Consider the following 565,409-nt stretch of genomic DNA (forward strand, 5'->3'; position numbering starts at 1 on the left):
CGGGGGCAGCCTGTGGCCCCGCGAGGGGACCCGACGCGGCGCGGCGCGGGGCCCGGGGCGCGGGTGCAGGCGGGCCGGGCGGGGTGCGGGTGCGAGACGGCGCGTGGGCTTCCATCCGCCCCTTCGGCAACACGTCATCCTCCGGGGGAGCCCAGGTCCTCAGCGGGGGAGCCTGTTCACCGAGCTCGGCGTCGCGGGCTCCCAGGCCCCCGAAGCACCTGCCCCCCGCCCCCCCCCCGGTAGCACCGGCGACACACGCAGAAGTGACAAAGGCCACCTCTGCTGTGCCCAGGAGGGGCCTCCCGACGCGCGGGGCGACTGCAGCCCCGGTGAGGAGCGCCCGAGCGGGCTCCAGAAAAGTACGACGGACCCCGAGAAGGGGCCCCGGGAAGCCCCGAGCGCCCTCCGGGCCCTGACGCCGGCCTGCGGCCGCGCTCGCCTCCCAGCCCGTCGGTGCCGCGCTCGAGCCCCCTCGGACGCCGCCCGCACCGCCAGCGGCCTGGGGACGCGTGGGCCTCATTGTCACAGACTCAGACTGATTTCATTTTTTTTTTATTTATTATTTTCTCCCAGCCTGCTACCACTCCGCGACGCGCGCGCACACACACTCACACACTCACACGCACTGTCTGGACTTGCTCCCTCGCGTGCACGCCTGCGGCGGCCCCTTCGGGAAGGCGGCAAGACCCAGATGGACGCAAGTGCGTGGGGGAAGGGAGGACGGGGGCCGCCTTCCAGGGAGACTCGGGGCCAGCGGGAGGCCCCTCGGCGGGGGGTCTTCCGGGCGGCCGCGGGGCAGGGCCAGCCGCAGCTCCGGGCGCCCCCACGCCCCGGCGGCGGGAGGGGAGGGGAGGGGAGGGGAGGGGAGGGGAGGGGCCCGGGCCGCTCCCCGCGCTGCGGACGCCCGAGCCCGCGTGGCCGAGCGGCCGCAGGTGCCGCGGGCCCCCCCGCGCGGGAGCCCCCTCCCCTCCCCCCCGCCCCTCCCCCCCCGCCGCCCGGGGCTCCGAGGCCCTGCCCCCCCCCCCCCCCGGCCTGTGGGCGCGGCGCGCAGCGGGGCGGGAGGCGGCGGGGCTCGGCCACGGTCGCGGCGGCCGCCGGGCTCGGGCGGAAGCGCGGGCTCGGGAGGGGAGGGGCTGCGGCGCCCGGCGAGGCCCAGGGCGCTGCTGCGGCGGATCCCGGGCGGCCCCGGGGCGGGCTCGGCTCGGGAGCCCCGCGTGCTGGGCAGGGGTCGCAGCCACGCGCGCGCCTCCGTCGGGGCGCCTTGCACTTGCACTCGCACTTGCACGCCCGGGCCCCGCCGCCTGCGCCGCCCCGGCCTCCCGGCAAGCCTCGGCTTCCCGGATGGGGCCATGCTTTTCTTCTCGGACAATCGGGGCTCCTCCCCTCGCGGCGATCTTTCTGGGAGGCCACCCCGCGGATCCCGAGGCGACCCCCCGCCCAGCAGCCCGGGGAGCCGCAGGCTGCGCGCCCAACGCCGAGGCGCGGCCCACGAGCGGGAGCGGCCGCGAGCCGGGGGCGCGGGGCTGGAAGTTGGCGCCGCGCCTGCCTGCCAGGGCCCTGCTCCTCGGGCGCTCCGAAAGTTGCCGCGTCCTGTCTTGCGCCCGGTCCACACACGAAGCGGGGATGAAGGAAACCGTCCGTCCTAACGGCAGTGACTGAGCCTCGGGGCGGCGGCGAGATGCGGTGCGCACAGATGCACGCCCGGGCACAGTCCTCGGACCGCGCGGCGAGCGGCCGGCTGGAGCGCGGCGGCCTGGAGACTGCTCCCCGCCTCTCGCAGCGCACCCCCTCTAGTGGGACTTTCATCATTTAATTATTTTCTTAATTATCGTGAGGCTCGCAGTAAGCATAGGGCGAAGATTGAGCAGAACACTCCAACTCTCTTTATCCTTCTTGGGAAAGTAATTCCTGGGCTAACGAACAATTTCAGATTTCAGGCTACAGGAAAAAGTTGCTTTAAAAAAAAAAAATTTAAGTTCTACTTCCGTTATTTACTCCGCAGATACTCCTGAGCACCTACCCCAACACCAACTCCCCACCGCCACTGCAAACACACACCATACAGACGTACCCTGGGCTATACAAGTGATAATCTATGACATCTGTTGAATGCTTAGTTTGATACAGGTAATCTATACTTGTTGTTTTAAAAGCATTATATCAAAAAATAAATAAGGAAAAGCATCATATAATTTTAACCTGCCAGGGACAATAGAACGTAGGTACTGTTATTGTTAGCCCTGCCTTGAAAATGAGAAAAAGGAGATATTGCAGAACGGAAGTAACTTTCTCAGGGTCACCCGGGGTAAGTAAGTGGCAGAGGTTAAATCCAGCCACTCTGATGCCAAGTCCACAGGCCCAACCAATGACACTCCATCCTCCAGTCGCATCTGGGAATCGGCATATTTTTGAACCACCTCGAGTGAATCTGATGCAAAGTAGAACTTGAGAAGCACTGATATAATCACACTCCCTCATTTTCCTGATCGGAAAACAGATTCAAAGAAATGATTTGTCTGAAGACACAGGATTAATTAATTGCAGAATGAGATCCAGAGAGCCACCTCCTGGTTCCTTGCCCTAAGTCCTTTCTACCACCCAAACCACACAGGCTCAGTCCAGGAGGAGTCAAGGAATGTAAATAATTTAACAGTTACAATGAATGTACAGTAAAATCTTGATTATCCTTAGCTTCCTCTTCTAATTGCCTGCCTTCTGGAAATTTGACTGCTGTAGTTCCTCTCCCAGAGGGAGAGAGAAACCAGGTGAAACTCAATTATTTCATTTCTGCTTATGTTAAGACATGTCTGGTAAGACAACTCTAATATTAAAAATAAAAGGGGGGGGACCTACAGAGGTTTGGTGACAGAAAAGGCTAAAACAAGTTCCTAAAATAAGACCTGCAGATGATCCCCGGGTTTTTGTTTTCCATACTACCAATAACTCCCACTGCTGTCATGAGGCCTAAAGAGGAGAAGCAGCAAATGCATGCCCCCCCATCTTAATGCTGCCATCCCTCTACTTGTCCTGCACAGCCATATCTAGCCCATTGTTGACATTTGAGAAGTAGAAAAAAGGAGAAGGAAGTAAATGAAGAAAGTATGATGAATTAGTCTAGAGCGATTTCTTTGTTTTGGAGAGTAGAAGGGTTCTAGGGCTAAGAAGAAATATCTGGGCTGCCTGCTATTCCTCCCATCCTCAGCCTCAAGCACTGAGCAGGGACAGTCCTACACTGTCATTAAACAAATAGATTTGGGCTTGCTTAGAACAACCCAACTTGTACTTCTTTTTTAAAAAATCGTTGGGGTGCCTGGGTGGCTCAGTCAGTTAAGGGTCTGACTCTTGATTTCGGCTCAGATCATGATCCCAGGGTCTTGAGAGCTAGCCCCGTAGAGTCTGCTTGAGATTCTTTGCCCCTGTCTCCCCCCGCCCCACGCCTGCTTATGCTCTCTCTTTCTCTCTGTCTCAAATAACTAAATAAGACCTCTTAAAAAATAGTTTCCTTTGTAATCTCTTGAATCATAGGGATGTTGAGAGGCTGTGCAAGTACCATGGGGACTGCTGCTTTTTCTTAACTGTGACCAAATTATTTCCTTATTTAAAAACCACTTGCTGATTCCCCATCAACCCTATGCAATACAATTTGACTCCTTAACAAGGCAAACATAATATTACATGATTTTCTCTGACTGGTTGGGCTGGGACAGAAGAAGGGAGGAAACTAAGTCAATTTGGTTTCTGGGAAGAAAGAACTGAAAAAAAAAAAAATGAGGGGTAATCTCCTGGTGTGGGGAGGAGGAGGATGTGAGGATGAGCTGGGCATATCCACTAGCCTCAACGCAGAAGTCAGTCTGCTACCCTATCCACAACTCCGTCTCCTGCCTTTGTGTTCTTGCATTATGCTCATCCTTTCCGTGGAATTCTTTTCCCTCTTGTTCCCTTAGTAAATGCCTGTTTATTGCTCCAAACCCTGTTCAGATAGCACACACCTATGAATTATTTCCTAATCCTAGGTTAACATCCCGCCCCCCCCAAAGCAACAATCTCTTGCTCTTACAGGAGGCCACTTCTGTTCTTCTGTTTCCTCTATTATGGCACATAGTCTGTGTAATCACTTTTTTCTATGTCCTTCTTTTCTGTTAAATTGGAGGTCCTCGGGAATCTATGTAAATTTTGTTTAGTATTATTAGAAAAGTTGGGTGTCACAGGATTAACATATTTTTAAGTAGAATATTATTTACATTTTGAACCAGTCTGCTCAGTATGTTTAAAGCAGTAGGCCCATTTGTTACATAGTACAGAATGTCCAAAAAATCTGGAGAGGAAAACATTTGTATTTATTATACTTTTTTTTTCTTCAGATTACCCTATTACTTTTTTTTTTTTTTTTTTTTTTTTTTTTTTTACCCTATTACTTTAAATATAGAGGTACTTAAACTAAAAAGTTTTCAGGAAGTTGAAGAATTGCATATTGAGCATAATATTTAAAACGTGACTAAATTCTGTTTAAATGTAAGTATATCCTATTTCCTCAATTCCAGACCCCTTGTTGTCCCAGGACCTAATACTATGTCTGGTGCCTCACACATAATGAGTATCTGTTGAATTGTCCTAAACTGAACAGAGCAACCACTCATCCGGAATATCCACTGGTCCAGGGACTTCCGGTGCTAGCCTCTATCTGTCCTTCGGGTGAGCTCCAATCAGCTTAAGGCTCTTGGGCAATCTCACTCCTCTATTTGCTCTCTTTTTCAGTTTGAATTAATGTGTTTGCCCAAATTATAATTACTTACATGCTTTTGACATATATTAGGGAAGGAAGTCCCCAAACTTGTCCCCACTGATGACAGTACAAGTTATTGAGGGATAGAGACCATTAATAAAGCAATGGTGCGGTGAGGCCTCCAGATCAGCTAGTAGGACATTCATTCATTTATTCAACATTTTTCTTGTCCAGAACCCTCTATATGTCAGCCTCTGGCCAGGCAGTGGCCCCTCAAACCTGTAGAAGAGTTGTGTTCGATTTGCCATCTCCACTTATATTTGTGCAGAATTTCCTATTGCCAGGAACTAACAAGTAGACAAGAACTTTCTCTACCTTCTGAGACCACAAGGGCATGCCAGAACCAGCCACTTAAAGGAGAGGCTTTTGCATGGATACATTTTCTACATCAGGTTAACTCTTTAATGAGTAAAACACTTTGGGCATATTCATGCTAAATTCAAGAAATAATTGATAGATATTTAATAGCACGTCTGGAGCACAAATATACATACACCCACAGATCACCTCCCTGAAAAGTGGTCACACATAAACAAACTGATCTCATATGGTAAGAAATCTACCCCTTTAAAAGTTTCACTTAAATTTAATAATAATGGGGCACTGAGGTGGCTCTATCAGTTGAGCACTCAATTCTTGTTTTTGGCTCAGGTCGTGATCTCAGGGTCCTGAGATCAAGCCCTATGTTAGGCTCTGCGCTCAGCATGGAGTCTGCTTGTCTCTCTCTCCCTCTTCATCTGCCCCTTACCCCCCCTCCAAAATAAATAAATCTTTTTAAAAAACTAATAATATCATGCTTATCGTATATGTTTGTGTATTTAGGTATATTAGGAATGTTTAGAATCTCACCTCAGATAACTAAGGAGAAAGAAAGCCTATGATACAGTAGGTACAGTTGAATATACTTTTAATATCATTAAAATACACCTAATACATCACTAGGGAGAAGAATCAAGGACTTTAGATTCTTTAGTCTTGCTCAAAATAATATGAAATATAACAAGATATGAAGAATTCATGAAGTCTCTATTTCTGAGGAATGATTATATTTCTTAACAAAGAACATTTGGGGAACTCTTGGCTCAAAAAACATTTCTTAGGTTACAGATTTGAGAAATAAGGGGCAAAGGTAGTCACCCCGATTGAGAGGCATTTTTAAAAGCATAGTTTTCATTGCTTTCTTTTCCTCAGTGACGCTCAGGTCATGTCTCAATTTACAAAGCAACCAAAAAATCTCCAATCTGCTATCTGCATTATTTAGGGCCCAGATAAACTATCTTTATTTGGATTATCTCAGTGGTGATCACCATTACAATCATTTTAGTTTCAAGTAGGAAAGGCAACACAATGTATTAGAAATATCTAGAGCCAAATGATTTGGATTCAAATCCTGATTATCCCATTTATCAGCTCTGTGACCTTGGCCTTGCTTTTTGCTGCCTTCCTCTTTTGGTTAACTCCTTTGTGAAACAGTGTATCTCAAGTGCCCTGCCTACCATTAGGGAGGTATCCTGAGAACCAAGTAAAGTACCAGATAAGAAAGCTGCACTCTGAAGGGCAGAGGAGTTCAAATATATGTTTCTGACGTAGGTCATACACTTTACAATTAAGGGAACTATTCCTTGAAAAGAATTTAAAAATATCCGAATTGATTCTTGGAATCACTCTTGGAATCCTATTCCAGAATAGGATTCTCTTAATTAAACACCAAGAAACCACTTTCTCAAATATTTGTCCATTTTGTTTCATTTTGCATTTGATCGGCAAATGAGTTCTGATACTACTGTAGTTACCAACAATTTCTACTCACTCCTAAATCAATGAAGCATCAAGGCACTGACAAAAAGTATCACTGACTTGTCATTTTATAGAATTCAAGCTACTATGAGTTCACTGGATTTATTCATTATTAGCATTTATGTTGATGGCCTTGAACAAAACATTTATAAATCTGTAACTATTTATTCAAAGAGGTTTACAGGCAAGACAGAGGGAAAACTATAGGACAAAAAAAGTTCTATTACAGATCTTCACATTTGATTATGAGACTATTTTTTTGTAAGCAAAGAATAAGTAAATAAGGCTACAAATTCATAAATTCTAACTTAGTGCTGTCAAACTGGAAGTGAGAGGAAAATGCTTTAATCCAAATAGCTGTATAAGAATTAAGCAACGAGGGGCATCATAACTTAATACTCATTTCTTTCAGTTAAATTTTCTTAAATCAGACATGTATGCTTCATTTTTCGCCTCTGTCTTCCCCCATAAGTTTGGTGATTAATGATTAAAATATATATTCTTTTCATAATAATTGCCTCCCCCCTTCATCCTACCTCCTGGGGAAGAAATGGAGGAAGAATCATTGCAGAATAAAAATACTAAGAAAACTTAACCTAAAACATGTTTGTTGTTGTTGTTCATCTTGGGTAAGGAAAGGGAAAATTTGAGCATCGCTGTTTTAAATAAATTACATAAGAATTATATGTTTTATTAGGTTCCTTAATCTTACTTTAAGTCTTCCTGATTTAAAGTAATGACTTCCTGAATTGGGCTCCTTTCTAACAGGTAAAGAAACCAGGTTTGACATGACTCTGGATATCTGTGCAGTGGGAAAGGCAGTGACTGGCAACTCCCATCTCTTTGCAAATAAGAAGGGATGTTCTCTGGAGGGTTCCCTAGAAAGGTGGAGAAGCGAGTAATGATCAGATCCAGGGCTGCAGAGGTGTCCAGGGGTTTATAACATGAATATCTGTATGTGCGGGCATGGTGAGGAGACTCCTCAAGAGGCCAGTGTTCAAAACCACTAGAAAATACCCCCTAGAATTATTACTGCCTCGTCAGTCTCGTGATTGTATTTTCCTGATTAAGATGGTAAATTAAGCTGTTCTTAAGTATGCAGAATAAAAGGTAGGGTCCATGTTAACACAAGAGTGTTTTGAGACAAAAGAAGCGGTTTCATGATCCCCTGTGCCAATGAGCACACTTGATGGAGAGAATTAGTCTAAGTGTCCAAGAAGAGGAAGGAAAAAACAGGAAAACCCTCACAACATCTCCAGGGCTCCAGTTCATTTTTAACTTTCTTCTAGTCCAATCTTCCTTGGAGAACAGAGGGCCTGATTTCTTACATCTCCTTAGTTTAGCTTTCAATGTTATTTGAGAGAGATGGGTTTGTCAGCAAGAGCTCTCTGGGCACCGTGTTAAATTGAATTCAGCAGTGGGGCCAGAGGCTGGCTATGTGACTGGCTGGGAACAGTGTCCCTGGCCTCAGTGCTTTGCACTTCTCTCTGACTCTAGGTGTGTAAGCCTGTACAATGTATCACTTAGTGTACAAACTTCCAAAGAATGTGCCAAATGTATATTTTACTAACTCTTCATAAAAGTTCTGAAACAGTGCTGTGAAACACCAGCTGCTCTTGTTTTTAGAGGCTTTCCCTACGGTGTATTAATTAATAGTGAGGAAAATTTAATGGTGGTAAAACTTCTGAGAAATTTAAAAATTAGTAAATAGTATTTGACATTTTTTTTTTGAATTATGAATTTCTCTAACAATTCGTTCCTGAGTACCCACTATGCAACAGATACTATTCCAGGCCCTAAGGTTACAGAAAGTATTAAAGATAGAACTGTGCCCACCACCACCACCACCACCACCCCCGGCCAAATTCCTATGTAGAAGCCTTAACCCCCATGTGATGGTATTTGGAGATGGGACCTTTGGAAAGTAATTAGGGATAGATAAGGTCATGAGGGGGGATCTTTATGATGGGTTTAGTGTCTTTAAAAGAAGAGACACCAGACAGCTTGCTCTCTTTCCCTCTCTCCTCACAATGGGCACCTGCCCAAACAAGTCATATGAGCACACAACAAGATGGCAGCCATCGATAAGCCAACAGAAGAGGCATCAGGATGAAACTTGTCAGCACCTGATCTCAGACTTCCAGCCTCCAGAACTATGAGAAATAAATTTACGTTGTTTAAACCAGCTAGCCTGCAGTATTTTGTTGTGGCAGCCTGAGCAGACTTTACAACAGTCAGGAACAAAACTGACAAATAACATAGAAGTAAAAGCCATAATGTCGTTGGTTATAAGTGCTGTGAACAAAAGTAAAGCAAGGAAAGGCAATGAGGCAGGAGTTATCATTTGTTAAAGAAGACTTCACTGCGAGTGTGACCTTTAATTAATGACCTTGAAAGAGGTAAAAAGCCAGCTGTGTGCTGCATGGGGAAAATGCAGGTCAGACGGGGGAGAAAGATAGCAAGTGGCCAGACTCTGAAGAAGGGTGTGCCTGGTAGGGGAGAGCAGGGGTGAGTGTGGCTGGAGTGGATGGAGGACATGAAGGGAAGGAGGAGATGGGGTCAAGTGTAATGAGTAGGTGGCATGGACCAAACATATAAGACCTTGAGGCCATTCATTGTCAGCGCTTGGCTTTATTCGGAATGCCCTAGGAGGGTTCTGGTTGTAGACATGACATGAGTTGTCTTGTGTTTTATGAGGAGCACTCTGTCTGCTGAGTTGAAAATAACTAGAGAAGGCGAAGGTGGAAGCAGGGAGATGGGAGCCACCACAGCAGTCAAGGTGAGAGCTGAAGGTGGAAAGTGGCAAAAGTGGAAGGAGTGAAAAGTGGCATATGTACTTTGAAGGTAGAGTTAACAATATTTGCTGATAGCTTGGATGTGGGGTGTGAACAAGAAGAGTTTAAAAAAGAATAAGAAAAAGAAAAGAAGAAATACCCTAGGACTTGAGGCAGAGCAACTGAAAGGATGGATTTGCCATTACCTGAATTGAGGAAGCCTGTATGGGGGGCAGGTTTGTAAGGGAAAACTGAGATATTTTAAGTTCAAAATACCCCCTATGTATTCAAGTAGAGATACTGGATAGGCAATGGGACATACAAGTTTTGGGGCTCAGGGGAAGTTTTTTGGTCGAGCTGGAGAAATAAATTGAAGAGTTCATGTAAAGCCCTGTAAATGAGTGCAAGGATGATGCTCAAAATATGTAGCAAGAGGTATGGTGCTGGTGCTAACCAATCAGAGGGTGCTGGAGTTCTCAAAGCTCAGGTGGTAACATTTTAGAAACTAGATCACGGTTAGGGGTGAGGGTCCCAGAGTGACAGGGTGGCAGGGGAATGGATCAGAAAGCCAGAGAGCAGCTCTTTACTGACTTGAGTGTAAATATTTCAACACTGCATCAAGCCATATAGCATACTGGTTAGTGGAAGGCAGAAAGTAGTCCTGAAGGAACATAGAGGAGGAGAAGAAGAAAGAAGAAAGAAGAAAGGAGAAAGAAAAGAAAGAAGAAAGAAGAAGAACGAGAACATGAAGCAGTCCAAGGATGCCCTGGGCAGTCCAATATTGAGAGGTCGAGGAGAAGAGGTCAGCAAAGGGCCTGAGGAAGAAGGACCAGTGAGGCGGAGGGTGTCCAGGAAGGTGTGGTGTCCAAGAAGCACAGTCACTACCTGGTCCAGTTGGCCTGAGATGGCCCACGTTGGTATCTGTGTTGGTATAATTACCAGTGCCCATCATTCACTCTCAAAAATGTCTTTATTCTGGAAAAAAATTATGTGGTCTCCCTACAAAGAAGCAGTTTAAGTGGAAGAAATGGTCAACTATCGAAGATGCCTCCAAGTGACATCAGGGGGCAGACAACTGGCTGTGGCATGTAGGCTCATGGAGGCCCTGGGGACTTGGACAGGAAAGCAGTTCCAGTGGAGCAGCAAGTGTGAAGACCACACAGCAAAGGAGAGTGGAAGGAGAGCCACTGAAGACAGTAAATAGAAATCTCCTAAAGAGTTTTGCTGTTAAAAAAAAAAAAAAAAGGGAAGCAGAAAATTGAAGGGGAATGGGAGGTTAGAAGGGAAGATGAGTCAAGACAGGGTCTAGGTAATGCTATGGATTGAATGTTTGTGTCTCCCCAAATTCAAATGTTAGAGCCTAATCCCCCAAGATGATGGTATCAGGAGCTGGGGCCTCTGAGAGGTGAGTCAGTCCTAAGAGTAAAACTCTGGTGATGGGATTCGTGTCCTCAGGAAAGACCCCTGAGAGCAAGAGCCACACTGTATAAGAATGCTTATATTAACATTCTGTATTAAAACCATTTCTTAAAAATAAATAAAACCATTTCTTTCACCTAAAAAGTTCCTACTTGTTTTCTGCCTTTAAAGGGAATTAAACAGTTTCATGGGCAGGGCACCTGGGTGGCTCAGTGGTTGAGCCTCTGCCTTCAACTCAGGGTATGATTCCAGAGTTCGGGGCTCGAGTACCACCTTGGGCTCCCCCCAGGGAACCTGCTTCTCCCTCTGCCTGTGTCTCTGCCTCTCTCTCTGTGTGTCTCTCATGAATAAATAAATAAAATCTTAAACTTTTTTTTTCATGGGCCCCTAAAAGTAAAGAGGGTACTCAGCACTGTGTCCAATGTGCCTGCGGATCCATGGGCCTGGCTGCTAAACTAAGCAGGTAAGAAGGGCCCAGGGTTAGTGCACAGTAGCGTTGCTGGCCTGGGAGGGGAGGCAGAGACCAGCGGTGCAGGGAGTATGTAGAGACAGTGCTGGGACTTGGTGCAAGGTGGGTATTTTGATTTTTGTGTTCTTTCCTCCTGCATTGTTTCCTTTTCTCAGTGAAGTAGTAAGCATAATCATAAGCTATGAGGGAGGATGGTGGAGGAGGCCTGGAGGTTGGAAGAGAGAAGGAAAAGAATCAAAGAGCCACCAAGGAGTGTTCCAGGACAGGGCTAAGAGGCCACCCCCAAACCCCCAGCCCCCGGGGTTAGGTGAGGAACTGGCAATGAGACCAGGCAGCCTGAGTCCCTGTGGTTTCCCTCCAGCCACATACGGCTTCCAAGTGCAGGGGTGGAGTGGGAGGAAAGTTGGAGTCAAGCAGGGATGGAGTTTACCAAGTATGACGAGTGAGGGGCAGCAGGGCTGTTACATGGTGTATGCGAAAGAGTGATGATAATAATGCACCATGGAATTTGAGCTGGGTAAGGTAAGTGGGGATGGGAAGGGGCTGAGGATATTGAATGATCAGACGCTTGACCTGTAGCTCTTGGTGGATCAAAAATAGAGTTAAGCTCCAGAGGAAGTGAATTGGGAAGGTGGCCCATGATGGTGCGAGAAGAGGATGCCTAAAATGGAGATTATGAAGGGATGTGCAGTTATTATTACTGAGGAGGACTGTATGTAACGCATGAATATCTGGTCCTTTCTCCACATGTCACCACCGTTAGCAATTTGGTATGTATCAAACGTATAAGATATTTACATATATACATAGAACATACATATTGCTTCCATGTTGTTTTATTTGTTGTTGCTTTTTAAAGATTTTATCTTTAAGTAATCTCTACACCAACATGGGGCTCAGACTCACAACCCAAAAGTCAAGAGTCGCATGCTCTACCAACAGAGCCAGCCAGGCGCCCCTATTTGTTGTTGTTGTTGTTGTTGTTGTTTTTTACATAAATGGATCATGCTATATTATCCCATTCCTTATTTTTTCACTTAACAATATATTCTCGAATTTTCATAATTGTTTACATAGATCTATCTCATTTTTTAATGGCTTCGGTTTTTTTTTTTTTTTTTCTTTTTTAATGGAACATTCTAGATCTGTTTCATGTGTGGAGTGGTTGATGGAATGTGAAACTAATGAGGCTCAGGCTTCTGGGTTCACTTTCACAGACTCTTTCCAAGACCGTGGCCAGGGGTTAGCAACATGTTCATGGGGCCATAGGTTTGTGTAAAATTTGTAAATGGGATTCCTTAAGATCACAGTCTCTGTCCAGATTTCCACCATGGCACTTTCCCTGTTTTGGATGATGTTGGAGAGGCTATGAACATTAAAATAAATATTCACTTCCAAATGAACTCACATCTGAATAAATCTGCATTTTCATAACTAGTTCTGAATTCTTCTCAAGAGCACCTCTCCCATTGCATAAGCTTCAGGCCCTATGAGACTGACTCTGCCCCTACGGGGTTAGCTGTTCTCCTAGAACAGCCTATTTCCTTCTAGATTCCTGGCTACTTCCTGCTGCCCCAAACATGTGTTGCTGAATGACAGAGCAAAAGTTCTCTCCCTCCCACCTCCCTTCCCCTCCCCCTCTCTGAAAGCCAATCCTGAGGTGACCAGAAGGCTCTCACTTCCCTGAATCAAATTATTGACCCTCAAACCAATTTTAGGAAATTATGAAAATATGCAAATAACCCTGGTTGTCTTGAATGCTGTAATCTGGGGTATTTATTTCTGTCATTGTCACCTTTACCTCTGTATCAAAACAGATAATCATTAATTGAGAATTTTGATATACAACATCATTTTGAGATCATCTAATCCTGTCCTCTCATTTTACAGCTTTGAGAGCCAAGGTACAGAAGAGAAGGCCTCTGACTGTTTGGAATTCTATAGTGAAGGCGAACCATTTCTTACGTAAGGCCTGGCCCTGGGTGAAGTGAGAGGTACTAAGATCAAGGAGCCAGGTCCCTGCTCAGAGACAGAAAACTGTCGGCCACAAACCCTTATAAACTTCAGGCACATTCTCCCTTGCTAGCTAGCAGACACTAATGACTATAATAAATTAAGAAGGATTAAGTTAGGCAATAAACAATTACACTTGACAATGGGGTGTAAACTTGATGCCTTAATTAATGTACTGACCCACAGCTCTTAAGAACTCTGGTCCTAATTCAGTCATAATATCTATGTTCTTTTCCTTCTTTCCTTTTTTTTTCAATGCACTAGGACTAAACTATATTCAATTTTCAAATAATAATTACACAGAACAAGGTGTTAGAAAAATACAGAGACTCAAAATAAACCCGAGCTTGGCCACCCTCTCCTCTAAAAGTGATGATACTTTGACTCACCTCACAGTATTATGAAGATTAACAAGATCATGCCTATAAGTATTCTAAGCTCTTTGGATTTAAAAAGTGCAGTTGGCTGGCAGCAACATTTTCTTTATGTCTAGTCTGGTTGGTTTGGTAATGAGATATGACTTTAAAGTAAGGACAAGTATATCCCATCAAGACTCATGCATCCAGACCTGCTTTGTCCTGTCATGTGGTCACTATGGGAGACTACTTATTTTGATGAGGCTGACATTGCCTAAAACATTTTCTGAACTGCTCTTTACGAACCACTTTGGAGTCAGCTTATAACACATAAGAGAAAAACAGCCTCCTCATGGTTTAGGGCAATCGTGGAAAAATACAGGAAGGTCTTTAAAAACAACAACAATTCATGAAGCGGGTAACTCAATAGCCCACATATAGACAAAGTTGTGTATGTCTAGCAAAGAAGCAATTGCATAAGAAGACGAATGTCAGGTTAAAATTCCCCAGCAGTTGTTATAAGGCTCATCAAAAGCATTTTTAAGCACATCCATGCATGTGACATTCTCCTGGAAGATAGGAAGAGGAGGTTTTTGAATATGAAAAGTCAGGGTGCTAGCGTTCAGTGATTTGACAGATCATATGCTGGCCAATGATTTTAGTAACAGCGAACATCTGAGTAGTATTACATTATAATTATTCAAGCATTTTTATGTACATTGCTTCATTTTATCTTCACAACAACCCTAAGATATTGCGAAAATAGACAGTATTATCATTTGCATTTTACTTATGGTAAAACTTAAGCTCAAAAAAGTTAAAAGATAAGCCCGAGTTGGCACAATCAATAAATGAGGTGGACCTGAGACCACTCCTTGAAACTTCTCACTCTGAATTCTTTCAACCTTATAATTACTGGTGTCTAAAGTGTGTTATGAAGAATTCTAGACTGCTGATATGGCCCTTGTAAGTGATTTGAAAATATGCCCATAAATTCTTTGACATTGCTGTCTTCAAAAATGGGATCCTTAGGGGTCCCTGGGTGGCTCAGTCAGTTAAGTGTCTGCCTTAATCTCAGGTCATGATCTCAGAGTCCTGGGATGGAGCCCCATGTAATGCTCCCTGCTCAGTAGAGAGTCTGCTTCTCCTTCTCCCTCTACCGTTGCCCCACCCCTACTCATACTGTCTCTCTCTCTCAAATAAATGAATAAATAAGTAAATAAATCTTTAAAAAAAAATGGACCCTAAAAAAAGTGGAACCTAATCCATCTAACTCTTAAGTGTGGGGTGAATTTGGTAATTCATTGGTAGGTGTGATGGTGTGTGATTTCTGAGACAAGGTCATAAAAGACATTATACCTTTGTCCACTCATAGATCATTGACTCCGGAGACAGCCAGCTGCCATGTCTTGAGGGTATTCAAGCTGTCTATGGAGAGGTCCACGGTATTAAGAACTAAGGTCCGGGAGTGGATGGGGGAGAGAACTCTGGCTTCCTACCAACCATGTGAGTAAGCCATCGAGAAAGCAGATCTTCCAGGCCTGCTCAGGCCTTCATATGACTATAGCCCCAGCCAACATCTTTGCTACAACCTGAGGAGAGACTGACCTGGAACCACATGGCTAAGCTACTTCCTGATTCCTGACTCCCAGAAACTGTATAGGATAATAAATTCTTGTAGCTTCAAGTCCATGTTTTGAGTAATTTGTTATTCAGCAATAATAACTAATACAGACCTCTAACAAAGTCTTCTAGGATCACCTAAACCCTCAAAAACCTCTTAAAGATTCATAATGTCTGTTAGTATATAAAGGTTCTTGAAAAGTCCTGCAGCAAAGAAACCTATTTTTATTTTTATTTTATTTATTTATTTATTTATTTATTTATTTATTTACGATAGTCACACACAGAGAGAGAGAGAGAGGCAGAGACACAGGCAGAGGGAGAAGCAGGCTCCATGCACCGGGAGCCCGACGTGGGATTCGATCCTGGATCTCCAGGATCACGCCCTGAGCCAAAGGCCGGCGCTAAACTGCTGCGCCACCCAGGGATCCCCCTATTTTTATTTTTTTTATAATTCCAAATTCCCTTTAACAAGATATCTTTCGTACCCACAGAACTGGTTTGGAATACTATGAGCTGTAACAGCCATTTTAGTTAGTTGTAAATTTCTAAGTGAGCACTTAGACTAAATACCAAAAACTATGCTACAAGTCTAGTATATGTTTGGGCCTCTCGTGGATATTTTACAAAGCAATGGCTTGGCTTCTTAAAAAAATGTCAGTGTCCTGAAAGACAAAAAAGTTTAAGGAACCGTTGTAGATGTAAAGAAGACTAAAAAGACATGTCGGTTAAATGTGACCCATGATTCCTCATCGGATTTTGGATCATAAAAAAAAAGGAAACATCTATTAAGAACATTATTAAGACAATTTGAGGAATTTCAGTTATGGACCATGTATTAGATAATAGTATTATATTAATGCGAACTTAACCAATTATAAGAATTATTCTATGATCATATGTAGGGAGATCTCATTTTTCTTAGATGATACATGCTAAAATGTTTTGGGCTAGAGTGTCAAAATATCTATAACTCTCAAATGATTCAGACAAAAGTGGGTGTGTATTTGTGCGCATGTGTAGAAGAAGCATGAGGAGGGATATAGGGCAAATGTGAGGAGAAAATATCAAGGCCTGTATCTGGAGGAACAATTCAGCATTAAGATAGGGCAGAGGATATGAAGGCCCTCATCTGGATTGCTAAGTTTTGGGGTCTCTGCTCAGAGGCAGCCATGAAAAACCAGTGAGGAAAGTGAAACATCTGTTCTCCTCTCTTTCCATTACTGAATCCTCCTAAACCTTCCAGTTACAGCATAAGTGTTTCTTCCTGACCATCCTATCTGAAAAGATCCTTCTCAGTTTCTATCACAAAGCACTATATAAATCTCATGACACTTTCTGTTTTTAAATTTCAGACGTATCTATTCTATATGTCTTCATTGCTCATCTTGTCCTACTAGACCGTATGTTCTCTAAGGACATGAATAATGCCTCTTCCACTTACCCCTCTCCTTCCAGTGCCCCACCCAAAGGCTGGCCCATAATACGTACTCACAGGATTTTTTAAAGTAATGTCCTTGTCATTCTTTTTTACTGCATGGTAATCCTGGGTTACTTCTCATACTCAATAGGCACCAATTGCCTTTATGCTACCCAGTGGAAACACCCCCACCCCTGCCTTCCACACACACACCAGTGTCAGTGTCCCCTGTCATATAATGATTAGCTGTCTCCACAACCAGATTTTCTCTAGAGGTTAGCTGAGTGTCTAATCTTATTAGAGAGTGTGCTGGTTGAATAGTGTTCTCCAGAAATTCATGTCCACCTGGACCTCAGAAAGCAACCCTATTTGAAAATAGGGTATTTGCAGATATAATTAGTTAAGTTTAAATGAGGTCATACTGGATTAGGGTGTGCCCTAATCCAATGACTGGTTTCCTGATAAAAAGAGAAAAGAGAGGCCCACAGAGACACAGACACAGAGGAAAGAATGTGACGTGGAGGTGAGGGTAGAGATTGGAGTGCTACATCAACAAGACACAGAACACTGAGGGTTCTAGGCAACCACCAGAAGCTAGGAAGAGGCAAGGAACCAGAAGCTAGGAAGAGGCAAGGAAAGATTCTCCCCTAGAGCTTTAAGTGAGGGCACGGTACTACTGACACCTTGACTTCGGGTATCTAGCTTCCAGAACTGTGAAACAATAAATTTCTGTCATTCTAAGCCACCTGGTTTGTGGTAATTTCTTACAGCGGCCTAGGAAATGAAGACAGCTGGTTTGTACAGTTGTAAAGCAGAACTCATGCGCTCAGATACACCCTTCCCAGGTAAGCCTCCACTCCAGGCCTGTAAACCTACCACAGTAACTGGCCCTGTGAGTAACTGCACAGAGACTGACCACAATGGAAGGAGTTTTGATAATAAATCCCCAGCCTACCAACTTGGTAAATAGGGGTTGACAATTTATTTGTCATCCCTCTCAGAGTATTTGCATTTTAATAGGATACTCAGTCATTCAATATTCATGGATCCATTTACTCACAAGGGTTTACTGAGTGCACACTATGTCAGGCGTGGTGACAGGTCAGCCAGAGAACTGTTTTAGGATACACCAACAGCTTGCCTTGAATGCTTCTAATCACACCCTAGAGATAGCCACCTACACATTCAGTGAGCTCGAAGAACTTACTGCATATTCTGTCTGGGGAATACAACATGCATATCTCCTATTGAAGAAGAACATGCTCTACCTTCTATCAAAGTTGCCTTCTGTGTGAGCGCAGTTTGGGGAGGTATAAACAGAATGAAGAAGAGGAAAAGCCACTAGTCATATAACCAGTCAAGCACGGTTAGGGTAATCAACGCCTGGAGAATCTCACAACCCGTTCTCTCCTGGCTTTGCTCCTAGCTGTCTGGACTCTTGGTTTGTCACCTTCTTTAAAGGCCCATCTTCCTCTATCCATTCTGCAAATGTTGATGTTCTTTACCATTTTGTCCTGGGCCCTCTTTGTCTTCCCCCAGGATTTGACATGCTCTCCCTGGATTTTTGCATCCGGTTCCACTGGTCTCAATTACCATGCATTATATGCTTATGTCTCCCCAATCTTTAACTCTAAACCAGAACCTCTTCCTAAGCTACACCCCATTAAATCCAACTGCCTACTAGATAGCTCCCTTTGGATATTCCACAAATACCTCGAATTAAACATCTCCAAAACCCAAACAATTGCTTTCAGCACCAAATCTACTCTTCTGTTACTATCCACCATGTTGCTTAAGTGAGAAATCTCTCAGTGTAATGAGCTCCATACTGCTTAGCATTGTATTTCCTTTATTTGTCCTAAATTTAGTTCTTCTGAGCTTTGAGGGTAACCCAAATTCTAGTTCTCTCTGATTTTGTGAATACGTCTTTGTTTACCCTTTAATGGAGCCGTCACTTCTCCTTTCATACTCGAATCTCAATTTCCAAAAAGCCCATCTCCCTTTTTTTTTTAAAGCTTTAATAATCACCTTGATCTTCTCCAACTCTTATGTAAAGGACTAGGAACAACCTAAATTTCTAATAATAGAGTCTAGTTACCCAAATGTTGGTAACAACAATATGATGGAGTATTAAAAATCATATTCTACATGAATATTTAATAATCTAAGAAATGCTTATGATTTAATACTATAAAGTTTTGAAACTACACAGAACACAGTGATAACTTTTGTTCCAAAAAAATGTCTGACCATCATAGCCAGGTAAATATTGCAGGCTGAGCAACACTTACCTTTATTCCTTCTTAAAACCACACTAAAAAGGACATAATGAGGATGATCAGAAAGTAACTGCAGGTCACAACGTAAGCCAGGAGGTCTAGGAAGACCTCTTAAGGACAGCAAGATGAGATCTGTGGTCAAAAGGATGAGAATGGGCAGTCCTCTGTGTGAAGAACTGAAGAAAAGCATACCAGCACTGGGAAGAAGAGCAAAGGCCCAGGGTTGGGAAACAGCTTTTGTTTTTGAGAAATAAAAACTAGGAGGAACCTTTGTTGGATTTTAATTTGGGGAATCACATGAATGGATTTATGTCTTTCTCTCTTGCTGTGGTGAGGAAATCCAGTGGAGCATGGTCAGAATGGCAGCATCTGGGCAATAAGGAAGCCATTCGTAATGTCCAAGTGAGAGATGATATAGTTTGCACTGGGGAGTGGCTACTGTTTTGGTGGTATGTATATATTTTTAAAGATTTGTTTACTTATTTATTTGAGAGAGAGAGAGAGCAAGTGGGGAGAGGGGCACAGGGAGAGAGAATCCTGAAGCAGATGCTCCCACTGAGTATGGAGCCCAATGCAGGCCTGATACCAGGACCCTGATATCATCACTTGACCGGAAATTAAGAGTCAGCCACTCAACCAACTGAGCCATCCAGGTGTCCTTTGGTGGTACATTTTTATATTGAGATATTTTATGCTATATATAGATATATTTTGCTGGTATACCCTATTTGGCCAATAGGACTTGTAATTGGATATTAAAGTAAGAAAATCAAGTGTCTACACCTAATGCAATGTGGTGAAGTTTGTGCCATTTACTGGGATGATATGCATGTATTTAAGATATCTATTATGATTGACTGAACATAAATGAGGTACCTTTGGTGGGAATGAAGAAATACTTCAGAATTATATCACTCACTCTTATGTCTACATGTGTAGACTACAAATTACCTGCAAAAATCTTCTAGTTCAGGGAAGATTTATTTGAAAGGAAATTCTTAGTTATGTAAATAACAAGTAGCTACTGTAATAAGAGGGGGGCATAAGAATAACTTTCAAAAAAAAAGTTTTAATAACACCTGCCTCATTACTTCAGAAGGAGAACTTGCCCTTGGAAGCTGATGGGTTGTTTTGCAAAAGGAAACCAGACCTCCTGGACCAAACTTCTGAACTCTGCTCCTTGAGATTCAAAGCAAAGTAGACTTGGAAGGGTGGACAGGGTAGGTGGTCCTACTCAAGGCCCAGGAGCTGAAACTGTCAAGGAGGCCCACGAACTAATCTTGAGGAAGCAGCAAGTCAAGGGTGGTATCCCAGGCTAGACTTGTGGAGTGCTCCACAGTGTATGAGGCTACCCATAATGACATAGTGACACATAGAACGTTTTGTTGTGATGAACAATGGCAGCATACCTAAGTGCAAACTTCAAGAGCCAAAAGCCCAAAGTTCAGAGCCCCATTGTGAGGCTGACGGGCATCCAGACCAGCAAGGACATCACACAGAGTAGACAGGCAACTGTTAGATTTTAGGCACAGTCTTTACAATGATGCTAGACATTAGTCAGAGGTAGTGGCAATCCTGAGCTAATCAGTCATTCCAGATCTCTTTTTACTAGCACTAGGAGCAAGAATCAACCCATCCTCTGGACTGAGTAAGTTTGTCCCTGATATTCTTGGGAAATTGGCCAGAAGAAGGGAAAGGGGAGGGGTGGGTGGAGAATGCTTCAAAAGGGCTAGATTCGTTTTCAATGATAATAAGCTTTCTAGATACATTCATGTCAAACTGGTTCTAAGTCTGCACAGACCATACACCAGCCTATCTTCACCTGTGTACATACATGCACCTGATATTTCTGGAAGAGTCATCATAAAATCCTTATAATATGGGTGCTCATGTTCCACCAACAAGAGGCCTTTGGTTTCTAGCATCTTAGTTGTATCTTAGTGACAAGCTTTTAATTCACTTTAAAAATGTTAACAACCATTTATATTATTAGCAAGATCTTTTTATTTAAAGTTTCCAAATGTCTAACCTTTTTCATAAGAAAAATAGGCCTTTTTTCAGGAGAGAGGGAAAATTTTACTTTGCCATAATACATGGCATGAGTCACGGGAAGGGCTTGACTAATTTGTAGACACGTTGCTATTGAGTCATCATGAATGATATAAGACCACTTGAATACTGATGAAGTTAAACTCTTAATAATCTGTAAGAAATAAAAATACTACTACTTTATTTCACAAAGCTCAGTTTCAGTTTTATCCTAGATAAGACACTGGGGCTAGATAGCAACAAATCTCATTCATTGATGAGCAAGCCTGTTCCCTAAGAAGCCAAGCAAGATCTTCAGCAAAGAGAAAGAATCAGTATATCACGTAGAGTTTAATGTCCAATATATTCCTTTCCTTTATAATAGGTAAAATATTGCATTTAAAAACAAAGTGGCTCCTTGTCCAATAGATTCCTTTCCTTTACAATAGGCAAAATATTGTGTTTAAAAACAAAGTGGCCCAATTGTGACTAAAATACTCAAGGATCTTGTAATTTTAAACATTTTAAGCCCTATAACTGATGGGTTTGATGGGTACATTGGAATGCTGGTGATTTATTATATAATTTAAGTGCCCATCTGTGCAGCTGGGCAAAGACATAGCTGATGAAAATATCAGCTGTCCAGCTGTTTTCTCTGCTCAACAGAGGTCATGAGGATTGTTTCTCTGGCTGCCATCACCACTGCGACAAACTCATCTCTGTCAGAAGGGCTCTTCATTTCCATATTCTCTTGGAAAAGCAAGGCAACAACCGTGGTCCTCAATCCTAAAGAAGACCACAGCTATTTTCAAAGCTAGTTGAAACTTACTGAGCCTTGACAATAGTTAAAGAAGTCACTTTCTCAAACTCTGTGTCATTTTGCCTCACCTCTCAGCTAGCTAGCTGGGGACATGGAGGAGCTGCCGTCTGGCCTAGTTTCCTGCGTTGAATTTCTGGCTCTTTACATTTGCCTTTCAACCCTTAAAAAGAAGGAATGAGGGATGCCTGGGTGGCTCAGCAGTTGAGTGTCTGCCTTTGGCTCAGGGCATGATCCCAGTTCCAGGATCAAGTCCCACATCCAGCATCCTGTGAGGAGCCTGTTTCTCTCTCTGTCTATGTCTTTGCCTCTCTCTGTCTCTCATGAATAAATAAATAAAATCTTTTTTAAAAAAGAAGGAATGAAGTATGCAATGCCCAAACAGGCTGTATATACAACATTACTTTCCCACCTTTCAGGTGCTGCTTAGATACTTCATCCATTCTCTATGGCTCTGGGACCATTCATAAGTTTGGTGACAGTAAGAAGTGGAGCAGCAAACTTAGAGATAATTTCCAGTGGGTCTTGCTTTGTTTTAACACAATTTATTTGAGCCATATGGATCTTACCAACCTGACTTATTATCCTTTCCATTGAGATCATTACTAAGTAGCAGGTGTTATGGTCAGTACCCAATATACAGATATAAACAAGAGACAAAGGTGAAAAAGATAGTGAGTTGTTGGTGACTGGAAAATAAGACCAGAAGAAAGGATTGAAAATATACAAGGTGTTTATTTACTATGTTATAGACCCACTGAGTATTAAAAATTCTTACTACATTGATTGCCTTTAACAGTAATTTGGATACACACTGGACAACTGAGGAGTCATAATCAGGAAGCCAATGATTTCATAGCTATTGACACTTTTATATGCCTTTCACAGCCCTAAGTAGCAAATTTGATCCAAGCACAAGGAGTACAACAGTATCCTCAATTCAATAGTGTGGGGAAGAAAAGAGAAATGGGTAGGGGGAGGCATCTTAAAGGCACTAAAAAGGATTCGCAATCTTGATCTTTGGTCTCCTGCTTCATCAAGTCAGTTTGCTGCCAGGGGTGCTGGCCTAGGGCCCAAGACTAATTTGCTACCTTGACTAGAGATTCAGGAGAGGCCAGGTAAGAGTGGCTTAAAATTTTGCATATCTTTTAAAAGTATTATTTAAATCAAGAGGGACTCTTTTAATATCAGTGCCTTGGAGAAACCTCTGGTTATCCCACTTTGGCTTTGGGTTTGAAATGTGTGTGTGTGTGTGTGTGTGTGTGTGTGTGTGTCCTAAAAGCAGATTTTTTTTTTTTTTTAGATTTTTATTTATTTATTCATGATAGACACAGAGAGAGAGAGGCACAGACACTGGCAGAGGGAGAAGCAGGCTCCATGCAGGGAGCCTGATGTGGGATTCCAGGATCACGCCCTGAGCCAAAGGCAGATGCTCAACTGCTGAGCCACCCAGGCATCCCCTAAAAGCAGATCTACATGAGATCTACTCCCTTAACAAAATTTTAAGTGTACCGTAAAGTATTGTTGACTTATTACAATGTTGTATAGTAAATCTCTAGAATTTATTCATCTTGTGTGACTGAAACTTTATACTCACTGACCAGCAACTCCGCATTTCCCCTCCCCCAATGGCTGGCAACCCACCATTCTACTCTCTTTCTAGGAGTTTGACTATGTGAGATACCTCCTATAAGTGGAATCACAAAGTATTTGACCTGGGACTGGCTTATTTCACTCAGCACAATGTCTAGGTTCATCCATGTTGTCACACACAGAAGGTAGATTCTGACTTTTTTACCTTGAATGCTTTGTAGACGGCCCCTAAATGCTACGCATCTTGTAAGCATAGGCACGAAGCACTCCCTCAACACTGAATTAATTCCTAGTCATCGCAGGAATTGTTAATGATAAAATTCTGCTATGTAATTTATTCAGAACAAACATATACACATGTGATGGGAAGATTTTAGTAAAGTAACAGAAGACAGCTAGACTGTATCTGGAGCATTTTGCTCTTGGTTTCTCTGAACCTCTGTTAACTGCTTATTTGGGGGGGAATGATACAGTTCTAGAGGTTTCTCTCTAAATTTCTCCCTGGCTTGTCACAATAAAAATGAATAATATTTGAATGGTGCTTTATAATTTGCAAAGGATTTTAACATTCATTTTCTCGTCCCACCTTCAGTGATGAAGCAGCTGACATCCCTTTTCATAGATGATGAGACAAAGGCTCTGAAAAGTAGTGATTTACCTAAAGTCATCCTCCAAATCCTAGCCCCTTTCAACTATATCCTAAAGCCTTTTATGCTCTGTCATTTTTAACTTCAGGTATTTCTACTGCTTGAAAAGTAAACTCTGATGTGGGCAATTATAAGTCAAAAACTTTAGAAGTAATACCAATAAAATTAATTAAAATTAGTTCATAATTGCTTATCCTCTCTTACCTACAGCTCTATTCATAGAATTATCCTTCAAAGCAAAATTATTAGTGTGACCATAAAACACATGTGTAGCCCTAATTAGGTATCTCTGTTCTTACTCATTTTCAGTGTACTAAAATTTACATACAGTCCTGACTTATAAGGCATGTTAATAATGTAGCAAGATAGTTCTTGAGTGAATTCTATCACCTCCAAATTCATATTTTGAAGTCCTAACCCCCAAGTACCTCAAAAGGTATTTGGAGACGAGGTCTTTGAAGAGGTAATTAAGTTAACATGAGGTCATCATTAGGTAGTCCTAATCCAATCTGACTGGTGTCCTTACAAGAGGAAATTTGGAGACTGACACACAGTGGGAAGACCCTGTAAAGACAGAGGGAGAAGGCAGCCATGTCCAAGCCAAGAAAAGAGGACTCAAAAGAAAGCAACCCTGTAGACACTCTCATCCCAGACTTCTAGCCTCTAGAACTGTGAAAAAATAAATTCCTGTTTTTTCACCACGAGCCAGTAGTATTTTGTTATGGCCCCAGCAAACTAATACAATAGCTAAAACTTAGTTGCTTGTACAGGTTATAACATAACTGTCTTTTACTGTACTATTTGGATATTGAAGTACTGTTGTCCTCAATTAAAAAAGAAGACTATACATGTTCATCACAGGCTATGTCCATTATATTGGAGCAGAGGCATTACTCATTAGGCACTCATAATCAATGCATAAATCAAATCAGCACATGCAAGTTAAAGTGACACATACAATGATAATGTTATATACTGCATGGGCATTCAGATTTTCAGATTAATTCTAGATGAGATATAAGAGAAGTTTTCACTAAAGTGATGTGATTTATGCTGAGTATTAAGATTAGATAAGGTTTTGGGATCCCTGGGTGGCGCAGCGGTTTAGCGCCTGCCTTTGGCCCAGGGCGCGATCCTGGAGACTCAGGATCGAATCCCACGTCGGGCTCCTGGTGCATGGAGCCTGCTTCTCCCTCTGCCTGTGTCTCTGTCTCTCTCTCTCTCTCTGTGACTATCATAAATAAATAAAAAAAAAATTAAAAAAAATAAAAAAATAAAAAAAAAAAGATTAGATAAGGTTTTGATGTAGTAGCTAAGGAACAGGATAAGGAAAAGGGTACGAAAGTGAAAATCATAGAGAACACCAAACAGACCAGTTTGGCTTAGGGAAGAAGAGGTAAGAAAACAAGTTTGGTTTTTTGGGAAGAGAGAACTGACAAAGAGTGAGGGATAATCTCCTGGTGAGAGGAGGGTGTGAGGATGAGCTGGGCATATCCACTAGCCTCAATTCAGAAGTCAGTCTACTACTCTACGTAAAAGAACAGCCTGCTGGTAACCTAATGTTCCATCCTGTGGCTGCCTTATGCATGTATCGAATCCTTTTCCAGAAATATTCAGAGAAATAGATGTTTCCATCTATGATAGTAGCTCCCAGCATCATATGGTGGGGGCTTTATTCAGTGTCCCCATCATAGATATAGTAAAAGAGAACCCTTAGGACAGTGGCCTCAACCTTGGCTTCATAATATAATCCCCTGGAGAGCTTTGAGAAAATTCTGATGCCTGGGCTATAGTGAAGACCAATCAAGTCAGACACTGGTGGTAGAAGACAGGCATTAGTATGTTTCTTAAGCTCCCAGGTGATTCCAGTGTGCAGCCAAGTTGGAGACTCACGCCATAGGCATTAGAACCCAGGTATTTGTGCTTTTAGTGGGCTTTCCAAGTGATTACTTCTAGCCAACCTATGGGAAACATTTGATTCTCATCATTGAAACATCTATCTTCTGTTCCTTAGTTAGCTTCCTCTAATTCTAAGGAAAACAAATATGTCACCTTTTTCCCCCTCTTCTCTTTCCTACCAATAATCTCATTTGTGAAGCTTACTTCCCATTTTGGGAGATTAAAAAGGGCTCTTAAATATAGAACATACAACATAAGGATGGGTTGCACATTCAACTTGACATCAAGATTGTTTAATAGCTATATTATGAAGCAATGAGTTTAGAAGATAGAGTATTGAAAAATAAGATAGGAGCACCTGGCTGGCTCAGTGGTTCATGTGACTCTTGATCTCGGGGTCGTGATTTTGAGCCCCATGTTGGGTGGAGAGCTTACTTAAAAAAAAGAAAGAAAGAAAAAATAAAAAGACAAATAAGATAGATATGGACCAGACAATGGTGGGACTAGTCTTTCAGTTACAAAGCCAATGGTCTTGAAAAAAATAATTCAACAGGAGATTAACAAGATCAACACCGGGTTTCAAGGAAATTATAAAGAAGAGAACAATGGGACAGAAAAATATGAAAGACAGTGTAAAATTTGAACTTGACTGATAGATTAAGTATGTGAGAAAGCTGAAAATTGAGGTTGTGAGCCTGGGTAACAGACAGAAATTACAGAAGTGAGGAAATGAAGAGAAGGCACTGCATTTTCTTGAGGAGAAAGTGGAGTAGGGAAGAAGATTGAATTGGGTTCTTAGACTCATCTGAGATACTGTGACATTTAGAAAGAAAGGCCAGTCTAGAGACAGAGATTTGAAATCTTCTGCCAAGAAATCTCAGTTGCAGCCAAAAGAGAATATTGGGAAAGATAAGATGAGAACCAAGGACAGAAAATTGGGAAATACTATTGTGGAGATAATGAAGCCAAAAAGAAGCTGTCTATTAGAGACACAGGAGGAGAACCTGGAAAGGGCCACACAAGAGAAAGAGAAAAGGGGAAGGAAGTGGTCGGTGGTGTTAAAGGGCCAAGGAGAGCAAGGCCTGAGATAACAAATATGATAACTGCTCATTTCATTGCAGTGCCTAAGAGCCATTATTGGCTCTCCATCACCTACACAATAATATCAGCCTGACAAGAAAAGGCCTTTATACGTTGGCTCTAATATACCTTTGTGGTGCCTCAACTCTCAATCTACACTTAATTATATACTATTCTCCATGAAATATGCTTTTAGGCTTCTTAATGTTTATACAAGCTACTTTCCTTGACAAGACTCTACTCATTCCTCAAGATCCAGCTCATAATGCCATTTTCTCTGTGAATCCTTGCCCACCCCTAGTTTGTAGGCCAATATTGTAGAGTCAGTCAGTGCTTCCTCAATGCTACCACTCAGTTTGTATATAGATCATTGATAGTACTTAACCACATGCATCAGATTTTTTTTACATATCTGTTTCACCTTTCTATTGGTATGCAACACCCACTCTCAGAAATAATAGTTTAAACAATAGCTAACTTGTTATCTCTATAAACTCTGTGGGTTGGCGAGGATCAGCTGCACAGTTCTTCTGTTCCACCTGATGTCAACTCAACTAAGCTGAAGTTCCAAGACTGTTCACCCATGTGCACCGGCTGACACAGCTGAGAAAACTGGGCTTCTTGGCTTCTGTGAGGTCTTTCCACATGGTCTCTTCACCAAGGCAACCCAACTTCTTACACACCAGTTCCTGACTCCCAAAGAAGAGCATTCCAACAGAAGGAATCGAGAGCTACAGGTCCTCTTCGATGCTAATGTCACACTGTGTCACCGAAGCGGGAGAGGTAGGTTCTTGTCTCATGGAGTCAAAGAATGAATCTCACGGACAAAGGAGTGCATGTAAAGCGATAGAAGTTTATTACCCAAGGATGCAGAGAAAGCTCTCAGGAGTAAGAGGGGTCCGGACCGGGTTGCCACTGAAGGTTTTTTTGGCTGGCCTTTTATAGAAAACCTGACTAGTGAGTTGATGGCCTTGAGGTTTCTGGTGTCATCTGGAGTGAATGACATTGGACTGTTTTGAGTCTGGGTGATTACTGGATAGCCGTCAGAGGAAGATACTGCCTAACATTTTGGAGCCAGGGGCCAGATTTATTTCCTTATCTCCATTTTTGTCACCTTATCTCTGTCTCTGTTGCATCTCAGTGTCCTTGGGGTTTATGAGAGCCTGACCTTGGGGTGTCTTGGTGTCCTTGGGACTTATGGGAGCCCAGAGATTTGTGGGAGCCTGACTCTAAGCCTTTCCCTTATCTTTCCCTGCCTAGCCCTATCTGTCCTGAACTCATCACCTCTACTGCTATTAAAACAAGCCAAAGGGCTACTCACAGGTGTGATTGCCAGAAGGCACACTTCCTTGGGAGCAACCTTTGGGGCTATTTCCCTTTTTAGTCTGCCATTTGCCTGAAGGGCAGAGATTAAGTCTTTTTCATCTTTGTGGCCTCAGTACCTAGCATGGAATTTAACACCTAGTGGGCATTCACTAAATGATGGTTGAATGGGAGAATAGAGGTGGAAATGGGGGACTGAGGACCAAACCAGGTTAAGAAAACTCAGGGGACAGAGTGTCTGGTAGGCTCCTTCGATAGAGCCAGGCAATTACTAATTCTAGGGTCATGAGTTTGAGCCCCATGTTGGGCATGGAGATTACTTGACAAAAAAAGTCAGGAGCAATAGAAATTTGGGGTGGGAGCAAAGTGCCTCATAGTTAAACTTGATGTTATGTCAAAATGAGGTCACACAGGCCATCATCAATTCTATATCCGAGTTTAAAGTGTTAAACTGTTAAGTATAAACCTCTAAAATACAACATAATTTGCACAACCCTATTTGGCACTGCTGTGTTTTTGTTTTTGTTTTTGCTTTTTTTTAATATAGAAGGGGCCTGTTAAGTGTCTCCTGACATTTGAGAGTCCTCAGGAATAACCAGTGTTAAGTGTATGTGCTAGGTAGTCACTTTTAAATCGTGTTGCTAAGAGATGCCCTAAGAGTTTAAGTGGAACTCCCTCAGGAGCCACTTTATAAGGGATGGGAGGGAAGGGTCGGAATGGAGGCTATAGGCCTGCAGACTCACAATCCTATCCCTACTTCAACCAGGAAGCTTTCATTGGTCTCATTCATTGGCACAAGAAAGGCTCTATGTGGAAAAATACATACAGACAGAATTTTTTTTTCCTTTTTCCCTAGTGAATAAATTGAGAAATTTACATGCTAACTAAGAGAGAAGGAGGAAATGAATAACAAGATTAGCCATGAAGACTTAGCTAAGGCTGGAGAGGCCTAAATTGGTGGCAGGCCAGCTCAAAATGGTCCTATATGGCAGGGCAAGTGTAAGAGGGCTTGAAGTCAACCAGGGAGTCTGGAGAAACTGTGAAGGAGGGAGAGTGACATACTCCAGATTTTACTTCATCTTTATCACTGACTGGCCTTTTAGTTTGTGTAGGACACTTAACCTTTTTGGGCTTCTGTTCCCTCATCTGCAAAATAAGGTCACTGGTTTAAATGACTTTCAGAGTCTGGGGTTCCTACTGTCAGGCTGTGATTCCATTGAGTTAATGAAGCCATGTGGGTGACTGACAATGATTTCCAGGCTACACATATTATTCACTATCACCAGAGAAAGCTCAGGATTTGCAGGATTGGGAGACCAAAAGGGAGAGGCATTAGGTCATGGAGTTTGATATTGGAGTTTAGAGTACTTAACTGGAAAAATACCTGTTAAATTAACTAAGCAAAGTGAGACATCAGACTAATTGCCTCTAATGCCGAGGAACCTACATGAAAAAAACAAAATCTAGCCCTGGAAATGCCTCAAGGTTACACAATTGAACCCTAAGGCCAACCAATTATAGCCAAGTAGCCTTTAAACTATAGCCAATCAAGAATTTCCTTACTTTGCTTCCATCTTTTCTCTACGAAAGTCTCTCCCTGAGTATCAGTCCATGGAGCGCTCCTAACCACTTCTGGTTTGCCTTGGCCAGATTTCAATCGATTTTTGCTCAAATAAGCTTAAAATATGCCTCAGTTTATCTTAATATAGCTAATGCAGGCTGTGTATAAAGTACTGATACCGTATTCAGGACTTCACACATAACGTAGCATTTCATTCCCAAATCTCTATCAGGTAGGTAAATTTTTTTTTTAAACATTTTTCTTTTAAGATTTTATTTATTTATTCATGAGAATGCACAGAGAGGAGAGAGAGAGAGGCAGAGACACAGGCAGAGGGAGAAGCAGGCTTCATGCAGGGAGCCTCATGTGGGACTCGATCCAGAGTCTCCAGGATCACACCCTGGGCTGCAGGCGGCGCTAAACCGCTGAGCCACCAGGGCTGCCCTAGGTAGGTAAATTTTTATCACTATTTTAAAGTTGAGGAAATTGAAGCTTAAGAGATTGCCTTAGAGTCACTCAACTCTAAGGGAGAGAAGAGGGATTCAAATGTAGTCATTTGAGTGCATATCTTTATTTTCCCCTATTCATACAAAATCTATCCGTATTACATTATAAAGCCCTAAAGAACCAGAATTGTTATCAGCTTAACTCATTTTGTATAACCACAGCTCCTGCCTTCAGGCAGACAGGCACCTAGTGAGTGTCCTTTTATAATGATGACAATGATGATGCCAGGAGTACTGACAATGCTCTCGGCTGGTTAAAGAGAATTTGTCTTTGAAATGCAAGTTAACAAACCAAATCTGGTATTTTATTATCAGTTCTACTACACCGTTGTTATAAAATTCTACTGGAAGCTCAACTGTTAAGAAACTATCTAAGAATGAAAGAATTTTCAGAGAAACTCAAAAACTATGATCTATCAATATAGCTAAATGTGTAGATGGCAAAAATAGTTCACATGTTCTCTCCTTGACTTGTAAACTAGCAATCAAAACCAATACTAATAACATCTTATATTTATAAAACATGTACCAAACCAGAGAGGACCTTCCTTCACAGATATTGTCTCAGGTGATTCTCACAACTTCATCAACTTTATCACTGCCATTTTAGAGATCTCAAAACTGAGTTTTATCTAAGTTAAACTGTTTGCCCAGGGTGATGTAACCAGCAAATGGAACCAAATTTTAATCTTAGGACTCCAAGTCTGGTATACTGTCCATTACACTACAATCTACTTTAGTAAAATGAACATTTTATTTTATTTTATTTTATTTTATTTTATTTTATTTTAATTTTTGGAGCGGGGCAGGGAGGCAGAGGGAAGGGGAGAGAAAATCTTAAACAGGCTCCAAACCCAGGGCAGAGCCGCACACAGGGCTGGCTCTCATAACACTGAGATCATGACCTGAGCCGAACGAAATCAAGAGTCACTTAACTGACTGAGCCACCGAGGCACCCTGAAATGAACATTTTATATCATAATTAAATATAGTAGATCTTACCTGCTAAATGGAGTAGAATTGGCTAGTTTCACCCTCTAGAGGAGGTAATTCTATCCTTTCCAAAGATTTGGTTGCTGGAGGTAATAATTTGCACTTACAATATTAATATTGTGATGGATACTGATTAAAATATGTGGCTAATAATTTAAAAGAGGCAAATAAAAATAACCCTAAATGGAAGATTGTTTTTATTTTTATTTACTTATTCTATTAAGTAAGCTCCCCACCCAGTGTGGGACTTGAACTCATGACCCCAAGATCAAGAGTTGCATGCCCAACTGTGTAAGCCAGCCAGAGGCCCCCTAAAGGAAAGATTTTTTTTTTAATTTTTTATTTATTTATGATAGTCACACAGAGAGAGAGACAGAGGCAGAGACATAGGCAGAGGGAGAAGCAGGCTCCATGCACCGGGAGCCCGATGTGGGATTCGATCCCGGGTCTCCAGGATCACGCCCTGGGCCAAAGGCAGGCGCTAAACCGCTGAGCCACCCAGGGATCCCCAGGAAAGATTATTTTTAAACTTAGACCTGTGAGCACAGTTTGATGCACTTCTTTGTGTACATAGGATTGGGACATCTATTGGTATTTGAATGTTTTTTGGAGTGCAAACTCACGCATAAATTCGCCCAAGCTATCAATAGTTTATGGTTGAGCCTCTAGGAGTTATGATATTTAAAAAGCTTAATATCCTCGATCTCAGGGAGAAGGCCTGTATGTGGCACATTCTTTAAAGCAAATCAGATCTAGAATTTCCTCTAGTTCTCCTGCTAACCAACTACCTGTGTGACCTTGAGGAAATGCATTAACCTCTGATTCTCAGTTTCCTCAACTGTAAATGGGGTAATCATTCCTTTATCATTGAATTGGTTTGAAAATTAAACATGAAAGTGTAAATAAACAATAAAGCAAAGGATCTGGCACTTGAAAAATATTTCTCTTGAGAGACTTGCAAGTGTTGGTATACCTGGCTTCCCGTGTCTAAAACCAAAAAAACAAAAAAACCCGAAAAACAGAAACAAAAACCTCTTGTCTCCACTTACATCTGCCACTAAAGAAAGGGCTACTTAGTACCTCCCCTCTACTTGTTCCCAGCCAGGAACTTGGTGGATGCCCCATAAATGTTAGTTGAATTGAACTAAAATCAAACTACCAGCCTCCACTACCCCCCCTGCCCCACCCCACCCACACACACCCCCCACCCCAGGGTCTCAAGTGTGTAATTAGAAGCCAGCCTTAGACCGAATCCCATCATCGCGACCAGGCCCTCATATAAAAGGACGCTGTCCTTTCAGCATCCCTCCTCCGTCTCCCGGCCCTGCTTTTTTGTCATGGCTCGTTCCAGCTGAACTAAGATTTCCCCAAACATGACTGGAGCGACGGGCCGAATCTAACAAGATTAAGTTTAATAGGGATAAATGTAAAGATTTATACTTCAGTCCAAAAAGAATCCTGTACAAGTACTAGATAGGGAATATGGGGATTAGTAGCAACATGTGTGAAAAAGACTTAGGGGTTTTAGTTGATATTAAGCTCAATTAGTCAACAGTGTGCTTTCGCTAACAGGGACGTTGATGTGAACTGAGCTTGCATTAACTCCTGCCCAAGCCTGGTGATTACCCCAGTGCTCTAGTTCTTAGCTTCAGCACCATCACGGGGAAGGCTCCGAAAACACAGACTGTGGCCCCATCCCCCAGAGTCTCCGATTCAGTTGGTTTAGGGTGAGGCTGGAGAAGCTTCATGTCTGACCAGTGCTGGGATTACTGTTGCTGCTGCAGGTCCCTCTGTCACCCTGAAGAACAACTGCCTGCTTAAGTAGTCCTGGGAGTGCTAGAAACAAGAATGGTGACAAAACTGAAAACGGTAAAAGGGGCAAGAAAAAGGGAACAAACAGTTGTTAGGTGCTATAGTCATATTAGTAAAATCAACAGTAATAGGTAAAAATAAACCTATTGAGGGTTTACTGTAGACTGGAAGTTCTACAAAACATGCCAGATAGAATTAATAATAGTAATAATAGCCATAGGAATCGTTCTCATAACCAATACACAAATAGCCCTTACTATGTGTCGTTCTGTTCTGTGTGTTTTATATATGTAACCCTTACAACGGTCCTATTGGTGTATGTACTACTAGACTCAATTTTCATATGAGGAAATAGTCCACACAAGAAACATGCCTGAGATTTGGATCTAGAGATGTTGACAATAAAACTCCTGTGATACTATGCGGCCTCCCTGGAGGTGTGATTGAAGAAAGACTGGCATTAGCCTAAAGAAGAGAAGAATAAGAGAAAAAAAAGCTTGATGGGGAATGAATGAATAGGATATGGTGTATCTGTACAATAGAATACTATTCAGTGATTTTAAAAGATGAACTATTGAAAACAGCATGCAGCATGAATGAATCTCAAGTTAATTATGGTGAGTTGAAGAAACCTGATCCCCACCACTCCCCCCAAAAATCAGAAAATGCTGAATAATCTATAATGACAGAAAGCACATCAATGGTTGCCTAGAGGGATCCCTGGGTGGCGCAGTGGTTTGGCGCCTGCCTTTGGCCCAGGGCGCGATCCTGGAGACCCGGGATCGAATCCCACGTCGGGCTCCCGGTGCATGGAGCCTGCTTCTCCCTCTGCCTGTGTCTCTGCGCCTCTCTCTCTCTCTGTGACTATCATAAATAAATAAAAACTAAAAAAAAAAAAATGGTTGCCTAGAGATGGCTGGGAGGGGACCTTGAGAAGATGTGAGAAAGAAGGATCACAAATGGGCACAAGGAAACTTCTGGAGGTGGTATGTTCACTATCTTAATAGTGGTGATGCTTTTCAAGGTTGTCTATGTTAAAATTTATCAAACTGTACATTTTATTTTTTTAAAGATTTTATTTATTTATTCATGAGAGACACAGAGAGAGAGAGAGGCAGAGACACAGGCAGAGGGAGAAGCAGGTTCCATGCAAGGAGCCTGATGTGGGACTCAGTCCCTCGACTCCAGGACCATGCCCTGGGCCAAAGGCAGGCACTAAACCACTGAGCCACCCAGGGATCCCCCAAACTGTACACTTTAAATATGCATAGTTTCTTATGTGTTGATTATACTGCAATAACGCTATAAAAAACATTCATGTTGAAATATATTAAGTAGGGACAACTGGGTGGCTCAGTCGGTCAGTGTCTGAAATTCATGTCCTGAAGAGATCCAGCCCCACATCCGTCTGGCTCCCTGCTCAACTGGAGGGGGGGAGGGGTGCCTGTTTCTTCCTCTTTCTTTGCTCCTCCCCCCTATTGTGTGCACTCTCACTCTCTCTCTTTCTCTCTCTCTCAAATAAATAAATAAAATCTTTTTAAAAATGCATTAAGTAAAATCCACAAATCCAGCATTTGGATTTGGAAACAGACCAGTATTATTCTTCCCAATAACTGATGGAAAATTGTGTTTAGTATAAATTCATACCTATGACACAGGTAATTTGGATATGGATAAACTGATCCTTTTAGCATCTCTAATGTATACTCAATATGTCTTACCAATATCTAAGTGGAAGTATCAATTAAACAATAATTTAGGTTCTACAAAAATCTAACTCAATGGAGAAATCTATTACTAAATTCTAGTTCATTAAAAAACAGTTGGGCCTTAAGAAGTCATAGATTCTAAAAACTAAAATAATACTTAAATATAATTACATTAGTAGAAGTAATGCCTTCTTATTAAATTTCCCATTTTAAAAAAACATTGGCATTTTCCATCTGAAATAAATAAAAGGATAGATAGGATTATTCCCATTTAATAGATGTTAGGATTTAAGTTGCCCCAAAATGCCTTTCCATAACTTTGTTCATAACTACTTTTTGAGAAATTATTTTATTTTTAAATTTTTTTATGGTCATCTCTCTGACCAACGTGGGGCTCAAAGTCCCTGCATGACCCTGAGGTCAAGAGTTGCATGCTCTGCCAAATGAGCCAGCCAGGCACCCCTATTAGCCACTTTTGATAACAAGAATCACAATGTGTTTGGAAGTTTACTTTGCTCAGTATCATAACTTCGTTTAAAATCCACTCGAATGTCCTGGTTTGTCAGGACACCAATGCTCACCAATAACCATTACAGCCCATGCTTTTTAAAGACATTAATTAGGAAATTACAATAAAATTAATTCACACAACACATGTGTTTTTAAGGCTTGGAAGAAATATGATGACAGTGAGCAAAGATTTCTAATCAAATTTGGAGGCACTCCTATAGAACTATTCTTGGAATTTTTCAGGATTACTAATACAGGCTGTTCTCAAATTATCTGTGGCTTAGTAGATACATGAAACCCATTTGGCTCAGGAACATAAAACTGAATGTACAGCAGAGGTAGATCACGTACCCACTACATCTTCCTTCTAATTTCCAGAGAAAACATAAATTGTTCAATTCCCGCATTCTATTCCCAGGGAGAGTAAAGTAATACAAGTCAAGGATAAATTCAAGGATACAACTGGGCCTCCAAGATAAGGAGAGGGGTGGAGTTTGGGGCAGGAGGAGAAAGAAGACCAAGTTCTCTAACTCATGAAGCTATTCTCTTTCCTCTCTCCCACTCCAGGGAGTGAGGTAGGGAGGAAGGGAAGGCCTAAAAGAGACTTCTCAGACCTGCCTGGTGGGTGGCTCTTAAAAAAAAAAAAAAAAAAAAAAAATTGGTGCAAGGATTCAGTTGCAGCAAAGGAGACCAGGGAGGGATTTGTGGAAAAGACCATAGTGAACTAACAACATGGGTGCATTTGCCCTTTACCCCTTATTCCCTAGCACTGTGGGAGCAGATGACGGCCTAAAACCTTGAGATACCAAGACTGGGGCCTTGGCTTTTGACAGGTGACAGCCAAGGGGTAAGGAAAGAGAGAGTACCTTCTAGGATGAATTATTGAGGTTCTATTAAGAACCAGCCCTTCCTAACAAATCTCTGATGGTTTAGACTATGGTGTGGAGAGGCAGAAATTACAGAATCATGCTTACACAGCCCTTGTCTTGGCTCAGGTGCACTTCCGATTTCAAATGTGTGTCCAAGAGCACTTTATTTGGCCAAGAACCACTGTGAATAAAGGGCTGTGGAGAAGGATCTCAATCAATGGAGAGTAACCAGGACCAGCCTCACAGGTGTGGGACCTGTGCAGTCACACAGGCTCTTCTCCTGCAATGTGGCTTAAAGATCCGCTGCCACCGTCTTGAAATTCTTAATAAGTTTTGAACAAAAAGCTCTGCATTTCCATTTTGCATGAGGCATCACATTATGCAGCCCGTCCGAAGCGTAACAATGTAATACCTGGACCGCAGATCCCTTCCTGTTGGCAAATCTCTCTGCCCATCCAGAAGAGACGGTCATCCAGAGCAACTGCTACTCCCTGGCCAACTATGTGTTCCATTGTTCTTTAACAATCATTGGTAAATCTTTCGGAGTTCAGATTCATTTCATCCAAAGTTTATTTTACATTAAAAAAAAAGAATGTCAGAAGGGTAATCCTGTGAGTATAGTTTCATGCAGAATGTTTTTTCTTTAGACACATCTACATCGTACCTGCATTCCTTCTCATAAACGAACTGCTTCTGAACTACCACTACATCCACAAACCTTCTGCCCATATTTACACGCACAGTATATTCAAAAGTGTCTGACTTTTATCCCTTTATGTTAAATCATGCAGATTTGTGGACCATCCAGAGACGTGAAGTGAGTACTGACACCCCTAATCTGTCCCTTCTTGGCTGCAAATGCCATTGGCAGAGGAACCTCTAAAACTCTTTTCTAAGGGATGAGGCCTAAGTGAAACTATGATCTCTCAGGACTTGCCTATGATGAGAGAAAGCTGATGTATCAAACACAGAAAGAGCCGCTTTATAAGAAAGATATGACTGGGTCCAGGCCATACAACAACTGATTCCACACTCCCCCTCCGCCCCCCATTGTTGTGTTCTTTTATTTCTTTTAACTAAGCTAACTTTTAAAGGGTTATGTCTACAGCAGCCTAGGGAACACACACAGCTGTGTCTGTTATGGTGAATTAGATTTTCTGGCTGCAGGAAAAGTTACAAGATCTGTAGACTGCCTCTTTGGAGCAGCGAGAGAGCTAAATGTGAACAAATGCTGCATTAGAGGTGACAGCAAAAAAAGAAGCTGAAGGATGAAGCCGACAAAATTAGGATCTTCAGAGACCGTTCATTTGTATCACACACTCTTTCTAGAAGACTCTCATTTCAATAATTGTTCATGGAATTCATAAGTAAAGTAAAACCCCATTAATTTGGAGGATTTTGACTTAAACATTTGTATCAGATAGAACTCTGCTGGTTGACTTTTCTATAGTGGGCAGAAAAATGACTAGTATAAAGATGATTATTGAAAAATAAACTAGATTAAAAGATAAACCATTTTGAAACACTCTTGGGTGCTTTATGACACATATAAAGGAGGGGGCATCTGGCTAGTTCAGTCAAGAAGAGTATGTGGCTCTTGATCTTTGGGGTTCTAAGGTGGAGCACCACACTGGGTGTAGAGATTACTAAAAAAAATAATCATAAAGTGTAAAAAAAATGTTTTTGGAGTTGAGTACACATGATGTGTAAGACATCAGGCTAGGTGGGCCAATACTCTAAAGAAGCATAAATCAAAGGCCAGTCTTCAGTGAGCTTAGAGGTGAAGGGGTGAAACAGGACAGGTATAAGGAAATGTGATTCTCAATGCCAGGTTACTTGAAAAGTATGGAATAAAGGTGACAAATAATTTGTTTGCCTGTTAGAGCAAAGCTCCAAAGGCACCTGTGGTCATCACTGTTATGGAAGTTACTCTTATGCACTTAAAAATTTCAGTGTTGGCTTTCTAATGCAGATTTCCCTCCCTATTAAATACTTCCACTCAATCTTTAGTCATTAAGCACCTACTTCAAGTAAGAGGTGATGCTAGATGTTGAAAGGAATACACAAGGAAGATGCCGTTCCTAATTTTGAGGAGTCCCAAATGAATATTTCCCAAAGCAAATAGCCCAAGAAGCCTTCCATGAGAGCATGCACACAGTGTGTTACTGTTGGGTCCTACCCAAAGCTGACCCTGAGACAAGACTGTGTGTGCAAATGGTCTATCTGGGGGGTGAGAGAAAGCACCAGCAGGGGAGCAGGGAAGTTGGGCAAGGAAGCAAGGTAGCAATAATAAAAGGTGATTACTCAGCAGATTCCTGCTGTGAGCAACTGGGTTCAGTCCTGCTGGGGAATTCTAGAGAGACAGTACAGAAGATGCCTCAGTTATCCAGAGGGGCAAGGACACCTGGGTTTTCATCCTCTAGCTTGCTTCATTCATTGGTTGAGAGCTATTCTTAGGGAATAAAAAATTCCAGAGCTCATGGCCTGCCCTGGTTCCAGGAACAAGAGGGAGGTCCTCAGGCAGCTGCTCACAGCTGGAAGCCCATTTGCTTGGTATGTATGGAAATGATGTTCCCAGGGTTAATGGCCAGGGTGCTAACAGTAGCTGCTCTACAAGGGGAAAATATGACTCTGGATATGATTATGAGAGAAGGGGTATTTTAGTAAGGCCACACAACAGGAGGGTGATAATGGAGGAAAGGCAAAACTAACAGTCTAAAGGTACAGAGATGGAGAGGGGCATGTAATAGCCACTAAACATAAACAGCCCTGGGTAAACTGAGTTTAGGGTTCACAAGGAAGGAGAGATAAAGGGAAATGTGGCTTAAAAAGACAAACAATAATCAGAACAAGAAGGCCTCTTTAAATGTCTTGTCTAGCAAGTTTCAACTCTCCTGCAGGTCTCAAGGAGACTGTATGTTTGATTATGGGAGTGACATGATTAAATTCTTATTTTAGCAAGATTGCTCCAGAAACTTTGTCATATTGTTCAGAATGGTGTGGAGGAGGCGGACAGAAGGCTACTGTGATAGCCAGGGTTAGACACAATCAGCGATAGTACAAGACTAGCAGTAAGAACAGACATGGGGAATATGCAGAAGGCACTCAGAGAGAAGGGGCTGGGTCCTAGAGAGGAAGCCAGAGGAGCAGAGCAGCATCTCACACATGAAGCTGGTGACTCATGGGATTGATGCCTTTAAGCGAGGTAATACATTATAGCAGGAAGAGGAAGTCTTGTGGTTAGAATTTGGATCTGTGGAATTCACGGTAGGCTGTTAATCTGAAGAGGTCCAGCAGACAGTTAGAAAGATATATCCAGAGCCTCAAGAAAGAGCTGGAAACACAGATAGATATTTTGGTTTCATCCAAAAAGACTTACCAAACAAGAGGATAAAGTAAGACAACTCCAAGTTGACAACTCCCACATACTCAGAATTAATGATGCCATGTAAAGATTACCTGGAACAATTGTTTCAGGATATTCACTAATTAGGATACAGAATTCCTCTTTCCAATTTTTGTTTTAAATATGAAAGTAAAAAGCATGAAGCCATAAAATATAAGAGTTTCCTTTTTTTACCAGATCTGGCTTTTTTTTTTTCTATGAAACAGAATATAGAATTTACAAGTATAAATTGAGGAAAACTGTAAGTGCATTGTTCAGATCTTTGGGTAATGGCTGAAAGTACCTGAACCACTACATCCTGACAGCAGTGACTGACTGATTCTAGAAATACTCTAATTGTGTTCCGGGAGAGGACTACTAATTTTAAAGCAAAGAATAAAGCAGTCACCCAATTCATATTTGTCAACCTCTTCGAATATTCTAAATTGGCCACCTGACTTCTTTTTCTAAAGGCTGTATAACTGGTGATCTGTACCTCCAAAGGCTCTGCAGAATATTTCTTGAGCATCTTTGGGCCATCTTTCTGATGTTTTCCTTACTAAAGCCTAGTGGCAATTAGTGATGAAGACAGGTGTTAAAGTTTGTGGAGATCCAATAAATAACACTACTCTCTTCTCCACTTGAGTTCTGAATCAAAAGATACCGGGCCAATGGAGAACCTATCACCTTTATTATCTTTTTTAAAGATTTTATTTATTTATTCATGAAAGACACACAGAGAGAGACAGAAGCAGAGACACAGGCAGAGGGAGAAGCAGGCTCCATGCAGGGCACCTGATGTGGGACTCGATCCTGGGTCTCCAGGATCACACCCTGGGCTGAAGGCAGCGCTAAACCGCTGAGCCATCCGGGCTGCCTTACCACCTTTATTATTATCCTAATCATCATCATCATCATCATCATCATCACCACCACCAACATAATCATCATCATTCATAAAGGTCAAGTTAGAGGATGTAGCTTAGATGAAGAACAACAATGGGCATCTTAAGGCTGAACTCCTGAATTAGACAGGTTTATCCAACAAGTTATACGCAAAAGTGGACAACCAAAGGCCTCTCCAGCTGGGAACCTACCTTGTAAAACAAACTTCAGGCATGGAAAAACTGACCAGAATTATGATCCCAGCAATTTATTCTCAAAAGTAAAAGAGAATGAAATGGGTAGAGAACCATGCATGCCCTGTTCTTTGTCCCATATTCAACAAGTTACAGTCATTTATTTTCAGTCACTTATATACTTGGACATCCCATATCTTGAAAACATGAAGCATGGGATCCCTGGGTGGCGCAGTGGTTTGGCGCCTGCCTTTGGCCCAGGGCGCGATCCTGGAGACCCGGGATCGAATCCCACATCGGGCTCCCGGTGCATGGAGCCTGCTTCTCCCTCTGCCTGTGTCTCTGCCTCTCTCTCTCTCTCTGTGACTATGATGAATAAATAAATAAAATCTTTAAAAAAAAAAAAAAAAGAAAACATGAAGCCATCTGAAAGAGATTCCTCTCTTCTTTGTCACATCCCTCCTTTCTCTACCACCCAGAGAATCATAGTCCCAAAACTCAGGAAGAGTTGGAAAATAGAATCTAGAGTTAGAAAAGTCCTCCAAAATCACTTTACATGATGTGTCAGTGCAGGGAGATGAAGTGACTTGCCCAAGGTCACACAGTTAATTAGGAGGAGATCTTAGCTAGTATCCCTTAAGTTTAAAGAACAGAGCTGGAAAAATACAATGTTACTTGATTCCATAACTTTGGATACCACTCAAAGGTACCTTTGAGTAGAAACATGAGCCAGATGGCGATAGCTTTTTCAAAGAATCTCTAACCCAGAAAGGAAATTTAATGAAGCAGTAGATGTTCACATGACCCTTATTTATCCTGATCCAAGCAATATTTTCTGAGACCACTAGTTGTGTTCCTTCTTAAGACAGTCTTTTCTACCTAGAAAATGGCAAAAGACTTATTCTGTCTATTTGTTTCTGTGGAATCACCTTCCAACTAGCACAGAGCCTTGCAGGTAGTAGCCACTCAATAAATGGGAAATGATGAATGAATGAATGAATGAATGAATGAATGAACATGTGAATGAATAAAGTTTCCCTCTCCTTCAAATGGAGTATAAGGGGGCAGCCCGGGTGGCTCAGCGGTTTAGCGCCTGCCTTCAGCCCGGGGTATGATCTTGGAGACCCGGGATTGAGACCCACGTAGGGCTCCCTGTATGGAGCCTGCTTCTCCTGCCTGTCTCTGTCTGCCTCTCTCTCTCAAGAATAAATAAATAATTAATTAATTAAAAAAAAAAATGTAGTAGAAGATGAAAAATACCAATGCTGTTCCACAGGCAATAAAAAACTCAATAGATAAATGCATCAGTTTGCTTTCTAAAAGTTTTTGTCTGAAATATTAATTTCAGAGCTCAAATATTAATAATCATCATTCACATTGACTTAAGTGGAGAAAATGGAAAAGAAAACAGAGTAAAGAAACAGCAAGAGAAAGATCCAACTAAGAGAAAATAGTCAGGAGAGCCTCGATGTGTACAAAGGACAGTCCTGACAACCTCATGATTCCCAAAATTGACAAGAAAACAGTAAGCACTAAGCCAACTTTACTCCTGAGCAAATGTTTCCCTTCTGAATACCAGCGCTAGAGCATTTGAAGTTGATATTTGTGCCAGGTACTTTACATATGCTATCTGTTTCAATCTTATAAACACTCCATGAGGTAGCCCTTGTAAACTCTATCAAACTACATGCCATGGACCTTCACAAATTTAAATTAAAATACCAAGCTTACACTGTATAAATCTATCTTTAAAAAATTTTTTTAAATATTTTATTTATTTATTTAAGAAGAGGGAGGGATTGTGTGCATGAATGGGAGGAGAGGGTGAGAAGGAGAAGCAGACTCTACCCTGAGCAGGGAACCCAATGTGGGGTTCAATCTCCAGACCTTGAGATCATGATCTGAGCTGAAGGTAGATGCTTAGCTGACTGAGTCACCCAGGTGCCCCTAAATCTATCTTCATTTTTAGAAAATTTATTTATTTTTTTTAGCGGGAGAACATGGTGGGGAGGGGCAGAGGGAGAGGGAGAGAGAATCCTAAGCAGACTCTGCACTGAGCATGGGGCCTGGTGCAGGACTCAATTTCACAACCCTGAGATCAGTACCTGAGCTGGAACCAAGAGCCTGACACCCAATGAACTGTGCCACCTAGGCACCCCTGTATAAATCTATCTTTAAGTGTACCTCCTTCTCTCTCCTTTGTCTAAAAATTTTCTTCTTCTCATTCACATGTCAATTAACTAATTTAAAAGGTATTAATCAACAAGTGCAATAATAATTTAGTATATACAGGAAAGTAACAATTCAGTAATGAGAATGTATTGAGAATATAATTCTAACCAAAATAGCATCACAAGGAATAATACTTACTTGTGCACTGAAAAATTTAAAACTTTGCTACAGAAGATCTAAATAAATGAAAAGATATTCCATGTTCAGGGAAAAACTCAATATTGCCAGAATGACAAATTCTCACATTGGTCTATAAATTCAATGCAATTCTTATCAGAGTTCCAGCAGGCTTTTTTGCAGAAATTGATAAGCAGATCCAGAAATTTATATGGAAATACAAAACATCTAGAATCGCCAAAACAGTTTTGAAAACAAAACAAAACAAATTGCAGGACTTTCACTTCCCAATTGAAAAACATAGCATAAAGCTACAGTTATCAAGACAGTATAGTAGTGATATAAAGATCAATGGATCAGAACTGAGAGTCCACAAACAAATTCTTACAATATAGTCAATTGCGTTTTGACAAAGGTACCAAGGCAATTTAATGAGGAAAGGATTCTGTTCAACAAAGGGTGCTGGGACAACTGAATATCCACCTGCAAAAAATTAACTTAGATCTTCACCTCACACTATACACAGAAACTAAGTCAAAGTGGATCATAGATTTCAATGTAAGAGCTAAAATAATAAAACTTTTAAAAGAAAATTAAAAAAAAAAGAAAAGAAAATACAGGAGAAAATGTTTGAGATCTTGGGTTAGGTAAAGATTTCTTAGACATGACACCCAAAGCACATACTAGAAAAAATACATATAAACTGGACTTCATCAAAATTCAAAACTTTTGAACTTCAAACTGCATCATTAAGAAAATGAAAAGACAAGCAACAGACTGGGAAGAAATATTTGCAAAACTCATGTCAAATTAAGGACTTCTAGGGCAGCCCTGGTGGCCCAGCGGTTTAGCACCGCCTTCAGTCCAGGGCGTGATCCTGGAGACCTGGGATCAAGTCCCGCGTCGGGCTCCTTGCATGGAGCCTGCTTCTCCCTCTGCCTGTGTCTCTGCCCCTCTCTCTCTGTCTCTCATGAATAAATAAATAAAATCTTTAAAAAAAATTAAGGACTTATATTCAAGATATGTAAAGAATTCTTAGAACTCCATAATAAGACAACTCAATCAAAAAACAGGCAAAGGCATAAACAGGAAGAGTTCATCAAAGAAGACAGATGAGTGGATAATGGCCATATGAAAAGATGCTTAACAACACTATTCATTAGGAAAATGCAAATTAAAATGCAAATTAAAACCACAGTGAGATACCATTTTACACAACTAGAATGGCCAGAAGACATAATAACGAATGTTGGCAAGGATATGGAGAAATGAGAACCCTCATCCATTGCTAGTAAGAATATAGATGGTAAAGCTCCTTTGTGTATGTGGGGCTGAAGCAAGCATTGGTACAGCCCCTTTGGAAAACAGTTTGGAGCTTCTTAGTGTTGAACATAAAATTCCCATAACAACCCAACAATCCTACTCCTAGGTATCTACTTCTACTCAAAAGAAATGAAAACCTGTCTACAGAAAGACTTGAACTAGAATATTCATACCAAGAAATACTGGAAACAACCCCAACATTCATCAACTGGTGAATGGATACATAAAATGTGGTCTAACTATACAATGAAATACTATTCAATACAAAGGAACTATGTAATGGATGAACTCCAAAAACATGTGAAGACAAATAAGCCAGATACAAGAGACCACATATTGTGTGATTCCATCTATATAACATTTCCAAAAAAGGGCAAATTTATAGAGAAAGAAACTAGAACAGTGGTTGCCTGAAGCTGGGGGGGGTCTGAGCTGGGAGTAACTGTAAATGAGCATGAGGGATTTTATTAGGGGGATGCAAATGTTCTAAAACTGATTCATGTTGATGGTTGTACCACTTCATAGTTACTAAAAATCCCTGAACTGTATATTTTAAATTGGTTAATTTTCTATGAAAAATACACCTCAAAGAAGTTGTTTAAAAAAAAAAAAACCTGAATTTAAAAATAAATTAGTTAAAGCCAATGTATCATTTGATTCTAGGTGGAATACAAATTGATTTAAGCTCAAATCTTAAAGTCATTATGGAAACATTCTTCTTTTTCAAGGTCATAAAGGTCAAGTGTCAAGGCTTTTTTTAAAAAGATTTATTTCTTTATTTCAGAGAGAGAGAGAGAGAGAGAGAGAATGAGTAGGGGTGGGGCAGAGGGAGAGAATCCTTAAGCAGACTTCCCACTTAGCACGAATCCCAACTCAGGGCTCCATCCCTTGATCGTAAGACCATGACCTGAGTTGGAATCAAGAGTCAGATGCTCAATCAACTGAGCCACCCAGACGTCCCTTATTTTTCCTTCTGAAGCTATCCTACTCATTCAGCTTTCCCGTACTCTCTAACTTAATTTTGTTATAATTGTAGGTGGTTTCTCTATTTACTCCCTGTAGGTTAAACACCATTAATTGCTAGATTAACTCTCCAGTAACATTGGTTTTATCAGGTTGCACTTTCAATCCCCAGACCTCTAATTGTTTTCATTGCAGGCATTACACTGTGCAAACAATGGCTTTCCTGTTTCGACCCACCCTATATTTCCAATTTTATTTTTTACTCTTACTACAATTCCTTTACTCTATCAGATTGCTTTCATTGTTCTCTGCATTAGTTTCCTAGGGCTGCCATTACAAATTGCTACAAACTAGGTGGTTTACAATAACAGAAATGTGTTCTATAGTTCCAGAGTCCAGAAGTCTGAAATTAAATTATCAGCAGGGCCATGTTCCCTCCCTAAGAGTCCAACAGAGAATCCTTCATTGCTTCTTTCAGCTTCTGGTATTGCTGGCAATCCTTGATGTTCCCTGGATTGTATATACATCAGTCCAATCTCTGCCTCTGCCTTTACATGGACTTCTCCGTGTTTCTCTTGTTCTCTTTCCTTCTAAGGCCACTTGTCATTAGGACCACCCTAACCCAGGATGATCTCATCTGGAGACCCTTAACTCAATTATATCTGCAAAGACCCTTCATTCAAATAAGGTCACATTCACAGGTTCTGGGTAAACATATAGTTTGGGGTACCACCATTCAATCTACTGCATACTATGCCCTTTTTATACCTTTGGACATGTCATTTCCACATTTGAAATTTCTCTTCTTTCTGTATTCCAGATCCTGCTCAGAATCAGTCTAGTTCACAAAGCTTCTCCTAATCAGAACATCTGATTGGTTTCCCCTTTTTCTGAACTTCTGCAGCACTCACTGTTCCTTTTATTTCTACATTGTTTATGTTCATGCTTGTAGGTCCTGTTTGCCAACAAGATTTTAATCTCCTGTAAGAGGATCTCAAAGTTTAAAGCAGTGGGTCTCAGCTTTGACTGTATATTGGAATCATCTGGGGATCTTTAAAAAGATAATCTTATTTGTGTCCCACTCCCAGAGGTTCCAATTTAACTGAGGGTGTGCCCCTGGCATGGGTATTTTCTTTTTTTTTAAACTTCCTTATTTCATTCTGTTGAGCCAAGACTGAGAACCTGCTGTTTTAAAGCATGTACTCTCAACAGGAAGGGCTAAAATTGGTTTGTGGGGTGTGGGTTCCAAAATCTTAGGTCTTACAATGATGTGTCATCCTTCAAAGGGGCAAAGTATATAAACAGATATATAGCATATATACCTATGGTACTAAAATTCCATAAGGAGAGGATAATTAGAGAAAAGTGGCTTCTTAGAGGGGCAATAATGAAAACTACTGGGAAACATTTCTCTAAAGTATATTAAAATCACCTGTGGACCTTGAAAACTGCATGTGGTCAAGCCCCCAGAGATTCTGATTCCGGGGTTGGGCTATGGCCCAGAATTCTATATATTGAATAACAAGCAATATTCATTATGTGCTTACCATATACCAAGTTCTTTCCTGAGTGCACCCATGCATCATCTCACTTTACAGATGAAGACAAGAGGCACCGAGAGCAATCTATCAAAGGTCACTCCGCTAGTAAGTGACAGAGAAAAGATCTGAACCCAGGCATTCATGCTCATGTATTTAACTCCTAAACATACGGCCTCAGATACTAGAGTTTGAGAATCACTGTGCTAGAGTAGGAAACATACCTTATAGCTCTATTTCCTTCCCCAAGGGGAAGTTAATGACCATGACACAAAAAAGAACCAAAGAACTGCCAACCAGACAATAGTTGGGCTACATGGCACCTACATCAAGAGCATCAGTCAGGACCACAAGGGATTAGATTCCATTGGCTGACTGGGTTAGTTACTGTGATGCTGGTTACATAGCAAAGGATGAGGAAGGCTTTGTCCTTAGTCTGAGACATTAAAGTAGGACTTAGGAAATCTCCAGTATATTATGATGATTAAAGCAGAATTAAACCAACACAAATCTCAGAATGTTGCTCATTGTTTCAAAGCCTCTTGATGGGTTGAGATTCCTTTAGATCAAGGTTTCTTAACTTTCTGTAAGTTTCATGGATTCCTTTGGCAATCACATTTGAAATTACATAACATATATTTAGAAAATTATTCTGAGAAAGGCATATAGATCACTTCTCAGAATACCATTTTTAATGTCTAAAGTTATGAGATTACAAAGGCAGCCAACTATATTTAACTACATTTATTAAATTATTTTTTAAAATGTGATAGGGTAATATCTATGTTTCCTTATTTACATTAAAAAAAAAAAGAAGATATAGGGGATCCCTGGGTCACTCAGTGGTTTGGCGCCTGCCTTTGGCCCAGGGGGTGATCCTGGGGTCCCGGGATAGAGTCCCGCGTCAGGCTCCTGGCATGGAGCCTGCTTCTTCCTCTTGCTGTGTCTCTGCCTCTCTCTCTCTCTATCATGAATAAATAAATAAAATCTTAAAAAAAAGAAGAAGATACAGGGCAACCCGGGTGGCTCAGCAGTTTAGTGCAGTCTCTCTCTTTCTCTCACTTTCTCTGTGTCTCTCATGAGTAAATAAATAAAATATTAAAAAAAAAAAAGATATAGAGGGCCACCTGGGAGGCTCAGTCTGTTAAGCATCTGCCTTTGGCTCAGATCAGGATCTCAGGGTCCTGGGATCAAGCCTGGCATCAGGCTCCATGCTCAGTGGGGAGTCTTCTTCTCCCTTTCCCTCTGTCGCTCCCTACAACTCATGCTCTCTCTCCTCTCAAATAAATAAATAAAATCTTAAAAAAAAAAAAAGATCTAGTGACAAGTCTAAAAACTGTGATTTGACGTTGTGATGAGTATAAATAATATTTCTAGATATCCATAACAACTAAAATGTGATACAGGACTAGCTCATTTTTATTGGTGACAAAGAGTCACTGGTACTACTAACTCTAATGCAGTTTGTTGCTGAATTCATAGAAGAAAGACATACTAATTTTCAGTGAAAATAAATATGTAAATGTTTTCGTATCCATGGACACCTTGGTGGGGAGAACCTGTGGATCCCATGTTTAAAATCCTGTTATCTGCTTAATCCTGTCCAACTTGGCCTATCTTAATTTAAGGAAACACCATTGACCAGATCCATCACTGTCAAAAGCTTTTGGCCATGAAAGTTTCTCCAGAAGTTCAGGACACAGCAGCGGCTTTGGACACAGTGACCCATACAATGACAACAATTGAGGACGGTTGTGGGGAAGGATTAGTTAGAAACATGTTTCTGGAAAGCAGACTGTATCTTTGCTTAACTATCAACTAAGGGATCTGGAAAAAAAATACAGATTCTTGACCACTCCCACATTCCTCTTTCCAGACCCTCCCCCCAGTTCCTCACATTTCCCACCTCTCAGAACTTCTAATTCAGTGGGTTTTGGGAGGCCTAGGAATCTGCATTTTAAATGATCCTGCCAGGTGATTAAGCTGCTGATTAGGTGTATTAGCCCAGAGTCTAGCCTACCAGACACCTCTTGTGAGAGCAATTTGTTTCCAAATAGAAGAGAAAGAAGCAAGCAGCGAAGCCTTTCAGAGCATTTCCCAACAGCTGCCAGGCCAGCGGCTCAGGTGGTTGGTTTAGGGCAGCCGGCAGCCTAACTAAAGATTCACCACCAGGACTGAGTGGTTTATGGTTTCCTTCAGAAAGAACATTGTGTGACTAAATTTTCCTCTTTTGAGAAACAGAAATATTCATCCTCTCTTTCTTTCTCACCTCCTGTTTTCTCCTCCCAGATGCTGCAAAGACTAAAGGAACACCACGATTCAGAGAGGCTTGATCTCTTAACAAAAGTGCCAAAGAAACACATTGATGTTTCAAGAACGCCATTAACTCTGGAGCACATGGGGTAAGGATTTCTTGGGCTCATGGGGCTTGCTGTTCTACAGAATATGGGATAAAGGCTTTATCTTATCTGCAATAATTTTCTCTGCAATCTGGAAGACAGCTTCAGATTGGGTTAAGAGAACAATGATATAATCCTCTTTCTGTCATCCGACCTTTGATCTTTTTCTGGAAGAAACACAGGAGAGAGTCCTGTGGTTTCCCGATTCTTTTAAATCTTTAGTCTCACCAGCCAAGACTATTAGAAACTTAACTAAAGCCATCTAGACTCTTTCTAGCAAACAGGTGGTAAGAGTCTTCATCTAGGAATGAATGAACCCAAACTGACAGGTTGGAATGGTAGGGGTTTTTTTTGTTGTTAATAAAGAAGCAAAATAGCATATTTTCCTAACATATTGAACACATCTTTTAAATATAACATGATGCTAAATTACATTTAGCAATTACAGCGTGATTTATTCTCCCCCTCTTGTTATAGGGCTATTTATGGCTTCTGGCAGTTAATTTATCAGTGTTTTAAATTTTTAAAAACTTCCTACTAAATAGAAAGATTGGTTAGTGAAATGTATATAGAGTTTATGGACTTCTCTCCAGTGTTCCATTCACCTCCTATAAATAACAATAGCACTTATTACTACTTCTGTGTTTTTTTTCCCCTTGGTATCTCTCCAATGCTTATAACACAGTCTGACACAGACAATATTTGTTGAATAAATTGAGCCAGGCACTGTATTTACTACTTTACTATAGTTAATCTCATTTAATCTGATTAATTAAGTAGTCTTCATTAAATTCTATGAGGCCAATTAGAATTATTATCACAACCTCATTTTATAAACTCAAAAACATGAGTCTGAAAAACACTGAATGAATTTCTAAGATTTCAGGGAATCACTGTTAAAACTAATATCCCAAGGTGGGTATTAGAAGGTGGTTGGGTCCAGGGTTTTATAATTGTTTAGTCCAGAGGTCAGCAAATTATGACCAAAGGCCAAATCAGGCCCACTGCCTGTTTTATTGGAACATAGCTCACTCGGGATCCTGGGGTGGCTCAGAGGTTTGGTGCTTGCCTTTGGCCCAGGGCGTGATCCTGGAGACCTGGGATGGAGTCCCACGTCGGGCTCCCTGCATGGAGCCTGCTTTTCCCTCTGCCTCTCTCTCTCTCTCTCTCTCTCTCTCTCTCTCTTACTGTCTTTCATGAATGAATAAAATTTTTAAAAAAATCTTTAAAAAAAAAAGGACCATAACTCACTCATTTCCACAAGGTAATCTGAAATAAGGAATACTATAAACTCCCAACTTCTTATTTCCTATATATCAAAAAATAATATACATGCTGAAAATATTTGGCAATCTTGTTGACAGTATTTTAATAGATAAACTGTGTTTATATTTGTCAGATTAACCATAATCAGATCTTAAAACATTAAAACATATGGACATTTACTAATTTATTTTTTAACTTTCTGTCCTGAGGTTCAAGGATCATTTAATTATAAGAAACAGCAGCATATTGGAGAAAGCTTAAGTGAAGTCTGAATCCAAGGAAATTGCAGAATCCAAGGACGGGAAGGGTCGCCACATCTCACAGCAGGAATGCACCAAGAACTAGAACCCAATCAGGGCCCATGGTCACTTACTTCTCCAACTCTCCCTCTTTCGAAAACCACATGATCTCAATGCTCCTTGTCTGCTTATCGAACACACATGGCCCACAATGAGTGCCCCTAAGTGGTGGCCTTAGATGCTATATGACCTTATACATTTAGTTTTTGTGGCCATTAACGCAGTCTCTGTGTCATATTCCTTGTTTAAGCATCTAATGCACTATTGCTGGGGGAATATGTGATATGAAGATCTGTCTCTTCCCATGTTATAAAGGGTCAAATTCTCAAAAAAAGAAAAACTGTATGGAGGCGAATAAATGATTGTCATCACTACCATGCCCTATTAAATGATTCAAAATGTGATAGGGGTATATGGCTGTCCTTCAGATTGCACTGTGACACTGTAATGAACCACTATTACTCATAGGAGTCTATCAGCTACTATAGTTTTGCTTATCTGGATAAAAGGTGGAAAATAGTGCTCTCATGTGATTTAAAGAGGGGCCCTGGGTGGCTCAGTCGGTTAAGCATCCCACTCTTGATTTTGGCTCAAGATATGTCTCAGGGTGGTGAGATTGAGCCCTGCACTGGGCTTCTGTGCTCAGTAGGAAGCCTGCTTCCTATTCTCTCTCTTCCTCTCCTTTTGCCACCCACTCACTCCCACGTCACCCTGCATGCACATGTGTGCTCACACACTCCGTCTCTCAAATAAATAAATAAATCTTAAAAAAAAATGTACTATGTTAAAAAGAAAAGGCTTTGTTATTTTCCAAAATATTATATTTAGAACTAATGGAAACAGATGATAAATGTTGTTCCTTAAAATATTTAACTTGGTATATATTCTTAAACAAATTATATAATTAAATGAAGTCATTGAGATGATGATTTGCATTACTTTGATATGCTTATAAATGTCACTTTTTTTGCTTCTTAATCTGACCTACATATTTGCTTACCTTCCTTGTATTTCTTGTAATATTTATACTTAAAAAATAGGAATGCCAATAAGTACCACAATTTTATAGGACTATCAAACAGCAGAATGTCTAGTCTATTGGCAGACTTCAATGAAATTACCATGTCTCTGTTTCAGTATACCTTGTAGCAATTTTCCAACTCATTCTTAAGATTACATTTTTTAAATGATTTTATTTATTTATTCATGAGAGACACACGGGGGGAGGGCAGAGACACAGGCAGAGGGAGAAGCTGACTCCATTGCAGGGAGCCAGATGCGGGACTTGATTCCAGGACTCCAGGATTATGCCCTGGGCCTAAAGCAGGCGCTAAAGCACCGAGCCACCCAGGGATCCCCTAAGGTTACATTTATAATGCAGTATTAATCCATTTGCAAATTCTGAACTGAGGTCATAAAGTTGACCTACAAAATTAACAGTATACTAGTGTTCATCCAACAGCTAAGTATAACCTCCAATTATTTTGTAATTGTTTTGATGAGTATAGTTTCTTTTGTTCATGAAAATGATAATCCATTCCCAGCTGAATTTACACTTGGGATTGTTCCCCCTTGTGAAACAAAAGATTCCCATTTGTAAATTAGTTGATCCAGATTGGTGGTGTTTCCACAAACCAAATTACAGTGTCTTCCTCTATAAAATTCTACTTTATTTCATGAGTGAAACTGTGATTTTGGACTATGAATTATCATGTGTCTTTGAATCACATCACATTTACTCGGTGTCTATAATATTCAAAGTATTGTTTATGTTGGAAGTCTGAGCTACAAAAAAGAACAAGTCACTGCCTTCAAAGAGCTTCCATTTGTTAGAGAGCAGTCACTGAATCATCTAAGCCTGATTAACCGTAGCACATGTTATAATAGAGTAGGAATAGGAATAAATACCTCGAGAGAAAAGAAAAAGACTCTGTTAATCTAGAAGTGAGACAAGGAAAAAATTGATGTGACATGAACTTTGAGTTTGGCCTTAAAGGAAAAAAGGAAAATTCAGAAAGTATGGTGTGGTAAGGTAAAATTAGTAAAAGGATTGTGTCTAGGATGTCTGCATTATATTGGGGAAGGAGGAAATAAATAAGGCTGGATAAATAAGATGGGACCATGGTACAAAAAGCCCTGTAGGGGCCAAGTGGTTGGCACAGTCGGTTGAGCATCTAACTCTTGATTTCAGCTCAGATCATGATCTCAGGGTCCTGAGTCGAGCTCCATGTTGGGTTCCATACTCAGCTGGGAATATGCTTAATATTCTCTCTCTCCCTCTGTCCTCCTCTGCCCGTGTTCTCTAAAATAAATAAATAAATCTTTTAAAAAAATAGGAAGTTGAATGCACCCATGAACACAATATTATATCATTGCAAAGGTGGTTTATCCCAGAAATGTGAGCTTAGTTTAGTATTCTAATTATTTTAAAAGTTTAAAAGCTGAGATTTAGAACTAACATAAAGCTTCAATAAGCACACATAGGGTAAATGATTGGTTAAGGGAAATTAATCTTAAAACTGAGGTCTTATTTTCTTTTAGCTTAATGGACTCAGATCCAGTTGGATGTACAGAGGGGGCCGTGCAACCCAGGCCTAAGAGTCTCTGAATGACGTTCCCCTGGCCACATGATTGGTTTATAGGTGGGTCCAACCAGAGTGAAGTCTAAGACTTCTGCGTGTTAGCTGAGCAAAGAGAAGCCTTCTCTTCTGGAACCTGAGTCATATCTCTGTTATTTCTAGAATTGCTGCAGCCATTTTGTCCTAAGAGTGAAGCTGACATATGAAGAAGGTCAGTGAGAAAATCATAAACAGATAATATAGGGATGATGCCCAGATCAAATCATTTACAAAGCTTTTTATACATCTGAACTCACTCAATTAATCCCAATCATAGTTGGTTGGATTATTTTTTATTAATTAAAGTAATAAATAACCATAGAAGAAAATCTGAAAATACAGATTAGCCTACCCTGTGTCCACTACTTTTGCATTTACCATAGAAATCTGACCATAATATTTAATGCAAAAATCTAAACTTAAGCTGAATTTGTATCATCCTCCTGAACAATATAAGGTCTCTAGAACACTGTAACTCTGACAATCCCTTACTATGTATAGCTGTGTATTTTAGGCATGTCTTTTTCTAGCCCCTCAAAATTATTTTTTGATGCTGTTTGCTTAGATTTACCCATATTTTTACATTTTGTTTTATCATCTTTTGACTCTCAGACCACCAATTCAGAATCACTTTCTTCTGTCCTAAAGCCCATATTTTAGACTTTCCTTAGGTTAGGGATTGGTGATTGCAAACACAGGGTTTTCTGTTTTTTGGTGGTTTTTTTTTCTTTGTCTGAAATCTCTTCATTTTGCCCTTATTTAGAAATATTTTTTTAAAACATTTATTTACTTATTTATTTTTATTTTTAAGATGTTATTTTTAAGTAATCTCTATATTCAAAGCAGGACTCAAACTTATAACCCTGAGGTCAAGAGTCGCATATGCTACCAACTGAGCCAGCAAGGAGCCCCTGAGATATATTTTTGACAGGCATGCAATTCTAAGGTGAGAATTATTTTCTTTCATCACATTAAAATTATTATTTCTTTTGCCTTCCATGGTTGTTTTCAGTTTGATGATTTTCTCCTGGTAATCTATTTTTTTTTCTTTTAAGAGCTTCCTTGCCATGGGTGTTCTACATTCATCTACAAGGTGGCTGGGTGTTCTGTTGCTGTTGTTTTAAAAGCTTTCCTATTTGGGAATTGATGTACATTTTTAATATTTGAATACATATTTTCTATTAGTTTTGGAAAGTCCTCTACTATGACCTCTTCTAATATTGTCCTTGCCCCATTCTACCTCTCATCTCTTTCTGGAATTCCAATTTGTTGTATGTGAAATCCTGACACTCTCATTTATGTCTCCGTGTCTTTTCATATTTTCTGCCTCTTTAGATCTCTGTACTGCATAGTTTTCAGTCCTATTTTCCAGTTCCCTAATTCTGACTTCAGCAGTGTCTAATCTGCTTTTAAAACAACCTATTACATTTTTTTATTCAAGTATTACACTTTTCATTTCTAGAGTTTTAAGTAGCTTATTTTCAGGTTATGTTGGTTATCCTTTAGTCTGTTATATCTTTAAACATATTAAATATATCAATTGTGTTGCTAATTCAAATAGTAAAAGCTTTTGTGGATTTGTTGATTCTGCTGGTTCTTGCTTATGGTGGCCATGTTTCCTGGTATATTTTATGATTTTTGATGGTGACTTAGTATTTCTTGAGATTTATCTGTAGGAGGTTTTTGATGCCTGTATTGAAACTACTTTCCTTCTATGAGTATTTGTGTCATTTTTTTTTCAAATTCTAGAGGAACACTACTAACACTAACTGGGCATCACTTTAAACTTAATATTCACCCTGATTTTTTTCAAACCATGTGGGTGGTATGAATTCACACTGTAATCCCTAAGGGTTGGGCTGTGGTTATGAATTCTGAGGAGACAATTTTCATCCTTAAACCTGTGCCAAAATTTGAACACTGCAATTTTCCTTGCAGTCCCCTTAGGAAATGGGGAATAGGATGGGTTTATTTCATTGTCACACTGAATAAGGGCACAGATTTACCACAGGTGTCTAGTTTATTTTTACACTGTGTATTATTCATCTTAGTGAAATGTAAATCTCAAAATTAGTTTCCCCATTTTGAGAGGACTTTTAGTCTTTTGTCTCTTGTGTTCAACACCCAAAAAGTGAAGTTCAAGTTCAAAAGATTTGGCAATTGCCACCAAAGTGAAAGACAATTTCAGTGTTCATCTTTTCCCTTGGTTTTGGCATCTACATATTCCATTACTTCCATTACTCACGGAGGTGTTTAAACACAAGTTTCTTATTTTTAAATCCAGCATATTTATGGGTTTTCCTTTGTTGGTTTTATAAGTAGGAGTGTCAGTCTGTGTATCCAGTTCATTATGCTGCAAGATATGTAAGTCCTTTTTTTTTACATTTTTAAAAATTTAAATTCAATTTGCCAACATATAGTATAACACTCAGTGCTTATCCCATCAAGTGCCCTCCTCAGTGCCTGTCACCCAGTTACCCCATCCACACCCATCTCCCCTTCCACAACCCTTTGTTTGTTTCCCAGAGTTAGGAGTCTTTCATGGTTTGTCTTCTTCTCTAATTTTTCCCACTCAGTTCCCCTTCTTTCCCTTATAGTCCCTTTCACTATTTCTTATATTCCACTTATGACTGAAACCATATGATGATTGTCCTTCTCCGTTTGACTTATTTCACTCAGAATAATACCCTCCAGTTCTGGGATCCCTGGGTGGCACAGCGGTTTGGCGCCTGCCTTTGGCCCAGGGCGCGATCCTGGAGACCTGGGATCGAATCCCACGTCGGGCTCCCGGTGCATGGAGCCTGCTTCTCCCTCTGCCTATGTCTCTGCCTCTCTCTCTCTCTCTCTCTCTCTGTGACTATCATAAATAAATAAAAATTAAAAAAAAATACCCTCCAGTTCCATCCACGTCAAAGCAAATGGTGGATATTTGTCTCTTCTGATGATGGAGTAATATTCCATTGTGTATAAACACCACATTTTCTTTAGCCATTCATCTGTTGAAGGACATCATAGCTTGATATGTAAGTCCTCTTTACGTGTCTTCTTTCGTGCTGTTCTGTTAGGTAAAGAACTTTCTTTCTACACTGTGCCAGTTGGCAATTTATCATCTCAGTTCCAAATTCATTCTTCATTGCCTGATGTGCAAAAATGCAGGTGGGCCTTGAGGTGCCTGGGTGGCTCAGTCGGTTAAGTGTCTGACTCTTGCTTTCAGCTCAGGTCATGACTTTAGGGTGGTGAGACTGAGGCCTATGTCAGGCTCTGTGCTCAGGGGGGAGTCTGCTTGAGGATTCTCTCTCTCTCTCCCTCTCTGCCCCTCCTCTGCCTTTTCCCCTCTAAACTAAATAAATAAATCTAAAAAAAAAATGCAGGTTGGCCTTTCAAATAGTTTATATTTGCCAGCTGACATAATGCTAAACTTCATCAATAGATGGAGGTGGAGAGACATTGCAGAATAAAGGGATTTTCTTCCTGTTGCTGGTATGTTTCTTCAAAAGCCTTCTCCAGCACCTGGCTCCTGTAGCACTCACTTCCCCAGGGCCTGGTTCCTGTGGTGCACATGGCTTCCCACAGTGCGTGCAGCTCTGCCAACGGCAAGCTTGGGAAGCTCAGGCAGCTTCTCCAGTGCAGGGCAGTCGGCAGCAGGAAGCAGCCAGTGACTTTCCTCTGCACCCCCTTGGGCGACTTCCTAGCAGAGTGCCTCCAGTGAGATACCTCATTGTGACCAGCTTTCCCCCTGCATCCCAAGGTGGGACTTCCACCACAGCAACTTCTCTGCCATTCAGCAAGTCATGGGGGTAACCTTCCCTGGATCTCAGACCTGGGGTGGAAGGGAAGGAGTTCTTCCTTGGGTATTCCGTCTCTGCCATGGGTGAGTAGTGGTTGATCCTTACATTTGCTCGCTTTCTTTTCTTTCTCTTTCTTTCTTTCTCAGACTTTTTTTTTTTTTTTTTTTTTTTTGAGAGAGAGAGAGAGAGCAGAGGCACAGGGACAAGCAGAGTGCAGAGCCCAATGTGGGGCTCAGTCCCATAACCATGGGATCACGACCTGAGCCAAAGGCAGAAGTTTAACCAACTGAGCCACCCAGGCACCACATTACATTTGCTATTTCTATCTATATTCTTTGGTGTTCTCTTTACTTCTTTATTTTTTTTTTTTTTTTTTTTTCTTTTTTTTAATTTTTATTTATTTACTTATGATAGTCAGAGAGAGAGAGAGAGAGAGGCAGAGACACAGGCAGAGGGAGAAGCAGGCTCCATGCATCGGGAGCCCGATATGGGATTCGATCCCGGGTCTCCAGGATCACGCCCTGGGCCAAAGGCAGGCGCCAAACCGCTGCGCCACCCAGGGATCCCTCTTTACTTCTTTAATAGTCAGTTCCTTCTTAAGCAGATACCCAGTTTCCTTATATTAAATTTTCCTCGTTCAGTTCACCACATGGTTTTGGTCTCCCGATTCCACCCTAACTGATAAACCCATCTTTATTGGTGTGTGTGTGTGTGTGTGTGTGTGTGTAATTTCCCTCCTCACCGAGATTCATGTCAGCTCACCTACCATCACCATTCTGGTTCAGTTGTATTAGAATGAATCATATGAAAATGCCATTTTTGTGGGTCAAAAATAGTATTGGCCATTCCATGTGATTCAAACTAATATTTTCTCTGTAGTTCCCACTGCATATCTCTGCCGGCACTTAACCTATTAATTGAAAATACCAACTTTTTAACGTAATATCACCTACTATAAGAATACATACTCTTGGGAATAGTTTTTAGTCTTTTATTCTTAATGCCTAAATGCTTAATCCAACTCACAGTAATTACTTATATGCTTTAAAAAAACAGTTTGCTGAACTAATTGAATACTGGCAAATCATTTATTCTAATCTTCAATTTCTTCCTCTTCTAACTAGAATCATTAACACTTGCTGTATTAAATTCAAAAGTTCTCAAAATGGGGGCACCTGGTGGCTCAGTGGGTTAACCATCTGCCTTCGGCTCAGGTCATGATCCCAAGGTCCTGGTATCAAGTCCCACTTCAGGCTCCCTCCTCCATGGGGAGCCTGTTTCTTCCTGTCCCTCTGCTGGTCCCCCTGCTTGCTCTCTCTCTCTGTCAAATAAATAAATAAAATATTTTTTTTAAAAGTTCTTAAAATGAACTAAATGAATATTTGTTCCTACCTCCTTAGTATAATTGAAGGCAGATCATGCTATTAACTGTTATGTTTTATGTTTTTATGTTCAAAAATAATTGAGGAATTACTAAGTTATTCTAAGTCCTACTAATCAGATACAAAACTAATATTTTCACAGTTATTTCTAGTACTTTTTCTATGAACATTTTAAAAACTAAAATTGAAAATATACATGTGTAGCTTTTTAAATTGTTTTTTCCATTCAATGTAACATTGTAATATTCTCCTAGGTCATTAATCTTTTAAACACATGTATTTATTGGCTGAGTATTATATGAATAACCATCAATAATTTATCAAGTTATTTGGGCATTTACTATGTTTTAATACTTTGAAATTAAAATAATACTAAATTTGAATTAAGTATACAAATGTTTATGCACATCTCTCATTGTTTCCTTAAAATCAACTAGTGGGAGGATATACTGGATCAAACCATACAAATATTTCCATGATTTTTTGAAACTATCGCCAAATTTCCTTTCAAAAACCACATACTAATTTGCACTCCAACATAAAAATAGCATTTCAATCATACTCAGCAACAAAATGGTCTGAAAAAAATGCCAATTCAGTTGTTGAAAATACTATTTACTTATATTTGTATTTCTTTTATTTTTAGTATGGTTGTATGTGTTTTCATATTCATTCCTTTTGATTTTAGCTATCTATTTCTATACAACTCAGTTTGTTTGTTTAAGTAAGCTCTATGCTCAATGTGGGGCTTAAACCCAAGACCCTGACTTCAAGAGTCACATGCTCCACTGACTGAGCCAGCCAGGTGCTCTGCACCTTGGGTTGTTTTTTTTTTTTTTTTTTTTTTTTTAAGTGAGGTCAGCATGTTTTTATTTTTATTTTTTATTTTTTTTTATTTTTTTTTGTTTTTATTTTTAAAAGCTATTTATTTATTTATTTATTTATTTATTTAATTTATTTTCATTTTTAAAAGTTCTTTATAGCTATTAGTAAATTTTTCATATAATTTGAAAGTGTTTATTTCTTTTCATTTTAGTTATGATAGGTTTGTGAAATTTTAATTTTTATAGTCCATCTTGATTATGTATTCAATATATAATCAATCCTTCTCCTAGTGTTTCTTGAATTGATTTTACATTAGGAGGATCCTTCCCCATCCTGATATGAAAGTGTCAGCTCTATCCTACCCTTTTCTATCCAGTCCTAGCTTTTATTATTTCAGTTTTAGTGTATCACATGAAGCAGAACATGACTTTTTTTCCTAAAAAGATAATAATATACTTATTATTTAATAATCAGAAAGCTGACCTTAATATATTTGCAAAATCTATAGACAATTCCAGGTATTTTTCAGGGGCTGGGATTTGGGAGAACTAAGCAATGTGCTTAAAAAAATCTAATACAGTGATAAGTATGGTTTTGCTTTATTTGTTTTATGACTGTCTAATAAAGTATATAGTGTCCATAATGGCCTAGCCTTTACAGGTCTTTTATTATTTATGATTTTCATTAAAGAGATCATTCTTCCCAATATGTGAGTGAATCCTGTTTGCTAAAGTGAATTTTCCTAGCTTATAGATGGTAGGCATGTTACTAGTCAATCGTCCTGAGAATTTGAAATACCGTCTTTACTGAAGAAGTGTATGTGTGCACACAAATGTGCGCACACACACTACACATCTTATGTTTGTGAAATATCTGACAGCAATTCCAGCAGAGCTGTAGGAAATAAATGATAGCTTCACAAAGTGCTTCTCCCTACACCATTCTTCTGTCTTCCAATACATTCTACTTTGCTTGCTTGCCACAACTGATGACCCTTTTACATTTTTTTCCTCTCAACCAGCATCTCAGACATCCAAAGTCCTCAGGTTAGGTGTGTGAGGGCAAAGGAAGTTTCTAGGGTGTTATACTTAGGTATGACACATAGTTTCCTGGACTGTTTTGGAATTCCCCAGGAGATTTTGGGCCCCCCACGCAACCATTGAATTTGCTATACATTTTCCATCAGCAACTGAAAATATTTTCCTCAAGTCTCCTTAGAAATACTGAATGGATCAATCAAAAGTCTTACTACAAACAACAAACTGCCATTCTGGCTAATTTATTCAGAAAAAAAGACCTTAACTTAAAATCCCTGTTGAACCAGGAGTAGAGGCTATCCTGCCAGGCAAAGTGCCCCACAAAATGCTGTAGAGCCAGCATCCCAATATGACTGCCACTACCACTGCCACTGCCACTACCCACCGCCAGCATGGATTCTGAATAGTTCCTGCTTCTTCATGTCCTTTCTTTGACTCAGAGACCAGTGAGGGTGAATCTGATCAGCAGACTTAATGACATAGCTGCAAGGGAGGCTTGAAAAGTACGTTGCTGGTATTTTCAGTGCCTAACATGAGGGCTGCCCATTTTTTTTTTTAATTTTTTTTTTTTTTTAATTTATGATAGTTACAGAGAGAGAGAGAGGCAGAGACACAGGCAGAGGGAGAAGCAGGCTCCATGCACCGGGAGCCCGATATGGGATTCGATCCCGGGTCTCCAGGATCGCACCCTGGGCCAAAGGCAGGCGCCAAACCGCTGTGCCACCCAGGGATCCCAGGGCTGCCCATTTTATGAGAAAGGGATTCAGATGCCAGGTAGATATCAGGAATGTCAAGCATCCATTTCCCAGACGAATACCCAGAAAAATCTGGACACTGAGTGACTAGAAGTTCTCAAAGCGATTGATAGCATCTCCTTATACCATCTTGACCTTGTTATTTAACAAATATTTACTAATAGAAATCTACCATATGCCCAAGACATGATATAATATATAAAAAATTCTTGCTATCCTCAGAAGACTATAATTTAGCTATGGAAGCAGAACTTATATCAATAAGATTTTTAAAAGTTCATTTAATTAAAACAAGACCAATTTAAAGTAGTGCATAACCGTTGCCTTAGTTTGGGCTTCTCTCAAAGCGGAACCAGAGGCAAGAACTTGGGTCAGGGAGTCTATTTTGTTTTTTTTGTTTGTTTGTTTTTTGTGTTTTTTTTTTTAATTTTTATTTATTTATGATAGTCACAGAGAGAGAGAGAGAGAGAGAGAGAGAGAGAGAGAGAGGCAGAGACACAGGCAGAGGGAGAAGCAGGCTCCATGCACTGGGAGCCCGACGTGGGATTCGATCCCGGATCTCCAGGATCGCGCCCTGGGCCAAAGGCAGGCGCTAAACCACTGCGCCACCCAGGGATCCCCAGGGAGTCTATTTTGGACTTGGTCCCAGGAAACAGGAGTCAGGGAGTATGGAAAGTGCGTGAGAAAAAGAGGAAAAGCCAATATAGTAGTGCCATTGAAAGGTCATTGTTGTAGACAATGGAGGCTCAGTTCTGCAGGGATCTTTAAGAAACATATAGAATAGAAATGGCCACCTAAAAACAGCAGGTGTAAGTATTTATGTGCTGGTTCCCACACCTCACGGATGGAGGGTTTTCCCCAGGAACAATAACTCCCCCACACTTCCGGACTGGGCTTGTCCACAGCACCAGGTCCCTCATGCTGGAGAAAGTCCCTGTGAGCAAGTGCCTGAGGTATATGAGGTGAGATGCCCACTGAGTGAGGTGAGACCGAGCATACACAGGCCTTGCCATGAGAGCTGCAGCTGCGATCAGAGGTGGGCCAAAGGGATGTGATAAGAGTCCCAGGGATGACTGTTACAACTGTCAACCTACAGGAACACTTAATGGGGGTGATGCATTCAAATGAGTGCAAGGTCACTACAGGCTGCAGCGTTAGGGGAGGCTTCCTGAGGGAGGCTGGACTCCAACTGTGCCTAGAAAGAATTGACAGAATTACTCATGCCCGAAATTTTTCAGCACATCAGGTTCTGGAGTTTTCCAAAGTCTGGCTTTGCTGAAAGCAGCAGTTATATATTTCAGTGCACGGCGCTTCTGTGATTCTGTCTATATTCTATTTGCAATACAGAATTTGCAATAACCTTACACTGAGGTTATAGCATTTAGGCATCTTTCAAATGCTTGTCCAGGCTTTGACACCAAAACAGATTCCCTCCATTTCAAGTAATTTTACAGTACTAGAAATTCTGATAAAGTTAATAGGGGTTATTTTAAGAGTTTTTATGCACAGAAAATACAGGCTATGATAATTTAACTTCGTGACGGTTCTGATAAAATAAGCTATTACTACTGGGTAAAATAGGTAACATATTTTTTCCCTTTGAGTTTCTGTAACATTGCTTATAAGGGAGCTGCACAATAAAAAATAGAAATAAAGAAATTTTTGTTATATTTAGGAGCCAACAATTATATCAAAATATATATATTAAAAAGCATTAAAAAAAAGCATTTATTTATTCATTCATTCATTCATGAGAGACACAGAGAGAGAGAGAGAGAGGCAGAGACACAGGCAGAGGGAGACGAAGGCTCCATGCAGGGAGCCCGACACAGGACTCAATCCTGGGACCCCAGGATCAGCCCTGGGCCGAAGGTGGCACTAAACCACTAGGCTACCGGGGCTGCCCTATTAAAAAGCATTTATAATCTAAATATAAAATATGGGCCTATCAAGAGTTAAATTTTTTTCACACCTCATCTTATTTATTGCTGTCACTATGATCTAGTCCTTATATTGGAAGACATAAAACTTCATTTCTCTTACAATATATATGGTATAGGGGCGGCTGGGTTGCTCAGTTGGTTAGGCATCTGACTTTGTTTTTTTTTTTTTCAATTAATTAATTAATTTATTTATTTATGATAGTCACAGAGAGAGAGAGAGAGAGAGAGAGAGAGAGGCAGAGACACAGGCAGAGACAGAAGCAGGCTCCATGCACCGGGAGCCCGATGTGGGATTTGATCCCGGGTCTCCAGGATCACGCCCTGGGCCAAAGGCAGGCACTAAACCGCTGTGCCACCCAGGGATCCCCAAGGCATCTGACTTTGGCTCAGGCCATGATCTTGGAATCCTGAGAAGGAGCCCCACATTCAGGCTCCCTGCTCAGTGGGGTGTCTGCTTGTCCCTCTGCTCCTCCCCCCCTTCTCTTTTGCTCTCTCAAATAAATAAATGAAATCTTTAATAAAAAAAAAATTGTATAGTATAGATTTTGCCTCAACCTGTCTTGCATATTCCTCAATTATTTCAAAGCCGAGTGTTTTCAGACTTATAAGTGGCTGATTTACAAATGGTCCTAGCATAAGGACAATTTGTTGTCTGCTTTCCTCTCTTTCTCACATTTAGTTACTAGTCTTTCTCCTCCTGTGAACACTCTCCACAGAAAACTGCTAATCTGATCTAAGCTGATAATAGTATAGAAAGGCATAGAAATATGTATAAGAACTCCATACACCAAACCCCCTATTTGCTTCTCATTCCAAAAGGACACAGACTAATTGAGGAATGTAATATTCTATAAAAATGGAAAATAAGTATGTACCCTAAGTCTGACCATCCCAAATTAGCCATTTTTCCTTCCTTTCTGTCTCTGCCTATTTTCAGGTGTGGTCATATTATATTTACAATTTTGGAGCCTGACCTCATCCATTAACATTATATAGAAAAACTTTTACTGTTATTATATATCTCATAACATTCTATAAAATGAAATATTTTATTGAAATTTTACACACAAAAATGCCAGCACCATTAACCTCTTAAACCTTTGAAGGTATACAGAAGTTCCCTTTAAAACATCCATAAATTTTTCCAGCTATCCCCTCTAATTAAATTTGCCTTTACTCAAACTCACTATTAAAAATAAATACATGCACATTAAATAGGTTAATTGTATAGTATATAAATTATATCTCAATAAAACTATTATTTCAAAAACATTACGATAAAAAATAAATACAAATCCATTTCTCCCCATATGTGATTACATTTTCAATCACTCGATAGTGTTGCAGGATGATTTACTAAATTTTTTTAAAAAGATTTTATGTATCTATTCATGAGAGATACAGGGAGAGAGGTAGAGACACAGGCAGAGGGAGAAGGAGGCTCCTCGCAGGGGGCCCATGTGGGACTCCATCCCCGGGATCATGCCCTGAGCGGAAGGCAGGCACTCAACCGCTGAGCCATCCAGGAGTCCTGATTTACTGAAGTATTAATTTGTGTTTTGGCCTGTGCATTTTCTCTGCCCTCAATCCCAGATGTTAGCCTAGGATTTTGCATGTCCTTTCTTCTCTTTTCAACTTGAATAAAAATCCGAATTTGCTTAAGAGTTTCTGCAAGGTTTCTAAGAGAAGGAAGGGAGAAAGGGAAGATCATTTGAAAGTGGCAAGAGGGGAAAAGGAGGGCTGTTCTCTACTCTTGGACAAGTCAAGATCAGATAGGGAACAGAATTCTGGGGTAGGTGGCCCTGGACTGGGATACCTGACAGGGCTAGGTCCCAGGCACCAACATAACCAGCCTTACCAGAACTTGCCATGCCCTGGCAGTGTCAGCAAAACATCAGGATTCCTGAGGTAAAAGGTCCTCATGTATTGGCACAGGTTCCAGTGGAAACTAGGGTTGACTGTGGGTAATCAGAACTGTTTCCCAGAAGCTTTGTGACAAAATTCAAGAGAATCTGGCAATTTTGCATGAAATGTTTCAGGGATAGGGAGTCCCCCCAATCACAGACTGAATCTTTCACCAGCCTGGAGGTCAATGATGAAGGATCAGGCTTAAACTGATTTATGGGATAAAAAGAAATACAGTCATTTTTTACCAAGAACATTCATAATCATTATACCAGGGCTACAATTGTACAGACTGATATTATTTTGTAAATTTCACTTCCTGTATGATGTTACTGATCAGTTTTTTAAAAGAAGGCTTTTTTTTTTTTTCCTCCCACAATGGAGTAGCGTTGCTCTATTTTAAACCTGAAAGGAATCTCATAGATCTAACCCATCCCTGTCATTTCACAGATTAAAAACTTGAACCTGCAGGTTAGATCCCCCAGAATTACAGCATCAAATGGACCTGAGCTAGAACAAGTATCCTCACTCCTGGGCACAAATTCTCTACTTTCTCGGAATGAGACTCGCAGTCTCCACAGCACGGCACTAGTAGATTGATGAGTTATCAAGTCCTGTCTGTCAGCCTTGGAATTATTTACTCTATGGATAGAGATGTTGAGTTGGATAATCATCATACATTTACTTACAAAGATTGGCTTTTGTGCAACTCACTTGAGAATGGTGAGCTTTCAAGTCTGTATTGTTAACCAGAAGAACACCACTGCCACCTAAGTCACACATTCGCGATGGCCCTTCTCACAGCAACAGCAGCAAGCAACTTCATCATTATTGTATATTGTATTTAAAAAGTGCATTATCTCTGCATTTGTCTCTTTTAGGGATCCTACAGTGATTCCTGAAAGACACACTTTGGCCTACATTTTTATTACTTCTGTAACATGGCAATGAAGTAATTCAGAAGTAAAGAACCAGCAGGAATGACAGCATCAGACGTAAAAGGTCAGAAATATTGTGAAGCAAAAGAAATGGCACATTAAGCAAGGTTTAGTTTTACCCAAAGATGTGCAAACAACATGAAAGAGTAAAATAAAGTAGACGGTTTCTTTTGTTGCACACAGGCTAGAAATATCAGTGCGGAGTGGCATGCGTGTGCACAGTTTATTGTGACACATGCAGAACGGTTCTTCTCTTCATTGTCATCCTTTGCACGCTGGTTAAACATTTGTTACACATTTTATCACCATTTAAGCACTTTCCTACTCAGTAACTTAGAAGCAATTCAAGCAATTTTAAATTCCCACTCTGAGAAAATAAAACTGCCATTAGAAGAAAACACATTTACTTTGATTTATTCTCATCGATACATTTTAATTCAAAAATATTTTTTTCTGATTCCATCTTTGTTCAATAATTCCAACTACACAGTATGGTTTTGTTGAAGGAATCAACAGATCATTTTTATCAGGTAACCTAACTAATTTTGAACCTATGGTTTGGGCTTTATTTCTGAGAGTGATTTTTCTCGTTATATAAATATGTCAACATTTGTTTCTGGTAAACAGATTATTTTGTCATATTACCAAGTCACCAATGCTGAAGTTCAAGTTCAGAAACAGGGATGTCAAGTGAGCAGCCTGACAGCTCTGGCAAGAATTTATAGGGTCAATTTTGAGAAGTTTCCCAAGATCAGTAGTGAGTCCTGAGTACTCTGAGACCAAAAACTTGGTTTTGTCAACATACTCAGATTTGATCAATTCAAGTAAGTTAATTCATATTTAAGAAATGCAAAAAAATAATAAAAATAAAACTGATCTGTAAACCCAGATTCACTTGTTTATAATGATAGGAAGAACTTGTGCTATGAGGTCAACAGAATTGGGTTCTGATCTAGGCTCACTAATAAGCGTGAGAGCAAGTTACTGAGTTTCTCTGAGACTCCAGTATTTGCATCTGTAAAATGCAACAACATGAGGATGAAAAGAAATACATCAAGTATTTAGCACAATGCCCAGAACCGAGTGCATGGTAGCTGTTATGCTGATCATGACGATGGTAATGATGGTAATTTGAAGAGATGGAGGAGGAGAACATAGTAGAAGAGGAGGGGAAAGGTGGTGCAGGAGGCTGCAGGAATCACAGGGATTATTTGACTCTGTTGGCTGGTCAGCACACTTCCATACTTTCTTCTTGAGTTTATTTATTTTTTTTTAAATTTTTTTTAAAATTTTTATTTATTTATGCTAGTCACACACAGAGAGAGAGAGAGAGGCAGAGACACAGGCAGAGGGAGAAGCAGGCTCCATGCACCGGGAGCCTGACGTGGGATTCGATCCCGGGTCTCCAGGATGGCGCCCTGGGCCAAAGGCAGGCGTGAAACCGCTGCGCCACCCAGGGATCCCTCTTCTTGAGTTTAAAGACAGTCAAAAGAGAATTAGAGGGTACTTGTTTAAAGCCAAGTGAATTAAATGGAATACTACAAAAGCTTGAATCTTTAAGCCATGAGGATCTGGGAGATTCATCTCTACTGTCGGCATTCACCCATCTGGCAGACAGGTTGTTTCGATTCCACCGCCTAGCGCAATGCTTGGCAAATGGCAGTTAATAAATGGTTAATGAGTAAATAGGTAGAGTACCCCCACCCCAACAGTGCAAGAGATAGAGACGGTTGCTTTATCTTTATCTTTGGTCACCTATTTCTGAGCTCAATAGAGGTACTGCTCACTTCCATTTCTCTCCAATGGACACAGAATTTCTTCTGTTATATGAACACAGAATTTCTTCAGTAATATAATTAAGTGATTCACAGATTTCTCTGTTACATCAATCACATTTTAGACATTGTCTAATTAAACTCAAATCACTTTGTCATTCACTGCAATCATATTTCCAAATTCTGCAAGTTCTGCCTTATAACCTAACATATGCTTGTGATACAGACTGGCTAAAGGCTCCTGAAACTCACGTTTTCTTTGTTCTGGCACACAGCTAGATTACATTTCTCCTGAACAACTCAGTTAGGCGTGGCTACATTACTGAGTTCTAACCACAAGTGATCTACATTTCTTCTAAGCCTGGTTCCTCCAGGTTCCTTTTCATAATTCAGCTCTCTATCTTCCTTTGTCCAAATGAATGTAGAGAATTCTGTGGTCCTTGAAGACGGTGAAGCAAAATGAAATGCAAAGGCGTGGGTTGCAGAAAAATCACATGAAGGAGAGACTTCCTATTTCTTCACCATCACATGCACATCTATCTACCCCTGTTGGATTGTAATGTGAATGAGAAATATATTTTTACACTATTAAGTCACTGAGATTTGGGGGTTATTTTTTATGATAGTTCATCTGTCCTGAGTAATTTAGAACTGTATTCATATCACTCTACTGATTTTATTTTAAGTATATATACAACTTGAGAACTTGGGATGGTTCATTTTTGTCTTATATTGCATATTTACATGGTTACTTAAGCCTGGCCTTTTTCTTCAGTCCTCCTAATAGCCCATATCACATCAAATCTATCAATAAGCAATCAATTTTTCCCCTAAATATCCATTTCTCTTCCTTCCCACTAACTATGCCTTGTTTATCAGATTCCTGATTTTCCCACTTGGGTCACTAAAATAGCCCCCTATGTTTTCTGCTTGCTACCAGTCTTCCATTCCTTCAATTTTGTGTTCTATCAGAAGAACAAACTGGTCTGTCTTCTTCAGCCAGAGTGATCTGACATGAAAATATGATTATCATTTCTTTGCTAAAAATTCAGTAAGTCCCCATCACCTCTTGATTAGTATCTAAATAAATGAGCCTTCTTTTAGAGCCTTTTTGCTTGCTTCTCCCTCCCTAAATATTATGGCTCAGTGGTTCCCAAGTTTGGATCTAAAATAACTAGGTTCCCAGACATTGTGGAAGAGTTCTGGAACACACAAGTGGTCCAGACCATTATTTGTTGACTGAACAAATTATATAGCTTGAACAGGTATGCATTACAATGAAATGAGCCAATATACACAATACACATAATACAGGTCAGTTATTGTTATCACCATCATCTTCCAAGTGTATGAATTTGCTATTGTGATTAATAAGACAAGAAATTATTTAAATGTAACTGTAATATATTTCTCAATCACAGGATGTTAAAATATAGCAACTCTCTTGTGCATCAAGGGCTCAATATTTTGAAGTTAAATAGGGAGCCACACTTGATTATTTGAGAACTACTACTCTAGCCATTCCAAGCTGTTGGAAATTCCTTGAATGGACAGTGACGCTGATTCTATAAATGTGGTGGATTCTGTGGCTTGGGTTGCTTAACCCCTATTCCACCTTACTTTTTAGGGTGACTTCTTGTGCTGCAGAGCCTAGAAAGCTGATGCTACTTTCTCAGCTTCCTTTTTTAAAAGTATTTTTATTTATTTATTTTTAAGTCATTTCTACATCCAGCATGGGGCTCAAACTCATAATTCCAAAAACCAGAGTCATATGTTCTACCGACTGAGCCAGCCAAGTGCCCCTTGACTTTGTTTGCAGAAAGAGTTCTTTTTTAAAAAAAAATTTATGTATTATTTTATTCATTCATTCATTCATTCATTGAGAGAGAGCGATAATGAGCAGGGGAAGGGGCAAAAGGGAGAGAGAGAGAGAGAGAGTCTTAAGCAGGCTCCACACTCAGCACAGAGCTTGATGGGGGCTTGATCTCAGGACTCTGAGATCATAACCTGAGCCGAAATTAAGAGGTCGGCTGCTTAACCCACTGAGCCATCCAGGTGCCCCTGCAGCAAGAGTTCTAAATGCATAAAACTGACGTACTCCTGTTGAGATTTAGAGATTTAAAACAGGGCTGAGGTCATGTTCCTGCTCTCCTGACTGTTCTACTACTGGTTAGCAATTTTGTAGAGATTCTTTTCTTGAGCAGAGTTCCAGTGGCAACAGCATCATGAGTGCCTTCCTGATTCCTCATCAGGTCTTGTACTAATTCCAGTCATGGCCTCAGCGGGACTATAGTCTTTCGGGAATCATTCCTGGTGGGCTAGCCTACAGCCCATTTTTCTGGCCCTTTTGTGATTAAAATGACAATCTTGGTTTCTCTTTCCTACACTGAACCCTGAGTAATACAGGTTTTAGAAAATACAGGAGTACCTCCCTTACCCACGGGTGATATGTTCCAAACCCTAGTGGGTAGTACCAAACTATCTAATTCCTACAAGCAATGATAGAGTTTAATGTGTAAATTAGGCTTAGTAAGAGATCAACAATAGTAAAATAGAACAATCGTAACAATATACTGTAATAAAAGTTATATGAATGTGGTCTTTTTCTCTCAAAATATCTTTTATTTTAAAGATTTTATTTATTTATTCATGAGAGACACAGAGAGAAAGGCAGAGACATAGGCAGAGGGAGAAGCAGGGTCCCTGTGGGGAGCCTGATGTGGGACTTGATCCCAGGACCCTGGGATCATGACCTGAGCCAAAAGTAGACACTCAACCACTGAGCCACCCAGGTTCCTCTCAAAATATCTTATTATATTATACTCACTCTTTTTCTTTGGATGATGTGTAATGATGATGAAATTCCTACGTGATGAGATAAAGTGAGGTGAACTGACACAGGCATTGTGATGTGGCGTTAGGCTACTATCGACCTTTATGATGATCCGTCTGGATTGGCCAAGGGTAACTGAAAACACAGAAAGAAAAGCTGCAGATAAGGAGGGACAATTGTATTGCTCTGTCTAATATGAAATGTCTGTCCCCTCCCCAGACCTTGTCCTCCTCTTGTCCTCAGTTCAAATGTCTTCCTAGAAAGCCTTCATCGACACCTTCAGTTGAATCAAAAGCCTTTCCTTTTTCCCCAGTCATAACTTTTAGGTGGCCCCTCTCACTATTATATAATAATGGTTTACATCTACCTATTACTTGTCTCTAAAAGTTAATTAATCAAGCTACTTTTTGTTAGTCACTTGTTCCCAGGCAGCTGTATGGTAAGGATTTGTGGAGTGGATGAATGAACAAATAGAGATTTCCATGAATAACAAATGACAACGAGTAACCAATCCATAAAGGAGGAAAGGCAGCCTGATGGGAAAAGACATGTGTAGTTTTCTCGGTACCATGTGCAAGTATATGTAAAATAAGGCAGAGCTGAAATGCCATGAGTCTACATATGTTTTCCTTAGACCCCTAACAAAGACTCCCATATGGTCTGGACCAGGGATTGGCAACTTTCTTCATAAAGGGACAGACAGTAAATATTTTAGGCTTTATGGGCCATATGATTTCTGTCACAACTACTCAACTCGGCTATTTTTGAGAGAAAGTGGCCATATATATAAGCAGATAATATATAAATAATGGGAGTGGCTGTGTTCCACTAAACCTTTATCTATGAACATTGAACTGGGAATTTCATATAATTTTCATATGTCACAAAATATTAGTCTTTTGGGTTTTTTTAACCATTAAAAAATGTAAAAAACATATAAAAACAGGTTGTGGGGGAAGGAGAGGAAGGGAAAGCAGATTTGGCCTGCAGGCAGTAGTTTGCCAATCCCTAGTTTAGAAGATTAAGGAAAGGTCTGGGTTTACACAGTGGAGTGACTTTGATTATTTTTAGTAGACTTTTGTGTGCATTTCAACTTCTTTCCATGTAAAATGGAGATTATAATATATTACTTATGTTATAATATATTACTAATATAATTAACTCTGATGTGAAAACAATAATGGTAAAAATAAAGGCTTTGAGACCTTAAGGACAGGCTTTTGTCACTTGTAGGTCTTTTTAGGTTTATAAATACTGAAATATCTTAAGTGTTTTGAGAGATAACATCTGATGGTAAGGCCTTGAAATTCTATATACATGGCAAAAATGTTGATGAGCAAGGGTGCCTGGCTGGCTCAGTTGGTAGAGCATGCAACTCTTGGTCTTGGTTTCATGGGTATATGACCCACATTGGGGGTAGAGGTTACTTTAAAAAATCAAATAAATGTAGAATCTTTTTAAAAAAGTGCTGATGAGCAGTATGTAGTAAGAGAGCATTCTCCCCTTCATTTATACCATGAGAAGTAAAGAGGTACAAATAATATGAGGAAGATTACCACTCCGTTTTTGTTCCCATCCAAAAATGGACAAATCACCTTAATTGCAGTTTTCAATAAAGCAGATGTCAAGAGATTAGAGGCCCACACATTATACCTGCTTTAGTCTCTAGGAGAGAAATTTTCTTGGAGCTTTTCAAAGACTCACAGAATTAGAGAGGTAGAAGGGATAACTCCTCCTACCAGCAATTCACAGGTAAGAAAGTCTTAGACATAGAACTGTGGAATGATGGCTAGTGGCAGGGCTGGTCAGGCCCCAGACTTTAAATCCCACTGCAGGGCTCACCTCCTTTATCAGGCTTCAGAAAAAATTACGCTACTTGGTTTTAATAGAAATGGTTAAATCCAATCATGGATTTATAATTAAATCACATGTTTCCCTGAGTTGCAAAGGATTTCTGTTATATAAAATATGAAATCTAGCATAAGAAACCCTAATTTCTCATCTTTTATTGATAATATTTTCCATCCTCAAAGTCCTGAGACATGAAACCAAAGAGAACGAGGGAGATTCTATGACCTTAGATACAAGAGGTGAGTCAGGTCAAAGAGAAAACATACAAAAACAGTTCTTGCCACCTAATGCGCAAGCATCAGTAAGTTCCTTCTGGTGCTTTTCTGCTGCATTTGAAAAATTAAAAAATGAGGTTCCACTTCCTTTAGAAATTCCAGCCTCTCACTTTTGCCTAGAGTTACCTAAGGATAGTGAGAAAGGCATTCCCCACTCTCCTTCTGTTTAAACAAAGAGTGAGTCCTGTCCTGATCATCTCATTTAAAATGGGAACACCTCTACCCCCACACACAGTCTCCATTCTCTTGTTCTCTCTTTTTCCATAACACTTATCCCATTGGCTTACTTACTCTGTTTATGGTCTATTATATTGCTCCCCTCAATTAGAATATAAGCTTCACGATGGCAAGGATTTGGGTCTATTTTGTTCTTACTTAAATAGTACCTAGCATAATAGCTTGAAAGTAGCATGCACTCAGGAAATAGTTGTTGAATAATAAAACTGAGAAAGTGAAGAATAAGGAGGTAGGCACATCTTGACATATCACATGGTTACGTGTGAAAAGGCTTGGACAAGATGCAGAGCAAAGATGGGGGACCATAGAATTATAAGAAGAGTAATTCCCTTAACGTGAACTGGAGCATGAGTGTGACCATCTCAGCACATGGGCCTGATTTTATTAAACTGGCTAAATGGACAGGTTTCTTTTGTGAGACACCAGTTGATACATGTTGAAGAGATTTTGCTTTTCTGAGTTGCAATCTCCAAATGTACCACATAAAGAATGTCTATTTCAGGGGTGCCATACTGGCTCATTTGGTAGAGTATGTGAATCTTGATCTCAGGGTTGTAAGTTCAATCCCCATGCTGAGTGTAGACATGACTTAAAAATAAAATCTTAAAAAAATAAAAATAAAAATAAAATCTTAAGAAAAAAAAAAAGACTGTCCATTTCCAATAAAGCTAGAAGGACCACCTAAAAATATATCCAACCAAAAGTAAACTTCCAACTAATCAATCACTGAAACCCCAGAACTTCAAATATTAGAATTTGTCATGTTATCTGGGCAGGAGAAAATGGCTTAGCAACCTCAGTACTCCCAGATTCAACATGTTGGGGGCAGCAGGCATCGCAGCTGCCTGCATGGCTCATGCGTCTTTGCCTGTGACCATGTAGGTCAGGCAACCAGAGGTAGAGATTTCTTCCCTAGTTGCATAGGTATCTTTTCCTTCTTCTCCCTACCCTGTAACTTGCTTTGACACTTTTACATGTACACAGTATTTCTTTTTCTATTTACAAACTGGAACATGAAAATATAATTTTTACCACCTTCACAGCTAAGAAATGTCTTCTAGAGGCAATGAGATAGCAATCACAGATATCTGGCCTGATGTAATCAAAGTGGATCTGGAGTAGGGATCAGGCCAGAATTCTCAGAGATAGGTAGGTTGGGGATAATATCATGATAATATATACCAGGAATATATGAGACTTTAAGGACTGGGGAAAGAAAGGCCAGATTTAGCAAGTTCATCCATGGAGAAGTTTGGGTAAATGAGGGGTTCTCTGTGGACCCCAACCATACCTCTGTTCACATTTGCCCCAACCCTGGCCCTCCCATAATAATAAGGATAAAGTAACACTTAGCTGTTACCATTGCAAGCAAGGAAAGACAGTTGTTTCTGCAGACAACAAGAGAAAGTAAATCATTATTAATCAAGTGATTTGCAGTGGTCGTTAAGGCATAGAAAACAAAAAGTTTTATGTCCTGTGAGGATGTTAGAGTGTGCCCATAAATGTCTCACATGAGTTACCATTTAAATAATAGCACAACCTGACAGGAGGGGCATCCAGGGTATAGCTCATATATGTGTGGTCTAATCATTCTTACCCTTAGTGTTGATACAAATCAGCTGGGTTGGTATATTTATTTGAAATTCAGACACTTCTTCACAGGTCAGGGCCAGGAATCTGGATTTTAAACAAGTCACTTGGGCAATTCTGATGAATCACAGTTTGAAAACTGCTATCATAAGACTGCCGAGTGCTAAGGGTGCAGTGGTGACTTAGAGCTAAAAATGAGCTCTTGTTCTACTACTGACACATATTAAGAAACCTAAACAAGTCAAGTCAGGAGTGCATAAATACTCTGAAATTCTCCAGGGTAAATTTCAGTTACCTAGAAAATTTTGGATACCACTATCTTTTGTTAAAAAAAAAAAAAAAAAAAAAAGGGAAATATTTAGTTTCTTCCATCCATTGCAATTACTGTGCCACCATATTAAATTTTAGCAATCTTCAAAGACAAGCCCACCCAAATTTCTCAAGGATTTCAATGATCACCCCTGGAATATAAAATTTCTATTTATCTTCCAGGGCTCCATGGCACTGGACACAAAACATTACTCTATCTAACAGGGCTTATTTAAAATAAGAGCTATGATTTATTGAGTGTCAGGGATGGTTTTTACATGCAGCATCTTGTTTAATTCCCACAACAGGCCTTAGAGGTAGGAACCCTGCTTCCTCCCCATCTTACAGTTTTGGAAACTGAGGCTTCCGACTTGGCAGCTTTAAGGAGTTTGTCCAAGGTCATACAACTGGTACATAAACTAGTGTTTGAATTCAGATCTTTCTGACTCCAGAAACACCAGCTCTTAAGCTCTGAACAATTCTGCCTCCACTGGGAGCTTTAGTTCACACACACCCTATGAACATGCACGGATAAAGCAAATATCAATACAAATTGCAAAGCTTACTGAGGATACACAATCTCGGTAGAGTAACAGGTCTATTCCATAAGAAGTGACATAAAATCAAAATGTAATTATGCCTCTCTAAAATATAAATAAAAACGAAAATCTACATCAATATCCAGTGTTTGTCATTCTTACTGAACACGCTTTCACTACGGAAATAGTCATTCTCGTTGCCAGCACATAAACTTTCTTTTTGTTCAGCGTAGCTGCCACCCGAAATCTTCTGTGTGTATTTCCTGACATGTCTTCTTATAATTACTAGTAGTAAACTTCCTTTCCTGAGTATTCCTAATACCTTTAGTCTTTTACCGAAATTTCTGAAGCAGACACAATAATCTCTCCCAAGCACTCACTACTACACACAGACCCTAGAGTTTAAAAAGAATAATACTGACCACAAAAACCATAAAAACGATGTGTCCCAAAGTGGCATTTTACCTAGAATACAAAACCAATTTACAAATCTAAAGATCTCATAAGCCAGTCTTTTTCCTTACCTGACTAAACAAAACCTCTTTACTCTTTAAAAAACAGCTAAACCGTGGGCAGCCTCAGGTCCTGCAATTTTTCCTTCAGTTTTAGATTCTTCTAGCATTGCAAGCCAGCTTGTTCTGCCTGTATTCCTGAATCCGAGGAACATTTTGTATTATGCTGTATATCACATCTGTCTCCACTGCTAGGCCACAAGCTCCCTTACCACGGGTACCACATCTGCTTGGTGTCCCTTGCAATAACCGCAATACCTGGCACAGAGAAGGCACTTCATAAATGCTGTTGAATGAATTAATGAATGATTGGCTCCATGAAACCAGTGGCTTTTACAGCTTCGTTCTTTTTTCCAAATCTCACCAGGATAATAGTCGAGCTTGACTAAATGCCTCTTTTTTCTTTACTTCTCTCAAGATTGAAAAACCATGATTTCTCAGAGGACCACCAAGACCTTGGACCAATTCTTCTCCAGTCATCACTTTAAGATAACTTCCCAAATGGTAGCTGTTTTCCTTTTGGAGTGTTAGAGACCATTCCAGTCTGTAAAGGGTGGGAGAACGGGTACAGATCCCCACGTTAGGAAGGGAAGCCTTGATGGAGTGGGTGGGGGGGGGGGCTTGAAAAAGTGAGAACTTTCTGCTGCCTGCTTTTCTTCTCTGAACAGAACAAGAGTGCCTGGAGAGAAGGAACTCTGGGACTCTGCTCAGCAATTAAGGTTTGATAGGAAGGCCATACCTGTCTAAGTCAGGGTGACAAAAGGAGGCCTTGTTCTTGCTGCAGCCATGGCCTTAGTGATGTCCACAGCAGCTGATGTCTGCTCAGAGACCCTTACCCCTCTGTCTGATGCTAGGGACCCAGGTGTTGCTAAAGAGGCTTTCTTCCTCTAATCCATTATCTACTTAGGGAAAGGTTTTCTTGGTATTTATTTCCTCCCCTTTTTCAACTCCTACTCAGGTCACATCTGAATGCAAAGTCAGAGCCAAGGGTTGGCAGCTTCTGAACTCTTCCCTTCCCATTTCTTTCCTTCTTTCCTTTCTTCCCTCCCTCCTTCTTTATGGTGACAAGCAAAGTTAGTCATTTCAGTTTTTCTTCTCTCGAATGTCGCTGGCCAAAGGCCAGTACTCTAACAAATGTGTAACAGTCCGTCTGAAATTTGGAAAGAGAACTCCAGCAATTCAACGGATTAGGTTTGTTTTTAAACAAGGAAGAAGATGGCACTGTAAGAAAAAGTGTTGAATGACAGAAAAAGAAACCATCCCTTTCCAAAGAGCTAAGTACTCCTAAGACCAGTACTCAATTCTTCCATGGTCAAGAGACTTCAACCTAACTTCAGGCAATGTATTTAATGCCTCCTTTTCGAGCACTACTATCACATTGTTTGTTTTAAAGCTGTCCCTTCTGGTAGGCCAACCTTAATATACTTGTTTTCAGCAACTCACAGATGGTGAAGGTGAGCAGAGAGGTGAATTCATATAAAAACCATCATTTGACACAACCCTCCCCCTTCTCCTAGTTTTATCTCCTTTACTACAAAACATCATTGTTTTGGTTAACTTCTCAATTGTAGGCCTCTCCTGTCTGTCCCATTCCATTTCAGGAAAAAGCAACTTTTCTGCCAGCTGTATGCTTCCTGCATTGCAACTGTACCTTCAGACAATGTCCCTGGCCTAACGCCTACCTCTAAGCTCAGATAACTCCACTTCATTTTTTTTTTTTTTTTTTTAAGATTTCATTTATTTATTTGACAGAGAGAGAGAGCAAGCACACAAGCAGGAGGAGCAGGAGGCAGAAGGAGAGGGGGAAGCTGGGAGCCTGATGTGGGGCTCTATCCCAAGACCCTGGGATCATGACTTGAGCCAAAGGCCAATGCTTAACCGACTGAGCCACCCAGGTGCCTCATTTGGGATTTAAATGACAGCTTTCTGTTTGCGGTTCCTCACTGTAACCTTACCTGTGGAGCGATTCTAATAAATCCTCCTTTTCTTTAGCTAGTTTGAGTAGATTGCTATAGAATGTAATAGAAAGTAAAAAATAAGTTAAAAATTTTTAAGAGACCACCTAGGCACTCTAAATGAGTTGAGATATTGAAGGGCTATTGAATAATACCTCAGAAAACGTGCCGTTAAGTTTGAACCGTTGTAGACCAACTGAAATCAAGGAATGAATTCTGGAATGAATCAAGGAACATAACAAATAACTATATTAAGAAATAATTTACTTCTGAACATATGTGGGTATAAAAACCAGGCCATAAACATTCTGAATAATTGCAGTTAAATTTCTTAGGATTGGGAGGGAAAAGGTGGGCTCTGCAAATTATAGGTGATAAATGAGACACCAAGTCTACATAAGATTCTAGAAAGTACTATGGAGGAGACTACTCCTTCTGTCCTCCAATTATGATGTTTACTTTAGAAAACTTTTTCTGTCTACAAACACCACAAGAGCAGCCCTCCGAAACAGGTGAATCGCTGCCCCTCACTTGGTAACAGTGACAGGAATGGAGGCAGCGTGCTTTCCTTTTTGTGCCTGGTTATTCTTACTGTCCTCGAGTTCTGTGAGAGACCCCAATATTTGCACAGTTAACTTCCCTTTATCCTTAAGCTTATCTGAGTGGCTTTATGATCCTTGAAATGAAATGAAATCTGACTGAGATAGGCAAAGTGAAGGAAAAATCTGTGCATACTTAGAAAAAGGACAGCCAGCATAGGGTCACTGAGACTAGCCTAAACCTATTTTTCTTTTGTAACAGGGTTAATAAACTGATAGCTAGTTCAGTTGCACTGTGGCTGTTGGAAATGTTACAGATCTGTTTTCATCAGCCCAGTATCTATTTGCCTTCTCTTAGCAGAACCACAATTTTACTTTGGGAAACTAAAAGCCTTCTTTGTATGCAACCTTTTTTTTTTCCTACTGTTTTCTTAGTTTATTGTGATTTTCAAAATATATTTGCTACATGTGAAAGAATAATGTAACATCCAAGTAAGTTATAAAACCACATCTTTGTATGCAACCTTTTCTGTTTTCTTAAAATTTACTTCTTTTTCAAAATATATTTGCCACATGCAAAAGAATAATATAACATCTAGGTAAGTTATAAAACCAACACCTATGAATTTAACAGGCACCAATGTTACCCATACATTGCATCTACCTAAATATTTCTGTCCTAACTCACCTCCCTGAAGCCTCCACCACTGGCCTGTCCTCCACACCCCAAGTAAACATGCAGTCTTGTTGGGAGGGTCAAGCAAAGTGTTCTCTTCTAACTGGCCAAAGGGTAAACCTGAAACTTGGGTAAAGGCGATTGGACTCTTCCATTCTATTCTTTTCAGTGGCATAAAGGATAAAAAGAGTGGGTGGCTCAGTGGTTGAGCATCTGCCTTTGGCTCAGGGTATGATCCTGGAGTCCAGGGATCGAGTCCCACATCGGGCTCCCCGCTTGGAGCCTGCTTCTCCCTCTGCCTGTGTCTCTGCCTCTCTCTCTGTGTCTCTCATAAGTAAAATAAATAAAATCTTTAAAAAAAAGATAAAAGAGGGATTGAGCAAGTTCATCATAATGAGAACAACTATATTCTCACCTGAAACTGAACTCAGTGGAGTTGGGAGTGTCCTGGGCTTTCTGAGATCTAGTTCCCTAGCTTTTTAAAAATTTCTAAGAGCCATTCTGTTTTCATTGTAATTAACCAGTTAGTATACACTGCTCACCAAAGGATTCTTCTCTAATAGCTTAGTGAATGAAAATTTCATAAAATCTTTTCTTTGATAAAGTCATATCGGGTGTTTTCCTGAGTGGGCTGCAAAACATATGGGTAGGATGAGAGTAAAATAACAAAATAGCGGTCACCTCTGGGGAGAACTGGAAAGGAATTGGACCAGGGAAAGGGGCTTCGATTGTATATAAAATTTTTACTTCCTATAAATAAATTTGAGGCAGTTAATAATATGTTCAGTAATGAAGTGTCTACATGATTACCATATTATGCTTTATTATCTCCTTAGGTTAAAATTTTTTAAATTTAGGTGAAATTAGGTGGGTCTATCACGGGTTCAGCAACTGTGACCACGGGAGTGCCAGTAAACTATGTATGTTAACCTATCTGGAGGTATGTGCCCTGGGTTCTGCCTTCGATGATGCTTTTAAAAATGACTTGGAAAAATGTAAGGAAGGCATTCACATCTGTGAATGAACCAAAGATGGTGAGATCAATAGCAAACAGGTTGAATGAAATAATCAGCATACAAGAATAAGAAGTTAGCAAAAGGAATTCAGGGATGAATCTCATCAGCTAAAGAAAAATTATTTTACCATCTACTGAATGCTTATCATACGACCAGTGCTGTTTTAAGTATTTTATATATATATTGTTTTATTCAATCCCTATAGTAACTTTATTTTTTTTCAAGATTTTTAATTTATTTATTCATTAGAGACACAGAGGGGGAGAAGCAGGCTCCATGCAGGGAACCCGACGTGGGACTCGATCCCAGGTCTCCAGGATCAGGCCCTGGGCTGAAGGCGGCGCTAAACCGCTGGACCACCAGGGCTGCCCCTACAGTAACTTTATGAGGTACATAGTACCATCCCTTAGTACATGAGGAGCCATAGCAAAAAGAGGTTATGCAACTTGTTCAAATTCACAAAGTTAGTAAGTGTTAGAGCCAAGCTATTAACCCATGTTGTTATAACTCCAGAGCCTCAGCTCTTAACCACTATATAATTCCAGGGTTATAAAGGCTTATGCCTCAGTTTCCCCAAAATACATTATATCATACAGAAAGGAGGAGACTGGCTTAACAGCCTACATTTCAAAACGTTTTTTGGCGAATAAGCACAATATCACTCAGCAGGGTGATGTGACTGCCAAAAAAGCAAAAAGCCTTCCATCTTAGGCTGCAGTAATAGAAATTTTGTATCAAGGATAAGGGAGCCATGGTCATGCTGTACTGTACACTGCCTCAGCCCCCGCCCCCTCTAGATATCCCACTTGAAGGAACACACCACAAAAACAATAGGCAGGGTTTGAGAGGAGACCAAGAGTTGAAAATGGTGACCTAGGAAAAATGTTTTAAGGAACTAAGACTGTTCATCTGAAAAAGGCACAACTCGAGGCAGGAGGCCATCATGACAGCTGCCTTCACATATTTCAAGTGCTCCATGGAAGAGGGATTAGATTGTTCTGTGTGGTAACAAGGGAAGAGGATAAGGAACAATGGATAATACTTGAGAGGAGAGAAATTATGTTAAATATCAGGAAGAACTCTGTGGTGGTCAAAACTGTTAGAAGATGAGACAGATTGTCTTGGGAAGAAGGGAGTTCCCAGGAGCTGGATGTATCATAGTAGACAGTCCTTGTTGGGATGTTATTGAAGCTTCTAATGAGACCGTAGCTAGAAAGACTGTCTAATGTTAACACTAGTGCTTACTGGTTTTATTATCAAATCCATTAGTGCAAAATCATCGTCCACTCAGAGACCTCGTTTTATGGTATGATCCTTAAATGACTCCTTGGTGACTCCCCCTCCTTCTCTCTTCCAAGGCAGAAAGCTTGCAGGACTAGCTGTCTAGGACCTTAGTACAGCTAAGTCCTGCTCTGCTACTAGTTGTGTAACATTGAGGAAATCATTTAGCCTTTCCCTGCTTCAATTTTTTTTCAGTTTTAAAAAGAAAGTCCCTTTCTTTGTTTCACCCAGCTCATGTGGGCATTAGTGAGTATGCACTGGGATGTGCTTTAGAAAATTAAAGTAATATGCAAGTATAACCTGTGAAGATTACAATGTAAGTTCTGGTCACCATATACCTCAGATACCCCGCATTTCCTGGCACCGCTCTCATCTCTATATTCTCTCCCATCCTTCCTAGAATTCATAGACTTTTTGTTTGTTCTTCCTTCTTTTGTTCCTTCGTTTTGCAAATCTGCAAATCTTCGTTGAGTTACTGTTACACGTTAGGCAATGTACAAGTTCTTATGGTAGCCACTATCCTGAAAATAGAACCAAGGAGATATCATTTCTTTAGGTGTTTCTTTTCTCTACGCACAACTAATGTAATACAAAGCAAGGGATTTGAATACCTTAAGAGTAATATAGAGAAAATATTGTAGAAGATCATAAGAGTAGGGAATTCACTCTAGGAAAGCTAGATAATCTTTCTTTCTTTTTTTTTTTTTAAAGACTTTATTTAATTTATTAGAGAGAGAGAGAGAGAGAACAGAGGACCGGGGTGGGGTAGAACAGGGAGGGGCAAAGTGGGAAGGAAAAGGAGGGGGAAAGAATCTCAAAGATTCCAGGTGGTGCTTGGAGCTCAACACAGTGTTTGATCCCAGGACGGATGCCGGAGATCACGACCTGGGCCGAAACCAAGAGTCGGAGGCCCAACTGACTGAGCCACCCAGGTACCTTAATCTTTCTTGCTTATTTCCAACTCTGTTGGGATGGAGTAAAAGCAGGTTCTCTTTGGAATTATGAATGCTTGCATTGGTGCTAAAAAGTGGTTTGATTGTCCAAGTTCCAATTTTTAGTTCCTTGGATTTGGCCTTGAGGAGCGAGGTGATTTGCTTTATTATTATTATTATTATTATTATTATTAATTTTCTTATAGAGGGAAAAAAGCAAGGCTCGCTAGGCTAAGTACAAGGCAAAAATTGTTATGTAGGGCAGGCCCCTCATCACTGTAACTATCTATAGAGTTTCCATGGGCAAAACAAGGCTTGTTTCAAAGAAGGATTTATTACAAGTTTGCCTTTTTAGGTGCTTAATAATAGCTACTCAATGGGATGTTTGCTTTAACCTGGGATCTGTCTGACATCCCTTTTACATGCAGAGATGCTGGAGTTGGTAGAGTGTCGGCTAAAGGGAAATCATAAACACTGGCTGAGTGAGTTGCAACAAGTCCATGAACTCCATTTGATATGCTGGTTATGTCTTAGAAAACTTTCTGTAAAGCAGCTGTCACTGGCCTATATGTGTGAACGATAAGTAAAATCAATATTTACTGAATATTCAGTAGGTTCCAGGCTTCATTATTCTATATGGATTATTTCATTTACTGTTAGTTGTATTATCCCTATTTTACAAAAAAGAAAACTGAGTCTTAGAGTGATTAAGACATGTTTCCAAGGTTACGCAGTTAGGGAGTGATGAAATCAGGATTTGAGTTAGGATTGTATAAAGAAGTAGTACATAGATGAGAATGTAAATGTTATTTATAGACATTTAAATAAATATAAACTTATACGTGTATGTTTATACACGTTATTTAAATTTACTCTCCAAAAATTATTTTGTAATAAATGACTCATATAAAATAAAATTAAGGGATCCCTGGGTGGCGCAGCGGTTTGGCGCCTGCCTTTGGCCCAGGGCGCGATCCTGGAGACCCGGGATCGAATTCCACGTCGGGCTCCCGGTGCATGGAGCCTGCTTCTCCCTCTGCCTGTGTCTCTGCCTCTCTCTCTCTCTCTCTCTGTGACTATCATAAATAAATAAAAATTAAAAAAAATTAAAAAAAAAATAAAATTAAGAAAATGGACAAATCAAGGCCAGGAGAAGGAGGAATGTGCTAACCTTATGAACTTTGTTTGATCATCAAATGTAAAAACAGGAAAAATGTAGACCCTTTATTTTTAAATTTTTTTTTCCTAGACCCTTTTAAATGCCATTTTACCCAGACAACAGAGTTGTTTTTATTTTCATAACCCTACATTATGAAAGTTAAATAAACTCTATGAAAGCTATGATTTTTCTTGATCATATTTTTAATTTTTGAGCATCATTGCCATTTAAAATGTCTTGATATTTATTCTTAAATGAGATGATAAAAATCTAAAAAGTATTTCCTATATGGTAAAACACTACATTTTGTTTAGTTCTAAGACTCTTTTCCTTAGTGGTGAGGCCTTATCTATCATACAGGAGACTGGCATTCCATTCTATCACTTCTCCTAGGAGCAGGCAATTTTCCTTTTCCAGAATCTGGCATGCACAGGGGTCTAGCACATAGATCCCTTTCAATAAAGGATCTGCGGAAGACTATCGAATGATGGCTTATACTACCACATGATGCCTAATACACCACCAATATATATATGCATGTAAAAAATGTGTCATTCTCCCAATATAAAGGTTCTGTGGACACACCAGTTTTCCAGTATCAGTAATGTGTTGCAGTGAGACACTTCTGTGTACTTCTCTATGCTCTCTTATATCAATCCTGGTCAGCGCCCTGCCCTATCAGAGGTCACCAACCTTCAATGCAAAACCTTGGGGCATGTGCTAATAAGACTTTATCACAGTAGTGTGGGAAGAAAATATTTAAACTCTGAATTTGATTTTTACTTCATGCTTTTTTGTTTTGTTTTTGTGCATATATGCTTTGTAAAAATAAATATTATGTCCATGTAATGCTGCACTTTAAAAACACATACATAAGGGTATCTGGGTGGTATAATCGGTTAAGCCTACAGCTCTTGGTTTTGACTCAGGTCATGATCTCAGGGTCCTGGGATTCAGCCTGACGTTGGGCTCAGTACAGAGTCTACTTGATTCCTTCTCCCTCTCCCTCTGCCATCCCCCACACCATGGCCTGCACTCTCTGTCAAATAAATACTTTTTAAAACCCCACAGACATAAATATACATATGTATATACCTACTCGAACATTTTACATTTACCTACTTGAAAGAGAACAACGTGTGATTTAAACATTTGAAAACTGTATCTCTAATTCTGCTAAGCTAAGCATAATTAAAAAAAAAAAATCTTTGCAACCATAAAGAAATTAAGGATATTTTCCTATGGTTAGGGTTGGAGGTTAGGGGTAGGCTGGTCTTTTACATTTTTCATAACATAAATATACTAGCAAATAATTATAACACTTAAATCAGCAAATAAGTATAGAAATTCATGTTGATTCTTTTCTTTTCTTTTTTCCTCTTAAGAAAAGAGCACAGTGAAATCCTGAGAAAATTTTTCCGATTTTTTTCCTCCATTTGCCTCTAATCCCTGAAGTTTGTCCTTTGGAAGGAAGGACTGTCAAGTTACTCAAAACTCATGTTGGGTGTTTAAGAGTCCTAGGTTTAAGTTCCTTCTTCACAGCTCTTCTGTATAATATCGAGGAGGTTATATACTTTGTCCCTGTCTCATTTCTCTAATGGGAAAAAAAGAGGTACCTTAGTACCTACCTCATTGCAGTGTAGTATGGATAAAGAACACTTTGTTCCATCTTTCAAATGCATGCAAAGTGTCATTAATAGAACTTTTAATATTATCAGTTTAAAATGCTGTGATTTTATATACTTTTTCTTTTTTAAAAGTTTTTTTTTCTTTAAAAAATAAATGAAACATCGTATTTCTAAATACCACTATTTGTTTTCTAACTTTCAAGAGCTTAGGTTTTCTCTGTATCTACTTCTTTCTCTCTCTCTCTCTTTTTTTTTTAAGATTTTATTTATTCATGAGACACACAGAGAGAGAGAGAGAGGCAGAGACAGAAGCAGGCTCCACACAGGAAGCCTGACATGGGACTGGATCCCAGGTCTCCAGGATCACACGTCCTGGGCTGAAGGCCGCGCTAAACCTCTGAGCCACCCAGGCTGCTGTATCTCCTTCTCTTTGCCATTCTTACACACGTGCATATACACACACTCACCGGATAACTTTAAGATGGCATAACACTCACTGGATGCCTTAAGATGGCATCAAGGAAATAAAAGGGATTTGAAATAAATTCTCTGTTTTCCTTTAAGTGTTACAGCTATGCATCAAGGCCATAAAATCATAGTGTTTATTGAATAATCTTCAAAATGTTTGTGTTTAAGAATAATTCAGCCTCTTAAATTAGAAGGAAACTTAAGAAAACATCTAGGGTCTACGATCATGTCCGGCACATAGTAGATGCTGAATAAACACTTAATGAAGGAAAACTGGGGGCTGGGGGTGGGGGGAAAGTTTCTTATTTTAATCTTAAGAGAAAAAAAAAAATTAACCCCAAAGCAACTGTGAGCATTAAAGAGGATAAGTTAGTGGCTCAAGAGTGTTCAGCTAGCTTAAGCATGGGGTCTGGAATTTATTCCTCTTAATTTCTAGCTTTGGTTTTCTACCCCACGGCAGTCTGTTGACTTGTTTATATAGGACTGCCAAACGTAATCTGCCAAAGATGCATCTTAGAAAACAAAACAAAACAAATCAGAAAGAACAGCCTTTGCGTTCACCATCTCCAAAGTCACCCAACATGTGATGTTCACATATGTTGTGAAATATGTAAAGTAAATATCATACAGAATATGCAGACTACAAATCTTACTCCTATTGACTCGCCAGGGCTAGCTTTAAGGGAAAGTGTCAAGAGCCCACCTTCCCTGACCTGCTGTACCTCCCCGCACCCTCTGTAAGCCCACGCAGGTGATCTGCTGTCCCCTGAGCAGCTGAAAGCGGACAGGTCATCCCAGCAAGAACGTTTAGCTTCGCGTCTGTGCCCATTGGTGTCGATTTTCCTGCATTTGCCTACGAACGAGGCGCGAACAACCTGAACGCCTTCCAGCCCCCGTCCACTTGCCCTGCACTATCCTGGCCTATGTGACTGCTGACCCATTGACAAAAGAGATCCCAGCAGCCGAGAGCCCTTCTTGGTCACTTGTCAGCCGGGTCGGGCTGTATAAAATCGTAACACAACGCACGCCTCCTTCCGTGGGGCACCACACGGCAGCGATTTAAAAAAAAAAAGAAAAAACAGAAAAAAAAAAAAAAAAAAGCCCCTCACTTCCACATCCAGTGGAGTTGTAGTTTATTACTATAACCCTCCCGAGTCAGAAGGACAGCAGTCCCGAGCCTGGCAACTCGGTGCCGACAGCGTGTGCCCCCGTCGCCCCACTCTGCTGGGCCTCTCTACCTGTCCTCTCCTACTGCCTACAGGTCCCGAACATTAGAAAATAGAAAATGTGATGATCTTTGTGTGTCTCTGTGAAATGTGTGTATGTGTGCGTGTGTTTGGGTGTAACGGGCGCTGTGTTTGGCCGCGCGGGCCGTCCGTCAGGCCGCGGACCAATGGCAGGCCGCCTTATATAGGCTGAGCGGCGCCGGGCTCCCGGGCTCATGGACTGTATGTGGAGCAGCTCCGGTGGAGCGGAGGCAGCGCGGCTCCGCGGGCTCCCCTGCACTTTCCCACAGCCGAGCCCCGACCGGCCGCCCAGGGCGAGCCACGCACACGCCCTCGCGCCCGGCGAGCCCGCGAGGTAGGCGCCCGCGCCCCCGGCCCGCCCCGGCCGTCCCCCCGCACTTTCTGTTTTCCCGACTCACTTGCGAGCCGCCGGCTGCAGCCCCGAGGACTCCGCGGCAGGAGCGGCGGCGGCGGCGGCGGCGGCGGCGGCCGGGAGGGTGGACTTGAGGAAGCCGGAGGGAGCCCCGCGCGCCCGCCGCCGCCGCCGCCGCCGCGCCCCGCCGGGCACTCTGCCCCCTCCGCCAAAACTTTGGGTCGGGAGAGGTCGCGGGCGAGGGTCGCGGCGGCCGGCGGGGGGGCGGCGGCGGCGGCGGCGGCGGGGGGCGCGGAGGCAGTGCCCCGCGGCGGGAGGCTGGGGGCCGGGCCGGGGAGCAGTAGGCCAGCCGGTGCCAGGCTGCGTTTGCAGCCAGCACCTCTCGGCGCACGGGCAGCGCCGCCCGAGCGGGGCACGGGGCCGGGGCCGGGGCGCGGGCAGGGCAGCCCGAGGAAAACAACAACAGAGCCGGCCCCCGCGCCGGCGGGAGGCTCGCGGCCGCCCGGGGAGCCCCAAACTTCATCGCGGCGAAAGTACGTGGATCCCCGCCTGGGCTCGGCTGCCGGGGGAGGTGGGGCCTGGGGCGCCGGGGCAGGGGAGGAAGGTACGGGGAGCCGCAGCCCTCGGTGGATTCGTGCAACGTTCCGTGTGCGTCGCGGACCGGGCACAGCGGCCCCGGGGGCTCGTGCATCTGGAGAGTTGGGATTCGGGGTTCCGGCCCCGCGGATCGGTGCCCTCCCGGCGCCCCCCCCGCCCCCGCCGCCCCCGCCGCCGCCGCCACCCCTAACCGAATGCGCGGCGAGTGGAGAAAGTGCTGTTTTAGTGCCCGAGGAGCCGGGAGGAAGAATAGGGGGAGAGGGGGGAAGAGGGCGAGGGAGACGGGGAGAGAGAGAAGAGGGAGGGAAAGGCAAGGCGGGGGGGGGGGGGGGGCAGAGAGAGAGAGAGAGGGAGAGAGAGAGGAGGGGGAAGAGGAGGAGGGAGGCTGTGTCAGGATTTTGCTTGAATGTGGGATTATGTTGTGTCAATAAGTTTAAGGTGGAGAGAGCGAGGCTGGGGGTGGCGGTGGAGGGGAGGAGGAAGGCCTTGGCTGCTTAAAGTCAGCTTTCCGAAGGTAAGTTACGGCATTGCATGGTCGCGATGACAGAAAACTTGCAGATCCTTTATCCGGGGATGGGGTCGATGCCTCTAGAAAGAGCTCCCCAGCCCTCCCGAGCCACACTCGTGTTACACTGTTATTTGCTGCGATCCGGGTCGCTAGTAAATTACAGAAATCAGACTCGAGGTTTCTTTTTTCCCTCCTCCACCTCGTCTCGCTCGCTCACCCTCAGAAATTTATTATCATTTTTTTCTCCTTCCTTCCTTTCTTTCTTTTCTAATTTTCTTTTTCTTTCTTTTCTTTTCTTTTTTTTTTTTTTAAATGTCTCGGTAGCGTAGGAAACTTACACGGTAACCGAGACCCACCCCGAGCCCTGTAATGTACAAGGACCCTAAATCCCAAGAATCTGGAACACGTTTCTTGTGTGAAATAGCCGCGATCGTTTCGGCTAAATGAGGAAGGTAAAACGAAACGATGCAAAAAAGCTAAGACACAACATGTACGACACGGGGGGGGGGGGAAGAGAGGGAGAGACGGAGAGAGAAGCTATTTTTTGCTTTTCCTTTCTGTAGAAAGGAAAATAAAGCGTGCATTCCCCTTCCCTCCCGGGGTGTAGGGTCTGGGCGATATTTTAACAGTGTGAGGACAAATTAGCCCAGGTGGATCTTGTTGAAAAGTTTTCGCGAGGTGGGGTGGAGGTGGGGGCGGCTCGGAGGGGAAGGTGGGTGGAGGTGGTGGGGGATGGGGACGGAGCGAGCTCCGCCGCTGCTAATGGTCATTGGCCTGGGGCTTTGAAACCATTGCCCGTCCTGCTAATGACACGTCCAGTGCTGGTCTCCAGGCCGCCGACGCCGGGCTGCCGGCGCCGGGGGTACTTTGCCCACGCGGGGAGGGGCTCCCCTCGCCGTCCCCGGGGCTGCCCACTCGCGGCGTGGGGCCCCCACGCGCGCCCCCTCTCCCGCGCGCCGCCGCCGCTGCTCGCGCGACTTTTGCAGGCGGCGCCCCCCGCCCCGCGCCGGCCCCACGCGCGCCGCGCCCCACGCGCGGTCCGGGCTCGGAGTGGCGGCGCCTCCCCGGGGGGCAGCGGAGGCAGCGGCAGCGGCGGTGGCGGCGGCGGGATCTTCGCCGGGGCCCGCGGGAGGAGGAGGAGGAGGAGGAGGAGGAGAGGGAGGAGGAGGAGGAGGAGGAGGGGGGGAGGAGGAGGAGGAAGGAGGAGGAAGAGGAGGAGAGGGAGGCGTTTTCTGCCCAGACCGCCGCGGGTGCGAGCGGGCACGGGCTCGGGGACACCCCACTCGTTGCTCCTCCGTTATGGAAAGGTGTTTCGCAGACTTTTACGCCGGGAGTGTGGGATTTGTACTTCATTTTCCTCCCCCCCCCTTCCCCAAAGCAAGATGGACTCTATTCCCTTTCTCTTTCTCCCTGTGCCTCTGCCTCTGTCTTGTCAGCCTCTAAGATCGACATTTTGTACTAAGATGCAAACTTGATGGTGACCAGCAACAAAGGCGGGGTGGGAGCCCTCGCTCGCCTCCTCCCCCTCGGCTTCCTAGCGCCCCCCACCCCGACCTCGGGGACCCGGTGGCCCTGCACTTGCCGCCCCGGGCTCCCCGGGCTCCCCCGGCTCCCCCGGCTCCGGCGACTGTGTTTCCCGGCTCGGTTCCGAGCTCCAATCTCGGGATTGTGACTGGGGCCGGGCGTTCGGGCGACGGCTGTGGCCGCCCCAGGTCTGCAGGGCTGAGGGCTGCGCTACCTGCACCCGCTGCTGCCGCCGCCGCCGTGCACCGTGCACCGGGGAGGGGAGGGCAGGGCAGGGCAGGGCAGGGGAGGGGAGGCTCCGGCTGCCTGGGCTGCCTGTCGATTGCTATGATTTGGTTACTGGTCTGTTTGTCCTGGGGGCGGCGATCACTTGTGCAAGTTGATGAATGATCGCGGTGTGGGGTTTGGGTTTTGCAGAAAAGGATCAACTTTCAGCTTTGTACAGACGGGGAGTAGGGAACGAGGGTGCAGGAGGCACCCTGGAATGCCAGCTGGGCTACCCTCAGCCTCTCTCTGCTCCCTGAATGCAGGCGGCTTCTTTGCACAGTTTGCGCGTGGGGGTGGGAGGCAGAGAGAGGGGAAGGGTTGCTGGGGTGCTGGACTCCTGGCTTGTGGGGACCTTCCTTCTTAGGTGTTGCAGGAGTTGGGACTCTATATTGTAAAGCTCTACCATACTGATGATGTACCTTATTTGATACTTTATAGGTCACTATCATATGACAAAGGCTTTGCCGCAGTTCATCTTCCTCCCTGTGTACTTTCCATTTGCCTTCCTGGGTAAGTATGCAAACTCTTCCTACAGGGAAGCCGGATGGCTATTAGCAGTGGCCGAAGGGTCCTTACTGTTCACACAAGAAGATGGCTTACTGGGGTTACAGCACCCCAGAAATCTTATCTTACTGAGTTTCCTTCCCACAGTAGAAGTCAATTTATGAGGCTTCGTATGTAGAATTCAGTTGCTGTTATTTATTATTTTAAGGTAGTCTAGATGTTTACTTCGCATTTATCTGCAAGTATCATTTGAAAACTTAAACTTTCAAATAGTCATTTTAATTGGTAATGAAATTTTAGGGAGTTCCAAGGCCTAGGAAATTTAATACTAGATAATATTGTAGAAAGATTGTAGCCTGAGTGGAGAGAATTATTAAAAACCCAAGGAAGCATTGTGTAGAATGCCTCTCTAATTATAGTGACTGACATTTGCCTATTCTTTCCTAGGTGCTCTGTCTTGGGTAACTTGTGCTGTTTGTGACAGTTATTTTTGCGGTGGGGAAGGGTGGACTGGACAGTATGGTAAATCTAGTATTTAGTGTACCAGCCTGATATCAAAGGCAAATCACTGTTTCCAAATTAATCATAATTTCCTTCAAAATGTACACATTTAGAGAACTTGGATATATTCTAACAGCATGTATATGCAATAAACAGCAGCTCTGAAATCACTTAAGTGCCTGTTTTCACATGCAGGCCCCCCAAATGGAAAAATTGGTAAAATAACATGTGGGACTACAAGTGCCTGTAAAGTTAGTTTTTGAGAAGTAACGGTTTAGGGCGAGAGTTTATAGAACTTTTGAAAGCAGCAAGCTGAGCCCAAATTGCAGAAAACTAGCTTACAACATGCCCCTCCATTGTAAGGAACACCTCAGATACTCCAGGTTGCTGATAAGTTAAATGTGTGTATCAGTTGTGGTACTCGATAATACTACCTTAGTGAAGATGGAGTTTGTATTTTGTGAATGGAAATAGACTTGAACTCAGTTTTCAATTAAAAAAAAAAAAAAAAGTAAAGAGATCTGTTTTGTTGCCTGACTTGCTAATAAGATATTATACATGTTACTAAAAGTTTGTCTTAAAAATGAGAGAAATTGAGGACTAGGCCTTTCTGGTAGTTTCCATATAGTAGAAGAACATACTCTGATGTTGCAGAGAACCTTAGATGATTATAAGTTCCGTGTCCAACATCTTTCATGGAATGTAAATATCACATTATTTCAGATAGTTAAGAGAACCTCTTAATACGTCACATACCTAACAGTCCGATTGGAATGGTCAGAATGAGATGGTTCTGTAAGATGGATTTAGTGCACACCAAAGTATGTGGATTTCAGTGTCTTTGAAAAAATTAAAAAAAAATTTTTAAAGCTTGTTTGCAAGAGAAGTTTTTCATTTTTGAACATATGGCAAGAGTATTCAAAATGCATTCCTGATTTACTAAAGAACACCACATTTATACATGTGAGGCGCATTATTTTGTTCACTAGAGCAAACTTTTAATGTTAGTTCTTTCCCCGTGGAAGTATATTTGACCAATTCAGAATTTAAAATGGGAATCAGTAATTTCCAGAATAAAAGCGATCTGATGAGCTCTTGCATTTCTTTGAGGTATCAAACAACTGCTTCATTAAAACAATATTTTCAAGAACAGTCTCGGTCTTTGAAGTGAGAGTAGTTTTTGTAGTGTAAAACTTGTAGTAGTGATCTAAGAGAAGTCACCCTGACAATGAATTACCAGTTATTTGCATCTAAAATATATTTATTTGATTTGAAGCTTAATTATCAAAATAAGAATTTAGAGGTTTTGCTTCTATATTGCCAAGAGTTTCCAAACTTCCCATTTTATTATTCTGCATATCTCTATTAAGTTCTGAAACTGAAGTCCTAATTTGCATTTCACATTGATGCTAGTTGTTAAAAAGAGGAGGTTCATATATGTTGTTTCTTAGTGCTACATCTTTTGGAGGTACCGTAGCAGGTTTAGAAAGAGTCTTCTGCTGGAGACTTAGATATTAACAAAATTTGCAATTTTGACACCTTTTTTTTTTTTAATTCCTCTTGATCTTCATATCTAAATTAAAAAACGTTCGGGGTTTAGGAGTTGGTGAGATAGCTCTGCTCTACAACTTGGAACGTATATGCCACCTTTGACCTTATAGATCTGATCTTTATACTTAATCCATTGAAACAGAGGAGATTTGTTTAGACATTGAATTAACACAGCTTTGAGGGAAAGCTAGGATGAACACGTAATTATGGTTTGCTTATGTTGTAAGTAGCTATGTAATTGATAAGGCTTTTTGAATGTAGTTAAAGAAGGAGCAGCCTCAAAATAATGCGGCACAATTCACGAAAATCTTCCTCTGCAGCTAAAGTATAAAGTATTTTTCAGTAAAATGACAGACATAATTTCCAATTAATAATCATAAGCCAAAATATTAAAAGTTCACATTTTCCTACGTTTCACATAGCACAGGTAAAGCAAGGGCCATATTTTTAACTGTATCTTAGCACGAGTATCAACTACTTTTTTATTAGAAATCTTTAATAGAAGTAAAAAGACTTCACAGTTCAACCCTGCTAAAAAAACCTTTTGAAAATAGCCTCATGATAGACATGGCTGTTTCAAAGAAAATCCTTGAAATTATTAGTGTCATAAAAAAGTGCAGAAGTGTTTAAAATTGTGATATTTAAATGTTCTAAGTTACTAAATTTAGGTAATTAATTATGGCATATTGCATCACCAGTGTGGTACACCTGTATTTTTAAGAGTTAATCTTAGGCAGTGCTTAACTTAAGAAAGAGGCACTTTTCTTGAACTTGCAGTTTGAAGTCCATCTGGTTTTTTAACATTTCACTACTGAGGGCACCTTTTAAAATAGGTCTGAGTGATATCTTTTTTATATTTTTAGTCAACTTCCTTCCTCTCACTATGAAATGAAAACAAACCCAAATCATAAAAACATTGTAATTTTACTGTTTGGTTTTTATCGCATGCCCCAGGTAAATTGGATACAGGTGGTCCTCAGGTTATACTTTGAGAAACACTACTCTGAAAGTAGTAAGGACTAAGGCTAAAGATTGAATGAGGGTCTTCTAGCTAGAAGATTCTGTGACTGTAATTCAATCAGTGGGTTTGTACTACCTCAAGGGCAGTCATCACATACTGTGTCGAATTGTAGAGATTTCTATATATTAAGTTATACCTGAGGAAAGCACTTTTTGAGTACAGCTGCTCTCAACATTCATATATGTTCATATTATCCCTTAGCAGGCAATTACAGTTTCTTGAAATGCCGACATCATTTTAAAACTGTAAAGATACATGCAGAAAATCCCCGTGTATTAATAGGGATTGTTTTCATTTTTTTTTTTTCTTTCAAAGGAAAAGATGAGATGAAAACTGGAGTTAAGGACAGGTTACACAATGGAAATGCAAAAGCAGGCAAGCCAATAACGAATTCTATCTAAAAGTATATATGAATACAGAGAAGATGAAAGATGAAGGGAATGAAAGTCTTAAAGGGATGAATATAGACCATGAAGCATTGGCACATCTACCAAAATATAAACTTTTAATAAGTTAAGATATGTGAGTCAGTTCAATGATCTGGATAGTGAAATAACTACAGCTCGTGAGGAGGTTGTATAAAGTACAAAGTAAAAATGAGAATGAGTTGAATTTTTTGAAGTCTTAGAAAAATAAATACTGTAAAATATTGATTGAGTAATTAAACTAACTGTTAAACATGGCCCTCAGGTGAAGAGAATAGGGGATAAAACGGAAGTTCCTAGAACGGAATAACTAGGATCCTAAAATGGACGTTGAATGTTGGTTTTTTTTTTTGTAAAGGGAGTAATTACATAAAACATCGATAACTTATTCCAAAGGAGAAATACAAATGAGGATAAAAATTGTGTGAGGGAGCCATGTTAAATGTTTTTGGCTGAGATGTATGGTAAGAAATACATTTTCTATCCCAATTCATATATAAAAACTGAAACAAGTTTTGCTGAAATAGTACTAGAGTAGTGCCCTCTGGTATTTTCTGTTCTTGTCTGATCTTTATAAATCTAATGTGTTCCAAACTTTTATTAAAAAAACACAGTATTATTCTCTAAATTGATCTTATGATTTAGAGTTTGAAAAAACACCAACCTGGAGGACTTGTTAAAAATGCCCCCTCCCTCCCCCCGAGGGATCCCTAGGTGGCTCAGTCAGTGCAGCATGCTACTCTTGATCTCAGGGTTGTAGATTTGAGGTCCATGTTGGGTGTAGCGATTACTGAAAAATAAAATCTTAAAAAAAAAAAATGGAGGTCCTCAGGTCCCAAATCCAGATAAGCTGATTTAGTGAGACTGAAGTGGGGCCCAGGAATCTGTGTTTTAGCTAGGGCTTTAGTGTTTCTGAAGTGACTCTGACATACTTTAAGAAACTCTGGTGTAGGGGACAGATGGCTAAAGAGTGAGTAGGAGTCATGCACTGAATGTGGGGTTCAGGTTCTTTGACGAGGTCTCTTCCAGCTTCAACAATCTGTGGCTGTGTTTCAATCAGCGTGTTGGCAGTACCTCAGTGTGACAAGAGCCCTTGTCACCCTCTACCCTGAGAGTAGCAGGTGTAGTAGAAGGAACAGAGACTTGGAAGCCAAAGATTCCTGGATTCCACCACTGTTGCCCTTCTTGCTTACTGACCGAGGGACTTTAAGCATGTCACTACAAAATAAACTTCCATCATTATGTGCAAAAATATTTACAATGCAGCAGAATGAGAATCACACAAGACTGTGATGTGCGTAATGATCCTTATCCACAGTCAGCGCTCCATATATATGTTCTAATAGTTCTGTCTCCCCTCATCACAAGTCCTACTAAATTTGAAGTTTCTCAGAGCTGTGCCTTTTAATTTTTTAAACATCTTTTAAAATATTGTATTTATTTTTATTTTTTAAGATTTTATTATTCATGAGAGACACAGAGCGAGAGGCAGAGACATAGGCAGAGGGAGAAGCAGGATCCCTGTGGGGAGCCAGAGGTGGGACTCGATCTGAGGACCCCAGGATCACGCCCCAAGCCAAAGGCAGCCGCTCAATAGCTGAGCCACCCAGGTGTCCCCCCTCTTTTTTTTTTTAAAGTAAACTCTGTACCCATCGTGGGACTTGAACTGATGACCCCAAGATCAAGAGTTGCATGCTCTATCAGCCTGTGCCTTTTAATTTTTGTTTCCTCTAAGGTACAGTTGGCCCTTGAACAACACAGGGATTGGGGTGCCAACAGCCCCCCTCCCTACTGTGCAGTCAAAAATCTGCATAGAACTTCTAACTCCCCAAGAACTTAACTACTAATAACTTACTGTTGGCTAGAAGCCTTACTGATAACATAAAGTCACATATTTTGTATGTTATATGTATTATAAACTATATTACAATGAAGGAAGCTAGAGAAAAGAAAATGTTATTAGGAAAATCATAAGGAAGAGAAAATACATTTTACTATTGTACTGTAAATTATCCTTGTATAAGAGGACTTGCACAGTTCCATGTTGTTCAGGGGCCAACTATAATTCTCAACCCTGGTATCAAACACTGGTGCATTTTTAACTGGATGTGAGGTGTTAGGTAAGCATTTATTATTGAAGAAGGAAATAATAATAACCAGGATAAAAGGATAAAAATGAATAACAAGGCGTGTCATAGTTAAGTATGGTGCCCCTTCAGATTTGGGGAATGATTTCCTGATCTCTTTAAAAAGACAACACAGAAGAGGAGAGTAGCTCTTTTCATATTGCAAAGTGGTTAGTTGTTGGCACAGAGCATTCTTTCCGGTGACTTTGGTCCATCGCGGAATGTCTTAGAGCATGAGTTCTCAAACTTTCTTCTGCTAAGACACATGTAACTGTTGTTTACACAGAGGGTATTATAATTCCCCAGTTACGGACATAGATCAATTAATTATCTGGTGGGTTTATAGGTAGTTCACAGTGTGATAAAGCCACTTCTTTCCCTATCAAGAAAATATATCAGAATATAAGTGAGACTGATGCTATCGTAATGAAAACTTTGGATATACCCATAAACAAATATGTAAAATTCTTTATAAACTGTGGTACTTTGTGTGTAACTAATTACGTGGGCATTCCTCACAACCAATTAAAACTTAGCCTTGTGTCAAGGCGTGAAGATTGAGAAGCGTTACATCCGGAGTGCGTAACAAATTACATTGCACAGAATAGGCACTTAAATAAAAAAGAGGGACAAGCTAAGGAGAAGATGAATGGGAAATACACCAAATCCCTGAAATCTCAAACAATGTGAAAACCAAAAGCTGGGGAAAATGCAACATGTGGTCAAATGCAAAGGAAGTACGGAAGATTGTTAAGTATGAGGGTTCTCAGACATTCCTGTCTTAACTCGAATACTCATTGCCTCTGAGATAGACATTTATTTTTTAAGTAGTCTCAACATTCATTTAATTTATTTGAATAAACTAAAATTAAGTAACTTGTGTTTCTTAGTTTTAAGATTGTATTTGCTGGGAGCATCTTTTTTGCTAAATTCTAATTTATCTTAATTTTTCATCTCCAATAAGTTAAGAAGCTCTATATATTTTGAAAATGTCTTTATACTTGATGTGTTGTGGTATTGGATGTACATTCACATCCCTTTATCTAAAAAATGTCTGAAAAACGAAGTTTCTTTTCCCTCCAGAAGTTTGGAATCAAAGCTCTTTTGGTGGCAGACCCAAACTGTCATGGGCTTGTTTAAAGTAGTGTCAAAGCTCACTTAGAAAGATTATTCACATATTTTGCTGTAGAAATAGTAATACATTTGGTATATTTGGCTATGAGGTGCTATCCTAGATCTAGCTAGGAATGTTACGTAATATATGCTGTATGCTCCATCTGACCTTTAAGGTTCGAAAAAATCTGAAGCATACCTGGACCTAGAGCTTTCAGATAAGGGACTGTGATCCTGTCGTATTAACTTTCTTAGTCCACGGAGTGAAATTGTCTGGTATTCCTACCCATTTAACTCAGCGAGTATCCTTTTGCTGATTTTGATCACCGATCATCTGAACATGTTGAGTTCATTGCAAGCTGGTGAATCATGTAAGATACCCTCACAAGATACCTTACCATTATATATTAACTCAGTCACACTGTCTGTTGAAACTCCCAGGCTTCAGTTATGAGGGTGGAAGGCATCAGAGGTATAAAGTCAGGTAAGCAAAATGGTGGTTAGCATTTGTACCTCCTAAGATGAGCAGTGAAAGGCTCCTCCTACGTAAGGAAAGATTAATCCCCTCCCCCGCCCCATCCCACCCTACCTCTGTTAGTTGAACCTCCTATATCATTTTGACATTATTATTCCTTTTTGTTTGTTTGTTTTTGTTATAGTTGTTAGTTTTTAAAATTATTTTTTGAAGATTTTATTTATATTAACAGAGAGCATGCGCAAGCAGGGGCAGGGGCAGAGGGAGAGGGAGAAGCAGACTCCCCCCACTGAGCAGAAAGCCCTCCCAGGACCCTGACATCAGTACCTGAGCCAAAGGTAGTTGCTTAGCTGACTGAGCCACCCAGGCACCCCTGTAGTTGGTTTATTAAACAAATAGACACGTTGAAATCCGTACTTGAAACTCCGTTTCTCATATAATGGTGAACAAAGTTTACTATTAGAGTTTCTTGAAGGGGTTACATTTTCTTTATGATATTGCCACTTGCATATTTTTCATTCTATCAGAAAAGTAAAAATAGAAAATGGTTTCTGCATATTTAATCTACTGTCAAGTGAGAATGTTTTTGGGTTGTATTGTTTCATAGAGATTGTAGATACCTTTATTTTCAATGATTAAGAAATGCTAAGTTAAGATCTTTCCTTCCTTCCTATTTTTTTTTTTTTTTAAGTAATCTTTATGCCCAGCATGGGGCTTGAACTCACAACCCCAAATCAAGAGTCATGTGCTATACCCAATGAGCCAGCTGGGCACCCTACTTTTTTTTTTTTTTTTAAGGAATTTATTTATTTATGAGAGAGACACAGAGAGAGGCAGAGACCTAGGCAGAGGGAGATGCAAGCCCCCTATGGGGTGCCTGTTACAGGACTCAATCCCAGGACCCAGGAGGATCATGACCTGAGCCAAAGGCAAGATAGTCAACCACTGAGCCACCCAGGTGCTCCTAGTACTTTTATTTTCTTATAAAGTCATTACAGAAAAACAAAGTGTGATGTGAGGAAGAGAATGTATGACAGACCAGGAATTAACTTAATAGCTATACTTGATCTATTGTTATGGTTAAGACTTAAATCAGTCTTCACTTAGTATAGACTGAAATGGTTAATGGCTAAAGAAAGTTTTTCTTCCGGAATCATTTATTGATACAACTATATCCTTTGGTGTGGGAAAGCCACAGATTGAGTAATTCAGAGAGTCTTATTAACAATGCTGATTCTTTTAATCTGAAAAAATGCAGAGTTGTTTTTCAGCTTTTGGTGCACCTCTCAAAGCTCACCCAAGTGTAGAGTTCTCATTGACTGCAAAGGGAATGTGGGAGAGCATGGAACAAAATGAGAAATTAATTCTCTATACCCAGCTGTCAAATTCTGATTATCTTAGGAGTTACAGAAGTTACACACTTTTTTTCTTTCTGGTCCTCTCCCTTCTCTTTCCTACCCTGTCTTTTCTTCCCTCTCTTCTCTTCTTCCATCCGAGTACTAACCAGGCCCAACCCTGCTTAGCTTTCGAGATAGACGGCAGTGGGCTCTCCTCTCCTTTTATCTGTCCTCCCTGATTTCTATTTGTCTCTTTTTTTCTCTCAGCCTTTTAGTGTATTCGCTCATTTGCGATCTGTGATACTGCCTACAGATATTTGAGAATGAGTATGGAATTGAATTTTCTTTTACCATCATTTGATTTTAAATGTTTCTTTACAGTTTTGAGTTATTTTAGTAATTAGCACTAGCCAGGTAATAAAGTTGTTAATGTACAAATTTGAGACTTACAGAGTTCCCTAGTATCAGGAAGGGATTATGAGGAGCCTTTCACAAGACTATGTAAGACAAATCACTTGTTATTATTATGAGATAAATTGAAGTAAACTCCTTATCCAGTCATTTTTGTGTTTTAGGGTGATAGGGTGACTACATGGGTTCATTTATATTTAAGGGAAAGTTGAAAGCAGATTTTAGAAGAGTTTCCCAAATACTGTTGTACTTTGGGAGGAAGGGGCTAAGATCATTTGGACTGAGGGCCTTCTTAGGATGCCCAAGTTTGATTTTTACTACTTTGTTTTTCACAATAACTTTCTGATCAGAGGTAACCCTATTTTAGTGACGAAGAAACCAAATATCAGGTTAAGTAACTTGTCTGAGGTCACCCAGGTAGCCAGAGACTATGCCACGGTCTCCTGGGCTGCTTCTGTATGTCCCTGCCTTTAGGACCACATTCTAAGAGGTCAGAGCTGAAATGTGTGGGACAGCTTTCAGCCAGGGATTCCTCCCAATTTTTCTTTCTCCCAAAAGAGAAATCTTCATTTTGAAGTGATAGGGTTGGAACACTGTTCTCCATCGTTCTTCAGGGAGATAGGTAGGTAAGAAAGTCTCTAAACTGGGGCCTGCTGTCAGTTCTCATCTGCGAGGTCACAAGGACTAAGCCAGCTCCACATTTAGTTTATAAATTGACATTTAGTGAACTTTCTTTTTAGTTGGTGTATCTACTATATAAATGTCTAATAATAACAGTTATTATTTTTACTATTATTAATTCTGCTGGTATACCCGTAGAAATCATTTGTTCTTTTATGAGGAGTTCAGTTTTTCAAGCTGAATATGCTATGACATTTTTACTTTAGTATTTTTATTTTAGTAAATTTATAGATAATATATATCTATATTAGATACCTTACATACTTTTTTTGTTATTGAAGTATAGTTGACATACGATGTTGTATTAGTTTCAGATGTACAACAGAGTGATTTGACAATTCTGTACATTACTCAGTGCTTACCACAATAAGTGTAGTCATCGTATGTCACTGTATAAGATTATTACAGTATTATTGACTCTATTTCCTGTGTTGTACTTTTCATCTTGGTGACTTCCTTATTTTATTACTGGAAGTTTTTACCTATTAATCTCAATTACCTTTTTAGCCCATTTTCCCATTCTGCTCCCATCTGGCAACCACCAGGTTATTCTCTGTATTTAAGTCTGGTTTTTCGTTTGTTCATTAGTGTTTTGGTTTTTTTTTTTTTTTCTTTTTTTAAAATTCCGTATATAAGTAAAATCATGGTATTTCTCTTTCTCTATCTGACTTACTTCACTTAGCATAATGCCTTTTAGGTCCACCTATATTGTTGCAAGTGGCAAGATCTCATTCTTTTTCATGGTCAGTATTTGGTGGTGGTAGTGGTGCGTGTGACATCTTCTTTCCCACCTTCCTCACGGTGGACACTTGGGCTGCTTCTATAACTTGGCTAATGTAAATAATACAGTAAACTTAGGGGTGCATATATCTTCTTGAATTAGTGTTTTCATTTTCTTTAGGTAAATACCCAGTAGTAGAATTACTGGATAATATGGTATTTCTATTTTTAATTTTTTTGAGGATCCTCCATACTGTTTTCCACAGTGGCTGCACCAGTTTATGCTCCCACTAGCAGTGTGCAGGGAGGGTTCTTTTTTCTCCACATCCTCACCAACACTTGTTATTTCATGTCTTTTTGATAATAGCCATCCTGACTCTGATGTGAGACTCCAGTACTTTTTAATACTTACTTGGTGAATGTATTTTACTAAAGGAATTCACCAATATAATATGGGGATAGTGTTAAAAAATAGTTTTCTGATATTTGCTTTGAAAATAAGTTCAATATGAGTAGAAAAATTAAGCAGATTCATGGACTTCATTTCAGAGTATCTGATGATCAAACATGAATTAGATACAGAATTAGTCAAAAGTTACCATTTTGTGAAATGGCTTATGGGTACTTTTATTTTTACCCAAGAAACTTATTTCTGCGGTGATTAAGAAGAGATTTTATAAATTACACATTTGTATACAAGTAGCAAATCATTTAGGAAATACAAAGTACTAAGAGCCCTATTCATCTGAAATTAAATTCTTTTATCTTTGCAAATTGAGCAAAATCAGAGCCTCATTCCCATATAAAAGACAAAAAGTTTGTCATTCTTTGTTTTTTAATGGCTTTTCTTTTCCCCTGGTCCACGAAACATGTAAAGAACATATCTATTTTGTCAAGGTAATTTTTGTGGATGATAATCTTACTAAGACTGTGCTCTTACATTGTTTTAGGGGAATGATACTTTATCAAAGTGTTGGGCTTCCATTTTTAGTTTTTCATCCCCCTCCTCCCATCAAATACTTCTATACTGTTTTCATTCAAATAGGTTGGTTTTATGACATTTGACACCTTTCTTTCTACTTCCTTTCTTAGGTCATGTTCAGAGAACATTTTGCATATTAAATAATTTGGTCAAGTGTTGGTGAGATTCAGTTAGCCAGATTGAATACCAGCTGACTTCACTGTTCATGGATCAGGTGCCCATGGTGTGTCGATGCTCACCTGTACTTTGAGGAGATAGAGATGAATGTGGAATAGCCTTTGAGCTTAAAGCACATGCGGTCTACTGGCTGGAAAAAGCCCAATAGACGTAAATATCTATCATATAAGTTATTCTGTGCTAATCGTTCTAACAGATGCAGCATACAGCAGTCCTAGAGTCAAATACCCTGAAAGCTGGCGGATTCCAGCATAGGAGCTGGACACTGAAATATGGGGGGAGCTTCTTACTGTTACAGTGTTTGTCCTAATTGTCATGGAGCTTGTGAAACTAATTTGGTCCAAGCACTAGAGTGGATTTTAAAAATCAGGCTTCTAGGCTTCGTTTGGCTTTTACTCAAATATTAGTGCATCATTTTGTCTTTTGATCTGTTTTTCAAGGTCCCAGACTTTTTCTTGTAGCTGTTACAGCTTTCAATTTATATTAGAAAGTTAAGTGCCAGTCGAGTGTTTTGGAATTCCTTTTAATTTATTTTTCGTTTTTTTTTTGTTTGTTTATTGCTATTAATGTCACAGTCTGTGATGACAACACTTTTGAAGTGAAAGGAAATGGTTGAGGATTCCACATGTACCATATCATGTTAAAGACACCTAAAATGGACTAAGTTTGAACTAGGCATCCGCACTAGGAGTCCAAACATATGCCAATAAAAGTACTACAAACTCCTGTAGCTAAGACTTACTTTACTAGTCAGGAGTATATTAATAAGATCTGTAGCCTGAGTATTAAGCTCTGCAAACAAAATGAGACTCTAAAGAGATAAAAGTGTGCTTTTCTATCCATGCGAGATTACAGATTAAAAATGATGCCTTGTTTTCCCATCGAGCAGTTTTCAGATCCGCCAGTGTGTTTTCAACCTGTGTTAACAACTGCAGTTTCTGTCTTGGTTTAGTAAACCATGGCCCGGAGGGTACCTGAGAATTTGGCTTTTTTGGATCCCCTTTTATGCTTCGTGATCTGGGTCTGATCTTTGGAATCCTCTCTGACTGGATCAAACCTTCAGTATCACTTCTTAATCATGACTTCTGTGTTTATTACACCTCAGAATTGTATGCATTTTTCACCCATTTTTATTTGTGGCTCTCTTTTAACTGATCATTTCAGGGTATCAGTCCAGTTTAGATGAAAACTTTGTTTCTGAAATATTCTGCACAGTGTTCCAGATGCCAACCCTGGCTGCTTTAATAACAAACAAAATGCACTTAATAAGCCACATCATAAAGGAGAGGCTGATCTGGGAAAATATTTCTTCATAGGCTCACAACATTGATAATGACCTTAATGTTTACATTAAAGCAGCAAAGGGGAACAGAGACTCACAGAATAGTAACTTGTGAGTCTTTTTTCTGTTTTCTATCTTTGGGCTGTTTGGCATCACAGAATTACAACTATTTGGATCTCACTATTTACCAGGCCTCTTGGTAATAATGAACTTCTTTGTAAGTTTTTTATAGGGATATGAGTTCTCATCTCGTTTGGTGCCATGTTTTAGTATAGTTGACCCTTGAACAAGAGGGTTAATGGCACTAATGCCTGTGCAGACCAGATTCCAAGTAAAACTATTGACTCCAAAACTTAAACTACTGATAGCTCGCTGTTGATCAGAAGCCTTACTGATAACTTTAACGATTAGTACATTTTGTGTATGTATTACCGTATTCATATAATAAAGTAAACTAGAGAAAAGAAAATGTTAAGAAAATCCTAAGGCTGAGAAAATACATTTACTGTACTATAAAAAAAAATCCGTATGTAAGTGGACCTGTGCAATTCAAACCTGTATTCAAGGGTCAGCTGTAGTCCCAGAGAACATGTTCAGATTTGATGCCAGCCAAGGATTTTGTTTTGTTTTGATAGTTTTTCACATATAATTTCTGCATATGAATAATGCAAATCCATGTAGAAGTTTCTTATAGCTTGAAATGTCTTTGAGGAATGGGATCACAGGTGGGGACAGAGTTGTATGTGTGAGGACCTGATCTCATATACAGTGATGAGTTTACTGCATAAGAAATTGTGATCATGAATCTGATCTCACATACAGTGATGAGTTTACTGCATAAGAAATTGTGATCGTGAATCAGTTGTTAGGAAGTGAGTTTCCTTTTCTTTAAATTTTTTTAATGTGACTGTAAATGTCATTCCTGACATATATTTCAAATATAGCCAGATGGTTTTAAAGTCTAATATAGGTCTTAAGAATTTGGATAATTGGAACTTCATTAAAGAGGTTTCCCTTGAAAAGTTTTGACTTCATCAGATTTTCAAAACTGTGTATTTCAGTTGATAAATTGTCATCTCAGAATGCTTCGTGTGTATTTCTTTTTTTTTTAATTTTTTTTTTTAAATTTTTATTTATTTACTTATGATAGTCACAGAGAGAGAGAGAGAGAGGCAGAGACACAGGCAGAGGGAGAAGCAGGCTCCATGCACTGGGAGCCTGATATGGGATTCGATCCCGGGTCTCCAGGATCGCGCCCTGGGCCAAAGGCAGGCGCCAAACCGCTGCGCCACCCAGGGATCCCTTCGTGTGTATTTCTAATTGATCTTCAATTAGCAGTGGCTACTGATCTTACAGATTGAACAAATTTTACTGTTCCCAAGTCCCTATGTTAAGTAATCAGTGATCTATGAAGTAAGCATGGAGTATAGTACAGATCATTTTGTGAAGAAAAGCACTTTTTGATAAAGCAAATAATCGTTCTTTACCTGCTTGGTAATTATGGGCTCCATATATTGAATTGTTATTACTTTATGCGACACGTATTGAACCCATAATATGTAGGCATTCTGAGGTTTGCAGAATAAAAAGGTAATGGCTCTGGCCTCAGGTTGGTTCTAGTATAGTAAGCATATATATTCCAGATATGGAACGGCAAGGCAGGGTGTTATATGCATGACACACGGGGATGGCAGAGTATAGAGCAATTCAGGGAAAGGAAATCTGGATGGACCTGAACTTTGGTTGTGCAGCTGAATGTTTAGACATCCTTGCAAAATGCTTATTTGAATCTATCAGAGAGAAAAATGAATCTAGTGGACAGCCCAGGCTCATCCCACTTGGGCCAGACAGTTCACTCTAAACGTGTCGTCAGGCAAGCCAGTGGCCTGTGGACTCTTAAAATGTTATTCCCCTCAGTAAAAGAATTTGAGCATGTATTCTTGATATGCGTACATTTATTTATAAATTATGTATCTACTGGGCTATTCATATATTATGTATTTTAAAAATATAAATAGCTTAGAGATAAAAAAGACCGGACAAATAGAACATGAAGGAAAATTCTGATATTTTCTGACCTACTCCAGTGGATCATCTCTTGCTCATCTTTTGGAGTTCAGGAACCCTACTTTGGAGACTGTTGAATAAATTGGGCAATATCACCCCACATTTAGGTTAAGTTCTGTAAGATCAGGGTCTTCTTGATTTTGTTCATTTCTGTATCCCAGTGCCTTGAACCTTGTAGAGCTCGTCTGAGACTCTTGAACGAATAGGCAGCCAGTTAGGCTAGTTGGTAGGGATGAGGACAGTCTAGTTCAGCATGAGGGATCTGGTGAAAATAGAGACAGTTTCTGTTCAGTGCTCTATCTTCTGTGTCTGTAAAAGTGCTTACCACATAGTAGGGACTAAATACATATTAGTTGCCCAAGTATAGGTTTGGACAGGGTGTGGCTCAGCATGGCAGAGGCTCTAGATTCCTTGGCATGAAAAGGTTAAGTTCCAGGAGGTGCCCCTTAAAGCAGGACAGAGTATGGAGACAGACTAAGCTATAGATAGGCAGAAAGATAGAGCCCGTGAAGGGGGTCACTGTGTTAGTAAGAAAAACTCTTGAGGAATGGCTTGGGTGACCTCTGATCTTAAAACAAAAACTGTGACCTTCCTAAGCATTAAAATCTGGATTTTTCTTCTCTTTGTACCCATGGCACCTAGGCCACAACATGGTAAGTGATGAATTTTTATTGAATTGCTCTGTTTTATACTATCTATGTGCTGGGTATGGAAGTCTCTGAGGCCACAGGAATGGGTTAGCATCAAGATCAGAGGCCTGTAAAGGGAATCCTGTCCTGATTGAAGTAAAGCCAGCAATGCTGGGAATACCTCACACACAGATAACGTTTTTTTAAGCCTTGGCAGTGTTGCCTGCACAGGGGTGTGCTCTAGTGTCCACTACTACCAAATCACATCTAGTTGTTTATTTAAAGGTCATTGTTAACATGTTACTGATGTATTATCAATGAAGAAAACGGAGTTTATGATAGAATTAGTTTTTAGATGCTCTCGTCGTATTCCTTCTTCCCTCATCACTGAAGCTGGGATGTGTCACGGATCACCCTAATGTATACTATTCTAATTAGTACTGAATTCATTTACAAATAAATAAAGCAAGGCCGTTTGCTTTTCTCTCTTCTTTCTAGAATTTTCTGATTTAGACTTACTCTTTTAAAAAAAGAAATTCCAGTTTTGTGGTCATAAAACAAACCTGTCATGCATTTTATTTAGCATTGTCTGAGTGGGGAGAGCAAACATTTCCTCCTTAAGAAGAAGCTGCGGCATTAACTCTTTCCTTTAGAAGCTGGCCAGGTGAAGGCATCCTTCTGTGGCCCAGCCAACACGAGTCAAGGCAGATACCCCCTGGTCCTTTTAGCGCATCATCTCATTTGGGACATGTTTATTTAAAGCAGTTTTACATCTGCACAATTAATAAATTACTGTGCTCTAATTTCCATTTCTGATGTCTTGCAAGTAAACATAGGAAGTTCCCCTTTGCCCTTACAAAAACAGTTCAGTCTCCCCAGCTTCCTAGTGCGGAGTAAAAATTTCTTCAGAGGGCCCTCCTGCATTTGAAGCATGGGCTCCAAATAAAGGCTTCAACAGTTAAAAATTTTTTGCTCTCATCCTTTTCCTCATTAAGTCATCAGATCTTTCTGTATTGCAAGGCTGTTCCCCTTAAAGGCACAGTAACTGTAAAATATGTCTTGCACTTGTTACTGCAGTCTAGAGTTTACACTGTGGATTCACTGACATCTTATTTCTCTTCAGGACTGTGCTGTGAGGTGGAGAGTAGGGTATTCTTATCCCCATTTTGCAGATGAAGAAACAGCCAAGGGGTCAAGTGGCTTGACCCGGACACTCCTTTTGCAGTGGCTCCCCTGAGAACAGAACCCAGTATTCTCCAGAGACCTGCCCAGTGTGCAGAGCAGAATTATTTTCTTTGAACTAAGTTTTGTTTTTTTATCCTTTTACATATTTTCAACCTGATAAGTTACTGTAAATAAATGGAACAGCCGTGGCACAGACAATATTGTTGCTTAATTAGTGAAATGGGCCTTAAATTTCTGGTGTACTTAAATTTGTGTATTTAAATAAGTGTTCTCCGTTCATGTGCAATGGCTGTCCATTTGACATAACTTTTTTACAGCTTATGATGGAAAATTAGATGCATAGGGACCACACTGACAAAGAATGTGCTTTGAAGTGTATAGTAGGATTCTTAAGTGAGATTTGGATTATGTATCGGGGCCTTTTTTTTTTTTTTTTTTTTGCCCTGCAAGATGGATTTCTGAAATCATAATGAAAATTAGTTGGAAAATATGAATTGGTATCTAGATATCTGAGCTACACCCCTTTCTGGAACACATTCATATCATAATTTGATATCAACTGGTGTTTTCAAAAATGAAGGTAAGCGCTGAGGGTTTTTTCTTTTTCACTTTAAAAGGCATTTAAATTTGGCACTCTAGAAAAGGATGTTTCACAGGCCAGTTACAGAATTCAATATAGCACTGCTGCCAACTATATAAAAGAGAAGATCTTTCTATTCAAAAATTACTACACAATCAATTATTCAGTTAATATTTTACATCGTAGGAAAGTTTTTTTTGTTAGGCCTTATCTCAAAGTTCCCCAAGAGAAAGAAGCCTACTAATTATTTTACTATGGGAGGACGATAAAAGATGATTGCATTGGAGTTCCAGAACATTTTTACTGAAAAGATTTAAGGTCTGACCCCAAAACAGTTTATTTAGAATACTTATTTCTATAGGTCCATTTTACTTCGTTTAATTTTTATAATTTGTATTTGAATACTTCTAACGTTGGCACATGGTGTTGTAGTATTAATGGCTAAAGAAGAGGTTTGAAGAATTGTATTTTGAAGAGAAGCCAGAGCGTGTGTTTATTATTGAAGGCATATGAAGAGAGGAAGGGGTTAGAAACTGTGAACTTTTCTTTTCTTCAGTTTGGCTTTTCATTTAAAGTGGAGTATGAAAATAAAAGTCAAGAGGATAATGAGGTGGAATTCCTCCCCACTCTCAGTTTTTCAGCGGTTTAATGCACTGGTCCTTCTCTGCCTGGGAACAGCCTGTGAGGAAAGAATTATCATCTCCGTTTTAGATGGGGGAATTGAGTCTCAGAGGCTAGGCAGCTTGCCCAAGGTCATTCTTCCGGTAAGCAAGCGGTGGAGCTGGCATTCCATTCCAGCTCATTCTGTCTAAGGAGGCCACGCTCCTACTCATTCCCTTACACTGACTGCCACACTGCCTCTTGTGCTCCCTGCATGACATTTGTACCACTCTACAGTTCTGTGTACCTGTCTCGACTCTTATTGAATTGTAACGCTGAGGTTCTGGCTCAGGGTAAAAGTACTTTTTCCCTATTTGTGTCCCTACGTTGTCACACAGATTGCCCATAAAGAGAGTTGCTTGTTAAAAAACTATTTCTTTTTTTTTTTAAGATTTTATTTATTTATTCATGAGAGACACATACACACAGAGGGGCAGAGAGGTAGTCAGAGGAAGAAGCAGGCTCCCTGCAGGGAGCCCGACCTGGGACTCGATCCCAGGTCTCCAGGATCACTCCCTGGACCGAAGGCAGATGCTAAACCGCTGAGCCACCGGGCTGTCCTAAAAAAACTATTTCTTGAGTCATTCTAACCATGTGGTAAATGCCTCCAGTTTAAAAAGTTAGTATTATTAAATAGTATTCTAAAAGATGAACTACCTGTAGTAGCTTTTGTTTTTTTTTTTAAGTAAACACTGTGGCACCACATAGGAAATAGTTATAAAATTCAGATAACTTAGTTATAAAATTCAGATAACTTCTATCCAGAGGGAATAATAGAATTTTTAGTTCCAAAAGGAATATTGTAAATGATCTTGGACTAGTCTAATCCATCATTTTGAAATTTGATGGAAGCAAGGTGCAGATAAAAGACTAGGACCCAGGCCATGTGAGTGGCAGAGCTGGAACCTAAATGTAAGACTTTTGCTTTGGTGTTTTGCTACTTAGAAATCTGTTTAGCACCAAAATGATGTAGAAAATATTTTTACTCCATCGATGGAGCCACTTTCACAGCAGGGATATGTGACTTTTCTTTGTGGGTTGTTTATACTGGTAAAAAAGATTAAAGAACTAAAATGTTATTTGTGGTTAGCATAAAGCTATATGCAATGTATTGGACATACTGACTTTGAAATACTTTTATTATCTTGCTAGTTGACTTCTAATTTATTTAGTAGTATACCATAATTTTGTTAGCTAACGGATAGTAAACTGCAACATGGCTGTGGGGTAGCTCCCTGTGTCCTGAAAACAGAGGAAGAATTTGCAAAACAATAACACATTGTTAAATGGCATGCCAGTTTATCAAATGCCATAAGTTTATTACAGTGTGGTCTTGGGAAAACCATCCCAGCCTTAATAGCAGCTCATCCTAATCTTAAGCAAAAGGACCTTTAAAGTTATTCTAGGGCTGTTAGATTTTCTTCTATCCATGAAAGTATAAACTACTCATAGCTGTTGATTAGGAGAAAGAAAGTTTGTAAAACCGTTAACAGATTTAGATGTGAGTGATTGAGCTGATTTGTGTACTGGGACGCCTCATGGTGGCCTTGTTAAGAAACTGCTATAGTGAAATATAGTGCACATACCTTATAACTGACTGAGTCCACGCAAATGTGTGTGGACTTAAACATTACTGAGCCAGGACCCTAGATGAGATTTTCAAGGTTGGTATTTTTACGCTTCATTTGGGAGTTTCTAACCTCGCTGCAGTTCAGGGAGGAAGCTTGGTGATGCCTTATCAGAGCTCTGCTCCCTGGAGTTCACCTTGGGGAGTGGCTATCCTCTCACCCTGACCTTCCAGGTAGTCCCAGAAGCTGCTAGCTCTTTTGCTTCTTTGTGTTAGAAAGTTAGAAAAAAGGCACCCTTTTCCTGGGATACTCTAGTTCCAAATGTTGGGAAATTGTCACAGTGTATTGATTTTCTTAGAACAAGACACTGTATTACTGCCTTCTGGCAGGAAATTGTCCTAGTAAGTACATAGATCTGTGCTCTCTGATGTAAGTGGCGCCCCCTAGGGTTGTGCATGGCTGCCTCCAGGCAGTTATATCCGAGGAGATCATGTCTTTAGACATCAGATATTATGACATCACATCCAATTTAGAAATCTGTAAATACAGTTCTTGAGTATAAAGTGCTAATTATTTATGAAATCATTATTTTAAAAATCATAAACATAATAGAAATGAAACCAAAAGATGAGATAATGGAGACATTTCTTTACTTGTGCAGGGCACTGACAGAAGGTTCTATGTTACACATTCCTTGGCCCATCCAATTTAACATATTTTCAAGGTTCGTCTTTTGGAGTTCTGATTAAAGAAGAAAATTTTCTGACCTTTATAGAGGAGCTTCCCTTTATTAGATAGGTGCAGTAATTGAATGCAGAATGACTTTATGCATCTACCTCTTTTATCCGTCATTAAAAGTTAATTGTCACATCATGTAAGTGCAACTTGATGGGATTTTTAACGTACCAAGAATTGGCAACCTGTGATGAAGCAAGTATGCTCTGTTGAGGACTTGAGTTGAGAACGAGAGGGAAGACGAACCTTTTATAAATCTTAAGTGGCAGCTAAATAGAAATGAAAGCTTTTAATTTTTTTTGGAGAATGGTGATAGCAGATCAGTACCTTATGTTTAGTTGGAAGAAGGTTTCAGAATGCAGCTTGTCTGACTGAAGCACGGTGGTTTGGGTGACCAGGAATGGTGGAGGTTTAGTCTCTTAAACATTTGGAAAGATAATAATGCAGTCACTATCTTTGTGCTAGTGCATGGAATTATTGTCTTAACAAGACCAATAATTACCTTTCTCATTCTTATTTAAGGAGTGGCAGTTGGTGAGGTGTTCAGCAGGAAATCCATTACCTTACTTGTAGTCAGGTGCTTCCCTGGTTGAGGTTGAGTCAGTAGGTACTGATGGTGCATTAAGTAGTGAAAACCATGGTTGTGCTGGGCCTTTTATTCAGCTCAGGGACAGGACCCTAAAATATCAGAGGCCAAACAGCAATTTTGAAATGGTGCTTTCTTACCACTCCTCACAGTTTGGGAGAAAGGGCAGTAAAGTGTCACTGGTTTGTAAGAAGGAGAGTACTTATTTACAGTAGCTTAAAGGTGTTAATTATTTCTAGTAGGAATATTTCATTTGAAACCTCAAGGTAATCCTTAACCTTTTACTTTTATTTGGGTCGTACTGGGCAGTGACCAGCTTTCCTACACAGTAGGACCTCACCTGTCCGGAGCTTTCCTGCTGGATTCCTGGCTCATGGCAGATTGAATCAATAATATATTTGTTTGAATCAGCACCTTTTTTCTGTGCCCTTTGGAAATTGGTTCTATTTAAGACCTGGGAGCCACTGACCATCTTTTGATTCTTCAGTGCTTTCGACTTTGCTGAGATGACACTTGTCCTATAGTCATTCCTGACCATAAATGACCAGTTTTTAAATTTTAATTTTACTATTGTCATAATTTTAGGAAATGTTAGTGTGAATAACTGAACAGCTTTTAAAGCTCTTTGTCAGAACACTGGTTATTTGCTTACTTAGTTGACTAAATAAAACCCAGATTTCTTAGATTTCATGATACACTAGGCCACATTAAATACAGCATTACTGAGTAGCTTTAGTCATTTTAGGAACTGTGACAAAATCATCTTATCTCACATGAAACTGATAATTTTTGCAAGAAACTCATATCCTCTCAGATTTTTTTTTTAACCTTTTTAGGTTATGGAAAGATTGGAACTTTTGGAATTAAGGAACAAAAAAAAATTTACCTTCTCAAAAATACATAGTATTGCAAGGAAATTTTTTGTCGTTGTTAAATATGTCTTATTAATTTAAAACTTATAAAACTGATAGATTTGATCATGATATTTGCAAACTGGTTGTCCTGCCAGGCCTTTAATTCAGCATACCCTCAGAACTATATTTCACTACCAATGTGATAGTTATTGAAACTGAAAGTAAGGTATAGTTCCTTTATATCCCCCCAAACTCCTGCTATATTTTCAGAAGGAAAAGTAATTATATTGATTCACTGAGAAACTTTTTACCCAACCAATTCCTATGATGGTCTGTTAACATAACTGCTCTGCTGGTTCATTTATTCTGACTTTTGGGTAATGAGTATTTTAGGTAAACTTCATAATGTTCAAGATGGTTTGAAAGATCAGTCAATACTTATTTCTTTGCTTTAAAAATGTATAAATGCTATTTAAGTAACAGTTATCTAAACAAACCATTTTATCTTATAATGAGATAGTACCTGAAAAGTATTTGTTCTGACAGCATGAAGTAAAACTCAAACATTCTCTCAAATTTTTTGTTAGGATTTATACCTTTAAATCTTGGCTATAGTTAGGATGATGATATAAATTATAGTTATCCTGCAGAACTTGAAGGAAAGTTTGAAAGACTTTACCAGTGGTTTTAAAACACCTTTAGTAAATTAATGGTATTGGGGATTATTCACTAAATACTTGTTCAGTGAGTGAAATGATTGGACATTGTCTTAAATTCGTAGGGTTCTGATTGTGCCTTACATGCCTTGACAGTACCTGCTTCAATACCAATCAAGTAACAAGGCATTAGGGAGCTACTTAATAGATGAATGAAATGTAAGACAGAATTTAATGTTTTGCAGGCTCTTCTGACATAGAATTTTAAGATCTCATTAGATCTTTCCCAGATTCTCATGAAACCTGTCCTGGTTCGTTTTCTTTTTATTTTATATTTGTTCTACCCTTCAAGAAAAGAGTAAAATATGACATTAAATATAACATGTATTTGCTACCTGTTGTATGTCAGGTGCTTTTTTGTGCACATTCAAATATCTCACTTTAGTTAAAGATGACGACAAATCTGGGACACCTGGGTGGCTCAGTGGTTGAGCAGTGTTGATCCTAGAGTCCCAGGATCGAGTCCCATATCGGGCTCCCTGCAGGGAGCCTGCTTCTCCTTCTGCCTATATCTCTGCCTCTCTCTGTGTGTCTCATGAATAAATAAATAAAATATTAAAGAAAAGATGACAACAAATCTTATAGGTAGATATAACTCCTCCAACCTCCCCCACTTCTTTTTTTTCCTTTCCTTTTCTTCTCTCTCACAGATTTTGGAACTGAGGCTCTAAGAGGGTGAGGAACTTAGCTAAGGAACATACACAAAGCGTCTAAATCCCAAGACAGTTTCCTTTTTAATGTCCTCACTGATCCAGTGAATCTTCTGCCTGGACTCTTAATTTCTGATTCCTGAAACAGGTTTTTTTTTTTCCCCCATTTGCTGGGCTCTCTTTTTCATGATTTAAAGCTGAGTTCTGGGCCTAGCCACACTCTTAGAAACCTAATTAAGTTAGTCTTTTAATATCTACCTGAGAGGCAGCCTGGTGTAAAAGTATTACCGTGTGTCAGACAAGCCCCATTTGAATGTCATCTGTGCCAGCTCTTGGCTGTGTGACTTTGGGCCTGGCTGTTTCTTTTCTTTTTTTTTTTTTAAAGATTTTATTTATTTATTCATAAGAGACACACAGAGGCAGAGACATAGGAAGAGGGAGGAGAAGCAGGCTCCTTGCAGAAAGCCTGATGCGGACTCGATCCTGGGACTCTGGGATTACATCCTGAGTCAAAGGCAGATCACCCTGAGCCAAAGGCAGACGCTCCACCACTGAGCCACGCAGGCGTCCCTGGGCCTGGCTGTTAACCTCTTGGAATTCCTGTTTCCTTGTCTATAAACAAGAAAAATAATAGTTACTTTTTAAAGTCCTTTTGAACATAAAAAGATATAACCTATGTTAAGCAATCAGGTGCTTTGAACATAGACTTAGCAGCTGTAAATTTATACTCTTTTGTAAAAAAGACATTCCCGCCTCTGTTAGATGTATTCAGTGTACTGTGTTTTATGTTTGTGTTCATTTGTCTGCTTGTAAGCCTAATCTATAATGTTATATTTATGCTTATTTATATATGAAAAAAACGGGTTGAGAAAACAAGTGGTTTTCTCAGGGATTGGGGGAAATCCTGATAATAGGCAGCAGTATACATTTAAAGATAATAGAAGAATTGCAGCATTTATTTAAGAAAGATTTCTTGGGCAGCCCGGGTGGCTCAGCGGTTTAGCGCCGCCTTCAGCCTAGGGCCTGATCCTGGAGACCCGGGATCGAGTCCCACGTCGGGCTCCCTGCATGGAGCCTGCTTCTCCTTCTGCCTGTGTCTCTGCCTCTCTCTCTCTTCCCCCCCCCCTCTCTCTCTCTTTCTCTCATGAATAAATAAATAAAATCTTAAAAAAAAAAATACTGCCTGGATGGGAGGGTACATTCTAGCGTGTGTGTGTGTGGGGGGAGACAGTAAAGTAAGTAAACTGTATGTTCGATGGCAACATGTAGCAGGAAAGATTAAAAAAGCAGAGGAAGGAGAGACAGAGTGGATGTTGTAATTTTAAACAGGGTGATTTGTGATGAGGGAGGGGTCATGTTCTGTCAGAAATTGTACAAGTAAAAAAAGAAAAAAAAAAAAAAGAAATTGTACAAGTATAGGACGGGCTCCTACAGCGATGGAGGATGTGTGCTGACCTGAGGAATGCCCTGTTCTCCAACACCTGAATGTAGTCTTCTGCACCGTTTTTAAGAGTGCCTCTGGCACTCTTGGAGACATTTCCTTTTCAGCGTGAAAGGTGGTACAGAGGTTTGTACCTGGTGGCAGGCTTTTGGGGAATCTACTGTTATGCTTGGAAGAGGATGCTTGGTACTCTGGATGGCTTTCTCTGTAGTTGGCAGAATTAGGGGCAAACCGTGTGCACTCCTTAAAACTAAAATACTCCTACTTTAAAAAGATTTTTCTTTGAAATTCCCTGATACAGACTTTCGGACTGAAAAGAGTGTCTTAAGCAAGTGTGCCACCCTTAATTGCCTTATTAAAAAAAAAAAAAAAATATATATATATTTAAAACTTAATGGAGGGATACATTTAAATTTTAAAATAACCGAGGGAGAGGCAAGACATGGAGGAGTAGTGTTGAGTTGATATTTTGGTTTCAGAACTCCTGTGAGAATAAATATACTCCTCTCCCTCACCCCACATTCTTTTATAGATCTATTCTTTCAACATATATTTATTTATTTTTTATTTTTAATTTTTTAAAAAGATTTTTATTTATTTATTCATTCATGAGAGACACAGAGAGAGAGGCAGAGACACAGGCAGAGGGAGAAGCAGGCTCCATGCAGTGAGCCTGACGTGGGACTCGATCTGGGTCTCCGGGATCAGGCCCTGGGCTGAAGGCGGCGCTAAACCGCTGAACCACCGGGGCTGCCCTCAACATATATTTATTGAGCATCTCCTATGTTCTAGATACTATGAATGTTACCAAGAGGATGGATAAGTTGATATCCCTACTGACAAGTATATATGATTAGAAGGGAGAGGTAGAGAAATAACCTCCTTATTGACATTAATTAATGAGATAACACAAGGGAAAGAAGCTAGCACATGCCTGGATATAGCGGATGCTCAACACCAGGGGGTTGACTCTGGGATAAAGTGATCAGTTACTCCGGAGAGATAAAAACAGTATGCTAAAAGGAGGTCAAATGAGGGAGTGGTAACATCTGACTCCATTATTAGGGAAGTCTTCATGGAAACTTGAAATGGGCTTTGAAAATTGCATGAGATATGTGCATGCTCCCTGAACATGGGGCGATGACCTTATTTGTGTTTGTATTTATAACAGGTTATACAGAATAGGTTGTCAGATATTTGTTGGATGACTTAATAAGGGGAAAGGACAATCCTGGTGAAAGGAATACCAAGAACAAGGGTATGCCAGCAATTGGGAAGCCCAGAGGCCTTTCGGAAAGGTTGACTGCAAGGGAAATAATGCTTCAAAGTATGAGTCAGGGGCACCTAGGTGGCTCAATCAGTTTTAAGTGTCTGACTCTTGATCTCAGCTCAGGTCTTGATCTCAGGGTCCTGAGTTGAAGCTCTGTGTTGGGCTCCATGCTGGGCGTGGAGTCTACTTAAAAGAAAAAAAAAAGTAAAACGAATCAGATCCTATGGACTCATAAATGCCAGTCCAGGTAGTGCAGGATCATGGAAGCAGGCTACTTGGCTTGCATAGGTAACAATGGAGCACGCTTTGGATGGGGGGATAGGAGCGGAGGTGAGGAGATTCCTATAGCAACAGAGGCTGGAAGTAATTAGGAACTCTTTCTAGAGTGGCCACAGGGATTGAAGAGGCACAAATGAACCAAGTGAGATTTTACAGGCTGAATTGACAGCACACTAAAGTATTTCAACTGTAGTTCAGTAGAATGATTGTGAATGCCTCCTTTTGCTATAGGAACTCCTTTTGAGAAAATGAAAGCATCAAATCAGATTAACTGGAACAACTTTTCTAAGAGTTTAGCACTATCTAAGTCATGCTTGCAAGAGCCCTTTCTAAACATGGTGAAAGCAAAAAAATGTTAAGTTACTATTATGTCAACGTTTAGGTAATTTACGGCAGAGTTCAATTTTTATATACTGTAAATATATTTTTATAGTTCTTTGGGGCCCTTTGTATATTCTGTGTTATAAATACACACACACACACACACACACATCAGGAAAGGAGAGAGGAAATACAGAAATAACCACATATTAGTTACTTATTTGGTGATGCATCTTGAATCAGTAATGTAGCCCAGTGATAACACTGTTGATTTTTATGGGAAAATTCTTTATGATCATCAGTTTTATAAAGTAGTTCCTAAGAAAGCAATTTGGGGAGATTTCTTTTTTCTTTTTCTTTTTTTTTTTTCATTTAAAGAAACATTTAGAATAATAATGGTGTTTTAAGTTTTATTTAGTACAATACATTTTTGTTAGGAAAGCATTCTTCAGGAAAATCATATCAGCTTTTGCCTTCCCATCTAGCACAAATGTAGAAGACTATGAGAAGGGATGATATGAAAATGCAATATGTATGACTTTTTTCCTTCCAGCATCACAGACTTCATTAATATACTTGTGTGTTAGGGTGTAAGTCCTGAAAATTGATAAGCCCAGATTCTAGCCCTGGCTTTTGCACAGCTGAGATGTATAACCTGTGCCAGACATTTTTATTTCAACAGGCCTCAGTTTTCTCATCTGTGAAATAGGGACTGGCCCAGAATGATTAGGAAGGTCCTTCCCAGGGTAACTGCTTGTGACTCTGACCTATAGAGCCACAGGGGAAGAATCTCCCACAAACATTGACAGATTGTAATTCAAATTATTTAGTATTCTTCGTAAGTTTTCCTGACCTCTATCTTTTTTCACGTAGAAGGCTGAAAGGCCCACAGTTACCCTTGTTGAAGAATGTTGCCCTTTTCTGGGTAGAGTGCAAGGTGTGCGAAGATGCCCCCAATAAATAATTGCTGTGTCTCTCTCAGTTGTGAGAGATATTAGTGTGTTAAGGGAATACTCTTGGACTTGGTCTGATCCTCTGCTAATGTTAGAGAAGCAGTTGAAACAACTTGTGCTATATTCAGAGGTAAACTCTTAAGTGGATAACCACAGAAACCTCTCCATTCATTCAACGAACATTGATTGGGGTCCTGCCTTTTGCCTGGCTGGCGAGGTATTTAGCTCCAGGAATATAAAATCAACAAAAACAGGTACCTGCTAGGCCAGCTTCCATAGTGATAGAGAAAATAGGCAGGAAGGACTTAGTACAAATAGGTGATACCTCCAGTATTAAAGATGGAAAAGTATGAAACTGAGGGACTCTCCTCTAATCATTGTTAAAACTAAGATTGTGTTTTTATTTTTTTATTTTATTTTATTTTTTTAAAAATTTTTATTTATTTATGATAGTCATACAGAGAGAGAGAGAGAGAGAGAGAGAGGCAGAGAGACAGGCAGTGGGAGAAGCAGGCTCCATGCACCGGGAGCCCGATGTGGGATTCGATCCCGGGTCTCCAGGATTGCGCCCTGGGCCAAAGGCAGGCACTAAACCACTGCGCCACCCAGGGATCCCAAAGATTGTATTTTTAAAAAAATGTCAAATCAGGGGCAGCCCCGGTGGCTCAGCGGTTTGGCGGCTCAGCGGTTTAGTGCCTGCCTTCAGCCCAGGGCATGATCCTGGAGACCAGGGATCAAATCCCACGTAGGGCTCCCTGCATGGAGCCTGCTTCTCCCTCTGCCTGTGTCTCTGCCTCTCTCTGTCTCTCATGAATAAATAAAAATAAAAATCTTAAAAAAAAAGTCAAATCAGTAAAAGCAGTTGAAAAAATGAAAAGATGATAGGACTGTCTCCAACTTCCCCTCCCCCTTACTTTATCTTGAAGTAAAATGATGAATTCTTACTTGAGTTTCTTCATGTTTCTCCTGTTCAGGTCTGAGGAACAGGAACATTTCAGCTAGTCTGAGCAACCATGACGAGAGGCAGGGAGATGTGCAATCTCTAAGGACATTGCAGGTCCAATTATTTAGGGATTTACAGATCAAAGCCATTTTTAGGCATTTTTGCTGAGGTGGCAAAGACTTCATTTTACTCACCCTTTTAGTTCCCTGTATTTGGACTTCCTAAGGAAAAAACTATATTTTAAAAATTTTATTTGGGAGTGACAGAGTAACCTCAGGTTGGTAAGGATCTGCTAAATTTGCTGAGTTTGAAAGGACTGGTCAATAGTGAAAAGTTTGACTTAATTGGTATTTAGACATCCCATTAAAATGAAAGATGAAACTTCTCACTATATTATACCAGTGGATTAACTACCATCGGTATTAATTCTTCTGTGTTTGTAATACTTCTGTATTTGTAATAATTGCTACTGTTATTGAGTATTATATACTGGACAATGTGACAGATATTTTAAATCATTTTATTTAATCTTGATATGAGCACTAGAAGATAGATGTTATTATTTCCCTATTTTACCTGTGAAGAACCTAAGATTCCAGGTAGTTAAATATCTTATCCACTCAGTTGTTTCTGTGCTTTAGGATGTGAATTCTGATCATTTAGACTCTAGAGTCTAAGTCCAATCTGCCCCAAGTATTTACAGCTAATGTCTAGGGCCTGTGCCTTTTTTCTTTCTTTTCTTTTCTTTTCTTTTCTTTTCTTTTCTTTTCTTTTCTTTTCTTTTCTTTTCTTTTCTTTTCTTTTCTTTTCTTTTCTTTTCTTTTCTTTTTTCTTTTCTTTCTTTTCATTTCTTTTCTTTTTTCTTTTCTTTCTTTCTTTCTTTCTTTCTTTCAGATTTTGTTTACTTGAGAAACAGAAAATTTGCGCGCACGTTGTGGGGGGAGCAGGGCTGGGGGTGCAGAGGAAGAAAGGGTCTCCATCATATTCCCTGCTGAGTGTGGAGCCAGACAGGAGGGGAGGGCAGCTCCCTGGGTGGGGGCACTCAGTCCCAAGATCCTGAGATCATGACCCCAGCTGAAATCAAGAGACCAAGAGTCAGTGCCCAACCCACTGAGCCTCTCAGGCGCCCCTAGGCCTTGCTTTTTAAATGCATGTGCTAAAGGAAAGATAGGGGGATAAGTTTTTTGCCTGTGAGGGCAGCGTGAAGGAGAGACTTGGGGGCTTCAGCAGAAAGAGGTGCATTTTATAGGCTGAAATGGAGATCAGGAAACAGTCTCCAGCAGGAGAACCTAAGAGAGCCACTGAAAGATACTCATATACCTAAGTGAAAGGGTAGGCAAAAAGGGAAATAAATGAGGGGCTTCCGAGTAGCTTAGTTCCTGCCCCAGCTAATGCCTCCCTGGTCTACTTCTGAATAGTCAGTCTTTGGAGTAGGATCTAAGAATTTACATTATCCTGCAGATGACTCTGATCTGGGCAGATGCTAGTGGTGTACCAAAGAGACACATGCGGGAGTAAAGTGCATGAAATGTGGGGGCTCTGGGGTCTAGATGCAGGAGTGCTGGCTATGCACAGGGCTCCTTTGCTGAAGAACAGAAGCTGAAGATCAAGGAACAAAATAGTGGTGAGGGACTACTGATGACACATTTAAAGTATTATTCATTCTTAACTTTTAAACCTTATGTGGCTGTTATTAGTGGAAAATAAATTTATCTTTTTCTCTCACATTTTCTGTATTTAAAGTGGGTCTAGCTTAAATGACCTGGTATCCAAAGAGATTCTGTTGCAAATAGACTGACAGTATTTTCCTTTTTTGGCACAATATTAATTTTAAGTAAAAGACATGGTTACTTACTCAACATACATGTATTTTATTATTAATTTTCCTGATTATTCTATTTTCATTATATCTTTATTTCTGGAACACTTATTTTCTAGATTTCTAACAACGGCAGACTGTGTTATTTCATCAAGAAGATAGTGGGCAGCCCTGGTGGCCCAGCGGTTTAGTGCTGCCTGTAGCCCAGGGCGTGATCCTGGAGCCCTGGGATTGAGTCCCACATCAGGTTCCCTACATGGAGCCTGCTTCTCCCTCTGCCTGTGTCTCTGCTTCTCTCTCCCCTCTCTGTGTATTCTCATGAATAAATAATTTAAATCTTAAAAAAAAAAAAAAGAAGATAGTAGTATTTTAGGTTTGTTTGGGAATTTTTTTTTCCCCCCCAGGGCTCCAGACAGGCAGTTTCTCTGAGGGACTGTAGATGTGTGGTTATATCTTATAGTTTGTAAATACCTTAAACTTGGTAACAGTAATTTTTTTCTCTCTAAAATCTTGAGTAATAAAAAAAGATAATATGGAAGTGAATCTATGGGAAGGAAATCCAGAAGTAATATTGAGTATGCTGTTGGGGCTATATTGAGGGCTTTTTATCATCAGCAATGACTATAATATCATTTTTTTGCCTATGCATATTGTGTAAGGCTCTCTACTACATTTTAGCAAGAAATAAATCTATACAAATGACCGAGAATGGCTTTATCTTAACATGAAAACCCATTCTTTTTAAAAAATACCTTTGTTTCTACTTAAGTTTTCAGAATATTTATTTATGCTAGACAGAAGCTGTTTGAGGTTTGGTTTCTCAATTTCCCATCCCCTGTCCTACTCTCTCTATTTGCATGTAGACTAAGTTTTGAGTAGGAGGAGTAAAAAAACAGGGTGATTTGGCCTAGCAGTATAGTACAGTTGGAATATCACAAAGGAATTTGTAGATTGCCAAGGGCACTTTAGCAAAGGAAAGACTACGTACAAGGTTCAAAATAATTGACACAGACCCTGGAAAAGGCTTGGAGAATGCTTAACTTTTTCAAGAAGACTTTGATTGCTATGATCACACCACTGCTATGATCATAAAAGTTCAACAACAAAAATATTCCTCAAAAAGTAGAAACTGAACCAAAAATATGGTCCTGCTCACATTTAAGAAAGAACACGATCCTCATCTTCTGGAAATATAATATGCATCTCTAGGTTAGAAAAATGTGAGTTGAAGAAGCCCCAAGGAAGGACATCTGAGACACTGCTGGGATAGAGAGCTATTGTTGAAGGAGGCACTCTTTTCAAATGCTGAAAGCATCTCTAGTTTAAGCCTGTGAAATCATGGATAAAGCCAGCAAAGAATTATTCTCCCAAATTCTCGTGAATTTGAATGAGTTATAATTTCCTATAGTCCATAAAAATTTCTGAACAAATACCCCCTACTACACACACATGCATGACTGTCATAAACATTAGCACAGAAATGTTACAAAACTGTTGTCCCAGAGAAGATAAAAATAGAAAATATAAAATAGAATTTAACTAAATTTATGATAGAAAAATAATGGGGCATTATAGCGAGTAGGAGGTTTTGGAGTTCATCCATAATTTTGTGGGGTTGATGTCAGGGGAGAAAGCCATGTCCTGCCACAACAAGCCCTGGTCTCTACCCTCTGATCGAATACTGGCCTGGGTGGCTCAGGGCCTGGTTGGCTCTGTCATTCACAAGCTCTGATGTTATATCACTCTTTTAAAATTTTTTTTAAAAGATCTTATTTATTTATTTGAGAGAGCAGAGAGCACAAGTGGGGAGTTGAGGGAGGAAAGGAACAGAGGGAGAAGCAGACTCCCTGCCACACCAGAAGCCTGATGTAGTACTCGATCCCAGGACCCTGAGATCATGACCTGAGCTGAAGGCAGATGCTTAACTGATGGAGCCACCCAGGTGCCCCCTGATGTTATATCACTCTTGATTGCTATCTTGCCAAGTTCCTTTAAGATACTGGGATTTTGCTTTGCAGTTTAAAAAATTATTGGTAATAGAACCGACTGCCAATTAAACTTTGATTCAATAGATGTTTATTGAACAGTTTATATGCTTATTATATTGAACAGTTTATATGCTTATTATATATAAAATGGTTTCTATTGCATTGAAAGTTTTGAGGTATGTGTATATAATATTTTGCTTTTTCGGAGTAGATGTTGTTTTAAATTTGGGCTTTGGGCCAGACCATTTTGCTGAGCAAACTTTAAGAGCCCTTCTGTCTGTGGGGAAGTATTACATGTAAATGCTGGGTGTTAAACAGCTTTACAGGTATCTGGTAACTTTCTGCAGTTATAACTTTAATTAACAGAACTAGTGGGGCTGTCCCACTGGAACTACTGTGACTGTGGTGGTTTTCTGCTATTTCTTTTGAAGAGATTGCTTTAGGAAACATGTTTTAAGGCATAGTCAGGTCTTATATGGTAATCCTACTATGTCACTCATTTGAATTTCCAGAAAAGGCTCAATTTGTGTAAAGCAACAAGTGAAGATCTTGGAAAACTTTAAGAAACCAAGCATCTTTGGCTAGATTCTGGAGCTCTCTGTTAAATAAATCTAGAAGCCAGAATTAGAAGGATCTTTGGTTTTCTTAGTATTCTGTTTCTCAGTTTTTTTCTACTAATGTACCTAAATGTCAGAAGAAGCAAACTCATCTCTATGAAGTCAGGGGTAATAAGCCACATTGTGTCAGAAGCTCATTTAAAGTTTCCAGAATGCTTTATCTTAAAAAGTCATTGAAAATATTATGTTGTATTCTAAAATATGTACCTCGTTTTTTTTGTTTTTTTGTTTTTTTTTTTTTTTTAAGATTTATTATTGATTGCATGCCTGGGTGGCTCAGTGGTTGAGCATCTGCCTTCAGCTCAGGTCGTGAACCTGGGGTCCTGGGATCAAGTCCCACATCAGGCTTCCTGCATGGGGCCTGCTTCTCCCTCTGCCTATGTCTCTGTCTCTCTGTCTCTCTCCCTCTCTCTCTCTGCATCTCTCATGAATAAATAAGTAAAATCTGAAAAAAAAATTATTTATTAGAGAGCAGAGCTTGTGAGAGAGAACGTGGGGGTGAGGGGCAGAGGGAGAGGGAGAAGCAGGCTCCCCACAGAGCAGGGAGCCCAACATGGGGCTCCATCCCAGAACCCCCAGGATCATGACCTGAGCCGAAGGCAGATGCTTAACTTACTGAACCACTAAGGCACCTCTATACCCTTTTAAAAAAAACTTTGTGAGGAAAAATTGACGTGGTAAAATGCACAGGTCTTAAGTACAGAGTTCGGTAAATATTGACAAAGAGCATTGACTGGTATAATCCACATACGTATTAAGAATATACCCACATGTTACAACATAGAAGTACTGTTCGAAATTAGTTTCCATCAAGAAAATTGATGCCGTAAGAATATTTATCTTTTTATTTTGTGGCTTCTACTTGTTACGCCACTATCTGTAGTCCCCCCCGAATGGTGGCAGTGGACATGGCATGGTTATTTCATTTTAAGAAGTGTGGGCTTCATGAAGACAGCTGTACATCTTAGTGGACTTTCTTTAAAGTCTACCATTAGCTAGAGAAGTTGATTAATGCCTGTTGTTCACCTAAACACCAAAAAATTCTTACTTCTCTAATTGCAAACAGTTCATCAAGTCAAGCAATAGGTCTATGGTCAGGAAATTAAAGATTCCTTCACATGCATTGTTGTACTAGTACTCTATTTTATAGTAAGGCTTATTCACATTATGTGATCTCTCATTTAGTTCCTTTAACATCCTTTTAGGATAACAGCTGACACTTCCTTTGCGGTAGTCACCCTCTGGGAATCCGACTGATGACCTGTTTGATCCCTGTTTTATTCCTGTTTTTTGAATTCTTTCTTGAGCATTGCCTGCAACTATAACTGAGTGCTTGTACTTCTGTTTTCATTCAGAGTCTTTCAGAGAGGAGATGTTAAAACTCCCTTTCATTAGGGACCAAATTTTAGTTGTGTATCTAGTGCAATGCAAAATACATCAAGCTCACCAGATTGATTTCAATTGTAGGTATTGTTATTAGGTAATATAGGAGGAACCTAGGGATTAAACCCAATGCACAAGGAATGTCTAGTAATACTAGGAGAGCTGGTGATGGTAACTACTATTTGTTGAGAGCTTTTTATGGGCTAGGTACTATTCTAAGCCTGTTGCAGGTGTTATCTGATACCTCCACAATCATTTGATTATTAATAATATACCCATTTTATACATTAAGAAAGTGTGTGTCCTAGAAGCAGAGCCTGAGAGGCAGATTCTGATGCAAGTGATTTACTGAGGGGGAGGACTCAGGAGGAACCCGGGCGGGAAGGGGGGGTGGAGAGGGGGGAAGCAGGGTGTGTGGAGGGCAGTGTTCCCTGTACTAGCAGTCTCAGCAAACCTGTTAGAAATACATATTCTCAGATCTGTCTCAAGAACCCTAGGTCAGAAACTCAGGGGAGTTGGGCAGCAACCTGTGGTTTAACTGGTCTTCTAGGTGATTCTGATTGATTCTAAAATTTGAGAACCACTCGAGTAGAAGAAGCAGCCAGGTGAAGATTTATGTTTTGCTGAAAATGTAGCCTCAGTAGGATCCTCTGAGGAGTTTTGGAACATCAATGGCATTTAGAGTTGCCATTGAGAAGAGAGTCACTTTGGTTCTTTGCTCAGTCAGACATTGTGAGGGACTACTCTGGGGAACAGATAGTGAGGGAGAGGTATAATTTCCCAGAGTCTTTGGAAAAGGGAGCCCTTTGTAGTTGTGAGTCATCAGCGTCCAACATCCCCAGCAGCTGGGTATGCCAGCTTAAAACGAATCTGGGAGGGGCGTTCCAGTGTCCACTACACTGAGGCACACCCTGGCTCAGAGTCCCACAGCCAGTACTGCGATTTGAACTCAGGCAGTCTGGCTCCAGAGTCTGTCTTGTTAACCATTAGCTATGCTGTTCCCTGTGGTTGGAACAGTACCACCAATAACAACACGAGCATAAACGCTCAAGAGACAATTTTTGGGGGAAAGTTGCTTCTGATTGGGAAAAACAAAAGTCCTCATGAAAGAGGTGTCATTTGATTTTCCCTTGAAGTGTAGGGTAAGATCTGGACATGTGAAAATCTGAGAGGCTTCGTAGGTGGAAGGAATAGCCTGAGAAAAGGCACAGTAGCCTGCAAGGGTGGGTTTGTTACAGAAAGCTGCAGTTTGGCTTGCTAAAGGGCTCTGGGAGAGAAAAGGCGTTCAACCTTGGTTTGAGGCCAGGTTGCGGATATCCTTAGATGCCAGGCAAGTGAAGATTTTTAATCTGGGAAGCAGTGTAGTCAGAACATTGTCCTTTAGGAAGATTAATATGACAACAGATGTGTAGGATGAATTTTAGCAGGAGAAACGGGATAAGCGGAAGGGAGACAAGTCTGGAAGCAATCAGTGTACATGATAAACTAGGACCTGCTCTTGGCTGTGGCAATTAAACCGGAAGAGAAACGGATAGAGAGGAGACTACAGAAGAAGCAGAATGGCAGTTGAAGGAAGAAAGCAGAGCAAGCTGATGAAGAAGCTCCCTGCCTGAGAGAATGCCAGGCCTTTCACACAGGGATGGAGCTTCTGCAGTGGAGGGTTGGAGAGCTGTGCCAAGAAAGTACGAGAAAGTACAGTTCAGGTTCGGGAGCATAGGTTGAGGAGTGTGAATTTGGTAGGGGGCAGCCGGTGTGGAGATGTCAAGCAAGTAGCTGGACTGCTCAGGGGTGGATCTACAGATTGAGAAGACTTAATTGTCATGGCAATTATTGAAAGCCACGAGGTCTGATAGTAAAATTGCCAAGGATGGCAATGATAAGAGAAGGTCAGTGTCATTTAGGATTACAATTCTTGGTCTCTGAACTTCAGTTTTTTCATCCATTGACTCACAAGGCCTCCAAATGAATAATGAAGTTAACATTTTGCATATTAAATCGAGAGAAAGTCAAACCCCTATTGCTTTCTAACTCAGGGTAGGGACTATGATGGGAAAAACGGGGGAGAAAAGGCTTCCCTGGTGAAAGCGAGCATGTCTTTTCAGGTCCTGCTAGGGAGTATCTTGACCCTTTATCGCCTCTGTTTTTGTTTTTGTTTTTGTTTTTGTTTTTTGTTTTCTAAAGACACACATAGTTTAGCTTTGAAAATGCTTGCTTGCTTGCTTGCTCTTGCTATGGGCTTAAATTTGTAAAAAAAAAAAAAAAAAAAAAAAAAAAAAAGTTAGCCAAGATACTAAGTCAACTAGGAAGTGAGAGTAGATTTCTTTCTGATAAGCCACGAGACTCCGATTTAGTTGTATTTCCAGTTGTTTCACTTTAGATATGTATAGTCATTTACTTCAGAAAGAGATGTTGTAAGTACTCGGATTAATGGGGCTTGGAATGGCATTTTGTGCAGTAGCTCATTCTCCTTATTCTGAGTCCCAACTAACTGTGTGGTATCAGAAAACACTTCCACTTGGGGTCACTGCTTATTATTATCTAGAGAATGATTTCATAGGCCAGAAGTTTCTGGAATTTACATGGCCAAGGAATGAAAGCAAATTTTTGCCAGAACAGACTAGGTGGACATTTTCTTCTTCAAAAGGGAATACTGGAGAAAATGAGACATTGCTGGTCTCCAGCCACTAGATGCCAGTACCATTCCCCTAGTCATGACAGTCAAAATGTCTCCAAGGGAGCAAAAGACTATGTAGTCTGTATCTTAACTGTTGCAAGGTGTAAAATAAATGAAGTCTTGCCATTTTAGAAACTGATTCCGTGAACACTATGCTTGGGACACGTTGTCTGGTTCTGTAGAACCCATTCCAAATCAAAGTGCAGTTTGATAAAACTACCTAAAGGAGCGGTCTGTCAATATCTAGGAAAAGTTGAGAAATAGAACAGTTTTACATCTACTTAAACCTTAGAGAAACTCAAACACCTGCCCAAGGGTACATGTTCAAGGACATTCATGGCAGAATGGTTTTGTAATATGGAAAACTGGAAATGGCATCATTGGAACATACACGTTATAGTGTAATCACGTGATGGGGTAACTGTGAACTAGTAAAATTGAATGAAGTGAATTTGTATGACTCAATCTCAAAAACAGTGTTGACAGACAAAAGAGCAAATTACAGAATAATTTTTCTTTGTGTCTTCCATGCTGTAAATCGTTGAGCTCAAATTCATGACACTGTCCATTTCTGAGAGGAAGGGATGAAGATACGGGACTAGGGAGAGAAAAGTGGAGGATGTCAATTTTATTTACATTGTTTTATTTATTTTTTTTAACATAAAGGTCAAGTATATACTACAGAATGTTAAATTTTGGTGATATGTTCATGTAGATTTGTTGTTTATCATTCTTTGCATTTTTAAGATTTTTTTCAAATGAAATACAAAGGAAACACTTTAGTACTTGATGGTGTAAGTTGATACTCTCTATCGCATGGTGGGATATATTAAACTGTTCCTTGTTCTGAAATATCTTTTTAGCTATAGATTTAATTTTCAGTAATGTGTTTGAAGAAAGTGATTGTGCTGTGTGCTGTTTCCTCATCACATTTCCACGCACTAAGTCATGGTTTCATGATTCATTCTTGCACAAACACGTGTAGATCTGGATTCTCACACGTTGAAATGAACGCAGCTGTGTTTATTTCAGTGAGATTACATTCAAATAAACACACATGTGATCCCTTATGAGCGTGAACCCGTAAAACACTTGTTGATTTGGTTCTGAAATTGTGTGTTCAAATAAACACACTTGTTTTAAGGGAAGTTTCGCTTTACTCAAATGTTCATGCCTTAAACATGTGTTTTATAGTAGGCAGATGTAGACAATGAGTGTCTTAAAAGAATAATAGTTCCTCAGAATCTGTCATTGCTTTAAACAAATCAGGGTTTATTTAATGGGCTGGTGTTTTGTTTCTGTTTTTTTTAAAGGTTGGTAGTTGTCCTATATAAGTAATTAAATAAAAATAGTCTTTGAATATCACAGTGTATATAATTCATTTATTCTTGACAGGTTAACTGAATGGAATAGAACTTTTAACAAATTAAATAACATAAAATATATTGATGAGTGTGTTTTTAAGACGTATTAATAATAAATTAAAAAGGAAAGGAGCTTATTAAATTTTGGAAACGGCTACTTGTTTAACCAAACTTGTAAACCTGTGTTTTTATATTTCAGATTGTAAAATGAAAAATAGAGAAAAGTTCCAAACCAGGAAGAGTAGCATTCACATTTCTATGTATGCTTTATGACTATAGGTGACCTGAAAAGAAATGAGTTAGCATGGTTTAGCCTTCTACAAAATATTTTAATCAAACAGAATACAATGTAAAAAGTACCAGTAATTATGAGGTTATCTTTTTTTTTTTTTACCAAATGAACCACAAGACTATAGCAGTCAGAGGACTTTTTTTTCCCCTTCCAGAATAAGGGGGAAATTTTTATGTGGTATTGTGCAAATATTTAGGAAGTAGACAAACCAGCATCTGTTGTGTGTGTGTGTGTGTGTGTTTGAGAGAGAGAGTGGGGGGAGAGAGGGAGAGGGAGAACCTTAACCAGACTCCACGCCCAGCACAGAGCCCATGTGGGGTTCGATCTCACAACCCTGAGATCATGACCTGAGCCAACAACATTGGACGCTTAACTGACTGAGCCACCAGGTGCCTCACTGACATCTGTTTTTAACCTGAAATCTTGAAATTTACTTTACTGTCAATGTAAAGTTTAGAAATCTTGTCAACCCCATAGCCTCGGGCTGTACCTGTTGGATGGAAGGAGCTCAGGAGAAGGGTAGGGGGGTAGTTTGGGGGGTGAGTGGGAGAGTAGGAGTGGCAGGTTGTGGGACATCTTCAGTCTCCTTTGCCCAGTTAGGGCCTGAGTGTGGCATCAGGGCCCTTCCCTGCCTTTTTCTCAAGACTCCTGTAGCTTGCTCACCACCTCTGTGAAGCTCAGTGTAGCTTTTCACTCTTTCTGGAGCAGATACAGGCCACAACCTTTTACTTGCTGCTAGAATAGGTGTGCAAATACCTTGCCACAAAGTCTGCATTTCTTTTATTAAATTCCTGTTTTCTGGTCAGTCATTGCTGGATTTGGCCTTTTAGGAACTTTTATTCAGGCATTTCAGGTAAATATTGTTATGTGCATAAATTCCCTGAAAGTAGACTATTATACAGAAAATAAAAGTCTTACAAAGTTTCAAAAATTAATGTTTCTATTTCCCAGGTCACTCACAAATACATTCTTTTTTGGTCAAAGGCCAATACATTCCAGAATACATAGTGTTTTATTTTGCCTAGAATTTACTCATTTCTAAAATGATTTTAATATAAAAATATTTTAATTATCTGCTGGCTTACATGTTTAGAGTCTGTTTTCCCTTTTCCTGTAGAAAGGAAGCTTCCTGAAAACAGGGCCTTTGACCATTTCTTTTTGTTTGCTATGTATATTCAGTGCTTACTATAGGATCTGGCACATATCAGACACTCAATAAATGTTTGTGAATGAATGCTGAATGAAGAACAGATAGAAACTTCCTATTGGCTTTTTCCCCCAGTGTTAATGTTTGCTACTCAGTCCACCAACCCCCGCAAGCTAGCTATTTGATCAGTTAGGTGTGCATCCTTTAGAAGGCTTTGGTGCATTCACTTACATGTTTATTTTCATAGAAGAAAGCAGAATATAGTCACTGTTTTCCTATACCTTTGCAAAACCTGGTGTTGTTAAACATTTTTCAGGTCTGACACGTAAAAATGTTACCGTGTTTTACTTTGAATTTTCCATGAAATTGAGCATACTTTCATCTATTTATTGTCATTTTATTCTTTCCCTGAAGTTACCTGCTTATATATCATTTGTTTTTGAATGAACTTTACATATGTAGCCTATACATTACTATATCTATTTGCCTAAATATATTAATATATATGGCAAATATTTCTCATGGTTTATTTTTTCTTTTGACTTTGTTTATAGTGTCATTTCTCAGGGGAATGTTGACATTTTTTTTACATGGTCAACTTAACTTTATCAATCTTTTCCTTCTGTACTTTGTTCAAGAAGGCCTCTCCTACCTCCAGTATCATTGATATACATACTCCCTTGGATATTCTCTTACACATGTATCTCTTTGATTCTCCTGTTTAAACCTTTAAGAAAATCTTTTTACAATTTACTGTTAATGTTGTAAGATGGAGGTGAATCTTTATATTCCTCCCATCCCTCACCCTCTACACAAAAGGGAAGCCAGATGTTCTAGTCTTGACTGTAGCGTGTGCTTTCTCTAACTAATTTGAAATGCTTTTATGATGTGCCAATGTTTGGGGGCTGATTTTTGAACTTACATATTGTGTTCTGTTGATGTATTTTCTATTTCTGTGGAAATAGTAGATTGACTTGTAAAGCTTTATAATATCCCTTTTACTAGTTTCACTAGTTTGTCATTTGATGCTCTTATAGAAAATCAAATCATGTGTATTTTCGTACAGAAAATCAAATCCGATGTTACTGATAGTTTGTCAACTGCTTCACCTGTTTTACTTTTTCTGTTTTCACTTTTGGTTAACACATCGGCTGGTATCTCTGGTAAAATGTTAATTACTCCTAGTGATAGCATACATCCTTTCTTGTGTATATTTTTTACATATTTTAATGCATCCAATATGTATTTCGTTACTATGAGCCATGCTTTCCACGTGCTTCTCCTAGATGTCATTTTCTTATTTTACTATTACTGTAGTGAATTGCATTGATAAATTTTCTTTTTTTTTTTTTATTTATTTTTTTATTTATTTATTTTTTTTTGCATTGATAAATTTTCTAATGGTGATCATCCTTGTATTTCTGAAATAAATTCTACTTGATGTCACTCTTTTTATACTTTGTTCTAATATATTTTTAAATTTTGCATAATTCTGCATCCATGTTGCAGTGTGATTAGACAATTTTTCTTTTGTTTGCTGTTTTTACGTGGTTCTAGCCTAAGGCTCACTTAGAGCCTTAGCTTACATAGTTTCTTATACTTTTCTATGCTAGGAAACAGTTTGCTTCAGGTGAAAATTATTTATTCTGAATGTTTATTAGAACTCCTATAAAACTGTCTCAGGCGGTTCCTTTTTTGAGGATGTAGATCTTTGGAAACTCCTTTAATTTTTTTTCCTTTGGTTATTGCATTGTTGGTTTTCTGCTTGTTCTTTGGTAAGTTTTGACCATTTATATTAAGTTACGAAGCTATTTAAGTTTATGGTATAAGCTTGTTCTTAGTGGTCTAAAGCTTTAATCTTTTCTCTGGCTCTAGTTTTTCTCATGTATTTATTAATTTTTCATCCTAATTGTCTTTTTTTCCCCTTTTTTTTTCTTCTTTTTTCTAGTGCTTTTGGAATAATTCATCAGTTTTCAAACTTATTCTCTAGCAGGCCATTTGTTGCACTGTTACCTATGAGTCCCATTTTGGTGATATCTCACAGGTTTTTGTATATAGCATTGTCATTGTCAGTTTGAAATACTTAAATTGCACTGTGATTTATTCTCATCATTATATCACTTAGAAGTATGGTTTAAAATTTCCAGTTAAAATTTTTTTTTTTTTTTTGCGGGGGGCGGGGGGGTGGTTCATTTTACCATTGATTTCTCACTGGTTTCCTATCCTGAGCTGAAACCAAGAATTGGACACCTAACTAACTGAGCCCCTAAGTGCGCCAAGTTTGGTGTGCCTTTTGACTGCCATCATTTGATTTTCTCCCCCACCAGTGCATTTTTAACATATATATTTAAACATGTTTTTCTAACATTTGTAGCTTCTCTCTAAACAAGGGAACTCAAACATGCTCTTATTTTCTTTCATTCTGTCTCTTAAGCCTCTTAGGTTGATAAAGACAGAAATTTCCCCTTGGGTTATTGTTAAAAGTGGAAGTTTGGTATCTCTTTTGTGGATTATCCTTTTTCTTTTTTCTGATAGTTTTGAAGATTTTTGGTTTATTCTCATTCAAAATTTATCTTTGATATGTCTTAAGTGTTTTGTTTTTAATTTATCCCTATTGGCATTCAAGCTCCTTTCAGTGTGAGGCTTTATACCTTGGGAATCATGTTCTTCATTCATGTCAGATTCTTAAATACACTATTTTCAGATGTCTTCTCTCCTCTACTTTCTGTTCTCACCTCTTAAAATTGCTAATAGATAGACAGAAAATAGATGTGTTTTGTTTTGTATCTCATCTTTATTTTTTATTTCTCTTTCACTTTCTGTATTCTGGAAAGCCTTTGACTCAGGTTCAAGCTCAATAACTCATTCTTCAGTGACATTCTTTTAGTGATGTACTACTTACTATTCAGTCTTTTAGTTCAATAAATATTTCTAAGCTTTCCATAATTGTGTGTCTAGGTTGCAAGATTCTTTTTAATACCTCCAGAAGATTTTGAAGTATATGTAAAATATATCTCTGCTACAAGCATATAGATTCCAATAATCACACAGCCCTGGTTCAGATCTTATCTCACTACCACTTAACTGTGTTATGACTGGTTACTTGATGCCTTTGTTTAAGCTTCAGCTTTATAGCAAAATTGTGATTAGAAATGCCACTCTTCTGTATGGTTGTAGGCATGATATTCCATAACTGTAATACTAGCTAAATTATTATTCACTGTAGACCAGGAACTGTACTAGGATATTTTACTTTTACCTCATTGAATTCAGCAATTCTTTTACAGTAACCCTAAGAATATATCCATGATAATTTCCTGAAATCTTATTCCCTTGAAAAGTGACTGATCATGTTGTTGTGGTTGTTGAAATTCTCTGCAGAAGCAAACTTTTTTCACCATTGGTTCTCCTATTGGCTTCTTAAACTTCCTGTGTTAAATAGTTATTTTCAAGAGAGGTGTGTTTGGCCTACCCTCAACAATGTTTCTAATCTAGAGTAATTTATTTTTTATCCCTGTTTTTCTGCTCACTGTTTGGTCCTTGTGTGTGAACATAGGCATGTGCGCATCATTTAATCTACTTGTTGGGATTCATTAGTTGAGCTAGATACCATTGGTGTGTGTTCTCTCCTTCTTGCCGTTGACTGTGTAGGGCATTTACTCTTTTTCAAAGGATAATGTACTTATTTTGTGAAGAAATCACTTAGCAACTTGATATGAAAGAGTAAATAAAGGTTATGGGAGATTATCATTATGATAGACTAAGAGACTGGAAATACTACCGTATTTTTAAAGGTACTTACTTGGGGATGGTACAGTTATTCCTGACAGAATTTTACTCTGTTCTGGTGACCAGATCTGAAATTCTGTGTCTCCTAAACTTTATGGAAATGCAGTATTCAGATGTTCAGATGATATTTTTTCTTCTTAAAAATTATTAGTGAAAGGATTTGTAAACAGTCATTTGTTTTTTTGAAATAAGAGCAAAAAATTAAAATTCGGTACATTCTCTTGAGACCGTTGGTGCCTATCAGGGGGCTATTTTATCAGGATTGTTGCTTTTCAGAGAAGCCAAAAATGCCTGAAATGGATTGGAGATTGAAAGTAGTTGCATGTTAGTTTGTCCTCGTATCTAAATACTTTATAATTACAGGTAAACTCCTGTCTTCATAACCTTCTGATTATTAGTTTGTTTACAAATTCTTTTTTAAAAGTTGAAATTGCCATCTATATAGTATAGTCATTTTGGTTATTTATTATGCAAATGTGGAACAGGGTGATTTTAAAAAGTAGCATTTAGATTATCATTTAAATAAACGATTGTTACCTATTGAAGTATAACTTAAGAGAGCTAATCTTTTTCTGGAATTAAATGATTTACCTTTGTTATAAGAGGTCCATTTTAAAGAGTATAGAACAACAAAATTCCATTAAATGATGTTGTGAGCCATCCTGTTTGTTAATTTTGTTTTCAAAAAAAGTCAGTCCATTTAATTTACCACTAGTATACCAATACATGTGTTTTCTGGCTTATTTAAAATTTTTAAGTAAATTTGTAACTCATATTTATTTTTAATGCTATCCCAATTTAGTAATAAACAGATTAACCAACTGAAAACAATGAAAAGATTATATTCAATCTTGTATCCTTATTATTGGAATAAAGTCATATTCATAATAATTAGCCTACACTGGTGAAACTTTTTCAGTGTTTTACGATTATGATCCTTTAATGTATACATAGATTAAATCTGAACAACACCACAAAAAAATTAAGTTATATTTAATGGAGATTAAAAATACTCTTGAAGATTTGGTAAAATCATCTGGTATATTTGTCTAAACTCTACATTTCTTGAGGTACAAATACTAAAATGTTTGAAAATATGTAGGCTTTAAAAATGAAACTATGGATGAGACATAGTTGTAGCTTGGTTTTTAATTTTCAATAGATTTTATTTATTTTTATTTTGTTTTTTTATTTGAAAAGAATTTCATATTTATTTATGAGAGACACAGAGAGAGAGGCAGAGACATAGAGGGAGAAGAAGGCTCCTCGCAAGGGAGCCAGCCCGATTTGGGACCCCATCCCTGGACCCGGGATCGTACCTTGAGCTAAATAAAGGCAGATGCTCAACTTGGTGAACCACCCAGACATCCCTTCAATAGATTTTAGAGGAAATATACAGTTTTGGATTTTCAGGACAGTTCTTACTTAAAAAATCTCTTTTTGTCTTCATAAATACACTAACATTTTTTCATACCATGTGTCTGCCATATTTGGTTTGGAATGTGTACATGGGCAATAAAAATAATTTCATAACTATCTTTTATTGAATACTCACTATGATAAGGCAATATGGCTTCAAGGTTACTCTTCCCCAAATCTAGTGGTAAGAATTATATAAACATCTCCATTTTATAAATGAGAAAATTGAGATCCAGAAAGGCTAAGTAACTTCTCCATGATCACACAACTAATAGAGAACTCCAGATTCAAACCCAGCATTCTCTTACTTCAATATAACATCGTGTTAAAATATATATGGGTACAGGTTATTTCACTCTTCTTTGAGTATAGCAGCTTTAGATTGATCTTTCAAGAAATGAATTTCAAGTACATAGTTTTTATTATTATCTATTATAGTTTAGGCTGTTTGGGAATTATGAAAGATAAAGGATCATGTCGTATATATTTCAGTATTCTTAACATCTAGCACACTGTCATATGATAATAAGTACTCAATAATTATTTTTTGAAATGAAATAAAGGAAGTTCCTCATCAGGTAGGAGTTTAATGAATGAAAGTGGATAAAAAGGTATGTAACTATTTAAAAATTCAGCCCTCAAATCACCATTATTAATTTAATTTTAATTTAGAGACGAAGCCAAATGCCGAAGAAGATCTCTTGACCCTTTGGTGTTGTCCTTCCACATAATAAAAATACAGATTTATTTTTCAGAGAGATGACTCAAGGCTGTAGAGGGCAGTGTAAGCCAACTCAAGAGGACTTTCTGGGCCAGTGAGGTGCTATCATAGTTGCTATTATTCAAATGTCCAGTTAGGTTTTAACACCCCAAGTAGCTGACCACTGACTGTTAGAATTGTTCTCAGATTTATTTATTTATTTTTTAATTTTTTTAAAAATTTTTATTTATGTATGATAGTCACACACACAGAGAGAGAGGCAGAAACATAGGCAGAGGGAGAAGCAGGCTCCATGCACCGGGAGCTCGACGTGGGATTCGATCCCGGGTCTCCAGGATCGCGCCCTGGGCCAAAGGCAGGCGCCAAACCGCTGTGCCACCCAGGGATCCCTGTTCTCAGATTTAAAAACAGAGAAGGACAAATGGAAAGGTGTAATAGAACCAAAGAGTTACATAAACCCACAGATGAAGCTGGCAATTAAACACACACTGGTTCTACTCTTATAGTCTAGTGGCAAAACCAATACCATTACCTGGATAATCTAGGCCTAAAAACATTTTGTCGCATGATAAAGTTTTTTGTAAAGAATTTTCTCCCTTCTTTAATTGTCTAATCACATAATTTTAATTAAAAATAGTAAAACCCTCATGTCTTTCCCTTTCCCCCCTCTTCCTTTACCACTTCATGAAGGCATAGACTATTTGGTTGTGTACTACATTATCAGTCATAATAAATTTAGAAAATATTTAATAATGTCACTTCAGGTTTATTTAATATTTCTTCATTGTGTTGTCAGCGTTCATAGATAGTTTGATTATCTAGGATTTGTGTGATTATATCACTTTTCTGGCGAATAAGATGTTTTTGGACATCTTATATTTCACAGTGAATGGCATGGCTTTTTTCACTGAGGGGAAAAAACAAACACAAAAACTTATTAGCTCACAAATATTTTAGTTCTGGCAAAATTGCCACCAGTGTTGCTCACACTGGCCATCTGATGGGAATGGATATCTGTGCTCTAAAGAAATAATGTACAGGATTATATTTTTTATGTTTTATTATGTACCACATCATCCATCCATTTCTTCTACAGTTTTGGTTTTAGCTTAAGATAAATCTAATTTCCAGCACTGAAAATTTCCTAAGTAAAAATCTTATTTTTGATAATTGCCAATACAGTACTGGTCACTGGCCTGATTTCTGTGGGTAATTACGTTTAGTTTAAATAATTTTAATAGGCACGTAGTCCTTGAGTAACATAATGTCTCCAAAGTTCTAATAAAAATGAAAACAGAAGTTTCCAAATCTAGGTAAATGAAGTATGTATGCCAGAAGTTATAGGAGTGCTGACTTCAAGTCTTTTTTTTGTATGTTTGACTCTTTAAAATGTGGTAAGAAAAAAAAAAAAAAAAAAAAAAAATAAAATGTGGTAAGAGCCAAGGAAGATACCGTTAGGAAGAACGACCTTTGTATTTTTATATCCTAGCTATGTTCTCATTTGATTTTCAGAACAACCTGTTGGTAGGGTCAGGGTTGCTGTCGTTGTGTTTGCAGATGGGGGGAAACAATATGAGGGACATGCTGACACTGAGGTGGCTAGTAGATCACAGCACTACACCTGGATGGAATTGAATGGCTATTTTATGATTTTGTTGGCACAAACGTAAGTGATTTTTTTTTTCAGTATGTTTAAGAATCAAAACCCTACCTATATTTTTTCCAGAGAATATGTTATCTGGAAATTCTCATTAACAAGGTATAACTTCAACTTAGTGACCTCAACAACTCACTAACTTTGTCAGTTTTCTAGTTTTCAGTTTTGCCATAGAGGGCTTTTTTTGTTTGATCTAGGGTATACTTAACCTCATTTGTATATTTCGTACATATGGAGGCCAAAATTTAAGAAGATTTATAGGACTATGAACAAACATTTGTTCATAGTTCTATAGGATATAACAGGACAAAATTATAAGCTCAATAAATTTGTGATTCAGGTTTACTTTCTGACATTCAATACTCTTTAGGTATAAGTCAAGTCAGCATTCCAGGGATTGATCTCTCTGGTTAGTTTTTACCTTGTGAATCTTGTTTTAATGTGAGGGTCTTGTGTCTTTGGCTATAAGGGACTGACCAAAACTTTTCTTAGAACTTTTTTTTTTCCCAAAGCTCTTTATAAACATTAAATCACAAGAAGAAATTTATTTTTTTACTGCATCTCTAAAAGGCATATATAAAATTTGTTACCATACATCCTATTAATTAAAATACTAAAAAGGATCCCTAAAACACCTGTTCCTCTCTAAAGGGAGGGGGTGGACCACTGTGGGGTACTGTTGGAGAGTGTGAAGCAGAATGTGATTCACCTAGCAAAGAAGTAAATGCACATTTGTGGTTTTAAATTTATCAAAACAACATTTCCAAAGAGAAAAGTCAGTAGGAATAGAAGGAGGGATTGGAAGATAAAGATATTCTGCTTCTGTCTTGCTGGGAGAGGAATTTGAGCCTCACTTTTAGTGTATGACTGTGCAAGTTACTTAAACTCCAAGTCTCCATTTCCTCATCTTTAAAGCAGGATAATAACTTAAGTACCTGTCCCATTGACTATTGGAAGGAATAGTGCATTGAAATATATAAATGGCTTCTCTGCCTCTTGGCACATGGTATTCTCTAAGTGATTGATAATAACAGCAGTAGCTCTTATTGCTGCAGGGATCTTAAATGAAAATTAATTGGTACCTAAAGTTCAATGGTGGCAAAAGGAGTGGACAGGAAAGGTCGAGTGAGTGAAGGGTAAATAACGAGAACTCCATGAGAGCTTAGCAGTTGGTGATGTGGGTGTTGAAGTAAGGGGGTACTAAGGTGACTGGTGGCTCAAGTATGGGTGCTATTAAAGACATGTTGTTCTCTCTTACCCCAAGAAAGGTTTTCAGAGAAAGATCAATGAGGCAAAGCAGTAGCATAAAAAAACTCAGTATAACTTTTGTTTTTATTTGACACGTTTGTTTTAGTAAATTTGTTTTAACATACACCATTTTAAAATGCTTTAGATTAATGTGCATTTTGCAGGGATGGGAGAAAAGAGGGGTGGTGTTCTGTTGCCTAAGAAATTCAAGTTTTTGGAACTAATTTGTTTGGCTAGTTAATGTTCTCCCTAAGCAGTCACATGGTAAAATTTCTGTTTAAAAGAATCGGCTCTTCTTTAAGACAAATAGTATGTAGAAGTGTGGCCAGGTACATTCATCGCACTGTAAGAGGGAGACCGTGGAGTGGGGGGTAGTCAGGAAGCATGTAGGTGGGAAGGGTTTCCTGTTTCCAGGCAACAGCGAGGAGCTCCAGAGAGAAAGCAACTTGAATATAAATTCATTCAGGAGAGGACATTTTACCACACTGCCTTCCAGCCGGAGGGGACACAGACTTGTTTCTGGAAGATGGGGTGGAGTTTAAACTTCATTTGCCAATGGGTAAAGTTATTGGAAACCTATTTCTCATCAGGGTTGGTATGTACAAAAAATGTCAGGTACTAGTGGCCAGATTAGAATTTTTACAATATTTTGAAAACAGTAGCACCTGCGCGTTTAACTCCTTTCTCCTTTCGCAGAGGCATGGGGCTCTCTGTGTCCTGGTTTTCCCGTCTGTCTGCTCAGAGAGCAGAGGGGCTCTTGGCCTTAGAGCAGGCTCTTTCCCTGGCTGCCTCCATCTGCAGGAAGGAGGGAGAAGCACAGCACACTCAGCTCACTGGGAGGCGCTTCCTCCTCCGGTGAGGCCACAGCCCCACAGTTCACGGTGAGCAGATGGGAGAAGAATCCCTCCTGCTCCCCGGGCCACGGAGAGTGTGGGCTGGTCACCTGCCGGTCACATTTTCCCTGTCCTTTGAAATGCAGGAGCCTGGTGGACTCGGAAAGGAGGACGTTTGCAGGAGGTAGCTACCTGATAGGGATGGGTTAATCCGGAGGCTTTTGAGGTAATAGGAAAGGCAATTGTTTAAATATTGGTCCCTCAAATATTTTGTAACTGGTAGAGTAACTCTGTGGCCTTGAACCTTGCCATTTTATATTCCAGCCCTCCAGTACATGGGGTAGTCCTCAAGTTTGTGGAGCAGTGAGAAACCGGGGAAGGACCAGGCTGGGAAGAGTTACCTGTGTAGAGCACATGAGATCCCTCTTCTCCCTTTGTCTTTGTGTTCCCCCTAGAGCTGAGATACTTTGCTTTTCACTGTCTCCTTATACTGCTCATGTTGAAGAGTTGTCTTCAAAGTCTGAGTCCAATGACAGGTCTTGTAAAGGAGTGAGCAAGCACCCCGGCAGATCTTGGCGCTGGGAATCATCCTCTGCTCAGACAAGAGGCGAACAGCAGGTGCTCTTATATGAAGGTTGGCCTGGGAGAGTTGTTGGTCTTGCGGCGCACTCTGGGGCCTTCTCCTGAGACTGTAGATGCCTTCCATTCCCTGGTTAGTTAAAGGGCCACACCGGGAGCAGCCCAGACGCTTAAGCAAACATGCAGAATCCAAGCTTTATATTGGATCCCCCTCTCGCCATGTGTCGGAAGATGAATCATCCCTTGAAGGGTCTAATCTGTCTCCTTATTGTCCTGTCTGGAAGGGTCACATTATTTAAGTGTAACTCCTGAAAGCCTGGCAGGTCTTTTCAAACAAATGTTGATGGATATGCTGCAGTCCCTCCCATCTCAACAGACTTCTTTATGCTTCTTTCTACATAGACACTTAACCTATGTTGAGGGTGCCTCTTTTATGACCAGAGAGAAGAAGTTAAAGGAGTTTAATCCCCATGGTGTGTATAGTTTGTCCTTCCCCAGTTTTGCAGCCAGCTTTTATGTTGATATTGAGCTGGGTCCCTCTTTCTAACTCTGTCTTCATTCTGTACTTGTGTTCTCAGTATCCTGTAGGGACCTTAAGAAGTACCTATGGTGGATTGAATATCTTCTAAGTTTTACTATCATTTTCTTTAGAATTAATTTTTTAAGATTTATTTATTTATTCATGGGAGACAGAGAGAGGGGGTGGGGGGGGCAGAGACACAGGCAGAGGGAAAAGCAGGCTCCATGCAAGGAGTCCGACGTGGGACTCGATCCCAGGTCTCCAGGATCAGGCCCTGGGCTGAAGGCGGCGCTAAACTGCTGAGCCACCCGGGCTGCCCTAGAATTAATTTTTAAATCTAGTTTTAAGAACATGCGTTGGCAAGTTCTAGGGTATTTTTGTTACTTATATAATACATATTTATGGCAGTCGATCCCCCCCTCTACCCCCAAGTAACTTCTCATTGTATTTGAGAAGGTCATTTTCAATCATGCAGCAGATTTTTAAAAGCCAGTCATTTTTTAGGTAAAATTTGAGTTGTTTATGACATTATATAGGCAGTTAAGTGGGTCTAGTTCATTTTAACTGCTTGACACCGTTGATAGAGTTGAAGTTCAGATATAGGAAATGATGAAAGTTTGACATAATCAAAATACACTACTGATGCATCATTCTTTTTCAGAAATGAAAAAATAAAGAATTTTTGTTTACCAGGAGTTTATATTACCTTTTTATCTGATTTTCAAAGACATTGCTTCTGTTGTGCTAGTATTTTGGCAGATGTCTCACAGCTAAAGGTTTTTTGTTCATTTTTTCCCTTCTTATTATTCTCACTATTCTTCTTCAATATTGTCATCCTTGCTATTTCTTTGAATGTTCAAGATTGTTATCTTATACTAGCACATTCATGTAATTAATACATATTAACTATTTGTTTTATTTTACTGAAGCCTCAAAACTAAGAGTTCCTCAGGGGATTCATTTTAGTAAAGGAACATTGTCTTTTGATGTCAGTTACACTAAACTTTAGTTGAATTCTTAATAGTTTAGTATTTACCAAAAATATGAGTAATACAGGTATGCTATCAGGAAAAAAATATCCTATGGTTTTAAATTATTAAATGGTCAATATTTTTAATAAGAGATGCTAAATTTCATGATTTAGTCTTTTGTAATTATGCAAATATTTAAAATAACGGGAGACCTAAAGTCTACCTGATATCTGATCTGAGGCTGACCTTTTTAATTGTTATTCATAAGTGAATTCCTGAATGAATTTTGCTTAAAGAATTATCTATATTTAACTAGGAGCAAATTTAAACCAAGCTTCTACTTTTTCATGGAAGCTGCTAGTTTTGTCTTAAAATATCTTTAATCATACTTTAAGTTACCGAACTTTTATAGAGTGATCACACTTAAGTTCTGAAGTGTGGGATGGATAAGAGAGAAATCTAAGACACTTCCCCTGCATCGTAGGGAAGGAATAGCCTTTTCTCCATTTCTGCTGAATCTTTTTTGGTTATGCGGGCCAGTCTCCTTCAGGAGTCCAAAATTGGGGATTTCCCTTCTGTGATCCTTTATTCATGAATGCCTTGCTCCTACCAAATAAGAGGTGAAGGGGCTTTATTTTCTTCATTCTTTGGTCTTGCAGGGCCTAACGGTGCTTTGTACATATTAGACTGATAATAATTGTAGAATTAAGCAGAGATTTTTAAAAAGTAGTTCGAAGAATGGAATTATATGCCAAATTATAATTAGTAGTTTGCTAATTATACTATAATTTGCCCTCTGCTATGGGCATGAGATGACGTTACTCAGTTTATATGTTATATACGTCCTCGGTACTTAATATCCTGAGTTGGCTGTTTGCAAATAGAAATTTAAGGTAATAAAACTTATTTGAATTATATGTAAAGAATGCAGTTTATCAGCAGCAGGGCAGAATTTGTAGAGTTTATTAAATCTAATGCTTAATCATTCTTGTGTTCTTTAAGAGTGTTTTTTTTTAAAAAGAATTTGGCTATATCATTATTACTGTTACATGTCTTAACATAGATTTTAGGGGCTATCAATTTGTATGCAGTATTACTCCATCTACAGCGGCACATGTTTATTTCGGTACTATATATATATAGAGAGAGAGAATCTCAAAATTTTTTATCAATTTTATCTGTATCTATATATATAAAGAGAATCTCAAAGTTAAAAACATCTTTATTTCAAAGGTTTAGGCAGAAGCAGTCATCTCATCTTAGCTTGATAGGACACCAGATATTTTGGCCAACTTTTTCTTTATTAAAATATTCACAGTAACCTGGTAGAAGTATTTTTAAAGTACTTTCGATATAGGTAGTAAGTGTTTTTGCAAAATTGTTATATGCTTTTGGAAATGTTTGGCAAAAATTCGTGCAGTTTTTACCTAAAGAATTTTCGGTATACATATGGCATATATAGAAACTTTTTTACACAACATTTTTCTGTCCCCTGGGAAGTTTGTATCTTTGGACCACCTTTGCCCAGCTCTTCTGTTTCTAAGTCACATTGTATTTAGTTTTATCCAGGTGTCCAGACAATGTTTATAAAACTAAGATTTTTGGGGTTTTTAAAAATATAGATTTTTTTTTAAACAAAAGTATTGAAGTTATGTCTTTGTGATTGAAAAGTTGTTTTAGTCTGTCAGATAAGTAGCCATCTTTAAAAACCCACAGCCACCCAAATGCCCAACAATTAATACTAACTACAGGACAGCTTCCAGCCATGAATTTCAACAAAGGAGAGGACTTTCTGTCTTTTTGTTTTTAATCCTGAGTGAATGGTTCTTTTTTCACTAATGTGTTACTAGTATTCTTTTTTTTTTTTTTCAAAAAAAATTTTTTTAAATTTTTATTTATTTATGGTAGTCACACACAGAGAGAGAGAGAGAGGCAGAGACACAGGCAGAGGGAGAAGCAGGCTCCATGCACTGGGAGCCTGACGTGGGATTCGATCCTGGGTCTCCAGGATCGCGCCCTGGGCCAAAGGCAGGCGCCAAACTGCTGCGCCACCCAGGGATCCCATGTTACTAGTATTCTTAGTATAAATATTACTGTCTTACTAGTGTTTTCCTATTTTAAAGCCATTGGCATATAAATAAGATAGTACTTCCTGTGCTAATGTGCCGGTTAAAGTATGATTGCAAGTTTAAGTGCTAGAATCTTTTGTTTTTAATAGTTTTTAACTCTTTGAAAGCTTAAGCTTAAATGTTAAACTTTCAAGGATATATTTCACTCTCTTGCTAAATAGAATTATATAAACAAAATTTTACTTTCTTTGATATTTTAAAATCACTGTTACTGCTGTTAGGATGAATGGAATGGTAGAGGTATGTGTTAGGGAGATATGTTGTGCACTTTGCCACACTATAAATGCTCTCTGTGGCTGTTCTTTTTTTTTTTTTTTAACGTTTTATTTATTCATAGAGACACACAGAGAGAGAGAGAGATGCAGAGACACAGGCAGAGGGAGAAGCAGGCTCCATGCAGGGAGCCTGTTGTGGGACTCGATCCCTGGTCTCCGGGATCCCTGGTCTCCGGGATCACGCCCTGGACTGAAGGCGGCGCTAAACCCGCCCGCTGAGCTACCAGCGCTGCCCTCTGTGGCTGTTCTTTAGAGAATGATCTGTGCTTTTATCTTTATTAACTTTTTTTTTTTTTTTTTTTACTATCCTGTTCCTTTTTTGACTATTCTCAAGGCAGCAGTCCAGTTATATGATTTGCTACTAAGATAATGAACCATATCGCAACAGTGATCAAAATAAAAGTCAACATGTGGTGAAGTTTTAAAGGCCTGCCTTTAAATATGCCTTTACATATGAAACTAGTTGGGTATTAATAAAACAAATCTTGGTTATTCGGAGGACTTTCTCAGCCTTTTTAGGCCTATAATCTTTTGTATTTTAAATAGTTAATCTCAGAAGCAGAGTCTTTGATTGATGTTTGATCTTTGAACTTGGATGTTACTGTGTTAGGCTTCTTGATACAACTCTTAGGAATGAAATTCACAGATAGCTAATAGCAACTCAGCTGCTTATTTTATGAATAAGGAAATAGCCTGAATGAATGATTGGCACCAACAGTACAGGATACTAGATTTTTAGAATAATTAATGCTTTATTTATCATTTTAAGAGCAAACTGAGTCACAGAATAGTTTTAAAATGTTAATTCATGTTTAAAAAATATTAATTCTAATATGTTTATGTTTTTCTTCATTATAACCTGATTTCTGCTGAGCCTGAGTAGTTTTGATTTCTGGAACTATTGTTTTCTAAGGCTGTCTTGATTTTTACAATCATGCTAGTCATTTCAATCTTAGGGATAAACTGTGCTTTTAACTTACATATAGTATCTCAAATATTCTGAACTTCAGCTAATTTTGCAGCTGGTTTGTTTTTAATATCTGATTCCAGTTATTAAAGTGATGCTGTTTTTTTCTTTAGTTTTACATACCTTTTAAAATCAAAGTTCGTAATTATCAATTTGTCAGTCAATTATCAAAACACAGTTTTCCTTTCCTCCCTACCTTCCTTTCTCTCCTCCATTTCTTCCTTCACATGTTCATGTATAGAATATTATGTGTTGGACACCAGAGAGCATAGCTCCTTAACCTGACCCCCTTAAAAGTGAAGACCGTTGATGTCAAATAATTACTCATGCATTTTGTAAATTCAGATTTTCATAAATGCTTAAATGCAGAAGAATGGGGTAGGTTGTAAAAGAATTATTGTAAATGAGGAGCTGACCAAATCTTTAGGAGCAGGGCAGGTTTCTTTGAGGAAGTGATATTTCAATCGAAATCTTAATTAGTAGGCTTTTGGGTGACAGCATTGCAGGGGGGAGTATAGGAACAAGGCCTTGGAGAGCCAGATGGAGTGGCTTGAACTAGTACAGGAGCTGAATGAGGACTGGCACAGAGCCAGGAGGGAAACCTCTAAGAGAATGACAAGTCGGTAACCCAAGTGGAGGGAACAGTAAGGTATGGATGTGAACCCACCACTGCATTTAGCAATCCATAGGCCATTGGGGGTCTTATAGAGAGTAATTTTTTAAAAATGGAGGGGGATAAAATAAGAGTGGCCATATAGCAGTGGATTAAAGGCAAATAAGGGAAAAATAGCTGATCATTGCTGTTGACAAATCATTCCAAAAATTTCACTTGGAAAAGAGGAAGAGAGAGAGTATGTACCTGGAATTGGGAGCTGATTATTTATGCTAAGATAAAAAGGAAATATCTGTATTTCAAAGTGGGGAAAAAAAATAGCTTCTCAAAAGGCCTATACTGCATATGTGACAGCAAATACAATGAAAAAGTCTTTAAAGTATTATATTTTTGGTAATTCTGATATTTATAAGAAAACTTTCCAATTATGATGCTTTTAGTTTACTCAGTACTGCAGAAAATATGATTCTGTTTCTTTTTCTGTGGTTCTTTGTTTTCATTGGAAAATGTTTTCCCAAAATTTATAATTTTTAGTGATGATTAATTGGTGTGAGCCACTTGAGATAGTAAGGGGAGTATTTCCACAATAGGAAACCTGTATGTATATAGTTACATATAAATATGTATTTATATTTTTATATATAATTTTATATGTATATTTATATAAATATAAACATGTATATATCTTATATATAAGAGAAGATAAGCAAAAAATAATAATTTGGCAGTCATAAACATTATTAAAACAAGGTGATTTCTGTACTATTTTTGGATGGCTTTCTGCCAATTTGCTGTAAAACTGAATTACTGAAGGCAAGGATTCTGTTTTGTGTTTCAAGCTAGGCATATAATAGGTACTACAGGGATCAGTAAATTAATACTGATTTAATGGTATTAACTTACCATTAATATATATAAGTGTGTGTGTGTGTGTGTGTATAAATAAAACGTTCTGGGAAACTAAAAAGTGACTTTATTTTAATTGTTATTAAAACACAGTAGGAAGATGCAAGAAAGCAAGATATTTGGTTATAGTATATTTATTGCAGAGGTCAGTAACCCCTAAACTAAGAAGTTCCAGAATCTTCAGATTTCAATCTGTAATTACTCTTATTGGTTGGGTCCACACTTTATTTATAATTTTTGGACATTTTTATGAAAGAACAATAAAAGATCAAGTTTCAGATATATTTTCCAATGCTCTTTCTTATACCTTTAATGTTAAATAAATGTTCTCATTTTAAGAAAACCCAATGTAGAATTAGAAGTGTTAATAATAAATAAATAGAGGGTAGTTATTTGGCCCAGATAATTCAGCCACACGATTCTCTTAAGTATCAGTAATCTATTTTAAAGAGCTCATTTATATATTAACTGTCCGTCAGACCATGCTAGCTAATAATCAGAAAAATGTAAAATTTTTAAGAATCACTAGCATTTGAATACTAATCAGAAATGAACTTTGATTAAAATATTCAGTCTGTTGTACATATATATATCTGCCCACAAATATACATGAATTCATTTCTTGAGAGATAGCTATTCATTGTGATTTTTTAGATCTGGTTTCTTAAACTTGAGTCAAGTAATAGACCCATCCTCAGGTGTCATCTAGTTCCTAATGAGAATTTTAAAAAAATTTTTATGTTTTATTTAGATGATAAATATAAACAAATAATGTATTTTCTGGGTGGTCTGATTAGTAAACTTATAACTGAAATTACTATTGGATTTTTGTCACAAAGTTTGCGTTTACGTTTATGATACTATTAACAAATGTGCATCTAAAGTGAATTTCTTAGCTATTAAGATGGTATTCCTTAGACTGTGGTCCACAATGTTGTCTGTGGATTTATTTTTGTTGTCAAGGTTAATTAAGTAAGTTTAAGAAACAGTGTCCTTGATTATGACCTGTGATTATTGTGTCCTGCAATATAAGTAGGTGATTTCACACTGTTGAGCGCTTTGCCATTTTATTATGCTTTATTTAAAAATATATCCCACCACTTTTTTAGAATGTTTTGAAAATTTTAACATTTTTTACAGATAAATGAAATTAGTTTTGGTAAACTTTGGAGAATTTAGTCGCATTAATTGGAGTGATTTGGATCTTATTGTAATTTTAGATAATCTGGAGTAGAAATTGTTATTTTTAGAATTCCTAAAGATTTGTAAAGATTATGTTACAAAGTTTTTCAAGTTTCTGCCTATTGTTATTAAGTTGTTGGGACCTTGTCATAAGGAGAACATGTACGGAGGCAGATGCTGGCAGAAGCAAAGCAGAGAGCATGACTGTGGGAACTGGGCATTGGGTAAGTAGATAGGAGATGGTGGGAATCACGCTTTAACTGGAAGGCCTGCTCAAAAATCACTCATTTATTTTCATCTTTGCTGGGAAGGCCAGACCAACACAGATCTGCGGTTGTAGGCTGTTGATCCTCAAACTAGCTGGGGGAACAACCTACTTGGGGGAAGTAAAACTTAAAGAGAGAAAATGTCACAATTTGAGGAAGTTGTTTATTTCATTTATTTATTCTTTTGTCCATTTATCATTTCACCCAGTCTTTCATCCTCTTCATTTATACATGTATTAATTTACCGATCCTTGTAGTACCTATTATATGCCTGGCTTGAAACACAAAACAGAATCCTTGCCTTCAGTAATTCAGAGTTTTACAGCAAATTGGCAGAAAGCCATCCAGAAATAGTACAGAAATCACCTTGTTTTAATAATATTTATGACTGCCAAATTATTATTATTATTTTTGCTTATCTTGTCTTCTTCCTAGGCGAGTAGAAGCCTTATCTATTCTGCTCTTTTTTTTTTCTTTAAGATTTTATTTATTTATTCATGAGAGACACACAGAGAGAGAGAGAGAGAGAGAGAGAGAGAGAGAGAATGGGAGGCAGAGACATTGGCAGAGGGAGAAGCATGATGTGGGACTTGATCCTGGATCCTGGGATCCTGACCTGAGCCAAAGGCAGGTACCCAACCGCTGAGCCACCCAGGCTGCCCTGTTTTGCTCTTTTTATCCCAGTGCTCAAAGCAATGCCTGGTATCCAGTAGGTATTAAGTAACTGTTGAATGAGTTGAATGAATGAATGAATGAATGAATGTATGTTTTGGCTGTTTCGCAGGACCTTATATGGAGGGGAGGGGACATGAGCCAGATCCTAAATGATGGTCAGATTTTGAATAGGTGGAGCAAGTGACCCATAGACAAAGGGAGCTGTATGAACAATGTGGTCACAATGTAAGAGCAGCTTGGAGCCAGGAGGGGGGAGGAGGGGATAGAAGGGTAGAGAGTAGGATTAGTAAGGAAGGCAGCCTGGATTGAGCAGCCATTTCACGTTGGAGAGAAGCCAGGAGCTAATGTGGTTGAATGAGATGTAGGTGGAAAGAGTGTGCTGTGCGCTCAAGAAGCAGTTTGGTTACTAGCATGGAATCACACATTTCAGGTTCAAAATCCTAGTTTGCTGCCTGTAAACTGGGTGACATTGTTCAAGATGCTTAATTTCTCTGTATCTGGGTTTCCACATTCCAGTAAAAAAATTCAGCCATTTAGAGTATGTTCATGAATATTTTTGTTGTTGTTCATTAATATACATATATATTTTTAAGATCTTACCTATTTATTTATGAGAGACACAGAGAGGAAGGCAGAGACATAGGCAGAGGGAGTAACAGGCTCGTTGCAGGGAACCTGATGCTGGACTCGGGACTCAATCCCTGCCTGGCTGGAGATCATGCCCTGAGGCTCAGGGCCAGAGACTGAGACTGATGCTCAACTGCTGAGCCTCTCAGCGTCGCTGTTCATCAATATTTTTAAGAACATGAGGAAATGCTTAGGTTATTTTTCCTAGAACTAACGGATATGAGTAAAAAAGAATGGGGTAGGAATACAGCATGATCTAAAGGCAGAGTACCTATTTATGTGACACGCTTTGGGGGTTACAGGAAAAAATACTGGGCGTCAAACATGTCAATAGTAGCGTGATTAGAGGTGATACTTAATTTAAAAATCATATATATAAGCTACTCGTGAGCATTCATGAATGTGAGAAGTTAAAACTTCTGTATTAGGTAAGAAATAAATGATGTTTACAAAGAACATCTCTGTTGTCTGAATTAGTGATAATGTATTACACCCATTTACCATGCCCTATGAAACTTCATTTGGCCTTTTTGACATATCCACTTGAGCCTTTAGGCCTCATTTTTATCCTCTTTCTTCTATTTTTAAAATCTAGTGGGGAAAACACGAAGAAAAACATTTTATTATTTGAGCTTATTAATTACACTTGATGAGTAAGTATCTTTGAACATCTACTATTTGAGAAATTATCTTGTGCTCTCAGAAGATAAAGAAAGGCATTTGGTTTCTTACCCTCCAAAAGCTTATAAAAAGGAGTGATAAAGCAAAGCTATTAGACTGAAGAAAATACTTAGAGAACATTTGAAGTCAAAGCTTTTTAATCCTAATTCAGAACTGTTCTTCAGGTTTTCCACCTCCTAACCCCAGTGTTCTTTCCCTTGCTTCAGGGAGCCTTTTTTATCAGGTTTCTTGGGTCTCCAGATAATTATCTGAAAACAAAAATACAACAGAGAAATGACCACTGATTCATGTACTCCAGCTGCTTCCAACTCATCAGCACTGGTTTAAGTGATCAAATGATTCTTGGCATGTTTCTTTCTTTCTTTCTTTTCTTTTTTTTTTTTTTTTTATGATAGTCATACAGAGAGAGAGAGAGAGAGGCAGAGACATAGGCAGAGGGAGAAGCAGGCTCCATGCACCGGGAGCCTGACATGGAACTCAATCCCGGGTCTCCAGGATCGCGCCCTGGGCCAAAGGCAGGCACCAAACCGCTGCGCCACCCAGGGATCCCCTTGGCATGTTTCAAGAAGATCCACCAGAGGAAGTAGGAAAGCCCAAGTGTTGAGTTGGTTTTTGAGCAGTGCCACATAGCAGTTCTTTTTCAGAGTTTCAGAAGTGGAATTGTGCTCTTCATTTTCTCTGGGAAGATATCTAAGAAGGCAGTCAAATCTTGACTATTGCTCACGTACGGAAATATTTTAGTATTTCTCCATGCCTGATTCGAGAGTCTTGGCCTTCATTATCACAGAAAAGGCACACAGATGTATTTAGAGAAAGGGCAAGATCTGGCAAAACAAAATTTGTTTTAAAAGGGTAATTTCCACAGTTTGGCTAGAGATTATGCATCACGCTCCATGAATTTTGATTAGTTCTTTCATGCCTTTGTTTTAGTGCTTTCCATCATTTTTTTTTCCCCTAGGACTGTATATATTCATGTATAATATAGTTTATAGATACAATATATAGAGTACAATCTAGAATTTTACAGTTTCAAATATGAAGTATTTCCTTAAAGTGGACCTTTGTAAGCACTTTTGAAAATATTTTTATAAGTAACATTCTTTGGGACCAGTATGTTGTACCAGCTTTTTAAGCATGAAGATTTTATAAATCAAATAATCAGTTATATGCTTTATAATATGGTTAAGCAGAAAATTATTTTTACAATGTTTATATATATATGCATCTGTTTTACGTCAGATTTCTAAATGTTCACCCCTCTTATGTTACCAATTTTTCTCCTACTCCTTTTAAGTGACTTTAAAATTTAAACTCCATCCAGAGCACCTCCTGCCTACACAGGTGACTCCCTTGTCTTTCATGTAGGGGTACTTGTTTCTCCCTCTCACTTCTGAGAGCTTATTATTATTTACTCCATCATCAAAAGCTACACCATTGAGCCTGTGACCAGCACTTGGGTTTGGAAGATAATATGAGGTCAGGGGTTCCACTCCTCAGTTACAGCACAGTTTGTGTGTGGTCCCAACAGAAGTCACCGCTTTGCCTGTCCCAGGATTACCGGAAACTTTGTTACTGACCTTTCATGACCTTGCCTCCTTAACACAACCCTTAATGCCTCCTGCTTCCAGGCATTATCCACTCTTGGGAATTGGCCAATTTCCTAAAGGTTAATTCCCTTCTGGAGAGATTTTTTCCCTCCATAGTCTTAAGGATAGAATTATAGATTAAGGATAGAATCATATCATTAGCTTTCAAGGTATATATTCCTTCTTCTGTGGTGCTTGTAGATTCTAAAAGAAGCCTTTTTTTTTTTTAATACTATAACACATCTAAAGAAAACGAATTTAGATAATTTTCCATGAGGCTTTTAATGTTCTTCATTTTTCATAGGACAGTGAAGAAAGTCACAAAAATGATGAAAGAGTAAAAGGGATCAGAACAATGGTAGGAGAATTCAGGGAGCTCTGCAAGTCCAATAAAAGTCTTAAAAAGATTTGGTTTAAGATGCAGAAACAATCAGGTGCTCAAAGTGGGTAGGAGGGGAAGGAGGCATTTTAGAAGCATGTATAATTCTTCCTCTCCATTATTTTTAAATTTAAAAATAATTTCTTTTAAAAGATTTTATTTATTTATTAGAGTGTGAGGGGAGGGAGGGAGAAGCAGACTCCCTGTTGAGCAAGCCTCCCAAATGGGGCTCAATCTCAGGACCCTGGGATCATGAACTGAGCTGAAGGCAGATGCTTAACTGACTGAGCCACCCAGGCGCCCCCTCCCATAAATTTTATACTGTACTGATGAACGAATATCTCTAAACTTTCCAGTGTATGCTAAAAGCACCTATTTCAAATAAGAAAACCTAGTCAAGGCTTGACTTTTCAGCTCATTAAGTAGGTGAGATGCTTGCCCTTTCTTGATCTCAGGGTCTTTCTTTATGAAATTTGGACATAATACTTATTTCAGTAGTTTTCTCTGAAGTGAAACTGTGTTGTAAAATATGTTTGCTAAATTTTCATCTTGTAGAGTGTTAGTGTATTGTAGACCCATCTCAAGATGTCTGTGCCCCTTAAAAGGGGCCGGCTGAGGCATTGACAAATGAGGACTTTCACATAGGAAACCTCTTAGAGCCAGAAAGATGTTAGAGTAGAGGAGAAGTAAACCTTTTTTGGGGGGGAAAGTTGTTGGATTAAAAAGAACACACGGGTAAGTGATATGTAATCTGATTTGAAAGAATATAATTCTACCAAATACGATTAATTTGTTTGGAAGGAACTATAAAAATCAACAAATGTTACAACTCTTAGTGTAATGGTACACAGTTAGAAGGAGTACTGAAATTTTATACTTGATAATATTCTATTTATTTTAAAAGGTTTTAATACAAATAGAAATATTTCCTTGAGACAGAGTACTTGACTCTAGATACTTGAAATATTTTTCACGAAAGTATAAAGAAAATATTTGAATGTATGTGGTGAGGAGAAATTGTAACTTGCTAGTTAATTTATGCCATTTTAACCTTTATAATTGTCATACTTCAATTTTTTTTGCATTATATGTATAACTTGTTATAGCTATAACTTGTAGCTAACTATGACTTGGCTTTGTAGGTAGCTATGACTAAGGCTTTGTATGGAAGAGATTAACCCCATCAAGAAATTAATAAGTTAATTTTCTTAAGATGTTTTGTGTTAAAATAATATTAAGATAACTAGGTGTTCTTTATAAGATGCTGATTTTTAAAAACCTCTTAAAGTGATTTTTAGTATAATAGCGTTAGCATCGAACAGAATGCTCAACATTAATGTCTCTTGGAGTCTAATCGTGCTAGGAAATCATAGGGAAATTTGAAAGATTCAAAAACAGATCTGTGCAACAACATGAAATTTTAAAGTTTTATGTGTTTATTATTTGGTTGTGTTTACCAGTGCATGTGACCCCAGGTTTTCTTAACATAAGGGGCATGTGCAGTTTTGGGGAGCCTTCAGGTAACTTCTTCAAATAGGTATGTTTAGATTGATCAAAATAGCAATCAGATGTGGCACATTTCAGGAAAACTGGATGATCATTGATCCTGAATATTGGCCCCCCCACCCCCACCCCTGCTCCCCACACACACTTTTAAGGGCCAACAATTTCTTTTTTTTTTTTTAATTTTTTTTTTAATTTATTTATGATAGTCACAGAGAGAGAGAGAGAGAGAGAGAGAGAGGCAGAGACACAGGCAGAGGGAGAAGCAGGCTCCATGCACCGGGAGCCCGACGTGGGATTCGATCCCGGGTCTCCAGGATCGCGCCCTGGGCCAAAGGCAGGCGCCAAACCACTGCGCCACCCAGGGATCCCAAGGGCCAACAATTTCTATTAGATTGTACCATTTAGTTAATGGGAGAATGTTTTTTTTTTTGTTTTGTTTTGTTTTTTAGGTTAAAGTAACCTTACATTTTTCTTTTTTCTTTTTTTTTTTTTTTTAAGATTTTATTTATTCATGAGAGACAGAGAGAGAGAGAGAGAGAGAGGCAGAGACACAGGCAGAGGGAGAAGCAGTCTCCATGCTGGGAGCCTGATGTGGGACTGGATCCCAGGACTCCAGGATTATGCCCTGAGCCAAAGGCAGATGCTCAATGGTTGAGCCACCCTGGTGCCTCAACCTTACATTTTTCAAAGACCTTCTTTATATGAAAAAAGTAGAAGTATGATATTAGGGTTTTTTAAAAAATTGTCTGACTATATTGAATTCTAATTTTATTTCTATACAGCTAATTCTTAAAGACTAACTGGTGTTTTGTTAAATTTTTTAACATGTTTGTTGGTCAGTGGTACTTCAAGGATAGTCTGCATTTGGCCTGTGGTAGTTCTGATAGCAGCAATTAATCAACCAATATAAAAGTGTTTATCTGACACTGACCTTGTGCCAGATATTATGGGATTAACAAAGCCCCTTGAGCTGGTCAGTACATTTTAAGTGATTACAACCTTGAGGCCTGTCTTTTGTCTGAAGACTGAATGCTGGGCATAGTTTGAGCAAAATGGATACTGAAACATCAACTCAAGGGTGTTCCCTTCCTATTTCCCCAACCAATTGCCAGATAAGTCCTCACAAATCCACAAAATCCTAATCCATTTTGGTGATCTAAGATGGTCACTATCTAAAAAGATGGGTTCTGGAGTAAGCTCAGGGGCAAAAGAAACCTTAGGAGTTGGAAAACAGGCTTGAGAATTTTCATCTATCTCTTTAACGTTTATGGATGCAACATAATGTACTAGATACTGGGGATGTAAAGATGAACAAAAATGGGGATTCTCTTCTATGAGATGTTACAGGGTAGTGAGGAAACAATGAGAGCCATCAGGACTTTACCAGCATCACATGCAGAGCTTTTGGGGACACAGAGGATGCAGTCTAACTCTGCATGAAGGAAATAAACTGATTTTTTCCCCCAGTCCTTTTAAGTGAAAGAAAACCAAAACAAAGCAAACAAACAAACAAAAAGAAACCCAGCCTTTGGATTTAGACAGCAGCCATACAGGAGAATAATGTGGATTCAAAAACCAGAACATGTTATGTAAAGGAACTCAGAAGTAACCTTGCAGGAGCATAGGATTTAAGATTTGCTGAAGGAATAGAGTTGCAATTTAGTAGTTGAGAGAGACATTTTGCTGGGCTCTGATACTTTCAGAGGTCAATGCTTTTCGTTGTGCCTATATCAGGTCACCAATGAGAGTTGATTAAAATCATCACATTCCCCCCCAGGGGCAGATAACAGTTATTAAATAGACAAGGAGTAGACCCCAAATTGTATCATAGGCCAGGTTTTTGCCATTTTCCTTCTTAGTATTCCTTTACTGGATAAAAATTTTTATAAGTTTGTTTTTATTAGACTAAGTGCCTAATAAAGTTTATAAATGATTAAGATTTTATAAATGTAAGTTTGTTTTTATTAGGCTAAGTGCCCGTCCCGTCCCCCCAATGTAGTAGCTGATAGTTTTTCGTGTTCCCAATTTCAGGCATCCATGTAGTTTCTCCATTCTGCACATTATTCTCTTCCAAGGACTGTCTTCCTTTCTAGCTTCTTCCCTGCAGCCCTCATTCCTGTCATCTCACTTAGATTCCCAGCTCATTGTCTCCTTGTCAGTCAGGGTGGCCCTCCAGGCTAACTACAGAAAAGGTTGAGTAATGGTGAGAATAAAAGTGTGGTGCCCTCATTATAATCATTCTAAGAGAGGCAGTGCACAGTAGTTCATATAGTTCAGAGTATGAGCTCTGGAGTCAGGCTGCTTAGCCTCAGTGCCAGATCTTTCATTTCATTGCTCTGGAACCCTAGGCTTTCTTGGACAGTCTTTCCTCATTGAAAAAATGTAGTATCTATCATGCCAGAGGGTTATAGGGAGAATTAGATGAATTAAGACATGTTCCACCGTAAGAGCTCACAAATGTTAGTTATTATTTAGTAAATGCAAGATTATAACTGGGGCAGTGCTAAGGACACTATTCTTGTTTATTTATTTTAAAGATTTATTTGTTTATTGCAAGGGCGGGGTGGGGGTGGGTGGGCAGAGGGAGAGCCAGAATCCTGAAGCAGGTTCTCCATTAAGCTGGGAGCCCAACACAGGGCTTGATCCTAGGACCCTGAGATAATGGCCTGAGCCCAAATCAAGTCTGTCCAGATGCCCCAGGACACTATCTCTTTTAATCCCAACAATAACCTTATAGAAAGCTGTTACTGTCTTTTACAGATGAGGAAATTGAGCCTTAGAAAAGTTAAATAACTTTTTCAAGGTCACATGGTCTAGATTCAGACTCAGATCTGCATAATTCCAGAAAGCCCCCTGTGTAGACAAAACCCTGATGGTCTGTGGGAATCACAGGATTGGTTGGGGGTCCTGCCACAGCTTTTCTCTATACTTTTTGTTGATTATATCAGCAGTTTCAGTGTGGTTCGTACATTTCCCAGGGAACTTTTCCGGACCATCCATTTGCAGGATTGAGTTCAAGTTCTGGCTTTCTTGATTTTGAGCAAGTCCCTTAAATATTTTTGAGGCTCAGGTTCAGGATCAAGTGAGACTACAATTATAGTAGCCTCATAATAATTCATGGGATAAGGTGCCTAGTTGACCATATGAACATTTTAAATAGAACAAGTACTATCAATTAGCTTTTTAAAACCTTATTTTCCTTTGATGTTATTTGAATTGTGTTTGCTACTTTTGAAAGTGAGAGGTTTATTATGTGCTTCTGGAAGTGAACCTCAGGTTCTAGGGCACTAGATGGAGTAGTAGCCTGGAGACCAAAGCTTTGGACTACCAAATAAGCAAAAACATTTAGTGAGTAGAGAATTAGTAAAAGTAACATGCACCTGTGTGTTGGTGATTGGGAATGGGATGGGTTTGATACCAAAATGAATGGGGAGGGGGTCATAGCTAAGAATGTTAGGCCTCACCCTTCAGTGAAACTGTGTGATGCCAGCGCAGACTGAGGTTTTGGAGTGTATACAGAGTGATATCTCCGTGTACATTATTCAGCCATCCAGCCATGTTTATGATCCAGAACCTAAATGACCTCTCAGAATAAGTCACAAACTTGATGTATTTCATAAAAGACATACATTCTTGGCTTAAACAATTTTTATCAGAATTAAACAGATCTAGTTGGCTTTTTGCTGATTTCCATACCTCATAGCAATTAGAATGGAAAAGGGGAGCTTCACATAAGACACTCACTGGGGAGAAGTGATAGGAGGAACCTGACCAAAAGGGGAAAACATCCCTTTTCTCTAAATGAAGCTCGTTCACTTCTGAACTCTTCTCAGTTTTGTAAGGTAGTTTAGGAAGGTAAGATTAACCTCTTTTTATAGGGAAGAAGGTTGGAGCTCAGGGAGTTTCAGTACCTCAGCTCACAGGTTGGCAATCTGTGATCAGTGGGCCCAGAATTGAACCCATATCTGCCACTTTGCTGGCAGGAATCCAGAGAGCCAGGCAGGAGGAGCATCAGAGGTCTTGGGGCATTATATGAACACCCAGCAGCATTACGGTTAGTGAAAATTGCGTGAGAAACACTCATAAAAGGTTAAATCATTTTGGTGTGGTCTAAGACGAGAATGAGTTCCTCATTTTGAGAAGATTTTCATTTATAGCGACTTAAAATTAGGAGACAAAACTTGTGGTACTAAAAGAAGAACCATGGGTAACTGGGAAGCCTAGTTGCTCAAAGTGGCTCATTTCCTGAGGTTCTAGATCTCTCCTTATCCTCCTCCTCTTCTTTTTTTAACTGTGTAGTGACCCTTCAGAGGTGCTTTGGAATGCAGGGTGACCAGTGTAATGGTCTTTAAACATTTTTGCTCCAGTAAGAATTTTGAAGACTGTGGATTCTCTCATTGACGTTTAAATTTTTTGTCGTAAGTTTAACTCATTTGCTAATGGTAAAATTGTTGTTGATTATAAGTATTGAGATTTCTTTTTTCTTTTTTTTTAAGATTTATTAATTTGAGAGAGAGTGAGAGTGTGGGAGGATGTGGGGAGTGGCAGAGGAAAAAGGAGAGAGCCCGTCTTATGTAGACTTCCCACTGAGCAGGAGCTCTCTGCAGGGCGTATCTTATGACCCTGAGATCATGACCTGAGCTGAAACTGAGAGCTGGACCCTTAACCCACCCTGTGCCACCCAGGCATCCCAATATTGAAATTTCACAGTAAAATTGTTCTATCCTCCTTAAACGTGTTTATTTGAATCAGACTGTAGCTATATAAAACTAGCACTATCCATTTAATAACTACTCTTCAACAGTCTGAAGTTTTAGAGCGTTAGTTTTTCTTCTTGAGGTCTTTATTACACCTTTCTCACCAAATTTTTATCCTTATGTATTATTATGCTTAAAAATCTATTTTTTGGATGACCTTATATTCCTTGTAACAAAATTTAACTTACTGTTACCATAAGCCTGTAAGTGATTTTTTAAAAGTTATCATTACAGTGCTTTCTAGAACACAGTTGATGAAAATAACATGTGTGAATTACAAATTAAGATAAATAATAAATTTCCAATGAAATTGTATTCTTCTATTATCTCTAAATGTGTTATTGGTGCTTTACTTTGTATTCCTATTTCAGTGGGTGAGACTATTCATTGCAGAAAGAGTTTACTATGTTTTTCATTCTTTTTTAATGTATATGCTGTAAAATTTTGTTGACATAAATAAGTTGAAGATGAGAGTGTTAATGTAGCAGTGTCACTTAATTCTTTGAACTTACGAGTTCTTATTCAAAATCTCAGAGACCTGTCATTTAAAATTATGTTTAATGATTTCTCAGCTGACAACCAAATTAGATCCTGCTCCAAGTTTATTCCAAGCAAAGAATTGGCCAAGCCACCTGAGCCGTTCAAAGGACAGTATTTAGGGCCATATACTTTTTCACCACCAGTATTTTTCATTGCCCCCTTGTGTCATGCCCAGAGATTTTTTTCTACCCCAGCATGAGGTTGGTGATGGCTGAGCTATGTGCCTTGGTTCCCTACAGTGGGAGTAGGGGGATGGGGAAAGGGAAGGTGAGAAAGGGGAACCTACTCTCTAGGGCATTCTCAGCACATCAATTCTAGGAAAGTGTGCTTAGAAACATTGATCTGGAAATTGATTTACTATCTTTGTGCCTGTGTACTCTTCATACCCTTTGCCAACTTTCATGTACTTCCGGGAGTTTGCCCACCCGAATTTGAAGACTGTTGTGCTAGTAACCAGTATATTGTTGGTTCATAATTTGAAAAAAAAAAAAATTTCCCTATGTGCATGTGCATAGGTGCCCACATATGTGTCCTTTAAATTTAGAACACCGCTGACCAAGATAAATAGTTTATGTTGTTTAGGGTCTTGTCATAGGTATGAATTGCTTCCATGCATGGGTTTATAAATCATCCTATCTTGAGCATGAATCTACACAATCCTAATTCTCTATAAATTCTCTCCATTGGGATTAACGTTTGAAGTGCCTGTAACTTTTTTCCCTATAAATCTTTTTCTGGTCCTATTCACATTTACTAGTCCCTTTGGCAAAGCATATCTTAAATAGCTCCAAAGAGGGAATTACTTGCAATTCTGAGTAAACAACAAAGAGTTGGCCACATTAGATTGCTTTTTTGCTCCTGGCTTTTTCCTTTCGGGTATCAGTTCATAAAATTACAACAGTACAAGAGACCTCAGATATAATTTCTATTAACTCTTTCCTTTTACAGAAAATGAAACCAGAGGGATGAAGCCGATTGTCCAAGGTCACAGAGGTGGTATTAGAATAGCAAAACCTGTCTCCTAACTCCCATTATTACACCCTTCGCTACATCACACCTTCTGTGCCTTTTGCTAAATTGCATTTCTCACCTCGGTCCTGTTTAATATTATTTCTCCTGGGGACCGCCCAGCTTTTTGTCGACTCAGCATTATTTTTTAAACCAGAGAGGCATTTGCTTTTTCCTGGAAGACTTTTCTGAAAACAAAAATACTCCTTACCCTGCGGCAAATACTTTCTGCCGCACCGGAGGGGCACAGGAGGACAGGCCCGGCGGGCTTGGGGCCCTGCGCCCCCTGGCAGTGGCACCGGGGGAGGGAGGGGATGTTAGCAGGTCAGGGTGGAGGTGGATGGGCAGAGCGGGGGCGGGGGGAGGTGGGAAGCTTACATCATTTCCCTGCAACTGGGCTCTGGCGGGGCTGTGAGGCCTCACTTTCCCCTGTGTGCTAGTTGGCCAGATTGACAGAGATTCCTAAAAGAAAGAGAAGGTAGGGCGGGGCGGATGCGCGCCCCCTTCCTAAATCTGTGCTCTCCGAGGGAAGTGTCAGTAAGTGGCTGCAGGGCGCTTCGCCCTCGCCCTCGGCCGGGCTCCTTTCGGCTCCTTTCGGCTCCGCCCGCCCAGCCGCTTCCTGCCCCCTGAACGCTGCCCTCCTCCAAGCGGGCCGCTTCCCCTGAAGGCGCTGCACCCACAAGTCCGAGTCAGGCTTTGTGGAAGCATTGTTGGTTTGGTTCTCTTTGGGGGACAGAGAGGGAGGCAAGAATATTAAAAAAGAAAGAAAAATAAAGAAAGAAAGGGGCAGACTGAAAAGGCAAAAAGGCAAAATCATCATGAATTTTGTTGTCCCCTCGTGCTGGTGGCATGACCAGCTCTGTAGGGCATCTCTGTGACAGGGATGTGCTTGGAAACCCGGGAAGGTGACTGTTGCCCCCCCCCCCCCCGCCAGCAGCTGCCCAGATGTGTGGAAGGTACTTACCTGCTGGGGTGGCCACACAGAGGGGGCGCAGCTTGTGCTAAAATGTAAATATGCGCCTGGTCCCCACACTTGGTCCCCACACCAGGTCCCCCGCGTGCTCGCTCAGGCTGCAGGCATCCGGTCACATCTGCAGCCTTCTCCCGGGCTCTTTCGGTGGCCGCTGTCTGTAAACAAGATGATCTTTAATACCCCCCTCATTATTTATGAACCACATGACTAAGATTGAGAGAGACTTCCAGTAGCCCCCAGCAGCTTCAGATTCATTAGGAGCTGTTTGCATTGGCAGATAACAAAAGTAAAAGGAAATGGTTGATGATTCACCGTAACCTAAAGTGAAAGTTTTAAAGTTTTAGAAGATGTGTTACATTTAAGTTGAGAAATGTGGAGATGAGGGGTCTAAAATTTAGAAGCATAACCCCACTTGCAGCAGTGAATGGCTGACCCTCACTGAGGCCAGAAGGTTTTGGAACACCTGTGGATGTGTCCTTTCAGAGATTAGAGAACCTATAGGAGCACTTCTGTTCGGGGGTCAGAAGAACTGGGTTAAGAATAGAACCAACGCTGAAGGAAATGTGGAGAACCTATATATTTGTTATGAAAAATCCAGGCTATTGTGTTATAAAACATTTTAGAAAACATTTAAAGTAGGAAAATAAGACATTGTATCATATACATTGGCTAAGCTACCGGTGGCCGAGACCATTGAAACTACAGAAGAGAGTTTCTGCTTGATTTTTAGGAATTAAAAACTTGAGAAGTCTTGAATGTTAGCACGCTTTAAATTTATTTTACAAAACTTTGGAGTTTATCAGCTTATAAAGGTGCTAGTACTGTTGTCCTTTTCCACAAAGATCATGTAGTGTGCTTAAATTGTTGAAAGCTCTTATTCACGCATAGAAGAGGCTAGCTATTATAGCCTAACCTGAATTCTTCCCTTTTAGAGAGACTGTGCCATTTAAATTCATTTCTTCTCAGAAGTTTGCAAAGAGCGCTAATCTTCATGATCATAGGGGATATTGTTAACAAGTTAAAAGTATAAAAGGTTCTAGAACAGGAAAGATCTGGGAAATAAAAGGCTTCTGAGAAGGAATCCTCTCTGTGCGGCCCCTCCCCCCCCAGAGGTGGCCACCCTGATTGTATTTACCTTGGTCATTGTCAAGTGTAGCTGCACATTAGAAACCCCCCGGAGAGCTTTTAATGCCTACTGGTGCCCAGGTCCTCCCCCAGAGATTCTAATTTAATTGGTTAGGGGTGGGGCCTGGGCTTTGCTAGATTTAAAACCATTCCCAGGTGTTTCTAAGGTGTAGCCAGAGGTGATAACAGTTGCACTCCCTGAACATCCGCAATGCTGAAGCAGCCTGTTCTGTTTGGCTTCCATTGGTCTCAACCCCGGATCTCCTTTGGTATGTGTCCTCTTAGGTCTGAACTTTGTCACCAGCAGCTCATCAGATACTGTCATCTCTCCCCCAAGACTTTTCTTTTCCAGACTATCTAGTCCTTGTTCCTCCAGCCTCCAGGACTTGTTTTCCACAACCTTTCCCTTTCTGGTCACTTTCTGTCATGGAATTACTCTCATTTATCAGCATCACCCTTAAATAGGGTGCCATGGGCCCTGAGCCTATCACTCTGGGTGTGTGGTGCCCAGCACAGGATGCAGAGAACACAGGGAAGCTAAGCTGTAACTCCCTTGTTCTGGACACTGCACTCCTATTATCAGTGGTGAAGATTACGTTAGTTTTTTTGGCAGTCATGTCACACTGTTGACTCATGTTGAGCTCGAAGTCAGCTCAAGCTCTTTTCACATGAACTGTACTTAAGTCAGGCTTCTCCTACTCTACGCTTGCAGGGTGGGTTTTTTTTTTTCCCCACTATATTGCCAGAATTTACATATATACTTGTGAAAAGTAAGAGGAAACCCCACTGCATCAGCTGTTCCACACAGGGAGAGTGATGTATTCAAACCGAATGCCAGAAGTTTATTATGTGCATCTAGCAGTGATCTAGACCATTCATTTGGATCCACAGTTAAATTTAATCTTGTTAATTCAATCCATCTTTCTAGCATTCCTTCTGATTGATTACTCAGTGCTTGCTGTTCAAAGTTTAGAACCCGTTTGAATATGCAGCCTGTTTTAATGTTTGCATTCAATACTTGGTCAACTGCCTTTCCAAAATCAAAATATATTATATGCATGGCACTCTTCTGAACTATCTGTGTAATGTCTTTATCTTCAAAGGAAATGTGTTGAATCTGTCATAGCATGCTTATTTAATGATAGAAATAGAAGAAAATATTTTGCAGTTGAGCAGGTGACTTGTCTAAGATCATACAATTTGCTGATGTCAAGACTAGAACTCAAATCCAACTCTGCTGGTGCCTACTTCAGTGTTCTGTGGATGAGACCACAAATACTGAGTCATTTGTCATTTAGGGTAAGATTTCAAAGGAAACCAAAAGGAATTCAAGCCTCTCTGGGTGCTTCACTGCTCTTTTGGGTATTTAATATTTAATCCCTTAACATATAACTCAATCAACTCCTGATTTGTTATTCATTTAGTGCTCTGCCCAAAGCAATAAAAAAGAATAAAATGACTAGCTGGCATTCCTAAATTAACTACAGAGAAGAGTATTCTTAGGGATTTGTGCATTCCACCTCCCCTTGGGAAGTTCTTCCTCCCAACCTCTCCCCCCCAACACACACAGACACACACACACACACCATACACACCACACAATTGATGCTAGACTAGTATCCCTCTGCTCATGATGAATCAAGCATGGGAAGTTTTTGTATACTAATGGAGTGGTATATATGGCTGGTCTTTGAAACTTGCAGATCAGGAAACTGAGGCACAGGCAAAAAAGACTTCTGTGCTTAGGAGTGTATATAATATACAAGCATACCTAGTACATAAGACACACTTAGTAAATTCTTGGTACTACACAGCTTTTTTCAGTATTTTTTCTTTTCCACATAGGAATTGGATTTTACCTTTCTTTTTCCCTAGCTTTGCCCATAGGCACTCATTTCCTTAAAACTGTCGAAATGGAACAGATTTTTCAAGAATATCTATTACTTTAGAAATAGTAAAAGCTCAGATAACCAGGTTTATTTTTCCTGCTTTTGACTTATAGGAAAATAAGCTCCTTTCCTCCCCTTTAAAAAATTGATTCTAAACAATTTAAAAAAATAAACAAGAATTTCCAAAGAATTAATAGCCTAGGGCTAATCTGTATACATCTAGCCAGAATGTCCACATCGTCATTAGGGTCCAGTGAAAACTAATGCTCACAACAAGACTGACCCTAGTATATGGTAAGACCTGCAATCACCAGTGATTTAATTAGTTCACTATACTGTACTTACTAAAGCAAGAAAATATACTTTAGTACATTTTAGAAAGGATCTCAGTGGCAGTAGTTGAAACAAAAAGATAATAGGTAAATATTTACCTATTTATAGGTAAATATACCTATAAAGGTATATACTAGGCTACTCCTTCAGCCTTTTGGTTAATATAGGTTTGATTGTATGTCCTCCTTCACAGTTTGGAAACACCTGGTTTTATTAATAACTTGAGGCCAGCAAAATATGAGCAGTAATACTCTGTGAAGCTGCACTTTTAGAGCATCCTTGCTGCTTTTTCACAGTAGTCCCCAGTGTCTGTTTTCTGTTTTGCAAGCGTATTTTACATTACTTCAGTTAATAGTGGTTGTATTTTGCTTGGCTGTTCTTCTTATCTCATATCCTGCAATCCATTCTTTGAGATCCTTCAATATTTCTGTGCTTTATAATGATGCTTTTAACCAGATGGTTTTAACAGGAAATGAAGATTAAATGTACACAGAAACATGAACCATGTACATATGGGCCATACAGAAGCATACAGCTGAAAACTAATATGACAAATAGATGAAGGTATGATTACTAGCGGAAACAGTTAATTCTTGAGCTCTGTACTCAGTACAAAGTATCTGTATTTAATTTGAAATCAAAGATGGGATATCAGCAAAAAATGAGATTGAGAAATACAGATTGATTACAATTACTTCTTTTTAATGATTTATTTATTTGAGAGAGAGCATGAGTAGGGGTGGGGAGGAGCAGAGGACAAGGAGGCTCCCTGCTGAGCAGGGAACCCCACACATAGCTCAGTCCCAGGACTCTTGAGATCCTGAGCTGAAATCAGATGCTTAACCTACTGAGATACCCAAGTACCCCTATAGTTAATTTTTATTGTAGAATTTTAAAAGGTAGAGATGTAAAACCCTAACCTCTAAATTACTAATTACAGAATGCGTAGACATGTCTTCCAAAGTTTCATACAAATTAAATTTTTTTATTTTAAGTAATCTTTCCACCCAACGTGGGGCTTGAACTCTTCGACCCCAGGGTCAAGAATTGCATGCTTTACAGACTGAGCCAGCCAGGGGCCCCTGCCTCAAAACAAAGTACTTTTTTTTTTTTATTTAAGATTTTATTTATTTACGTATTTTAGAGAGTACAGAGGGGGGCAGAGGGAGAAGGAGACAGAGAATCTCAAACAGACTGCACTGAGCAGAGAGCCTGATCTCATCACCTGAGCCCATTCCAAGAGTTGGATGCTCAGCTGACTAAGCCACCCAGGTGCCCCTCTAACAAATTACTTTTGGTGTAGCGTATCCCAACAGTCATTTTCTTTAGTGTTTTTTTCTGTATTATTTTTATAACTACTAAGGCTGGGTAGCACTTATCAGATTTTGATTATAAGTAACAATTTATTTCTCTTAGCTCTGGAGCCTGAAGTGTGAGATCAGGGTGCCAGCATGCCCACGGGAGGGTCCTCTGCTGAATTGCAGACTTCTTGTATCTTCACATGACCAGGGCTAGGGGAGCTCTTATTTATTTATTTATTTATTTAGATTTTATTTATTTATCTCAGAGAGAGCACAAGTAGGAGCAGAGGGAGAGGGAGAAGCAGCTCTGGGAATTCTCTTTTAAAGAACACTGATCACAATCATGAGGGCTCCACCCTCGTGACGTAAGCAATCCCTCAAAGGTCCCACCTTCTAATACCATCACATGGACATTAGGATTTCATGGCGGGGGGGTGGGGGCATTAGGATTTCAACATGAATTTTGAGGGGACACAAGCATTCTGATCCTGGCCCCCTTAAAATTCACATCCTCAGATGCAGAATGTACTCATACCATTCCAATAGCCTCCAAAGTCTTAGCTAGTTCTTGCATCAACTCCCAAAGTCTCATCTAAATATTATCTATGTCAGATACGGGTGAGATTGGAGCAGTGATTCTCCTGAGACAGACAGGTGGGGGGGTCTTCTGACTTGTTGAAACCCAGGTGATATACTCCCCCTTTTGAAACCAAGGAAGGAGCCCTGGTAATCTCTGAATTACCTTTGGAGTTCTTTCCTTGTCTTCAAAAATGTTGCACAGTTGAAGCAGTCTAGCTCTGTGGTCCCCTCCTATTAATTCTAAGTCTGACAACCAACCTTCATTCATTCCTGTCTTCTCCTTTAGTTCAAATTGTTATTTTCCCTTTCAAGATGACTGATAAAATCCCTGGTTCACACCCATCCTAATCTCCTTATCAGGAGCTCTCTTGGCCACAGTTTTCATGGTCTCTTCCAAATATGCTTGCTCATTTTTTGTAATAAGGGTAAACCAAGGCCTTTCCAAATTTTAAACTTAGGCTTCCTTTTGATTTACAAATTCCATCAAGTTGTTTCTTTCTACTTGCATTTTACTATAAGCATTCAAGAGAATCCAAGCTGTACCTTCAACACTTTGCTTAGAAAAAGTTCAGCCAAATTTTGTTGCTTACAAGTTCTATCTTCCATAAAATACTGGGACAAGAGCATAATTCAGCTGCATCCTTTACTAAGGCAAAGAAAGCCTTTCTTCCATTTTCCAATAACATTTCCTGATTTCCATCTAAGACCTCATCAGAATGGCCTTGACTGTCCTGATTTCCACAAACATTCTGTTCAAGACCACTTAAGTGTTGTCTAGGAAGTCTGAGACTTGCTGTCTCTTCTTTCCTTTGGAGCCCTCACCAAAGCTGCTTTTAATGCTCTGTACACAGTAAGGTAGGCTTTCTCCAGCATGCGCTTCCAAACTCTTTCAGCCTCTGCCCATTACCCATTTTCAAAGCTACTTCACAGTTGAAAGGTATTTGTGGTGGCAGCCCCACACTTTGGATACTGGTTTTCTGTCTTAGGTAAGGTTGGTATGACAAAAATAACAGACCGGATAGCTTATAAATAACAAACTTTCAATTTTCACAGTAACGGAGGCTGCAAGTTCAAGGTTACAGTCATAGTTTATGAATGACAAAGCTTCTTACTAGGAGAATTTCTTTTTTTTTTTTTTTAATTTTTATTTATTTTTGATAGTCACAGAGAGAGAGAGAGAGAGAGAGAGAGAGAGGCAGAGACACAGGCAGAGGGAAAAGCAGGCCCCATGCACCGGGAGCCTGACGTGGGATTTGATCCCGGGTCTCCAGGATCGCGCCCTGGGCCAAAGGCAGGCGCCAAACCGCTGCGCCACCCAGGGATCCCACTAGGAGAATTTCTATTATTGTACTTCATATTTAGAAAGCTGGAAAGGAAAAAAAATGTTCCAAAGAAAATGGATGTGGAGTGTCTTATTGAGTAGACCCAAATTAACATAAATCATCAAACCAAATATGTCTGACTTCTGTATTAAAATATATTGATTGATATTTACAGATATCATCTTCATATGAATCTTAGGATTATTTGACTAATTTTATTAAATATTTTAATTAGATTTATTTGAAGTTGTATAGGTGTCTCTTTCATTATTTAACAAGGATTATTCTTCATCTGAGAGCTCAATAAAACTCATCGTGGAGAAAGTGATATAAGAGTAGATATAAGGTAGATTGGGCCGGGAGTGGTAGGAAATGTAGAGGCTCTGCGATGAGGAAGAGCAGAATGCATAGGAGAAATTATAAGAATCTAATATGGCTAGAGCTTAGTAAAGAGCTGAATGGGTATTATCCAGGTGGAAATCAGGATATGTACTTTGATGAAATTATGGCAAGGATAGTGGGTACCGTTGGAAAATTATCAGCTAGGGAGTAAGGTGTTTGGATTTGCACTTAGTAAAGATGAGTCTGGTTGCCTCAAGAGGGATACTTTTAAGGAAGGCACAAACGGGGATGCAGAAATCATTCAAGAGATTACTATAGCAGTAACTTAAGTCAGGTGCTGGCAGTGGGATGGGAAGAACTGGACTGGTTGACCATGTATTTAGGAACCTGAATTAATGGTGATTTATGATTGGTTGTGTACACGAGACAGAGGAAACTGCTCAGTGTTAGCATCTGGGTTCCTTGGACAATACAGTGACAACTGCTGAAGCAGAGAAAGCCCTGAGAGAAGCAGATTTAGGGGCTGGAGGGAAAAGATAAAATGTACACATGTTGAGATTGAAGTGCCTGTAAAATACCTAAATTGAGATACTCATTTATCAGTAAACTATGTCTGGACTTCAGAAGGGAGGAATCGGTCTGAAATACAAATTTGGCAATCATTGCCATATGGTAATTGAAGCCTCCAGAATGAATGAGGTCAGCTAAGGAGGGGTGAGAATATAACCTGACTTGGTAACCCTAACCCAAGGCTCTGCAGAGGAGACAATCCACCCAAGGAGTGAGAACATGAGGGCGAAGCACACATTTCTCACCTGCGTTTTGGTGGTGGTGGTTTTATCAGTATTGCTTAATTTGTTAGCCAAATGTTTTATTTTGAGATAACTGAGTTTATATGCAGCTATCAAAAATAATACAGACCCTTTCTCCGTGTTCCCCTAGTGATCTTGAAAACTGTGGTAAAATATCACAGAGTATTGACATGTATGCCGTCATATGTAGAACATTTCATGTCAAGTATCTCGCGTGTTGCTGTTTTTGTTTTGTTTTTAAGGATTTAAAAAAAATTTATTCATGAGAGAGACAAGGGAGAGAGGCAGAGGTAGAGGAAGAAGCAGGCTTCCCATGGAGCAGGGAGCCTGATGTGGAGCTAAGTCCCAGGACCTTGAGATCATGACCTGAGCCAAAGGCAGGTGCTTAACCAACTGAGCCACCTAGATGCCCCTCATGTTGCTGTTTTTATAGTCCTGCCCCCTTTATAACTCTTTGCAATCACAACTGTTTTCCATTTCTATAATTTTGTCATTTTAAGAATGTGAAAAAAATAGTCATATCGTACAGTCTTTTGAGATTGGCTTCTTTACACTCAGCAAAATTCTCCAGAGATTCATGCAAGTTGTATCATTAGTTCTTTTTTTATTGCTAAATAATATTCTATGGTGTGGAGGTACTAGAGTTTATTTAACCACTCACCTGATGAAAGACATCTGGGTTGTTTCCAGTTTGGAGCTATTATGAATAAAGATACTGTGAACATTCATGTACATGTTTTTGTATGAATAAGTTTTTGTTTCTCCTGGATAAATGCCCAGGAATGCAATTGCCAAGCTGTATGATAGTTGTGTGTTTAGTTTTTAAAAGAAACAGCCAAATGTTTTCCCAGAGTGTCATTATTTTCATTCCTATCAGCAGCATCTGAATGATCTAGTTTCTTTGAATCTTCACCATCATTTAGTATTGTCACTGTTTTTTAATGTTTCAACATATAGTGATAATCTCATGTGATTTGAATTTGCATTTCTTTGATGACTAATAATATTGAATATCCTTTCCTGAGTTTACTTGCCATTTATATATATATATATTTTTTTTCATTCTTTGGTAAAATGTCTATTCATGTATTTTTCCCATTTTCTGATTTTTTTAATAGTTTTGAGAGTTCTTTTTATATTCTAGATACTAGTTCTTTGACAGTTATATGGTTGACATCTATTTTCTCTCAGTCTGTAACTTATTTTTTCATCTTCATAGGATTTTTGGCGGAGAGCAAAGTTTTGAATTTGGGTAGAATTCATTTTATAAATTTTTCATTATATGGATTGTGCTTTTGGTGCCCAAGCCCAAGCCCAAGCCATAAACTCTTTTCTAGCCCTGGATTCTAAAGATTTTCTCGTTTTGTTTTGTTTTTTTTTTCCTAAAAGTTTTATAGTTTCTGTTTTACATTTAAGTCTGTCACTCGTTAGGAATTAATTTTTGTGTAAGATGTGTCTGATGTTGAAGTCCTTTTTCTTTGTCCAGCCCTCAATGAGTTGCTTTTGTGCCTCAGTCAAAAATAAGATAACATGTATATACAGGTTTATTTTTGGGTTTACTTTCTCTTTCATTGATCTATGTGTCTGCTACTCCACCAGTATTCTACATTCTTGATTAACTGCTGTAGCTGTATTAAATCTTGAAATCAGGTACATTGATTGCTCATATTTCATTCATTTTCAAAATCATTTTAGCTATTCTAGTCCTTTGTCTTTTTATGTAAAATCTAGAATAAACTTGTTTATGTCTACTATACCTACAAAAATTTTGCTGGGAAATTTTAGGAATTATGTTAAAACTGTACAATGATTTGAGGAGAATTGACATTTTTATTATGTTTACTTTCCAGTTCTTGAACACAGTAAGTTTCCTCATTTATTTATGAACACAGTAAATTTCCTCATTTATTTACATCTTCTTTGAATGTTTTCATCAATATTTGGTCAGCACACGTGTTCAACATGTTTTACTACTTTTACAAATTAACTGTTTTAAGAAATATTGAAAGTGATATTCTAAAAAAAAGAGAAGAAGAAGAAAGTGATACTTTATTCTTTTGCATGGGGAGGAACAGAGAGAGAGGGAGAGAAAGAATATTAAGCAGGCTTCCATGCCCAGTGCAGAGCCCAAGGTGGGGCTCAGTCTCAGGACCCTGAGATCATGACCTGAGCTGAAATTAAAAGAGTCTGACGCTTGGGGATGCCTGGGTGGCTCAGTCGAGTGCCTCCCTTCAGCCCAGGGCATGATCCTGGAGTCCAGGGATAGAGTCCCACATAGGGCTCCCTGCATAGAGCCTGCTTCTCCCTCTCCTTGTGTCTCTGCCTCTCTCTCTGTGTGTCTCATGAATAAATAAATAAAATCTTAAAAAAAAAAAGTCTGACAGTTAACCCACCAAGCCATCCAGACACCCCCATTTTCTTTTTATCCCCTCCCTCCCTCCCTCCTTCCCTCCTTCCCTCCCTCTCCCCCCCCCCTCTCTCTCTCTCTCTCTCTTTCTTTCTTTCTTTCTTTCTTTCTTTCTTTCTTTCTTTCTTTCTTCTTCTTTCTTTCTTCTTTCTGCCTTCTGTGTTTTTGCAGTGGGTTTCTTATAGACAGCATATAGTTAGATCATGTTTTTCAATCCAGTGTTAATTTGTCCTTTTAATTAGTGCATTTGCTTCCCTTTTATGTTCCTTTACTTTCTCCATCTATACTTAAGTTGTCTAAAATAGTTTACATACATTAAAATTTTTTTTTTTAATTTATGATAGCCACACACACACACACACACACACACACACACACACAGGCAGAGACAAAGGCAGAGGGAGAAGCAGGCTCCATGCACCGGGAGCCTGACTTTGGACTGACTTTGGACTCGATCCCAGGTATCCACGATCGCGCCCTGGGCCAAAGGCAGGCGCCAAACCACTGCGCCACCCAGGGATCCCCCCTTTATATACATTTAAAAACACATCAGACACTTATATTTGTTGCAGCCATCAAATATAATTTAGAAAACTTGAGATGAAGGGAAGCCTATTGTATTTACCTTATCTTTTTTTTTTTTTTTAAGATTTTATTTATCATGAGAGACACACACAGAGAGAGAGGCAGAGACACAGGCAGAGGGAGAAGCAGGCTCCATGCAGGGAGGCTGATGTGAGACTTAAGATCCCAGAACTCCACGACCATGCCCTGAGCTGAAGGCAGATGCTCAACTGCTGAGCCGCCCAGGCGTCCCATATTTACTATATCTTTATCATGTTTTTTCTTTCTGATATTCCAAGGCCCCCCTTTTTTCCTTTTTATTTATTGAACTTCCTTAGCTACTAATTTTGTTTAGTTCTACTGTTGAAAATTTGAGTTTTTCTTCATGTGATTCCTGAAAGATTTTCACTGGGTATATGATCCTAGGTTGACAGTTCTTTTCTTTCAGCACTTGGGAAATGTGCCACTGTCTTCTGCTCTCATGGTTTATGATGAGAAATCTGCTGCGATTTGAATTGCTTTTCCTCATGTAGGTAAAGTCTCTTTTTTCTCTTGCTGTGTTCAGGATTTGGGATGGAGGTGACGGGGAGATAATTGCTTTTCAGAAGTCTGACTATGATGTGTCTTGCTTGGTATATATCTCTTGCCAAATTTGGAAAATTTTTAACCATTATTTGAGCTCTTTTTTTTAGCCCTACCCTTTTTCATTGGATTGCAATGACATATTTAGATCTTTAGTTATTATTCCATAGATACCCAAGCTCTGTTTAATTTTTTTCAGAAATTTTTTTTCTTTTGTTCAGTTTGGATGATTTATGTTCAGTTTTCTCCTCTAGTTCATTTATTCCTTCTTTCCCCCTCAGTTCTGCTGTTGAACTCATTTATTACATTTCTTATTTTGGTTATTATGTTTTACATCTCCAGAATTTCCATTTGGTTCTCTTTTATATCTTCTTGCTTTGCTGAGACATTTTGTTTTCATTTGTTTCAGGCATATTTGCAGGCATTCATTGAAGTGTTTTTATAAGAGTGTTTTAAAATCTTCGTCAGATAATTCTAACCCCTCTCTCATCTTTTATTTACCATCTATTGATTGTCTTTTTTCATTCAAGTTGAGATATTCCTAGTTCTGATATGAGAAGTGACTTTCGATTGAAACCTGGATATTTTTGGCAGTATGTTGTTAAACTGTGGATCTTATTAACCTGTTTTAGCGGACTTCCCTCTGACAGTGCTGTAGCAGGGGAAGTGATGGGACCATTTTATTGCTGGCAAATGGGAACAAAAGTCTAGGTTATTCCCCACTTGGCCTCCACTGACACCCAAGGGAGTAAGAAGATCCTTGGTATTTCGGGCAAAGGTGGGAGTTGTGGTTATGTCTCTCCCCCACCATAGGTCTGTGCCAGTACTACCTTAGCTTGAAGGGATAGGAGTGTCTCATTAGTGCTTTTACACATGGCCTCCACTGATAGCAAGGGTTGGAGTGGTGGGGTAGTCTCGTTACAGTGGTCAAGTCCTGATACTCCACTAGACCTCCTCTGATACCAGCCGTGTGGGGAGAGGAAGGGAAACTGCTAGATGGAGCACTGAAGTTCTGTGGCTGCACTTTACCTACTTGTCTTCTTTTGATCCCACTTTATTGTGCCCCAGGGTTGTGGCTCATCCTTTACAGCCTGGTGAGGAGGAAGTCTAGATTTTTCAGTCAACCATAGCTGGCATTGGTGAGTTTTTTTCTGTCATTTTTGGCAGGTGGAGGGCAGTTGTTGTCTAAAAGTTTTCTGTCTGCTAGGCTGCCCTTTTCCTGATGCTTTGGTTAGAGACCGTTGACTTTTATTGGGGCTTCTTTGACTGTGTCCTGTTGGCGTTTCTGGGTTGCTGGCTTCTTTAGTTCTAAGTCTAGAATATGTGGGGCAAAAAGAAAATACAGGGAGTTCACCACAGCGTTGTTCCTTGGGTTGTAAGTCCCTACCTAGTTTGCCTTTTTTCTGTTTTCAGAGGTTTATGATTGTTTTATATATAATGTCCTGTGGCTTCTAGTTGGACTTAGTGAGAGCAGTAGGGACAAGTACGTGTGTACCATCTGGGAGTAGAACTCCTTCACCTGCTTTTCATTGTGGCAAAAAATAAAAACACCTCGTACGTAGATGGTATTACAGATGATGTTATGGAGAACATACCCTAGAGTTTCAGGGAGAATTATTAACATTGGATTGGGTCTTCCAAAGATAGAGAGATTCTTATCTCAGGCAATTGAGATATCATTCAGCTTGAAGACCCGAGTTGCTGCCTGGTGACTGACAGTGACACAGTGTTCTTTGATTTTCTTTCCATGTGCTATTTTAGTCTTGGTTTTGTATATGCAGTAGAGCAGGAAGCATATTGGGTAGGATTACACCTTTGTAAGTCATTTTCAGTTCTGCTGTGGTTTAGGTGATTCCACTGGCCTTTAGTGGGATGGGCCAGATGCCCTTTCAAATCAGTAAATGGATAAAACTTACCTCTTATAAAAATGCTTTTAATCATAAATACTCCAGCAATTTATTTTTCTCTTTTTTTAAACTTGGCGCCTTAAACCTTTTTTACTTTTTAGATTCACTGGCAGTATAATTGGCTTTTTGCACAGTCCCATGAATTTAAAAACATGAATAGATGTTGTATACAGTTCAGTGTTAAAATTTAGAAAGCTTCAACACCTCAGATAATTCCTGTATGATGATTATTTGGTGTCATATCCTCCTCCCAACCCTCAACCCTGGCAACCACTATTCTTTTATTCATTACTGTAGTTTTGTCATGAGGTGCATTTAGTATAAATGGAATCATATAGTGTGTAACCTTTTACACCAGAGACTGGCTTTTCTCACTGCCTGTAATTCATATAAACCATAGCAGTAGCCCATTCTCCTCCTCCTCCTTCTTTTTCTTTTCTTTTCTTTTCTTTTCTTTTCTTTTCTTTTCTTTTTTTATTTTTTTGCTGAGCGGTATCCCATGAGATATATGTATGTAATTACAGTTTATTTGTTTGCCCGTTGGGTTGTTTCCAAATTATAGCACTTACAAATAAAGCCACTGTAAACATTAGTATAAAGACCTTTGCATGAGTATAAGTTTTAATGGGAGTGGGATTGCATGGTTATATTATAAGTGCATGTTTATATAAGAAATGTCCAAACTGTTTTCTAGAGCAGCTGTACCATTTTATATCCCACCTCCAAGTCCTATCTTTCCATCCTTTTCAAGTGTGTTTGCCTTTACTTGTTGGAGCATTTTTATAAAGTTTCTTGAAAAGTTTTGTCAGGTAATTCTAACATCTGCATCACTTCAGAGTTGTTGTCTATCGCCTTTTTCTATGCCAGCTGAGATTTTCCCTGTTTTTTCATATGCTGGCTAACTTTGGATTTTGTCCTGAACATTTTGATTATTATGAGACATTGGGTCTTTTAAAAATTCTATAGAAAATATTGATATTTTGATTTTAATAGGCAATGGATTCAGTTAATAAGTTCAGGAGTAAAATTCCAGCTAGCCCTCTGTGAGAAGTGGTTCCTAAGTCAGTTCAGTTTTCAAAGCCTTTTCAGTGTTCTTTGGATTTGTCCTATTTATTTGCCACCCAGTGGCTAATCTGGGAAATGAGCAGTGCTCTATCTGGTAGTTCAATTCTAAATGTCCATGTATGCTGTTTAAGGGCAGATCCATGCATGTATAACTTGGGGGGGAGGCCATGAGTTGTCTTAAAAAAACTCTGCTATCTCCCACTCTTGTTTTGGCTCTCTGGCTGGGAAGTTGGGGCTTTAGTGACTGTGTTCTATGGTGCAGTTCCCATGATTGTGCCCACGCGTCAGGGGATAAGTGGTGGGAGGATATAGTGAGGATAAAAGCCACAGGTCCCATTCTTGGGACCTGTGATCTTCCAATCAGAAATGAAGGTCCCCCTTGCTCAGAGTTTTTGTTCCTATGGGCTTCTGTGTTTGTTCCCTCCCACTTCTACCGCAGAAATGCTTGGGGCCCAGCACATGACAGAATGGAGAAAATGGTAATTTACTGTTTTTCCTGTTTCCCTGTTGCTTAAGTAGCTGCAACATACATCCTGTCCAAGTTTTATAGTGACATTTATTGAGACCTCCACGGTAGAGTATATATACTCCCTCTTATCCAGACTGGAATCCATTAGGCTTGCTTATCTATTAGGCTGAAAGAATTAAAGGGAAGAGAAGAGGTAGGTCTAGGTTTCATGGAGCCTGAAGGTCATACAATTTGGAAGGCCTCTTTAAGGAAAGGAATACAAGTTAGGATTATAAAATTAGGCACAGAGTTTTGGGATAGGGCTGTGAAAGGAAAGGACCCTAAAGCTTAAGCTCACTGGCTTTAATAAAAACCTGACTATGGGGAAAGATAAAACATAGTTGGATATTGATTATAGGTCGGGCATTGTGCAGGGTGTTTTTTATTCATCTTTTTTCTCAATATTCATAAAAATAAAAATACAGTCTTTTTAATCCCAATCTTACAGTTAAGAAAAACAGATTTAAAAAGTTAAATCATGCAGATATAAGGGGCTTTATAACTCTGATATTCTAATTCCAAAGCATATGGTGTTTTTCCTGCCCATAGAACTTTATGAAATAAAGAGAGATTAGGAGAACTATATAGGCTCTTGGTTAAGAGCATAAGCTCAGAAGCCAGATGCTGGGGTTCAGCTTTGGTCCTATCATTGATTATGCGTGACCTCAGCCAAGTTCCTTAACCTTTCCTTAACCTTCTTCTATATGACTCTAAAATGGGGATAATAGAACTTCATAAGGTTGCTGTGAGTATTAAATAGTTAACATAAAGCAATTAGAATAGCTTCTGGCATACAGTAACTGCTTTTTTATCCACTATGTACAACTGCGCATTCAGATAAATCAGGTTTTATTTGCTATGTTAGCAGCCTTCTTGAGCTACAAAGACAGGTTACAAGCTAAGGGGATTTTTTTTCACTTACTTACATATAAGTTGTATTAGGTGTCTGGAATACAAGCTGAGAAGTAGGTTACATATTATATAATTGATAATACTCTTACTTTTTGTCAAGAAGTAATAATTTTTTTTAAGTCTAGGAATGTTAAATCTATTTAACAAGCAAAGCCAGAAGAAATGTTCTATATGGGTGATTGGAAAATCTGGACCATTATAAGTTAAATATCTTGGGGAAATGGCCAGATAATAACACGTAGAGGTAGAATAGTTCAACAAAAAGAAAAATATACCTTTTCCTACAGATGAACTGTTACACATTCCCAGGCTCTTCTGTAAAATGAAGACAGTAGTGTTAGTCTGTATTAGTTATCTTATTGAAATGACATGAAATTTAAAACAATAAGCATTTATTATCTCCCAGTTTCCATGGATCAGGAATTGGGGAGTGAGTGGCTTTGCTTTGTGACTCTGGCTGCAGTCAGGATGTCAGCTTCGGCTGCATCCATGTGGACCCTTGACGAGGGGTGGAGTACCACTGCAAGGTAGTTCTCTCACATGCCTGGAGAGCGTGTGTTTCATGGACTTGCTAGCCACATAGACCATTGCATATGACTCCTGGAGGTCCTCATGATCGTGCAGCTGGCATCCCTTCAGAGCAAGCAGCTGAAGGCAGATCAAGGCAGTATCCACAGTGTCTTTTATGACCTAGCCTCAGAATTTTCTTTCATTTTTGCAATAGCCTGATGGTCACACAGGTCATCCCTATTCAGTATGGGAAAGGGGCTGCTAGGATGTGGCCATCCTGGATACTGGCAACCTCCTTGTCTTGAGATTACTTTAACATTTAAATGAGATTATCCTTGGATAAGATTTGGGAAGCCGGTAGGTGCTCTGTGCAGTAGCTGTTTATGATTACTGTGATTTTCACTGTTGGCTGGTCTGTGGAAATCAGTTTCTAGTTTTTTCCCTGCTACCAAGGAAAGTATACATGTCTCTGTGGAAAAGAGATGCCCACCGATAAGGAAAGTCTTGGTTGTTCTTGTAATTGTTCATTTACAAGCTGTGTTGGTTTTCACTTAAGTATCAAGTGTTAGTAGCAATTAGAGTTTGAGGCCCAGATATTGATAAATGCCATAGGCAACAATTTTGACCCACAGAAAACTCATTTAATTACCACCTAGTACATGATCATTGAGGAAAAATATTGTATTTCAAGTCTGATACATGCACTTTTGTGTGTGTGATTATCATTTAACTTCTACTTTCTGCAAGGTTAAGCAAGTTCAAAATATTTTTTCTTTTCTAAGTCGACTGCATCTTACTGTTGATAATGATCTCTGTGGCTTGTTTTGAAGAGGACACTTACTAAATTATTTAGAAATGTAACAAGAATGTTGTGCAAAAGAAAGCATGAAGAGAACTCTATAATGTTTTTCTTTTAAATGGTAATATATAAATATTTGGCCACTGGAGGGCTCCATATTTTAAAAGATTATATTGAAGATGTAGATGCTCACTGTAACCATTTTAATCAGTACAGAAAGATAGAAAGGGCTCGATATTTTTCAGCAAAGATTAAATCAGATTGTTGTTGAATATGAATAATTGTGTGCATGTACATATGGAGTGTTGATATTTGCTTCCTTTTCCTTACATTGGAATGAAAATAAAATATATTACATAATGTTTTCATAAATAAAATATCACAACTCTGATGTCACAATACAAAACTAGTCATTTTAAAGCCCCTCGGTAAACAAAGAGGTTGAGACAGATTAAGTACTTCTTTTCTAATCTCTCTCCTATATGTACTATTTTAAATGAGGAAACTTCCTGTTTTAGAATTCATTGAGGTTTATTTCCATTCAGTTAAACAAACTCTACAGCTATCTCAGTGAACGCTATGATGTAATTAATAAAATTCACAGAACATTAGGAGTCATTTTGAAATTGAGCCAAAAACAAAAGTAGATGTGGCCTAAAATAGTTGGCAGTCACTGATTTTTTAATACTCAATATTAGCATTTCTTTAGTCCAGATGTGTAGTTTACATTGTTTTGTCCTGAAATCTGAGCACAAATACTCTTTTCCAGTATTAAAAGTAAAATGGAAACTTAAGAAATTGAGAAATTAGAAACACTTATAACAGGTATTGGTACCTGAGAGAAGTTATCTTTTTCTATAGAAAAATTCTAGATAGGAAACCACTGTGTTCCTCAAAAACAGCAATTTTACTTCCTTGATCTTTCCCACTTGAAAGAAGTGTTTTGATTTCTTTATAATTGTGAAGTGTTTACTTTTTTAATGTTTGATCTGAGCTCAGGGAAGCCTGCAATTTCTAGAATAGTTCAGCATTTTTTTTCCCCTGATAAGATGTATGTCTCTTTGTACTGAGCTTGCAGAGCTGAGGCTGTGTGTTTTGGATGATCTGAGTTAGTTAAATTCCCCAGCCAGTAGCCTAGTCCCTTAGCACCTCCTCTTCACAAAGGAAGCTGTACTGCAAATTAATTGCTAATGAGGAGGAAACAAACCAAAACCGAAACGAAACAAAAACAAACAACTTTAATACCTGTTCATTTGAAAACTGTCCAGAACCTATGAATATATAAATCCCTACTGATATCTACATATAAGGGCCAGCTGTTAATAATAGAGACAAAGTTCCAAAAAAATCGTGAAGGGTAGTTGTCCTCAGCATATAGTACTAATGATGACACTGAGCATCATTATGGAATGATTTTAAAAAATATAATTAATTAATTGCCAAGTGACAAATTTCAAACTGTCAAATTAGGCAGTTTCACAGAAGGTAATACTCCTCTCCCACTACCTCCACTTATCCTGCCCACCACCCATTCACACTGCTCCACTGCTCATTAGAATGTTAAAGACAATAACCAGTGTTATTAACTTTGGGGTCTTGTGAGCTGCATTTTTTTTTTCTACAGAACAAACTACTTAGTGCCTAATGTATTTTATCTACTTAAATAGTAATCATAGCATATATCTGATTGTAGCCTACTGGCCATGCAGACAAATTCTGCCCTTCTACTGTTGTAGCCACAGAATGCATCCTTAATATTTGCTATGTTGCAAAACATATTTTCACTTCAAAGTTACGGGAGGGGACATCGACTAGAGCATGACTAACACCCACAGTATCTCCTCAATGCTGCTTCATGAGTTTGAAAACAGCTCTCATTGCTTGTGTCAAGAAACTTTCTTCCAATGCCCTTTTCACACAGATCTATTCATATATTTGGAATAAACTGATGAAATGCCTGTCAGGGTAAAGGTGCAGTCTTGGAATAAAAGAGAGTAAGTGTGAGCAATTGGATTCATTATTCCCTGTGACCATTTTAGCCTGGTGCTTTAACCACTTGAACTCACAAGGGCTATCAGTTTTTAATGCTTAATTTAGATCACTCAGTCCTTAAAAAAAAATTAAAAATTTTTAAAAAAGGAGTGCCTGTGGCCAGCTTAGTCAGTAGAGCGTGTGACTCTTGATCTCAGGTTGTGGGTTAAAAAAAAAAAAATATATATATACACACACACACACACACACACACACACACACACACACACTGAGTGATATATCTCCCCCCATAGTTGTTCTCATACCTGGCTGCACCTTGGAATCCCCTGGGAAGCATTTAGGTTTATAGATGCCTGATGTCAACACTACACATTATTCTCACTTAAGTGTTTAGGGTAGGAAGTGGCTGTTCAGTCTGCATTTTCAAAAGTTGTTACTTGTGTTTGTTGTCTTGGTTGAAAGTGGTTGATTCAAAAGGAAGCTGCATTGTGGAAACTTTGAGGCCCCTACAAGTTATGATTAAACAAATGTCTCAGAGTAAGCACAACCACTTTGCATTTGAATGTACTCTCTTCTCACCACTCCAACCCTGAAGACAAAAGCAAACCTGGTATTATTTTGGCTACTGACATGTTTTGAACTGAACCACTTAATATTTCTGGGGTAGGGAGGCAGGAAAGTGATGTTGGATTTTTAGATAGGGTTGGCCCTGTCCTGATGAATTTGTTGTTTCTGTCACCTACCAAAGTAGTCAGTGTACCTTTCACTTTTAAACCAGTTCTAGTGGGAAGCCTGGGTGGCTCAGCGGTTGAGGCTCAGGGCGTGATCCTCAAGTCCTGGGATGAAGTCCCACATGGGAGCTGCTTCTCCTTCTGCCTAGGTCTCTGCCTCTCTCTTTCTGTGTCTCTCATGAATAATAATAATAAAAATCTTCAAATAAAGCTCCCATTGAATAGGGATGCCTGACTGGTTCAGTCTGTAGAGCATACAACTCTTGGTCTCAGGGTTGTGAGTTCAAGTCCCATGTTGGATGTAGAGATTACTTAAAAATAAAATCTTTAATAATAATAATAATAATAATAATAATAATAATAATAATAATAGGATAGCGGCGCCTGCCTGGATCAGTAGGTAGAGCAATTCTTGATCTCTGGGTTGTGAGTTTGACCCCCACATTATGGGTACAGATCATTTAAAAAAAGAAAAGGATGTGATCTGGCCAAGGAAACAATTCAATGAGTGAAATATGCTTCAGTATGTAGAGATCTTTTGAAATACGAGGGATTGTAAATGTAAGGAAAAGTCATAGAATGGTGTAGGCACCTGGCAGGCTGTAGCATGCTCCATAGGGAGTTTGGAACTTGAGGATTAGCATGTCCTGACAACAGGTCACCATGGACCCCTGAAAATAATCTCAGGCTACTTTCCTTACTCTTCCCTTAGTGCTGAGCTCAGGGAACTGTTGAGAGATCAGGCTGTGAGGGTTCCCTGAGACTTCAGATGACCTCTCTCATCTAGACTATAGGTTTAACCCATGTGTATTTGAATCATTCACAAATCCTGCTCTCTGCTCAACTGTTTTCTGGTTTATTCGATGGAACATTCCATGTAAAAGAAAGGAGTATAAACTGATCTCTGCCAACTAGAACATAGTGTTAGCTACCTCCTCATTTGTAACCACCTGGACATTCAGCTTTTCCATGATAGTAGGGTATTCCCATTTTGTCAATGAGCCCTTGGGCTCATTTTTGGGTTCATCCCCCATTTCACTCAGTGCATCTGACTGTTGTTGGCCTTATCACATCTACCTCACAAAATGCCCCAGGCAGGCGTGCTGATGGTAAGCCACTTGGATGAAAATAGTGAAGATATTTAGATGAAAAGAAAGCATGAGATAGTCAACCAGAGAATTTCTGTGCAGTGGGAGAAAGTTAAGTGTTGGGGGGTGGGGGTGGGGAACTACAGTTTCAAATAAGTCTTCTGGCTTAGGATATCTAGATTTTATGCAAGATTGTGGTTGATACATAGTATAAATTTTATTCTCCCATTTTGAGCTAAAACCATTCTCCTTGCTTAGAATCAGCTTAAAAACAACTAAAAAGGAAAAGCTAACTTAAAGCAAGTTTGGGGCTTCTGTTTTGACAAAGACAAAATACATTGTCTTTTTTTTTTTTTTTTTTAAGTAGGGGTGTCTTGCATAGAAATGTTACCAGTGCATATGCATTTATTTTTTGCATTATCCATAGTACCCTAGTGACATTTCAATCCCAGATCATTTTTCCTAGCTACCAAAGGCCTTTTCTCTCCTCTCCAGTTGCTACCTATCTGACCTATACCCATAAATTATAAAATTTACTTTTAACCATAATAAATATCAATAATAGTTACTTAAAATTGTATGTATTTAAAAACTTTTTAAGTTATGTTTGCATATAACCTATCATTTTAAGAAAAATTCATTTATGGGAAGAGATCCTTTGCTCAGCTCCAAACCAAACTGAAAATGGTTTTTAGAATACTTACTTAATCTAATTGCCTTACTTTAGCACTGATAGTCAAGGGCATGCTAACCTGTCTCTATTACAGATCCTAGCAGGAACCTTTCATGGAGTCTTAGAAATGCTTATTTTTACTTGTTTATTAGTCCTTTTCACTTTTTGAAGTATCTAGGTATATCTACATATAATTTATTTAAAGTTCATTTCTACTGAGGAAATAAAATTTGAAAAGTTAGGTAGGGTTGTGAGAGTTTGTGTTTTGCTCTTATGTTAGGTGTTTGGGATAGCCTTTAGAGAAGGGTTCACAGAATAAAAATGTTCAGTTACAAAAAGAATTCACCAGGCAGGTACCAAAGTAGTTATCTGTACGGTGGAATTTTAACTGAAAGGGAATGTCCTCTGGCAGGGAACAATGGCAAACTCCCTCAGGAAGTCAATTATGAGGTTTGTTAATCCCACCAAAATATTAACCTCATGATCTTCAATCCCAGAGTGCCTTTTCCACCCTGCAAGTTCAGCTAAAAATATGCTGAAAAGCAAATTTCCTAAGGTAATGAAATAAAAATGTGGACCTAAATCTGTAAGATACAAATTAGAAAATAAGATCCCTAGTCAAATGCGAATATCTGACAAATTCTTTGCTCTCTTAAACTAGTAGCCTAATCTTTTGGGATGTTAATAAAATAATGATTAATAAAAGACACTTAGAAAAGCTTTGTGTTTGATTTACCCACCGATAATATTTTCTTGGAAATATTTTTTTTCTTATTTGTGAAGTTGATGAGTATAACTATAGCTATTGGTGCATCTGTCTTCTAAATATATTAAAATGGGAATAAAGACTTGTTATTATCAATTACTATAATAATTTTTATAGATTTGAATGTCTGTAAAGTGTTTTGGATTCCAAAGAACAGTTCTTGAATATAGATAAGAATACTGTTTGGTTTGAATTTCTTATATTAATCAGTTTCAATTCTTTGAAACAATATGAGCATAACTTAGGTTATAATTGAATTGTATTAATATTAAATCTTTGGTTATATGAAAAGATCTGTATTGTGTTTTAATTAGAACCTAGCATATGACAGTTTTTTTTAGTTGTCTAAACAATTTGACTACTACTGGCTTCATTGTAATTTAAAGTACAAATAACTAAACTTTCCTTTGTTCTATATTATTGCACTAGCACATTGGGCACTTGGAACAAAGACATAGAGCTCTGGTTGCTGGGCACCATGACTTCTGGGCATAAATGGATTTCAAGCCTCATGGCTTCTAGCTCTCACTTGCTTTGATTTTAGAAAACTAGAGAATCTTGGAATGCTTGGGTCTTAGACTAAGGCATAGAGATCAGTCATCAGTGCCCTATGTGAATCCCCATGTAATAACTCCTACTAAAGTTTCTGCTTGAATATCTCCATGGATGGAAAAATATCCAAGAGAAACTCACTTCATTTTTGGACAGATCTAACAGTTAGAAAGTGTTTCCTCCGGCTGAACACCCCAGACTGCCTCCTAGAAACATCTGTTAATTGATTACAGCTTTAAAGTCTGACACCACCTTATAAAATTATAACTGATACCTCTTCCTCATGAGACTCCAAAAGGGTATGTAACAGCATTTCTTCTTTTCCAGTGTAACATTTTTTTTTCCTTCAGCCATTCTGCCCCCAATAGGGTTGCTCAGCCCCTGATCTGGTCCAGAGGCACTCTGAGTTCTCCGTCCTCACCTGATACAGACAACCCTGGGTAGAGTGGGCTCTCGCCCTTCCTTGCTGAACGATGTAGTTCTTCTAATTCTAGTTTCTTTTTGAGTACTTTACACTGCTAACTTCTATTGCAATATGTCTTTTTACATGCTTTTCAGTTAAGGTAGGCATCCCCTGTTCTCTGCTTTCTGATTTTTATTTGTTACAATTGATGCTACTAAGTTTACCTGTTATTTTTCAGTGGTATAAACAAAGAATTCAGTGCTTACATATCAATCTGTGGATGTGCTTTCATGTTACTTACCTACTTTTATTACTCTGCATTTAGAGATTTTTTAACTTAAATTTAATAGTGCCTGTTAGCATGCAAATTTTACTCCTCAATATTGTAAATGTTCTCAGTCATTCATGTAAAAGCAGGTTTTGATGTGGAGGATGGTGGAGTGAAACTTGCTAGTACTTGTGGTAGGGTGAAGAATCTTTGGGGGGAGAGGAGAAGATTTGTGAAGAAAGTTTGAAGATACCAAACCTCAGCTTTAATTTTGCTTAGGATCAGTTCTATAGTACTTTTCTTCTTCTAATTTTAAATATTCATGTCACACATGAACCAAACACTTCTGTGTTTGTTGAGACTCTTTGTTGAGCAGTTGAATGTTCATGGGGCAGAAACTATGATGTTTCTTAGAACCTTCCAATGAAATGTAACGTTCTGGTTACAGCTGCTTTGTAGTATTCCTGAAATATGTATCATGTGATATATTGGTATTATCAGGTTCACATTAGCCTTATCATTGCCATCTCTTTTCCTGCCCTAATTCCTATCATCCTTTTTACCAAGAGTTGGGTTACCCAGTTCAGAGTGGTGGTGAAGGTGGGATGGGCAGAGAATTGAATTTTCAACTCCATTTTGTTCTGAGAAAGAAAGAATAGCTCAGCAAATAAGTAGAAGTGTTATTTGATTTCTCATATTGAAACTACAAAAGTGAGTTCCTTTAATAGTGTCTGTCCTCTCCTCTACCTCTGTTTATCTGATGTGCCATTTTCAGTTCTGTGTAAAAATAGCACACTTTAAAAACACTCCATACACACATTAAAATGGTTGCTTTGGAGGGAGGAAGCAGAATGAGAGTGAAGTATGGGATAAAAGGAAACTAATTAGTTAATTAAAATTATCTTGTTAGCAAAAATAATGAACTTTGTTGCAGGTTTTACTATATAAACTATAAAATTTCAAATCTAATCAAGTCTGTATTGTAGACTGTATCTTGAAGCTTCCCCAAGCTTCTTTATATAAAACTCTTGATGCCGACTAGATTCATGGAAGACTATGAATTACACGCCAGAATCAGAATCCACAATTTATTCCTATTCTTCCTGTATCTGTTCACCCCTAAAGTAGAGTTTTTCAACTCAAATTGAAGTTGAGTTTTAACGGTGTTGTTGGATCAGGTTTTTGGCACCTCTGAAAAATATAAAAGCATTGTTGATACAGCTAATGTTTAGAAGTATATCCTAGGTCTGAATTTACATTTAAATGATACTTCCTTATCTTCCTGATCTTACCTTCAAAGTAGGGAACAAGTACTTGTGTTGTTGCTTTTAAATTATAGCAAACTCTCTGGAAATCTGAGTAACCATAGAATTCAGTATTTAGAAGTTGAGATTTTTGGTTTTATGTGTATGTTCATAGGTAAACACATCACATATTTATGTTCAACTTTTATGAAAAAGGCCTGGGTCAAATAAGCTGATATGAGAGATAATTGTAAAGAAAATAATTTCCAGTACATTATATGATACCCAACTCTTTGGTTCTTTATTGAGTATGACTATAAAAGTAAGTCAAATTACAAAGTAGATTCCCTTTAAAAAATTGTTTATAGAATAGTTTTGGTATCATATTTTAATTCTTCAGAAATTGGTTGTTATTTTTATTCCCCTCCTCCTAGAAATCTGCACGGTAACTATCACAAATCAAAACGTTGTATTCCCAACTATCCCATGTTATGTTTTCCTCCTCTTCCTTAACCTAAGAAAATATATAATTTCAAGCATGGAAAAGTGAATTGTGTGCCACTATCTATGTACATAAGCATAAAGCACACATAACAAATTTCAAGACATGGGAAATGCCCGTAGAATTGGTTTTAGATGTCAGATTAACATTAGCCAGTCTTTCAGTCTTTTTGCTGAAACCTGAGTCTTTTCTTTATAGGAAATATAAATTAAAAGAGAAATTAGTAGTTGCAGGAGTACAGGTTGAACATTTAAACATCTCTGATTGTCATAATGTGCCCAAAAATTGGAATTAATTTGTTGAAATTAGGATTTGAAATAAAGTAAAATTAAGTCAGTGCTCCCTTTCATTTCTTTTCAGGAGGTATGTATGGGGTCCTGTACTTTTACATTCTTTTTCTCTTTTTGCAACAAAAATGTAATCATTCTACTTTCTTTTCTCCTTTTTGCTTTAAGTGCTACTTTCTTTTCTCCTTTTGCTTTAAGTGCTAGTAATAGTAGAGAGTAACACATCTGTTGTTTTCTGTATTGTGCCCCGATTCAGGTTTCATACCCATTTCTCTCCCAGCCACAGTATCTGAGTAGATGGAATAAGCTGATTGGCAAGCCTGTGTGCTCTTTCTATTCCTGAGACTTGGGTATAATTAGATTAGTCCCACCCAATGTACATGGTCTGTGAGCAAAGAGGAAAATTTTCCCAAAAATCAGAGTGCTTTTACCAGAAAGTGGGAGATACATGTACACTGGGTGGGCAAATACATTTATGTCTCATAATCTACTTAAGAAAAGCCAGTATAGAAAAATGCACTTTTGTGGCTGATTACTTTCCCATTTAAAAAAGGCTTTTACAATAAGTTTCCTTTTTAACTTGGAAATCTGATTTTGTTAATTATAAAATTAAAATTTAAAAATATTTACCAGCAGTTTTGTGAACCATGGCTATTACGGATGTCTCTAGGTCTGCTTCAGGATACGTCTTTAACTATTCACCTTGTATTCCGTGTAATCAGTGGCCCCTGGGGCTGTAGAACAGTGAGCTCTAAAGGGTTGCTCTACTGGAATCAGTGACAAAGGATTCCTTTGTGTTTACCAGTGGGAATACTTTAAGAATATTTTCTTTGATTTTTTTTTTGATTTGGTATAATTTGAACCAAATATTTTATATTGCTTTAAATATTGACTGTCATAGGAGGAGTAACAGCTAATGCAGAGGCATTTATTGAGGCTTAGTGGAGCATTTGTACTATACAGAGGTTGTTGTTGTAGGGCATGTGCTTAGTTTTAATGGATGATGTAATTTAAATCGGTACTAGGTGTTTCTGGTGGGAGTCAGCATACTTAAAGGAGAGTTAACTGTTTATACATTCTCAACTGTCATTGTCCTGTCATTTTTATTTTATTATTTATTTATTTGAGAGAGAGAGAGAAGATGCGTATGTGAGAGGGAGAGCACAAGGCATGGGGAGTGGCAGAGGGAGAGGAGGAAGCAGGCTCCTCATTGAGCTGGGAGCAAAATACAAGGCTCCATTCCAGGACCCAGGATCATGACCTGAGCCAAAGGCAGATGCCTAACTGACTGAGCGATTCAGCAGTCCATCTTGTCATTTTTAGTCAGTATTTAATTAAAAAAAACTGTAATTATTTATTTTAACGAGAGAGAGGGAGATAGAAGGGCAGAGGGAGAAGGAGAGAAGCAGACTCCCGCTGATTGCAGAGCCTGAGGCAGGACTCTATTTCAGCACCCTGAGATCATGACCTGAGCCAAAATCAAGAATTGGACCCTGAGATCATGACCTGAGCCAAAATCAAGAATTGGATGCTTAAAACGGAGTCCCCCAGGTATCCCATAGTCAGTATTTAGTTTTAATATTGTTAGAATGAAGTACATTGTCATTCACATTTTTTGAAGTTTAATAAACTCTATATTTTTAGGACACTTTTAGGTTTACCACAAAAGTGGAAAGTACAGAGTTCCCATAGACTCCCTTCCTCCACACATGTAAATCAACTTTAACATTTTTACTCCAAGGTATTTATAGGAATATTTAGAAACACAGAGATATTTTGCATTCTCATTTCTACAACTAAAAAATATCATTCTCTCCTTATAGAGTAGGAAGGGGAAAGAAGCCAAGAAGCATTCCCTAGCCTTCAAACCTGGAGAGTAGAAAGTTAGGCCCTATTTTATGATCCTTTTCCAGCTGAACATTATTGCTCTGAAGACCACAGGGAGAATAAGGATCTGATGTAACCTGGTCTGGAGCATCCTGCTGTTCTATTGGTGGCAAACTGGAGCCCTGGGTTCTGGCCTAGCTCTGACTCTACATTGCTGTGGTGCAAGGGGTTGAATGGAGTGGACTCCAGCTGTCATATGCCTCCAGCATCTATAATTCCATGACTTACTGGAATCTCTAGTGGGAAATGATGTCACATCCTGAAGGATTAGTAGTGTGGAGGAAAACCACTATGGAGACCTGGGGTATTTATTGGTCACAAACCAGGTGAATACCTTTTGTCCAGTCATTTAACCTTTTTGGGTTTGTCTTATTGTAATTGGACTTCCCTGTTTCCCTCTAGGGAAAGTTTCTTAGATCTTCCTGATTTAAAGTAAGCATTGCATAGTATTATTGATCCCAGGAACAACTGCTTTGTGAATAAATAACTTCAAATAGAGTGTATTGACACTTTCTGTGGGTCACCTTTGAACAGATTCTTTGTGTTTTCATATCAGGAATATTCTTGTAATTAACATATCTGGACCAGAGTCTTTCTGAAGCTAAGCTATTTACCAAATATACACTAAGGCACTTGAAAGGGACGAGGAGTCTTTCTTGAATAGTACAGGTTAAAAAAGATACACACACACACAATATAAAGTTCAATCGAAGTATGCTTTTTAATAATATCACACAATTTGGTTATATTTTTATATTTCTTTAAATTGTGCAATTTGATTCAAGAAAAAAACGGAAATGCTAGTGACGTTTACCTCTCAGATTTAAAGTTAATGTAAATTACAAAGGACTAACTTCCATTTTTTAACTGAATGACTTTGTACTAAGTTTTTTAAGTAAATGTGATTTTCTGTATATTGTGAATTACTGTCGAGGTGGAAGCAGGTTAAAGGAACCCTTTCTTCAAGGGACAAGGTGGTCCTCCGGTTTCTCCACTGACTTTTATTCACAGAATGCCTCCCTGAAGGTTCAGGCTAGTTTCTAAAGTGTGTAGGCCAGGGTTTATTTGGTTTAACCCACGTAATGCATAGGCACGTTATCCCACAGGGCCGAGATTATCCTAACGTTTTATTTTCCAGCTCAGTGCTCAGTGGCTTGATAGAGCTAATGAATCTTCCCAAAGTACCTGGGGGTTCCCTGTTGGTACTCCTGATGTAGCTGCTGGCAAGCATGTTTTTATACTCTTCCTGGAAGTGAAACTCCTTCTGCCTTAAATGTGCAATTTCCCCTGCCTGAGAAGGTCAAAGGCACATTTATATAGTTCACAAGAGTATAAAAGAGGCATTCAGTGCTTCCCTGCCAAGCCAGCTGACGGGACTAATGCCTATTCATTTTCCACCTCTACTTCTGGAAACTGCAGAAATTCATGGTTCTACCATGGTCCCTGAAACAACAATCTAATGGCAAATGAGCGTTATAATAAAATATCCATATTATCAAATCAGCTAATGTACCTCGAAATTGTTAGGAGTAAAAAGTGGCTGTTCAGATTGTCAGAGTTAAACATATGTTAAAACCACCTAAATTAAAACAAAATCTACAGCAAAACCCCACTGGAAAAACTAGCAACTCACTTAGCATCCAAGTGCTGAGAATATTTAAGGCCAATTTCAGTGCATTCACAACACAACTCTGTTAAATGCTTTTCTATCATTTAGTTTTAACTCTACTGAGATTATTAACATTTATTGAGCATGTACTGTTATGCCAAGCCCTTAGTATTTATATCTTATAATAACTTAAGGCAACCTTTAGAGATGGAGGGAATGTTATCTCCATTTTGCAGGTGAGGGATGGAGATGCAGAGTCCCAGGAATTGGCCCATGGTTGCAGGGTAGCCAATAGTGGGTGCAGGGTTTGGTCCTTGAGGTCAGTGTGCTTTGCAGAACACTACAATGCCAACTATACTCCGTTCTCTGAGACTATGGAGAGGAAAAAAAACAGCAAATTGCATTACTTTCTCATCTACCCATGTTTCATGGTCCACTTTCTGATGTGAACCCTGCATCTTAGCCTGGTCGGTTTCCTCTCCCTTCCAGCATGCTTCTTCCCTGGAACACTCCTTTCTCCCGTATCCTAAATTGCACTAGTGCTTCATGTTCCAGCTTTATTCATCTTCTGCATAAAGATTCCCTTGTGCATCCTAACTTTTGAATTCTTGGCTTACCATTTCGACATACATTGCTGTTATTACTTAACTGTGTCTAGGTGTGTATGTGAGACAGAGGGTGAGTGTGATCACCCAACTAGATCATGAGCTTCTAAAAAACAGCACCTCCTATACTACCTTTTGCAGTGTTAATACATGGTGGTCATTAATAATTTCTCAAGCTGTAGAAGGTTAGATCATTTGCATCTCTGTGCTGTTGGCATACAGCTAAGTGGCAGGTAGTTTTTAAAGCATAATTTTATAATGGGTCAGTATTGAGAGCTGAGAGGGAGAAGATTTCCGAATCTTTCATCTTGCTATTTTAAGAGGTTCATGTCAAATAGTGATTGCTAGAATTTTTGGTCTCTGCCTGGTAGTGTTTTCTAACAGCTTACTGGGAAGTCCAAACAGATGGACAAATCTGTGATGACTTAGTAGTTACTTTGGTTTACTGTCAGATATCTAGAGAACTCTTGCTTTGCTTTTATTACCGTGTTTAAGATTTCTCAGCCAAAAGGCCCTGGGTCATGAGGAAATGCAAGGGTAGGGGTGGGAAGGTGACAAAGAGGTACTTCAGATTTGCAATTTCTTTTAAGAGATTTCCATTTTCAGTATAGCTGACACTTGTAATATCTGTTAAAGATTGGTACCTGGCCAAAATGCCTGTGAAATAGCTGTGATTTAGGTTTCAAGTATGAAGATTTTAACAAAAGTGTTGGCAATATAATGTATGAATAAAGACAGCACTTGTTAAAAAGCATATATATGTATGTGTATATGTGTATGTGTATGTATGTGGGTATAAGTATATATATATCTCTCTCTGCATTTATCTTTGTTCATATGAAGATATTTTATTTCAGGAAGTGACTTAACTGGAAGTCAGACTATCAGCTTATTTCTAGGGAAAAAAAAGCATCCCTTGGCCTTTGGTGCACCACAGTGACCTGAGATGTGCAATTCACTGGCCAAAATTGCAAAACAGTTGGTATGCCTTTTCAGGACTGTGCTACTGATGCCACTGTTGGGGAGATTAAAGGGGTATGCAATAGAGTGGGGTGGGTGGGAGGCCTTAGGCACACAGAGGACAGGGAAGGCTTTCATTACATCCCTGGACTATGTTGTATTCTACAGAAGGGAGAGCTTGGCATTTGTATTTAAGTTTTTTTTTAAATATTTTATTTATTTATAGAGATGCAGAGAGAGCGAGAGGGGCAGAAACACAGGCAGAGGGAGAAGCAGGCTCCACGCAGAGAGCCTGACGTGGGACTCGATCCAGAGTCTCCAGGATCTCACCCTTGGCTGCAGGCAGCACTAAACCGCTGCGCTACCAGGGCTGCCCTTAAGTTTTATTTGTAAGCATATAGTATATAAAAGAGTGAGATGGGAAAAATCTAAAAATTGTACTCAGGTAAAAAAAATAGTTCTAAGACAGTAAAATTCTTTTAAGAAAACCCTGCATTGTAAAGTATGGGGATTGGAATACATGTTCCAGGGCAAATGGAGGAAACTAGGGAAAGATTTAGTGACAGTGTAGGTATAAAGACTGTTATTTGTGACCTGGACTTGTTTTGGCTCTCAGAGGTCAGACTGACTCTTAGAGTAGAAACACAGTCTCTTTCAAAAGCGCAAGCATTGAAAATAATAATTTTCAAATGTGCTTTCTTGGCTTCTCCCTTTTGTTTTTTGTTTTCTTCAGGTGTAAAACCAGGAGTATCCTAGGTTCAGGAGGATGAGGAAAAAATCTATTTCCTTTTCTAGCAGTTTGGCTATTTTTGTTGTTGTTTCTGGTGCCATAAATGGAGAGGCATCTGTACCATGGCATTGTATCATGCCTAACAAAATTTTTTTTCCATTTGAATGTAATTGTTCCTTAGCAAATAATTGCAGTCCAGAATGACTTTTATTGAGCTTGATTGAATTAAGGTTATGTATGAAAATGAGTTAGTTAAAGCTTAATCTATTACCCAGAGAATTGATGAAAACATCAGAAAAGCAGTCATTCATGGGGATAAAATATTCTTCCATATAAGTGGGCAACATGGTTGCCTTGGAGTCCCTTCTGCACCGACGGGGTAGTAATGACACTAGGGTGCAAAACACACAGTGTTGGCATAGAAGGGGTTTTACCGTGATGTGCCTTTGAATGTTATACTGTACATTAACACTAATTGGGAGTCTGTCTCATTCTAAGAAGTGGCACCTCACCTTTTTTTTAGTATAATAAGCCTTTCAAAACGTAGCACCCCAAGGGGCAATGTGTAAGCTGTGCCAGAAAGCCAGTTGCTTTGGGATCGTTTAGTGGTTGCTGAGGCCCGATCTTTAAGATAGGTTTTTCACATGCCAAGTCAGATGTCCAATTTGTGGTTAAGAGGTAAATAATAGATATTAATAGATCGTTCTCCCACCTGCCATACAGTTTCGCAGAGGGAATCCTAATCTGTGGCTGAACAGTCCGGCGAGGTATGCATCCTCTGGGGATGGCAGGGTCACGGGTGGGAAACAGGCCTTGAAAAGGGGAAGGGCACAGAGTCTTAATGAGGCAGTGTAAACTAAGGATGAGAGTGAGGGTTGAGAGGAAGCCAAGGTGGGACTCAGAGAACACGGGCCTCCTGACCATGACCTGAGGCGAAGGTCTGTCCTGGCTCTGGTGGAAGTGCACGCTCAACTCTCTATTCTGCAGGGCTGTCTTCATGCCTAGGCATCTCCCCCAGGTCCCCCCACCCCCGGTCCAGACCCATCACACAGCCACCCCTTTCCATCGAATCAGAACCTTGTAAAGGATTTGTAACTTAAATGCAGAGCAGCTTATGCTGAAACTGCTTTTCTGAAACTACTCGTGGGTATTTGTAAGAGCCAGATAAAATCTGGAGTCTCTGAGGTTGGCTATCAGAGAACTCAAAGGGAGTCTGTCTCAGGCAGGATCTTCAGCCTTGAAATTGACCTCTACTCCATGGCTGATTCCCTGGCTTCTGCTAGTCCGTTAAGTTCAACAAGATTTCTTTGTTACCCTGAATTTTAAAACCCCTCTTGGTCACAGCATACCAGCATTGTCAGCCTCCTTACCTCTTCGTCCTGACTTATCCAGAGATGGTTGTATCACAGTTGATAAATTACAGAATGGTAGTCAAAATAAGGTATAGTTATGGTTTATATAGATAGATTAGTTGAGAATTTATTTCTGAGCTCCTAAAAGAAGTTCTGTATACAGGAAATGTTAGCATATTTTATTTCTCAGATAGCATATGCTCACTTTTTTTTTTTTAAAGATTTTTAAAATTTATTTATTCATGAGAGAGAGAGAGAGAGAGAAGCAGAGACACAGGAAGAGGGAGAAGCAGGCTCCATGCAAGGAGTCCGATATGGGATTCGATCCTGGGACTCTAGGATCATGCCCTGGGCTGAAGGCGGCGCTAAACCGCTGAGCCACCCAGGGATCCCATGTGCTCACTTCTTAAACTAAAAACAAAAAGTAAACAAGTCTTCAAACCAGAGTAAGAATTAAATGCACACCATCAAGTAAGGATGGGCCCTCCTTCCCCAGTTTTGGCAGTATAAAGTTTTCTTTTCATTTATGCCAATTTGTTTATCTGACAGTTTTTTATAGTTATTCATGATTTAGTCATTTATTTTACAGTTTTTCTTTCTCTCTCTCTCTTTTTTTTTTTTTTACACTGTTTATTTTAATGGTTCTTTTCTGTACTGGCTTTTATGGATTAAATGAAGAAAATTATGTAATTAGATATATGAGAGTCTATTTTTTAAAACCGTATTTTTAATAATGTTAGTTGCCTGTTTTATGATCATTAGACTTCTACACCACTCCTTGAATTTTGGAATTGTACGTTTCCTTAGTAAACACATAGTCATTTAATTAGAAGGTATTCACATGTGTCCTTTGTAGTTTGCTTCAAAGATCTGGATTTATTTTTTCATCCATACTCGTTTTAAAAAATAGGGATGAATGAGTAGTATCTTGTATGAAACCACATGAGACCATTTAATATTTTATTCATTGCTTCTAGCTATTGTTATCTGCAGTAGCACTGGGTGACAACTGAATCATCTAAGTCTAGAAAGGATTTCTCAGATGAATCATTACTCATTTTTTATATTTAATGTAAGTTCTTCCGTGTCGTGGTGGCTGATTAGGGAAAAAAACTTCAGTAGAGCTGTAAGCCAGTAGGTGATATCCGGTTTCACATCCAGTAGGGTGTGTTAGAGCCTGCTAATTGTAAAGAAATATCATAATCTGAAGTGGGGTAGGAAATTGTCTCTCTTGGTTGAGTGTGAATTTAGTATGATCATTGAAGCATTCGAGAAACTAAACAAATGTATCTCACATAGAAACTGAAATAACTTATTCTTAAAAGTGATACAGTTCAGGCATATGTCCATATTTGCAGTATAATTAAAATGTTCCATTTAATTTTTGCGGACAACCTTTTGCTGATTTTGATCCTCTTTCCTATAGTTACTTCATCACTTTCAGCTAGAAAGTAATTTTTTTGGTAACATTTTTTTTCTGTGGATGTCTCCCCCTACTCACCTTAAAAAAAAAAAAAGTATTATTCACTCATGATCCTTAAAACACTTAAAAGATAAATTACATGATATTAATATATGAAGCACAATTATCTGGTTGGGTTGGGCCAGTCATTTAAAATGACTTGAATCTAGTTAGGATGTCAGTTTAACATCCTGTTTTTTCAGAGAATTTGCCTGTAATTTTAGCTAAAAACCTGAGAAATGATTGCCTGTAAATCTTTGTAACTCTAAATTCAGAATTCCCATTGAATGATGTTAAAGACTGTCTTTTTGTTAATTAAAGTTGACAATAAACACTTCGGGCCACTTTCTCTAAATAGTGTTAGCATAGAGATTTTTAATAATTTGCCTAGTTTTGATTATTTGGCTATTATTCATTCGGGGGGCGTATAATTTTGCCAAAGGACAGTGTCAGCTTTGTTTGAAAGCCCTTCTTGGCTCACTATTTAACCACTTTGCTCTGGGTCTTTCACAGAATCCTGCTGCATCACAGAAGCTGGAAATTCTGATGTTCCATTAAAATCACAATGGAAAGTCTTGACTTGACCGGTAAGAGCAGTAGTACTGCAGGTGTATCTTACTTACCTAGAAGCAGTGAAGCAGTCAAGAACTATGTGCTGTCAGAGTTGGTTTCAACTCTTTCCCATCTGATGCATTCACTTTCCATATTGATCAGGGAAGTGTGATAATTTTGTGTGGTGGTTTGTTTTGTTTTGTTTGTGAATTTTTTACTATTTTTTAAAGTGATGTTTTAATCTCCATCATCAAGTAAGTAAAATTTTCCGTTAAAATCATGAATTTTTAAAAATTACCTATTTCAAAATCTGATTTGTTTCTCCACAGTAATCTGCTGCTGTTGGTGAGAAGTCAATTTATTCAAGTCTTGAATACGTAGAGGTTACATGCCTAAATAAATATTAAATCGATCTCTTCCTCATAAGCTATTTTTGTTTGTACTGCCTTTGGCTTTGATTGAAAAGTGAGCCAGTATCAAAGCATTATGAGGTGTTTGTTTTAATCTGTTAAAAATAATAGAGGAAGGTATAGCAGTGTTATGAAACTGTTTTGAATATGAACCACCCAGTGAAGAAAAAGTTGAGGTTGTAAAATATCTATGTGACAAATTATATCAGACTCTGAAACTCAGATTACTATAATTCTGTCCCCTTGTACATAAGTTATTTTCAAAGCTGTTTCTGGGAGAAAAGTTTTTAATGGTTTTAAGATATGGCAATAGTATTTTAAGATTAATTTTAATAATGATTACTTAAATGCTGAGTTATCTCAATCTGGTAATAAAATGTATGATTGCTTTATTGATGTCTGAACACTTGATGGTGAACTGGTGATTTAAAGACAGGAATTTGAAGTAAATTAAAATGAACAAAGATAATAAATATTGTTTAGTTGCAGTTTTCAGAACATGAACTTATTCTTTAATTTTTTGAGTAATTGAAAGTTTATCTTAAATCTTTCCTGTCTTTAAGTATTTTGATTTGTTAGCTTTTCAAATCTGTCTAAAATATCTATGGCTACCTTCGTGTTTTAGTAAATATATATATGAATACTGCTTTTATCATATGAGTATAAATAAAAGGCCTCTGAGTCATTCTTCTGAATGTCATTATCTAAGATTAAATACATAGTAAAATATGTACAATTTAGCTTGAATGTGTATTTCCTAGGATATTTAAACACCAACAAAATTTTAATACCAGTGAGAAGACTGAGATTTAGTTAATCATTTATCCTCCTTTCTGTGCTATCCTTTAAGGCACAATTAAGTTTCAAATACAAATTCTGGATTGAGTGCCAGTTATCATCCAGTTGATTTTGGTTTTATTGGGTCAGCAGAATAGACTACAGAATAGTTGAATATTGATACTGGAATTTTAAATATGTTAATTGTTAATCCAAAAGGGAGTTGAATGTAGTGAGGTTGAAAGAAAATTAGATTTGTAGCAGTATTCTAAGTTTGCTGAATATGAATACATCTATAGAAAGTAAAACTGGACACTTTATCTGATCTGTTCAGAAAACCGAATTGTTAATCAGCATTAGTATGGCAGTCTTTACCTAAGTGGCCATGTGATCAATGATTTCTGAATGTCAGATTATTTCAATAAAATATTTTTTATTGACTGTAAAAATTGATACAAATTCAAATTGCTGATAAAATTTAAGAAGCTTAAGATGACACTGTATATTTCTAGCTTACATTTATGATCATCTTACATACAGTATTAAGAAATAGAATAGAAAAGATGTCATATGAAACCAGGAGTAATTTAGGAAGCAAATCCTGGAAGATGTTACATGGCCAAAGGATTCCAGGGTCCAGTAAATCTAGGAAACATGATTATATCATTCAGCTTAGGCAAAGTTATGTTTCATTATCCAGAGTCCCCAAATCTTAGTGGTTTATAACAGTAAAACTTTATTTCTCACTCTTGTTCATCTTGATGAATCTACTGCTGCTGTGCTCAATGTTGTCTTCGTTCCTGGACCAAAGCTAAAGGAGCAACCTCTCTGGGATGCATAACCCTTTCAAGGTGGAAGGAAAAAAGGAATGTGGTAGAAATGTGACTCTTAAAATTGTTGGTCAGAAGTAGCACATGTCATTACCTCTCATTTTACTAGCCAAAGCATGTCGCATGGTCAACTGCTATGTCACAGGATAGGAGTGGCCTTTTAAGGGGATGGGGTAGGGAAAGTCTGATCAGGAGGCACAGTTCATATTTTAACTATAATATCTGCATCCCACCTATGGCTCTTCTAGAGAGACAAGAGTGCATGTCGTATATTAAGCTTCCAAGAAGTCCATAATTTCCAGTGAATCTCTTTAACGTGTAAAATTATTTGACCACGAAACTTTTCATTTTTGTTATATAGAACTCATTGAGCTATGATGCCCTATCTGTGACAAGTTTTAAGGACTGAGGAATTTGCACAGTTCAAGAGTTTCTTCATATTTCAAATGTTAGAACTCTTCCCATCATGGAGTATAAAGGGTTCTAGTGTATATAGTAGACTTACATTATTGTGATGTAGATAATTTTTGTTTTTGTTTATTGTTTTTTTGAGCAGGGGCAGAGAGGGAGAGGGAGAATCTTAAGCAGGTTCCCGTGCCCAGTGTGATGGGGGGCTTGATCTCATGACCCCTGAGATCATGACCCGAACCCAAGCAAGAGTCAGTTGCTTAATCCAGGGGTAATACAATAATTTTACCAGGCAGTAGTAGTCAAATGCTTTTACTTAAGATCAGTTTTAAGAACCATCCTAGAAAGAATGCAGACTCTGTAGAAAGGTTAACAGTTGTATTCCAGGAGTTTTCTAAGGTCCTCCAACTGAGATCATAATCATTATACAGGAGCTATGCATTATTGTTTCCATAATCATCTAGAAAATGAGTAGGCACACCGAACTCCTTAGCCAATATTGGTTTGAGTAATCCCACAGGTATTATAAGATATTACTACCAGACCTATGTGGATTAAGATGATTTAAAAATGTAGGAGTATGCAAACGATGCTTTGTTTGATAGTTTATAGTTCCTTAAGATGGGGGGGGGACTGAATCTGTGGATTCAGAAAAACTTTAGCATAAATCCTAGTTCTGGTGCTTTTTAATTGAAAGAATTTAGGCAGTTATTTAACCTCTCTGAAACTTTGTTTTCTCATCTTAATATGGGATAATGATCTCTACCTCGTGGGACTGTGAGAATTAAATGAAATATGTCAAGTGCCCGACGTAGCACCTGGCACATAGGAAGCACTCAAGAAATGGTACTAAAAAAAGAAAACTGGTCAGAGGTCAGGAATCTTGAACGCACTATAAAATACCTTTTATAGACATGTGACGGTGTATGTATGTGTGAAATATGTTTGTGTATTTATATATAAACCCAGACACACACCTCCAAAGGTATTAATATATTGCCTGAATGCTTAAGAATCTAATGTATTCTTCTACAGTTCTACTGAAAATACAGAGTGACTTCATTCTTAACACAGAAAGAAAGGGTGAATCCTACAGATATATTAGCCACTCTATGATCTAATAATTCACTTCTTGCCACTGAAAATATAGGAGTTTTAAGGACAGTATAACTGCCAAATGTAGACATATGTTCTTCACTCTGAATATTAATGAGATCAGTATCAAATCAAATTTGATAAAGTGAGGTACAAGATGTGGGGATAGTACCACTGAAATTTTCTTTTCCTCTCTTTGGTAAAAGATTTTATTTATTTAAGAGAGCGAGAAAGTGTGTGCACACAGGCAGGGGGAGAGGCAAGGGAGAAGCAGACTCCCTGCCTAGCAGGAAGCCCAATGTGAGTCTTCATCCCAGGACCCTGGGATCATGACCTGAGTCAAAGGCAGACGCTTAACCAACTGAACCACTCTGGCGCCCCTGAAATTTTCCTCACCATGTAGAGCAAATGCTATTTGGTTTAAAAAGAAACAGCATTTCTATCTCAAGATTTTTATGGTACTGTTTTCCAATGAGGGTTAAATTATTTAGACTGCTTCAAAACCCTTCTCTGTTGACATTTTCCCCTCATGTTCTCAGAATCAGGCACAACATAGTCCATCTCTCTTAAGAGTCAACGCTGTGTGCTATTTCTTAAATGACTGTTTCATTTGTTTAATTTCAAAAAACATGTAAGTAAAATAATTTGGGGGAGTAAATTATTCTTGAAATTGTTTCAAATTCTTCTCCTTATAAACGGGCCAGGGGATCCCTGGGTGGCTCAGCAGTTTGGCGTCTGCCTTTGGCCTAGGGCATGACCCTGGAGTCCCGGGATCGAGCCCCGCATGGGGCTCCCTGCATGGAGCCTGCTTCTCCCTCTGCCTGTGTCTCTGCCTCTGGCTCTCTTTGTGTCTCTCATGAATAAATTAAAAAAAATTAAATAAACGGGCCATCTTTGTAGCTGTCAGTTACTCATTCAGCTGGATTATCAGTAGAGTAAAACTACCTAAAAAATGTAAGCTCTTCAGTTTTAGAGACTACATAGTCTGCTTGGCCGGCCATAACAAAATGCCACAGACTGGGTGGCTCAAACAATAGGTATTTATTTTCTCACAATTCTGGGGTCTAAAGTCCATGATCAGGGTGCAGGCAAATTCTGTTTCTGGGGAGGTCTCCCTTTCTTGGCTTGTAGATGGCCACCTTCTTTCTGTGTAGTCACAGGGCTTTTTATCTGTATGTGGAAAGAGTGAGCTCCAGTGTCACTTCCCCTTCTTTAAAGGATACCAGTTTTATTGGATAACAGTCCCACCCTATGACCTTACTTAACCTTTACCTACTTTTAGGGCCTGTCTCCCAAGTACAGACACTTCGGCCTGGCCTGTAGGGCTTCAGCTTATGAATTGGTGGGCTACTAATGCAGTTCTTAACAGACATAGTTGGGTTTTATTTATTTATTTTTGTACCCAAGAGTAAAGTGAAAGTTAAAAAATACTTTTGGTGAATTTGTAAACAAGAAAACCTCATTTATTACAGTCTAAAATTCTAAAAACTTTGGATCATTGGGGTGGGAGGCATTTGAAATTACTGAATTCATATTTCTTACACTTTGAAGTACTGCATGGAAATGAGTTTCTTTGAAGTGAAAGAATCAAGTCTAAGAACTGAAAATCAGAGTGATTTGTATAATGGAGGAATTACATCATTGAAAAATTGATTTCTATGTGTACTCATTGGTTCTAGGAATAGAATGTATTTGAAAATTAGGTTGAAAAATAACTCAATTACTCTTTTGGGTTATATCTGTTTCTGTTTACTATAATCAAGCCAATTCATATTTTTTAAGGCAGTTTTCTTTTACTTTATGAATCAGTTTTGAATTCAAACAGGGAAATGGCATAGAGAGTTATCCCCTGAACAATGTTGGCGTTAGGAGCAACCCTTTTGTGTGGAACCCTTTGACTCCACAAAAATTTGGTTGCTAATAGACTACTAAGCTTTACCTATAACATATTTTATGTTATATGTATTCTATACTATATTTGCATAATGAAGTAAGCTGGGGAAAGGAAAATGTTATTAAGAAAATCATTAGGAAGAGAAAATACATATACAGTGCTCTACTGTATTTATCCCCTCAAAAATCTGTGTGCAATTCAAACCCATATTATTTAAGGGTCAACTGTACCTGAGATTTTGATAAACTGAAAGAAAAGATTATGTATTAGAAATAATGCCAGTAGAGGTCAAGGACTCCCAAATCTGTTACATCTACCTGTTTATTTTCCTGCTTCCCTCACTCCCTTCTTTATCCTTTTTTTCCTCCCTCCTCCTTTTCCTGCATTCCTCTGATAACAGCTTGTAAGTCAGGTAACGGTTGCTAGCATTTCTCAAGTAATAGTCTAAATACAATTCACTGACCATCTGTGTAGTACTTCTTTCTACTTTATTTTTTTTTTTAATTTTCTTTATTTTCTTTTTTTCTTTCTACTTTAGAGTGGTAAACTTTTCTAGTAGGTAAAGTCAGTTGGTGGATGTTTGGGATAAGTGACAGGTAAATCGTGCATTTACTTGTTGAATACTGATGTAGGCTCAACCTAATTTTCTTAGTTTTATCTTTGAATTTTGTGTAAGTGTACCTATATGTCAGTTGAATAATTTCAGTTTCTGATGATTTGATGCCTGTCTAAAACAAAATGTAATCAAAAGGAAACAAACTTGGGAGACTTTAAACAAATGCCTTTGTGTAAAAATAATTTTAAATTGACTTGTAAAATTTATTACCTGACCTTATGTGTTTACAGACTAAAGGATGCGCTTTTGAGCAGTGATCTAATTTTGTGGATGTTAGTTTAATTGGTTAAAGGGTATTGTAACTTTTAGCTACTTTTGATTTCAGTTTCAGTATAAAACTATTTACAGGAATGACTCAAACTAAAAAGCTTTGTTTATAATAAATTTTAGCATTGTATTTCATCTGAACAGTAACATCTACTGGTTATGATGTTTACTAGTTAAGGGCAGTGTAAGTAAATTCTGGCATGACTTTACTCCATGCATTAATATTTCCTTGAAAGGGGGATAAATTAAGTATTTTTATACTGACATTGGTATCCCCTTTGATTTCTGTTATACAAAAGTGCATTTCCCCAGGAAAATAAATGGATCTAATGGTGTCAAATTTCACATAAGATAGCTCTCAGTATTTCTGTGCATTTAGTATAAAATATGTACTGCATTTACTGGATATCGGAGCAAAGACATATAAATATAAGTAGTAAGTATGTATGAATATATGCATATAGTTTCTTCATATAATCTTCCTCAATATGCTAAAGGACTTAATTTTACCCTAGAGAGTCTGTTTCGTTTATGGCTGCATCCCCAAAACCTGAAAACAGTATCTGGCATGTGGAGGTTGCTTAGTAAACATTTGGTAAATTAATATTACTAGAGTTCATGTTTCATTGATCCTGTATGCCATTGAACTTGGTGTTAATAAGCATGCCCTGGCCTACCTGCAAATAATTATTTTTCCCAGTCTGAATGAAGGAAAGCAGCTGTTCTTCAAACATAAAAGTCTCTCTGTGCCTTTAAGTTGGTAGTTAGTCCTATAATCAATAAGTGTTAAAGGGCTGAAGAACTTAAAATGAGCAGTCAAAAATTTCTGGGTGCCTACTGACTCATTTATAGTATGCATTGAGTCAGCAAGGGTTTATTAAGATCTTTGCCAGTACTTCTCTAACCGTCAGTGGCTTTCTGAGTGGAGTTCATGTGCATGTCCTGAGATTTAAGGTAGGCAGATTGGTCCAGCTGGGCTTAAGGAGATGTTGTATGGTACCTGGATTCCATTAATACGTACCAAAAGGGTAGGCTAAAGTCCATGTTGAGGTGTTTTATTCTTGCAGGGCAGGGTGGTGGTGGTATTTTTAGGGCATTTCTGTATTTGAATTAATCTGTGAAGATGATGAATAAGAATATTGTATTTTAGTTTTATTCAAACTTTTTACAACTTGCTTAGTTTAGCTTGCAATTGTTCTGCCTCTGCCTTGGTTATATTACTTTTCTTAAAAAGCAGTTGGATTATATAACTGTTTCAGTGTTCCTTCACATTTACTGTAAGACCATTTATTGCCAAGTGTCTCTTCATGGCAGAAGTGTTCCACTTCAGGTAATGTTTTAAGGCACTAACATTACCATTAGTCACTTACAGTACCCAAGTTTCTTGAGAGAGCCAGCCAGATGGGGAGGAAACTGGCTTCTGAACAAGACTTAAATAATCGAAAGCTACGATTTATCTGATGGACATTGTCCTAAACATTCTCCGTTTTGCCACACTAATTCCAATGAAGAATTGCCAGATTAGAGAGACATCAAGACCTACAGAATGTGAGGTGTGTCCATGTGCAAAGCAGTGTATGCCCCTCTATCCATGCAGGCGCCACCTGCATGGACACATACACGAAACTCTGAACCACCGTGTCCTTACTATCATTTTGAACACCTACTGTGTTTCAACATTGTTAGAGTTACCAGGTCTTCCTGTTAAGTACATTATAATATAAAAGATGACAGTGAAGTTTGAAATTAGTAGCTGTGGACAATCTCTTGTGAAATACCAAAGCTCTCTCTTGCTATAGCAGTGGTTTTGTCCTGCTATTTGATGAAGCAGATGGCCCACCTTTCAATTCATTTGGTAATGTGAACACTTGAAGGAATGATCGTATTCAGGTTTGAAAGTTTTGTTGTTTCTATTAAAGTGTTGGGTTTTCCCATTCTTTATTGTTCACTGAGAAGTCTCACTTTTTAGAGAACATAAGATAAATCTCTATTTTAATATATCTTGTGGATGGTAAAAGTGTTCCAGTTTTGCCTCTCTTTATAAGTTTTAATCACCACAGTCATAGGATTTTTTATGGATTATTTCTATTGTAATAAGATTCTTCACACACTAGAGTTTATAACATGCCTGGGAAAAAGTATTCCAGAAGTTTTACTTCATAATGCTTACAAACATTCTTATCCCTGCCTCTAGATTGTTAACTACATAACTACTCAGGTGCTTCCTGGAGATTAGTACGGATAGGCAAAAACTTAAAGGTTTTCCTATGGAAGACGGATTTAAATGTGTCACTTTGGTTTGTTTGAGCTGTAGCTTTATGTCTTAGAAACATGGGCTGCGGAGTCAGATGGCTCAAGACTACACCCGACTTGGCTTTCACTGTGATTGCGGTGTTGGAAAGTTATCTAGATTGGTCTGTGAAATGGGGTGAGTACTGATGATTGAAGGCTGTAGTGAGAGTTAAAAGTGCTGGAGGATGCAGTGTCAGTCCAGCACTTGGCAGGTACTGTGAAGAAAATATGCTCGTTCTCAAAGAGACAGTAAATCAGAAGTGTAGTTTGACTTTTTTTGCTTCTTAACTGTTCCTTGTAATTGAATTTCAAGCATTTTTTTGGTCCCCATTCACAACAAGGAAAATGTCTAGCTTCCACATGCACACCTTTTTACATTTTGGAAGTCTTTTTTGAATACAGGGTGGACTTGGTTTAAATCATTAGGTGAGAATAATGTTTGTTCTTTATATTGTTAGATACTTTAAAATATTTTCTACATGATCATATGTGATAGAAGTTTGATTTTTATACTTCCCCCAATTAATTTTGCAATTTTATTAAAGCCCAATCAAAGCTCCAGGTTATAAAAATATTAAGAGATAAGTCATCGATCATTCAGTGGATTATAGTTATTTTAGGACTATTATTACTTTATACTCTTGGTATTAACAAAATTTTTACCTTAAATAAATTATGTAAGTATAACAATAAATTTTTATAATATACATAATTTTCTTCCAAGACTATAATTATCATAACAAAACAAGGAAATGTATTATGAATCCTTAATGACTTTTAAAGTATGTCATCCATTTTCATAAATTGATTATCTTAACCTGATTGCTATAAAATTTTTAAAAATTTTAGTTAATTCAGTCATGAGCTGATTCTCCTAGTTTATTCATAAATTAGAAAAGCAAAATTTCCCTTCATTTTTAGGTCCCTGGCTTAGCATTTCATAATTAATTGATATAAGAGAAGAAAATATTTTTCTACTTCTGCAGAAAATGCCAACTCAACGAAAGTACCTACTTTCTAATAATTTTCATGCACATGAGCATGAACAAATAAAACTTGGTCTTTTATCTGATACCCATAGGCATATTGATTTCAAATATATCTATAATTAACATACATATTTATTCTGAATATCTCTGTAGTTAATACATCTAAATGTGGATAATCATCTGTGAAAATACCCTGGTTCCTTCTAAAAGCTGCTTGGTCAGTTAGCATGTATATGTTAGGTATTTGTGATCTTTTTATAGTAATTTTGTTTCTAGTTGAATATGTATACATTCTAACCTTAACAACCATGAGCTTCATAGACTTAAGTACTTTTAAAATTCGTGTATATTGATATTCTAAACCTTCCTGGCCCACCTATGAGAGTGTTTGTACTCTTTCTTCAGCTCTATTTCCTTTCTTTTTAGAACCAGTAATTTTACTGGAAAAATATTCTGTTTAAAGATAAAGTAATATATTTCCTGTTCCTTTATTTTTTTGATAAATACTAGAACTACAGTGTGCAAGTCAACAAGTTAGACAGTGTCAGAGTCGCAATATGATAATAGAATGAAAACTCCAAGCAGGAAAGAGGGACAAACTTCATTAAGAAGTGAGGGAAGTTTTAAATCCCAGGTAGGAATATCAAGGAAGTCTACACAGAGGGGGAAAAAAACAAACGTCGAGAAAGTGAATAGATCCCTTTTTGCCAGTTGGATGGCATGTACATAAAGGTAAAATGGGAAACCTAGAAAAGCCAAATGTAAGAGCCTTGAATGTCTGGGTGAATTGACTTATTTCCTCCTTGTTAAAGGCAAATGGGCCACTGGAAAATTTTGAACAGGTGATATAAAAGGGGAAAAGAGGAGGTAGGTATGGGAAAGATTGGTTTAAGGGACTTTAGCAAATAAGAGTAAGTTGTTCTGGATGGGACCACCATGAGACCACCGTGAGAGACGTGATGTAAATGGTACCACCATGACAGACATGATGAAGGTTATACCCTGACTGGATATAGTTTAAGATACACTTGATAGCCACTGCCCTTCAGCTGTGTTTGTGTGTCTGCATGTATTTAGTGATTACAAATTTAGTTTCTCAGAGAATACATATCCTGTCCTGTCACTTGAACCAAATTACTAATCTGTAGGATTTGGCAACATACTGACCTTGTTCTTGGACTGTAGAGGGATCATAAGAGGGAAGGAAGAAGTGGGGGTGTTGAAAAGGAAGTCAAAGGTAGGTTTTTAATTTAAGCATGGGAGTACAGATAGGACTGCTACCAGGAATAGAAAGAGAGTAGCAGAAACTGATTTTTGGGAGGGGGAATAAAGTTTAGGATGGATTGGATTTGAAATGCAGAGAGGATATCCATGTGATTATGTATAGGATGTAGTTACAGATTGATAAGAGTTTGGGAGAGATTCAGCCTAAAGATAAATATAGCTTAGGAGAGAGAGCGAGACAGCTGAAACTTTGAATATTGGTGAAAGTAGAAAATATGGCTAAGACAGAACTTTGGAAAATATCTACCTTATTCTTTGTTAAGAGAAGTCTAAAGGAAAGAAAAACAATTAGACCTGTGGTGGGGAAAGCAGTAGAGTACAGTACCAAAGAAGCTGAGGAAGAGTTTTCAACAAAAATGTTGAAAAATACAGTGACCCCGAAATACCCCCAAACAGTGTTTGGGTTAGGTGATTTGGGAGTCCTTTGCAGAAAGCAGCTTTTGTAGAGTGATCAAGGCAGAAGCCACTTCATACAGTGGTTGCAATATTACCTGTTTTATTGCCACATTCTTGATTTTTTTTTTTTTTTAAAGCTAAAACTGTATGTTAAGCCACTGTTTTCAGGGAATAATCTATAATGACTTACAAATCCACTCCCTGGGAGCATAGAATTCATCTTCTATAAATGTAGTTTTAATATTCTTTTCTTTAAATATGTTATCTCCGAGTGTTTCAAATCAAAACTTATCCAGGTGCTAATATCATTTTCTCAAATGCAGTGAAATGACTTGCTTTAAAATATCATCAGCAAACTGCTTTGTAAATGCCTCTCCCGTAGGACTTATATTATAATTGACATTACAGAAGGATGAATAATGAATTCCCTGTCATTGCCAGCTCTTCTTTTACACTAAGTACAGTGATGTTTTATATAACGCCCGCTGGTTTAATAAAGATCCTGTCGAAGCTTCTTGGGCATAGTAGGCCACCTGCATATGAAATTTCTAGAGTAGAACCGGATACATTGCCACTTTGGTTTCCATTTGCAGAAAATAATTTTAGGAGGATATAAGACTCACCATAAGTAGTAATAATGATTATAATGATGAAAACTGCAATTGTCATCATTTGCATTTTTCTCTCTGTTGTGTGTGTAAGAGAGAGGGAACGTGTGTTTTCTAATCGTCACAGTGACTCTTAGACTCTTAAGTATCATTATTCCCATTTTATATGTGAAGGAACTGAGGCTCAGATATTTAATATATTGTCTGAGCTTTCTGGCTAATTAAAAACAGCCAGGATTCTAATCAGCTTTTTCTGCTTTTAAGACTGTGTTCTTTCCATGGCCCATGCAGTTTTATGAATTATTTGAAAGTTGAACTTTAACACTCTTGATGGCAACTACTCACTGTGGTTTAAGAGCTTGACGCCTCATCATTTTCTTACTTTTTTCCTTCAACTGGGGAAGAAGAGATCACTTTCATTTGCTTAAACATATTGCAATTTGGGATCCCTGGGTGGCGCAGCGGTTTGGCTCCTGCCTTTGGCCCAGGGCGCGATCCTGGAGACCCGGGATCGAATCCCACGTCAGGCTCCCGGTGCATGGAGCCTGCTTCTCCCTCTGCCTATGTCTCTGCCTCTTTCTCTCTCTCTCTCTCTCTCTCTCTCTCTCTCTCTCTCTGTGTGACTATCATAAATAAATAAAGATTTAAAAAAAAACATTGCAATTTGCCATTGTTGGTTGTCAGGTACTTTTCTGTGTATTTCATACTGTTACATACATAGTTAATCTTCACATCAGCTCTGTGAGGAGGGAGATGTATTTCCCATCAACATTTTGTTGTGAACCTTTCGAACATCGTTGTACATGGATATACTCACTACCTATATTTGACCATTAACATTTACATTATTTTATTACGTTTCTGTAACTTAGCAATCATCAATTCATTTTTGACTCGTTCGCAAGTAAATTAAAGACATTGCTACACCTCCCATAAATACTTGAGAATGCCTAGAATTGACTGTAGTTCAGTGTGTACAACATTTTAAATCTGAAATTTACATTCAGTGAAATGCACAAATTTTAAGTGTACATTCTCTGAGCTTTGATAAATGCATACACCTGTGTAACCCAAATACCTATCAAGATATAAGACATTACTATTGGTAGGTGTGTCTTTTTTTCACATTTTGTAGGTGAGGAAACTGAAGCACAGAGAGGTTAATGACCTGCCTAAGGTCACACTGCCAATAAGTTGCAGAACCAGAATTCAAACTCCTGCAGTCTGGCTGCAGGGTTTGTGCTAACCACACCACTGTACTGTCCATGGATTATCCTCACATATTCAGATATCCTTTTGCATTTCATGTATACAGATGTAATACTTACGTTTTAACAGAGGTATGTAGACACAGAAGTAGTATGTTTGGGATTAGTAGAAATGCTGTTCTTTTTGCAAGAAGTTTATGGGAGTTTAGGAGGGAAAGACACTACTACCTTCATTGAAATACTAGGGTGAATCTCTGTATAATAACTCTTGTCTTACCTGGATCCTTGATTAATTTTTCCATATATAAAGTCACAGTTAATTTCCTAATGACAACGCTGAGGTTCAGGAAAATCCGTAAGTGCCACTTGAATAATTAAGTGTAAATGATGTTCAGTATAGTTTGTATTATGCATATTTTTGCTCTATTAGTAGAAAATTGTACATTGATGTTTGGTATATATAGTACTACTCACCTTGATATCTCAGTCCCCAAAATAATGAAATAAACCAATTTAGGATTTCTAGTTATCAAAATTGTAAAGTTTTTAACATGGATGGAATTATATGACCTTTCCAAATAAATTGCATAAAAATTTGAATAAAGACGAATAGATTATATTACTATTACTTTTTTTTTTTTTTCAATACTTAGATGTACCTACTATCCCTATGAAAATAAATCCTGTCTCTTTCCGCATTGTGTTGACATCACAAGCTGTATCTGGAAAGTTGACTAGTATTCTTTGTTCACTATCCAAATGATGAAAAAGCAGCTGTTATATGTAGTACAAAAGTTTCTAAATATTGCTCAAAAAGCAATTTAAATAAAAGCGTGTAGTTAGCAAAACCTAGCCAGTCACTAGAGGGCAGAGCAGTACTATACTTTAGGTTTTATTTGAAAATTTCTAGTTTAAAAATTGCTGAACATAGGAAAATATAGCAATGTACAATTAAATGGAAATTTCTTTGCATTCTTATTATCTTGTCTTGCTGTGAAATCCAATAACATGCTTACCCTTGTATCAAAGGAGATTTTCTGGCAATTACATTGCTTTCAAAAGGGCATGATTATTTAGAAGAGTATAAGTATCCCTCAAGAGAAAATACTTAAGCTTAGAGTAATGCATTAGTTCATTTCTACTGGAGTACCCTGAAATCAAAGATTGCATGCAGGGATATACTTTAGGTGAGACATTATGACAGAGTAAGTTTGAGACAAGCTTACTAATATTTAAATCTTAAGAATTCATTGAAATGTGGAGCATTTTTAAATCTTTGAGCTAAAATGTATTGAATCATTAAGACTTCGGAATTACCAGATTGTAAAAGCAGTAAACTAACTCTCGTTCCTTTTTTAAACGTTAAAATTCTGTCAAATCACATTCACTTAATTTCATTTCTGTTTGAAATTTTCTATCATTGCATATTTTCATACTGATTTATTTTTTCTGGTAGATTTTTAAAACAAATGAAGCACTGGGGTAAGGTCTTAGTAACCTGAGTAGAGTAGTTCAGTGTCTAAAAAGGTAGAAAATTTTACTTTGAATATGTAGTTTGGATTTATATGATTTATATAGGATTCATTTCTAATAGAGAAGAACATGGGATATCAGAAAAAAAGCACTGGATGTTGGAATCAGAATATTCAGGGCCTCAGTTATCATGTTCTTGTTTGATGACCTTAATTAAGCAAGTCATAATGCCCCTCTGAAGTAACCATTTTATAAATTGGAGAATTGAGAAAAGGCTTTTTTTCTTCTTTTAATTTACAACTGGGTTGTTTTGAGGATTGTGTTTGTGCATGTGTATCTGCAAAGATGAGACTGTAAAGATGAATTTTAATGGATGATAGAAGCTCAGAAAAACCTTAGAAATAACTTTGAAATGAATATCTCATAAGTTTAGTAATATGAGGGCACCTATTACACAGTAAATAGTATCAAAAATGTAGTTTCCAATCCAAAGTGAGATTGCCAACTCCTTCCCTGTCTCTTGAGTGTCTCTGGCTGCTTAATCTCTCTGTAACTCCTGACTCTTTCGCTCTTCTTATACTTTACTCTCTGTTTATTTCCATGTTTCCTCTCTCTGTGTTTCTCCTGACTGTCTTTGGTCTCTCTCTGTGTTTTTCTTGTCCCAGGCACCCTCAGGAAGACCCCAAGCCTCTAGCGGTACCTGGTATCATCTCCAACATGTTTATAGATGTGGAGGATTCCCTGGGATATTGAGAAATACCAGAGACGCATTGTTCTACTGTAGTAAGTCCATCAGCATTTACTAAGTGACTACTGTTAAACAGAGCACAGTTGGTGATGCTTTGGGCAAAGAAGAATGAGTTAGGGCATAGCTCAGAAGAAATAAATTTGTAATCTCTTCTCAGTGGGTTCTTGTAGGTTAGACACACTAGCAAACAAAAACAACAAAAGAAAAAGCTGACAAATAATTATGTGGATGAGTCGTGTTGTTTGTGTGCTGCAGAGGCCCAGAGTTAAGGGAGTAGAGGAAACCAGGTGGTATTAATCAGGTTTCCTGCAAGAGTTTAAAATTACGTTTTGAAGTATGGTTGGAAGAAAGATGAGGAAATAGAGGGTAGAAATGAGTAATTTCTGTGGGGCTTGGCCAGTCTATTGGCTTGCCTGTGAGTGAACCGCTGATGGGAGGGTAGTGAAATAAGAGTGTGAAGTTTCAGCCTACCAACAGCTAACTTTCCTTCAGCTTCCAGTCTTAGAGAAATTCAAGTTATGAAAAGAAGTACAGCCAAGTTGAGACTTTCCATAAACATAAGTGGTATCTGTTGCCAGTTTCAGAATTTATAGTTTAAGGGTGAATTGTGACTGTGAAGTAATAAAGAGGTACCTATGCCATAAAATTAGTATGTGCCATTAGAATATGATCTAGGGATGCCTTTTAAAGATGAAAATGAATTAAAATAGTAAACCAGTATAACAAGTTCATTGTTTTTGTGATAGAGATTTATTTTTGCCTATTTTAGATAGTCCTACCTATGGACATATTATGGTTTTCAGCATTGGAAACCCCTGCTGTGTAACGTTAGGCAGTCTACGGAACACTGAATCTCAGTTTCTTCATATGTAAGCTAATAATGAAAATACCTCAGAATTGTTAACATGAATTAAATATCTTTTAAAATTCTTGAGTGCATGATAGGTACTGCTGGTTGCTCACAGACACTTAAAAAGCATCTTTTTTTTTTTTTTTTTTTTTTTTTAAAGCATCTTTAAAATAGTTCGTAGAAGTGCCTGGGTGGCTCAGTCATTTAAGCACTGACTCTTGATTTCAGCTCAGGTCAGGATCTCAGGGTCAGGAGATCAAGTCGCGCACGGGCTCCATGCTCAGGACAGAGTCTGCTTGTCCCTCTCCCTCTGCCCTTCCTTCTGCTTGCGTGCTCTCTCTCTCTCTCTCTAATAAATAAATAAAATATTTTTAAAAAACAGTTTGTAAAAGTCTAATTTTCTGAGAGCTTTTTAAAAATAGAAGCAACCCCTAGTATTTAGAAAATGCTAGATATACAAGGAATATTTATAATAAGGGGATGAGATCAAAGAATAACAATGTGAATAACTCAGTACCTGCTACTGACTTGGGAGTCAGAGCTCTCTGTCCCTAGCCCCCCATTCCCTTACCTTTCTTCAACATCCTCCGCCCCGCCGTGCCCCACCTCCTGCCCATTGCTAAATGTGGAGCTTAATACTTCTTTGTTTTTCTTTATAGTTTTCCCCATATATATGTTTCCTTACATTGTTTTTTTTGTGTGTGTTTTTGAATATTATATAAAAATACAATGCTCTGTTATGCAATATCTGTTATTGTTGCTCAGCATCATGTTTGAGACTCATCCTTGCTTATACTTATTTCATTTATGGTCACAGTTGTAGTTCACTGTCTAAAAATACTGCAGTTTATTTATCCACTTTCTTTTGTGGCCATTTTAGATTGTTTCCAGATTTTATATTATTAGAGATAAAGCTGTGAGGTAAAATTCTTGGGAATTTTGTTCATGCCCCTTGATGTACATATTATTTCTCTAGTATGTATGTTCAGGAGTATAGCTGCTGGGTCACAGGGTATGCCCAACCTCAGAACTCTACTACAAGAAAATGGCAAATGAATTTCCATAGAACTTGTTACGTTTTATACTCCCTCTAGCTGGATGTTAAGTGTTCTAATAGTTCTTTAAAATGCCTAGATTTTTGTTGAAAGAATTTTGTTAAGTTGCCAAATAACACCATCTTAACAATAAACCCTGATGAGCTGTTTTTTAAAATTAGTTTTATCCTTTGCAGCAGCTGCTTTTCTTTGTCACAGTTTTCCAATTGTCACTTGTACCTTTTCTCAAACCCACTGAAGTCAGACATCCTGAAATAGCTGAGTGTGTTTGCTAGCTAAGTTTTTTCTCCCAAGAAAACCACATCATAATAATGTGATGTTCTCTTATGTTAAATGAAAATTGTTAGCTGTTCCTGACTTCTAAAGACAGTTTGGGCAGAGAAATGTACACATCTTTTACTGATTTCTTTTTTTCTTAATTCGAGTTGAGACAGAAGAAGAGTGACCCACAGAGGACTGTTTGCAAGCTGCAGTGGCTTAACCTGTGTTTTGTTCTGCATTGCTAACCTCCCCAAAGCCTGGGTAAATGACTCTGCTTGTATTTGCCACTCTCTCCCCTTTTCTGACCTTCGCCCACTTCTGTTTTTCTCAGCCAATGATTCTTTTGTATCTGATTGTACTGCTCTGCTCCATTCCAGTTTCCATATCATATTCTTCCAACCTCAGACTCTGTACTTGGTGGTCCATAGTCTTAGTTGCTTGATCTCAATATCGTGCCTATCATCAGACTTGTTGCCGTGCTCCATCACATTAATTTTCTGAGGTTTTCCAGGAGTGTACCAAGATCTAGCCAAGTGTGTCTGGTACTTAGTTTTTATTAGATGTTTATTGAATGAAGAAAGGAATGATGTAAATGTCTAAAAGCACTGAAATGCCTTTTTGTTGCTTAGAAATACTAATTTCCCCAAATGCAGTGGGCCAGGGTCACATAGTTCTGCCCATGGGTAGCTTTTTAAACCATAACTAGTTATTTCTTCTTGAGCTTCACTCTGATTTTTTGAAAAATGAGAGTAGTAGACCAGGGATCTGTAAGATTCCTTTTGACTCTAGCATTTTGCATTCTGTCTTCAGTTGAAATGAAAATTAGTTTCTCTCTGGATGTCTAGGCACCATTACAGGCCTGAATGCATCTACCTCACCGGGCTTGAGGCCCATGACTGTGTCACAGTAACCTGTCACTCACTGTCTCCCATAACCACAGCAGGTGGGGCATACATTGAACTTTCCCTTCCTCTCTTTGTTATTTAGGGTTGGTTTGTACTAGAGAAACAATACATTTCTTGTTCTCTGTAAAAGTGTATTGAAAACCTTTGGCTTCCCAATTTCATTCCCCCAGCTGCCTAGGCATTGTTTAGTAGAAAACCTTGAGTTCTGCCTCATTGCTCCTCCTCCTCCTCCTCCTTCACCTCCTCCTCTTCCTCCAGCCCCACAACTGTCCAGGGCAGTTTGTCTTACCCTTTGTTATTTGCTATATAATATAACCCCATGTCTTTTCTCATAGTCCAGTTACCATCTTTGCATCAGTGTTGATTTTTACTGTTGGCCTTTCCGTGCTTCAGTGGGTCTGTGTTTATCTAGTGCTAGAAGCAGCAAGGTGTCCATTCCTTTCTCCTGTGGTTTCTCTGGTAGGGACTTCTGAGCTCCAGGTAGATGGCAGGTTGAGGGCCTGAACTCATTCCCTTCCTACTTTCACTCAGTCTTCCCATAGCTATTGCGTTGATTCTATGTTACGGGTCCAGACTTCATTTTGAGACTGCCTCTGAACTCTGTGGATCAAAGGCAAAAGGCACCAGAGAGCAGACTACATGGAACAAGGGACACAAGCTCTGTCTTAGCTTTCTATAAATTGTAAACACTGTGTCACTCCTGAGGGTCCTGGCCATAGACCTGTGTATTTGACCATGAACCAAGATCAAGTAGGCTCTTTGTGGCTTTTATTTCAGGAATACAAAACAATGTAATCTTATCTCAATGTTACAAATCTGTTCTGTGAAAAATCCTGCATAAGTCTGGCAAATTTTAGGTTAAGAGAATAAGGCAAGAGAATAATTTTGTAACCGAAAAAAAGAGTAGAAGGAGGAAAACTTCTTTAATGAAGGATTTATTTTTAGTAACATTAACTTAATTCTAAATCAGATTTGGAATTAAAAAAAAAATCTTTGTAGGTTTTTTTTTTTTTTTTTTAATGTTAACTTACTTATTGCTGAAAGCCCAGTTAACCACCTACCTCCAGCCTCCATACACATAAAAGACTCAGGATTTACTGGGCTGTCCTGCCACGAAGAACAAGAAGCCAGACTATCTGTGATAATTCACCCCTCCTAACTGCTTGCTTGGCAAAACTCTACAAAAACACATTATGCCAGATGTTTTCTTCTCAAAAGAAACAGTTAATACCATCCTATCTCTAGAGGAACAGATTATGTTTTGTTCCTCGGGAATGCAAGGAAACCTCTTTTATGCTTATAAGGGAAAAATGGGAGAAATTACCTGACATGAGAACTTTACTGACAGGAGAATACTTACTCGAACCAGTCTTAAATTGTGTCTTTGATTAATGTAAGAGGTTTGACCTGTAAAGTATTCACATTAATATTTTAAATTAGTAGTTATAAAAGTCTCTTTTGTAGTACTAATTCACTTAGTATTTTATTAATTTAGACAGGCTTGAAAGTGCCTCAGAAAACCTACAGTACTCATTTAGTATTCTTGTTTTAGTTTAATGGTTTTTTAAAGAAAACTGTATATTCTCTAATGATTAAATTATAACAGATGTTAAAAATACACAAGTTGGATTATCCTTAAATATAGTAGAAAATTTATAAATATATAAACATTTGATACAGAATTTTCCTTCAGAAGCTAGGAAATGCAAATGCAATTATTACTGATTCTGCATTGAATGGGCTTAACTTGTAAGAGGCATTTAAAAAAAAATTTATTGGAGTTCAATTTGCCAACATATAGTATAACACCCAGTACTCATCCTGACCAGTGTCCCCCTCAGTGCCCATCACCCAGTCATCCCATTCCCCCACCCACCTCACCTTCCACTACTCTTTATTCGTTTCCCAGAGTAGGAACCTCTCATGTTTTGTCACCCTCTCTAATTTTTCTCACTCATTTTCCCTCCTTTCCCTTATAATCCCTTTCTCTATTTGTAAGAGGCATTTTTAAATGCTAAAGTGAGAATAAACTTTGAACTAATGTTTAATTTTTAATGTTGTGTTACATCTGTTATACAGCAAAGTTAGTAATACACATAAAAGTAAATTCAAAGTTGGGCTTTGTGTAATTATGTAATTATACAAAATATAGATTTATCTATATTACTGAAAAGTGTCTTCTTAAAATAGTTCTGAATAACTTCATTCGAATGTAGGTGTTGCTGGAATAAGAATATTCATTTTGTCTGGTAGTTCATATCTGGTTCACAAGAACAGTGACATGTTCAGATGAGTCTCATTTTGAGGAAGAAGAAGTGATTTTTTGTTTTCGTGAAGTTAATTTCCCAATATATTACCATGCATTATCTTAGCTGCAAAATCCATATTTCTGGAGGGCTAACTAGGTTTTATTGAATCTGAAAAATAAATCACTGTGTCTTTTTTATAAAAACTGTGGAGCAGAAAGTAGAGGATCTGCACTTTTTTTGTTTCTTCTTGCCTCGAGAAATCAGGACTCCTCAAGGAAGCTCACCTGACATCATAGTGTTGTTAAAGGTAACAAATATGGTTTTCCTCTATATTTCTCCCACCGAATCTTACTTAGAATCTGTATGTTTCTGTTTTGCTTAGCCAGTGAACACTTTACTCCCTTTTCCCGTGATAGCCAAGCCCCATGTTTCATTTGAATCATGGCATCATTGCCCTTAGGTTAAGGTTTGTTTTGAGCTTAGAAAAATGTTGGCCGCTGTTTTCATCCATTTAAAGTTATTTGCTGTTGCTTAACCATTACACTGGTTAGATGGCAGTCTAACTTCTGCGAGTCTCAAGCTGCCCTGTAAACAGCTGCTCTGTATTGTGTGTTTCATCAATTAATAACCTGCATTTGCTAAGAGCCACTCTGGACCTAGGGAAGGTGGCGCTCTGGAGCTCTTGAGTAGTCAGAGAGCTAGATCTCAAGGCCAGGCAGGAGAAGTGGGTCTGATTTTCTCTGAATGGAGTCATCCAGTTAGCTGTGCTCTCGGGATTAAAGCTCATCAAGACAGCCATTCTTCTGCTCTTACTGGAGCTTACTCAGGGATCGATTTGAGTACCTTTTTTTTTTTTTTTTAAAGGTTTTATTCATTTATTCATAGACACAGAGAGAGAGAGAGAGGCAGAGACACAGGCAGAGGGAGGAGCAGGCTTCATGCAGGGAGCCCGATGTGGGACTCGATCCCGGGTCTCCAGGATCACACCCCAGGCTCCAGGCGGCGCCAAACCGCTGCGCCACCGGGGCTGCCCATTGAGTACGTTTTTGAGTACGGTTCTTTTTGCTTCAAACTTCTAAAAGCATTTCAGAGATTTTTGTTGATCTATTGGAAATTATTTGCATTTAAATGGTCTCAAAGACTGTTTTCATTGAAAGGTTCTGGCTCTTTTACTCTTTGTACTTATTAAGGATGGTGAAGTTGTGATAGGATTGTGTTCTACTTATTCCTCTACATTTTTCTAGACACTTTTTAATTTTTTAAAAGATTTTATTTATTCATAGAGACACAGAGAGGCAGAGACACAGGCAGAGGGAGAAGCAGGCTCCCTGCAGGGAGCCTGACCTGGGACTCGATCCCAGGTCTCCAAGATCACACCCTGGACTGAAGGCGGCGCTAAACCACCGAGCCATCCGGGCTGCCGGACACTTTAAAGACCAATAGGGATACCCACCCTTCTTCACCCCCTTGTTTCCAGTTAGACTTTACAGCTACAGTGGGGATGAACCGTGGACAAGTTACAGGATTTGAATCTGTGATTTTCAGTAGGATATTTTATATTGAAGACTTACTGTCTATAATTAACAGGCCAGTAATGATTGATGATGATGTGGAAGTGTCTGGAGTGGAGGTTAAAACAATAAGAGGCCAAGAGTCACGGATTTAATATAATCGTTTGAGACACTAATAGAAGAGGGTCACAAGGAAGTTTGTGGTTCATGCTGTAGGAAATTAAGAAATTTGGAGAAGAGATGTTATTCTGCCCATGATCATATTTGACCTACATGGAGAAGAAGACAGGAGGAGCATTTTAAATAAGGGATCTCTGGGCAAGCAGTGAGAGGCAAGGAAGTACCCAAGTGCTGGGAGCTAGGCCTTGAATGCATCTTCTAGGATACAGAGAAAGGCAAAGAAGTTTGGAGCTACATTGTGTGTGTGTGTGTGTGTGTGTGTGTGTGTGTGTGTGTGTGTATCTGTCTGTGTTGGGGAGAGAGAGGGTAAGGAGAGGCAGGGAAGACACAAAAAAGATGTTAATGCCAACCTGAAGAATTATGTTCTGAGAGTAAACTGTGAAGTGTCCTTGAAGAGTTCAGATTCAGGGAATGAAAGGCTCAAAACATGCTTCTGGATAAGTCTACTGATAGAGATTAGTGGAGAGATTATCACTTAGAAGCTACTGTAATCATCTCTTGGGGTGAGGGAGGTACCAAAGGGCTTGAAGAAGGATAAAAATACATTTATGGTTTAAAAAAAATATTTACTAAGTATGTGTAAAATAACGTACTAAATATTCATAGGATATGTGAGGCAATCAAGGGGTTTCCCATATTATCTATGTCTATTCTTACCATCCTATGAAGTAGATACAAGCCTACTTTTCTAGATGAATGAGCAGAGGCCCTTGAATTAAATAGCTAGTGGTGGTGAAAATCCATTGCCAAGCCTATCACTGCTAGGTCCAAGTCTCTATGCTGCTTGCTCTGACTCATGAAGCATGGAAATGGAGAACAGATGAACATTTTATCCCTTATTTGATTTTTATCCTTTATTTGGAATTATTAAATGGATCCAAATTGGGACTCTGTTCATGCATATTCTTATATACATAATTGTTATGTCTGTCAGTACACCTGAGTTTGAGTTTGATACAGATGTTATTGTAGATTAGACAACTATGTCTCCATCACAGCATAAAAGAAAATACTATTTTCTTTTTTTTTTTTTTTTTTTTTTTTTTGAAAATACTATTTTCTGACAATTTAGAGAAAGCTGTCAGTTGACAAAATTTGGGTCATTAATATATTTTATATCAATGAAGAACAAATAGGATGAGATTATATTTTATGTTTCCTACCAAATAGTAATTTTAGTATACAAGAAGTGAAATCAGTGTCCTAGAATAAAAATAATAGGATAAACTGGAATATTTAGAAAAGAAGAATTTTGGTCAATTTGTTTATTGAAAGTTAGCTAGAAGACGTTTAATATTTGTAGATCATTGCAGAAATGTTAGTACACTGAATTTCTTATTAATAGTATGGTCAACTTTATTTCTTAATGAGAGGATGATCTTGGTGTCATCAGTCTAATGATTAATAACTATTTTACAGTTTTATATATATATATATAACTGTAAACTATATATATAGTTTTACACACACACCATGTGGAAGGGTTGGAGATCTGAAGAAGCGTAGGTACTAACATCTACTGAATTGCTCACTATCAACACTAACATCCTCTTTACCTCCTGCCTAAGACTCCTGAGAGATGTGTTTTTGTTTTAAATTGATGTTAGCTTGTTTTTATAATTTGTCACTTTATCCTAGAAACAGTTTCTCAAAAAATGTGGTTAGTTGTGTTCTGGTTAAATGAGATTTCCATATATATTTCAGATTGCTGTTTCATCCTCACACTGTGCTAATGTGAGGACCTGTCTTGTGGGACCTTTTTCTTTTTGATTCTCATTTTTATTTCTCTTTGTATAACCTGCATTTCTTAAAGCCAAAATAGTTTTAAGTTCACAAATAAGAAGCAGCTGTCTGAAATATGTTCATTGACTCAGCTGAGTGTCTGCAGTTGCCCAACAAAAGTTATTTGATTTGGGTAGTGTAAAGAAATAAAAATAAGCATTCAGATTCAATTTTGGCTGCTGTAGTAAGAACTTCTGTTTGTAACTTGGAAGTTTTGAAATCTACAAGTAGTGTAATCTTATGTTGAAACTTGGAGAGATTTGAGTCTAAACACTACTGAGACTGCTAATAAGAGAGCTTAAATGATAATATGCCTCCTATTTCTTTTAATTTATTTCTTTGATCCTCAGAGGAAAACGTTGAATCTTCATCTCAAGATTGACCTGACAAGAGATACATCTCAATATTGTTCACAAGATGAAAAAAATTGTAATTTTATGTGTGTGGTATTTGGCAAAAAGCAATGCATGCTTTTAGTTCCTCAAAGAAAATCAATCCAGAGAATGAATTGGACAAAACCAGAAGCATATTGAGAATGATGCCCCAAAAGACTTTTAGGAACTGTAAAATTGAATGCAGTGGTGTAAAACTATTCACACATTTTTATTAGAACCATATAGGACAGCAAACTGTTTCGTTAAGATACTGTTGCTGTAAATATTTAGGGAGAAAAAGGGTGTTGATAAGTCTCTGGCATTAACTAAATATTCATAACGGAAGAATGTATTAAAGAATAAATTCTGTTGCACTTACAAATCCAGGTTAACTTTATGATTCTGTTTTCTGAGATCCTTTTCTTGAAAATCATGTATCTTCAAAGTTTCTGCTTGTGACTATTTATCCTTGATAGGTACAAAAGATTAATATGGTTGGGGAAAGTCCTGAACACCAAATTATGACCATTGATAAAACTCCGTATTAAAACTTAGAAAGTTGGAAATGCTACTTCCTGTTTGATGATGTTCAGATGAAATGTCTCTTGTCTGGAATGTTGAATTGCGAATGAGACCAAATGTCTTGGAGTCACTTTTGTGAGACCTTAAGGATCTCTTCAGCTTAGCTCCCCAAGTATAAAATAAGTATATTAATTTTGTTCTGTACTCTTCTGTAACTCTTAGGATGGGTTATTTGAGAAAGATTGTCCTCTTAAGTCACAATTTGAAAAGTAAGTATGAGGAGAATTTGACCTAGTGGTAGAAAGGTCCTAGCTACTTTATAGACATAGGATAAAAAGTGGTGTTTTGAGTTAAAGGGGATCTAAGATAATATGGCTGCAGTTTTCAAGCATAGTTGAAGGTGGCATTTTATTGAAAGAACCTAGGTTGAAAATGTTTTGTAGTCTAGGTGTAGAAACTTAAACTTCATGGACAGTTTGCAGTGATTTTGAATCTGTTATGCTCTCCTACTACCCATTTCTCAAGCTGGTGTCCCCTAAGAATAAGGTGTAAAGTATTTTGGAGGTTGAAGTTGGGATGGTATGAAAGGGCATCTGGAACAGAGGAGGAATACAGACTATGGTGTATTCTTTTTGCTATTGAAAAGTGCTATAGTGTGTTGGAATATGGTGTGGCAAGTAAATTAAACCTTTCCAGGAGAATATTACAGTCTTGTGAAAAATTCTCTCATATGTCTGGATTCCTCCTTAGTTCTTATATATTGTTTACTCTTTTCTTTCAAGGCTATTGTCAAGGCAGTGCGTGCTCAGTATATTTATTGTGAATGTTGAATGACTGTTGGTCATTTTAATGAAATGAATTTAATGACATGAATTTTAATTAAATGAAATTTTTGTATTTTGTGAAGAGTGTCAATGATTTGCTTTGTGTCTTAAAAATGTTAAATGAATAAACTTCAGTTGCCTTTAGAAATGTTACCTTTTAGACTTTCTCAGTGATGAATGAAAATGAAAAATTAACATAGGGATAACTTTGTACTGGTTTCAGCTCTTTTATCTTGAACAAGTTCTGCGACCTTAAGCAGATTTCCTAATTTGGACTTCAATTTCCTCCTCTTTCAGTGAGTTAAATTGGATAATCTTTAAAGTTTGTTCTAACGCTATAAATCTTTGATTTTGAGTGAACAACAAAGTAGCAGTTCAAAATAAGTATGAGTATTCCTAAATCAAGTTAGATGAGTTTAATAAGAGAAGGAGACACATTCATTAAATTTTTAGCAGAATTTTGATTAGGAAGAAAAGATAGAGAAAACATTCCTTATTGTAGAAATGGTGCAGAGAGTTGCAGAGTAGCAAAACCTTGTGTGGGATGTTGTGACAATGAGATTTGTTTCATTAGAGCAAAGAATTTTTTTAGGGTAAGACAGTTTTCATGTTCTGTAAGAGCTCAATTTCTGATAAAATGGCCATTTGAAATCTGGGGTTTTGGGGTATTTTTTATTTTTTTATTTTTATTTATTTATTTTTTAAAGATTTTATTCATTTGAGAAAGAGCACAAGCAAGGGGACAAGCCTACTCCTGCCGCCTGAGTGGGAAGCCTGGCACAGGGCTCAATCCCAGGGCCCCGAGATCACAACTGAGCTGAAGTCAGACATTTGACCAACTGAGCCACTCAAGCACCCCTAAAATCTATTTTTAATAAAGTTTTATTCTATATAAAGTTTTAAAAACCCACATTTTTGCTTCCATACCTACCTATATCCTTCAACCTCCTGCCTCTCCAAACCACAGGAATCATATTATTCATTTCCTCTTTAACTGAGTTGTTTAGTTTCCTCACAAAATTCAAAGTATAGCCAAAAGTGAAAAATTTATCAGGCTTTTGGAGAATGAAAATAACAAAAGGTCAAAATGTGTCTGCTTTATATTTTCCTTTTTACAGATTGCTCTTGATAAGAAGAATAGATTATTAGTAAACCCATTTGTTTTTCTTAGAAATATCTCTCATTCAGGGTGATGTTTGTCTACTTGTCTACTATTAACTTTGAGAAATTAGCATAACATATTACAAGCAGAGCTATTTAAAAATCAAGGAACCTATTTGTTAGATACATATCCTCTAAACATGTACCTTTTCCTTATTGGTAGTTTTTCTCATCTGAAAGACTCAGAACATTTGTGTAAAAGTGTAGTTGTCTTCAATAAGTCCTCAAGTATTCATTTATGTTGGAGGACAGAAATGAACTGCTTTTTATAGAGTGGTATGGCCACAAAATGTATAACAAGTTAGTCATTCTTTCTTTTGGAAAAAAAATGCATTCAAACTTACATATGATATAATTTGACTAAAATCACTAATAATACTTGTCATGATACATTTTTCAGGGAAAAAGAGCCTGTAAGTAAATCACTTATAATGCCTTAAAAATTAGAAATGAGTATTAGAGGAACCTGAAAATAAGGCATTCTTATGTAAATACCTTTGAAAATTCTCAGACTGTGTAAGTAATATTAAAAACTGTGCCTGTTGATTCTACTTGATTCTTTTAATAATTACCAGTAATGCCTTTGATCCCAGAAGGTGTATCTGAGTGTTCTTTCAAACACCTATATTGTGTAATTCCTAAGTCATTATTTCACTACCCTTTTTAATTTTTTACAAATTATTCTAAGCTTATGATAATAAGACAAAAAGATCTCCTTTGTAACAATTTTAAAGTTAAATTATTTTGGAAGTTTCAGACTAGAAACCTTTGCACTAAGTAATGACTTTGGGACTCTTGACATTTAGCTGGATGACTGATCCCAGTGTATAGCTGCCAAGTAAAGGGAAGACATTGAGGCGTGCAATGCGTAGAATTGCTTTGACTCACTCTCGTCCGCTGGCAGTAGTTGCAGCCTGGCGGCAGCAATCCCAAATCTGTACACTTGCATGTTTGAAAGCTGCTTTTCTTAGGCTCCCACAGCAGTTTGTATAGAGGAGGAGCCAAAGTAAGATGTCTACAGAGACTTTCTCAAAAGCAATTCACTCATAACCTACAAAGAACTCCTTTTAGATTTGGCCCTATCACTACGCCCCACAGACTTCTATTAAAGCCTTTGCTGGAGAAGTAGTGTTAGGAACAGGCCTGATAAGTTTTGCTGTGTTGAAATCTCTTGTAGAGTGTTTCAAGAAATATAGCTTTAGAATAATTTAGAGCTGGAAGGGCCTTTCCAGGGCCAGATGGAGGGAACCAGAGATTCAGAGGTTAGGTGATTTAGCCAAGGCATGCTCTTGCTTAGAATCAGTATTTGAATCCAAGTTTCTCTTTCTCTTATGAGTGTTTTTACCATATCAGAAATATGTTCCTATGAGTAGGAAGGAATAAATAGCAAAACAATAACAAAAAGGACATTTTTAGCCTTAGCATAAAAATCAAGTAGAAGTGTCGTTGCCCCAAATCTGACAGGAAGATGCAGATAAAACTTTCAGACCCTAGAAATTGGGACTGATTCAGAGCTGAATGTGTGGTGTGTATGTACTTATTCCATGAGATGATGAGAGGTTAAAGATGGCAGTTTTGAGGGAAATCAGAGCTTTTCTTCTCAGATACTGAAGTTTGACCTGTGGACTTAATGCTTATTGGTTGCCACTTTTTGAACACCTGTTAAGGAAATGGTGTCTCTGCAGCTAATGCAAGCTCAAGGACAATATAGCTGGGAAGCAGAAATGACGACTTCTGTTCTCTCCATAAACAATAACCTTTTTCACTTTAGTAACTGCTGGGTCTGTTCCTGTTCTCTTGGTCCCCTTATCAAAATCACTAATACAAATTCCTCCGGAGAAGCTGTTTGCCCCCATGCCACCAGATTTTCTTTGATCTTAAAAAACTCAAAATTTTAACACCTTTATTTGTCTTTCATGTGTATATGGGCAGCAAATCCCCACATAGGCCTTTTAAATTGAAAATACAACTGTAGTATCTGAGAAGAATTTAATGGAAATGTTCCATTTCTGCTTAGAGAAGAAAAAAAAAAGCAATGTAGCATAGTGGAAAGGGTTCTGATTTTGTGGTCAGGAAACTCTGTCACTAATTCATTTGGTGAACTTGAGTTAACCTTTGATCCTTATGGGTCTTGTCTTCATCACCTATAAATTGGAGGATGCAGCGACCTTACAAAGTCTGATTTCCAGGCCCTATCAATTCTACAAAATGAAGCATTTCATTTTAGGAGAGGAGCTCCTTGAACAGATACTATCCTATAAATTAAATATGACACCCAGGAACAGCAGTAAAACATGCATAGTTTCCTAAGAAAGTCAGTTATAACAGGTTGCAGACAACTCCTTTCAAAGTCAAAACTTTTCATCAGTGGGTAACATGCTCTAGAAATAAATTATTTCTTTTTACCATGTGGGAATCTGAAAAATCTATATAATTAGAAGCTTTTAAAAGTTCTTAATAGACCCTGCTTCTGAAGGCTAAGTACTGAGTCTATATCCAGGAGAATTTAGGTTGATGTAGATTTCATCTGAGTAAGTCTAGACTTACACTTTTATCTGAATTATCACAGACTGAAAGATTGGATAACACAGCCTTTTACTTTGCTTTGATTATGTATTTATTCCACATTAATTCTTCTCATTAATTTAATTTTAATTGGTCCTAACTTGTGTTACTGCCACCGCTAATGGTAAAAGAGGGCCCTTTGCAGCTTGTACATGCAGGGACATGGTACTACTTTAAAGGTTTTACTGGAAACCTACTGATTTCCAAATATCAGATGTAGCTTATTTAGGCCAGTAAATTTGTTTTCATATAGCATAGAGCAGTGGTAGTAGTAATTACTGTCCTAATATAATGATGCTTACCTTTCATTATCAAATGAAGTGGCTGATAAAAGCACATTTGTTAAATTGGATTTTCTTTCTAACTTGCGTAGACTGTCCTTGTAGATCCTCGGGCGCTTATGAGGTAATTGGACTCTTCTTTATTCTCTGTGGTATTGGCAGAGGTACAATTTGAGATTTAAAATCAGTGTTATCAGTCAGAGGTGTATTTTTTTTTTTTTTTTGAAAATTTCAAATGGGGACACCTGGGTGGCTCAGTCAGGTAAGCATCCAGCTTCAGCTCAGTTCATGATCTCAAGGTCCTAGATTGAGCCCCACGTCTGGCTCTCCACTGAGTGGGGAGTCTGCTTGTCTTTTTCCCTCTCCTTCTCCTCCTCCCTGCTCATACTCTTCCCCTCTCTCTCTCAAATAAAGAAATAAATAAAATCTTTAAAAGTATTTTAAAAATTGTAAAAAGAATTTTAAGCAAAGTTTAGTTGGCAGAAGATATTAGTTGTATAACCAAGCAATTCAGCATTTTATATACAGTATGAAATGCTCACTATATTTACCATCTGTCACTATACAAAGTTATTATAATATGGGATACCTGGGTGGCTCAGCAGTGGAGCATCTGCCTTCAGCTCAGGGTGTGGTCCTGGAGTCCCAGGATCGAGTCCCACATCAGGCTCACTGCGAGGAGCCTGCTTCTCCCTCTGCCTATGTATGTCTCTGCCTTTGTCTCTCTCTGTGTCTCTCATGAATAAATAAATAAAATCTTAAAACACCCAAAATTATTATAATATTATTGACTGTATTCCCTATGTACTTTTTTACCCCCATAAACTAACTTATTTTATAACTGGAAGTTTGTACCTCATAATCCCCTTCACCTATTTTGCTCACCTCCCCTCTGACAGCCATCAGTTTGTTCTTTATATTTATGAGTCTGTTTCTGTTTGGTTTGTTTTTTTTTTTTTTTTTTTTAGATTCCACATATAGGTTAAGTCCTATAGTATTTGTCTTTCTCTGACTTATTTAGCATAAAACTTTGTAGGTTCATCCAAATTGTCATAAATGGTTGATTTCCTTTTTTTTTTTTTTTTAAATCTAGACAAATTAGTGTTTTTGTCTTCTTTAAGCAAATATCCAGAAGTGGAATTACTGGATTGTATGGTATTTCTATTTTTAATTTTTTGAGGAACCTCCATAGTGTTTGCCACAGTGGCTGCACCAATTTACATTGAGTGAGGGTTCCCTTTTCTCCACATCCTCACTGGCACTTGTTTGTTATTTCTTGTCTCTTTGATACTAGCCATTCTGACTGGTATGAGGTAATACCTCATTGTGGTTTTGATATGCATTTCCCTGATCATTAGTGACATCAAGCATCTCTTCATTTGTCTATTGGCCATCTGTATGTCTTATTTATTTATTTATTTATTTATTTATTTATTTATTTATTTAAGATTTTATTTATTTATTCATGAGAGAGAGAGAGAGAGGCAGAGACGCAGGCTCCATGCAAGGAGCCCGATGTGGGATTCGATCCCGGGTGTCCAGGATCACGCCCCGGGCTGAAGGCAGTGCTGAACCGCTGAGCCACCCAGGGACCCCTCTGCCCATTTTTAAAATGGATTGATTTTTTTCCCCTCCATGTTCAGTTGCATTGAGTTTGTTATATATTTTGGCTATTAACCACTTATCAGATACATTATTTGCAGATATTTCTTAGTTTGATGTAGTCCCAATTCTTTACATTTCTTCTGGTTTCCTTCCTGTAGGGATAGCCAAATATTGCTAAGACTGGTGTCCAAGAGTTTACTGCCTATATTTTCTTTCCAGAGTTTTGTGGTTTTGGGTCTTAAGTTTAGGTCTTTAATCCATTTTGAGTGTATTTTTATGTATAAAAAAGTGACCTAGTTTCATTCTTTTGCATGTAGCTGTCTAGTTTTCCCAACACCAAACAGGTGTGATCTTTTAAAAATGATCTGATGCCCACCGGTTCAGATCAGAAATTGGTAAAGAAAAGCTTCAAAGGATAGTTATTTCCTTACACAGGAACTATAACTATCCGTTTATCTAATTTTATTGATATATAATGGACTAATGACATTAGTTTCAGTATTGGATATTTGTAAATATTGGGAAATGGTCCATATACTTAATGTAGTTAACATCCATCACCACAATTAGAAATTTGTGTGTGAGATGAAAGCTCTCTTAGTGATTTACAAATATACAGTACATTAGTATTAAGTATAGCCACGATGCTGTACATCAAATTCCAGGACTTATTTTATAACTGGAAATTTGTGCCTTTTATCCACCTAGAGGAGCTTTTCTAGCAACTATGTAACATTGAAGTGTAAGCAGAGAAACATTATAAAAACATCCACTAGATGGCACTTTTAAATTATATTTAGAATCAGCTCTATGGCATTCTTGACTAGAGAGTTTAATTGAAACAGTGCATGTTTCTCTGAAGTTTGGTTGTTGGTGACTATCTGGACTCATATAAACTTTAAAAACGTCAAGCGAAAAAGTCAAGTGAAAAGTTTTTAATCAGTCATTTTGTCCATCTCTCACTTACTGTAAAGAATATTTCTGCAACATCCCTGACATGTCCCAACATAACCTTGGGAACCTGTATCAGTAACACTGGGAAGCTGGCTTTCCTCATCATTTTAAAATTAATATGGCAAATAAAAAATTGGTCCTCTGTAGCCATCAATTAGAAAATAATATATGTTTTCTGCTGGGTGTATAGGACATTGATATAGATATAGATTACTTATTTGGTGTAGTCCCAAAGTTCCTTTAAAGTTTAAGATTCTAGGGATGCCTGGAGGGCTCAGCGGTTAAGCATCTGCCTTCGGCCCAGGGTGTGATCGTCCCAGGATCAAGTCCCACATTGGGCTCCTCGCGTGGAGCCTGCTTCTCCCTCTGCCTGTGTCTCTGCCCCTCTCTGTGTGTCTCTCATAAATAAATAAAATCTTTTAAAAAAGAAAAAGCTGATTGTTCACAGATGCCTCAGTATATCCCAATGTTTTCTTATTTTTTGGTTTTTGAATGATTTATACTTTAAAGTTATAATATGAAGTTACCAAAAAGAAGAAAAACCCGTAATCTTGCCATATAGAATTAATGTTGTGAATAATTTAGCATTCATTCTTCCAAGTTCTTTGTTATGGCTATATGTATATTAGCACACATTTATAACGTATTATAAAAAAGAAATTATAATCTTTTTTATAATCTTTTTATGTCCCATGTAACATGTCCTTTATTTTCACTTTTTTATCTCAAACATCTGTTAATGTGGATAAAAGTATTTACACAGGATTCTTAGTCACTCAGAACTGTGTCTTTTTTAAACCATTCTCCTACTGTTTATATTTAGGCTTTTCCCTATTTTCTCTACCCATAGAATTTTGAAATGCAGAGATATTCCTTTACTTGTAATATTTACTAACGAGAGCACTGGTTAAAGTGGCATAGATCAACCTAGCAAAGCATTGTTTAAGTTCTCAATAATATTGAATGGATTTGTTACTTTTTGGCTGTATTAGGTTAATGATTAATAGTTATTATATTATAGTTTATATTTCAAGTTTATTTGAATGTTTATATCCTGTGATTAATTGTTGTGATGGTAATAGCAAACTCTCAGGATACGTATACACTTACTGTATGCAAGGCAGTACTCTAAGCAGTTTACATATATATAATCCTCACAGGGTGGTAGATACTGTTATTATTCCCTTTTTATTTTTTATTTTATTTATTTATTTTTTTTATTATTCCCTTTTTAATAGATGAAGATGCCAAGGCACAGAAAGGCTAGGTTACTTGCCCCAAGGCAGGCACACAGTTAATCTGTTGATTCAGGTTTATGAATCCAGGGAAAAACAAGAGAGCCCACACCGTTAACATTTATACCAAACCTCATGAAACACTAGATATAAACAAAGAGTTAAGCGGGATGGTCTGGGATTTCTTTCAAAGTTGGAATTTTTTTAAGGTTAAAAGCAAGAGGACTTTTTTTTTTTTTAAATCAGTGTTACTAGAATTTCTTACTGCATGCACTACTGCAAGTTCTAAAGTTTATGATATAGAACACAGCCTTGCTACACAACATATGTCTTACTTTGTAAGGATGACATGGGATACATATTTTTTAATTTGTATGGAACTTACAGACCATGGTAATATTAATATCACTTGAAATTTGGGCTCAAGGAGTTTTCTGGGATTTGATTCTTAACAGGCTTCTCTGAAAATGAAAGCTACATGTCTCCTTAGCTGCAGATGCATTTATTTAATGAACATTTATTAAGTACTAATATGTGCCAGGCACAATAATGGCACTGGGCATAGACAGATAAATAAAATGTAGCCTCTTTAAGAAGCACCTAATATGTGGCCAGCAGCATTGAAAATATCCCAGAAGCAACATACTTCTCTGATAATGCTTGATTACTAGCTTTTGGATTGTGTATTTATGAAATGGAAAAACTAAACAAATCAAATTAATGAACAAAAAAACCCAAAGAGATATTAACACAGTCCAGGCTTTCTGTGTTCTCTGAACTTGTTCTGAGGGGAATCTGTAAGAGCCCTTCTCTCCCATCTTGATATCATAGGCTTAAAATTCCTCAGAGAAGAGCTGTCTGTTAAAAATCACTTTCCCAAAACCATTTTTCTAAAAAATGAGTGTGTAAATTTATTCTGATACTTGATCCCCTTGTCTCATGGGAATAGCCCAGTCTATGACTGTCTGGGAGGAGTTGGAACTGGCATTTTAAAGGAGAAAGTCTGGTAGCAATGAACAGCTCTAGTAAAAAGGTCAGGCCTGAATCCCGGGGGGGGGGGCGGGGGGGGCGGGTCTAGGAAGGTTAAAATGAGCAAGTGTGTACCATAACATAATTCAGGATTTTAGATGCTTCCTGCTGAGCCCGTAAGTATTACTATGGCCAGAAGGCACAAGAAAGTTTTATTTGGGGATGATGGCTGAAGCCAAACTTTGCTCATTGGCCACAGGGGCTGTTTGTAGGAAGGTCTAGAAAAGTTGTTTACAGAGCAGAGTTGAAGAGTGGCATAATAAACACATCCAGCTTTCCTGTTTTAACTAGATCTACCTCTGAACAGACTTAATTTACCATCTCAAGGAGTATCTCTTCCCAAGGCAAATTTTTCAGAAAACCAGGCTTTCTAAAAAGAGGACAAGGAGTACAAGTGGCAGTAGACAGGCAAAAAGCAAGGGTGAAATGATTTCAGTTAAAATGAGAATGTTGATTGGCTTGACTCTGGTGACAGCGAAATGATGAAAGCTTTAGGCCATGTTGCACCTGATAGAAGGAGGCTGCGTTTTCATTAAGGAACCACTACACCCATGATTTATGTAATATTTATAGGAGACATTTGTGATTCTACTGAATTACTATTCCAGGTTTTTAAAGACCCCTTCAGGTGTTGATGGGTTCTGCAAAACTTGCCGCACATGTAGATAAGGGACACTCAGATTTCAGCTTTCTCACTAAGTGATTATTTAGTTCTATTATTTAAAAAGTACAGATTTATAATTCCAGATAATCTTTGATTAATTGAACAAATTAGATCTTTGTTGCTTTTCTGGAAGTTTTAGATTTGCACTTCATGTTTTATAAATGCCCATCAGCTCTCTGCATTGCTTGGCTGAATAGTTGCAAAACCATTTCATACTTTGTTTTGGAGTCTGCATCTTTATGTGTGCATTTTGCTGTGGTGGTCCTCCCTTACTGTAATAATTTTTAAAGTGACTGAATAGTGGAAGCATGATGGTATTGCAAATAAATAATGTTTTAGCAACTTCTTTTCACGAGGTAAACCAATTTAGATAGCTCATAGGTAATCAAGACAAATAGACATAGAAATATTAATAGGCATAGAAGATTTATGACTTTAGGACTATACGTTATCAGAGGTCACATAGAACTACTCAAGTTGATTGAAGATAATTTAAGAATATAGTGTAGACAAGCCTTCCATATTCCTCGGAATGGGAGGGGTGGAGTGGGGTGATGGTGGTGTTGATTAATGTAGTCATAGAGGAAAATGTCCTATGAAGCTTGTTTTTCAGGGAGTTTAAATTATTTTTAAAGTATGATTTTTTAATATATTAGGTTTATTTAGAGTACTGATTCTCAACTAGGGAGTCATACCACCTCCCAGGGAGTGTATGGACATTTGTGAGACATGATTTATCTCCGCTTAGAGGATGCTACCTCCTGGGATTGTGGGTGAGGGTGACAGGAAGTGGTAGGAGCTTGAGATGTATGTTGTTGACTCAGCAGCAAGTGAAACAGCCTTGCCCAGTAAAGAATTGACCCACCCAGAGTCTCAAAAACTTCCTCTATGAATGCTGAGTAAGAGTAAGAAATGCTGATTTAGAGTATAGGATATTCCTGCAAGTTAAACAGAACCAGATAAATAACGGGAAAAGTTTCTGTTCTTTGGACTCTGAGGATGCATCTGCTACATACATAAAGAATAAGGTAGATGGTATTGCAATCTGTTGAAATTCTGGAGCCATCTACACTTACTATTTTATAAAAGGCAAATCATCTTGTGGATAGTTTTACTCAGTTGCTTAACTGAGGGTAAATTTTATTTCCCAGTCTCAGAGTAAAACTAGCAACAGGGGGGCTATAGATATAAATTTCCAGAGTCTAATGCCTGCTGGCTATAAAAGCCTCATAGAAGAGGCTACACCTGTATATACACCTAAAACGTGTTCTCAGCAGCTACTGATAATGCAGTCAAAAACAAAATACAATGACACGCATTTGACATTCTTTATAACAGTGCAGTGTAATGAAATCCAAAGGATAATTTGTAGTTAGGGAGGGAAAATCAGGTTTTATAAATGTACTATAGAAAAAACTTAAAGGCAGATGTTGAATACATTCATGAAGTTGTTAGGAACCAGGGGTGGGGTGGCGTAGTGGGGTTGAAAGAAGGAAAGAAGACTTAAGGTGTTAGCAGCTTTTCTGAAGGAAGGAACATTTAGTGGTTTTCCTTCACTGTTTTTGCATTATTGAGAGATTACAGATGATTCACTGTGATTTCTCAAACATTTGTCTCCAAGTTTAATTATTTCTAGGGCAGGTCACTCATGCATTTATCACTTACTGAATGCTTTCTATGTAGTAAGTTTATTTCAAGTGTGGAAGACAACCCTGCAAACATAAACATTTCAATCCAAGGTGATAATGTCATAGTAGCTGTATGAATAAAGTACTGTGGGCCCAAGGAATGCATGCGGTCCAGCAAATCAACTTTTGGCCTTTGATCACAATATGAGAATCACATAAATTACCTGAATTACCTGGAAATGAGACAGAACAAAGTTTCTACTGTCCCACGAGACCCAGAACATTGGCTAATAAGCTAGAATAACTACTATAAACCGAGAATTAAATTTGTAAAATCACTTTTAATTAGGATATGATATGTTGAGAGTCTGCTTTATTTCTATGTATGTAGTCAAGTGTATGCTTCACTTCTTAATACTCAAATCTATAAAACTTTCCACAGTAATTGAATTATAGACAAAAAAGGCCCATTTGCTGTAGTTGCAGTCATTATGTAGTGAAGCAGTTAATTTTGAGCAAGTGTGAAAAGATGTCACATGGTCAGAGACAGGATGAGAAAGAGAAAATGACTTTCCACTGCAGCATATTGATTGGGTATCTCAGAAGCCTGCCACTTTGTTCTCTATTAAATTACACTTAACATATTTGATTTTAAAATAACTTATTGGCTTTCTTTTTTGCTTATAAAATTATGCATGTCAAAAACACTGAAAAGCTTGAAGGCAAAAATAGAAATCACCCTCGGTGCATATACAGCTCCATTGCCATTATGAACATTGTAGTGATTATTCTTCCAATATTTTTTCTAGACATGGATACAGTTTGTTTTCTTCTATATAAGAATTATGGAGTATAAATGTTACTGTAAATGCATTAAGGAAAATGTTTTTTTCACTCTCTGATTTTAGTGTCTAATTCCCTACGTCCTTTCTTGTTAGAATTTCTCTCCCATTTTGGTGTTTTATTTGTATTTCATAAAGATGGTGAGCTTTGAGGATTGATATCTTAGGGAGTTATACATGTTACAAATGGATACTTCTTTATGTGTTCCCTATATATCTGTAAAATCACTGCCATTTGATAAGGTTGGGAGGCAAAGTTTTCTTTTTCAGGGAAAAGAAAATAGCTATTTTGCTAGAGAGGAAAATCTTCAGAGCATTTATAAGGATTTATTTATGCCAGTGTTTGCCTGATGCTGACAGAGTGACAGTTTTGGTTATCATTCTTCCATTCTGTTTCCTAGGACTTTACTGCAGATGCTGTGAGCTTCCTGCATGTTCACATGCTTAGGGGGTAATGCTCCTTTTTGAAACTAAGCTATCAGGCTATCACTCAAGAATGTACTAAGTGTTGGCTTTATGAATGAGTCTCAAAAGTTAGATTTGGCTTTTGGGGACGTGTTCAGACAAAACCATATTTTATGAGAGCATAGAATACTCTGCTGCCCAAGTGCAGATCCAGTTCTCTAATACCTACCACACTTGTCAGCTCTGAACTGTTTATGTGCATATGTGTGCACACACATACAGGTGTTAGGTTTAAAAGCATAGATAGCTCTTATACATGGAACTTTTTCCTTATTACTCAGGAAAATTCTAATGTTGTAAGAGGGGGCTTTTCACCTTGGATCACAAGTCTTCCTTAGGATTCAATTAGACACTGCTGTTTGTCTTTCCTTCCTGAGTTTTAAGGACAGTTCTTGAAGACAAGAGCTTCCCCCATTATTTTACCATGTTAGTGTTTCTTGGTTTTTGTTTTGTTTTTGTATTGAAAGACCCACAAGCAATAGCTGTTGTAGTTAAGAGAAATAATTTTCAATAAATGATATAATGCTGTGATGTTTACCTTCCCTAATTGTTTGAAATGGAGCTTGGAGAGACACTAGGGATATTTTTATGGTTTTAAAATAGGCTTGTTTCATTATTGAAGCTACATGTAATTGTTAGATTTTTGTTGGAATAGAAAATGCGAAAGTCCAAGAATAGATAACTATTTACTATTTTAAAAATATGAAACTTAAGCCCTGTTTACGTTTAAGGTCCTCAAAAATTTTTTCTTACAGTTGTAGTGTACTTTTACTGAGATAATTGAATGGTTCCTGTTGCAGGAGATGCTGAATGACTCTCCAGGACTGTCTGACATCACACGGGTTGAATTGAGAGGCTCTGCTAGGTGGTCAGGTGGATGCTGTTGCTCTGAGAAGTTCCTATATCATCACAGCAGGCAGAAATAGCCCAGGCAGCAGCAGGGCAGAGCATAGGCATCTACTTTCTAGGCTACTAATTCACAATTAAAATTTAGGGAACATTTTTTTCCCATAGTTGGGAGTGGGGTGCCTAACTGAACTATTGATGTCTGCTGTGAACAGTGAGAAAAATGGTTTTCTAAGATCAAAGACAGATATTGTATTTTGAATTTGTTCAAGAAGAGTAACTTTGCAATTACAAATATACTTTTAACTGCAGAATTTTGTTATCTGTCTTCAAAGGAGAACTGCTTGTTGATAGTTAGGCCACTTCCTGCCTTTCATCTTTTTTTCTGTGTCTGGACAAAGGGAAAAAAAGTAGCTCTCTAGTAATGACAACCTTTTTTTTTTTTTTTTTTTTATGAGTTGTTTTAAAACACAGGCAACTGAATTAGCTATTTTAGAAGTTGGCTCTTGTGAAAAATGCAGTTCTAATTTTGTGGTGGGGTCACTACAAATGGCTTTCAGATAACTTACTGCCAGATAAATAGAAGAGGTCAGCGGTATAATCTATAGAGAAACTGGGGAATGGAAAATAAGAATTTATAAGCTTTCAGAGCCAGGACCTTTTATAGACTGACAAGGAGGCTGCCAGCACGGAGAAGCAAGTTTTAAGAAATAGGAAACCCTTCTCACAGGAGACAATATCTGACAGAGGAAAGACACTGATTTGTCAGCTTGACAGGTTCTTGTTCTCGGAATCAGCAGAAAGCTACCTTGATCCTCGTAACTAGAGGGTATTTAATCCAGTGCTTGCTATAAGGAATGTTGAGGGTGGCGCTTTGTGGCAACATTAGGCTTGTTGCAGAAGTCATACTTGGACAGGCTAAGCAAGATTTTTCTAAATGAAATTGAAGGAAGGAAGGAAATGGTGAAAAACTCATCCAGGGTTGAAACTTACTGAGTTTGCTGAATATTACATGTAAAAGACACACCATTCCCTTTCTTCCCCAGCCTTCATTTTTCTTCATCAACTCTCACCGGTGCTGCATCTGAAGAGGATAATGCAGGTTATCCTGCCATGAGTAATGGACCCTGATTTCCACTTTTCTGATTGCTTACTATCTGCTCTAAGTAATGCCTTACAGAAATTCTCTGTGTCCCAGAGCACTCTGACTTAATGTGTGTTTGGGCAAAAGTTCCAATTACCACAGAATCCTTCATTCAACTTTCCTGATTTTTATCTTTATTGATTTTCAGTTAAAATCTCAGTGCAGGATTTTGCTCTCCTATATTCTGCGGCCACAAGGCTTCTTGTTGGTATGCAGTTTTTTTCCTTGAGATATTTTATTCTTTAAAATAGTAAGGAGCCTGGAGGATTGTAAATTGCCCTCAAAATAGGGCATCATTTCTTGCCTTCTGCATTCTTGAGTGACTTCTCTCATTAGGATAATAGAATAAAATAGCTCTTTAGAAGCATTTCCTATATTGATCCAGTTCATTTCAGAGACTGAAAGTGGAGGAGAAGAAATCAAGAGTTCATTCTCTTATCTTATTGTACATAAACGCGGCAATTTTGAATTTTAAAAACAGCAGTTTACCTATTTGTCTTACTAATAATACTTCAAAGCAATCTCATGTTTATAATTTACTACCAAAATATTCCAATAAAGCAACAATTACTTGCTCAACAGGGAGCCAAACTTTATACCAACTAAGTAAGAACATTTAGGTTTTTTTTTTTTTAAGATTTTATTTATTTATTCATGAGAGACAGAGAGAGAGAGAGAGAGAGAGAGAGAGAGAGGGGCAGAGACACACGCAGAAGGAGAAGCAGGCTCCACACAGGGAGCCCGACGTGGGACTCGATCCTGGGTCTCCAGGATCACGCCCTGAACTGCAGGCAGACACTCAACCACTGAGCCATCAAGGTGTCCCCATTTAGTTTTAAACTTAACCTCTTGTGGACTTAATTTTATAGATCTGTAAATTGATGGGTTTGGACTCTGATTTCTAAGGTCCCTTTCTAGTGTAACATTGTGCAGTTTCATTAGTGAACTCAAATTTATAGGTCATAGAATCCAGTATCTAGAAATAACCATGAGAAGCCTTCTGGTTTGCTTTATTATAGGAGTAATAGAGTCTGATTTTAATATAAGAATAACTGGTCATGCTACCCCTCTCCCCTTTTAAAGATTTTCCTTATTTATTTGACACAGAAAGAGCACAAGCAGGGGAAGTGAGGCAGAGGCAAAGGAAGAGGGAGAAGCAGGCTACCCACTGAGCAGGAAGCCTGATGTGGGGCTCGATCTCAGGACTCGGAGATCGTGACCTGAGCCAAATGCAGACAGACACTTCACCGACTGAGCCACCCAGGTGCTTCACCCCTTTTTTTAATGCATTTGGAAGAATTTCATCTTCTTGGTGATTAGTACTAAGCCAGTAATTTCTGACTGCAGAATTCCAAATAGGTATATAGTTACAGAATTCTGAAGCTAGCTAGCGATAGTGGCATAACAGATTCTGTTATGTTTATGAAGGAAATAGGTAAAGCTGCTGTACATTCCTCCCCAGCCCCAACACACTTTGCTTTATCCCACCCCATAGAGAAGATTTAAAGTAATAGAGGAGAAATTAGGATTTAGGGTTCCATGGACCTGTTTGGTAGCAGTGATACATCTTAAGTGAATTTCAGAATTTTTGAAAGTTGGAATAACATGGACTCCAGGATATTATTTGGGGAATAGTAAATAAAGCAAATTGTACTTGCAAAATACTTAACAAATCAGCCAAAGAGTGGGGAAAAAAATCACCCAACAAAATATTTATCTGGATTTTGTTTGTTAATATTTACTTGTTGCATAGAAGACACTAAGTGAACTCAAGAATATATAATATCATGACCCTTATAAACTACCAGCACAATGATTTAATTATAGTTCAGGCTCATAATGCTAATTAAAATGAAATTAAACCCTATTGAGTCACTTCAGCAATGCATGGGGCATGATGCTTGAAAAAAAAAATCATAGGTAAAAGCCAACAAAAGTAATCATCATGTATTTTACCTCTGAGCCCCTTGGTCTTGAAAGGACTTAACAGGAACCTTTTTAATCACTTTTTAGAAAAACATTGCAGCAATTGGGCAGAGTGTACTGTTTTCCCAAAATGCTTCTAGAGCCACCTACATGTAGATAAAAACCCTTGAACGGCAGTATAGTGTGGCAGCTGCAGCACTTGTTTGAATCCTGGTGTCCAGTGTACTAGTTTCCTGCATGTGTTAACTCAGGCAAGCTCTCCAGTGAGCCTCAGCTGCCTTACTTATAAAATATGGGGCAACCCGGGTGGCTCAATGGTTTAACACTGCCTTCGGCCTATGGCGTGATCCTGGAGACCTGGGATTGAGTCCCACATCGGGTTCCCTGCATGGAGCCTGCTTCTCCCTCTGCCTGTATCTCTACCTCTGTCTGTCTGTCTGTCTGTCTGTCTCTCTCTGCGTGTCTCTCATGAAAAAAAATAATCTTAAAAAATAAAAAATAAATAAAATATGGTAATACTGGCTCCTATTTCACAGAGTCATTTTGAGGATTAAATGAATTAATGATTGTAGTTAAAAGAGGAACTTAGGTCCAGAAATCAAAACATAAAAGGCCTCACTTTCCTCTGTGCTTTGTTGTATGTGGAAATTCTGTTTTCAGTTTTAAACTATATGTCTTCCCTTATTTACAATAAAAATGTATTTTACTGATTTGTATTTTCTGAAAAGGAAGTGTTTCTTATAGTCTCTTTAAATAACAGTCGTTCTGACTTTGTAAATCCTAAGTATTAAGTATAACATATTATTATGATGGTTTCTAATACTGTGAGTCTGTGGTAATTTTTAGGTAGAAAGTTTTTTGAACTGTTCCAGAAGAGAGGTGTTGATAGAATAGTGACAGTAGTTGCCTGGACTTGGCACAGTGAATAATTTAGCACTTTCATTTGTCAAGGACAGACCCCTTTGTCTGCTGTTCAGGTAAGGGGCACTTGTAATTCCCCATTCATCTTTCCATCACGAAGGAGCTTTTCAGTGTTCCAGGTCATTCCCCTCTTGGCACATGAATGGTTTGGATTGATGTAAAGTGGCCAGGATTTAAAGGCCCAGATTTGGCCACATTTATTACCTGTCTGAGCTGCATATTGTAGTGTTCAGATTTTTCAGTGTCACAGGCAGAGTTTTTCTCCAGATGTGGCTTGTGTGATTCCTAATAAATGCAAAAGCAGGTCTAAGGTGGTTTGATTCTAACCAACCTGTGTAGGGATCTGAATCTCCTACTCTCTGGAAGTTCAACAACTCCAGAATAAAAAACACACTGAATTATTTATAAAGTAGAGAAATTACTAGAGGGCTTCGTGGCCTTGATTTGAAGCTATTAGAAATTGACTTTTTCTTTTAAGGGAAAAAAATGCTTTCCCATACACTTTTCTATTTCATTCATTCTTTTTTTTTTTTTTTTTTTTTTAAGATTTTTATTTATTCTTGAGAGACAGGGAGAGAGAGAGAGAGGCAGAGATGCAGGCAGAGGGAAAAGCAGGCTCCATGCAGGGAGCCTGACATGGGACTCGATTCTAGGACTCCAGGATCAGGCACTGGGCCAAAGGCAGGCGCTAAACCGCTGAGCCACGCAGGCGCCCCCACTTTTCTATTTCTAAAATGATGTTGGGAGAATCTAATTGAAATGTTAGAAAAGTTAATATTTTTTCTCTTAACTACAGAGTTCTGAGAAAGTGCATAGAAAGTGTTTACAATATTAGTCATTAAAAACATAGTGAAGACATACAAAATTCAAATTGTATCCAATTTCTTATAGAATCCAGTGTTAATGATTGGTGGAGGGTGGTTGGCATAAACTGTGAGGAACACAATGTAGGAAAAATACAACAGCTGTTGCAACATCTTGCTGTTGCAAGTTTTTAAAGACGACCATATTGATAAAAAATGGTCACGGGTAAAGGCAGTTGTGAGGGAGCGCTGTGAAAGCTGATGCATTTGTGTCTTTATCTTCCTGGTAAGAGGTGAGAAGGGGGAATGGAGGCCTGTGTACTGGAGGAGTGGGGAGGAGAGCTCTGCACTACAGGCTGGTCCCAGCTGGAGATAATCAAGCAAAATCAGAGCAGAAGGTGTCATAATGTGCCTTTAAGGTCATCTAGGCCAACCTTCTGATGCTTGAAGACCTTCCACAGTTTTTCTACTTCATCAGCTGCTAATTTTATCCTTAAACATGTGTGGCATGAGATGGTTCTCTTTTTGCAAGGTGAAAGCCAGGATGAGAGGCTGAGCATCCTAACTCCCAATCTGTTATTATTATTAGTCTACTTCTCTCCATGCAAAAACTCTGGAAGCAGGAAAAACAACAATATGGGAAGCTTGACAATTTTATACCACACCTGTCTCAGATCATCATCTTGATCACTTTCTTTATAAATACTGGGGCCATTCCAGTTCCGTTCTCCATTAAGCATCACTTTCTCATGGGAGCCCCACCAGTTCTTATGAAGTCAAGCCTGAGGTCTGACTTTCTTCCATCGGTCTCATTCCATGGACAGTTGAGACCCTATTCTAGTTTTAAATAACAGCATAGCAAGGATCTGACTAGTTCTTTTCAGACGCTTTCAAAGGACCATTTTTTGCTGATGGCCAGAATAAGAGAAGCCAGGTCAGAGTTGACCAAATGTACAGTGACAGGAAGCTCCCAGAACCTGGAGTTCACTCCCTGGCTGTGTCCTTGGTGATATGGGTAAGTTTAGGCATTAGTTTCAGGTTAACAGTGGGACAATTGGGGTCATGAAAGTGAAATAAGAGAATTGCCTGAATTCTCCAGTGGCTTTTGTAATTGCTGAATATCCAAGCGCTCAGAATGTCATACTATTATAGACTATCTGTTCCCTAATGGTTTGGACCACATTTGTTGCACTCTATTACATGCTGTCTAGTTCCCAAATTGTTTCATTATTATATAGATCTCATCTCACCAACAAGTCCTTTATTGGCCCAACTCATCTTTCATAATCAGTGTCATCTCTCTTAATACTAGTCCATTAATAGGTCCTTAAAAGGTTGACTTGGGATCGGGAGGTCTCCCTAGAGCAGCTACATAAGAGCTGTAGGAGGAATTGGCCCACTTCTCAAGTACTGATGTGGTTGGTAGTCATCAAATCCTGACAGCCAGCCGGGATAGCTCAGCAAACAGAAAATTTTTTTTTTTTTTTTTTTTTTTTTTTTTGCTCCTCAATGAACCTTACCTTCCAGTTTGAGAGATGCTATAATGGAATATAAATAATGTGTCTGACATTTGCTTTTCGATTGTGATTTTTAATACACATCAATGACAGATTGTATTTATTTCCTTAAATCAGGGTGATAAAGCATATGTTATTTATTCCAGTTGATTCTTTTTCAAATTCTTGCCCAAACTTTTATTCTCAAACGGAATATTATTACATATTAAAAAAAAAATCCAGAGGACTTTTTTGTTGTAAATATGTTCTGAATTACTGCTTGTGCTCAAAAATCTATACAGCAAACATGGGAAGTTGTGTGCTTCTCTGGGATTATTACATGGCAGATTTGTCGTGCCCTTCCCTTCCTTACATGTGTTTCTTATGGAAATGATGAGCTTTCATAACATCCATGAAACTATAACCTGCCCATTGTGTTCAGTGCAGAATGCTGCAGTTAGTTGAGAAATCATGTTGTTTGTTCCACCCTGTCTTTCAGAATAATTTGATGGAGATGCATGTGCTCTCCATCAATAAAGCATATTTGTTTTGAGAGACGCAGCACTCAAGGGCTGTCAGTCATAACGACTTCTGAGAGTGCTTTAGGAGCCGTAACATCAATATTTACAAAATGCAAAGTGAAGGAAAGTACACTGAGTCACAGATATACATGCTTTCTCCTTCCCTGATTCTCCCCCTCCCGCAGTGTATTTAGTATGGCTAAATCTATGAAGCACTGTTCTAAAATACGAATGGAAATTTGGGGATTCTCTGGCTAAAGTAAATACTAAGAGGCTAATTGAATGCTAAGAAGGCTTGTAAATGAAATTACCTTTCCTTCCATCTAAGTATATTGCTTAAAAACTAAAATCAGTGATACAGTCAGATGGAGAAAGAAACCACAAAAAAAACAAAACAAAACAAAAAAAACTCCTGTGTTTTGGGATTAAAGGTCAGAGCCTTTGGGTTTATCCTTGGTCTACCCCTTAATGGCACTGGGAAGATTAGGTAAATATCTCTGAGGCCTCTCTCACTCAGCTGTAAAATGGGCATAATTATAATTATACTCACGTCTTAGAGTTATATAATATTAAATAAACTAATGTATGCAGTAAAGGCTGTGTGAGTTTAAAAGTGATACATAATGGGAGATGGCAATGAAGGTAGCCCAGGAGGTTTTGATGACTACCAGTTTTTCTTACTGGAAAATGTTTATAACTTATTAATGAGACGAACTCAAATTTCATATTATGAAGTGCTTTATTATAAAAATAAAAAAAGAATTTTTTAAATGTGTCAGCACAATAACTGCCATCTCTAAAACAAACAAACAAACAAACAAACAAACAAACCAATGTGGGCACATGGATAACACTATAACCACTGGCTGTCTGGGTCAGTAGAGCACGTGACGGGCCTCAGGATGGTCAGCTCAAGCCCCACCTTGGAGGTAGAGTGTACTTAAAAAAATAAAATGCAAATAAAACAAAAAGAAAGGAACTGAATTAATGAGAAATGGTCTTAGTAGAATTAAGAATCTTGCTTAGGGGGAAAAAGATACTAAATTTGAAAATTCCTGGGTTTAGCTCAATACTTGGATGATTACTTCTCTCTAAAATCAGCTAATACCATGCTTTAAAGATATAGAAGAGATTTTTATATCATTTTTCAGGTTTATATAATTTATGCTTCTTTAGAGGAGCTTTTGTTTATACCACTACCTTTCTATTTAAATAGGATGCTAGAAGATAAAAATTTGGCCAGCAGAGGGAGATTTATGCAAATTAGGCTGTGAGAAAGACACTCCAGGATGCCTCAGTGAATGTGTATCTTGTGGGTAATGGCCATTCTCCCACTATGAATGAGAGAAAAACAGAAGGAAGGAGGATACTAAACCATCTCATACTAAAATTGATACTAAAATTTCTAGCTATTCTTCCTTCGGTGGTTTTTAAAAAAGGGGAAAAAAGAAAAAAGCAAATGATATATAAATAGGAACTATTTTGTGTGTGTTAATTCTGATATGAAGAACTTTTAAAAACAAATGCCATACATTTTTAAAATAAAAATAAACTTTCAGTACTTGGCACGGAGGTTAGAGCTCATTCAGCCCAAACACTTTAAAGCAGTATACCAGCTGAAAGGAATATAAAGCAAATGGCAAATGTTCTGAACAGAGTACTGTTACGACTCTGAATTAGCAAATAAACACTTTGTTTCATATATATTAAGTCAGAAAAATGGAATATATTTAAGAAGAAAATTTCATCAAGTGGTAAACATACAGTTTTCTTCTTAACTCTAAGCAGAATATATAAATGTATCAAAGCTCCCTATGCATTCTGATTAATTTCCTTAGCAAAATGTGTAATCTAGTAAATAATGAGTTAACTCAGTTCTAGTGTGTCAAAGTGTAAAGCAGGTAGGCATTGGAGAAGCTAGGATAAGCTATTTCAATAAATAACTATGACTACTAGAGTAAGATGTCAATTCTTTTTTTACTTTAGGAAGAATTAAGATTTTTGTTTTAATAACCATTAAAACAAGTTTTGTTTTATTAAGTAAAAAAATTTTAACTAAAATTATTTGCCATCTTTTAAAAGTAAAGAACAGTAGCCTAGGAAAAAGATTTCAAGTAGAGATATCTCAGATTGGTGATTTTTTTTTTCTGAACTACTGTTTCTGGGTTTTATCTTTTTTTTTTTAAAGATATATTTAGAGATCAGGATCATGGAAGACATTCAGACCTTTTATTATTTTAAAATAAACTAAGTCATATAAACAAAAAAATTAGTCTCTTAAACTTTGATCATTTTTGATGAATTATAATACTTTTACTTTTTAAGAATACATGTGATAATTCTTGAGCCACCTGGATGGCTCAGTCATTTCAGTTCAGGTCATGATCTCAGGGTCTGGGAATGGAGCCCTGCATCAGGTTCCCTGCTCAGCGGGGAGTCTGCTTCTTCCTCTTCCTCTGCCTCTGTAATGTCTCTCATTCTTGCTCTATCTCAAACAAATAAGTAATCATGAAAAAAATAAGAATACACATGATCATTTTTAAAATTTAAAGGGGTGTATGTAAATGGATATGCAGAAGATTAAATTCTCAGTGTTAGGTGATGGATACAAGAGAGTAAGGAATGGATAATTATTTCTCTTGTGAGGTCAAAATTATTCATTGAGTCAATTTGATTATTTCTGAACTAGTAAAATTGCCAGGTGGTCTGATTTGGCAGTTTGAGTATGCTAGTTGAGTGGCTGCTAGAAGTTTCTTGAGATGAAGGTCACAGAATGAGAAGAGAGAACAGGGCATGGTAGGGATGAAGTAGAAGAGAAGCGGTGGCAATAAGGAGGGGAACAGCGTGATAGGAATGGATGGCAGAGACTAGACCCGGAGCTCATTCACTGGGTAAGTATTTGCTCACAGTGTGCCAGGCTCTGTGTCAGGTCCTGAGGTCCCATGATGAACATCATACCACCTTTGTTCTGTTGCCACCAGGCCACTTCGTTGTGGCTCCTCGAGTATAGAGTGTGGTAGGGACACCAAGGGAGCGCCTCTCTCAGACTAGATAGGGCCGACAGAGGCCTGAGATGAGATAGATCCAGGCTAAGCCCTGGAGCAGGACTGAGTCCAGCTGAGAGGAGACAGTAGAACATACGCTATGAGGTGAGATTCCATGGCAGATTCCAGGTGACGGCCTGTGGCTTCATGTGGGCAGAGCTTTTGAAGTGATAACAGAGCAGGGAAACCCAAGCCGTAAGTGCCAGCAGGGACCAAGACATGGCGAATCTTATGTGTTAAGTGAAGGAAGAAGGTTGGACTTTTTCCTGAGGACATTAAGGGACTATTTAAAGAGATTCATGCAGGAAATGAGCCTGAGCAGACATTTGTGGTGTCGAGAATTGAATTCAGCATAGCTGTAGTCAGGAAGACCAGACCTGTTGAAGCTGTGTGATGGGGACAGAGAGGAGTGGACCACACAGATGAGCCGGAAGGGGCAGATATGATGAGAGGGTAGCTATCTGGGCAAGAAGCCATTGCAAAGATTGGAATTTATGGTGAAGAAAAAGAGATATGTGTACACTTTCTAGATAATTTGTGTGCAGGGGAAGGACTGTCCAGTTCTCTGGCCTACCTCCCAGATACACGGCAGCAGCAGAGGTCTGGCCCAGACAAGGTATTTTTTTCTGAGAGGCTCAAAGTCAAAGATGGGAGTGTGAATAAAAGTGAGGTAGAGGAACCAGAGCCTGTGACACAGTTGAAGGGAGTTTGGAGAGCTTTCTAGGAAATTAATCCTGGGGTTTGGAACCAAGATTAGGAATCCAGTCAGTAGTAGCGTGCAAGGTAAAGCACACGGACAGTGTTAGTGCAGGCAAGCCAGTTCTTGGCTGCTTGCTGCATGGCTGGGGGTCAGGCAGTCTTCCTGGCTTGGCAGCTGGAGGTCAGTTTGTACAGGGAAAAAAAAAAGGACTAGCTAAAGGGAGGGGGGATTCAAAGAGGGCTTTAACCTTGAGAGTGTGTATGGACTGGAGGAGGAGGTACTAACCAAAAGGAGCAGGTTATCAGTAGTTCATCAAAGAAAGAAACTGAAACACTCATGGCCAAAGGTAGCAGGATAGGAGATTAAAAACCACATCATGAGAGGGAAAGAAGGAGCTGACCTTGAATCTCTGCCTTTGAGAGAAGATGGATGAAGAAAGAAACAATCTTGGAATTGGTAGGCAATTGGAAGAGTGTGAGAGTGTGACGCTTTAGGAAAGTCCCTCCTGTTAACAGCTAGAATTGTGGTGGGAAGGGCAATGTGGAGAAATGATGGAAAACTCTGGGGGCAGACGTCCCAGGTTCAAATCCTGGCTTCTCCTCCGTGTGCTGACAGAGTGGCTCAAACATGTGGCTGAAGCTTTGTCATTCTTAATTCCTTCAACGTATAAAAGGTGATCATTATAGCACCTTTCTCTAAGGGTTGTATCAAGGATTATAGAAGTTAATTGTTATAAAAGTGTTGAACATGTATGTAGCAAGCATTCAATAAAGTTTGTTGTTAGAAGGCAATACTATATAATGGTCAAGAGCAGGACTCTGAAGCCGGGACCTCCTGTTACCAGGAGTGCTAGCAGTGTGATCTTGGACATTATAATGTCTAATGCATTAGCAGACATCATCCATAGCTCATTAGGTGACCAGTAAATATGTGTTCAACTGCATTGTCAGTAAATGAGGAGACTCCATTCCGTGAGTTTGTCCTCTTATTATTCAGCTTCTTGCCCGTGTGATAACTGTGTCCTACCCATGTGACAAATGCATAGAATAACAATCCTTTGTTAATTTGTAAACTAAAAGAGGCAAACTACTAGTTATATGTGCTTCAGCTTTCTCCCCTGTGAAGAGGAGATAATAATAGTACCTACCTCTTGGGCTCATTGTGAGTTAAGACAATAAATATAAAGCTCTTAGTTTCTGGTCCATAGGAAGTAATATATACGGAAGCATTATGTCTGTGGAAGCATTTTATATATATGTATATATCTCATTATTATTCTTCACTCATCATCAGTAGGTGTTGAGGAGAACCTGAGAGTTTGTAATGGGAACCGTGGGTTGGGTAAGACTGGATAAGACAAGTGAGAAAGGATTGCCAACAAACCTGAAGATTGGAAGCCATGTGGTGTATCAGACCAGGGGAGCATGTAGCACCCTGGGGCAGAACTAGAGAAGAAAAACGGTTGGACAGTTCAGAGTTTGGGTTTATTAGTAGAAGAATTATGAAAGGAAGAGAGAGCTGGTGAGCTGAAGGTCCTATGACCTGCTGTTTTGAGAGGGTATTAAGAGTCATTGACAACTAGCCAGGGTTGGGAATAAAGCTACTAGAACATGTGTTAGACCAGTATGGACGGCTGTTTGGTGGTGACTTCAATTTCATTATATTTATTGCATCTCCTCATCAATTTGCCTGTTCTCTCTCTTTCCCTTTCTGAACAACTTTTCCTAGGTTCTTATTTTTCCTTCTCTGCTTATTTTCTTTTTAAGTCTTATATATCTTCTGACTTTTAGCATAGCGACATAAAGACAAGCATAATTAGGAAGCCTGAAAGTATCATTTCTGTGTTTGCTTCTTTGCGTATTCTCTGAGCATCTATTCCCTGTCTAGCATGGGGACATTTGCTCTGATGGATCCAGAAAAAAGCATCTGATATGTTCGTTATCCTCAAGGGTCTTTGTGGGACGAATTCACATGAAATCATTAATGTGTATATGGTACAGAAAAATGATCATTATTACACAGTCAAGTGTCAAAAACTATGGCACAGCCATTAAATGTGGGTGGTCAGAAAGGTGCGTAGGAAGGAAAGAGATACGAGCTGGAGCAAGTAAAGACAGCTTTTTAGAAATGGGAGTTCAGAGAGAGGCTTATAGAGAAGTGAGAGTGGGGAGCGTAGGGTACAGTGTGCAGGCCTGGGAGGAGAGCAGAAGCCCAGGGTAAGTGTGGCGAACAGGACTGTGCCTACCTGTCAGGAGAGCACAATGGGTTGTAAGTTGAATGGAAGGTAAGACTGAACACTTTAAACTCCCATAATGCACAGCTCACCAAACGATTAATAAATATGTGTTCAGCTACACTGAGAATAAATGAAGAAGAGACTCCCATGAGCTTGTCCTCTTGTGCTTTAGGTTTTTGTCAATGTGATCATTACGTCCTAACATCTAATAAATACATATTAAAAAAACTTTGTTGGAGCACCTGGGTGGCTCAGTCGATTAAGTATTTGCCTTCGGCTCAGATCATGGTCCTTGGGTCCTGGGATCAAGTTCCACATCAGGCTCCCTGCTAAGTGGGGAGTCTCCTCCTCCCTCTCCCCACCCCCTGCTTGTGTTCTCTCTCTCTTTCTCTCTCTCAAATAAATCAATAAAATCTAAGGGGAAAATAAAAACCTACCCCAAACTTTGTTAATTTAGAAACTAAAAGAAGGCAAATGTGTTATGGTAGGCCTGTTGAAAAATAGGCATTTGGTGACTTTCTGATTAAGAATATAAACATCAACATAAAATTATAGGAAAACAGAGAAGTGGGCTTTCTGAGGGATGTGATGGGGAACATGTCCTAGCCTGTGACTGAATTCTGTATGTAAATAGCTTTTTCTTCCTAAGCCACCCTTTCTGGTGCTTTATCTCTTTCAAGATAGCTATTCTCTCTTTCTCTAGCCTAGAGCAGCATGCATTTTGAGAACCATGTTAAATTAAGCTCTCCTAAAGCTAAATGTCAGGGAGTGTAAGTATTAGAGATCTTAAAATACATATTCCGTCATGAGGTAAGGGCACAGGGACCAGAGCTACCAGTACAGCTAAGCCCTTCTTTGAATAGTGGGTGCCCTATTAGTATTCATGAAGAGCATATAGATAACATCTTGACAGAGTTAAAGTTTCAACCTCAAGAGCTACTGCTTTTCAATAAGGAGTGCATTTAAAGACACTCTTTTTGCATGAATAGTGACTGAATTGCTTCTAAAAGGAAGAGTATTACTTTATTGAGTGAGATATTTTTCATTTACTCTGCAGTTTAGAATTGTCATTAGAATTACAATAAATAATAAAGATTAGCACATGTAAGGCTTTTATCTTCCAAGAATTTTAGAGTTAATCTAATTTGTCACCCGGAGTCATCAGAGATGTGCACTGGCTTGTCTGCTGTGAACTCAGACAGTGTTCGCTTCTCAGCCTCTCAGTGCTCCCTTTTGGTGTTTCCATGGCCCATTAGCTCTTTGTTCTATGGCAAATGCCCAGAGAGTCAACAGATGGAAGGCTTTACCTTACATCCCCCTTTCCTCCCTAAGCGTTTGGGCTCTTCAGTGAGGCTTCCTGGTTCTAGTACAAGCTTCTCCGCTGCCAACCGTGTGACCCTAGGCAAGGCACTTAACCCTCAGCTGCTTCACCTGGGATTCATGGTAGTACCTGCCTCAGAGGTTTCTTGTGACGATCAAATGAGACGATGGATATTATGTACAGAGCAAATACTAATTAATAAATATTAGCTGCATATGTATATTGTTTTAAAAATTATCCATAGGAGCACATCATTCTGGGAAGTTGTTTATGTGGTTAAGTGTTAGATGAGGAAGTGACAAGCCCTGCCATTTACCAGGCTCAGTGCTGCACCCTGGACAGAAAAGGAAGAAACCATGGCATCTACCCTCTAGAAGTTTGCACCCTGGGTTTTTTTTTTTCCTCCAGGGTGAGAGGGGGTTGGCATCTATAAAAGTGACATTAAGACACGGAGAGTGCCTGCCCTAATAAGATCACGTACAATTAAAGAGCATAAGAGTGACGGGTTTTTATTTAAGGTTTTTATAGAAAGCTTTGAAGGAAGAAATATGTGACCTAGGCCTTGGAGGATGAGAAAGACTTCAACAGAAAATGAGAGAATGTTAGGGTGAGCCATGATCAAAGCTGGGGTGTTTGCCAGCTTCCCTGTTGGCAAGACCCCTGTGGGAAGATAGAAGCAAAGTATGTCTTGAAAGCAGCATGACTCCCTGGAAGGAAGATTTTAAGCAGGTCAGTCTAATTTGTGTGGAACTCTAGAGCTACCACTTTGTCATTGTTTCTTTGGGGTTTTTCCTCTTCTCTGTCAACTTGAGAAAATGGTGAAGTCTTGCAGTCTCCATTGGAGTCAGGAGAGGCCTTACTTGTGGTTGGAATGTGTGGTGTCTAACACTAAGATTTTGTGGGCCTCTCCTACTTTCCTCTGTCTCACTGGGTCTGCATTTCCATTAATATGATTTGGATGGGATTTTATTGGACATTTAGGAAACAATGTAAACTCTAGAAGACCCCTGTGGCAGCATTAAATTCACGCCATGTTTTAAAGACTGAAGTGTACTGATTGCCAATGTTGTAAGACAAGATGCTGGAAAGACTGAGAGGATCTAACTCACAAAATTTATGACTGTGCCACGGAACTGTTTCTGACTGTGTATCACTCAGACAAAGGAAAGGAAACTTTCCATCTTTCTCTTTCAGTTTCAGAGTCTGGGGATTATGTCATCTGGGAAGCACATGGACCTGTTTAAATGGAAGACATGTGTTCCCTGAACAGCATCTTCGGCTGAGACAAAGCCAGCAGATGCTGCCGGTTAAAACCTATAGTCCCTCTCAAAAGCTTGTGGGGAAAGGGAGGATTTACCAACACAGAATGAGAATGTTCTGGGCGCCAGATTTTGTGCTCGGTATTAAATATAAAATGTGGGCGCCTGGGGGCTCAGTCGATTAAGCATCTGCCATCCGTTCAGGTCATAATCCCAGTGTCCTGGGATCGAGCCCCGCATCCGGCTTCCTGCTCAAAGGGGCTCCCTGTCCCTCTACTGCTCCCCCTTCATGTGCTCTCTCTAGCTGTCTGTCCATCAAATAAATATAGAAAATCTTAAAAAAAAAAAAAAAAAAAGAACATGTTCTCATGGCAGAGCTGTTACTGTTTTAACATATGAAGAGAGATCATCAAGATTAATAACTTCATAAAGAAGTAGTTCACGGTAGACACAGGATTCTAAATGAGGCCTTACAGCCTCCAATGGCCATAATTTTCTTTTGTCAAGTGTGATGTTTAGTTTGTACTGTTTCTTCTGTGATATTTCTTCCTTAAACTTCTCTCAAAGTTTGACCTTAGTAAAGTCTTCATGAATGGGCTTGCTTTTGAAGAGTACATTACATGAAATTTTTTCTAATTTATCACCATGTTGACTTGTATTTAGTTCAGAACAATGATTTATCTAATTAGAGTCACTCATCTTGGCATAGGAAAGGGCACACATGGGTTGGTTTGTTATTTCAAGATAAATAAATATTCAGTATTTTGGATAAGGACCTTCAGCTTCTGTCATTTGACAATTTCAGCAGCATAATTTGATGATATTGAGTCTTTCCAGTAGAGTCCACTGATAGGTAAATAACCTGTTTTAGTTACTCTGCAGTTGCAGAATGGATGACCCCTTTTGAGTAAAGTCTGCCAGTTGCTTCATTTATTGTGTGTAGATTATTAGCTTAATTTGTCCTTGGTCAAGGACAAGAAGCCAAACTTTATAAAATGTGGGGCTTTTAGTGGAAAAATAATAACAAGTCTAGGCCTCTGTTACTATAAAAAAAATTAACAATTTTCCCTCCTCCTTATTGTTGAAATAAGATGAATGATGGACTTGAGCCTCAAAATTCTGCCTTAATTGTCTCTTCTAATTTTTCTTCATCGTTTCTTTCATTCTTCTTTTTTGTTTTCTCATTACTTCTGAGTGATAATCCAGGAGCATCATTTCCCCTGACTCTTTTCTTTCAGCAGCTTGAAAACTGACCTGTAAGGAATTAAAAAGTAATTAGATAACTATAAATTATTAAAGTATTCAGTTGAGGTATTTCGTAGTCAGTACATCAGTTATACTTTTCCTGACTCTTGTCTAAAAAGTATATTATGTCCAATTCGCTTGTGCACTTTTTCATCTTTCATTTATGCTAAAAATACTTCTTTCACTCTTACTTTGTTGTAGGCACAGTGTTGACAGTGTCCGTCTTGTTTCTTCCACGGCTCTGGGGGCTGATGGTTCTTACCTCATGCCACCTTGACCCATGTGCATGGTTACACATAGTTTTTTCAGCCCCCCTTTGTTCAGGGAAGAGTATTTGAATTCAGGGGAATGAGCAAGATGGGGGTTCATTTTGAAGCCATTTGAGTGTATAAAAACAATGAATTATCACCATTATTTAGCACAGGGGTTCATATGGTTGCTTGCTTGTAACAACCCTCACAACTAACTAATCTCGATATTCTGGTGGGCCAGGATGCTTCTGAGTATATAAAACTAAGTAGTCTTGGATTATGAAGAAAAAGAAGCCTATAGTGAAGGAGATAGAACATACTCAAATAATTGTAATTCAAGGGAACATGTCATGTCATTAGCAATATAAAGTCTAGTGGATTTCTGGGGAAGGAGAGATTAATTTGGGGGTTTTAGCAGAGACATACAGTTTCTGTAGTGGCATGTCAGCTACATGGGAAAGAAATCACATGTGAATGGGATTATTCTGAACCCCAGAGCCACATATACCATTCATTAATTCTTGATGTTATGTTTTCTCTTTGAATATTAAAATTTTATACACACACAAAAGCACATATATTTAAACAATTCACATATAATTATATTACATAATCAAAATCCTTGAGGCTAAAAGATCTATTTTTCTCTAGGCATTGGCAATCACTTTGACCTCTCCAGTTGATACATCTGCTTGATTTATAGTTTCCCATTGATTTCTTATACTATTTAAAAAATGTGTTACTTAAACAAAGATAGGATCATGATGATGGAGCAGGATGATTCTGAGCTGACCTCCTCCCAGGGACACATCCAAACTACCACTGGGTATGGAACATCTCTCTCTGAAGACTTTACCTGACGACTAGCAGAACACTCTTCCACAACCAAACATAGAAAAATCCACACCGGGAAGTATAAGTGGGGCAGGGACACAATAGAGTTATCACCAACACAGAAATTCTCCCTGAGAAGCAAGGAGGTCCAGCTCTATGTTGAGCAACCACCCACCCTGGGAGCCTGCCCCAGGAGGATGAGCCCTCATAATGTCTGGCCTTAAAAGTCAGCAAGGCTTGACAACAGGTGAGCGGAGGGCTATAGCCCACTACTGCTACCACAGTAGTCATGGCAGGGCATTGCAGCCAGCCGGGCTGGGGGCCAGCCTCTTATACCAGTACACCTGCAGCTGTCAGAACCTAGCCACTACAGGAGAGTATACACAGCCCACTCAGGGGATACCCCTGGAACAGTAATGGTCATAAAGATCTTCACCAGACTTGGGAGACGAATGAGTGAGTCCAGTGAGAACTTCAACAAAGAGAAAGAAAATGCAAAAAAAGAACCAATCAGAGTTGAATACAATAACTGGATTGAAAAATACACTGGAGGGAATCAACAGCAGATTAGATGATGCAGAACAGATTGGTGTTCTGAAAGACACAGTAGTGGGTGATCTGAAAGGCATGGTGGTGGAAATCACCCCAGCTGAAAAGAAAAAGGGATTAAAAAAAATAAGGATGGTTTAAGGAGCTTTGGTTATAATATCAGGCATACTAACATTCCCATTATAGGGATCCCAGAGAAGAAGACAGAAAGAGGCAGAAAACTTATTTGAAGAAATAATAGCTGAAAACTTCACTAACCTGGAGAAGGAAACAGATACCTAGGTCTAGGAATCACAGAGAGCCCAAGACCAGACACACTCAAAGAAGTCCACACCAAGGCACATCATAACTAAAATGTCAAAAATTAAAGAGAATCTTAAAAGCAGCAAGAGAAAAGCAACTAGTTACATAGGGAAGGTGGTACCCCATATAAGACCCATCAGGTGATTTTTCAGCAGAAAAATTTGCAGGCCAGAAGGGAGTAACATGATATATTCTCAAAGGGTTGAAAGGAAAAAACCTAAAACCAAGAATAACCTACCTGGCAAGAATACTCAGAATTGAAGGAAAGATAAAGTTTCTTAGCCAAAATTAAAGGAGTGCATAAGCACTAAATCATCCTTAATAAGAAATGTTAAAGGGACTTTTTTAAGAGAAATGGAAACAGCCATAAATGTTTCATCTCATAAAATACTGGGACCCCCGTATGCATTTAAATACCACTCAGGCAGCTCATACTGAAGTGATTAATAAACCACAAAAATAACCATTTCCTCTTCTCTCTATATAGCATTGGTATTTTTGGAAATTGTATTGCCTGTGCCAAGTTTTATTTGTAGATAGAATGAGAATTGTAAATGGTCTATCAATTCACAAGAAATCTTTGTTCCTTTATTAAGAGTATACCAAATAGGGATTCTCTGGGTGGCTCAGCGGTTTAGCGCCTGCCTTTGGCCCAGGGCGTGATCCTGGAGTCCTGTGATCGAGTCCCATGTTAGGCTCCCTGCATGGAGCCTGCTTCTCCTTCTGCCTGTGTCTCTGTCTCTCTCTTTCATGAATAAATAAATAAAATCTTAAAAAAATATATATACCAAATAACTAATTCCATTTAGAGTTTTCAGTAACTTATTATATCCTTGAGGGAGCCACACAAATCATATAATTGTTTCAGGTATTCAGCAGAAGTTTCTTGCTGAGAAGACAGTATGTCTCCCTCCTTCCTTTGACTAGACAAAGCTTTTCATAAATTGATGAAGATTTTTATCAAAATGAAGATTTTTACTTTAGCACAAGGAGTAATCTGAATGTTTATCAATAATGGAATGTTTGAGTAAATTGCAATACAATTTAATTTTGGAATATTCTATAGTTATTACAAAATGGAAACCGTCAAGGTGTATGAACTTAAATGAGCATGATCTTTGCACATTAAAATTTCTAAATGGCTATGTTTACCAGTATATTTGTATATTAAAAAAGTTACACAACGGGACGCCTGTGTGGCTCAGTGGTTGAGTGCCTGCCTTTGGCTCAGGGTGTGATCCCAGGATCCAGGATCGAGTCCACGTCATGCTCCCTGCATGGAGCCTGCTTCTCCCTCTGCCTGTGTCTCTGTCTCTCTTTCTCTCTGTGTCTCTCAGGAATAAATAAATAAATTCTTTTTTATTTTTGAAGTTACACAATGATATAGTCCCTAAGGATATGTAAAAATTGGTCAAAGGATAGGCAAAACAGGTTAAAGGGGCATGATTATTAACAGAAGAGAATTCAGAAATAAATTTATACACGTATAGTAATTTAGTGTAGGATAAAAGTGGCATTTCAGAGGAGTGGGGGAAGATGTATTATTTGATAAATAGCTTTTAATACTACTTGGCTAGTTATTTGGGAAGAAAAGAATAAGATAGACCGTGATCTCCTTTATCAGAAGCAATTACAGATTGGTCAAATATTAAAATTCTTTTTCATAATGAAGTCATGCGGTTTCTAGAAGGAGTTGTTAGTGATTTGTTTTGAAATGAGGAAGACTCTAAGCATGACCCAAAGTCTGTAAACAATGAAGGACAGAGAGGATAAATTTGCCTATGCCATATTGTTTTAAAGGCTTCAGAACTGGATGAAACTAGAAACTGTGAAATCCCAGTTTTAGCAATGTGACATAAAAAATTTATTGATATCACTTTACAAGCATTTGGACAATGCACACTTACAGTGACCCAAAAGGCTACTGTTATGTGATTTTAGCAACTGTGTTTATGTTTGTAACTGTCACTGTGAACCATTTAATTGATAGCACTTTGTTGTCTTATTATTTGAGTATTTGCTTGAGTATGTATAAACAATACTTTGGATATTGTTACTTGAATGAATGAGAACTGTTAAACTAGGGAAAAAAATGAGAGAATGCATGTAAGAAACTGACATGTTGGGCAGCCCAGGTGACTCAGTGGTTTAGCGCTGCCTTGAGCCCAGGGTGTGATCCTGGAGACGCGGGATCGAGTCCCACGTCAGGTTCCCTGCATGGAGCCTGCTTCTACCTCTGTTTGTGTCTCTGCCTGCCTCTCTCTCTCTCTCTCTCTCTGTCTCTCATGAATAAATAAATAAAATCTTTAAAAAAAAAAAAAAGAAACTGACATATATAATTTACCTCTGGGCTGTGGGGCTGGGTGTGATGGAGAACAGAAACCTCATTTTCTGTTATTTTCACCTTTATAATATGAATGTATATTGTTTTTATCATTGAGGAAGAAACTTTTTTTTTGTTTTTAAGTGAAAAGTAACTTAGAATTTTGGGCTTCTGAAAGACTTTATCACATTCATAAGCTGGCTACTGCTTAGCTATTTCAACCAGCCACCTATTAGGGAAAGAGCAACAGCAAAAATCCAAGACGTTTGATTCTTACAAAGTATTCATTTTCCTTAATAATGCTCCAAGCTCGGATATATCATAGTGTAGAATGCAAATTTCATGAAAATTTTTGTACTAAAAGAGGAGCCATTGGACAGTATATGGAGGGCTGCCCCTGGGATCACCTCTTCTCCCCTGGGAGCCATTCTTCTGCTGCACTACTGGGAAACCCTACCCATGAGTAAAAGTGAACAGGTGACAGTAACTTGTAATCATCCTGCTGCTTTTATTTGGGTTTTGAATTCTGAAGTTATGGAGTGGAAGGAAGTAGATTTCATAAAAGGCAAATTTTATTAGCTCCATTTAGCCAAGTAAAACTGAATGTTTGATGATGTACTTAGAATGCGTACTGAATCCAGTAAATGCCTGAGCTGGTAGATACTTTAGTCATTAAAACTATAATCCAATTAAGGCTAAGGAAGCTAAATAAACAAATTTTAATCAAATGTACTTTGATTTCTGTTTCTCTCCCCCTTTTCCTTTACCACAGGTCACAGTAATGAAAGGCAGTAATAGAAATAAAGATCATTCAACAGAAGGAGAAAGGGCTGGAAAGCGACCAAAACGAAAGTGTCTTCAGTGGCACCCACTGCTAGCAAAGAAACTGCTGGACTTTTCAGAAGAGGAGGAAGAGGAAGACGAAGAGGAAGATATTGATAAGGTAACGCCTCTGTTTAATAGAGAAGTTCTGAGTTTTGAGAAAGGACAGTCGTCACATATGAGGAGAAAGATGCATTTCTACAACTGGGCATAACTTGCATCCTATTTAACTGCTCAGTTTACCTTGTTATTCCAGATATTGATGACTCCTGAAGTCTCTGTACTTCCTAATAGCTAAGACAGAAACAGATCCTTCTTAGATAGTGTCTCTGTCAATTAACTGATGATTTTCAGGTAGTGTCATACACAAATGCAGTGGAGATGGCGGGGGATTCATAAAATCTGTTGTGCTCACCTGGCATCTACTCTGTTGCCCCTGGGGCTTCTCTCCCCAGCTTCAGCTTAGCTCTGCCTCTGTAGGCAGCCTCAGAGCATCTCAGGGCCTCATCTCTGACACCTTCATGGCATCTGGCAGTTGGCACCCCCAGCAAGCCTCCTTGGTCCTTCGGTCCTCCATGTCCCCTTCTCTTGTGTCACGCTTGAGCAGCCAGCTCTTATTTAGAAAGTCACACATTCCTCAGAGTCTTGGCATAACGGGTTCCTCCTCCTCCTCCTCATTCAGCTCTCAGGACAAAGGCTACCTTCCCAAAAGGTGGGATCTCATCGTCGCAGGTGTCCCTCCCAGCCAACACGTTCCATGTCCAAGGATTTCTTTCCTGGCATTTACCATTTAACTTGTGTTTGGCTGTCTACTTGTGTATGTCTGTCTTGTCAGACTAGATATGAGCTCAGTAAGAGCAAACTCTTGCCCATCATGTCTTCCTCTTGTTCCTTGGAATCTGGAGTGGTGCATATAGCCAGTATTGAATAGATACTGGAAGAATCAATGAGTACATTCTCTGTGTCACTACAACTTTTATAAACATGTTTTTAGTGTTCTTCAGACCTCGGATATCCATTCCGTCTTTTGTTTGAGGCTTTGATCAGCCTCTAAGAAACCATTTTTTCTCTTTTTCCTGTTTCTCAGATGTCTTACCCTTTACGGTCTCTCTCACTGTTGACCTTTTTCTCCTCTTTTACAGAGAAAACAGAGGCTACCAGAAGTGACTCCCGTCAGCCTCCTCTATTCACCTGTACACTTATTTCACTCCTTCCCCATCTTTACTTCCTCCTCTCCTTTTTCAGAGAAACCAGTGTTATTAATTCTGTTTGAAGGATCTGCCAAGTTTATCCTGAATTGATCTTCCTGGCACATTTGCACCTGCCGGTCCTGTGGTCCCTGAAGTGGTCTCCTACTCCCCTGTGTCTGTTCCAGGATTTGTTTCTCTCCCAGCTGCACCTTCCTAGCTTCTTTCAGTTGCTGCTCCCCTATTCTGCCCTCAAGTATTGGTATTCCCTGGGCTTCTTAATTTCTCTCTCTGTCCTGGACCTTTCTCTAAACTCTGCACTCTCAATTTTGACTGTTTACTGGACATACCTACTTAGATCTCAAATCAGAACCTCGGTTTGAATGTGTTCTGAGTGAAGCTTTGAACCCCATTGTCTGGCATCCCCCTTCCTCAGTAGGGGGGAATCCCCAGCTCGCAGGTGGATAAGACCAGAGGCCTTGTCTGTTTTCTTTTGCTTGCGTCTCCTACCCATCCATCAGCAGATTCTCAGCTGCCCCTTCTCCAGGTGTTCTCAGCTTGACTCCTCCCTCACAAGGTCCCCACAGCCTTCAGCTGACCCACACCTCCACCCCTGCTAGTGCACATTCTAGCATGTTCCATCTCTCCCCTTGGCCTTTCCAAAATCTGTTCCCAACAGAGCAGCCAGAGGCATCCTTTCAAATTTATTTGTATAGAGGCTGTGCCGCCCTTCTGCTTCACGAGGGTGGGGAATTCACACTCGGGGCACTGCCTGGTCCCTGTCAGCTGCCCAGTCCACAGCTGTTGGAGTGAAAGAATGAAGTGATGGAACTCCCTCCTCTCTTCAGTCCACACTTGGTGATCTCCTCCACTTTCTTAGCCTGGCCGCCTTTGTACTCATGCCTCCGTTCATGATTATCACAGCCAAGACATCACTGCTGAGAACCACCTCAAGTTTAGCCTACCTGATACCGATCTTTCTGCTCCCCACCCAGTCTAATTTCTCTCATCTGAGAAAAAGCATTCTCTGTTGTATACAAAGAAATCCTGCCGCTGAAGCTAGGAACACTCTTCCTTTAAAAAAAAAGAAAAAAAGATTTATTTACTTACTTTAGAGGAGTAGGGCAGAGGGAGAGGGAGAGAGAGTCTTAATCAGACTCTATACTGAGTACGGAGCCCGACCCCATGGGGCTCTATCCCACGATCCTGAGATCACCACCTCAGCCAAAACCGGGAGTTGGGTGCTCCACTGACTGCACCACCCAGGTGTCCCAACACTCTTCCTTTTTTAACCATAAAATCCAATTGCATAGCAGCTCTCTTGGTTCTCCCTCATAAATAAATATTGTCTCTTTTCTAACTTTTCCCTTCTCCTCATTATGGCCTTGGTTCAGCCTTCTCCTTTCTTACCTGGACACCTGGAACACTTCAATGGTTCCTCTAGTTTGGGTTGCTAATAGTTTTGCTATTATAATTCATGCTCAACACTGATGACAGGAGTTATCTTAAAATACAGGTCTAGTGATGTCTTTCCTATGCTTAAAACCACCCATGGGTTCACCATCCAGCTGTGGTTTCTATAACCTGGTCTGGTACTAGTGTTGATTTGTGACAAGGTATTACTTGGCCCCTGTGAAAGAAAAATTGAGGTCTTCATAGAGTTTTTCACTTCTTTATAATTTTATTTACTCGTTTGTTTATTCACTTGGTTAATTTAATGAAATGATTGTAACATTAAGTAGTAATTGAAAACATTTTTTTGATGCCCATATTTGGCAAATAAATAATTTGGGTAAAAATATGATAACCTATATTGGTCCCCTCAAGGATTTGTTTTTTGTTTGTTTGTTTTTTTATACAATCTGAAACTACTCATAGGATTAAATGACTGTTTTTTTTAATAAGACACAGCACATTCCTCATGAAGTATGTCCATAGCTATGTCTACAATCTCATGTCCTGGGTCCCTGGTCTAAACTTGTATATATCAGCGCTCTTGAAGTATATATCAATCAGTGGTCATAGAGCTTCAATCCTTTTTAGTTTTCTGTGTCTCCCCATTGACTACCTGACACATTCTGAGTCATCTTTTAGAATTTAGCTCAGACAACACATTTTCTAGGGATACTTCAGTGTGTTTCCATCCATCCGCTAGAGCTTCATTATCACGCTGGTTCCTTTTAATATGAGCATACTGCTTTTTAATTCATTAACTTTTGTCTTTCTTCCCTCCCCAAACAGTAAGCTTCTTGGTCCAGGATCTTGTCTTATTTATCTTTTTTCCAGCTCTTGGCTTGAGTTTTATAATTTAGTAACTGAATCAAGAGTTATTCTTCTCTGAAGGGAAAATATAATTACTTCCTAAACCTACATAATACACTTTTTATGCCTTGATTTTTCTATAGCTACTTAGGTTTGGAATGCTAAATAAATATTCTTTATTATTTAGCATTCAAAATGCTAAATAAATATTCCTTAAAAATGCACATCATTGTTAATGATTGTATACATAATGAGGAGACTAAATCTGTAGCCTTCACTCCCAATAATAATCTCTAGTATATTTCTAAATCATATAGCTATGACTTTAAGATTGTTCCACTGTACTGTGTTGTTTGAAGATAATTGATGGTTAACTAAATGCATCTGCAATACTTAATTTAAACTTTTAACAGCTTTTTAAAAATACAAATTGGATTAAGCTAGTGATTTGTCCTAGAGTATCTGTAGCAGTTTCCCAATAAACATGTTACAAAAGAACATGGTTGCCTTACGGTAGTGGTTCTCAGAATGTGATCTTCAGACGAGCAGCACCTGGGAACTTGTTAGAAATAGAGATTCTGGGCAGCCTGGGTGGCTCAGCAGTTTAGCACCGCTTTCAGCCCAGGGCATGATCCTGGAGACCCAGGATCGAGTCCCACGTCAGGCTCCCTGCTTCTCAACCTCTGCCTGTGTCTCTGCCTCTCTCTTTCTCTCTCTGTCTCTCATGAATAAATAAAAATCTTTAAAGAAAAAAAAAGTCTCTGGAAGACTCTGACAAAAAAAAAAAAAGAAAGAAAGAAAGAAAGAAATAGAAATTCTTAAGGCCCACTCTAGCAGATATACCGCATTGCAAACTCTGGGAATGGGACCTAACAATCTCTGTTTTAACAAGACCTCCAGGGATTCCACTGCCCACTCAAGTTGAAGAACTAATGCTCTATTATATGATGCAGACTAACAACTACCTCAGTCCTTCTTGATTTTAGCTATGAAACAAGAAATTAAAGAGATAGTTTTAGTCAGCCTTCTGGACTTCTTTTCATGGTTGCACTTTTTCCAAGAAATAGCATAGGATCATATTTAACAATTTGAATGTACTCTGAGATTCTGTGATCAAGAAGTATCAGCAGCCATGCGCAGGAAGTAATGTAAGAGATTAGACGCAGAAAGACTAGGCTAGAGCATTGGAAATAATTACACATATGGAATGGGCAGGACCAGAGCTTTGTAGAAGTCCTCAAAGATGTCTAATTGAATGAAATGCTTAGGAAAGGGAGGATTCGGAATTGAATTTGAAGGTTTAAGCCAGTTGAATTTATTCGTATTATCATAGCATTTCACTAAACAAGAAAGGTTGGGCACCTGGATAGCTCAGTGGTTAAGCATCTACCTTTGGCTCAGATCATGATCCCTGGAGTCCTGTGAACCAGTCCTGCATCAGGCTCCTCAGAGGGAGCCTGCTTCTCCCTCTGCCTGTGTCTCTGCTTCTCTGTGTGTCTCTCATGAATAAATAAAATCTTTAAAAAATAATAAAATAAGAGAAGTTGATATTTATGAAGTTGAAAATTTATTATATAGTTTCTTCAAATTACTACTAAGGGTCTATTTTGATTTTTACAGTGGGAGGCTCCCCTTGTGCATAAAACACTGAATAGTCTATATTAAATTTTTATTACCTATTATTTTGTTACACATTTTCATATTAACTGTAGAAAAGGACTTTCCAAAGAGGAGAAACAACTAATATTCAAGGATTTTTTTTGTGAATGTTGTTAATCTGGAGACCCGTATGTCACTGAGTAGATTTATTTATTTACTGAGGAGTTAGTTAAGTACCGATGTTATATACCAGACATTGAGCTAGATGCTGTGGTTGTAAAAGTAAAAGAGCTTTTGTCCTCAAAGAGCTCACTGTTTAGTAGGGGAAAAATGTAAGCAATCAGAACACGATAATAATATATGCTGTATTAGAGATATGCATAGGTTGCTATAGAAACTCAGCAGAATAAGCAACTAAGCAAGTTGGTTACCAACCACTAATAGTGGTTGATGATTAATTTTTTTCTACTTTGTGAGTTTAAATGAAGCTAAGAAAAAATACAATTTGAGAACCAAAAGTAACTTAAAAGCAAAACTGACCAGGATGTGTTAAACATCTGGCTTTTGTTTTGGTTGGTAATAGGTTCAACTTCTTGGGGCCGATGGCCTAGAGCAAGATGTTGGTGAGACTGATGATGAATCACCAGAGCAACGAGCCCGGAGACCAATGAATGCATTTCTCTTATTTTGCAAACGTCATCGCTCTCTTGTACGTCAGGAACACCCCAGGCTTGATAACCGAGGTGCTACCAAGATACTGGCTGATTGGTGGGCTGTTCTAGATCCAAAGGAAAAGCAGAAATATACAGACATGGCCAAGGAGGTAGGTTACGATGACAAGGTTTTATGGTGGCTGTGAGCAATCAATCCCATATCCCAGCCTTCATATATGGAGTACCTGTTGAAGGTCTAGCAGCACAAAGCGGAATCCTGAATCAAGTGTTATGCGTAAACATAAGAGCTTTGTTTCTATTCCTAAATAACAAGTCCACCTTACAAATGCTGGTGGAGATGCTGAGAGTAATCCATTGCCAAGTTTTCTCATTGTGTATACTCCACAGATTGACGTCGGGGGTTGATTTTTATGAATGGTAATTTATTTATTATGAATTTTTTTTTTAAATTTTTTTTCCAAGAACCCAGCTTTGCCTGTCAGAGAATGCCCATGGTAAAGATAACAATCTTAGGTTACTCTAGTTGTGGCATGGGAAAGAGTCTTGATCTAGTTCTAATGCTAAATAACCTTGTGATAGTATCTGAGTCAGTCTCTGGGTTTCAGTCTGTTTTTTTTGTTTTGTTTTGTTTTGTTATTAGAATAAGGAAATTGGGCAAAAACTTCTATCCCTTCCAGTTCTAACATTTTTTTTTTCTTTTGTAATAAGTAGTTATTAAGAGATGTGCTTTGATTTATTTTTATTCTATAGGTGGTACAGCCTGAATATTTAAAACTAGTGAAGGAATGAATGGCCGCGAAACATGTACTGTGATTAAGTGCATACATATAAATAGTTTAGGCAGAAGTATTTCCATGCAGGAAGACTATTCAGAAAGGTGGGACATGGATCTATTCTGATACCAGTGACTGAATTCCTTCAAAAACTATATACCAGTCCGTTTTTAAATTACTCTGAAATTAATGTGAGTTCATTATGCTTCTAAAATGTATTGTTTAGGAGCACCTGGGCAGCTCAGTGGTTGAGCATCTGCCTTCAGCTCAGGTCGTGATCCTGGGGTCCTGGTATCCAGTCCCACATTGGGCTCCCTCACCAGGAGCTTGCTTCTCCCTCTGCTTATGTCTCTGCCTCTCTCTGTCTCTCATGAATAAATAAGTAAATAAATAAACAAACCTTTAAAATGTATTGTGTAATGGATTTATTAGCAAGTGAAGGAAAAGCAAAGATATAGCATTGTGGTTAAACTTAAATAATTCTCACATTACTCCTTCAGCATCCTAACTTGTGAACAATCTCAATTCATGAAAACCCCTGCCACCCAAACATTTGGTTAAGTTCTATGAAAAGATGAACGAACCGGCAGGGGACAAAAATAGAGAGTTTCAAGTGACACATTTTATTAGACATCTCAGTATGTGGAAAAATAATTCTTTGAATTGCTGTGGTTCTACTGAGTTGTTTAACAAGCTAACATGTAACATAAAAATTTCTTATGCAATCTTAAAGGATATTTGAATCCAGAATATATGATTGGCATAAATGTTACATAATTAATGATCATGTAAAACTTTGTGAGTTGGCTATTGTTAAAGACATGATTTTGGCTATGTAGCGCATCTGGAAAATTTAAAATCAGTTCCAGTAACCTACATGATTTTAAATGTTTCAGTAAACTTTACAAGCATAACAGTAATTAACAGCATTTTCCCATTAAATAGCCTTAGATTTTTTTTTTTTTATAGTTCTGCACTTATATGGCAAAATAAACAATTATATGAAACCTCATACGGAACAACATTAGCTTCTTATAATTAAACACTTGAGTTTGGTTTTGGATTGCTGTTTTTTTTATAACATGCAGCCTGTCCCAAGTACTTTGTTTGCCTTTTCTTAAATACTGCTAATTTACAAACCCAATAGGTGGCCACTTTTAAGAGGAGGAAGTAATATGTTCATACAGGAAATCTCTTACTAATTACTTAATTACGTTCACAATATTTGCCATTGTGGCGCCTCATGAAATCTGTTAAGGTGGCCTCCTGCAATCTGCTACTCACCAAGGCAGATCTTTAACCTTGCAACCTGCCTTGTTTACAGTTGGCTCTTAGGAAATGCTCTCTCAGTTCTAGTGTGAAGTGTGTAAGGTTCAGCTACTTTCACAGTCCCTATATAGTTGATTTTAGTCATAAGTGATCCTGACTTGTTTCAATGTATTCACTACTTGGTTTCAAAATTACATTAAAGTACAGGCAATTGTGCTGGTGTTCTTTGTGTTGATACTGCAGACTTCATTGCAACCTCAGTTTCCACAACAGAAACTTACTCGGAGGGCCTTCAGTATACCTAGTCGGTGGTGATTGCTAGTGATGAATTCGGTCTCAGCTCCTCAAGGTCCTTTCACCCAGGCAGTCATTTTTAAAACTTTTCTATGTGTAATATTTTCATGTAAACACCAGATTTTAATGGGATTCTCTATAGGAACAAGACATACTCTTTCAGGGTAGTTTTTGTATGACTATAAATACTTAAAAAGATTTTTAAAGCAGAAATGAGTAATAAGTCCTACAACTTGGGAGGGTTTATTTTTTTCACCTGTTAAAACTTTCTCTGATGCTTTTCTTGCTCCTGATTATCTTGTAGTGCATCTGGTGAGAGGAAACAGCCATTCTGGGATTTGTTTTCAGTTTCTTGAATTATTGCCCAGTACTAATTTGCATTGTTGAAAAAAAAAGGGGGGGGTGTTGAATGAGGGTTTCATACTGTCTGATTAATCTCATTAGAGCAATAACTGGTTATAAGTAATTATAAAAATACCATCTAAGGATATAGCCTGCGTAATTTTTTAAATTCAGCAATGTACTGGACGATGCAGTGTTGTGGATGTTCCCAGGTTTGAACTGTGTGACTGCTGGTTAGGAGACGCAGAAGCGATCTTACTTTTCCCTTTAACATCGTATGCCCATACTCTTAACAGATACAGGAATACAAGCCCGCATTTTTGATTAGGATTATTGCTAGAACCTTCCGCTGGTCCCTTAAACTAATGACCGTATTAATTAATTAGTTTACAATCAGTTTAGAAGATCACCGGTCTAGACCTTTAGGAAGAGCAGACTAAGTGCAAAGAAGAGAGGAGGATCTGGAAAGTTAAAAACAATTTTGAATGAGTTTATAATACCTCTTCCCTTTTTTGTCTGATCTGTCAGGTTCATACATTTAGTGATTGGTTGATTCTAAGCTCGATGTTTTGCATAAACACAAATGCGTAAAGTCCGTTGTGATTATTCCTCTTCTTCAGAGCAGGGCCCTAACACTCATTGGAGTTAGTATCTTGACCAGTCACACATTGTGGAGCTGGGATATTGTTGCCTGTTTGATTCTAGCACTCTTACTATTTATTATGCGCTGCTCACTTAGATGCCTGCCAGATACGGAGTTTGAGTAATCATGGTAAAAATGGTAACAGTAAAATGTCACAAGTCTGTGAGAAGACTGCTTGAGCTGGGGTGGGTGTTAGTGGGGATATTTCAGCAGAGGCTTTATGAAGTTGATAGAATCTGTCATGGGTTTGGTATAGAATTCAGAGAGAAAGGCAGGAGTAAGAGCAAATGTGGGATAGTGAGAACAATTTGGGGAATAAGAAAGTCTGTTTTACCTAAAGTCTAGGATATGTGTAGGGTACTAACAGGCAATGTTGATGTAAAGACAAAAATCATGAGACCAGCCTGACAAGTTTGAAGGTTCAGTTGTATGTCAATAAAATAGTTACAGAATTAAATGCAATAAAATGCAACCTGAACGTAGACTATAATAACCTTTTGTAAATGTTGGTATCTCTTGCCATCCGGACCCTAGGAAAGGTTCTTATCACCACAAAACTCCATGGAGTTTTAGTGATTCATTCTTCCTTCGTATTTCTTGAAGGTAAAACTGAACTATTTATCCCCTTGCTTTGGCATTATTAGAAATGGATTCTTCTCCGAAGAAGACAGACTGTTATTTTCTCACATATTGTAACTGTAGAGAATTTTTGTTGAGTGTAACCTGCTGTGCTCACCAGTGTCTGTGTGCTCACAAGCATGCTGTGGCACCTTGCACTCTACTAAAGAAGAGAACACCTCATTTTTCCAGCATCCTTGAGAAACTGGTTTTACACATAAGTGATTTCCAGGTAGATGAAACTTTGCTGTTCCCTCAAATACTTAGTTTTATATATTTATCTTGGAAACTTAAAATTTTTGTTTATATACTTAAAGCATTCAGAATGCCTTCTGAATATTCTTGAAAATTTCAAACCATTATTTCCAAACAATATTATTTTATAATTTGTAATTCGGTGAGACTTTTGTGAACAGTTTATTTTGAGATGATAATAATTTTTGAATATTGCTCTATTCTGCCCAGGGTTCTTTTATAAGTATTTAGCTCATTTAATCCTCATCATAATCGCAGGAGGTAGATTTTTGTTTTTCCCCAAAAGCTTTTAAAGCTGAGCTTACTGAGACCCAGAACAGTAAAGTGAGTTACCCAGGGAAGCAAGTTAGTAGTAGTAGAGCTTGAGTTCTCATAGTTGACTTTCTCCCCTCTCAGACCTTTCTCGGTTCTCACCTCTGTAAAATGTCAGTAAAGATGCCTGTCCTCCCCTAGGGTTGAGTAAAATGCAAATAAGCAGTGTACGTACAAGCATTCTGTAAAGCTTAAAACACTCTACCAGTGGTAGTTTTGTCACTTTCCTGATAAGCAAACTTAAGTATATATTTGATAACTTTGCTACCAAGTGATTATTTACTGTATTTATGAGGACCTGTTAACACAATGAAGTGCTACTAAAATGCAGAACTGCAACACAAAACCACCAAAACTAGTTGTGTCGTTTGCCCTACTTTGCACGTACTATCCATCCAATGTGATTGATAACCTCTAACGAGGTAGATGTTCAGTTGAGTGAGCTAACTAGTTGATTTCAGAAATACTAGTTCTTTTAGTTAGTAAACACTAACATTTAAATATTCAAATCAAAAAATTATAAGCACTTTATAAGGAAGCCATTGCTAGTGATGAAGAATAGATTCCACAGCAAGTACTATATTGAGAACTTAAGCTGAATCTCTTAAAATTCATTTTGGTATTGGTTTCAGATACTAATTTTTAGGTTGACTGAGGGACCTAATATCCAATATCCTGTAAGATGTCCTTGATTACTTTGGAATTGGTGATGATTCAAGGGATGTAGATAAATAATTTTTACACTGTTTGAAAAATTACAAATTCCTACTGTAAATTATTTTGTAAGGAGAAAGTATGAAATGTTTAAGAAAAGTACTAAACCTTAGCAAACGGAATCCCTGGGTGGTGCAGCGGTTTGGCGCCGGCCTTTGGCCCAGGGCGCGATCCTGGAGACCCGGGATCGAGTCCTACGTCAGGCTCCCGGTGCATGGAGCCTGCTTCTCCCTCTGCCTATGTCTCTGCCTCTCTCTCTCTGTGTGACTATCATAAATAAATAAACATTTAAAAAATAAATAAATAAAAAATAAACCTTAGCAAACACATTTTATTAAAAGAAAATGTGACATTTTATAATTCAAGTTAATATGAATTTATTAATACTTTTTATGTATTAATCTGTGAAATGTAGATAATGTTTTATTTCCCAGATCCCTGTGTACTTTCCACAAAGTAACAAAATTACATTTTAAAAGAAATTCTGAAATTTTGATTCTTTTTCCCTTAATGCTAATTAAGCTGACTTTTTCTCTGATTTACCTAAATTGGGGAGTAAAATGATCCTTTTAAAAAATTTACATATGAAAAAAATTATATATGAAAATGAACTACTGTTGCCATGATAATCCTTCCAACCAATTTAGGTGACCTTATCTATAGCCAAGTCAGTTTTTTCCTTCATAACTTTTCTGTAGTAGAACCAGTTTCCTGGTCACTTATTCAAGTCACTTTTTGAAGTATATAATTTTTATTGGAGTGGCTTTATCATGAAAGTCATGCAGGTTAATATATAACTTAAAATATTTTTGTCTGTCAAAACCATAAACTTAATTCCATGTTCTGTCACATAATACAGTCTCATTTTTTTCTTATTAAAAATATCTAGTAAAAATAATTCAAATCAGATGGTTATCAGATAGCTATCAGGTTTTATTATCTAAATGAACAATTTTAGAGTTAAAGCTCCTAGAACTAAGAAAGTACAGATTAGTGCCACTTCTCAAGTGTCCCCTCTCCTTTTCCACCCTTGAATAATGTGATTTCTGTTTCTGATGTGAAGAGGTACAGCTGTCTCAAAATTTATTATGCTAAGGGTAACTTACACCCCTCCAGAGTTACAAAATTAAAAATGTGTTAAACCTATTTTTTTTTAAATCAGATAATTTTTTGTATAAAAATTTTGTATAATTTCTCCTCCATGGTTCTGGCAGGTTGTGTTTTTTAAATCATGGTGATATTTCATATATTTGCACCTGAATCAGCTATCTTTATTGGTATAGACATTTCCAGGATTCTACCTTACTCTCACCAGGGTTGCCAATTTCTTTTTCACTGTGTTGAGAAAATCTAGACTAGTAATAGATAGAAATACAACTGAATTGTAGATGGCACCCCCTCGTTAAAAACAAGTAATTGGAGAACTGTTAGTGTATTTTTTTTTATTAATATTAAGGTGGTTTTTAAGGTCAAATTTCCATTCTTATAAATGATCCAGAAAGGTATTTAATGTTAAGACCCAAGATTAACACAAATAGAGTATTGTTTTTTGATACATAATAATGTCATTATCATATATGAAGTAAGCAAAATACTGTGACAGAGGTGTGCATTTAAACCATTATTGAATAACAGTGACTCACTATTACTGCTAATAAAATGTGGTGGCAGTTGGGATCAGGGAGGAGGGAGCCAGCAATGACTGAGCACCTTGTATAAATAACAAACTGTCTGAAAAGTAGATGTACTTAGTTATCTGATAGTTGGAAATTTGAAGGAAAAAAAAAAATGGAAGCCATGAGGTTAACTTTAATTTTCATGGGAGATTTTTGAAAATCAGTATTTTAGCAAGAGTTCAGTTACCTACAAAATCGGACCAATAGGCCTATGATTGACGTTACGGATGAAACAGGTTTCCCTCTCACCCCTAGCATGAAGAGCCCTGCCCTGGAGATCCAGATGGATGGGGCCTATCTCTTTGGCCCTTTAAATCCTATAATGATGGATTTGTGCCCACATAGTTGACGAGAATGCTAACAGTTTCACTCAGCTCTTTGCTTCATACTATATATAGTCTTCCTTCATTTCTTCCTTATTCAGCCTTCTCTGTAATCCCTTTCCTAATAACCTCATCACGACAAATGATGAAACTTCTATGTTGTTTGTTATAGTTGAATCAGAGCAAGTGATTGATGAGGTGCCCAGTTCCAAGGACAGAGAGACATCCTCATACCCCGAGGCTTTTTCTGCCTCTGCCTTCACTTGGTGTTCAAGTGTGTCTTTACATGAATTTATGACATCTCCGTGTAAGCTTTAAATTCCTGAAGGACAAGGACTGCATGTTGTTCTTTGCTCTGTCTCCCACGTTCTTACTGCTCTTGCTCAATATACTTCTGATTGAGCTAATGAATGTTAGCTCATTTACATCAAGTTTAAGGATCTTTGAGATTAATATGGTGTTACAGTTACAGAGTATTGTCCCTCCTAGTGAATTCTCAGTTACCACTTTCCAAAAAAACCCCACATCCTCTAGCACTTTCTCTCGCCTTCTATTCTTCAACCTAAAGGGAGCTTCCCCTTTTACAGATCCTTTGCAAAACCATTTTTCATGCCTGAAACCAGGGAAAGGCTTCTGAACCACACGTTAAAAACAAAACAAAACACCAAAGTGTTTGTGTGACTAATTGTGGATTATAAGCAGTTTGAAGGTAGAGACTTTAATTCATGCTCTTGACGGTGTCTGTCATCTAGTCCAGCATCTTTTATAATGGGGACTTGCTTCTTTAAAAACCATAATTTTCTTTTTAATTTCTCATGACAAATGTGTTAATTAATTTGTTTGAAAGTCTTTTGTCATTTTATGTAGAGTGGTGACCTTTGTCCAGATGACTGTTCATCTGACAAAACAGCCCATGTGCCTTTACCTGGGACACAATAATGATGCATGTGTCTGTTACTTCCATTTTCACCTCACCCTACCATTTGTCACTTTCCACCTTCAGACAGGTTGCAGGGCTATTTGTCTGCGTCAGCTTAATATGTAAATCCCCCATGCAGGTGAATGGAATGGAGTGGGATGTCTCTTGTATCACATCTGATACCTCCAAATTTATTCTGCTATATGATGGTGAATTCTAGTTTGGCTCTGGCCTTGCATCCCTATTTTAATTATTTGTGTAAGAAAAGTGGAACAGTATTTTTTCATTATTTTGTGCTGACCTTCCTTCTGTGTGTACCCATGTATCAGCATACAGATATACAGCTTTTAGGTTTAAAAAAAAAAGATTCTGAAAACTTAAGGTAATCTGGGGATAATTCTAAAACATTGATTATTAACACTTATTTATAATACAGTTTTCATTTACATGATTTAAAGTAAAAAAATGGAAACGTTTATTTGGATTATATACACTTTCTTATACCAAGGATAAAAGAGTCTTTTTTTTTTTTCCTGTTGGATTAAATAAAAAGCTACTTGGAGTGTATACTAAATTAGTTTACTTTACACATGGAATGACCATTTTAAAGGGCAAGCTTATGGGATTGAAACAGTTGTATTGAATTAATTTTTCCAGCAGTTGGGAAAAACATTTTTATTAGATGATATAACTTTTGGCAATGTATAATGAATAGCAATAAATATTATTTCATTTAGTTTTATTGTCACAAAAGGGGAAAGAAGCAACAGAGATGGCAGAAAGAGTTCTAGAAGTCACAGAAATAGAGGGAAAAGGAGGATATTGTCAGTGAAGGCTGAAACCTCCAAGTATAAAGACATAAAGATTGTGATGGGTTAATTGCAACATCACACATCACACCTTTCAGCATGTTCACATTTGAAGTCCTAGGTGCTTATTATAAAATCCTGGGATGTTGGTGCTTCACAGATACTTAGCTTTTTACAAATAGAAGGTTTGTGGCAACACTATGTCAAGCAAGTCTATCGGCACCTTTTTCCAACAGCATCTGTTTGCTTTCTGTCTCTATGTCACCTTTTGGTAATTCTTGCAATATTTATAGCTTTTTCATTATTATATTTGTTATGGTGACCTGTGGTCAGTGATTATAGCTTGCTGCAAGCTCAAATGATGTTTAGCAATTTTTAGCAATAAAGAATTTTTAATTAAGATATTTCATTGTTTTGCCACTAATAGACTAGTAGTGTAATAAAAATATAACATCTATATATACTGGGAAACCAAAAAATCCTCAGATAACTGAAAAGTTAAACATCAGCTTTTCCTACCTTATTCCCCTTCTCACCAATCTTGATCTTAGCTTGTTTATCCCAAAACTGGTTACTTTGCTCTGTTAAGTTTGCCTGTATTTCCCTTACCAGTACATCAAAGCATGGATTTAATTTTTGGCATACTTCCGAAATTAAACAGTGAACAGAATCTGGCTCTGGTATTGACTCATAGTTTGTAATGTGTACCTGATACCCACTTTGAACTGGGTGCCAAACGATGCACATGGTTTATTTACAATAACCCTGTGTATTGGTGTTATTCTTCCTAGTTTATGGAAGCTAAAGGTTAAGCCCAGAGAGGTTACATTCTCCATCTTTGGTTACTCTAGCTGTAAGTGGAGGTGATAGGGTTTGAACTCTGATGTTTCTGCCTTCAAAGCCTTGCTCCTTCCCTTACAAATAACTCTGGCTCCACCATAGTAAGATATCTTTTGGATACTTAAAAAATGGTGTGGGTCGAAAGATACAAATATATTGCATCTGTATCCATCTTCCACAAATGAACTTTCTAGTTAAATCCATGTCCTATTGCTAAAGCCCTGGGCTGAGATTATCATTCTTTTATAAAGAAAGCCACAGAAGTTACTGAATGTATTGTTTCATTCGTTATTTAATGGTATGGAGGAGGTGACATATGCAGGCTATTAGAACTTATTCAGTCTGTATATTAAAATCTATTATCTATTCTTTATTTACAGTATAAAGATGCATTTATGAAAGCAAATCCTGGCTACAAATGGTGTCCTACCACAAATAAGCCTGTGAAATCCCCAACACCCACTGTCAATCCACGAAAGAAACTATGGGCTTTCCCATCTGACTCTTCAAGAGATTTACCAAGCCCCAAGAAAGCAAAGACTGAAGAAATGCCTCAGCTAAACTTTGGAATGGCTGGTGAGTTCAGACACTATTTCTAACTATTCTTTTTTAAAGACAAGGGGCAATACATCTAGATAGTATTTTTAATAAATTAAAAAAAATAAATTATATATACACAGAGAGTGAGAAACAAAATTTAAACAAACAAAAAATTTAAACCAGTGTGAAGCAATGCAAAGATACAGCATATCTGAAAGCTCTGAAATACAACATACATAGAATGTGTTTGTATGGGACGCCTGGGTGCCTCAGCAGTTGGGCGTCTGCCTTCAGCCCAGGGCGTGATCCTGGAGACCCGGGATCGAGTTCCACATCAGGCTTCCTGCATGGATGGAGCCTGCGTCTCCTTCTACTTCTGCCTGTATGTCTGCCTCTCTTTGTGTCTCTCTCATGAATAAATAAATAAATAAAATCTTTTTAAAAAATAAAATAAAAAATAAACTTCTATCCCTTAAAAAAAAAAAAAAGAATGTGTTTGTATATTTAAAGGAAGTGTGGACCAAGTAGTAGAGTCATTACATGTATGCGGATTTCTGACACATTATGGAAAGGCAGACTGCAATGTAGAAATTAAGAACTCAGGGAATTTTATAATGTAACAAAGTAGTTTACACATACATACTATTAAGCTATCCCAGTAAGTAACTTAGTTATTGTGGGTACTAAAAAGCTATAATTATATTGATCATCTGAGAATTTGAGACATCTAGGACAAGAATATGAACAGTTCCATCACACATATGAGATGGATCTGACAGCTGTTTCTTAGAAGGAATTCCCATCCTATCCCCCTACCCCCATTGCTGTATGAGCTAGGCAAATTAAAACTTCCAGATGGTCCCATTTGTTTTGGGACCTTTAATACTCTTTGGGTGGTAAGGAATGCTAAAGCATTTATTACCGTGAAATAAAGTACTTATATTCATTCTGCAAAGAGCTCTGTCGTCCTGGCTATTGCAATGCAGTAATCAAGAGAGAAATTTTTCAGGATGAAACTGGGAAATTGAGCAGGATGGAAACCATGAAGTTGATATTGAGCTAAATGGTTCCTGTTTCATTATATATTATAAATAAATTTTCTTCAAAATGAGAGCAGTGAACCATTTGCAGTATGAAGACCCTGGGAAAAGAGGTTAAGCAATATTGTGATAACACTTCTTTTGTTTTTTAATCCAGTTTTATTGAGAAATAATTGACCTACATTGCTGTATAAGTTTAAGACATACAGACTGATGGTTTGATTTACATAAATTGTGAAATGATTACAGTAGATTGAGCTAACATCTGTCTCCTCATATAGATACAATAAAAAGAAAAAACAGGGAAAAATGTTCTCCTTGTGATGAGAATTCTTAGAATTAACTCTCTTAACAACTTTCCTGTTTGTCATACAGCTATGTCAGCTATAGGCATGATGTACATTACATCCCTAGTATTTATTTATCCTGTAGTAGGAATTTGTGACCAGCTTTCCTCCAATTCTTCCTCCTCCTATCTCTCTGCCTCTGATAATTACAAGTCTGATTTCTTTTTCTGTTATTTCTTTCTTCCTTTTTTTTTCTTTTTTTAAGACTCCACATATAAGTAAGATCATATAGCATTTGTCTTTCTCTGATTTATTTCACTTAGCATAATGCCTTCAGGGTACATCCATTTTGTCACAAATGGTAGGATTTCCTCATTTTTTATGGTTGAAGAACATCTCATTTTGTGTATGTGTATATGTATCTACATACACTGTCACTACACACACACACACACATACACACACAATATCACATATTCTTTATCCATTCATCCATCAATGTTCACAGGTTGTTTCCACTCACACATGGAACATTTTCTAGGACAGACCGTATGTCTAGACGACAAAACAAGTCTCAGCAAATTCAAGAAGATTAAAATTAATTACCAATTATCTTCTGACCACAATGGCATGAAACTAGAAATCAAAAATAAGAGGAAAATTGAAAAATTCAAAACCACGTAAAAATTAAACAGCACTCATAGAACAACCAATGGATCAAAAAAGAAAGAGGAAATAAAATGTTTCTTGAGACAAGAAAATGGAAACCTGGTATACCAGAATTTGTGGGTGCAGCAAGAGCAGTTCTAAGAGGGAAGTTCATAGCAACAAATGCCTATATTAAGAAGCAAGAAAGATCACAGACACACCCTAACTCTATGCCTTAAGGAATTCGAAAAGAACAGAGTTCAGTTAGCAGAAGAAGGGAAATAAAGATTCAATCAGAAATAAATGAAATAGAGAACAGAAAAACAAGAGAAAAGGCTAACCAAACTAAGAGTTGGTTCTTTGAAGAGATAATAAACAAAATTTACAGACCTTTAGCTAGACTAATGCCCGAAAAAAGATAAAGGACCCAAATCAACAAAATATACATGAAAAAGGAGACATTACAACTGATACCAGAGAAATACAAAGGATTCTAAGAGGCTTCTATGAACGGCTATATACCAACAAACTGGACAACCTAGGAAAAAAAGGAGAAATTCTTAGAAACGTGCAATGTACCAACACCAAATGAGTAAGAAATAGAAAATCTTTCTAGACCAATTATGGGTAAGGAGATTGAATTAGTAATCAAAACTTTTGCAGTGAAGAAAAGCACAAGACGAAATGGCTTAACTGGTGAATTTTACCAAACATTTAAAGAAGAATTAACACTAGTCCTTTACAAATTCTTCCAAAAATACCAAAGAGGAGGAAACACCCCCAAACTCATTTTATAAGCCCCGTATTATTCTGATATCAAAACCAGAAAGAGACACTACTAGAAAAGTGTAAGCCAGGGTACCTGGGTGGCTCAGTCGGTTAAGCCTCTAACTTTGGCTCAGGACATGGGTTGAGCCCCATGTCTAGCTCCCTGCTCAGTAGGGAGGTCCCTCTCTCTCTCCCTCTCCCCCACTTTTTCTCATTCTCTCTCTCTCTCTCTGTCTCTCTCTCTCTCTCAAATAAAAAAAGCCATATATAATAAGCCTATAGCTAACATCATACCCAGTTGTGAAAGGTGGAAAGCTTTTCCACTCACCACTCTTATTCAGCATCATACTATAAATCTTAGCTAGAGCAATAGGCAAAAAAAAAAAAAAGAAAAGAAAAAGAAAAAAGTAAAAGAAATAACTGAAAAAGAAGAAGTAAAATTGTTTGTAGATGACAAGACTATATTTGGAAAATTCTACAGACTTAACCAAATAACTATTGGATCTAATCAATGAATTCAGTAAAGTCACAAGATACAATATTAATATAAAAAAAACAGTAGCGTTTCTATACACTAACAGATTTTCTGTACTAGAAAGAAATCGATCTCATTTACAATAGCATCAAAACTAGTAAGATACTTAGTAATAAATTTAACTAAGGAGGTAAAAGATCTTTGAAAAGTACAAGCCACTGATGAAAGTAATTAAAGAAAACATAGATGAATTGAAAGGTATTCTGTACATGGGTCGGAGGAATTAATATTGTTAAAACAGTACTACCAAAAGCTGTCTGTAGATTGGATGCAGTCCCTTTGAAGATTCCAATGCCATTTTTTTTACAGAAGTAGAAAAAACACTCCTAAAATTTATATGGAAACACAGAAGACCCTGACTAGCCAAAGAAATCCTGAGAAAGAAGAAGAAAGCAGGTGACCTCATACTTTCTGATATCAAGCTATACTATAATGCCATAGTCCTTAAGACAATATGGCACTGGCCTAAAAACAGACCAGTGGAACAGAATCGAGAGCCCATAAATAATCCCAATCATACACAATCAACCAGTATTTGACAAGGGAGCCAAGAATACTAAATGGAAATAAAGATCATCTTTTCAATAAATGGTACTGGGGTAATTGGATACTCCCATGTAAAGAAATGACACTGGACCCTATCTTCAACCATGAAAAGTTAACTTGAAGTGGATTAAAGACTTAAGTGTGAAACCTGAGGCTATGAAAATCTTAGAAGAAAACATCAGAATAAAACTCCTTGACCTAGGTCTTGGTAATGATCCGTTTGGGATATGACACCTAATGTATAAGCAACAAAATAGCAAGTGAGCAAGTGGGACTACATTACAGAGCTTCTGTACCGCAAAAGCAAGCATCAACAGAGTGAAAAGACCCCCTACAGAAATGGAAGAAATATTTTCTACCGCATATCTGAGAAGAAGTTCATATCCAAAATCTGTCTGGAACCCATACAACTCAGTGGTTGAACAAAAACGAAAACACTTAAGTAAAAAGGGGGCAAAGGATCTGAATAGACATATCTCCAAAGATGTACAAAATGCCAACCAGGTACAGGAAAAGATGCTCAACGTTACTAGTCATTAGGGAAATGCAAATTAAAATCACAATGTGATAGTATCCCACACCTATTAGATTGAACATCATCAGAAAGACCTGCAATACCAAGTGCTGGTGAGGATGTGGAGAAAAGGGAGCCCTTGTGCACTGTTCATTGTAAATTAGTCAGCCACTAAAGAAATACAATATGGAGGATCCTCAAAAAGTTCAAAACAGAACTCAGCAATTCAGTGTGTTGTCATATTAAATGCCAAGAAATGCAGTCTAACCTAATGCAGCATTCTGAGGAAACAGTCTTCCGATTATTGCTGTGTAGGTGTCTGTAGGATAATTCTAGGTAAGCCCCCGAAATGATGCCCTGCATATCCCAGAAGAATCAAAACACAGAGCTCTGTCCTTGTTTAGATGTCATTGTACCATTTTAGTTTCACCTTGCTTGTGAGCCGTCTTGGTGAGCTCTCTGGACTTCCCAAATTATATCAGATGAAGTGTTTTATAATAAAATGTTTTATCATCAGGACCCTGAAAGAGTATATGGATGATTGGCTACCAACCAAATTCCTTCGATTATCATTTGTCTTCTATGCCTTTTTCTCCCAGTTCTAAATCAATATCAGTAGGTGTTTGTTTTTCATACAGTAGCTCTTCACAAACCGATAATATTTGTAGATAAAGCTATGAAAGCTTTGAAAGCTATGAAAGATACCTGGTTTTAGCATCATTTTGAACAGTTTATTAATCTACCTTTTGTACCTACAAATCGAAAGTTTAAGACCTAGACATCATCCAAGATACTTACAGGTCAACTTTACAAAAACAGTGTTCTTTAAAGTCAAAGAAGGAAAACACTTTTAAGTTTCTCTCATTATGTGAGGCTCTGTGACAGATGTCAGTAGTCCATGGTCAGGTCTTTATTAAGCTAGTGTATAATGGATAACATTGTTCTGAAATTTCCAGTTGTATCTCTTGCAGCACAATGAAAGCAAATGGATTTACTTTTAACTAAAATGAGGGGCTTAGCTCTTTGAATCTAGGGGATCCTTATAGGGCCTTTAGAGGACAGTGTAGGTTTTTCCTCAATAATCTCTTTGTTTTTTCCAGTAGTCTTTGTAACATGACATTTTGCTATTTTGAATAATCCCAAAGCAGCTAAAATTGTATGATTTCCAAGAAGAGAAAGCTGTGTAGAATTTAATTTAGTACAGGTCCTCTTGGTAAAGAGAGAGCAAAGCATACTATGTGCATATTTTTGATGTTTCTAGATAACATTGTGTAAGTATAAATTAATGTAAAGGATGGTGGTAACCTTTTGGTCTATGTTTTACTATCTACAGAGCAAACTTGCAAAGTCACGTTGCTATAACAAATAAATTGTCATGTAAGCATGTTCCTATTTTATTTTAAAATTTGAACTTTAAAATTTGAACATTTTTATTTCTAATAGAAAGCTATCATACAGTCCTTCTGATCTTTAGAATGACAGCTGCAAAAGTATTTAGCTACCCAAAGAACCAAATTAAAATTTACTTTCTGCTAAATTCATTTCCCCCTCATTTTAATTTTAAATAGATTTAAGTGTCTATTTTAACAAACACAGTAGTTCTTAAACTTAACATTTAATTGAAGATGGAATTTTTAAAACAACAATAAATAGCCTTGCTTCATCACAACAGCCAGAGTTCCCATGTATTACATATGTGGCATCTTCCTATGTGGCTGCTTTGCAAAACTGAGCTATTTCTTGACCACTTGATCATTGGGTAACCTGTTTTTCCCTCTAATAACCTTTTCTTTCTCTCTTTGTAACAACTTCAGATTCTTTTTTCAGTTTATTAAAAAACTTGACTATAAGATGTGGTCAATGTGGATTCATGAGTTAAAACAGATTGTGTACAAAGATACGCTTAAAGTCCTATCTTTAAACAAAAAGAAAAACACCTCAGTGTCTTCAGGCAACAGTATGCCTGATTCTCACTTTTAATTGAAGAGAGATTCCTAAAAATAAAAATGCATTTATGTAGGACCCACATGCATGAGGATAGGCATTGAGCTAGGCACTGCCTCGTATGTTATTTCAAGGCAGATCTGCAATTTAATTTGTTTTAAGACAGCCTTAAAGGATATAGGTTTCTTATTTTCTTTAATACTTGTTTAGTCATAACCCTGAGTCATAGATCTACCACTTTGCTGTTTTTATTTTGTCTTTTCGTTTTTGTTGATTATTGAAGGAATGGAAACAAAGGCCTTCAGTAATATAAAAAGGATTCATTTCAAATCTGAATAGTATTTTGAGGAAGCACCTGACTCCAACCCTAAGATTTAAAATATCAAAAACACATCATTGTCTAATTTAAATTTGTTTTTGAAAGTTTTAGAGAAAGACTATTTGAACAAAGCCCACTGGATTTTGAAAGGCTCATTTATAAGATATCTCTCTGTTCTCTCAGTTTCTCATATAGCCCAATACTTTTTAGCAGCCCTAATTTTACATGGTAGAAATAATAATTTGAGAATAACAATCTCCAACTTCTGAGACATGAAGCATAAGAACTCTTTTGTTTTAAAACTTTTATTTATTTATTTGAGAGCGAGCACAAGCTGGGTGAAGGGGCAGAGGGAGAAGCTGAGCTTCTTGCCCTACCTGAGCAGGTGGCCTGAAGCAGAGCTCAATTCCAGGACACCTGAGATCAGGATCCGATCCGAAGGCAAATGGTTAACTGACTGAGCCATCCAGACCCATAGCACTCTTTTGAAAGTTTTATCTTTTATATTTAAAATGTTTTTTAAAAAATCCACTGAAACTCTGTATTCAGTAAGGGAAGAAGCATCATCACAGGAGGAGATAATTCCTGTTATAAGTAGATGTGGTATTGAAGAAAGAGTTGTGTTGGAATGGTGGGACAATAGGGAGATTTAAAAGGCTCACAAAAGTATAAGTACTTAAGCACGTATATGCCAGATTATTGCTATATGAAGAGTTTTAAAAGTTTCCTGTAAAAAGTTATACATGCTCCTGTTGGAGTTTGAGTCTTTGTTAGTATCCTTTTTCAACTCTGCGTGGTTTACATGAACTTCATGCTTATAAATTGATAATTTCTTTGTTTTCGACTCTTTTAGATCCTACACAGATGGGAGGCCTGAGCATGCTGCTTCTAGCTGGAGAACATGCTCTTGGAACACCAGAGGTAAGCCAGTCCTCATTCCTGCCCACTCTGCTCACGCCGGGGCTCGAAAACACAGACATGAGTATTCCGTTCACACTCTTAGTTCTGTAGTTTCCCTGTGTAAGCTCATGAGCAAACTGTATCTATTTTTTGGTTAAAGATCTATATGTGCTTTGTTTTGTGCCTTGAGTATAATAGAAGTGATATAAATAAACCCAAGAGAATGCAAATGAAGAAGTCGCGGGTGCAGATTTTTGAGATTCTGTGAACCTAAGAAAAAGAAATGGAATGTACAGATGATTAGCATTTGCCACGATTGTGTCATAGGTCTGTAGGATGGGTCCTATGATTCATTTTCTCTATTCACATAACGTACCCTGCTTTTGTGATGCTCTCATGTAGGCATGCTAGGGAAAGATGAGAGTTTTACTGTCAGTCTCTCTGCTGCCTGGAGAAATCCAAACTCCTGTTTTTGAAACATGGCATTCCAAAATGGTTTTATTCTTTAAAATGGAAAATGTAAAGGACCCAGGCCCTCATGACCTTGGTTTTATGATCTCTCCTTTTCTTGCAGTTACTGGGCAGTGTTTACAAAACACTTTGAGGTATGGTTTTGATGGGCAGGTAGCAACAGTTGACCATGCATAGTTTGCATTTGTGGAATTTCTCTCCTTTCCAGACCCATTTAACAGACGCTAGACAAATTAACCTGCAGGTCATGTTATTTTACCACACTCAGGTACGTGAAATTGAGACTTTTCAGTCCCAAGCAGAGTCACTATTTACAGCCAAATAGCAGCTCAATTCTGTTGCAGATACATATATTTTTCTTATACTTTTTTTTTTAAATTATGACTATGCCATACAGGATACCGTTGATTCCTATCAAATAGTGATTATAGAAGATACCGCGTAAGATATTTATATCACAAAGGCTATTATGATATATAGTTTACTTATGTGATCCATAGCAGTTGACCATATATCCAATTTAACATAATTATTTTGATTCCATTCAGTTCAGTGTAGCAAAAGACTGTGTAAACTGTTGTACTGGTAGTTATTTACATTGTACTAATCCTTGGCTGAAAAAAATAAACATGTCATTTTGTACCTTTGCGTACTTATTATTCAGCATGTTTTTACTTCCTAACACAATAGAATTCTCAGAAGTCATTTTGCTCTCTGACACATGGCTGCCTAATAGCAGTCAGACCGACTCTCACTTAGGTATAGAATATCGCAAGCATGTTCCAAAAGGTGAATGTTGGAATAATAATGCACACTTGACCTTTAAACACAGTGTGACTCATGATTTCCAAGAATGTACTGTATTGTGAAAGTCAGCATCATCTTTTCAACAGATTGTATTATAATGATGTTTTCTCCCTAACTCCTGTTATCCTTCTCCTTAATTTCAGGAACACATGTAAATAAATAAATATTTGTAGAACTTAGAGATAAAAATGTTGGTCAAAGAAAAGACTGCTGCCCCCACACCCATCCTTTTGCTTAAAGTTTGCCTCTTGGGCTTATTTCAGTGAGAAGTTCTCCCTTTTAAGAACAACAGATTTTTGACACAAGTAATTTAAACAATGGTCAGCTTTTTATTTCTGAGGAAGGGGAATTGTTTGGAGAATTCTCAAGCTAAAGAAGTTTATAAGGGTAAATTATTTAAGGAAGGGAACCACGTAGGAGAAGGGATCTATGCTAGGGAAGAAGTTGCCAGCATGTAGGTCTTTAAGAACCATTTCTAAGAATATAGCTCTTTCTTCTTACTTCCTCATTCTCATCTCAGAGGTATATTTAGGTCATTATTGAAACTAATCTTGAGATACTGAAATAATAAAGCAGAGAATATTATACAAAATTAAACTGTGTCTAAATATGGTTTGTTTTGAGAGTTCATACCATACATATCAGTAGACTTCATTTAGCACCTATTTTCTTTAATTTTTTAAAAAATATTTTATTTCTTCATGAGACACACACACACACACACACACACAGAGGCAGAGATATAGGCAGAAGGAGAAGCAGGCTTCTTGTGGGGAGCCCAATGCAGGACTTGATCCCAGGACCCTGGGATCAGGACCTGAGCCAAAAGCAGATGCTCAACCACAGCCACCCAGGCATCACTAACACCTGTTTTCTATGTAAAGTCTTGTCTCATTCCAAATATGTAAACATGATCATAGAACTTTAGGGGCCTATATACAGGCAGATGATGAACATAAGACAAATGTAGTAAATACATACTTAAATTTTCCTAAGAAAATTATCCAGGTAATAAGATAAGGAGAGAGAGTTACAGAAATTCATACTGCTGACATTTGGAACAATTACTGTGATGTCTGTTTATAACTGTTAGGTAGGACCAGTCAAATAAAGTGACATTTTACAAAAATTCTGCCACAGAGAAAGTCTAATCATATCAGCTTTTTAAAATGCCATGATAGAATTCTTATTCTGAAATATTATTTTTAAAGGAAGGAGATTTTCCTTTATTCGTTAATGTGAAACCTAACTACATAGAAAAAAAATCCTCAAAAGTCTATATTTTTAAATGTAGAAATTTTAATGTAGGTGGTAGTTTTTAAAAAAGAATTCTAGGAGCACTTGGGTGGCTCAGTGGTTGAGTGTCTGCCTTTGGCTCAGGTCATGATCCCAGGGTCCTGGTATCCCACAGGGAGCCTTCTTCTCCTTCTGCCTATGTCTCTGTGTCTCTCATGAATAAGTAAATAAAAAATCTTTAAAAAGAAAAACTCTAGAAGGCATAGAGATTTGCTGTAAATAATAAATAAAATATATCTGAATATCTTCTAATATTTAAAGTAATAAAATTCCAGATTAAAAGCTTCTGAAGGGGGCTGTTAGTAAACACATAATATAGAGAACAGCTTGGATCAGTATTGAAAAAGACCAAACTCAGTAGGGGAACTGAGTCAACACCAGAAAGTCGTCCTTACTGGAACAGGAGGAGGGATGGTTTGGGCAGTAATAGAAAATTTAAAAGAGTAATCAAAGCTGATGAAAAGGTTTGAAGGCATCAATATCTATTTAGTTGTGATGGAAGGTACGCTTTCAAGTGTGTGGGAAGTGTATTAGGTATTAGGTCTGTGATTTTAGAATGCTTTGTTCTTTTGTTGGAATCAATAGATAAGACAGTAGTGTTACAGTCAAGCCACTTTTTTCTTTGCCTTCCATTCTGTAAAATGGAGCTAATAATAATAATACCCCTTGCCTCTTAACTCCCAAGACATCTGTGAAGATTTTAAAAACCTGTAATTAAATTAAATTAATTTATTATATTTATTATATATAATATATAATATAATTGAAATTAAAACCTGTAAGGCAATTTCATCTCTCCTGAAGAGCATTCCTGCAGGTACCTGGTATTATTACCCTAGGTTATTCTAGGCATTTCATACCTAACTTGACAGCTTAAATTTTATCAGGCATCAGTCCTACAGGACATTGTGTGCATTCTTGGCAGCACATGGATGTGGACGCATGCACATACACATACACAGCTCCTTGTCCATTGAAAACTTGTAGGAAATTGCGGTTGTAATTTATTCTCTATCTCCAGGTGCTCAAGAAGAAGACAACTTTTTAAAACCTGGGAGAAATTACTGTGTAGGAAGTGGCTTCACCAGAAGAGCTGAGTTAGCATGAAAGTTAATGGAGAAGATGCTAGCAAATGGTGGCACACCTCCTTTATTAAGGGACCATACAGGTCATATGTAAGAATTGAACAGTATAGGAAGTGTGCCATCTTTTCACACATTCAATCATATGACAAGTATTTCTCTAATGCTTACTATGTGCCAGTGCTTACTATGTTCCCTGTTGTGTCAGGGAACAAACCCAGACACAAGTCTCTGCCTTCGTGGAGCTGATGATGTAATAAGGTACAGGGTTTTTTTATTTATTTATTTTTAAGATTTTTATTAATTTATTCATGAGATACAGAGAGAGAGAGAGAGAGGCGGAGGGAGAAGCAGACTCCTTGTGGGGAGCCCAATGTGGGACTCGATCCCAGGACCCTGGGATCATGCCCTGAGCCAAAGGAAGATGCTCAACCACTGAGCTACTCAGGCATTCCAGGTACAGGGTTTTGTACTGAGCAAATTCTTCACAGTTTACTTCTGACTTCAAAGGAGATTTCGTTGATTTTGTTGATCGCCATCTGCCTGTTCAAAAGTAAAACGGTTCATATTTCTATATGACTGAAATTTGAAAACATTTCATTCCCAGTACCGTTCTTAAATGCATTACCTAAGAGTAACTCTTGATCTTCACAACAACATTATGAGTTAAATCTTCCTTGCTTCATAAGTAAAGGTTAAACCGTTAAGTGAGGAAGTGGGAGCAGAGGAGTTGTGTAGCTCCAAGTGCAGAACTGGGATTTGAACCCAGGCCTAGCTTCAGTCTCCATGCGGTATCCAAGGGCCTTTGTGGTTCAGCCCCCACCGACCTGACCTCAACTCCCCTTCTCCCTTCTCCTGTGTGGGCCTGTTCTTTACTGGGGCATGTGTCGGCCTGTTCTTTACTGGGGCATGTCATGAGTCTTTCTGGGCGCTGAACACAGTAAGAGGAATCAAATTTGGCTTTCTGTGCTAAGCACTTACACAGATTATCTCATTTCATCCTCCATCATGCCCTTTGAGGTTGGTTTATGATTATTTATCATTTTTATCCCCATTTCATAAAGGAGGATAACCTCTCTAGAGGAGAGAGGTTACATAGCCTCTCCAAGGTCATAGAGTGAGAAAGTCCTAGTGTTAGGATTTACATTATCAGTAAGACTTCGGGCAACAGTAGGCTATTAGTAATTAAGGTTTTGTGGAGGCGAAAGTTACAGATGATTTTTTATTAAGGTTGGCTCTCCCAACCCTCGTATTGTTCAAGGACCAAGTATATTTGTTAAATGAATGAAAGATTATATCCATATTTTAAACACTGAGGGTTTTTTTGTTTGTTTTTTGTTGTTGTTGTTTTAAAGATTTTGTTTATTTATTCGTGAGAGACACAGAGAGGCAGAGACACAGGTAGAGGGAGAAGCAGGCTCCCTGCAAGGAGCCTGATATGGGACTCGATCCCAGATCCCAGGATCACGCCCTGAGCCAAAGGCAGACGCTCAACCACTGAGCCACCCAGGTGTCCCTAAGCACTGAGTTTTAAGTGTTTTTAAAACATACCGATTTTGGTAAAATTGGAAGTTTTCACGTGTACGTATTATAATTTCTGACATCAGTGAACTAGGGGAAATTATTTTCCTGCCTGTTGGTACATTTGAGCTCGTTTGATATGTGCCTTTCTTAGGCTACTAATTTGTCTATTCCGCTCTGCTTATATCCATTGGATTCTACTCCTGCCCAACTCTTACCCCATCCCATCAAAGCTTTTGTTCCCTTCTCACGGTTTTATAACTTCTAAACATACCTCATAAGGAGATACACATTATATTTAAATTTTACATTAAATAGCAAATGGGATTTTTGAGCTTTCTTTCTTTCTAGGTGAAGTCACTGTTCACTACCCATTTTGGCGAGAGCTGTTATCCAGCCCAGCCTCATCCACTTGTCAGCAGTGTGGGCCTCAAGGCCCAGAGAATCCACTGCTTTTACCCAGCTTGACTCATAAGCATCTCTCCTTGCTGAGTTCCCAGGCCACACTGCTCAAGATAGTGATGGGCTCTCCAGTCTCCCAGAGATGGTTTGGAAGGGGTGGCAGGGAAGGTGGGCTTGCAAGTGAGCTAGGATAGAAAGAGGGTAGAGAACAACAGGGTAAACGAGAAGGGGGGTGGTGCTGCTGTGCTGTTGCTGAGATTGTGTTTTTATACACTATTGTGTTCTGTCTCCACATTGCCCAGTGAAGAAGGCAGAGTGGCCTTGTAACCTATGTTGTCATGTGAGGAACCAGAGGCAGAAGGGCGCTGTGAGTTTGTCTCAGCTGCTGTGGCAGGTGTAGAAGTGACCTGGAGTCCATTCTGGACGTCCACACTAGTGCCTTGCCACATGGCTTATAATGACAGGAGAACTTCACTTGTGATGCAGGAGTACCCTGGCGGCCCTGGTGCCCTGAATAGAAGAACCACAGACTCACTGTTCCTTTCAGCCAGGTGACATGTACTCTCATTTTGGGGAGCGTGCGAGTCAATGCCATGTCACTTGGTTAAGCTCCAAGAGTAGCCCAGTACTCTATCCTCAGCTGTGCTTTTGTCCTGGTGTCAGCTGGCCAAGTGCTGTGCTTCACTATTCAGATTCTCTTCAACCTAATTTAGGTTTAATTAAGGGTGGCTTTATTTTAATCCTTAAAAACATTTTGAAGGACTAATATGGATATAATATGCTTACATTTAATTCACCTGTGTTTTAAGTGCAAGTCCATTTCAGAGCTTCATTTAACATCTCATATTAAATGCAAATTAAATCATCACTCAGGTACTCTGTTATAGAAGGATACTTGGCAAAACTGCCAATTGTAGGAAAGACCGGGTCAGGCTGAGCAAGAGTGAGAATCAGTTCACTGGCCCTTGGCATCACAAGGGATCTTTACACTTGAACTCTGAAATGGAATCCTCTCCTCCCAAACTCTCTCCTCCCGTAGAAGACAACCCCTCCCCTCAAGCCTTCCTTAGTCAAATTCCCTCTTGTAGTAAAAGGCTTTAACCAACCTTAGAAACCCTGGCCTTGTCCAGCCCCTTTTCTTCAGCCCTGACATCCTTCCAGGCAATTACTAGGACCTGGCAAATAGCATCTCTGATTTAATTGGGGCCCCTCATCTCAGCCGGTTGTTTTTTTTTTTTTTTAACCTTCTAATTGGTCGCCTGCCTCCAGTCAATTCTCAGCCAAGGTCATCCTTCACTCCACTGACAGAATTATCTAACTACCTATCTCTCATTACGCTGCTCCTCTGAGTGAAAACCTTGGCTGGCTCCCCATTGCCTTCAGCCTCATTTTCAATAACCGAGAATTCAAATTTCTCTCTGTTGCATTCATCTCCCACTACCCTCCCAGGCTTCTCTTCATCCACACTGAGAAAGTCCTTATCTCTCAAACACACAGGGCATCTGTCTCCATATTTTTCCTCCTGCTGTTGCCATGTCATTCATTTGCTCATGTGTGGTGTTTTTCTCCTAGGTGTAGCTCAGACATTACTGTCTTAATAACTTCCGCCTGTCCCACCCAGAAGGAGTGAAAGCTGCTGCTCTGGCCTCACAGGCCTAGCACGGCCACTGTGCCTTGCCTGTGCGCTTACATCTTACGTGTGTAGCTGTCCCCTGCACTTGGATTGCAAGCTACTTTTTTTTTCTTTTTGGATTGCAAGCTACTTAAGGGCCAGACACATTCCCTTAGCTTATCATTTTATTCCCTGGCACAAAATGTATGCAAGTGGAATGTAAGCTGCTTAGAACTGTGAGCAGTCTTTATGGCTGGCACATAGTAGGTTTTTATTGAATATTATGTTGAAGGAGTATCAACATATGTTTGAAATAGCAAGGGCTGAAATATATAGCTCACATAGAACCAATGCACTTTTACCCCTTTTGTTGATTGTATGTTTATCAGAATCCAGTTGTGTGTGGCTGCAGCCCTGCACCTTATGAGGTAGGAACAGGCTATTGCTAATACCTAGCTTTCCAAAACACTTCTAGTGCATCTGTCGAACTGGTGTGATTTTGTTTTATATCGGGAGGCTGGATCACATGTCTGTGTCTTCCATTTGCACAATGTGAAGTGTGCTTGTGGGAAAAGATACTACTTTGTTGTAATTCTTAATTATGTTAATAATTCCTCATTCTTGGCTACTGAGAATTATAGCTAAATCAAAGGGAAGATTAGATTTAAGAGACGTTAACAAAACTTTGCTTTAAAAAAAAAAAAAAATCCCTCTAGCTGTTTGTTTCTTGGGCAGATAGCTACACCTAGTGGCTTTATGGATTATTTCAGAGACTCTGGGAACAACTTTTGGGTTTTTTTTTTTTTTCCCCCTCCCTTTATTTAACCTCTGCTTATTTGGTATCTTTTCTTTCTTCTTAATTAATGAAGAGATATCTTTGACTCTTGTGTGTTCTGCTGTATTTAGAAAGTAAGCCAGCCATAGGAATGGAGATTGAGGAATTGATATTTATCCATAGAAAGCATGCCCCATTTAATAAGTAATTTGGAGTACTGTAAATACAAATAGCAAGGTGATAAGATCTGGGACCCTCTGACTGGTACTTAAATAGGAGCCTTTTGTACAAAATACACTCTTAACTTTTATGTGGATATACCCTCTGATTTTTTTTTTTTTTTTACCAAATGTGTATATTTATTAGTATATGCACAAATGTACATTTCTGCATTGGATGCCTTAATTTGTCAAGCACACAAGAATGAATTCTGTATACATACATTTTCCATGTCATTGTGCCATATTTACCTCTTGAGATTTTGGTAGAAATATGCCTAGCATGTATCACAGGCGTTTCTGCCTTTTAATAAAGGCTATATTTTATAATTATCCTTACCTTGACAACTTAGAACCATAGTTATAAATATTCATTACTGCAGTGAACTGAAGCCTTCAGGAGAAACTTTGAGACTCTTTGCTCTAATTTCTTTTAGATGGACTACAGTAGTTTATAAGACATTTGTGTCTTCCGTTCTTAACAGTTTTTCTATCTTCTCCCTGCTTTTGCTGCTGGTATTGTTTCTTTTCCAACCCTCTTCCTAATATCTTCATTCATGGCCCCTTCTGATTTGTGGCTTCTAATTCTGCTATGGACTAGAGATGCAGGTAACCACATGGCTCAGTAGGAACCCAGTTCTCCTGGCTCCTAATTTTGTGCTGTTTCCCTTACAGTCCACTGAAAATATATGCTAAATCCACAGTACTTTAAAGTTAAGAGTAATTCGATTTTTGAGAGACATCTTACAGAGTAATATGCATAGCTTTCCTGATTCTGTTACTTCTACTTTAACATTGGTTAGTCTTTGTTGTGTAATTCCTTGTCAATTCATTGAGAGTTTTTGTATCCATACATACACAGAATCAAGTCCGTCAACAGATACTCATTGTACATCTACTATGTTTTAGGTGCGTGGTGAGCACAAACATGCATATACGGAGTTCTTTGATTTCACAGTCCAAAAAACATAACATGCGGAGGATTACAGTTGCCTTGAATAATTACTTATATTTCAATTCACTATTCAAAAAGAAAGTTGTATTTATGACCATCCATTATAATGATTTGCAGAGGGTCTCACTTAACTTTTAAAACTTTGTGATGTGTAGTGATGGCCAAATAATCTATAAACAGCACTTGAAGAAAAGTTGACTTCTTACCATTCATATGAACTCCTAGGGTAACTCATCGCCTTATAAATGGTAACTTTCTCATATATCATAAAATACCTATCATGAAATACCATATTCATGAAGAATATATAGACTTCATGCAGTATAGCTACCCCAAATATACTTGATTCCAGCTATCTTGTATAGATTATGTCACATGTATAACCTGTGTTACTGAATTTTAAGACATTTTATAAAAATTAATTTAATCCTAGGCCTGATTTTGAATAAAATTTTGATTATTTACCAAGATATCTAGGAGCTAAACATAAAGATTTTCTTTGTAAACCAAGAACAGTATTGATTTTTCTTCATCATTCTTAAATAAAGCTATATTTTGTTCAAGTATTCCTTCAATGAAGGACTTCTTTGTGGCTAGTAATTTCAGAATTCATTGGCCTTCTCTTTAGTGCATTTTGTGTCTCCTTGGCTTCAAATTCTTGGGAAGCAAATAAAAACACCATTGGTCCATTTGACATACAGTCAGGTGACAGACAGATTGTCACTGGAAGAAGGTGGCCATTACTCTTTCAAATACAAAGGTGACAATTAAGATTTCAAATGCTGGTTCCTGCCCATTGACCCATGACAGTGTTAGAGAAACACATCTTCACTATCTAACAAAGGGGTTCAGTGAGAAGCTCCGTTTTTAGGAACAAAATCTGGGTGACTGTCAGCTGTTTCCATAGGCTTCAAACACCTAACATAATCATATGCAACTATTAAAATTACATTGGAAAAGTTTTAATAACACAGGAAAAATCATGTATTGTTTTAAAAAAAACATTCTTTAACTATGGTGCAGTGTCTCATTTTTGATGAAAAATTATCTTACACGACTGGGAGAATATATATATATGTATGTATGTATGTATGTATTAGCAGTGCTTATCTCTTGCAGATAGCATCATAGATGACTTTCTTCTGTATTTTGGTTTTTATATTTTTTCCAGATTTGCAACAGTGAACTTGGACTATTTTATTGTCAGAAACATGTTATTTAAAACTATTTTTAGAGGGATCCCTGGGTGGCGCAGTGGTTTGGCACCTGCCTTTGGTCCAGGGCGCGATCCTGGAGATCCGGGATCGAATCCCACGTCGGGCTCCCGGTGCATGGAGCCGGCTTCTCCCTCTGCCTGTGTCTCTGCCTCTCTCTCTCTCTCTCTCTCTGTGACTATCATAAATAAATAAAAAATAAAAAAAAATAAAACTATTTTTAGAGACACCTGGGTGGCTCAATGGTTGAGTGTCTGCTTTCAACCCAGGGCGTGACCCTGGGGTCCTGGGATCGAGTCCTGCATCAGGCTCCCTCTGCAGGGAGCCTGCTCCTCCCTTTTCCTGCTTCTCCCTCTGCCTGTATCCATGCCTCTCTCTCTCTATGTCTCTCATGAATAAATAAGTAAAATCTTTAAAAAAAAAAAAAAAGGGCAGAACTATTTTTAACTTGTTTTTCCTCTATAGTAAAAGATAACTTTTTCCTTCAGACTTTCTAACCTTGTCATTTAGAAAAGGGGGAGAGGATTTAGAAGACATGTCAACTTTATTTTAGTTTATTTAAAAAATGCTCGTTGACATTGTGAGCAGGCAGTGTTGAGCCCTTTTTATTAAACAGAGCTACTGGAAGAAGACAGACAAGAAACAAATGTTTATGTCTAGTGGTGATAAATAAGAATAAGGGGATTATTGGATGTTAGTTAGGGAGGGGAGGTGTCATTTAAGTTCCTTCATCTGTAGAAGGGTCAGATCAGAGGAATAACAATATCCTCTCAATATTCTGTGACTCTCACAACTTTTGAATTATAGTTGGCTTCCTAAGTGATTATGTCACCCAAATGCAGATAGAGGTCAGTTTTAGCAATGAGATAAGAAAAGGAAGTGTGTGTCCTGACAACAGTACTTGATTAATTAATAGCAAGAATTTCTTTTAATCCAGTGGTATTTCTATAACTGTTGTTAATAATGAAGATCTCAAAGGAAGAGTGTAGAGCACTAAATGTTTACCAACATAGTGAATAGTGCAAAAGAAAACATGTTATAAAAGAAATTATTCTTAGGTAAATACTAACTTTTCTATGATTAGGATTTGTGTATAAACACATGAATACCTAGAAAACAAGAATTTGAATTTAGTTTTGTTTTCCCAAAGGTTTATATTATCAGATCCCATTTGTGTTTTCATGTAGTTGGATAATATAAAATACTGGGGAAATAGAAATGAAAGAAGTAGCTAAATTTTGCAAGTGGTAGAAAGCCAAAAGATCAGATGGCCATCATTGTAGAAATTTCTCTTCAATTGATCTTAACTTTTGTAAAATGCATTGTTTTGTCCATCTCCTGCTTTTTATTCAATAATTTAACTGTTGGATGACACTTTGTGTAACTTTGTGAACTATAACTACTCTTTTGTCATAGTTTGCCTCAAGTAAGGAAATGAAAACTGTTCTCTCCTCAGATAGGAATGTTTGAGGGACACCTGGGTAGCTCAGTGGTTGAGCATCTGCCTTTGGCCCAGGTTGTGATCCCAGAGTCCTGGGATCAAGTCCTGCATCAGGCTTCCTGCAGGGAGCCTGCTTCTCCCTTTGCCTATGTCTCTGCCTTTTTCTTGTGTCTCTCATCAATAAATAAAACTTAAAAAAGAAAAAAGAAAAAGGAATGTTTGAGGTGGCATTTGTCATCTCTTGTCTTCCAGAAACTATCCGTGTGCCTCATACCATCTTTCTTCATTTCAGATATCCTCTGGCACTTGTAGGCAGGATGTTTCGGAATCTCCTGAATTACGTCAGAAGTCCCCATTATTTCAGTTTGCTGAGGTAATATATTACAATTTATATTTAATGAGATTGTAATGTGAGTTTAAATTTAGGCTGATGGCAGTAACTTAAAGCAATGAAGAATTCTCCTTAGCTCACTTAACCATAAATGGGAAGATAGAATCAAATTTTGGAAAAGGTATTTTGGAACTCCACAGTCTCTTAATTAAAGAATAACTATATTTATAGAAGCCTGTTATTAAGTCATAGTAAATATTGTTACATTTAAACTGCATCACTAATTTTTGTTCACGGGTAGTAAAGTTAGGAATACAATTGAATTACTGTTAGAACTTAGTCATTTATTAGCTGTTAATTTATCAGGCGTTAAATCAGAAGATGGAATCAACTCATGGGTATTGGCTATACATTGCATTCCTTTTTTTTTTTTTTTTTTTTTTAAATTTTTATTTATTTATGATAGTCACACAGAGAGAGAGAGAGAGGCAGAGAGGCAGAGACACAGGCAGAGAGAGAAGCAGGCTCCATGCACCGGGAGCCTGATGTGGGATTCGATCCCGGGTCTCCAGGATCATGCCCTGGGCCAAAGGCAGGCGCTAAACCGCTGCGCCACCCAGGGATCCCCCTTTTTTTTTAATACACTTTGCTCTTAATTGAATATTAGTGTGCATTTGGCATTTTTCAAAGTCTTCTATTTTGTGTCAAACCTGCTTGACTCGATATGTTTCTAACATTGCTTCAGAGATGATGTAGGAAAGCATGTTATCCTTAACATCAAGTCCATAAGGTTAAGACTGCTTCTCAAGATATCTTCATTTACCCTAGAACTCAATATGGAGCCATCATTGATTAATTTTTTTTAAAACCGTAACCCAGGCGGTCATGTCTTGATCATTTTAATTCTTTTACTAGTCCTTCTTTTGCACTGTCATCCTTCCTAAATTTGCCATTGTGTTAGGCTTTGTACAAAGAGAGCATATTTTTATTTTCAGATTTTTTTTTTCCTCTCTAGTAGCCTTTCTTGTTGGTCTCAGCAGTTCATTGGCAAAACTACTCTTCACAAATGCAGAGGCCATTCCTTTTAAGACATTGTTTATAATGTGTAAATGCTTTGCTGATATCATGAGAACGTCATAATACATATTTGCTCACATATTCTTTATCTATCACTTTCCTTTCTGCCTGTGTGAGATATGCTTGTGAATACAATTGTTTTGTATATTGTTTCCTTAAGAATTTAATGTCACAGAGGATTTACTCTGCACTCAAATTTTGAACAGTGGTTACAGATACAGAGGTATTAAATAATGTTGGTCCCAACTTTGAAAGCAGATATGCTCAACCAGTGATCCTTGAACCTCTAAAGATCTAATGAAAACCCTAAAATTCCATGTGAAATTTTGGGTGTATTGGCATATGTACATTTATGTGGGTTCTATAGCACACCTAAGATTCCAAAGAGATATCCCCTAACTGTGCTTTTATATAAATGATCCCCATCCCTAATCTGATATTTCATCAGGAGATCCCTATTCATGTGATTAACTGAGTATCTGTTTAACCCAATATTAATTTATAAGTAAATCTTTTTGTTTAGAAACTTGTGAATTTAAAAAAAAAATCTAGATGGTTGATGCCAGTGGTTCTCTTCATTCATTGTCTTATTTAATCCTCAAAGGAAAATATAGGATAGGCAATTCCCCTTACATAAACTGGTTATTTTCTTTAACTTTTAGAGAGGAGTCATAGGAATAAAAAATGCTATCTGAAGTAAAACCCACCTCGTTCCTCAGGAAAATTCTTGTGGATTCATATTTGCAATATGTCACACTTATACATGCTGCTCCTTTGAAATAATAGGTTTCATGGTCTGACCAAGAAGAATATAATTTTACCTTCAAATGTCTTTAAAACACATGGTTAAATTTTATTCATTCACAATGGTCTGTTTATATCTAGCTTGTTAAATAGGATCTGTATCTTTTTTTTCCTTTTACTGATATTTATTCTAAAGATGCTTATATGTCTAATTATAGTGGCATTAAAGTTTTCTTAATGGTTTCAGCAGTGAATAAAGTCAATAATTCCATCAGTCTCTTTACTAATTCTTTCTCATCCCTAAACATTACTTTGATACTGTATCACTGACTGCCTCCATGGTTTTTCTAACCAGCTTAATTTAATTAAGGTGAAAAAAATGACTCCTCTGATTGAAGAGTTATGATTAAGGTGCATCTGTTGCTTAGTAAGTACCCTTTGATGGAGTTGGTGAGCATAGTTAATTGAAGAAAAATACTTTTATGGGACTGGGAATGGGCTGAATTCGTAATGCCCAGGCTTTGCTCTTGTGGCTCGCTTTTCCACTATTTTGTAGCTGGATAGAAGTCTTTTTCGCTTCAGAACCAAAATTAATAACTGACCTTGTTCTCAAAAGATCTTTGAAAAGTACTTCCATGGGGCCATCAGAGCAAACTTTTAATGAGGCTGCCATAATGGCCAAGGGGAAATGAAAACCCTAGTTGAACCAACTGTGGTATGGTGGAGAACCCTCTATCCACTGTCAGATACCTGAAGAATGATAGTGAGAGAGAGAGAGAGAGAGAAAGAGAGAGAGAATGCATGCATGGTGTTACAAAAGAAATGCTATTTTTATGCAGTGAATAATTTATTGAGTTCTGGTGCTACGCCAGGCAGTGTATTCTGTAGCTTTTCTTTTCACCATAATCCTGTAAAATGGAGATTATTCTCTTCATCATTATCATCAATTTATAGTTGGGAAAAATAGGCCTCAGAAAGATTAGCTGAGCTGCCCAAGGTCAGGTAGCTAGTGAGTAGTAAGCTAAGATTCAGTCCCAGATACCCTGAGCCATATCCATATGCTTCTCCAGCACTGTTTCCCAGCTGCCTGGAAGCAGAGAACAGCTTGTAGGGAGTGGTGTAGGAAAGAGAGAGTAGCTCACTTTTCTTGCAGCTTCCAGCTTTTAATAATATTTTAAAAAATATATCGAAATAAAGCAGTTCATCTCAAGTCTCCTCAGTGGCTGTTTGCAGCATACCTGATACCCTAGAAGAGACATGGCAAATGAGCCAAACTTGGTGTTTTGTTCTTCCAGTCATCTGTTTTTAGAAGAATGGCCTTTGTCTTCCCTAATCATTTACACTGTTCTTCTAAAAGGCATTAAGGGTGATGATTCATGTCGTAATTTTTATCATTGTCTACAGTGGAAATATTTGGCGGAATCTGTTAGTCTGATATGGGAAAACGTCCTTGTGCATTAAAAATTACTTGTTTCCTTTCAGATATCTTCAAGTACATCCCACCCTGAGACTCCTTCAAAACAGTGTCAAGCATCAGCCTTGTTTCAGTTTGCAGAGGTATTCTTTTTTTTTTTTTTAATGATTATTGGGCTCAGAAACTTACTGAGCTCAGGAAATATCAGAATAGAGTTTTAATAACATACAGTGAACTTTAGGCATGCCTCTTGCCATTACGAAAATAATGCGCATAAGGGAATAGTTAATGCTTTTTGCTGCCTTTGCTATAATCATAGTCAGATCGGCCCCATATTTTGTATTCATTTTATAAGCATTCATTAAGGAGTTCATTTAGAATAGGCACTTTCCAGTAATTCATTTGTTTCATTTTACCTTGTTTTTAATTTATTTTAGAAGCTTTGAAAAAACTGCTGTCCACATGAAGGCCATAGGATTCCAATTTATTAAATGTTTCCAATAGTGAAATTAGATGCTGTGATTTATGAATAACTCAAAGTGGCTGCAGTGAATACAACCTGTTAAATCATCAGTACTTAGCTTTCAATGTGATGTAGCTTTCGCCAGCATTTTTATTAGTGTTTAATCCCAGGCTTAGATCAGGTCAATTCTTGCAGGATCTCAGATTTCTTTGGTTTGTCAGCCAGAGAGAGAGCACACACTAGAGAGTGCTTACTTAGTTGGTGCAAAGACGCACATTTGATATGCTTGATTTTTGCCACAAAATCCCTGGCCTAAGCCATATGCTGCTCATTTCTAATGAGCACTGTATGACAAATAATGAAATGTATACGGGTCATGAATATAAAGTTGGTGTCTGCTTTAAGTCTTTCCCCTTCTTCCTTTTTCAGTAATTCCAACCAAAAATACATATTATAAACTAAGCAGTTTTTTAAAGGGTTGAGAGAAAATGACAGGCAGGACTATTCTGTTTAATATTGATGTATTGAATCATTTTGATTCATTTGAATAAAGAGTGCTGCATAAATGAAATGTAAAATGATATCCTTTTGGCAGGAGAAAACCCAGCATCTTACTTTGGAAATGAGGAAAAATTACTTTCAGGTTTTACATTAAAAAAAGAAATACTGCTGCTTCTCAGGACACTTGTGTCAACCACTGTGACTTTATACCACCAATTGCCCTGCTTATCTTTTAGGGTTCTCTGCTACAGGGTTTGCTTTAGTTGCTGAGGGCTATTCTATAAAACTGGTAACAAAACTACCACCATTTATGAAGAACAATTTGCTTGATGAATCTGAATAAATTAAGATTTTATTATAATTTGTCATTATGATAAGCAGACTGTTCTTTCCAGTCTGGGGAATTGTTTTAATACTTCCTTGCTTTCTTCCAGTTGGTGACTTTCATTTATTTGATACTAGCAATTTTTTTAAGAGTAAAAGAAGAATTTTGGTATGTTGACTAAGTTGGTTTTTAATCTTGATACCTGAGCCAGCTGCATGAAACTTTTTAGAAATACTTTATTTTCCTCAAAACAATGTATTTGCCATATATTCTGTTTGATTAAATTCTCCACTCTGTAGCAGGAATATTAGAAAGGTAGTGGCTCATCTTTAACACACCTGATCTATATTAACTACCAAGAGTATCCAGCTTCATTTCAAATGTCAGTATGGGATATCACAGCTGGTGTTTCCAATAGTTATCTCCATTCAGAGCGTGATTGTTATTTAAATGATATTATTACCATATTTATGAAGAGGTCCTGAAGCCTGGGCAGCTCTGAGGGACCAGTTTGATGATGTAACAGTGGCTGTCCTGTGATTCTAGAGAATGAGATCTGAGCCTCTCTTAAACAGATTAATGCTTCCTTGCTGCTCAGTATGCTCACTCCTTAAAGTATGAGAGGTTTTTTTTCTAGGAAAGAAAAGAACCTTTTCTCACTTGAGACTTGTGCAGGGTAATGTTTGCAGATTTCACTCCTCTGCTCGGTAGCACTGGTCTTCTGAGGGTTTTGGAGTTTTATCATGAGACATATATAGGATTTGAGAGAGCTTTAAAAAATTGATAATCTGAAAATTATTAGAGCTGTTTCAAGACCTCATAACAGAGGAAGGCATGTGTGGTGGAAAAACCAAAATAGAGTGTTTGCCTTAGAATCAAATGTAATTTCCACTATCAACTCAGTATATGGTTTCTCCTAGTTATATTTTGCATAGATTGATAATATGAGCCCTTTTCATTCCTAAGCAAATCAAATAATTACATACTTGGTTATTATGGTGTTTCTCCCCATTGGATAGGGGCCCCCAGATGTGGGACAATGATTTAGTAAAAGCTGGTGGCATGGGCGGTGACAAGAATTCACCTGAGGCAGAACAAAGGGGATAGAAGTTTAAGAAATAGATGGCAAGAGAGGCAGGGGGCAGGGGCTGTTTTTTTGGTTTGGGCTTTTTTTATTTTTATTTTTAAATTAAAAAAAAAATAAAATTTTAAAATTTAAATTCACTTAATTAACATATAATATTAGTTTCAGAGGTAGAGGTCAGTGTTAACCCAGTACTTGTTACATCACATGCCCTCCTTAATGCCCATCACCCAGTTACCCCATCTGCCCACCCACTTCCCTTCCAGCAACCCTCAGTTTGTTTCCTGTAGTTAAAAGAGTCTCATATGATTGTCTCTCTCTCTGGTTTCATCTTATTTTTTCTCTCTTCCTCTATGATCTTCTGTTTTGTTTCTTAAATTCCACATACGAGTGAGATCATATGATAATTATCTTTCTCTGTTTAACTTATTTCACTTAGCATAGTACCCTCTAGTTCCATCCACATCATTGCAAATGGCAAGATTTCATTTTTTTTCTGATGGCTGAGTAGTATTCTATTGTCTGTTTTGTTTTTTTTTAAAGAGGGAAGGTGAGGAGGTATGGGGACATACGGAATTCTCCCTATTTGAGGAGATTACAGGTACACTGTGCCTAGATGTAAGTAGCTCATTGGTCAGTTAGGGCCTATGGATATCTTGAGGTTGGGTACCCCCAAGGGCCAGTCTATATTCAGCCAAGTAGTTGCTGTGGGCCCTTTCTACAGTCCATCGCTTAAAGCCTGTTTGCCTAAAAGTGGCCTCTGCAGTTATTAATTATAACTGTTACATGTGATTATATAAGAGAAGTACACGATTCTCTAAGGATATATAACTTCTCTAGTCACTTGTCTTAGCTGGCCCAAGAGAGAACCCTAAGTTTCAATCTCTGCCATCTTAGGATCTGACCGTGTTGTCATTTGACTCTGGTTTACTCAAAGGCAAACAAGAGCTAACTGGATGAACTAATAAAATTACATACTGAAATCTGCTATGCACACATGTATTGCAATAGAAATAGAATAGGCTGTAATTACTAACTATAATCATATCCCTAAAGCTGTTATCATTATTCCATAGAACACCCATCACCTTTGAGAAAACACAAAGACTCTTGAAATTCTTGTTTTAATAAGTCTACAGCAGAGGTTCTCAAACTCGAAAATGCACTGGAGTCCCCTCAAAGGCTTGTTCAAACACAGATTGCTGGACCTCACTCCCAGGGTTTCTGATTTACTGAGCCTGGCACGGGGCCTGGGTATTTGCATTTCTAACAAAGTTTCCTATTAGGAAATCACAGTTTGAGGCCACTTTTCTGTAGTTTATAATTGTTACCGTGAATTATTAACTCGTCTTTGTTAAGGCACTTCCTAGTATCTCTGGGGCCTCATAGGGAAGGGATGAAGTGAAAAGGAGGATGAACACTAGTCTCAGCCAACTTATACTCCTCTCTTTTCAGAAGGATTTCAGTCCTATTAATGTATGCTTAGAGAAAAGTGAATGTTTCTGTGATTTAGGAGACAATTTACTATTTAAAAATGGTTAGCTTTATAATATTATTTTAAGGTCAGACATGCAAATTCTTAGGGACCATTCCTGCTAATTTGATTTACAAACATTCATAACTCTAGGGAAGAGATTAGCTAGATTTTCTCCTGGCAATGAGTCATTTATTGTGTAAAATAGCTATCCTAGAAATACCTGTTTTAAGAAATCATAAGCCCCGGGCATTTCTGTAAGTCGAAGTTGTTTTTTCTTTCATACCAAGCCCTGGTGCCCTGCCTTGCAAGCTAAGAAAGATGTTTCTTTTTCTTAACCAAGTCTGAGTTTCGAAGTTAACCAACTTGGAACTATTAAAAGTGAATAAAGAACATTTTGTTTGTAGATTCCCCATGAAAGTTTATGTTTAAAGGGAAAAAATATATCTGCTTTGCAAGATCTAGGAAGCAATATAGAGTGCATAGCCTGTCCCAGGCCCTTGTCCCTCCCATTTCTGTCTGTCTCCACTCCTTACTGATAATCACAATTCATCTAAATGCAACTTGGCCCATCTGAAGAGCCATCACTCTGTTTCCAGGCTCTGATCCATTACATTGGTCAGAATGAGTTTCCTCTCTGCATCTTTTGTTGTTTACAGGTAGAGTGACACACCCATCACATTTTAGATCTCATTTACTAAAGACTAATGACCACATGTAATGCCAGAAGGGAGCTATTGTCTTCTATTATTTAACAAGTCTGAAATCCATGACCGGTTCACATACTCTTTCTGTTGGCACGGCTAACTCTTACACCTAAAATAGATCTTTGCATTGAAACATTACATATTTTTGTTGAAGACAGAGAACTAATCTGGATGATTTGGAACAATAAATTTGGACATTAAAACTTCCCTTAGAAAGTATTTACTATGCCAATATAAATACAGCTATAATCTCACCAAATTTAAGGCATTGCCACAATTGGATATAAGCAATAGGTACAAATTTAAAGCATTCATTTTCATGATGAACTGTTCAATATATTGCAGAATATTACACTCGACAAAAGCTGTATACTCACACTGCAGCTAATCAGTGTGAAAGTATTATGTGTTTTATTAGACGCATTAATATTTCTTTTAAGGTAAGAAAGACCAATCATCCCATACTGTTCACTTTTTTTTTTTAATTTTTATTATTTGTTCAGTAATTATCAGTCATTTCCTCCCAGGCTGCATGTTTTATGATTCCCCTCATAATTACAAAAGACTTCCACTATTACCTAATTTGCTTTTGATCTTTACTACCTCCTTCCTTGATGTGGCTCCCCTACCTCAGGCGGCTATAAAATTATCACTTTAACATCCAGGGTGATCATTTTTCTTAGCATTTTTGTTGTACTTCACATCCTATTCCACCCACTCTGTTTATCGAACAGTACATACAAGGCAAAGGAGAGACTATGGTAGAGTTAACAGATTGGCAAGTGACATCCAATTTGAGGAAAATAAAAAACAAAGCCAAGAATGTACTATGCAGTATGGGCCACAAATGTTCCCTACCCGGAAGTGTAACGTAATGCACACATCCCTCCACCAGCTGACCAGACATTGAATATCACACTAACGGTATTGTTCTTACTTGAAAGGCTGTGTAAGTCTCTTAAATAGGAAAAAAAAAAAATGGGAACGAGCAGTGATATAATAAATTGGTATTGTACAAGCTCTAATGAAGCCATCAGGAGTGATCAGATTTATCAGAGAGAATGTACAAATAAAAAAGGAGAAGGTCCTAAGACAAAACCTTGAGGAGAAACATTTAAGGGCACGCCAAAGAAAAGAGAACAAGGAGTGGCGGGTGCGGTGGGTCGGAGGAAAACAAGGATCCTTTAGCCATGGAAGCCCATAGAAGAGTTTCTCAAAAAAAATGGTCAGCCACATCGAATGTTCCCAAGAAATCACCACAGTCCTTCCAGGAAAATTGCATTGGTAAGGCAATTCAGGAAATGTTGGGCTACTAAAACACATTGACCCTACCCCACACAAGCTCCTTTGGAAATCTTCCTTATACCTACAGATAGGTAAAACTCCTCCCCTGGGTGATGAGGGAACTAGTCTTACTAGACACAGGTGGTGGTTCCTTTTGAGCAGGTAAAGAACCATGCTCAAGCCTCAACTCAGACCTCTATGCATGAATTCAGGTGTCAGATGGTGCAGTCCCACATTCGTCACTGAGCCCCATAGTTGGCCATGCACAGGATGCGTAGTAATGAACAAACATACCTACTGTCAAGGAGCGTAAACCTACAGCAACAAAAGCGACAGCAGAGAGAACCAGTGGAAGAACCAGATCCACACCCCATGCACCCCATCGTGGCTTAGAGCAGCGCTACCAGTGATTCTTGAGAGTATCATGTGATTATATGACAGATTTAATATTCTACAGATTATGGAATGTCATAATTATCCTCCAACATTGCAATTTTTAATTCCATTCCAATTTCAGTATGTAAGTAATTTTTAGAACTCTACTAAAAGAGTTTATGTTTGTGTTACTAATGATAAATTCTTGTTAATAATTGCACCATTTATTGAGAGCTTAATATGAGCTCAGCACTGTGCCAGACTCTTCATTAACATAAAATCTAATCTTCACAGCAGTAATATGGGGCAGGTATTACTGTTTCTATTTTGAAGATGAGCTAAATGAGACACAAAATCTTGATTATTTCCTAAAGTCAACACAGCAAAAAGTAATGAAGGCATGTCTGTCTGACACAAAGGTCATGTTCGTTCTTTTTATACAACCTTGGTTTAAGACACTGACATCTGGGGACACCTGGGTGGCTTAGTGGTTGAGCATCCCACCTTTGGCTCAGGTCATGATCCCGAGGTCCTGGGATTGAGTCTGCCATCAGGCTCCCCACAAGGAACCTGCTTCTCCCTCTGCCTTCGTGTCTGCCTCTCTCTGTCTCTCCTGAATAAATAAATAGAATCTTAAAAAAAAAAAAAAGAAAAGAAAAAAGACATCTGTGCTCAGTACTTCATTCCCTAAAGTCATTGTTCATTTCTCTTGGTTTAATGATAAGGTAATTAAATTCAACTTCTAGAAAAAGTAGATATGGAACATATCAGAGAAAATTTAGCGAGAAGAAAATGTTCCAGACTTCAGGAAGATTGAGCCCCATTTAGTTAATTTTCTAAAGGAGAAGTGATTGGGATGAATAGCAAAGAACTGTTGAGAATGATGGCACCTATGATGAAAAAGTGCTTAAAAGTTCTGTAAGCTACACCCTTCTAAATGGCCCAGGTAGCTTATTAAATATTTGCTTCTACAAAGGCCTCTTATTCAGCAGGGATTCTAAGGAAAATCCTGTTAGCAGCAAGCACCCAGTCTCTCCTGGCGCTGCCAGCATCTCAGAATTCCCTGTGGGAGTTGGGGTCACCTGTAAGGATGCAGTCGCCAGACAGAGCTGCCTCCTAAACTGAGAGCTACCTGTCTTAAATTGAGAAAGAATTCAGAATCGCGAAGACAATGAAAAGCTTACACCATAGCTAGCTGCTCTAATGATGACAGACCTTCTCCAGGAAAAGAATACTTTGTAAAGATCCTTAAGAATGTGTGTCCTCAGCTTTTTTTACTGAGTGAGGCTAGAAATTGAAAATGAAGTTTTCACCTAAAAATGAAAAAGGACAATGGAGTTCATTGCTATCAGGGCCCAGCTGCTGTTTGACCACATTTGCAGAAGAGCGTGCAGTCAGTGTAATGCTGTATATGCCGATGTGCCTCAACATAGGCCTTAACTGTAAGGCTTATTTTAGATTTGTGGTCTCGATTGTCAATCTTTGTGTATGCTTTAGAGCATTCTCTCTAAGCCAGGGCCAGTGTTCTTTATAAAACCCTTAGCTTCTCCAGCTCCTGCCATATTACCCTAGTACATTTATATTGGATTCTCAAAAAAAGTATTTGTTGACTGACAGTGTTATGTTCCCTAAATATTTTAGAGATCCCAAATATATTCCTTTAAAAAAAATAATAAAACCCAACTTGCTGCTTTTAGTACATACAAAAGGACTCTAAATCTCTTGTGTTTGGCCAGCCCATGAATTGGTGTTTATATATAACTGGAAATGCATATCTTGTGTTAAGGTTGTGGAGTTAAATTCAAAGCTTGGAGTATACAAGATAATACTCTTGTCATTAAACCGCTATCCAAGCCACACCTGGTTTTTGTTACAATATTTGAGGTGGTTTACTAAAATCAGTTCCAAAAATTATCCCAAATATGACATATTTGAAGTTACTTAGTACTTAGGAGCAATGATGTTCTCAAAATTAAAGAAAGTTCCTGAGTGCATATAAATAGGAAGCAAAGATTCTGTTAACATAATTAATACTCTTTATCTGAATTGTTTTCCATATAGATTTCTTCAAACACTTCGCAGTTGGGTGGTGCTGAACCTGTGAAACGCTGTGGGAAGTCTGCACTCTTTCAACTGGCAGAGGCAAGTTTCTAACAATATGTAGAGATAAGATCTGAAGAGGTGGAAACCACAAAAAAGTTCACCATAACAGTTAAACTGTGCCATCTCACCCGTGATCAGAAAGTGTGTTGTTGTATCTAATTTTCAACCATGAGAGGGTTAGCCTTTAATTTAGGAAGAAAGGAGTTTTGCTACGAAAAGTCAGTAAGCCCTGGAAAAGGGCACTCAGGGAAATGGCAAAATCTTTTTTCACAGGTAGTATTGTAAAATAAGGTCAGTTTTTGTCTTAGATTGGTAAGCTAAGTCCAGCCTAAACCTAGAAGAACGCCCGGAGTCATTTTTCTCTTCTCGGGTTCTCTTATAGCATCTGTAAATTCCTAGAAGACACTACTTTTAAACCAGGTGGTTGATGGTTTAACTTGTTGGGTTTTTTGTTTTGGTTTTGGTTTTTGTATGTGTGTGTGAAGAACTCTAAATGTCTTAAAATCTAGTTTTGTAACACCTATCAGTTGTGCACTTGATATGACATGGGTATAAAATACTGCTGTTCCTTTGGCAAAGTAGAAAATGTACTTTCATATGAGAGCCCTTGCTTGGTGGGGGTGGGTTGGCGAGAAAGGTGCCAGAAGCAGTTGTTGCTAGGGTTGGCAGGGACCTTGGTTTTCTCTGCCTACCTGTGACTGCTCTGCCTTTCTTCTGTGAAAGAAATGTCTTTAGCACTAGGACACAATAATAGCAGTTTTCTCTTTGGGTGAGACAAATTAGGAGGCACAAAGTGGGTGACCAATATCTCTTATATTGAATTTTTTTCTTTTCTCTCATTTTTCTGGCTTCCTTCCAATGAGTTCCTTCTGAGATTTTTTGTGAGTGATAGGATTCTTTTTATAAAGCCTTTTGTAGTTTATTAAATTTAATGGGACAACCTATCATTTTCTAAATTTTATGGTAGCTTAATATCATAAATCTAGGAGTTTTAAATATGTTTAAATTAAGTTTTTTAAGTCTAGCCAGATCCACATTAGAAATAGAGAAATACACAGGCCTGAAATAGTAAAATATATAAACAGTGGAACAAATGAACCCTTTGTTGTCTGACATTAAGCTGACATGCTTCTTATAAGACAAAATCAGACCCAGATAGAGGGCTAAAAATGACTAGAAAACTTCCAAAGTCGATGTGCCTCAACATAGGCCTTAACTGTTATTTTAAAAAGAGAGCATCATTTTAAAAAGAGAATCATTTTAAAAAGAACTGAATGAGTCAGTGGCAAAGTACTACTTGAGATAGAACTGAAATGGTAAAGATCTGTCAACAAGTGTGCCTTGGGCAAACAAATCTTAGTAAACAGAGAAATAATGAGGTCATGAATTTAGTATTTTTAAGACCCCATACATTGTCAAGACAATGTATCTGAAAGAAGTGACTATTTTTCTTGAATAACACGAACGTATGGCTCTCTTCATTTCCCTGTTTGTGTGTGTGCACACACCTGCATATATGCATGCACACCTGCACACACATGTGCACGCTTATATATGTTCATAACAACACTAAATTGTAAAACAAGCTAACTCATATTAATATATCTTTATCGAACAGTTTTATATTAGAAATGTATGGACCTTTGAGGTACTTTGCTGTGGAGGGCGCTAGAGAGAGGATTTTTTTTTTTTTTTTCATTTTCTTTCTTTGGTATAACAGTTATATATATGTAAAAAAAGGATTCCCTATTAAATCAGAGCTCATTAAAAAGAACATTCTTCTAATTTGTAGGGATGCATCCCAAATATGAAACAGATGCTATGGTTTAACAGATGTTTGAATGCTGGTATCATAATTTTAAAGGGGTAAAATGACTGCAATAAGCCTATTCCAATTATAGCAAATCAGCTTATACTCAGACTTGGTTTCTTTTAACATCTGAGTAAAAATATATGCTTTTGATAAAACAGGGTTGCTAAAAAATAATTTACCAAGAAAATCTCACATTATTATTTGCACTACATGAATATGATGCCATAATGCTAATAGACTGTGTTTTAGAATAACATTCTAAATCCTTCCCAGTTTCTAATTAAACATAAATATGTGCACAATGGATTAATCAGCATCTCCAAATAATCACCAGTAGAAATATGCTTCCTCAATTTTTTTTTATTCCATGTGTATTTGATATTCATTTTTCTTGAACTGAACATAATATTTAATTATTTCGGGTGCCTCTTTAAACAAGTATAACAGGATATGGAGGAGGATTTTTCCTGTTGCTTGGAATTGGTGCTATTGTCTGAAATATGAAAGAACAGCTTTAAATTCACAAACATCAAAGGGAAATCCACCAGGAAGCCACCTTCAGTTTGGGCCAGATCCTTCTCTTGAGATTTATAAAGAGATGGTCTAATCCACCTACTATCCCATATACCACTTCGGGGTTTCTCCTTTTGTTGCCATCCTAACTCCCAATTCATCAGTGGGATAGGGGCTCTCAAAGATTATCCAGTCATCCGGAATATTTTGGCCTTTCTCCCTATCCCAAAGAGGAAAGGAAGGAAGTGCTTTCCACTCTTCATCCCTACCCCCTGTCAAGCAAAGTGAAGGCAGCTCTAAGATAACCTTTGTTAAAGATGGAGGGCTATCTGCAAGAGGTATCTATCTTCTCATTCTTTGGTGAAACAAGAAATGTTTTAGACATGGACTTAACTGCTGTGCCCTTCACCTGACTGACGAGGGAAGGAGAGAACTGGAGGACATTGGCTACATGGAGAGGTCTGGAATGGCCTGCTGTACTTTCCGGTTTGGCATTGTAAAGATGCATTAGTTTTCACAGGTGAAGTGCACAAATAAAAGCAGTTCAGTATCATCGGGCAAGAAGCCATGAGACAGTCATGGGGGGAGGGCTTGGCAGAGAGCAGGCCTGGGACAGTCTCTGACATCAGGAAGTATGCAACAGAGACAGCTTTGCTCAGGACACTGATGAGCTCCCATGAGTAAGAGTGATGTTTCCACCAGTACAGCTGTCCTAGTACTAAAATGCTACCATTGTTAGTAATAAAAACTGTGACCCAAACCCCCTTGCTGTGGCATCCCTGGGCTCTCCTGATCCTTTCAGCAACTAGAGGACACAGCAAGGGGCCTGCAAGACCCAGTTCCAGCCCCTGGACTGCATCCCTTCTGATCAGTTGGCACCCTTACGTCTTTAATATTTTGTATACCATCCCTGCCCTTGGCATCCCCTGACAAGGTCTGTTCAGCCTTACATAGAGTTAGCAGGAACAGATTGGAAAAAAAAAAAAAAAAAGACAGACCTAACCATGGGCAGGTGGTTTTGCCTCCACCATGTTTCTGCTGTCCTCTACCGCAGAAACTTCAGGCATTGTGAAGGGAAGGGCCAGCAACCAGCCCAGGAACGAACCCCTCGCCCTACCCCACCTCCCTTCCAGGGGCTGACACGGGAGGAGGGCTGAATAAGGAGACCTCCCAAAGATACAGGAGCTGTTGCTTGCATGAAATGTCTTGCTGGTGAAAAGCAAGAAACATTTTGGGCCTGCACTTACTGTTGTGCCCTACACCCACTTGGGCAGGCAGAAAGAAAATTGGAGGAAGTTGGCAGCAGACACAAAGAGACTTGGATTGGCCTGCACTCAGTCTTGGCATTGTAAGGACCCCTTCTATTTCCTGAGACCCTGTAGCCAGGAGATGCCCCGGGGAAGGCCCTGTTTCAGGCATTTGATTGGCATTTTAAACTGGGTGGATTTTTAATAGCTGAAAGTGACCTGAAAATTCTGGGATGTGTTCCAGGTATTTTTTAGGAATCTACTCCAGTTAGGAAGGGAATTGGCATAGTGCTGCTAGGTCAGGGAATTGAGAAGAAAATACAGTCCTTAATGTTTGGACCTCCATGAGGTTCGTAGTGTTCAGTTAATCAGTTGCTTAATCTGTGCAGGTACTATAATGCATTTCATTTTGAAATTAATTAGGTCAGGTCATACAAAGAATAGCAAACCATCCCCCTGGAGGTCATTGTATATTATAGTTGCTATATAGTTGGAGGACACACAGAGACATCCTTACCTGTGCGTTTTAGTAAAATTGTACACTTGAAGATCCCTGGTATCAAAATTGCTTAGTATGTATAATAAGATGCGCAGTTGATTCATTTATCCCAACAATAATTGTTGAGGACCTATTCCATGCCAGTAACAGTGAAGCTGCTGAAGTTAACCTGCATACGGATGTACAAATAATGTTTATTGTGATGCGATGAGCTGTGAACTTCTAAGATCAGGTGCACCTCCAGGTGCAGATTTGGTGTTTTAGAGCACCGCTAGAGACCGGAACGTATGCCTCAAAATAGCAGTCTTTGTTTTCTTCTGTTTTTCTGAAATAGTTTTATGTGTTCTTTAAAATAGATTCTAAATTTTAATAGCAGATGGTAAGTTGTATTATCTCACCTAAGATAACGACTTTATTACCTGCTATGTGGTAGGCACTTTTCCTAGTACTTTATATGTACTCATTGAATATTCACACCTGTCTTCCGAGATAGGTACCATCATCATTCCTCTGACACATTAGGAAACCAAAGGGCAGAGAGGTTTTGTGACTTGCCCAAGGTCAAGTGGACAGGAAGTTAGAGCCTCCATAGAAACCGGGCAGTCTGTCTCCACAGCCCGGACTCGTCCACACTGGGCTACTCTGTCACCTTGATTTAGATGAATGTGAAAGACTCTGCAAGTTGCTTGTTATAGGACTTTGCGTATTATAGAAGGCTCTATGGAAGACAGCTTACTCCTACACATATGTGTATGGCTGAATAAGATGACAGATTTTTCAAGACTACTGTCAAAGAAATGGAGCTGATATTTCCTTTTTAAAAAGTGTCTGTACTTTTGAAACTGCCAAGATACATCTTACACCCTTAAATAAGTAAGTGCCTGTTTGTGAATATACTTTGGAAGATATTGTGAGGAAATTATGGTGTACGACTCCTGTCCTCCAAGAACTTATTCTCCAGTTGCAGAGAGATAAGATATAAAAATTTAAGGGTTGAGAAATAAATGTGCAAATGGTTTCACGGGGAACTGTGCAGTGAAATGACAAAGCTCTACTTGAGTGATGAATGATACACAAAGTGAATGTGTGAAGCCCAGAAAGAGAGGAATTAATAATAGCAAAAGTGTTGTGGAAACCGAGCCCAGAGACAGAGCACAAAGTTGGTTCTTGAGGAAGGAGTATTAGAATCCAGGGGTTGAAACTAGCAGCCTTTGGGGCCACATTTAACTTGTAGAGATGTTTTTTTCAGCCCACAATTTGTTGACCTGTATCGCATTTTACATTTGAATTTAGTGGTTAATATTTTAAAAGTAGAGATTTCAAATACATATGTATGTCTGACTTCTCATGAAGATTTGTAGAATCTGGAGACACTGGTCCAGCCTTCTTACATGAGAACAATTGGTCAGAGCCTTTCCCTTCTGAGGCCAGCAGTCACTGCCAGTATCCACTTAACTTTGTGCCTCTACCTCTTTTGTACCTAAGCTCCCGTATACAGTGCAGATTGTGACCTGCATGATTACATGGAGAGATGGGAGAGGTACAGCAGAGGGATAAAGGGATAAAGATGGGTGGATGACACCAACTAAATCAGACAGGCAGGAGTAGGGGCTGTGTGTGTAGGAGATGTATGGAAGGTGGAGTGTGGCCATGGTCAGATTGGGAGACTGTTCAGTGTGAAGCAAGAAAACTTGTGCTTGAAGATAGTGACGATTTGGGGTAAAGGCAAGCAGAAGGCAGACTTCCCTGGCAGCTGTGTATAGAATGGAGTAGAGAACTTCTGAGGACAGCTAGGTGTAAGAAGACAAGAGCCAGGATTGGGAAGGGGTGGGCTGGCAGTGGGAACAGGAGGTAAAGACAGACACCAGGGAGGTTGTGGGGGATGTAGTTGGATCCATGATTGGGTCAATGTGAGAGGCAAAGGGAAAGGGGAGCTGGAGATGACCCCAGCTCTGAACCTGAATGATGGAAGAAGAATGGCAGCCCAGAGCACTGCTTCTGGAAGCCTGGATGTTTGTGAACAAAGAGCCCTATTAGCAGAAAAGACATGAAAGATGCTGAGGGTAGGGACAACTCAAGAAATCCACTACTGAAAGAGTCAGTAAGTAAGGGCAGTTGTCAAGGTAAATCGTCAAGTTTGGAAAGCAGAGGCTCGTGTTCTCAGAGCACAGAAGAAAGAAAGGTAGAAAATAGTCACATAGGATTGCTGCATTTGGTCTGTGGTCAGTATTCTATTTTGCTTTATCTCAATTTATGAAACTAGTAATATATTAAGGTCAGGTTGAAGAACAGGTGCTTGGTCTCTACAGATAGACTTACTCATCGTGTGTAAAAAAAAAAAAAAGTCAAGATTGTAGATATGGTGGTTCCAAGGGAATTGGTAAAGTTGTCTTGAACCCTATTTATTAAAAGAGGATATTGACATTTTCAGAGGCCTGACTCCATGGTTTTTCTTGCATTAAAACTTGGAAAAACCACTTCTAATTAAAACCAAAGACATAGGTAAAGGTGAATTTATTTTCTAGTGTCTGTAAAAATTAGGTCTTAGGGAAAATGTTGGCTCATTTTAAGAAAAGCTGAATTATAATAAAATTACAGAGATTATAGGGATGCCTGGGTGGCTCGGCGGTTGAACGTCTGCCTTTGGCTCAGGATATGATCCTGGGGTCCTGGGATTGAGTCCCATATTGGGCTCCTTGCTGGGAGCCTGCTTCTTCCTCTGTCTGTGTCTCTGCCTCTCTCTGTGTGTCTCTCATGAATAAATAAATAAAATCTGTAAAGAAATTATAGACATTATATACCACATTGAAAAAATTAGGAAATGCCATCCCTCCAGGCACATTAACATTCCCCACCACTGCCAGTTATAGGTGGTGTTTGATCGAAGTGACTTCTTTTCATCTTCTCTCTGTCCTGACATAGTGTTGATGCTCAGTAGTACCCTCCATCCTGTTGGAACCCCCTGATGCCCAGAATCTCAGGGGACAGCTCTTCCCCCGGCCCCTCCCTATACTCCCTATAACTGAATCCTAATACTTACAATCGAGGGGATCTTTTCTTTGAAAGTGGTGTATTTCTTTCTGTAACTTTTTATGCAGAGATATGAGTCATATTTATGAAACTCCTGTCCTAAAACTTACCATCTCATTCCCAAACGCTTCAGCTTATTTTTGGAGGAACTGAAATACAGGAATTCTCCTAGTGACTTCCTTAAACACTTCTAGGGGAAACTTTAGTAAATGGCCTATGGAACAAAGGTCACCCCACCCCATCTGGAGTCTTGAGAAATGGTATAATTTCTGAAGAAATAGTAAAGAGACACACTTAATCCACCTTTTCACCTGGCTATGTTTCTGTAAACCAAATAAAAAACTGCTTAATATGCTTAATATGTTGAGAGATGCTTAGACCACTCACTGTTCTATGACCAGTTATCTTTTATAATAAAGAAAATTAAATTTTCCTAGCGTCATTGCTATTCTTTATTCTCTGAAACCATCAGCCAGTGTATGTTTATGGCAAAAACATTCTGGTTTTATTTAATTATGGGAGAAGCAAACATCTTGGAAAGCACTGCTAAGTGCCATCCTAGGGTTATGTCTACACTGTTTTGGCAGATAATAAGCCAGTACAAAATGACTATAAATGTACCTTGGCTGCAAAACATTTATTTTGTACTAAAAGGCAGAGATTTTGAAATTGAAACTTCTTGATTAGTGTCGGTCGATCTTTTTTCGCACTGCCTTGTTTTTAATCTAGCTGGATCCTTTATAATAGACAATGAAAGACAAAAGATAATTAAGAGTGAAATAATATGGTACATTTTGGAACAACTTATCCATTTCTTTGTACCAGTTAAAGGTCATCTACTTCTGTGCTATTATTCTTATCTAGTACACATGATTAATTATTTTTCACTGGTCATTTCACTAAGTCTTTTATAGCAGAACACATTAAAGAAATGAATCGATACCTTAACATTTGTAGAAAGAAATACATTTTAAAATGTCTTTGATTCAAAGAGATAAAAGCTTGCTTAGCACAGATTTATTATGTCTCTGTAGTCCCCAATAACAAACCCTGAGCCTATGTTGTGATCTTACCTAAACTGAAAATGGTAGTCTCCTTGAACTCAGGAACATAAGAAATAATCCCTCCACTGCACATTTCATCTCACCCCTTCAACGTTCCTATTGAAAGTTTTCTTTGTAATCATTTTTGAGGATAATTTTTTATACATCTGTCCAATATGTGCATCCTGTAGAACCTCAGTTTCAGCGTCCTTGGTTTTCATTTTTCTTTTAGGGGTGAGTTACCATTTCTTCCGACACGTCACTGTCAGGCCATTCTGACTACACAAAACAGTGAGGAACTTCAGTTAGGTGTCAGTTATCAGAAGTAAAGCTAAATTATCGGTGATTAGTTTTCACTGTTGATCTGGGGAACCATAAGTAAGGAAGTGTGAATGCTGGTCCTAATTAGCATTATTCTGGGTTTGTTTGTTTTTGTTTTTTTAATAGATTTGTAAGATAACTCTGATATGAATCAGAATGCATTTTAGAATCCTCAGTTACCTCAGAATTAATGAACCGTTCAATACAAAACAATTATGTGTGGAATGCTTTCTTTTTGAAAGGTACTACGATATCCTTGGAGGAGAATACAAAGGTGAACAGGATCAATTTTGTGCCCCTCTGAGTTATAGTTATAAAAATATATATATAGTGCCTGAGGGAATAGATAATAAATATCAAATATTTATGCCAGGCCTTTGATTTAAAACATTAACATTCTGACTTCTTTGAATACAGCCATGGGAATTCCATCCAGAAGGTGTCCTGCAGACGTATTACGTCCTCACTTTTAAAGAAGGTTATTGTTCAATTTAAAATAACAATAGAAGAATAAATTGTCATTTGCTAAGGCATATTTTGTTTCGAGGCTTGATTAATAACCAACCCTCTATTAAGGGCAACTTGACTAATTAATAACAGACATTAATTCTGTGCTTCCCACAATGTGGTTTTATTCACTTCAGTTCACTCTGATTTATGTTTCTCTGTGTCCACTGTGCTAATCTGTATGCATGTCCATGCATGTGAACAGAATGTAGCTTGTATGCACTTTAATAAGTTTCACAAAGTTAATTGATAGATTCTCTCAAAAGTAGATGAAAGTAGATGTTTGTACCCAGTAGTAGAACTGAGCTTAACTATATGTTTAATGAGAGTAGCTTCTTGAAAGATAACTGATTTAAGATCTCCTGCATCTAATTTTGTTGTATATGTTTTTTTCCCAATTACAGAACCGTTCAACCCTAGAATGGAAAAATTAAAATACTTAGCGTACCAGGGCCATGACGTGCTACTAATGATATCCATAGGACGAGTACTGTTACTGCTATTTGCTAATGTTGATTCTGTATGGCACAAGGCCTCCGAGGGGTGGTTGTCAGAATACATTTATTCCTGTTCTCTACTAGCACTATTTCAAGTGCTATACATGTGCAGCTCATTGAACCTCCTAGTATTCCTAAGAGAAATACTGTTAACATCCATGCTTTATAGATGGGGAAACTAAGGCACAGAAAGCTTTATAGAAAATGAGCATAATCACAGGAAGAGCCAGCCTGCAGTCCCAGACAGTCTGGTTCCAGAATCCCTGCCTTTTGAAATAGCTTCTCAATATAGAATTTGCTCATATCTAAGAGTGATGTGATGGCATCTTCTAAGAGTCACCAAATCCATAGCTATTCCCAAGTTGTTTGTTTTATGTGGAAATATGGACTCTTAACTCCTGGAGACTTTTGAAAATTATTTCTAATAATAAAATGTTTGAAATCATAGAAGAGATTATAAAAACTGGGAATTAAAGTTTCCCCCAAAAAGGTCTTCTTTTTTCAGATGTGCTATTCCAGAGTCTGTTTTGATGGTTCGTATCTCTGGTGGCTGGGTGCCTGTGTCCCCTTGATTTCCAGCTGGGTTCAGCCAGTGGGAGACTCTGGTGGGAAAATATGGAATGAGGGGAAGAGAGGAGCCAGGATGTGGGAAGGGATGGGGATGGCTGGGGGTAAAACAGAGGTAACATCTCTTCCACGTATTCGGTTCTCTCCATTTAGACCGACCATGGTTCCTTCTTCCTCTGGGGATCTTCCCCCCCTTTGTTCCTGCTGTTGCTAATCCCTAGATTGCCTCACCAACCTCCTGTTTGGGCATCATAGTTCTTCGTGTCCTATGTAACCAAACTGTGCCTTGCATTAAATTCCCTCTGCTAGATGTGCTTTAAGTTGTTTTTTGGGTTTTTTTTTAAGATTTTATTTATTCATGAGAGACAGAGAGAGAGGCAGAGACATAGACAAAGGGAGAAGCAGGCTCCTCACGGGGAGCCTAATGTGGGACTCGATCCTGGATGTGGGGATCAAGACCTGAGCCAAAGGCAGACACTGAGCTGCTGAGCCACCCAAGCGTCCCCACTTTAAGTTGTTTCTGTCTGCCTAGTTAGACCCTGACTAATATACAAGCCATTTTCATTTTCCAGTTGGTATCATTATAAAATAGGCTAAGAATGATGTTGGCATACTGTATTGATTCCAGCAAGACTTTTGACACACACGTTTTGTGAAGAAAATGGGGGGAATTTAGACTGGATTATAAAACATTCTTTGATTGCTGAAGCTCATTAATGTTCAAATAAACCTGATGAAAGGCCTCTAGAAATCTGCCAGAAGGCTCTGTCCTTACCCATGTCCTTTTCAACATTATCAAAGATTTGGATGGATGGAAACACAAAAAGCAGCCTTATAAAAATGTGTCCATAACACAGAGATGGAAAGTAATGTAGTTCAGAGGTTGAAAGGACAAACTTTATAAGGAAAAATGGAAAATCTCACATCTATGTACAAGAAATACAGAATAGGAGAGACTAAGTTTCCCAGCATATTATCATATTATATGTGTAAAGAAATCCGGGATTTTTATTGACCACAAACCCAGTACAAGCCAGAAGTTTGACCCTTTCTTTTTTCTTTTTTAATGATTTATTTATTCATTTTAGTGAGAGAGAGCACACGTGCATGTGCATGCAGGGGTTAGTGTGCAGAGGGAGAGAAAGTAAACTATCTTTTGAGCGTGGACCCTGAAATCACAACCTGAGCCAAAACCAAGAGTTGAATACTTATGGGACTCCAGCACACAGGAACCCTGATCTTTTTTTTTTTTTTTTTTTAATGGGAGGGGAGCAATTCTTCATCTTTGGGCCCCATTGGAAGATGAATTATGTCCCTTTCAGCTGGCAAGTTGGCAGTCCCACTTCTCATCTAGAGTAGTACGGAAGGCTAGGAACTTACTCTAAGAAAGATACTAGTAAATTCACATTCCCTGGCCCTCATGAAGCTTTTTATGTAAAGTGTCTACACTTTTGTGTCACGACAACCCAGTGAAGCGTGTATTACCCCATTTCTCAGCCTTTATTTCCCCATATGGATTCAAGTCGAAGTGTGGCCTTAGGCAAGCACTGTGTTACTTGGTCCTGAACTCAGCTTACTTCAATAAAGCCCAGTTCTCGCTTCAGGACACCAGTACTACACATAGATAAGAGAGTCCCAAGTTTTGAAAGGACGAGAAGCTTTTCCATCTGATGAGCAGTTAAGGGAATTGGGATATTATGCCAGGAGAAGAGACTTAGGGGAACATATATCTGTCTTCCAGGATTTAGAAGTCTTTCACATGAAAGAGTGGATTACTTTATGTGACTTTAGGGAACAACTAATACTGACAGAGTAATATTTTCCTCAAAATTTTAAAGATTTCTGAGGTAACTGCCCTCTACTGTGGTCACTGTGTTTGGGCAGAAAGTTGGATGATATTGTTGTAAAATGAATTTCTGCATGAGGGAAGGATGTTAAATTTGGTAACCTAGACTGACATCCAGCTATGAGAGTCTGATTTGTGTTTATTTTCTCTTTTGGTTGGTGAGATTTATGATTTGTAGTTTTTTGACTCAGAGTTATTTGTTTTATTTTTATAGTTTTACTTCCAGCAATATAATTGTTTTTCTTATAATTTAGGATTAACATACTCTATTTGTGGGGGGGGGAAAACTTTTAAGAGCCTGAAACAAGGAAGTAAAGCATGACTAGTGCCTGGTGTAATTACCTCCACAAGAAATATTATGCTATTTCCTAGAATATGTCCCCAGAGTGAATGTCTGCATTTGTTCCATTTCATTCCTAGCTGTAGAATTCTATCAGGGGTGATGAGGAGGATCATTTTGAAATATATTGAAGCAGAGAATGGAGTTTGCAAAGTATTATTAGGTTTGCTCAGATGAACCTATGCAAATACAAACTGTTGGCGTACCACTATAAAAACTAGCGCCCATCTGGGACACAGTTCCTGGGATGACTTATTAAAGGTCACCAGAGTGATATGATAGTGGCTGACAAAACCATAAAATTTACTTTGAGGAGGATGCCTTTCAGGTCTTCTTTCCAGAACTAGCATAGTCTCTGTCCCCAGGTGGGGTGGTTCTTCACGAAGGGCTATGATAATCGAGAAAGGAAAATTAAAATTATTTCAAAATTGACACAAAAACAGCGAGTTATCCAGTGAAAGTAAAACATGCAGGGAAGATTAAATATATCAGTGTTCTAGAATTAAAAGAACATTTTGCTTGGATCTTACCTCTAGTAAGATTTACTAAAGGGAAGTTCTCCGTCTTCATAGCTATTTGCTGAGGCCTAAAAGTTAACTTACAGGATTTCCCAAAAAAGATAGCTCCATCATGAATCGCTAGTACTTCAAGTCTTTCCCGTGAATGATCTGAAGGGCTGAGTGCTCTTTTCATATTCATTTTTTTAAAAAAAACTTACACGATCTGCCTCCTCTCCCCGTTCTCCACTTTCTTCTCAGAGTTACCAATTATAATTCTCACAGAAAGATTTGAGATGTATTGAAAGTAGTAAGGGAAAAAATGTGGTAAAAGAGGATCTGATATTTAATTGAATGTCTCATCTGTTTAAAAAACGAGTTTTATAGACGCTAACATTGCTGATCATTTGACGTTTGATAAACTGGTGATTTTTTTTTTTTTTTAAGTATCAATTTCCTTACTCATGGGCTTGATTTCAGTGCTCAGAAAGCCCAGTACGCTTTTTCATCTAAGTTGCTAATACAAAATAGGTAAAATGAGTAATGGCTAAGAACTCCTGTGCTGCCCTTGGCCTAATAATCATCGTCGTCAGCCTCTTGATGAATCCTCAAAGGCATTGAGGGTAACTTATTGATCTTTGTATTTTTGTTGCTGTTGTTATGTAAATTAACCCATTTATTATAGGCTAGCAGTGTTTCATGTGGTGGAGCTTCTGCTGCTGGACTTTCAGTCCCTTCAGACTGGTAATGGCAGATGTTACTGTGGCGGCAGAAGGGCTGGTGTAGGTCCAGGCATATCAGCTACCAGGTTCATGCAGGAGCCAATCTCCACCTCTCATCTTTTCACCTTGATCTTGCCACAGAAAGAACGAATGCACTGAGCCTGCTGGCTTATTTCAGTTTTCCTTACCATTTTTTGAGGAAGGAAACAATAAAGAGTCCCATATTTACCAATCATTCCAACCTTCTGGGTGCATTTAGCCATGTTGCCACAAACTAAGTCTAAGCCCACATGGTGGTCTGGTGGTCTTTTTATCTTTAGGGTCATGAGCCCAGCACTTAAGAGCCTTGCAGGGAATGTTTATGAATGAAAATCCAGGTACTGAAAATAAATTTTACGGTAAGCTGCAATTTCCCCTTTCAGAAAACAGCTTTAGATAGGAGGTGAGGTGCCTAGGAACTGGACAGGAAGATGGCAAGAGTTTCCTTTAAGGTCCTATGCGTGAAATTTGGGGAGTTTAGAAACATAGCCGAATTGCTGCCAGATGTGTTTTGGTATTCAGAATTTTTCAGATTTTAGGAAAATGATATAGTATATGCATCTTACACTATGCAGCTAATTCCCCCAGGGCATAATGCAAATGCATGAAGATTCTGATAGCAAAAGCATATGAATAGTCCCATTATGTATGATGAATTAAGATGTTAAGCAATTTCACATTAGTTCTGGTCAGAATTTGCAGGCGAGTAAGTTCAGATCAGATCAAGTGTGCCATCAAATGAGTCTGGAAAAAAAAAAAAACACCACCGCTTAGTGTTAAGCACTTTTGTGATCCTCAGGTTATCTGTCAGTATCTGAGGACTGTAACGTCTTTTTCATTAACCAAAAGCTTCTGTAGTTATTTAATGAGTCATGTTCTCATTTCTAATTTCAAGTGGATAGGTAAAAAATGTTGCTGTTTTTCTCATTTCCCCAAGAAAAAAGAAAAGGCAAACGTGTGAACAGTCTGGGGATCCTCATTTAGTCAGTATTGCCATCAGTACATTGTCTCCTGTAGACCTCACAGAATTCTCTAAGACAACTTTTATTTTCATCCTTTTTATTTCACAAAGAAAACAGAAGAGTGAGGGGTAAAATGTCTCATTCTCATTCTAGGCCACAAAGTTAAGCACGTAGCAAAACTAAGACTCAAACTTGGGTCTTCCAGCTCCGGAGCCCATCTTCCTCCTACAAAATTTGTGTTTTCACAGAAAAAGCTTCTGACGAAGCTGGAAAATGAGAATTCGGGTATATGCTTGTCTGAAGTTTAATGAATATGTCATAATGCCTCAAGCTTTTGATTAATTTGAGTCATTTAAATTAGTTTGGCAGAAGTGTACCAATTACTGTAAAGTTTGTCTTGATTGTTTTTTAAGAGGGATAGACTTTATTTTTTTAAAGCGATTTTATTTATTTGAGAGAGACTGTCAGAGAGAGAGAGAACACGAGACGGGGAGGGCCAAAGGGAGAAGCAGACTCCTCACTGAGTGGAGAACCTGATGCAGGGCTCCATCCTAGGACTCCGAGATCATGACTTGAGCCAAAGGTAGACACCTAACGACTAAGCCACCCAGGCACTTCAAGAGGGATAGACTTGATGAAAACTTTAAGCTAATTTCAAGTATAGAATAATAAGGCTCTTTTTGTTATTCTCCCATTTTTGTTTGAACCGTTTAGATGTGTCTGGCATCAGAGGGGGTTAAAATGGAGGACTCAAAGCTAATGAAGGCAAAAGAATCAGATGGTGGAAGAATTAAAGAATTGGAGAAGGGAAAGGAACAAAGAGAAATAAAAATGGAGAAAACAGATGAAGCCAGGTTACAGAAGGCAGCAGAATTTGAAAGACCAGCTAAGGAAAATGTCAGAGATTCTAAGGAACTAAGAAATTTTGAGGAGCTGCGAATGGATGATATAATGGATATAAAAATGGAAGATTCCAAAGAAATTAAGAAGGAAGAACTAGAGGAAGATCAAAAATGTAGTCACTTCCCTGATTTTTCCTATTCTGCCAGTAGCAAGATCATAATAAGTGATGTTCCCAGTAGGAAGGATCACATGTGCCATCCTCATGGAATTATGATCATTGAAGATCCCACAGCATTAAACAAACCAGAGAAGCTAAAAAAGAAAAAGAAGAAAAGCAAAATGGATCGACATGGAAATGATAAATCCACACCCAAGAAGACTTGCAAAAAGAGGCAGTCTTCAGAGTCCGACATTGAGAGTGTCATGTACACCATTGAAGCCGTTGCAAAGGGAGACTGGGGCATTGAGAAACTTGGAGAAACCCCTCGCAAGAAGGTCCGCACATCCTCAAGTGGCAAGGGAAGCATTTTGGATGCCAAGCCACCAAAGAAAAAAGTGAAATCAAGAGAGAAGAAAATGTCCAAGGAGAAATCCTCAGACACCACCAAAGAGTCAAGACCTCCAGATTTCATTAATATTTCTGCCAGCAAGAACATTTCTGGTGAGGTGCCAGAGGGTATAAAAGCAGAACCATTGACGCCCACAGAGGAGGCATTACCACCCAGCCTATCAGGACAGGCCAAGCCTGAGGAAAGTGACTGTCACAGAAAAATAGAGACTTGTGGTTCCCGGAAATCTGAGAGGTCTTGCAAAGGTGCTCTTTATAAAACCCTGGTGTCTGAAGGCATGCTCACCTCTCTGCGAGCTAATGTTGACAGAGGTAAGCAACTTCTACAAATATGAAAAGAATATGAAAACCTAGCAGGTTTTTCCTTTAGACTCATTGTGAAGAACCACCATAAAGAACGAGATGGTATCAAAACAATATTTTACATTTGTACAGTTCTTTATGGTTTGTTATTTTAACTACGTGTTTTCTAGCACCATTGAGGAGATTTTGTATTCTTCTTGTAGGTAGTTCTCAGGATATATGTTCAAAATAAATCAAGCTTTTTTTTTTTTTTTTTTCTTTTCCCTTGATATGGGCTGGCTTCTTGTTTTGAAGGATCAGCATTGCATGTTTGGAGCTCTTAGTCTGGTTTTTAAAACTGATGGAAAGAATTTTCTGAATCATGCAAATATATTCAGCAGAATGTTGACCTATAGGCTCCAAAAGCAAATAACTTATCTAGCCTTCTCCATTAGGTACTCAAAACTAGAATTGAAGTGAAGGGCTCTTTAAAACACTAAACCAGTTCATGTGTATACCTTTATTTCATAGAGTGTTTTATATAAATTCATCTGTTTTAAAATATAGCATCTGGCTAGGGAACTACCTCTTGCCAAGCTGAATTCCAACTTAGAGATGTGTGAATACTGGATCTTAACAAGCCCTGAGTGAAGATCCTTGGGAGTACATAGTTCTCCAGGGACATCATTCCAGTAAAGTCTTGGGGGGAATTAGAATTAATAGTGCCCACCAGCCAAGGGCTTCCACAGCTTAGTCTGATTCTCTAATGGAAAAGCTGGTACTAGTTAGTCTGTGTCTGGAGTCACACAGTGCACACTCTGCCCCTTGAGTTATGACAAGATACCTGACCTCAGAGGCTGGACACTTTTTTTGCATGTTGTATTATTAAAGGTGGTTCATCATGAATCACTTAAAGGACTTTGAAGTTGAAATAGTTACCAGTAGCGTCATGCAGATGATACCTGAGGAGTCAACAACATCATTTGTAAAACAGCCTCATCCCAGTGTACCAACTGCATTCTTTGTCTTAAATTTCCTTAGGGAAACGAAGCTCAGGAAAAGGAAACTCCTCTGACCATGAAGGGTGTTGGAATGAAGAAAGCTGGACGTTTAACCAGAGTGGGACCAGTGGGAGCAAGAAGTTCAAGAAGACAAAGCCAAAGGAAGATTCTCTCCTTGGGTAAGTACCTGTGAGCACTGTCAGCACACTGCACAGACCCCGAGTGCGGTAGGTTTTCCGGGGTCGACACAAACCGCCGCCTGCTTATTCTCGAGTATTCATCTAGTGCTCACTACAGTCTTAGTGAGCACAGTAAGAGAATAGAAATCCAGTGTGTCACATGATTCCTGCCGTTACCGTGGTTGTGTGAGTGACACTGTCATTCATATTTTAGCTACAGTACAGTGTATGTAGACTTTAGACATAGGTCTGAGTTTGAATTGAGGCCCATCATGTATTAGTGGTGTGACATTAATATTGCCAGGACACATTTTTCCAACTCAGGTTTACAATGGATATTATATAAGCATGTTTACATTTTGCCCATTTGACTTACTGTACATATTTTATTTAATATTTCTAAAGGTTATGTATATATATTTATAAAATAAGAGGACAGCTCAAAAATGTAGGGTAAATACAGTTATGTTTCTGCCTCTAACCTTTTTTGTTTAAACCATGTTCTATTGCTGCAAGATAAAAATGTTAGATTGACTATTCCCCTGCTACAGAGAATATTCAGTAATTAATTATGTGTTGAAATGCAGTATCAAGCAATAGCATACATCAAGATAAAATCAATAAGAATTACTTCATTTTTAATGTTATTCCGAAGACTCTTAATATAAAACATTTTGTTGGTTGGGAGATTCAGTACTTTATATTGGTGAGGAAAGTATCTGCATATGCAGTTGTACTATTTTAAAAATCCTTCGAGATTTCTTATTAACCCAATTTGAAAAGAATACATTGAATGGAAATAAGTGCATTTTTATATTTTTTTCACAAGTATGTTTAAAGGTTTGCAAATTCCATGCGTTGGGAGTATTTGGTTTATTCATAAATATTTGCATTTCTGTTAGTAGAATAATGTATTTTTTTTTTTCCCTTGGAAGTTACAGTGCTTTAAAATCTGGTTAATTCTGAGGCACTAGGTCATCACAAAGTAGGAGAGAGGTAATTATTTCTCGTGTTGCTAAATTCCTTGAGACTTTTTTTTTTAAGATTTTATTTATTCATAAGAGACACAGAGAGGCAGAGGGAGAAGCAGGCTCCATGCAGGGAGCCCCATGTGGGACTCGACTCGATCCCAGAACCCCGGGATCATGCCCTGAGCATGAGTCACACAGGCGTCCCACCTCGAGATTATTTATTTTAAGATGAGATTTTTATAATTCTTAATGTATTTCCTTTCGAATATTGTAAAAGTCCAAAACAGTTCACATTAGTCTTGCTTACACTAAACAGTGACATAATTCTCATATTCATTATTGTCAAATGGTATTTTCAAATGCAAGATTTCCTTAAAAAGTGGCCACTGAGTTGAGGACTAATGCTCTCTATTTTCTGGAACAACTATTGCCCTGTGGGTCTAGTCACAGGGAGGAGCAGGCCTCACTGCAGACAGTATGCAGTCCCTGGCATTAAGCATAAAGCAGGCATTAAGACTCTCCAGCAGAAAGGTGTCTGATGCTTCCATTAGAAACGGCTGATGCTGTGAGAGGTGATTCCGCCAATCTTCTCTGGGAGCAAGAAAAGTTGAAACAGTCCTTTGAAAACCTCTCCCTGAAAAAAGATTGGTGTGGGGGTTGTTTTAGTTTTAATAATTTCTAAGGAAGGCACATGCATGAAACTGGGAGTGTGGCTTTTCTGTAGGCTTTAAGCAACAGTAAACCTCTGCTCTGTCCTGTGTTTCTGCCCTTCCCCCCTTTGTATAGCCCTGTCAGAATTAGACTCTCTGGGTCTGCTTTGTTTAGAACACGCCAACATAGTGCATGAGCAGTGAGAAATGCCAGTTCTCATCAGTGTTCTCTGAGATTTCTAAATAAGCATTTTAACCCCTTTTATCGTAGAAAATGTGTTGTTTGTAGCCACAAAAAATTCACTGAGTATTGGCAGTTCTAATCTTCCAGACCTCCCCCAAGAGAAACAGATGATGATTCTAGGTGAAAAAAGAAAAGAAAAAGAAGTCCCAAGAGATCTTATGAGTTCTATCTCACATTTTCATAATTTTCTTTTGGTTTTTCAGAGTATCTGAAAAAGTCACAAATTTATAGATCCCTTTCTGATAGTATCTGGTTATTATCTGATTTTCCATTAGTATAGATGTTTCAAACTGCAAAAAAAAAAAAAAAAAAAAAAAAAAGGTTTTATTAATGATGGAGCATCACCCCCACCTACCACCCTCCCTGCTTTGATAGAACGTAGTAATGGCCTTTTTCCATTGACCATTCTGATGGTCCTCAGACTGTCTTGTCTCTGCTGCCCAACTCTTAATAGTTTTAGGTGGACAGACCTCAAGTATATGCCCTAAGCAGCAGCCTGACGCATTAGCTATTAGCTTCTTATAAGCTAACTCAAAGCTGCTCTCTTCCCAGAATGCCTTCCATTTTGCATCCACAGCCATTCTGCTGTAGTTTCTCCCATCTGTTTGGGTTTCATCTTAGTTAATAAGTCTGAGCAAGTGAAAGGATCCAGGAGGCATGCTGCCATGGCTGGGTGGAGGCCTTAGAGACAGTCAGAAGCAGCCTGAGGATTTCCCAACTTTGCTGGTGCCATTTCTGAACTCATCCATGGTTTGCCTTAAAGCGTAGCTGCCTCTCTGCCAGTGTGTTCATTGAAAACTGGCTTTCCTTGCTGTTGAGTGCTTTATCATCATCCTGGTCAACTCTCCAGAATTTTTCTGATACACAGAATTTTTGTTTGTGCTTTCTTTGTGTGTTGGGTATGTTCTAATCAAGTACTAGTCAATAAATATGTTTTTAAAAAACAAATCTTATAAAAGTACTGGTATATACTGTATTACCAATAAGCTTGCCAATATAGATACATAAATATGAACCTTTAGAATGAAAACTTGTCTGGATGGAATATGCCTTGTATTGAACTTCATGAGAAATGTCCATGCCAGTGGAGAAAACTTCAAAAATATTCTTTTATTTTAAATCATGTTTTTGCTTTTCTAAGGGCAATAAGATAAGCTTCCATGTGAATTGATTGCGAAAACTGTGCTGATAAATCTTCTCAGATGTTTTTTGTCCTTGCACAGAATCTATCAATAGTGCCCTAATTCTCGGGGACCCTGTTTTCAAATGGAATATCTTAAAATCTATCTTGTATTATTTTCTGCTTAAATGTTTATGTCATGTGCTGATCGATTCTATGACCCTTCTCTTATTAGCTCAGCAAAGCTGGATGAAGAATTTGAAAAAAAATTCAACAGCCTTCCTCAATATAGTCCTGTTACATTTGACCGGAAATGTGTAACTGTCCCAAGGAAAAAGAAGAAGACTGGAAACATGTCCTCCGAACCGACTAAAACCAGCAAAGGTTAGATGTGTGCTATGCCTCCTGCCGTGAGGCCGGGCATCTCAGTGCTGCTCTGCGCTTTTGCCACTCCATTTAGATACGTAACTGGATTTAGATGGAGGCAGTGAGGCAGTAGCCAGTTGGAATTTTAGCTTGCTCCCCGGGATGACTATGCTTCCTCCCTCACTTCTCGCTTCCTTCTTCCCTCCTTATCCTCCTCAGCCTCTGCTCTCTGCCATCTCAGCGTGCACATTTGGCCTCACAGATGTGGCTGTGTTGACAGTGTTACACATTGTCTTGGACTTTCCGCTCTCCAGAATCCTAACTTGGAGATGTGGAGCTTTTCTTGAGCAGAAACTGCTGGCCGAGCCTATTCCTTCTGTTCAACATCTGTGACGGGTCTGACTCTGGAGACCCTGAGATCGTTCTATATGCCTAAGATGAAAACTCTATTCCTTACCAGCCGTATGAACCAAATGAAAATAAAGCCCAATGCAAATATTACTCTAGCAGTACACTGAAATTGGTTTTGCTAAGTTTAACAAAATACTATTTGAGCATATTCATTTTGAAGAATATCAGAGAGTCTTCCTGTGGATATCTGGGAGGCGTTTACCATTATCAGCATGAGTTGGGTGGGTATCAGCATTCATCAAGAGCAACACTGTAGTTCAAGGAGGAGTTTTAAAGAGTGAGTGTGAGACCCCCGTTACACGTGGGGTGGGGACTTGGGTTCTGCATCGTAGCCTGCTCAGAGGACATTCAAGCACAGTAAAGGACTGTTTTGCCGAAAATGATGGCATTGCTCATGTTGAGAAACCTGTCTTCTGATTTTGCTTAGATCTAAAGATTGGTGAGGAAATGTACCTCTAGTTTTCCATACAGAAGTGAAAGACTTCATTCTCTTAGTCTCCTATAAGGATAGTAAATGGAGAGATGAGGAACTGGTGTGGCCAAGTTTTTGTTGCTTGTAAAATTTGATGGAAGAGTTTTTTAATCACCCTGTAGAAGTGGCTGCCTGTTGCCTGTTTCATGTCAAATCCGATAAATTCCCCTTTTTTGGTGTATTTTAGATGGATGGGTGGAGATACAATATGATATGTCTCCTTATATAAATCTTGCTAAATCCTGGCATTCATGGATTAATGATCAGAGATAAGTATTAATGAGCAGATACAATTTCATGTATTTAAGGACTATATAAGGTCTAGGAAAAATAATGGTTTCTTTGAAGAAAGTTAAACCTTTCTCCCTCAAACCTAAAACCGCCTTTGCACACACTGCAGTTGACAGAACTGAGGTGAGTCACTTGACGTCTGTATCTCAAGATAGATCTGTATGGCTGAAGAAAATTCCCCCTTCGTGATTAAAGGCAGAGAGGAATGTAAACGTGATTTCAGAATTAGCTGGGTTTGCCTCTGTGGTCAATAAAAACAAGTCTAGTGAATAAAGAACTAAAAAAGAAATGTTGCATCACCAAGTTTGCTCATCTGGGAAAATAAAATAGGGTTGTATTGAGATCTTCCAAGATAAGTAGGAAGGAAATAAAGTAGCCTTGTTGACAGGTAGGTAGCTGAGCACTGTAATGGATTACCAAATGAAATGACAGTCTTTGTGCCCTAGAGACATCTAGAAATAGGCAGAGTAGTCTGGGAGCCCAAAGATGCCAGGCATCTTGAGGTCCCATAATTCTTGGATTTAAAGTTGCTGATAAATACCTGACAAGCCAATAAAATGGAACTTAATTGATTGATGTACAGGATGTATTCTCTTCTTCTACTCCTGGTAGTTTGAGACATTCATTTTAAAGCCCTGAAGTTGGCCAAATTATCTATCAGGGAATGTAACAATAGATTTATTTTTGAAAAAGCTATAAAAACCCTGAGTTAGGATCTATTTTCATGAGGCCTTCTCTTGGGTCTTAGTTATCTGTTATATGTTTTTCCTCTCCCATCTGAGATTAACAGTATTTCTTTTGATGTGAAATAGCTTTTTGGAGCTTTGGATTATACTTCATACAGTATGATCTTAACTCTTCTGTTATGCCTCTCAAGCCACAAAGTCACTGGTTCCTTACAGTATATCAGTAATTACGTAGATAGGAAGTCTTTCAAGACTTTGGATTTTATTCTGCATTCTGACTCATGGAGCAAAAGGCAGTTAAAGCAAAACTAAATAATATATTCTCTATTTAGCAAACTAAAGAAATAGGATTTGTAACTAATTGTAATTTGGCATTAGCAGCACCAGTGTACTATCCTACAAGTTATTAATGAAATTATCATACCAGCTGTGCTATAATTGCCTGATCTTTGGAGGATAGAGAAGATTGTTTTCTTAGACTCTAGACTCTTTGCACCTTTGCATAATGAATCGTTCAAAGCAAAAACTCTGTATGAGATCATCAGTTTATTAGTCAAAGAGCATGTGTCCATAGGAAACCTCATTTCTCCACCAACAATTTGTTATTTTGTCTATATTTTCTCGATTGTGTTTATCATTCAACAGTTATTATATTTTTCCCCTGCCTTATACTACATACTTATTTTAGCTACTCCAGCTTATATAAAATGTATAGAATTTTTCTGAAATGCTATCTAGAATTCTGTAATCTCAACAACATAGTATCTCCTTGGGTTTACACTTCTGCTTCCCCAGTGGCCTCCTTATTTATATCTGTATTTCCAAGGAGTTTCTTCCTCTTGTCCACTGTCCCCTCCACTCTCTCTGCCCTGTCCCTCATGTATATGATGGGTCTTGTCAAAAGTTCTACAGCAAAAATGGATGAAAGTAACTAGATGCCACCTTGCTCTGACTGGGCTCAGGCTACATTATAGTAGGTAGAGTACAATGACTTAGGAAAAGAATTCCCTTCTGCTTCTAACAACAGATTACCTAGTAAATTTTAATCCATCTGACTTCTGGTGCAGCTCAGCTGAGACAGCTTGTGCCTGCAGTGTTTTCTGGCGTATCTCTTATAGTTACTTGTATATATTCAAATGAAGGCTTTAAATTAATAGTCTAAATTTAATTGTAACTTAAGAGATAGGTTTTGACACATTACTTTAAGTATATTGTTAATGTATGAGGCACTTTGTATAAAAGTATCAGAAGTCAGAGTGCTCTACAGAATAGTAATTTTCAGACAAAGTAGGGTCATGAAGAAAAAGTTAATTGAGTTCAACTTGGAGTGTTTAAATTATGTCCCCGCTTGACCTTTGACTTCACTTCTCCTTCTGTAGGTCTTCAGACTTCTCACATTGTTCCTTAGCCTATTATCAAACATGCTGTTGCTCCTCATTTTTCTTGCAATTCATGCTTATATTTTAAGATTGGAATTCCCAGTGATTTAAGGATTTGGGATTGTAAAAAATCACAATGGTAATAAGAGAAGCAGGTTTACAAAATTAAAGCTTGGGAAACAGAATCCCCCCTGTGTGGGACTGAGCCACTCTGAGGATACTCTTAGTTGGAGAGAACAAAGAGCTGATGTCAGCCAGACCAGCCCTTTGTATCAGGAAGTGATAGCTGCCAGTTCAAGCAGAACTCTGTATTTGCCCTGTTAACTGTTGGAGCAACTTCATTGCCACCAGATATTTTCAGGAACGTGGTGTAATGTAACCCTGAGTTCCTTAACAAGGCATTCATGTCCAGCCCCATGAGGTAGTTCCTACCCCTCAAGTGAATCTAAACTTGATTGGGGCTGGTTTACTGAGACTTGTTCAAGTCAGCAGATCCACATGCCCAGCAGCACTTTGCTATAAATTATCACGAGGGAATTTATTGTTTCTTTGGTTATTTATTATTTATGTGTCTATTACAAAAATGACAGCCTAGTTTTAAAATAAAACTTATGCTCTCTTTGTAGCTTAGAAACAGAAAACCTTAGAACCTGGGCATAAGCCACCACCACTCGAGTCATGTGTAACATTTGTTCCCTACCACAGTTCCAAAGAACAGGGCTCAGACTTCATTCACCTTACCTGCTGACCTTGAAAAAAATATCATACCAGACTAATACTGATGTGGCTCCTGGGTCACACTACAGCTCTGTACCCCCAAAATGTCCATTCTTTAGCAACCCAGAAACAGCATTGATGTTTTAGAAAGGTTACTGTTCATGTCTTTGTGGCACCCCTCTTATCCTCTCAAAATGGGGTTTTATATTTTCTACCCAGCTGTGAAGTTGGGTGCAAAGGAGATGGATATATCATCACAGTACAGGCCATCCCATAAAGTAGAGGCCCTAAAGTTGAGGCAGTCCTAAGCTAGTTTACTTACCAGCAGCAAGTGATTTTTGTAATAAGGACGTAGAAAAACTCTTTCAAGAAATTTGGTAGAGAGATGAAGGAAAGAGATGGAATTGGAACATGACATTAGAAGTTTAGTGAACAACTATTGGAATTTTTTTAAAGATAATCTCTATCCCTGACGTGGGGCTGTAACTCAAAACCCCAAGATCAGAAGTTGCAAGCTCTACCAAGTGAGCCAGCCAGGTGCCCTTGTTTGCAATTTTTTTTTTTTTTTTTTGGCTTTCTGAACAATTCCTTCTAAATCTCTTCCCCGCTTTTCTCTTCCTACCTTCTTTTTTCCCTCCATGTATGTTTCTGCATTAATATAATTAAAGGAAAAAATGGTAGTAAAGGTCCTTGTATTTGCTATTTATTACAAATTTTTTACTATTTCCTGTAGACAAAATGTCACATGTATGTACCATAATAGTGAGCAGAAGTCAGATTGTTCATTTCTTGACTCTGAAATTGCACTTCTCAGTGACTGCAATTATATCTTATCTATTACTCCTTCAAGTTTGTCAATTTCTTTTTTATCTGAAGTTTTGTTTTATAGCTATAGTTTGGGGGATGGCTAGGAGCAAGGAAGTTTAAAAATAAAAGTTTACAGAAGCTCCTCTGTGTACTAAATCACTCTGGATGTTCTTTTCTCATGTTAAAATTGACAACCTCTATCTTTAGCTTTGTCCTTAAATTGTACTTTTCAGATTTCGCTGAGTATGGTTGGGTCTGAAAATATGTATCCTTTTCTTCTTTCCTAACCTATTTCATCCATCCTTATGGTCCCTAAGAGGTCTCAGAATTGTTTTTCTGCATTCTTCCACTTTTGTTTCCTGTGAATGCCTGTGTGTCATTCTGGTGCACCAGCCCTGAGTTTCCAGGTTATATAAAACACGTAGGAGGCAGTGACTGCAAATAGATTATAAAGAATACCTGTAACATTAATGTAGTATGTACACATGATATATATTTTTGTATTTGTTAAATTTATTTTCTTTCCCTCGTTGCTCTTTTTCTGAAAAAAAAAAAAAATCAAGACATTTTCTATTTCTATTTCAAACTACCACCAGCTAATCCAGAAGTATTTATTTTTCATTATTTAAAAGGATGGCCTGATATAGTCATCAAAAAACACTTGCACAACTTTCTGTTATCAGTAATAATAGTGACAGCTGTCATTCCTTGAGCTCTTACTTTGTGCCAACCAATGGTTTAAGAGCTTTGTTTGTTCATGCAACAAATACTATTCAGAACCAATCCTCTGCTAAACACCATTCTAGCATATAGAATATATTTGTGAATGAAAACAGAGAACCCTGCTGCCATGGTGGTTACATTATGACAGGAGTACCAGACTATAAACAAGCCTAAACACTAAGCAAAGCATATATAATGCGTTAGAAGATGAGAAGTTCTATGGAAAAAAAAAAGTTTGATGAAACAACTAGGCAAAAGATCAACAAGAAAAGAGAAGACTTGAACTTGAGCACTAGACCTGACAGACATAGGTGTGTACCTCATTTTATCGCACTTAGCAGATATAGTGTTGTTTACAAATTGAAGGTCCATATCAATCCTCTGTCAAGCAAGGCTATCACCATTCCAACATTTACTCACTTGGTGTCTCTGTGTCATACTTTGGTCATCTGTGATCAGTGATTACAACTCAGATAAAATAGCATTTTTTAAAAGATTCTATCTTTATTATTTAGAGAGAGGGAGAGTGGAGGAAGGGGCAGAAGGAAAGAGAGACTCTTAAGCAGATAATAAGCTGAGTGTGGAGCCCGATGCAGAGCTCAGTCTCACCATCCTGAGATCATTACCTGAGCCGAAATCAAGAGTCAGATGCTCAACCAACTGAACCACCCAAGTGTCCCATGGTTAGCATTTTTTAGCAATAAAGTATTTTTTCATTAGAGTATGTACATTTTTTGGTAGACCTACCTAATGTTATTGGACACCTAATAGACTATGGTATAGTGTAAACATAACTTTTATATGCACTGGAAAACCAAAACATTCATTTGTTTCACTTCATTACAATGTTTGCTTTATTGCAGTTGTCTGGAAGCAGACCAATATTTCCAAGCTTTGCCTTTATATTAAACACTCCACCCATCAATTGTAGAATATACATTCTTCTCAAGTGCACGTTAGAACAGTCTCTAGAATGCACTCACTATACACTAGGCCATAAAATAAACCAAAACATTTAAAAGGATTGAAGTAGTTCAAATTATATTTTCTGATCGTAGTGGAATAAAATTAAAAATGAACAGCAGGAAAATGTTTGGGAAACTCAGAAAATTATGGAGATTAAGGAATACATTCTAAATAGCCAATAAGTGGGATCCCTGGGTGGCGCAGCGGTTTGGCGCCTGCCTTTGGCCCAGGGCGCGATCCTGGAGACCCGGGATCGAATCCCATATCGGGCTCCCGGTGCATGGAGCCTGCTTCTCCCTCTGCCTGTGTCTCTGCCTCTCTCTCTCTCTCTGTAACTATCATAAATAAATAAAAATTAAAAATAAATAAATAAATAGCCAATAAGTTAGTGCTCACTTGGGCAGTACATATACTCAATGACCAATAAGGCCAAGAAGAAATTAATAAGGAAACCAGAAAATACTTTGAGATGAATAAATATGAAAATACAACATGCCAAAATTTATGGAACACAACTAAGACAGTGCTTAGACCAGAGTTTATAGCTGTAAATGTATATATCAAGAAAGAAAAAAGATCTCAAATCAATAATCAGAGTTACATATCAATAAATTAGGTAACCTATGTGAAATGGATAATTCCTAGAAAGCACAAACTACCAACACTGACTTAAGAAATAATTTGAATAGAACAATAACTACTACAGAAATTGAATTTAGTAATCACAGAAGTACCGAAGGGGGTGGGGGGACACAGACCCAGGCTTCACTGCTAAATTCTATCAAACATTTAAAGAAGGATTAATATCAATTTTTCACAAGCTCATTCAAAAATTAGAAGAGGAGGGAATATTTTCTAATTAATTCCATGAAATCAATTATCACCCTAATGTCAAAACTAGACAAAAATATCACAAGAAAAACCGGAGGTCATAGCTCTTCTAAATACAGACATAAAAATCCTTAACAAAATACTACAAACCAAATCCAGCAATGTATAATAAGAATTATACCATTACCAAGCAAGATTTTACTCCCAGAACGCAAGGTTAGTTTAACATCCAAAAAGTCAATTAATGTAATATACTATATCAATAAAACAACAACAGAAAATTCACATAATCCTCTTAATAGATACAGAACATGTTTCATGAGAATATTCAACAAACTCAGAGTAGAAGGAAACTTCCTCAACCTGATAAAGGGCATCTACAAAAATCCCACAACATCGTATTTAATAGTGAAAGACAATACTTGCTCCTAAGGTAGGGAACAAAATAAGGATGTCTACTCCTCCCAGCCCTTTTGTTCAACATTGTAGTTGAGGTTCTAGCCAGGGCAATTAGGCAAGAAAAAGAAACAAAAGACATGTATATTGAGTAAAGGAAGAAGTAGAACTATTTCTATTCACAGATGACATGATGTTTTACATAGAGAACCTAAGGTGTCCCCAGAAGAACTACTAATGAATGAATGAGTTCAACAGGGTTGTAGGACACACAAAAAAGTTGGAATGTGGAGAAAGGGGAACCCTCTTGCACTGTTGGTGGAAATGCCACTTGGTGTAGCCACTCTGGAGAACCGTATGGTGGTTCCTCAAAAAGCTAAAAATAGAACTACGCTATGATCCAGCAATTGCACTACTAGGTATTTACCCAAAGGATACAAAAACACATATTCATTGAAGTACATGCATCCCAGTGTTTATAGCAGCATTATCAACAATAGCCAAAATATGGAAGGAGCCCAAATGCCCACTGACTGATGAATGGCTAAAGATGTGGTGTATGTGTGTGTGTGTGTGTGCGTGTACAATATATACACACTCAGCCATCCAAAAGAACAAAATTTTGCCATTTGCAACGATGTGAAGCTAGCATAATACACATTATGCCAAGTGAAATAAGTCAATCAAATAAAGACAAATACCATATGATTTCACTTTTGTGGAATTTAAGAAACAAAATGGATGAACATTCAGAATGGGAGAAAAAGAGAGATGGAAACATCTTAAGAGATTCATAACCATAGAGAACAAATGGAGGGTTGATGGAGGGATAGATTGATGATGGTATTAAGGGAGGGCACTTGTTATGATGAGCAGTGGGTATTGTATGTAAATGATGAATTACTGAACTCTGCTCCTGAAACCAATATTGAACTGTATGTCAACTAACTAGAATTTAAATTAGAAAAATCAGGGGCAGCCCCAGTGGCGCAGCGGTTTAATACTGCCTGCAGCCTAGAGCGTGATCCTGGAGACCCTGGATCGAGTCCCACGTCAGGCTCTCTGCCTGATGCCTGCTTCTCCCTCTGCCTGTGTCTCTGCCCCCCACCCCCCCCCCCCGTCTCTATGAATAAATAAATAAATAAAGATCTTTTAAAAATTTTAGAAAAATCAGTTGTATCTCCATATAATTTCAATGACAATCTAAAAGTGAATCTAGGAAAACAATTCATTTATAATAACATCAAAAAGAGTAAAGTACATAGGAATAAAGATGTGCAGCACATTGAAAACTACAAAGTATTTTTGAAAGAAAGACAATCAATAAGAAATGGAAAAACATCCCATGTTCATGGATTGGAAAACTTAATATTGTTAAGGTGGAAACAGTCCTTCAAATTAATCTATGATTCAACCCAATCCCTGTTAGAATGACATTTTCTTTTATAGATATTAAGAGATCCTAAAATTAATATGGAATTGAGAGAGATTCAGAATGGCCAAAATAATTTTTTCAATTTCAAAACTAGCCACAGAAACCAGTAGGCAAGAAGAGAGGGTGGTACTGACATAGTTACATAGGTAGTGGAATAGAATTGAGGACCCAGAAATAGACCTATTAGGCCAACGATTTTTTAATGAGGGAACCAGTAGTACTCAATGGGAAAAAGAATAGTATTTTCAAAATGATGCTGGGACAACTCAATAACTACATACAAAAGAATGAATTTGGACTGTAAACTTACCTCACACAATATACAAAAATTAACTTGAAATGGAACAAAGACCTCTTTGTAAAAGCTAAAGCTATAAAACTTTATGAGGAAAACATAGAGGTCAATCTTTAAAAAAAAAAAAAAAAAAAAAAAAAGATTTTATTGATTTATTCATGAGAGACCCAGAGAGAGAGAGAGAGAGGCACAGACACAGGCAGAGGGAGAAGCAGGCTCCATACAGGGAGCCTGACGTGGGACTTGATCCCGGGTCTCCGGGATCACCCCCTGGGCTGAAGGCAACGCTAAACTGCTGAGCCACTGGGGCTGCCCCCATAGAGGTCAATCTTAATGACCTCAGATTTGGCCATGGATCCTTTAATATGACACCAAAATACAAAGTAAATAGATTTGACCCTTTCAAAATTTAAAACTATTGTGCTTCATAGGACATTAATAAAGAAAAAAGACAGTCCACAGAATGTGAGAAAATATTTACGAACTAAAGTATCATAAATACTTTAAAAAGGAGTGAAATGCTAATACATGTTACAACATGGATGAGCCTTGCAAACATAATAGCAAGTGAAAGACTCCAGATACAAAATCATTCCATGATTCATTTACATGAGATTTCCATAATAGATCTTGGTAGAGACAGTAGATTCGTGATTGCTTAGGGACAGAGGGAATGCAGAAATAGGGAAGGGTGATAGCTAAAGGAAATGGGGTTTATTTTTGAGGTGATGGAAGTGTTCTAAAGCTAGTGACAGTTGCAGACATATGTGAACATCAAAGCCAGCGAGTTGCATACTTTGGGCAGGAAATAAATAGTTTGCCTTGGTCAGGAGGGCATGCATGTGGATGCAGATACTGGCAGGAGGGTAGTTAGAGCAGAGGTGGCTTATGGAGTCTCTTTTTAAATCCTCATGTCAACTCTTGGAGTTAGGCACTATCACTATCCGCATTTACAGATGAGCAAACAGAAGTTACATAAAACGATTTGAGTCAGTTTCACATAGAAATATCAGCTAAGTATAGAAAGAAACCTGCTTTGGGGAGGTCAGTGCTGCTGTTGGCATTTCTGATTGGGTGATTGAAAAATCTTAGTTCTGTTTTCTTTATCTGAGAAAAACAAAGATACAATCTGAGACTTCTCTCCTTTCCCACCCCCCCTTTTTTTTTTTTGGCAAATATTTTTCTATTTTTTTTAAAGCATGTTTTCTTCCTGGAATAACCTCAGCAAAGGCTAGAAGGCTCTCTGATGCTATCAGGCCAATTTTTGTCCTGAAAGTGCTATTCTTGTTATGAAAACCAAATTTCTCAGAAGAAATGCTCCTGCCATCCTTTCCTTCAAGAAAACTGAGGAATCTAAATAAAGTAAAATTGCTTCTTTGTTAAAGACTGCAGCTACCCTGCTGTTAATGGGTTGTGGTCTGTCTCTGGTCACTCAATCTGCAGTTTCTGCTTAGAGAGTCCCGATTCTAACGGGGGCTTCTGCCGAATACACTTTCTAAGGAAAATTAAACTGGGTTTTAAATTTAAGCCTAAAGAAGGGCGCTGAGCACTAGTAGTTAGATGAGTAAAGCTATGCAAGATGACATATCTTGTGACTCAGTTTGCTTGTACCGCAGGTGGGTGGAGGGTGTAACTGTTTAGGAACACACAGTATTGTTTTATGAAACACTGTAAATTTAAAATATATTTATATTAATATTGTCTGTAGGTCCTTTCCAGTCTCAGAAAAAGAACTTATTCCACAAAATTGTCAGCAAATATAAGCACAAAAAGGAGAAGCCTAATGTTCCGGAAAAAGGTATTGGTGCCTTCCATCCTCCATCAAGGTTTCTTGGCCACCTCCATTGTGAATTCATCTTTGAGTACCGCTTCTGTGCACCGCCTTTGCCTTTTCCTCCCCTTGGCTTGCTTCAGTGTCATCGGCTCCTAATGCAGGCATATTCATTATTTCCAGACTCCGCAGCTAATTGCAAAGAGATCTCCTTCACTTGGATTCCCACTCAAATCCCATAATGTCTCTATTTTCAGAGTTCCGTATGAATCCTAAAATTGCTTTGTTTTCATCCATATTTGGTGCATTGTGTAACTTAGTCTTCTTGAGCTCTTATACACTTATTTTCTTTGACTATTCTCGTTTTTCCTCATGTCTGGCAGCCTTCAAACCAGGACCATGTTTTCCTACCTCCTGAAACCTTAGGATTTTCCTGTTTGTATGAAAGTGCTACCATTTCTGTACTTTCTCTGACCCTTGAGGATTCTTGTCTAGGAGGATTCACTCCTTAGTCATAACCTGTCTCTTTTTTCCCAGTCTGTGTTACTTCATTTGCCAGACTCTTCCCACCCCCTTCAGCCACATAACTTATTTCCAGAGGGCAATAGAGATGCATTGCCCTCCGCCAACTCTTCGCTCTGAGCATCTATCTTATTATTATGATTTTGATGGGCCCTTGAACCTCTTCAGGGCTTATCTGAAGATTTCCTTCTTCTCATAGTTCAGGACTCCTATTCTTCTTTCACATAAAAGATAAATCTCCCCATCTGATTTAGTACAGCCACATGTCCCGGAAGTTGGGCTTTCTTTAGCATCGCCTTGCATGTTATGTCGTGACTACTATGAGCCTACTCATCCATCCGATGCCCATTCCCATCCTACTTGCATGGCCAGATGTGAAGCCTTTTGTGTTTCTGGAATGAGGCTTTAAATACACCTGTCTTCCATGTGTAGATATATGTGCCTATATGTTCCTGTATGTAACCTTTTACTTAATTTGGGCTTTATTTTCACCTCCACTCCAGCCTCTTAGGTTTGTTTTGTATGTTAATATTTTTACCCTCCTTCCAATAGAGAAACCTCACCCTTTAGGTAAAAATGTCAGCTTTTATCATTCCCTTTTAACTGATCTTCAGTTATCTTAACTAAAGTCATAGAAATTATCCAATAGTGTATTTCATATAAGGCAAATTTGTTTCTTTTTATCCATATCCTATATAGCCTGATTATTTTAGTTGGCAAATGCCATTTTGAGAATTAAATAGTTAAAATAAAACTCTGCTTCATTTGTGTGATAATGTTTCATATATAAGCTGTTTTGTGTATTGCTTTCTTTTTCTAGTGTTATGTGTCTGTCCTAGAAATAGAGTTTCACTTTCTTTCTCTGTCATTGCTTTTAGGAAGTGGGGATAAATGGTCAAACAAGCAACTCTTCTTGGATGCCATTCACCCTACAGAAGGTAAAAGCAGCAGTATTCTCTGTATGATTTCAGGTAGTCTGTGTTGGAAAAGCTTAAAAAGGCATAATTTATATAGGTTCACCCAATAGCACTATACCTGAGAGCTCATAATTTGGTTGTTTTTAATTATTTTTTTTTCAAAAGACTTATTTATTTATTTATTTATTCATGAGAGACTCAGAGAGAGAGGCAGAGACATAGGCAGAGGGAGAATGAGACTCCCCACGGGGAGCCCAACCTAGGACTCGACCCCGGATCCCAGGATCACGACCTGAGCCAAAGGCAGACGCCCAACCGCCGAGCCACCCAGGAGTCCCTGGTTGTTTTTAATTTCCAAATCAAAACTGACAGATTTTTTTTACCCTGCTAAGGGTCAGGCAGTGTGTCGTATGGAGCTTAATTTGTCAGAGGAGCACTTATAACCTTTGACAAACTTATAACTAAAAATATTGCATTCATGTTGCAGGCAGATGCTTATGGGAGGCAGAAGAGAGCCAGCCTGGAGCTCTCCTGGTTGGTTGGTTGGTTGGGCATGGGCATGTCAGCAGTGTTCCTCTCATGAGCTTTCCCTCAGCACACCTCCCAGTACCTCTAAATACGTTCAGATGGAATGCTGCAGAGGCTTATGGATAACCAGGAAGAAGTTCCATATTGACTAGCATAATGTTACGGGTCCTAGGTGCAGGTTTTACTTCACAATTTCCTACAGCCATATTTGTTTGTGATGTCTACCTAATTTCTGTTAAATATTGAACCCTCCAGTGAGTGCTCATTATTTCTGTGACATTTAAAGGGTTGTCCTCTTACCACTGATTTCTTTTTTTTTTTCCATCATAACTATTTTTAAGGAGCTGAACTGTTTTGTTTTGTTTTTTGAGGATTTTATTTGTTTATTTTAGAGAGAGTACGTCTATGCACATGAGGTGGGAGGAGTAGAGGGAGAAGGAGAGAGAATCTGAAACAGACTCCACACTGAGCTCGGAGTCCCATGTGGAGCTTGATCCCACAACCAGGAAACCATGACCTGAGCCAAAACCAAGAGTTGGATGCTTAACTGACTGAGCTACCCAGGCACCCTAAGCTGAACGTTTTTATAGTCCTTAATTAGCAGTTGCTTCCTTTGAAAACTAGAAGCAATCTTAAAAGTCATTGAGTCCAATCCCTTTGATTTACTTACAACCCAAAAGGGGAACGTATTGAAGAAGACCATGTCTCTTGCTTCCCAAATACACCTTTGTTCTTTTCCTGAAAGGGAGACAAAATTTAAAATGCACATTTGGCCCAAGTCATTTATCCGAAATACTCATGAGTTAGATATTCATCAAAAAATACTCAAACTTGAGTTTATAGCAAACATGAAATTGTTTTTATTTGGTAGGCACTGCTCACAACAAGCCAGATGTCTGTTTTTATGTCATTGCACTTTTACAAAAAATGCCAGCAGTATATCTGTTTTCTAGCCTGTTACTTCACATTCAGAACCTCTCCAGAGGACTGTTTCTGCTGTTAGCTGGCAAAGCCAAATCTGAATTGTTGTGCTGTTCTCAGCATTAAATGCTAACATCCAAAATGTGAGATAGATATATATATAGATAGATATATATATATAGATATATATATATATCTATATATATATATATATATTAGCTCTTGTGTATTTTAAAGATATATTTTGCACAGACTTGTTAAGTGTAAGGCACTGATGAGCAATCAGGAATCAAAGAGGCACTTAAGACCATATTTACTCTTTATCTGAATTGATACTGTTCTAAATGTTTTGTTTTTTAAACAACAGAAACCCTGTCTCATGTAGAACATGGTATCATCGCATATGCAGTGAGGTAGAAAGAAGGAATCAGGAGACCTGGGTGTCAGTCTCAGATCTGCCACCAGTGAGCAGTTTACAGTGGGACAAATTGTGTTTAACCTCACCAGGTTCACTCTCCACACGTGTACTAAGTGAACGTGTGATGTGTGTGTTGAGGGATGGGGTGAATGGTGGGGAGTAGTAAGACAGCAGCCTCAAATGTCATTTCCCCTCTCACACTTGCTCTTAGTATCATGATTTGTTGAGTGGGTGGGGTGATGCTGGAAGTAACCTTATTCTGCAGCCCTAATTTTGCCCTTTAGGGGGCAGAAAAGTAAATCAATTTCAAGTCTTCTAGGCTATCCCAAAGGTTTAGTGGGAATAGAGTTATTATTACTGGTGATGTTAATTATATTATATATTAGTAATGTATATGCATATGTTACAAACTTTGAAGAATATGTGCTGAAAACTGCTCGTCTTTAGGTGTAGAGTGCATATTCATTTCATGTGGCCAGGAATAAAGGAATGAGTTTGTGCATCAGAAATTACCAGTGATTTAAAGTGATCTTTTTTGCTCTTAATTTCCATACCATCCCCTATATTTCCTTATTCGGGTGGTGACTTGGTGACCTAGTAAATTAGCTAGGCCCTTTACTGCATCCTCTCTCCCCTATAGCTTAAGCTTTACCTTGGAGAACATATGTAAATAAGGAGAGAGGACGAAACCATGATCGCAATGTTAAAATGTACAAACCGTCCTGGGCAAAGGTTAGACAGAAATCATTTGTAGCTGATGTCTATATTAGAAATGGTGTTCCCACTGAGACATTTCACTCAGCTTCCTGTTCCTGACTTCCGTTAAAGGGATAACTTCAAGTTCACTATGCTTTCTGTACACCATCCTGAGTATAATTGGCTTGCAATTCATTTTTTCCCCCAAAATATCAGAAATATTTAGGTGCTTAGTAATCACATCTGCAGTTTAAATGCTAAGCTTATAATCTGTTTTAAGCATTTTTCCCCCATGCTTTTACAATTCAAAATCGCTAAACCATTTCTTGAAACTTGCAGATCACAAAAAAAAAGATTGCCTCTCAGCCTAGAATAAAGGTTAGATTTTCAGATAAACCTACATGATTTTCTGCAACTGTGTTTATCTTTTCTACCACGTTATGATGTCCTATGCTCGTGCTTAAGCTGGTGGTTTCTAATTGTAATAATAACGATGATGATAATTAATACTTAATATTGCTTTATAGTTTCTAGAGGGCTTTAACAATATTTTTTGAGAAACTAATCTTGGCAAGAGCCTCGGGGAATTCAGGAGGACTTATTAGCCCCCAAATACATGACGAGGAATTGAAGCCTGACCAACATAAGCAGGAAGAAAAGAAACGAGCACTCTTTCCACTAAAGCACATTGGCTTCTTACAGTTTCAATTTTTCAGGCATATCTGAGTCCCTTATTTGGCTCAGATGTCGCAATTATAAATGATATCTTAAAGGAAAAAAAACAAAACAACCAAAACCTTAGACTGAGAATCTTCAGAAGATTAGTTCCTTTGCGGTATATAAACCTAATTACAGAGGAGAAAAAAATCTGGTTTATAGTTAGATTTTCAAACACGATCCATAACACTCAGACTAACCTTGATCTCTTTTCTCAAGTTCAAAATAGTTGCCATGTAACTTCAGCAAGGTCTCCTGGGGTCTTAGATAAGGCTCATTCATTTGATTCTTTTTCCTGTGTCCCATTCAGCATTTGACAGCATTTTCAGCTCGAGAGACCAACCAAAGGCAATGAGATTCCAGATTTGGCTATAATAATTTCCGTGCAAGTTTGATTCCCCTAGTTGGAACGTGAATTCATGACTCTGGAGCGCTCTAGTGGCCTCCTGGGGTTCAGTACAACCACAGTGCTGCTATCTCAAAAAATTTACCCCACATTTTGGGAGCAGGGTTTGGAAAACAAGGCAATCTCTTATTGCCACATTCCTAGTGTTGCTCCAGGAGTGAGCTCACATGATCTCTCTCAGATGATACGCTCCAAGTGTGTTATGATTATCGTGGAGTATAAAAACTAGCCCTGTGGACTTGTTTCGAAGTGCTTGGGTAGGTTTGTGTGTTCAATTACAAGCCGAAGGAGAAATGACTAATTTGTTTTTAGAGGACAAAAGTCTTTCTTTTCTCACATTTCCATTCGTTCGGCAGGGAGTGGGGGGAAAAGGAACTGACTTGCTGTCTTGGTGCTCAGCTTCAGACTGTTTTTCTCTCTGAGCTTTTTCCATTTTCTCTCACCACCAGGCCTTCCTTTGCTTTGCTAACATTGCTGGACTCAGATCTGCTATTGCGTCCCAGACAACCACTTCTTTAACTTAGCCTTACCTGTCTCTCCCAATTCTTCTGTCTTCGGATAGGGTCCTGTGTGAGTGCTGACCTGAAGGCTGCCGTTGGTCTTGGCCTCCAGGCAGCACAGGATGTTCTGGGGATAAAAGCATGTTCTGCATCAAAGCATGGGGCAGACTCATTCTTACCTCCCCTTCCAAATTCTGGCGAGGTCTCATTATGTCCCACTTTCAGATGTGGACAATCTGCAGGCCCCAGGATTACTTCCTGATCTGGCAGTTACTTTAGAGGAGACATCTAGAGGGGTGGCACTGCCTCCTTTTCAGTGACTTTCGAGAATCTGCAGCGTATTCCCACATTTTGCCACTTCTACTTGGTCTTCAACCTGATTCGCTCCTTTTCTCTCTCCCAGTACACCAGCTCTGGGACTTGATTGCTGGTGTCTGTTGGCCAGCCTGCCTTCTACACCCTTCTTCCTTGTCTGCTGGTTTCTGGGTTTCCCCTAGTCCCAGTCTTTTCTTAGGCCTTAACTCTACCTCCTTTTTCCAGTCTCTTTGCAGCCGTCCCCTTGGCTTCTTATTGGGTTTTAACTAATTCATCTGGAACGCACAGGAAACAGAGCAACTACTGAAAAGAAATGAGACCACTTGAAGGCTAACCAAAAGCAAAAACTAACAGTCCTTGTCAAGGGATTCCCTTGCCTTGAGATTCTGGAACTGGCTAGAGGCTGGCTGGGACCCTAATTCTGGGCTGTGTGGCAAATGAGAAGAATTTGGGGGCTGATGGCTCCTTTAGAGCCAATCTAGTCCAGCCTCCACCTTAACATGAAGAAACTGAGACCCATGGTCCTGCAGTTAGTAAGGTAAAAAGTCAGGAATAGAATCTAGGTCTCTCTGTGACTGTCATTTCCATTACCCTGTTGTCTTTGTGTAGAAATCAGGTCATCTTTTCCTAACCCACTTGGCCTTTTTTTTTTGACCTCCTGGGTTCGTTCTTTCTGTAAGCAGCTCTTCTGATGTAATTCACCCTTCATCTTTGGAAGCCTGCTATACCCTTATTTCCCAAGTTCTAGATTTTCCTAGGAAGTGGAAGGAGAAGAGGGAATAGGTTAGTGCTTTTTCTAGAAGGGCCGTCTGTAACGTTGTGATCATACTGGAGAGGTGATTAAGATCCCCCCAAATAATAAGAAGGGACAACTAATGGATCTGGATAAGAAACTAGAAATTTTGAAGCTTATGAATATTTAATAGAGGCTATTTATGCTCATTGTAAACTCATATTCTGGCTTCTTTATACCTATAGGAGGCTTTGAATTTCAGGGCTAATGCAGAGTCATGAAACTTCTTTGGAGTGTTTCTTAACCAAATTATCTTTTATTTTACTGGCAGCTTTTATTGAAGTTTAAACTAAAAAAAAATCTTAAAATACACACCAGCCCTGGCTATGTTAAGCTAAATATCAAAGTATAAATACACCAAGACTGTTTCCTGGATACAGATCTACAATTTCAAAGGAGCCTTTTTCCTAATTTTTGATTACTTGTTTGAAAAGATACTTGGAAATGTTGCCAAGTAGTTTCTTTTAAATAACTATTATCTTAGGCCTGTCCCTCTAAGCCATCTATTATGCTATCTTGAGGTAAGGCCAAGCCACAAATCATGGTATGATTCCTGCTTTACATCCTTTCTCTTGATGTAATTGAAATGATTTCTTGCTTGTTTTGGAATGGGAAGTCTGCAGTCAGTCTCTTGAGGGCAGAGATGTTACGAATCGTAGCCCTCCTTTCTCAGGGATACACCTAACCTCATTAAAAACCTAGATTAAAATGTTTTAAGTGAAGCCCATGCAAGAGTTTATACCAGCATGTGCATTTTTTCACACCCTGAGTTATTCTCGCTCTGTACTCTCCCTCTTATTTTAGCTTTATCTTCCTCTTACGCGATAGCATTGTATTTCCAGCGTCTCCCCTCAGCTCGGCCTTGCGATCAGCACCTTCAGTCATCCCCGTGAACCCAGTGTGCATGGAGTGGGCCTTGGCCAACCTTGATTTCTCCAGCCACACTCCCCTCTTCGTCAGAAACTATTTCTGCGCCTGTGTTAAGAGATTGGATGGTTTAAAAATGGAAGGATGCCTCTTTTCCCTGCTGAATGCCCCTTAGGCCATGGGAATTTTTTTTAAACAGTAAAAAAAGAATTCCAATTACTAAATTTGATGACATGTATATATTCTTAAATGCTTAGTGTACTCCTATCCACATATACTGGTCTTACTTTTAAATTGAGTGTGGGGAGAATGAACTCCCAAGGAAATGATGAGTATATAAGAAAAGATAGAAGCATCAGCTGTTTGAACCAGGAGCAAGTATGCTCCTTATTCTTGACACAGTGACTCCTCGGATAGAAGTGTATGTTGTTAAATGATTCATTGCATTACAGTTAGAATTAGGGTACCTAATACCCTTCCTGGAGCCTTGCTGCCCTGTGGTACTTCATTATCTCACTAAGCACATTCACTTGGTCCTAGGAATCAGTGAATGGGAGAGTGTTTCCTTACGTGTGGGCATCACACGTGGGCATCACACGTGTGGGCAACACACATTGTGACCAATGGTCTGGTCTTTCCTGAGCAGTCAGTATGTCTAAAAGAAGGCCAAGCCTCACAAACAATTTCTTTTCTAATCAGTCCAGCCTGGTGATTGAAAGCAAGTGTCCCAATGGTAACAATAAATTTAAGAAGCACATATTTAATCTCTGTGTCCTCAGAAGAGAAACTCCTTTTATCATCTTCCCCAGACCATCTAGGTGGACAGGAGGATCTTGGGCAGGGACCCTGGCCACATGTAGAAATTATGGGCTGTTGGGGCACAATCCACTCAGATTTGCATACACTGTCTTCCCCACCAACCTATAAGATATCTAAACACTTAGAAAATGTTACTCCAATGGCCTCTTGGTTCAGTACTCTGTTAAAAGGGGGGGGGGGGGGCATCTGAATCCTCTGTACTTAATTTATCAAAGCAAATATAAATATATTGGTTTAAAATTATGGTCAGTGTTTTTTTTTTCCCCCATCAGTACTTTGAGAGCTCTAAATCTCTGTTCACCAGTCAGATGGGTCAAGCAGTGAGAAATGTTTCTTTCTAAGAGTAAAAGCAATGTCTACGTCTTATGTTTTTGTGTGTAACTATATATGATCTGTCCTATTTCAGCCATATTTTCAGAAGACAAAAACACCACAGAGCCTGCTCATAAGGTTAAAAATGCCCTATCCATTCCCAACACTCCAGAGCCAACAGCAACGCAAGAACCTTTGGTGGGCAGCCAAAAGAGAAAAGCAAGGAAAACCAAGATCACCCACCTTGTCAGGACAGCAGATGGCCGGGTATCACCAGCAGGAGGTACTTTGGGTAAGGAGAAGGAGCTTTGGATGAGAGAGAACCAGAGCCAGGTGATGACTGTCATGGCCACGTTGGCCAGCAAATGACTATAAGCCAAGTGTGGGTCCTCACTGAAAAATGGGTCTGTTCCGCTGGTTTGGCCATGGTAAGATTTCTTTCTCTGGATCTCCCGGAGAACTAGTTTTCCACAGGCTCCCAAATGTACAAAATGTACACGTTTTAAAATCATAGCTCTTTTTCCAAGAGTATTCTTAGAAAGGAAAGGTAATTTTTAGGACTGTGTGTTTCTCCTTTTTCTCAGCATGCACAAAAGCAGTCTTCATTAAGTGAATTCCCAAGGATCCTAGACTTTTAAAAATACTAGATGAATCAGTGTTTCTTCACGGTTCACTGTTCAACTCACTACAAACCATATTATCAAGTACTTAAACCAATGGATTAAGGAACCTTAGAAAGCATCCAGCACTTTCCATAAAGCTAATTTTTACCATGGAGGGAGCCTGAGAACGCTTCTGGATTTCTTGAGTTTTCTGGGTTTATCTTTAACCAAATCTTAACTTACAGTGAATTTCTCTATTTTCAGGCATGGCCTATCAACTATTTGCTGTTCCTGGTGGTCTCTATGGCAGCAGAATTGCCTGAGGGGCCCAAGTTAAGGAGTGGGGTCAGAGTAGCTCCCTCAAATCTTAGGGTGCTGCACCAACTAAGCATTAATGGTCTTTCAGCACCCCGGGCATCTCATTCCATCAGCTTTGAAGTGCCCCTCCCTCTACCCTAATCCAGTTTCCAGAAAAAGGTCACAGGTCCATAATGAGTTCTATAAATTGGAAAAAGTGTTTAGAGCAGAAGGGAGAAAAAAAAACAGTGAAAGACAAACCAAGAAACAGACTCTTAACTATAGAGAACAAACTGATGGTTACCAGAGGGGAGGTGGTAGGGGGATGGGTAATGTGATGTGATGGGGATTAAAGAGTATACTTAGCATAATGAAATGATAAATCAGTAAAACTAAGAACAATGATTAAATGAGTATATTTTGAGTAATATTTATAAATACTTGATTTAGGTTAATCTAATTGCAAATAAAAACGTTCATTGCTGAGATAGAATAGGAAGACAGTGACTGAGTTTTGTGCACATTTTGTGTTTAGCATGTATAGATTGATAGAACAATAAAGCATATTAAATACCTCCATTTTACCCTGTTATATAAGAGATGACACTCAATGAGGTAGGATTTCATTTTTGAATACATTGAACTTTCAGGTACAAGTAGGATGAGGACTAGAATTTAGTTTTCTTGATATTTAATCCAGCAGGCCCCTTGCTCTTTCTTTCCCACTCTGGGTTCTGTTCTGTGATTTTGATTTTATAAATTGTTACAGCCTCATTTTCTCATAGAAGGAGTGAAAGATCTTAGAAATATTACCTTCATTTAGAAAAGCACATAGCACTCTCATATTCTAATATATGACATTTACAGCTTTTATCACTTGCTTTTCTATACTTAAAATGTTTTAAAAATCATAATAAAGATTCCTCTTCCTTTATAATGGCTATGTAATAAAGAAAGTGTACTCATTTCCAACAGGTATATTTTCATAGCATTTTAGCACCTCTTCCTAAACACCAGATGGCCCTTCGTCTTCATCTTCCTTCCAGTAGGTCTTCAGAACAAGAATAACAACTTGGGATCTCGCTGGGATTGACTGATCTTACTGGTGGGATTGGTGCAGGCCATCCTGAACGCTGGTGTCACAGCATACCAAATGGCCAAGTTGCCATAGCAGGGCATCCTACAGCTTCATCAGAAATGTTTCCTCAGTTGGGTTTTTAGGGGCCTTCTACAGCAGCCACAGGCCCCTTTGCAGAAATCCCATCAGTTTTATTTTGGTCAAGGCCCATTTCCCCTCTTACTCTGAGACTGACCTATTCTTTGACCTTGGATAAAACACAGCTTCTCTTCCACTTAGTTTCAGGGCATAACACTGTCCATAGTTGCAATTGAGCTTAATAAAAGAGTTTTATTACCATGGGAGAAGAGAATCCATAAAAGCCTTGGTATTCGATAGATGACAAAAGTGAACGAAGAATATTAGCTCATTTCACATTGTCTGGCACAGAGTTTTTTTCTCTGTGTCCCTTCTCCGGCGAGAACACAGTGATCCTGTTGTGATGAATTTCCCCTTTCTTTACAGACGACAAACCAAAGGAACAACTGCAGAGGAGTCTCCCTAAAGTGAGCGAGACCGGCTGCAATGACGAATGCTCACACAACCCCGAGACCGCAGAGACTCGGAGCAGCACTCCGGAGATGCCAGCCGTGTCTGCGTTCTTCAGCCTCGCCGCGCTGGCCGAAGTGGCCGCCATGGAAAACGTGCACAGGTTAGGGGTGTGCTCCACCACGATGTTGCGGGGCCTACTCAGCCTTACCCCCTTGTGCACAACAGGGATAGAGAGAGCAACATGAAAGCTGAATCATACTTTCTGACGTGATTATTTGTGGTATTTTTCACAATGCCTTGCGGTTTACAAAACTCGGTTCAAGAGCAAGTTACATGACAGGTTATAAAAATGTGCATCCTAATCAGCAGTGTGGGAAAGTATAGGGAAATTTAGTCAGCCACCTGTTGCATTTTGAATCTATTATTCTGTGGCTAAACTGCATTTCCATAAAAAGCCTGGGAGAGCAGAGAAGCAATAGCTAATCATTAAGTGTGAGCTTCGAGGTCAGGCCTCAGACCTGGGTTTGAGTCCTACATCCATCATCTGCAAACTGCAAGGTCTTGAGCAAGATCGATCATCCACCCGTCTCCCCTCCAGTTTTCCTTCTATAAAATGGGGGTGAGTGGCACTCACTTCATAGAGGTGTTCTGTGGAATGAGCTAATGTCCCAGTGTTGGCACATGGTAAACCCCGCCTCGAGGAAGCTGTTTGGTGGTAGTGGTGATGCTATGAAGAAAACGGTGGTCAGGAAAGAGCATCTTGTCATATGACTTATGGAGGGCAGGAGGCCTGGATGTTTCTTAGTTTGTTTGCTAAAAAAAAAAAGTCATTTCTTTCTCTCGGCCTAGGTTTTCTCATCTCCCAGTGAGCATAATGATATCCCCAAAGAATCACAGAGTTGGAAAGATCACATGAGATCATAAGTCTGAAAGCCTTTTGAACTCAGTAAAGCCTCAGAAAAAGTATATTAAAGTCCTAAGTGTATAATTGGGTATTCCGCTATTTAATGGATCCTTTGGGAAGACAGAAAAGCCATTTGTAAATTCACGTATTTCAGACTTTTATTCAAGGTGGATTACTCACAGATGAGCTACTTTCCCAGACTTTCAGTCTTCAGTACGAGAGTTTTAGATCTAGCACAACTTCCATACCCCTGCCCTTTGGGCTCCACTCTCCTCCACATCCATGTTTAGGAGGCCCTGATGATGTAAGCTTTGTTTGCTTCTTGCTCTTTACCTGTCACATTACAGCTCTAGAACTTCCTCACAAATAGCCTCTAGATAGTTCCAAGAAGGTCAGATTCCTTTTCATGTGTATACTGCAGGTGCCTAATAGCAAGTGAATGCCGACAGACATTGTTAAACTCCGCTCAGGTCTCCGAAGGAAAGAACACACAGTTCTCCACTCATGGGGTTTTACGGTCAGAGCACAGAGGACAGACTCATATGCATGCAAGAAGATGAACTATATGCCTGCGTGTTACTAAGTGCCCCATAAATTTTTGAAATAAGAGGCACTGTAAGAAGTCAGAGGGGGTCATAATTCAGGGCTCAGGAAGGTCTGTCACACAGTCCCCCCTGCTGCGGCCAGCATTCCCCTCTAAATACGCCTGTGGTCACACCCTGGCTCTGTTAAGCAACCCTCCGTGACTTCAGGCTTGCAACAGCAGGAAGCCTGAGCAAATCTTTCTACTCTCCCCTCCACCACCCCATCCTCACCACCCTGCAGTTGCATGGAATCACTTGCTGCCACCTAGATGAGCCAGGTTCTTGCCTTTGTACATCTCCCTCTCCGGCAAACTGCTGCCCCGCCCCTCCTTCCATATCTAGTCCTGCTTTCATCTCTCGGCCCTCCTCCTAAAGTCCCTGCACACCGTCTGTGCGTACTCTCCAAGACCAACTGCCGCACTGGGTTGTAATTATTCATCAACATATCTGTCTCTTTCCAGTGTATTTTGAAAGCAGAGCCCTGGTTTTAATCCTCATGTCCCCAGCTTCCTTAGCTCTTGCGGTTACACCAGTGGATGAGCAAACAAAGGAATGAGTAGATGAGTATTCAATGAGTATTCTCGAAGTATGACCACCTAAGTTCACTAGCAGGCATAGAGAAAATCGTGTGAAGAAAGATTCTTTTCTTTGAAACTGCCCATGAGAAAGAACAGTATTGCATACTAGAATCTATCAATCACACAGATGGCCCGTGTTCTTAATACCTAGAAAAACAGATGCCCCTCTGAAGAATCTTAGTTGTAATTTTAGTCCTTACCTGTTAAAGCAGAGCTACCAGACCCCATCTACCTACAGACTTAATGTAATTTTAGCTGGGTTGCACATCCATTCATTACTGCTTAGGCATCACCTAGAGGGTGATCAGCAGAGTTGGGGGCAGAAATGTTTTGTTTTGTTTTGTTTTTTAAGATTTTATTTATTCACGAGAGACACAGAGAGGGAGAGAGAGAGAGAGAGAGGCAGAGACACAGGCAGAGGGAGAAGCAGGCTCCATGCAGGGAGCCTGAGGCGGGACGCGATCTCGGGTCCCCAGGATCACACCCTGGGCTGAAGGCGGCTCCAAACCGCGGAGCCACCCGGGCTGCCCTGAGGGCAGAAATGTATTGCCTGCATTCTTGTCGTGAGAAATCTTTACCTTAGGTTCAGAAATCCAACGTAGAAAGGCCATTTTGCAAAATGCAGGAAATAGGAAGTTGGAACAAACCTTCGTTGAGAGCCTATCTATTTACTAGAAATTTCAGAAAGGGAAAGCTCATTAAATTTAGTCCTAAAAATCAGCCCTGCCAGGTGGGTCTTTTTGATCCCTTTTTAATGATGTTGCAGACGATTAATTTGCCAAGAATGCACAGCAAACCGAGTTAAGATTTGAACTAGGGTCCTTGAACTCCAGCGTCTGCCTTTTCTCCAGCTCACTGCTTAAGCAGGCATCTGTCACGTCCTAGGAAGTCATGAAGAATCTCGCCGCTGCTTCCACCGGGACCTGTAGCCATCAGTTAGCTGTAGCCACGTCGGGCTCCCACCTCCTTTGCTGTTTTTCTTGGACTCAGCTGGGCTTTCACCCCAGTTTCTCTCTGCCCCTGTTGCTCTTTTATGTATACTGTAGTCTTCATCTTTCACTTTTCTTTTTTCTTCTTATGTTTCCTTTTTCAATACTTATTAAAATTCTTTTAGCTTTTGTAATATTGTTACATATTCGATCTTTTTTTTTTTTTTTTTTTTTTTTTTTTTTTTTTTACATATTCGATCTTAAAGGTAGAAAAGAAAATCACATTTTAATTTCATCTTTCTTGAACAAAGAGTTGAACATATTGAACAGTTGGTGCTTACAGCATCCCCACATGAATGAACAGATTAATCCAGAGGTTTGATTATAACACATGTTTTGTTTTTCTAAAATCCTAATATCTCAGGCTAAGTGATTATTGGATTCTGAAATCCCCAAATGTTGTAATGTATCTACATTGCTTGTGTGTGTGTGCCTCAAGAGATCTTTCTTGCGTATAATTATGAAGAAGATATTTCAGTTTTTAAATAGCTCCTTTTGTTCTCCGTAATCTGAAGAAAGATACTGTGTTGAAAAGGTTAAGCCCCCGGAAGCCTGGCTGCTGCATCCCAGATTTCCAGCCAGTCCCGTGCAGACCATTGCAGGCCAGGGCAGCGAGTGCACGGTGCCTGGTCTTTGGTGGGCCTGTTGGGAAAAGTCCAGAAAGTGCCCCATCCTATCTTTTTTAGAAGGAGAAGCTCTATAGAAATTACCAAGAATTTGAAGGGTTTCCTCATAACTGTGAAGTCAGTTTGTTCCTACTCATTCAACAAAAGCCTAATTTAAAATCAGTTTGGTGTAGTTCCAATCCAAATGATGGGTATTTCTATGAATTTTCTAGTCGTGTCTGGGGTTCTCTCTCCACGTGTGCTGATTTGGCCCAAGTCACCGGATTTTCTCACACCCTGAAGTCCCTGCTTGCCTTTTCCCCCCGTGCACTTGCTCTCCGTGTGCCCATGGGACTTTGCTGTCGTCTGTTCCCTCACTTGTGTTAGAGTCACAAACACAAACTCTAGTCTCAGGGGCCATTGCTTTAATTGGCCTTCAGTTTTAAATTGAGTTTATCATCATATACCTTGGGAAATGAGCCTGGAGGTCACCAATGAGTATAGGAGAGTTTTCCTCTTGGGCAGCTCAGGGAAGGGAATGAGTCATATTTAAATATCAGTGGATCAAGAGGAAGACTGTTGTCTTGGAATCATGGCCCCCAGTTGAAAGTTTCCCACTTCTTAGGGAGTCGCCCCAAATCTGGTGGTTTCAGGTTTCACCTCTGCAAAATGGAGGTGCTTGTTTTAGGGCGTCCTATGCCTTGAGTCTTGTGAGGGGAAACCGAGATAAGAAATGTTCAAAAATAAGGAGCTCTAAGAAGAGAAAGGGTTTCGGTGAAAGAGCCTAAGTAACAAGTCAGCATTAGTGATTAATGATACTGGAAAGCTTTTATTGGTTGCTCATCGCCCTCTCCTATTTCTGGTAACATACTCTAAGTGGGTGACTTCTCTTCCTCCCTTCTTGTTTTGCAGAGGTCAGAGGTCAACTCCGCTCACCCATGACGGACAGCCAAAAGAAATGCCACAGGCTCCTGTACTTATATCCTGCGCTGACCAGTGAAGCGCCCTTTAATTGTAAAACATTGTGCTTTACCTACTACCCTAGCCTTGTCTTTACCGAGGGATGCTAGTGAGTCCAGATGGTGGAAAATATAGACTGCAAACAAGTGCTTGTTGCCCTACACGGCCCAGATTCACTTGAAGCAGAAGTTAGCATCCTGGGCCAGTTTGTTCTTTTGGAACCCAGAGTCTTGGAGGGTGACGTTATCTGTCTGATAATGAGCAGAAACAGAATGAACCTGGAGCTTTGCTTTCTATTGAAGGCTTTTGACGGTAATAGGTGGTAACTTGGTAAAAGGCTGCCTTTACTGTAGCTCATCCAGCATCTCTTTTACCAACCAGAGAGTGTGAAACTAGTTTCGTATATTACCTAGTTATTCTTTCAAAACAAAAACAAAAACAAAAAAAAAACAAAAACAAAAACTGACGCACTGCACTAGTTATTATTAGATATTCTTAGTCTTTTTTGTACATGGAGATTTAAGTTCTAAGATGGTTTATATAATAGGTTATACCTACATTTATATTGTAGAATAATATTAAAAGGCCTGTTCCAGAGACTCCCAAGCAGCACGGGCAGGCAGATGTACCATTGTTAGCGGTGTATGCTCGGCCTCGTGGTCCATATATTCTGCACTTTTATATTTGCCACCAGAGTGGTAGTTTGCTGGCAAAGACAGAGAGAGAGAGAGAAAATTAGTATTCTTACAAGCTGAATTTTTTTCTTAGCCTCAAGTGACCCAAGAATTTGCTTGGGGCTAATTGTGGCAAATATTTTCCCAGACAGGGGAAGAGTCCTGCAGATTACAGATTACTGATGTTTTCATGCCTTGAGGATTCTTTTATTTTTACACAGGGGTCTCAGTGACCAATGGATCGTTCATACAAACAAAAAAAAAAGAAAAATATTATTCAGAAGTGACCTTAGTATTACTTCACTATTCTGAACACATTGAAGACACTCACTTCATGTGGACTTTGAGCTACAGACCTTTTCCATCCTTCCCGGACAGACTGGACGGGTAGCAACTGCTATGCACAGCCTGATTGGCACTGCAGGTTTTGAGAGCCATTTTTGAGTTTGTGTTGTTAAGGAGGTATTGAATAAATGCTGAGGGAGGTATGCTTGACCAGGGTGGGAGTCTTAGTCATAGAGCCACCTGCAAGTTTGTTTCCTTTTTGTGTTTTGTTGCTTTTGAACATAAAACCAACCATACGGATGCCAGTGCCAAGTGGATTACCTGGCTTATTAGAACATTCGACATATTGACTTAACCACCTGACATTCACAGTGTCTTGTTTCCTAGCAACACATGCAAAGTGATAAATCAAAATTAGTCGGAGGCTACCGATTTTACAGGGTATTTGTTCCATAGCACAAAGTGTATCCCCACTCTTGCATCGCAGCACAAACTACCAAATTTTAATTATTGGATTCCAGCAATAATTTTTATTGGTTTTCAAACTGGCGGAATTTTGATAGCATTAGTTCGAGTTTGAAGCTTTTGAATTAGATCTCTAAATGGTGACAGTTTACAAGGTTTTATCTAGCTTTCTTATTTATACTTGACTCAATTGTAATGATGATTTTTTTTTTTCTAATCGTAATTTGACCTAATAGCCATACAGAAAATGACTCTATTAGTACTGACTAGGTTTAGCTTTTCATAGTTGTAGATATTACTTCAGTTTCGGTGCTGGAAAATATGTACAACATACTAACAGAATTGAAAAAGAATATAGGGATTTGTTTGGTTTGTGTTTGGGTTTTTTTTTCCTTCAAAGCAGGTGAAGAGGGCAGCAGAGCATTGGAATGGTGTCCTCAAAAATGGATAATCATTGTGAGCATGGAGGAAGAAGGAATTAGTAAGCTAGGTTAGTCAGGTTAGAGCTTAACCCCATTCACGTAGAAATAAATCAGGTGAGCAGCCCCAGATTTTAGCATAATATTTTTACTATGATGCTGTTTTATTAATATTTTCTAAATTTCAAAACACAAAGTGAATGTTTGAAAATTGCTGGGTCCCATTGTTGGTGGCTGTTGGAGTTTTTGGACCACTTGCTAGCAGTGATTTAAAAATTATAATTAGCTAAAAATCCAAAAAAAAAAAAAAAAAAAAAGAAAGAAACCAACAACAAAAATTGTTTGGTGCAGAACATGCACCTTGACAATGGTACTAACTTGTTATTCTATAGAACACGTTAGAATAGATCTATTTTTGCCAGAGCACCCTCCTTCAGTCCTCCAATTACATTTCACTAGATTTCCTTAAGAGATTGCTGTATATTCATGGGACCTTTTTTAAAAAGAAGCAAAACAAAAGATTACTTTTTTCTATGTGATTAATATCTTACTTGATCTGCTTTTCCTAAACCTCAGTGGCTTTTCCCTTAGGCAGGGGTGGGGTGGGAGGGCAATCTACTGGATATGACTGTTTTCAGATACTTTAAAAAAAAAAAAAAAAACCTTTTTGTAGAAATGCTTAATTTTTAAGCGGTTAGGCACTGAGAGTAGCAGAAATCCTGCAAAGCTTTATAGTCCTTTAGACACTCGCCTTGTTGTTTCTCTGAGTGAAGTCTTGATTTCAATAATAGTGCTTTTCTCATGCCCTGAATCCGCTGGAGAAGGGTGTTGGTATTTTCAGGTAACAACGTTTGTTAGCACAAATATTTCAGACCAACATGTAGTACCCCCCTCCCATCTATCATTTTCACTTCATTTCTCTCATTCTATTTTGGAAAATCGTATTGCTATGGTGTGTACCTTAATCTGCCAGCAAACACCATCGACACTAACATTTGTCCCACAAGCATCCTCAAAAAGTTGTTGCACCTTATGTATATCTCAAGCAAACCAAAATATGATGCTCTTCTGCTTTGTTTTATTCTAAATTGTTGTATCATATCTTTCTGAAAAACCATTCTGAAACTAGTTGAAATTATCAATATTTATGCTTTTAACCTTAATTTCTGGATTCAAACCTGTATATAAATCTTTTGAAAAAAATTGTCCTAGCCCTTCTCTGTGATGCCGAAGTGGATGATTTAGTCTCAGATGGAGACGCAGTACTGTTCCAGTTTTCTTTAGCCTTTTATTTATTTAGTTATTCTGGGTATTTTCCTATGTAATTTTGAAGTGTGTAGAGTATATTATAGTAACTGAAGCTGCAGCTCTAAAAAGCTGAGTGAAAGAAAAAAATACTGTAAGACATCCTTCTTAAGTTTTTATTTGTTTGGATAACTGTAATGAGATCAGGAAAAGGAAAAATGTCCCACAGCCACACTGACGACACAGGTTCTTATCCCCGGATTAGGTTAGTTCCCAGATTTTAGATAAAAGTGTAATGCATCAAAGCCCTTTTATGAAGATAAATCATACTGTTGTAACTCTTGACAGTCTTCTTCCCCCACAAATACCAGAACTACGTTCATTTAATTCTATCAGATGAGCTTTCTACCAATGCCATCTCGAAGCCATGCTGAAATCATTCCCACATTATCACTCATTCTAGTTTCTGCCATTAAAACTGCTGGAGGAAAAAAAAAAAAAAAAGTGGTGGAACACTCCGAAAGAAAAGGAGCATCTGAACTGGTCTGGTTATTTATATTCCGACCTGTTTATGCCCCGTCACTTTCTTACCAAGTCAGATGCTACTCCGCCTAAGTCCCAGAAAATTTTGTTTGCACTCTGCAGTCTTTGGCTCATCGTACGGAAAAGTTTGCACCTCTGTAAAATCTCAAGCAAATTACACATTGATACAGAACCAGGAGTAAGCTGGAAACGGAATGACCTGTTTGGTGGATACGGTTTGGGGGGAGGGAAGGGGCGGGGGGGTATCAGATAACTCTGTTCCCAGCTTGGCGTCTGGCATTAATGTGAAGCAGTGGGGACCACGCTGCCTGCCGAACTACTGTATGAAGCCCCCGCGTCTGGAGACCAGCAGCCGGGGCAGGAGGCCGGCGTGCACGCGGCACAGGAGGAGCGCCTCGCCGGGCCTCGCCGGGGAGACGGAAGGAAGCTTGCGGGGCCCAGAACCACCCTGTGTCACCGGGGAGCCGGGGTGTCCCCGCGATGCTCTGGAGGAGCCTCCCCCGTGATTGCGCTGCTCCCCAGAGCCCCTCACATCAGGCCAATGGTAACGGGCTACCTCGGCTTTCCAAGTTCCACGTCAGTAAGTCCTGTCGCCCAGCTTCGCCCGTTCTGCCTCTGCCTTCAGTGCCATTGTCGCGCCCTGCAGTGTTCGGACTTCACACACCGCCTCCTCCAGAGAGAGCGACGTATTGCGGAGAATGGGCAGGAGAAGCAAATGTCTTACTGCGTCCGGCCTCCCCAGTATTCCGAGCGACCGCTAGGTGGGAATGAAAATTTAGCTCTCCCCACATAGGACCTCGTTTTGCACCTTATAAAGAGTGTACTAATTGTTAATTAGATGTGGCTTTTATTTATACGAGCATTCCCAAAGAACTAGATCTGGAGTTTGTTTTTATTTGAGTTTTGGGATTTTTAAAAGTTATCTTATTTAGACTAACATCATACTTATAATATAAGAAACAGTTGTTCAGTGTATCTTACCAGCTCCGTCTGGTGAAGTATTCAGGGTTTGATGGACTGCTTTGCTTTAGTTTGGAAGTGATCGCTGAGTTTATTATAGTCCATATTAAATCACCTTGTCCTTTTCACTGGGGACACTCTTTTCCTTACACTTCAGATGAAAGAAGTGACAAAATAGTGAATAACAAGACAAATAGATCGGACTCCCCTGATACACCTCCATCTGTTTGTGCTAGGCTCTCCTTAAAGAATAGAAGTCTACTTTTTTTCTTCGCACACAAAAAAAGGTAGTTTCCTCTGCTGGCCAAATTCTCTCTGTGGCGGTAGGATTTATGCTAATAAATTGGAAGAGGAAACCTTGTATTACGTTCCCTGGCCACGGTGTGCTTGTCGCCGTCGGTGGCCCAAACCGATCCTGCCCTCAGATCGATCTGTGCGCAGAACTAGTTATCGTGAAAATTCCTACTCCTTCCAAAGATCGCCCGCTAACTTGGGCCAGAACTGGTTACTGAGTAACAAGGACCTAATTCAACGCCTCCAAACCCTCCCACCCGCACCGCCAATCATACCTCACAGGCTCTAACCTGAATCACAGAGGCACGTGTGTGTCGCGAACTAACACCGCTGCCCCTCTGCGGCCCCCCGGGGCTGGCCCGTGTCCCCTGACACCTCACGTTAGTGCCTGGCCGTAAGAGCAGCAGAACCCGGGTTGGGGAGGGGGGGCGGGTGTGTGACCTGGAGCTCAGCACATGCTCAGCAGCGTTCTTCTCACTTCATTAGCACTAAACAAGTCTCTTGCTCTCAGGAATTTGTCCAAAAAAGAATAAAAACCACCTGAGATTCCATGTACCAGATTATGAACTTTTCTCATAGGTTTGAATTGCTTACTTCCATGTCCTAAATTAACCATAGCTTCATTTGACCGCCAGGTCTTAAGTCTGTTGACAGTTTCAGCATGACTGAATCGCTCATTTTTTATTTTTTATTTTTATTTTTATTTTTTTTGCTTTCAGAAATTGGCTTGGTTCTCTTTAGAGTTGGTGTAAACATGCCATGTAATAAATGATTTCCACTTAATGGTACAACAGAATTATTGCTTTCTTAGATGTATGTGTAGTAAAAGTCAATATACACATTTATATAATTTCTTTCTTCAAAATCTTATACTTAATTTGATATTTCTAAAAATTGCACATGTAACTCATGTGTATAACATGCTAAAGTACTTTAACTGTGATCTTAAAACTGAATAAAAATATTTAATAAAAATTTGAAATATTTTAAAGAAATTATTCAAATATATTTCTTTTCGCTCACACTCCTGGCCATGCAGGAAGTGCCTTCAGTCGACCCCATGTACAAAAACCGGCAGGGAAGATACTTGAACAAAAAGGTATTTCAGCTGTTTCAGAATGTCAAGTGATGGTCTCCCCTAAACTCTTTGCCTGACAGTCACCTCCTGGCAAAAGTGTGATCTGAACGTGCCGACTTTCCCCGAACTGTAATCAAACTGTGGCGGTGATATCACTGAAGCCTATAACCTAAAGTATAAACTCAGACCTCAGTGTTGCTGAATACAATGTCCTGAACCTTAGAACCTTGGATATGTTTTTTTTTTTAATCCTTCAGAAAAGCGCACACACATCTAAATAGAGTAGTCATATCCCGGGCTTTCCATTCAGACAGATTGGGCTTCGAAGTCTGATTCCACCTATTTATCATTGGGTTTTTCAACCTCCCTGAACTCTGCTTCACTTACTAGATGATGGTGGTGATAATACCTCCTCACACTTCTGCTAGGATGAAAAGGAAATGCATATGAAAATGTTGGCATAGGGCCTGTCTGGGAAACGCTCATTAAGTGAGGCACTGTTGGTTTTCTCATTTTTATTCCAACTCAAAGGTTGATATGTTTAGGTATAGTCCACAGAGACCCTAAGTATGGCTAGGTTCCTCTTTCGAATAAACCCGTAAGGGCCTGTTGCATTAGGAGTAAGCTCTATCAGGAGATAGGATGGTGTAGAAAATTCAGAATATGTTAAATTCACATCAGGTAACTCAATGCTTACCTATGTGGCGCTGTAGGATTTTTCCATAAAATTAGCCTGCCTGATGAATTACATGGTCTAGTACTCCAGCACAGTTTTTTTTTTTTTTCTAAGATTTTATTTATTCATGAGAGACCTAGGCAGAGGGAGAAGCAGGCTCCCCACAGGGAACCCGATACAGGACTCGATCCCAGGACCCCGGGATCACGCCCTGAGCCGAAGGCAGACCGAAGGCAGATGCTCAACCTCTGAGCCACCCAGGTGCCCCTCCAGCACACTTTTTTGAATTACTGAGAATAAAACGTGGAGACGGGAGCTCCACACCAAGGGATTTAAGTTCTACTGGAACAAAAGATGACAGATTATACAGATGTGTGGTTTTATGGCTCTCCGTGTATTCGACAGTTACATCTGTCCTTTGGGGTAGAACAGAAAGTCTCTTGCAAGGCAAAATGAAGTGGTTATCAATAAGTGAGCCAAAACGAATAGCGCTCTCCATTCCATACTGAAAGAACATAACATTGTTAATTGTAATTTTTCAGAAAACTTTCAACCTTTTGGAAGTATGGAAACTCAAATATGTGCAAAGGTAAGAGGCCAGCGTATTGGGCCCCCCAGACCCATCTCCCAGGTCCAACAAATAGCAACATTTTCTCAGTTCCAGTTTCATTTGTATCTCGCCCATTTTCCTTCATCTCATCTCCCAGCCCTAGCTCTGCATATCCCAGAAGTGTGACTTCGTGTATAAATACTTCGGATACAGCCTTTAAAAACAAATATTTTGGTATGCACAATTTTCTTTTTTTAATGTATCGCCTCTTCACGATTCCAAAAATACGTTTGTTTCCTGCCTGAAGCAAAAGGAGTCCGTGAGCCACAGGAAGAGTCGTGCTGGAGTGAAGATCATCTGCAGTTGGGTTACGCTGTCCACGTCGGGTAGCTCTATTTACCTTTCTCGATCCACAGTTTTCTAGAGATCATCAGAGAGACTCTTTTCTTGGCACGTCTTTATTTTTGGTCTTGCGCTCTACAATCTTTAATTCTAGACTAAAAAGGTGCGAGGGCTAAAACTTGTATAGTTTTATGTAAAACTTCCATGAACTTGTACGTCCTCTGCACTCTTCCCTCCAGTGACGTATGCCCTCCTCTCGCAGACTCGCAGGAGGGATACCTTGTTGTAGAGGAGCAGCAGAGGCCAAATTTTAGATGAGCTCTGGAAGGCAGGTGGCCAGATCTGAAATCCTAGGTCAACAGGCCAGAAATTAAAGCATAAAATGAAATCCCTCCTGGAAGAGAGAAAATGATCATTCCTACTTTAAGGCTCACCCCACTTGGAGGTCCCTCGCCCTAGGGAATTTCACAAAAGGTCGTTTTGTCTCCAGGTTGAGTGTTGCAGAGTCAGAAAAGAAAAACGTGAGGATTGGAAGATTCTTGAGAAGGATGGAGGATGAAAGGGGAAGAGGGCAAGTTCATGGAAATAGGTCTTTCAAGTTCCATGTCTAAAAGTCAAAACGGTTTTAAGGCCAGCATGAAAAGATCTCCAAGAAACGTGCTGCGGTAGAAGGATTGTGTTTCCCTGGTCTTTTCTACTATTGGGCATCGTGTGTGTGGTGCTTGGGAAAGGCACATTGAACAGATACTATAATTCATGCTTCCAGAAACAAGCATGGAAGTATTGAAAAAATATATATATAAACAGTCGAAATGTACTCAGTAGGTGCAAAAAATAAGGTAATTTGCCATCTAATTTGAAGCATATGTTAGAAATACACTTAATAGCAAAGCAATATTGGTACAATTTAAAACCTCCCCTCCAAGATCTATATAATCCTTGAAATAAATCCTGGAGAAATTCAGATGACGTTTTATAATTTTAAATCTTCTCTTCTCCCATATTGTATCTCAGATTAGGTGTTCATAACTGTTTTAGAAATAAAAGCAATATTCTGCACAAGTCCTCGAAAATCTAAGCCCTTTTCATAAATGGAATATGAGGGATTTAACACACTGACGCATTAAAACTGTTACCGTATATCAACCCAAATCAGAGGTGTATTGTTAGAATAAAATTCCTTAAAAACAGTGCTCTGTTCAAAGCCCATGAAAATTATTTCACCTCTTTTGCTGGGGCTCCGGAAGAGTTTTTTGTTATCCACACCTCCTGTTCATTAAATTATGTCCTGCCCCTGTAACAATCTAATCACTCAGTGGAGCCGCGGCGGACGGCTGCTCTTGGGGACGTGCTAGGTACCAACAGGACAGTGTGCCGCCGTGTAGAGTCCAGTCCAGTGGGGTGGCGGCAGCCTGGTGGGCGTTACAGATACGCATCGTTCTTCACTTGAAATGCACTACAGATGAGGTTGGGCATGAAAATCAAGGGCTGTCAGGAAGAAGCCACATATAAATTCATGGGAGACTTGATAATCTGCATTTTTCGAAGACTTTAAAAATGGGAATGTGTTACTGTCTTACTTAAAAAAAAATTTTTTTTCAAAGCCCTTTCTCCTAGAAGAGATCTTGGCACAAAAATCACTGCTAAGACAAGGCCACAGATCTCTGAGAATGACAAAAATGAGCCAACAGTGTTTGGGGAAGGGACGCCTGGGTGGCTCAGTGGTTGAGCGTCTGCCTTTGGCTCAGGGCGTGATCCCGGGGTCCTGGGATCGAGTCCTGCATCAGGCTCCCCGCAGGGAGCCTGCTTCTCCCTCTGCCTAGGTCTCTGCGTCTCTCTGTCTCTCTGTGTCTCATGAATAAATAAATAAAACCTTAAAAAAAAAAAGTCTTTGGAGAAGATCCACGAGGAAGTGCATTTCCTTGAGGTGTGTCCTGAGACCTGGGACACCCAGCTGGGTTGACCCCAGGGCTGCGGGGCAGGTGGATACCTGAGCCTGGGCGCAGCGGGAACGTGGGAAGTGTAAGGTCAAGCAACCCGGCTTCCGAGTCTGGCCTTGAGCTAGAGGTAGATCTGATGGGCGGCGAGAGTGACCCTCTGACCTCCTCCTTCCCCTCTGCCTCTATTCTTTCCTCAAGCTCTGCCCCGCTCCTGCACACGCTGAGCTGAGCGGTATTTTTCCTGTTGTGTTGCGTTGCTCTTCGGCGCTGGCGCGGCCCTGCTCTGGCACCTGCGCGCACCCCGGCGGCATCGGGTGCCCGTCCCTCCCCTCCGCTGGACTTGGTGCCTGGGCCACGGGCCCGAACTCCTTTGCCCCAAGAGGATTCCTGAAGCAGGAAGGAACTGTTGGGGCAGATTCCAGTTTCTGGCGTTTTGCCACTACGTCCATGTGGGTCTGAACGTGAGACTTTATTTGCTTCAGTCACTAAAAAGGACTTTACTGGGGCACTGGGGTGGCTCTGCCGGTTAAGCAGGTTAGGCACCTGCCTTCGGCTCAGGTCCTTCTCCTCAGGGTCTCGGGATCGAGCCCCACGTTGGGCTCCCTGCTCAGTGGGGAGTCTGCCTCCCCCTCATCCTGCTCGCTCTCACTCTCATATAATTAATAAATCATCTAAATTTATTTAAATTATTATTTAATTTATTTTATTTTATTTAAATAATTTACTATTTAAATTATTTAAGTCTTAATTAACAAATCTTAAAAAAAAAATAAAATAAAAAGACCTTGGCTACAGGAAGCACCTATTCTCCTCCAGGACCGCAGGCAGGATTACTTCCCCTTTGGGAGTATTGAAGGCCATGTCTACTTTTTTTTTTTTTTTTTTTTTAAATTTTTATTTATCCATGATAGTCACAGAGAGAGAAAGAGAGAGAGGCAGAGACATAGGCAGAGGGAGAAGCAGGCTCCATGCACTGGGAGCCCGACGTGGGATTCGATCCCGGGTCTCCAGGATCACGCCCTGGGCCAAAGGCAGGCGCCAAACCGCTGCGCCACCCAGGGATCCCCCGTGTCTACTTTTTAAACTAAACCTTCATCTCAGTTTGGCGAAATCAACCCCCGACCCCTTTTTAGGGATTGATAGAGGAATTCTTCTAAATGCGAAAGCATCTGCTTTAAAAAGCAAGATGATCTCTCTTAGGTCTGCAGACTGCGCTGTAATTTATGCATGGATTCAGGAAAGTCTCGGAAATTCGAAGAGTTTAGTTTGGAGTTCATCAGACATCTGCCTGTGCCCCCCCAAGACTGTCAATGAGATGGGGGGCGCCAAAGGCCTTCCGCCGCCTTCCTCTCCCCGCTTCCCCCAGATCTGACTTGCCCTGAGCGGGTTCCGGACGGAGCGACACCTGCCGAGGGCCGCGTGGTGCCCGGGCCCTGGCTGCAGGCGCGGGGAGGGCGACAGCCACCTGCTCAAGCCCACCCCGCGGGCGGCATTGGACGGGGCGCGGGGGTCGGCCCCCAGGACACGGTTCCGGCGGGAATCGCCCCACATCTCCGCTGCTTGCCTAGAGGAGCACTTCTCCGCGCGAATTCCTTTTTTTGGGTTCCTCTGTCACTCCTGCCCACACATCCAATATTCCATATGCCTTCTTTTAAGAAACAAATGGTTTTCTGGTCCGGGTGTGCACTTTTCCCTCCCGAGTTTGCCTTCGGGGGACATTCTAGCCCGCCGCTGCCACCTGCTCCTCGGCCAGGGAGCTATTTTGGACAGACTGTCCCAGCGATCGGGCGGCGGCAGCGGCCCCCGGGATCAGCCAGGCCGACGCTGCTCCCCGGGAAGGCCACGGAGCCGAGCAGGTGGCACAACCGCCACCCCCCCCCCCCACGGTCCTCCTGTCCCTGCCGAGGGGCCCTGGCTGCAGGGCCAACCCAGCCCTGATGCAGGGACGAGGTTTCAGAGCCCAGCACCCCGAGCACCCCGAGCCACCCTCCCTGGGCCCCTTTTACTTCTTATATTAAGGGCGAAACTTTTGACCTTGAACGTCCACCTCACCTTGGCCTCAGTCATGGACCTTCCAGACTTCACCGTTGGCAGGCGTAGCCGTCAGTTCGAGAATCCAGCAGGAAAGGGATCTGCACTGTGTGTCGGGGGGGGGGGGGTGAGGGGGCAAGAACGTCCTGTCCCCTTTCTGGAGGCCAGTGCACTTGACCCAGGTTGACACGAGGAAGTCAAATCTACGGGCGCACAGGTGGGGAGGCCCCACCGAGGGAAAGCCCAGGGACGCACGGGAAGGTGGACACGGCGTCCTGGGCTAAGGCGAAGCAGGGAGGCGCCTGGGCCTGCGGAGGAAAGGAAGCAGCTCACGGGAAGGTGAGGAGTAAGTGTTGGCCAACGCGTGGTTGCTGGGCCACCCAGAAACCGCGGGCCCCCAGGCCTGGGCGGACTAGGCCTTGCCGGGTCCCTGCCCGCCCGCCACCCTGGGTCGTACCGTCCTTACGTGCCTGCCTGCCTGGGGCAGGTCCTCTATCTGAATTCCTTGGAGGCATTTGAGGGAAGGTAAGGAGCTTGTCCTAAATCGGCTAGGGTTTGATTGCTTTTTTTTTATAGATTTATTTATGCATTTTTAGAAAGAGTGCGCACACCTGCCCAAGAGCATGGGGGGCGGGCGGAGGTAGGAGGGGAGAGGGAGAGAGGATCTTAAGCAGACTCCCGCTGAGCTGAGCCCAGGGCCCGTCTCCAGACCCTGAGATCACGACCTAGAACTGAACGGAAGGCTCCCACGCCGGGCAGCCCGGGTGGCTCAGCGGTTTAGCACCTGCCTTCAGCCCAGGGCGTGATCCTGGAGTCCCGGGATCGAGTCTCACGTCGGGCTCCCTGCAAGGAGCCAGCTTCTCTCTCTGCCTCTCTCTCTCTGTGTCTCTCATGAATAAATAAATAAACTCTTAATAATAATTAAAAAAGACTCCCACGCCTAACCGACTGAGCCACCCAGGTGCCCCATTGATGGCTTTTGAACTCAAAATCACCTTCGCACCACAGTGGCTCATCGTGGGGTGGCCTGCCCACCCCCCCCCCCCCACCCAGCCCACATAAGCAAGACCTTGTGGCCCCAGGACACAAAATGAAAGCTGACAAATGACACTTCTACTCTCTTTACCTGTTTTTAAGCATAAAGCTCACACAGCACGTGGGTGGCCCTTACACCCAACATGTTTACATAGAATCACACGTGCTTCGAATTCGTGACACGGCCTGATCCACATTTTCCAGTTTTAGGAGGACACATTTTCCCAGTCGCCCGAGAGCGGCGGGTTTCACGGAGGGACCTGCAACGACACTGTAGAAGCCGGATTATGCTCATTTCCATGGGGCTATTTTTTCCTTGACGTCTGCACCAGGGACGTGGCTCGGTCATAAGTCATCAGTTTACAAATCGTCTCCTCTCACCTCCTCGCACCTCTTAAACCCGAGTGGGGGACCTACTGCTCAGGCACTGGCAGAGGCAGGATGTCTGGCTCCTTCCAGATCAATAGGCGCCCCACGGCCCTGCCACCAGGCCTCCCGGGAACCGGAGGGACGACAGAGCCACCAGACGGCCCGAGTTCATTTGCACTTTCCACTGGGCTGTGATTATCAGCCAGTGACTGTTCTCCTGAGATGGATGAGATCGGGTCTATTTCAAATGACTCCGAAAGGACAGTGCTGTCATCGCATACTTGAGGAAATTGCCGGCTGCACAGAGGAAGGGAAGTGACTTTCTGAAATGTGATAGTGAAGCATGACTGTAAAATGAAAAGCAATTTAAATGTATTACTGGACAAAAACCATTAGCCCAATGAACATAAATAACCTTACTGAGGAAGGGCACCTGTTTCCAGATAACTTCTCCTTAGTTTCGGGGAGATTTCTCTCTTACTAGAAGGCCCTTGAGTGTCATTAAGGGGGTTTACAGCTGCAACATGTTATCAAGGAGTCCGATTTTTCCACTTGTGTAAACAACTCCATTGAAATTACTGTGACTTTTTTTTCTTCTTCTTTTTCTTTTTTTTTCTTTTCTTTTTTCTTCATACAGGCAGGGAAGCCACTAACAACTGGTATAACTAGAACCAGACAATTTTGCTTTCTGAAAGAAGGGTTGTCAACTCCTGATTGTTCCTCTCGGATTATCCTCACAGATCCTGCCAAATTCCTGTTGACATCACCCACACCATTACCCACTCCATTAAATTCTTTGTAGTCTTAAGGCCGTCTTTATTTAAACCGATTCAGCAAGAACTAGAAGAAAGGGGACTTCATTTTTTTAATTGACGCATAATTGCTTTATTTCTATTTATTTTTATTTAGATTCAGTTTGCCAACAGGTAGTGTAAGACCCTGTGCGTGCATCACATCACAAAAGGGGACTTTAAATCTCTAGGCTTAGGAAAGATGAGACGCTCAGAGACCTGAGCACTACCTGAGGCTGGACCTGCACAGCCTGGTGGGTAGAAGTTTCCATGGGGTCCCTGAACTTGGATGATGTCGTTGGGATTATCCACAAGGCAGAGCTATGTGGACATTCCTTTACTACACCAGCGATGCAGCTCCCTCCTGTGTCTGGACGTGTGGTTCTCCCCGAGGCAGAGAATGTAGAGGAAGCCGGTGGCCAGCAGCCCTACCACATAGGGCTGCCTTCCCCCCAAGCCAGACTGCGGCCACCAGTTCAGAGGGGGCTTCACTTTCTTGTCCTACTATTGTTTGTTGCTTGTTGCTCTTTGTTTGCCAAACAAGGAAAAGGAGTTTCTAGGACAATCACCTTGAACTCTGAAAAAAAAAAAAAAAAACATGTTGGAATCTCTTGTCTCAAAGTAGAGACAAGGGGACCTGGACTACAGACACCCCAAGATGAAGGCTGAGAACTGGTAGAGAGGGATCCCTGACGTGAGGAGTGTGGGGTGAGGACTGCCAAGATGCAGGGCCTCTGAAAACCAGGTCCTCTTTTTATTTATTTATTTTTAAGATTTTATGTATTCATGAGACACACAGAGAGGGAGAGACACAGGCAGAGGGAGAAGCAGGCTCCTTGCGGGGAGCCCGATGGGGGACTCGATCCAGGACCCCGGGATCACACCCTGAGCCAAAGGCAAATGCTCAACCACTGAGCCACCCAGGCAACCCCAGGTCCTCTTCGATATAAATCTTCAGCCCACACAAACAAAACACAACCCGATCAGAGCCAAGTTGGGAGGAGGGGGAGCTATTTTGCAGAGCTCTGTAACACCCAGCTAGCACGGTGCCAGCACACAACAGACGGCCGAAGTCCCCACTGGTGGGGCGACCTGTCCCCCCCCCACCCCCGAGCCCCTGTAGGACCAGAATCAAACCACCTCCCCTCTTTGTTTCCAGATCTCTCATGCGGGCATTACAACGCCTACTTCCCCTGGGGGCATTTTGTGGAAGCAAGAAGATACTACATTTGAGCAAATTTTGTGAACTTTTACAAATGTAATGTGTAACATTACAAATGTAATGTAAGAAAATTAGAATACTTTAAGAGAATAAATGACAAGCCATAGACCGGGAGAAAATAAAGGATGTGTGATAAAGGATGTGTTATCCAAACTATACAAAAAAAAAATTATTAAAACTTAAGAAGAAAATGACCCAATTAAGAAGGTAAAAGACCTGAATAGATACCTCCGGAAAGAAGATAATACAGGTGGCAAATAAACGTCCGAAAAGATGCTTAACGTCCTACGTCATGAGGGACTTGCAAATTAATACAAGATACCACGACCCAGAGTGGCCCAGATCCAAAATACCAACAAGCCCCAATGCTGACAAGGATGTGGGACAACTGGAACTCTCCTCGCTGGTGGGAAGCAAAATGACACCACCACATTGGCACAGTTTGACAGTCTCTTCCGAAGCTCAACGTAGGCCTCCCATAAAATCCAACAGTTGTCCCCCTAGGAATTGACCCCTCTGAGGGGAAAACTTATGTCCATACAAAGAGCTGCATGTGAATGCTTATACAAATAGATAAATATGCCCCCAACTGGAAGCAACCTAGATGCCCCTCGGTAGGCCAAGGGATAAACAAACTGCAGGTCAACCACACAATGAATAGTCAGTGCTAAAAAAAAAATAATAAATAACTTCATAATGAATTCTCAAACCTGAAAAAGACACGGGGAACCTTAAATGCATGTTGCTGAGGGAAAGAAGCCTATTGGAGAAGGCTCCACACTGTGGGATTCCAACCAGTGACATTCTGGAAAAGGCAACAACGATGGAGACAGTGACAGAAGAGTGGTTGGGGGAGGGCTGAGTAGATGAAAGAGGGGGCACTCAGGTGGCGAAGCCGTTCTGGGGGCTGCTGTAATGGGTGATATGTGACGTCATGCGTTTAATGCCAACCACCAAAAGGGAGCCGTTCTGCAAAGGATGAACGTCAGAGAATAGCGGTGTGTCGTAGGGCTCCGCTGTGCCAGGTGCCGCCTGCACCGCGGAGTGACCCGGGGAGCTGCGGAGCAGGGCCGGGCGTGAGGGGTGGCGCTGGGTGCATTCGCCGTGCTTTCTGCTCGGTCTCTCTATGAAGCTTAAACCAGTATAAACAGTAGAGTCCATTAATTAAACAGAAAATCAGAAAGTCTCCTCCATGCGTCTGCTGCACAAATATCACCAAAGAGGAGCAACGGTTTAGTGGCTGAAAATCCGCATTAATTTTCTCATTGACGTTCTTCTGTTTAATGAAGTAGGTAAACTGTGTGGGGGGAGAAGTGGTTTTTTTTTTCCCTACAGTTTTCTTCCTTTGGGACTCAATATAGTGAGGGTTTTCTTCCTCCCTATTTTGGATGGAAAAAATAAATTATCAACTTTTCCTGAACTGGCCCATCTGCAAAAAAAAAAAAAAAGAAAAGAAAAAAAGAGAAGAGAAAAGAAAAGAAAAATAAAGAAAAGAAAAGAAAAGAAAGAAAAGAAAAGAAAAGAAAAGAAAGAAAAAAAAGAAAAGAAAAGAAAAGAAAAAAGAAAAGAAAAGAAAAGAAAAGAAAAAGCCTAGGAAATACTGCATCTATATGAAAATAGAAAGCAAGTTCTGTGGGGGGGACAGCCAGCCCGTTTTACCCCGTGCTCCAGCCTGGTTCCCAGATATAAAAGGCGGTGTTTACAAGTACAATCATCAGAAAGTCCTGACGCCTCTCCCGGGGAGGGCGGTTACCTTGGCCTGTGACTAACCCACTTTCATACTTTAGATTTGGAGAAATGACTCACAAACTTTGCCACTATTGTGACACCCATTTCATATCAGGTTTGGAAGTAATACAACATTTATTAGAGCCCAGGGGGGAAAGTCTGAGAAGCATGAATCTATTTTGAGAGGTGACAGGCCTTTGCTCTCTCATGCATGTGGTGCCCCATCCCATCAGCAAATATTCACTAAGCCTCCTGCAAACAGGGCTCGAGCCGTGTGGGGGAGACAGGAGGAAAGGCCTCATCTCGGCCTCCACGACAACAAAAAATCACAATCTGTTGGGAGTTTCCTAAGACAAGAAACCTGAGAATTATAATATAAAATGATCCTTAAAAATAAAATAAAATAAAATAAAATGATCCTTTTACTGCCTGGGGAGCAGAGCGGAGGGGAGGGCCCGGAAAGCTTCCTGGGGGATGGGACTTATTAGGCCTGTAATGGGGAAGAGCCACCTGACCTGTGTCTGGCCCTTGGGGTCGGGAGCCCCCCGCAGACCCACCGGGCCGGGCCGCCTCTGCGCTGCCTCTGCGGGGAGCACCAAGGGCGAGGAGAGGGGAGGCCTGTGGATTCCCAGGGAGCCAGATGTCACAAATCTGACGACTTCATCCTATTTCCTTACTACATTTCGGGCTCTTTATAAACGTCTCAGCCGGCAGTGCCCAAGCCCCAATTATTTCCATTATACTGGGTTTTCATCATAGCATCAGGGTGTCCAGTAATAGCTAAAGTGGAACTCGTAATCGCCCTTTGAGTTTTTGTAGGAGAAGGAGCCACCTTGCGCCTTGGGCGGCCCGGCTCGTTGACACCTGCTGCCCGGGGCTGTCTACACCGGGTGCGGTGGGCGGACCAAGACCCCAGGCCCGTTCGCCCCGGACTGGCCCTCCCTTGAGCCCCAGGGTTACCGGGAGAAACCCCTCGGCCTATTGCTGAGGCAGCGACACATTTGGAGAGCCAAGGGCAGCGTTTTAAAAAAAAGAGGAAAGCGGGGATCCCTGGGTGGCACAGCGGTTTAGCGCCTGCCTTTGGCCCAGGGCGCGATCCTGGAGACCCGGGATCGAATCCCACGTCGGGCTCCCGGTGCATGGAGCCTGCTTCTGTCTCTGCCTCTCTCTCTCTCTCTCTCTCTCTCTCTCTCTATGTCTATCATAAATAAATTAAAATAAATTTAAAAAAAAAAAGAGGAAAGCGCTCATGGGGCATTTGCTGCGTATTGGTGAGGCCCAGCAGGAAAGGCACCGGGTTGGGCAGATTTAGGTTAAAGTAAGGAAACCGCCCCCCTCGGGGTGTGGGGAAAGCGCAGAGGAGGGGGCCTGGGGCCCTGCGGGGGCGGGCACCCCACCAGGGCCGGGGGCAGGGGCGGGGCGGAAAAGGTCACCTGCCCCTGGAGACACGCGGGCGGGCCGGGGATGGAGAGCCACGGGCAGGTGCGCTGGCAGCGGCCTGGCTCCCTCCTCCCTCCGGGCTCCGGCTCCTCCCCCTTAGAGACCCGGTTAGAGCAAGCCGGGCAGCCCCGGTGGCGCAGCGGTCTAGCGCCGCCTTCGGCCCAGGGCGTGACCCTGGAGACCCGGGATCGAGTCCCGCGTCGGGCTCCCTGCGTGGAGCCTGCTTCTGCCTCTCTCTCTGTCTCTCTGTCTCTGTCTCTCTGTCTCTCATGAATAAATAAGTAAAATCTTAAAAAAAAAAAAAGGCTTCCGGGAAGGGCCGGTCCGCGTGGCCTCAGGGACCCAGAGCAGGATGGAGCAAGGCGGGAGCGGCGGGGCCGCAGGTGCCCCGAGGCGTCCTGGCCTAACTTGCATGGCAGCAGGTATTGTATCAATACAACACCGTGTTGCTGTGAAACCTGTGCTGGGGGGGGGGGGGGGGGGGGGGAGCCTCCGTTGCCTGCCGTCCCGGCCCCCCAAGCCTCAGCTGCCCCCCCCGGGGCGTCCGGCCCACACGAGGGTGCTGGGACTCGGTACCCTGGGGCAGCGCCGGCCCGGATCGCAGGCTCCGGAGGGACCGTGCGTTGGGCTCGGCTGAGGACACCCGGCTCGACCTTGAGAGCGCACAGCCGGAGCCGGCCTCTGCTCTCCGCGTCTGTCTGTCTGTCTGTCCGCGGGCGCCGCGCACTCGGGGGCAGGCCGGCCGCCCGAGCGGGGACCAGTCAGCACCCCCCCCCCACTTTAGAAAAAACCTGGGGTCGGCACGTGACGCCCGCTGGATTTTTCCAGAGGAAAGCGGTTGTGGTTACTTGATGGTGATGCTCTCGCTCCCCCGCGCTCGGCGGATAAAAGCACTTTCATCAGTCCCCGGGACCAAAACACAGCGTTTGTATTTAAATATTTGAGTTAAACAGATCTTGTGTTTGTCAAGCATTAATGCTGTTGACATTGTTCGGTGGCTGCGCTCGCTCTTCGGGGACTTGGAATCCGTCTTCGGTGTTAGTCAACAGGCCGCGGCAGCAGCTGCGCGCATCAGGCGGGTGCGGCCCGGCCGGGCGCGAACCGGGACCTGCCGAGGGACCCACCGCAGCCGGGGCGCTGCCGCTAACCTCGCCGCGGAGGGCAGGCCTCGTCCGGGCGGAGCCTCCATGGCCGCTGCACCTGCACCTCCACCTGCACCTGCACCTGCACCTCCACCTGCACCTGCACCTCCACCTGTACCTGCACCTGCACCTCCACCTGCACCTGCACCTGCACCTCCACCTGCACCTGCACCTCCACCTGTACCTGTACCTCCACCTGCACCTCTACCTGCACCTGTACCTCCACCTGCACCTGAACCTCTACCTGCACCTCCACCTGCATCTCTACCTGCACTTGTACCTGCACCTGCACCTCCACCTGTACCTCCACCTGCACCTCCACCTGCACTTGCACCTGCACCTCCACCTGCACCTGTACCTCTACCTGCACCTGTACCTCCACCTGCACCTGCACCTCTACCTGCACTTCCACCTGCACCTCCACCTGCACTTGCACCTGCACTTGCACCTCCACCTGCACCTGCACCTCCACCTGCACTTGCACCTCCCCCTGCACCTGCACCTCCCCCTGCACCTGCACCTCCACCTCCACGTCCACCTCCACCACCACCTCCACCTCCATGTCCACCTGTACCTCCACCTCTACCTGCACCTCCACCTCTACCTGCACCTCCATCTACACCTGCACCTGCACCTGCACCTCCACCTCCAAGTCCACCTCCACCACCACCTCCACCTCCACCTCCACCTGCACCTGTACCTCCACGTCCATGTCCACTTCCACCACCACCTCCACCTCCACCTCCACCTCCACCTGCACCTGCACCTCCACCTCCATGTCCACCTGCACCTCCACCTGCACCTGCACCTCCATCTGCATCTCCACCTCCATGTCCACCTCCACCACCACCTCCACCTCCACCTCCATGTCCACCTGCATCTGCACCTCTACCTGCACCTCCACCTGCACCTCCACCTGTACCTGCACCTGCACCTCCACCTCCACCTCCACGTACAGAGCAAGATGTGCCTCTTCTCTGGAGGGAAGTGCTCCTGTTCCCTTCCAGGCCGGCATCTACCTTGAAGTCCTAGAAAACTCTCTAGCCTGTTGACGCAGGCCTCACACACTTGACTCCACTTCCGCCTGCTTAGCCAGGCCCCTAAATTCAGAAGCTATGTCCTAATGTCTTGCGAGGGCAGGTCATTCGCCAGTGGGGAGCTGAGCCCCGAGCGGGCGGCCGAGGTGGCCGAGGTGCCCGTGCTGACACCGTCCTCTGAAGGGGAGCACCCCCGTCTCACTCCCCCTACGGCCGGCTTGGCCCCCGGGGCCCCGTGCCAGCAGCGGTCCACGGGTGGGAGGCCCACGGACGGGGCTGGAGGGACTCCTCGCCATCGCTTCCATTCCGACCACGAGGCCTCTGAGCCGGGCCGAAGAGCCTGATGTGGAGAGTGCTTGATATAATGGGCCTCACGCGGGTTAAGAAGGAAATTAGAGCAGCTGAGAGCTGAGAGCGCCTGGGTGACTCGGGCGGCCTGGGGCGCGGGTTTGGAGGGGGCCTCGCAGGACGCCATCCGTGTGTGCAGAGGCCAGGTGACAGGCAGGCACGAGGGCCAGCGCTCAGGGCACGCCCGCCCTCCCCAGGCTCCCCTTCCTCCTCTCCCGGGCCTGGGGACGAGCGGGGTCCACGTCCCCCAGGCCACTCTATTCTGTGCAGGGGAGGGGAGAGGAGAGGGAAAAATCCACCTGCCATTGCAGTTTGGGACCCGGGCCGCTGGGGACCTAGCAGGTCCCTTTGAGACCGGCCAATGGGGGTGAGACGATGCTCCAGTGGGGCAGGAGCTGGGGTTACCCGGGGCAGCGGGGCCTAGAGCCGGGAGCCGGGTCCCCCATCTGACTCCACTGCCCAGAGGGCGATATGCTGAGCAGCAGCCGGCCCCAGCCCCCTTTCCGTGACTCCCCACAAGGCCCCACCACTTGAAGTCCCAGCCCTGGAAGCCCCCGGGGACCAAGCAGCCTGTTCTCACCTCCCTTGAGCTGTTCCTTCTGGAAGGGCATCCACTTCCACAAACGCTGCGGAACCCATGTCTGGGTCTGCTGTTCCCAGAGCCATGGATAACCTGAACCCCTGCATCTGGCGGTGTGACCTCACTGCTCCTTGCCCTTGACCCTCAGCAGCGTGCTGTGGCCTGACCCCTCTCCCTCTGCCTTCCCAGACTTCTCTCCCTTGACAGTCTCGGCGTCCGGGCCGCCTGCCTCTCCGACCGGGCTGGCTAAGGCCACCCTGTCACCTTCACGTCCCCCACGAGGTTGCAGAGGCCTTCTGGTCAGGGGCTCCTTCCACCAAATCAGTGCCCGAGGCTGCTGCATAGCAATCTCCTGCCTTGATTAGAGCATCTTAATTATGCTCTAGGAATTTGCTTAAACAGATTAATCATTCACAAGGACAAATTTAGAGCAGTGCTTGCTGGGGGCTCGGCTCTGAAGATCCCCTGGGACATTCTGATTACACCTGCCTACTGGGCCTTTGCCAGGGCTTTGGGTGCATCCGGGACTTGGACCGTGGCTGAAAGTATGTGCGGCTCCTGCACGCTTCTCTTTGCTCCTCTGGCCAGGAAGGCAAGCTCCAAACTGGAGTTGACGCCTGGTGGTGAAACTGAGGCTGGAGATTGCAGGGGGAAGTGGGGCGTCCTGGTGCTTGTACCTGCACCTGTAGTCGGCACGCACTCCGAGGGCTGGGACTAGGGACCCCACCTCCATGAAACTCAAGTCTTGGTCAGTGCACTTACTTGCAGCAACCTGGACCCACAGTGGTTCGTGTTAAAATCCCTAGCTTTTAAAAACTACTCTCATCGGGGCTTTACCGCAGACCCCCTTCATCAGAATCTCCAGGATCCACCATCTGCATTTCGAGAAATCGACTGCGGAGCACACGGGGTGGTTCCCACGTACAGGCAGGCAGGGAGCCGCAGCAAAGCCTGCTTTGGACTTTGGTACCCAGACAGATTGGACCAATGGAAAGTAACGTAGGATCTACCCAAAGTGGGTTTTCACAACCCCTGGAAGCTGGGGCAGCAGGGTTTCACCAGGTGGTTAAAAGCCAGGGCTTTGGGCCAGACTCTATAATCATCTAAGCGCCCTTCTATCCTTTCCCAGCTCTGGGATCCCTGGGTGGCGCCGCGGTTTGGCGCCTGCCTTTGGCCCAGGGCGCGATCCTGGAGACCCAGGATCGAATCCCATGTCGGGGTCCTGGTGCATGGAGCCTGCTTCTCCCTCTGCCTATGTCTCTGCCCCCCTCTCTCTCTCTCTCTCTCTGTGACTATCATAAATAAATAAAAATTAAAAAAAAAAAACTTTATCCTTCCCCAGCCCTGTGACCCTGGATGAACTACTTGACTTCTCTGGGCCTCAGGCTTCGGACAAGGACTGCATCAGCCTCATAGGCCTGCAGAGGGAGGTAGTAAGATCATACAGGCAAAGAGCTTAGAGCAGTGCCTGGCACATAGTAAGCTCTCAGGAAAAGTTAGCCATCATTTGGGGCGTCGGGGTGGCTCAGTCGGTTGAGCATCTGACTATTGGTTTTGGCTCAGGTCATGATGTCAAGGGTATGAGATTGAGCCCCATGTCAGGCTCCCTGCTCAGCATGGAGTCTGCTGGGGAGGCCCTCTCCCTCTCCCTTTGTCCACCTCCCCCCCCACACACACACTCTCTCTCTCTCTCTCCCTAAAATAAATAAATCTTTTAAAAAAATTAGCCAGCATTCTTTTCCTCATTATTCTCCTTAACATCACCATCTGGTTCAAGGATAGAACACCATGTGCACAGGAAGCCAGGTCAGTAGACGTTTCCTAATATATTTTCAGGATTCTCTAAAGACATAGAACCAACAGGCCGTGTGTGTGTGTGTGTGTGTGTGTGTGTGTGTGTGTGTACAGAGAGAGATTTATGACAGGAATTGATTTAGATGATTATGGAAGCCAGGAGGTCCCACCGTCCGCCACCTGCAGCTGGAGAGCCAGGAGAGCTGCTGGGATGGCCGAGTCTGAGTCTGCAGGCCCGAGAGCCTGAGACCGGGAGCGCCGGTGTCTGAGGGCAAGAGAAGAAGGATACGAGCAAAGGCGACAGACTCGCCCTTCTTCTGCCTTTTGGTTTTATTTGAGCCATCGCTGCTTCGGTGTCGAGGATCTTCTTCACTCAGTCTACTGATCCCAACGCGGAACTCTCCCGCAAACACTCTCACGGAGACGCCCAGAAATAATGTCTTCCCAGCTATCTGGCCATCCTCTTGCTTGGTCAACTTGACACATAAATGAAGCATCGCACCTCGCCAACAGGCTCGTCCGGAAACCATTCAATGACGGTTCCTTTGCCAGCACCGTCCCAATGTGAGGCAGGAATAACCAGGAATTGAAATGTGTTCTTTGGGGGGGAGGGGGGTTATAGTCATATTAAGAGCCAGATTCATCTGCTGTTTGAAGATTGTCTCTTGGAAAAATTTTAGGTTGGAAGAGAACCAAGAGTAAACAAAGCTAATCTGCTTAAAAGAGTGAATTATAAAAACAAATATAAATAGAGCCTTCAGTAAAAAAAAAAAAAAAAAAAAAAAAAAACCACACACACACACACACACACAAAAACATGTTTTTCAGGTCAGCAGAGTCTTGCTTGAACCCTGCTTTATCCTTAAGTCTTGTCACAGAAGGAACTGCCACTGTTCCAGTTCCACAGGCTAGCAGGGAGCGTGTGGCAGGCACTGGGCAGGAGCACTCGGAGGCGGTGGAGGAGGCGCCAAGTACCGTGTGGGGGCAGAGTGAGATAAATGAGCAGACTGCTGCATCCCTAGAAGCATGCCAAGGAGTGTGCAATTAGCTCTGGAGGCCAGGAGACTCACTTTATTATGTAGAAAGAGTCGCGTGGAAGGAGTCCATAGACAGATCTAGAGAGGGAAAGAATCTGAAGCAGAGAAGCTGATCAGGCAATGTTTCATCAAGGGAGCAGAAAAATGCAAAATACTCAGGCATTTGTTAGTATTGTGCTTGAAGCGCTCCTGACTTGAGGAAAAAAGAAACCCAAGTGATCCAAGTTTGTACCTAAGACCTACCCTTGGCACCAGCAACTATATGGAGAGGAAGACCATCCTCTTCTTTAAAAAAAAAAAAAAGATTTGCCTTGCTACCTGGGGTAATTTTCCTTTTCTCTAATGTTGTTTCCGTGGACCATTAAGTGTTAAAATATATCTGACTCTTCATTTCACATCAATAAATTCTCTTTATGCGTCTCAATGTGGGAGATGCTATGGGAAAGGCGAGGGAAAGCAGCTGAAGGGTTCACCACACGCGAAGACAACACAACTGGCCATTAAATTGGAAGTTCTTAAAGGTCGTAACCGACTCGAGGGTGGCGTCATGAAGAGGAGGAAAAAGAGCAGAACTTGGTTAAAATGATCTGGGCCGAGCCTTGGTCCCACCAGTGAGTAGCCTTGTGAGCTCTGGGCCCATTCGTGCTGTTCAGCCTCAACTTCCTCTTCTGTCTATTGGAGCTAAAATGTGGGGGCTGTTAGCTCCCCTCGTTCCAGTCTCGTGCTTATGCAGCTCATTCCTTGGGTCCCAGTAGAAAAGTTTCCATTGATCTTCATAGAATGTCACCTTGGCAGCAGTTTTCAAATATGTGAAGGGTTAGTATATTTGTGGAGGGATTAGACACAGTCTACGCGGCCTGGGCCAGACGCAAGACAGATGAGGGCAGTAGAAAGATCCAGAAAGGGCCAGGCTGAGAAAGACAATCTGTAACCTTCACAACAAAAAATAGGAAGCACCCTGCGCGTCAGGGGGGCTGGGTTCCATGTCCCTGGCGGTGTTTAGAGAGGGACATAGCAGAAATGATTCAAGCTTCAGAGGATATCTTTTCCAGACACGAAGTAGAATTAAAAATGGCACTAAATGAAATCTCATCAACATGCAAGGAGAGTACGAGGCAGGAGGCGGCCTTCTGGTTGAAGACTAATGAGAAGGTTTCAATTTAGGAGGTTTTTTTACTGCAGTGAGCTGACTTTGAATCTAATACCTTTTTTTTTTCTTACTCTTTTCTGAGATAAATCTATTTTAAATAATTCTGAAAATATATTGTACTGCGTGCAAATATGAGGCTTCCTTTCTTTCTGAAGGAAGTGATTTCAATGAAGTTGCTTAACCCTCACGTGCCTGCCAAGGGTTTAGCTATTGAACCATCCATGCGACGGAGGGCACATATATATGTAACTGAACCAGAGGGAAAATTAAATATGTCCTTTATTTTTTAAGGCATCCAATTACCAAGAATTCGATCTAATAAGGGGAATTAATTGTAGGCAACGTCAGCTATAAAACTGACTCGAGGGCAGCCCCTGTAGCTCAGCGGTTTAGCGTCGCCTTCAGCCCGGGGTGTGATCCTGGAGATCTGGGATTGAGTCCCACGTCGGGCTCCCTGCATGGAGCCTGCTTCTCCCTCTCCTGTGTCTCTGCCCCTCTCTCTCTGTGTCTCCATGAATAAATAAATAAATAAATCTTTAAAAAATAATAATAATAAAATAAAATTGACTCGAGTCAGTATTTTTCCACGTGCCTATTATCAGCCTCTTAGAGAGCCACTCCTGAGGAGAGTTTTGAAATGATTATTGAAAATGATCATCTGAATGCCCGATGAAGCGGGAGCATTTATCACTTTATCATAATTATGTATTTACCCAAATGTCCTTTGAGATAATCACTTCAAATATTTATTTCAATGAAATTTATTAGGTAAAAGTTCATATAAAATATTATGTACCTGACATCCCGAATACAACCATCTGGTCTGAAATGCTCTCTCCAGGCAGGGCTTTATAAAATAGATCTGACCTCGCAGTTGGGTCCTGAATCCCAAGCTATCCTATCACCATCACCTTTGTCCTGACCAGCAGGAGCAGGTCTGTGTGCCAGGACCCCAGGTAACGCCCCATCCAGGGAAATGGCCGTGTCAACTCTGGTCCCTAAGCATGACCTCAGCAGGCTACCCTGACTGGTTTTCTCCACACAGGTGCATACGGGGTGAAGGGGGGCAGTTCCCATGAGAAGCTTTGTGCATCTTTCTGCTCAAGCAATTTCTTCCTTTTTTATTTTTAGTTTTTATTTTTATGCCTCTGAAGTCATGTAGCACCACTATCCCAGTGATTCTCAACCCTACACACATATTTTAATCTCGGGAGGCTTTGGAAAAACACAAATGTTCGTACCTAAAGCAGCGGTTCTTGAACTGCAACATCAGAGTCACCAGGAGAGCTTGTTAAACCGAGTGTCTCACGTCCAGAGTTCTGATTCAGTAGGTGTGGGGTAGGCCTGAGGATGTGCGTTTCTAACACGTGCCCAGGTGATGCTGAGGTTCTTGGTTCAGGGACCACACTTTGAGAACCAAGATCTGAGATATGGAATTAATTAGTCTTGATGGGGCCTGGACACTTATGGCTTTGAAAGCTCCCAGGGTGATTCCAATGTGTGATTAGGATTGAGGATTATTAAATCGGGTAGATTTTTTTCTTGGAAACATGCACTTTTAAATGTTCGTGTCAAGGATAGGCGCAATGTGGGAAATCTTACACTAAGTACAAAGGCAGCATAACACCAACAGCCAATTGTTTAGAGTGACCTTATTTTAAATGCTCTTACTGAGGGCACCTGGGTGACTCGGAGTTGAGCATCTACGTCTTGGCTTTGGCTCAGATCATGATTTTGGGGTCGTAGGCTGAACCCCTCATCAGGCTCCTCACTCAGCACGGAGTCTGCTTGGGAATCTTTGCCTCTTCCTCCCTCCCTCCCCATGCTTCAGCACGCACACTCTCTCTCGTCCTCCCTAAAATAAATAAATAAATAAAATGTCTAAAAAATGTTTTTAAAGATGCTCTTACTGACTTAACTATTACGCCAACAACAGCTCTAGTTGTTAGCACATACAGTACTTGTAAAGCTATGAATATCTTCTTAAAAGAATCCTTACTGTGTACTTAAAAAAGACAACAACAGGCTCATGAAATTGCATTCCCAAATATTTTTCAATTTGTTCTGCTCAGTCTTCACTAAGGTCCTTGTAAGAAGTTAACAGAGTGTGGGGCCAACATGGGGAGGCTAAACAAACAAATGCATCATCGCCTGTAACACGGGAGCGCTTTAAAACGTTGCAGAAAATAAAATAAAATAAAATAAAATAAAATAAAATAAAATAAAATAAAATAAAATAAAATAAAATAAAATAAAATAAAATAAAATAAATAAAATAAAATAAAACGTTGCAGATGAAACAGGCTCATTCGGAATTAATGCCACTACTATAGAGTTTATAAAACCTTGATTTACAATGAAATCTTACATTGTTATCGTGTATCACACTGGATCAGTAAAGACACTATAAGCAAAACGATTTGGGGGAAAGAATATTTACTTTTTAGTGATAAATCACTGAAATAGAGTATTGGGTAAGTTATCTTTAAAGGCCCGCGGGTGTGTTTCTCCATGTACAGGGCGTGGGAACCCTACGCCAGGACCTGCTTTGTGAATGAGGAAGATCGCCGGTGGAGGTGATCCTAGGGGGGCTTTCACCCCGCTCAGAAAGCTGTAGCGCTGCTGTATTTGACAGATGGCTTTGCCCGTCAGATAGCAACTCTGGAGTGACTACCTTGTAACTTCATACAATAGATACGTACTCGGAATGGAATTCTTTGAGACCACTATGATTCAAAATATGGATAAACGGAACTTTCATATATGAAAATGGTGTTTGAATTTTAAGAATGTTTTTTAAAAAAACAAAAATCTAGAGTAAATAGGTCCCTTGGGAAAGCCACTTGCCATCACAGAAGGGTTCCCTTAGATGGAACATAACAGCTAATGTTTGGGCAGCACTTTACAGCTTTCAAAGCTCTTCTACATGTAGTACTTGGAGGATCCAGGATTGTTGGATGTTACTGAAAAACTATACCAAGCAGGACAAGCAGAAAATAATTTTCCTGCTTTTGTTCAATGAGAAGCACCCAGGACCCATGTGTGTTTGGTACCAGTTGAACCAGAGGTGAGGGAAAGCTCAAGCTTGATGGGGATCAGGGGTTAGGATGGGGGAGTGGGGGGCGGTAAGGAATAGAGCTGATTGGAGACAAGGTACAGATGGAAGCGCACTGTCCCGGCTGAGGCTGCCCAAGGACATTCGGGTCCAGACAACCCAGCCCAAGTGAGTGCAGACCCAGGGCTGAACCCGGACACTGTCATCCACCAAAACGGAGTCTAGTGTCCAGTGGATCAAAACGGTCCCTGGAGAGAGAGTTTCAAGATCGAGGACAATGCAGCCAGAGGTCGGTCAAGATACCCTCCAAAAAACCAAACCAAACCAAACCAAACCAAAAATCAACAACAACAACAAAAAAACCCCCCAGAAATTAAGGAAAGAAAAATCCAAACAAAGCAAAAGGAAACAGGACTGAGAGGGGGGCTCCAAGCAAGGGCGCAGGGTCGGGCTGCTCCACCCCGCATCGTCCTCACGGGGCTGGAATCCATGCCACTGAGTCCAGCAGAAGCTTTACCCTAAAGCCCGTGTCTCCATGTCCTGCGTGGACCCCCTGCCTTTTCAGTACAAAACTACGACATGCTTTCATGTGTGTGTCAAAGTAATAGGCCACCGTCTCAGGCGATCTGAATAGGCTTAAGTCCTGTCCTCCCATCAAATTAAGAAATCTTGGGGCAGCCCGGGTGGCTCAGAGGTTCAGGGCTGCCTTCAGCCCAGGGCGTGATCCTGGAGACCCGGGATTGAGTCCCACATCGGGCTCCCTGCATGGAGCCTGCTTCTCCCTCTGCCTGTGTCTCTGCCTCTCTCTCTCTCTCTCTCTCTCAATCTGTGTGTGTCTCTTATGAGTAAATACATAAAATCTTTTTTAAAAAATTAGAAATCTTGTTTCTCATAGTTTGTGGTTGGGAAGCTGGAACCAGGTTGATCTATATCCCTTCCTACTGCCATAGAAAATAAGAAAGGGCCCACGGGGCTCTAAAAGCACCTCCTAAGCCCCTTCATTCCCCAGCTAGAAAGGGTGTCATTCTCCTCCTGCCACACTCACAGCAGCGAGTCCAGGTGCCAGGCCTTGTGGCCCTCATCCGCCTGCACTCAGGCGCTCACCCAGCTAGGGCCTGGTCCCGTGACTCAGCTCCCTGTTCCACCTCCCGGAAAAGGGCGATGCGGCTTCCCGGTGGCAAGACCTATCCCTTTCACTCTCGGACTCACATTCGTTATCTCTCCTTTCACAGAAGCTGATGCACCCCACACAGCTTCAGTTGTGCCTCCCCCTTCATCTCATGCAGGAGCAGGAGCGGAGAGGGATGGACGTGGCCTTGAGCCCGGGGCCCCGGGAGGCCCCTGCATGAGGCCTTAAGAGCCCACCAGGCATTTCCGCTCCCGCATCTGGTGACAGCTACATCTGGGGACAGTAGCCGTTGCTTCTTGAATGTGCAGGCTGGCCTGTTCCCTGCTGACGGGTCCCCGTGGTGGGCAATCCTCGGAGGGTCCCCGTAAGTGGTGCTTGCAGGCGGTGCCCACAGGGTCCGAAAGCAAGGCCGAAGGCTGACATCAGCCTTGTGCATTGGTCTCATCCTGCTGCTGCTAACAACGCTGAGGCCCAAAATGGACCTGCCCCTCCTGCAGAGCAAGTCCTGGGAGCAGGCCTGGGAGTTGAGGTTCTTGGAGGCTGGGGCAATAGGGGAGGGCCCTGGGGGCACCCGGTGGGAGCTCCAGGGGATAAGCATGCCCCAGGCATTTAGAGGCAAACAGGGAAGGCCTCAGATTACAGTAGAAGCAGAAGGGCAACCCGATGGGTGAGCTGAGCCCACCAGGGGGAAGCAAGGCAGGCCCTCCACAGGCATAGAGGTGTGATGGCCCTGGCTTCACTGGCCAGCAGCCTGTGCAGACATCCTGGGCCCTGAGCTTGGCTTATTTCCCTGTTCTCATGCTCTTCAAACTTGGTCATCTTTTTATTATTATTATTATTTATTATTATTATTATTATTATTATTATTATTATTATTTTCTTTAAGTAGGCTCCACGCCCAGTAGAGAGCCCAACACAGGGCTTGAACTCACAACCCTGAGATCAAGACCTGGGCTGAAATCAAGAGTCAGAAGCCTAACCGACTGAGCCACCCAGGAGCCCCGACACTTAGGAATTGTTTTTAATAAAGCAGCTTAAATGAGATTGAAGGTTGCTGACCCTCAACTTTTTTTTTGGCTGCTTGAGAGTGAATCCAAGTGGGCAGGTGAAACACTTGTGTTCTAAAAGTAAAACAGAAATGCAATTCAGCTGTGCTGAACGGTTCTCACGCCAGAAAACTAATGGAAGGTTCCAAAGTTTCACCAAACTATTGATTGGACTTGCCTGTGGGGCTGCAGTGGTTTAGGATTGTCATAAAACTAGCTCTCGTCGACGCACTTCTCGTTGTCTGCATATGCTCTGTGCTCATGGGGCCCGGTACCCGTGGCCGCAAATGCTTTTCGGGGCCGCCTGACTCTGGAGTGTGCCTCGGACCCACAGTGACAGCTCTGGTCCCTTGGAACTAATCCAAAATGTTCCAGAGTGGAACAGCCTTTCCCCTTCCTCACCTGTAGTGCCTCTAGTCCTTCCTCACCTCTGGATTTCCCCCCTCTTCCTCCCCGTGACATGCATGATGGACAGACTCGAAGTGCTGCAGCTGTGATCTCAGTAAGAGATGAGCGTGCGCCCCCATGAGCAACCCTATAAATGCGGAGGCGTTGACTGTGGGACAGTCACGTGGACTTCTGGTTAGCCTGAATGACGTGTTTGGGGACGTAGTTAAGCCAAGAAAGGCCTCCCGTACTGGCAGACCTGCTGCTCTGGCCACGATTATCACACCTCCTGGTCTCAGGTTAGACACAACGGTCCCCTGGTCCGCCACACCCCTACTTAGAGGAGGTGACCATGGGTCAAAGGTCAAGCAGCCACCAAGCTTATCATTTAGACAGGATGCAAGTTTTGCTTAATAGGGAGGAGGTTATTTTTCACCTTTGATCCTTACCTTCCCTGTAGCATAGTGGTTAAGTCCAAGGTCTCTGAAGGCAGCATGCCCAGGTTCAAATCCCAGCTCTGGCACTTGTTCTTTTTTTTTTTTTTTTTTTTTTTTTCTGGCACTTGTTCTATAACCCTCAGCCAACCATTTAATTTCTCAGGCCTCAGTTTCCCTAACTGAAAAATTAACTCCTGCCTTGCAGCTGAGGATTACATGCATTAGTCATCTTGGTCGACTCGGGCTGTTGGAACAGAAATCCCGTAGGCTGTGTGGCTTCAGCAGCAAGCACGATCTCTCACAGTCCTGGAGGCTGACGTCCAAGATAAGAGTGCAGGCAGGTTCCTTGTCTGGTGACAGTCCTCTTCTGGCTCCTAGATGACCGTCTTCCCCTTGTGACCTCACCTGGCAGAAGGGGCGGGGAGCTCTCTGGGGTCCCTCACAGGGGCCCTCGTCCCAATCACCTCTCCAAGACCCCACCTCTTAATACCACCACACGGGGGACTGGGCTTCCGTGCGTGGATTTTAGGAGGACACCGACACCCAGTCTAGATGATACGTGTTCAGAGCACGGCGTGGCGGGCCCTAAGAGTTCAGTGCCTGTGGACCATTGTCCTTTTGCTACTCTCACTTCCAGGTTTGTCAGCCCATCTCTTCTGATGGGGAACTCAGTTCCTCTTCTCATCTCTCTCCTCCTGGTTGGACTTACTGCTCCAAGGCAAGGGTGCGGGCTGAGTTGGGCGGCAATTCCCAGTTACTAACCCATCATTTAACCAAACAGGGAAGGTCTCACGGTTTGCACAAAGACAAAGCCTGCAGATTTTTGCAGCAGGGAGCGGACTGAGAGTTGACTGACTTCTGGAGGCTTGGCCTGCTGATTGTGATCGTGGCTGAGTTTCCTGCCTGTTGAGCACGTGACGCGCAAAGAGACGTGGACAGTCATTGTTCATGGTGCTCATTTAGGGTTCCCTAGAGTCACATCAAGCCTGGGAAAAGTGGGAACCCAATCAAATCCGTTATCAGAGTGGAACATCTCTTTTCAACACACCTTATAACGAGGCATAGCTCCAAGTCATGTAATCTGCAAAACAGAGATAATTACACCTGCCTGCTTTGTGTCGCACAGAGACAGTTTGAGGATTAATTAAATAATGACTGCCAAGAACACCGAACTCCTTGGAGATAAATGCTCCACAAATGCAATCTTAGATTATTATTCAGAACTCCACTCTGTAAATATCAGGACAGGCCTTCGGCTTATGAGACCAGACCACATCTGCACTGTTGGAATTCCCTCAGAGCATAGAGAGCCTGTCTGGAAAATTCCTGACCTACCAAACGAACACATCACTACACCACCTCTGCCTTACACAGTCGCACACAACTCAACAGATGCTTTCTTAACTGTTATCAGAGTCTTGCACCAGGCACTTGCTTGTGGAGTTATAACTTCAGTGGTAATGTTGATCCTTCCATAAGAAAATCTCTTCCATGGGCATGACCTCATTCGGCTGATGCCACTTCATATGACTTTATCCTCGTCACTGCAGAGTGAGCGATCATCCCAGTTTGGCCTGAATGCAGGACTTTTGGTGCTGAAATCGGGATCTTTCTGGGAAAACTAGGCTGGTTGGTTACCCTAACATATGCTATGAAATACTAATGATCCTAATGTGCTTGGTGACCTCAGGGAATTTATTTCTGAGTCTTGGGAAGCTGTTCTATAAAATATTAAGTTTGGACCTGATAATAAAAAGAAATTATTATGTACAAGGTACACTTCTAAATATTTTATGCATAATATTCACCATAACTCCCAAAGGAAGACATTATCATTTCATCCATTCCAGAGATAAGACACATGGAGATAAAGCAATTTGTTGACAGTTGCGCAGCTGGTAAATTGGCAGGATTGGGGTTCCAATGCAGGTGGTGATGAGGTATCAGGCCCATGCTCCTGAGCACCATGTGATATTACCTCTCCAAGAGACCTTCCAAAGTACAGAGTTAATGATTTTCCTACAAAAGAGAGCCATTTTTTCCTTTATTTTTATCTTAACAGCTCAAATATCAGTGGATATTTTCTCTATTTCTCTAATTAAAAAATATAATCAACATAGGCCTCTCTATGCCAGATGGTCAGGAAATCTGTTAATTCCCTTTTGAGTGTTCCTCTCTCAATGAATTGTCCCAGGTTCCAAGCTATACGGGACACAGGAGAACTCAGCATAGCTAATTGTAGAGCATTCCAGAAGTCCCCTGCCACCACCATTACTGCCATTGCTTTGTGTTATTGGCCATTGGCTCCACTGAGAGCTGGCCCCACAGGCTGGCCTATCACAGCAGCTGAGCCATCACTGGCCTGGCTTTTGCTTTCTGTGATGAACCGGATCCTCTCAGTGCCAGAGATAATCAGAAACGACACTCCTTTTCTGACTTCCTGGAGTCACAGCTCTCCATGCCCTGGGTCGGAATCATGTCAGGCATCTGTCCCTATGGATATACACCTTTCTCCCTTCACCTCCCTGAAGACTCATGTATCATGGGGTCAGGTTGCTTTGCCTTTTTGAAACTTCCAAAAAACCCCACAAAACTCAAATGAAAAACAAGTGGTTAAACTCTCTTCTGCTGCAATTGAGTTATCTGCCCACGTTCCTAAGGGCAACGGTCTTGGCTCCACTATCATAACAAAAGACCATAGGCTGGCTGCTTAAACAACACCTATTTGTTTTCTCACAGTTCTGGAGGGCTGAGATTAAGGTGCCAGCGTGGTCAGGGTCTGGTGAGGGCTCTCTCCCCGGCCTGCAGACAGCCACCTTCTCACCGTGTCCTCACACAGTGAAGAGAGGTCTGGTGTTGCCTCCTCATCTTATCAAAGCACTAATCCCACCATGAGGCCCAGCCCTTATGACGTCATTTAAACCTCATTACCTCCTAAAGTTTCCCATTCCCAAACATCCTCACGTTGGGGATTAGGATTTCAACATATGACTTTGCAGGGCTGGGAGGTCACTACTGAGTGAATGGCAACAGCTAACTGATTATCTTCTAGGGAACTTGCGCCCCACCCCATCCCAGATGGGACAGCAGAGTCAGGTAACTTAAACGTGATTTATTCTCCTATTGCACCCAAGTCAAAGTGATTTTCTGATCACTCCCCTGTTTCTGCAGAAAAAAAAAAAAAAACCGACCTGTGAAAATAGCATCAAAATAATGACCTAAGTTACTAGTTTAGGACTCAGTGACTCAAGGATTAGATTGTAGTTCCAAGTGGCCTTGGCATAGACCCACGTTCCTTCCCTTGATTTTTCATTCAGAATTAAGGTTAAAGTGGCTCAATCAAAAGCAAAGAATTATTTCTTCCATCCTATAATTAGTCACCATTATTAACTAGATGCCGATGCCTATAGTGCTTCCGCACATGCAGAAATGCTCACACAAATCACAGAGCCCCAGACAGATGCCACGTGAGGCAGAGCGGGATGTGATTGGATGGGCGGGATGGGGAGATTGGGCCATCTGGACAAATGGTCTCTGATTACCTGAAACCTGACTGATTGGAGGTGTTCTGTACATCAAAAACTCCCCTGGTGCTTCCAGCATCAGCCTTATTTTTTGTTTGTTTTCATTGCCATGCCCTATCCACCCCGCCACTCAAGCTTCAGTTTCATGAAAACACAATACATTCAAAACTTAAAGTGTTTCTTTGGTATCATGCACCTCCCTGGAAATACCATTAATAGTTTGTTTTCTAAGGAGGGTGAGAAAGCAGATCAGTTATGAAATCTATGCCAGACGTGGCCTGGTGCTAACTCACCCCCGCTACTTTTAGTTGGGTAGTTGGGTGTCTTTATCCGAGGAGTGTTGCAAGAATTAAATAAAATAGTGTATATAAACAGCATGGTGTCATGTGCAATGGATGTTAGTGGCTTTTATTATTTTCATTCTCCTGTGGGACAGAGATTTTTGTTTTTGTTTTTGTTTTTGTTTTTTTTGGTATGACATAAGAACAGGCAGATGAATGAACATTTGTTGAATGAAGATTATCTAGACCAGTGGCTCCCAGAGTTTTGAATTTTAAGGCCCATTAAAACTTTAAAAAAGAAATTGGGGTTGATAGAGGGCTGCTTGCTTCTTATTTTTCTCAGCTAAGTCATGAGAAAATTAATTTCCAGCTACTAGCAACAATATGGCATTAAAGACAAAGGGGATTGTATTACAGATATAATCTATAATTAAAATGGAATAAATTTGACTTCTGGAAAAACGTGATCCATTGCTTATATTTTTCTCATTTTCCTGAGGAATGGTGGTAGCATGATGGTCTGGCCTGGAGACCAGCATTTAGAAATCACTAGTTCAGCCCAAAACTTTGCCTTGGTAAACTGTCTGAGCCGAGTGGTTGTCTCTCCTAATTTTAGGGATGAAGATTTCACAGTCCTCCTGGCAGCTTGTTCTAAAGTTTAATCATGCTTAAGTTATATCTGAGCCGCCAGAGGATTGAATCAAATCAGTGAAGAAAAACAGCCTGACCTGCCTGCCTTCTGGGGTGTTTACATTTATAATAAAATCTCCTCATGGTCATTCAGATTTGAAGATAAGCCCACACAGCGCAAGATCCCAAATTATAAAAAGAAGTAAGTTACATGTGACTCTCCCCAAAGGCTTTTTGACCATATTCTTCTTCTCTCCAGGGACACGTGAGTATTTTGGAAGTCCTGGAATCAATTTAATTCATCCCTCTTTCAAGTCACGAGTGAACCAGGAATGGGAGCCAACTTACTGCCATGACCTCTGCATGAGAAGCCAGCAGCCATCTGAGCCACTGGGTGTGTTTTCTACTTTTCACACAAATTTCTGGGTCTCGTGAAAAGTCTTTGGATAATTGTAGGAATGGCAAGAAAGTGAAATTAGAATCTCTCCTCTTGAGATTTGTAACAATGAGCGCAAGAGGGGCGCCTGGGTGGCTCAAGTCATGATCCTGGGGTCCTGGGACTGAGCCCCACTGCGGCTCCCTGCTCAGTGGGGAGCCTGCTTCTCCCTCTCCCTCGCCCCTCCCCCTGCTTGTGCTCGCTTGCTCTCTCTCTCTGTCAAATAAATAAATAAATTCAAAAAAACGAAATTAGTGCAAGAACCTGAAGCCATTGCTATTCAGAAATACACAGTAACCTTGGAGGGTCTATATTCTGTTCGGGACAGGATCAAGACAAACAGGAAGATTGATTTTATTTGTCCTGAAGATTAATTCATGCCACAAGTAAGCTCCATATAGTGCTGACTCTTCTTTCCCCTTTTAAAATAAAATTACAAAACCGATTATCCACCGCTTTTTGCCTCTTCTAAGTTGGATGTGCGCAAGACAGCCAGTTACTGATGCGCTTCATTATTTGCAACCATTTGGTGTCTCCCTATGATGGCAGAGTGATTAGAAGCTAAAGCAGAGCACACATCCAATTTGAAATAAATTTAGGAGCAAACTGAAGATTTCTTTGCTTCAAAACTCTTCCTAGTCTAAGAAATACATATTTTGAAAAGAAGGTTGGGATAAGGCTTTCCTACATTCTGTGTGTTTTTATCATGTTTTACAATTCTCCACTCTGCAGTCCTTACCTAAGGTGACATCTGTGCTGTACCCTCACATCAGGATGAGTGATCTACCAAGGGAACAGAGCATTTGAAATTTTGATTATCCTTGAAAACTTCAATGTGTGGGGCCCCCGTATCTGAATGTGAGCAGAAAATGAATTCGTAAACTATCACACTGCAGTCTCAATGATCAGGGTACTCATTGATATATTTCTGGGTTTTTTTTTTTTTAAAAACTCGCCTTAGGATGAATCAAATAAGTTTTCATACAGACAGACAGACTCGTACACGTTCATGCCATGAGCCAGGGAATTGCCCAAAACACACTTCCCTTTGTCACTGAATGTTACCACTACATTAAACAGTTTTCGATAAAGGATTATATTTTTAAAAAATGCTCCCAAGAATCCAGTAGGCAACAGAAAACAGCAAATACATCCAAGTTATTCAATGCACACCATTTTAAATGAGAGCATCCTTCTTCCTCAGAGAGGGAGCGTGCTCCGGGGAAGCCAGAGGCGTGTTGTTCTGCAGGGAAATTCTCTTTACTCAGTTGACCCCTTGCAATGCATTTTGAGAGCCAAACTCACTAAAGTAACTCAAGTAAACGCAGATCGCCTCTATGGTACATGGGCGCCTCGAGAGCCGGCCTACCCGTACCCTCTGCCCTCCTGCCTAAAACACTAAAACATGAAACAAAGAAACAGAGAAGGGTCCAGGGCTACAAGAATCCCCGCGATGGGGCTCTTGCCAAAAGGAAGATATATCACTGTGAAAATAGAAATCGAACAGGCTCTAGTGGACTTTCGCAGTCCAATGCCCCTGCTTGTAGCAAATCCAAGGAACCGGGACATTCCCAGGTCCCTATGCTATCAAGGGCTTATCACTGGGATACCAAACAGAGGCTGGCCCGAAGGCCGCGAAGGCCGCAGAGCGTGGTGGTCGTGTTTCAGCCAAGCCTTTACTGGGCCACCTGGAAAGGGGCCGCGAGGGGCTAACGCTTTCTGGGAGGTGTCTAAATTACAGTCCTCCAAGGTGCACCCATCCATGCGTGTAGGGACCACGTCTCCATAGCTGCCAGGCTCGGCTGATGGATTACAGCATTAGTGCTATTTATGATCAACAGAATTACTAACGCTGTAATCATGTAAGTTTGGTGATAGTAATTATGACGGAATAAATAGCAGTCAGGATGCCTTGCCGCGGTTATTGATGCTGGTGGCAAACACAGCCAAGGAAGGGATCCCCCCCACACCCCCTTTTTCTTCTTTAGGGAAGCCGTCCAAGAGGGCAGAACCTGCGAGTGTTTGCCAAGGGAAAGATTTTAGATGCCACTTAAAAATAGACTTCCCCGGGGAACTGGGGTTTTGCAAATGCAGATGGAGGGGTGGTGGGGGGAGAAAGGAAGAGCGGGTGCTGTCTCACTTGCCTTCAGAAGTCACATAATAGCTTCTCCTCTGATCAAAAAAAAAAAAAAAAAAAAAAAGAAAAAGAAAAAGAAAAAAAAAGGAAACACACATGAAGGAGACTTCCCGGAAGATGTCAGAAAGGTGCATTGCCTCTTTAAATGATTCATAAAGAGTTCACTTATTTTTAAAAATAATCCCATATGTGTTTGTATAAATTATACATGCAAACATATGCTCACCAGTCCCCCTTGTGGAAAGGCTGCGGCTCTATCCGAGTTTGGCGCTGACAGCCTTTCCTCTGTCCCCTCCCGGGTGACAGCCACTGCTGTCCCTGCCCTGGGCCTAGGAGGGCGTCCCCCTTGTACTTCTTACACGTGTCTTGCCTTTGACGCTGGGTGAAAAATAAAATCCCGAGACTTTACTACCTATAGTGAAGAGTTTCACTGCTACTAGTGATAGAAAGATTGAGTTGTTTGAGAAACAGACATTTTATCTGGTGGTTGGTTTTATTTCCTTGTGGCTTAAATTACGAGAGAATGTTTTCCTTATTTCTTACTTTCCCCATATGCGGTCTTTTCAGCAGAAAAAAATCACTACTCATTCTTAATAACTACCGAGCAATAACGTGAAGTGTCTATCTGGGAGACGGTGGGTGTGCAATTCCAATTATTCCATTCATCATGATTTTAGGATAGCAGAAGGCAGGGATTTCCAGAGCCTCTGGAGACGGTGGCTTAAAAGACGACAGGAAGTTAGAATCAGTGCTCCTCCACTGCTTGATGGAAGAGTTGGCTTCATGATAGCTCTGGGATTGAACAGGTACAGGCAAATAAAATCAAATCGATCCCCTTACAGTTAGGAACTCTGTTAAACAGAACGCTAGCTTGAGCTTGTTTGAAAAAGTCTATGGCCTATGAGTCAGCAGTGTACGTGTTCTAGGAATTTATCCTAAGGAGATAATTAGATCGATGGCAGGGATGTACATTCAAGGACATCTTGTGCATCGATGTTTATCATAGTCCCTATTTGGGTTCGGAGTCTGAAAGCAGGACACTGCCTGCACACAGGTAGCTGATTTCCAAGATAATCCCGAGAAGCAGAAGGGAGAGAGTTGGGGTAGAAGAGGAAGCAGATATAATGAGGGGATGTCTTGGGCTACAGGGGCTCAACCCTACTGTGCCCTCAGGGGTGCCCCTCAGAAGGGCAAGAGGCCAGAGCACTTATTCATCCTTTCTGTCTCCTGTTGGCTGAACGGTTGCCTGGGGGCAGGGTAACAACTCTCTCTCTCTCTCTCTCTCTCTTTCCCTCTCTCCCTCTTACTTCAGGCTCCTTTAGCACTGGAAAAACTGTGCTGACTTGACCCCGGGGCCTCAGCACCAGGTCAGTCTGAGATCTGACTCTCTCTCCCAAGAAACCCGAGCCTGGGAACGAGAGGCAGCCCTGCAGCCCCATGTGCAAGCACCCAACGTGTCCACCTGTTGGAGACTGCGTCAATAAATCATGATAGCACCATACAGTGAAATATTTTGCAGCCGCCAATTATTCTGATGTCCATACTTACTGACACAAAGAGGCGTTTGCCAACAATCAAAAAAGCAAGTTACAGAGCTGTACACTATACATTTATTTTTATTAAAAAAAAAAACACCTAAACCCTATCAATATACAGATGCTGCCCAGGTTCTAGGACGCAGAACGGATGCAAAGGTATGCAGATTGCTCCATAAAGTGTATAATTTAACCTTAGGGAGGCGGGCATTTTCACATCCAGGCTGCAACATGAAGTTGCAGCCATGCCAGCGCAGGGTGAGCAGTGGGAAGGGCAGTGAGAGCTCACAGCAGCCTCCCTGCGGGTTCACCCGGCCCGTGTGTTACCCGGAATTCCACCTGCTGGCATCCTCCTCCTTCCCTGTCTCTCACTGCTGCTGCGAAGTGCTGATAAGCCAGAGGCTGGCAGTCTATTCGAAGACATAAAAGGGAAAACACAACATCTATGGTACAAAGTTTGTGGCTGGTCACGGGTGCTTCAACAGTCTTCAAGATCTGGTCTTTTTTTTTTTTTTTTTAATCATATTAAAAGGGACTGGTAAGACTGTTGGTGCTGATACAAAAGCAGGAGATGCAAATCTCAAGCACTTCAGTGTGTCTGAAATGTGATTTGCTCAAGACCTTTGAAAACTGGGTGGCCGCCCAGATTGGGAGAGGCCCACGTTCCCGAGGAAAAGCGGTTTTCCCTGCTCTGTAGAATCTCCAAGTATTGAGTCCTTTGCTGGCTGTTTTCTCATGCGTTTGGGCAAATGGTGTTAGTTGAGTAACAAAGCATGATGATGAAGGGGGTGGGGAGGAAAGATAGGGCAGCTTGTCCGTCACTTTATGTTCTTGTGGGAAATGGTCACGCAGAGAGGGGCAGTCCCAGAACATCCGTGTGGGCCTCCGTTGGGGGAAGAGGGCTGTGTTTCATCGCACTGTGGATGAGACAGGGACAGTATCACTTCCAATTATCGATAGTCAAAAATAAGGGAAAGTAGCTTCTAGAAGAGCACGGCCCATGTCTCCCTCCCTACCTACCTCCACCAATCCTTGACATCTGGAGACACCCTAGAAGCGGACCATCCCAGTCACAGGAGTCTGGACGGGGGTCTCCCCTCTTTCCGTGACTGGATGAAACCAGCTTTCTGATTCACAGAAGCAGCTGGAACATGGCTAGATGCAGACTTTTTTTTTTTTTAAGATTTTATTTATTTGTAAGAGATACAGAGAGAGAGGCAGAGACAAAGGCAGAGGAAGAAGCAGGCTCCCTGTGGGAAACTCGATGTGAGATCCGATCTTGGGACTCCAGGATCACAACCTGAGCCAAAGGCAGATGCTCAACCACTGAGCCACCCACACATCCCTAGAAGCAGACTTTTAAGGAGCCTTTCTCTGTCCCCTTCAACACCACTGGTCAGGTAAGGTGGCCTAGCTAGTGATTCCCCAAATGTGAACAAGTCATGTTTTCCCATGTGAAATAATGCCAGTGGTACCTTGCTGATCTGACTAATGGGAACCTGTTGATTGCGCGTCCTCATGCAAGCACCACCTCTTTTGGTCATTGTATTAAGCTTGATAGCACCCTGTGTCTTTAAAATGAAAGCACAATTATTTCCTAATTATTTCGACACGATGCTATTTTTTACAGCGCCATATGTTTTCAAAATATGCGTGTGCCCTGGCTGAGTGCAGCTATAATGAATTCTGTAAATAGAAGTTAATAAATATTTAGACTTTTCAGCACATAAATAGGGTTGACGGGCATGGAGGAAAGGGATAGTATTTGCATTTTATTATACATTGTAGTGGAAGAAATGGTTCAGTTGTCCTCCCTTCTTCCAAAGCAAGGCTATTCAGGCTTAGATTCCCAACACCCCATGGCATCACCCATCATCCCAAGGGAGGCCATAGAATTGCCATTGCCTTGTGCTCAGCGTATTGCATTCATTGATTTAATAGATCCACCTGGACATTTTTCAAAGACAGTAAGTTAAACTGCAGCCTGGCAGGTGGAGCAGGAGTGGTGGGATTGGAGGGGGCCCGGGAGGCAGACGGGGAGCAGAGGAGGTGAACATTTGTTCATCAGCCGAGGGCACAGGCCTGCATTGACCCGAACACCAGAGGGTGGAGGGCACAGGACAGGTGCTTCCTTCCTGCTACTAACCAGCCCCAGAGCAGGGCTCAGTCCCAGAAGAGAGGCAGCAGTCATGTGACAAAACGATGCTGCTCCTGGAGAATCTAATAAGATTTGAAAGTAGCCGTGCTATAGACCATGTGTTATTTTCTCCTGTCCTCACCAGCTGAGGTCTTCCTCCCTTCCCTCCTTCCTTCTCTCCTTCCTTCCCTCCCTCCTTCCTTCCTTTTGTTTTCTGTGGACTGTCTCAAACTCAGACTAACCCAGATGTATTTCTACACATCCATGATTATTGTTGGTAGCAATAGTGGGATATTAACCTTTAGAAAATGTTTTAAGATTTATATTTCACATTAGCTGACATTTCTACCACGCTGTCAGTATTTTCCACTGTTGTCTCCATCCCTTCAGGTATCCAGGCAGTTCTGCTCATTATTTCAAAGGAGGATGTGATTCAGTGGAGAGCAGGGGAGGAAGGGTCAGCAGGTTAAACCTAAGACCTCGGGGAAGGATGAGCACTTTGAGGAAAAACAAAATCTTTGGGAAGGAGAATATTATAAAGGATAATAAGGGAAGAAGTCTTCTCTGGGGACTGGGAGGGGTTTCCCCTGTACAGGTTTCCCCTGTAAAGAGACCAGAAAGGAGAAGACAGATGTTTCCTTCCTATTAATAACTAGGAGTCTAAGAGACAATCAGAACTGGATGACAGGGAGGCCTGGGTGGCTCAGTGGTTGAGCGTCTGCCTTTGGCTCAGGTCATGATCCTGGGGTCCTGGGATCGAGTCCTACATCAGGGTCCCCGCGGGGAGCTTGCTTCTCCCTCTGTCTATGTCTCTGCCTCTCTTTCTCTGTTTCTCATGAATAAATAAATAAAATCTTAAAAAAAAAAAAAAAGGACTGGGTGACGGATGAGAAGATGATTGAGCCCAGGGACAGGAAGACCACAAAGAGGGACTTCAGTGAAAGGAAGAGGTCTTTGCGCAGCCTCACAGGAAAATCCCCACACCTCCAAGTAGGTACAGAGGCAGCGGGGAGAGTCATGGGGTATAAAGGTGCCAGTTGGACAGAAAGGGTATTTCACTGGCAACTTGTGTGGGTCAACAGATGAGGACACAGGGACACGCCAGCAGAAAGCTCTTGAAGCCAGGTGCCATCCACCCCCAAACCCACACCTTGGTCCCCTGTGAAGCCCCAGAATTTACATTCCTTCCGTAGAAAAGAAGCACAACAGTGCTTGGGAGATTGGGTTTCTAAGCTTGAAATGGACATGAAATTTAGTGGTAGAAAATAAACTATGCTTTAGTACATCTGAATTATGAACAAGGTTCATGTCACCTGTGGTGTTATTCATCCCTAGTCTATTGTGTAGATGTTAGAATGATTAAACACATGGCAGTAGATTTTACCATCTCAAAGCATTTCTATGAACTTGTTAAAAATGTGATCTTCCTTCATAGTGTATGAGGTAGACAGGAAGGACATTATGCTCCTATCACTGAGGAGGATGCTGGGAAACAGGGTGAGCAAGACTAAGGAACACATTTGGCATCATAGAGCTGACCGTCGATCCCTTCAACCCATCCCACCACCATCCTTTTCCACCACCACTACTGTTCTCCTTCCCTAGAACCATAGGAAGTTTCCAGTCTTCTTTAGCATGATTTTTATTACAATCTCTTAAAGCAAATTAAATTGTGTATTTAAAAGAAAATCAAAGCGATGGGACAAGGATTTGCTTTGTTTTCAAAATTTACCCATCTAATCCCATCATTCTTATATATTGTCACATTGGAGTGTGCTCCAATTTTTGAGTGCAAAACCCACCTCTTATTAACCTTTGCTGTGTTTTGCAGGGAGTCAAATCAGGAAGTCATCCCTGATTGGTTCATCCATTAGAGATTTGTTAGGGCAGCATCAGCTGAAAATTCCCTGAAGGCTGGGGCTGGGAAGATTTTGGAGATCAGTTCCTCAACAACCCCCTACATGAGTGATAAGAAATGTAGTGACTATTCAAGGTCATCTCACCAGATAGGGGCACAACGAGTAATAGTAAAGCCTGGTTTCCTTATTCTCTCTACACTGTGCTGACAATTGGCTTGAGCAAAAATAAATTCAAACTTCGATGAATTTAGCCATGTCCCCTAAACTCCATTTATATATACATAAAAAAAGCCCTCAAACCACCCCTCCCCCAAATTTTTAGTACATCATGTTCTCCTTACTTGAGATGCTTTAAAAATTTCTTCTACAGAGAAAAAAGAAGTCACAATAAATTTCTCATATTGAAAATGTCAAGTTCCTGTTTGTTAAATGATGATGTCAGGGACTACAAAATATGAATCTCTGGTTGGGTATAAACTCTACAAAGACTTGGATTCCAATATCTACTGAGATAAGAATGATAACCAGGAAGTTGCATTGCGTGAGTTGTTTTGAAATAGTTGTTATGACTGTCATTGTTTAGAGCAAGGCTGTATATGGGCATGTCTGAAAGAGAGATTGCGATTGCTGATATCTGTCCTCATATTTGTCACTGTCACCCAACTCCAAAGCGGATATTGCCAAGGGGTCTCATTCTCACACAAGAGACTGCGACTGACAATGGAAAGGACAAGGCACCAATATTTGTTGAGTATCTAATATGTCTAAAGACTGTGCTAGGAGCATTGGTCCTTCTACTTCTGTAGGAACTGGCTGGCCTGCCATGGCTTGAACACATGGTGACAAACTCACAGGTCGTTCGCTGATCTATCCATTCAACAAATAGTCTAGAAGGATGCACTGGGCGCCTGGGTATTGTCCTAGGTGCTGGGGATACAGCAATGAGCAAATGAGAAAAACTTCTCACATTTCCAGAGCCTTCATTCCAGCGGGGGTGCGGGGTAGGGAAGACAATAAAAAGTAAGCAAATAAATGAACAAGTTAACGACTTTCTTTCTATGCTGCGCTAAGCACTTAATTGTACCATATCATTTAATTATCAGAACAAGCCATGTGGGTACTACTATTCATTTAATATTACAAATGAGTAAAATGAAGGACAGAGGGGATAAATAACTCTTCCCAAGCTCTCACAGCCTAGGAGTGACAGATGAAACACTGACCAGGAAATCTCATTCCAGGGCTCATGTGCTCAACCACTGCACTCTACAACCTTATAAAAACCACCTACTAAATGCTAGGACTGATCTCCCAAGCTGGTAGGGGAAACAGCCGACATACTTAGCCAAGTTTCAATCGGCACTCACAGGATGGACAACAAACACATCCAGAATCGGGGTGTCTAAAAAGGTTTTCTGGAGAAGTTGAGGCATCTCAGTAATTGAAGGAAATAGCTGTGGAATTATTTGAATTCTTTGTAAAAGATGATTCATGAGTTTGAGTTTGACTTAACATTTGCTTCTAGTTTCCTTTTTAGCAAATATTTATGGAGGGGCCCCCACGTACCTAGTGCTGTTTTAGATGATGAGTGGGCTTCTAAAGAAATACTGCATGTAATTCAGTCCCTGTCCTTAACATGTTTGTCTTTTTTCCCCCTCCTCTTGGCAAAAATATACCAAGTTGTCTTTTTTCCCCCTCCTCTTGGCAAAAATATACCAAGCATCATGAAAATAAGTCTCCACTTCTATGTAATAAAACACCAGGGCAGGAAGAAAACCATGTTGAGTGGGGTTGTCATGGAGAGGGGGTCCTTAGATGAACTTGGAAGGATTAGGCAACCAGGCTGTGGAAAGACACCACAAATGTGACTTATTTTTGGTAATCACAGTAATCTCTGTTTCTTCATGGTGAGACAGACTCAAATGTTAGTTGTACTTTGTACCAGAAGAATTAAGCAGTGGCTATAAAACCACGCACACATGAGGACAACTAATCTTCCTGTGCAACCATTTCTTCCTCAAGTGACTTTTTATATAATGAGCTGTTCTGAGAAAACCGGGGGCAGGAGCCAGCTTCAGAAAACAGGAAATAAACTCTCTGCGGTGTGAAAATGACATCACCTGCTGCTCTGGGCCTTGGAATCCGGTGGGCCTAGACAGCAGGAGCACTCCCTTGGGTGTTGACAGAAGCTTATCATGAGCACTCTTGAAAGAGCTTGGAAAATGAGTTAATCGTGGGGGGAAGTTAGTTTGAAGAGTCACCATGGAGTAGATTAGAAATTTGGTAAGGGTTCTTAAACACCTGTGGCCTTTCTGAGAATAATGTCTTTTGAGTAAAAAAATACCCACATGCACTTATTTATACACACACACGTACACGTATATGTGTATTCAAATTATTTCATCATTAAAAACAAACAAACAAACCATGATCCATTGATAAAACTGGTCTCTCAATATCCTGAAGCATTAAATGAGTTGGGAACTCTGTCCCTCCCTGCCTTCTTCTGCTGGCTGTGGGCACCTGCCTTGCTGCCGGGTCCCATGCGGGGCCTCCGTGGGCCTGCCCCCCGGAGGAAATGAGAAATGCAAAACAAGGGTGGCAGTGGCCGCCGAGCAGCAAGTAGAAGAGTTGTCCTTTGTAACATGCATCGCCTCCTCCGTGCTACACACGGCCTTATCTTCCAGCCTACACCAAGGGCGATCCCCTCGAATTAGGCCCGGGGTCACCATCGTGGCTCCAATAAAATTAATGAAATGACTAATTCGATGCAGAATATTATGCTACCGTTACAGTCCACCAAGGATTTAAAAACGTGATGGTCTCTGCTTAGGGAGCTTATAGCCTAAAGGAAATACAAACAGACCTCAATTTCCTTTTTTTCTCACTTGAGTGAATATATCTTACACCCTCTGTCAAATCAGAAAGGCTCTGGCAAGGAGAATCAGCTCCTTTTCATATGTATGCAGGACGAAATCTAAGGGGTGAGAGCAGTGAGCTCTGCAGACTCACTGGCCCGAAGGCTGGATGAGGCCCCCCCCACCCGACCAGAAACAGCTTCAGATCAGGGAATGTCCAGTCCTCTCGTCCCTGGTCCTGGAGCCAAAGCATGGGCTGCCCACCTGAGCACTGAAGAAAGTCATCTTCAAGAGATGCAAAATTAATGGTGGCAAACCCTCTAAAAAGACATTTTATTTTGCTTACCCAATTTAGTATTCTAGCCGTTGTGAAATGGGGGTACCTCGCACCTGCTGTAAAGCTGCGATGCTGCGTACCTGGGAGGGGCTCTGCGCCCCCCCCCCAAGAAGAGCCAGATGTCATGGATACAAATATAAACCCGAATGCTCTTCTCAGAGGGCAGTCCTCTCATTTCAGTAAGAATCGAGGGACGTGGTGTTTTCATATGACTAACCCAGAGTGAGGGTGTGTCGGTTGTAAATCAGAGAATCAGAACATTTCTGAGAATAAACACTGATGATACCTCCAAGCGTGGTTTTTTTTTTTTTTTTCAGTGAAAATTCAGAGGTGTTTGTTTTTAAGAATCTGTTCAGCTGTGTTCTGTGGGTGCCTGCCTTTCCTGATTTGCTCTCTGGGAGATACTCCCTTTCCTCTCATTCACGGCTGTGTGGGTTTTTTCCCACACCGACCGATTCTCTGGCACCAGCTGAGTGTCCTACAATTCAAGTCATTTCTGACACTATCTACCTGCAGTTAGTGTGGATCCCATAGGTGAAGGGCCCAGACTCACTTGAGACACCAACCATAAATCCCAGACTGTCACCTGTATTTCTGACCAACTGGTTACAGATGGAGGGTCCCACAATCTACAAATAGAGGTTCTCACAATCTTCTCCTTGGAGAACTCAGGAAAACACTTCCTTACATTTACCTATTTATTACAGAGTATAATAAAGGATACAGTTGGAAAAGCCAGATAAAGAGATATAGAAGGTGAGGTGTGGAAGAGTCCCAAGTGCAAGGGCTTCTGTCCCATGGAATTGGGGTAGAACATCCTCCCAGCAAGTGAATATACTCAGCAACTCAGAAGTTCTCAGAAAAGCTCACTTCTTTGGAGGCTTCATCACAAAGGCATAATCAATCTTAACTCAATCTCTGGCTTCCTCCCCTTTCTGGAGAATAGGGATGGGGCTGAAAGTTTCAAGCTGCAACCATGATTTGGTCTTTCTGGTGGCCACCCCCATCCAGGGGCTCACCAAGGGTCACCTCATCGGAACAAAAGAAATCCAAGGGAGTCACGAGTTCTGTGTCAGGAACTGGGGTCAAAGACCAAAGATTAGCAGGAATCAGGGGCAGAGACAAAATATATCATTTGTAATGTCTCACACCTATTAATGTCAGTCTCCTGAAGTTGAAGGCCAAGAGCATATGGCATAGTCAAGGATTGGCACTAAATTCATACACACCAAAGAAGTGGGCAAGGCCAATCCTCATACATCCTTTAGTCATCTTGCTGGTGACAAGGTAAGGCTGGGTGACCATGTGAGTGTCACATGGAAAAACCTTCCAGAAAGCAAAGGACCCTCAGAATCAACTTCCGGAACTTGTATTATTTTCTAAGACCCTTTGAGTTGGTCCCCTCCCACCTGGAGTGTGATTTGGGGTTGTCCTACTTGGTGCTTGGGCTTTAGCTTCTGCTTTGATTTGTGATCCATCTTCTCCCAGCACTATGCATTTTTCTCCTTTCCCAAAGTCCCTTGATTAGCTAAGTTCAGCTTTTAGTGTCTGTTTTATTTTATTTTATTTTATTTTATTTTATTTTATTTTATTTTATTTTATTTATTATTATTTTATATCTATTCATGAGAGAAAAAGAGAGAGAGAGAGAGGCAGAGACACAGGCAGAGGGAGAAGCAGGCTCCATGCAGGGAGCCTGACGTGGGACTTGATCCTGGGTCTCCAGGATCTCGCCTTGAACTGAAGGCGGCGCTAAATCACTGAGCCACCGGGGCTACCCTTATAGTGTCTGCTTTTGTGTCTCAGCTACACACTTGGCTCCTTCTCACTTTTTTACTCTGAAAACCTTCAATTTTGTAATTCTGGGGGAAAAATGCAATAACTGGGGTGGAGAGCCTGTTGTAGCCTTTTTAGCACCTCCCAGACACCTGCTACGGGGGTGGCACAGGTTGTGGCTTTTACCTTTGCGCTCCTGGCAGCAGCATCTTTCATGAAACTGGGTACTCCAGGTGTTGTTAACTTTTTGGGTTCCAGTATGGAAAGGAAGCAAAAAAACAGAACAAAATGTACACCAAGAAAAGTACTTTGGAAAAATAGTTGAAAATGTCTGGGGGATCCCTGGGTGGCTCAGAGGTTTGGTGCTTGCTTTTGGCCCAGGGTGTGATCCTGGAGACCCGAGATTGTGTCCCACGTCGGGCTCCCTGCATGGGGCCTGCTTCTCCCTCTGCCTGTGTCTCTGCCTCTCTTCTCTCTCTGTGTCTATCATGAATAAATAAATAAAAATCTTAAAAAAAAAAAAAAGAAAAGAAAATATCTGAGTTCTGTGACAGGGTATGTGATACAAATTGTTTGATTATCATAAAGGCTCAATGTGACCAGAAATATGCGCGACTAATATCTGGCCATTATTGAAACTTAAAGGTCCTTTTGATGAAAAAAAACAAAACAAAACAAAACAAAAACCCCAAACATCCTTAGTATCTTGTCATTGCATCTGAAAATTCACATTTTCTTATCCAGAAGGCCTCTGCTCGAATACAACCATATTTCTGGGAAGCACACACACAAATTAATCACCTTTCATGTATTTGATGAGGTAAGCGGCGCTAGACGAACAGGCTCTGACAAAAGTCAAACACAGATAAGGAATGTTTGAAACCCAGAGGGAGCTGAGCTGTTTTAGAGCTGTCTTGTCAGCTGTGATAGACACTAGCTATGTGTGGCTGCTTAAACATAAATTCAAACTTAAATTAATTGAAATAAAATCAACAATTCAGTTTCTCAGTCACACCAGCCACGTTTCAAGTGCTAAGTAGCTGCGTGCGGTCACCATACTGGACAGTGGGCATAGAGAACATTTCTGTTATTGCTGCATGTTTTATCAGACGACTCTGGTCTAGAGTCGAAGAGACTCAGGGGAGAGGGCATGTCTATATGGACTGCTTCTATGTTGTGCTTAGAATCCAGAGAACAACAAAGAAAATACTGGCAAACAGGTTGGGGAGGGGAAAGACTCCAGTGGAGAAATGAGATCATACAAATGGGGAGGGGGTAGCAGGGAAACCAAAGGCAAATATTGCCCACTTTATGATTCTGTGGGGAGTCTTTTGATTATGTATCCTACTAGGGAAAAGCAGAATTTTCCCGCAACTCACCCCTGGGTTCAAATTCCAGCTCTGTTAAATACTAGTAGAGTGGCTATGGGTAAGTTCTTTTTTTTTTTTTAATAATTTATTCATGAGACACACAGAGAGAGGCAGAGACACAGGCAGAGGGAGAAGCAGGCTCCCTGTGGGTGAACCTGATGCGAGACTTGATCCCAGGATCCTGAGATCATGACCTGAGCCAATGGCAGATGCTCAACCACTGAGCCACCCAGGTGCCCCTAGGGGTAAATTCTTAATCTCTCCTCATCTGTAAAATAGAAACGATAGTTCCTACCCTGCACCATCATCAAGAAAATGAAAGGTAAGATGTGTGAATCTATCGGGTCCGTTGTAGGTGCTCGATAAATTGGAGCTAGCACATCCTAGAGCCTATTTGCTTGCCTTGGACCACTGACCCCGCCTCACATGTCTTTGTATCTGTCTCAGTGTCCAGCACACAGTGGGCACCCATAAATAGTTGTTGAGTTTAATTGAACTGGAGTACTTCCGGGGTGCCTGGGTGGCTTAGTCGGTTAAGTGACCGGACTCTTGATTTTGGCTCAGGTCATGACCTCAGGGTTATGGGATCAAGTTCTTCATTGGGCTCACCGTGGGTGTGGAGTCTGCTTACGATCCTCTCTCTCTCCCTCCCCCCATTCTCTCTCAACAAAACAAAACAAAAAAACGGGAATACTTCCTATCTCTCTTGCTTTCACTACAGGAATGAAAGGTGCCGTACAAACTCTGATGTTATTGGTATTGCAAGAATAATTAATATGAAATAGGATCAGAACACAACAATACCTTGGAAGCTAATCCTTTTAAGTTAATGGAATCGAAATATTATGGTTCATGAAATAGCACTTAAATGGTGCTGCTTGGACACGTATTGCCTGTAACTTGTATTTGTTGAATTTTTAGAATTGTGCCCTTCACAGAATTGCTTGAGGGCACAATTACAAACGATTAATCCATTAATTATCATAACTGAATCATTACACAGCAACAGTAATTAACAAAGCTTAAGCTAATATATTTTTAAAAAATCTTTTTCAAGAGTAGCTTCAGTGTTCCTCTGCTGGGAAAGTTGGCTAAAAGACAAGCTGATTGGTAAAAATGGGGATGTGAAAAGAGAATCATGTGAATTCATCTCGTCCATCCCCCTGACTTTGTATTGAAACCAGCATGGACAGATGACCCATCATTGTAAAGCTTTTTATAAAACATTTTATAATCTTTGATAGGCCTGCACTTGAGGTGATATTTTTCTTTATGGATATCTACGAAGACTATTAATCTGTTTCTAGGCACTAAAAAGCAGCATCTTCCTCATCTGTCACATAAAACATTTGAATCTTTCAGATCAGAAGTTTTTAACTTGGCTCTAGGGAGACCAGAACCACTAGGGGTCTTGGAGGACAGGGAGAAGGATAGAACGTGTAAGCAGATGAAAGTCGGGACACCCTCTTCTCAACCCCGACCCTCCTTTCCTAACCTTGATTAAACAAGCGGAGCCCAAATTTATGTATTTAATTAGTTTGCTTTAATTGGGTTTGAAGAAAAGTCTCCAACAATTTAAAAATAATTATTTTGAAAATCACCTAATTAAGTAATTCTAAATTTTCTGTTCACTTAAGTCCTGTAGTTCTTGACTCTTAATGCCAGATTCTACTCCCACATATTCTGATTTAATGAATTTGCTGGGGACTCTGACATTTAAAAAAATTTCCCCAGAGGAATTTAACTTGCAGCCAGGGCTGAGAACCACTTTCTAGTTTAACTGCATTGATCTCTTTTTTAGTAGAAATGAGTAGGGGCTCTGTCTCTCTCTCTTTTTTTCTTTCTGCCAGAGAATAGAGTTTTGCTCAGGAAAATTAATGCTTATGGAGACAATTTTATTCTTTCTTCCCATATTCCTAACATAAATCAACATTCCCACCTTGACACCCAGCAAGAATAACTGCTGTGACTTGGACCATTCCACTTCACCAGTTAACTCCACTGATTTATACCTGTTTTCGAGAAGAGGTGTGTTTCATTCCATTACGATGGTCTATTTTGGTACATCTGTAAGTGCCCGTATATAAATGCTAGTGTTGAGCTTGCTAAAACAGTGTTAGAGTGTATTTTGCCTTACATGTATACTTTTTTATGGCAAAACTGAACCCATTATTGTGCTTTGCACACATTAGTTTCACACAGAGTGATTATTATCACAATAGGAACCCAGGCGTTATTCCACTTAACTGTGACAATGTGTGTAAACATCCATACTACTACTAGATGCTGGGTGCTCTGAGTTGGGTCTTTGCCAACACTGTAGGACCAAGATCGAGTTGACATGGTCAGTATTCCAGGGGCTTTTTCTTACCACTTTCTAGTTGAATGGCTACAAATTTAGTAAACGCGTACCAGGTGAATACGAGAACCTGGTACAATCTTCTGTTCTGAACAGGAGATATACTGCATTGGAATGAATGACTCAGACAGACAGAATGACTTCCTTCCTTCCTTCCTTCCTTCCTTCCTTCCTTCCTTCCTTCCTTCCTTCCTGTCTCCTTCCTTCCTCCTATTTCTCCTGCAGGCTCTTGAAAGTCACTTAATTCTTAATTTCTTAACTTAATTTCTGAACTCCCCTTATCTGCCTAAAGACAGATCTTCCAAAAAAGAGCTCAACTGTCCTAGATCTCCTCTTCCGGAGTTCAGTCAACCATAGAGGACTGACTCATCATAGGAGAGGAGAGGAAAGGTTGATTTCACACCCAGACAAACTTTGTCACAAAGTATTGTACCTCCCATCTCTTTTTCTAAGGGCTCATCCATCTTTCCTTGAGATCATTTACTCTCCCTAAACTTATCCCCCTTCACTTTTTCCTATTAAGACAGTGTTAGTCCTGAATTCAAAGCCACCTCTTTGAGTTACCCATTTTCCCCTGGTGTCTCCCATGTGTACATAAGGCATACGTGTTAATAAACTTCCGTTTGTTTTTCTCTTGTTTAATTTGTCTTTATTACAGGGGTCTCAGCTAGGAACTCAGAAGTGTAGAAGGAAAATTACTTTTCCTCCCCTCTGTACCCAAGCCCCATTTCATCTTCACAGCAGCCACAGCATCAACTCATATACTTACTACCCTGGTTTCCAGCTTTTTCTTTGTTTTTGGCCACTGGGAAGTACCTTTACTTTTTAGTATTCTCAGATAAAAATTTATAAGGATGTTTACTTATGTTTATCCAGTGTTTGAAGGTGTTTGGTAGATGGAGGATTGCAGTTTATTCAGTCTATAATGTGGCTGAAACTAGCATCTAACCAGTTTTTCTAATCAAATATTTGTTGGACTGGTGAGACCTTATGACACCTGAGACCTCACTGACCAGGAAAAGCCCCAGGCAGGGAGTCACAACTATGAGATGCTGCATGATCTTCTGCCCTTGGTGACCATGTCATGGTGAATGTGAGAAATCTCTCAACATCAGTCAAGGCACGGGCCCAGTGGGAAGACAGCCAGAGTAAAGTATTCCCAAAGAATTTTCCTAGGGTCAGTAGATCTCTCAGCTTCTCCTGGCTGTGATCCCAATATGCTTTTGTTCATGAGCACTATAACTTTTCACTCCTGGATTTCTTTTGTGCTTGCTCCATCTTGAGTACTTGTAGGCTGGATGTCTGCTCCTGACTCAGATTAGCTTTTTCCATCTCTTGCTCCTCCCTCTGCCATATTTCAGGATTTTAGTTTATGACCTCTACTCTAGAGAAAGGATTTTAAAAATCTTGTCTCCTTCTTGGTGATATGGTTTGTTCCTTTTAATATATGGCTTTGACTCAGGAACATATCGCCCAACTACTTTGGAGAACTATGGGATACCCTAGCGATCAATCCCTGGGACTTAATTTGCCTCAGTGCCTTCACGTCTTATGGTGGGGGCAGATCATGTGAAGAATTAAAGGATTTTGTCAAATATTCTAGTTTCTTGAATTAAGTCACTGAAAGAAGGAGTTGAGGGTCATGACTCTACAGCTTTGCAAGAAGGAAACCTTACTATGTTGGAGTACAGATCCTAGTATCTGAGTATTTTAATAGAGCACTTTATTTTTAATTATTTTTTTTAAAGATTTTAGTTATTTATTCATGAGAGACACACAGAAAGAGGCAGAGACATAGGCAGAGGGAGAAGCAGGCTCCCTGCGGGGAGCCCAATGTGAGACTCATCCCAGGATCCCAGGGTCATGACTTGAGTGGAAGGCAGACACTCAACCACTGAGCCACCCAGGCACCCTATTTTTAATTATTTTTAAATACTTCCTTTTTCCTGAGCTAAGAATGTTAAAACCTCAATTTCTAGGCTTTGAATTAAAGTCCCTTAACAAGCACAGCGGGTAGGAGGTGCTTGGTCCCTCACAAGGAGCTGCTCATCCATTCATTCTGAAACTGAATCAGCAAGTGGTGGCTCTGGAGAATAAGCTAGGGTCACCTATATAAGAGGTTGGTTAATTCAAGTATACATCAAAGGGCAAAGAGACAGCAATTTGCTGCAAGTGCCCACGATGTTCCTAATGAAGAATACCTTTTCCTTTTAGAAAGGCTTAAGCTCTTTGACTTTAAAGAAATCCTGCCAACATCAAGTCCTTAGGTGCATATTTCTGTGTAAACACGGTGGGACAGTTAGTGATAAAAAGAAAGCCAATTTCTTAGTTATGTTGAAAGAAAATTTTCCACAGCTAACTTACCGATCTAGTAGGCTTTTATTCAATGACTCCTGAATTGGGCGACATCCATGCTGGTGGACAGAGAAGCTCTACAAAGCTGTAAAGGGCAAGGGACATTTGTAACCAAAGTGAGCAGGAGAAAGGAAGTTAAACTGGACATTCAACGTTTGGCTAAAACAAGGTTAAAGCTCTTCTACGGAGCAAAGGGAAATCTTAGAACTGGGTCAGATAACTTGTGCTGAGCAAGCAAGTGCTGATTGGTTGACTTAGGCCTTCCTTTTCTGGGAAAGCCTAACATAGAAACTTACTGAATTTTTGGTGTGCTGCAATGGGGCCTGAGTGCCTCCATTTCGAGCCTCACTGGTTACTTTAACACAAAGGAAAGAACTTTTAGATATGGTGCTATATTCCTTATAGTCTTGAAAGGAAGCAAAATATGCCACCCCAAAACATGCCTCCTTGGCAGAGGATTATGCTGAGAAATAGACACAGAGAAGCTTTGAAAACAGAGTAGAAGTCACTGTTTTGTAAGGAAAATTTATACTTATAAAGGATACTTCCATTTGTTAATTTTTTTATTTTTATTTTTTATAAACCTCCATTTGTAAGAGTATCCTTCTCTTCCAGGAAGAGGAGCATGACCTAGATCACCAGAAGCTCTGATCAGTGGGGAAGGCACAGGCTTAAATTTGCATGATGATCTTACCCTGACTCTGTGCTTTGACTGGCAACTTCCCATAACTGGCCTCCCTTTCCCCCAACATCCTTCTTTTGGCCTTTTAGCTAAAAATGGTACTTAAAGTATGGCTCGGGCCATCTTGGAGAGTTGGCCCGTTTTCCTGGGTATCTCCCACATATACAGGAGGTATGCATATTAACACATTTGTTTGTTTTTCTTTTGTTAATTTGTCTCTCATTATAAGGGGGTTCAGGCTAGAAGGGTAGAGGGAAAAATTTTTTTCTCCCCTGCAGGCTCACAGTGTCAACCTTTCAAACTGACTAAACCCTTCAGAGATCAACACTCCTTTAAACCTATGAGACAGTAGGAACTTCCCAGTCCTTCTTTCTCAAATCTACTGCAAGCAAAACATCTTGTTGGTGCCTCTCACTTCATCACCCCTTTCCAGACAGACAGTCTCTAACCAAGTGCTCATGACTATAGGAGACCATATTTTCTGACCCTTGACCGTTGTACCTCCCTGGGCAAAGGAATGTCCTAGAACAAGCAGGTAAATTGTATTAATGGATGTGGTCTCATTTCTCCAGCAGAAACCTGTGGGTTTTCTCCCATTGTGAGCTGAAATGAGTCAGAAACCTTGTAGGACTTTTTATATCTCTTTTGAGAGACCAAATAGGCTCCTTCATATGCTTGCTGTTCACTGGGATCCTGGGCCTTTGCCTGCTTCCCTTTCTCTGTGAAGCTACCATGCTTTCTTTAACGATGGGCTGATTCTGAGTAATCTTTCGGCATCAGGTGACCTTCACCTCCCTTAGGAATCTCTCTTGACTTCTTCTCTACTGCTATTGTCCACTTCACAGCCCCTGCCTGGGGCTTCCCATGCTACCTGTCATTCTAAATCATCTCCTTGAATGTCTGTCTCCTGCCTCAAGCTTGTGAGCTCCTAGAGGGTGAAAACTGTCTTAGCACAGTGTTTGTTTCTGCTACTCAGCACCTGATACACAACACAACACAATTTTTTCATGTACACTTTTTGATCAAGCATTACACAATGACATGAATCAAAAATCACACGACAGCTCAGCTAATTTTCTGATAGTGAACAGTGAACACATCCATGTAACCCGTGCTCAGATCAAAGAACAGAACATTCCCAGGGCCCGAGAGGCACTCCCTGCATGCTCCTCTGTTGCTACATTCCCTATAGGCTGACAGCTATGCTGACTTCTAACACCACACATTAGTTTTGCCTATTTTTAAACTTTATATAAATGGAAAAATACAGTTTGCATTCTTTTGCATTTGCTTCTTTCATAAAACATTATGTTTGGAAGATTCATTCAAGTATTTTTGTGTATATGCCTGTAGTTTGTGTTCCTAGCTCAATTGCATTCTACTGTGTAAATATGTCATTTTTATCCAATCCACCATTGCTGGAAACGTAGGTCTCCAATCTGGGGCTACTATGAATATGGTTGCTATGAACATTCTTTCACATGCATGTGCTTTGGTGCATATGTACTTGCACTTCTAAGTGTTAAAAAGAAAACCACAGGCCACAAATGGAGTCATGTATGTTAAGGCCCCATGTCACCCAAATTTGGCATCTAACTGCAGTTCAAACTCCTCAGTGATGTACCCTCGAATTAGCCAAACTAAAATTTCCTGGGGTGATCCCCGAGACACCCCTTCCCTCCTAGCAAGGTGACCTCACCCAAAACAATTTTTTTCTCTTTCTTTCTTTCTTTCTTTCTTTCTTTCTTTCTTTCTTTCTTTCTTTCTTTCTTTCTCTTTCTTCTTTCTTTCTTTCTTTCTTTCTTTCTTCTTTCTTTCTTTCTTTCTTTCTTTCTTTCTTTCTTTCTTTTCTTTCTTCTTTCTTTCTTCTTTCTTTCTTTCTTTCTTTCTTTCTTTCTTTCTTTCTTTCTTTCTTTCTTCTTTCTTTCTTTTCTTTCTTTCTTTTTTAACAAGAAACAAAACCAAAAAACCAAAAACCAATGCATTCCTTGCTAAGAAATTCCTCCTCGGGGGATCCCTGGGTGGCTCAGTGGTTTAGCATCTGCCTTTGGCCCAGGGTGTGATCCTGGAGTCCTGAGATTGAGTCCTGGGATCGAGTCCCACATCGGGCTCCCTGCATGGAGCCTGCTTCTCCCTCTGCCTGCGTCTCCGCTTCTCTCTCTCTGTTTCTCTCATGAATAAATAAATAAAATCTTAAGAAAATAAAAAAAGAGATCCCTCCTCCTCCTTTTTAAAAAGCCCTCTCTCTGCCTTTAGAAACTTTTCCTTTTCTGCAGCTCAGCAAAGCTCCCTATACTTGCTAGATGGGATGCTTCCCCATTCATGAATTATTTAATAAAGCTAATTAGGTCTTCACATTTACTTGAATTTTGTCTTTTAACATAAGAAAAAAAAAGGAGAGATCATATGTGTTGCATATCTTTCACCTTTCACAGAACTCATCAACAGTTTTCCGAAGTGGTTGTACCAATTTTCATTTCTAGCAGCAGCAGATGGAAGTTCAGCAGATATGGTTTGAATACATTGATGAAAGAGAAAAGGAACTAAGAGTGTTTCCTCCCGAAGTGTGGCTCCTAAGGGGGACACTGTCTCTCTAGCTTCCCTGAAAAAGAAATAATAATATAAGGCTTCTATTCCTTCCTTTTACATTTTCTTCTTGTATTTGTGAATGAGTGACTTAGTCCAGGGCTAAATGGGAATGTAGGTGAGTGCGCTAGCTTTGCTGGAATACTGGGTTGCGAATGATTCTGTGAGTATGTTTAGCTTCCCAGGTGAATAATCTCTTTTCCTGTGTGAGGTGACTGACTTTTCTGATCCACGTCCTGATCCAAGGTCACCGCCAAGGTCACCATGGAGCCAGACTGGAGCCCGGGGCCCATTCGCCCTGCCTGTCGGGGACATCGGGGACTCTGCTCTGGGCCTGGGGGTCCCCAGGGCTCTGCAGGTGAGAAGAATTGGGTTTAGAGGGAAAAACAAAGTGTCCGGGAGAGGGGTGCCGATTCATTTAGGGATCAGCGCTTTTCTGAGGCTTGCAAGGGGCCAGGCGTCCCAGCCCGACAGCTGCTCCTTCGCTGGACGGCAGCTGGCGTTCAAGCTTCGAATAAGCAGAGATCGGCCTTGTCGGGGTCGCCAGGCTTGGGCTCCTGGGGGGTCTGTCTCCCAGGGCTGCTGTGTATGGGGGACCCCCGTGTTGGGCCTGTCCTGCCGCCCAGGGTGGTCTCCCCTGGGGGGAAAGTCCAGGGCAGCCCCCAGCCCCCAGCCGCCCCCAGCACCTTCCCCCCCCCACCCCCCAGTCTGTGCAAACTGGTGAAGAGTGGGATTGACAAACTCTCCTGGCTTGGTTTTAAAGATTAGAGACAATGGAGTGGCCCCATGCCAAGATTTTAAATCTGTGGGATTTCTGCCATGATCTAGATATAAGCCTGAAAAAGTGGGGGGAAGGTGGTGAGGGATGGGGAGCAAGGGATGTGCTTTTGCCCTTCAACAGACACCGATACTGTAAAAGCCTCCCTTTCCAAACTGTGGTCTCCAGGACCAATCTCCCACCACATCTCTAGGACCAAGAGCCCCTGGAAGCCGTAAGATGCCAACTGGATACCCAGGCCAGAAAGTCTCATGGTCTTTAGATTAGATCTTGGCAGATTAATGGAATTTGGTTCAACCAATAGTTACTGAAAAGGCATCGTGAGACAGAGACCAACCAGGAGGGACTCCGAACTCCGGGAAACAAAAGGTTGCAGAAGGGGAGGTGGGTGGGGAGGAGGTGGGGTAACTGGGTGACGGGGAGGGCACTGGATGGGATGAGCACTGGCTGTTATACTACATGTTGGCAAATTGAATTTAAATAAAATATTTGTTAAGAGGCATCATGGAAGAGACAAATACAAAATTTCTGCCTCTTATCAAACTTTCAATCTCATGCTGTATCGACACAGAAGAGGTACCTGTGATCCCTAATGAGTCTGTACCTGTCTTCTCTGGGACTTGAGGCTTCTCTACCTCATGGGAGAACCAGTCAAGAAGACTTTGGGACCCATAATCATAGACGCATGGATTAAGACTTCCAGAAGGATGGGGTTCAGGACATGCTACACTACATTAAACCTCCCTTATGAAAGGTGCCCTCCCTGTGTGAGGAAGAAGGAAGACATTCCTGTTGATAGGAATTTGGGGAATTTGGGGCCAGTGATCTGGACAAATAAACCTGTAAAACTAATCTTTATCTTCCTGGTTACTTCTTCACCGACTGCTGTTCTGGCTCATATCCCTTGGTTTCAGCAATGTTTTGTTTTGTTTTTTAAAATTTATTTATTCATGAGAGACAAAGAGAGAGAGAGAGGCAGAGACACAGGCAGAGGGAGAAGCAGGCTCCCTGTGGGGACCCTGATGTGGGACTCAATCCCAGGACCCTGGAATCACGAGCTGGGCCAAAGGCAGACGCTCAACCACTGAGCCACCCAGGTACTCCAATTCTTTGTTTTTATTTATTGTTTCTTTGACTAAAAGGTATAAAAGCTCCCTGCTCTGGCCACTTCTCTGAAACTGCATTGTTTTATGAAGGCCTCCGTGTACATGTATAAAAATTCAATAATATTTGTATGCTTTACCCCTGTTAATGTGTCATATATCAATTTAATATTTAGGCCCAAAGAAGGTAGAGGAGAATTTTTCCTCCCCTACATGTTACTTAAAACAAACAAACAAACAAACAAACAGTGAATTCTAACTTTCTGTGGTCAAAATGAATGCAAGATTAAATATATACTAATATGTATATTATATATATTAGTAATATATATATAACACTAATAATATGTTCATAAAAAGAATTAGGAAATAATGTACTTAAAGAGATAGATTTAATTATTTTGTACTAGTTTTGCATTGATAGGTTTTTAATTTCTATATTTATATGGACACAAGATTTTTCTGGGCTAATAGATTTTTAGTCTTACTCATTGGTTCCCCTCTGTCAGTTTTTCCCCTTGGAGTGATGTGATAAGAGCAGACTATCGTTCTACACCTATGAGGGTCTCCACTGTGGTGAGGAACCTCCCACCTCCCACATATTTTCTCACCTGAAAATATGAATCTGGGAGCTCGTATAATGTTTTCCCTCCTATGGGTGGGAAATAAATTTAATCTCCCTAATGAAAGCAAAGTTCCCTTGGGAAGAGAAGGAGCAGATCCTGAATTGCTACCCTTTGGAATATAAACAAATGTCAACAGGAGAGACAAAAGACAGTCCTCTGGAATTTAAAAGCTCTGGAATGTCTCGAAGGCTTTGGGTCCTGTGTCCCAACCCCACTGCTGACGTGTAACCACATAATCCTGGGAGGTAAATCTCTTACTATTTATTGGGTTATCTTTTAACTTCTCTGGCCTTATCCTTTAACCAGCTCCCGGTGACATTTGCTAAGAAGTCCCTAACGATGAAGAAACAAGAGTGTTCCCTTCCTGACACATATGTGAGACATGCCTCTGACTCAAGTGGTTGTTTAAAAGAAATATTTGTAGTGTATTCTTCTCTTTTAATCACTGATTTCATTTGACAATTTAGGTCAGAGTCAGAGATCCCAAAATATTTCCATATGATATTTTAAGAGCCATTTATCTATTTTTCAACAGTTTTGGTATCCTCATCTGTTCACGGGCAGTCTGTACCTTGAGCTGCCCACCTCACAGGGCTGTGGAGGGGAACTGCAGAATAAGGGGCCTAGGTCTAGCATTCAGTGTGCCTGGGTGACATGATACAATACAATAATCAATTCTCGGATAGCTAAAAATAAAGGTTATCTTTTGTGATAGATCGTTACCTTCTAAAACTCTCTGTAGTAATATTTCCAAATCCCACATGCACCTCCAGAGTCTTGCCACATCCTCACCAAGAGTTGGAGTCCACATCCTTTCCCCTTGAACCTGGAAGGGGAGTTGTCTTTGTGATTGTATTGACTAATGGAGTGGGGTGGAAGTGACCCTGTGTGACCTCTGAGTCAGGGTAGTAAGTGGAGGTCCAGCTTCTGCCTGGCTCTGTCTCACCTAGGACATGAGCCTTCAGAGCCCTGAGCCACCCCGTGAAATGTCCAACTACTTCAAAGCTGCTGTGCTGGACAGACCATGTGGAGAGACACATAGAGATAAAGAAACACACTAAGGGCCCCTAGAAGTTCCAAACTCCAGCTGCCTGAGTTTTCTTTTCTTTTCTTTTTTCTTTTCTTTTCTTTCTTTTCTTTTCTTTTCTTTTCTTTTCTTTTCTTTTCTTTTCTTTTCTTTTTCTTTTCTTCTTTTCTTCTTTTCTTTTCTTTTCTTTTCTTTTCTTTTCTTAATTCTACTTAGTTATTCATGAGAGACACAGAGACATAGGCAGAGGGAGAAGCAGGCTCCTTGTGGGGAGCCTCTTGTGGGACTTGATCCCAGGACCTCTGGGATCACGATCTGAGCTGAAGGCTGACGCTCAGCTATTGAGCTGCCCAGGCATCCCAGTCTGAGTCTTCCCAGTCTGATGTGAGGAGGAAGCATTCAGAATATTCCAGTGCCAGCAATTGTGTGACTATAACTGCAGGAGATGCCCAGTGAAAACCACCTGACTGAGCCCAGTCAACCTCCCAAAGCAGACGAATTCATCACAAAATGCTGTTATTTTACACCACTAAGCTTTGGGGTGATTTGTTATGGGGCAATAGCTGACCAAAACATTCTTTGATTGTTAAACTAGTAAAAGCAATTCAAGAAAGGATGAGATCACTGGCAGGAGTAACATTAAATTATACTTCTCTCCACGTGGGCCAGAGGTGAATTGGGAACATGAAATTCAATAAAGGCAACATCTCAGGGGAAGAAACAGGTGTAAGTATAACCAAGACAGCTTGCCTCTGTTGAGGGTAACACACCAGAGCTGAAGGAAGGCTGAAAAGGGAGCAGGAATCCTGTGGAAAAGAGGGTTGCCAACAAGATTTTACTGGTTTTTATTCCACATTGTTCAATAAATAAAGACATTGATTCTGGTGAATTGTGGAAACAGAAATGGTTGATGAGGGTTTGCTATGCCTAGATTAGATGTCCAGTAGGGCTAACCACTCACCCTTGTGTGGACTCCCTGCCCCCACAGGAAACTGATTTGTAGCAGACTTCCCTTTACATCTCCCTATAAGGAGCAACGTGATGACCAGACAAGGGGCAGTAATAATTCTGTTAGTGAATGGTGTTGCCTTTATACATCAAGGCCTTGTGAGATTAGCTAATGTAAATCAGTCTCCTAGAGCCTTGTCAACTCCAAGTGAACTGAGAAAAATTGAGTTCTAAGTGTGCAAATCTGACACATGGAATAGGACCCAGTAATTCCTCAGACTTTTCTCTCTGGCCTCGTCGGAGTTGGCATTCATTACACAGAACACTCTATCCGATCAACAAATGCTATTTGTGATGATCACTGTTGTTTGGCAACATTCCACCTCAGACCGTCTGCTTTATTGACATAAAATAATTGGCGCTACAGAAACAACACAGATTCTGGACTCTTAAATACACCAAATCTTAATCTGTGTTCTAAATAAATAAAATGGTGCCTAATTTATTTGTTTTTTTCCATCCTGTTGTCAACTTAGACACTAATAATGACCACAGTGACAATCATTATAGTAACAACAACAATAACTAACATTAAATAATGTTAGTTATTATTACGTAGTGCCAGGCATGTTGTTCAAGAAGTTTATTATTTATTTATTTATTTATTTATTTATTTATTTATTTATTTATTTTTGTTGTTGTTGTTCAAGAAGTTTAAAAGAAATTTCAATCAACATTAAATGGTATCATTAGTGATTTTAAAAATCAGGTTATTGAGGGACAAGCTACATAGAGTCAAACTCACGCTTTTAAGTATACAGTTCTATGAATTCTGACAAATGTATACAATGATGCCACCACCACCCAATCAAAATATAGAATATTTTCCTCGCTTCAACCACAGAAGGGGTCCTATCCCCACCTGTAGACTCTGGCAACCTCTCAACTGTTCTTGGACCTTCACAGTTTTGCCATTCCCAGAAGGGCACGTTTGTGCAATCATATGAGCTTGTAACTTTTGAGCTTGTCTTCTTTCATTCAGCATAATACTTTTAAGTTTCACTCATGTCATTTCAGTTGTCCGTTCCTTTTTATTGCTGAAGAGTATTCCACAGTAGTGGTAGACCATATTTTGTTCAGTCAGTCAGTAGGTGATGGACATTAGGGCCATTTCCAGTTTGGGCAATCATAATCATGAATAAAGCTGCTTTAAAAAACCCATTAGTGGATAGGGTTTCGAGATGGCATATGTCTTTGTTCCTCATGAGTAAATATTTAGGATTGGGATGACTAGGCAGTATGACGTGCGTCTTAAATCTAGAATGTCGTGTAATCCTCCACCTGCTGTCATTTGTGGAAAGTGGTATTGTTAACTCCTTGTAGACTTGAACATTAAGACTTACAGAGGTTATGTAATTGCCTAAAATTACATGGCCAGTGGGGAAAAACCCAGGCTTATTGGACTGCAGAGACCACAGTCTAGTTACTACTTCTGTAGCTACTACTAACTTCTTCCCAGCTAACTAACCACTCTGGAATTTAAAGTATAAAATGTGACCTCATCACCCCTGTGATGAATTGTGACAAGACTTGATTTCAGATGGAACAATGAGAGGATGAGAGAGTATCACATGAAACGTATTCATGGAATTGATTTGGGGGAAATTAGAATGAATCACAAAGTGACAAATATATGAAAATGACAATGAGAGTCAATTCAAAACTCCATTTAAAGATGAGTCATGATCTTTGCCTTTTTATCCAGTTCAAATAGAACAGGATGACAGCAGGCTCCAGCATTTTTTTTTTTTTTCCAGCATTGAAATAGAGCTCTGATCGATGTTTTCTCATAAGTCTCCTCTACTGTTAACGCCTACTAAATATCACATTAGCGCTAAAGCAAGCATAAACAGTATATCCCTGCAACACATACTTACATTTGTGAATTACTAATGTTCTTTTGTCAACATAATAATGGCAATAAATTTGGCATATAAATAATTAACATCTTTAACAGTTGCATCTTATATTCAAATGCATATGTATTGCTTGGATTTCAAAATGATATTCATAATATGAACAAAAGAGAAATTGTAGTGAAGATTAACCTCTAAAAATGTATTGTGGAGATTTTGGAGCTCTTCTGTAGAATTGGAAATAATGGGAAATTGACAGTGAAATATAAAAGTAGATCATGAATAGTTAATACCCAATTCTTCTATGATGATGGTATTAAAATAACAACTAAGTAGTCACCACAGTGACAATTTAAGACAAATTTGTCTTCCCCAGTGCCTAGCACAAGATCTTACATTTATTACGAGCTGAATAAACATTTGCTGAGTTCAATTTAATCTTTCTGAGATGAATGTTTATAGAAAGGGTGGCAAGTACCCTGTGAACGTCTATGGGTTCAGCATTAATAAAAGCAATATATTTTTGTCTTACTAATGTAACAAAAAGGAAATACAAATGTTATCATTAATATGGCAACCGGCTTCCCCAAAGAAGTCCAAACTGTGTAAGATTGTTGACAGTTGTGATTGACACTTGGCTTGCCTAAGACATTTGAGCAACAACATGAAAATAAGCATCACGGGAAAATGTCGTGGCTGTCTCTCTAGCATTTATTCTCTCCGTCCCCTTTCCAATGGGACCCAGGGCTGCCTAGCCTTGCAGATTGGTTGGAATTGATCTCATAGCAACTCTAGGCATGGGCTCTGGTCATGCGGTTGGGATAAGATTATGACTCAAGGGGTTTCAAAAAGCAGATGTTCGATGGGTAGTATCTGGAGGAGAAAATTATTCTCTCCCTCATGAATGCCGCAAAGAAAGATGCTCCCTTCTTCCATTGTCTGTGAATGACTAAACAGCCTCAGGTGACGCTTGCAGCCATGGTGCTATCATGAAGAGTGGCGGCCACAGGGCTAATCTGCCACTGGGGAAGGCAGGGTAGAGAGAGAACGAAAGGGGGCCCTGTGGCACTGTTAAACTGCTGGACCACTCAGGTCCTCTGGGAAGCAGACGTTAGAGGATTAGCAGTGCCCAAGACTTACTGCGGTAATACTGGGGGCAGATAAAGGTGGAGGAATTGTACTGGGTGGTGAAAGCCTTTAGCCCTTTGATTCAGGTCTGACACCTATGAAAGCAGGGCTGAGGGGACTGGGATTGGGCAGGTGAGCCTACACCCAGATACAAATTTTACAAAGTCTTGGTCAACACAACAGGGAGCTTTCAGATCAAGATTACTTGTTGGAGCCTTCCCACTTTGGGCAGAAACACCCAGGCCGTGCCTCCCCTGCTGTGTTTATTACCGGGCCTGTCGGGAAAGAGTATGGTCCCAGCTCAAGACTGTGGGGGACCCCGTGTGCCCATAGCTGTCAGTTCCCAGCACCCCTCACACTTAGGGAGCTTATTCATTTTTGGAATTAGATCTGAGTGATGTACTTCCTCTATCTTTGGACTCCTTACATTACTTGAACCATTAAATCCCTTCTTCTTCTTGTTGTCGCTATTATTATTATTATTATTATTATTATTATTAGAATGCTTTGAGTTCAGTTTTCTGTTACCTGTGATCAAAGGAATTCCAACCAGTAGACGAGGTAATATTTTTACATTTTAAAACATTTTCAGTTCAGTTCAACACACTCTGGAGGAGCAACGTACTGTATTTTATTGTATCTTTCAAAACAAATAAATGAACAGACTTAGCATATATCATGGAAGTGACATGCAGTAGGAACACAATAAATAGTAGTTTACTATGATTGATCTTCATTACAGTTATATTGTTCTTCGGTGTTTAATGATGGTAACTGAGGTTTTAGTCTCAAAAAAGTGGTTTTTTTGTGCAAAAATATTTATAGTTTTATGTTTCTGTTAATATTCAGTTGATAAAAGGTATAAATTTTGTTACCTAGTTTCATAAGCCTTTACTATTAACTCACAAATCTTGTTACCCTACTTGCAAATCTAATATTGTGTCACCATTTTAAATACTGTGCTTGTTATTTAACTAATGCTAAATTAGCTTATAAATTTGATGCCTTAAAATCCCTCAACTATTAACACTATTTAGAAGCTTTATTAGCTAGGTTTTCTTAGACATTTCAAACTATCTTTGCCAACTGGATAAGCTGATTCTCTCAAGTATTTCAAACACCTAATAAGGCAAAGTTGCAAATCTAACATGCAAGATACCTGTAATCTTTATAAAACTCTTGCAATTTGATAAATTATTAAATATGAAGCATTCTCTTATCCATTTCTAAAAGCTTAAGACAGAGAAAGCATCTATAAAACAGCATAATAACCTCAAAACAGCTTACGCAAAAAGACCAACTCTATTTGAATTTATGCCTTCCTGGACTCTCATACACAGTTATCTAGCTAGAGGGAGTAGATTATCATCAGGAGCCTGCTGTGTGTGACAGAGAAAGACAAATATTATATGATCTCACTTATATGTGGAATCTAAAAAAAAAGAAAAGAAGAAGCCAAACTCATGAAAACATAGAAACAGTAGAATGGTGGTTGCCAAGGGCTGGGAAGATGGGTAAAATGGGGAGACATGCTGATCAAAGGGTAGAAGCCCTCAGTTACAAAATGAATAAGTCCTGGGAATTAATGTACTGCATGTTAACTCTGATCAACAGTACTGAATTGCATACTTAAAATTTACTGAAAGAATAGATCTTAAGTGTTCTCACATACGCAAAAAGTAACTATATGAGGTGAAGGATGTGTTAATGAATCTGATTGTGTTAATCATTTCTCAAAGTATATGTATTTCAAATCATTATGTTGCATACTTTAAATATAGAGAGTTTTATTTCTCAATTATAAGTCAATAAAGCTGGAAAAAAAGAAGGTAGGGGAGAGAGAGAGTCTGCTGTGCTCACATATTAAAAACTTAGGCCCATGAGGAGGTTACTGGTCCAGGTCAGGGTAGGAGATTTGGCCTAGGATCAGCATCCAGATATTGCTTCTAAGATGGTGCTATCTGGGCCTCAAGGCCGTGCCTCTGAGTCCCTGACGGTATGGCTTTGAGTGGCTTTGGCAGATGCCAAGCTTGCAGTTTTCAGGTGGGATAAAATGCAGTTTCATATCCGACATACCATACGTTGGATTTTTTTTGTCTTTGTTTGTCTTTTAAGTTCCCTCCTCACCCACATTTTCAACGTTTTATTATTTAATTTCCATGGGAAAAATTCTAAATCCCCTACCTAAATTGCAACTTATCTCTTCACTGTCTGATTAGACATAAATTCAGCACCCTCTTTATAGCTTACTTATTTCCCCCAGCTATCTCTCTTCCAATGTAATTTATTGAGAAAAAAAGTCTTTGTCCTAAGGAGTTATCTTTCTACTGGAGACAGCTGAGACATGTACATAAATCACCTATAAAAAAAAAAGGGCAAAAACAAAGATTACTGTTAAAGCATTATAAGCACATTTCTGGAAGATCACTATGGTTAACCGAATTCTAAGATGGTCCCCATGAACCTTGCCCCTGGTGATGCTCATGTTGTTATGTTATCTTCCATGGCAAGAAAGATTTTCTAGATGTAACTAAAGTTACTAATCAGTTGACCTTAAGATAGGGAGGTCATCCAAATGGGCCACCCTAGTCACGTGAGCTCTATCAAAGCAGGGAGTTTTCTCTGGCTGCTGGCAGAAGTCAGGGATCTTGGAAGCCTAGGGAATGAAGATGAAGGAAGCTGTTGTTGAGATGAAAGGACCTTCAGAGCAAGGACCTGGGGGTGACCTCTAAGAAGTTGAGAAGGTCCCTATGTGACAGCCACCAGCAAAGTAGAGACCTCAGCCCTATAACCAGAAGAAACTGAATTCCGCCAACCATCTGAATGAGTGTGGAAGTGATTCTTCCCCAGAGGCTCCAACGAAAGAGCCAAGTTGGACTCAGCCCTTGATTTCAGCCGTGAGAACCTACCTGAGCAGAGAGCTCAGCCAAGCCTGCCCAGACTGCTGACCTCCAGGACTATGGCCTGGTGAGTGGCTGTTGCTTTAAGTCAGTTGTGTACCTGGTTGTGCCCTAGTTGAAAATAAATACAATCACATAGATAAAGTTTCTACTCAAGCCCAAAGCCTCGATTTATTAAACCTTTAAGTAATACGTATATGTATTAATTTTGTATAAATTCTATATATGTATAGGTACGTATATATACCTGCAGTATGTATGAAGGCATCTTGAAGGTAGGGAGATCTCTGAATATAAAACCTAGTGTTTTATGGGCTTTCCTGTTGGAACCAGCAAGTGAGACTAAGCCTAGGAAGGCAAAGTCTTGCTTGAGTTAGAGAGAGTTTAGGATTATGGATAAAAATGTTTGGTAAGAAAGATTTCAAAGGCCCACAGAGGTTTCCTCTACTGGCAGCTTTGCCAGAAATGTCTCTACGGTTTTCTTTATGGCATGAAGCATTAAAAGGAGATGTCTTCCAGGTCGGATAACACACTTGGGCATTTATCAGGGAGAAACATTTCAGCATGTATTGTTTATCCAATTGGCAAATCACCTAGCAAAAATCGTGAGAATGGAGTTCAGGGCAGGTAAATGCTGGTGGGGAAGGACAGGGGAAGAGAAGACATCAGGACATAGGGGTGCTTCCTGGGAGGCCACTACAAGTGAGGTCTACCCCGAGGGGCCTTCTGTCCTGGAATCACGCAGAGGGAGTGGATACAACAGCAAAGAGAAGGGGAGGTACAAGGCATGTGATGAAGGAAGATGTGAGAGTACACTGGCCTTTTGTCCAGAGCTCGCCTCCACCCAAAGACGCAGGTGCCCAAAACCCATCTGCCTTTTATTTTCCCCATGAAAGCCCATGTACAAAGGAAGGGAAAGAAAGTTCTAGAACAACCACTTTTATGTTGTCTGTATTTCTCCCCTTATCCTTTCTGAGAAGTAGTAATGACCTGCTCCTACAATGTCTTTAACTCATACGGCACTTTAACTTTTTCAAAGCACAGGCTGTACAAAGATCTTTCATTTCCTGACTGGACATGAGGATGAAGTTTATAGTCTTTTTATTGCTATTATTTTGACATTTTTATATACTTGTTCCCACATAGCATAGACCATGTTAGCCCCTATAATTTCCTTTATATACTACTTGACTTAAAGATTGTTTCAAACCTTCTCGCTTCTAAATCATTTTTATTTTTAGGCAGTCAGAACAAGGGCGAGGTGGTTTTTAAAAAGCACCAGAGTGTATGAGTTGAAGGTATTGTTTTTTTTTTTTTATTCCTTTCTTAGGTTTGCCTACCTAAAATGATACCAGTGCTTTGTAAAGAAAAGAGACAAAAGATATTTTGAGTTTTATCTTATTTAAGTCCAGTTGTTATGATATGCCAAATATACTGAAATAAATATATATTTAAATATTCATTAAGCCTTCTAGACAAGCTTCGCAGATAATTTTGAGGTACTTTCCTGATAGCTTGTTTTGGCTTTAGCTATTTGTTTTTACTAGGATTTAAATTGGACAGTATGCCTAATGATCTCATCACTGATATTTTTATAAGTGATAAGAACAATTAACATCTGTGAAACGTCCTTAGTGCACCAAGAGTTTTATAGAGCCCATGACATGGCAAATTTCTACTCACAATCTTATTCAAGAACATATTATTCTGTACCCTCTCATTTTAAATGGTGAGAGAATGACTCAATTTTACAAAATATTTCATCCCCAACTTTTTACCTTAGTCACCCACTGTAATTTTAATTAAAGGTCTCATTAATCTTTACTTCAATATAGTTTTTGTTATTAAAATCCTAACTCAGAGTGATGATTATAAATGTATACTTTTCATAACAAGGGTTTAAGTCCTGGGGATGCCTGGGTGGCTCAGAGGTTGAGTATCTGCCTTTGGTTCAGGGTGTCATCCCGGGTCCTGGGATCTAGTCCCGCATCAAGCTCCCTATGGGGAGCCTGCTTCTCCCTCTGCCTATGTTTCTGCCTCTCTCTCTCTCTCTGTCTTTCATGAATAAATAAATAAAATATTTTTTTAAAAAAGGAGTCTAAGTCCCTCATCAAGCACCTTGAGCTGTTGGTATTCAGTGTTTAGACCTTATTTCTCAGGTTCATAGTCCTTGGCCTCAGGAACTCAGATTTCCCCCATGGTGGAAGGTGGATGAAGAAAAAGGGGGGGGGGCTGAGAATAACTGTTACATTACTCAAATGATAAGGATACCCACTGTATGAGAACAGGACAGAAACCGGGATGCCTTAGGAAATTGCTGCGCATCTATCGCTGTAGACACAGGAGCTAAAGTAGAGGATGTACTGAGGTGCCAACAGTTTGGGGCATCACGGCGGCAGCTTTTACAGAAATCATAATGTCGCTGAGAAAATCAGGCCAGGAGTTTTGAAGACTGTTTTTTTCTTCCAGGCCTCGTCTAGGAATAGCGAGATGATGATCTCTTTCATATGGTTGAGAACCTTCTGTAGAACCGGGGCTGGAGAGCATCCCTGGGAGCTTCTCTTCTACTCTGGAGTCCTCTACTACTTCCTTCCCTTTAGGGAGGAACAGATCTTCCTCCACATTCATAGTAATTACCACTACAAGTCATTCTGGAATCTTCTCTTAGAAAAATAACCCAGGAAAAAACACAATGATAGTTATGTATTACCTTATACGGCGTCTCAAAAGATCTCAGAACCAGATTTTCAGTCATTTTCTGACTATCATGATACAAGAAACATGATTGTGGAAATCTCTTTTGCTAAACATTGGGAGAAAAAAAAAACCTCACATTCAGAGTTATGTCAGTTGTGATCCAAGAAATTGCAGGTCAGTTTCCTGGGACTAATGATATCTGTGGAACAGAATAAGCAGTTGAGGAGAACAATGAGATGTTTGATTTGTGATTTTTGTGTGCTTAGGCATTTTTGTTTCCTGTTGTTTATAATAATACTATACATACAGTTATTTAGCTCTTTGAAGTTGTAAGTCAAGAAGCACTGTACCAACATTAGCTTAGTAGCTGTGAGAGCCTTGAATTGAGAGGCTCTTTTATCTAAGTGGAAGCTGTGGGTCCTCCTCCTTTCTAATTCTGAAGGAAGCTCACATTTTCTAAGTGAAGGCTGAGTGACAGGAAGGAATGATGCTATAATATCCCAGTCCTCTTCCTATCTCTGCCCCGAAACCAGTGCTGTTCTGTGATGCCTGCAAGTGACTGCTCGTGGCTGGACAGGATTTTCCCGTGTGTGGGCCTTTGTGACTCTCCTAGTCAAAACACAGTTACATAATCTCAACACCCCAGCAGCTCTGCCCGATTGTCCCTCGCCTTTGGGTAGTCATTACTCCAGTGTGAAATGTGATCAACTAGACTCATGAGGCAGTTTTGGAAGTTTCGAGAACTGGCCCAGGGTCGCAAACATCACAGGAGCAATCAGCCTCACCAGTCAGGAGAGGTACTCTCAGGTTTTCACCACGGCTCCTGAAACTGGTTAGGAGAAACAAGAAGCCATACATTCTCACCTGAAAGTATGAAAATAGAATTCTTTTATAACCTTAGGGAACAACCGAGTAGGTTCTCCTCTACCCTGTGTGTTATTCTGTAAATAGCTGCAGAACGGGATCATGACTCATACTTCTAAGGCAGTGGTTCTCACACTTGAATGTACACGAGAATCCTGGAAGGCTTGTTAAAACACCCATTGCCGGGCCCATTCCCAGAATTCTGCTTCTGGAAGTCTAGAGGGGGGCCTGAGAACTTTCATTTGTAACCAGTCCCAGAGGCTGCTAATGCTGCTAGTCCAGGGGCCGCCCTCTGAGCATCATTTCCTAAAGAAATAATATGAAATTCTGGTTCTACCCAATATCACATTTTTCGATTGAGTCTGAGTTACTGAAGTCTAGCATGGATGACAGCGGCCTAAATTATTCACACACTTCAACTGTGAGTCAGCACAGAGAAAAGAGCCCTGGCTAAGGCCCTGGCTGTGTTAAGAAACGTCAAGGTTGCATTTGTGCCCTGCGTGAAACCCAGCTAAGCGGAGGCTCGGCGGCTTCCTTCCAGAGGCGCTGCAGGTGCAGGGCCCGCATGGGTACCGAGTTAGATGATGACAGGGGTGTCACACAGGTGTCCTCCATGGCTCTGGATCAGAAAAGGCATTTCCTCTGCTCAGTGGCCTCCAACTGGAGATGGAGTTTGTAGGAGAAACGGTGGGCTCCCAGGGGGGGTATCGCTGCCTTAGAGCTCTCGGTGGTACAGCAAATGATATCTTCCCACAGGTTATATTGACTCGATTGCGGGGGGGGGGGTACATTTCCATGGGAAGCACAGTTCCTTCTTGGGGCACAGAAACTGTTCCGCATACCTACCACTGTTTTTTATAAGAGGGGATTGATTTTTCTATGAGTGTGTGTGTGTGTGTGTGAGTTTAAGAAAACCTCCAACACCTTAATTGCAGGTTTCTTAATAGCACTGTATGAAAACACCCAGAGCGTATAAGCATTTATATAATCTGGGTCCTTAGAGTATCTCTTACACAGCTTTTTGATCTTTGAGGGTTTTTTTTTTTTTTCTCATTTACTTTGCTTAACTTAGACGAAATTCATTTTCCATCTGTGCCACTAAGTTTCCTGTTAAAGTGTCTGAAAATTTCTGGCTGGGAAAAGCATGATGAGACTCTAGGTTTTCAACTATACTGATTTTCTATGATATGCACCTTTCCTTTTCATGTCTGCAGCTCTCTGTGGAGAGGGCACACTTAGTTTCTGAAAATGAAAAGCACTCCACTTGATGCCGCAGAGATAAAAATGATGGGTTTATCATTAGAAGTCAGTGAGTGATCAACTCAAAAACCTTAACTACGAGGGCATAATTAATCCTCTCCTAGTTCCATACTTCACATCCCAGTTCCTCTCCCGGAGGGCCACTCTGGTGGGGTTTGAAGGAGGGCGTGGATGGCTGCCATTACATCAAACTCGGAGAACTACAGATGCCTCCTCCGAGCAAAAATCATTTTCCTTAATAATCAAGTAGGATTCTACTATCATCAAGGATGGAGACTGACACAGAATAGGGCCTCTTAAGTGACTCAGGAGTGGATGAATAAATGAATATCATTCATAAATACAGCCAAGGCCTTCTTGAATGCATTCACATTATTACATCTCATGGGTTAATGAGTTCCATAAATTTTCTGCCTTGGAAACTATTCTTTTTCCCCCTCCCCTTAATGTTATCTCTTTTCAGAGGATTACAGAGAAAAAAGAAAGCCTATTTTGAATATTCTGGGAGTCGTTCAAAACAAAAAATCTCAAAGCATGGATTATTTACATTTTGCTGTGTAAAAAATTACCCCCACAGTTTATCAGCTTAAAACAACAGACGTTTACTACCTCACAAAGTTTCTGAGGTATGGCTCTGGCTCAGGGTTTCTCATCAAGTTTCAGTCAAAATGTTCTAGGGCTGCAGTCATCTGAAGGCTTGACTAGGGCTGGAGGATCTACTTCCGGGATGGTTCATAGCATGGCGGTTGGCAGGATTCTGAAGCTTTACACCACAGAGACTTCTCTGTAAGCAACTGGAATGTCCCGACATGACAGCTAACTTCCCCAGAACAAACAAATGCAAGCAAATGAGGAATGCAAGCAAATGAGGAAAAAGCCACAGTGCCTTTTGTAATCCAAAATTCTGGATTCTGAAGTCTTACACCACCCCTCTCTATGTGGTTTTATTTCTTAGAAGTGAGTCAGAAAGTCCAGCCTATATTCAGAGAGAGGAGAATTAGGCCTTGTCTTTGAAGGTGAGGGTAGCAAAGGATTTGTGTACATATTACAAAACCACTTTGATGATCAATAGAATTAGGGGATAAAAGTATTTTTAGTATGTTTAGTGTCTGGGAAAATTAAGCAGGAGATGTGTAGGACCTCAATCCTTTCTGCTAAAGGTGTCCTACTAGGGCAAGGGTTGGGGGATGACATGATATTTTGAAGTTGGAAGTGGCTGGTTGGCACACACATGTTGCTCAGGTGTGTTAAAGCATATCTAGACTACACAACTAGTCAATGTTTGGATTCCTTCTCCCAGCTTCTGCCTGGACCAGCGAAAGAAAACTTTCTGCTTTCTAAAGAAGCTCCGTATATTTGGAGAGAACTTTAATTAAGCATATTGATCATTTTATTTATTCATTCAACTTTTATAAAGTGCCTACAATGTGTCAAACAATCCTAAGCCTTTGGTGTACAAAGCTGAACAAGACATCTATTTAGGGGAGAGAGTAAAGTCTAGTGAAAGGGAAAGTCATGTAAAAAAAAAAGCAACTAGCATGAGAGGGTTTTTGTGTATGTGTAGAAGGAGCTAAAGATTCACAGCAGGGGGAGGTAGTAACTTTTCCTTGGGTGGTGGCTGGGGTGGGAGAGGGTTGTAAAAGGATGAAAGAAACTTGACAAAATAAATAACCTTTGGGTGAAGCCTTAAAAGACAAGAAAAGCACACTAGGGAAAGGAGGGGCAAGGAGATTCCAGATAAAGCCGTGGGCAAATGTACAGAGGCAGAAAACCATGTGGATCCAAGAAACACCAAGTACTAGGCTCTGGGTGGAGCAACCATAGAGGAATGAATCATGGGTCTGGGAAGGCTTTCTGTGGCCAGTTGTTAAAGGTCTTGTACGTTATGCTACCCAGAGTTTGAGCCCTATTATCAGTAGTCTTCAAAGTGGTATAAATCTACCCTAGTGGGATCCGTGGGTGGCGCAGCGGTTTAGCACCTGCCTTTAGCCCAGGGCTCGATCCTGGAGACCCGGGATCGAATCCCACGTCAGGCTCCCGGTGCATGGGGCCTGCTTCTCCCTCTGCCTGTGTCTCTGCCTCTCTCTCTCTCTCTCTCTGTGTGACTATCATAAATAAATAAAAATTTAAAAAATATATTTAAAAAAAAATCTACCCTAGTGAGTGACCTAATGCACTAAGGGAAAACAAATGTTGTGGCCTGAATGTCTGTGTCCCCCCAAAGTCCATATGTTGAAGATCTACCCACAGTATGATTATATTAGGAGGTGGGGTGTTTGGTGGGTAAGAAGGATGAGATGAGGTCATGCGGGTAAAGCCCTCATTAACGTGATTCCTGCCTTTATAAGAGTAATGAGAGAGCTTGCTTCTAATATCTTTCTGCCATTTGAGGCTACAATGGGAAATCAGCAGTTAATTACCTGGAAAAGGGTTCTCACCAAGAACCTGAGCACGCTGACACCCTGGTCTCAGACTCCAGAGCTGTAAGCAATAAATGATTGTTATTTGAGCCATCCAGGCTATCGTGCTTTGTTATAGCATCTAAGGCAGACTAAGACAAAAATATTAGAACTGCAATTGATGCTTATTTATTTCAACAGAGAAGAAAGAAATTATGCCTTGCTAATACATACTACGTGAATGGAGACCCTGGTATATTAGGCGAAAGCTTTTTTTCGTCTAGTACAGATATTTCTGATATAAAAGGAACAGAACTCCATGCCTGAGCACTTACAGAGATGATGACTCTGAGAGGCCGATTTTGAGTGAAAAGAGATGGCAGGACGACCTACTGCACTGTGGTGCAGCGTGCGCACTCCACATGGACATCTCGCAGGAGGGGGTTGAGAGTTAATGCTTTCCCTGAGTGCCACTGCGCAATCTGGTGTAGGTCCAAACCAGTCTAGGGGAAGCTGCCTTTTTGTAATTTACCCAAGTCCCAATGTGTGCCAGTAAGGGCTCTGGGAGTGGTTTCATGCATCGGGGCAGAGACCAAGGAAGAGTAGGTTAGGGATGCAGGGAGAATGTTGAGTTTGATCTTAGGCATGTTGTCTTTATTTGTAAGGGGTAGGCAACTGGGATGTCCAGTGGACACTGAAAATATGGATCCAGAGCTCAGGGTAGAGACAAGGGGGAGAGTGGAGAGTTTTGGAAATGAGTAGGCAATAGGTTGTAACTGAAGTCTTGGCGTGGTTCAGATCCTGGGCAGCCATGCAGCTTGAGGATATCCTTGAGGCCAGGGTGACCTAACTGAAGGGGCAAGTAGAGGAGAGGCATTGGTGGAACAAGGAATAATCAGAGAGACTGAAAAGAAGCCAGGAAGGGGGGCATCCTTGGAGTTATGGGAGGAGAGGATTTCAGGAAGGGAATGGCCAAGGGAGAAAGATCAAGTAAATGAGAAGAAAGCATTTTCTATCGGACTTGGAAGTAGGAAATTGTTAATTCCATTCAAAACGGGCATTTCTCTGGAGCAATGAGTGCTGCTGATACCTGATGAAATGATTGAAGAGTGAAATGGGGGGGGGGAATAAAAATTGGGAATGTGAAATACATCCATTATTTAAGAAGTTTGACAAGAAAGGAAGGCTAGAGATGAAGTCCATGTGAACTCTCTGACACGCCTCGGGATTTCTTTGAATGAGCGTCAGTCCCTCTTAGCCCAAAGGCTTGAGGTGCGGGTGTATGCACACGTGTGAAGACGCCCTTTCCTCCCACTGGATTCTCCATCCTAGGCTGCTTCTCTACATTTCTGTGTGTCCAAAATTGAAGCCGTTTGTCAGACGTGTACACAACAAGATTTTGCACAAACGTTGAAGAATATTTTCCATTTTGTTTAATTCTCATTCTAGTGACAACCAGGGCTTATTTTCTTTTTTGGCTTTAGTAACAAATTGGACCCACGTCCTTGGGATACTTTGTCATGCAACTTCCTCCCTTTCCAGAATTTGCATGCATGTGCTCTGCACATAAAAAAAAAAAAAACACTGAATATTCATTATTTGGACAGATCATGTGAAAGTCTGTAATTTTATAAGTAATTTTTATTCTCTTCTTTCATAAAGGTCTTTCCTCTTGCTTTAGCCATCCTGAAGCTCAAATGTCACATTACGTCCCCTACAGAGTCAGTTGTTTGCTTTAGTTACCATTAAATTACCTAAAAACCTTTGTCTTTACATCCTTGAAGGAATTCTCTCTTCCTTACTCCCTCTTCCCAAGCATTTATAAAATATGCTAAATAACACCTTTTCCTGGAGGCTCTGCTACTTAGGCTTCTTTATCCAGAGAAGCATGGTTTTGTCCCTACACCTTGATTTCTGTCGCAAAATCTTTCTTAGCAAAACACTCACCTTCATGGGTTCTCAATCCATCAGGCTGTGTTGTCTTAAATGATCTTTCAAATAAAGTCTTGTTGAAGTTTTTTCAAATATGAAAATAGAGCAATTTCCCTATCATCTCATATTTTCATGCCGGATACCTTAAAGCAGTCTGGTGGCTCTATCAGGAATAATTTCCTCTGATCGAGACTGTATTGCCTTGTTTGCGATGTGTACTTAAGTGTTCAGTTATTCTAGAGTTTATGGTATATTTTTGCTCAGTATTCCAAGGTCCATCTGCCAGGGGCCTCATCAACAGTGGCAGGATGCCCGTTTTGATCAATATGTACACATTCCAGCTATAAATTATCTCAAAATGCTTGGGTGGGTGCCCACGATTTTATTTCCGTTTGCCAATTAGGCCTGGGGAGTGAGGCTAATAGACTCACTGGAAAGAAACAGAAAGAAGGAGGAAAAGAACTGAACCGAAAAGGGAAAACCTTCCTGCTCTCTAAATTTAGAATAAATCCATTACCATTTTTGTTTTACCTCAATTAACTTTATCCCTCTGAATTCCTCTAGTCTCCAAAGAAACCTCATAGTGTGGAACCTTCCTCCGTTACTCTGCACTCCGAAAGTTCTTGTGAAATGTATAGTCCGTGTGATCAAGGAATCTGAGTATATCGTTGGTTCATTATTATAATGGTGCTTGTGGGCGTCAGGAACGATAATGCCTGTGTTTAACAGTATTTGTGGCTTGCCCCTGGTTTGCAATTACCTGCAAAGTGTAGGGACTGGACTGAAAGCATGATTGCAGCAGCCCATTTTAAGAGGTGTCCTACTGGCTCCTTGATGATAATTTGACCTACAGTGTGAGCGTGTGTGTGTGTGTGTGTGTGTGTGTGTGTGTGGTTCACTGCCATTTCATTCTTCCCAAGCAGTATGAGGAAACTTCTTGGGGAACTGAACGACTCAGATAATAAATTTCTTCAATATTGGCCTTTCTCGGTCACTTGAATATTCTTGATGACACAGCCATCCCGACCCCAGGCCTGAGGCCTGAGCTGGCCTGGACGTGGAAAAGGTGCTGGGGAGCTGGCCTGGGGCCGTGCGTGTGGAAGGCTGGGACCGAGATGTCTGGTCTCAGGAGCTCATTGCTCACAGGCCTCAGCCTCTTGTTGGGAGCAGCAGATGATTCACCCATTTTGTATTCATTTGTCCACAGCGAATGAGGTAGCAGCTGTTACCCTTTTATACTTAAAAAAAAAAAAAAAAAAGAAGCCCTGCACAACTTGGGCAGCAAAGCAAGGTTACCCCTACCACCGATGGTTGAAATATGGATGTTGCATCTACAGAGTTGGCTGCGAACAAAGCAGACACAGAGGCTGGATAAAGACAGTGGCGCAGAGATGCGTGCAAATGCACACACCTCCGTCGTGAGACCCTCCTTTTTGGAGTAAAGCAGTGGAAAGCTTATGGCTCTTGTTCTCTGTTTGATGTGTGGCTTTAACAGTTTTCATTATTTTATTTCCACTTAGGATGGAAATTAATTAAAATGCCTGCCAGCTATTAACAGTTCATATGTTCCAGAGAACCCCCTTTTTTTAAGGCTTTATACATTTTTCTTATTGTAAAATCAATATGCAATCATTGCAGAAAAATTATAAAGCAGGAATAAGCAAGACAAAACAATATAAATTTCTAACACTCACATTGTCTTTACCATGTGCCAGGCGCTGTTATAAAAGGATTTCCTACGTTAGCTCATTTAATTCGCAAAGCAACCTTCTCGGGTCTGTTTTTCCTTGTCCCATTCCGTGGGAACGGGCACAGAGAGGTGAAGTAATTTTTCCTGTGTCCAAAAACAGCCTGGCCCCAAAGGCCTCGCTCTTGGCCACACTGTGTACCTCTCTCTGTAACTACCCACGCTACTCCTCACTCGTGGATTCCTTACCACGGTGGGCAGCAGCCCAGACCCCTTTCTATTAATATTAAAAAATGCATGTATGGTTCACTACTACCTCATATTTAAATATATCTTCTATGTGCATTGAAGGGGGTTGAGTCACTTGCTGCAGATCTCATGGCCTTGGTGGGAAAGAACCCTTTGGCCAGCTATGCTGCCTCCGTCCTAGGGCTCCTTTCCTCTGGACTAGCTGCTTCGCTGTTTTCCAATTTGCTCTTGTGGGAAGCACCTTATTTGCTGTTGGGTGCTGTGTCTCTAGTTGGGAGGCAGAGTAGTGGATCCTTCGGAGCCCAACTCGGGTAGGCCCTACTGGTTGGCACCCTGTCCCCCGCCATGGGGTCCTGGCTCATGACCCCAGCTTGCTGACCACCTCTCTAGAGACTTGCCTTCAGTCACCCAAGGGTCTGCATCTAGGAAGGCTGACGTGGGACAGGCAGGGGGCTCATAAATAACCCCCATTGGGCAGAATTCGTCTCCCACCTGAGGGAATGGTTGCCTCTTGGAGTCCTGCAACTCCGATTTTCGTAATTTTTAGCCATACGGTTCGCCTTGAATCCATGGGGGGTATTTCCCTCCAAAAAAAGTCCAATGGCTACTTTTTCAAGATGTTTTATAGAAATGGTTTGTTAAGGTGACTTATATGGACCAAAGAAAGCCCCTAAAACCCATTTCAAACACATCTAATTCAGGGTCATTTCTCATGTTTCCATATTTCCAAGCTTTAATGCTTTTCTATTTCAAACCAATTACTTTCTATTCAGTCTTTAAGCACACATATTTCGGAGTTATAACAGCAGAATAGCTACGCATAAGTACCCTGCTTCCTTTCTTAATTTCGCTGTGCCCCCATCTGCCTCCCATGTCCTTTGCTGGAAAGTTCTCTGTCTCCATCACCATAGTTTCATGGTTAGCTTTCTCTTAGCAGGCCTCACACCCAGCTGTGAAAGCGCTGTGTGATGGTGCCATCTCCCTGGGGCCGCTCTCCTGACGTGACACTTCCACCTCTGCCCCAACTTTTCTCCTGGAAAGCCAGATGTGGGTGTGAAATCCCACATTTTTAAGTCAATTCTTGAAGATAGCTATCATCATCGTTGAATGGCCTGGAAATGTGTGAGCAATACCATGGTTTTTTCACAAGTGGAGACTGTCACCATACAACTTAATGGTGTTTGGATTTTCCTGTGTTTCTGTTTCCATCTCCAGCCCAGCTGCCTCATCACTCATGGCTCACGTCATCGCAAGGGCCTCGAGCTGGGCTGCGTGCCTCCCTCCCCACCCACATCAATCCATCCTCTTCAGGGAGGCCAGAGTAATCTTCCTGAAGCTCATCAGGGCACATGCACACTAAAAAACTCTCCCCTGACTCCCATTGTCTCTAGAAGGACCATCCTGAAGACTCTTTAGATCAATCTGGTAAACCCCAAACATTGTAGGACTGGAATAAGTACACAAATGAGATCTCTGGGCTTGCCTCCTTTCTCTGCACACCCTCACCTCCGTGCCACAAGGGGCCGAGAAGGTGTGTGTGTGTGTGTGTGTGTGTGTGTGTGTGTGGACACCCAGCCTACAATCAAATTCTGTCCAAAATCCTCCATCCTCCACCAGCAACTAGTCACCCCTTGGACCTAGAGGTGTCCATCCAATGCTACTGGTTAAATTAAAATATACAGTACAGGGATCCCTGGGTGGCGCAGCGGTTTGGCGCCTGCCTTTGGCCCAGGGCGCGATCCTGGAGACCCGGGATCGAATCCCACGTCGGGCTCCCGGTGCATGGAGCCTGCTTCTCCCTCTGCCTCTCTCTCTCTCTCTCTGTGTGTGACTATCATAAATAAATAAAGAAAAAAATATTAAAAAAAAAATATACAGTACAATTGGCTGAATGTCTTTTAAGTCCCTTTCATCTGTAATTTCCTCCTCCATCTCCTTTTTACTCCTTGCATTATTTTTAACCAAAAAAAGTGATTTTGTTGGATAGGGTTTTTCACAGTTAGGACTTAGCTACGTGAACTCCATGATGTCATTTAACATGTTGCTGTGTGCCTTATATTTCCTGTCCTTGCTGACTATGGAAACCTGCTCAGAGTCAGGTTTGACATTTTTGGCACAACTACTTCTCTAGCAGGCCCCAAATCTCAGTGGCTTACTATGATTAATGCTATTAATATTAATATTAATATTAATACTCTTTCTTGCTCCCAGGGTTTGCAGGTCAGCTCTTCTCTCCTCCAGGCAGTGGGCCAGCCCAGGTTTTCCTGTCATGCCCCCTCACTCTGGCACTCAGGATGAGGAAGCAGCTGCTACCTGAAGCTCACTGTTTCCATGGTTAAGAACAGAAGCCGGGGGGGGGGGGGGGGGGGGGGGGGGGGGGGGGGGGGGGGGCGGAGCCAAACCACGCAGATGTGTTTGGAGATAGCGTATGTCAGGTTTGCTCACAGTCCATTATTCAAAGGCAGCCTCATGGCCAAGTTCAAAGTCAGCGTGGCACGCCAGGGTATCAGAGCAAGCCCGGAAAAGAAATGAATAATTACATACAAATAAATGTTATATCGTTTGTTTTCTTTTGATTTCCTTTGTTCTTTGATGATGTTAGAGTCATTAAATCATTAGGGCTACAGCATGGTGCTATTCCAATTCTACCATATTTATACTTTTATGAGCTTCTTTATGAGAAACTTCCCCTCTTTAACTATTTATCTGCAGATATAATTTGTAAGGGAAAGACCAGATGAATACGTGGTACTTGCTTTTAGATTGATTATCAAAATAAAGCTTGTTTCCTAGTATCCTTCAAAGTAAACTATGAATACTTTGCACTTAGAGGGATATCATTTTGAACTCATGGATTGACACATATTTGAGGCATGTCGATGCAGTGAGGTTATCCTTATGAAGTTATTCTTGTTAAGTGGTCACATTGTTGATGGGAGTCTGTCCCAGTTCCTGAGCGCTGCAGACACGGCCCTAGTGTTCTTGCACACTTTCTCTGCTTTCTCATGTGTGAAGTTTCAGGCCCATCTTGTTTATTTTCTTCCCTGGACCTGAAATCTGACATTTCTCCAAGAAACTCCAGTTTCTTTTAGTGGAAAATGATATTCAGAATCTACAATCTTGGTGCTAGAAGGATTCTTTGCTTCTGGGTTAGTCGTTGTTTCTAGGCCTTTTCAGTGCACAGAGTTTTTAGAAATTTAGATAAGATATCACAATGGTTTTAGATAAAAATATATCATGAATTCACATCAATATTTCAAATTGAACTCAGGGCTTGTGCCCAATCTCTCACATACCCTAAACCTGATTCAAAACTGTTAAAATACACGACAATCAGGAAAAAGTAAACATTGAATGCAATTTGTTGATTATTAAGGAATTATTACTAATTATTTAGCTGTGATAATGTCATTGTAATTATATTTCTTAAAAAACCCACATCTTTTAGGAATACATACATTCAGAAATATTATAAAATAACATTTATATTATTATAAATATTAATATAATTATATTATATAATTAAAATATAATATATTATTATATATTAATATATAATTATATAATATAATTATAATATTGTATTAATATAATATGATTTAATAGATAAAATTCCATGGTATCTGGAATTCACTTCAGAAGAATTCAAGAACTCAAGGGTTGGGTGGGAGAAGTAGATGAGAGAAAACTGGCCATGAGTTGTTATGTGTCAAATCTGGGTGATGGGTACTTGGACATTCATTATTCTACTCTCTCAACATTTTTATATGTTTGAAATTTTTAATAATACTTTTTCAAAAAATATAGACCAGAAGAATATTCAATGACACAGGGTGATGTTCACATTATATGGCTAAGGGAAAAGTTAGGTTTCCTACTTTCATAAAGTAAGCCCAAATTTGTCAAAGAAAAAAATAAAGTTTAAAAAACATATATGTATATGTCCTTAAACTGCAAGAACTTACCCTGAATGATGAATGGTCCTCTCTCGGTTCCGGATTTTCATTTTAGTCTTTGTGTTTTCCTGTATATTCTAATTTTTCAACATGAACATATGCTACTTTCATAATCAGACAAAAAGATAAATGTTATTGACTAAGTGACTTTAAAACAATGGATACTTCACTACTTCCTGTTTGTGTGCTTTTATGATAATAGCATCTCCCACTTCTAAGCTATTCTTGAATGCTGTTACCCTGCTGCTGCCTGGAAGCCTGTGCGTGCTCCTTGCCACCTGTCATTTTCTGTCAAGTTGTGTCTTCCCCGCCTCAGGCAGCCCCCATCTTTCTTCCACTGCTGACTGTCCAGAGTCATGAAAGTCAAGAGCTTAACTCAGTGGGAAAGGAAACGACTTGACTTCTCCCTACTCAGTGTTTTTTCTTTCTTTTTGGGCATAATTCTTTTTTAAGACTCTATTTATTTTTTAGAGTAATTTTGGGTTCACAGCAAGATTGAGAGGGAGGTATAGACATTTCCCATATTCCTCCTGCCCCCACAGACGTACAGCCTCCTCATTACCAACATTCCCCCATCCAAGTGGTGCGTTGGTAACAATTCATGAACCTGCATTGACACTATACATCATAATCACCCAAAGTCCATAGTTTGTCTCAGGGTTCGCTCTTGGTATTGTATATTCTGTGACCTTGGACAAAAGCTAATGGCATGTATCCACTGTAGGGAAATGTTAAAAAGCAAAGCTCAGCCCCAAGATGGCATCACATATGTGAAGTGACCAAACCAGGGCTTAATATCTAACCTAATTATAGTTCCAACCTCTCTCAGAGATGTAGTCTTAACTAGTCAATCAGGAATTTTTGGTCAACACCAATGAAGTAATCTGTGTAGGGGCCAAGAGCAGGCTGCTCCAAGACGGGCTACTTTGGTGTGAAGATTATTTTAAGCTAAAAAGCAAAAAAAAAAAAAAAAAAAAAAACCAGTAGATTCAGAAAAAGCTCTTTACCTCCCCCTCACATGCCTAAAAGAATTTAGATAGAGGACCTGCTCCAGGAAGGCAGACACTTACGTGATGGTATGAACTAGGGGTGGTGGGCAGGCAGGGACCCGGCAAGGCATGTCAAAGGCCTTGGTCTGTCAAAGGCCTCGGTGCTCCACGGTTTCTGGGTGGCCCAGCAAACATGTGTTTACCAAGCAGCCTGACTCTGGAATTTCCATGTGTGTGTGCGTTTCTCATATGTACAAAATTAAACTTGATTTTTCTCCTGTTAACCTATCTTGTGGTGTCAATTTGATTTGTAGTCTGACTGGAAGGATCTTGAAGAGGCAGGAAATTCTTCCTCCCCAACATCGGTCGCATGGGTCCTCTCTATCCCTAATTCACCTGATAAGACCCTTTTGTCGCCAGAGAAATGTGACCTTCCCTGAAATAATCTTTTCTGTTTATGACTTTCTTGTCCTGCCTGCAAAAACTTATTTTTTCTCTATAGCTCTTTGAAGCATTTCTCCACTTGTTAGATGGATGCCGTCTGATTCATGTAAGGCTTCATAAAGCCAATTAGATCTTCAGATTTACTCGGTTGAATTTTGTTTTTTAACAGGAGCAAACATTTGCTACTCCCAAATGTCCCTCTTTGGCATGTGGATGATTTTAGGTTGATTATTTTTAAGAAAGAGAAGACTCAGCAAGAATCCTTGACCTTCCCCTAACTGCCAAAAGAATTTAGATAGAGGATCTCCTCCAGGAAGAGAGCTATCGCCATAGAGACCTACAGGATAATATGAACTAGCAGTGGAATTCCTCTTTTCTGTCTGCCCAGCAAACATGTGTTTACCAAGCATTTACTCTTCCACCTACGTGTGAGTTGTCTTCCTTTCCTTTGAAGTCCCAGACCTTACCCCATTCTCCTTAGCTCTGAATGGCATATGAGCCTCAATTGCCTGACAACCCACGAGCCTCAATAGTCTTAGGAGCTCCAGTAGGAACATGATTAAATTTGATTTTCTCCTGTTAATTTGTCTCATGTCAATTTAATTCTTAAAGCAGCTAAAAGAATCTTAAAGTGTAGGGTAAGATCTTTCCTCTCCAAACATGGTCCTTGCAGTACCATTCAGAGTGTTTTCACTGCCCTAAAAATCCTTTAAGCTTTTCCTATTCATCCCTCTGCCCATGCCACCCCCTTCCCCCACCGTTCTCAACCTCTAGCACCCCTTGATCTCTTCACTGCTTCCACAGTTTTGCCTTTTTCAGAATGCCATGGAGTTGGCATCATAACAGAATACAGCCTTTTCACATTGGCTTCTTTCACTCAGTGATTTGCATTCAAGTTTCCTTCATGTCTTTTCACCACAAACTTATTTCCTTTTAGCACCGAATAATATTCCATTGTTTGGCTTAATTTTTTGTCATCTCTGGTTTTCTTTCTTATTTCTTATAATTTTTATTAATAATATTAGTGAGAATACACATCATTTATAAAGCTTTTGCTTATTCTAGGCACTTTGCTAATTCTTTGATGTACATTTATTTAGTTCTCAAAACAGCCTTAGAATTTCATAATGACTTCTAATCCTTACAACTCTGAAACGTAGCAATTTCTACCCATGCTGACTGGGTGCAGCTGAGAGAGCTGGTAAAACTTGTCCAGCCACACTCCAAGCAAGAGACTGAGCTGGTTCACATTTGTGTCCGTCTGGGTCCAAAGTTCAGGGTTTCCCCACTCTGCTCTGCTGCCTTCTTTTTAAAAAAAAAAAAAGAAAGAAGAGAAGGGAGAGGATGATCTCAAGTTAACCTACAGCAGAGATCTGCAAAACCTTACAGAAAATTTAAATAGGGATTGCGTTGTATTTGTTTAATTATTTTGTGTCCCAAGTGAATTTCACATCAGTCCCATATACTTGTTCCTTTGTCATTGGCTTCACTCTAATCGAAGTAGAAGTCACGATGTTCAATAATACAATTTGGGAAACATACAGAGAACCAACCATGCTCTCTGCAGAAGGGCTAGAGAAGAGTATCGATAAGGAGGAAAAAATAAGAAAAAGAAAAGAATTACAAACCCTGGCAAGAAAGGAAACTCTGGAGTCCTGGGGCTGTGCCCGGATCAGGGCTTGTACAAGCAAGCAAAGGGAAGGAATAAAGTATATCCGTTTCAAGGAAATGTCTGCACATCAATTTTAACATCCTGAGTAATGTCATCTTTGGCATAGTGTTACTTAATGAAAACATGTTCTTTCAAGTTGTAAAAAATTAGAAAGTCCCTAAAACATAAAGCATGCTTTTTAGAAACTAAAATGAAAACTAAACAGTATTTCCCATGGAGGACCCTCTGACAAAAAAAAAAAAAAAATTGAGTGTATCCTTGATGTAGGACTATCTGTGGCAGGCCCCTCTGCAGCCCACTCCCTTGGATGGATGGAGACCGGTGGGCAGAAAGCTGTTTCTTCTTATTGCATCATACTTCCCCTTCCTTCCAGACTGATCTGGTGCCCTTGGGACCCTGTTGCCACACTGTATCAAGTGGGAATCTGACAAACCATGGGGACATTGCCAGTGAGTTACCTTTCCCAGGAATGTATTTGCATTTTTACAGGAGTCTTGGGAAGAAGATGCCTTAAACTAGAGGAAGGGTTTTAATCATGGAAATTTCAGACTTTGAGAGAAGCTACAAGAGGTGATGCTTGACACAGCCTCATGCACCCATCCACACTGCATATAAAGCACGGACAAGTGGACACCAACTCTTTAAACAGTAACATTTTTGGCACTGCTGTCTGTGGACATTTTGATTACATGGAAAGAGCTGAGAGATGGGTAGGACAGTGAGGTAGAGTGGGAAAAGAAAGAGAGGAAGAGGATATTAATGGAAATAGTACAACACCCAAAGTACACAGAGAAGAAGTGACCCCTAAGTGGTGGGAGGTTTCCAGATGAGTTCATCCTGGAAGTTTTTCTCTGCCCACCAAGAACCAGGAGAGTCCACAAACCCATCCCACCAAAGGAGGGCAAGTGGGAAAAGGCATTTCCAGGAAGCTAGAAGCAGACATTTTGGAGAACTTGAGAAAAGACCTTCCTTCTGAAGATATGAAGTTTGCCCAAATCTCTTGCAGTAGCACAAAGAAACAGAACTAGCTAGACACAAGGGAACACGGCCGAAAAAACACAAACCAAACTTGAAACTTCTCAACTGTGAACAAATGCAGGCACATTCTCTGAAATTTAACTTATCCCTTTTTTAAAGACCCGACTCGTTCGGCATGAGTTGTGATGGAATATTGGAAAATAGGGACGAGTGCAGCATTTAGAAGAGGATCAGGAGACCATGTAGAGAATGAAATTTCAAGAGGAAGCCAGACGCAGGTCAGACACTGAAGGCAATTTTTGCTAATTACTTTTTCTTATTAGTGGTACTTACTGAGACTTTACTGTGTTCTTGGCCCTGTTCAGTCTTGCACAGCTTAATTCCATTTGACAACACTTAGAGGTAGGTATTATTCTCATCCCCATTTTATAGGTAAATCCCTAGTGTCTAAGGAACTGCTAAGATAATTAAATTTGACTGGAGTCATGTAGCTAGCCGGTGGCAGAGTTAGGATTCAAACCCAGGGAGTCTGAGATCCAGGGTCGGGGCTTCACTGCTGTGTGATGAGTATGCTTCCAACTGGAGAAATCCCACCACCGGGCCAGCTTGGAAGGAAGGCCGATCCAAAGTCTTGTAATTCCTCTTGTTCGAGTTCAACTCATATTTTATACATCAATTTATTAGCTGTGGAAAATAGAGCCATAGCCCAGTGTCCTAAGCCCAAAGCATAGAAATACGAGACTGATTATGTACTCCCTCCCCTCCTCCCTAGAAGTCTCTTGCACGGAGGGACACGGACATCTAAATGCTAGCCCAGCCCCTCCTGTGAGTGGTCATGGCCATGGTTTTCCTCTCTTGTCCCATTTCCTTTGTCCATTTACATAAAACTTGAATGTGGCTGTTCCTCCTGGGAATGCAAAATCTACTTAGTCCTCTGATTTCCTCCTCTTGGGGTATCCTTCCCTTCTCTACTTTGCTCAAGACCAGTGACTCATTTCTTGAATACTTTCCTATGTATTTCTCCTCTACGAAAGGGCCAGTAGCCTTCCAGGAAGCTCAATTCTTAAGCAATCTTGACTAGAAGCTGATGAAGAAGGGGTAGGGTCTCCTTCAAAACTTTAGCAAGGCCAGGACCTTCCTAACGGGAAGCATCAGAGGTACACCAAGGATACGACTCTGTGTTGTTTAGAGCTGGCTGTGCATTTCGTGGAGCATGGATAATTTCATTTCATTGCCCTGGTTCAATAACTCTTAGTTTTCCTTTTTATTGTTTTCACCAAGTTCCAGGGAAAGGAGCAGCTTCAGATACTACACAGGTGAGGTATTTGAGCTGGACTGACCCCCTTCCCCCCACTGCTGCCCTCTCCAACTGTTATTTACAGTGAAAATTCTGGTGCCCCGGGTGTGCAGGGAACAGGAGCTGCAGTGCTCTCTCCCCAGAGTGGTCCCCAACCAAGTTAGAGGCCCCGAGCATCTCTGGCTGACCCTGCCTGGTAAGAGGTAGGGCAGGACAGGCCCTCTCACTCACTGGGAGCCACGTTCACATTTCCACCTCAGCACGACATCCTCAGGATCAACCCAGGTGATGGTGTTCTGACTGAGGGGACCTGCTTGTGCCCTGCAAATCTTGGAGGAACGGAGGGTCCGAGCCTGGCCTGCGGGACCAGCCACCCCAACTTGCCGACAGGTGTGGGGGTAGAGGAAACCCTGCGGGCCTACTTCCAATTACACAGTTGGATGACATTTCTCTTGGCTCCCACATATACAGGCTTGGTATCCAGGGCCAGTTGTTGGCCAGAGTAGAGCGAAGTCTTTCCATCCTGAGATTCCTAGTATCCTCTTCTAATCGCCTTTTCTCTTTTCCCACATCATCCTAAAACCTTTTTTCCTTTACTTTATCCATATCTTAACTCCAAAAAAACCTGAAATCTATTCACCATGTAGTGAAAGTGGCTGGTAATAGAGCAAAGCCGTTTTGTTTTGTTGTACTGAAGGCTGTGACTCTCAAGCTGGCTAGAAAGAGTGGGTTCTGGGGTTCCAGATCCCCTGACTATTGGGGAATTGGGTCCTTGCAGGGTAACCCAGTTACAATGAGGTCATAGCGGAGTAGGATGAGCCCTGCCCCATACGACTGGGTGTGCTACAAGGAGGAGAAGATGTGCAGAGATGTGCACGGAGGGCTGTGAAGATGCTCAGCGGAGGCCGTGGCACATGGAGGCGGAGGCAGAGTGACAGGTCTGTGAGCCCAGGAACTGGGTGCCTCACCCACAAACACCTAGACGGCGCCCGGAAGGACCCTCCTCTGCACGTTTCCAGAGGGAGGCAGGTCCTGTTGACATCCCCACTTTGGACTTTTAGACTCCAGAACTGTGAGACAATAAATTTCTGTTGTTTTAGGCCACCCAGTTTGTGGTACTGGGTGGTGGCAGCCCTGGGACCCTAACACACGCCCCCAAGCACAGTCCCCTCTCCCAGCACACGCAGGCGGGCACGTCCTCCAGTCTGGCCTAGTGCTGGCCTGGCTGGGGGTCAGCCCTGCGATTCCTCTTCAGTGCTGCCTCGTTTCCTGGCCTGGCCTCTGGCACAGCTCAGGATCCGCGACCCCAGGTTCCTTCCTGACCCCCCAGAGGAAGATGCATGGGATGTGGACCTGCCTGGGTCCACTCTGAGGATTAGACCAGAGGTCCATCAGCTGGGAAGGAAATCAGAAGAGAAACCAAGCAAAGGTCTGCCTTTCATCCTAAATCGTCTGTTTCTCTAGAAAGCTAGAGAAAATGGACTTTTTGTCTCCAGCGGGGCCCCCGCCGGGGTGTCACGTGCCTGAGATTTGTCTGTGGCCTGAGCCTTTATTACAGCGAGGGCTGCAGGTCCCCCGAGATGTATGCAATTTGCCATGGAGGGCACCGACTTTCCGTGCGGAGGGAGAAAAGGAAGACGAGAGGGACGGGGATGGTAGCGGGGCCCTCTCTAACCTTCTCCAGGTCCAGGCAGGCTATGAACTCGAAAAGGGTTCTTGGAGAAGAGGATCACAGTGATTATTCGAGAATGCCTGTGGTCTCTCTCATCTCACTTCACTCTCTGACACTCTGACTCTTGACGTCTGGAGCTGCACAATGTCCCGGAAAGCATACTAGTCATGAAAACTAGCGTTTATCAGTTGCCGTACCTTGTACACCTATCATTTTATACTACTACAGGAATTCTGCAAAGCAGCAGCAACCCCTGTGTCACAGGCTAGGCTCCGAGAGACTACAGAATTTGCTCCAGTTCGCAGAGCCACGAGGGGCTGAGCCAGCAATCAGAGCCAGACAAGACTGACTTTCCACTAGACGGCACCACCTGTCCACAGAGACACATACCTTCACACCTTTGGCCAACCCCTGGCAACAGAATTCTCCAGCACTTACTTTGTCCTGGTAGGATAACTACCTGGAGGCTTAGCCCTTTCTTTTTTTTAAAAAAAATATTTTATTTATTTATTTATTCATGAGAGAGAGAGAGAGAGAAGCAGGCTCCATGCAGGGAACCCAGTGTGGGACTCAATCCCGGGTCTCCAGGATCACACCCTGGGCTGAAGGTGGCCCTAAACCGCTGGGCCAACGGGGCTGCCCAGCCCTTTCTTTAAAGAGCTGGGAGCCATTCTCAGTAGCCTGCCTGCCTGCCTTTGTTCTCTTCCCTTCTTTTCTCTTCCCTTCCCTTCCCTTCTAACCCTAACCCTTCCCTTCTCTTCCTCTCCCTTCCCGTTCTTCCTTCCCTCCCTCCCTCCCTCCCTCCCCTCCCTCCCTTCCTTCCTTCCTTTCTTTCTTAGAAATATGAACATAGAAAAAGCTAAATAAATTAAAACTCTCCCTAGAAAATTTCCCTGATCACTTCACGATTTTGTGATCGTTGTGCTTCATTAAAACGCAATTTACGTTTTATTTCTGAAGCCCCTTGTTGTGCCTGGTGTCCTCTCCATGTAGATCGCCTGAAGCATTTCTGCAGATCAATATAACGTGAATTTAGGGGAGCAGAAAGGTGGAAATGATCTGACCCCCACGGGGCAGCTAGGTGCATCTCATTTCTCTTAATGTTTAAGGGCCTCTGGTGAAAGAGAAAGTTTGTCTTGCTTCTGAATTTCTAAAAAAATATTTGATCAACACTTTAGGCTTTTGCATATGTATTCCTAACTTGTGAGCCTGTTTAGCAATTAAGCATGTGTGAGAATTGTAAATTTTGGTTCCAGATAAGAGAGAGAAGGTTAAATGAAGGGGATTACATAAACAGGGTTATTTAATTTTGCAAGTGGGTATTTAAGACATCTCATATGAACTTTGCTTGTAGAGATGGCTCTGATGGGTGGTTCTCTGTCTCGCCCTAGGCCATAACTCAGGACAATGGCCCTCTATGGTTGTGTACAATTCCGGGTAGTCATGAAATAGAGCAGTGGTCAGGAAACTTTTTCTATAAAGAGCCAGAGAAATATTTCTTTAGCCTTTGCAACAGTATGTACTCAAGTCTGCCATTTGAATGTGAAAGTAGCCATAAATCATGCACAAATGAATGACTGGCTGTGTCCCAATAAAATTTTACTGACAAACACAATCAGTGGACTGGGTTTGGCCTGTGGGCTATGGTTCTCTGACCAATGATACAGAGCAACTGGACAAAAAACTTACCTAAACAATGGAAGAGGTAGCTGAGGTGCTCCATTGCAGGAGGTTTTTAAAAACAGAAAGGGCGGCCACTTGTTTGGGTTGACAATTCCTCCATCTGGTAAACCACTGTTCAAACTGCTTTAGAGAGCTCTGCATACCACGCACATTATACAGTTCTTATAGGACACATTGGTGCCTCAACACGGACAATCTTAGACTCAGTGCTGTCACAGGGTTCCCACTTAGAGTAAGCTTCTTTCCCTATGAACCCTATTCCTCTGCAGATCATGCCCTATGTCCTCTAAACAAAGATGGCATCTGTGGGAGGGACATGTGTGAAGGGTACGGCAGCCATGGAGTGCGGGAGGATTCGAGCCCTGCAAGCCCTTGGGTAGGAGAAAATGCAAATTTATTAACTTGTCAAATCCTTTCTCCTAGATAGCATCGCATAGCTCTGGAAAGGAAGTGCTTGAAAAAAACACAATGATAGGGAAATGTCAGATGGACACAGGAGCTAATTGAAAGAACTCCCAGGGGCCAAAGCTGGAGCAATTTGAGCACCAAAATCTATCATGTAGTATAGATACATGATACATGTATACATGGGTTATAGTTCCAATTATAAAATAAATACTAATGAGTCCATATTGGATAAGTAAATGATTGAATAAGTAAATAAGTAGATAGGCAAATAAGTAAATAAAGCAGAGAGGCAAATTTCTCATATAGAAGTATTCTAAATTATATAGTCAGATATTTTACTTCAGGGATGTATCACCCCTCCATCTTTTTTAAGATTTTATTCATTTATTCACGAGACATACACACAGAGAGGCAGAGACAGAGGCAGAAGGACAAGCAGGTTCCCTGTAGGGAGGAGTCTGATGCAGGACCCTATCCCAGGACCCCAGGATCATGACCGGAGCCAAAGGCAGATGCTCAACCACTGAGCTACCCTGGCATCCCTAAAATGTTTATTTCTTTAAAAATGAGCAATAGAATAAATACTTTGCCAAAGAAGACATACACGTGGTCAATAAGCACACAAAAGATCCTTAACATCATTATTTATCAGCAAATGCACATTAAAGCCACAATAGAACACCACTATACTTCACCCAGAGGGTTAAAATTATCAAGACTGACAAAAACAAGTGTTGGCAACAATGGAGGAACTAGAATTTTTATACACTTCTGGTGGGAATGAAAAACTGCATAACTACTTTGGAAAAGATTTGGCAGTTTTACACCATTATAACGTACACCATCATATGATCCAGTCACTTCACTCTTAGGTATTTTCTTAAGAGAAATTAGGGCATCGATCCACATGAGGACTTGTGCATAGATGTTTATTGCAGTGTTATTTGTAATAGCTCAAAACTGGAAATAACCCAAATATCAATCAAGTGATTGGATGAGTAAGTTGTGACATGTCCATGTAACAAAATGCTATTTACCAATGAAAAGAAACAAGCCACAGCAACAAGCCAGGGATGCATTTCAGACATATTAGGCTTAGCCAGACACAAAAAAGTAAGTGCTGCATTATACCACTTATGTGAAATTCTAACAAATCTCAAGGAATAAAAAGTAAGTCAGCAGTTGCCAAGATGAGCAGGAACTGACTTAGTAGGAGCAAGAGGAGACTTTTTGGACAGATGAAAATGCTCCACATCTTGGGTGTGGTGATCACATGAGGGGATGTATTTGTTACTATTCATGGAACTCTATATTTATAATGAAGCAATTGTATCTTATTTACATATAATTTTATATATATATATATGTATATATATATATATATACATATATATATTTGTAATAGAGGGAGTCCTGGCAGAAATTCTGAGGATGGTCTCTGAGGCCCTTTAGGGATGACAAGTCAACTTGTCCTGCTCCATGGCCCTTCCTCCATCCCATCCTATCCCCACCACCCCCACCACTGCCCCAGGGAGCAAGGGAGATGGTTCATACACCTTCCTTTAATATTGAAGATTCCTATATCTCAAGTGATGTGGGGAGGCTCAGTTTCTATGGAGTAATCCATGCCAGGAGGGCTCAAAGAGATTTTGTAGTGTTCCTGGAAGAGAGAAAAGGAAGGGGGAACACCTTTCTCAACTCTCCATGACTCTCAGAAGGCACAGAGGGAGGCCTCATGGCCTGATGGGAGTACACGCTAGCAGAGAGGAGGTGTACGGCCTCCTGGATGGGGGCCAAAGGAACACATGCCACCCTTCTGTGGTAAAGGAGTGCTCCGTGAGATTAGTGGGAAACAAACTGTGTCATCAGAAAACCACACATAGAGTTTAAACAGAGACTCCAGAGCAGCATATGCCGAAAAACAGTGGCATCTGATCAGGACCAGGTCATCCACCCACTACTGATACCCTCAGGTAGGCACAAAAAAGTATTTCTCTTTCTTCCCCACTACGCTCAGAGTCTGCAATGGTAGGGTAGACAGTGTTCATGGATGGGAAGCTTGCAACTATGAACAGTGACAGTTAATAATACTGAGTTTTGACAGAATATTCAACTGAGAGGGCTTAAGACTTTAGTAACCAGATTAGATTATACAAATAAGCTGGCTAGATGAAGAATTAACAAGAACAAACAAGAATAGGCAAAAAGTAAGATGCATACTCTAGGTACATGGGAAGATCCAAAGATGTTTTGAGAATATGGCAAGCTTCATTTTAAAAATATCTGCTTTGGTATGCCTCAGTCCAATTGTTATATTTATATAAGGATAGTATTTTTATAATATACTGTTTTGTAACCTGCTATTTTCACTGGACTATATGTCAGGAACATTTGTCCCTGTCAATATATAGTCTTCTACAGCACACTTTCTAATGTCAATGCAGCATTCCTTCATATAAATGTGCATATTTTACTAAACTAGTAGCTTATTGTTGGACATTAAGGCTCTTCCAGTTTTTGTGTTATAAATAAATTTGATGAAGCGTCTTGCACATGTATCTTTTCGCACATCTCTAATTATTTCCACGAGACAAATTCACAGTTAAGGAATTGCTGGGACATAGGATACTCACATTTTAAGGCTTTTAACACCCTTTAGAAGGTTCATACCAATTTACACTTCCATTAGAAATCAACCATTTTTAAAAGCTATTTTTCTATCTAGTTGTACCTCTATTCTGGCTCGATGATGATTCAGACTGGCTAAAAGAAAAGGTCACAGGGCGCCTGGGTGGCTCAGTCTGTTAAGTGTATGAATCTTTTTTTTTTAATTTTTTTTTCAATTTTTATTTATTTATGATAGAGAGAGAGAGAGAGAGAGAGAGAGAGAGAGGCAGAGACATAGTAGGCAGAGGGAGAAGCAGGCTCCATGCACCGGGAGCCCGATGTGGGATTCGATCCCGGGTCTCCAGGATCGCGCCCTGGGCCAAAGGCAGGCGCCAAACCGCTGCACCACCCAAGGATCCCAAGTGTACGAATCTTGATATCAGCTTAGGTCTTGTTCTTGGGGCGGTTGAGTTCAGACCCCTTGTGAGGCTCCAAACTTGATGGGGAGACTACTTTAAAAAAAAGAAAAAGAAAAAGAAAAAAAGAAATGGTCACAAACCTATGTCCCTTTCATTATTATGTCATAGTTAGGATGAATTCAGTGCTAGTAGAAGTAGCATACCAGCAGTGTTGGAATTTATCCTTAGTTTAACACAAAAATGGCCATGTCCACATAATGAGAGTAATAGCAATGACATTAGCCTTTGCTATGAGATTATTATGTAGCAGGCAGCACTTACAGTACTTTACTGGTACTAAGAGTCCTATAAGGTAATAATTACTATTATTCTTTCTATTTTATTTTATTTTTTAAACATTTTAATTATTTATTTATCTTAGAGAGAGTGTGTGCACGAGCAGGGGGAGAGGCAGAGGCAGAGGGAGAGAGAATTTCGAGCAAACTCCTCACTGAGCACAGAGCCCCTCTGCAGGGCTTCACATGGGGCTTGACCTCACAACCCTGAGATCATGACCCTGAGCCTGAAACCAAGAGTCCAGCACTTAACATACTCAGCCACCCAGGCACCCCCATTCTTTCCATTTTAAAGAAGAAGAAATTCTATCCTAAGAAGAGCAAGTGTCTTGATCAGTGCATTTTCTCTCTTTCAATATGTATCAACACAACCTGGACCATTTTAGTATCTCTGCACATTGTATTTTTCATTAATAGGCCTCAGATTTTTTTTTTTTAAGGCCTCAGATCTTAGAGTTTATTTTCTCCTGGACAGATTAAACACTGCCTCCTGGAGAAACTTCTGCTCTAAACGTGAATATAAAAATAAATAAATAAATAGATAAATAAATAAATAAATAAATAAAGTCTTAAAAAAGAGAGAGAGAGAAAATGGTAATAGACCACAGCTCTAATTCCCAAGCCCAGTGCTAGGACATATTGTCTCAGCCAGTTGGGAAGTTTGCCACAGAAAATTTGTTACAAGTAAGAAACATCTCTGGTTTGCACATAGGGTGTTTGTTTCTCAGGTAAATTGGAGTGGGTAGATAGGAGATTATCCTGGTGCTAAGGTCACCATCACTTGCACCCATTCCAACGTGCTTTCAGGAAGGGACAGGAGCGGGAGAGGAGGAGGAAGGCAAGCAATCTGTAGACTCTCCTATATCTGCACCTGGGCAGCGGATGACACATGCCTCTGCCAGTTTCTGCAGGAAAAGCATTGGGAACCACAGCTCCAAACTGAAGGAATTAAAGGGGATGGCAAGTCAAATGGCTGAAGAGCGGGAAAGGTATTTTTGTCGGAATACAATAGAAAAAAGGTTTTTAAAAAAAATGTTTTATTTATTTATTCATGAGAAACACACAAGAGAGAGACAGGCAGAGGGAGAAGCAGGCTCCATGCAGGGAGCCTGATTTGGGATGTGATCCCAGGACCCCACGATTACACTCTGAGCCAAAGGCAGACAGACACTCAACCACTGAGCCACCCAGGCATCCCGAAAGAAGTTTTCAGTCCCAGTCTTCTTTCCTTAATTAGTATCAAGAAGCCAAAGTCAAGTCCCTACAAAAAAAAAAAAAAAAAAAAAAAAGACATGTGTGCACAGCAGGGAGAGATGGTGAAAGCAACATGTTTATGTTTGAGCATGTCAGAGGCTATAAAGATGGCCATGAAAAAAGTGGGACCTACCGAAAACCTTGTTGTTAAAGAAATGTTTTCTCATCAATGAACAGCTTGCCAAGGCCAGATAAGCAGCATGAAAAGAAAAAAAAAAATAAGAAGGCTTCTATTTGTTTATCAAGAGAGTTGTTCTTAATAATTCATTAGCTTATAACCTCCAGAAGGAAATTGCCATCACTGTCCCGTGTCTGCTTGAGAAAGGTCTGCTGTCACAGTGTTGGGTTATCAATGTTCTTGCTCGCTAGTGAGCAGTTAATGTCACTGTTTCCTAATGAGGTCAAGGCCACGGACTATAAATCTAATTAGGACAGTTAACTCCTGGTGCTCCGTAGTTACAAACTGGACGCCTACTCCCAGATAGACATCTCTCAATTTAATGCCTCTGTTCAAGACCAGCAAGAGCCCCATCTCTACCGGAGAAAAAACTCAACGCCGTGTCATTTCAGCGTATATCTTGGTGTACAAATCCCAAATCACTGTTATTTTTCAAAGAATAAACTTTGTTTTCCTATTTAGGAGCAGCCTGATTAAAGCATTCCTAACTCTCAAGCTCCTCCTATTGTTTGAGGAGGCCCTCCCTGTTCTTACAGGCATCTTGCCCTAAATGACTTCTGTTGGAGATTAATATCAAAGGAGCCTTCATCCATTATGCAACAATCCTCTGGTTTTGAGGTGGTCTTTCTTATAAGGAATGAATTTTCTTTAATGCTTTTGCTTTTTTTTTCTTTTAATAAAAGTTCCACATACGCACTGCAGAAATAATAAAAAATGCAGAAAAGTACAAATTTTAAAATTAAACCTCCTTTAGTCAACGTGGGAAGAATGGTGTAAAGGAACTATCACTGAATACTAAAGCATCTTTCAGCATTTAAGTGATTTGATTAAATTATGGATAGTCCTCTGATTAAACTCTATATGGTAGGAATGATTCATAACCATCTCCTCATGCCATTGTTTTTACCTAGTTGTTTATTTGAAAAATCATTATGGCTGTTTTCTCTTGCATAAATGTCAATCTCTGCTGAGAAATGCCATCAGATGCTTTTCCTGCAAATCATAGTTTGGAGTGTATTCTTCTTCAGAAAATAACTGACATTAAATATTACTAGCCTTGCAATGGGAAGAGACTGTGACAATCCTGGAAATTAAACATTTCAGTCAGTTGAGGATCTCACTTTCGGTTTCGGCTCAGTTCATGATCTCAGGGTCTTGAGACTGAGCCCCGTGTCCGGCTCCATGCTGGGTGTGGAGCCTGCTTGAGATTCTCTCTCTCCCTCTGCCTCTGCCCCAGCCACCTCACTTTGTTCTCTCCCTCTCTAAATAAATAAAATAAAATAAAATAAAATAAATAGAATAAAATAAAATCTTCAGAAGAACATTGAGTAAGTAAAAACAATAATAGGTACCACCTGAAATCATCATGCTATACACCTTAAACTTATACAGGGCTGCGTGTCAATTATATATCAATAAAATTGGGGAAAAAAGACTTAGACACACATAAACGTTTACCACTTGTAGAGATTAAAAGGAATTAGTCATCTTAATCAAACTCCCCTATTTTCTACATGATGAGACTGAGGTCCAGAAATGATTGGTGGCTTGCCCAGGGTCAAGTTTGAGTGAGTTAATCATAGCCCTCAGATGGGACCTTAAGGCTCTTGCTTTGCTGGTTCAAGAATACAAGGGACACAGTTTTCTTTGGGGGTGATGAAAATGTTTGGAATCTAGAGAGAGGAGGTAGTTGAACTCAGTGCTACCAGGTTGTATACTTTAAAATGGTTAATTTTATGTTACATGAATTTCACCATAATAAAAATGTATTAAAGAAAAACAATAACAGGAATTAGTGAAGTGGAGCCATTAGGACTGTTTATACCTAACACCTAAGATTCACAATTATGAAATATCCCCTCTGATCATAACTGTGAGAAACTGGATTTCAAGATGGTGTGATAAATAAATAGATCCAATGGTTTTCACCCTTCTCGCTTTACTTTGGTAGTAGCGAACTGTCATCATATTTCTGCTTTGGGTAAGTCAAAGTGGTTGGTCAATGGATCGCATCTCACATTTCTTTATACATTAGGGAAAAAAAAAAAAAAACCAGACACTTCCACGACTCTAGAGCAGAAGTGCTTCCTTCGCATAACATAATGATTTTCAGTTCCAGCCCAATTCTGAAATTTTCAAAGAAAGGAAGGCAAGAAAACAGAACGGGAAAGGAGAGAAGCAGCTCACGTTGCCTTCATTAACTTAGCAGAATTCTGTAGGTAAAAGGTCTGGGCATAGCGGGTGACCGTTCCACCTTTATAATTGGGAGCCTCCCACAAAGACAGGAGTGCATCCTACTGGTGCCCCTAAAGGAAAGAAATAATCCACTCACCCCTTCTGACTCAGGAAAGAAGGATCTGTTGCCAGGAGCTGGTATTTTGGGCAGCACTGCCTGGCCAGATGCCAAACTATGAGGTGGGAAGTGGGGGTCCTTGATCTGGAGAATTGCAGAATGGTAGGAAGACCCGAGAGATGTGCATTTCTCACTATTTTGGATGAAAGTTTAACAGGAGTCCAGCAATTGCTCCTTACAAAGGCTGTGTGTCTAAGAGAAAGCCTTGACCCCTGAGAGGAAGAGTGGCGTAGGAGAGAACCCCAAGATCTATTTTTCCCTCTGTTCATTGCAGATTCGCTCTGTGATCTTGCACAGGTCACTTCAGCTCTCTGGATCTTTAGTTTCCTGATGGGTATAATGTGATCCTTTCCAACTGTGACGCCCCACATGCGGGCCCGTAAGCCCCAGGGCACCTGGCTAGCCCTGCGGATCCCATTCCAGCCTAGATTCCTGCTGGATGGTTCTTCGGGGTCCTCTGGAGCTCACACACTCCCGGTTTTATAACAAAAGAAAACCACGTATCACTGCTCCCTTGCTTCCTCACCCCATTTTACTCACAACAATATTGTTTGCCGTTTGGACTGTGGAGGTAACAAAAAAAGGTCATTTCCATGAAAAAATGACGAGTCACCCAAAGCTTCCTTTCGAAGCCTCCTTTCTGCCTGATGGACAGCAGCCTTTGCCCTTCAAATAAGAAAGGCCCAAGCCAGTCCTTGCCCCAGCTCGCGCCCCTGCCGTGGCCTGTTGGCCGTGTCAGGGAGGCCTCATTCAGCCTCGAGCCAGAGACCCCGAGAGGGCCCTGACTCCTTGCTGTTCCTCGGTTCTCCTGAGGGATGCATCTGTCACCAAGCCTGCAAATAGTTCCTCTGCTTCTCTCCGGCATCAGTGTGCCAGGCCTCGGCCAGGCTGTCCTCTCTCCCCGGAGCTATTGCACGAACTTCCTGATGGTGTCCCCACGCCCGTCCCCCTGTCCCATCTCCCCGCCATTCTCCCCAACACAAAGTAGTCATCCTGAAATAGAAATCAAATCAGGTCACTCTGACGCTTCAAACTCATCAAGGGGTCTTCCCATTGCACTTGACGTGACGTTCAAAATCCTCACTTGGGTTTCCAAGACCCCCGTGAGCTCTCTGACTCCTCCCCACTCAACAGGTTTCCTCCTCAAGGCCTTCCCTGTCCCTCAGTGACGTGCTCCCTGCCATCCCCTGCTGCCCACTGAATGTCATTTCCTCAGGCAGGCCTGCTCGCTCTCTCTCTCTCTCTCTCTCTCTCTCCCCACACACCCAAATACATCACAAATCATAATTACCTGTTTTGTTGTTCACTTATTTTACAACCTCCTTCCTGGTGAGTTCCCATGAGGGGATGGACCATGTCTGTTTTCTTCCTCATGACAGCCCAGGGCCCAGCCCCCTGGGAGCAAATCCTTGGTGAGTGATTGGCCAGGGGAGGAAGGACCCTCTGGCGAAAGTCTCCTTCTTCCGGCCACTTTATTTCCAGCTTATAAGCCGTTGCCAGGACCAATGGTTCAGATGAGAATTTCTTTGTATATTTTTCACCTTTTCGAGAGCTGCTGCTAGGAGGAGCCTTTGGTTTGGCCTAGGCAGGCCTCATGTGAGAGCTGCCATCCTGGGCTCACACACAGCCTTCTTTGCTTAGGAATCTAGAAACTTTAAGACTTGGCCGACTTAGACTAAGACTAAAGACTAAGACTAAAGACTAAGACTTTAAGACTTCGACATGTGTTTAAGACACACAGCATGGTGCTCAAGAGCAGGGGCTCCGGGGTCACTCACTGCTGAGGCTGCTCTTTGCTGGCTTTCCTGACTTTGGGCGAGTAACTTCACCTCAACTTCTTCAACAGTGGGGCCAACACTAGGACGTAACTGATAGGCTGCCCTAAGGATCTGATGAGGCCACAAGAGTAAAATGGTTAGCAGGACGCCGACAGCAGCAAGTGCTTGATCAACAGACAGTAGCTTCTATCAGCATGTTCCGCTCAGCCCCAGAAGGAAAAGTCCAACGGCTGAGTCGCGGGTCTGGGGGATGTCTGGGGAGGCACCTTCCTGGCTCTCCCACGCAGACCTCACCCTTACCGGGCTTTGTGGGGGCACCGAACGCGGCGACTCCCAGGCAGGCCCCCGGGGTGCCCAGGCTGGCGGTCTCAAATCGCTGATGACCTTTACTGGCACCTGGGCCAGACGGACCCCCTGGGGCGTGGCTACGAGTATTTGCGGGGAGTCACCCTTTCCTCGAGCGCCTTGGCGGCCTGGCATTTGGTGACGCGGGGACGGAGCCCCGAGGCAGGCGGGCGCAGGGGGAGGCGGCAACCTTCCCCCCCCCCGCCCCCCGTCCCGGAGGGATTCCGCCTCGCCCTCCCCCTCCCCCCACCTCCCGACTCCCGCAAAGTGGGTTTTAAACCGCGTGCAGCGCCGGTGCTCGGTGTAGGCGGCGACGTGGGAGGGGGGAAGTGCGACCTTTATTTTCCTGCCTGTCATCCACTCCCCGTTTTCCCTGACTTTCATGGGTGATGAGGTCATCCCGGCGCCGCCGGAGAATCAAACTCCTATTTTTCAGCCCGATAAAGGGCGGCATTGTGCGGGCGCGGGGCGGCGGGGCGGCGGGGGGGGTGACGCGCAGGGCGACGGGGGGGCGCGCGGGGCGGTGGGGGGAGGGGCGTGCAGGGAGGCCGGGGGGTGCGCAGGGTGGTGGCGGGGGGGCGCGCGGGGCGACGGGGGGGGTGCGCAGGGGGGTGCGCGGGGCGGTGGGGGGATGCGCGGGGCGGCGGCGGAGCGGCGGGGGGGCGCGCGGGGAGGCCCGGGGGGGTGCGCAGGGTGGCGGGGGGCGTGCAGGGGGGCGCCCAGGGCGGCGTGCGGGGGGGCGTGCAAGGCGCCGTGGGGTGCGGGGGCGCGCAGGGCGCTGGGGCGGTGTGAGGGGTGGCGCGCAGGGCGGGGATGGGGCGCGCAGGGCGGCGGTGGGGGGCGCGCAGGGCACGGGGGGTCGGCGGGGCGCGCAGGGCGGGGGAGGGCGCGGGCGGCGGGGACGCGAGGGGCTCGCCCCCTGGCGGTCGGCGGCACCCGGGCGGCCCGAGCTCCGCGGCCCCGACGGCGGGGGGCGGGGGGCGGCCCCTGAGTCGGGCCCCCAGGCCGAGCGCGCCGCCGCCGGTCCGTCCGCGCCAGCCGGGCTCCGGGTCCCGCTCAGGACGCGCGGGTGGGAGGGGGCGCCGCGGGGAGAGCGCGCTCGGGGAGGGGGCGCCGCCGCGGACCCCGCGCCCCTCGGCCTCCCCGGACTCGCCCCGCCCGCGCCCCGCCCCGCGAGCCCGTAGGTCCAAGCCGTGCTGGGCGCCCGCAGGCCTGGGCCCCGGGGCAGGTGCGCGCGGGCCTCCGGCCCCCACCGGCCTTACTGCGCCCGCGGCCCGGCCCGGCCCGGCTCCGAGGACGGACGCGCCACCTGCCCCCCGACCGGCGGGGGCGGGACTGCGCTTGCAGCGGGGCTCGCGTCACGCCCGCGGCCTCGGGGAGGGCCGGCCCCTCACCTGCCGGGACGGCTGGGCAGTCCCAGGCCCGTTTGCCCCCGGGGCCGGCAGTCCTCTCCCCGATAGAAGACACGTCCACGCTGGGTACGTGTGTGCAGGTCGTCAGACTTTCCGGTTTTCGAAAGGTGCTACAGAAAAACAAACAAAAAAGGCACAGTCTGATACTGCACAACCGCCTCAGAAGCACAGGAGCCTATCATAGTTCTGGGGGGAAAATACAGGCATCCTGCTCTTAGGGATGTACGTAGCAGATTTTATATTCTATATAGATTTTGTATAGGTTTTCTTAATTTTTGCTTTTCTCTTCTTTACAATTTCTTTAATAAGCATGTACTATATTTAAAGAGTCAAAGAATTTTAATAGCTTAAATGTACATTAGGTATATTTATAGGATTAATGTATTTTTCGACATAAAAGAATTTGGGACTAAAGATAGATAGTAAAGCATTCTTCATTTAGAAACAACCTTTTTCCTCCTCTTCAGATTCTTGTTGGCTCACCACCAAAATATATGCTGCATCTGTCCTCCCCCCCACCCCCCCTTCTAGCGGCTGCTAGCTTAGTGACCAGCCACCATTCCCTGTCCTCTACCTGGACTGCAGGAATAGCATCTCGTCTGGTCTTTCTGGGTTCCCTTTCTCCCCACTGCGGCCTTACCCACTCCGCAGAGCACCCAGATCCGACTTAAACTGTAAAGCAGATCCCGTCTCTTCCCTTTCTGAAGGCTTCCTTGGCTCCCCATTGTGCTTCGTTCGCCCTGGGTTCCTCCCAGAGGCCGGCATGGGGTGTCTGGGCTGGCCCGGGGGCACCCTGGCGTGTCTCCTGTGCTTGCACACTTGCTCAGGATTCCTCAGAGCTCGCTTTCCCGGGGAGCCTCCTTTCTGAGCTTCAAGCCCACAGACCCCAGCTCCTGCCCTCCACTCCGGGCAGGATACTGTAAAAATTAACAAGGCAGGAAACAAGTGTTGGAGAGGATGTGGAGGAAGGGAAACCCTCCTGCACTGTTGGTGGGAATGGGAACTGGTGCAGCCACTCTGGGAAACTGTGTGGAGGTTCCTCAAAGAGGTAAAAATAGATCTGCCCTACACCCAGCAATTGCACTGCTGGGGATTTACCCCAAAGATGCAAATGCAGCGAAACATCGGGAAACCTGCACCCTAATGTTTCTAGCAGCAATGTCCACAATAGCCAAACTGTGGAAGGAGCCTCGGTGTCCATCGACGGATGATGGACAAAGAAGCTGTGGTCTGTGTATCTGATGGAATATTCCTCAGCCATTAGAAACGACAAATACCCACCATTTGCTCCAACGTGGAGGGAACTGGAAGGTATTATGCTGAGTGAAATAAGCCAATCGGAGAAGGACAAACATTATATGGTCTCATTCATTTGGAGAATATAAAAAATTGTGAAAGGGAATAAAGGGGAAAGGAGAGAAAATGAGTGAAAATATCAGTGAGGGAGACAAAACATGAGAGACTCCTAATTCTGGGAAACGAACAAGGGGCGGTGGAAAGGGAGGTGGGTGGGGTTGGGGTGACTGGGTGATGGGCACTGAGGGGGGCACGTGGCGGGATGAGCACTGGGTATTATGCTATATGTTGGCAAATTGAACTCCAAATAAATAAATAAATAAATAAATAAAATAGATATATTAAGAAGAAGAAGAAGCAGCAGCAGCAGCTCTCCTTGAGGCCGCCTCTGTCTCCGCTCTGATGACGGAAACCTTAGCTGACCACTGCTCTTCCAGAACTCATTATCACATTACCCTGTTTTATTTGCGGCTCAGCAGTTAACTGAGATTGGTTTGTTTATCCTTTGGGTTATGAGCTGCTTCTCCCTTTTTGTGCCTGAGAATGGAAGCCCCGTGAAAACAGGCTTGAAACATTTGTTTTTCATCTCTACTCTTTTGCTGGGTTCTAGAACAGTGCCTGGCCCACAGCTGTTACTCAGTATATATCTATGGCACAAATTACTGGGTGTGATTTCTTAAGATCTCTAGAATTATGCATGTTCTGCCTTGAATCTTGTAGTTATTTTTATATCCATATGCTTCCTCCTTTCGAGTGTGAACTCCTTGCGGCAGGATCATGTTTGGTTCATTTTATTCTCCGTGGCCTTATGGAGTCTGGCACACCACAAGGGTTCAATATTTTTATTAGATTGAGTTGCAATAAGTGAATGGGTAATAAGCTGATACAGTGTGACTGTACCCCACATCTAGCTTTCACCAGGGGAAATGAAGACATATTTTGATATCCAAAGAGAGAAATTATTGCTTTGATCCTTACAACACCACACACACACACACACACACACACTTGCTTTCAATATTTCAAAGAATGTTCATATCCATTATTTTATTTGATCTTAATACCAGCTCTGTGAGATAGGCCTTATGATCTACACTTTACAAACGCAGGAATTGAGGCGCAATGGCATGAATTGCTCTGCTCCAGCGTGAGATCTACTATGAAGCGGAGACAGGGCTAGAGCCTCTTAATTTCAATACCCGCGAATATGGACACGTAAAAGCACGCATGCATACGTGTCCATGGTCACTGGTGTTTTTTCAACTCAACTGCACTCGCCGTTTGGACCAAAAGGGATCACAAATACAAAGTATCTTGAATGGAATCTGACATGTGACAGGCTCCCAGTAAATGGCCATTCCTTCCTCCTGCCTACACGACAGTTGCCATCATCGCTCCATCCCAATGAAGAAGAATGCATCTACCTTCGCTTTGTTCTTTTTATTACTAGACTAATTTCCAGGATCCTTCTTATTGTAAAATATTCATGCGTAATATTAATTGGATGCTTTCACAGATCTGAACAATAGCAAATGAATTCTTGCTAACTGGCAACCCATTGCTCTTTCATCTTTTACTCTGAATACAAACCGATGAGAAATATTTGTGAATACTTACCAGAGCCCAGCGTGGCTTAAGCTATACTGTTCCATGTCAATGAGGAAATGGCACATTAAGAATGCCAAAGCTTATTAATCATGAACAAACACTAAACCCAGCAGAGCCAGAGGGGTAATATCCAAAATTAGTTTCAGAAAAGGCAAAAAAGATCAAAAGCTTATTCTGATCATTCATTCATTCATTCATTTATTTGTTTATTCACTATGTTATTTTGTATGTACCAAGCACTGTACCAAATGTTGGGAATATGGAGACAAACAATAATCGATGAAGTCCCTACCAATATAAGTCTAGGAGAAAAGATAGATTTAAACCAAATAATCACACAACAGAGATCAACGTTGTGAGAGGCAAAACAAGAGGAACTGACATAGGAAATTCAGGCAAGACTGCCTGGAGGAAGTGATGACAAAGCTGAGCTATGTCTCCGGTTAAGGCATGGTTCAACACCACCGAGGGTTACTAAAGAAGGAAGAGAAAGAAATGATCAGACAAGTAAATAATAATAATGGTCACTAACTTTTAAATTCTCTTATTTAGTAACTATTCCATGAGTGCCGACTATGTGCCAGATAGCTGTCTAGGGGCTACGGGTTACAGTAATGGTCAACAACAAAAATCATGGGCTTATTTGGGAATGGGAAAAAACATGCAACAAACTAAGGAAGAATTTTAATGGAAAACAAAAGTGATGGTTTCTTCAAAGGAAAAGAGTAAACCAAGGGCGTAAGACAGGGGAGTGTGGTGGGGTAAGACAGTGAGGTACAGTCTTATGGAGGGTAGTCCCATATGCCTTCACTAAAGAATGCATTTGAAAAAAAATAAAAAATAAAAAATAGAGAATGCATTTGAGCAAGACCCAGCGGTGGTGAAGGAGCAAACCACGCTGATCTGAGGGGTGGGGTGGTGATTGCAGAGGGAAGAACTTTCCAGAAAGTGGACCTTTCCAGATATAGTAGCCCTGGGACAGCAGTATAACTGACTAGTGTGAGGAAGTGCGAGGAGACAGGTGTGTCCAAAGTAAGGGGACTAGGCGAGGGGCTCATTGGTCGATGAGCTCAGAGACGTAAGGGATCTTAGGGACACAGTACACTTGATCTTAGCCAAAAGGCCAAGAAGTGATGGGAGGTGGGGGTTGGATCTTAGGGACACAATACACCATTGTAAAGCTTTTTGGCTTTTACTTTATGTGCAGTGGGAAGGCACTGAAAGCTTTCGAGCAAATGATTGACATTATCTGATTTATGTTTTAATAGTCACCCTGGCTACTGTGTAGACAGCACTCATGTTCCAGGCAATGTGCTAAGTGTTCTAACAGAGGAAGGACCTCATTTTATCTTCACAATTCTGAGAGATACCCATTCCATAGGTGAGAAAACCAAGGTGGAGGGAGTCGAAGTACTCACTCAAGGTCATGGGGCTAGTAACTGACGGTGCTGGAGTTAAAAGCCAGGCAGCGTGATTCCAGTGCCAAGCATTAACCACAATATGAGAATCCCCCTGTAAGAGAGACTGGGATCATGGGTGGTGGTCATGAGAATAACAATAGTACTTATCACTACTTGAGAGTTTTCTGGTTGCTGTCCTGGCTTTATATATTCTCACAAAACCCCTATCAAATAAGTATTGTTACTCTTTTATTATAGCTAAGGGAACGGAAGCTCAGAGAAGTCAGGTAACTTAAATTGAGTTTATAATGAGATGCTAGGACTCAAACTCAGGGTACTTCATCTCCAAAGCCCTTGCCTTACTCCTCCCAGATAAATATATTAAACTTTAAAATCTGTTTATTATAAAGAGCCTATACTTGAGCCTTGAGTTTTAAGAAAAATCCATTTTACCTTTCTTTTTTTGATTCGAGGCTTTAGTCCATGTATTTATATAATTACTGAAAGTTTATTTCCTTCTACTTGCTATTATTTTCTATTTTTCCCATTTATTCTTTGTTCTTCTGTGCCTCCTTTTCTACTTGCTTTTGAAGTATTTATTTTCCATTCTTCTCCTCTAGTATCTTTTTGTTGTACATTCTTGATTTTCTTGTAGCTTTTATCCTAGAAAATTATTGTGCCTTCCCAGCTTCTCAATATATCTCGTAAATCAACATTTTTACTGCTTCATAAGTAATTCAAGAATCTTACAATAGTTTAACATTGTTTAGATGTGGAACACCCAGATGGCTCACCCGTTGAACATCTGCCTTCAGCTCAGGGTGTGATCCCAGTCCAGGGATCGAGTCCCCGCATTGGGCTCCCCACAGGGAGCCTGCTTCTCCCTCTGCCTATGTCTGTGTCTCTCATGAATAAATAAATAAAGTATTTTTAAAAACCCAAACATTGTTTAGATGCTCCAGTTCTTTGTTGTACTATTTAACATTTGACTCCTACATTATGTTCTCACAAATCTTTCCTTATTTTTGTTTTAAAAAGCTAATGATTAAAAAATAGACACATACTTATTCTTTATAGTGCTCCTGATTTTTTCCCAACATTTACTATTTCCATCCAGGATTATTTTTTTTCCACCTGAAATTTTTCCTTTAGTACATTTTATGGTGCTGCTGTGGAGACAAACTCAGTCATTGTTTCTATGTTGGGAAATAACTTTATTTTGCCTTAATTGTTGAAGTACCTTTTCACTGGATATAATGTCACTTGGTGTCGCAATTTCCTTTCAGATCTAATGATGTTTAAGCATTATCTTCTGGCTTCCATAGCTTCCATCGAAAAGTCAGCCATCAGTCTTCTTGTTACTTTGAAGGGAATGTGTCTCTTTTTCATTTTGATTCTTTTTTTTTAATATATTTTTTAATTTTTATTTATTTATTTATGATAGTCACAGAGAGAGAGAGAGAGAGAGAGGCAGAGAAAAAGGCAGAGGGAGAAGCAGGCTCCACGCACCGGGAGCCCGACGTGGGATTCGATCCTGGGTCTCCAGGATTGCGCCCTGGGCCAAAGGCAGGCGCCAAACCGCTGCACCACCCAGGGATCCCTTCATTTTTATTCTTTTCAGGTTTTCTTCTCTGTCTTAAATTCTCAGCACTTTGTATCCAATGCACCTAAATGTGGTTGTCATTGTTTTAATATTTCTAAGTGTTCCTTCTTCTTGAATTTATGCATGGATATCTTTGATCAGTTTTGGAGAATTCTCTGTTGTCTCTACAATAATGGCTCTTTTCTGGTCCCTTTCTATCCTTCTGGAACTTCAATTATAAATAATATTGCTTTTTTTTCTGTGTACCACATGTCTCATATTTTATTCTGTTCTTTTCACTCTTTTCCTCTTCTTTTGTGTTTCGGTTTGGGCTATTTATTTTTTTAAGAACTGGTATTTGAATTAAAAATTCTGTGTTCTACGTGCTGTTAAACTTATTCAATTAATTCTTCAGTTAGGTAATATATTATTGTATTTTTTCAATTCTAGAATACTCATTTGATTTTTTTTAGCAATTTCAATTCTCCATTAGAATTCTTAATCTTTTAATTCATTTTTCCTCTATTTTTCAATGTAATAATCTTAATTATTTTAAAATCCTTTTCTGCTAATTACCACACTTGAATTATCTGTGGCTATGCTTCTATTATTCGATTTTTTTTCCCTTCTGATTATCAATCACATCTTCCATTCTCTTCTCGTGTTAGTAATTTTGAATTGTATTATAGAAATTGGGAACCCAAAACAAAACAAAAAAATGCTAGAATGCTCAGATACAATCCTTTACCATCGGGGCTCCTCTCTTCCTCTGGTAGGCAGACAGGTAGGAATTGAGATGGGGGTGTGATTGGATTACAACTATTAATAAACTTTAGTAAATAACACTATTCACCTCTGATTTGTCCCTGTTCTCTGCAAAGGGCATCTTTGGGCTTTCAGTGGGAGAGCATAGAAGCTCCCATCTCCTCAGCATTAACAGTTCTGCTCTTCAGAGGTTTTGAGCCTACATTGTAGACTCCCATTTCACATAGGTTCAGAATCTGGCAAACAGCTTAAGGAAAAGAACTATTGTGCATTCATTGCAAACCCCTATTTCTAGTGGGACTTTGTCTCCTAGGCACTCCAGACTAGAAAAAAAATGTTTTTCTCTTTTTCTGGTTCAGGCCACATAAGCCTTTCCTACCATCTCAGACCTTAAGGGAATAAATCTTGGATTTGGCACTTTTCTGCTTTCTAATCCATATTCCAGTCCTACACATTCACCCAAAGTTCTACTGTTTTCTCTTTTCCCCAGTAGAGTCCTGCTTGGCCCCAATCCAGTCTTCAGCCTGTACCCACAATGGGCAAATGCTCCCGGGGAAGCAAACAGCTGGTGATTATAAGCTTACTTAGGAATTTTAGTTTATCTAATTTCTGTACATCTATCACTCTTCAGTGCGTTGAATGATGTTTGTGATGTACCTATTTCTTTTTTCTTCTTGCTACAGTGTGGCTGTTAGCCTGCCTGCTATGACCTTTACATTCTATCAAAAATGGAATGTCCTTCTTAGATGTATGAAGAGTTAGAAATTTTGGAGCCGGGAAGGACTTTGGCATTTACCTAGTACAGCCACCTTATTGGACAGCTACCTTGCCTTATCTAGAAAAATAGATGCTCAGAATGGTAAAATGATTCATTCAAGGCCCCAAACTAATGAGGCTAGAAAGTAGATCTGAATTAAATCTGGAGGTGGGTCTCCTGACCCTAAGTCCAGTATTCAAGAGGACAGGATGGGAAGAAAGAGACAGAAAGAAAGAGAATATACCATGGAAAGGACTTTAGCTGGAAGGGAGTGCAATTTTGGAGTCTCTGCCATAGCAGTCCAAGTGATCAGCCCGCAAAAATTCATGCTGGAAAACCTAGCTGAGTTCTTACGAGTCAATCATAAAATCAAATACATGCTTCTTTCTTTTTTTTCCTACCTTGTTTGGAAACAGGATTTAGAATAGAGAGCCAATGATAAGAGCTCGTGTACAAAAGGTTACTGATGAGGCACACAGTGTGGTGATGTGGACAATAGGAAGGGCTGATATCAAAAAGATGAGAGTATTACCCTTGACAAGGGGCTATTGATACTGAGGAATTTCAGGGTGTCGTAGGTGTTCTGGGCTCAGAAATCTCTCTGCTCCACAGAGTAACGGAGACAAAGACTGTGTCCGTGTCCTTTGAAAACATAAAATGTAAATGTTTCTCTCTTATTCTTTGTAGGCAGAGTTTATCACTATCACCTTCTTTCCTCTCCCATTGTCTAGCTAGGCAAGGTCTGAAAGGCAGGGAAGAGAAACTGCAGAATTAATGATGAAGTAGGACTCTGCAACTGAGAGCTCAGAGACTCATCTTCCCAAGATGAGTCTTCCCAAGATGCTCCTCACTCGTCCACCAACACCAGCCAGCTACTGTGGTCAGCCCTCATCTCACACACAGGCTAGAGAGAATCATCTGAATTTGCAGAAAGTCAAAATAATGTGATTTTTATGTTTAATCTCTAATATGGTAGTAGTATATTTAAGGGATGTGGCACTTCATCCTATTTTATTTTAAATTTTAAAATGTATTTCATTTTTTAAAAAGTTTAAGTAATCTGTACACACAACGTGGGACTTGAACTCATGACTCTGAGATCAAGAGTTGCTTACTCTCCCAACTGAGCCTGCCAGGCACCACTATCCTATTCTTGATCGAAATGCTTTATCTCCACATTATGACTAGAAGTGGGGTTGCTAAGCAATTTAACAATGTAAACAAGGGGGTGGGGTTCAGCATCAATGGGGAGTAGTATGTTCAAACTTCTTAGAGGAACAAGCTGCATTTAATGATATTATCACATTATTGTCTACATGCAAATGTGTGCTATTTGTAAATGAATCACGTCTCTTCATTAAGGAAGGACATGTTATTTATCATCCTTGTAGCAATTTCTATGACAAAGAAATCCCCACTTGTTTAAGATTATCCACTATTGATAATAGCTAACATTTTTAGTGCTTACTATATACCGGGCATTTTCCTAAGCAAAGAAGACTTTACATAAGCTGTTGCGTTTAATCTTTACAGTGGTTGTATTAGGTAGGTACTACTCTTCTTCCTGGTAACAAGTGGGGAAACTGCTACTTAGCATGGGTGAGTAACCTGCCCAAGGTCCTATCATAAAAGATAGAGCATGCTTCAGTATGATCCAAAAGGTCATGTGCTAACGATTTTGTGCTTGTTAGAATGGTCTTTCCATGGCTTCACACTAAGTGGTGCAAATCTTTCTTTTTCAGTGATGGTCAACTATTGGCTTTGTTCTCGAAGGACTCCATTCCTTCTTTCTGCTCTGCTCAGCCAGTCCCCTTAGGAACCAGTCTCCCCCCCTCCCCCCTAGTTAATGGTGGTCAGGCCGAGCTGCCTAAAACATGAAACAGGGCAAGAAGAGTTTTTGAAAGCACGACTGCCCTGCTGTCTTCTCTGCAGCCAGCCCCTTGCTGGGTTCTAGCACACCCCTGGCTAAGTGCATCGCCTCAGGTACTGTGCTTCAGTGTTCCTTATCCAGAAAACTGGAACCAGAGTCCCCATATTGCAAGGTTGCTGAGGGAATGAAGTGCTGTATGTAAAGTGCAGACACAGGGTCATATTTGACAAATGTGAGTTCCTTTTCTTTCCTGTTTCTATCATGTCTGCCCCCTTATGGAAGGATATCTGTCCTCAAAGTTAGTACCTTGTCTAGGAGATTTCTGAGCACCATTGTTGAGATCCAGACTTTGCACATAACCGGGAGAAATTTGTAGGATGACTATTGTGAGTCATCCTCCCTCCCACCCGCCCTCCCGTCCCCAACAGAGAAATCCCACGGGAACACACCCAAGAAGTAGAATTTAGGATTCCTTCCCTTCATCTGGAGTCATCTGCAGTTGAACAGCCCTCCCTGCATGGGGGGCGTTTTTCTGCTGTGATAAATTAGTCTTCGTGACAAACTCCAGGTGACTGACCTCCAGGTGGAGCTGCATGAAAGAGAGACAGAAGGGAAAAGAGAAGAAACCAGGTCGGTGCCCCAAAGAAGCAAATAGCCTGAGAAAGACATAAGAGAATACAAAGATGGCCCAAGGTCCTTCATGGATTTGCAGGGAAGAGGGTGACATGTGAACTGATTCAGCCAGTTTGATGCCATAGGAATTGGGAGAGATGGCCCATGTGCTCAGCTGGCCCGAGGGTTGGAGGGGGGGGATGCAAGAGAAATGAGACACGGTCTAAGGAGCTGGCAATCCCGGTGACAGTGTTTGGAAGTGGCAGTGCACGGACTGGAGGAAGGACAGGGAAAGACGAATCACATTCCCTGGTCCGGGACATGGATTCACAGGCAAGGGGAAGGCTGTTACTGTCTTGCTGCTCCTCTATTCCGGGCACTAAAGTAGAGGAATAAAATAGATTTGCTCGTCTCATTCAATCCTAAAAAGCATGAACGCATTTTTGATGGCGAAGAAATAGAAGAACAAAGACATTAAACCTGCCCAGGATCCAACAGCAAGTGAGCTATGGGATTTCAACGTAGACCTGTCTGCGTACGACAGCCATGCTCTCAGAAGGCCTGGAGCCCCTTGCTGACTGCATGGCTAAGCCCTTCTACTTCCCCAGGCCTCAGTTTCCTCATGTGGGTGGATGGAGATAGTAGTAAGGCTGTTCTAGAATTGTTTGGGAGTGAGGCTTTGCTCGAACCCCTTACCCTGGCGATAGGCCCCTCACTTTAGTTTCGGATGATTGGTCATCTTTGTACTCTAATCCTACTCGAGGTGGACTAAGTTCAGACCAGGTGGACACTGACTCATGGGAGGGATGGAAGGAAAGAGTGGCAGGTCCCGGAACTACCTCAATTTTGTCTTGTCTATCTGGAAGCCTGATGACCTGGTGAGACTGTACCTCAGCCTTACAGTAATTCCCAACCCTCTTTCCTCCTTGTTTTTTGAGCTGAATTGAGCTTCTGTTACCTGCAGCCAATAGACAGATCCATGCCCAGAACAAATACTTTCCTCGTGGACTTAGTGTGAGGAATCGGGAGATGAGGAAAGTTATAAAGGGCAAATGGCTGAGACCGTAGCTATTTATCTTAGCGAGTAGAAGAGCAATTTGGCCTTTATAATTGGGTCCGAAGATTTTCAGTGTATGGAATGCTTCATTATGTCAAAAGGGATTTGCACACATTTCACTATTTCCCTTCCTGCCAGGAGGAAACAAAGGGGCTTGTGGTCGTGTTAGACTAATGACTTGCAGCCCTCAAGCCCTCGGTGTTAGGACAGAGTGGCTCCAGGCTGGTCATCTGGGAGCCACTTTAAATCAGGTTCCCACTGGCTCGGCACTGTACCCCAGAGAATCTTCTAGAAGGCGTCATAGATAGCCTGGCTGAATGACTGAACACCTGACTGGCCACGCTGCCGTCACTGGGGGGACTTCTTCCTTGATTTGGTTCAAGGGCACTGACTGGTCAAGCTTCTCCAAACTGCCCAGGCTCATAAACACAGCCCGGGAATACAAAGTCACTCCTTTTAAGAAAAAATACATAAGTTTCGCACTGGACGTGTTAAGACTGGGTTATTTAGTATTACAAATGCTTTTCCTCTGGGTGGATGATTCAGTAGGTTTGAGGCACTGGTCAGACAGCTCCCTTGCCCCAGGATGAGTCGTATTTGTCACGAAGTTGTATGCTGCTTGGGCCCCCCCAGGGGGCTCGGTGGCTTAGCACCTGCCTTCAGTCCAGGGCCTGATCCTGGGGTCCCGGGATCGAGTCCCATGTCTGGCTCCCTGCAGGGGACCTGCTTCTCCCTCTGCCCATGTCTCTCTCTCTCTCTGTCTCTCTCATGAATAAATAAATAAAATCTTAAAAAAAAAAAAGTTGCATGTTGCTTTATGTGTCACGGGCCTCAGGGCTCCAGGTCTTCTTGCTTCTGGATCATCTCGAAAGCTCTTGGACAGAGGCGAGGCCGTCTTGACCGGCTTCGCTCCCCTGACCGCCTCCACGTGCAGCCCACGTTCTCGTGCTTTCTCTGCAGATGGCATCAATTCGCTCTCCACCGGCCAGTCAGGCAGCCGAGGGAGCAATGTTTTCTTAGCGAGTGTCCCCCCGTGGCTGCTTTATTACTTCGCTCCCACCATGTAAATCACCAGTCGGAGGGTGGCCTTTGGGCGAACCTCGTTTGGAGTCTCAATTGACTGGTGCAAAGATGGTCCGTATATCTTCCTGCTGCTTTTCACAAATCTTACTTTTCTCAGCTTTGGCCCGTTAGGATCAGCTGTGATCCTTTAAAATAAAGTGCCTTTGTTTGCATTACTATTCCCCCCCCCCTTCTCTGCAATAAAGCAGCAGGTCAGTGTTTACTCTCTTTGGGGGAATTTTGGAAAAGGTTCAGGGGAGGGAATCTGGTGCCATATACATACTCTGCTGACCTTTAAGTCATCCGATTTCTCAGAAAAGGATGCTGAAACCTGCTTTGTAGTTGGTGTCCTTTGACTGCCAGTGTCTTCAGAAAAAGAAACTGCACCATAATCTGATATCAGTGGATGCCACTGTAGGCAGCGCGCAGAGATCTTTTTTTGGAGCAGCCTTCTCCACAGTGGGTGGAGGGGGTGGGAAGTGGCATCTTCCCAGTTGCCTGCTCCGTTACCCGAATCTTGGTGGCACAGACCGGGTAGGATCTACCCAGACCAGGTATCTAGTTACAACTCACCGGATGGGTTAAGCCGAGATTTTTATGAATTCAACATTGAATGTCTACCAAGCTTGTGAATGTTAAAATATATGCAAGTATCACCGTTTACCTTTACCCAGTATTTACGGTATGCCAGACATGAATCTTATCTCGTCTTATCCTCTGAGTCACCCCTGAAGTCATAATACCAGCGACAATTTATTGAGCTCTCACTATGTGCCAGCAATTATTCCAAGTAGCATCCAGGCACACGTTTTCTCATTGAATCCTCCCCCCAAAATTCTATGATGTGGGTACAGTCTTCCAAGCCAGGCTCTCAATGAGGAAACTGAGCCACCCAGAGAGGCCAGGTAACCTGCTCAAGGTCATACAGCTGGCAAATGGTGAAGCTGGGATTCACACCCGGGGGTCTGATCTCGAGTTCCATGTGGCCAGCTACAACCACCTGTGCACAAGATCCATGGTGAACCAGTGAAGATTTCCAGGCCCTTCTGTGCCGAAGGGAGGAGTCGCTACTTCCACTGGGGCAGGACTTCTCTGCTGGCAGATTCTGCTGATTTCTTGCTGTGGCCTCTCTGCTGTTCTTGCCACAGGCAACCTGTGCTGGGATGGTGGTGGCTCTCGTTGGGGCCATGGGACGACCTGAAGATTCCTCTCCAGCTCTGCTAATGTTATTCTTCAGATTTCCCTTTAAATACAGCCTTTGTCTGTTGATTTCTACAGAGATTGGCTCTTCCAATATTTCCTGCAGTGTACCCACCTCTAATTGCCAAGAAATGCCTCTCTCTGGGATTGTTTACATGGTTCTGTGGCGCTGTCTGCTCAGACTCTGCCCTCCATGCCCTGTCTGTGTTCCTCTCCTCTATTAGCATTCTCCGCCACATGAAGGCAGCATGGGAAAAAAGCCACATTTCTCTGTTTTTGCTAGGAAGAAACATTGTAATATTGGGGTTTCAGCTAAAAAGTGACTGTCCCTTGAGCACCTCTATGATGCCATGAAAGCTCCCCTCAGCAATAATAGCTCAGGAGTGTTCTGATTAATTTTAAGTATTTTATATCCAGTATCAAGTAGGTTACCTAAAAATAGGAGTCCTGCCCTCTATGTTGAGACAGAGCAGTAAAGAGGAACGGACCTACACTTTGGAGCCAAACAAACCCAGCTCTGCCTTTCAGTTCCAGCATGTGCCACCTGTGTGGCCTTTGACCACTTGCTGAAACTCTCTGAGCTTTTTCTTCAAAAAAAAAAAAAAAAAAATGGAGATAACACTTCAGAGAACTTTCGGAAGATCAAAAATGATAGTAGGTATGATGTTTCTGGCAGAGACTAGATATGCAATTGTTTTTCTTTTCTTTCGTCAAATTTCCTGAGAGTATTTCTGCCAGTATTTGGCCATTACACTTAACCTCTCTGGAACTCATTTTTAAAATGAGGTATTAGAATAAATTGATTGTCAAAACCTCTTCTAGCTCTAAGTGTCTCTGGTATCAGTCTGCGTAAATGTGCCGAGTGCTTTCCTATGTATCTCATGCCGTCCTCTTAACGACCCTGTGAGTCAGGTCCGGTTATAATTCACATTTTGCAGATGAGGAAACTGAGGCTGGGCAGCATGAGTAAATGGTCAGGGTTACTTAAGGAGCAGTCAGCTGGGAAATGAGGATTTGAACCCAGAGTCTACACACCAGCTCAATGTGCTGAACTGCAGGGCTCAGGGCCAAAGGCAGTAGACCCTTGAAACCTGGCTTCTCTGCAGCTGCTCTCAAGGCTCGTGAGCGTTCACACCGTGCCCCATCTGCACCATGTGGGGTGGGCTGTGTCCTGCCCAGCGGGTGCATCAACAGGGCATAAATCCAGAAAGACAGGAATTTCATGGGACTCCTGGGTGGCTCAGCCGTTGAGCGTCTGCCTTCGGCTCAGGTCGTGATCCCAGGTCCCAGAATTGAGTCCTGCACTGGGCTCCCTGCATGGAGCCTGCTTCTCCCTCTGCCTGTGTCTCTGCCTCTCTCTCTCTCTCTGTCTCTTTCTCTGTGTCTCATGAATAAACACATAAAGTCTTTAAAAAAAAATAGGAATTTCATTGGAAGGACACAAGATGACAAGGAGTTCCTGACTCACTGACTGATGGACCAGATGGCTCGCCAGCCACCTAACCGAGCTGGGCAGATGCTATACAGGGTGACCCCGGACACCGAATGAGATCTCTGGCGAGCATGTCTGCGTCACCCCTTGGGGACACCAGGGATCTCTCTGTAGCCGCCACGCTCTCATATCTAATTTCTGGCCCGGGCTATGCTGCGGATTTAGCAACCAGCTAAATGCAAGGGCCTGGAAGGTCTGATATTTCTGTGTCATCAGAGAGAAGGACAAGCCATTGACAACCACGTGAAGGCTACCAAGTGTTTAAGCTAATCTGCACACCCCAGTACGTGGATGTTCGGGCCTGCTTTACCCGCATTTAAACGTTCTGCTCCTTGCTGATCTCAAATGCACTTTTAAAGAGTAACCATATTCAACTTTCCCATGTAAACTGCCTAAAACACCAGGTGCTCACTCCTGGCAATGTTCTTGGTGGATCTTTCAGGAACCGACACCAGAGCTACAAGTATCGGTTGGTAGAAAGCTAACACCGCTTTCGGGGCTTCGTTACCTTTTCTTTCCTTCTGCCTCTACCTTGGGTTGTGGTTTAGCGATGCTACAGATACATTCAGGTGCTTAGGTGATTCTCATATGATATTTTCTTTAGCTTATTGAATAAAAACTCACCCATCAGCAGTGTTTCAGATCCAGTTGGATTTTTATTTCTCTTTAAAACCTTAACAACCACCAGGAAAATTGGGTAGTAAGACCACGAGTGGCAGCCGACATCTTTCATCAAAGAAACTCAAAATACTTTCCAAACACTCATCAAACCCCACCACACTGTGGACCGGTTGTGTGCTGCATTTTTTTTTCTTAAAAAAAAAAATCAATGCAAGCAAGTAGGTGACAGATGTGCACAGCAGAGGAAAATGAAAACTTCTTGAGGAAACAAATTTGAGTTCTCAAGTAGCAAGGACAGCTACTCGTTCTTAATAAAATGATATTCTGGTCCCTGATCACATTCAACTGCTCTCCATACATATAGAGCTGTTGATCCAATCTTCCTTTCTACGAGCAGAATTCTCCTGGCACGGGCAGGAACATTTGCTTCTGGCTTTAGTTGCAATCAGACATGGTAAGGCTGTGGCCTACAGGGAAACCTTAACGGTTTCTAAGATAAGAAGGAATTTGCAGACTTTCCGAGTATCCCACCCCATGTACCTGGCCTACTAGGGACTGAAGGATCCCAAGCCAGGTTAAGTCCCTGGAAATAACCAGGACCTGTGAAATGAGAGTTGGGGCGTAGGCCTGGCTCAGAGCTTTGAGGTCATACAAGGAACTGGGATGCAGAGAAACATGAATTCAACTTGCCGCTCCCATTACTGCTCATCCTCTCACAAAGAAAGCTAAATCGCTAAGCGTGACATTGCAGAGTCCTTTTCCCAGAAATCCTCTGACTCACCCAAGCAGAACTACCGCCTTTAGAGTACTGTTGGCTAGGAAATTGCTAGTATTTTTGATTATCCTTAAGTCTGGCTTAATTGTTCCAATCTTCAGACATCAAATCACGCCTCCTGGTAGCTTATGGTTTCCTTGCCTACTGGATTCAATATCTTGGATATTTTTCCTCCTCAATGATTAGTATCTGCATCTTGTGCAATATTATCACCATATGAATGTTGTTGCTATTATTATTAATTATTATTAGTGTCCTTGTAACTATAGTAGTTTAACCAACGATCTTAAAGAACTAGGTGCCGTATACAATAATAATAATACCTTCTCTTTTTCAAATGCTTTCACAACTTGTATCTCGGATCTTGGATTCATTTCTTTATTTGCTCATTTATTCACTCATTCAGCTAAGAGACTTCTATGGTCTCACTGGGGATAAAACAATAATTAAAATGTGGCTCCTGGTTTCAAGGAGCTGACAGTGTAGAGGGGAGACCAGACATGCAAACAGATGCAGAGAAGACAAGTGCTGTGCTTGAGTTGATCCTCAAATCAGTTTATTTACCCACGAGAAAAAGAGGGAAAGAGCAAAAAGACCTCCTCAAGGTCACACAGCTAGTTACTTGAAGAATAAAATGCAGGCTTTCTGGTTATTAAGCCATGACCTTTTTGATGATTCTGCAATTCGGTTTCCTTTAGAGCAGTGGTTCTCAAAATAACTTGGCCACAGTCTCCAAAAGCCAGAGCTATTGGCACTGTCTGAGAACTTGTTAGAAATGCAAATTCTTAGACTCCACCCATGACTACTGAGTCTGAAATTCTGGATGTAGCGCCCAGGCACCTAGATTTCAGTGAGTCCTCTGGGTGATTCTGATGCTCTGAGGTCTGGGAACCACTGCTCTAAATCAGAGCTTCTCAAACTTCTATGTGCATAGGACTCATCTGGGGATCTTGTTAAAAATGTAGCTTTTGATTCCATAGGTCTGGGGAGGGGTTTTTGAGTCTGCATTTCTACCAAACTCACAGGCTATGCTTATGCTTCCATCCTTGCTTGAGTAGCGAAAATACACAAAGAGAATTAACACCAACAGAGAACACTGATTAAGCCCAGCTGATGAGTAATGCTGGATGTCAAGTGAATTCAATAAAATTCTTCCTGTCATCTAGGTCATCTTGGAGCTTAAACACTAGCAGAGACAATGTTCAGACAGATAAACTTCCAGGGCACAAAAGCTATTAAATAACAACTAAATGTGTGAGTGTGTGTGTGTGTGTGTGTGTGTGTGTGTGTGTGTACATTCAAGGAGACAATGCTACATAGTCAAGACACCTCTCTTACTGAGGGATCCTTTGGATATACAGGTATTGCAACCAAACACAATCAAGAACCAGGAGGCCAGAAACATTTCTGTGAGTAAAATATCACAAAGTCCATCCTTTTTATGGACAATTTGTCCTTTAAATAATTAGAGTTTATTTTCATTTTAGACAAAATCCTAACACAGTCACACTAAAAGCAGAAGTGAAAGAGTAAATTGGATAGGCAGGGTCAAGATGCCATGGGCAGGCATTCTGGCAGTAAAATAGTGCCAAATGGCAAGAGGGAAAATGTGTGTGTGTGTGTGTGTGTGTGTGTGTGTACATAAACATAAACTTAGCAGATTGAAACCATTTAATATAGAGGAAACACATGAGCAAACATTAATAAAGACCATTGTATAGAAAGCAGAAAGTAATAATCACAGAAACATGCAGAAAATATTAAAATTACAAAACGTTCAAGATATTTGGAAAGCATGTAAAACATTTTAGATAGTCTTCCCAAAAAAATGGTAGGGTAGCTAGATTCAGCAAGCAAAAATATTTTATTTGGCAATCCTAAAAAATGGCTAAAAATAAGAGGGCTTGGTATTCTCTGGGAATTTCATTGATATGGGTTTCCAGGTTTTTTGAAATGCCTGTTAAGCATTGTTGTAAGGGGAAGTTGTTGGGGTAGGGGTCGCTTGATATATGAACTGTAGGGTAGTTGTGTTTGGGTAAGGGAAGTCCCAGGCAAACTTATTCTGGGCCCTTCCATTGGTTAAAAAGAGTATTATCTGGGGTGTTTGAGTGGCTCAATCAGTTAAGTGTCTACCTTTAGCTCAAGTCATGATCCCAGGGTCCTGGTATCGGATTCTGTGTCAGGCTCCCTGCTAAGTGCGAAGCCTGCTTCTCCCTCTGCCCTCTGCCTACTGCTCCCCCTGCTTGTGCTCTCTTTCTCCGTCAAATAAATAAATAAAATCTTTAAAAAAAAAAAAAAAAGAGAAGGGCATTATCTGTCAGGATTGCTCCCAGCTGCAAGCAATGAAGACCAACAAAAGGTTGCTTATACGGGAAAGGATTATTATACTGGTTTCATTCCAGGGAAAAATCAGAATTGTCAGTCCAAGGCTGGCATGAACCAGCAATGTCATCAAGGGTCCAGATTCTTTTAATCTTACTATTTCATCAAACTTAACATTGTACATGGCTGCTTTATTTCCAGACACCAAGTCTAGGTTTTAGGCCCTAAGAAGAAGGGGAAATGAGGGGCCCCTGGTGGATTAGTCGGTTGAGCGCCCAACTCTTGGTTTTGGCTCAGGTCATGATCTGGGGTCGTGAGGTTGAGTCAGGCTCTCCACTTGGTGGGGAGTCTGCTTCAGGATTCTCTCTCCCTCTCCCTCTGCTCCTCTCTGTATGCTTACTCTTTCTCTCTGTCAAATAAATAAATAAATCTTAAAAAAAAAATAAAAGAAGGGGAAAAGAAAACCAAGGTTAAAGGGATTAAGAGCACACCAGCTGAAATGGCCTCTGGAAAGTTCCTGTGAGTTATACCCAGTGAATTTTTCCTTAAGCGTCTTAGTCAGAAGTAGATCATATGGCCATTCTTAATTGCTGGGAGTCTGGAAAGTTGTTTTATTTTATTTTATTATCTATTTATTTATTTTTTTTAAATAAATTTTTATTTACTTATGATAGTCACACAGAGAGAGAGAGAGGCAGAGACACAGGCAGAGGGAGAAGCAGGCTCCATGCACCGGGAGCCCGACGTGGGATTATATCCCGGGTCTCCAAGATCGCGCCCTGGGCCAAAGGCAGGAGCCAAACTGCTGCGCCACCCAGGGATCCCTGTTTTATTTTTATTTTTAAAAAATATTTTATTTATTCATTCATGAGAGACACACAGAGAGAGAAGCAGAGATACAGGCAGAGGGAGAAGCAGGCTCCCTGTGGGAAGCCTGATGCAGGACTTGATCCCAGGACTCTGGGATCATGCCCTGAGCTGAAGGCAGACACTCAACCACTGAGCCACCCAGGCATCCCTGGAAAGTGGTAGATTGGACACATACACCTTGAATAAATTCAAGGTTCATTTGGTAAGAAAAAAGGGGAAGAATGAATGAATATTGGGTGGGCAATTAGCAAGTGTGCGTCTTTTTTTTTTTTTTTTTTTTTTTTTTTTTTGAGTGTAGCTGACACAGAATGTTACATTAGTTTCTGGTATATGTCATAGGGCTTAACAACTCTGCGCCCACCTACCACCTGCCACCACACCACACTGCTCCAGTATCACTGACAATATTCCCTGTGCTGTACCTTTATTCCCATGACTTACTCATTCCCTAACTGCAAGCCTGTATCTCCCACTCTCTCCACTCATTTTGCCCATCCCCCCCAACCCTTCCCCTCTGGCAGCCATCAGTTTGTTGTCTATTTATAGATATATTCTGTTTTTTGTTTGTTTGCTCATTTGGCTTGTTTTTTTTTTTTTTTTTTTTTTTTATATTCCACAGATAAGTAAACTCATATGGTATTTGTCTTTCTCTGTCTCACGTATCTCACTTAGCATGATACCCTTAGGTTCATCCATGTTGCTGCCAATGGTAAGATCTCATCCTCTTTTTTTTGGCTGAATTATACACACACACACACACACACACACACACACACCCCACATCTTCTTTATCCATTCATCTATTGACGGAGCTGTGTGCGTCTTAAGAAATTTTTGGAGAAGGTGGTATTTCAAGAGTAGATGAGGGAAAAAGAGAAAGGATGGGTGAATGATGGGGGAATCCCAAAGAGGTTTGAAAGCATGAGTGAAGAGCTTGCATGATATTGGATATTCATAAAAACTATTACATGACCTCTAGGAGGGGTCAAATTGTCCACTTCAAAGACCTGGAACATTTTATTTTGCTTGATTCTCTGTACCCCGACTCTTTTGGAAAATGAGCTGTGTGACAAGTTTTACGTATTTATCTGACACTTATTAGTAGACTGTGTTGCTTCTCAGTCTAGTTTAATTTGAGAGACTTGGAAGGCAAGGTCTCTGGGCAACTGATAATCTATTACAGGGCACACCTTGTGATATGACATTATTTTAACCACCATTTCAGAGCATCTTTGCAGATTCCGGAGCATTCTCTGCTTAGACTAGCTGAATCTATGATACTATGCATAACAAATGACTGGGTTGCATTAAGAAAATAGTGACACATTGGGGAAAGCTTCACAAAATAACATTTGAACCAGACTTTAAAGGATGAGTAAGATTTCACCATCTGATATGGACACAGAAACACTTCAAGACATTGCGTTGTTAGAGAACTGTTAAATTACCTTGAAAAGATGTATCTTGCTATGTCAAGAAGATTGATTCCCCTATCTTATAAAGAAAATTTTGTGAGAAAAGTGGATTTCTCAAATGCTGCCAAGACTTTCTGCTTTAATTCTGATTCAGTTATCCAGAAAATATCATTGCAGGTCCTTTGAAATAATCAACCTTTTAGCCGAATCCTAAAGCATCTTTCTCGTCATGGTGTGTTTTGTGAACATTTCCTTCTTTTCTCTCCTGCAGATATTATGAGTAGCCCAATCCTGCTCATGTCTTGACAGGTAAAAAGGTGGCAGTCACTCATTTCACCTCCACCTAAGCAACGGAGTCATGAATTGTTCCTCTCTGGCTTGATATTTGTATTTGGGGTGGGGGGAGGGGGGCGACAAAAGGAATGAAGAACAAAGTCGGGAAACGAGGTTAAGAACATGTCGCTCCAGACCCTGGGAGCAGTCAAATCAAGCTGCCAGCTGCAACAAGAATCTCTCTAATAAGGAAATTAGAGCATGATCATTTCTGGCTATGTGACTCTGATTCTAAATAGGTTTTACAAATAGATTGTGATTGAACTTGGAAACATAAACAAATTGGCTCTGAGGAATAAAGGCTGAACTACATTTTGGATAGAGAATTAAAATGCTTTTATGGGAGGTACTCTGGGAGTACGGACGGCTATTTTAATGACAGCATATGCATTTCTGAAACATACCGGCTTTGCTGGCTTCTCTTTAGAGAATCAGGTCTGATAAACTCAAAAGAAAGTTTCCCAACAGGATCCCTAAGAGGACAACTGATAAAGGCAGGGAATGGGCAGTGTGTATTTGAAATTCCCCGTTCAGATGCGGAGAGGAGAGGTGCCATTTAAAAATAATAGATTTTAAAATATCAGTGGCTTAAAAAATTCTAGTCTGCTATCTCCCTTGGACATTTCTTTTGTCTCTTGGAGGGCTGGGGATAGAGGTTCTTTAAGCTCTATTAATGCATTTTCTCTTATAAATATTCATGCAACGTTTCTGGTGTCTACCTCCCCCCTCAACTGCCTCAGCGCAGGCTCCCCACCTGAGCAAGAGTGGTGCCGGAGGAGATGCTCAATTTCTAACAAGGCCCCAGGTCAGCCTCAGACAACCCAGAGCCATTTGAAAGCACCAAAGACTTCTCATGGAGATAAAGGGTTATAAATGTCTATGTGTCCAAGCTTATATTCCACATGAGAGGATTAGTTTTCACTTTCTGTAAACTCTCCCGGTTGTTAGAAGTAGTCATGGTTTTGTGTATTTTGTGCTTCACACAGAGAGAAAACAGATCTGCTGATTGGAAAGATGCTCTTTTTTATTTCCCTTTTTCTAAATCCACTGATTATTCACTAAGGCCTGATCCATTATTGAGTGCAAGTCAGCAAAGTCTCTCTGAGAGCAATAGGTTCATACATTTAGAAACATAAAGCATTTGACCTGGTAGGGATCCCAAGGTCACTGGCTTGTTGGGTAGGAATTGAGATTCGGGTCATGCAGAGTACATTCCATTATCTCAAAGTGCTTACACTATGGAAATTTTTCCTATGATCTAACCCCAGATCCTTTTGTGCCTTTCTCCCCCACATCAGGGTATGTTACTAGGAAGTGGGTGAAGTCTAGAGCTGTGTTTACTCATCCCCCTCCCCTTATTGGGATATGGGTCTCTCACACCCCCAGGGCCTGAGTGAGTGTCTAACTTCACCTACAAAATGCCTCCTAGTCCCAAGTGGTGAGAGTGCACAGCTTATGTCTACACTTAGGTCTATGGCCCCAATTTACACATGCATATGTTTTCAATTGTATAGGGTAATAAAATATTTTGCTGAAAGAAGCTTCTATTGTCTTTGATTTGTATTTCAGAAATACTTTATTTTCATTTATGATTCAGCTTTAAATGGCATTTAGCCCTAATATTTCAGTTCCCAGCTGCTGCTTTTTCTGTCAAACAGATAGAAATTTATAAATGAATTACCAGGTAAACTCCTTTTTTAAATGGAACTCAAATTAATTCACATTGAAAATAAAATTTCTGCTCTCCTTAACTCACCACTCAATATAAACAGTTTATTTTCTTTAAGTGTGCTTCCTTAACAAACACAGCACAGTAGACAACATATCAAACTGGATGTCCTGTGACCTACATTATAGACATAGCTCTTCACAAATAGGTGAATCTATTTACGTATGACAAGTCATACGTAAAAGGATGGAGTTAGGTTAGGTACTTTGGAGAGTGAGCTTCTCAGACTTTTTACCATGTAGGTTAGTCTGGGTTTTCCAGAGAAACAGAACCAATAAGAGGAATATAAATAACATATAACAGAGAGAAATATACCTATATCTTTATCTATCTGAGAGACATTTAAGGAATTGGCTCATGTGATTATTGGTAAGTCTAAAATCTGCAGGGTAGATTGGCACATTGGAGACCCATGGAAGAGTTATAGTTTGAGTCCAAAGATGGTTTTCTAGTAGAATTCCCCCTTCCAAGGGGGAGGTCAGCCTTTTCTTCAGCCTTCAACTGATTAGATAAGGCCCGCCACATTTTGGAGGGTAATCTGCTTTACTCAAAGTTTATTTCTTTAAATGTTAATCTCGAGACGCCTGGGTGGCTCAGTGGTTGAGCATCTGCCTTCAGCTCAGGGAGTGATCCTGGAGTCCTGGGATCGAGTCCTGCATCAGGATCCCCATGAGGGGGCCAGCTTCTCCCTCTGCCTGTGTCTCTGCCTCTCTTTGTCTTTCATGAATGAATAAATAAAATCTTTAAAATGTTAATTCTCATCTAAAAAATTCCTTTAGAGAAACATCTAAAATATTATTTGACCAAGTATCTGGATACAATGGCCTAGCCAAGTTGAGGCACAAAATTAACCATCACACAACATGTAAGAATCACCGGAGATTTAACACTTGTTAAACTTAGATTCCTGGGCTCCATCCTCAGAGATTGATTCTAATTGCAATTCTGATAAAGCTCCCAGGTGATGCTGATGCAGCTATTCTAGGAATTACTTCCTGAGTGGTATTGTTCTGGATCTGTTATTGTTTGATCATGGACCATCATCTTCTACAGGCGTGGAAACTGAAGCCCCACATTATAAATGGGCTTGTCCAAAGAATCTTATTTAATTAGATATTCTAATCCAAATCTTCAAATTTTAGTCCAGGGCTCATTCTTCTTAATGTACTTACAACCAATTAACTTTCTTAGGATGAACCCCAGGTTCGTGATTGAAATTTCCTCAGAATCAAAGTGAACTAGTAGAATTTTTCATAGAACTTGGCAACCTGATCCTAAAATTCATGTGGAAGAGAAAAGGCCAGGATTGGTCAAGGCAATTGTGAAAAAGAATAAGGAGGAAAGACCCATAATACCACATCTGCAGGGGTTCTATAAAACTATAACAATGAAAGCAGCACAGTATTGACAAATAGGCCATCAGAACAAATCTAGAACCCAGAGTCAGGCCATGTATATATATTTTTTAATTTTTATTTATTTATGATAGTCACACAGAGAGAAAGAGAGAGAGAGAGAGAGAGAAGAAGCAGAGACACAGGCAGAGGGAGAAGCAGGCTCCATGCACCCGGAGCCCGACGTGGGATTCGATCCCGGGTCTCCAGGATCGCGCCCTGGGCCAAAGGCAGGCGCCAAACCGCTGCGCCACGCAGGGATCCCCAGGCCATGTATATTTGAGATGTTCATGAAAGAGGTAGCACTATGATGTAGAGATGAGCTATCAATAAATACTGCTAATAAACAGGGCTATTCATGTGAGGAAAAAACAAACCTCCTACCCAAAACATACTTAAAAATCAATTCCAGATGGATCGATGTAGAAGCAACATTTTAAAACTTTGAATAGAAAATTTAAGTAATATTTTTTTTATCAGGGCAGATAAAAAAAAGATTTAAGTCTCTTTCTTAAATGAGACACAAAAGTACAAACCATACAGTAAAATAATAATGATAAGCCAATATTTGTTATGCCATTTGATGTCCTACACAATATTCTAAGTCCATTGTGTATTCTAACTCATGTAATTCTCATGAAAACCCTATGAGGCAGCTATTATTATGATCATAAAAGACTGAGATGTGGAGACACTATTAACTACCCCAACGTGGGTGGTAAGTGGTACATGTGGGAGGTGATCCCAGGCATTCTGGCTCCAGAGCCATTGCTCCACACTGTCCCTCAAGACAGGGAAATTGATGACATTCAAGTAAAAAGAATATATATCACATAAACTAATTAAAAATACAAATTATAGAAGAAAGTATTTTTAATGCATATAACCATTAAAGGATTTTACACACACACACACACTTACAAAACAATGATGAAAATTAAACAATCCAATAAAAAAATGGGCACAGCTTATGATCCATCAGTCACTTTTTTGAAAAGGAAATTCAAATGTCCATAATCATATAAAAATACTCATGCTAGTAGATGTAGAAATAATATAATCACTTTGGAGGGTAATTTGACAATACCTATTAAGGTAGAAAGTGTACATTCCTTATAATCCAGGAAATTCTTTGTATATACAAAGATAGTTTTTGCAGAGTCATTCCAACAAAAAAAATGGAGATAATAACTCAGTAAAGAAATAGTTCAACAAATTGTAGGATAATTACGTTTTGGAATACAAAGTAAAGTAAATCTCGATCTATCTATAAAATTAAAAAACCCAATGTTGAGTGAAAAATAGATAAGGTGAAAAATGACACATATGATACCACTTGAGTAAAACCTAAAAATCTCACACAATAATGTTATATGTTGTGATGGGTGCACAATGTTGCCATAAGGATATAGACCAACTTTAAGATATGATTATCTTTAGGGGGCAGGAGGTAGGCAAAGGGAGAAACTGGAGTATGAAGAGAGGAATTTAGCTGAATCTTTTTATTATTATTATTATTCAAAAAGTCTCTAGGAAACATGACAAAACTGTAAGATGTGTTAAATCTGGGTGGTGGGTATCTGAGTGTTTTCTTATTTTCCATATATTTGAAATTGTCCATAATGACATGTTTTTAAAGAAATTACAAATACTATCTGCACAGTTGTTATTTTTAGTATACAATTGTACTTTTCCCGAGAACTAAAATGCAGGGCTTTCTCCTTTGTGCACATTATTTTTTCTTAGGTATCTTTTTCTACTTATTATAAAATCTTTGAGTTGGAAGAAAATTTAGAGGGCGTTTTGTTCAAATGTACCACTTAAGACAGGCACTTTGGATTCAAATTGGTGTTCCAGGTAAAAACACTTGTTAGAATTTTCCTTTATGCTTAATAATCTGGAAAATATGGTTTTGGTTAATGGGATATTTTGTTTTAACTGAGTCAAGGTCCATGGATAATGAGTTTTTTAAAAAGTAGAAGATAATAAATTGCACTTAGCTTTAATACGATGCTGAACACATACTTTTAACTATAATGACACAGAAGGCTGTGAAGAATTTCAGGGTCATCATTATAACCATCAATTATCATTATTTTGGTAATATGTGGAAAAGCAAATTGAAAGAGATCTGATTGGCAAAATGTCAGCTAATTTGGAATAAAAGGAATAGATGGAGAAAAGGGAATTGTCATTTATGGAGGTATTGTGGGGTGTGCTTTAGATACATATTTCATTTAAATCTTGCAGCAGTCCCGAAAGGTAGGTGTTGTTATTCTTGATTTTCAAAAAAAGGCATTGCCATTAAGAGAGATGAGGTAAAATTTATTCTAAGTCCTATTTGGAAAAATTATCCCAAAGCTGAGAATAAGGCAAACAGATGCCTGTGTGTTCTTTTTAATATCACACTGGAGCTTTATCTAATTGGAGCCCACAGATTATTAGATTAGTTCTCTAGGAGAATGTACTTTTGTTTAACTTGCTATTTGCTATTTATTAGTACCAGACTCTGTGAAGTTATAGGTTAACTTGCGTTTTTTGTTTTTTGTTTTTTTTCTTTCTTACTTTTTTTTTTCTTAGTAAGCTCTATGCCCAACATGGGGCTTGAACTCCCAAGCCTGAGAGCAAGGATTGCACGTTCTGCCAACCGGGCCAGCCACGTGCCCCTCCTAACTTGTGAATTGTTGTCATGAAAGTGCAAATGATTTCTGTCCAGTATGAAATATAATTCCAAAGGTCCTTTTAATCTAACTTTCTATCTATAAATACAGTTTTAGTCTTTCCATTTCTTGGACCAGTTTTAGAATCCTACTGCTTCCCTCATTAATAGGTTAAATGAATTTTGTAAATTTGTACAAGAGTCAAGATTTTAGCTTATCAAAAATACCTTGGCAGGCCCACAGCTAAAGCCATGGCCTTCGCTCCAGAACTCATGCTCTTGCTCTCACATCCTCTCTTTTTGTCATGTGTGGTGTACCTCATTACTGAGAATCCAAGCTTAATTAAGAAATTAGTCCCCCTAAGTGGGGGGGAAGGAGAATCTTATTGTTAGCAAACAGTGCCAGTTCTCATTAATCTGAGAGGTGGCAACAAAAAGGAGAAATCCTATCTCTGGATGTGAATCTCCTAAAATGTAGAGGTCTCATCCTTTGAACCCACACATCTCATTGCTATTTCCCTGTCCAGTAGGTAGAGGGATAGCATGAGTTAGCCACAATTTTATCCTATGCGCTTTGTACATTTGTGCAAAATATACGTTTTGTACTGTCTCTTGCACTTCATAGGCTGTGTTGCACAGAACGTTCTCCTGTGAGTATCATCAATGTCCCTATTCTATGATTTCTATCCCCATCTCCACCCAACTGATTTCTCTCTATGCTGAATCTCTGTAAGTCAGATCTTTTCCAAAGATAGTTCTATTGTATAAACTCCATTAGTATATGCTCACACACATATACCACAAAACCCTGCTCAGTCAGTGTAATAAGGGAAGGTGGGACCAAACTAGTGAATGTAGAATCGTGGACCTTTCAATTTTTCAAGGACTGAAGTAGCATTATTTTCAAGTACATTTATACTGGTACTTCAGTGAGGAAACTATGCCCAGTATTTGTCCTTAGGGACTTAATTAATATGGAGGCATGTAATCAGCTTACCAACACGAGGAAGAAATGGGCATTTCTTAAGCGATTGTAAAGTTAAGCAGGTTAAGCAATCTTAGTTTCTGTATAAACCTTTCTAGATTATCAGTTGAAACAGAATAACCTTGCTTGATAAGAAAAACCAATAGAATTTTTTTCAAACCCAAAGAAGGGATGTGTGAATTAAACAGGTGTCCACAGTTCTACATTTTTCCCTATAGGTTATTTCATTAAAGGAGCTAATTGGCTAAGTCCACATCCCTGGTAACATCATCTTGAAGCAAAACGTTGAACAAGGTCTCCTGGCAACTGGCGACCAGTGGCCACTGCCCTTTTGCCCAGAAAAAGGGGGGGGTACTGTTGAACCAAGCAGAACCCAGAGGACACAGGCGGCCGGGCGGGCAGGGTTGCCTGCTGATGCTAATTATCCTAGCCAGCGCTTCCCTTCTGGGGGAGTAGGAGAGAAATTTGTGCCAAGTTCTTGCACAAGGTCAAATGTTTCTGGAGGAAGGCAGCCAGGGTTAAATTAGCAGTCAGAATGAGGTAGAAAGCTGGGTGGAGAAAAACAGGCTGGAGTGGGGGAGTGGGGGAGAAGTCTGGAAATTCAAATAAAGACAGCAGTAAAAAGTAATTACTAACACATTTCCCAATCTGGAAAGCCAGCCACATCCCACACCAGGGCCAGACTCGGAGCTGTTCTGTTCCAAGAAGGTTGGAGCAGGCTCAGGGACAGGAAGAGACTGTGCAAGCCAGCTGCCTGTCCCTGGCCTCAGAGCTGTGCTCCCTGAAAAGGAAAATTCATCTTGAGAGAGAAAGCAAAGGACATTGCCACCTAAATTCTCCATTAAGATAAACATTGTCCATACCTTCAACGTATCTGTCCTTTTTAGGACTGTTCAACGGGGAAAAAAAAATTTCACCAAACATCAAAACAAAGGAAACGGAAGTCTTTTAGGAAAATGTAAGCTTTTGTGAACCTAAAATATCTCCCTTCTCTGCTGTTCATCAACATAACTGGAAGAAAGAAACTGTTTGTGGGAGGGACAGATCTCAGGAGAGGAGGAGGTGGGGAAACAAAAAAAAAAAAAAAAAAAAAAGAAGGGAGAAGCAATGCTCTCTGGTGTCAAGAAGAAAATCATGTTCGGATTGACTGTTTTGTATTAACTATTTTGACAGTTGATTTTTATTATTTTTTTACCCTCCAACTTCAGAACCGTGACAGACGATTGCTGAACATCAAATTGATGAGTGAATACTTCATTGGATCTGGTTGCCTTAACAACTAAAATAGCCAAAATGTTAAGACAGTCAAATAAGATTGATTATTTTTGATACCATCTGTGGGTGGTTGACCCAAGAATTCTCAGCCTAATCACGCATATAAACACAGAGGCTTTCTCAGCAGATGCAAAAGCAGCCAGAGGACAAGTGAGAAATCCGTCAATCACCTGGATGCCTCATCGCTGCGATGCTACGGAACAGCATGCAGAGAAACACCCAGAAGAGCCTCTGGATTGCTTCTGGGTGCTGGGTGTCACGGGAGGCAGCCAGCCTTAAAAGCTGGGAGTTCTGATCCTTTCAGTTTCTAGCAAAAAGACAGAGCCTGGCTTGTAATGGAAAAACAGATTCCCTCAAATTGTTGTCTGGAGGTGCTGAATCATGCATGAATGTCAGCGGATGACGCCAACCGAGGCATCATTTCACGGGGACTTTATCTGGTGTGAACCAGGAGAATTCTACTTTATGAATTTTCTTTAAACATCCACAGATAATTGTTGTGCTGTGTCATATACCAAAAGGGAAATTAAATCTCTCTCATAATTGGATTTGGTATTTGCAGGCTTTCCTGAAGACAAGGGAAAGGAAATTCATTTTAGATTTTTTTTTTTAAATCTTGAATTAAAGAATTGCCATCAGTGGATCAGGTGCCTATCTGAATTTCACCCGGCACTTGCAGAGGGATGAATGCCTTGGTGTGATGGTTCAGGTACCAAAGGTTCCAGGGCTTCACACTTGTTTGTTTGTTTGCTTAAGTTTTTTTCTTTTCATTCTGAGTTCTAAAAAAAAATTATTATTTGATAGCTTGGTGGCAATGCAGTCTGTGTTGAGAAAATAGGAATTGATTAAGAAGTGAGAGACTGTGTGAGTCTGAAAATGAGTGGGGAAAAAAGCCTACAAAGCATTTACAGTGTAATTTCCCAATACAGATTTGAGCAGACACCACAGGCAGTTAGAAACAGATGCATTTTCAATGCTTTATTACCGAACGCAGAATAATCTCTGTTTCCCCCTTTTAAAAGAGAATCCAAGAAAATACAATGCTAAAACCTATATATTAGCATGGCACTCATTTGCATACCTAATTTCTCGAAACTTGAACGAACTCCGTTTCAGCTCAGAGATCCTGACACAGCTAGCATGTAGCTGAATGTCGGGGAAGAACACTTGCAAGAATCATTTATGGAAACAAAACATTAATCTATAAATACAGTCTGCTGGATTAATTAGCAAGGGTGTTAACTTGATGTATTGATTCTTAATGAATCCGGGGACACATTTGAATGTATGTTTCAAACATAATAGGGGTGCCTGGCTGGTTCAATCGGTGGAGTGTGTGACTCTTGATCTTGGGGTGGTTGTGAGTTCAAGCCCCATGCTGGGTGTAGAGATTACTTAAAAAATAAAATCCTGTGAAATAAAGACAATAAGACATAATATCGTATCTTCTTTAAATAATTTTATATTTTACACTACCTTTTACTTTTTTTATTCTGATTGATCCACACCTCAATCCTTGGAAGTCAGGATCTACACTGGACTATGCTGATGAATATGTAGCCATCACTGATGACTGACTGCTTTTTCCTCCCGGCTAAAATCGTTAAGGACTGAACTGCTTTTTATACAAGAGTGGTTGCTAAGTGAACAAGAAAGGTGACCCAAACAGATAATCTACTATGAGACCAGAAAATTGTCACATTCCGAGGCATGTGAACCAGGAAATTCCTGAAGAGTAAGACAGTGGCGAGAGCTAAATGGAAATGTCTTGGTATAGAGAGAAGGTTGTGATGCTAGCTCAAGTTCTAAGAGAGCAAAAACTAGGAACTATTGGATAGGATGAGCCTTGGGTGTTATACTATATGTTGGCAAAGTGAATTTAAATAAAAAAATGAAAAAATAAAATAAAATTTAAAAATGTAAAAAAAAAAAGAAGAAGTGATAAGGAAACGACAGAGACAGCAGAAGGTGAGCAAGGAGTAGAAGGGAAAAACAGAAAGGAAAAGAGTAGCCAAGTCAGATAAATACAGAGAACTGGAGTGGGACACCATGACCAGTGGGACTCCACTGCCAGTTCTGGGGCAGCTGGCGTTCCTTCCCTGGGTTTGGCTTTTCCCTGGGAACCCTTGGTAACACGAGGGAGTCTCTAATCCTTGCATCCAGTGGAGTTTGACTGAAAAAGAATTGCTATCCCCCATGTTGCTCTTGAGGAAACTAAAGTGAAAAGAGAAAACAAACATCCTTTCCAGGTCCAGCATAGGGAATATAGGCAATAGCACCATAACAGCATTGTAAGGGGACAGATGGTAGCTACACTTGGGAGCACGGGGGGTAATGTTTAGAGTTACTGGGCGTAATTACTGGGCTAGTTTTTAGAGTTACTGAAGCACTATACTATAAGCTGAAACCAATGCCACATTGTGTGTCAACTATACTTCAATTAAAAAAAAATCCTGGGGCACCTGTGTGGCTCGGTGGTTGAGCGTCTGCCTTCGGCTCAGGTTGTGATCCTGGGGTCCTGGGATCGAGTTCTGCATCAGGCTCTCCGGAGGAGGCCTGCTTCTCCCTCTGCCTGTGTCTCTGCCTCTCTCTGTGTATCTCTTATGAATAAATAAATAAAATCTTTTTATAAAAGATCCTGGGGCACCTGGATGGCTCAGTTGGTTAAGTGTCTTCCTTTGGCTCTGGTCATGATCCCAGGGTCCTGGGTTTGAGCCCCGTGTTGGGCTGTCTGCTCGGCAGAGAGCCTGCTTCTCCCTCTCCCTCTGCCTGCTGCTCTGTCTGCCACTCTGCCTATTTGTGCGCTCTCTCTGTCTCTGTGTGTCAAATAAGTAAATAAAATCTTAAAAAAAAAAAATCCTTTCCTGAAAGGATGAGTGGTATTATTATACATGTACGTAGTAGGGCAGACAATGTACATGTCCAGGTTTTTCTAAAATTGATGCTAATTTCAATTTATCACACTGTGACATTTTAAAAACATGATCCCCAAATCCTTTGATACTCCTCCAATGAGAGGTGGTGCCTACATCCCCTGCCCTTTAATCTGGGTGGGAGTTTGTGACAGCTCCAATCAATGGAGAGCAGCAGAAGTAATGCATAATTTTTTAGACTATCTTAGTAAAGATTATGCAACTTCTACTTGGCCTTCTATAAAAAAAAAGATTTTATTTATTTACGAGAGAGAGAGTATGAGCAGAAGGAGGGGCAGAGTGAGAGAGAGAATCTCAAGCAGACCCCCTGCTGAGCGTGGAGTCAGATGCAGGGCTTGATCTCAATACTCTGAGATCATGACCTGAGCTGAAATCAAGAGTCAGGACACTTAATGGACTGAGCCACTCAGGCGCCCCTCTACTTGGCCTTCTGAGAATGTTTTTGTAACCAATCACTATGCTGTGAGGAAGCCCAACCTAGCCCTCATGGACAGACTGGAGATATGCTGAGGTTATACAAAGAGAAAGAGAGAGAGAGAGAGAGAGAGAGAGAAGTTCACCAACAGCCCTCCTTTCTCTCATCATCCCCTCCGTTACCCCCCCGCCTGCCACCCTCACCACTGTTCGAACTCCAACCACTGTTGGACTGCAAGTACATGGGAGACCAAAGCCAGATCCACCCAGCTGAGACCTTCTGGATTCCTGCCTCACAGAAAGTGTGAATAAAATAATTACTGTTTTTAGCTAAGTTTTGAACACAGCAATAAATATTTGGTGAGAGCATGATTAACCAAATGTGTACTACAACCAGAACCTAAAGAAGTCTACTAGGTTTTGTGCTTCCTCCTTAGTGTAGAAAGGCCAATACACAATACTTTGTTCTTTACCTTGAAGAAGATGTCTTGGCCTGTCCCAAATCACTAGACTGATGAATATTTCATTGATGTGGTCGTTCCCTGGGTCTTCATTAGAATATTCTTTTCCACCTTCTGCAGCTCATGTATCTTACCAAGGCCTCCAAAATACCTGCCACTTCATGCTTATTAGACCTGATTAACATGATGTCACCAACAAAAAGGACACGTGAATGGTTCCCTGAAATGCCCAAATAGGTAGGTCACTATATTATGAGAGAAGGAGGGAGTTAATTTACCTCTGGAGCAAGATCCTAAGAATGTACTGTCGTTTATCTTGTATGTGGATCGACGGCTGAATGCCGTGTACTAGAAACTACACTAATCTGCTCCAGTAAAGATACCGCTTTTGGTACAGCAGCAATAGTTGGGCTACTACTTGATCTGTGGGAGTCCACTGTCATACGACTGCAGGATGTTTCAGGTTTTTGTAGGTACAAGGCTGGTGAATTAAATAGGGATGCTGTGGTAAATACCAAAGACTAAGGAACCAAAATAAATGTTCTATCAATCCCTTATTCCAGTTGTATATTCAGGGACTAGAGAAATGACCCACAGTTTAGGGACCTGATGCTCAGCTGACCTACTATGAACTGGGTGTCAGTGTCAACACACAGTTCTTGAAATGTTTCAGTATTCATTTGCCTTTCCCCAATACAGGGTACCCTAGGCAGATGACAGTAGATCCCTCTGGAGAAAGACGGGGAGAATCATTACAATAGTACTTGCTATGATCTTGCAGGGTCTTTTTTTTTTTAATTAATTAATATTATTATTATTATTTTTCATGAGAACCAGCCTTTCTTTCAGTTGATGGGCTCTGGATTGACAACTAGATCAGATGCAGAAACTTCGTTTTTTGACATTTTATTGTCAGTAGCCCTTAGCCTTTGTTTCCTTTTGTTGTATAGATTGAGAAATAACTGTTGCCTGGTCATTGTGTCTTGACCCTGGAAATGCTGTATTCCATTAACTATCTCCATAGCACTACATGAGTCATGCCTCCTTGCTCCAAACTTGCCACTCTTTATAAGAATTGAGCTCACTTTACTTTTGATAGTTACGTGTTACCAGGAGTCTATCAACATTTTGCTATCCAAGAGCCGGTTCTGCAATAGCATCCTCCGAAGTCAGTCCTGGTCTATAGAGGTCAGCCACCATACAGATGATAACAATGCTGGTGTCCGCAGAGAATCTCATTTTCTTTGCTAAATGGAATGTCCTCTGAAGTCGTTCACAGAACAGGATAAGCTAACAGGTTTTCTGACATTGCATGATATAGCCGTGCCAATACGGCTGTTCTCCCTCAGCCTTTCCATCCCTTCCTCCATCATTGGCTACAAGAATTTTGGCATGTCTCCAGAGGTTCTTGCTAGGATCTTAAATCCTGCATCAAGGGCAAGTGCTCCAGTATCTATAAACTATTCTTTATCCAACTTTACATTCTATCCCCTTTTATCCAGCTCCCCCAAGAATCCAGTCCATTCATCCTGCTGTCCTGTGCCAGGAAATGTTGGCTAGATCCTTCAGCTACTTAGATATATAAACTCCTTCTCTGATTTGTAATCCCAGCACTTCCCCAGTTGGGTTACATTGTGACTCGACTCTAAGCTATTCTTCTGGTGATTATAAGAGAAGGCAAGGTGGATTATGAGTAGTGCATGTTACCTGGCAAGGTAGAGTCTTCTGCATCATCAAGTAAGAAAGAAGGATTAGCCTTTGGTAAAAAAAGAATATCTCCCCCTTTTTTTCTAGGACCAGATAGTCCAGTGGAATCTGACTATTTTTAGACTTGGTTTAGATTCTTCATTCTGAGTCTCAGAGTGTCCCTCCTCCCAAACAGGGCCATGAGCTTAGTGTAGGATACTTACCAAGGGGAAATTCCAGCCTCCATGGAACTCTGCTACTCTTCTACTTAAATCAGGCCAGGCCTGATCCTCAAGTTTTTCTGCTGTCTGTCTTGGTGAAGATAGGAGTCTCTTTAAATGTTGCCAAGTAGGCCCTCTGGATTTCACACTTTGCTTATATTGGTAGTTAGTTGCCCTCAGCCTTTCATTGACATCCTCTAATGCATGGATGGCCCATAGCAATAGGGGTCATTTCTAAAGTTCTTATAATTACTATTTGCCACAAAACTCTCAAACGTCAGAAATACTGTACTTGCTGGTACAATTTGCTTCCATCAGTATCCTATCCCAATTCATCACTGGTGAAAGTTTTAATGATTACTACAAGGACATGATAAGGGCTATTAATGCTTTATCTTCCACCATTATGAAGTCATCACTGCCAGCTGGTTGAAGTCTGCTTTCTTGGGCCCCTTCTGGTACCATCTGTGGCAGGTCAGGTTCCCTAGGAAACAGGTTCTGAAATTCTTAGAATTGTGTGCAGGTTTATCGAGAGCGTGCTCTCAGAACAATAACCATGAGAGGTGAGAGAGGAAAAGGGCTGGGCCTAGGAAGAAATAGAACCGTCAGGAAATTACAGCAAAGCCCCAACCAAGTTTAAGAGGAGTTCTGGAATATCAGATGATCTTTTGATGTTGTCCTGCCCTGATGTTGTCCTACCTTCACAGACCATGCCTCCCCCCACCTCAACTTAAACATCTTGGCACCAGGAAGAGAGGGCGACTTTGGTGGGGGCACTTCTCTTGGGCTGCTGCCAATTCTTGGAGAGGAGCTTAGCCAAGAGCTCCCTAGAATCTGGGGGAATTGTGACCTTGGTTCTGAGAAAGGGATCCGGTTGGCATATGACAACATTCATTATCCCACAAGATGATGTTAAAAACAAGACAAGAGGCCCAGAATGGAGTTGCTTAGGCTAAGCTCCATGTGACCAAACCAAGACTTAGAGTTTCAGTTCTCCCAGAAATGGAATCTTAAACCAGTCAATCAGGAACTGCCAGATGAGCACTAGTTAAGTAAAATGTTTGATAGACCTCTGCTGTCTTTCTAAAAAAAGTAACTTCACAATAACAATCTTTTTTTTTTTTTTTTTGGCCTAGGACAACTTCTTTGATATTACTCCCTTCTGCCTATAAAAGTCTTTCATTTTATATATCTTCACGAAGCTTCTTTCTTTCTGATATATCGGATGCTGCCTAATTCATGAATTGTTGGATAAAGCTAATAAGATCTTTAAGATTTACTTAGTTGCACTGTATGTTCTAACAATGACAACTGTTTTCCATCTCTGCATTAGGGCCTCCCAAATATTCCTGATCCGCCAGCTGCTTTCCCCACACTAGACATGGCAAAGCAACAGCATGGGTAGAGTTAGGCAGTGAGCATTGGGTATGGTGGGATCCCACAGCACACAGAACTGGTCTGGGAAAGGGCGTTGTCTTCCAGGCTGTCTGCAGGTTCTTTATCAGATTAGATATTTTGCACAAGCCCAAGTGGCCTGCGAAGTAAAGGATATCTGTGATACTGTAATTTATACTAAGAAATATATGTTTGGTTATTGTCCTTTGTTCCTGGCCCAGCACTCCTAGAACCCTTGGCATTTCCTAAGTGATCAAATCAATAAAGGTGTCTCTTGTTAATGAGGTAACTTTTGGAAAGCCCCTAAGTAACCAAAGGCTGGTTGCCAGGGGAACCAACCAAGTGATTAGAGGTGATGAAAGCTCCAGGGAGGGGAGAGGGGCTGAGATTGGGTTCAATCACCAACAGCCCAAGATTGAAAAAAATCATATCTATGTACTGAAGCCTCCATTAAAACCCAAGGAGTCAGGATCCGAAAGCTTCCTGGCTGGTGAACACAGGGAGAGCCAGGGAGAGTGGCGAGCTTGGAAGGGGCATGGAAGCTCTGCGCCCCTCCCCACTACCTTTCCCTATGCCGGTCTCCCACCTGGCTGCCCCTGAGCTAGTATATCCTTTTATAATGAACTAGCACTATGGTAAGTAGAGTGTTTCTCTGAGTTCTGTGAGGTGCTCTAGGATGTTAATCAAACCAAAGGAGGAGGTCGTCGGAACCTCCAAGCTATAGCTGGTTGTCAGAAGCGGTGACTACCTGGACTTGCCATTGGATATGAGGTGAGGGGGAGTTGTCTCATAGGACCGGAAGCTTCAGTTGTGGGGTCCGATGCTATCTCCAGGAAGACTGTGTCAGAATGGAGTTGTTGGCTGGTGTGGGGGTGGGGGGTGGTGGGGGGGAAACACATATTAAGAGTATCAAAGTAAAAATATTTGGACTTTTAACATCCTTTGAGCCATAACCAAAGGATGGCAGCAAGATCTGGTGGGAAAATCTACTGCCCTTAGGACCAGAAGATACTGGACTTTGGAGTCTAGTCCCAGCTTTGCCTCTCATTGCTAAATACTTTGGGGAAAATCACTCAAGGTCTTTGCATCTCAATTTTTGAATTGTAAAATGAGTACAGGATGACCAAGTTGAGTTACATTCATTTTACAGGTGGCTATAAGAATCAGAGGGGCAATATTTGTGACATATAAAATATTATTATTGCTTTGATTAAAAGGTGAATTTCTTTAAGGATTGTACCAAGGGCTCTAAATTAACTTTATTTTTATTCTTCATGAGCTCTGAGTCACTAATTGGTAAATCTTTCCAAATTATACTATTTTACCTTAAAATGGTTGGTTTTTCCTCCTGTGGATTCCAGAGGTAAGCCCAAAGCAAACCTTGCCAGGTGCTTATTGGCAGTCAGTCTGAGATGCTTTGGTTTGGAAACCTCCCCTCCATGGTATAGAAAGGACCAATTTCAAGCAAATCATTTAATAATAGGAGATGCGCATTTTGCACAATAGCAGCTGAAAGTAAAACCTAAAGTAATACTCACTAAGTCTCCTAGGATAGGAAAAGGGAGAGAGAGAAAAGATGGACAGAGAGGAATGATAATAACACTCCATACACATATAGATTTTTCCCTCCATTGATTTCCAAGCATTTGGCAAACTTTAACCAGCTAATCCTCGCATATCCCTTTGAGGTTAAGTAGGCGGCAAGTATTATCCCTGATTTTCAAATGGAGAAATAAAGGTACAAAGGGCTTAAGTGCCTCGCCTGAGGTCACAAACATGGCCCAGGATGATGAGGACGCCAAGGAGATGTAGGACCCGACATGCAACCCACAGTCCAAACTTGGAGATCTCTCTCTGCAGAATCATTTGGGTTTTTTGTGGATCTTTCCAAAGCAGAAATCCTTGACAATTCATTGTCCCACAGACAGAAGGTGTATCTTTGCTCCTCTATAGCACTTGCTGTGGATCAAAGGCAAAGATCCATATTTTCAGGCGTGATGAACTTTTCTACAGTTAAGCCAAACTCAACACGGGCAGCAAAGAGGCCTTTTGTGTGTGTGTTTAATTTCCAAGTAAGACATTGATGTTCTTTTCTGGGGCTGAACACTCTTTGAATCCACCAGCAAGGCAGAGCCTGCGAACAAAACCCTTTCTATTCACTTCAAACTGTAGTATCTTTGCTAAACATTCTTCAGAGAATTCCCAGCATTGTTTGACAGGTTACCAAGGCTTCTCTTCCAACTTCCCAGCTGACCCCTGTTCATCTAGTATCGTCGATGTTGCCAGGAGAAACAGACTGGCCTCACCAGATTAAAGCTTTCTGTGGGATATAAGACAATTCTGCATTTAAAAAGAGAGAGAGAGAGAGAGAGAGAGAGAGAGAGACTACTCTGCCGAGAATGCAAAAAGCCTTTAGGAATAGAAACAGGTAGAAAATCTATGACTCAAGATAGAACAGAATTATTTCACCTTAATGAGACTCACAAAACATTGAATATTTTAAAACCCAGTCATTATGAGCAGAAAATGGAATTTTCATCCAGAATCCATTAAGCGCTGTGGTGTGTTCAGGGCATTCTGCATCAGTCCTGAGGCTCTTCACTTGGTGACCTGTGGCACCCAGGATGCTGTTCCATGTCCCTAAGGAAAAAAAAAAAAAAAAAACAACCTGAGTTTCTCTGAATTGGAAGTTCAGAGGAAGAAAGAGGGAAGGGATTTTGAAAGGTGGGGTGGGGGGAGGAAGGGGAAAAGGCAAAGTGAAAGGACTATTTGGATTACAAAATAATTCCCAAGCCTTCTGTTCAAGTTAGACCATGTTCGGTGTCCGGTGCAAGTGTGAGTAAGTTGTGTTTAAAGATAAATTGAGCCACATTAAACATTTTACGATTTTATTTGAACGTTTATTTGAATGGGGAGGTGTCAACCCCGAAGGGGTCAGGCGCTCTCAGCCAAGGAGAGCCAGGGGAGAGATTTGTATACACAATGTGCGGAAGCAATTAAAGGGAAATTAGTGATTGGCTGCAGCCTAAAGCCTAGTTGCCTGTTGGTGATTGGTTGTCCTTAGCATTTTGATTTTGTAATCTAGAGGCACTTCCAGGCTTGGAATTTTGGTTTCTTATGCAGGCCACCGTGGCATTAGACTCTCACAGTCTAACAGTCTCCTTGTTTAATTATTTAATTATTTGATTATTTATTTATTTATTTATTTTTGTTTAATTAATTTAACAGGAGTGAATCTAGGGCTCACTGAACCAGGCCCTACATGTCCTGAGTTGGGGTCCAGCTCATCTGTGCACTGGGTCTGTGACCTTGGCCAAGTCTCTTTTGATACTTACAGCCCTCAGTTTCCTCATAAATCAAACAAGGGAACTAGGGGGTTTTTAAGGTTTGTTTTTTTTGTTTTTTGTTTTTTTTTTTTAACAATCTCTGAATGACTCGTGGCCAAAACAACAAATTAGCTCTCTTTCCCTTCCTCTTTCACTCCTTCCTTTCTAATCAGCTCCTGGCCTAAGGCCAGTATTTTTTCTAGCTGGGTCATCCAGACTTGTTTCTTGCATTGAATTTAATTTGATTTATTTATTTTTAGAATCTTCATGTTTCCCATCTCTTTTTTTTCTTATTTTTTACTTAAATTTGATTGACGTATACCGCATTATTGGTTTCAGAGGTAAAGGTCAATGATTCATCAGTTGCATATAACACCCAGTGCTTATTACATCATAGGCCCTCCTTAAAGTCCATCACCCAGTGACCCCATCTCCTCACCCTAGTTCCCTCCAGCAACTTTCAGTTTGTTTCCTATAGTTTAGAGTCTCTTATGGTTTGTCTCCATCTCTGATTTCGTCTTGTTTTATATTTTCCTCCCTTCCCCCATGATCCTCTGTTTTGTTTCTTAAATTCCACATATAGGTGAGATCATATGATAATCGTCTTTCTCTGATTGACTTATTTCGTTTAGAATAGTACCCTCTAGTTCCATCCACGTAATTGCAAATGGCAAGATTTCATTTTTTGATGGCTGAGTAATATTTCATTGTAAATATGCACCACATCTTCTTTATCCATTCATCTGTCAATGGACATCCAGGCTCTTCCACAGTTTGGCTATCGTGGACGTTGCTTCTATAAATATTGGGGTGCAGGTGCCTCTTCAGATCACTACATTTGTATCTTTCGGGTAAATACCCAGAAGGGCAATTGCAGGGTTATAGGATAGCTCTATTTTCAACTTTTTGAGGAACTTCCACACGGTTTTCCAGAGTGTCTGCACCAGTTTGCGTTCCCACCAACAGTGCAAGAGGGTTCCCCTCTCTCTGTATCCTCACCATCATCCGTCATTTCCTGACTTGATCATTTTAGGTATTCTGACTGATATAAAGTGGTATCTCATTGGGGTTTTGATTTGCATTTCCCTGATGCCGAGTTATATTGAACATTTTTTCATGCGTCTGTTGGCCATTTGTATGTCTTCTTTGGAGAAATGTCTGTTCATGTCTTCTGCCCATTTCTTGATTGGATTATTTGTTCTTTGGGTGTTGAGGTTGATAAGTTCTTTATAGATGTTGGATACTAGCCCTTTATCTGATATGTCATTTGCAAATATCTTCTCTCATTCTATCAGTTGTCTTTCGGTTTTGTCAACTGTTTCCTCTGCTGTGCAGAAACTTTGTGTCTTGATGAAATCCCAATAGTTCATTTGTTTTTCTTGTCTTTCGGGATGTGTCTAGTAAGAAGTTGCTGGGCTGAGGTCGAAGAAATTGCCACCTGTGTTCCCCTCTAGGTTTTTGATGGATTCCCATCTCACATTTAGGTCTTTCATCCATTTTGAGTCTATTTTTGTGTAGCATGTGAGGAAATGGTCCAGTTTCATTCTGCATTGGCTGTCCAATTTTCCTAACACCATTTGTTGAAGAGACTGTCTTTTTTCCATTGGATAGTCTTTCCTGCTTTGTCGAAGATGAGTTGACCAGAGTTGCGGGTCCACTTCTGGCTTCTCTACTCTGTTCCATTGATCTACGCATCTGTTTTTGTGCCAGTACACACTGTCTTTTTTTTTTTTTAAGATTTATTTATTTATTTATGATAGACATAGAGAGAGGGAGAGAGAGAGAAAGGCAGAGACACAGGAGGAGGGAGAAGCAGGCTCCATGCCAGGAGTCCGACGCGGGACTCGATCCCGGGACTGCAGGATCGTGCCTTGGGCCAAAGGCAGGCGCTAAACTGCTGAGCCACCCAGGGATCTCCAGTACACACTGTCTTGATGACCACAGCTTTGTAATAGAGCTTGAAGTCTGGAATTGTGATTCCCCCAGGTTTGGTTTTCTTTTAAAACATTTCTTTGGCTATTCGGGATCTTTTCTGATTCCATACAAATATTAGGTTTATTTGTCCCAACTCTGTGAAATAAGTTGATGGTATTTTGATAGGGATTATATTGAATGTACAGATTGCTCTAGATAGCATAGATATTTTAGCAATATTTGTTCTTCCAATCCATGAGCATGGAATGATTTTCCATTTCTTTGTGTCTTCTTAAATTTCTTTCATGAGTGTTCTATAGTTTTCTGAGTAAGATCCTTTGCCTCTTTGGTTAGGTTTATTCCTAGGTACTTATGATTTAGGGTACAATTGTAAATGGGATTGACTCCTTAATTTCTCTTTCTTCTCATTGTTAGTGTACAGAAATACAAAAGACTCCACCCCCAAATTGCTAGAACGCATACAGGAATTCAGCAAAGTGACAGGATATAAAATCAATGTTTCTTGCATTTTAGAACACACTCTTTCCTCACTCGCCTGCCCCAAGCTGCCGAAGTCCATCTCTGAGGAAAACAGGAGAAAGAGGACTTTTGGGGAAGGAGAGAAATTGTCTTTGTTGATGGTTCATTCTCTCAAGCAGGGCCTTTACATACAAAACCTCATTCACTCTTCAACCCTGAGAGGAAAATGTTGTTAAGATCATTTTATAGATCAGGAAACTGAAAGTCAGGAGAGATAAAGTGACTTGTGGAGATCAGGCAGTCCTGAGAATAGAGTCAAGGCCATGCAATTGATGGAGCCAAGGGAAAAAAGAAAGTTCAGGGGCCTTGTTCGAACATTATGAAGAATTTCCAGGCAGGGACAGCAGAGCGTGGGACCGAGTGTGGGTCCCTGCATGCTCAGGTCTCTGTGACCGCACAAGTAGGAAGCTCGTGAGGCCAGCCCCAGGAAGTCAGAAATGAACTTGCTCTCTGTGTACACCTTGTGTCTGGATTTGCTCCATTCGTTCCTTCCGAGCCACTCCTCTGCACCATGCTCTGTGCCCAGGAGCCTGAGTTCTTGGACATGGCCTCTGGTCCTGGCTGAGGTTTGGCCAATGGGAGGCACTGGTGAGAAGCTGGAGGGCAGGAGAGTGTGAGCTTCCTCCCTGTCAGGTCAGGTCAGGTGGCAGTTTGTGTCCTCCCCGCTCCCTAAGCCCTGTGACCAATGTCACAGTGGCCACTGCCGTAGATTTAGTTTCTGGTTCCTTCCCTCCCCCTCAGGGCCCTGTTTCCTGTGGCTAGTCCCAGCCTTCTCCATCCCTCACCACCGTCCGTGCCTTCGGAAATAGCCCTCTTTAAAGAATGCCATCTGTTTCCTACAGGGTATCTGTTGTTTTGCTTGCCCATTTTTTTCACTCTTCTTCTGGGAACTGTGGCCTGCTTTTTCTCGGGAGAACTCCTGTCCTGCCCCCAGGTGCCCAGGGGTCATATGACTCAAGCCTGGTCACAGTCCCCCCAACCTCCCTTGCTACCTTGACCACCTCAAGGATGCACACATCTCCCAGGGACATTTCTGTTGGAATTGGGGGTGGAGGGGGTGAGATCCTGTCTCTTTCTTGGCAGGAATCAGAACATTTTTTTCTGTAAAGGGCCACATAGTAAATATTTTAGGCTTTGCAGTCCACATTGGGTCCCATCTCATAGCATTCTTTGTTTGTTTGCTGTTTTACAACCCTTTAAAAATTTAAAGCCGTTTTTATCTTGCCATGTGTGGAGTTGAAGGAGTGCAAAAACAGCTAGTAGTTTGCTGGCTCCTTAGGGACACAGTACAGAAAAAAATGAGGCAAAGAACTACCGGCAGCCATTGTCTCTAGTGGCGTAGAAGAGGCCAGCAGGCGTGTGTGAACATGCGTGCTGAGCAAAGGAGAAATTCTAGAAGCATTGGGACTTCCCTTTAGAGTCATTAACGCCCTGGTTGTGCAAGCCTGTCTTCTGCCTATGAGCCACCCATCCCTCTTCCCAGTGGCTGAGCTCACCTGAGCGGGTTTGAGCTGGGTTTCTGTTATTTGCAAAGGACCAAAGAGGACCAGCTACCTCTTCCTAAGTCCAGAGCCCAGGGCCAGCCCCTCCCGGGATCCCAGGGGTCTCAGAGCCATGCGGTGCAGCAGCCACGCACCTCGACAGCTCTTGGTCAAGGATGCCGAGCGCCGTGAAGGCGGCTCCTGCTGGAACTTTTACCCAGTGGATGATTTGGGGCCCACAAAAAAATTGGAAAATAGGAAATTATTACCAAAATAAACGTGAGGTCTCTTTGTGTTAACATCCAGGGCCGAAGCTCACAACCGAGGTGGCGCTGTGGTTTCTAAACAGGGTCCCCATGGTGCCAGATGGTGACCCGGGGCCTCTGACCAGGAAACCGGGCTTTAGGAGCAGCAGCTGCCCTGCCTCTGATTCAGCGGGTCCTGGTGAAGGCATGGTGGCTCGTGTTCAAAGCCACCGTTGCAGACGGCCTGGGGTCCTGCATGTGCAGCCGAGAGACATGCACTTAGCAGGCAGGGCCTGTAACGGTCACCAAAGTGGGGGCGCAGGCTGGTGCATGGTTGAGCTCCTTCAGTGCAGGGCCTGACACCCCGGAGCAAGAGGGGGAGGGAGCAAATTCCTCTGGAGTATCTGTGGGAAGTCTTTTTTCCTTTAAAGTAACGTTTTGGCAGAAAGGCCTATGAAAAGCCACACACAGCCTTACCCACCACCAGATTGGAGGGGCGGGCTTTTTAAAAATAGCATTCCACTCTTTTTAGAAAGAAGAAAGGGGGCAGCCCTGTGGCTCAGCAGTCTAGCCCCGCTTTCAGCCCAGGGCTGATCCTGGAGACCCGGGATCGAGTCCCACATCGGGATCCCTGCATGGAGCCTGCTTCTCCCTCTGCCTGTGTCTCTGCCTCTCTCTCTCTCTGTGTCTCTCTGTGTGTCTCTTATGAATAAATAAATAAATCTTCAAACAAAGAAACAACCTTAAAAAAAAAGAACCTTAAAACAACCTTAAAAAAAAGAAAGAAAGAAGAAAGTGATGATGATAAAATTCAACATTAACTATCCCATCCTCTTGCTCCCTTCCAGAAAATCCATGTTTGGGCAGCCCAGCTGGCCCAGCTGCCTTCAGCCCAGGGCGTGATCCTGGAGACTTGGGATCAAGTCCCACATCGGGCTCCCTGCATGGGGCCTGCTTCTCCCTCTGCCTATGTCTCTGCCCCTCTCTGTCTCTCTCTCTCTCTCTCTCTCTCTCTGTGTCTCTCATGAATAAATAAATAAATAATCTTAAAAAAAAAGAAAAGAAAATCCACGTTTGATGTGCCCACGCGTTTGATGTGCCTACGAGTGTAGCCTTGGGCTGCAGGACACGTGTTGAGTATCAGCAGAGACTGTTCTTGTGAATAAAGAAGGGGGGGCGGTGGCCCTTTGGTGAGGCAGGAAGCGTCCCCTCGCCAGACTGCAGGGTCTCTAAGACCTGACCGTGGTGGGAGCGCCGGATCCTGCCCAAAGGCAGAATCTGTTGCGGGGGGGTTGAGGCCAGAGACCCTGGGTCTCTAGCAGACTTGGCAAGCTGGGCCGCGGACGCACCATGTGGAGCAGCGAAGACAGTGCCTTTCTTTTTTTTAGTTTTTTTATATATTTTTATTTATTCGTGAGAGACCCAGAGAGAGAGGCTCTGGCAGAGGGAGAAGCAGGCCCCACGCAGGGAGCCCGACGCGGGACTCGACCCCGGGACCCCAGGATCACGCCCCGGGCCCAAGGCAGGCCCTAAACCGCCGAGCCACCCGGGATCCCCCGGACAGTGCCTTCCTGCTGGTGAGGTTTGCTCACTAACAAATGCTGATGATAATAGACCGACACACGTGCCGAGTGAGGAAGTTGCTGGAAGCCGTCTCTCAGCCCCCGAGCACCCCTCCACGCGGCTGGCTGCAGGGACCCGGGGTCAGGGTCGGGGTCGGGGCTCCGGCCTCCCCCGTGCAGCCCGAGACCCCTGGCAGCCCAGGGGCAGCACCTGGCATACCCGCTGGGGCGGAACCTTCTAGATGGAAGCTTGGCCTTGTTCGGTGACAGGCTCTCCAGGATTTTAGAGAAAAAGGAAAAAAACCAAAAACAACAACAAAAAAAAAAACCAAAAACAAAAACCACGTCTGGCGTTTCCAGACGATGAGGCTCGACTTTCTGTTCAGCCAACCTGACTGAGCGTGCAGAAATGGAAGCAGGAAGAATCTGATTGAAAAATGGCTGATTCTGGACAAAATACAGTGGACTGATGAACTTCTCTTTGGGGGCAGATGTGGCCCAGCTCTGCAGGCGTCCCCTCGGTCCCTCCTGCGGCCGGCCCTGTTCTCAGAAGACAGGTGCCAAGACCGTGGTCTTCACTCCTGCCTCTGCTTCCCCAATTGACAGTAAAACACGGGGCCACGGTGATCGAATCTTCCAGGGGGGCAGCTGCATATTTCCAGCGGGTTGTCTTGGAAAAGAAGCCTGGATTCCAGAAACTTCTGTGAAGCGGGTATATTGTCTCAGCGTTTGTGCGGATGGGATGGGGCGCTGCTGCACCTTGGCCTCGGGGAAGAAACACAATCAGCTTTTCAGAAACGCCGACTCCTGGGAAGCTTCACGGAGGAATTCTCCCCTTCGGCCTCCTTTCTGAACGGTTCCTGCAGTAGAGCCCCCCGCAGGAGCAGCTCTGGGCAAAATTGGGACATGGGGGTGGGGGGGTTGGTGGGGGGGGATCTCTCACTGAGATGTTCCCACCTCTTGCATCTGGTCCTTCCTTCCTACCTCCAGCCTCCTCCATCCACCTTCCACTTCCATTCATGAGGACGAGGTGAGTTGATATTTGCAGGAGAGGGAGGGAGTGGGAACCTTCGCTTAGGAATTACAGAAACTCGTATTTTCCACATTGATGAAAACGTGGCCTTTTTTTTTTTTTTTTAGTTGCCACAGACAAAATAGAACCATGATTTATGTCTTATCATTTATATAACTGATTGCATGCACTTCTAACATTTTTATCAGATTTCTGACAGTTGTGAATCATTTTCCCCATCTGGAAAGATAAAGGAGCACGTTCCCCCTGCTTCTGCCCAGCTGCAGCCATCTCTGAGTGTGTAGTTCCACGTTGTTTTTCAACAACAGTGTTGAAAGAAATTTCTTGGCCCAAAAAGGAGCAACTCCTGCCTAGGGGTGCCATGTCAGCAACCCAAAATGTAGGCAACTTTTATGTGTCTGGAAGATCCAGACAGCTGGTCCCCACATACCAAGCCATCTCTGGGCTTCCGTGTTCCTTTTCCTTTATTCTATAAAAACCTCCTGCCTCCTACCCCATTCTCCAAACGGACACTGTCCACTTTGCGAAATATTAGACGAAGTTTGCTTGTATCAATCTTCTTCTTCAATCACTTTGAACAGTGGTGGCCAGTTACCTGATGTATTCCCCAATGTAAATTCAGGCTGTGTGGATCCCCAAGACTACGAAGCCTACAGGGGCTTGAGAGAGTCAAGGGAGAGACCAGCTAACCCCAGGTCATTTGCATCTCTAGTCCATCACTATAGGGCAATGTAGGAGGCCCTGAGGAGGCCAGGCACCCAAAAAGCTTGCAGTTTTGATGACTAAGTTAAGACTGCCTTCTGTCAAGGGGAGGATAAGTATTTCTGCTAACTGCGCTTACTCAACAAAAAGACTTTCACTGTAATGGCAAACAACTGGAGAGAATTATCAACAGTTTGGGGGAGCTGGTCAAAAACTTATGAAACTGGTAAATAAGTCATGGAACTATTAGATAATGAAGCCATTAAAACAATGGGTTAGAGCTACACATGCTATTAGGCCAAGGTCTCTGTCATATTTGCAAATGAGGAAAATCAGAAATGCATAATTTGCTCCTATTGTTTTTGAAAACTCATAAATACTGGGTATCTGTTTTACATTCCTGGAGTAATACATCGGACAATGTGAGTAATGGTTGTCACTGGTAAGGGAAGCTGGTGTCTGTAATATGTGCCCTTTTATAGTCTGGCTATTATTTATAATAATATTGCTAACATTTATTGAGTATCTGCTCTGTGTCAGGCACTGTGCCAAGGGTTTAGTATGGATCATCTCATTTAATCAGCTAAGAACATGTGGAGAAGATTTCAGTATTTTTAGTTCACCTTTGTATAAACTCAAGCAGAGAGACGTCAAGTGACTTGGCTGCATGTTTTTGTGGAGAGACAATTCTCCACAAATATCTCACATTTCTGAACTCTCCAGGTCTCAGAGCAAAGACATTTGCAGCCAAATTAAGGATGTTTGTACTAGGAGACATTTCAGGATACTAAAGCTCCCTGGAGGTGTTTTGAGTTAGGAAAGACAAATACCTCCTTTCCACTACCCAAAAATTAGCTTAAATTCCAGATTATAGTTAAGGTTTTTCTCTCTCTGGGGGGGAAGATTTGCAGGTCACCAGCAGCCCTATACAAGACCATAGTTTTCAGTTGTGGGCGTCTTCTCTGATACTGCGCCCCAGTGGTGGGGCAGCATTTGACCCTCACCACATAGCCCTTGGGGCTATTTCTCCAACATGCCACATTTGCTGAGAGTAATACATGGACTTTGCCTTTGACCCCGAGATCTCATAACCTCTGTGTGTGTGTCTGCTAACTTTATATATATTTGTCTGTGAATATAAATAAAAGTAAATATCGTGGTACATACAAATAAAACAGTGGCAGCCTGCCTCGTTAGCTCACGAGTAAGAAAAAAAAATCCAGACCCTTCACAAATTCTGACTTAAGAGTTTTATATGTGGCTTCCTCTAAGGAAATCCATTCCCTATTTAGAAGGATCCTCCTGGCCTGGGCCATTCCATCTTTCCCCCAGGAAATCTTGGGAATAGGGACTTTTAGGAAAGGTCAGGCTGGATTTTGGCATTCCGAGTCCAGGGCTGTTGATGGCGTCCCTACAGGTGTGGACTGTCATCCAGTAGGTACTCACTGGATCAGCTACACTGCATGTTCCCGGCTAGATGAGGCCCTGGAACAGCCAGTGATATCCGATAGAAAGTTCTGAAGCTTGCTGGGGAGGAGACACTAACCTTGCAGCACTCACACTCCCCCAGGAAGCCTCACACTTGACATGGGTTGCAGAGCGGCCCTCAGCACCCCAGGTTCCTCTTCCAGCTTTGGGCCATGCCTCGGGGCTAGCAGATGCTAAAGAGGTGACCATTCCTCGGGCACTGCCACTTAATTGCCACCTCTCCACTCACAAAGACCTGGCAGCTTCAGCAGCTTTGAGGTTGGCTTGTGCTTATCCGGAAATACTTTCTAATTATAACCTGGCCTCACTTGCTCCCCTAGAACATTCTACAACTCCCAGAAAGCCTCCCTGCTCATGGAAGCCTGAGTAAGGGAGGGCACTGAATTTCTATTAACTTTACAGAAAATGGGCATTTGTTGTATGTTTTCCCTGTCCCAAGGCTGCTTGATTGAAGTTCCCCGGAATTTTCAATATTTAGAAAGAAACCAGTACTTTCTAGCAGAGCTCCATATCTCTGATGAGAGGCCTGCTTTCTGCCCACCCACGTTGTTACCCCCCCCGTCCCCCACTCCTCCACCTCCCCACCACATGTTTGCACATCTCCGTCTGATGAAGCCAATCTGGACCAGGCATGAGATGGCTGACGTGGAAGATTCCAGGCTTGCCTTTTCAGAGACAGCAAGAACTCTTCTAATATCACCCCCCATGCTTTTCTCCAGGATGAAATTCGCATGACCCTCCCAGTTATCCGCCCTGCCTCTCACTAATAGAAAAGATTTTGTGTTAATCCTCCTTCTTCCGTCCAGGAAGGAGAAAAGAGCTCATCCAATTCCTGTTGTGCAGCACCACCTGCCCGTTTGTCCAGAGCCAAGTAATGATGGATTTGGAGCTGGGGGGATAAATGGGAATTGTGTTTATTTTATGAGCTGCAGAAAGTTGGCTGGGGAACCCAGCAGGAGGCTTAGCAGGAAAAAAACAACCAGCACATGATTTTCTCTTATGTTGTATGTCTGCTGTTTAGAAAAAAATATATATATGCCCTTATCCTTTCTTGATCCTGGGAAAAGAGAAAAAGGAAGAAGACATGTTCTCCAATGCCTGGTTTGAGGGCTGACCTTCAGAGGCCTTCCTGCTATCTGGGATGCTCCCCCCAAGCCAAAGGCCTCCTGCTCCGCTGGGCAGTGGCAGGAGGAGGGATGAGTACATGGGGGCAGACCCTGCAGAGGGTCCCTGGGCCAGTGCTCAGTGGCCTGGAGAGAACCCCACGCTCTTGGCAACTTTTTTGGAAGGGAAGAAGGAGCAGCTGTCCTCAAAAACAGAGACTTTTTCCTCATGACAATATTTTGGCATGCATTCCTGTGGAAGTCACCACAGTTATCTTAATGAGGAGTCAGCAAAACCATTTAACCCCGAATGGCTTCAGAGGATGTTGGGAAGAGAAACAGCACGCCTGAGACTCCACTGTCAGTTTTGATGGATCGGTGAGAGACAGCTTCAGAGCCGGGTTCTTGCTAACGCAGCTTCTCTACGTTTCCAGTCTGTACAAGGTGCAGGTTGACTGTGTTGTGGGAAGAAGGACTCTGGTGTGGACCCCTGAAGAAACCTCTCACTGCCAGCTCCTGGCGGGGGAGCTAAGGGGAGGAGAGAGCTGTGGGGGTTAGGGGTGCTAGTGCGGAAACGGTCTTCCTGGGGGAAACTGTGCCAGCGGAGTCGGGTCAGGGCCAAGTGAAATTTTGTTCATAGTCCAGTCATGCCTTAATGTCTCATTTCTCACCTTCTTCTTTAAAATCTGCAGAATTTCTATTGACGTAGAATAGATATACAACAAGGCACTCATTGTAAGTGTGTGGCGTAGCTATTTGACGTATGTGTGCGTTGCAAGAATGATCACCACGGGAAGTTCGCTTAACAGCCATCACCATCCACAGTCACTAACTTTGTTTTCTTGTGATAAGAACTTTTTTTTTGTGTATGTGTGTGTGATAAAAACTTTTAAGATCTAGTCCTACAGTAATTTTTAAATATACGACACAGGGGCCCCTGGGTGGCTCAGTCGGTTAGGCAGACGATCCTTGATGTTGGCTCAGGTCATGATCTCAGGGTCCTGGGATCAAGCCCCACGTCGGGCAACCTGCTCAGTGAGGAGTCTGCTTGAAATGCAGGCTCTCCCTCTGCCCCTCCCTCTGCTCACGCACACTTTGTCTCTCTTTACATAAAGTCTTTAAATAAATAAGTCGCTAGATAAATAAACAAAAGACACAGTATTGGTAACTGGAATCATCATGCTGTACATTCTGTCTCGGATCTTGTTTATCTTAGAATCGGAAATTTGTACCTTTGGCCCTTCACCCCCCACCTCTGGCAAACACCAATCTGTTCTCTGTATCTATGTTTGTTTTTCCTCCTTGAAGCCACAGGAGAGGAGGATGAGGGTGACAAGGAATGAGAATCTGGAGGGCAACTGGTCATTGTTTTAGAGCAGCAGAAAGACAAAGTAAAGCTGTCCCCTTAGTCACCCCAACCCCCTGGGCAGGGGGTCCTTGACCATGCTGGATGAGCCGGGGGCCACCACGAATGCACACAGCTCCTTTGTTCAAATTAGAAAACGCCCCCTTCCTCCAGGTGGCAGGGCTGGGGGATCAGAGCCAGGGCTGAGCTTCCGCCTCTCTGCCCACCGTGGGATGATGCCCTCGAGCAGTGAACACCCCCGCAGTGCCTGAAAGAAGCCCCCTGTGGCTGAGGAAAGGCCCATGAACTTGAACGTCTCCCTCGGGGTCCATCTTCCTGAGAGTCCCAACCCTCTAGCCCAGAACACAGCTCCAGGACTTTGGGGTGATGCAAGTGGACGGTGACAAATGTCACAGCCACCCGGTGTCTCTTCGTCCCCACCTTCACAAAGAAGCTCCTGCCCCTCAGAGGCCACCGTAATTAACCCAGGAGAGAACAGCCATCCTTCTAGTCAAACAAGAAGCTGCCATCACAGTTTGACATATGCAAACCGAAACCCTGTTTTCCAGGCTCACCCCATGTATATGTCCTTCCCCAAGAACCTCCTTACTGTCCATGTTAAAAAGAAAAAAAATTAATGAAAAAAAAGAAAAGCCACATTAGTATTCCATCTGCCCCCACCCCTGTCCCTCTGTATCCACACCCGCTCTAACTGTACAGTAATCGATGAGTGGCACCCTCATTAAGGGACCAGACAATGACAGTCCCATTGCCTGAGCCAGGGTGGGGGCAGAGCCCTGAGCTCCTTTGTCTAAATGCCACAAATCGTTACAGTTTTGCTCTGCACTCAGTGTTGGCGTCATCACCCTTTCCTCGGCCAGAAGGCTCTGCTTGAACAATCAAAAGGAATAACAACATTCTCCGTCCCTGTCTAGTTTTGAATATAATTATTTGTCAGAATCATATTAACCTGATGTATGACAAACCCATAAAATGGATTCATTTAGGTCTCCAGGAGTCCTCCCTCATTAACTCTGATATTTATAGCCGTGGCTTCCATGCAACAGTCCCTCCTCCTGTGCAACATAGAGCAGGGATGTCATAGTTCCCTGACGCTGTTAGGGGAGTTGCTTGTTTTCCAGGGCTGCAAAGAGGGGAGGAAAAGAGCTGCCCTGCAAGCCAGGCCCCCCTCGAACCTTGATTGGCTCCTCTGCCCACTTCTATCTTTTGAGGGAAGAGAAAGGAAACTAAAACTAGACACGTGTGCACAAATCCTGCAAGGTTAACCATGTTCCCAAGGTATTGAGACAGAACCAGTAAGACAGTCAGAGGGCTGGTTCTGAAATCAGACTTCCTTTGACCGTTTATCACTTACCAGCTTGAACAAGATGCTAAATTTTCTTAGACATCAGTTTCCTCCTCTGTAAAATGGAGGGAATAATAGTTCCTAACCTCATGGGGTTGTTGGGGGTGATTCAATGAATTCACGTACGTAAAGTGCTTAGACCTGTCTTTGGCACAAACAAGTGCAAAAGAAATTTATTACTTAAAAGTATTGCTATCATATGTTGACAAATTGAATTTAAATTAAAAAATATATATATATATAAAGATATTGCTATCATTATCTTGGGCCACAGCTAAACCAAGTTTCCATTCTGCAGGTTGGCTTCATACCACATTCTAGGGAGCACTGGGCATGAGCAGAGGTGCCTCAGTTTCTCCAGAGGGGGAGGTGGGGTTAGCTGTGGAAAGCACAGTGGCCAAAAGCGTGTCTGAAAGGATTTCCCATATTCGTTTGCCAGAGCCTTGACACTTTCATCGTTTCGTGTATTGGAACTCTAGATGAGTTTTCACTAAAGAATGGGTTGTTGGCTCAAAACATGGAATACTTGTGACCTATGTCAGTTCCTCCAGCTAATATAAGAGGCCCAGGAGCACTTGTCCCTGCTGCTTACCCAGGGTTTTTCATAAAACTGTGGTCATGAGGTCCTTAAAAGTTTTCTTTTACTTTAGTCTTTGGGGAGTCACGTGGCAGCAACTTTGGTTTCCTGCCATGGCCAAAGGCTAGGAGTGCTTCCAAGGGCTTGTGAGTGGCTGTAGTGGAAACGTTGCTCGTGATGACAACAGAACCTTGAGCTTTTGCTCCCTGAGGACCAGCAGAGATGAGCTGGTAGTAACAATGGGGCCTGGGGCGCCTGGCTGGCTCAGTCGTGGGATGGGCGGCTCTTAATCTCAGGGTTCTGAGTTCGAGCCCCATGTTGGGCGTAGAGATTGCTTAAAGATAAAATCTTTAAAAAATATAACAATGGGGTCTGAGTTCACTGCATCATTCCTCATGTTGCCTTCATCACGGCTGGGCTTGTTCCAGGACTCCAAGGCCCATCATGTACTTGTATTGTCCGCCTGTCTCCTGGAGATCAAGCATCAGGCATTTGCAATCAGCACACATTCTTGGGAAGGGTTGGGAGAGATCTAAATGAAACATCAGTTTCACCCATTGTTCATTTCCTCAGAACTTTAGTTTCTCCCCTGTAGATGTGTTGGATAAAGTCGAAGCCCTTTGGCCTGGCTTTTGGGTGGGCCCAACCAACTTTCTCTCTCATATTCCTTCAAAACAAATGTTTGAGTAGAGCATGTAGGCTATATCACCACCTGCCGTGTTATCTCTTCCTCATCCTCTTCACTGTTCCAAAATGGATTCATTATTGGAGACTCATTCCTAAAGCCCCTTCCATTCTGAGCCTTCCCTTCATGACTCAAAACAAAATGCTTGCTCCCTTCTCTGATCGACAGTCGTGTGCTCTGTCTGCTTTGTTCATTTAGGCCCTTATTCCTCGACACCAGTTCTAGGAGTAAAGGGATGATGAATTAGAGGCAGGAGCAAGGAAGGTCAGTTGTAGTTACCAAGACAGGATCCCAGTGAGTGGCATCTGACCCGGGACCATAGTCCTGCTAACCAAACTCTTCCGTCATCTATAAATCAGAATGCTTACTACAGAGAAACACAGCCATTCACAAGAACAGACTGTGTGGATCCCCTATCCAGGATCTCCTTGCTCCCAGCATCAGGATGTCTGGGAAGCTTAATTGGTCACTAAGAGGTTGACTAGACACTTCAGCAAAGAAAAAGAGCCGTGTGAATTATTTAACATGGCTCATAGCGAGAACTGATTATCTACCCCTCCTCCCCAATGGGGACTTTAGTGACCAAATGCTCTGGTCCTCAAAGTCAGTGCCTCTCCAACGGGTATTGTCAACAATGGTAAAAATATCTGCTTCTTCTTCCCCTCATTTCTTTTGGCTCACAAGACTGATTTTTTTTGTCCTATGACTCATTAATTTTATCCTTTTATTCAAGAAATTTTTGTTGAATGTCATTTACTAAGTGCCAAGTGCTGGGAATATAAAAGCGAACAATAAACTAGATACCTTCACACCACTGGTTTTACTATAGGCAAGTCCTGATATAGATCTAGAAGCCATTCTTTCTTTTTTAAGGTGACTTCGGTATATCTTATCTTACCAATATGGGCCTTGATATCAGAACTCTGCATAGCATTATTACTTGACTTGAGTGAATATCTTGTTGTCTCAACAATATTTTAAGCTCCTAGTAGGCAGAGAACAGCTTAATATTTCTCGTGGTATCTCATAGTATGCTGTGCACATAATAGGAACTAAATATTTGTCTTTTTACAAGAGACACAATATTTCATACCAGCCGTAAGGGAGGGAAGGAGGCAGACTTATATAGTTTTATTTCAGAGATTCCTAAACCAATGGCCCATAGATTAAATCCAGCCAGCAAACATATTATATTTGGTCTACATTGTGTTATGCTTTTGGCTTTTGTTTTTTTTTTTTCAATTGAACCAACATTTAAAAAATTGAGATCTCTCTCTCTCTCTCTCTCTCTCTCTGTCACACACACACACACACACACACACACACACACACACACGCATACACACACTCAGAATTCCAAGCTTCTCAGGATTTTCAGCTTCCTTGGAGAAATTAGAAGACCTGCAACCCTTAGCCTCATACCTGCTGAGCAGAAGTGCTGGCATGAAAGTGTACTGGACCACTTCAGGGAGCAAACAGTTCCCGGTGGGCCACCGTTCCTGTCACTCTATGTTTCATCACACTTGGCCTGTCTCACTTACATAATGGCCAAATCCAGAGGCAGTTGAAGCTGAACACTGCTTCACATGGAGCCAGTATATTGAGAAAGGGGAGAAAAAAATAGCCCACTCGACCCTCAGAAAAAGAAGAGCTCTGTGCCAATCCCATGTTTCCTGGCACTCTGAAGGTGAGGACAGGCTCCCAGGCTGGCCCTGCACCTTGGCCCCGGGCCTTCCTTATAGTCGTCTTCTCTGGAATGTTGGTGTTCCCTGCTGGGGAAACTACTGGAGATCCAAATGGCCTGTCTCATCTAATCCAAGCTATCTGCCTCCCAGGCTCTTCTCCAACACACCCTGGACCCCATCTCAGCAGTTTTTGGCTCATTGCTCGCTGACACGAACCACTCTAATCCTGCCAAGGAAATCTGCTCGCCTCGCTGTCCCCTCCCCTACGCCTGTCTTACGCCCTCTCTCTGGGCATCGTTGAGTGGAGAAATAATACTCAGGAGGAATGTTAAAAGAAAAAAAAAAAAGGATGAAGGAAGAAAGTAAGGGAAAGAGACAGAGAAAGCATTTAGAGGAGCATTTTATATACTGGGTACTATTTAATCTCAGGTCCCTGTCCACAAAGAGTTTGGTCATATATGTGGGTGTTGTAGAGGAGAAAACTGCCACCCCAAAATGTGTCTCTTTGGCATGTGGGTTATTTTAGGCCGAATATTTTTAAGAAGCAGAAGGCTCAGGAAGATCCCGTGACCCGCCCCTAAATGCCTAAAAAGAATTTTCATGGAGGATCTATTCCAGGAAGGAGGCTATCACCATAGATAACTACAGTGTAATATGAACTGGCAGTAGGAGACAGAGAGGAACCCAGCAAGTCTGTTAACATTCCTCCCTATGTCCCATTGTTTCTGTATGGCTCAGCAAACTTTTTAATTTTTTAGTTTTATTGTTTTTTTTTTTTTTTTTTTTTTACCAAACATTTACTCTTTTTCATCTTCCTGTGAGTTGCCTTCCTTCCCTTTGAAGTCCTAACTCCCTGCCCCCTTCTTATTAGCTCTGGATGGCACATAAGTCTCAATTGCTTGACTGCCTGTGGGCTCATATTCTTATGGACCCTGTACATAGGTAATTAAATTCGATTTACTCCTGTTGATCTGTCTTATGTCAACTTAATTCTTAGACCAGCCAACAGAACCTCGAAGGGCTGATAAAAATGTTTCCACTCCAACACTGTGTGTGCATTGTGTATTTGTGTTTTTTCGTGGGGAGGGGGAATGAAAGGAATAGAAAAAAAAGATATACAGGTATTATTCAAGCCATAAGAGGGAAAGCAATAAGAATGTGAAGCCTGGAAAACCTGTGACAGTCATTTTGCAATAGTGGGCTGCTTTCCTGTCAAGGCACAAATATATGTGTGTGTGCATGTGTGCAGCAGGAGTATATATGCACATGCACACACCCACACAATTATAAATTATTTGCTTATGTAGAAACTTGAAAAATAAAATATAAAAAAGAAACGGAAAGTAATAAAAAATCAAACATAATCTTATTGCTCAAAGATAAAATTAAAAATTATTTGACCATCTTTTTCTTTCTTTGTTTAAAAGATTTTATTTATTTACTTGACAGAGAGAGAACATACAAGCAAGGGGAGCAGAGAAGGAGAAGCAAGCTTCTTGCTGAGCAGGGACCCTGATGCAGGGCTCTATCCCAGCACCCTGAGATCATGACCTGAGGTAAAAGCAGACGCTTAACCAACTGAGCCACCCAGGTGCCCCAATCATCTATTTCTTATTCCTATACATAATGCATATTATTTATATAGTTGAGAATTTATATGATATGTTAAAACTCACTAGCTTGTTTTTTCCTTCTTAAAATTATATCATAGACATATTCTAATGATACAAAAACCTCTTTACCACCATCGTTTTAATAATTCTATTGCATTCATAATGTGGATTTTCATAATTCACTTCACCAATCTGCAATTTTCAAGCATTTAGACTGATAGAAGTTTTTGACTTTTGTAAGGAACATGATAATAAACATCTTTGTGCATTTATCTCTGCATTTAGTATCATTTCTTTAGGATGTTTCCCAAAACTGGAATTACCCGACAAAGAGTAAAAATCCTTTAATATTCATGAGTTGCATATTGTTAAATTGCCTTCCTAAAGGTGATTCTACTTTATCTTCCCGACGCTCCCTTTTGAATGTGGCACTAGAAAGCTCACAGAAATGCTCAATTGGATACATCGAGCAAAGATGTACATGAATAAATTATTTTATATAATTTATGAGTGTAAACAGAATATGCCATTTGAGAGTAAGCAAAGCCCTAGCTGAAAAGGTGTTTGCCCAGACCACACCACTGTTCAGTCTTTCTAGGAGAAATAAGAGTAACTCCCTAGCTGGTCCCCAGATAGAGCTCTGGGATCTTCACCCCTTGCTAATTGCCTCTTTGATCCCAGGGCAGACCTACAGCATGCCACACAAGTGGCTGTGAAGGACCCAGCATGTTCCCTGTGACTGCCCATCATATTGCAGGCCAGAGGAAGAAGTCCCCCCCTTCACCATCATAGAAGTCCCCTGCAGAGCCCATGGGGCCTCATTTTCCCCTACTGGGGGCTTTGTTACAAATTCTCTCTTGATCTGCAATGGGTCATCACTGTCTTCTTTTCCATAGCAAACTTCTCTTTCTGAAGTGAAAGGGAAGGTATTCTTTCCAAAGTGTTGTTTTTTAATATATATATATATATATTTATTTATTTATTAAGTAATCTCTACATCCAACGTGGAGCTCAAACTCACCACCCCAAGATCAAGAGTCACATGCTCTTCCGACCAAGCCAGCCAGGTACCCCTCCTCCAAAGTATTCTTGAAGTCTTCACAACTGTGCTATCTTAGGCCGTTAGACTTTTTTTCGTTTGTTCCTGTGTTTCCTTATTATTATTGTTATTATCATTTGCTCTTTGTCTCACAGCTTTCCCTCCCTATGGAACTGGTCCAGCCAGGACCGGTTTGGCAGCCCATCTGGCATTAGCCATTGAATTTTTATGCCTGAGTGAGCTCTGACCTCAACGTTTCTGTATTGCTTGGGAATTTTGCCCCATCTTGTATGATGCCTGGGCCACATAGGAGGAGGGTGCTAAGAGTGTGTTTTGTTTTCCTCTGATTTAGGGATTTTCAGATCCAGGGTCTAGTGGTCCTCCTGAAAACAACTTTCCATGCCATGAGGGTCCTTGATCTTCCATGTGAATGACAGCTTGAAGTTTGCCCGTGGTCCACTAGGCATTCCAAAAGTTTCAGTTTATCTAGAACATAAGCTCCTACCGGGGATCCAGTTCTGGACCTTTCAACATAAAATACACGGTGTGATTTTGATGTTAAATCCAATCCCTTCCTCCTAAGAAACAGTAAAATATCTCTGTCCGTGTTCTTTCTTGGAGATTGCCATGCTGATTTTCTATCTTTTGCCAGTCCTCTTGTATTTTCACTCAGATATCAATCTGTTGCAAATTGGTCATTTCCTTAATCTCTGAAATTTTTATATTAATTGCAAAAAAAATTCTCAATCTCTCTGAACTTCAACTCTCTCTGAACTTTGCAGTCTGTGAAAGGTTTTGAAACCTCCTCCTTCACTGGCCAGCAAAGAGCAACTTTTAAGGCTGAATACAACCTGAAAAGAACTTTCCTACTGTTCAAAAATTATAGATCTATGATAAATTCTGAGTCATAACATCAATTATTTCTCAGGGCTGCAGCTCCCTGAGGATTTTCCTGTTTAACTGAAGTAAGTCTCAGGGAGATATGCTCTATATCCTGGTCTTTAAAACTCTGGGTCCAGAGCCATGAGAGTCCAGCTGATGAGACAACTCGATGAGATGTCCTCCTTTTGGAAAAAAAAAAAAAAGAAAAGAAAAATCCATCACTGAAAGTAACTCACGTAAGTCCCTTGCTAAATCCAAGGGTCTGCATACTAGAATCAGTATATATATTTCTTAATTTTTTTCTCATGTTATAAATGTAATTCAGGTTTGTTGTGGGAAATTTAGAAAAAATGAGTTAGCAAAAAAGCCAATAGATGAATAAATAATAATTAATAATAATAATTATTTGTGATTCACCAGATATATTTAATTTTCATATATTCTTGCAGACATTTAAATATATTTTATATAATTATATTTAAATATTTAAATAAAAATAGGATCCTACTATTTGGTAATCTTTTCTCTTCTGTGGAATGAATAGTGTCTTCCTTGGATTTGAACATCAAACCTGAAGGTGAGAATTCTTACATTTTCTCCATAGTAAATAGACTTTTCCTAAAGTCAGATGAGAACATACCAGCAAATGCAATAGCTTATAGCCCAGGTTCTGTGCTTACTGCATTTCTTCCTTTCCTCATTTTGGTAAACAAAAGTGAACATGAGATGACAGAGAAAAAAAGAGGAACCTATGTCTGATCAGGTCATTGTGTTGTCTCTCTCTTTATTAGGTCTTGGGTTATTCATTTTTATTTTTATCAAAAAAGGTGCTTCCTCTGGCTGGCATGACAGGTCTTATGTAGTGTTGAAGAAGGAAAAATTTCTCCCTATTCCTCTTAGTTCTTTTGACTGGTTGAATGGCTAAAATGACAGAAAGTAAATTAAGAACAGAAAAACAAATTTAATTGTGTGTCTGGCAGGGAGCTCCATAAGAACATGAAACCCCCAGGCAGTCAGGCAGTTGAGGCTTATATGCTATCCAGAGCTAAAGACAGGAGGGGAGAGGGATGCCTGGGTGGAGCAGCCTTAGGTTCAGCATCTGACTCTTATGGTTTCCCCTCAGGCTGTGATCTCAGGGTTGTGAGATGGAGCCCCACGTCTGGCTCTGCGTCCAGCATGGAGTCTGCTTGAGATTCTCTCTCCCATTCCCTGCCCCTCCTGCTTGCTTACATTCTCTCTCTCTCTCCCTCCCTCTCTCTCTAACAAATAAATAGTTCTCTAAAATTAAAAAAAAAATAAAAATAAAAAAGGAAAAGAGAGGAGGGGTCTGGAACTTCAAAGGGAATGAGACAGTTCACAGAAGTTGAAAAAGAGTAAATTGTTAAACAAATATTTGGGGGGCCATCCAGAAACTATGGGACACAGAGAGTAATTTTAACAAACAGACTTTTCTAGGCCCCTCCCTGTCTACTAGCCTAATTCCTATTGTACTGTAAGTATCTATGGTGTTAGCTTCCATATTGCAGCAGGTCTTCTATGTCAGTTCTTTTAGGCAGTTAGGAGAAGATCAAAGATTCTTTCTGAGCCTTCTATTTCTTAAAAATATCCAGCCTGAAATAATCCAAATGCCAAGGAGATTGGTAGTGGCAAATTTTGCTCTACAGTAACTATGAGTTCTTGGGCAGGCAACAGTTATATCACAGACGTAACTCTGTGATAGGAAGTGGTCCATAAAGTTGCCTTACGTTGGAGTAACTTTTCTGAACTTGCAAACACTGCAATGAGTATGGTCATGATGGGAAAAGATGACCAGAAGCCCCAGCCAGAATGTGGATCCCATTCTCCAGACCCACTGAAATGGCCACTTCCACTTGCTTGCTCTGTCTGTTAGAACCCAAAACGGACAGAGCTTTTTCGGTAAGTATCTCAGTTTTTTAAATATTCTTTTCTACTATTGTCTTAGGCAGTTTATAGAAGTGAACTCGATATAATTTTTTATTTTATAATCATCACAGGTGATATTAAGAAATATTTCTACAGCTATACTGTATGAGACTGAACTTACCCTTATCTTAAAGGCTAATATTTTTAGGTAAAGTCATGACACATACAAATAAAAAATGAACACATGTCAAAGATTTCATTTAACTCATTAATTAATGAGAAAGGAAAAAAGATGTTACAACTGGTTCAAAGCAAATCCAGGACAGATGTATATATATCGTTTATATATATATATATAAACGATCAGAGAATATTGAAATAAATACATGAAAAACTGGTGAATACTCACCAGGGCAATAATCAACTGCATTCAAGTAGACACAATTTGTTTGTATTTCTATGGATAAGAATCATTTGTGTTGTCATTAGTTTTCTACCTTACAAAACTAGTTTTGTAAGTTTTCTAACTTACGAAAGTTAGTTTTCTAACTTACAAAACTGTAAACTAGCTCAAAGACAATGAAAGATGGAGATGACCCCTAGACAGGACACCCAGGAATCCTTTCTGCCCATTTCAAAATCTTTGACATTTTTAAAAAATATTTTATTTATTTATTCAAGAGAGAGGTAGAGACACAGGCAGAGGGAGAAGCAGGCTCCATGCAGGAAGCCTGATGTGGGACTCGATCCCAGAAATTGGGATCACGCCCTGAGCCAAGGGCAGACGCTCAACCGCTGAGTCACCCAGGCGTCTCTTACATTTCAAATTGAAGCCTGTGTCCCCTTTCTTAGCTGCAAGATTTGCTTCAGGCTAGCTGTGTGCTATTAGGCAACCCTGGTGCCCAGTGGGGAAGTTGCCCTTATGCTTATCCCTAGATAATCAACTATTTCATGGGTACCTCAGGGGAAGAAATAAAAGAAGTTGGCTTCTTGGGTGAGTTCCCTTAGTGGCAGCAAAATACCTGAGCATTCACCTGGGCCTCCAGAGAACATAGGAGACAGGAATCTGAAATGTGTTCCCTTGATCCTCTTGTTCCAACAGCCCTAGGGTTAGGGTCTCTTCTGATGGAGGCAACTGTGATATCAGGGTCATCAATGAGACTGACACAGAGGGTGGCTGTGAGGGGAAATTGACCAAATTCACACCATTTCAGTGCACAATTTTTACAGCCTAAACAATTTAAACACTTTAAATATTTAAATCACTCCTGCCAGCATAAGCTTCACTGGGATTGTAACATCATCCAATTTTAACCACTACATTAAAAGTATCTTCAAACAGTCCTACCAATGCTAATTTAAATCATCTTGTGAAAATAATGGGTTCACAGAAGTACCCAGCCCTAATAAGTGGTCCCTGGAAACCATCGAAGGGGGAAGCAAAATGAAATTTCCTGTTAGCTCAAGCAAAGCACCCTCGAGGGAATTTCCCCGCTGGCCTGTTCACACCAGACCTCTGGGACGGAGGCAGAGTCCTCAGAAAGTACACTAGGCATTTGTTTTGGAGATACCCTGGATACTCACTAGGAATTTCCTCTAAGCTAGTTCAAGTCTAGCTTGGTTGAAATAAATCACTCTCTCCTGTATACTTTGCCTGAATGGGACTTAGGGGTCTCCAAGAAAAAGGTGGGGCAGGGAAGAACTCTTTTACGCTTCTGACACCATGAAGTCCACTTTACCAGGAAGATGTAGGCTTAATGGAAGAGTTGAGCAAAAGCCTGGGTGGAGATATTAGACAGTTTCTCAGCAACCTATGAGTCAGGCCATTATTGAGCACTTTCGTCATTTTGTTAGAAGGGAATTCCCAGGCCTCCAGCCCCACTCAAGATTCTTATGGTCACGCAGAATGCACTCCCAAATCAGAAACACGAGCATTGCGACATGGGACTTTCCACCCCTCTGCTTCTCCCTTTCTGCTAGTATCATTATAAGGTGTATGTTAGGCTATGCATTTATATCCTCTCGCATGTGGTTTGGTTCTCATACTAATTCAGTGGCTCAGTTAGGCCACGGGACCCTGGGCAAGTTTCCTCTTGACTCTAAATGTCAATGAACTCATCTGTGCCCTAGGAATAGGGGAACCAGATGCTCTCTCAAATCCTTCTGCCTCTCCATGGACATTTGCAATACTCCAAACTAAGTCAGGGTTCCTCCAGAAAGCTCGTTAAGAGTCCGTGCCTGGCTGAGCCCTTGGAGGACGATGGAATTGCACTTGATCCAGTTACGCAATTAAAACGAACCATTACATATATAATTATTGATCCAGGGTCTGGTGTCCCTTTGCTAGACGTTAACATTCCAGGAGTCAGTATCTTTCTCACTTAGCACTATCTCCCCAGCACCTAGTACAGGGCCTGGCATAGTCTAAGCACCCGGTAAATATTTGTTGGACAAGTGAATGAGGGCACCAGAATCCAAGCCCCTGGTGCCCTCTGCAAAGGCAGTGAGGAATTAGGCAGGCTGACAAGCGTGGGGTTGGACAAGCGTCCTAAGCTGCTCCGACCTCAGGGGCAGGAGCAGCTTCCAGACAGCTGTCATCACCATGGGGGACCTCTTCCGACAGCCGAGGCCACAAAATCTGCAGTTCTCAGTCCCTACAGCCTGCCTGCCTGGGATGTCACAGTCAGGGATGGACGCGCAGGGCCTCAGGCTGTAGGATGCTGTGAGAGGGCCCGAGTGGGCTCCTCCCAGAATCCGGAGGGCCCAGGATTCAGCAGCCCGCCTCTCACCCCTCTGCTCAGGCTCGGGCCGGCCAGGCCATCCCAGAGCTCACCCTGTCTTCCAGGCGCTGGGTTTGCCCAGCCCCATCCCATGCACCTCAGTGAGTCAGAGGCGTAGGCCGAGGGCGCCCAGCCCGGGGGACAGGTGCGGTCTCCCCTCTGCCCAAGTTCCGTGCACCAGCGCCAGCCCTTCCCATGTGGGCTTTGTCCACCTTGAGGACTGTGGCTCTACCGAGCCGTGACCCAGAGGAGTACATTTTATTTATTTTTATTTCTTAATTTTTTTTGAGGAGTACATTTTAATACTTCACACCAAGGTAGCCCGACCAAGAAGCATCCTTTGTTTTCTTTTAACTCTAAAGAGTTAGGGCAGCCCGGGTGGCCCAGCGGTTTAGCGTCGCCTTCAGCCCAGGGCGTGATGCTGGAGACCAGGGATCGAGTCCCACGTCAGGCTCCCTGTGTGGGCCTGCTTCTCCCTCTGCCTGTGTCTCTGCCTCTCTCTGTGTGTGTCTCTCATGGATAAATAAATAAAAATAAAATAAAATAAATAAAGAGCTAAATGTCCTGAGGACACTAGCCAGTTACTACCTGTGATCTAAGAGCGCGGGCTTGATCCTCATGAGAAGGGCACGACTTGCTGCGTCTACCTGTGCCGCTGAGTGGCCAGCCAGTTGGCAGGTTGACGTCCCTCCTTCTAGACTCAACTCAGGGGCGAGGGGGGATGGAAAGAAGGCCTGTGGTGGCTCCTTCCCTGTGTCTCGGGACAGCGCTGCACCCCGAGGCTCAGAGGCACAGACAGATAGATCGAGTCCTCCCAGCAGCCCACAAAGCAAGACATTTTTTTTTTTTTAAGATTCTATTTATTTGCATGTTGGCCATGTCTATGTCTTCCTCTGTGAGATTTCTGTTCATGTCTTTTGCCCATTTCATGATTGGATTGTTTGTTTCTTTGGTGTTGAGTTTAATAAGTTCTTTATAGATCTTGGAAACTAGCCCTTTATCTGATATGTCATTTGCAAATATCTTCTCCCATTCTGTAGGTTGTCTTTTATTCACGAGAGAGGCAGAGACACAGGCAGAGGGAGAAGCAGGCTCCATGTAGGGAGCCCGACATGGGACTCGATCCCAGGTCTCCAGGATCCCACCCGAGGCTGAAGGTGGCGCTAAACCGCTGAGCCACCCAGGCATCCCAAGCAAGACATTTTCATCTAACATCACAGTAGACTTAATATCAGTTTAAGCTGAAAAGCCTCCCTTAAGGTCTCCGCAAGCATTTCGTTTCACTCCTGAGGTCTGTGATCTCTGCAGAGGTTGCTCAATGTAACACTGGGGGTGTAGACTAGCAGCAGCTGGGGGCCTGGGGGGGGCGAGGTGGCAGGGACGAGGCTCAGCTGCACTAGAAACCCTGCCCCCAGATTAGGATCCCAGGCAGTGTGCCCTTACACGAGAAGGTGTGGAGGCAAATGCAGTTTCTTTTTTTTTTTTTTTAAAGATTTTATTTATTTATTTATGATAGTCACACAGAGAGAGAGAGAGAGAGGCAGAGACACAGGCAGAGGGAGAAGCAGGCTCCATGCACCGGGAGCCTGACGTGGGATTCGATCCCAGGTCTCCAGGATCACCCCTGGGCCAAAGGCAGGCGCCAAACCGCTGCGCCACCCAAGGATCCCACAAATGCAGTTTCACCCTTACTTTTACCGACTCTTCCTAGACTCATAATCCCATCCCGGGGGAGGTGTGACGAGGTCGGTGGCCGTTTCCCAATGTCCCGCAGTTGACGCCCAGCCCCTGGGTGGGATGGAGGTGAACAAAATACATCTGTTTTGCAAAGTGCAGGACAGATGACTTGTGATTATAACAGGCCTCTGAAATTTGCCTTGAAGAATTTTTAGTCAGAACCTAGAGGGAAAGGAAAAAATCGGATTTTAAATGCACGTGTGTAGTGTGTGTATGTGTGTGTGTGTGTGCATGCACACCCAGGTACTCACAGGCACGCAAAGTCTAGAAAGGATGAGGGAGGGCCAAAGGCCAAACGTGGCAACAAGTGCTTCTCCTTTAATAAGAAGCCACGGGGAGATGAGCTGGTCTGGGAAGGCTTACGAGGAGGCCTCTTGCCAAGTCATCTGTCTGTGCGCTGATTTGCATAGTGCTGGGGCCACCGGGTCCCTGTCCGAGGTCCCCGGGGCCCCTTCCAGCCTGCCTTCCACCCCCCGGGACGGTGGCGATCATTAAGCCGGCGGAGAGATACCCAGAACAGAAGACGCAGTGGCAGGCGCTCAAAGTCACCTCTTCCTTTTAACTCTGGAAGGATCTGGGGACAGATGTGCCCTGTCAGCTTCTCAGGAGAAGAGTCAGACGTTATTTTCTCTCTTCCAGAAAGGAAACCCGTCCGAGGCACCGTGAATGTTCCTCTGTGTCTCAGGCTGAAGTTTAAATCTTTGCAAGCGCGCAGTTATTAAGATGCCAAGTTGCCTCATTTAATTGCAACCTTTATTATGGTATTGAATACGTTAAACGCGCGATTTATCACACCTGAAGAGCCGAGCCGGTCTACCTTAATGGACCACTCTCAGTGGGTCATCTATTGATTATCTTCTCTCCTGAATTAATTCCTAGTAATCGCCTAGTGAACAGTCATTAACCGCGCCTCCTGCGAGCGGGGCTGGGGCTGGGGCCTGCGTGGGGCCCTGCAGGCCTGGAGCAGCTCCTGCCCCCCACCCTCAACCCCAGGCCGCGGCTAATGAACACAGGCCTTGGGAGCAAGCTGGGCTCTTCACTGTAGAAAGGCTTGGGGGGCCGGTCGGGGGCAGCTCCAGACAATTCCCTTCTTCCCTCAAGATTGGCTTCTAACTGAGCCAATGGTACTCGAAGACCCCTCCCCACTTGGAAAACGCTGGTCTGTTCCAGAATGTCCAGCCCAGAGGAGCTGCTGCTTCTGGGAGTCTCTTCTGGGACCTCCTTTCCCTGAATTTGATGCAGTTGTCCTTGGACAGGTGGCTGACGTCAAAGAATGTTTTCTTGGCCCCACATTGGGATGAGGTATGAGGGGTTCGGAGAGGCCGTCCAAGCAAACGAGGGTGGGTAGGTGGCTCGCTGCCTGGTGTCAAAGGGTGTTGAAGAAGACGGCCTGCTGGGAAGAGGGACGGAGCCGTGCCTCTGCCTTTCCCGGGTGGACGAAAGGGTTGCCCGTAGACCCGGCATCTCCTGGTGACCTCTGCTCTCTTGCCCCACACGTAAGGACCACGTACAGCAGTAGGCTGAGCCTGCTGTCACAGGCATGTCAGCCCTTTGTAAATCAACTGTTTCCTGAATTCATTTCCATGGCTGTACGCAGAGGCCAGCGCGGAGGCATGTTGACTAAGCTGAAGAGTGGCCGGCCTGGCTAGGCTCCCCAAACCTCCCTTTCCTGGTCCACACCAGACCCACTAGCGGGTTCCCTTTCTTGACCTCTTCTTCTAGAACCAGGTCACTCAAGGGGGCAGAGTGGGTGGGGCCTACAGTCAAAGATCAGGGCTGGACAAGCCTCCAGGTCGGGTTCTGGTCTACTGGGCCATGCTAGGCCTAACACAAAAGCCAGTGGAGTTGGATTTGGCCGCCCTAGAATGTCTCCAAGTGTGCGTTTATGATCTCCAGTCTCCCCCACTGCATTCCTTTCTCCCTGAGTGGTATCTAATAATAACAGCAATAATGATAATTAAAATAATAATACCTATCATCTATTAAATGCTTATTAAGGACCAAGCTCTATGCCTAGAGCGTACCATATGTTATCTCACACAATCCTGACAATAGGCTAATGAGTTAAGCGTGATAACCTCATTACTAATGAGAGTCTGTGTTTGGCAGCCCTAACTGCATATGGTGAGCACTGGGGAGTTTTTGTAAAATGTGGCCTCATGGAGATTGTTTTAGTTGCCCCGGGGCAGGGAAGAGGGGAGGGAAGCCTGAGAACTATTGGCTCTTAACAGTGGCTATGCATTGAAATCACCTGGAGAGCTTTAAAAGCATACTGATCCTTGGTCCCACCCCTACAGATTCTGATTTGGTTGGTCGGTCTGGCGTGACGCCTAGGTATTGGGATTTTAAAAGTGTCCCCAGATGAATTTAATGCACAGTTAAGGCTGAGATCCACTGCGCTGAGTTGAATACTTTGCCCAAGATCTTCAGAGGTTGGGGACTGAAGGGACACCTGGGTGGCTCAGTCGGTTAAGTGTCTGGCTCTTGCTCAGGTCATGATCTCAGGGATGTGAGATCGAGCCCCATGTTGGGCTCCACGCCCAGTGGAGAGTCTGCTTGAGATTCTCTCTCCTTCTTCCTCTGCAGCCCCCCAATCTCTCTCTCGCTAAAATAAATAAATTAAAAAAGAAGTTGGGGATTGAAGTTGGGACTTGAACTGGCTGACCTCAATTTTCTCCTGAGGGTTGTACCTCTTTCTTTCATGGACCATTCCAATACCCAGTAGGGAGCCATTTGTTATTATATCTCCCAATGAATGTGCTCTAGGAGCAGTTTAAACTCCCCTTCATCTGTTTGAAGAAGGGAAAATAGCATATTCCATAAGCATTTATGGTCATGGGGGCAGATGGGAGCACTTTGGAGGTTTGGGGACACAGGAGTCCTGCCTGCTTACTCTCCCAGCCCACATTTTTGCATATCACCGAATCTTAAGGCTTATGTGTCCCCTGGCAACTAGGACCAGAGCAGAGACTCAGTGTGGCCTGAGCCCCTTTCCCCTCCTCTTGTTCCAACATCATAGTTGCTCTCACTTTGCAACTTAATCCTTAGTCAAGGGGGAAAGAAAAGTTATTTTCAGTAGAGTTATACTTTTAAAAAAAGGTAAAAACACTCCAGTCTCAGTGTTTGATCTTTTGAGGCCTCCCCCACTGGGTGTGGATCCCCACTGGGTGTGGATCTGGACTATCTCTTTGGTTCTAAAATTTAGCCCCTGGCAATCGCTACCCTGGCCCCGCCAGGGGCTGTCCCAGTGGAGCTGCCAATCTTCTCCCTAGGTCTGAGTGGAGGGGGGCAGACAGAGAAATCGCCATACCACTGAAGACTCACAGAGTCTGGGCTTCCCTGGTGTTATTTCTAGTGCCAAATACAGGCTCCCTGGCCCAGCGTGCTTGCCATCATGGGTTTCTGGGAGTTCCCAGGGGGTGCCCTGAATTCACTCATAAATGAACCCAGTCTGACTTGTTTTTCTTTTTCTTGGTGGACCCCAGGTAGCCCTGCGGGGTGGTGGGGAGGAGGAGGCCAGTGCCACACCGACAGGAGGGCCCCATTGAGTCCAGCCCAAGTGGGGGGCCCTACAGAGATTTAGTGGAAACCCTTTCAGGCTTTATTCACATCTTTCTCTGTCTCAGGGACCCAGGCAGAAGTCAGTGGAAGTCCAGGCTGGGGAAGAGCGTGGGGGTCAGACATTGTACATGCTGATTCTGAAAGTTTCTCTCTCCCACTATTGGATTGTGGTCACTGCTCCGGTGACACATACTCTCTTTTCTCTCAGGGAAACTGCACTTCTGGGAAAATGCCTCAGTTCCTTACTAGTAATGAGACTCCTGTCTCTTGTCCCAATTCCCAGTGCCTTGGGTGCTCTGCAGGCCCGGGCTCAGGTTGATTGGAGCTTGGTGGTTCTGGGCCACTCTCTAGACACAACCTTGGAATTGCCCTTTTTTAGGACTGCCAGCCCATTGGTCACTGAGACTGTGTCTTTGTAATTCCAGGAAAATGAAAAGCTAGAGAATTCACTGAAAATAAATTAGATGAAAAAGACTTAGAAATGCCACCTTCATTCTCCCAGTTGTTCTTGACCAAATTTTCTCCTTCTCTCCCACCCCTCATTCTCCTGGCCAGCAATTCCCGCTACCTCTACTGCAGTAAGGCACCAGCATCTCTCACAAGAGCTCCTGACAGTTTCTTTTGTCTTCCATCTATGCTGTTTTGTGGTCTAATCAATGCAGCCAAGTGATGCATCTGAAGTTAAATTGGATCATATCACTCCTTTGCTTAAAACCTTCCCTCCAATGACTTCCTACCTCAAGTGGAGTAAAGCCAATGTCTTCACAGAGGCTTCAAGGCCCTATAAAATCTGGCGCCCTGGGAACTTTCTGTATAATTTGTCTGAAATTTTCTTCTAATTCATTCCACTCTGGCCACAGGGCCTTTGCACTTGTTGCTTTCTTTGCCTGGGAAGCAACTCCCCAAAATACATGCATTAGTCACTGCTTGTTGAGCTTTACTCAAATCATTAATTGTTCAATGACTTTGCATCACATTGGATTCTAAATTCAGGTATTTGACCTTAAGCCTTTGCTTCTCATTAATCAGTTAACCCTATTTGTAAAACACATGGGGAAATTGGCCAGAATCTGCACAGGCAACTTTCTCTTGGCCCCTTTTTAAAAAAAGAAGCCCCCTGTCCTTGAGATCTGACGCTATTTCACACATGCGCACACACACACAATTTTGTATCTGAGCACATGGGGGCTATATATTACAGCATATGGAAGAAATCTGTCTGCTTGCTAATAAGTATATCTCAAAGGAATATCTAGATGAACCCTGGGCAAGTTCTGACAACCATTTATGACCACTGAGAATCAACTGAAGTGGGAATTTTGTTTGAAAAATGGCTATTAGTAATGAAAATGTCAAGGGAACTCTGACTTTCTGTAACCAGAGTAGATGGATTCACCTTTTTACAAAGCTTCAGCATGTAAAACAGGTTCCGATCTTTCACCAGGATAAAAACCTATTCAAGGCTATGGCTGGAAGCCCACGGTAGCAGGAGCTCAGAGAGGAATTTAATGGTTTTTATTTTTTTTTAATTTTTTTAATTTATTTTTATTTATTTACGATAGTCATCACACAGAGAGAGAGAGAGAGAGAGAGAGAGGCAGAGACAAAGGCAGAGGGAGAAGCAGGCTCCATGCACTGGGAGCCCGACGTGGGATTCGATCAAGGGTCTCCAGGATCACGCCCTGGGCCAAAGGCAGGCGCCAAACCGCTGCGCCACCCAGGGATCCCTTAATGGTTTTTAAATTATGGTTTTGGGTGCCTCTAAATTATTCTCAGCTCCTGGACAGGGCCAGCCTAACCACTTGAATATACTCCTTTTCAAGTGAGACAATTCACAGGTTGGCTGTAACATGGAAATAAAATATTCATACACGTATGTGAAGTGTGCATTTCTGTGTCACCTCAAGTTGTGACTGTCTATATAGTGCATGGTACATCTATGACCAAGCAAGAAAAATTTAGAAAATACTAACTCACTGCCAGCTTGAATTATAGACTCCCAGTACAGACAGAGTTTAAAACTCAAAGTATCTTGGATCTAACCCACTTTTTACTCGGTAGTTGAATATTCCTGTATGTTTCTTTAATTATTTATGCTCTCTCCACATCTCCACAGACAAGTCTTCAGGAATTGGCGCCCAAATCTGAATCTATGTTGGTTTACTTTTATATACCAGGTGCAATTTAAAAAATAAAACAGTTCTGTATTAGGGTAGCCCGAGGCAATGAATAAACTCTTGAGTTAGCTTGTGCTCACCCAGTGGTACCCCCATGGTCACTCGGGTATTTAATTGTTCTTACAAAACCACAGTTTCAAGAGGAAGAAGATGTAAAAGGTTTCCACATTTGTTTCATATCCTAACTACCACACGGCTGATGTCCTCTGATGCTGCAGTCGTGCTGCCAACAGGGATTTCTTTGAGAAAGAAGTCATGCTGTCCTCTTTTGGATAAACTACATTAAATGAAAGGGCTAGCTGCTTGCCTCTGGAGTGAAGAAATTTAAATTGTAGTTATTTTTCTATTCTTATCTAACTATATTTCATCTCTTTTCTTTCCCCTGTATTTTTGGCTTTTCCCTATCTCTTCCAAATAGGGGTAAAAAACTAGGGAGGCTTGAAATAAGCTGCGAAATCAAAGGTACTGAAAATCTGAAACTTGAAAGGAGATTCTACATGTAAATACTCTTTTTAGTTGATTTCTAAATCATCTCCATGTCCTTCTGTTTGCTTTTCTGTCAAATTCAGTTAGCATTATCTTATTTTTGTCATCTACTGTGTGGTTTGCCTACTTCTAGTCAGGGGAGATGTTCCAAAGATGGAGACCGGACCCCAGTCTCAAGAGGACTCATTATGACCTGGGGACATACATGTAAGTGATCATTACAACATGGCCAGTCACTGAAGGCACACATACACGTGATTAAAACTCAGTTGTATTCCCAAAGCACTAAAAAGATCAATAGTAAGAGGTAAAATGACGATTTCAACCCTCTACTAAAAATTAAAAATCCTCAATGATTCCAGCCTTTTTCCAATGCATATATAAATAAAGCAATGTATTAGTGTGTTGGGGGTCCCCAAGACCACCCTCATGTTCCGTGATTTGCCAGGAGGACTCATGGGACATAGCATACAGTCATATTCACAGGATTTATTTACAGTGAAAAGATTTAGAGCAAGATCAACACAAGGAGAAGGCTCACAGGGTGAACTCTGGGAGGAGCCAGGCACAAGCTTCCCAGGGTCTCCCCTGGCACACTCATGCAGGACATGTTTACTTCCACCAGCAAGGAGTTATGATGGCACATGTGAAATGTTGTCTGCAGAGGAAGCTCTTTAGAGACTCGGTGTCTAGGGTTATGGGGCTGGTCACACAGAGAGGCTCTAACTGATACATACCAAAATTTCTGACTCCCAGAAGGAAGCAGGAGTTCAGTATAAACCATGTTGGTTGTACAACCAGTTTAGGTGTAGGAAACCGCTTTTATCAGTTGGTATAGCAGGAATTCTCCTAAATTCCAACTTCCCGGATGCCAGCCAAGGCCCAGCCTGATAAGCAGAACTTTCAGAGGATTACAGTCAGGCCTGCTTTGTTAACTCTTTCCTACACAATTCATATTTACACTTTGTACAAAATGCTCCGTCTCTCTATATTCTACTGTGTGGCTTCCTATCTGCAACTTTTGTTTTGAAGGTAACACTATTGGGGACACCCTCCTATGCCAGTTCATGTAGATCTACCCACTTCTTTGTCATAGTATTCCATTTTAGAGATAATTTATTTAATTTTTATATAGATTGATGTTTGGTTTGTTTGCAATTCTTTTTTGTTTTGAAGTTGGGAGAGAAAGAGGGGGGCAGTGAGAGAGAGCACGTGCTTGGGGGGGAAGGGCAGAGAGAGAGAGAGGGAGGGAGAGAGAATCTTAAGCAGGCTCCACACCCAGCATGAAGCCCGACGCAGGGCTCAATCTCAGGACCCCAGCTCATGACCTGACCTGAAATCAAGAGTCAGATGCTCAACTGACTGAGCCACCCAGGTGCCCCTGTTCGCAATTCTTAATATTACAAATTATGATGCAACATCATTGTTCATATACTTTTCATATATTCATGCCTGTTGTTTTTGTTACATAGGCTTCTAATTACTATTACCTATGTTTCTAGAAATGTTATTCCTGACGTCATTAGATTTAGAAAGAAAGATCACCAAAAAAAAAAAAAAAAAAGAAGAAAGAAAGAAAGAAAGAAAGAAAGAAAGAAAGAAAGAAAGAAAGAAAGAAAGAAAGAAGAAAGGTCACTGTGTTGGAATGTTAGTGGATGTATTAAAATGAAGAGAGTTTTTGGAAAGATGGCTATTAAAAAGTCCAGGTACAATTGATGAGAGCCGGAACTCAACTGTGGCAGGGAGTTTGGAGAGGGGGAGAAATGCTGTAGATTTAGTTTGAAGGTAACACAACAGCCCCTGACTGTGGATGGCTAGTGAAGCATGAGCTAGGAGTGGTAAAGATGACTCCCAGTTATACGATCTGGGGAACAGCAGCTAGGTGGTATGCAGGGAGAGCAATTAGGAAGCAGTTATAATTCAGGGAAGAAATGATGGGGGCTCAGATTTCCGAGTGTTCTTTCATTCATACATATTGAGCATCTACTAAGTATCCATCACTCCATTAGCTGTTAGCATTAGCGCTTTTCTTTCTTTCTTTCTTTCTTTCTTTCTTTCTTTCTTTCTTTCTTTCTTTCTTTCTTTTTCTTTCTTTCCTTCCTTCCTTCCTTCCTTCCTTCCTTCCTTCCTTCCTTTCTTTCTTTCTTTCTTTCTTTCTTTCTTTCTTTCTTCTTTCTTTTTTCTTTCTTTCTTCTTTCTTTCTTTCTTTCTTTCTTTCTTTCTTTCTTTTTCTTTCTTCTTTCTTCTTTCTTTCTTTCTTTCTTTCTTTCTTTCTTTCTTTCTTTCTTCTTCTTTTTGGTCAAAAACATTGAGATAGAAACTTGATGCAATCAATATAGATTCCAATAAACTTGGCCATTAATTAACTTCATTGCTATTCTTTTGTGAACAGCACAAAGCTTAATAAAAGCTGTAGAGAGTAATGGTGAATCACGACCCAGATGCTTGAATAATTTGCACACACTTTAGTGTAAAAATATGAAGAGGGAGGGGAAAAGGAATCATGAAAGCAAATAAGATCCCTTTTGTGTCTAGGTTTGTAGACAGACTCTCTCCCACGCTCCCATTTCAGACAAATGCCCTTAGCACGAACGGGAGCGGGTGATCCACCTCCTCACTGTGCCCAGAGAACATTCTCTCCTGCACAGTTCTGAGTATCACTTGTGTGGGCATCAAGTGTGATGTGAAAAAGAGAGACCAGTAAACAGTTCTTTTTATTCTTTTCACTGATTTGCTGTTCCCTTCGCATTTGCCCCTCCTCCCTAGTCCAGGAGCCTACAGTGCAACTTCCTATTGTCTGAAGACCAGACACATATAAATCGCAATTTGAATGACAAGGGAAATTTTATTTTTATAGGATTTTATGCTTCCTTCAATAGAAATTGATGTGCTTTTATGCATTTTGTTTCACAACTTGTTTGAATTTATATTGGAATCTGCTTTCCGATTAAGTCTATTTGACTAGGCAAAGTCCCATCTGCATTCATTTTCACTCAGTATACGTAAGGAATGTGATCTCACATATTCTTTAAAAAATTGTTTTTCATAGTCTCTGAAGCTTATATGGGGAGAGGGGTCCACTTTTTTTCTTTCTTCAGACGTAAGTCTCCTTATTCTCTTTTTAATTCCCGTAAAAAGTCGAGTGACATTCTTCAAAGAAGATATACAAATGGCTAATAGGCACATGAACAGATGTTCAACATCACTAATCATTAGAGAAATGCAAATCAAAAGCACAATGAGATACCACTTCGCACCCAAAAGGATAGCTATTATTTTTTTAAAAAATATAGAAAATAACATGTTAGCAAAGATGTAGAGAGGTTGGAAACTGCATTGCTGGTGGGAATGTCAAATGGAGCAGGTGCTGTGGAAAACTATATGGTGGTCCTTCAAGAAAAATTAAGCCTGGAATAACCACGTGATCCAACAAGTCTATTTTTAGGATTTTTCTACCCAAAAGAGTGGGAAACGGAGACATCTGTACATACAATGTACATACAATGTACATTTGTACATCAATGTTCATAGTGGAATTACTTGAAATAGCCAAAGATGGAAGCAACCAAGTGTCCATTGGCAAATGTGTAGATAAAGAACATAGGGTTCACGCATACAATGGAATATGTTATTTAGCCTGAATGTTGTTATTCAGACTTAACAAGAAGGAATGTCTGACACACGCTACGACATGGATGAACCCTGGCAGACACTGTGCTAAGTGGCAAAAGCCAGACACAAAAAGGCAAATCCTATGTGATCAACTTGTAGGTGGCTCCTAGGGTAGTAAAATTGATACAGACAGAAAATAGATTCTACATGTAAATACTCTTTTTAGTTGATTTCTAAATCATCTCCATGTCCTTCTGTTTGCTTTTTTGTCAAATTCAGTTAGCATTATCTCATTTTTGTCATTACTGCTGGTCACGAGACATGCTCCAAAGATGGAGACTGGACCCCAGTCCCGGAAGGACTCATGACAGCTGGGGCCTTGGGGAGGGGGACGGAGAGTCCTCGTATGATGTGGTATGGAGTTTCAGTTCGGTCAGATGTGCAAGTTCTGGAGATGGATGGCGGTGATGCTTTTACAACCACATGAATGTATTTAATGCCACAGAGCTGTGCACTTAAAAATGACTAAAATGATATATGTTATGTTAATGTTATGCATATTTTGCTGCAGCTTAAAAAATGAAAATAAGTCAAACTAGTTAGTACTATAGTATTAGTAGTATTACTACTAAATTTTAGTATTTAGTAGTATTTAGTAATATTACTACTAAATACTATTAATATTTAGTATTAGTATTTAGTATTAGTATTTGCATTACTACTAAATACTATTAGTAGTATTACTACTAAACTTTAGTATTACTACTAAAATTTACATGCTTTTCCCCAATGTTACTTTTTCCTCATTTTGAGGGATTTTCTCTCGTTTCCCCGCCTTTGATCCAGCTCCCTCGCTCCGCCTTCATCCTGCTTGCACTCCTCTCCATCGTCCTCATTTACAAGACTCTCTTTAATGACAGATTCGAACACGATCAATGATCCCCCGAAGGTATTTGAGCCGATATGATAGCTCTCCCTGGTGTATTTTCATTTTAAGCCTTCAGTTGGGAATGTCAGGTGGTGTTTCCCATCGAGGAATACCTTCAGGGGACCCTAACATCTCCAAGCTTCAGGCACCTGTGCCCCCACAGAAGACTGATGTTCTGGTGGCAGATTCAGTCGAGAAGGTGGAAGTCATTGTAGGTATTTGGAGCAAAGAGGGATTTCATATGGGGAGTAAAATTTCCAAGTTGTTGGAAGGGAAGGAGTGAAAGTGGGGGGTGGGAGGAGTCACATGCCCCTGGGGCCCAGCACTGCAGTCGGCCCCCCAGCCTCACGGCGCCCCCTGGGCCCACAGGCCTTGCCCCCCTACGGCCTCCATCCTGCCTGTGGGACCCCGCTGCTGCTAGGGCCGCCTCTACCATTGTTCTTAGACTCCTGCCATGCAAGCTGGAGCCAAAAATAGGATCCCTGCTCTCATGCCTGTGTCTCGCATGGGTGGCATCTGAACTGGAACCACGCCGGCAGGGGGTTCTGAGAGCCACAGTTCGCAGGTTTCTAGCCCTTGTGATTTGGGGAGCTTAGAAAGGTAGGTCCTGAGAACCGCAGGCACGCCCCAGCACGGACGTGGCATTGTGAGTCCTGAGCACCTTCACATGCCCGGCTGAGCCCTGCGTGAGGAGGGGCCTCGGGCTCCTGGGCCCTGAGATCGTAGGTGGGGACAGCAACAGCCATCTGGAAGCCCCTCAGGAAGCCAAGCCATGCTTCAAACCTCCCATCAACAAGTCTGTGAGGTAGGTTTCCTCACTTCCATTCTACAGATGAAGAAACTGGAGGCGGGGTGGGAGGGAAGGAGAGGGGGGCTACAGGTACGCAGCCAGTGAATGGGGGAGGTAGGGTTCAAACCCAGGTGGCAGCAACTCCTCTCACAACTAACTCTGGGAGCTTCCATTTCCATCTCCCAGGCTTGCTGGGCTTTGATGAGAGGCTGGAAGCATCTATTCCTTAGCCTCGGGCCTGAGGCCTTCCCCTCTCTCCGGGTCCTGTGGAGAGCATGCGTGGAGTGGTCTCCTCAGCGCTGAAACCCCCCACGGGCTCTGCCCAGGGCGCGGGCTGCTCGCTCCATGCCTCCTGATCTGGCAAATGGACCTAGATCTGGACCAAAGAGGGAGGTCAGAAGAGTTGAAGTTGTTTCCTCCACTGGGTAACTTAGCCCTCTTCCCCCTGCACTAGTTTCCAATGGCTGCTGTAATCGATTGCCCCAATCATGGTGGCTTAAAACCGATAGAAATGGATTGTCTCACGGCTCTGGAGGCCCGGAGTCTGCAATCAAGGTGGCAGCAGGACCACGCGCCCTCCGGAAGCTCTAGGGGAGAATCCTTCCTTGCCTCATCCAGGTATGGAGGGTCCAGGCCTTCCTTTGCTTAAAGCCATGTGACTCCAATCTCTACCACCACCTCTCATGAACTTCTCTTCTGCATGACTCTTTAATCTCCCTTGGCCTCACTCTTGTGATGGCCTCATTCTGTGATGTCCCCCAGATGACCGGGGACAGTGATCTCCTCATCTCAAGATCCTTAACTTAGCCGTGTCCACAAAGACCCTTTTCCCAAATAAGGTAAGATGCACATGTTCCGGGGATTGGGATGTGGCCATATGTTTGAGGACACTGTTCAGCCCACTCTACCCGTCCCAAGGGAGGAAGGAAAAGCAAAGAGATATTTGCTCAGATCTGAGCCCTTCTCCTTCATTCTGTAGCATCTTTCTTCCAGTACCTCCAGCCAGTACATGGAAAAAAATCAGAAATCTTGATGCACACACTAAACAGGTGGATATTTCCAGTTGCAGCTCTGTAGTCCTCTCTGGTTGGGCACAGTTAATAGACTCGATCAGGCCTTATTTCCAGTTCGGGCCAAACAACACCCCCATCAGCTCCATTGTCAAAAATTCGCCCATGGTCCTCACCTCAAAGAGACTATTCATATTAGGCTCCCCCCTTTCTGATACTCTGGCCTACAAAAAAACAAAAACAACAAACAAACAAACACAAGAGAGCCTTTTACAGCTAATTTATTCTTCTCTGGTTTCTTTTTCCTGGACTTTTATTTCATCAAAAACTTCTTCAGTACTCCGTGATTTCTGAATTGTGTCACATAAATCCAAGCTTTCTGTTTCTTTCATCCCAGATTGCCCTGCCTTGCCCACCACCCCCAACATTCACCACATTTGCACTTTGCCCTGGTTTCCCGGGCTGTCATGAATAAAAGCATAAAACACAAGCGTCAGACAGCTCGGTGATATGCTGCTGGCCCAGAAGAGAGGAGGTGATTGCTCTTAAATCTCACACAGAAATTGGTGGGATGGGGGTGGGGTGGGGGTGGGGGTCTCCACCCTGACTCTCTGAAAGCTCAGTGGAAAGATGAGCAGCAGGCCCAGCTCTCCGCTGTCACCACCTGGAGCAAAGGACAGGAGGCGGTCGGTCTACCTCTCCCTATGTGGGGTTGATTCCATGTGCAACAAGACCTTCCGGTTCTCACAGGTTGGCTCCCAAGCTGAAGTAGGGGTTCTTTGCTCTGTTCACCCTTTGGTAGATGTTGCCCTTCACTCTCCACTGGGGAGCTGGTCTTCTGATTCTCGTCCAGTCTTTGACCACCATTTGAAGAGCTTCCATTCGTGTAGCACTTCTAATTTTACAGAACTTGGCAACAGATTATTTGATCCTGACAACAAGCCAGTGGAGCAGTTAGCGGGATATTGCTGCTCTCGCTTTACAGATTAAGAGACTGTGGCTATGTGACCTGTACCAGGTCACCAACCTCTAAATGGCAAAGTGACCTGTAAGTGGGACCCCAGCACAGGAAGTCTGGTTATGAATGCAGTTTGCTTTCTGCTCCTGGCCTTTTCTTCTTACTCTTTTTTCTCTTTCTCTTTTTCCTTTCCCTCTTTCTTTTTTCATCTTCTCTATGCCCTCTGACTCAGTTCTCTACTATTCATCTTCTTCTCTATCGTGATTATTTCTGCCATTTTCCTAGACCTGAGTTTCTTTCTTTCTTTTTTTTTTTTAATATTTTACTTATTTATTCATGAGAGACACATAGAGAGAGGCAGAGACATAGGCAGAGGGCTTCCCACAGGGAGCTTGATGTGGAACTCAATCCCAGGATCCTGGGATCTCGCCCTGAGCGAGATGCTCAACCACTGAGCCACCCAGGTGTCCCTAGACCTGAGTTTCTATACTGTATGATATATATATTTACATATAGATGTGTCTATATATGTATATATGTTTACATGTAAATGTATATAAATATATATAAAATACATAAAAATATATAAAGCTCAGTGGAAAGATGAGCAGCAGGCTCAGCTCTCCGCTGTTGCCACCTGGAGCAAAGGACAGGAGGTGGTCGGTCTACCTCTCCCTATGTGGGGTTGATTCCATGTGCAACAAGATCTGGTTCTCACAGATTGGCTCCCAAGCTGAAGTAGGGGTTCTATTTACATGTAAATATATGTATATATATAGAGAGAGAGAGAGACAGAGACAGAGACAGAAAAGGAGAGAGAGTAACTAATGATCTGACACTTGGTTGGTAGTCAGGAGACATTTTCTTTCTCTTTTTCAATAGTGTGGACACATGGCTGAGAGTGCACACTTTGCCCCCCATTCACCTGTGTCATCCTTATCATAGAGCTGTTGGGTTTGATTTAACAGGAGACCCTGGCTGTGCATCTGTGACTATGAGCCGTGGCCAAATGAGAAGAGCCTCATAGATGCGGCTGGAGTGATTAATAGCAGCCTGTCTCCAGAGCTCTGAGAGCGGTGAGTGAGACGCATCGCCCTGATTCCACTTCTAATTCTGCATTGTCATGGGCGTCTGTTTGGCCAAGTGGAGGCCCTGTGTCCACAGCACAGCATCTGGTGCGAGCCCTGGATTTCCTGGGTCACCAAGACAGATTCTTCGAGTGGAAAAGAAAAACATACGGGGTAGTGGTATTTATCCAGAGAAGGGTGTGCACGCAGGGTGCATGTCCAGCCCGACTTGCATCCCCAGCTGATCTCCTCGCTGGACAGAGCGTGAGCCACACAGGGTGCGGGAGAGCCATGCCTGGGGGTTTGCCCCCCATTCCTGCAGTGCCATTATCTTGTGCTTTCCCAGTGAGAAATTCATCACTGGGACAGCAGGCCTGTGCGTGGGAGAGCCGAGATAGGACTCGTTTTCAGACGTTCCAGTTACTGACCTTTACCCATCTTCTGCGAATGAGCTAGTGTTATTTTGCAAAGCCGGGTACTTACCTGCTTCGCTCCTGCAGATCTCTAACTGCCCCAGCATAAGGAGGCTTAGACAGAAAAAAATCTTGGGCTGGGTCATCGTTACTGACTGAAGTTAGGATTTTCTTCCCCCACTTACACGTCCTGAACATTGTTGTCAGGCTGGAAATAAATCTCGAGGCAGAGCATCCCCTGATTCCATTCAAGGGGGACACAACAGTGACTATGTCTCATTCTTTCCCGAGCCAGTTGCCAGTTTCTTACACACGATTTCCGGGGCTGCGACGGGCCAGGAAGCAGGAAGCTGGGGTCCCCGTCTGCTGGGCCAGTGTCCCTGATCTCAGCCTCCCTCTGCAGTTGGAGAAAACCCACGGTTCCTATTTGAAATTGGATAGCTGGATGATGTTTTTCTTGGCTCCAACTCTAAAGGCTGGTGCCCAGAGCCAATCCTTGGCAAGAGTGACAAGTATGAAGTTTGTTTTTCCCTCAGACACTCCCAGCATCCTTCTTCCTCCTCTTTGCTCCTGTTCCTTTCCAAGTGCCCAGGACTTTGTTCCTGTTGTACCTCATCCACATGTGGAGTCTGAAAGGATCTGAGGCACAGTTTCTGCATGTGCAGAGCAGAGCCTCATGACTTCAAAGTGTGGGCAAGTCTCCCACATTGTTAACTTGCGTGTTCTGGCTCAGCAGCTCTTGAGTGGGCTCCGAGGTTCTGCACGTCTAACAAGCTCCCCGTGACGCCAACGGGGCTGGTCTGTGGACCACACTTTGAGTACGCGTGGGAACAAACCTCCAGTCTCCCTCCCGTGTTTCTTCCTTACCCTGACACGACGATCACACTGACAATGCTTCTGACACCAGTTGTGTGGGTTTTCCCCACACCACTAAGCAGTTCTGCGATGCCAGCTGGTGTCCTACAGTTTAGCTCAATTCTGATGCTGTCTACCTGAAGATGGTGTTGTGTCCCCCAGGCTAGGAGCTCAGGTCCACGAGACTGTCCCCTCTCCCCACTTGAGATGGCAATCACAAGTAGTGGGTTCCCGGGTTAGCCACAAGTTCTGTCCAACTTGACTACAGACTGGAGATTCCCATGACCTCCTCCCCTTTGGATTCAACACTCTGCTAGAACAGCTCACAGAACTCAAGGAAACACTTACTTAAGTTTTCCACTTTATTAAAGGATTGCTAAAGGATATGAATGAACAGCCAGATGAAGAGATACAGAAGGTGAAGTCTGGGAACTTCTGGAGTGCAGGAGCTTCTGTCTCTGGGAAGCTGGGGGTGTATCACCCTCCTGGTACATAGATGTGTTCACCTACTTGGAAGCTCTCTGAACCCCATGCTTTTGGGTTTTTATGGAGGCTTCATTACATAGACATGATCAGTTATTAACCCCATTTCCAGCCATCCCCCTTTCTGAAGAATGGAGGATGGGGCTGAAAATCCCAAGCTTCTAATCACACCTTGATCTCTGCTGACCAGCCCCCATCCAGGAGCCACCCAGAGTCACCTCACTAGAACAAGAGATGCTCCTCATGCTCTTGTTGCTTAGGGATTTTTTTTTTTAAAGATTTTATTTATTTATTCATGATAGTCACACAGAGAGAGAGAGAGAGGCAGAGACACAGGCAGAGGGAGAAGCAGGCTCCATGCACCGGGAGCCCGATGTGGGATTCGATCCCGGGTCTCCAGGATCGCGCCCTGGGCCAAAGGCAGGCGCCAAACCTCTGCGCCACCCAGGGATCCCTGCTTAGGGATTTATAAGGGTTTTGGGAGCTCCTGTCAGGAACTGGGGGCAGATATATATATTTCTTATAATTCTACAAGGAGCAAAGTCTTAAACCAATCCTAAGAGAAGAGAACAGGAATGGAAAAGTTTTCTCCTTTCCTTTCTGGTTTAGGGAAGTGTGTGTGTGTGTGTGTGTGTGCACGCAGTTCTCGTATTTCCTGGTCATTAGGTAAATCTTTGTGTTCTCTTTAGATCCTGTACAGTAATTGGTTTGCTTGATCAGAATTTTAAAATTAATTGCTCAGGTCGGTTCTCATTGATTTATACCCACGATGAATTTTTACCTTCAGAAATTTTTCTCAGAATCCTGATCTCTGCTTTTGGTAAACATCAATCAAATTTAAATTAAGTTCCTTACAAATTTTGTTTCTCCTGTGTGTTCTAGGGGCAGGAGCGGGTAGGGAGCAGTCCAGAGATGGGGCCAGAGAAGATGGCCCAGCTGATGTCTACGTCTTACCCACCACTGTGAGTCAACGTGTCCATTAACTGCCAGGTTAATGATTTGCCTGAGAAACAAAAGAGCCTGAAGATGGGAACTCATCTTAGAGGGCAGGAACCCAGCCGATAAGCCAGACCCAGAACCAGAACCTTAATTCTCAGTAATACAGATGAGTCCTCATCCCAGCCTTTTACTGACTCAGTATTCAAGTCATTGGAGAGAGAAGACTGTGAGCAAACATAAAAAGCTGTTTTCATGAATTATTCTCTAAGAGATTAACTTGCTTAGGGACCCCTTCCCAGAATGGAATGCATAAAGGAGGAAGTCAACCTCAGGATCTCCGAGGGGATCCCCGCCGTCCTAGCAGGGGTACCCCGGAGGTGGAGCAGTGCCTGCGGTGGGCGGTGGAAGTGCCCGGCAGAGGCAGTGACAATGCCTGTGCGGGTTAGGAGTACCCTGCCTGGAGCCCAGGAGGGCAGCAAGGGCAGGAGAGAGGGGAACAGAGTGGAGACAACACAATGGACTCATTGGGGAGATGAGCGATTTCAGTCTTGATCATATGAGAGAAACTCTCTGGAGCCTTCCAAGAATATTGGGAGAAGTGCCGGTGAACAGGGATTTGGCTGGAGGCCAAGGCTCTGCCCAACAGGAACAAAAGTCCAAGGGCCACTAACCAAATTTATTCAAAACCCCACATGTTTCTGCCTCCACTGTGCCAACTATAAAACCAGAACCTAAGACATGATGAGTGGTTGCGGTCTACACTCATGCTTTTGTCAGAGCAACTCTGTTCTTGTCTGTTCTTTTTTTATGGGGCATTCTGGTATGATTTCATTTGAAAAGAGAGTTCCTAAGCTCAAATCCCTGAACAGGGTGCTTTCCAAGGGCCCAGCCAGCATTAGGACCCTACAGCTCTTCATCTATGAATAAGAAAGGAACAGTGGATGCTGTGATGAGGACTTCTGTGGAGCCAAGGCCAGACCAGGGGAGGTTGTGGTCAGAAGAGATTCCCCAGAGTCTGAGCCATTCTTAGCTTAATGGCTCTACGTGTTGACAAAGTCCAATTCCCTGTAGGTCCGAAGCCATCCAGGACAGTTGTGGCAGTATTTAGGGCTGGGGGAAGATCCTAGGGACAGGAGCTGAAATCCCTGGAGAAAATGAGGGTGGGCAAAGCCCCAGACCTCATAGGCTATTTTAAACCAAGAATTAAAAAGCTCTTGTTAGGGATCCCTGGGTGGCGCAGCGGTTTGGCGCCTGCCTTTGGCCCAGGGCATGATCCTGGAGACCTGGGATCGAGTCCCACATCTGGCTCCCAGTGCATGGAGCCTGCTTCTCCCTCTGCCTGTGTCTCTGCCTCTCTCCCTCTCTGTGTGACTATCATAAATAAATAAAAATTTAAAAAAAATATTAAAAAAAAAAGCTCTTGTTAGGATGGGGGAAGAGGGTAATAGGGTAAGGGGCATAAAGGAGGGCACGTGATGTAATGAGCTTTGGGTGTTATATACAATGAATGAATCACTGAATGCTACCTTTGAAACTAATAATAACACTATATATTAATTAACTGAATTAAAAAAAAAAAAAAGCTCTTGCTCACATTCCTAACTTTGCAGTGTTCAAATTCAGGCCTCATTGCCAGCTGGCCTCAGAAGCTCTGAATGTCCCCAGGGAAGGAGACCATTTCTAAATTAACAAGGATCCAAATCAGAGACCTTATTCCACCATGATTGAAATGTCCCGAGTAATAGGATTTTGGATAAATTAGTTATTCATCATGGAAGAGGTATTATAGATAAATACCATACCTCATTGCTATTCCAAGCTGTCCACCAGTCATCTCCTTTAAGGAGAGAAATAGAAGAATTAACGTGGTTCTGAACAGTGATCTGCCTAATGATTTCAAGGTTTTTATCTGGAGAGGATTTCAATAAACTAAAAGAAGTGGAAGCCAAAAAAAAAAAAAAAAAAAAAAAAACCAAAAAAGTGTGTGAAGGGCTTGTATAATTGCTGAAAGGTTGGTTCTCTAGGGCTAGAAATCAACGAAAAGGGTGAATGTTATGGAAAGATTTTTAAGTAGTTATTCAGGAGAAACTAAATAGAAAATCAATCAGGAAAATAAAAAATTCATAAATCCAATTGCTTCTAATTGGCTCTGAACATAGTGCAGAATTCAAAATGTTTGCCTATGAACAGCTCTGTCTCTTGAAATTATGACTCTTATCACAGGAAAGAGCATTTGGGTTACTTTTTTTTTTTTCCCCATCAAAGAAAATTCATGAAGGCCAAAGCAATCTTGCAAATGGCTCAAGTTGAAAAACTCTTCATTATGGCTATTTATGGAGAAATTTCTACTACAGATTTACTCGAGCTAGGACGAATATATTTTCATTTCAAGTCTTTAAATGTTTATGAAGCCCCTAGAATGTACACAGGACTGAGTTGGGCCCTGTGGGAGATGCGCAAACTGATGAGCTGGGATTCCTGAGAATTTACAATTTCAAAGGGGAAACAGATGAACGCCCAGTTAACTTTAGGACCAGTATTAAGGCAACAAGGGTGTAATAATGGAAATATCACCCCACAGTATGGTGAGAGAGAGGGGCACAAATGGTTTCTGACAAAGGAGATCTACAAAGTTTTCTTAAAGGAGACGAAATAAGAATTGAGAAGGTACTTTGCACAGAACACTTTGAACAAATGTCCAGTGGAAATGTGAGCTAGGCTTGCGGACCACAGAGTGTTTTACCATAACTTATAAGAGTTGGTACAAGTTCTGAAGAATATGGTATTTATATTTAGCACTGTATTCTCTCCCTCTCCATCTCAAACTTTGGTGGGTAGCCATAAATTGTATCCTTTCATTTCTCATTTCTTGGATGAAAATTTCCCAATTAACATATACACTCTTAAATGTTACTGACTTAATAGGTTACTCCTCCTGAGGAGTATTTGCTTTTTAAAACAATTTTAATTTTTTATTATGTATTTGTTGAAAGCATAGAAGAACTCAAGATTTGGAAGTATTCAGTGATTTAAACAGCAAGAATGACTTTAAGAAGATTCTGGTCCCCTTTTTCTTATCGTGAGCATTTTCAACATTCCAAAGTTTGTTCAGTGTTTGTTTTTAAAATGAGAGCATGGGGAAAGAATCACATTCTCTTCCAAGGTATTATTTTTCCTCTGGTGGAGGAATTTCAGGCATCTGGGTGAAAATGGTATTTTCAGGTGGGAAGATTTACAGTAAGATGGCCTCTCTGGGGGTTACCTTAGTATTGTGGTATAAGCACATGTTTTCCAGACAGAAAATCCTGCGTTTCAATTCCAGCTATGCCTCTTGTAATGTTGAGTCTGGGGCAGGCTCTGTTCCTCAGCGACTGGACTTCTACCTGGGCAAACTGGGAGTGATCTCTGGCCATTATCAAGTCCAGAGTGGGACACAACATCCCTGCAAATCACAGCAGCAAAGTCATCCCTATACAGGTGGAGCAGACATGAGGGGCCAAGGGAGCCCCCAGAAGGACTGCAAGTGTAGGCCTTGGGGACCTCGGAAAAGCTCCCATAGCCCTCTCCCACTGTCTTGCTTGAGCAAGTGTCTGTCCTAGCCTTCCTGTCCTAGCCAGTGTCTCCTAGCTGGGCTAGTCATCTTTCAGATCTCAGAGGAACGTTATTTCTTCCAGGAGGCTTTCTCTCATCTCCCAGACTCAGTCTCTTCTCACTCCTATGACAACTTCTAATCTACTGACATTTAGTGTCTACATTCCTTGCTTGACTGGAAGATTCATGAGCCTAAGTATCAGATCAGTATGGTTTACCTAACGCCTGGCCCACGGTAGATGGCCTTAAGTATTCTTTGGTGAATTAAGAAAGGAAAGGGCAAAGGAAAGAAGGAAGGAAAGAAGGAAGGAAGGAAGGAAGGAAGGAAGGAAGGAAGGAAGGAAGGAAGGAAGGAAGGAAGGAAGGATCCCCTTAAAATTCATTCCATTAAAATCAAACCATCTAGAGGACTAGAGGAGAGAGAGTGTGTTCAAGCAGCCACTGAGGAAGAGTTAGGAGTAACTCCTATTAATATGCTATGATCTTTCTGAGAGAACAAAAGGCAGCACTGGGGCCCACTCATTCTTACATATGTCAGCTTTGCTTTCAGTGCTATTCTTGCTAATGTTTAAATGCCAACATCATGACCCTGGGGCCTCGTGAACTGCACATGATAAATTCCCATGAACTGACACTCTTCTACTGCTCAGCAGAGAACTTCATAATGTCTTTTACCTGCTTTGTAAACTGGACCTCCTTTTAAGTACAGTCGATGAATATTTTAAAAGAGTCTTTCAAGAAAATATAATAGGGCATTCCATCAGAAAACATTCTGCATCTGCTTGCAATTCAAAATATTTTATGGGGTGTAGGAATGGAAAATTTGGATTATTTCTTTCGTTCTTATCTTAACTTCAGCTAGAATTCTGATGATGAGAGTTATGTTAGAGAGAGGTTCGGGTGCAGTGATAAGAGCTTAGTGGGGGATTTAGTATTCAATTCAATGCAAGGAACATCTATTAAGGACTTCGTGGGTTGAGTGTTCAAAATAATACCAAGTGTCAGACGCTGCACTAATAATTAAAATGTTTCATGCAGTTATGTCAGATAATGAATTATCTCATTTAATCCTATTGGCTCTATAGTTGGTACTATACTACTGTTATCCCGACTTTATAGATGAAGATAAAGGCACAGATTAAAAATAAAAACAAAAAAATAAAAATAAAAAAATAAAAATAAAAACAAACAAATGTATATATATATATGTACACACACATGCCCAGGGATACATAAACACTCAGTGGTGAGGCCAGGAATCCAACAGGGGCAGTTAATGCCTCCGTCTGTGTTCTTCACCACTACGGAAAGGGCCGGGAGTGGGGAGGGGCGTGAATGAGAAGTGTTGAGGAGGAAAGATTTCACTCTACCCTTCAAGGTTCTTTTGACGGGTCTAAGAATTAAGTTGGCATGAGACAAATTAATGAGAGAAAATAAAATGTAACTGCCTATGTACAGGGTCCATGAGAATATGAAGCCCACAGATAGGCAACTGAGGCTTATATGCCATCCAGAGCTAAAGTGAAGGGAGGAGGAAGAGAAGAGAACTTCGAAGAGAAGGAAGTCTACTCATAAGAAGATGAAAAAGAGTAAATGTTTGGCAAATAGATGCTTGCTGGGCCACTGAGAAACATTGAAATATAGAGAGGACTTGCCGTCCCTCCCTGTCTACCACCCCTAGTTCATAGCATAAAGCAGGTCTCTATGGTGATAGCTCCCTCCCTGGAGCAGGTCCTCTATCTAAATTCTTTCCGGTGGCTAGGGGGAATGTCAATGGCTCTTCCTGAGCCTTCTGTTTCCTAAAAACTATCTGCATGCCAACCAGATACATTTTGGGGTAGCAAAGGTAGCTCCTTTATAGAGGGCAGAGATATTATGAGGAGACACAATCTCAATCATTGAGAGGCTTCCATCCATCAAGATGCCTCATAACAAAAACCTAGGTTCCAAAAAAAAAAAAAAAAAAAAACCTAGGTTCCATCATTTTTTTTTTTTTTTTAACACTTCTTTGTTAAAATCTTCCTTCTGGAGTTAGAGAGAAGTCTGCTTTGCAGTGTACCTGCTGTCCACACAGTGGCCTCTGTCCACCCAATCCTGCCACAGTGCCCATGGCTGATCAGAACGCAACTGCAAAGGAAGGGAACCACTTTCTAGGCAGAGAAAAGAGCCTCCGAGAAATCCCTGGTGTAGAATTTTCCAGGAACTGAGAAAAGAGTGATAAATAGAGAAAGAGAGAGGCAGGCAGAAAGAAAAACCAGAGGTGAGCAGGCCTGGACTGAAATGTGTTGTCTAGCCCCGCAGTCCAATACTTGGCACCGTCTAACACTTTGTTCTTTAAATATTTACTCAACATTTGTTTATATGAGAAGCTGAGCACTGGCTGGGAAAAGGGCAGAAGAGGCTGTGCTCATTTGCTCCCCTGTCACAATTTAGCTATGACCCCAAACATCACATCCGATTCAGCTAAACAGAGGTTTTATGGTAACTAGGATCTTCCTACTTCATGTTGTCCCTCTCAGCCAACCTCAGATCTCATTCTAGCCATCATCTGTTATTCCTCTAGCATACTCCTCGGGGGTCTTATCCTCTCCCGACCACCCCAGAGGGTCACAATCCCCCTAATCAGCTCCTGTCTGTTCAAGTATCCTAAGCTTTCCAAAAGCATGTAGTAATCTCTGAGAGGAGATATTTCTCTGGTAACAGTTTGGTGCCTGGTTATATTTTGTTGTCTCTTAGAGAGGGTGCTCCAGTGGAATTGTTCCAAGCCTGTCCTTGTTTCTGAGATGAGGATAGTCTACGGCCATACCACCCTGAACGCGCCCGATCTCGTCTGAGATGAGGATAGATAGATTAGAGTGTCAAGTTCATGATCCCATGGGCATTGGTCCTAAGGGTATGGGGAATATGGGAGCATTTTAACTGCAGTGAAGTGGCTTGTGTTCCAAGGAAACTACCCTGGAGACAGTGGACAGAATCCTGTACACACTGTGCTTGGCGGGTCTGGAGAACTGAGGCTGGAGATGGCTGGAGGGGTCCAGATGAGCACTTCTCAATCTCAAGTCTGCCCACGTCCCCCATTCTTTCTTTTTCTTTTCTTAATAGTAGTTATTATTGTCATTGTGATCACCTTCATTATCATGGCCCAGTACAAAATAAAGATGCAGAGTCCCTTGTTTAAAAATTATTAAGAATTTTAAGACAAAGATAGCAAATTGGGGGATTTTCTGAGCCCAAGGCTATGAGACTGTGTAGGTCACACTTCTGTGAACCTGGCTATGCATCTCCTCTGTCTTTGTATTTTCTACAATTCAGCTACTTCCTGTTTCAACTTCTTCTTCGGCTCTTTACTGATTATACTGGTTTTTTTTTCTGTCTTATAGTTCCTACTTGCTGTCTTCTTTTACCTCATTTGGCTGTCCTGCTGCTGACTGATGATTTTCTCTGAATACCTGGTAGATACTGTCTAGTAGAGATTGTATTTGTTGGGAAGAGACCCATCACTAGTTAATCTCAAGGTCATAGGCTAACCTTGACTCAGGTGTCCACTCCTGGCCAGGCTGGCAGTGATACGTGGACAGAAGGGAGTCCTGGGTAGGGCAGGCACAAGTGTCTGATAGATTCCCCTCCAATCAAAATGTAGGATTGAGTCCTTGTCCAAGATCTAGAACTATAAAGAATTCTAGGAACCATGCTAGAGTCTCTCTTCCTGCACTCACAGAGCTTATAAACTTATTGGAGGGAGAGGAGGTAAAAATCTAGATCAGGGCACCCGGGTGGCTCAATTCAGTGTCTGCCTCTTGATTTTGGCTCAGGTCATGATCTCAGGATCATGGCATTGAGCCCCATGTCAGCTTCCATGTTCAGTGGGGAGTCAGCTTGAGATTCTCTCTCTCTCCTTCTGCTCCTTCTCCCATTTATGTTCTCTCTCTCTCTCTCTCTCAAGTAAACAAATTAATCTTAAAAACAAACATCCAGATCACCTTCCAGGACTGTGATAAGAAATGCACCTCACTGGTTACTTGTGACTCCTTGTCCCTGCCCTCCCAGTGGTAGCAGGGAAGTCAGATTGCCTATATCATGCTCCCGGGCCTGCCACTTGGTTGTCATGTGTCTTTGGGCATGATCTTCTACTTCTCTGTGCTTCAATGTTCTCAATGGAAAAATTAGGACAATAAAAGTGCAGTCCCAATCTTGGAGAGTTCTGCAAGATTATGTAACATCATCTATTCCTGGTAAATAATTTGGCCTAATATTTTCTACCATGCATCTTTCTCTTCTTTTATTTCTAAATTTCTCCTCCCCTTCTTGGGCAGGCAAATCATATCCCTCTCTGTCCAGAGGGCCCAAGCTTTTTCCTGATCCTGTAATTTTGCTCAGAGCATTTCCACCAAGAGATCTATTCTCATAGACCAGCTGAAGTCCCAAGGAATTTTGCAACTTTTCTTGATTATTTCAACTCACATATGGAGACTCACAGAGCAGAACTGAGTGTTGAAAGGCCTTAGAACTGAGTGCGGCCTCTCTTTACAGCTCAGGAAATTGAGGCTGAATGAGCCAACCATTCTCTTTTCTAATCTCCTATTACATCACTCCCCTCGGTCATCCATAGTTCTAGGACTTCAGCGTCTACTTCCTCCGCTCTTCCTGCTTCCTGGCTTAGCCTTTAGACTATACAGTGACTCTTCCTCAGCCTTCCTCTCCTCAGAATACATCAAGCCCACTGACTGTCTTTGGCAGAACTTCCTGGTCTTTCTCTTGGAGGTCTTCATCAGAAAGCAATTCAGGAGGTCCCTGGGTGGCTCAGTTGGTTAAGCATCAGACTCTTGATTTCGGCTCAGGTCATGATCTCAGAGCTCATGGGCTCTGAGCTCGGTGTGGAGCCTGCTTGTCCCTCCCCCTGTGCTCCTTCCCCTGCTCTCTCTCAGATAAATATATAAAATCTTTAAAAAAAAAAAAAAAAAAAGCAAGCAAGCAATTCAGGAATTACTGCTATAGTTAATGGTTTAATGCCCGTCTCCTTCACTCCCTGGAATAAAAGCTTTTTTGTTTGTTTAATCAAATATTTGTTGTGTGCCTACTATGTGCATAGTAGTAAGCTGGCTGTTGGAGATTCAATGGTGAACCAGACAGATTTGGTCACTGCCTTCACGGGTTTTATATAAAGCTGCCAGACTGAGAAGTGAAAGGAGCTCCTAGAACTTTTGGGAGCTCTTGTGGACTATAAGCAGCTAAAGAAAATGAGCATTACTGGAAATTTTACCCCCACTAAGCCAAAGCAAAATAGCAAAATTATTTTTACAATCCAACTTAAGCTAATAGAAACATCTCAAGTGCTCCAAGTAGCACAACAAAGAACAACATTTTGAAAATGAAATACCACCTTCTTTAGTCTAGAATCCTCTTTAAATGGCCAAGAGTCAACATTTACTCCAGTCTTAGTTGTCTAAACTACTCTAATGCTTTGTTTCTTCCAATGTTTGTTTTTTTTTTTCCATAAAACTAATCTAGTTCCTTGTTATACAAGAGGCATGAACCCTGAGCACCTGAGCGGTTATCTTTCTTTGTAAACTAATCTGAGTGCAAACAAAGCCCTTCATTTGAAGGTCAAGAGTTTCTTTTGTCCTTTAAATAAAAAGGGAATCAAATGCTTGTGAAATGGCACTGAATTGTAAGGGTGAGACCGGTAATTTCCCAGGCTTCAAATTGTCCACTTACGGAAACTGACTTCCGCTAGCCTGTTTGAAAATACTCGGAATTACAACGTTCACACCATCCTTTGAATGTTAGGTTTCAGTTGCCTAATGGGCATTTCTGCTTCACCATCTCATAGGCAACCCAATATCAACAAGTCCTAAATTGAATTATCATCTAGTAACTCTTTTTCTTAATATCTGTTAATGACATGTCTAAACTAGAAATCTGACATTCAGTCTCTCATTCAAATACAAATTCCCCATGTTTTACCTAAATGCTCCTTGAATTTGCCTCCCAATGCCCTCCGTCCTTGCCCTCCTGCCATCCCTCCTCCTGCTTGCTACTGCTGGCTCGGGTCTTCACCTCTTCATCACATCTTCACTGTCCGTGGACTGTGGCCCCCTAATTTTTCTCAGGCCATTGGCCCCATCCTTCTGAATCTGACACTCCCATTGCACCACACGAGCCATCTGCACTTCCTGTCTGTGGTTTTGTATCATCACCAACAGTTTTTCTCAAGATGATATGACTCTTTTGAAAGTTTTGGAGGGACAAGAAATTTTTCATTGTGTTGGACAGTCCACTGACACTGGAGGACGTTAAGTGTCCTGGATGCAGGCTACTAAGTACCAGGAGAAACCCCCTGGTGGTTGTGACAAAGAAGGAATGCACAATGTACAATGCATTCAGACAAGCCCTGGTACTGCCCCAGTTGACAGTCCCCTGTAAGAGAGAAGTCTGCACCTCTTCATGTGGTCTAGAAAGCCTTCAGAGACCTGACCCCTCAAAGACCTAGACTTCTACTGTTCACTGGGTTCTCTGATAGTGATGGCTGTGCTGTGTCACCCATGTGACATCTCCTCAGGCTTCCTTACCCAGCTAATTCCTCATTCTTCAAGACTCGGTTAAGGGCCTCCTCCTTCCTGGAGCCTTCCGTGAATATCTTCCTTTACCTGGTCTGTCTTTGCCCCTTCCTTTTGCCCCGCCCCCCAATTCCAGCACCAGTCAGACAAGTGCTTCTCCTGTGAGTACACTGCACACTCTGGGAAAACTATTCCAGCACTTACCATTTCAAGTTACAATGAACTTTTCTTGTTTGACTGTTCCACTAATGTTTTTGTGGATGGAGTGGAAAGACATATACACTTTTCAGCTTCCTCTATGTTTGTGTCCTAAGGCTGCTGAGACAAATTCCCAAGGACTGGTTAGCTTACAGCAAGAGACACTTATTCTCTCGGACTACTGGAGGCCTGATGTCTGAAATCAAGGTGGCAGCTGGGCCAGACTCCTTCCAAAGACTCCAGGGGGAATCCTTCCTTGCCTCTTCCCCCTTTGGGGGGCTCCAGGTATTCCTGGGCCGGTGGCTACATCACTAGCTGCTTCTATCTTTACATGGTCTTCTCCTCTTCTCTGTCTCTTCTGCTCTTCTGTCGCTTGAGTGGACACTTGTCATTGGATATAGGGCCTACCTGGGTAATCCAGGATGATCTCATCTCAAGGTCCTTAACTTAATTACACATGCAAAGACTCTTTTTCCAAAGAAGATCATAACCACAGATTATGGGGTTTAGGAGGTGGTCATACCTCTTTTGGGGGGAGCCATTATTTATCCTACTACACTGTCCAACTTGTAGGAAGTCTGTTCAGCAAATAGCCTCCTGTTGTCAGCCTTTTCAGAGACTGAGGGATCAGCTCCAGAGGAGAATTATGTCAGAACTGATCATTCAAAATTGGGACGGGTCACTGAGAATTAGGCCACCTTGTCATGTGGCACTGATTGGAAATACCCCTAGTGAGACGTTGTTTTCTTTACTATAATTTCCTTATAGGGTAGTTCCCCTCACACCCCACCCTCCTGCAGTTTCACTTTCTGTGGTTTCAGTTACCCTGGTCACCATGGTCCCTAGGCAGATGATCTTCTTCTGAGGGATCATCAGAAGGTCTAGTCGTAGCCTAACACTACGGCAGGATGTCTGTGTCATTCACCTCACTTCACCTCATCATGAGGTGCCTTGTCATCTCATGTCATCATGAGAAGGATGAGTACAATACAATAAGGCATCTTTTTGAGAGAGGCCACATGTTCACAGAACTTTTATTACACTATATTGTTGTAATTGTTCAATTTTATTAGTTATTGTTGTTAATCTCTTGCTGTGCCTGAATTATAAAATCATAGGTGTGTATGTACAAGAAAAAACATAGTGTATACAGGATTGTACTACCTGTGGTTTCAGGCATCCACTGGGGGTCTTGGAATGTGTCCCCTCAGACAAGGGGGCTGCTGTATTTGTACTCACCACAACCCACTTTCTCTGAATGTCTCTCCATGCACGTATTTGTTGAGGACCTTCTATGCCCACCACAGAATGAGATGCGGAGGTTGCTACAGAAAAAACCTAATAGATCCCTTGTCCTCTTGAGGCCAACCTTCCCATATCAGAGATGGGGAGCAGTAAGCACGCAGGCACCTGATGAGTAAGTGCCATGAGGAATGGTAAAGAAAAGTGGTGGCTTCAGAGAGGGAGTGAGGTCGGGCTCCTCCAGCCTCAGTTCCCTGAGCTGTAAGAAGGGCTGCACTCTGAGGCCTAAGTCCTCTCCACACAGTGTTTCTGCTCTGTGAGTCTCCACATGCTGGTTGATATAATGGAGGACAGTTTTATAAGGGCCTTGGGACTACACTGGGCGGCCAACAATAGGTGGGGTTTAGACAAGGGGCAAGTGAAGGGAGGGCAGCCCAGACTGGATGGAAGGATGAGGGCAGGGGAAGCAGGGACAGGGGGAGGGGAGGCCACGCTTACCCTAGAGGAGGGGAGACGTGACCTGGGAATGATAGACCAGGGCTTCAGAATGATAGACCAGAGGGCCACAAGGATGGGTATCGGGGCACCTGTGTGGGGGGCCCCAAAGGCCACTTGGCTGACACTGTGGAGCACAGAGCCATTGGAGGGGTTTCAGAAAAGAAAGGAATTGAGGTTAGAAAAGTTTTTTTTTTTCTTTTATGAATTCAGAACATGGGATAGGTGAGAACATGTGAGAGACCGAAACCAAGGCCAACTTAAGACACTGTTGGGGTTGCCCAGGTATATGACACAGGGGCATTTGGAGTTAAGGCAGCGGTCCTATTAGGAACCCAAATGAGTTGTTGGTTTATTCATTGGTATGAACTTCCAGGAGATGGGAATCTCAAACAATTCCAAAGTTAAGATCCTGGGCAACACCCAGAAATAAGAATGCCGGGGAGTCCAGATTTAAAAGACCCTGAGCTTGCTTTGGGACATGCGGAGTTGCGGTAATGTCAGGACATTCAAATAGAAATGTCTGGCTGTTTGTTAGAGATGCCTCCTTGCTGCCCTGTCACTGCTGCAGCATTGTCCTGTCACAGTCTGTCCTTATGGGCTGTCTCTCCATTGCTCCTGGGAAGACGGCCTCCTGTTACCTCCACAAAGGCATTATCTATCTTATCTTGAATGTGACCTTTCCCTTAATTTATGATATCTCCCCCTGCATCTTTTGGTGCTAGCATCCATTTCCCACTCTGTGGTGGCTGAAAAGAGGAAGAAGAAGGAGGGGTCAGGCAGCATCTATTTATTTGGCTGACAGTTATTTGCTGAACACCTACTCCGTGCTAGGCCCTGGGCATCTAAGAGGAGGAAAGCGAACCTGATTCACTTCATGGTGAAAACAGAGGTAAGTGAAGGTGATGAGGACAAGAAGGCAACTGCAGGATTCTTTGAGGTAAACCAGGAAGGCCCAGAGAGCCCTGAGAGGGTTATGAGCCACTTTAAAGGAGCTGCATTGAAGTGAAACCACAAAAGGTCCTTGGAAATTATTCACGCCAGGGCTGCACAACCCCAGGGGGCGTCTTTCACATCGTACTCTGTGTCTGTGGACCCGTGGAGATGTGCAAAGAAATGGCCCAGGATGAAAGTTGGGAGATGTGATGAGGGTGTGGGGCAGGTGGTGTGGCGGGAGTTTTTGGGGGCAGGGGGAAATCTTGGGGAATTTACTGTAGCTCAACTCTTGCAGGGGCCTCTAAGCATCAGATACCGACTCATGCTAACTAAACTCACAAGGCATTAATAAATATAAACCAGCAGAGCTGTTTGCTCATTTCCATGAGAAATGAGAGTGTGTATCTGTCACACAGACTGGAGATTGACAGCTTTGAGGTGCTGATTCATGCTAGCTAAACTCCCAAGGCATTAATATATGCAAGCCAGCATGCCAGTTTGTTAATTTTCTATGAGAAACAGAGTTGATCTGGCAAGCAGACCAGAGATTGACAGCTCATCCTCTCCCTGCGTGGGGGGCTCCCTGGGAAGCCCAATTATCCCAGGGTTTCATGGAGAGCCTAGGATCAGAGGAAAGAGCAGTTAGTTACACAACTTGAGGACTTAAGGGACCTTTGGCCCTGTGTCTGAAGGGTCCATTTCTTGTTGGGGACAGGCTCAGTGGGTTTGTCAGGGGAGCGGGGCAAGGTGGGGGATCGGCCTGCCCTAACCTCTTTGTACCTCTCTGCTCCAAAGCTTATTAACCTTCCTGACCCTTACACTCTTCCTTCAAATGTGCGAATGCTAGCCGTAGCTTAGGATTAACTCATTTACTGCATAGCTTCAAAAAAAATTTTTTTTAATCAACCTATTTTGCTGATCTCAGTAATATAACTATGGCATTCCCATTGTTCAGGCTCTTGGTGTCCCTTTACTGCTGTCCTAGGTCCACGTTTACAAGCTAATTTAGTATCTTGGACTGTTATTATAATAGCTCTAAGGTTTTAGGGTGAGCTGAATGCAAATCAACCTTGAATCAGGTGAAAAGCAGGGTAGCTTTGGCGTATAGTTGAAGTCACCCCTTCGCGATAAGAACGCATACCTGCTGACTTCTGCTCCCCCTCTTGCTGGTGCCTCTGCCATCTGGCTAAGCACTGACTGACACAGGCCCCTTCTCAGTCTGGATCCTCAGTGCAAAAGGCAGAATAATAGTATTCCTTCCCCCCGCCCCCCACCCCCCCCACACACACCAAAGATGTTCCTGTGACCATGGACCTCATACAGCCAGGGGACCGACATGACTGAGGACTTTGAGACAGGTGGTGGGTGGGTTGCTGTGGGTTATCAGAACCCAGTGTAATCACAAGGTCCTTATGGAGAAAATGGAAAGCCAGGGAAGTGAGGGAGAGATGCATTGACAGAGGCAAGGAGTCAGAGAAGGAGAGGGGTGGAAGATGCTACTCTGCAGGCTTTGAAGATGGAGGAAGGAGACACCAACCAAGGCAAGTGGCAGCCTCTAGAAGCTGGAAAAGTCAAGGAAACAGACTGTCCCATGGGGCCTTTAAAAGAAATACAACCCTGCCGACATCTTAATATTAGGATTTCTGACATACAGAACTATCAGATAATAAATTTGTGTGACACCACTAAGGTTGGGGTCATTTGTTGTAGCAGCAATAAGAAACTGATATATTCAGCTTTTCCTGCCTCCAGGACCTACCTGGCAATGTCCATAATATGGGACACCAGAATATGTAATTTTGGCATGTAGATGATTTTAAGCTGAAGGCAATCAAGTCCTGACAGACTCGGAAAGAGTTGGTTTTTTTCTTTCTCTCTCCCTCTCTCCCTCCCTCCCTTCTCTTGTCTTTTCTTCCTTTCTTCTTTCCTTCCTTCCTTCCCCTCTTCCTTGACTGCTTAAAAAATTTATATAGAGGGCCTGTGCCAGGAAGAGAACTATTTATTTCCAATTCTCAGAGAGGACTTACGTCAGAAAGACTCATCTACATGGCATGTGAGCATGTGTGTCCTAAGCATTTGCTCTTCCCAGCTTTCTGTGAATTGTCTTCCACCCCTTTGTTTTTGTTTTTTTTTTTAAGATTGATTGATTGATTGATTGATAGACAGAGAGAGAGAGGCAGAGACACAGGAGGAGGGAGAAGCAGGCTCCTTGCGGGGGGCCCGACATGGGACTCAATCCCGGGACTTCAGGATTGCGCCCTGGGCCAAAGGCAGGCACTAAACTGCTGAGCCACCCTTGGATCCCCATCTTCCACCCCTTTGAACTACCAGAACCCTAACCCCTTCTTCTTCTTAGGTCAGATTGCATATGAGCCTCAATTGCCTAAGAATCTCACATTTTTGGGGTTCCCATACATATGAAATTAACTTGTTTTTTTTTTTTTTTTTTTTCTGTTAATCTGTCAATTTAATTATTTGGCCAATCAAAGAACCTAGAGGGGAAGAAGGAAAATGTTTTCCTCCCCTACAGCTGCATCAGTCCAGACATATCAGAGAGCCTGTTGGTGAGAGACAAGTACCCAGTGCTTGTGCAGGGTGACGGTTATGCTTCTTACCAAGAGTGGAGCATTGAAACCTCCATCTCCCTGCTGCCTGCGTGGAAGTGGTGGTCCTTGGCCTGGCCCCAAAATACAGCTACGCTGTCCCTGCCTGTGCTGACTCGGCCCTCCTCAGGTGCTGATGAAGACACTGGCTTCCTTTGCAGCTACTTTTTCAAATCAGCTCCATGGGGGCCTCAAGCAACATGAGAAATAGGTCCAAGATTCTCATCATGATGCAGGTTTTGTATCAAAAATGCACAATCAACCGACTGGAACAGGAAATAATTAATCAGGACATTACAGAGCAGTTAAGTATAATTAATTCATACAAAAGAATGTGAGTGTGCAGTTTTAGCTGCCAGAGTGATTTTATTTCCCTGCAAATTTAGTTCAAGATAAACAAACACCAGAATAATCTTTTCAGGTTTTTCATGACTCATGGGTTATTTCCTCATTTCTAGTTACAAAAACTATTATTAAACTCATCCACTAACACCTCTAGGTTGATCATATTCTGGAGAAAGAGCTCCCTGCTCCTAGAAAATAGGAAATTAACCCTGTCATAGAAATCCCTTCCTGCATTTGTGAGAATGTGTGTTGGGAGGTAGTGCTGAATAAAAGCCGGAGGGAAGTTTGATTTCTGCCCAAACATCTTAAAAGCTAAGCAGAATGCCTAAAAAATTTATGTTGTGAAAACACCATCTAAGAAAGTGACTAAATCTCAGGGGTAAACTTATTGATACCATGTGGGCTTTCCTTTCCTCTTATCCATTTTTCCCCTGGCTGGGAGTTCTTTATGAGAAAAGAGGTGAAAAATGTAAGGCAATGGGAGTTGGCTGCATGGAGTGTTATTGCTCTTCCAGTCAGTTCTCTTGTCATCATTGGGACATTAAAAAAGCCAAAAAGACAAGCCCTATAAGCAGGGTTTTATGTCGAGGGGGAAGAATTTATCATGCAGGGATATTGGAGGGAATATTTTCTCCCCCTTTGTGGCTCCAGAGGGCACAGTGTGCCTTGTCGAGCTAGAACAATAGAATTGGGTTCATGTGATGGATGCTTATTGTTTAGAAGTGCAGATCTGTCACAGAAGCAATCAGAAGCTGGGCTCCAGATGCTTGCAGGGGGCGGTGGGTGCTCGCCCTGATGAACTCACTCCCTCGATCAACCGGATCACAAATGACACCCAAAGAGCTGTGTCATCACCTAAGGTTGAAATAGTAGCGCCCTGTTATGAGACAGACATAAACCTGCTCTGGCTTCTGATCTAATTCACAGCGTAATGATACCCCAGTCTCCCAAGAGTCTAAATTCTTACATTTGGAATTGGTCTAGTTCCTGAGATCTTTATTTGTGACCTGCCTTGATTTCTACCTTCGCTGCGGGGTATAGCCTTTCGAGATGAAAGTCCTGACCCATCAGCGGGTTTTGAAATAAATGTAATAGGCCACACCCAACGCTTTTTAAACAAAGGAATAGAATTTAAAAAATCAGAATACCTCACACAAAGCAAGGGTGAGAGTGTGTGCAACTTTAGTCTGAATGATTGTATATGTGCGGAGCGGATGTGTGTGGGGCAGCCCGGGTGGCTCAGCGGTTGAGCATCTCTGTATCTAAATCACAGCACACACACCTACCTACACACCTACAGATTTGTGTGTACTTGATTATGATGAAATTTATTAAATGGTGGTCAAAAAAGTTTGAGTCTGCTGTATGTATTGGCCATTCTAATGCCTGACTCGCTCACAGAGATATGCCGAGAATAAAGCATGACGAATCTAGTCCACACGGGGAAGAAAAGTGTACGGAGCCAAAAAGAACTGAACACATAGATGTGTACACTAATAGTGGCTACTCTGGTCCCAGCAGGTGTCTCGGCCCCAGACGATGCCCTGGGAGGTCTACTCGTACACCTGGCCCTAATCCTAACCCTAACCTGTAAGATCCTTAGGCTTCTTACTGCTTTGTGTGTCCACTGATGAGTTTCATACAATATATGGAACACAATGTGACTAACCAGGGGACATATGCAGACTCTTATGACTAATATAGAAGTAGATCTTGTGGGCACAGGCAAGGATCTGTTGCTTAAAGGTCACAACCCTTTTGTTGGGTGACAGCGATGGAAATGTAGAAGTGCTGTGCTGGTGATGGCCTATGGCATGATACGACCAAGAGCTAGATGGAACCCCCTGCTGCATTTTTACCTGTACGTTTAAGTATCCCAGCTCTACACTTAAAGCTACAAACAATGTTCCGTTACAGTGATTTTTGGAATCCCCACCCCACCCCCATTTTTTTTTTTTTTAACAGAAACACAACTTTCCATAATGCTGTTTAGTTAAGGGAAATTTGCCTGGGTACACGGCTCTCACATGACTACAGACAACTGTGTTTCTGTTATTCGGGTCAACCATGTAATCCTTCCATGTAATCAGAAGGACCTAAAGCTGAACTGGAGCATATCCAACATCTCAGATTCATTATATTTTATGTAATATTTTTGAGGTAGTTTATGTAAATGGGGCAGTCATTTCAGAAGCACTGGTTTTGACTTAAGCAATCATCATCAATAGCTGATTATATCCAAAGATAGGGACAATCAGGAATTCTGTAACTCCTAATGCAAGTACAGAAAAACAAAACAAAAAATCCCCCCAAAAACCCAGTCAACTCACTAAGTTTGCCCAAACCTCCAGCTCTTTGTACCTCTTTACAGGAAATAGAGAAGAAAGGGAAGGTCATGAGGGTGTCATCAGTGAATCCAAACTGGGGGAAACACTTGGACAAAGAGGACTGGTCCCTTCAACAACAACAACAACACAGTAAATAGGGAAGAACAGCATGCACTTTATTTGGATCTTTAGCAAAGGAAATATGAAGAAATAAAAGAGAGCGAGAGTGAGTACAAGAGAGACTATAGGATAATCGGGGAAATGTAAATACTCAATGAATATTTGATCATATTAAGGACATATTAGTATTGATTTTAAGGGAGTATGATGATTTTTGAAGAGATGTGATAATGCTGTCATCACTTTTTTTTTTTTTTAAAGGGTGATCTTTTACGACATATGTGGGAACATTTAGCAATGAAATGCCCCACCATCTGGGATTTGCCTCAAAATGATCTGGGGCAAGGAGGGATAGAATAGGAAGCAAGACAGACCGGAAGTTGAAAATACTGCGGCTGGGTGATGGGAGTGCATTATAATGCGCTATGCTTTGTTATATGTTTGAAAATTTTCCTATTACTAAAGTCCAGTGCCTCTTTTATTGAGGTATTTGTTCTTTGAACAGCACATATTGAAATCATATCACACACACAGAGTATTAGTGATGTAAGAACAGATTGGTGTTCTTCTGGCCAAACTTCTTATCATTACCCTGTATTTTCTCTTTTCTAAGATGCCGTTGATTTTGAGACACACAATTGTTTGAATTGCAGCTTTTGAATTTGCCTGACTCAAAGGTCAGAGCTCACGTGGGGTGTGGGAGGAGAAGAGAAAAGATTGCCGTGTTAAAATCACACATTGATTTTAAGACCCACCTTGATTTCAGAGTCTCCAAACTATGTATCTTAAAGGTAGAATGGTGACTCTTATTTTCTTTTGCGTCTAGAGTAAATATTTGGTTGTAAAACCTGAAGGTTTCCTTTCTTGAGAGGATATTATTGTGTTCCGTGTAACTGTGGTTTTTGTCTTTTATGGACTTTTTTTTAAGTGTGTCAGAATCCAGCCATCAAGTTGAAATAGGTTAATCCGGTCTTATCACCAGCAAGCATGTCTCAATCATCTGGAAGAAGAGACTGACACAAGAAGTAAACTACGGGTACTCTCTCTAGAAACTATGCTGCTGGTTTAAAAGGTTTCCGGTGATTCAAGGTGAATTCAACAGTCTGAGACCAAAAAAGGTCTGTCCCACACGGCCTTCCCGGGCACAGCTGCAGAGACAGAGCTGGGGCTTTGAGCCAGAAAGAACTGGGTTGAAACCTGGCTCTATCAGTTACCAACCGGGTGACCTGGGATTGTTTCTTACCCTCTGTGAGCCTCCCACACCTCAGGAATAAAGTAAGCTGGAGAAACCTACTGTTGAGGGTTTTGAGATTTAAATGAGATAATGGCATATATAAGAGCACCTACGGCAGTGCTAGGACACAGTAGAAACTTAAGCTCTTACTGTTTTTCTAGAACCCAGTTCAGGCTCCACTAGCACACAGTCCAGGTGAAAGCTTTTGCTGCCTTTGATGGTATCTGGTCATCCTGCAAAGCTACCATCTGGTGGGCTCATTGCCAAAGGACTGAGTTTGGGTGATGTCCCATCAGCTGGGGCCGTTAGAACAAAATGCTAGAGACTGGGTGGCTTCACAACAGTTATTTCTCACAGTTCTGGAGGCTGGGAAGCTTAGGTTCTGGCAGCTTAGGTATCCTGCGAAAGCCCTCTTCTGATTTTGCTCTTCTCTTTTTATGAGGGCGTCACTCCTACCACGAGGGCCCCACCCTATTTCCTAATCTAACCCCACTCAGCTCCCAAAGGCCCTGCCTCCCACTACCATCACATCAGGGGGCTTCAGGGCTTCAGTGGATGAATTTGGGGAGCTACATTCAGTCTGTGGCAGCTGAATCAGCTGCTTCCACACTGACTTGGAACTGCAGCCATAAAAACCTCAGAACTTTCTCGGGATTTTCTCCAGATCTGACTCATGCTCAGCAAATATGCTCCTCTGTGGATCATGTGCCCTTGGCCAGGGACGCTGGGGAGCCTCTGTGCCTGTCTAGGAACGTAACACACAGCAGGTGCTTATCAAATACGGATTGAGTGAATGGGTCTGGAGAGTGGGCCCCCAGGATCCACAATCCAGGGCAGGACTTTTGTCCCACCAATGCCAGTGCGGTGGATTTCTCTTTTTCCAGGGCGTTTCTATACCTTCCATGCCCCATCATATTACTGATCTTGTGTCTCTGCATCCTAGCAGAGTGGTCTCACTTCCATGTCAGAGCTCGGATGAATGTTTACCCCTTTCCCCAGGGAGCCAGGTAGCACTGGGCAGTCCTACTTAGAAAACTGGGGAGACCTTCTGACCCGTCCTTGGCCAGTGGAGCCAGTGCCCTGCTGAGGACTCCAGGTCCCCCGCTCTTCATAGTCAGGCTCGCTTGGCTGTGGCCACCCCCAGGCAGCAGGTCTCTGGCGGGCGGACACCAGCAGGCCCCTCTCCCTGCACTGCCCCATCTGCTAGATGAGGGGGGACTTCGGAGAGGGGTGGGGAGGAGCTGGCCAGCTGACCCCCCGAGGGCTGTGGGTGCATACTGCGCACAGCATGGGAGAGGGGGCAAGGGGCTTGCGGGGAAGGGCACCTTGCTGTCCTGGGGGAAAGGAGCAAGGAAACGTGCCCCCCTCCACATCCCTTCTAGTCCCACTGGTGCTGGCATTTCAGCTTTTCATCAAGTTCACTATCTGTCTGAGCCCGAGTTTCCTCATCTGTGTGAAAGACAGAGAAGATCATAATAGAAATTCATGTTATCAGAACTTCCAGTAAACAAGCTAAATTAGCTTGCCAAATCCCACCTGCCTTGAGACTGCAGGATGAGGTTTAAGTTTGCTGCAGGTGGTGATGAAGCAAGCAAGGGCTAAGGACAACCGAACTCCTGCCAAGATTAGGAGCCAAGGCAATCCTGCCCTGACCTTGGATAATTCTAGAAGAGGAAAGGCTGGATAGAAGTCACAGGCTATCTGCGGATTTCCTTCTTCCTCATTCTCCAGGGAGAGAATGAGAATAAAACGCCTTTAAGACCCAGGCCAGGCAGTGCCAGGGAGTGGAGCATGCCGGGGATGTGCACGGAGAACCGCACATGCCCTTCCACACAGATGCATTCTCTACTTGCTGATAAAGCAAATGGTCCTCTGGGTACGTTTTATTTTCTCACTTTTCGTGGATTCATGAGCACAGAGCAATTATTTCTCTATTACAAGTAAAATACTAAAATGCAGGCTCAAGTAGCAGCTGCAGAAAGAGCTGTGAAGACCCGGGGAGTGTGAGCCCCACCCGGAAGGGCAGAGGCTGGGCAACCCCGGCTGATCCATGAGGCATCAGCTTGTGCACCCAGTGTGGCCACATCTTCCCCTTTAACAGCAGCCGAAGTCCAGATTTTTGAAAATGTAGACTCTCTGGTTTTTGCTGGAATTTTTTTCTTCTTTTCTTTTAATGGTGCACCTGTTGTTCAAAACTCTATATATACCGAATAAAACCCACCTGCCTGTGGGCCATTTGCATCACACCTTTCACATAGCATCGAATGTTGGAGGGTTCTTTTGTTTTGTTTTCGTTTTTGTTGGAGGGTTCTTGACAAATTAATCCAAATGTGGCATTCCAGGTGACCCTCCCGATGCAGCTGGGAGCCTTTGGAATCCTTGGTCACTGGGAGGGCCATGCCTTTGACCTTGACTTGGGCCTTGTGTCCTCAGGGAATCCCAGGGGGCTGGACAGAGGGGAAATCTCCTTACCTCAGCAGAATTTATTTCCTGGGGTATTTATGTCACCCTGGCATAGTTGTTGGGGCAACGGCTCCTTCTGTAAGCCACCTCCTGACCTCTCTTTGGGTGAAGATTAAAGAAGAAACACCTTGCTGTTGTCCTGACCAACTTCATGGCAGAGATGACAGGCCAGCAGTGCTGGGGTGAGCCCTTGCAGCCTCTAGGCCAAGCCCCCAATTTTTACATATGTACAAGCTGAGATGCAGAAAGCCCAATCAGCTGTTGGGGCCCCCAGTTCCTCAGGGACAGCTAAGGGGTGAGATCCTAGGCTTCCTGCCTCACTGTCAAACACTCCACCTACTAGAGCAAGCCATCTCTGCCCCCTCACTGAGCACACCTAGCTCCTCCAGGCCTTCTCAAGGCCAACTGGGCATTGGAATGGACGAAATGGCCAGACCTCAGAGCTGAGGCTGGGAGAGCTGGGGAAGGCCAGAAGGAAGACAGGTGGGGATTTTTGGAACATTCTCTTGTGGCTCTCTGCATGTGAGCAGCATTTGCCTGAGACCCATCCAGAGAAAAGGTATGTTGCTTATTTTCTCACCAGGATCTGGAGTCCCCCATGCCCCTTCAACCGTGCCAAGCAAATCTGGCTCGAGGGCAGGCCTGGTGGAGGCGGTTCGCGGGGTCTGCACAGGTTTCCACAGAGTTGCTCCCACAGGTGGGTCAGAGAGGCAGGCTCAAGCTCTGCAGAGTCTGCAGCCCTCCCTCCATCCTCCACTCAGAGGGCTTCGAGCCTGCATGCTTCTCACTCTGGCCAAGGGTTCACTTCCTCTGATGGAAGGTTTCCTGGAGGGGGTGCGTGGCCTGAAGAGCTGCTCATCCTGTGGTTCCTAACCTATGATCTGCTATTTGATCCTAAATCACTCACTTTTTAAAATCAAGGGCTTAGGGACACCTGAGTGTCATAGTCGGTTAAGCATCTGACTCTTGGTTTCAACTCAAAGCTGATCTCCAGGTCATGAGATCAAGCCCCAGGTCGGAGGATTTCCCCTTCTCCCCCTCCTCACCACCCCCCCGCAAATAAATAAATCTTTTTAAAAAGGGAAAAAAAAACCCAAGAGTTTCACCTCTATCCAACAACAATCTTTTTTAAAAAGGTATAAATAATCAAGAAATGGGGAATTGTTTGGATTAAGATTTTTTTCTTTAGCTGCTTATGATGGCGTGAGTAACATTAATGAAACCCTAGTTATATTCCAGTAAACACCCCTGTGTACCTTATTTCATGGAGTCCTCAAAACATGTCTGGAGGGAGGGATTCTTATTTTTTGTTTTTATTCTTTTTCCTATGGAACCGTTAGGGGAATCAAAGCTCAGAAACAGTACGAAGCTTACTAAATTACCCACCGCAGCTCAGGGGGTCTGTCTGTCTGATCCTGGCCACATCCCCAGGCCCTCGCATGGTGCCTGCACCGAGCAGGTGCTCATAGATAGTTGCTAATATGTTGTTATTTCCCAGGTTGAAGAGCAAGTGGGTGATGGACCTTTATGAAAGATGAACAAAGACCTCGTGGGATGAAGAAGGAAAGAAAGAGGTTTGCATAATTCATCATGAAGTAAGAAAGGACTTTGATTTATATGTCACAACTCCTTTCTTCTAAAGGCTTTGAGGGGTCTGAGAGTTACCTGGCTTATCTGTCCACTGATCCTGACAGCATTCCTGGTGTGTGAGGAGACACGAGCCCAGTGTGCAACTCAAGGACCAGATGCAGTGGTCGCCTGCTTCGATTGCTCCCGGGACCCTGGAGTCTTCAGGTGCCCAGAGTGGGGGGGCCTCTGCCTCCCCGACCCCCCTCACTTCCTGGAAGCCGCCCTGACTGAACTCGGCGAGGAAGATGAATGAACTCAAATGTCACTTTGGGCTCTTAGTAGGTGGAGAGAAAACAACTTAAAATTGACCGTGGTAGGGTATGTAGACAAAGGACGAGGGAACAACTCCCCAAACCTGTCTTCCAATCAAAATCTGACCTTTGATGGATACTATGATTCCTAGAACACTGCAGGAAATTGAGCTGAAAAGAAGCAAAACCTCAAGTGCATGCTTTGCTACACATTTCTGTAAGACTTGTATTATCAGAAAAACTACAAACTTAACCATTTTAACCATAGCTATAGAGAGAAGCTTTGCTTATATTAGCCTGATATGGTACCTTTTTCATCAAAATCACAGGGTGAAAACAGGCGATGTGGCTTTAGAGTCACAAGACTCCCAGGAGATTTCTATACCAAATTGGAGATCTAGAGACCTATAGAAGGAAGCCGTGGGAAGTTCACAAGAGACTCCTACAGTCATCCTTGTGACGACCTGTCTTACAAATTTGGATGAGACACAGAAGTCTTGATTAAATGCAGGTGACAAGGTGTCCTGAGTTGGTTTTTCTCATTTAACATTAGACTTCCTTAATTTAAGCAGCTCGGCAAGAAACAAGATATAAGAGAGACTTGCTTTTAATTAAACATACCGATATATATTTATTTATTTACTAGTTTCACTGAGATATTGCTTCATTTCCATTAATGCTGTCAAAATTTTTTTTCTTTCTATAGAACACCATCCTTGTTAATCTTGCTTGGATGCAATTAGTTGTGCTGTGTTTATCTCCCCGGTTCCACAGTTAATTTCAGCGCAGAACCAATTTATTTATATTTTTCGCTGCTCAGAGCATCCTTCCCACTGAAAATTCATTGACCGTGCCACGATCCATGTTGTACTTTTCTTTGGGGTGGAAGGAAGTGAGGGATTGGTTTGGAGGAAGAAATGAGAGGGGGGTGACTGTAAAATGCTCCTCATCGGGTGGCGTGGAATGGCGATGGGCCTAAAGGAGGACACGGGCACCCACTCTTTGGTGTAAGTCTGGTGCTGTGATCGGCTCTCCGCATCACTTTCTGTTCCCTCGGAAACAGACGACAGACTAAGAAAAGACTCCAGGATAGTTATTGCATTTCTAAACACCCAACAAACATAAACAGCGAAGCATCTTTTAACAGACTGTGACATATTGATTCGCCACACATCTCTTGCCAAGTTTGGAGTCAGGAGCTGAAACATCGACATAGGACAGCTCAGATTCCCTCCCTATGGAGAGTGTATAATATTGTAAGCGTTAAAGGCTTAATAAAAAACCAGACCTTCAAATGTATTTGGGGCCTTTAATCAAGCACTCTTTAAAGCAAGGTTTCTGCACCCTGCACACAGGCAGGCCGCGTCACCTCCCCTGGCGTTTGATCCTCCCTTGAACTGGGCATCATCCGTGGCCATACGAGTAGGCGGAGAAGAAGGAAACAGAAGCTTCTTCCAATTCACAGCATATCTCCAGCTGCCTTTCTTTTCTTTCTTCTTTTTTTTTTTTTCTTTCTACAGCCACCCAGGATGGAGCAAAGACTCTAATCATTTTAGAGAATGGGCTGATTACAGTATAACCTAAGCCTTATCAAAATCCCCCGACTGCAATACTTCCATTTGTGAAATGCTATTTACCAGGCCTCAATATTTCCAACATCCATCTTCACTCCTATATGTCTGGATTTAGTTTCTACTGGTTATTAGCCTGAAGGCAGCTCTAAGTTCTTAATCTAAGTATTCTATCTAGCGTGATTGGAGGGCCTGCTCTCAACACGTTTTGAGAAGTCTTGAGAAATCAGCCACTGACACGAATGCATAAATGGATGAGCTGAGTTAAAGGTGGCAGAAATGGGGCTCCAAGACCCTCCTCATGCTACAAGGACAAGGTCCTCCTCTTCCGTCTTCTTTGCATTGTAGGACAGGGTAAAGAGGAGTATCTGATGCCTTTCTCTACTGTCCCCTCCTGTACTCTGGCTTCATTAGGGGAACCAGAAGGTGTCCTAACAACAAATTTTGCTGGGAATGCACACATAGCTGCACTTGTCATATCATTGTAGACTCCCAGTCCCATTCTATTTGCTTCTTTGGCAATAACCCTGCATAGAAAAATACATACATCACTCGATGTTACGTTCATCTCTAGACTGTCACACCAAGTTATTTTTTCCCCCCTCCTTCGCCAATGTTTATTAAAGAAGAGGAAAAAGAGAAATGGCTTATAGTTCCTGAGTGTTTACATTGGGTTAGGCGCTGTGCTGAGAACCTCAGGTGCTGGATCTCTTTCAATCCTCACGTTTAATCTTCATTTTACGGATGAAGACCCAGAGGCACAGAGAAAGTAGTTCACTTGCACGGGGTCACACAGCTGGGGTGCTCTGACTCTGTAATGCTGCCGCTCGTCTAAGTGTCTGCACTGAGAAGGCTCCAGGAGTTCCAGCAGCTGCTCAGATGAGATGGCATGTAGAAGCAGAGGAAGCATCTCTGCCCCATAGAAAAAGAAACTACCAGAAAGACTGAAACCTCTGTGGCCTTGTTTCAGGAGTAAGAATAAATGTGCTGAACTATGTACTTGAAGGCCCTAATAACTGGGCTGCTGAACAACGCCATGGCAAGTACTGTTTTCCAGGCTGACATGTGGCTGGTTCTCTCTCTTCTTTACTTTCAGGCTACTAATTAGATTTAAATCCCTGACAGGACTCTAACTTTAGTCACCCTGGGGGGTTCTAGATTTCTTTACTATTGCTTGCGAAGATTTCATTTTTAAAAAGCCCTTTGAAACCATAAGTAAGTTACATTCAGCAACAGCTTTAAAAAAAAAAATCTATTATCTGGTTGGGTCTTTTGAAGAACACATGCTGCTCTGTCTCTCCTCACCTTGAGATGTCAACCCTTATTTTTATCTCCAATTTGAAGAATAAAAATACCCGGGAGGACCAGGGAAGGCAGACTCCTAAAACGCTGCTTTCATCCACACCTGTATCTCTGCCAGGTTCATTTGGACCGCATCCAGGCACTTGGAATCTGTTGACTCAGGAATTTGGTTTTTTTTTCTATTGTGTTTTTTTTTTTATAAATTCTGCATAGAGTACAAATTATTGTGGTGGCTTTGCTTCCCCGGGGGGAAAAAGAAAGAACTGCTCTTTACATGAATGAATTAGTCTCTTGGCCTCTGTGCCCACTTGCTTTGAGCAAGGCATTTAGAGGCACGGTCTTGCATAGAGCTGTTTACCCACCACCCGACACCCACGGCAATTTGTGGCAGCACCAAAGTGTGTGTGATCATAAAAGCAGCTTTTCTCTGCGTAGGGGTACCTGACCCAAGCGGGCATTCTGAGTCCTTTGAGGAGCAAGATGGAATCATAGAAGTAACTGGCTCAGGTGGGGATCGCCAGCCTCATTAACACACGTTAAAGCAACTGAGTAGCCTCCCCAGGGATCCGGTCACTCAGCAAAAACCTGTTCTGAGACCTTCCTGTTGTCACTGGATTATGGCTCCTTTGGAGGCTCCCAGCTGCTTTTGAGGAGAGAGCCTGTTGGGTCTCTCTACTAAGTCTAGTCCATTCGTACAACAAAGAAAAATAATTCTAGCCAGAGGGCCCAAGGATGAGGTTTGGACATTCTTCCAGTCAAACCCTTCAGCCAAATGTTTTCCAAGGGATTGTATTTAATTCTTTGCCAGAAACATAAAAATACAAGAACATTCAATTTTTTTACTGTGATGTCTTTGAAAAAACAACTGAAAAATTGTGTGTAATTTCATTCACAATTTCCTTTAGGCAATTAAAAAATGCCCTACAATCAGCTCAAAGCATAAAGAAAAATTCCATGATTTTTTGACAACGGTTTCTGAGTGAAAGTGAGGACAATTTACACTTGTTGATGTTTTCAAATATATCTCTACGGAGGATCCAGAGTCATATTTTCTATTCCATTTAGTAATAGTTGTTACCAGAACCATCCCTGTTGATAGCCAGGCAGACAGCTAAAGATATGAGATGTGGACTCTACTGAATCCAGGATAATCACATTTTAAAAAAATCCAAGATAGATACCCAACCAGTTCAACTGTGAGAATTAAATACTCGATAACATTGCAATAAAAAAAGGATTTTTCAGGTAACCAAATATATATGCACCCTCTCGCTTGCAAAAATGGGCCTTATGAACATTACATTCTAAAAATGTCTGGTTGAATTGGGGGTGGAAATTCCCTGGAGAGTGAGAAGCATTCCTTGGGGGTGGGTGTGGTAGGCCTGCCACCACAGGA

General features: G+C 40.8%; 1 protein-coding gene and 2 long non-coding RNA genes across 16 annotated transcripts; 2 read left to right on the forward strand and 1 right to left on the reverse strand.

Annotated features, from left to right (window-relative positions):
* Positions 1 to 87,061: 87,061 nt before the first annotated feature.
* Positions 87,062 to 357,189, forward strand: BBX (BBX high mobility group box domain containing). Of its 13 annotated transcripts, XM_025478404.3 has the most exons (19): positions 87,080 to 87,228; positions 90,581 to 90,652; positions 195,558 to 195,631; positions 210,809 to 210,926; positions 256,328 to 256,498; positions 262,009 to 262,248; positions 272,267 to 272,462; positions 279,881 to 279,948; positions 292,014 to 292,094; positions 295,356 to 295,430; positions 303,562 to 303,642; positions 318,761 to 319,769; positions 320,781 to 320,919; positions 324,140 to 324,288; positions 335,388 to 335,477; positions 336,851 to 336,910; positions 344,276 to 344,473; positions 346,663 to 346,849; positions 351,262 to 357,189. In XM_025478404.3, the coding sequence occupies exons 5-19, from the start codon at positions 256,337 to 256,339 to the stop codon at positions 351,347 to 351,349; spliced, it is 2,823 nt and encodes a 940-aa protein (XP_025334189.1). In that variant the 5' UTR covers positions 87,080 to 87,228; positions 90,581 to 90,652; positions 195,558 to 195,631; positions 210,809 to 210,926; positions 256,328 to 256,336; the 3' UTR covers positions 351,350 to 357,189. The 13 variants fall into 13 exon arrangements, with proteins under 13 accessions (XP_025334173.1, XP_025334209.1, XP_025334189.1 ...); XM_025478388.3 differs by lacking the exon at positions 210,809 to 210,926 and having other exon boundaries at positions 87,062 to 87,228; XM_049105525.1 differs by lacking the exon at positions 335,388 to 335,477.
* Positions 357,190 to 484,725: 127,536 nt separating this feature from the next.
* Positions 484,726 to 491,646, reverse strand: LOC112678930 (uncharacterized). Of its 2 annotated transcripts, none has more exons than XR_004811701.2 (4): positions 491,632 to 491,646; positions 489,492 to 489,972; positions 487,594 to 487,801; positions 484,726 to 485,183 (listed from the first exon to the last, which is right to left on the reverse strand). It is a non-coding gene; the product is annotated as an uncharacterized LOC112678930 (long non-coding RNA). The 2 variants fall into 2 exon arrangements; XR_003147997.3 differs by lacking the exon at positions 491,632 to 491,646 and adding an exon at positions 490,188 to 490,318.
* A 38,784-nt stretch (positions 491,647 to 530,430) lies between these two features.
* Positions 530,431 to 538,534, forward strand: LOC112678927 (uncharacterized). Its single transcript, XR_003147996.3, has 4 exons — positions 530,431 to 531,439; positions 531,879 to 532,042; positions 534,361 to 534,468; positions 537,093 to 538,534. It is a non-coding gene; the product is annotated as an uncharacterized LOC112678927 (long non-coding RNA).
* Positions 538,535 to 565,409: the final 26,875 nt, after the last annotated feature.

This window comes from Canis lupus, chromosome 33 (genome assembly GCF_003254725.2).
Source record: "Canis lupus dingo isolate Sandy chromosome 33, ASM325472v2, whole genome shotgun sequence".
In the NCBI taxonomy this organism is placed as follows: Eukaryota; Metazoa; Chordata; class Mammalia; order Carnivora; family Canidae; genus Canis; species Canis lupus.

What these genes read in the sequence shown, in the direction of transcription:
- BBX (XM_025478388.3), top strand. Translation starts at nt 256,337, where the DNA reads ATGAAAGGCAGTAATAGAAATAAAGATCATTCAACAGAAGGAGAAAGG. An exon ending in GCGAGCTAATGTTGACAGAG is followed by an intron (nt 319,770 to 320,780) that starts GTAAGCAACTTC and finishes AAATTTCCTTAG; the next exon opens with GGAAACGAAGCTCAGGAAAA. An exon ending in GCCATGGAAAACGTGCACAG is followed by an intron (nt 346,850 to 351,261) that starts GTTAGGGGTGTG and finishes CTTGTTTTGCAG; the next exon opens with AGGTCAGAGGTCAACTCCGC.